General features: G+C 44.5%; 2 protein-coding genes across 2 annotated transcripts; both read right to left on the minus strand.

Moving 5' to 3' along the window:
• Window positions 1-59,949: 59,949 nt before the first annotated feature.
• LOC143803975 (mucin-4-like) lies at window positions 59,950-60,958 on the minus strand. The gene is made up of 4 exons (XM_077281726.1): window positions 60,946-60,958; window positions 60,683-60,897; window positions 60,484-60,553; window positions 59,950-60,146 (listed from the first exon to the last, which is right to left on the minus strand). Exons 1-4 carry the CDS (start codon window positions 60,956-60,958, stop codon window positions 59,950-59,952), a joined length of 495 nt encoding a protein of 164 aa, XP_077137841.1.
• Window positions 60,959-88,000: 27,042 nt separating this feature from the next.
• Window positions 88,001-384,624, minus strand: LOC143803976 (uncharacterized). The gene is made up of 16 exons (XM_077281727.1): window positions 384,474-384,624; window positions 257,617-265,002; window positions 165,981-166,109; window positions 165,452-165,571; window positions 164,938-165,048; window positions 148,935-149,048; window positions 129,236-129,346; window positions 124,683-124,796; window positions 124,490-124,603; window positions 112,452-112,574; window positions 112,207-112,331; window positions 109,738-109,902; window positions 109,338-109,511; window positions 106,160-106,293; window positions 103,520-103,635; window positions 88,001-88,005 (listed from the first exon to the last, which is right to left on the minus strand). Exons 1-16 carry the CDS (start codon window positions 384,526-384,528, stop codon window positions 88,001-88,003), a joined length of 9,096 nt encoding a protein of 3,031 aa, XP_077137842.1. The 5' UTR covers window positions 384,529-384,624.
• Window positions 384,625-432,521: the final 47,897 nt, after the last annotated feature.

Consider the following 432,521-nt stretch of genomic DNA (forward strand, 5'->3'; position numbering starts at 1 on the left):
GGGACCTGTCTCTAATCCCCTGTCGTGCCCCAGCAAAAACTCCTGTCCTTACAAGGACAGTCCCAAGTATGCCCTACTATGGACACCCCCCACCAAATATGATGTAGTTAACGCCTCCCTACGCGTTTCTTCACCAATAATGGAGATTCATCAGGGGAGTATTTTTCATGGCCAAACAGGCCTAGACGTCAATTCAGAGGTCCATGAATCAAGTCCACTTAAGCATCCAAACACATGAGGTATACGCAGTGGCTGTATATCATCCTAGCGGTAGGCAGTCTCATGTGGCAATCCACCCTGGTAAGTGAGTCAGCCCAGAGTGGCATCCGCTGTCTCCTTATATGTGTGACAAATAAAGAGTCCCTCCCCACCAAGAGGATCTATGTCAACCAGTACCTACCCCCATCCGGTTCTGATAGTAATGCTTACCGGATCGTTTTGCGCTCCATCACTGGAACGCACGCTGTCTGCCCATGTGCTCCATGGTTGCCGGCCGCTTCCCCAGTGCGTCTCGCGCAACCGGAAGTGCCGACGCCATATTGAATACCTCATTTCCGGTACGCCGCTGCTGTTGTGCGTTCCAAACATGACACGCAAGCGGCTGCAAGCACCCGGGTGCAAGAAGATGACATAATTGTATACACCAGACTCCGTTAGTATGAAGCGCTCCAGATGTGTAGCCAAGGCAGTTATAAGAACCCGGACCAATAGTACTAGCGTAGATTATATACATCATATGTGCTTCATTGTGTGTATATATACCAATTATCACTCGAGCATAATGGGATATCAAATATATAAGCAGATAAGTGTCATTCAGACTAGCCCACCCTGTATATGCATCAAATAATAAACAGGCCATCTATAAAAATATGGAAATACTCATTTATAAAGGCTGAAAGTGTCCAGACCAAATAGAAAACCATAAAAACATACTTTTTTGTGAGGAAGTGTCCACACACAAAAAAGGAAAATCTCAGATAATATTCAGATCCCTCATACAAAGGGGGGAGCAGTGATATAGATATCACTATTATGACAACAAGGAGTTTGCTATAGGTATATTCCTTCATATGTCAGGGAATATTCATACATACAAATAACAGAGCATGAACTAAATAATGCCCATTTCCGTCATGCAGGAGAAAACATTGATATAAATATCACCATATCAGCAATATCCAGATACGAGCATAAATGACATATCTAAGCTGCTGCATAAAATAGAGGGGGCACAGGGACGGGGCAGGTCGTACCGGGTGGGGAAGATGGAGGGATAGCCACTTAATATAAGAATATGCCAGACTCAATACCAACAGTAATGCCCATATATCTCAAATTATAAAGTTTGTTCAAAATAAAATACCCCTCATCTCTGGAAAGTAACACGGTGTAAAGACAAATTCCATAACCCACCGGGACCAGAGATATCTATAAGAAGAGGGGAATATTATGCAGAGTGATGACCCTGCATAAAAAATTGCAAATGTTTTGTTTATTACAGCTGGTTCCATGGACTGGAGGTCCAAACACTGTTCACAAAAATACCTCTCGGTGTTCTTATACAAGACAGTAAAATAATATTTAATAAAGAGAATTAAGAGAGTAGCAAGCGGGGGGGGAGAGGGAGGGAGGGGGGTTTTGTGTAAAGGACATAAAGGAGCATTGACACCCCTGGGGATGATTGGGGAGTATCAGTGGCATGCCCCAGTTGAGATGTACCTAAACGAAGCAGCTAAAGTTAAGTTGTTCATTGAGTCCATGGGGATGACAGGTATCCAACAGAAATATCCATCTAGTTTCTCTTTGCAACAGAATTTTATTGAAGTCGCCTCCTCTAGTTGGTGGAGAAACCTTGTCAATCCCCATGAAACTCATGACAGCCACATTTCCCCCATGATTTGTGGTAACATGTCTGGCAATGGGGGTATCTCTCTCATTACGAATGTCCCCCAGATATTCACCCACTCGTCTTCTAAACTCCCTGACGGTTTTGCCAATGTATGTAATACCACAGGTACAGACTGCTCTATATACCACCCCTTTCGATTTGCAGTTGATGAATTCTTTGATGGTATATGTTTTTTGCGTATGGGTGTCATAAAACTCCTTGCCCACCTGTATTGACTCGCACGCAACACATCCTCCACACCTGTAGCACCCCCTAGGCCTATGTGGTAGCCAAGTTGTTTTAGTAGGTACAGTTAAGTGACTATGCACCAATCGATCTCCCAGGGTCTTACATTTTCTGTACGTGATCTGAGGACGTGCACCCACAACCTCCCTGAGGTCCTCATCCATACCAAGGATACCCCAGTGTTTTTCTAGAATTGTCCTCACCGAAGGAGCACCATTATCAAATGCACAGATCATTCTAATAATGTTGTGATTATCCCTCTCCTTTTCTCGTGGTATCAACAGATTGTTTCTGATCTGGGCCCTAGCATGATGATAAGCCTCCCTCAGCACCCGGTCAGGATACCCCCTATCCAAAAACCTAGATCGTAGGTCTCTTGCTTTGATTTTAAAGTCCACATCGTTGGAACAGTTCCTTCTCAAACGAAGATACTGGCCCTTAGGAATGCCTTTCCTAAGGGAATACGGGTGGTGACTGTCCCATCTCAATACTGAATTTGTGGAAGTGGGTTTCCTGAAGATTGTAGTTCAGGAATCTTCAGGAAACCCACTTCCACAAATTCAGTATTGAGATGGGACAGTCACCACCCGTATTCCCTTAGGAAAGGCATTCCTAAGGGCCAGTATCTTCGTTTGAGAAGGAACTGTTCCAACGATGTGGACTTTAAAATCAAAGCAAGAGACCTACGATCTAGGTTTTTGGATAGGGGTATCCTGACTGGGTGCTGAGGGAGGCTTATCATCATGCTAGGGCCCAGATCAGAAACAATCTGTTGATACCACGAGAAAAGGAGAGGGATAATCACAATATTATTAGAATGATCTGTGCATTTGATAATGGTGCTCCTTCGGTGAGGACAATTCTAGAAAAACACTGGGGTATCCTTGGTATGGATGAGGACCTCAGGGAGGTTGTGGGTGCACGTCCTCAGATCACGTACAGAAAATGTAAGACCCTGGGAGATCGATTGGTGCATAGTCACTTAACTGTACCTACTAAAACAACTTGGCTACCACATAGGCCTAGGGGGTGCTACAGGTGTGGAGGATGTGTTGCGTGCGAGTCAATACAGGTGGGCAAGGAGTTTTATGACACCCATACGCAAAAAACATATACCATCAAAGAATTCATCAACTGCAAATTGAAAGGGGTGGTATATAGAGCAGTCTGTACCTGTGGTATTACATACATTGGCAAAACCGTCAGGGAGTTTAGAAGACGAGTGGGTGAACATCTGGGGGACAATCGTAATGAGAGAGATACCCCCATTGCCAGACATGTTACCACAAATCATGGGGGAAATGTGGCTGTCATGAGTTTCATGGGGATTGACAAGGTTTCTCCACCACCTAGAGGAGGCGACTTCGATAAAATTCTGTTGCAAAGAGAAACTAGATGGATATTTCTGTTGGATACCTGTCATCCCCATGGACTCAATGAACAACTTAACTTTAGCTGCTTCCTTTAGGTACATCTCAACTGGGGCATGCCACTGATACTCCCCAATCATCCCCAGGGGTGTCAATGCTCCTTTATGTCCTTTACACAAAACCCCCCTCCTGTCTTGTATAAGAACACCGAGAGGTATTTTTGTGAACAGTGTTTGGACCTCCAGTCCATGGAACCAGCTGTAATAAACAAAACATTTGCAATTTTTTATGCAGGGTCATCACTCTGCATAATATTCCCCTCTTCTTATAGATATCTCTGGTCCCGGTGGGTTATGGAATTTGTCTTTACACCGTGTTACTTTCCAGAGATGAGGGGTATTTTATTTTGAACAAACTTTATAATTTGAGATATATGGGCATTACTGTTGGTATTGAGTCTGGCATATTCTTATATTAAGTGGCTATCCCTCCATCTTCCCCACCCGGTACGACCTGCCCCGTCCCTGTGCCCCCTCTATTTTATGCAGCAGCTTAGATATGTCATTTATGCTCGTATCTGGATATTGCTGATATGGTGATATTTATATCAATGTTTTCTCCTGCATGACGGAAATGGGCATTATTTAGTTCATGCTCTGTTATTTGTATGTATGAATATTCCCTGACATATGAAGGAATATACCTATAGCAAACTCCTTGTTGTCATAATAGTGATATCTATATCACTGCTCCCCCCTTTGTATGAGGGATCTGAATATTATCTGAGATTTTCCTTTTTTGTGTGTGGACACTTCCTCACAAAAAAGTATGTTTTTATGGTTTTCTATTTGGTCTGGACACTTTCAGCCTTTATAAATGAGTATTTCCATATTTTTATAGATGGCCTGTTTATTATTTGATGCATATACAGGGTGGGCTAGTCTGAATGACACTTATCTGCTTATATATTTGATATCCCATTATGCTCAAGTGATAATTGGTATATATACACACAATGAAGCGCATATGATGTATATAATCTACGCTAGTACTATTGGTCCGGGTTCTTATAACTGCCTTGGCTACACATCTGGAGCGCTTCATACTAACGGAGTCTGGTGTATACAATTATGTCATCTTCTTGCACCCGGGTGCTTGCAGCCGCTTGCGTGTCATGTTTGGAACGCACAACAGCAGCGGCGTACCGGAAATGAGGTATTCAATATGGCGTCGGCACTTCCGGTTGCGCGAGACGCACTGGGGAAGCGGCCGGCAACCATGGAGCACATGGGCAGACAGCGTGCGTTCCAGTGATGGAGCGCAAAACGATCCGGTAAGCATTACTATCAGAACCGGATGGGGGTAGGTACTGGTTGACATAGATCCTCTTGGTGGGGAGGGACTCTTTATTTGTCACACATATAAGGAGACAGCGGATGCCACTCTGGGCTGACTCACTTACCAGGGTGGATTGCCACATGAGACTGCCTACCGCTAGGATGATATACAGCCACTGCGTATACCTCATGTGTTTGGATGCTTAAGTGGACTTGATTCATGGACCTCTGAATTGACGTCTAGGCCTGTTTGGCCATGAAAAATACTCCCCTGATGAATCTCCATTATTGGTGAAGAAACGCGTAGGGAGGCGTTAACTACATCATATTTGGTGGGGGGTGTCCATAGTAGGGCATACTTGGGCCTGTCCTTGTAAGGACAGGAGTTTTTGCTGGGGCACGACAGGGGATTAGAGACAGGTCCCTGTCCCCTTCTATCACCCTACAGTTTGGACCCTCCCTAGGATTACCCTATTTATCCATGCGGGGATCCTTCGTCCACAATTGGTGAGACCAAACCAGTTTTTTATCTTGAGCACAGTTTTCGGCGTGAGCACTTTATTAGTTTGTTGTACATTGTTTGTTCTTTTTTAATATCTAAGTAAAAGTTATGTTTTAAATTATTGGGACATACTCTTCTAGCTGTTATCCCTCAAATGTACATACCATACATCCTGTTGACTATGCGGGCACAGGAGATGTGCCCGCACAATCATGCCAGGAGCTTTGCTTAAGTGATAGCCGAGCTCTGGCTGTCACAGTCAGGGGCGGTGACCTCAGTATCCTCGGGATGTTTAATCCTCTATATGAGGCAATCAATAGCCATTTCAGCATGTAGAAGGCTAGGAGAGGGAGGTGGCTCTGTCTCACACACGATCGGCACCCCCGCAACATAATCGTGGGCTGCTGATGGCAGTCATGGCAACACAAGTTTAAATTATGACCTCTGGGTCTGCCAGCTATGGTATCCTGTTAGACCATGCTAGAAGCATGGTCTAAAAGGTGTTCTGTGTCACAATGACAGGTGTAACGCATGTACATTGCAATGTATTATACCAGTGATCAGAATAATAAAACTTAAAGTCTCATTAAAGGAGTAAGTAAAAAAGTTTTAAAAAATGTTTTTAAAAAATTTCAAAATGAGGAGTAAAAAAAGAAAAAATATCATACCGATAAACACGTATAATTATGTAAAAACAAAAGTAAAAAAAAAAGTGCACATATTTGGTATTGAAGCATCTGGAACCAGCCAATATATAAATCTGCCACAATGTTTAACCACTTCAGTGAACATTGTAAAAAATAATAGAGTGGGGCAAAAAAACTATGCTATCACACAGCCGAACAGAAAGTAAAATTAAACGCAATCAAAAAGTGAAATGTAAATAAAAATGGTATAGCTAAAACCATAATTTTGTTCAACAAAAAATAAGGCACCACTCAGCTGCATCAGCGGAGAAATACAGAACATATCCATGCAAAAACAATTCTTTCTTCTATAAATTTTTTTTAATTATGTAAGTGACTAACCCAAAGAATATAGCTGTCTTATCATTTTTATCACATAGTGAACAACATAAAAAAGTAAATTACTGAATTGCTGGTTTTTAATCATTCCGCCTCTTAAAAATTTGAATAGAAATCAATCAAAAAATTTTATGTGACCGAAAAAAATACCAATAAAAATGTCAACTTATCCCCAAAAAAATCTCTCACATGACACTCAGTAGAAATATAGAAACATAGTAGCTCTCTAAATATTGTAACGCAAAAACATTTATTTTGTATAAATAGTGATTTTCAGTAATAGTAGCCGAACATAAAAAAATTATATAAGTTTGGTATCACTGTAATTGCACCGACCCAAAGATTAAAGTGGTCTTATCACTTAAACTGCATGAAGAATGGTATAAAAAATAAATAAAACTAATTCTTGACCTGCTATCGATGTGTTTATTCTGTCTCCCAAAGATTGCAGTAAAGCTTGGCTCCAATGTATCCTGCAATCTATACTGAACGCTCAAACCTGTTTCCATGTAAATCTCTGAAATACGTGATTCAGATGGAACCCCTGACAAAATATTTCCTATAATGAGGGGCAGATGGAGACACTGGACTCTTTCTGACCTATGATCCCGTCATGTCTGTGTTTTCAACATACGTAAAAGCACAGTTTTGTGCGCTTCTGAAAAGGATGCAGCTGATCAAAGGCCAGATGGAGTCCACTATTATAGTAAATAGATCACATGGGGGTTTCATCTGAATCACATAATTCAGAGATTTAGATGGAGACCCGATGTAAGTGGTCAACGTAGAGCACAAAATAAATTTGATCCAAAATGTTATGCAAAATGTTCTCAATAAAAGCTCAATAAAAGCTCCACCTGAATCCACAAAAAAGAAAGTTCCCACTCAGGTCCATCATCTGTCAATGGAAATATAAGAGGCTTCTATGCTACTGGTAGCACAAATGCTTTGGAAAAGCACTATGGCTTCCCATTAAAACAAAATTTAGCAAAACCTACACTCCCAAATCCAAATGCCCACCTCTCTTCTGAGACCCACAGTTTGCCTAAAGCAAATTTAGTTTTCACATGTTTGGCATTACTGTAGCAAATGCTTAATTTATGTGGTGCGTGTCTTCAGAAGCATAAAATAAGCACAATGGATGGGCACTATAGATCAATGATGGGAGTGATGGAGAGGGCCATGATGGGGTGGTAGGGGAGAAAGCAATGATGGAGGTGGTGGAAAGGGCAATGATAGTGGTGGTGGAAGAGCAATAATGGGGGTGGTGAGGGAGGAAGAAATTATGGAGGTGGTGGAATGGGCAATGATGGGGAGGGGAGAGGACAAAAATGAGATGCGGGGGGAGGAGGACAATGAGAGGTGTGGGGGATTGGGATAGGAGGAAGGGGGACTTATAATGGACTTAGGAACAGGGGGAGGTGGAGGAAGACATTATTATAGCTTATTATGTCTAACAGTCCCTTAGCACATTCTGTACTCACTTATGTCTAACACAGTCCCTTAGCATATACTGTACTCACTTATTACGTATAGCACAGTCCCTTAGTATATAGTGTACATACTTATTATGTATAACACAGTCCCTTGGTATATAGTGTACTCACTAATTCTGTATAACACCATCCTTAGTTACATAGTTTCCTCTTTTATTACATATTGTATTCTTGTTTCTGTTTATGCATCAGACCCTAAAATCCAGGTGACGTCTCTCTATTTTATTATATGATAGACCCATGGACCGACATAACATAGCTAATACAGCTTATCTAGCGCTGTTTGGACCTTGATTAATACCATACCATAGAACTTTATAGCATTCTATTGTATGCAGATGCACTATAACCCTTCTTTGCCGACAACAGCTGTATAACTTAAAACATATAATGACTATAATAACTTACAATCTCCATTTTCAGGCACCAATAATCTTCCTCTGAGACATTATTACATGAGGAAATCCACACTACTGAGCCAGGTGCTAATGGATTCTTTCCACTACAAATACTTTGACCATGGAGCACATATATCCTTTTCAATATAGTATTGGTATCCTTTCACATTGTGCAGCCCCCTTTTTTACCTATGCTAAATGTAATAAGGGCATCTTGCACACAATTGTCACAGTTTGATGCTCTCTTACAGGGACCTGGTTACTGTAGCAACAGTCACAGAAATTGTTCATATCTTTTGACATGTAAACCTTCCAACGGGAACATTTAGCTATGTATGTTTTGTGTGCATTATTTGACATGTAACTTTATTTTCTATGTTTTTCTCTTTACCCATATGTAAATACTTCACACGGACAAAAGTTTGTTCTGATGAAGGTCCAGTGGTGGACAGAAAACGTTCAACAATTCATTGTCTGGATGCATAATAAATGCTTCCTCTGTGAAGCTCTGCCCAGGCTCCGCCTACTGCTGTCTGCATCCTGCATTTCCCTGCGTATTTATCTTTAACATTGGGTGCGCAGGGACATGCGTTTTATGCGGATGTGTCCGCATGCAGCGATTTGAGGTGCGCGGCGACAGCATGGAAATGCAGGAAGCAGGCGGCAGTAGGCAGAGCCTGGGCGGAGCTTCACGGAGGAAGCCTTCCACAGCGCACAGCAATGCAAGTGTGAAACCAGCCTAAGGCATTAAAATAAAATTACATTTCCTGTTGAATGTATTTTTTACCATTGAAAGCGATGCACACATGCAAAAACATGCATGTGAACATAGCCCAAGTGTGTGATTGTGGAGGATCATTTTTTTCTCCTATTAATTTTGCCTTATATACAAGTCATTATCCTAGAAAGAATTTATCTTAACATTTTTTACAGTCAAATACATTTCAAATATTGTTTTGTATGTTTTATTGTCAGTCAGTAACAGTGGCATAATACGCTGACAACATTGTTCCCAGTAACGGCCTGGGATTCAGAGATGCTTCCATTGGTGTTCCCCATGCTGTTCCCATGCCATTTCAGCTATTTCCATTGTTTTTAGCAATTTTTAGACCCCTTTCAGACCTCTGGGGGGAACAGAAAAATGCTTGAGTTTGACTTCTATTATACCGTACTCATTTCTCGGGTGGAGCATCCCAGCATTACGAATTGCTCGACTCAAGCAACGAGTACTTCAGCATTTATTGCCCGCTCATTACTAGAGGTGAACTAAATAACTTTGTATTAGGATATACTACTATGATAAATTTGGTGCAATGTAATTCTGTCTACTCTAAGCGTGCACTTACATTTCTTGATTATTGGGTAATGTTTACGGATAATTATGAAGTGAAAACACGCATAATGTGTTCAGGTTGCGACGACACAAACAATCTATGAGCACGCCCAAGATTCTCGGAGAACATCCTAGTATGCTCGGAAATCTCAAGTAACGAGCACACTCTCACATCACTACTGTTCACAAGATAAATGCAACTGCCAATCTCTGACAGCAGCATGTAACATGTGCTGGGCTGAAACATGTCATGAGACCCGTCCTGTCACATGATCGCAGGGTGCTGATGGGATATTTTAGGACAGCGTTCATAGGAGATCATGATTGCAGTTTAAAGGCTTCTATGGAAACTATTGAAGCCAGCAAACAGTAAAAAGTTTTTAAAAAGTTTTAACAAAAGTTTTTAAAAATAAATAACAGGAAAGTTCAAATCACCCATTTTTGCCCTATTCAAATTAAAACAATAAAAAAATGTCCGATCTATCAAAATATAAAATAATTTAATACAATCAGTAAACAACATAATAGGAGAAAAATAAAAACTCCAGAATTATGTTAATTTGGCAGCTTCAACATCGCAATAAAATGCAATAACAGGTGATAAAAACATTGTACCTACCCCAAAATAATTTCAATATAAGCGTCAGCTTGGCATGCCAAAAATAAGTTCTCCACTCTCCCCAGATCCAGAAAAATGGAGAGGTCTCGGAAAATGGTTACTTTTTTTTCTCTTACAAATTTCTAATTTTTTTCACCATTTAAAAGAAAAAGAACCTATGCATGCTATCAGTTTTAGCATTCAGAGAATATGGTAAATAAGAAACCCAAAAAACAAATATTGAATTGAAGTTTTTTTTGCAATGTCACAATATTTGGAATTTTTTCCCATTTTATAGTACACTATATGGTAAAATCAAGGATGTCATTCAAAAGTACAACTCATCACGAAAAAACAAGCCTTCATGTGGATAAATTGACTAAAAAATAAAAAAGCTATGTTTCTGGGAAGGAGAGCAAAGCACAAAAGCACAAAAATGGAAAATCACAAGGTGGTGAGGGGGTTAAAAATCATTGTTCTAGACTGCTCTTTAATCTGTGTACATAGGACATGTGCGGCCAAAAACAGCATGTTCTCATTGAAGGATCTATTACTGATTGCCCTGTTCACATCAAAAGCATCTATTCATGTTCTTAAGCCACCATGAGTTGTCTTAGTTTGCATTGTCTTAGAATTAGATACCATTAATAAATATGCTCCAATGTTTTTAGATCCTGCAAAAACAAACCATTTCTTACCGACACAGCTGTCATTGTCTTCTGTGTACCCTGGCTGACAGATACATTTAAAGCTACCAATTTCATTGATACATAATCTTCCTGGTCCTGTGCAGTATTCTCTATCTTCACATTCTACAATATCTATGAAGAAAACATATATAGTTAGTTATCTCCAGAAACAATGGCAAATTACTACTGAGCATTGAATTATTCATAAAGCACATAATCAATATATGGGTATGGGACAAGAGTATACAGTCCATCCTAAGTTAATAAATTGCAGAAACTGACTATAATCAGACTGTGGAGTACTCAACAGCAAAAAGAAACCAGCAGAAAAAATTCTTATTAAAAAGATAATTCCATAGAATACATATGAGTCTAAGGCCACTCTCACACGTCCAGATAATTCCGGTACCGGAGTTATCCGTGTCTGTGTGTTCAATTGGCACATCAGTGTGGCACACGTGCGGCAGCCATGTGCCGCCTGAGGACCACACGGACCGTGCAGGAGAGACAGCGCTACAGTAAGCTCTGTCCCCTGTGTGTGGTGCTGAAGGTGGCATTCATCCCTTCTGTCCTGCTCGGCTGAAAGCAGCGCTTGCAGAGCAGAAGAGATGAAAAATGACGTTTTTTTTTTTTTTCTTTAAAAATAAAGTTTGGGGGTCACCTCCCACCCCTCCCCACCCCCTGTGCGCCCGCCCACTTGCAGAGAAATACTCACCCAGCTCCCGCGATGCCTCCTCTCAGCGCCGTCTGCTTGTCCTGTGTGAGCGGTCACGTGGTACCGCTCATTACAGTGATGAATATGCGGCTCCACCTCCTATAGGGGAGGGAGTGAACCTTTCAAGGTTCGGTTCAATTTGTCAATCGTTTAGACGTTCAACGAACATACCCGAACCCCAATAAATTCAATGGGAGGCCAAACCAACCAAATACACAGCACTTTAAGGCATGACAACAAGCTTTCCAAACAGCTAAAATTAGGCCACCATGAAAAGCGGCATCAGTTGACCCACTAGAAACTTCCAAATGGCACAGCAGTAGTCAGCCATGGGCCGTGCATGAGGTATCAGGGTCTGGGCCAGCATTTACAGCTTTGAATTGAAGTTTCAATGATGACCTGGTGTTTAAAAGACTGGTGTAAGCCTTTTCAACTGGGTGCCCTGATACCTCAAGCAACACCTCCAAATTATTTTTTTCCAGCCCCACTGAGATGGCACAAACATCAGTTTCATACAGTACTGTTGGTATAAAAATGTAAGGAAATTAACACAGGTAGTTGACTGATCAATTAACCCACAGTAGGACCTTTTCTAATGGCACAAATGCAGTCTGTCATGAGCCATGCATGAGGTATCACAGTCTGGGCAGCATTTACAGCTTTAAGCTGAAGTTTCAATGAGGACCTGGTAGTTACAGGAATGGTATAAGCCTTCTTAGCTGGTAGCCCTGATACCTCATGCAATACATCCAATTTTTTCCATCCACATTCAAATGGCACAAACATAAATTTCATACAGTACTATTGGTAGAAAAATGTAAGGAAAGTAACACAGGTAGGTAAGTATAGGTATCCCAACCAGATGGAGACCAAATTTGGAGTCTCCACATTTCAAAAAATTGTTTGGAGCAACAGAAGACATCAAAAAGGTGTCACAGACTGCAATAACATGGAATCAATGAATGACACTTGCAGGGCTATAGTCTGTTCAGAAATGAGCGACTGGAAAAGCGAGGGGAGGTGTGTGTCTATATGTAAAATCATCCTTAAAACCCATCCGGCATGATAATATAGATGAATCTAGTGAAAATGTAGAGTCCCTGTGGGTGCAGATAAGGGGAGGGGGAAAAATAAATTACTGATAGGGGTTAGTTATAAGTCTTCAAAAATAATGGAAGCAACGGAGAATATCCTCGTAAAGCAAATAGATGAAGCTGCGACTCAAGGAGAAGTCATTATTATGGGGGACTTCAACTACCCTGAAATAGATTGGGGAACAGAAACCTGCAGTTCCAGCAAAGGTAATCGGTTTTTGACAACTATGAGAGACAATTACCTTTCACAACTGGTTCAGGACCCAACAAGGAGGGGGGCACTGCTAGACCTAATATTAACCAACAGGCCAGACCGCATAGCAAATATAAGGGTTGGGGGGTCACTTGGGGAATAGTGATCACAAAATAATAAGTTTTCATGTATCATTTAAAAAGATATGTAGTAGAGGGGTTACAAGGACACTAAAACTTCAGGAGTGCAAATTTCCAACGGATGAGAGATGATCTTGGTGCAATTAAATGGGACGATATCCTGCGACATAAAAATACACAAAGAAAATGGGAGATGTTTATTAGCATCCTGGATAGGACCTGTGCACAGTATATACCGTATGAGAATAAACATACTAGAAATAGGAGGAAACTAATATGGCTAAATAGAGCTGTAAGGGGTGCAATAAGTGACAAAAAGAAAGCATTTAGAAAATTAAAGGAAGTAGGTAGTGATGAGGCATTAAATAAATACAGAAAATTAAATAAATTCTGTAAAAAGCAAATCAAGGCAGCAAAAATTGAGACAGAGAGACTCATTGCCAGAGAGAGTAAAAATAATCCCAAAATATTATTTAACTATGTAAATAGTAACAAACTAAAAAATGATAGTGTTGGCCCCCTTGAAAATAGTCCGGGTGAAATAATGGATGAGAATGAGGAAAAAGCCAATAAGCTAAATGAATTTTTTTCATCAGTATTTACACAAGAAAATTCCATGGCAGACAATATGATCAGTGACAACTAAAATCCCCATTAAATGTCACCTGCTTAACCCAGCAGGAAGTACGGCGGCATCTAAAAATCACTAAAATTGACAAATCTCCATCCCCGGATGGGATACACCCCCGAGTATTGCAGGAATTAAGCACAGTCATTGATAGACCATTATTTTTAATCTTTGAAGACACAATAATAACAGGGTCTGTACCACAGGACTGGCGTATAGCAAATGTGGTGCCAATATTCAAAAAGGGGACAAAAACTGAACTCGGTAATTATAGGCCAGTAAGCTTAACCTTTAGTGTGGGTAAAATCCTGGAGGGCATTCTAAGGGATGCTATACTGGAGTATCTGAAGAGGAATAACCTCATGACTAGTGTTGAGCATTCCGATACCGCAAGTATCGGGTATCGGCCGATACTTGCGGGTATCGGAATTCCGATACCGAGATCCGATACTTTTGTAGTATCGGGTATCGGTATCGAAACAACATTAATGTGTAAAATTAAGAATTAAAATAAAAAATATTGCTATACTCACCTCTCCGACGCAGCCTGGACCTCCGCGAGGGAACCGGCAGCGTTGTTTGCTTAAAATTCGCACGTTTACTTCCTTACTTGAAGTCCCGGCTTGTGATTGGTCGCGTGCTGCCCATGTGGCCGCGACGCGACCAATCACAGCAAGCCGTGACGTAATTTTAGGTCCTTCAGGATTTTAAAATTACGTTCTGGCTTGTGATTGGTCGCGACGCGATGCGACCAATCACAAGCCGTGACGTCACGGGAGGCAGGACAAGCGCGCATTTTAAAATGCGCGCGTGTCCAGCCTCCCGTGACGTCACGGCTTGTGATTGGTCGCGTCGCCCATGTGACCGCGACGCGACCAATCACAAGCCAGAACGTAATTTTAAAATCCTGAAGGACCTAAAATTACGTCACGGCTTGCTGTGATTGGTCGCGTCGCGGCCACATGGGCGACGCGACCAATCACAAGCCGGGACGTCACGGGAGGCAGGACAAGCGCGCATTTTAAAATGCGCGCGTGTCCAGCCTCCCGTGACGTCACGGCTTGTGATTGGTCGCGTCGCCCATGTGACCGTGACGAGACCAATCACAAGCCAGAACGTAATTTTAAAATCCTGAAGGACCTAAAATTACGTCACGGCTTGCTGTGATTGGTCGCGTCGCGGCCACATGGGCGGCACGCGACCAATCACAAGCCGGGACTTCAAGTAAGGAAGTAAACGCGCGAATTTTAAGCAAGCAACGCTGCCGGTTCCCTCGCGGAGGTGCAGGCTGCGTCGGAGAGGTGAGTATAGCAATATTTTTTATTTTAATTCTTTATTTTACACATTAATATGGTTCCCAGGGCCTGAAGGAGAGTTTCCTCTCCTTCAGACCCTGGGAACCATCAGGAATACCGTCCGATACATGAGTCCCATTGACTTGTATTGGTATCGGGTATCGGTATCGGATTAGATCTGATACTTTGCCGGTATCGGCCGATACTTTCCGATACCGATACTTTCAAGTATCGGACGGTATCGCTCAACACTACTCATGACCCAGTATCAGCACGGGTTTACTATTGACCGTTCATGTCAGACTAATTTGATCAGCTTCTATGAAGAGGTAAGTTCCGGACTGGACCAAGGGAACCCAGTAGATGTAGTGTTTATGGACTTTTCAAAAGCTTTTTATACGGTGCCACACAAAAGGTTGACACATAAAATGAGAATAATAGGGATAAGGGAAAATATGTGTAAGTGGGTTAAGAGCTGGCTCAGGGATAGGAAACAAAGGGTGGTTATTAATGGAGCACACTCGGACTGGGTCACGGTTAGCAGTGGGGTACCACAGGGGTCAGTATTGGGCCCTCTTCTTTGTAACATTTATTAATGACCTTGTAGGGGGCATACAGAGCAGAATTTCAATATTTACAGATGACACTAAACTCTGCAGGGTAATCAATACAGGGGAGGACAATTTTATATTACAGGATGAATTATGTAAACTAGAAGCTTGGACTGATAAATGGCAAATGAACTTTAATAGGGATAAATGTAAGGTCATGCACTTGGGTAGAAGTAATAAGATGTATAACTATGTGCTTAATTCTAAAACTCTGGGCAAAACCGTCAATGAAAAAGACCTGGGAGTAGGGGTGGATTAAAAACTCACATTTAGTGGCCAGTGTCAGGCAGCTGCTACAAAGGGAAATAGAATAATGGGATGCATTAAAAGAGGCATAGATGCTCATGAGGAGAACATAATTGTACCTCTATACAAGTCACTACTTCGACCACACTTAGGATACTGTGTACAGTTCTGGTCTCCGGTGTATAAGAAAGACATAGCTGAACTAGAGCAGGTGCAGAGAAGAGCGACCAAGGTTAGAGGACTGGGGGTCTGCAATACCAAGACAGGTTATTACACTTGGGGCTATTTTGTTTGGAAAAACGAAGGATAAGGGGTGATCTTATTTTTATGTATAAATATATGAGGGGAAAGTACAAAGACCTTTCTGATTACGTAGACTTGAGACGGGGGCATCCTCTACGTCTGGAGGAAAGAAGGTTTAAGCATAATAACAGACGCGGATTCTTTACTGTAAGGGCAGTGAGACTATGGAACTCTCTGCCGTATGATGTTGTAATGAGTGATTCATTACTAAAATTTAAGAGGGGACTGGATAACTTTCTCGAAAAGTATAATGTTACAGGTTATATATACTAGATTCTTTGATAGGGTGTTAATCCAGGGAACTAGTCTGATTGCCGTATGTGGAGTCGGGAAGGAATTTTTTTCCCCAATGTGGAGCTTACTCTTTGCCACATGGGTTTTTTTTGCCTTCCTCTGGATCAACATGTTAGGGCATGTTAGGTTAGGGTATGGGTTGAACTAGAAGGACTTATAGTCTTATAGTCTTCCTTCAACCTTAATAACTATGTTACTATGTTACATAGTGGAATGTGTTGAGAACAATAAAACTTCAAAATGATCAATGTAAATCACAACTAATATCCCACAGAGGTCGGGAGTTGGAATGATGCTCAAAATCAAAGTGAAAAATGAAGTTACAGGCTGATCCAACTTCAGTGGAAATGCCTCAAGACAAGGAAATGATGCTCAGTAGTGTTTGTGGCCTCCACATGCCTATATGATCTCCCTACAACACCTGGGCATGCTCCCGATGATGCGACGGATGGTCTCCTGAGGGATCTCCTCCCAGACCTCGACTAAAGCATCCGCCAACTCCTGGACAATCTGTGGTGCAATGTGACGTTGGTGGATGGTATGAGACATGATGCCCCAGATGTGTTCAATCGGATTCAGGTCTGGGGAATGGACGGGCCAGTCCATAGCTTCAATGCCTTCATCTTGCAGGAACTGCTGACACACTCCAGCCACATGAGGTCTGGCATTGCATTAGGAGGAACCCAGGGCCAACTGCACCAGCATATGGTCTCACAAGAGGTCTGAGGACCTCATCTTGGTACCTAATGGCAGTCAGGATACTTCTGGAGAGCACATGGAGGGCTGTGGGGCCCTCCAAAGAAATGTCACCCCACACCATTACTGACCCACTGCCAAACCGGTCATGCTGAAGGATATTGCAGGCAGCATATCACTCTCCGTGGCGTCTCCAGACTCTGTCACATCTTTTACATGTGCTCAGTGTGAACCTGCTTTCATCTGTGTAGAGCACAGGATGCCAGTGGTGAATTTGCCAATCCTAGTGTTCTGTAGCAATTGCCAAGCGTCCTGCACGGTGTTGGGCTGTGAGCACAACCCCCATCTGTGGACATCGGGCACTCAGACCATCCTCATGGAGTTGATTTCTAACCATTTGTGCAGACACATGCACATTTGTGGCCTACTGGAGGTCATTTTGCAGGACTCTGGCAGTGCTCCTCCTGTTCCACCTTGCGCAAAGGCTGAGGTAGCGGTCTGGCTGCTGGGTTGTTGCCCTCCATGTCTCCTGGTGTTCTGGTTTGTCTCCTGGTAGCGCCTCCAGCCTCTGGACACTATGCTGACAGACACAGAAAACCTTCTTGCCGCAGCTCGCATTGATGTGCCATCCTGGATGAGCTGCACTACCTGAGCCACTTGTGTGGGTTGTAGAGTCCATCTCATGCTACCTCGAATATGAAAGCACAAACAACATTCAAAAGTGACCAAAACATCAGCCAGAAAGCATTGGTGCAGAGATGTGATCTGTCATCCCCACCTGCAGAACCACTCTTTTTTTGAGTGTGTCTTGATAATTGCTAATAATTTCCATCTGTTGTCTATTCCATTTGCACAACAGCAAGTGAAATTGATTGTCAAACAGTGTTGCTTCCTAAGTAGACAGTTTTATTTCACAGAAGTTTGATTTACTTGGAGGTATATTCTGTTGTTAAAGTGTTCCCTTTATTTTTTTTGAGCAGTGTATATATATATATATATATATATATATATATATATATATATAATCACAGGAGGAACTGACAGGATAGAAGAGATGGATTACATACAGTAAATACAAATGCGATATGTAGATAGATAGATGTCAGTGACAAATACAATTAGTACAGTGTGTGTGCACTTACTGTACATGTATTTAGTTAATAAAAGATTATTTTTTTCTGAAAAAAAATGGCATGGGCTCCCACGTAATTTTCAGAACCAGCAGAGGGAAAGCCGATGGCTGGGGACAGATGTTTATAGTGCGGGAAGGGGGTAATACCCCTGGAACTTCCCAGGCTATTGATAATAGCTCACAGCTGTATAATTAGCCTTTACTGGCTATTAAAATGGGGACCCTAAAAAAAACATGTAGGGACCCTTATAATTAGCAAAAACAAAGGCTATGCAGACAGCTGCGGGCTGACATTAACAGAGAGGACCATGGATACTGCACCCCCAGGCTGAAAACATCAGCTCTCAGCCTAGTGGTGACATCACTGAGGCTGTGATCCCATCCAGGCTGAACTGCGGTGACCTCGATGAGATACCCTCTAGAACCGTGAGAAAGTCGCAAGGTGCAGAGGCGAGTTGACCGCAGTTTAAATTCACCGCAGTGAAATTATCCCAGTGAACTCGCCTCTGCATCATGCAACTTTCTCATGGTGTTAGCTGGTATGTCACCAAGGTCACCGCAGTTCAGCCCAGCTGGGAACGCAGCCTCAGTGACGTCACCACAGCTTGCAGCAGTTCAGTCACCAGTGGTTCTCAGCCTGGACGGTCGCATCTTGGCATCGTCCAGGTTAAAAACTATTTCTCCCCAGACATGGATTACAGCATGGGACAGAACAACAGACAGGTATGGTATATTGTTGTTTTTTTTATTTAAGTTTTTTTTACAGGAGAACGAGGAATTAGGCGAGGTTGTAAATATGGTTTAATTAAGATTATTAAAGAATTGTCATTTTTTAAGTTAAAGGACTTTATTCTGGCTGTGTCTTTTTTACCATATAACTATAGGATTAGTAATGGAGAGGTGTCATATAGATGCCTCTCCTTTACTAATCTGTGGGCTTGATGTCACCTGATAATACAAAGGTGACATCAACCCCACAAATATTAACCCCACTTGCCACCGCTACAGGGCAAATGGGAAGAGCCAGGCAAAGCATCAGAATTGGTGCATCTAATAGATGTGCCCTTTCTCGGCAGCTTCGGGCTGCCATTTTTAGGATGGGGTAATATCAATGGCCCCTTACTAGCCTGAGAATATCAGCCTCCGGCTCTCAGCTTTAGCAAGGCTGGTTGTCTCCCACGCCATTTTTTTAATTATTTAAACCCTCTATTCTTGATAGCCAACCTTGCTAACCCGGACAACTGAGGGTTGTATTTTGCATTGCTGGTTATCAAAAATAGGGGGGTACCCTCTCAGGGTTTTTTAAATTATTTATTTACAGCACAGGAACGGCTGATGAATACCCCCCGTCATCCGCTCCTGCTCTCACTGTTATTAGCAGCAGCAGGTGTCGGATGATGGGAGCTTTTGTCCCATCAGCTGACACCAGTGACGAAGGTGAACGTTATTCCTCTGATCACAGCTAACTGCTCATGCTCTTTTGACAGCATGGGAACTGGGGCTCTCTGACTGGCAGGGATGATTTCACTGCCAATCAGAAGCGGCGTTTGCTGTGCTGTCATGCACATGACAGTGTGTCAAACACTGTATTGTTAGGCCCCCATTCAAGTGAATGGGGTTCGGGTCCACTTTGCTGGATGACAGGCTGTATGGTTGTATCATGCAGCCTGCCATGTTGATGTAGCGGAGCTGACTGTGAGGTCACATCCTGCTGTCCTTGACTTTTCAGCAGCACATACGCTGCAAGAAAAGTCAACCTGGGTATTTTCAGCATTTTTTCACCATCCATTCAAGTCAATGTGAAAAAATCTGCAAAAACACTGAAAAAGCTGAAAGAAGTGACATGCTCTATGTCAAAAAACACTGCAAAGCACAAAATCCTGATGACAAAAAAAAATGTGTGTATGAGATTTCTGAAATCTCATAGGCTTTGCTGGTACTGTAAAAAGCAGCTGAAAATTAGCATAAAAACGTGGCAAAAAATGCAGCAAAAATGCTTACTGTGAACTTACCCTAACACTGGGCTGAGTATTATGTGATGCTTTCTCTCATAGTACTCGCCTTTATTCTATGGTAGTGTGATGCTGAACTCAATCAGCCGCTCCTGCGCTGTAAATAAATAAGTTAAAAAATAATCTGGGTGGTTTCCCCTATATTTTTGATAACCAGCCAGGCAAATCTAACAGCTGGGGGCTGCATCCCTCAGCTGTCAGCTTCAGCAAGGCTGGTTAAAAAGAATAGAGAGGTCCCCATGCGTATTTTTTAATTATTCAAATAAACAATTAAAAAATGGCATGAGGCCCATTTTTGTCAACCAGCCTTGCTGAAGCAGACAGCTGGGGGCTGGTATTCTTAGGCTGCTAAGGGGCCATGGATATTACCCCCCAGCCTAAAAATAGCAGCCCATATCTGCCCAGAAAAGGCACATCGATTAGATTTGACAATTCGGTAGATGTCACCTATATATTGTCAAGTGACATCAAGCCAACGGATTACTAATTGAGAGGTGTCTATAAGACACCTATCCATTACTAATCCTATAGTTGCACAACACAGCCAGAATAAAGTCCTTTATTAGAAATAAAGCTAAACACAGTTTTCCATTTTTATTTAAAAATGACAAGTACAGTTATACCTAACAACTATTCCACAAAAGCCCTCGCTTTCCTGTAATAGAACTAAAATAAAAAACAACAGTATACCATACCTGTCTGTCTTTCTGTCCTACATCATAATCCATGTCTGGGGGATTAATAGTTTTCAACCTGGACGGTGTGGTGCCAAGATGCGGCTGTCCAGACTGAGAACCACTGGTGAATTAGCCTCAAAGACAAGCGGTGACATCATCGAGGTTACCTCTGGTCACTGAGGCTGCATCTTATAGACACCTCTCTATTACTTATCCGTGGGCTTGATGTCACCTGACAATGCAAAGGTGACATCAACCTCACAAATATGAGCCCCACTTGTCACTGCTACAGGACAAGTGGGAAGAGCCGGTCAAAGCACCAGAATTAGCATATCTAATTGATGTGCTTTTTCAGGGCAGTTGTGGGCTGCTATTTTTAGGCTGGGGGGCCAATATCCATGGCCCCTTACCAGCCTGAGAATACCAGCCCCCTGCTGTCTGCTTTAGCAAGGCTAGTTTTCAAAAATGAGGGGATCCCACACTGTTTTTTTAATTATTTTTTTAAATAATTAAAAAATATAGTGTGGGGACTAGTGTTGAGTGATACCTTCCGATACTTGAAAGTATCGGTATCGGATAGTATCGGCCGATATCCGAAAAATATCGGATATCGCCGATACCGATACCCGATACCAATACAAGTCAATGGGACACAAAGTATCGGAAGTGATCCTGGATGGTTCCCAGGGTCTGAAGGAGAGGAAACTCTCCTTCCGGCCCTGGGATCCATATTCATGTGTAAAATAAAGAATAAAAATAAAAAATAGGGATATACTCACCCTCTGACGTGCCCTGGTTGTAACCGCTGTAACCGGCAGCCTCCGTTCCTAAGAATGAGCGCGTGAAGGACCTTCGATGACGTCGCGGCTTGTGATTGGTCGCGTGACCGCTCATGTGATCGCCACGCGACTAATCACAAGCCGCGACGTCATCGAAGGCCCTTCACGCGCTCATTCTTAGGAACTGAGGCTGCCGGTTACAGCGCTAAGATCCAGGGGCCTCCGGAGGGGTGAGTGTATCCCTATTTTTTATTTGTATTCTTTATTTTACACAGGAATATGAATCCCAATACCGATTCCCGATATCGCAAAAATATCGGAACTCGGTATCGGAATTCCGATACCGCAAATATCGGCCGATACCCGATACTTGCGGTATCGGAATGCTCAACACTAGTGGGGACCCCTCTATTCTTGTTAACCAACCTTGCTGAAGTTGACAGCTGAGGGTTGCAGCCCACAGCTGTGAGTTTTGCCTGGCTCGTTATCAAAAATACAGAGGAACCCACACATGTTTTTTAATTATTTATTTACAGCGCAGGAGCGGATGATGAATACCATCTGTTGCTCCTGCTCACACTGTTATTGGCAGCAGCAATTGTCAGCTTATTGGAGCTGCAGTCCCATGAGCTGACACCTGTGACTGGAGGTAAACTGTATACTTCTGATCACAGCTGAGCACTCACGCTGTCTTCTGACAGTGTGGGATCTGCGGTTTTCTGACTGGCGGAGATGATTCTACCACCGATCAAAAGCACTATGCTGTTGTTTCCCATGCTGTCACACAGCGTGACAAACACCAGCTTTTGTGCTGTGTATGTTCGTCTATATTCAGAGATTTAATCGACGATTAAATCGGCGAATATTGCAAATTCTGCAATCGTGAGCCGAGCCGATTGTTGAAATATTTGCTCATCTCTATTGGCGAGGACCGTGAGATTCCCACACTAAGGCATGTTGATCGTGCATGTGGCAGTTCATGCATGTGGTTGTCACATTATTGCAATTTTTGCCTCTGCTGAGTTTTTTGTGTGCAATTTTGGCAGATAAAGTGAGTTGATTCATCCTTTGCAGTCTTAAGAAAGGTCCAGGCTAGGCAACCCTTTCCACCCCTACTAACTGAACATTTGCGACCGCTGCTGACCACAGCCAGAGTTGGTGCTGAGAATGCAGTGCTTGCCATGGTACCATCACTTTGTCTCTGTTTGGGAGAAAACAACATAACCTCCTCGTTTTCCTCATCCTCCACCTCCTCTGCTGAGCTACTCAGCTGCATACCTCTGGGTTCACGCCAAGCGGGATCTACAACCTCATCGTCACCCTTTCTGTTCTCACACTCTTCACCCTGAGAGTCACCCTAGTCCTCTTCCTGCCCTGACACCACAGTACAGTCAGCGAGTGCCTCTGGTATCTGAGTCTCATCAGGATCACCTCCACACCCATTGGTTGATGTCTGGTGATGAGGGTTTGGATTCTGCTGGTTGTAGGCTGTGTGGAGGAAGAGTAGGAGAGGCCACTTGATTCAGCAATTGCCATCCACTAGAGAACATGCCCTTTCTCAGCCTCATCTGCAAGGAGTGCTGCTGTATCCCGTTCAGTAACAGATGTTGTCAGTGTTCTTTGGATAGGATGATATTGTTTTCATTCAGTTAAGCTTTCATTAACTTTACACTTACCCCATATACACCTCTAACACCAAGCCTATTCCCTCTTCCACCACGACCTCTCTTTTTCCCACTCATGTTGTAAGTAACCTTACCCTCTTGTAACCTGCTGTTTCACAACCTTAGGCCAACAGCTGTTAGTAAATGAACAATCACTATTTATTTTCTTAGATAGTGTGCCTGAACAACTCTTATAGCTAACGATTTTGATTAGAAAATGTGGCCTAATGATCCCTCACTGCAACACATTATTATCTCAAATAATTTGGGTTAGCAAATAGAGCCTCCTCGCTGAACTCCTATATTACAGCTAACGATTTTAAAGTGGAAATCTGGTCTTCTGATTTGCCACTGAATCACAGTTTTAGCACAAACGATTGGGAGTAGCTAATTGGCCCTCCAGGCTGCACCCCAATATTACACCTAACAATTTTTAAGTGGAAATTTGGCCTGACTTTTCACTGAAATATAGTTTTATCATAAACTATTTGGATTAGCAAATGGGGCATTCTGAGACTGCAACACAGTGGTTGCACAATCTAGTTAGATGCTGTAAGATCTATTTCACACAGGGTAGGTAGGTTCCTATCTAGCTAACTGACATGTTTACTTGCATCACTGGCAGGACTGGCTTCTCTGCCCTGCAATACTACAAAAATGGCACCAGCAAAACAAGATGTCTACTTTTTATTTGGTCAGGAACATGCGACTTCGGCAGCCAATCACAGAAGACCTTGTGTCATGATGTTGTGGATGGCTTGTGTGCCCTGTTTGGCTGCTGAATATACACACATTAAGTTATTAAAGGAAAAAAATGGAAAGAAAAAAATTACACTCCGCAGCTTCTCTGACCTTTCCACACCCCTTCTTCTCATCAAACATGTCTTCCCAACCCCCTGCTCATCATACAACACCACTATTCTAGCCAAAGTAATAAAAGCATTAGAGGAAATGCAATGATTTACCAAACTGTGCCCCAATTTTGCTTACTTTTAGCATGCCTGTGAAACCGAACATAAATCCAAATTCGCTATATTTGTGTCGATTTTAGATTGGCAAATGTTTTGCAAACAAGTTCGCTCATCTCTACTCCCCACCTCTCTTCCTCCTTATTAGACTCATATGTATTCAATGGCAATTATCTTTTAATATGAATTTTTTAAATAAACTTTTTTTATATATTTTATTGGTGGCTGATGTCTACGCTGTTGTTTTTTTGTTGTCGTGTTATGAATATGTAGAAATTGTGAATTGAAAATTAAAGAAAGAATGAAGCATACACTGAAAACATATGCAGATTAGTTCAGAGGCGGACACAGACTACAGAGGGCTCTTGTGCAAAGTATATCCCTGGGTCCATCAAACTTTTCCCCAATGCTCACATTGTTAACCCTGTTACTCACTGCTGATCAGCTCAGCGTAGGAAAATGTGCCATTACTGCACTGTACATGTATGTACTGTACATACGGCACTTTCTAGGAGGTGGTTAAACACTGTCGGAAGTGACTCATTTGGCTTTGCAGATTATTTCACTTGTTTTTTTTTCCAAACACCTCTCCATTTATATACAGGGATAGCTATTTATCACTGGCATCCTAAAGAATGGCATGAGCCTGCATGAGCTGCCTTTTACAAAACAGTGACATGCATATGGTTCCTCAAGACTGTGTGACTACAAGCCAGGTTCATTCCTTCTTATCCACATGCATGTCACTTGACACATGGTAAGGTTTTAATATTTGAGGTTAGGACAGTCCTGATTAGGGGCACCATGAAGTGGTAGGATGGCTTTTTCATTTTTTCATGGAAACTAAGTACCCTATATTATTTTCATTCACTATTGCTGTTTATTGATTTACTGCAGGGTATTATGTTTCTATGTGAATAGGTTCCAGGTTCGGTTTCGGTTTCGAGTATGGGTACTGTTCTAGTACCAGAACCAAAACTTTTTTTATCTGTTTGGCCAAACCCGCTGGACCCCTGGATATTCCATGGGTCCACCCATCTCTATCTGCATGTAAATCGGATGTCATTCAGATGTTAGGTAACAAAAATAGCATTGTACTCTCAAGAAAATCACACAACACTTGCATGGCCCTTGTCCCACTTTTCTGGACCAATATCGGACTGTTTTTTGTTATTTTATGGTGATAGGTATGAGCCCTTATACTGAGTCTCGGATGAGACTCACACATTGAAGTCTATAGGTCTGAGAGAAAAATCTGGTCCCACACGGATTATCTAAGTGTCATCCAATTTTTACGGATATATTTCTAACCAAGGAAATCGTATACAATCATGTACATGCTGTTTGTATGTTCTCCCAGTGTTTGCGTGGGCTTCCTGCCACATTTCAAAGATATATTGATAGGGTATTTAGATTGTGAGCCCCATCGGGGACAGCGATGATAATGTGTGCAAACTGTAAAGCGCTGCGGAATATGTTAGCGCTATATAAAAAGAAAGATTATTATAATTATGTTTTAAAGTAGTTGTATAAAAATGGATTGCACATGGACATAAAAAACAGACCCATGGATGGCACATGGTTTAAAATATGAAACTCAGGTGATTTCTCATATGCTTGTCTGCACCCTGAGACTGTCAACTGCACCCGAGTTTGGCTGACATTAGTCTTGTGTGTGTATAAGGGACTTTAACTACTATGCATAGGGTATGTGCACTATTACTCTGACTAATCAGTACTGGGCGTGACCACTTAAAGTGCCTAGGGCAGCATGAACATCAAGTATGGCCCTGGGCATACAGCAGTTTTGATACACCAAATTCATTGCAGTTCTCGCCATATAGTAAACTAGACGCATCTTACTCCATCACGCCGTTCATTATCATGGTGGTCTTAATTAATCAGGAGCAAAGATCATACGATGATGATTACAGTAATTGGAATGTTCATCCTACCTTGAATCATTTATTTTGAAAACTGCTACATGACGGATTTAGCAGAGTTTTACATGTCCTACTACAAAGCAGGTTTACATCATCTCACTGTTATACTGGTAGTTGTACCCCACTGTACCATGATTATCATTAATAATTGTTAATATTGTATTAATTGTAGAAGTTCACCTGGTATTCTGGTCTCACATATTTAGATCAAATCTTTGTGCTACACAGGCTATAACACTATTGTTTGTTGGCAGACACTTTGAAAATGTAAAACACAGGTTGACATGATCTTACTTGTCCATTTTTATTTCTCTCCACCTTTACTGCTAGTTTTCTGCTGGTATAGAACTTTATTATAATGTGATGTGATATTACATCAGCCGTGTACTTACCTTCACAAGTTCCATTTTCAAGAGTGAATCCAGGATTGCAAGAGCATTCATAGCCGCCATTCGTGTTTGTACAGTATCCATTTACCCCACAAATAAGGACATTTTCAGAACACTCATCGATATCTGCAAAATTATAAAGACATACATAAAATAAATACACGCCCCCAGGAAGAAGCAATCATGAAACGCGCGTCGGGGATATGGGAGGCTCAGCGTGCCACGCGGCATCATATCTTTGGATGCGACATATCGAGCCAGGTAATATGTGTTCCTCAGGGATTGCAACCTTTCAGTATTACCTATTATGTAAAGTTAACTTTGCAGTTAATGGTGTGGTGATTTGAGATGTTGTGAGTATACCTCACTTGATATAGTTAGTAGTTATTTTCATGTATACTATATGCACCTTATATATGCTCCAATGTGTGCCACTATGGCGGAATATGACCTGGATATTGAGGATGGGATGTACTTTGCACTTTAAAAACACAGTTTGACACATCCAACAGGGAATTCCCATATACATTTTTAATAGTTGGGTGAGGATATGGTGTAAATATTACTTTGAAATTCTTCAGCTAGCATTCCAGATCCAATCTGAACAACTAAAGAAATGGTTTGCAAATCTCATTTGTATGCATTTGAATTTCTATACTTACATGCTTCAGCTGGCCCCCTGTACAAAATTGTGTGTTGGCTTAGAGGCACTATTTTATTTGTGTGTATTAATTTTATGTATGTTTAAATAAAGTTGTAACTTTTTATCTAAAAAAAAACAGAGACACTTTTTTGATTTAGTATAGTTTAATACGGTAACTATCTATTCAGTATGTTAAAATTTTTAGTAAAGTGTTGCCCACTCCCAGTATAGGAGAATGGGCTTGGGTTATATGCTTACGAAAATTATAAAGAGAAGATGCATTTGCTGATAGACACAGTAGGTTATTCTTGAAGCTGTAGAATAATTTAGGAAATGAGGAAGGTCCAGCTGTAACACTTGCACTTTTGGACATCTATTACGTGAGGTACGGAACACATATACTCACCGGTACATTCCGTCCCATTACCAGAGTACCCGTCCCTGCATTTACAGGTGTAGGAGCCTTCAGTGTTGTTACAGTTCGCCCAGAGACTGCAGTCGTTCTCTGCTGTACACTCATCAATGTCTGTGCAGTCTTCTCCACCATACCCTTGGTGACATTCACATTTGTATGAACCAGGTGTGTTGGTACAACTTGAGTTGTCTGAACACGCGGTGACATTTTCCAGGCATTCATCTATATCTGCAGTGTTGAGTAGAAATACCTGATGAGCATAACGCCATACCAACTGTACCGTTTATTAGTGGTGGCAACCACCTTCATAATACAGTGGTCTGTAAAAGTTAGGGCACTACTGGCCAAAATTACTGTTATTGTGAACAGTTAAGCAAGTTGAAGATTAAATTAACTTTAAAACAGCTAAAGTTAAAGATGACACATGTGCTTTATATTCTAAGAAAAAAAATATATGTACTGTGTATATGAATGTATTCATTTAAATATTTGTGCCATCTTTAACATATCCCTTTTAGAGATCATTTCATCTTCAACTTTACTGTTCACAATATCAGTAATTTTGACTAGGGGTGCCCACATTTTTACATGTCACTGTATGTATAAGGTGTTGTCCCAGCCTGATTGATATTTGTAACATGATGTAATAGTATAATAACTTCACTGCACATGTAAAGTTGCCCAAGTAAGTTTTTTATTATGAACACAGTAAGTACAACATCCAGAATGTGCAGAGAGGAAAAAAAAACGGAGTTTCTAAGCATATAATGCTTATCGCTTAACCTAAGTATAGGTCATTATAACAGATTGGTGAGGAAGGGACAACTGACACCACTACTGATCAGCTGTTATTAGATCTAATTGAGGCTGGATGCAAACAGTGAACATGGCTGAACAGCATAGCTCCATTCAAATGGTAGTGGCTGCTACAATGTACAGCAGATCAGCTGCTATGTAAAGGGAGTCTGTCATCCCAAAAATCGTGTCTGAGCTAAGCCCACCAGCATCAGGGGCTTATCTACAGCATTCTGTAATGCTGTAGATAAGCCCCTGATGTAACTTGAAAGATGAGAAATAAAGGTTAGATTATACTCACCCAGTGCGGTCCGGTCCGATGGGCGTCGCGATCCGTGTCCGGTGCCTCCTATCTTCATATGATGATGTCCTCTTCTTGTCTTCTTGTAGCGGCTCCAGCGCAGGCGTACTTTGTCTGCCCTGATGAAGGCAGAGCAAAGTACTGCAGCATGCAGGCGCCGGGAAATTTCAGAGAGGCCCGGCGCCTGCGCACTGCAGTAGTTTGGTCTGCCCTCATCAGGGCAGACAAAGTACGCCTGTGCCAGAGCAGCGGCAAGAAGAGAAGAAGAGGACATCATTGTAAGAAGATGGGAGGCCCCGGACCGCGACTCCCATCGGACCCGGACAGCAGCGGGACCGCCCCTGGGTGAGTATAATCTAACCTTTATTTCTCATCTTTCAGGATACATCGGGGGCTTATCTACAGCATTACAGAATGCTGTAGATAAGCTCCTGATGCCGGTGGGCTTAGCTCATATATGATTTTTGGGGTGACAGATTCCCATTAAGAAGATAGGAACTGATTTATAGATCTCGACAGTGGAAGCTACAAAATAGACATATCTGTGCAGTTTCTGCAATGTTCCTCTCAGAATATTGCTGCTCAAGAGGAGAGTCTCAGTTGCAGTGCACTCATTTATCAACTTATTATCAGTGGACCCTTTTAACAAAGAGAGATTGGCAACAATTGAAAACTCCTTTAATGTTAGTAAAGCTACAGATTTTAGAGAACCAAACGTCAATAATCTTGGAGGAAAAAGTTGTCATGATGGAGAACAACGACCATAAAAATATCCAAAAGACAAACATAGTTATAGGGGTTTTTCCATCATATAAAGATCAATAACTGGTGGTTTCTACTAACACATATAACCAACGTCAGTACAAATTAGCCAGAAAAATGTCAAAAAAGTCTAAAATATATATTTTTTTTATTAAGGATTAAATATAATGAAGACATGAACCAGAGAGCAAATGAAACATGTTAGAGAATTCAAAAGGGGATAAAATCAAGTAGATAAAGGTGGGAGGGGGTTTTCACAAAAAGTAAAAGGTAGCAAGGTAGTCTATATCAGACAAAGCAGGGGAAATTAATGAACTTCCATTATTCATGTAAGAATTTGCATGTAAGGCGTGATACCATAAATCATAGTACAGACTATTAAGACAGTATAGTGACAAAGAAAATCAATCCGTTCACATGTGTATCATTCAGTATAATATTGAAAGGCAGAAAAAAAGCCTGCTTAATTAGTCTATATCTAATATAAAGGTATATACAGCAACCAGTGCCCCGACATGCGTTTCTTTGTTACACTTACCCAAGCTTGATTTTATCTTCTTTTGAATCATCTTACATGTCCCATTTACTCTCTGTTTCATGTATTTTTTATATTTAATCCTTAATAAAAATGTTTATATTTTATACTCTTTTGAGTGGCGTTTTTCTGGATACTTTGTACCATGATGGAGAACAATGTAATTTTCCAGTTGAATATCAAGTCACATATGACAGTATACAGAGAGGTGAATAGGCTAAACTTCTTCTGATAAAGTCACAGTAGGGAAATCCAACCAAATGGTAACTTTGTTTATTAATCACTAAAGAACTTACCTGAACAGTCTTCTCCCGTGTATCCTGGCAGACAGTCACAGTCATAGGATCCATCGGTATTAACACAGATTGATTGATTGGGACAGGAGGAAGTGTTATTGGAGCATTCATCAATATCTGTTGGGGATATAAACATTCAATTAGTAAATTACCATATAAATAATACAGTAGATACTGAATATAGACAGATACAGGCAAAGAAATAGATAGATCAATAGACAGACAGACAGACAGATAGATAGATAGATAGATAGATAGATAGATAGATAGATAGATAGATAGATAGCTGATAGTGATGCACATGGTGATAATGAAGAATATATAGTTAAGAAGTTTTTCACAATCTTCATTCGGACCTACCAGTGCAGAGTATTAATGGATTTCCTTCATATCCAGATTTACATCCACAGCTATAATTTCCAGGAAGGTTTGTGCAGTCAGTATTGTTAGCACATTTGTTTTCACCATTGTTACATTCATCGATGTCTGAAGAAAAGCAGACAGAGTAGTAGTTTTGTGGTATTTTGTTTGTTTGCTATTAGCAAAATACTATACTGTATGTCCACTAAGTAATAATCATGTGAAATAATATAAAATTAAATTACAGAATGGAGTACAGGACATACCGACACACGTAGAGCTGTTCTTCTCATCTACGTAAAAGCCGGACTTGCAGGTGCAGTTGTATCCATCCAGAGTATTAATACAATTTTGCTGACAACTAGATGTATTAAGGAAGCATTCATTGATATCTGGAAACAAATAATTATATTTACTGACACAAAATAAGGTAAAAGTACAAAAAAAGCAACTTCATTATCTTTTACATAGGCAAACATTAAGCAGAAGCCTATTACAGTACACATAGAAGGGTCACGATGTGATAAATCCACGTATGCATAATGTATCATGTTGTCCTGTCCTAATCAGTGACATAACCTGATTTGAAAAAAAAAATCTCTATTTGGAATAGCTCTCAGGGTCATTGTTCACCATTAAATAATGACACAGCATCTCCTGTTTGCAAAGTACTGTACAATTTTCAAAATGGCATTTTATAACCGTGGACTATACATATATATATGAATGTATATATGTATATGTATGTATATATATATATACATATACATTCACAGTACTCGACTTAAATGAGTACACCCCTTTGAAAAGTAAGATTTTAATCAATAAAAGAACAATGAGTGAGTTTCATAGATCCTTTATTACCCGTAACATAAGATTAATAATATAATTTTCATTACTAATATTAACGTTCATATTAATATTCATTAGGTGTCCACCTTCTTTTCACCGCACCCCTCTGTATGCCTGCCGTCCCCATGGACTTTGTTCATTGAAATCTTTTCTCGTCCAATAAAGATCACGACTTCACAGCAAAGGGGTGAGTGACGCATCTCTCTCCATTACAAATATTTTTCTTATTGCAATATATATGCTGATCACCAGTCACCTGTAATTTGGTAGAGCTGCACGCCGGTCTCCACGTGGATCCTACGTCCTGGAGTGTGCAGTTCTCTGGTGCCGTTAAGTCATTTTTCTTCATTTGTGGATATATATATATATATATATATATATATATATATATATATATATATATATATATATATATGTTAAAGCAAGAGACTGAAGTGGCTGGGGAGTCTCACTATTTGACAACTCTTTGATGGTTCCTGTTTTTGAGCTGGAAGATATCATTATGTGGGCATAGATTAGGAGAGTGCAAAATGTAAACACGGGGGAGTATTTTTTACTTCACCATGCATGTAGGTCAGGGGTGAACAATTAGTTTTTCCCGAGTGGCCACATGAGAGATTGTGAGTGTTGAAGAGGGCCAAACCAATAGGCTGAAAATAATTGTGGTCAATAGGGTTGAGCGAAACGGGTCGTTCATTTTCAAAAGTCGCCGACTTTTGGCAAAGTCGGCATCTCATGAAACTGAGCCGATCCCAGCGTTGCATCGGCCATGCGGTACGCGACTTTCGCGCCAAAGTCGCGTTTCAATGACGCGAAAAGCGCCATTTCTCAGCCAATGAAGGTGAACGCAGAGTGTGGGCAGCGTGATGACATAGGTCCTGGTCCCCACCATCTTAGAGAAGGGCATTGCAGTGATTGGCTTGCTGTCTGCGGCGTCACAGGGGCTATAAAGGGGCGTTCCCGCCGACCGCCATCTCACTGCTGCTGATCTGAGCTTAGGGAGAGGTTGCTGCCGCTTCATCAGAAGCAGGGAGAGCATTAGGCAGGGTCCATTAACCACCAAACCGCTTGTGCTGTAGCGATTTCCACTGTCCAACACCACCTTCGGTGTGCAGGGACAGTGGAAGCTAATTTTTTTTTTTTTCTCTCAGCGCTGTAGCTCATTGGGCTGCCCTAGAAGGCTCCCTGATAGCTGTATTGCTGTGTGTACGCCACTGTGCAAAACAACTGCTTTTTTCAAAGCACATATCCTCTTGTTCCTTCCTTTCTGCACAGCTATCTTTTTTGTTTGTCCACACTTTTTATTTAATTTGTGCATCAGTCCACTCCTTATTGCTGCCTGCCATACCTGGCTGAGATAACTGCAGGGAGATAGTAATTGTAGGAAAGTCCCTGTTTTTTTTTGTTTTTTTTTGTGGGAGATTAAGATTGGCATTTCTGCTAGAGTGCCATCCCTGTGTGTGCCATCTGTCACTCAGTGGGCCATAGAAAGCCTATTTATTTTTTTGCTTGATTTGGGTTCTAAAATCTACCTGAAAAAAAATCACTACATCAATCAGTGGGAGATTAATATTGCCCTTTCTGCTTGTGTGCCACTCCTGACTCCTGTGTGTGCCATCTCTCACTCAGTGGGCCATAGAAAGCCTATTTATTTTTTATTATTTGGTTTCTAAAGTCTCCCTGAAAAAGAAAAAAAAAAAAAACAGTGGGAGATTAATATTGCCCTTTCTGCTTGTGTGCCACTCCTGACTCCTGTGTGTGCCATCTCTCACTCAGTGGGCCATAGAAAGCCTATTTATTTTTTTGCTTGATTTGGGTTCTAAAATCTACCTGAAAAAAAATCACTACATCAATCAGTGGGAGAAAAATATTGGCCTCAGGGCTTGTCTGCCACTCCTGAATCCTGTGTGTGCCATCTCTCACTCAGTGGGCCATAGAAAGCCTATTTATTTTTTATTATTTGGTTTCTAAAGTCTCCCTGAAAAAGAAAAAAAAAAAAACAGTGGGAGATTAATATTGCCCTTTCTGCTTGTGTGCCACTCCTGACTCCTGTGTGTGCCATCTCTCACTCAGTGGGCCATAGAAAGCCTATTTATTTTTTTGCTTGATTTGGGTTCTAAAATCTACCTGAAAAAAAATCACTACATCAATCAGTGGGAGAAAAATATTGGCCTCAGGGCTTGTGTGCCACTCCTGACTCCTGTGTGTGCCATCTCTCACTCAGTGGGCCATAGAAAGCCTATTTATTTTTTTGCTTGATTTGGGTTCTAAAATCTACCTGAAAAAAAATCACTACATCAATCAGTGGGAGATTAATATTGCCCTTTCTGCTTGTGTGCCACTCCTGACTCCTGTGTGTGCCATCTCTCAATCAGTGGGCCATAGAAAGCCTATTTATTTTTTATTATTTGGTTTCTAAAGTCTCCCTGAAAAAGAAAAAAAAAAAAAAAACAGAGGGAGATTAATATTGTCCTTTCTGCTTGTGTGCCACTCCTGACTCCTGTGTGTGCCATCTGTCACTCAGTGGGCCATAGAAAGCCTATTTATTTTTTTGCTTGATTTGGGTTCTAAAATCTACCTGAAAAAAATCACTACATCAATCAGTGGGAGATTAATATTGCCCTTTCTGCTTGTGTGCCACTCCTGACTCCTGTGTGTGCCATCTCTCACTCAGTGGGCCATAGAAAGCCTATTTATTTTTTATTATTTGGTTTCTAAAGTCTCCCTGAAAAAGAAAAAAAAAAAAACAGTGGGAGATTAATATTGCCCTTTCTGCTTGTGTGCCACTCCTGACTCCTGTGTGCGCCATCTCTCAGTCAGTGGGCCATAGAAAGCCTATTTATTTTTTTGCTTGATTTGGGTTCTAAAATCTACCTGAAAAAAAATCACTACATCAATCAGTGGGAGAAAAATATTGGCCTCAGGGCTTGTGTGCCACTCCTGACTCCTGTGTGTGCCATCTCTCACTCAGTGGGCCATAGAAAGCCTATTTATTTTTTTGCTTGATTTGGGTTCTAAAATCTACCTGAAAAAAAATCACTACATCAATCAGTGGGAGATTAATATTGCCCTTTCTGCTTGTGTGCCACTCCTGACTCCTGTGTGTGCCATCATTCACTCAGTGGGCCATAGAAAGCCTATTTATTTTTTATTATTTGGTTTCTAAAGTCTCCCTGAAAAAGAAAAAAAAAAAAAAACAGAGGGAGATTAATATTGTCCTTTCTGCTTGTGTGCCACTCCTGACTCCTGTGTGTGCCATCTGTCACTCAGTGGGCCATAGAAAGCCTATTTATTTTTTTGCTTGATTTGGGTTCTAAAATCTACCTGAAAAAAAATCACTACATCAATCAGTGGGAGATTAATATTGCCCTTTCTGCTTGTGTGCCACTCCTGACTCCTGTGTGTGCCATCTCTCACTCAGTGGGCCATAGAAAGCCTATTTATTTTTTATTATTTGGTTTCTAAAGTCTCCCTGAAAAAGAAAAAAAAAAAAAACAGTGGGAGATTAATATTGCCCTTTCTGCTTGTGTGCCACTCCTGACTCCTGTGTGTGCCATCTCTCACTCAGTGGGCCATAGAAAGCCTATTTATTTTTTTGCTTGATTTGGGTTCTAAAATCTACCTGAAAAAAAATCACTACATCAATCAGTGGGAGAAAAATATTGGCCTCAGGGCTTGTGTGCCACTCCTGACTCCTGTGTGTGCCATCTCTCACTCAGTGGGCCATAGAAAGCCTATTTATTTTTTATTATTTGGTTTCTAAAGTCTCCCTGAAAAAGAAAAAAAAAAAAAACAGTGGGAGATTAATATTGCCCTTTCTGCTTGTGTGCCACTCCTGACTCCTGTGTGTGCCATCTCTCACTCAGTGGGCCATAGAAAGCCTATTTATTTTTTTGCTTGATTTGGGTTCTAAAATCTACCTGAAAAAAAATCACTACATCAATTAGTGGGAGATTAATATTGCCCTTTCTGCTTGTGTGCCACTCCTGACTCCTGTGTGTGCCATCTCTCACTCAGTGGGCCATAGAAAGCCTATTTATTTTTTTGCTTGATTTGGGTTCTAAAATCTACCTGAAAAAAAATCACTACATCAATCAGTGGGAGAAAAATATTGGCCTCAGGGCTTGTGTGCCACTCCTGACTCCTGTGTGTGCCATCTCTCACTCAGTGGGCCATAGAAAGCCTATTTATTTTTTATTATTTGATTATTTGGTTTCTAAAGTCTCCCTGAAAAAGAAAAAAAAAAAAAAACAGTGGGAGATTAATATTGCCCTTTCTGCTTGTGTGCCACTCCTGACTCCTGTGTGTGCCATCTCTCACTCAGTGGGCCATAGAAAGCCTATTTATTTTTTTGCTTGATTTGGGTTCTAAAATCTACCTGAAAAAAAATCACTACATCAATCAGTGGGAGATTAATATTGCCCTTTCTGCTTGTGTGCCACTCCTGACTCCTGTGTGTGCCATCTCTCACTCAGTGGGCCATAGAAAGCCTATTTATTTTTTTGCTTGATTTGGGTTCTAAAATCTACCTGAAAAAAAATCACTACATCAATCAGTGGGAGATTAATATTTCCCTTTCTGCTTGTGTGCCACTCCTGACTCCTGTGTGTGCCATCTCTCACTCAGTGGGCCATAGAAAGCCTTTGTTTTTTTTAATAATTGGTTACTAAATTGTCCCTGAAAAAATCATTTTATCTTATTTGTTTTCTAAAGTCTCCCTGAGAAAAAAAAAATTGGGAGATTAATATTGACATTTGTGCTTGAGTGACAGTCCTGCGTGTGTGGCATCTCTGTGATTTGGTGCCACAGAAAACAGAGTGTGTAACATTGTGCCTGATTTTCCTTGTGGTCTCACCAACCTGTTAAGGGATATTGAAATCATACTGAAGTTATAGCTCACCGTGTAAGTTGTTTGACAGCAACAAATAAAGTTACTTTGGTTAAGTTTTTAAAACAATGAGGAAGTCTGGTGCAAGAGGTCGTCGTGGCCGTGGGCGTTCATTGTCAGCTGGTAATGATGGTAGTGGTAGTGGAGCATCAGGTGGTCGTGGGGATAAAAATATTCCACCTAAGTCTGGAGCTGTGGAGCCAGTTTCGTCGTCTGGCTACACAAGGCCTCGAACGCTCTCTTTTCTGGGAGTAGGAAAACCGCTTTTAAAGGCGGAGCAGCAACAGCAAGTTTTGGCTTACATTGCAGACTCAGCCTCTAGCTCTTTTGCCTCCTCTTCTGAAACTGGTAAATGTAAAAGCAGTGCGTCGCTTGTGGATGTTCACGGTCAGGGACAAGTCGCTTCCTTGTACTCTTCAGCAAAAACTACAACAAGAGAGAAGGATGCAGCAGGCGACACAACGGGTTACTCCATGGAGCTCTTTACACATACCGTCCCTGGCTTAGAAAGTGAAACACTTAACAGGCCATGCCCATTACAAGTAGATTCTGACATGGAGTGCACTGATGCACAGCCACAGCCAGAGTACTATGCTGCTCCTTTGACTCAGACCACAACATTGCCCTCTCAGGGTACTGATCCACAATCAGACCCTGATGAGACTATGTTGCCCCGCCACGAACGCTATACCACCGACCGACACAGTGACACAGACGAAGTTGCACACGAGCTCGAAGAGGAGGTAATAGATGACCCAGTTGTTGACCCCGATTGGCAGCCATTGGGGGAACAGGGTGCAGGCGGCAGTAGTTCAGAAGCGGAGGTGGAGGAGGGGCCGCAGCAGGCATCAACATCACAACAGGTTCCATCTGCCGGGCCCGTATCTGGCCCAAAACGCGTGTCAAAGCCAAAACCTGTTGGAGGACAGCGTGGCCATCCGGTTAAAGCTCAGTCTGCAATCCCTGAAAAGGGATCCGATGCTAGGAAGAGTGCAGTCTGGCATTTTTTTAAACAACATCCAATTGATCAGCGCAAAGTCATCTGTCAAAAATGTTCAACTAGCTTAAGCAGAGGTCAGAATCTGAAAAGTCTCAATACTAGTTGCATGCATAGACACTTAACCACCATGCATTTTCAAGTCTGGACTAACTACCAAACGTCCCTTAAGGTTGTAGCACCCTCGGCCAATGAAGCTAGTCAGCAACGCAACATCCCTTCCGTCACTGTAAGGCCACCATTTTCCGCACCACCGGCAGTATCTGTGCAGGTTTCTTTGCCAGCCAAAAGCAGTCAGGGTCAGGGAATCACCAGTTTTGTAGGAGGAAATATTGCATCTAGGTCACCGGCGGAAACAATACCGTCTCCAACCGTCTCTCAGTCTGCCATGTACACCGGCACACCCGAAAGTTCCACGATCTCCAGCTCTCCAGTCCAGCTCACCCTACATGAGACTCTGGTTAGAAAAAGGAAGTACTTATCCTCGCATCCGCGTACACAGGGTTTTAACGCCCACATAGCTAGACTAATCTCGTTAGAGATGATGCCCTACCGGTTAGTTGAAAGCGAAGCTTTCAAAGCCCTGATGGAGTACGCTGAACCACGATACCAGCTACCCAGTCGACACTTTTTTTTCAGAAAAGCCATCCCAGCCCTGCACCAGCATGTTAAACAGCGCATCGTCCATGCACTCAGGCAATCTGTGAGTACAAAGGTGCACCTGACTACAGATGCATGGACCAGTAGGCATGGCCAGGGACATTATGTGTCCATCACGGCACACTGGGTGAATGTGGTGGATGCAGGGTCCACAGGGGACATAAATTTCGGGACAGTTGTGCCTAGCCCACGGTCTAGGAAACAGTTGGCTGTAGGCGTTCACACCCCCTCCTCCTCCTCCTCGTCCTCCTGCAGAAGCTACAGCTCTTCCACAGACCGCAGTCGGCCAACCACTCCATCGGCAGATGACACTGTTGCACACCAGTTGTCCCATTATGGGCCAGCTACTGGCAAGCATCAGCAGGCTGTATTGGCTATGAAGTGTTTGGGCGACAACAGACACACCGCGGAAGTTCTGTCCGAGTTCTTGCAACAAGAAGCGCAGTCGTGGCTGGGCACAGTAGATCTTGAGGCAGGCAAGGTAGTGAGTGATAACGGAAGGAATTTCATGGCTGCCATCTCCCTTTCCCAACTGAAACACATTCCTTGCCTGGCTCACACCTTAAACCTGGTGGTGCAGTGCTTATTGAAAACTTATCCTGGGTTCTCCGACCTGCTCCTCAAAGTGCGTGGACTTTGCTCACATATCCGACGTTCGCCTGTACACTCCAGCCGTATGCAGACCTATCAGCGGTCTTTGAACCTTCCCCAGCATCGCCTAACCATAGACGTTGCAACAAGGTGGAACTCAACACTGCACATGCTTCAGAGACTGTGCCAACAGAGGCGGGCTGTTATGTTTTTGTGGGAGGATACACATACACGGGCAGGCAGTAGGATGGCAGACATGGAGTTGTCAGGTGTGCAGTGGTCGAAGATACAAGACATGTGTCAAGTCCTTCAGTGTTTTGAGGAATGCACATGGCTGGTTAGTGCAGACAACGCCATAATAAGCATGAGCATCCCCCTAATGCGTCTGCTGATGCAAAGTTTGACGCACATAAAGGATCAGGCGTCTGCACCAGAGGAAGAGGAAAGCCTTGATGACAGTCAGCCATTGTCTGGTCAGGGCAGTGTACAGGACGAGGTAGCGGGCGAAGAGGAGGTGGAGGACGAGGAGGATGATGGGGATGAGTATATTTTTAATGCGGAAGCTTTCCCGGGGGCACTGGAAATTGGTTGCGTGGCAAGGCCGGGTTCTGGTTTTTTGAGGGATACAAGTGACGTAGATTTGCCTGAAACTGCCCCTCAACCAATCACAACCGGAGATTTGACAACTGGAACTTTGGCCCACATGGCGGATTATGCCTTACGTATCCTAAAAAGGGACACACGCATTACGAAAATGATGAACGATGACGATTACTGGTTGGCCTGCCTCCTTGATCCACGCTATAAAGGCAAATTGCAAAATATTATGCCACATGAGAACTTGGAACTAATATTAGCAACCAAACAATCAACTCTTGTTGACCGTTTGCTTCAGGCATTCCCAGCACACAGCGCACGTGATCGTTCTCACACGAGCTCCAGGGGGCAGCAGACTAGGAGTGTTAGGGGTGCACACATCAGAAGTGGCGTTGGACAGAGGGGTTTTCTGACCAGGTTGTGGAGTGATTTTGCTATGACCGCAGACAGGACAGGTACTGCTGCATCAATTGAAAGTGACAGGAGACAACATTTGTCCAGTATGGTTACTAACTATTTTTCATCCCTTATCGATGTTCTCCCTCAACCGTCATTCCCATTTGATTACTGGGCATCAAAATTAGACACCTGGCCAGAATTGGCAGAATATGCATTGCAGGAGCTTGCTTGCCCGGCAGCAAGTGTCCTATCAGAAAGAGTATTCAGTGCTGCAGGTTCAATATTAACCGAAAAAAGGACTCGTCTGGCTACCCAAAATGTTGATGATCTAACATTCATTAAAATGAACCACAACTGGATTTCGAAATCTTTTGCCCCACCTTGCCCGGCCGACACCTAGCTTTCCTATGAAAAGCTCTTGCCTGTGGACTACTGTGAATTACTTTTCTAATGTCTAATTTGCTGCAGCTGATTGTCCAGCATACGACATGTTTACACCTCCCTAAATGGCCAAACTCCCCACACGGGGCCGTGGTATCGCGACTTGGCGCAAGCACCCGTGAGACTGCTGTTTGTCTGAAGAGGTGGGTGTGCTCGCTTTTGGTCGACGGCATTGCTACTGGGTCCCTCATAGTACAATAAAGTGTCTCTGGCGGTGGTGGTGCGCACCCAACGTCAGACTCACTGTTGTAACATGAGGGGCCCTGGGCCTGTACCGCCAGCCTCAAGAGAGTTCACCCACCTCCAGGTCAAACATTGCTCTACCACTTCCACAGTTATCTCTCACACTTCCACCAATGTTTAGTCTATGCGCTGACATCCTTCCATACCTGCCACTGACAATACCATTGTGTTGACATGTATGATGGTACTTAACATAGTCAGGGGCAGTGTCCTCTATTTACCACAGTAAATACTTTGCGCTAAATTAGTAGGTCTGAAACAACGCAGAGGATCCCACCCCTGAACCTAATGATTGCACCCTTTAGTGTTTTTGTTTTGTTTTAATGCGAGACATTCACATTTATTTTTTGTTTTTGACTACTAACTGGCAGACACTCATTACAATCGGCCTCCACTGACCAGACCACTGCTGCCCGTGTACCCCTCGAACCAATTATAAAGTGCCTACAGCCAGCCCATTTTATTGTGTTAGGCCTTCGAAGCCTGTCTACGGTCCCTCCTTCCACTAGGCCTCCACTGACCTGACCACTGCTGCCCGTGTACCCCTGGAACCAATTATAAAGTGCCAACAGCCAGCCCATTTTATTGTGTTAGGCCTTCGAAGCCTGTCTGCGGTCCCTCCTTCCACTAGGCCTCCACTGACCAGACCACTGCTGCCTGTGTACCCCTGGAACCAATTATAAAGTGCCTACAGCCAGCCCATTTTATTGTGTTAGGCCTTCGAAGCCTGTCTGCGGCCCCTCCTTCCACTAGGCCTCCACTGACCAGACCACTGCTGCCCGTGTACCCCTGGAACCTATTTTACAGTGCCTACAGCCAGCCCATTTTATTGTGTTAGGCCTTCGAAGCCTGTCTGCGGTCCCTCCTTCCACTAGGCCTCCACTGACCAGACCACTGCTGCCCGTGTACCCCTGGAACCTATTTTACAGTGCATAGAGCCTATTTTTTTATTTTGTTTAATATTAATAAAGCAAGGATGGACTACGATGTACCACGCTATGAGCTACCCAGTTGACAATTCTTTTGCGAGAAAAGCCATCCCACCACTCCACCAGCATGTTAAAGACCGCATTGTCCTTGCATTCTGTCAATCTGTGAGTCCAAAGGTACACCTGACAACAGACACATGGACCTGTAGGCATGGCCACGGAAGGTTACGTGTCCTTTGTGGCTCAATGGGTTAATGTATTGGATGCATGGTCCACACAGGGGACAGCCTGCTAAGTCTGTCTGCAGTCCCTAATTCAAGTTGTCCTCAACTGAATAAAGCTGAGCTTCTACCTTCTGGCTCTGATTAACTGCTGTTTTTAAACAAATTGTTGGTTCCGGCCTACTAACGGTGTCTGTCCCTGCCTGGTGTTGTCCTCAACTGAATACAGCTGAGCTTCAACCTTCTGGCTCTCATTAAGTGCTGTTTTTAAATAAAAAAAAAATTGGTGGTTCCGGCCTACTAACGGTGTCTGCCCCTCCCTGGTGTTGTCCTCAACTGAATACAGCTGTGCTTCAACCTTCTGGCTCTCATTAAGTGCTGTGTTTTTAAAAATTGGTGGTTAGGGCCTACTAACGGTGTCTGCCCCTGCCTGGTGTTTGTCCTCAACTGAATACAGCTGAGCTTCAACCTTCTGGCTCTCATTAAGTGCTGTTTTTAAAAAAATTAGTGGTTCCGGCCTACTAACAGTGTCTGCCCCTGCCTGGTGTTGTCCTCAACTGAATAAAGCTGAGCTTCTACCTTCTGGCTCTGATTAACTGCTGTTTTTAAAAAAATTGGTGGTTCCGGCCTACTAACGGTGTCTGCCCCTGCCTGGTGTTGTCCTCAACTGAATAAAGCTGAGCTTCTACCTTCTGGCTCTGATTAACTGCTGTTTTTAAAAAAATTGGTGGTTCCGGCCTACTAACGGTGTCTGCCCCTGCCTGGTGTTGTCCTCAACTGAATAAAGCTGAGCTTCTACCTTCTGGCTCTGATTAACTGCTGTTTTTAAAAAAATTGGTGGTTCCGGCCTACTAACGGTGTCTGCCCCTCCCTGGTGTTGTCCTCAACTGAATACAGCTGTGCTTCAACCTTTTGGCTATCATTAAGTGCTGTGCTTTTAAAAAATGGTGTTTAGGGCCTACTAACGGTGTCTGCCCCTGCCTGGTGTTTGTCCTCAACTGAATACAGCTGAGCTTCAACCTTCTGGCTCTCATTAAGTGCTGTTTTTAAATTTAAAAAAATGGTGTTTAGGGCCTACTAACGGTGTCTGCCCCTGCCTGGTGTTGTCCTCAACTGAATACAGCTGAGCTTCTACCTTCTGGCTTTTGGCCTATAGTATCAGATATTAAACTGCATTTGGCCTACTGGTGTGGTTGGGCCCTTGAAAAATTGTTTGCTGCTCTTGGGTTTGCTACTCCACTGAACAAAGCAATGCCGCCTGTTTAGTCCTGTTACCAATTTTGAGCTGCATTTAGCCTAATTTATTCTTTGGCCCTATATCTGTTTCCTCCTCATCCTGCCCATTGCCCAGCCACTGCTAGATGAGTCTGCTGGTACATTGACCTAGACCACTACATTCTCCTTGCACTCTACACAGCCAGAATCTGACCCTGCTGAAAGTAAGGTTCCCCTTCCCGCATGTTATACCACCTTACACAGGGACAAAGAGGAAGGTGCAGATGAAAGTGCAGGTTCCTTCATCAGGTGGGGGGGCATACTCGTTGGCGACGTCACTGGCACAGGGCCCCTCAGAGTACGCAAAAGTGTCGCTGCTGGTGGGAGGCGCCCCCGCCATGCAACACACCGCCTTACTTTGAGGGGCCCTGTGCCAGTGCCAATGCGAACGAGTGGGCCCCCCCTGCTTGCTCAGGATCACAGCACTTGCAACGTTGAAATACTTACCTCTCCCTGCTCCACCGCCGTGACGTAGTCCACGTTTCCTGGGCCCATTAAAACCTTGAACCAGCCCTACCCCCAACAACTTTTGCCAAATGACCCCCAAGTTCCAATGCCCAACTATTATTATAAAGTTAATTAAGATTGACAAGCTTCAGAAACAAGAATGGATGTTTTTGGCATTAAAATGGGCACTGTAGGTGTTTTCCTGGCCTCCACTCACTGCCGACTATGCTTCCCCATTGACTTGCATTGGGTTTCGTGTTTCGGTCGATCCCCGACTTTTAGCGACAATCGGCCGACTGCACTCGACTCGACTCTGGACAAAATCGGGTTTCCCAAAACCCTACTCGATCTTAAAAAAATGAAAGTCGCTCAACCCTAGTGGTCAATATTTAATTAACATTAATTATAAATCTCGTCAACCCCCCAAAAAAAATTATCAACAAAGGTAATATGCCTGTTTTATGGAGTTTGATATGCTGTTTTTCAATACTCCAACATGAGCATGTCCCTTTATTAGGAGGAAGCATCTGGCAAAGTGTACTCTTGGATCTAACCGAATGGCAACCCAGTAGTCAGCACTATTTCTAATTCTGACAATATGGGCATCATGTTCCAGAGTGCAACAAGGAGGTGCTCACGTGTCAGGCACTTCCATGAGGTCCAAGCCCATGCTGTGTTGGTGACAGGGTAACACTCAAGCTTGCTTCTTCCATCCTCTCCCACCAACCAAAGAAAATAGAGAGGGGATCATTAGCCTCTTCATCTCCTGACTATTGTGCATCAATCACCTCTTCCTCCTTTTCATCCTCCACTTGTTCCTCAGCTTCTGCATCTTCACTAACAGTTTGTCTGGTACCATGAACCCCCCTCGATTCATGTACTCCACACTCCCATGGGACCCGCCAGTGCGACAACAGTCTAGAACTTAGAGATATTGTTATCACTTTCTGCATCCTCCTCTGCTTCCACCTCCTCTGAGATCAGCACCTCCTTCTGCAGACTATTCAAAGTGTGCTCCAGAATGTAGATGACCGGAATAGTGATGCTGATGATGGCATCGTCAGTGCTAACCATCTTAGTAGCCAATTAAAAACTGTGCAGAAGGGTGCAGAGGTCCTTCATCTGTGTCCTCTCCACAAGCGTGATTTTCACCATGTCCATGCTGCGTCGGCCCAGGCTATGCAACAGGACATATTGCACCAGGGCTCATCGCTGCTGCCACAGTCGCTGCCACATGTGCAGAGTGGAATTCCATCGGTTAACAGGTAGGCCGAAAGACTTTTATAACAATGCAACTCAATGACCTGCGGGGTGCAAACTTCAGAAGTGAGCACACAGCAACTGTGCTTTCTGCAGCAGCGCATCCAGGCTGGGATAGAGGCTGATAAACTGCTGTACCACCAGGATGAGGATGTGAGCCATGCAAGGCACGCATGTGAGATTGCCTTGATGTGGGGCCACCACCAGGTTTACAATGTTATGGCACAAGGCCCTCTTTGGCTCCAGGTTCAGAGGAGGCAGCCATTATTCAAGCTCAGTATGGATAGCTGTCCACAACTCTTCAGCCGTGTGACTGCTATCTCCAGGGCATATTAATTTAAACACTTCCTGATTGCAGTGAGCCATGGCTATGCAGTATGGGTGGTAAGAGATTATCTGTGCACTTTTCGAACGCGTGTCTCATTAAGGGAGAGGTTGAGCATGCAGCTGGAGGCCCTAGAGGAGGTATAAGAGGAAGAAGCAGTGGAGGAAGTGCTAGATGCAGAGGTTTGTCCCACAAGCCTTGGGGATTTCAAGACTTGTGGAGCAACCCCTTGTCCACCTGCTAACACAGTCAACAGAGTGACCCAGTACCCAGTTAGTTAGATGTAATGCCCCTGGCCATATTTGCTCATCTAGATGTCAGTTGGAAAATGGGTGATGCTGTCTGTGACATGCTGTTGTAATGCTGGCACAGCTTTCTTAGATGAGTAATGGCAACTGGTCAACTGGTACTGGGGGACTTGACCAACCATCAGCTTTTGGGAACCATCACGAAAAAGGCAGCATATCCGTGACCAACAAATTAACCCCTTCCCGACCTGTGACACAGCGTATGCGTCATGAAAGTCGGTGCCAATCCGACCTGTGACGCATATGCTGTGTCACAGAATGATCGCGTCCCTGCAGATTGGGTGAAAGGGTTAACTCCTATTTCGCCTGATCTGCAGGAACAAGGGGAGTGGTTCTTTAGCCCAGGGGGGGTGGCTTTGCCCCCACGTGGCTACGATCGCTCTGATTGGCTGTTGAAAGTGCAACAGCCAATCAGAGCAATTTGCACCTATGAAAATGGTGAAATATTGCAATCCAGCCATGGCCGATGCTGCAATATCATCGGCCACGGCTGGAAAACCTGATCGGCCCCCCCCCACCGCCACCGATCGCCTCCCCAGTCGTCCGTTATGTGGCCCGGTCCCCTCCGTCCTCCTGTCCGCTCCCCCGTCCTCCTGCCCGCTCCTTCCTTGCTCCGATCCACCTCCCCTGTGCTCCGATCCACCCCCGAGCTCCCCCCCTTACCCCCTCATACTTACCGAGCCTCCCGGTGTCGGTCCGTCTCCTCCCTGGGCGCCGCCATCTTCCAAAATGGCGGGCGCATGCGCAGTACGCCCGCCGAATCTGCCGGCCGGCAGATTCGTTCAATGTACATTTTGATCACTGTGAAAACCTATCACAGTGATCAAAATAAAAAAATATGTAAATGACCCCCCCCCCTTTATCACCCTTATAGCTAGGGACAACAATAAAATAAAGAAAATATATATATATTTTTTTTCCCCCACTAGGTTCAGAACCAGGGTTAGGGTTAGGGGTAGGGGTAGGGTCAGGGGTAGGGTTGCACTTAGGGTTGCACTTAGGGATGCACTTAGGGATGCACTTAGGGATGCACTTAGGGTTGCACTTAGGGTTGCACTTAGGGATAGGGTTGCACTTAGGGATAGTGTTGCACTTAGGGATGCACTTAGGGTTGCGCTTAGGGATAGGGTTGCACTTAAGGATAGGGTTCCACTTAGGGCTGCACTTAGGGATAGGGCTGCACTTAGGGATAGGGCTGCACTTAGGGATAGGGCTGCATTTAGGGTTGCACATAGGGTTGCACTTAGGGATAGGGTTGCACTTAGGGATAGGGTTAGAATTAGGGTTAGGGTTACAATTAGCGTTAGAGTTAGGGTTAGAATTAGGGCTAGGGTTGGAATTAGGGTTAGAATTAGGCTATGTGCACATGGTGCAGATTTGGCTGCGGATCCGCAGCGGATTGGTCGCTGCGGATTCGTAGCAGTTTTCCATCACGTTTACAGTACCACGTAAACCTATGGAAAACCAAATCCGCTGTGCCCATGGTGCGGAAAATACAACGAGGAAACACTGCGTTGTACTTTCCGCAGCATGTCAATTCTTTGTGCGGATTTCGCAGCGTTTTACACCTGCTCCATAATAGGAATCCGCAGGTGAAATCCACACAAAAAAAACACTGGAAATCCGCGGTAAATAAGCAGGTAAAGCGCAGTGCATTTTACCTGCAGATTTTTCAAAAACCGTGCGGAAAAATCCGCACACAAATCCGCAACGTGGGCACATAGCCTTAGGGTTAGGGATGGAATTAGAGTTAGGGTTGGAATTAGGGTTAAGACTAGGGTTAGGGGTGTGTTGGGGTTAGGGTTGGGATTAGGGTTAGGAGTGTGTTGGGGTTAGTGTTGGAGTTAGAATTGAGGGGTTTCCACTGTTTAGGCACATCAGGGGGTCTCCAAACACGACATGGCGCCACCATTGATTCCAGCCAATCTTGCGTTGAAAAAGTCAAATGGTGCTCTCTCCCTTCCGAGCCCCGACGTGTGCCCAAACAGTGGTTTACCCCCACATATGGGGTACCAGCGTACTCAGGAGAAACTGGACAACAACTTTTGGGGTCCAATTTCTCCTGTAACCCTTGGGAAAATAAAAAATTGCAGGCTAAAAAATTATTTTTGAGGAAAGAAAAATGATTTTTTATTTTCACGGCCCTGCGTTATAAACTTCTGTGAAGCACTTGGGGGTTCAAAGTGCTCACCACACATCTAGATTAGTTCCTTTGGGGGTCTAGTTTCCAAAATGGGGTCACTTGTGGGGAGTTTCTACTGTTTAGGCACATCAGGGGCTCTGCAAACACAACGTGACCCCCGCAGAGCATTCCATCAAAGTCTGCATTTCAAAAAGTCACTACTTCCCTTCCGAACCCCAACGTGTGCCCAAACAGTGGTTTACCCCCACATATGGGGTATCAGCGTACTCAGGAGAAACTGGACAACAACTTTTGGGGTCAAATTTTTCCTGTTACCCTTGGGAAAATAAAAAATTGCAGGCTAAAAAATCATTTTTGAGAAAAGAAAAATTATTTTTTATTTTCATGGCTCTGCGCTAAAAACTTCTATGACGCACTTAGGGGTTCAAAGTGCTCACCACACATCTAGATTAGTTCCTTTGGGGGTATAGTTTCCAAAATGGGGTCACTTGTGGGGAGTTTCTACTGTTTAGGCACATCAGGGGCTCTGCAAACGCAACGTGACGCCCGCAGAGCATTCCATCAAAGTCTGCATTTCAAAATGTCACTACTTCCCTTCTGAGCCCTGACGTGCACCCAAACAGTGGTTTACCCCCACATATGGGGTATCAACGTACTCAGGAGAAACTGGACAACAACTTTTGGGGTCAAATTTCTCCTGTAACCCTTGGAAAAATAAAAAATTGCTTGCTAAAACATCTTTTTTGAGGAAAGAAAAATGATTTTTTATTTTCACGGCTCTGCGTTGTAAACTTCTGGGAAGCACTTGGGGGTTGAACATGCTCGCCACACATCTAGATAAGTTCCTTGGGGGGTCTAGTTTCCAAAATGGGGTCACTTGTGGGGGGTTTCTACTGTTTAGGCACATCAGGGGCTCTGCAAACGTAACATGATGCCCGCAGACCATTCCATCAAAGTCTGCATTCCAAAACGTCACTACTTCCCTTCCGAGCCCCGGTATGTGCCCAAACAGTGGTTTACCCCCACATATTGGGTACAATCGTACTCAGGAGAAACTGGACAACAACTTCGGGGGTCAAATTTCTCCTGTTAACCTTGGAAAAATAAAAAATTGGGGGCTAAAAATCATTTTTTGAGAAAAGAAAAATTATTTTTTTATTTTCATGGCTCTGCGTTATAAACTTCTGTGAAGCAGCTGGGGGTTTAAAATGCTCACTATGCATCTAGATAAGTTCCTTGGGGGGTCTAGTTTCAAAAATGGGGTCACTTGTAGGGGAGCTCCAATGTTTAGGCACACAGGTGCTCTCCAAACGCGACATGGTGTCCGCTAATGATTGGAGCTTATTTTCCATTCAAAAAGCCAAATGGCGTGCCTTCCCTTCCGAGCCCTGCCGTGCGCCCAAACAGTGGTTTACCCCTACATATGAGGTATCAGCGTACTCAGGAGAAACTGGACAATAAAATTTAGGTTCCGATTTCTCCTGTTACCCTTGGGAAAATAAAAAATTCCGGGCTAAAAAATCATTTTTGAGGAAAGAAAAATTATTTTTTATTTTCACGGCTCTGCGTTATAAACTTCTGTGAGGCAGCTGGGGGTTTAAAGTGCTCACTATGCATCGAGATAAGTTCCTTGGGGGGTCTAGTTTCCAAAATGGGGTCAATTGTGGGGGAGCTCTAATGTTTAGGCACACAGGGGCTCTCCAAACGCGACATGTTGTCCGCTAACGATTGGAGCTAATTTTCCATTCAAAAAGTCAAATGGCGCGCCCCTTCCGAGCCTTGCCGTGCACACAAAAAGTGGTATACCCCCACATATGAGGTATCGGTGTACTCAGGAGAAATTGCCCAACAAATTTTAGGATCCATTTTATCCTGTTGCCTATGTGAAAATGAAAAAATTGAGGCTAAAAGAATTTTTTTGTGAAAAAAAAGTACTTTTTCATTTATTACGGATCAATTTGTGAAGCACCTGAGAGTTTAAAGTGCTCAGTATGCATCTAGATAAGTTCCTTGGGGGGTCTAGTTTCCAAAATGGGGTCACTTGTGGGGGAGCTTTAATGTTTAGGCACACAGGGTCTCTCCAAACGTGACATGGTGTCCGCTAACGATGGAGATAATTTTTCATTCAAAAAGTCAAATGGCGCTCCTTCCCTTCCGAGCCTTGCCGTGCACCCAAACAGTAGTTTACCCCCACATATGAGGTATCGGTGTACTCAGGAGAAATTGCCCAACAAATTTTAGGATCCATTTTATCCTGTTGCCCATGTGAAAATGAAAAAATTGAGGCTAAAAAAAATTTCTGTGAAAAAAAAGTACTTTTTCATTTTTACGGATCAATTTGTGAAGCACCTGGGGGATTAAAGTGCTCACTATGCTTCTAGATAAGTTCCTTGGGGCGTCTAGTTTCCAAAATGGGGTCACTTGTGGGGGAGCTCCAATGTTTAGGCACACGGGGGCTCTCCAAACGCGACATGGTGTCCGCTAAAGATTGGAGCCAATTTTTCATTCAAAAAGTCAAATGGCGCTCCTTCACTTCCGAGCCCTGCCGTGCCCCCAAACAGTAGTTTACTCCCACATATGAGGTATCAGCATACTCAGGACAAATTGGACAACAACTTTTGAGGTCCAGTTTCTCCTTTTACCCTTGGAAAGTAAAAAAATTGTTGCTAAAAGATCATTTTTGTGACTAAAAAGTTAAATGTTCACTTTTTCCTTCCATGTTGCTTCTGCTGCTGTGAAACACCTGAAGGGTTAATAAACTTCTTGAATGTGGTTTTGAGCACCTTGAGGGGTGCAGTTTTTAGAATGCTGTCACTTGTGGGTATTTTCAGCCATATAGAACCCTCAAACTGACTTCAAATGTGAGGTGGTCCCTAAAAAAAATGGTTTTGTAAATTTTGTTGTAAAAATGAGAAATCACTGGTCAAATTTTAACCCTTATAACTTCCTAGCAAAAAAAACTTTTGTTTCCAAAATTGTGCTGATGTAAAGTAGACATGTAGGAAATGTTATTTATTAACTATTTTGTGTTACATGACTCTCTGGTTTAACAGAATAAAAATTCAAAATGTGAAAATTGCAAAATTTTCAAAATTTTCGTTTTTTTCACAAATAAACGCAGAAATTATCGACCTAAACTTACCACTAACATGAAGCCCAATATGTCACGAAAAAACAATCTCAGAACCGCTAGGATCCGTTGAAGCGTTCCGGAGTTATTACCTCATAAAGGGACACTGGTCAGAATTGCAAAAAATGGCCAGGTCATTAAGGTCAAAATAGGCTGGGTCATGAAGGGGTTAAAGATGGTGGCATTCAAGCTCTTAGCTTTGGCACGTGTAGGAGGAAACATTATTTTATGTGACCACAACTGCAAGACAGAGGACTGGCTGCTGTACCGAGAGAGGGTGGAGTAAGGTGAACTGAACAAATTATTGGACTGTGTGAGGTGAAGGCGGAGTTATGGTGGATTGAGAAAAATGTAGTGTGCTTGCTGAAACAAAATCAGCAGGCATGCTCACTTCCATAACAGCTGATGGGCTCTCACTCACCCCAGCTTTAGGGGGTAATCAAGTGGAGCTTCTGAGGCCTGGAACCTATGTGAAAACATTTGCCAGGGTGACGCAGTAGGAAGAAGCTGCAGATGAGGTTGATAGGATGGCCAGTGGTTGGCAATTCCCATTAGTCTGCATTTTTCCAGAATGAGATTCACAGACATATGCATACTGATCACACATGTGCCAGTTCATGCATAATAGTAAAATTATTGCATTGTTTGCCTCTACTGAGCCCTTTTTTGCAAAGTTGGCAGATTACTTGACTTGGGTCATCCTTTGCAGTCTCAAAAAAGGGCCAGGCAAAACAACCCTTGCTGCCTCTGTTAACTGCAGACCCATGACTGCTGCTGGCCATAGCCAGAGTTGTTGCTGATCATGCAGTGCTTGTTGTTGTTGCATCACTCCGTGTCTGTGTGGCAAGCCACATTGTAACCTTCTCATCTTCCTCCTCTTCCACCTCCTGTGTTGACCTACTCATCTGTTTGCCTCTGGATTCGCACAAAGTGGGATCTACAACCTTATCATGATCCTCTATGTTCTCCCATTCTCCACCCTGAGAGTCACCCTCCTCCTCTTCATGACCTGACAGCACAGTACAGTTCGCGTGCACCTCAGGTAGCTGAGTCTCATCAGTATCACTTCTACCCTTGGGGCTTAACGTCTGGTGATGAGGGTCTGGATTCTGCTCGTACCCTACTTCATCAAGCCCAGGATCCAACAGGAAAACATATCGGTTATTGGTGCAGATGCTTTCCTCCTCTGGGTTCTCTGAATATTTTCAGCAGATCACTAATGCCCATGGAATAGAAGGTGTGAACAGCTCTGCAGACTTACCCATACAGCTCTGAATTTAAATCTGAAAAATTAAGAGACCACCACATCAAAACCCTGTCATGGGCAGCCCCATCTCCAGACCTGAATCCCATTGAAAACCTCTGGAATGTAATCAAGAGGATGAACTGCTTTAATTTTTGTGCCAGAAGCAGTGTGAAAGACTGGTGGAAAGCATGCCAAAACGAATGAAAGCTGTGACTAAAAATCATGGTTATTCCACAAAATATTGATTTCTGAACTCTTCCTGAGTTAAAACATGAGTATTGTTGTTTCTAAATGATTATGAACTTGTTTTCTTTCCATTATTTGAGGTCTGAAAGCACTGTATTTTTTAATTTGGACCATCTCTCCTTTTCAGAAAAAAATACAAAAATTAATTTCTTGTAAATTCAGAGACATAATGTCAGAAGTTTATAGAATAAATGAACAATTTACATTTTACTCAAAAATATACCTGTAAAGAGAACAATCAGGGGAACTGAACATTTTGCAGTGGTCTCTTAATTTTTGCCAGAGCTGTATGTAGTTTCCCACAGCCAGTTCAGTGATTGGAAAGTTATGACGCGGGGGGAACAAAGATAATTGGGTTGCCACCATTGAGGATTGTACTGTGTTTCACGTTAAGGTGGAAGATGAGGAGAAGAGGACACTTGATGCACCAGTTGCCATCCACTGGAACAAATGCTCTTTCTGGCCTTGATCTACAAGGTGTATGCAGCAGCCAAAGAAAGGGAGTCGAGCAGCCGGCCAGGATCAGATGGTTCATGTTCAGAAAAGCTTTCAGTAACATTACCATCTAACCCACGTACATGTCAAACACCAAGCCCATTCCCCCTCCTGCCACGACTTTGCTTTTTCCCAATCATGTTGGATGCACTCTTTACCTCTTTCAATCAGCTTTTTCACAACCCTAGGTCTAGACCTATCAGTCACCTGTCGCCAAATTAACAATCAGTGATTTTCTCAGATAGTGTAGCTGCACAACAATATTAGCCCAAATGATTATGATTAGGCAATGGAGCCTGGGGCCTGCTCCTCAGTATTAGTCCTAACTGTTTTGATTAGGAAATGGGGCCTCCTGCCTGCACCCTAATGATAACGTAAACATTTTTTTTGTAGGAAATGGGGCCTCCTGACAGCAACACAATATTAGCCCAAATATTTTTTATAGGAGATTAGGCCTCCTGTCTTCCCCACAAAAGTAGCACAAAGGATTTGAATTGGGAAATGGAACATCCTGCCTGCACCTAAATATTAGCCCCGATTTTAATTTGGAAATGGGGTCCGGTGCCTGCACCCCAATATTAGCCCTAACATATTTCATTAGCAAACTGTGACTCCTGCCTGCACCCCAATATTAGCGCAAATGTTTTTAATGAAAAAATGGGGCATACTGCCTGCACTCCAATATTAGCGCAAACTATTTTTTATTGGAAATATGGCCTCCTGTCTGCACTCTAATATTACCAAAAACTATTTTCATTAGGAAATTGGGCCTGGTGACTGCACCCCAAAATTAACCCTAATGATTTTTATTATGAAATGGGGCCTCTTGCCTGCATCACAAAAGTAGCCCAAGGAATTTGGATTAGTAAGTGGAGCCTCTTGCCTGCACCCCAATATTTGCCCTGACGATTTTAATTAGGAAAAGGGGTCTGGTGCCTGCACCCCAATATTAGCCCTAACATATTTTATTAGGAAATTGGACCTCCTGCCTGCACCCCAATATTAGCCCAAACTATGTTTTTATAGGAAATGTGGCCTCCTGTCTGCACCCCAAAATTAGCAAAACAATTTTCATTAGGAATCTGGGCCTGGTGCCTGCACCCCAAAATTATCCCTAACAGTTTTTTATTAGGAATTGGGGCCTCCTGCCTGCACCCAAATACTTGCCCCAATGCTTATAATTAGGAAATATTTACCAAAATTATTTTTATAGAAAATTGGGCCTCCTGTCTGCACCACAAAAGTAGCCCAAAAGATTTGGATTAGGAAATGGAGCCTCATGCCTGCACCCCAATATTTGCAAAACAATTTTAATAAGTAAATGGGGTCTGGTGCCTGCACCCCAATATTAGCCCTAACATATTTCATTAGGAAATTGTGCCTCCTGCCTGCACCCCAATATTAGCCCAAACAATTTTGATCAGAAAATGGGGCCTACTGCCAGCACCCCAATTATAGCCCAAACTATTTTATAGGAATTGTGGTCTGTGCCTGCACCTCCAAATTTTCCCTAATGTTTTTAATTGGAAATGGGGCCTCCCACCTGCACCCCAATATTAGCCCTAATGGTTGTAATTAGGAAATTGTGCCTCCTGCCTGCATCCCAATATTAGCCCAAACTATTTTCATAGAAAATGTGGCCTACTGCCTGCACCCCAATATTAGCCCACACTATTTTTTATAGGAAATGTGGCCTCCTTTCTGCAACCTAATATTAGCAAAAACTATTTTCATTAGGGAATTGGGCCTGATGCCTGCACCCCAACATTATCCCTAATGATTTTTTTTAGGAAATGGGGTCTCCTGCGTACATCCCCAATATTAGCCCAAACAACTTTTAATGGAAATTTGGCCTCCTGCCTTCATCATAATATTAGCCCAAACTATTTTGATTAGAAAATGGAGGCTGTTGCCTTCAGCCCAATATTAGCCCTAAAGATTTGTAAAAGGAAATAGGGCCTCCTGCCTTCAGGGCAATATTAACCCCAATGATTTTAATTAGGAAATGGGGTCTGGTGCCTGCATCCCAAATTAGCCCTAACAATTTTCATTAGGAAATTAGGCCTCCTGCCTAAACCCCAATAAAAGCCCAAAGGATTTTGATTAGAAGATGTTGCCTCCTGCATGCACCCCACTATTAGCCCAAACTATTTTTTACAGGAAATGTGGCCTCCTGTCTGCACCCTAATATTAGCAAAAAACAATTTTCTTTAGGAAATTGGGCCTGGTGCCTATACTCCAATTTTATCCCTAATGATTTTTATTAGGAAATTGAGTCTTCTTCCTGCATCACAATATTAGCCTAAACAATATTCTATGGAAATTTTGACTCCTGCCTTCACCGTAATATTAGACCAAACTATTTTGATTAGAAAATGGAGACTGGTGCCTACACCCCAATATTAGCTTTAAAGATATTTATTAGGAAATGGGGCCTCCTGCCTGCAGGGCAATATTTACCCAAACTATTTTGATTAGGAAATGGGGCTTACTGCCTGTACCCCAATATAAGCCCAAATGATTTTGAATAGAAAATGGGGCCTGGTGCATGCACTCCAATATTACCCCTAACAACTATGACTAGGAAAAGAGGCCTCCTGCCTGCACCCCAATATTAGCCCACACGATTTTGATTAGGAAATTAGGCCTTCTGCCCGCACTCCAATATTAGCCCAAACAATTTTTATAGAAAATTGAGCCTCCTGCCAGCACCCCAATATTAGCACAGTCTATTTGGATTATTAAATGTGACCTCATGAGTCCTGACTGCAACAAAATTTTAGCCCAAATGATTTTGATTAGGAAATGTGACCTCTTGAGTCCTAAATGCAACATAGTATTAGTCCAAGTGATTTGGATTAGTAAATGGGGCATAGTGCCTGCACCCCAATATTAGCCCAAATAATTTTGATTAGTAAATGTAACCTTCTAAGTCCTGACTGGAACACAGTATTAGCACAAACTATTTGCATTAGGAGATGTGGACTCCTGCTTGCACAACACTATTCGCACAAAATTTGTTTGATGCTGTAAGGTCGATTTTACACAGGACAGGATCCTATCTAACTATATGACAACTTGCAGTAGCTGCTTCTCTGTACTGTTACACTAACAAAATGGTGGCAGAAATACAATATGTCCACCTTTTATATGGAGAGGGACATCTGACTTCGGCAGCCAATCACAGATGACCTTGTGTTATGATGTTGTGGATGGTTTCTGTACCCTGATTGGTTGCCGTGATCTACACAGATTAATTTATTTAAAAAATAACACTCCACTCTTCCCCTGACCTCTACTCACCCCCTTCATAGAACACATCCCCCCGCTCATTATACCGCACTAATATCCTACCCAAAGTCCTAACAAATTAGTGGAAACACAATCATTTACTGAGCTGTGCCCGAGTTTTGCTGACTGTGAGTAAAAATGTTTGGGAATCCAAACATACATCCAAACAAGCTACCTTCATGCCGAATTTGAGATTGACAAACAATTTCTGAACTAGTTCGTTCATCTCTAATTAGAATAAATGTTTGTGTTTCACAGAATCAGCTCATCCTTTGCTATTGAGTTGTGTCTGATATTGAAGCTCAATCATATTTGAGTGAATTGGAAATACCAATTTCATCTAAACCAGAAAAACTGCTTTAACTAGTTGAGCTTTCATATGTTTTGATATGTCCGGTGGAATTCAACTGGTTACAGTTTTGTTCGGTGATTCTTGATATCACTGGAAAAGTATACTACAAGTTGCCATTGTACTTAAAAAAGTGAAAGTTTGTAGTCATTTATAGCACATGGAAAATCTCTGTGGAATCAAAACTATGCCTTAAAGGGATTGGGCACTTTCTTTGAACATTACAGCTTTCCTCAAAGACTGCACAGTTCTCATGTCCATAAAATGGCAAATGATTGAGAAGCATGAAATCAAAGCATGAAATCCATTAAGCTCATCTAATTGTAAACCAGCTCACATAGAAATGCTTCTTTTATTTTGGCAACTGATGGGCAAGTCTGGTCACATGCACCTGAATCAGTGGCTATTTTGTAAATTAAATATAGACTATATATAAAATTTGGACTGATTAGTGGCCTACTATGAAGGAGGTGTTCACATAGATGGTCTTTGAGGAAGGAGCTTAAAGAGGTTCTCCAAGATTATAATACAATGCCCCTTGTAAATGGCACATGCCACTAGTACTATTCATTTATAAGGATTGGCTGCAATAAAAAAAAAACCAGTACACAGCTCCTGAGTCATGTGACAGAAGACAAATATTGTAAATACATATATCTCTGTAAGCCACAGGGAAGGGCTGTGACATAAGAAAAAATAAATCTTCTCCTTGGCTGACTGAGCACAAAGGATTTTTTTTTCTACAACCTCATTCCTCTGTGGTCAGTCAGTTGTGGAGAAGATTTATTTCTTCTCCTGTCACGCTCTTTTCCACCAATATGTATGCTTACAATACAGCTCTTCTATTAGTTGATCCATAGGTCTTGGGAGCTGTGTTTTTTCAAACTGCAGTCCCTCCAAACACATGACTAGGACGGGCAGTGGTGTAAATTAAATGATAGATCCATTTTATTACATTCTTGGAAAACCCTATTAAAAAGCATTTTATTTTAGCAGAATCATTAAAAAAATATTTATGTAGAAGCAGTGAGCTAAAGTACATATTCACCTATACAGGTTTCTCCATCTCCAGTCAGATGTTTGGGACATGGACCACATGTATATCCTACTAGGGGGGCAAGTAAATCTTGACAAGTATTATTAACAAAACATTTGTTTTCTGCACAAGAATCAAAATCATTTTCACAGTACATTCCAGTCCATGCAGCTGAGCAGTGACATCCGGCGACCTGCAATTCAATATAAATAGATAGTCACTTGTGTAAACTAAACATATCATTAAATATGTATATCATTGTTGTAAAATATGTTAATTTTATACAGCAAGACCGTTTACCTTGAAGGTTGTGGCCCCATTTTCTAAGCTGGTTGCATCCTCATAAAGACAGCTGCCATTGTTAGTACAGTTGCAGAGAACCAGAGTTAGAATCATGTCAGTAGCAACTTTGGAATCATCGGCTACTATAGTGGCATTAACAGGTGTTGAGCTACTGGGATTCCAAACCAAAACTCCATCATCTGCACAGCAAAAAGAAAATTATGAAGGACATTGACAAGAAAAACAAATTATTCTTGATGTAGGATATGAGAGGGATATGCTTTATATCTTAGTAATGTGATCAGCTCATAGAAATTTGTTAGGCTGAATTATCAGTATGTTAGGGCTGGCGGAATGCACCAAATAAATATAAAGATAATAATAAGGTGCGTTCGCAGCCCGGGGTCCACCGTGCAGAGATGTTAACTGCTGCTCGGTAATGGCGGATCAAGATGGCAGGTGAATGTCGAACACACGCGGGTTAACCATCACCCGGTGTGTACTGCGACGAGCTCTGTTACTACAAAAAACCACTGAGCCACAGCATAGAGATACCGCACCCTGTTGGCAGTCACAGGGCACAGCAGGATTAACCCTAGTGAGGTCACAATATTCAGCCCCTAGCACACGGGGTAGGAGTCTATCTAGACTCACTATGTGCACGGCGTCGCATCTGCGATGCCTAAATAAATTAGGTAAATTTAGCATGCTGAGTGTGCGCAGCGCCGCACTGGCGAATGCCACTAACCAAACACTAACTGAAGGATTGAGCACACTGAGTGCGCACGGCGTCGCACTGGCATATGCCATAAACTGACGCTGACTAACGTGTGCTGTGCCAATGCTTGGTCCTCTCCTTTGCTCCAAACAGCCAGAACTCACAACACGAGGATTGACGAAGATTAGGAGCTTTCATCTGAAACAGACACACTTGCACACATATACCACAATTAGGATATACTAGCGACTGTGCGATCCTTTTATAGTCACAGCCTTCCGGGACCCTGCTGATGGCCCAATCTGAGCAGCTTGACGACCTGAGCATGTGACCTCCAACCACCAATGAGCGGTCATCTCACGGTCATGCTCAGATGGAGAAAAGCAGGACTTAGTCCCAGGAGCGTTTGCTCGCCGCTGACTAATGCTGGTTGCTATAGCTGGACCTGGGATGGCAGCAGCAACCAGAAGCACAGCATTAGCCTGAACAAGATGCTGGGACTGATGTCTCTGCTGTGCAGGATGCTCTGCAGCTGAAGAAGAATGGGAGACCACAAAGGACAGGGCTCGAGATCCCTCCTGTGCAGTTGCGGGATCTCAATGCCTAACACAGTATATCAGTAATAGTAGATTGTAAAGCATAACTATTGGGGAAAATTGATATATGTTTACCTGTTATATTGATATCAGCAGAGTTCGTCTCCAGAGAGAAGATCACAGTATCATTGTTCTGATCAGTGGCCGTGTAGATAACCATAATTGGTTCTTTAAGCTTGGTGAAAATGGTGTTTGGTCCGGTAACATTGGGAGGAAAGTTATCTGTAGAGATAAGTTGTTAGGTTTAGTCAAATCTTTCTAACTAAATATAAAGATCTGATATAAAAATAAGTTGATGCTTTGTTTATTTAGAGGATAATGCTGGAATGTGAAAGGAAAGATTGGCAGGTTCTACCTGTCACTACTGTAAAGTTATAGAATATGGCTAATAAATATTTACAATTAGTAAGAAAGTGTGAAAACATCAGAGGATAGTGTATATTTCTTACTCATTGTGCTGCTTTGCTCATTGGCTGATGTAATACTGTCAAGTGTGGCCTTTCCTAAATCTTCATTTCCAGTACTCAAGACATCAAAGATACACTCATCATTTCCTTGACAAGTCTCATTTGCTTTCTTAACGATTTCACCATCAGTCGTCAAAAGCAGCTCATCATAAAACAGTGGCACAAATGTGTTATTGTTGTAGGTGTACCAGGACTCCCCAATGGTCTCATTGTAGATGAAGAGGCTGTCCGAAGGGGAGGTTTTCCCTGTGAAACAAAAACATTTATAAAGAGGCCACAATGTTCACATTTTATTTTCCCATCAAGGACAGCCTTACCTTGTAATAAATGTAGGTTTTATTTAAAAACATGTAAATTAAAAAGATCTTTTATTTTTCTTGATTAAGAGAGCTGGATAGAAAATTATATAAAACCTATTTAAACAACACGGAAAATCTGAAATCACAAAGTAGACACAATGAGCACTTACATGTCATTCCGATCTCAAATATCAGGGAATCATTTGGAAGATTCACACCATTAAATTCCAGTTTGGTTCCATTAGCAGCCATCAGGTCATCTGTCTTATCATCATTAAAGATTCCTGCAAAACATTTACAGCAATGGAATCAAATGCAAAAAAGAATGCTACATTTGAGATAACTGGTCATTTATTCATTTTTTCACGTTTTTTATTGCTATGTTCCCAAGAAATGATAATAATTATAATTATCTGTATATTACAGTAGCTCATATACTGCACTTATTTAAAGATCAGGCAAACATATTTTCTTACCCAGGAGGCCTTCAGTTTTGCTCTTGTAGATAGTTTCTAACATTGTGACAAAGCTCAAAGCTCCCTCATTAGCAGAAACTGTGATTGAGATCCCACCATCGAACGAGGCTTTAATTTCGTCTTTGCTTGTCTTCTCCAGTGTGATTTTGCTGACATAGGTAGAGTTATCTTTTAAGAATCAAAGTAGGATTTATTAATCCCATATATTCACAGGAATTCGATGCCTAATTGTAAACTATGCAGCTGTTTTATGTGATTTTACACTTATAAAGGCAACTTTAACAAGTCTCTGAAATTTTAACTCTGAATCTTGATTTTAAAGATTTACATTAGGAAGAGATCAAACATCTTTAGCTGATTCCAGCAAACTATATATCAAGTCAAAAAGTTAAAATATACAGTATATACTGTCTCCTGCATAAGAATATTCAGATTTTTTATTTCTTTTGAGGAAGAAAAAGTTAAACTTTGTTTAAATAATTCATAATGTAAAAAGTTGAGTTACCTGGTAAAGTAAATTCTGTGCCATTGAGTTTCACAATGGTTGAATTACTCCCCTGAAGAATCCACTCAATCTATAAAAAAAGCAGAAAAAAGATGCAATTAGCATCAATCAAAAACCGCACTCTGTCTTATAAATTATGTGTACATCGGTGTAGGGAAATACAATTATTGTAAAGGTTTAGTTGTATTATCATCTTTACCGTTGTCTCTTCTTGAATTATCGCAGCCAGTCCCACGAAGTTGGTTGCCTGTGTTTCATGTGTCCCATTGCTAGCCCTAGCAGTACGACCCTGCAGCCTGAAAATTACTGTGCCGTTCTCATCTTTCACATTGGTCAAAATGAACTCTCCCAAGCCATTGAAAGTGTATTTTACTTCATCTAGTGTATTGATGTGGGGATCACCGAATAGGGAACCTAAAAAAGAATATTGTGTATTCCGTTTGTTGTATCAACTATTTTGACTAAGTAACTCCATGTATTTAGAGGAAGTAAAGCTTACCAAAACGTGGCGGAACATATCCAAAGCAGTAATCATAAGGTCTTCTGTCCCGGTACAAGGAACATAGGTATGAGGAGCCAGAGTACAAGCAGCAGTTATTGTAGGGATCAACTTCTTGTTCTGTACAAGCAAGATACATTCTAGTAAAACTTTGCTGTATTACGTGTTAATATGTCCCAAATAAAAATGGTGAAACATGAGCTGATAAAATCTTATTAGTATTGCAGCCCACATATAATTATTATAATTATGTTTTTACATATAAGTGAGTAAAAAAGCATTAAATTAATAAAAATAATAACATGGTGATGTGCGAAATTGTTCACATCCTTGAAATTTTCTAGAAAATCAAATCTTTTTCCCAGAAAATTATTGCAATTACACATGTTTTGTTACACACATGCTTCATGAAATGAATAACAAAGAAAGGCATATTGGGCATAATTTTACACTAAAACCCAAAAATGGGATGGAAAGAATTGTTAAACTTAATATTTGCTCACATGCTCTTTGGAATAAATAACCACAATCATTTGCTTCCTATAACCGTCAAAGCAAGCTTCTTACACCTCTTATCTGGAATTTTGGACCACTCTCCTTTTGTGAACTGCTCCAGGTCTCACATATTTGGGGTGCCTTCTAGCAGCAGGAATTTTAAAATCTTTCCATCAGTGTTCAGTGGGATTTAGACCTGGACTATTGCTGGGAGTTTGATTGAACATCACAAGCTGGAAACAAAGTTGTTTACCCACATTTTTCATAATTTTGTCAGGGCTATTTTGTGCATTTTGTGTGAAATTATGTCCAATTTTCCTTTTTTCAGTTTTTTTGTATTGTCTTGATACAAGTAATAAATCTGTGTGTAACAAAACATGTGCAATTCCAATAGTTTTCTGGGAGAAATACTTCCATTTCTGGAACAATTTAAAGGGTGCCAACATTTTTGGCCATGACTGCAATAAATACCAGTCAAAGATTTTATTAATTCCCATTAATGAGTACAATATTAATACCTTTGTACTGGGATCTTTGTCTCTGCATTTCTGACATAAAGTAGCTGTAATAATAGGTATAATAGTAGTAGGGGTTCCACCATCTCAGCCAACTGTTTTCATACTCCCACGGAGTTGGTAAGTATCTTTCTTTCTCGCCATAGGACAGACCACCCCAGTAATTGTAGTAACATCTTGTGCCCCCTCCATGCCATGATGAAAATGCGGACTGGTAAGTATCGTAACTACTGAAACCTAGGAGCAAAATGAAGCAGATAATTTAGTAGTACATGGATTGCTATTTGCATTTCTATTCTTCAAAGAGAACCTTCCACCTTCATGTCTGTTTTAGAAAATCATTTATTTTTTCAAACCTCAAATGCAAATTAGCTTGAAGTCATTGTGAGCATGGAGAGTGCGAATTGCATTACAAACTTGTACCTACACAGTAACAACACATTTGCATGTTGCTTAAGTGCTCGACTTCTTAATGACACAGGCACTTCAGATTCATATAAGACAGTTAATATTTTAATGTTGTAAAAACTAAAAACATCATCATCAGTAACATCATGCTGATGGTTTTCTTTAGTTAGTTACATAGTTACACAAGTTGAAAAAAGACCTAGGTCAATCAAGTTCAACCTTCCTCTAACAATTCTACATATTGTCACTAATTCAGCTATAACGCACAATGTCATGTCTACTGAGGAAATCATCCAGCCCTTTTTTTTAAAAGCTGTCATAGTTTCAGCCATTACTATCTCTTGTGGTAGGGCATTCCACATTCTGACTGTTCTAACTGTAAAGAACCCTTTCATATTTACTTATTTTTCAGACTATAAGATGCACTTTTTTTATTCCAAAAACTTGGAGGAAAATGGGGGGTTCATCTTAATGTCCAGATATACGTCCTGAGGTTGTGGATGGGAAGGTGGGGGAGCGGCAGCAGCAGAGAAGCCAGTTGTAGAGATTAGAGTCTGACTGATTAACTGAGTCTGTGGACAGGAGTCTTTTAAAAAGGTGACTTAAGACTGCTGTCTTTAATGCAGGCAACAAGTTGATTAGGAGCATCTAACTGGTCTGTAGGAGCCAGAAATCTTAATGGTTGTTATGGGATCAAATACTTATTTCTCACTGCAAAATGCAAATAAATTTATATAATTTATACAATGTGATTTTCTGGATTTTAATTTTGATATTCTATCTCTCAATGTTAAAATTAACCTACCCTTAAACTTATAGACTTTTCATGTCTTTGCCAGTGGGCAAACTTACAAAATCAGCAAGGGATCAAATACTTATTTACCCCGCTGTATACCAGAATATTGATGGTGGGGTCATACATACTAAGATAGGGATAAGGGGGCAATGCATACCAGGATGGGGGATGAGGGGACTATGTATGCCAGGATGGCGATGAGGGGGTCATGTATATCAGGATGGTGATGAGGGGGCCATGGATGGTGATGAGGTTGCCACTTATACCAGGATGGTGATGAGGTGGCCATTCATACCAGGTTGGTGATGAGGTTGCCGTGCACTTCAGCATAGGGCTGAGGGGACCATGCATACCAGGATGGGGATTAAGAGATCATGCATACCAGGATAGGGATGACGGGCCATGCATACTAGGATGGGGAGGAGAGGACCGTGTATACCAAGATTGGGATGAGGGGACCATGTATACCAGGATGGTGATGAGGGGGCCCATACATATCTGTATTGGGGATATAAATATATACCAGGATGAGGGATATTAATACAGAATTGCTCACATTTGTTTTCAAATTTTTTTTATTTTCCTCCTATAAAACCTAGGTGCACCTTATAGTCTGGTACATCTTATAGTCTGAAGAATATGGTAGTTGACTAAATCACTTTCTTCCACCTATAATGAGTGCCCACTAGTGTCGATACTGTCATGAATCCCAATGGTTAGGGATAGCAGGGGACAAGCAAAGTAATACAAAATATCGGACGAGCTCTAGGGTGATGGAACCTGGGCTGACCGCTGCCTTACGCCTGACAAACGCAACTAGAGATAGCCAGGGAGCGTGCCTACGTTGGTTCTAGACGCCACGCACCAGCCTAAGAGCTAACTAGTACAGCAGAGAAAATAAGACCTCACTTGCCTCCAGAGGAATGAACCCCAAAAGGTATAGTTGCCCCCCACATGTATTGACGGTGAAATGAGAGGAAGGCACACACATAGAGATGATATATATAGGTTCAGCAAATTGAGGCCCGCTGTAAACTAGAAAGCAGAACGATACAAAAGGGGTCTGAGCGGTCAGCAAAAAACCCTAATCAAAAAACCATCCTGAGATCACAAGAACCCATGTGCCAATTCATGGCACATGGGGAGAACCTCAGTCCACTAGAGCTACCAGCTAGCATAGAGACATAATAAGCAAGCTGGACAAAAACCAAACAACTGAAAATCAGCACTTAGCTTATCCTGAAAGATCTGGGAGCAGGTAGGCAGGAACCAAACAGAGCACATCTGAATACATTGATAGCCGGCAAGGGAATGACAGAAAGGCCAGGTAAAATAGGAACCACCCAGCCTCTGATGGACAGGTGGAAACCAAAGGCCGCAACCCACCAAAGTCACCCAGTACCAGCAGTAACCACCAGAGGGAGCCCACAAACAGAATCCACAACAGTACCCCCCCTTGAGGAGGGGTCACCGAACCCTCACGAGAACCCCCAGGGCGATCAGGGTGAGCTCCATGGAAGGCGCGGACCAAATCAGTCGCATGAACATCGGAGGCGACCACCCTGGAATTATCCTCCTGACCATAACCCTTCCACTTAACCAAATACTGGAGTTTGCGTCTGGAAACACGAGAATCCAAGATCTTCTCAACAACATACTCCAATTCTCCCTCCACCAGCACCGGAGCAGGAGGCTCAACCGAAGGAACAACGAGCACCTCATACCTCCGCAACAACGACCGATGGAACACATTATGAATAGCAAACGATGCTGGGAGTTCCAAACGAAAAGATACAGGGTTAAGAATCTCCGAGATCCTATAAGGACCGATGAACCGAGGCTTGAACTTAGGAGAAGAGACCTTCATAGGGACAAAACGAGAAGACAACCACACCAAATCCCCAACAAGAAGTCGGGGACCCACGCGGCGACGGCGATTAGCAAACTGCTGAGTCTTCTCCTGAGATAACTTCAAATTGTCCACCACCTGATTCCAAATCTGATGTAGCCTGTCCACCACCACGTCCACTCCAGGACAATCTGAAGACTCCACCTGACCAGAGGAAAAACGAGGATGAAACCCCGAATTACAAAAAAAAGGAGAGACCAACGTGGCAGAACTAGCCCGATTATTAAGAGCAAATTCGGCCAGTGGCAAAAAAGCAACCCAGTCATCTTGATCAGCAGAAACAAAACACCTCAAATAAGTTTCCAAGGTCTGATTAGTTCGCTCCGTCTGGCCATTCGTCTGAGGATGGAATGCAGACGAGAAAGACAAATCAATGCCCATCTTGGCACAAAACGTCCGCCAAAATCTAGACACAAACTGGGATCCCCTGTCAGAAACGATATTCTCCGGAATCCCATGCAAACGAACCACGTTCTGAAAAAATAAAGGGACCAACTCAGAGGAGGAAGGCAACTTAGGCAAGGGCACCAAATGAACCATCTCAGAAAAGCGGTCACACACAACCCAGATAACGGACATTTTCTGTGAAACCGGGAGATCAGAAATAAAATCCATGGAAATGTGCGTCCAAGGCCTCTTCGGGATGGGCAAGGATAACAACAACCCACTGGCCCGAGAACAGCAAGGCTTAGCTCGAGCACACACATCACAAGACTGCACAAAGGTACGCACATCCCTAGACAAGGAAGGCCACCAAAAAGACCTGGCCACCAAGTCTCTAGTACCAAATATTCCAGGATGACCAGCCAACACAGAAGAATGGACCTCGGAGATGACTCTGCTGGTCCAATCATCCGGAACAAACAGTCTTTCTGGCGGACAACGATCCGGTTTATCCACCTGAAACTCCTGCAATGCACGTCGCAAGTCTGGGGATACGGCAGACAATATTACCCCATCCCTAAGGATACCGGTAGGCCCAGAGTCTCCAGGAGAGTCAGGCACAAAACTCCTGGAAAGAGCATCTGCCTTCACATTCTTTGAACCTGGCAGGTATGAAACCACGAAATTGAAACGAGAAAAAAACAACGACCAACGAGCCTGTCTAGGATTCAAACGCCTGGCAGACTCAAGGTAAATGAGATTCTTGTGATCAGTCAAGAAGACCACCACACGATGCTTAGCACCCTCAAGCCAATGACGCCACTCCTCAAATGCCCACTTCATGGCCAAAAGCTCCCGATTACCCACATCATAATTGCGCTCGGCGGGCGAGAATTTTCTAGAGAAGAATGCACATGGCTTCATCACCGAGCCATTAGAACTTCTCTGTGACAAAACCGCCCCCGCTCCAATCTCGGAAGCATCAACCTCAACCTGAAAAGGAAGTGAAACATCTGGTTGACACAACACAGGAGCAGAAGAAAACCGGCGCTTAAGTTCCCGAAAGGCCTCCACGGCCGCAGGAGACCAATCAGCAACATCAGCACCCTTTTTAGTCAAATCAGTCAAAGGTTTAACAATACTGGAAAAATTAGCAATGAACCGACGATAAAAATTAGCAAACCCCAAGAACTTCTGAAGGCTCTTAACAGATGTAGGTTGTGTCCAGTCACAAATCGCCTGAACCTTGACGGGATCCATCTCAATAGTAGAAGGAGAAAAAATGTACCCCAAAAAAGAAATCTTCTGGACTCCGAAGAGACACTTTGAGCCCTTCACAAACAGAGAATTGGCCCGCAGAACCTGAAACACCTTCCTAACCTGTAAAACATGAGACTCCCAGTCATCAGAAAACACCAAAATATCATCCAAATACACAATCATAAACTTATCCAGATATTCACGGAAAATATTGTGCATAAAGGACTGAAAGACTGACGGAGCATTGGAGAGTCCAAAAGGCATTACCAAATACTCAAAATGGCCCTCAGGCGTATTAAATGCGGTTTTCCACTCGTCACCCTGTTTTATCCACACCAGATTATACGCACCGCGAAGATCTATCTTAGTGAACCACCTAGACCCCTTAATGCGAGCAAACAAATCAGTCAATAATGGCAGTGGATACTGATATTTGACTGTAATCTTATTCAGAAGGCAATAATCTATACAAGGCCTCAGGGAACCATCTTTTTTTGCCACGAAAAAAAAACCTGCTCCCAGAGGGGACGAAGATGGACGAATATGTCCCTTTTCCAAGGACTCCTTGATATAATTCCGCATAGCAGTATGCTCTGGCAGTGACAGATTAAATAAACGACCCTTAGGGAACTTACTGCCAGGAATCAATTCTATAGCACAGTCACAATCTCTATGAGGAGGGAGCGAATTGAGCTTAGGCTCCTCAAAAACATCCCTATAGTCAGACAAAAACGCAGGGATCTCAGAAGGAGTAGATGAAGCGATTGAAATCGGAGGTGCATCATCATGAACCCCCTGACATCCCCAGCCTAACACAGACATAGTTTTCCAGTCCAGGACAGGATTATGAGTTTGTAACCATGGCAGACCAAGCACTAGTACATCATGTAAATTATACAGTACAAGGAAGCGAATCACCTCCTGATGAACGGGAGTCATGCGCATGGTCACTTGCGTCCAATACTGCGGCTTATTCATAGCCAATGGTGTAGAGTCAATTCCCTTCAGAGGGATAGGAACTTCCAGAGGCTCCAGACCAAAACCGCAGCGTTTAGCAAATGACCAATCCATAAGACTCAGGGCAGCGCCTGAATCCACATAGGCATCGACGGAAATGGAAGACAGTGAAAAAATCAGAGTCACAGACAAAATGAACTTAGGCTGCAGAGTACCAATGGCAAAAGATTTATCAACCCTTTTTGTGCGCTTAGAGCATGCTGATATAACATGAGCTGAATCACCACAATAAAAACACAATCAATTTTTCCGCCTATAATTTTGCCGTTCACTTCTGGACTGAATTCTATCACATTGCATAGTCTCAGGTGCCTGTTCAGAAGACACCGCCAAGTGGTGCACGGGTTTGCGCTCCCGTAAACGCCGATCAATCTGAATGGCCATAGCCATCGACTCATTCAGACCTGTAGGCGTAGGGAACCCCACCATAATATCCTTAATGGCCTCGGAAAGACCATTTCTGAAGTTTGCAGCCAGGGCGCACTCATTCCACTGAGTAAGCACCGACCATTTCCGAAATTTTTGACAATATATTTCCGCTTCATCATGCCCCTGAGAGAGGGCTAATAAAGCCTTTTCAGCCTGAATCTCCAGGTTGGGTTCCTCATAGAGCAATCCCAATGCCAGAAAAAACGCATCCACATTGAGCAATGCAGGATCCCCTGGTGCCAATGCAAATGCCCAATTCTGAGGGTCGCCCCGCAGGAAAGACATCACAATCTTGACCTGTTGAGCAGGGTCTCCAGAGGAGCGAGATCCTAAAGACAGAAACAATTTACAATTGTTCCTGAAATTCAGGAAGGTAGATCTATCTCCAGAAAAGAAATCTGGAATAGGAATTCTAGGTTCAGACATGGGAGTGTGAACAACAAAATCCTGTATGTTTTGAACTTTTGCCGCGAGATTACTCAGGCTGGAAGCCAAACTCTGGACATCCATGTTAAACAGCTAATATCAGAGCCATTCAAGGGTTAAGAGGAGGTAAGAAGCAGCTAGACAGCAATTAAGGGCTAGGCAGCAAAACTCTGAAGGAGAAAAAAAAAAAATTTCCCTTAAACACTTCTTTTTCTCCTGCTTCAGCCCAAACAATTAACACTTTGTAGGCCGGCTATACTGTCATGAATCCCAATGGCTAGGGATAGCAGGGGACAAGCAAAGTAATACAAAATATCGGACGAGCTCTAGGGTGATGGAACCTGGGCTGACCGCTGCCCTACGCCTGACAAACGCAACTAGAGATAGCCAGGGAGCGTGCCTACGTTGGTTCTAGATGCCACGCACCAGCCTAAGAGCTAACTAGTACTGCAGAGAAAATAAGACCTCACTTGCCTCCAGAGGAATGAACCCCAAAAGGTATAGTTGCCCCCCACATGTATTGACGGTGAAATGAGAGGAAGGCACACACATAGAGATGATATATATAGGTTCAGCAAATTGAGGCCCGCTGTAAACTAGAAAGCAGAACGATACAAAAGGGGTCTGAGCGGTCAGCAAAAAACCCTAATCAAAAAACCATCCTGAGATCACAAGAACCCATGTGCCAATTCATGGCACATGGGGAGAACCTCAGTCCACTAGAGCTACCAGCTAGCATAGAGACATAATAAGCAAGCTGGACAAAAACCAAACAACTGAAAATCAGCACTTAGCTTATCCTGAAAGATCTGGGAGCAGGTAGGCAGGAACCAAACAGAGCACATCTGAATACATTGATAGCCGGCAAGGGAATGACAGAAAGGCCAGGTAAAATAGGAACCACCCAGCCTCTGATGGACAGGTGGAAACCAAAGGCCGCAACCCACCAAAGTCACCCAGTACCAGCAGTAACCACCAGAGGGAGCCCACAAACAGAATCCACAACACGATACCGTCCGATACTTGAAAGTATCGGTATCGGAAAGTATCGGCCGATACCGGCAAAGTATCGGATCCAATCCGATACCCGATACCAATACAAGTCAATGGGACTCAAGTATCGGACGGTATTCCTGATGGTTCCCAGGGTCTGAAGGAGAGGAAACTCTCCTTCAGGCCCTGGGATCCATATTAATGTGTAAAAGAGAGAATTAAAATAAAAAAATATTGCTATACTCACCTCTCCGACGCAGCCTGGACCTCAGCGAGGGAACCGGCAGCGTTGTTTGCTTAAAATTCGTGCTTTTCCTTCCTTACGTGAAGTCCCGGCTTGTGATTGGTCGCGTGCCGCCCATGTGGCCGCGACGCGACCAATCACAGCAAGCCGTGACGTAATTTTAGGTCCTTCAGGATTTTAAAATTACGTTCTGGCTTGTGATTGGTCGCGTCGCGGTCACATGGGCGACGCGACCAATCACAAGCCGTGACGTCACGGGAGGCTGGACACGCGCGCATTTTAAAATTACGTCACGGCTTGCTGTGATTGGTCGCGTCGCGGCCACATGGGCGGCACGCGACCAATCACAAGCCGGGACTTCACGTAAGGAAGGAAAAGCGCGAATTTTAAGCAAACAACGCTGCCGGTTCCTTCGCTGAGGTCCAGGCTGCGTCGGAGAGGTGAGTATAGCAATATTTTTTTATTTTAATTCTCTCTTTTACACATTTTTACATTAATGTTGTTTCGATACCGATACCCGATACCACAAAAGTATCGGATCTCGGTATCGGAATTCCGATACCCGCAAGTATCGGCCGATACCCGATACTTGCGGTATCGGAATGCTCAACACTAGTGCCCACTTGTCCTTAGTACTATTTGGAAGGAATAAGTCATGTGCCTGTACTTTGTACTAAACACACATATATTTATACATGTAAATGAGATCTCCTCTGAGGTGCCTTTTTTTCTAAGCTAAACAAGACCAACTTTTCCAACTTCTCATCATATGAGAGGCCTTCTGTCCCTTGTAATAAACTATTTTCCTCCTTTGAACTGACTCTAATGTCTGAATATGCTTATTAAAATGTGAAGCTCAAAACTTGATCTCATATTCTAGATGTCGCCTCATAAGTGATTTGTAAAGGTCTAACAATGCTTTGGGATCTCGGGATTTTATCTCTCTTTTTTCAAACCCCTAAAATCTTGTTTGCTTTTGCGGCAACTGCTTGACATTGAGTACTGCAGCTCAGCTAACATGTAACTAGAACACCCAAGTCCTTCTCATGTTCTGTAGTCCCGAGTATACTCCCATTTAATGTATATGCAGCAATAGGATTACTCCGTCCTCGGTGGTGCATTACTTTACATTTATCTACATTACATCTCATATGCCAAGTGTTTGCCCATTCAGACATCTTATCCAGATCATTGTGCAATATCCTAATGTCATGGTCAGATTTTTATATCCTACATAGTTTGGTGTCATAAGCAAAGAGTGACACTTAATTTTCAATCCTATCCACTAGCTCATTAAAAAAGAGGTTAGCGGGAACATTTTCAGCAGGATTGTGCACAGTAACCTACTCACAGTGTCAGGTCAGCGCCATGAAACTGATTAAAATGATACCTAGGTTGATATCCATCTTGTGGTTGTTCTTTAATCTTTATTTTCAGTTTTCAGTTAATGCTCGTTCCCCAGTGCAGCCTCTGGAGGGTCTTCATGTTGTGCTCTGCTTAGGTATTCATAATGCAGACTGCTGACAGGTCACTGATCCCTCAGTGCCCTTTTCCCTAGTTAACAATATTATATATACATACTAAAATAAAATGAAAACCCTTCCGCAGGCAGGCGCCAGCCCTGGCACTTGCACTGCAGCATAATCACATGTGTAATGTGCATATAATTATTATGGTTGAGGTTATCCTGATATTTAAAAAAAAAAAGATCCATTTGAAAATGGTACCTGCTGCACAGTAGCAGATATTGGTTTATATAGAGGTGATCTGATAGCTGCTACTGCCCATGCGCTGGCAGCGCCATCTTGGAGGAAGACTTTTTTTCATCTCTAGCAAGATGGCAGTGCCTGCACCTGTGCAACGCAGCTATTGGCAATCGGTGATAGCTACTACTGCGCAAGCTTGGTGGTGCCATCTCAGAGAAGGAAATTTTTTATGTTTCTATAGCAAGATGGTGTCGCTGGTCGATGCTCAGTAACAGCTATCGGATCACCTATATATACACAAATAGCTGCTACTGCACAGGCGCTGTGGGTCCCATTTTCAAAAGGATTTTTTTTAAATATTAGGATAACCCCAACCATAATAATTATGTGCACATTACCCATGTGATTATGCTGCAGCACAGGAGTCACGGCTGGCGCCTGCCTGCAGAAGGTTTATTAAAAAAATGTTTTGCATGTATATATATTCATTATGTAAACTAGGGGGTAAGTCACTGAGAGATCAGTGAACTGTCAGCAGTCTGCATTATGAATACCTAATCCAAGCATCACATAAAGCCCCTATCATCCCCACAGGCCGCCCTGGAGCACGAGCATATCATTAATTCAAAACTGAAAACAAAGATTAAACAACAACCACAAGACGGATTTCATTAACCAAGGTATCATTTTAATCAGTATAATGACGCCGACCTGACACTGTGTATATGTTACTGTGCACAACTCTGCTGAAAGATTCCCTTTAAAAAGAATCGGTCCTAGCACAGATTCCTGTGGTCCCCACTGCTGACTATATCCCATTTAGAGAATGTACCAATTATGATGACTTTGTTTTCTGTCATTTGGCCATTTCCTCACCCATATAGTTTTCACCGGTCCCTGCTTCTTTAGCTTTGATATAAGGCTATTGTGTTGTACTGTATCACATGATGTTGCAAAATCCAGATAAAACACATCAGCCGCATTACCTACATCCAGATTTTCACTCACCTCCTCAGAGAAACCCAACATGTTGGTTAGACACAACTTATCTTTCATGAATCCATGCTGGTTGTCATTTATTATAATACTAGCTGAAGAGCCCGGCGTTGCCTGGGCATAGTAAATATCTGTGATTAGTTATAGCACCTCACTTCTCTTATTTTCCATCACGCCTCTCATTTTCCCATCACGCCTCTCATTTTCCCCCTCACATCTTTCATTTTCTCCCTCACACCTCTCATTTTCCCCCTCATTCCCCTTATTTTCCTCCTCACTCCTCTCATTCCCCCCTCACTCCTCTCATTCCCCCCTAACACTTGTAATTTCGACCTCACATCTGTCATTTTCCGATCACTCCACTATTTTCCCTCACTCCTCTCATTTTGCACTCACACCTTTTCATTTTCACCTCACACCTCTCATTTTCCCCTCAGTATATACTTGTTTGTCATCTCCCTTATATATAGTATACACCTGTATGTCATCTACTCCTGTATATTGTATATACCTATGTGTCATCTCCTCCTGTATATAGTATATACCTGTATGTCATCTCTTCTGTATATAGTATATACCTGTATGTCATCTCCCCTGTATATAGTATATACCTGCTGTATGTCATCTCCTCCTCTATATACCTATGTGTCATCTCCTCTTTTATATAGTATATACCTGTATGTCATCTCCTCCTGTATATAGTATGTACCTGTAAGTCATCTCCTTCTGTATATAGCATTTAAAAAAAATACTGCCTAGTTCAAGTGGCACTGCTTCAAAAATCAATACATATATCAAAAAGAGAACATGGAAGCATAATGGCCATAAAAATTACAAAATTTTATTAAAATAATTAAAATAGTACATACAATAGTGAATGGGGAAAACTATACAGAAAACGCCAACCACCGCATGGGTAAAGTAAGGGTTTTCTTTGATGTAAAAAAAATGATCAAAATTAGTGAATTCCTATAATAGGTATATGCCAATACAAATGGAATACAAATAGCAAAAAATCAAAAGAAGATAAAATTCTTGAGTTGCATGGCCAGTGCCATAGAATATTTAGCAACTAAATGCATGAATGCAAAAACGCCAATATACATGTTAAAAATCCATATGTTTACCGAAAAAGAATACATGTGTCCTAAAAACATAGTATGTTTTTAACCATAGTAAAGCAAGTAGAAAGGGCCTATGAACAAAGGGAAGGGGAAATCAACCCTATAAAAATTAATAAAAAACCTTGTGGTTCAACCCTGTGGTACAAAGACTAGATGGTCCCTTAAATATTCAAACAGCCTATCTATGGGATAGTATATGTATAAGAAAGTATTCAATAAATGGCATATATAATGATTACCTGCATGCGATGGCAGTGGCGATGACCCGACGCGCGTTTCGCGTGTAGCTTCGTCTGCTTCGTACCTCCCCGCAGACGAAGCTACACGCGAAACGCACGTCGGGTCATCGCCACTGCCACCGCATGCAGGTAATCATTATATATGCCATTTATTGAATACTGTCTTATATATATACTATCCCATAGATAGGCTGTTTGAATATTTAAGGGACCATCTACTCTTTGTACCACAGGGTTGAACCACAAGGTTTTTTATTAATTTTTATAGGGTTGATTTCCCCTTCCCTTTGTTCATAGGCCCTTTCTACTTGCTTTACTATGGTTAAAAACATACTATGTTTTTAGGACACATGTATTCTTTTTCGGTAAACATATGAATTTTTAACATGTATATTGGCGTTTTTGCATTCATGCATTTAGTTGCTAAATATTCTATGGCACTGGCCATGCAACTCAAGAATCTTATCTTCTTTTGATTTTTTGCTATTTGTATTCCATTTGTATTGGCATATACCTATTATAGGAATTCACTAATTTTGATCATTTTTTTGACATCAAAGGAAACCCTTACTTTACCCATGCGGTGGTTGGTGTTTTCTGTATAGTTTTCCCCATTTACTATTGTATGTACTATTTTAATTATACTAATAAAATTTTGTAATTTTTATGGCCATTATGCTTCCATGTTCTCTTTCTGATATATCCTTCTGTATATAGTATATACCTGTGTGTCATCTGCTCCTGTATATAGTATATACCAGTGTGTCATCTCCTCTTGTATATAGTATATACCTGTGTCATCTCCCCTGTAAATAGTATATAATTGTGTGTCATCTCCTCCTGTATATAGTATATATCTGTGTGTCATCTCCTCCTGTATTAGACCTCGTTCACACATTATTTGGTCAGTATTTTTACCTCAGTATTTGTAAGCTAATTTGGCAGCCTGATAGATCCCCAGCCAACAGGAAGCCCTCCCTCCTGCCAGCATATATTAGCTCACACATACACATATGTAAGAGGGTGTGCAGGTGGCTGGTTTGAGCCCTGCATTCCTGTGCATGTCTACCTAATGAAACTGGGTATGTTTTGTGTTTTCTGTGTGCCCTGTGCAGTTTATGATAGTCGACACTGTTTAATATGATAATGGCTGACACTGTTCTGATATTTGTGTGTTAGGGACAGGAATAGGAACAGTCAGTGGCAGTGGTAAGTCAGCATTAGAGTTAAGCGACTTTTACTTTTTTAGGATCGAGTCTAGTTTCGCGAAACCTGACTTTCTCAAAAGTCAGGTGGGGTGAAATCGTCCGATTATTGCGAAAAGTCCGGAGCCGACCGAAGCACAAAACCCAATGAAAGTCAATGGGGAATCAAAATCGACAGTGAGTGGAGGACAGGAAAACACCTACAGTGCCCATTTTAATGCCAAAAACATCAATTCCTGTTACTTAAGCGTGTCAGTCTTAATTTACCTTATAATAATAGTTAGTCATTGAAAATTGGGGGGTCATTTGGCTAAAGTTGTGGGGGGTAGGGGTGGTTCAAGTTTTTCGTGGGCCCAGGAAACGCGGACTACTTCATGGCAGTGGAGCAGGGAGAGGTAAGTATTTAAACTCTACCCAAGGAAGAGGGAGCGCTACTGTGCACCATAGTACACCAAACCCAACAAACAAGGCAACACAAACCAGGGTTAACACAAAACTCCGGGTATACAAAATATTCACTCACATGTAACAGAGGAATGCATCGGGGTGGGAAGATAAACCAAAACCGAGAAGGTTAAGGAATGACCATGCATACCAACCAAGCAACAGTCACTGATTACTCTTCCAACTCTCCTTCTCATATGAAATCCTCTACCACCATTAGCCATGTAGTAAAAGCTATCTCTGATAAGAATTTGTAGCAGAGCCCAGATTATAAAGGGGAAGGGAGTGGCTAACTGAGCTCAGCGATGAGCACTGAGATTTCCAACTGATTAACCCCTGTTCTGCCAGAAGAAATAAACACATTTAAAATGAAGAAGTGCTTCTTCTCAGCACAGGAGTAATAGCAATCAGACACTGCAGTCTTCTGGCTCCATATTGTCGCGGTAACCCCGTAACATTTATGCTATATCTACATCTTGAAAAAAGATACAGTTGAAAGCAATGATGGAACAGGGAACTGTAAGCTGCCTCCTCCATCATTCTCCCTGTGTGCCTAAGCTCTGAGGTCTCAGCACCGAGGGTGCAGCGACAATTATTTTAAGGGGCACCACTCAAAATATATTGGGATCAAGCTACCACAAACCAATAAGTAACATGTTAAAAAAGAAAAGAAGTATGCAAAACTAGAGATCCATCAAAACTGTAAAATGTTTACCATGTATACTCATGTATCAGCCAAGATTTTCAGAACAATTTTTTTGTCCTGAAAACGCCCCCCTCCGCTTATACACGAGTCAATTGTCTGGAGAGGGGGAGCGGTAGAGCAGCGGCAGGATCCGGCGGCTGTGGCACAGTGACAGCTGCAGCCGCCGGCTAACAGAAGACATCATACTCACTCTCCATCGCTGCATCTCCATCCCTGCATCTCCTTTTTCATGGTGCCGGCGGCACGGCTCTCCTGTGCTGAGCGGTCACGTGATACCGCTCATTAAGGTAATTCATATGGATGCGTCTCCACACCCATAGGCGTGGAGCGCATATTCATTACCTTAATGAGCGGTACTATGTGACCGCTGAGCAGAGGAGAGCCGCCAGCACAGTGACAACAGAGATGAGGGACAGAGATGCAAGTGCGAGGAGGGTGAGTATGACAGGGAGGGGGGGCAATGTGAGCCATGCATACAACCAGGGGAAGGGGGAACCGAGTCATGGAGGATGGGGGAGCCGAGCCATGCAGACTAGGGGAGCTGAGAAATGCAGACCGCGGGAGCTGAGCAATACGTGATCGGAGGAGCCATGCATACAAGGGGAGCCACATATCAGGACAGGATGGGGGAGCCACATACCAGGACAGGACAGGGGAAGCCACATACCAGGACAGAACAGGGGGAGCCACTCAAAGCAGGACAGGGAGGATGGGACAATGCATACCCGGCTCATACTCGAGTCAATAAGCTTAACCAGTTTTCTGTGGCAAAAGTAGGTGCCTTCACTTATATTTGAGTCTGCTTATACTCGAGTATATATGGCATTAACAAACAAGCTAAACAATATCTATTAAAAACATTTAAAAAGCACATTCAGCTATGGAACATATCCAGATAAGGTTACAGTGAAACATTTCCCAAACTGTCTGTTTATACAATATAATAATTGAGGATACCATCAAAATCCATAGCTTAACCCCTTCACCCCCAAGGGTGGTTTGCACGTTAATGACCGGGCCAATTTTTATAATTCTGACCACTGTCCGTTTATGAGGTTATAACTCTGGAAAGCTTTAACGGATCTTGGCGATTCTGACATTGTTTTCTCGTGACATATTGTACTTCATGATAGTGGTAAAATTTCTTTGATATTACCTGCGTTTATTTGCAAAAAAAATGGAAATTTGGCGAAAATTTTGAAAATTTTGCAATTTTCCAACTTTGAATTTTTATGCCCTTAAATCACAGAGATATGTCACACAAAATACTTAAGTAACATTTCCCACATGTCTACTTTACATCAGCACAATTTTGGAACCAACATTTTTTTTGTTAGGGAGTTATAAGGGTTAAAAGTTGACCAGCAATTTCTCATTTTTACAACACCATTTTTTTTTAGGGACCACATCTCATTTGAAGTCATTTTGAGGGGTCTATATGATAGAAAATACCCAAGTGTGACACCATTCTAAAAACTGCACCCCTCAAGGTGCTCAAAACCATATTCAAGAAGTTTATTAACCCTTCTGGTGCTTCACAGGAATTTTTGGAATGTTTAAATAAAAATGAACATTTAACTTTTTTTCACAAAAAATTTATTTCAGCTCCAATTTGTTTTATTTTACCAAGGGTAACAGGAGAAAATGGACCCCAAAAGTTGTTATACAATTTGTCCTGAGTACGCCGATACCCCATATGTGGGGGTAAACCACTGTTTAGGCGCATGACAGAGCTCGGAAGCGAAGGAGTGCCATTTGACTTTTCAATGCAAAATTGACTGGAATTGAGATGGGACGCCATGTTGCGTTTGGGGAGCCCCTGATGTGCCTAAACATTGAAACCCCCCACAAGTGACACCATTTTGGAAAGTAGACCCCCTAAGGAACTTATCTAGAGGTGTGGTGAGCACTTTGACCCACCAAGTGCTTCACAGAAGTTTATAATGCAGAACCGTAAAAATAAAAAATCATATTTTTTCACAAAAATTATCTTTTCACCTCCAATTTTTTATTTTCCCAAGGGTAAAAGAAGAAATTGGACCCCAAAAGTTGTTGTACAATTTGTCCTGAGTACGCTGATACCCCATATGTGGGGGTAAACCACTGTTTGGGCGCATGGGAGAGCTCGGAAGGGAAGTAGCACCGTTTGACTTTTCAATGCAAAATTGACAGGAATTGAGATGGGACGCCATGTTGCGTTTGGAGAGCCACTGATGTGCCTAAACATTGAAACCCCCCACAAGTGACACCATTTTGGAAAGTAGACCCCCTAAGGAACTTATCTAGATGTGTTTTGAGCGCTTTGACCCACCAAGGTCTTCACAGAAGTTAATAATGCAGAGCCGTAAAAATAAAAATAAAAATTTTTCCCACAAAAATTATTTTTTAGCCCCCAGTTTTGTATTTTCCCGAGGGTAACAGGAGAAATTGGACCCCAAAAGTTGTTGTCCAGTTTGTCCTGAGTGCACTGATACCCCAAATGTGGGGGGGAACCACCGTTTGGACGCATGGAAGGGCTCGGAAGTGAAGGAGCGCCATTTGGAATGCAGACTTAGATGGAATGGTCTGCAGGCGTCACATTGCGTTTGCAGAGCCCCTAATGTACCTAAACAGTAGAAGCCCCGCACAAGTGACCCCATTTTGGAAACTAGACCCCCCAAGGAACTTATCTAGATGTGTTGTAAGAACTTTGAACCCCCAAGTGTTTCACTACAGTTTATAACGCAGAGCCTTGAAAATAAAAAATCTTTTTTTTCCCACAAAAATTATTTTTTAGCCCCCAATTTTGTATTTTCCCAGGGGTAACAGGAGAAATTAGACCCCAAAGGTTGTTGTCCTATTTGTCCTGAGTACACTCATACCCCATATGTTGGGGTAAACCCCTGTTTGGGCACACGGGAGAGCTCGGAAGGGAAGGAGCACTGTTTTACTTTTTCAACGCAGAATTGGCTGGAATTGAGATCGGACGCCATGTCGCGTTTGGAGAGCCCCTGATGTGCCGAAACAGTGGAAACCCCCCAATTATAACTGAAACCCTAATCCAAACACACCCCTAACCCTAATCCCAACAGTAACCCTAACCACACCTCTAACCCTGACACACCCCTAACCCTAATCCCAACCCTATTCCCAACCGTAAATGTAATCTAAACCCTAACCCTAACTTTAGCCCCAACCCTAACTGTAGCCTTAACCCTAGCTCCAACCCTAGCCCTAACCCTAGCCCTAACCCTAGCTCTAATGGGAAAATGGAAATAAATACATTTTTTTTATTTTTCCCTAACTAAGCGGGTGATGAAGGGCGGTTTGATTTACTTTTATAGCGGGTTTTTTAGCGGATTTTTATGTTTGGCAGCCGTCACACACTGAAAGACGCTTTTTATTGCAAAAAATATTTTTTGCGTTACCACATTTTGAGAGCTATAAATTTTCCATATTTTGGTCCACAGAGTCATGTGAGGTCTTGTTTTTTGCGGGACGAGTTGACGTTTTTGGGCACGTCACATTTTTTGATCGCTTTTTATTCCGATTTTTGTGAGGCAGAATGATCAAAAACCAGCTATTCATGAATTTCTTTTGGGGGAGGTGTTTATACCATTCCGCTTTTGGTAAAATTGATAAAGCAGTTTTATTCTTCGGGTCAGTACGATTACAGCGATACCTCATTTATATTATTTTTTTATGTTTTGGCGCTTTTATACGATAAAAACTATTTTATGGAAAAAATAATTATTTTTGCATCGCTTTATTCTCAGGACTATAACTTTTTTATTTTTTTGCTGATCATACTGTATTGCGGCTCGTTATTTGCGGGACAAGATGTCGCTTTCAGCGGTACCATGGTTATTTATATCTGTCTTTTTGATCGCGTGTTATTCCCCTTTTTGTACGGCGGTATGATAATAAAGCGTTGTTTTTTGCCTCGTTTTTTTGTTTTTTTTCTTACGGTGTTTACTGAAGGGGTTAACTAGTGGGCCAGTTTTATAGGTCGGGTCGTTATGGACGCGGTGATACTAAATATGTGTACTTTTATTGTTTTTTTTTTATTTAGATAAAGAAATGTATTTATGGGAATAATATATATATATTTTTTTTCATTATTTTGGAATATTTTTTTTTTTTTTTTTTACACATTTGGAAAAATTTTTTTTAACTTTTTTACTTTGCCCCAGGGGGGGACAATACAGATCGGTGATCTGCCAGTTTGCATAGCACTCTGACAGATCACCGATCTGAGAGAAGTGCAGGCTGCTTCACAGTGCTTGCTCTGAGCAGGCTTCTGTGAAGCCACCTTCCTCCCTGCAGGACCCGGATCCGCAGCCATCTTGGATCCGGGTCTGGAGCAGGCAGGGAGGGAGGTAAGACCCTTGCAGCAACGCGATCACATCGCGTTGCTGCGGGGGGCTCAGGGAAGCCCGCAGGGAGCCCCCTCCCTGCGCGATGCTTCCCTGCACCGCTGGCACATCGCGATCATGTTTGATCGCGGTGTGCCGGGGGTTAATGTGCCGGGAGCGGTCCGTGACCACTCCTGGTACATAGTGCCGGATGTCAGCTGCGATAGGCAGCTGACACCCGGCCGCGATCGGCCGCGCTCCCCCCGTGAGCGCCGCCGATCGCGCTGGACGTACTATCCCGTCCGTGGTCATGGGGGCCCACCCCACCTCGACGGGATAGTATGTCCGATGTCAGGAAGGGGTTAATAAAGACAGGCCAAGTATGTCCTTATAGTGAATCAATCATGCAACCAAATATTAGCTCCTTCACCCCAAAGCCCATTTTCACCTTTCACACATGGCCATTTTTTCAATTCTGACCAGTGTCATTTTATGAGCTAATAACTCTGGAACACTTCAATGAATCCCAGTGATTCGGAGATTTTTGCTTGTGATATATAGTACTTCATGATAGTGGTAAAATGTGTTCGATGTGACTTGAGTTTATTTGTAAAAATATTGCAAATTTGGAGAAAATTTTGCAATTTTCAAACTTTTAATATGTATGCCCTCAAGCCAGAGTTATCGCACACAAAATAGTTAATAAATAACATTTACCACAAGTCTACTTTACATGTGCATAATATTTTAAACATATTTTTTTTGGTAGGAAGTTAAAAGGGTTAAAAGTAGATAAGCAATTTCTTATTTTTCCAACAAGATTTAAAAAAACATTTTTTTTTTAACCACATCACTTTTGAAGTGCCTTTAAAGGGCCTGTGTGCAGAAAATACCCTAAAGTGGCAGCATTTTAAAAATTGAATTGCTCAAAGTGCCTAAAACCACACTCAAAAAATGTATTAACACTTTAGGTGCTTCACAGGTATTAAGGCAATGTGCAAGGAAAAAAAATAGCATTTTAATTTTTCCCACAAAAATGTTCATTTAGCCTCAAATTTTGCATTTGTACAAAGGTAACACGAGAAAATAGATCATATATAGACTGACATAAAAGATTAGTATAAGCATGCAATAACAAATATAGATAGGCACAAAATACTAAATAACAGTGGACATACGGTTGGCACAACTATGAAGATTGTCAAATATATAGTTAAGTTGCAATATCCTGATTGAGGGTAACCAAACAGACCATAAAGACCCCACGCATATTGTCTCTATAGATGTGGCTTTATTAGGGGTAACTACACTCACTGGCCACTTTATTAGGTACACCTGTCCAACTTCTTGTTAACACTTAATTTCTAATCAGCCAATCACATGGCGGCAACTCAGTGCATTTAGGCATGTAGACATGGTCAAGACAATCTCCTGCAGTTCAAACCGAGCATCAGTATGGGGAAGAAAGGTGATTTGAGTGCCTGAACGTGGCATGGTTGTTGGTGCCAGAAGGGCTGGTCTGAGTATTTCAGAAACTGCTGATCTACTGGGATTTTCACGCACAACCATCTCTAGGGTTTACAGAGAATGGTCCGAAAAAGAAAAAAAATCCAGTGAGCGGCAGTTCTGTGGGCGGAAATGCCTTGTTGATGCCAGAGGTCAGAGGAGAATGGGCAGACTGGTTCGAGCTGACAGAAAGGCAACAGTGACTCAAATCGCCACCCGTTACAACCAAGGTAGGCCTAAGAGCATCTCTGAACGCACAGTGCGTCCAACTTTGAGGCAGATGGGCTACAGCATCAGAAGACCACACCGGGTACCACTCCTTTCAGCTAAGAACAGGAAACTGAGGCTACAATTTGTACAAGCTCATCGAAATTGGACAGTAGAAGATTGGAAAAACGTTGCTTGGTCTGATGAGTCTCGATTTCTGCTGCGACATTCGGATGGTAGGGTCAGAATTTGGCGTAAACAACATGAAAGCATGGATCCATCCTGCCTTGTATGGAGCATCTTTGGGATGTGCAGCCGACAAATCTGCGGCAACTGTGTGATGCCATCATGTCAATATGGACCAAAATCTCTGAGGAATGCTTCCAGCACCTTGTTGAATCTATGCCACGAAGAATTGAGGCAGTTCTGAAGGCAAAAGGGGGTCCAACCCGTTACTAGCATGGTGTACCTAATAAAGTGGCCGGTGAGTGTACATCACGCCAACTGTGCAGAGCCTAAGACCACATGCTACAGAGACCAGAACAGTGGCGGAATAAGGAGAGGTAAAGTGAGATTTTTTTATTACATTAATAAGTTCATTGTACTGTTTGTAGGGCTTTGTTGGGGCCATTATACTATTTTGAAGGCTATTTGAGAATCATTAAACTATTGGATTGCTATATGGGGACATTAAACTATTTGAATGGATATGTGGGGGGCATTCATACTGTGTGGTGGCCTGTGTGGAGGTCATTATACTGTGTTGATGGTTATTAGTGATGGACGAGCATGCTCTTCACTGCTTGATACTTGTTCGAGCTTTTATGTGCTCGAGTCCTCAGGGTCCCGGAGATGCGCAACAATGAAGCCAGCAATTCTCTCTCTTTCTATTTTTCCTCTTTCTCTCTCTTTCTCTCTTACTCACTACTCCGACTCACTCCCTCGGACGTCGAGTAAATGCCTGCCGGGAATATGATTGACTGCTTCATTGATGCACATTATACTCGGTACTCAAATTGGGCACCTTAGCATTTCAAAGTGCTCGATTTGAGTACCGAACACCCAAGCAGTTTACTGCTTGCTCATTACTAATAGTTATGTTTGGGTCATTATACTGTTTCTAGGTGTATCTGGGGCCATTATGCTGTTTGGAGGTCTATGTACGGCTAATTATACTGATTATTCTGTTTGGAGGGCTATGTCGGGGCCAATTATTCTGTATGGAGAGCTATATGGGGACCAATTGTACTGTTTGAAGGGCTATATGGGGGTAATTATACTGTTTGCAGAACTATGTGGCGCTAATTCTACTGATTATACTGTGTGGACGCCCCTATACTGTTTGGAGGTCTATGTGGGGGCCATTATACTGTTTGGAGGGCTATGTGGGGGTTATTATATTGCTTGGTGAGCTATTTGGATGCCTGTATACTGATTTGAGGGCTATGTGGCGCCAGTATACTTTTTGGAGGGCTAAACGGTGGCCATTATACTTTTTTGAAGAACTACTGTGTTACACACCCATCCCAGGTATCCCGAGCTCTGCTTCCTTAACCTCGGCCTGCTGAATGTTGAAAAAGAGGGCGCCGTGGGAACACTAAGAAGCTTCAATAGGAGCAAATTTACTTAGTAAGGGTTGCAGAGTTGTGAGATATGTTCTTCTGTGACCTGGCCAATATTATTTTGGTGTTATGGGGTGAAGCACAATTAATACCTCTGCTATGGGGGTCCCATGATTTCTATGTACATCTCGTATACAGACGTGGATATTTTATAGCTTCAAAAAGCTTAGGTTTTCATTAAATGAAAAAGTTCTTATCTACACACTTATATAAGATAATATTAATGTACTTTGTATTAGCAGAACTTACCTGTATTTTTTTGTTGAAAGCCATAATGTTGTAGACGACTTGCTGGCGTATAAGAAGGATCAAATGTGGCTTGAGAATATGAGCAAGGGCATGGGTTTGTGTAATACATCCAGTATGGATCGGAGTTAAAATCATTATAATACCAACTCAAACATTTCTGTTTGTAGTTCACTGTTTGGGCTGTGTTGTATTCCAAACGATAAGCCCAATATCCTTTTTTTTCTGCCATTAGAAAATAAATGGAGTGAAAATATATGTTTAGATACAGAAATAAACGAAAACAAAAATACATCTGCTGTAGCCTTAATTCTTTCACCCCTGAGACTATTTTCGTCTTCATGACCAAGCCAAATTTTACAATTGTAACCAGTGTCACTTTATGTGGTAATAACTTTGGAACACTTCAACGGATCCCAGCAATTCAGAGACTGTTTTTATGATAATGGTAACATTTGCTAGATATGTCTTGCATTTATTTGAGAAAATGTCGGAAATTTGGCAACTTTTAATTCTTATGTCCTTAAACCAGAGCGTTATGTCACACAAAATAGTTAATAAATCACATTTCCCATATATCTACTTTACGTCTGCATCAAGGGTTAAAAGTTTATCAGCAATTTCAAATTTTTCAAACCAACTTTAAAAAAGAACAACATATTTTTAGGAACCACATCACATTTGGAGTTACTTTGGGGGGGCCTGTGTGACAGAAAATAACCAAAAATGACATCATTTTCAAAACTGAACACCTCAAAGGGCTCAAAACTAGGGTTGAGCGACTTTTATTTTTATAGGATCGGGTCGGGTTTCACGAAACCCGACTTTCTCAAAAGTCGGGTCGAGTGAAATCGGCCGATCCTATAAAAAAGTCGGGGTCGGGGTCGGCCGAAACACGAAACCCAATGCAGTGCAATGGGATACTATGGTTCCCAGGGTCTGAAGGAGAGGAAACTCTCCTTCAGGCCCTGGGATCCATATTAATGTATAAAATAAAGAATTAAAATAAAAAATATTGATATACTCACCTCTCCGACGCAGCCTGCACCTTACCGAGGGAACCGGCAGCCTTCTGTGCTTAAAATGCGCGCGTGAATGGCCTTAGATGACGTCACGGCTTGTGATTGGTCGTGGCCGCCCATGTGACCGCCACGCGACCAATCACAAGCCGTGATGTAATTCTCAGGTCCTAAATTCCTAATTCTAGGAATTTAGGACCTGAGAATTACGTCACGGCTTGTGATTGGTGGCGTGGTGGTCACATGGGCGACCACGACCAATCACAAGCCGTGACGTCATCTAAGGCCATTCACGCGCGCATTCTTAGGAAGGAAGGCTGCCGGAAAGAAGCCGAGGGTGAGTATATTCCTATTAGGAAATATACTCACCCTCGGATGCGCCCTGCTTCTTTCCGGCAGCCTTCCTTCTTAAGAATGAGCGCGTGAAGGGCCTTAGATGACGTCACGGCTTCTGATTGGTCGTGGCCGCCCATGTGACCGCCACGCGACCAATCACAAGCTGTGACGTAATTCTCTGGTCCTAAATTCCTAGAATTAGGAATTTAGGACCTGAGAATTACGTCACGGCTTGTGATTGGTCGCGTGGCGGTCACATGGGCGGCCGCGACCAATCAGAAGCCGTGATGTCATCTAAGGCCATTCACGCGCGCATTTTAAGCAAAGAAGGCTGCCGGTTCCCTCGGTAAGGTGCAGGCTGCGTCGGAGAGGTGAGTATAGCAATATTTTTTATTTTAATTCTTTATTTTACACTTAAATGTGGATTCCGATACCGATTTCCGATATCGCAAACATATCGGAACTCGGTATCGGAATTCCGATACCAGATTCAGAAGATCGCCGACCTCATGGCCGACCCCACACAGGGGTCGGGTCGGGTTTCATGAAAATGGCTGACCCGTTTCGCTCAACCCTACTCAAAACCACAGTCAAGAAGTTTATTAACTCTTCAGGTGCTTCACAAGAATTAAAGCAATGTGAAAGGAAAAAACTTAACATTTTACATTTTTTCACAAAAATGTTACTTTAGCCCCAATTTTTTTTATTTTCACAAGGGTGACAGGAGAAACTAGACCCCTCAAAGAACTTATCAAGATGAGTAATGAGCACCTTGAACCCAAAGATGCTTCACAGAAGTTTATATTGTTGAGCCGTGAAAATAAAAAAATACTATTTTTCCACAAAAATGTTGTTTTAGCCCCAAAGTTTTTATTTTCCCAAGGGTAGCAGGAGGAAAATGGACCTCAAAATTGGTTGTGAAATTGTGTGCCAATACTCTATATGTAGGGGAAAACTACTGTTTGGGATCACTGCAATGCTCTAAAAGCAAGTAGTGATGCTTTGGAACAGAGAATTTGATGGAATCTTTTGCGGTCATCATGTTACAATTAGAGCGCCCTTGATGAGTAGTGAGCACCTTGATCACCCAGATGCTTTACAGAAGTTTATATTGTGTAAATAAAAAATCTAATTTTTCCATAAAAATGTTGTATTAGGCCCAAAGTTTTTATTTTCACATGGGTAACAGGAGAAAATTGACATAAAAATTTGATGTGAAATTGTGTGCCAATACTCCATATGTTGGGGAAAACTACTGTTTGGGCGAAGAGCAGGGCTCTGAAAAGGAGTGATATTTTGGAACACAGAATTTGATGGAATGTTTTGCAGGTATCTGTTATGATCTGGTGACCTTGGAGCCGAATGAGACTTTCTCTGGAGTAGGTGGTACCTGTACTGAGCGCAAACCCTAAACTGACACCGCAACTAGAAGTAGCCGTGGGGTGTACCTAACACATCCTAGACACCTCGACACAGCCGGAGGACTAAATACCCCTATAGATGGAAATGGGAATTCTATCTTGCCTCAGAGCAGAACCCCAAAGGATAGGCAGCCCCCACAAATATTGACTGTGAATATAAGAGTAAAGACACACACAGGCAGAAAAACAGGATTTAGCAAAAGAGGCACTTCTAGCTAAATAGAAAAGGATAGGACAGAGTACTAAGCGGTCAGTATTAAAATCCTAAAAATATCCACAGCAGATAATACAAAAATACCACATCTAACTAAAGACATGGAATGTATATCTGCATCTCCTGAGAATCCAACATGACTGAAAAATCCAAACACAGTCTAAGCTGGACAAATAAACACAACAAATTGGATTGAATTGTAAAGCACACAGCATGTGTGCTGCAAAGACAAAAACAGAAACTTATCTTAGCTGAATTGGCAGCAGAGCAGGAGGAACCAGACAGAGATGAAACACCTCCATGAACAATGGACAACTGGCAAGGGCTAATGGATCCTGCACACCTAAATAGCCCAGTCAGAGCTGCAATCAGCAGAAACACCTGCCCAGGATTGCAACCCAGAGGCAACTGCACTACCACCAACAACCACCGGAGGGAACCCAAGAGCAGAATTCACAACAGGTATCATGTTGCATTTGTCCCTGATGTGCCTAAACAATGGAGGGATTGCTTGGGTGTTACTGTAATGCTGTAGCCATCTTGTTTGTCACATTACTGTGATTGGCTGGCTGTGTGACATCATCAAGGCTTATGAAAAAAAAACAGACGCTGCCCGGCTCGGCACGTTGACGCCATTGCACAGCTCTGAGACACTTCATATTGAAGAGAGAGAGTGATTGTCTAGGCCTGTATGTGCATGGTATAAAAAATCAGAGGCTTGTAGTGTTGATACTGACGCTGAAGCTGAGCCATCATACAACCACCCTTTCAAGGTCTAAGCATTTGCTTTGCTGTTTGCATCACATTAAATCTGCATTTAGCCTAGGGAGGGAAAGAGAGTCACAGAGCACTCAGAGTCACAGAATACAGTCTGTAGAAAGGGATTAGGGCTGTGCAGTCCATTGTAAAATATGTAGCTGCAGCTTTTTTTGTGTGGCTGAAAAAATGGAATATATTTTGATCCATCAAGTATTATGTGCTTTGAGGTCGTGTTGTGTTATATAACACCCCAAAAGTTGTTGAAACATTTTTCTGGGTTAAATTTCTTACCCATACACTATTCCATGGTGTGGAGTTCATTTCTGTGATGTATGGAATGGGAGAAAGTGCTTACATTTTTTTGTAGGGTTATATTTCTCAGCCATTCAGTATTACGTAGTCTGAGTATATTTTTGTGATCTATAGAACTCACAAAAGAGTTAAACCGTTTTGTAAGGTTATATTTTTAGCCATGCAGTATTGTGTTGTCTAGGGTACATTTCTGTGATCTCATAATTCTCAGCCATACAGCATTAAGTGGTCTGGGGTGCATTTCTCTGATTTATAACACTCCAAAAAAGTCTTAACATTTTTACTGTATTCAATTAGTCATCCATGCAGTGTAACCTGCATAGTGGGCGAGAAAGCAGAAGCAAGCGAGACTCCTGAGGGAGTGACTAGAAAAATATCAGAGCCAGTGGAAGCTGGCAAAGCAGCAAAGGTGACAGGAGTCTGTGGTCCTGATCCGGCCTATATCCCGGACCTACCAAGGCCAGAACTCAGGCCACATCCCTTTACCGCTGGGGTTCTTGCCAATTGCAGATGGGAGAGCTTGGATTCAGGAACTGGTTAGTGGACTGTGGCTGGTCAGAAGAGACGAGGATGCAAGCCAGGACCAGGTCTGCACAAATGTTATTGGTCAAGTCCGCTAGCTGTAAGGTACCGAGAGTTAGCTTCCCGGGAGGTGGTAGTTACTTATGACTGACAGCAGAAAAGGTGGTCTGTTGTATATTTTGTGACCCATCACCACATCTCGCAAGAGCTGACAGCTGGAACTAGGGTCATGTTCTTCAAAATGGAAGGGCAACATCGCTTGTAGGCAGTGGGTGTGATCTCAGAAGGAAAAGAGCATGATAAACCATTTTTGAGCATTGAACGGGCCTGAAAGAGGCTACTTGAGGTAGCTTGAGACAGAGCTACTACCACCGCCAAGAGATTGTACTGTCCTTGGGGTTCCCCACCTTGTGAGCAGTTGGAGAACCCCATGCGTGAGCAGCCTATGGTGCAGGTGACACAGTGGGCTGTTGCTCATTTCTATATATCAAGGGCTCTGGCATTATGTGAAGCTGGGTCATGTACAGCCCAGGCACCTGGGAATCTGGCTCCAGGAAGCAGCTGAAGGCTGTCCCCCACCTCAAGAAGAAGAAGAAGAAGTGGATGCCTGAAGAGAATTACTGTATTACCCTGCTTATACCTTTCAACTGAGTTTGCACTTTGTGCAAAGTCTTTATGAGTGTAGGAGTACAGCACCTGCACTTTAAAAATATTTCAATGAGGCTTATCAGTTGTTGTTTTTCAGGAGTCTATGGATGACCCTCCTTATAATTTTTTACTGGCTTTACAATTTCTGCAAATCCTTTGAGTGTATATGTACATAAAGATAATGGAAAGATATATATCTTTGTACCATGTTAGCCAGTAGGTAGAAAAATATTTAGATTTGAGAGTCCTCAGTGGTTGGTACCTTTTAATGACTAACTGCAAAGATGGTAACAAATTGCAAGCTTTTGAGACTACTAAGGTCTCTACATCAGGCATAGAATAATACAAAATCTGAAGAATCACATATTTATACACAACTGGGCACAGAAATAAAGCAATAGATAAGACAAGAGATGTGAAGCAGAACTATCATTATGGGAGAAGGATAAACGGTGGCGGCTGTAAATATTGGAACAGTTCATAGATAAGGAAAGTGAAAGTGTATATGAACCACTGAGAACTCTCAAATCTAAATATTTTTCTAAGTACATAAAGTACACTTTCAAAATATTTATGTTACATTTTTTTCATGGATTCAATGACTCATCCATACAGTTTAACATGTTTATTGTTGAATTTTGGTGATAAGTAAAATTTACAAAAAAAATTCTGGATTAGATTACTCATCCGTAAGGTATTACAGTTTTTTTGTAACATTTTGGTGGCATATAACACTACAAAAAAGCATTTGAAAATGATGCTTATTTGTTTACATTTCTTACCCATTATTAAGTTAAGGGTACCATCATTTCTATCCAGACCTATTTCATGATTTTTTTTTTTTTTTAATTCTGTGGAAGCATGGTTGAAAAGCAATACCTGACATTCATTTGTTTATTTTCATAGATTTTTAACTTATTATAAATGTTTTCAGATTCAAGTAATTTCTGTGACAATTGTGGATTTTTCTGTCATTAAATGAGGGGTACCAACAATTTTGACCATGTGTGTAACTCTTAAAAGTGCATAGCCTTTATGAGTTTATAAGTACCAATACATGACAATTTGAACAGAAAGAGTATGAGGCCCTCCTTTATATGTGTTAGGCCGGTTTCACACGTCAGTGGCTCCGGTACGTGAGGTGACAGTTTCCTCACGTACCGGAGACACTGACACACGTAGACCCATTAAAATCAATGCATCTGTGCAGATGTCATTGATTTTTTGCGGACCGTGTCTCCGTGTGCCAAACACGGAGACATGTCAGTGTTCGTGGGAGCGCACGTATTACACGGACCCATTAAAGTCAATGGGTCCCTGTAAAACACGGACCTCACACGGACGTTGTCCGTCTGCAGTCCGTGTGGTGTGCCGGAGACAGCGCTACAGTAAACACTGTCCCCCCCACATGGTGCTGAAGCCGCCATTCATATCTTCTGTGCAGCAGCGTTTGCTGCATAGAAGATATGAATAATAGTGTTTAAATGAAAGATCTATGTGTCCACCGCCCCCCCACCCCCTGAGCGCCCCCCGCTGTTCAGAAAATACTCACCCGCTCCCAAGTTGGCTGTCGCTGCTTCCTTTCTGCCCCGCGCCTTCTACTGTATGCGGTCACGTGGGGCCGCTCATTTACAATCATGAATAGTCGGCTCCGCCCCCATGGGAGGTGGAGCCGCCTATTCATGACTGTAATCGGCCGCCCCACGTGACCGCATACAGTGGAAGCCGCGGCCAGACCAGGAAGGAGCGACAGCCAACGAGGGAAGCGGGTGAGTATTTTCTGAACAGCGGGGGGGGGGGGGGGGGGCGCACAGGGGGTGGGAGGGCGGCGGACACATAGATCTTTCATTTAAACACTATTATTCATATCTTGTATGCAGCAAACGCTGCTGCACAGAAGATATGAATCGTGGCTTCAGCACGATGCAGGGGACAGCGCTAAACATTAGCGCTGTCTCCTGCACGCTCCGTGTGGTACCCACTCGCCACACGGGCGGCACACGTGTGCCGCACGTATGGCCTAAGTGAGCTCACAGGCACACGGACACGGATAACTCCGGTACCGATTTTTTCCGGTACCGGAATTATCTGGACGTGTGAGACTGCCCTTACAGGGTTTCTCTAAGTCCCTCATTTTTGGCAGTTCTTGCTTCTTTCCTAAGTGAAACTGAAATTATCTATTTTTTTTAATACATTTGCCCTATGTACAACTCATTATACAGGAAAAAATGGTTTCTTAACTTTTTTCCTGCAAAATGCAGTTTCTCTTTGGTTTGGAACATTTTATTGTCTCTTCTTAAAGTGGAGTAAAAGTGTACGAAGCGCAGCCTGCCTGTGATTTGCGGTGATGTCATTGAGCTTACCGCTGGTCACAGGCAGAGCTTCTCATGCTCTGCTCAGTGTGTTCTGGCTGGGGTGGAGAGCACAGCTCAGCGACGGATCCTGTGCTGCCCATTGTTGGCTATAATGGAAGCAGGATTCATCGCTGATTGTCAAAAGCAGGAATCCAGCGACGGGTTCCGTCTTTTGAAACTGAGCATGCTGACTATGCAGCATCAATAGTAACAAGATATAATGTTAAAAAAAAAATCGCAATATTCTTACTTTCCGGCATTCCGCGCAGCGTTACCGATGCTTGCGATGCTCCCGGCAGCTAGCGTTCCCTGTAATGCATTGCGAAATGACTAGATGACATCGCAGTCTCGCGAGACAGCGACGTCATCAGTGGTCATTGCACGCAAGGCATTACTGGGAATGCAAGCTGCCGGGAGCATCGGTAACGCTGTGCGGGACGCAGGAAGGTAAGAATATTGCGATTTTTTTATGCGGAAAACCGCTGCGAAGACGCATACGCAACAGGTACACATAGCCTCGACGAGTCCGTCAGAAAAATGGGCCCAGTGCACCCTTTTTTTACAATCTGCACAGGATCTGTCATTTCAACATTTTGATGGATCCTGTGCAGATTGTAAAAACGGAAGTGTGAAAGAAGCCTTAGCCGCTCCTTGAGGTAGACACAGGCACACATGGGATTAAAGTCTCTGGGTGGTTTATTGTATCATAAACTAAAAACCCAAAATGGTAACAGAAAAAAAGACTGTGTGGCTCAGAAGAAAATATAACAGTTCATACACAATGTAATAATTATAAGGGATAACTCAGGAGACTGTTTGCATGGAACAAGACAACTACAGGACACAGTTTTATAAGTAGTAAAGTCTATATTATCACACGGTGATTCAAACAGGTGCAGAGAGAAACTCAAGTCCACAACACTTGGTGCAAATAATAAACGCAACTTAGCAGTCTATAGGAAACTTCAGAGGAAAACAAGCAGAAAGTCTATGAAGCACAGTTATTCTTGAGGAAACTTGACAATCCTTGTCTTAGTCAAAACACAGATAGATATGGTTATAAGGCAGTTCAAATCATATATTAGCTCAACCAGGGAGGCCTGGTTAATTGTTGTGAATTCCGTTCTTGGGCTCCATCCTGTGGTCATGAATGGTATTTTTGGGAGTTCTGCTCTTGGGCTCCCTCTGGTGGTTTCAAGTGGAACTTAGCAGCTGCTTTCACTAATCGGTGCCCTGGCCTTGTTATTTAACTGGGCTTTAGGCTGTAGCTGATGCCAGCTGTCAATGTTTCTTTCTGTGGATTCAGTCCTTTCCTGGAAGTTCTCTGTTGGCCAGTCCATTTCAGCTTAAGATAAGTTCTGCTAGTTTTTGGGTGTTTCCCTGCTTATGACCTTCTGTTCAGTTTAAGTTATGTCTCTTTTGTCCAGCTTGTCATTATGAATTATTCCGGCTAGTTGGAAGCTCTGGGGTCGCAGATTTGCTTCTCCACACCGTGAGTCGGTGTGGAGGTTATTTTTTGTAAACTCTGCGTGGACTTTTAGTTTTTTTACTGACCGCACAGTAGCCTTTTCTATCTCTGTCTATTTAGATAGTTTTGGCCTCCTTTGCTAAATCTAGTTTCATTTCTGAGTTTGTCATTTCCCTCTCCACTCACCGTCAATATTTGTGGGGGGCTATCTTTCCTTTGGGGGTTTCTCTGAGGCGAGATAGTTTTCCGTTTCCTCTTCAGGGGTAGCTAGTTCTTAGGCTGTGAAGAGGCGTCTAGGCAGAGATAGGTACGCTCCAGGGCTATTTCTAGTGTTGGGGTTAGGAGTAGGGATTGCGGTCAGTAAAGCTACCACCTCCCCAGAGCTTGTACTTTATTTGTTTTACCCACCAGGTCATTTCAGTTCTGCTCCGTAATCACTAGGTCATAACAGTGATTGCTGTCGGTGGAGCTGCCACCTCCGCTGAACCATGATTGGTTTTACCCACCAGGTCATCTCAGTACTGCTCCGTAACCACCAGGCCATAACAGTTAATAGTCTCAGGTTATTAAAAAGCAGCAGCAGCTTACATGTCCAGCAAATGCAGATGAAGTAAACACGAGCAGCAGATGAAGGAGGATTACTGGAAACTTGTGTATGCAGCAAGAACTCAGAGCAGAGTAGCAGGATCACCACACAGGTTCACAGGAGCAGGTGTATAGCCAGGGAGTAATCAGAGGTCAGGAGCTGGATGCAAGGCAGAATACTCTAGCACAGACTGAAGGCTGAGGTGGAGTTTTATAGCAGGAAGACACAGTGCACATGAGACCAAAGACGCCATCTTGGAAAAGGGCAGTAATGCACAAAAGGTAAAAAATGTTCAGAGTCCTGACACACAGTCCTGCCCAGTACTTCTGAGACAACACATATGGCAGCTCTCACAGGAGCTTCAGTATGGAGACTTCCTTCCCTCCACACAACATAGACAGAGAAAAAAAAATTGGCTGGATATTTATTTCCCCAGCTATACCCTTGAGGTGGAGATGTAGTGAGTAGGCATCCCGCCCATCTTTTTACCTATTCACCTAAAAACCCGCCCATGACAAGGCCGCTTAACGCCTTCAACACATAGCATGCTGAATAGAAACTTATGGGTTTCTAGATCATGGAGGAAAGCAATCTCCGTGACACAAATCTCCCTGCACATACAGTGTTTTTAACATCAGCTTTTGCATACAGGATTTCTCCATGTTATTTTAATCTAATAAAACAATCTCAGATACAAAGATAGATAGATGCAATTGATCAGATAAAACCAGTGCAAGGTGTTTGCAGTTTAATGTCCATGTATTTAGCTAATAATTCAATAAATTAAATAAAAAGATGGCTTTGGTTCCATCTACTTTTTCTTAACCAGCTGTGGGAAAGTCTACAGCTGTAGGCTGATGTTTATATTCTGGAAATAAACATGGAATTTCCCAGGCTATTAATATCAGCTAACTGCTGTCTACTTAGTCTTCACTGGTTGTTAAAATGGGGAATGGCTTTTGGTTCCCCTTATAACTAATAACCAGAAAAGGCTAGGCAGACAGCAGAAGGCTGATACTTATAGGCTAAAATGCCTCCATGGGTATTGGCCCCCTCCCAGACTAAGAACATAATCTCTCATCCGCCCCAGAAATGGCTCATCCATGAGATACATCAATTCTGGCGCTTAGCCTCTGCTCTTCTCACTTGTCCTGCTGCGGTGGCAAGTATGGCAATAGTTTTGAGGTTGATGTCAGCTTTGGATTGTCAGCTGACTTCAAGCCAAGGGGTTGGTAATGGGTAGGTGTCTATAAGATGCCCCCTTTACTAACACAATAGTAAAATATAAAATAAAGACACACACAGAGTAAAGTACTTTAATCGAAATGAAGACCCAGACTCTTTTACCCATTTATTAATGTAAAATCAAAAATAATAAAACATCATATTCCTCAATCCTTATGTGATGTTGCACCATGAAGAACTCCAGCTCTGCATCATCCATATGTTTTGCTGAGAGGTGGCATGATGCGACCACTCAGCACTGTGAAAAAGAGAGTGAGAATGCTCCTGCAGTGTCTAGCGCTGATTTGAGAAAGGTCAGCAGAGTTCATAGCAGATAGACACTTGTCATCTTATTGACGACACTGCTTGCATCATGAGAAATTTTTGCCACGCTGCTGGCCTCACCCCAATCCACCCCTATTTACCACTTATTTCTCCCCCAGGCAGTAGGAAATACCAGAAGGGTGGTGGCAGTGAGGGACATTCAGCAGGGGCTTGAGGTTGCAGAGCATAGACCCATATCCAGGACTGTCCACTGTATCCAGGTGACTTCGGTCCAGCCAGTGCTGGCAGTGCAACGTCATCTGTGTGTCCTGCTCATTTTTAGCTTAGAAGTGTGGATTTATATTTTGTTCACAGTCGGAGCTGCAAGAACTTTCTCATCTTTATGTAGCTTCACTTTACAACATCTGCCATTTTTATGTGTGTAAGGCCATGTTCACATGTTGCAGAAATACTGTAATACTGTGTTTTTTATCTTCTGGAGGATCCGCACAAAACTACTCAAAAACAGTCTTCTAGAACCCCATTTACATTTTCAGCACGAATGTGTAGTGTGTCGCCGATGAGGGCCGGTCTCCACAGAGGTACTGCACTTCATCCAGATGTGTAGGACTCCACTCTCAGGTAAGGAAGGGGCAATATCCAGAACCCACATACTTGCATTTAACACCACACCACTTTAGCCTGGCAAGTTGGGCAGACCCAAGAAAAAGTGGTTGAGATCTCACTCAAACAAGAAGGGTGGTAACAGTTGGAGGAAAGTTAGTTAGTCTGTGGGGAGGAGGAGAGCAGAGCATATGTGAGGAAAGGAGCTCCCAGAGAGAGGGAGCTAGAGAAAGGTGAATCTACAAAAGGAAGAGGAAGAAGGGGTCCTAGGGGCATGGTTAGTGAGGAATCCACCCATGGGTCCTGCATCCACGCTGACCATCGCCAGGTGGAGGGACCAGGTTCAGTGGGGAATCGGTCCCCAAGACTAGTGGAGAACTACAAGGCTCAGCTAGCCAAATGGAGGCTGTGGTATCTGTATGTGCCACAGCCACATCCACACACATTCGCTGAAAAGGCAGCCACATAGGACCAAGGGGAATAGACAGACGTCGCCTGACAAGATCCGAGGTTGCATGCTTGGTACACTCTGTGTGAAGGCACAGGGCAGGAGAGGTGAGAGCCAGCATAGTGAGATGGCCAGGAAAGGAACATAAGAAGGGTGTCCTGTAAAAGTACACCCAAATTACCTTAGAGCTGGCTGGACCACAGACCCGGAGGACACAGCACCCCGGCTGGGAACTGCATCTAAGAACTGTGAGTAAAGGTGTGGCAATTGCACCCTGCTGAGTCCTCTGAATTATTACTGCATCACTTGCCCTGCACCATTCACTTCCACCATCATTGACTTTAACACCATAAGTGCCCTGGTGCCTAGCTCTACCCGTGGAGAGCTGTACCAACTCTGCTGCATCACCATCTGTCCCAGAGGACCTGAACTGCAGCGTTGGCCACCATCTCATTACCAAATACCATGGGTGGCATCACGAACAATTCCCCTTTTCCCCTATAAACTTTATCTTCCCCCTTCATTAACTTGGACGCCCAGGGCTACGGACCGGGTCACTTCTGCCGTGACACATCTCCTTTAAGAATTATCCAACCAGTTTCCGAGTACCCCACGGCCCTGGCGGGCGCTCCATGTGGCCACGTTTTTAACGTGCTTTTTTATAGTACAAAAACGTTTTGATTCTGCACTTAAAAAAGTAACTGAGTTTTTTTACTTGTGTGTTTTAGGCTCCTCATAGAAGACAAGAAAGAAAAAAGCACCAAAACCACAAAGTTCAGCAATGTCTTTAGATGCGCAGTGGGTGCAGTTGTCATGAAATCACATCCACTTTGTTTGGACAGTTAAACTCAACAGAATTTATGTACAAAAAATCTGCAGCAAATATGCAACGGCTTCAGCATTACAGTGTTTTTACATTTTTATGGGTTTAAAAGAGAAATATCAATATTGTCATTTTTTTTTTGCGTAATTTACCGATTCCTGTAAATTATCTTATCGCTGTGTTGTGTGAGTAGTTATGATTACATGGACACCAAATATGTCCATGTTATTGGCTGATTTGTGATGTTTTTTATTTAACCCTAATGTTCTGTTCGGGTCATAGTGACCCGAACAGACTTTTTGCGGCCCTGTAGATTTTTTTTCTGTAAGTCTATAAAACTTGAGACTCCTTGACTTTTCCTCATTTGGGGGGACCTACCTATGAGTATTTTTTTTTTTTTTTCTGTTTACTTGCTAAACGCAAAAAGTTACACTTGTTGTGTTCGGGTCATAGTGACCCGGCATCGTTTTTTACAGCTGTGAGGCCATATTTTCAGTGAAATAAAGGAGTTATAACCTCAGTTGGGTCTATTTATTGCATCTACTATTGTATATCAATTGATTTATTTCCTAAATTATTTCAATGGGGTCGTACACGTGCTCTACCGGGGGTATGCATTGAGATCTGCGCACCATAAAAATGGCTTTATATTGATTATTTTTGGTGCGCAGTCTATTCTAAAATGTAGAGTGCATCCGGAGAGATCACTAGGTGTGCACTACATGTGTATATTATGCGCAGAACGAACTGCTCAGAACGCGCTGTCTAAGACGTTATTTTTTTGTAAAGCTGAGCTGTAAAGTCTTGCAAATAATTTTTTTTTGCTAAGTAAGTCTGTCTTCCAAGCTTATCTGCTTGTTTTCATTGATTTGATTTGATTGTTTTGTTTTGTTTTTTTTTTACAAAATATGTGTAGTTTTCTATTTTCGTCGCACATGAGCCTCGACGCACATTTCACCGCCTTCAGCATGCTCCGCTCCTGAGAGAGCGGTGAGCGCAATGAGATCAATAGAAGCCAGCAGCTGCAGGTGATGAGAAGCACTCACTTCACATCACTTGTTACTGAGCAGTGCAGGGGGCACTGGGTATGGAATAACACACTCACCGCAAAGCCAGCACAATCACAGACGCAGCTGAAGATGAGACTGCACACACACACAGCCAGTAGCATCTAAAAGGGAGTTGATTTTTGAGGGAAGGATGTCACTGGATGGGGCGGGGCCTCCTATAGTCCAGTGAAGACCCGATGTGCTGAGGATGCTGGAGAGGAGAGGTCTGAGAAGCTGTACAATGGAGCCATGTGAGGAGAGGACTGATGGGCTGCACAATGGGCCTGTGTACAGATGGTAATAAGGACACAGGACTCAGTGTGAGTGCTCTGAGGATGTATTTTGGAGAGGGTTGATAGGGGTTCATAGGGAAGATGATGATGAGGGGCTGTGTGGAGAAGAGAGGGATGATGAGGGGCTGTATGGAAAAGGGGGGATGATCAGGGGCTGTGTGGAAAAGGGAGGATGATTAGGGGCAATGATTAGGGGCTATGTGGAGAAGGGAAAATGATGAGGGGCTGTGTGGAGAAGGGGAGTTGATGACGGGCTGTGTGAAGAAGGGGGATGATGATGATGGGCTGTGTGGAAAAGGGGGATGATTATGAGGGGCTGTGTGAAGAAGGGCAGTTGATGATGAGGGGCTGTGCAAAGAAGGATGATGATAATGAGAGGTGGTATGGAGTAGGCGGGTTGATGATGGGCTGTGTGGAGAAGGGGGTTGATGATGAGTGGCTGTGGGAAGAAGGAGGGATGATGAGGGGCTGTGTGGAGAGGGGATGATGAGGGACTGTGTGGAAAAGGGGCATGATGATGAGGGACTGTGTGGAGAAGGGCATGTGATGATGAGGGGCTGTGCAAAGAAGTTGGGATGATAAGGGACTGTGTGGAGAAGGGATGATGAGGGGCTGTGTGGAAAAGGGGGAATGATCATGAGGGGCTGTGTGGAGAAGGGGGCATGATGATGAGGAGGGACTGTGTGGAGAAGCAGGGGAGTGAGAAAAAGCCTCACGGTGCAGCTGTGAACTCTCGGAGCCCTGCGCTGCACCGTGAGACTTTCTAACTATGCTAGCAGGGATCTCACTGAAGTCACCGCAGTTAAACCTGGCTGGGAATGCAGTCTTAGTGACAGGTGATAACCTCAATGAGGTCACTACTGCTCACTGATGCTGCGCTCGCACCAGATCATTCTCCGAGTGGTCCTCAGCCTCGTCAGTCACATCTTGGCACCGTCCAGGTTGAAAACTGTTTATCCCCCAGACAAGATTACAGCGTGGGGCAGAACGACGGACAGGTGAGGGATATTGTTGTTTTAATTTTTGTTTTATTACAGGAGACAATGGCTTCAATGGAATGGGTGATGACGTGAGTATGGTTTAATTTAGAATCATTAAAGAAGTCTCTGTAATTCTTTAAATTAAATTACTTTATACTTGCTGTGTGTTTATTTGCAATACAACTATAGGATTAGCAATGTATAGGTGTCTTATAGACGCCTCTTCATTACTAATCGGTGGGCTTGATGTCTCTGGACAATATAAAGGTGACATCAGCCCCACCAATATGAACCCCACTTGCCACCACTACTGAGCAAGTAGGAAGAGCCAGACAAAGTGCCAGAAACTATTAGATGCGCCTTTTCTGGGCTGCTGTGGGCTGCTGTTTTTAGGCTGGGGGCAATATCAATGGCCCCTTACCAGTCAGAGAATACCAGCCCACAGCTGTCTGCTTTAGCAAAGGCTGGTTGTCCAAAATGGGGAGGGATCCCATGTTATTTTTTTTAAATAACTTATTTAAATAATTTATTTAAATAATTTAAAAAACATTGTGGAGACCCCTCTAGTCTTGATAACCAGCCTTGCTAATACTGACAGCTGAGGTTTGCAGCCCCAGCTGTGAGTTTTGCCTGGATGGTTATCAAAAATATAGGGGATCCCACACCAGTTTTTTTTAAATGATTTAGAGCGCAGGCACTAGCTGATGACTGCTCACATCAGCTGCGCCTGCTCTCGCTGTTATTAGCAGCAGCAGGTGTAGGCTGATGGGAGTAGAAGACTCATCAGTCAACGCCAGTGACTGGAAGTAAACTTTATACCTCCAATCATAGCTCTGGGCTCACGCTGTCATTTTTGAGAGTGGGAGCCACAGCTGTCTGACCAGCGCTAATGATTTTACCCCCAATCAGAAGCAGTGTTTGCCATGCTGCCATACGCATGACAGTGTGGCAAACACTGGATGTTCAGGCCCCTCATTCAAGTAATTGGGGTCCAGGTACTGTTCTGGTACCTAAACATACACTTTTTTTGAACTATTCGCCAAACCTGCCGGATCCAAAAATCCATGGGTCCGCCCATCTCTAATCCTGTCTCTAGTGTCTGACTGGTGTATTTGTGTCAAGTTTCTAGTGTATGACTGGTTTGTTTGTATCCTGTGTCTAGCATGTGACTAGTGTGTATGTATCCTGTGCCTATTGTGTGACTGGTGTGTATGTATCCTGTGTCTAATGTGTGACTGATTTGTATGTGTGTCCTGCTTCTAGTGTGTGACTGCTATGTATGTGTCATGTAACTGGTGTGTATGTGTCATATGTTTAGTGTGTGACTGGTGTGTATGTATCCCGTGTCTAGCGTGTGACTGGCATGTATGTATCCTGTGACTAATGTGTGACTGGTGTGTATGTATCCTGTCTCTAGTGTGTGACTGTTGTTTATGTATCCTGTGACTGGTGTGTATGTATCCTGTGTCTAGTGTTTTACTGGTGTGTATGTGTCATGTGTCTAGTGTGTGACTGGTGTGTATGTGTCATGTGTCTAGTGTGTGACTGTTGTGTATGTATCCTGTGACTGGTGTGCATGCATCCTGTGACTGGTGTGCATGTATCCTGTGTCTAGTGTGTGACTGGTGTGTATTTGTCATCTGACTGATGTGTACTTGTCATGTGTCTAGTGTGTGACTGGTGTGTATGTATCATGTTTCTAGTGTGTGACTGTTGTGTATGTATCCTGTGTCTAGTGTGTGACTGTTGTGTATGTATCCTGCGACTGGTGTGTATGTATTCTGTGACTGTTGGGTATGTATCCTGTGTCTAGTTTGTGACTTTTGTGTATGTATCCTGTGGCTGGTGTGTATGTATCCTGTGAATGTGACTTAGGTTATGTGCACACTTTGCTGATTGTATGCGTTTTTGCTTCGGTTTTTCGCCACAAAAACGGGATGAAAATGCTGTGAAAGCACATTCAACACAACCCATTGAATTCAATGGGATTCCGCAATGTTGTGCTAGTGATGCATATTTTTCCGCAGTGGAATCACATCGCGGAAAAATACGCAGCATGCTCATTCTTTGTGTGGAATTGCGGCGATTCCGCACACATTGGAATGCATTGATCCGCTTACTTCCCGCATGGGGCTATGCCCACTATGTGTAAAGTAAGCGGATCATGTGCAGATGGTACCCAGGGAGGAGGAGAGGAGACTCTCCTCCAGGCACTAAAAAAAAATTAAAATAAAAAAAAGTTACATACTCACCTTCTGGCGGCCCCTGGATCCAGCTCAGGCCTTAGCGATGCTCCCGGCAGCTCCCGTTCCCAGTGATGCTTTGAGACAATGACCTGTGATAACGTAGTGGTCTCGCATGATGCTACGTCATCTGGGGTCATTGTCGCGAGGCATCGCTTGGAACAGGAGTTCCTGGGAGCAACACGAGGATCGGGAAGACTGTGGGGGCCGCCGGTAGGTGAGAATATCATGATTTTTTTTTTTTTTACTATTTTTAACATAGCTTTTTACTATTGAGCCTCAATAGTAAAAAGTTTGTCACACTTGTCAAACACTATGTTTGACAAGTGTGACCAACCTATCAATCATTTTTCAAAGCGATGCTACAGATCGCTTGGAAAATGCTAGCATTCTGCAAGCTAGTTACGCCTGCAAAACGCTAGTGTTTAGTGGGAATATGCATGCCAATTATGCATGCGTTTTACCAGCGCCAGGGAGTTGTGGAATTGCTGTGGAAATTTCCGTGGCAATTCAGCAACGTGTGCACATAGCCTTAGGCATGGGGGGCCCCAAGAATAATTTTCTCTGGTGGGTTCAAACTACTCCAGTCCAACGCTGGTTATGTGTATTTTGTAACACATTGTGACACCTGTTGACATGCAGCACAAAAAGAGTTGGTATACAGAAGCTTCTTGAACAAACTCCCCCTGGGCAGTGGGCTAATGTCTGCAGCTGTAAGAGTCACATGAGAGTGGAAGGAGCCAACTCCTATGAAGCAGTAAGAATTGATTTGGTTGGAAGGGTTAGTCTTTTTGTGAGAGGAAGGCAGATTGCAAGAGAAGGAGTTTTGTTCCCCTGACTGCTAGGTCTAGGAGTGATTAATAAAAGAACGTGAGGTGATAAACTTCACATAAAGAGTGGACATTTTCTACTGCGCCTGTAGGTGGAAAAGCTGCTTAGCAGTGTTGAGCGACTGTACTTTTCCCGAGCACGCTCAGGTGATCTCTGAGTATTTGTTAGTGTTCGGAGATTAAATTTTCGGCGCCACAGCTGAAAGATTTACAGCTATTAGCCAGCTTGACTACGTGTGAGGATTCCCTAGCAACCAGGCAACCCCCACATGTACTCAGCCTGGATAGTAGCTGTAAATCATTCAGCTGAGGCAATGAAAACGTAATCTCCGAACACTAACAAATACTCGGAGATCATCCGAGCGTGCTCGAGAAAACCCAAGCAACGAGTACACTCGCTCATCACTACTGCTTAGAGCAGAAGCATAGCTCAGCCCTAAGAAAGGAATACACTGATGATTTGATCTGCCTGTCTGCATGTATGAGTCAATCTTCAACTGTGAGTGTAGAGTAAACCTGAACACCACTTACCTACTGTTTGTATAAAATTACTTACCCTGTTGTCATTAGTATAGAAACTGTTATTTTAAAGTTAACTTTTCTTCTTCATGGTTACACAAACCACCATCACCTCCATCATTCTCTCTACTTAAAGAGGCAGCTATTGTGCAATTCATATTAACCCTCACTGTCATATCCCTTTTCCTTTTACATATTGTGGTACTTTGTGTGTGTGTAACTGCGGAGGGATGGAGGCTCTTCATGACAGAAATCTTAGCCACTGTGAGGCACATTACAGACTGCCAGCAGCACAACACCTCTGCGGTACAACACATGAGGTTACCACACATATAAATTTTTACAGAGAAAGATAATGTATAACTATTTAGCTAAAGATGTAGTACTCACTTGTATTTTGTCCTATGTACTGATCTGGCTTATATATTTTCCAGGTATCCCAAGAGTTAGTGTGTGGGTCATTATATGATGGGAAGTTCCCAACAGGATAATATGAAGGTTCCCCGCTAATCAAAACAAAATGAAACAATAGTTATAGACAAGTTGATGTACAGTACCTAACAACATAACTATTTTAACTTAAAACGTGGGATTCTGGTCTATTACAAAATATATCTTAAAAGGTTTTAGTCACTGTTTACTTAGTTTAAAATATCTGTCAGGGACATGATTTTGCTGCACTTGCTAACATATGTTAATCCTGAAAATTGTTGGCACCCTTGAAATTGTTTCAGAAAATGTAGTGTTTCTCCCAGAAAATTATTGCAATTACAGATGTTTTGTTATACACATGTTTATTGCATTTGTATGTATTGGAACAACACAAAAAAAAGAGAAAAAAAGGCAAATTGGATATAATTGCACACAAAACCACAAAAATGCGCAAGACAAAATTGTTGACACCTTTCCAAAAAATAACTTTGTTTCAAGCATGTGATGCTCATTCAAACCCAACTGTGTCAAGTAACAGGTGTGGGCAGCATGAAAATCACTCTTGAATGTAGGTAAAAAGTTGAGCAGTTGACTCAATTTTTGCATTGTCTGTCATACTAAGCATGGAGAAGGGAAAGCGGAGAAGAGAACTGTCTGTGGACTTGAGAACAATGTAGCTAATCTTCCTGGAGGTGGACAACAGAGAAAGATTGATGAAATGTTGTAATGCAGGATAGTCCAGCTGGTGGCTCAGTAGCTAAAATCAACTTCCAAAGAAATTCAAGCTATCCTGCAGGCTCAGGGTGCATCAGTGTCAGTGCAAACTATCCTTCAAAATTTGAATGAAATTAAAACACTATGGCAAAAGACCCAAGAGGACCCCATCACTGACTCAGAGACATAAAAAGCTAAACTGCCGTTCGCTAAAATGTATTGTATGTGAGTAAGCTAAAATCCTTTTGAGAAAACATCTTGTGGACAGATAAGACCAAGATATAGGTTTTTGGTAAAGCACATCATTCTACTGTTTACCGAAAATGGAATGAGGCCTACAAAGAAAAGAACCTACAATCAAATATGGTGGAGGTTCAAAGATGTTTTGGGATATATTTTTTTTTGCTGCCTCTGGTACTGGGTTACTTGACTGTGCGCAAGACATCATGAAATTTGAAGATTTGGGGTTGCAATGTAGTTCCCACTGTCAGAAAGATGGGTTTGTGTCCTAGGTCATGGGTCTTCCAGCAAGAAAATGACCCCAAACATACTTCAAGAAACACCCAGGAATTGATGGAAACAAAGCTCTGGAAAGTTCTGAACTGGCCAGCAATGTGTATGGATCTAATAGTATGGATCTAAATCTCATTGAACACACATGGAGAGAGCTTAAAATTGCTATCAGGAGAAGGAACCCTTCAAATATGAGAGACTTAGAGCAGTTTAGAAAAGAAGAATGTTCCAAAATTCCAGTTGAGAGGTGTAAGAAGCTTGTTGATGGTTATTGGAAGTGATGGCAATTATTTATTCTAAAGGGTGTGCAACCAAATATTAAGTTGAGGGTGCCAACAATCTTGAGGTTTTGTGTGAAATTATGTCCAATTTGCCATTTTTACTTCAGTTTTTATGTTGTTCCAATATACATACAGGAAATAAAGATGTGTATAATACAACATGTGTAATTGCAATAATTTTCTGGGATAAATGGTTAATTTTCTGGAACAATCTATAGGGTGCAAACACTTTTGGTCACGAATGTTTAAGTATTCCAGGCTCTCTTTTTTTCTTGTTAGTAGAGTTTTTCTTACAGAATGCACAGCTCTCCTGTCATCAAAATATCAGCTGATGAGGGAACATGTGACTAGACCTGTCCATTATCCTTCTCCAAGTATATAAACAGTTTCTCATGTGAAATGATTTTCAGTTGGAGTAAGCTGATGGACAGAACTGGTCACATATCCCTACAACAACAGCCATCTTGTGGACCGAAGAGCTAAGCAGTTTATTGAGGAAGGTGGGACTAACAAGTACAGAAGTAGGACCTGGAATTCTTATATAAAATATAATATAAAATCATTCCCACAACATATTTGTTAAAAAATATATGAAACGGCCACCACTTCTATACTAAGATCCAATGACAATTGGATCCAATACATTTACTAGCAGTGATATAGCTGTTAATATACACTGTGATTGAGCTTAGTGGATATTTTCTATTGATATATAACCTGGGCAGTTATTTGAAGACATGATGTCACCAGCCTGATGCAGAAATAAGCAGAGATGGATTATCCCTTAATTCAAAGTAGCTTGCTTAAAATTTGTTATAACACGTATGTGACATAAGGTTGATTTAAGAGGTGACTCCTACTAAAACCTCTCTATTACTTTGATTTTATCCTTTTATTTCCTGTAATATTAATTCAAATTGTAGTTATATATTCATGCATTCCCCACAGATTGTTTATACATAATCTCTTCTTACATGAATGGTAAAATGGTTCTAGGCAGATAAGTAGTGCACACTGGCGTTATGCAGACTATTGGAAGCCAAGCTCTACCTGCTAAGTATCACACTGCTATAGTGCACAAGCAATATACCTGAAGTAGCCCATTTTCGGTAAGTAATAATTGGGAAGTGAGTTATAACTCCAGTTCATTCCTCCATCTGCATATCGCATCAGGCAGAAAGAGAAGATGCCGTCTGTGACTAACACAGCTTGGTAGGTGTTTGTCTGCAATAACAATGGTATCGTTGGAATAATCAGTTGCATACATTGGATTTGTACAATGGATATATCAATAACCTAACTATACACTGTTAGCAGGATATAATAACATATTAAAGAATAGGTCATCAATATCAGATGGGTGCAGATCTGATACCCATCTAGCCAATGATCAGCAGTTTACCCCTCCAGCAGTGGCCCAATGTAAACAATGTTTGCAGAGGAACACCACCACTCAGTAAAACTCTCAAGAGGCCAGACCTGGGTACTGCATATCAGCTCCTATGCAAAATAGTAGGATCTAATTTGCAATAGTCGGAATGTGCCACTAAACATTGAGCTATGTTGTCCTGCTCTGTAAACTGTTTACTGTACATCTAGCCGGCGCCAGAGCCGGTATCAGCTTATCACGGGATGTGCCACATGTCAGAATCATCACAAATCCGTTATTGATGTCCTAAGTTATCAATATCACAGTATCAGATAACTCCTTTAAATGTGCAATGCCAAGCAATGGCTAATATATATATATATATATATATATATATATATATATATATATATATATATATATTGTCTAAGGGTTTTTCCATCTGTCTGTCTGTCTGTCTGTCTGTCCTGGAAATCCCGCGTCTCTGATTGGTCGAGGCCGCCAGGCCTCAACCAATCAGCGACGGGCACAGCATGGCGACGATGATGTCATAAAGGTTGCCTCAACCAATCAGCGGCAGGCACAGTATCGACGTAGATGTCATAATGGTTGCCATGGCGACGATGATGTCATAAAGGTTGCCTCGACCAATCAGCGACGGGCACAGTCTGCCGCAAATTCTGGAATCATCATTGTCCATATACTACGGGGACATGCATATTCTAGAATACCCGATGCATTAGAATCGGGCCACAGTCTAGTGTATATATATATATATATATATATATATATATATATATATATATATATATACACTCACCGGCCACTTTATTAGGTACACGTGTCCAACTTCTTGTTAACACTTAATTTCTAATCAGCCAATCACATGGCGGCAACTCAGTGCATTTAGGCATGTAGACATGGTCAAGACAATCTCCTGCAGTTCAAACCGAGCATCAGTATGGGGAAGAAAGGTGATTTGAGTGCCTTTGAACGTGGCATGGTTGTTGGTGCCAGAAGGGCTGGTCTGAGTATTTCAGAAACTGCTGATCTACTGGGATTTTCACGCACAACCATCTCTAGGGTTTACAGAGAATGGTCCGAAAAAGAAAAAAAATCCAGTGAGCGGCAGTTCTGTGGGCGGAAATGCCTTGTTGATGCCAGAGGTCAGAGGAGAATGGGCAGACTGGTTCGAGCTGATAGAAAGGCAACAGTGACTCAAATCGCCACCCGTTACAACCAAGGTAGGCCTAAGAGCATCTCTGAACGCACAGTGCGTCGAACTTTGAGGCAGATGGGCTACAGCAGCAGAAGACCACACCGGGTACCACTCCTTTCAGCTAAGAACAGGAAACTGAGGCTACAATTTGTACAAGCTCATCGAAATTGGACAGTAGAAGATTGGAAAAACGTTGCTTGGTCTGATGAGTCTCGATTTCTGCTGCGACATTCGGATGGTAGGGTCAGAATTTGGCGTAAACAACATGAAAGCATGGATCCATCCTGCCTTGTATGGAGCATCTTTGGGATGTGCAGCCGACAAATCTGCGGCAACTGTGTGATGCCATCATGTCAATATGGACCAAAATCTCTGAGGAATGCTTCCAGCACCTTGTTGAATCTATGCCACGAAGAATTGAGGCAGTTCTGAAGGCAAAAGGGGGTCCAACCCGTTACTAGCATGGTGTACCTAATAAAGTGGCCGGTGAGTGTATATATATATATATATATATATATATACACATATATATATATCATATAATATGACTACTGAATCTGAGCTCTAGCCAAGTGTGAATATTTATCAGTAAAGAATCTAGAAGCTATTGAGGACCTCACAATATATATGTGTTGTAAGATGCTATGTTGTGGTGAAATAAAGTATGTCTCTTGAATAACAGCGATCATACAGTCATAATTTGTTAGCTTCTTTAAAGCTAGGTTTTTCTTAGTCACTTCTGCCTGCTCTGCATTTAATACATGGCCCTCTTTGAGCAATGTTGCTATCTGTATTGGTCTCAGTTGGAAATCAAGTCATGCAACTTAAGCTCACCGTACACAGAGTAATGTTGTCCAAACCTGCTGATATTGAAATGCTCTGCCGACAGTCTAATGTGTATGGAAGCTCAGAGCAATTAATTGTCAAGGGAAATGGCAATCATATTTTGGACTGCCGATCACATTGTCTACCAGAGATAAGTCACCACCAAACATGGCGATGACCCTCTAATAGAAAATACAGAAGTGCTTGGCCGAACGATTTCTTCTGTGTAAGGCAAAACCAGATGAGATGGCTGCCAGCTGAATAATCAGCCAAAGCATCGACAGTCATCTAATGTCCATGGTGGCCTATAGTAGCTATAGGATGTAAAAATAGCAAACAAACTCCCCATCAAGATCATATGGCAAAGAGATTTAATAATTTAGGATTGGCATTCTAGTGATGTAAACACATTTCTACGAAAAGCAATTTAAGGCCTTATTCAGACATTCGTATTTTTTAAGTATTAGTGTTTGGTCAGTGGATCATCAGGATGTCATCAGTATTTTTCACATATGGATATCTAAATGACAAAACTTCTTGCAATATTAAGCACAGATAACAAACATATGGTACATGGATGCAATAATTGCTGTACATGTTTTTCACTGACCCACAGATGTGTATTGCTACTTTTTATTTGACTTTTGCATAAACACATGTTTATCCTTGAAAAACACAGATAGAACACATGCGTCCAACACGAGACATCAGCATGAGGCCTAATTCAGACGGTGGCAAATATTACGGGTCTAAATAGTTTTTTTCTCTGGAATTGGGTAAAAGTGTAAAAGTTTTGCAAAGAGGAAACATTTCAAGAAATATGTATACAAGTGCTTTAGTTTCTACTCATCTCACCTCATAGGAATTAAAGAAATATCCCGGATATGGTGGAACCTGATGCCACGTTATCTTAATGGCCCAGAGAGCTTTAAAATCCACAGGAAGTAAAGGAAAATATGACTTTATTTCAGATTCAAGTTTGGTTTTGAAATCTGTGTGTTGATTGGGTGAAGCTTGGAAGTCATAAGTCTGCAAAAACCAAGAAAAGGAAGATTTATAAGGTAAGAAAAATTGAATAGAAAACAACTTTATGACCTTCATAGGCTTTCATAGATTTTAGCTGCTTTTCTCTGAGAGAACACTGTAATTCCAGAACATTAGTTAGAACACTAAGAAAACTTGTTTAGTTGAAAGAAAACAATATGTTGATTCATGTTTGGTATGTTGAAATTGGACATTTAAAGATCCATCTCACCTGATAGTAAAGTTTTCCCATTCTGGAGAAATCTGCATCTGCCCAGAAAATGGCTATCATCGGAGGAGTAGAAAGATCGTAGTCATGGAAGTTATAAGAGTATTTTAGGTTGTAAACTGGGTCATAGAAATTTTGCTTGAAAACTATAGCACCATTGTCTGTGAACTGTTGAAATAAAAATAACAGAAAATAAATTAATATATTTATTCAGGAATAGAATAAACAGTGAAGAGGTGTCACTAATATGCGAAACCAGAAAGTCATCATGACTCAGAGCAAAAGCCGGAGGAAATTAATTTTTTAAACACTTGGATGGGAAGTAAATTGCAAATACATTAATGGAGATGTGAAGTATAGAGGTTGGCAGCATGTACTGTACATCTATGTAATATACAGAACACTATGTACATATTCTGTATATTACAGAATACAATATTATGTTTAGTCTAGCCTTTCAAAAAGTTACAGCTAAATATTTATTTATACTATGTTAGACAATGTTTACAGTTATTTGCACATTTAATTTATTCGGTGATCATTTTTATTACCCAAGATAATCATCAATGAACGAGTGATTTCTAGTTTGATTCTTTATTAGTAAAAATTGTTTCAGCATAAGAAGAGTAACTTGAAATTTCTGGCCCCAGCGTAAAATGTGCAACATGACCCCGTATTATTTGGCAGAGGGATCTTTAGTTCCCTTTAAGTCCTTCTTCCTCCTCTTATGCTATACCCCTGCTTGCCATCCTTGTGAATTGTGCTCAATTGGGCTAATATAGTCAATGTTTCTATCCTGATAAATGTTTTTGGATTAATTTTTAATTAGTGCACTAATACAAGTACAACCTGTAAATAATATTTATCAATATATAATACCAAGATCGTGAGTTTCATGTTGAAATAATCACAGGTGATTCAGGTGTTAAAATGTACTTTAATTCAATATAATCTAACCAGTTAATACTCAGGATGAACAAATCTTTCACGGTTCGGTTCAGTTCAATTCGCCGAACTGTTAGACGAACGTACCCAAAAGCGATTAGATTCAATGGTAGGCCAAAGCAAACGTATATACAACACCTTCAGGTGTGACAAAAATCTTCCCAAACAGCTAAAATTAGGGGCAGGCCCCATGAAAACTGGCATCAATTGAGGTATCTGGGTCTGGGACAGAATTTATAGCTTGGAATTGAAGTTTTAATGCAGACCTTTTTCCTGACCGACAGCAGTGTAATTGTCCCATGAAAAATTTAATCATCAAAAATACAAATTGTCTAATAATTTTGCACAAAGTGTATCTATCACTATAAATGACATCATGCTTTCCCCTGAATTACACGTCTGCTGCATCAGTGTAATACTTGACTCTGCCCCGTCCTTCAAACCTTACATCCAAGACCTTACTACCTTCTGCTACCTCCAACTCAAAAACATGTTAGTGCATGTCTTCATCTTCTCTCACCTAAACTAGTGCAATATCCTACTCTGGGACCTCCCAACTATCACGCTAGCACATCTTCAGGCTTCAGGCAATCCCTAACACCACTGCCCAATTAAAGCACATCTCCTCTCCCTAATCTTATGCATCTCCCCTTTGCCAATCCCTGTACTGGCTTCCAGTTCCTGAGCTAATCCATTTTAAACTATTAACAATGATTTCTAAACAATCCATAACATATTCTGTCTCCCCAAAACATCTCAAGACTAACCTAGTGATACACTCCCATGCTTATTCTCCGATCATCTTAAGACCTCCTTCTCTCCCCTGCTGTCATACGTTCCTCACCCAATTGCCTCCAAGATTTTTTTGAGCATCCATCATACTCTTGATTTCAGTGCATCAACAAGTCAGATTGTCTCCCACATTTGGAACCTTCAGAAAAAAACAGCTAAAGCACCTCTTCAAAAGAACGTACTGAAAGCCATACTTCCTATCATCTGAGTTTCTTTCCCCTGCCAATCTACTGTCTCCTTTCTCATTACACTACAGAATGTAAGCTTGTAAGAACCGGGTCCTCTCCTTGTCTGTGCCAGTTTGTCTACTTATTTTTATTTATAAGATATGTATGTAACTTTCTTCACAAGTACAGCACATTGGAATTAATGGTGCTTTAAAAATACATTTTCGTAATTATTTCCCTGCAACTTCACCACATGATACCTGAAGTATTGCAGTTTGTATAGACACCATTAATCTAATGACCTGACCATATAACACACAGACATTCTGGGTTTTTCTAAGTGTAAATGCTCAGAACAATCAACTCTGTGCTTTACTACTTGGGGCCTTGAGCATGAGACGCCCCACTAGTAACTCACATTCACCTTATAGATTATTCGAATGCAGAATTTTATCCAACAGATCTTTTCCGATCTAAGTCACCATTCAAATTGTTTTTTTCAATTTTTTATATTGCTGTTATGATGGGTTACTTGCTAGTACCGTGTAACACAGTAATTGCAACTTACATATAACGTGCTGTAAAATGATGCGCCAAAAGGAAAACCTGCTGGGATGTCAATCATTGGAGAAACAAAGTCTTCATAGCGCAATGTAGCTTCTTTTCCACTTGTGTATTCAAACAATCTGTCCTCTGTGATAAAGAAAATATAATAATGTAAATTATAGATTTATGACAGTATTTTATAAAGATTAACTGCCTGGGAAAAAAATGTATACTACACATAGGGAAACAAAAAATTTCACTTTGTACCTTTGCAGGTAAATCCATCGCCGATATATCCAGAGTTACAAGTGCAATAATATGACCCTGGGGTGTTAGTACAGACGGCGTTAGGGCTGCACAAGTGACGTCCAGTTCTGCATTCATTGACATCTGGAAAGCATGGACAGATATTATATAGTTAAATTTTTTATTTACGGAATATACAGTTAAATAGGGACAGTTGTAATAGAGGTTTACACTATGCACACATATTGAGTATTTGGATACAGAAATTTCTACCCCATATCTGAATCTCTTGGAAGGAAAAACACAGCTTCAAAAACATGCATGTTTTATGTTTTTTGCAAGCATTTTTTCACCTGCATTTTCTAGCTTTTTGGAAATCAATAAATACTATAGAGATTGATAATAGACAGAGATAAATAGATTTTTTTTTTAGATAGAGAGATAGAAGACGAAGAAAAAGAAGAAGAAAAAAAGAAACGCAGCACTTCATATGCATTTCAAGTGAAAATGTGGATTTAATTCAGACCGTGGCGACGTTTTGGCTGAAACTGAGCATTTTTCAAGCTTTTTCAAGCATGCACGGTTAAATAAACACTGCCAGAACATCTGGAATGGTTTTTCATTGCATAATTTATCTGAACATTTTTCCATAATGCACCAGAAGGACCCAAGATCACTAAGGCTCACTACTGTTGACCAAATATCAGATAATGTTTCTGATCGTTACAGGAGTTTAATTAAGAGTTATTGGGATATTAAAATTAGGCACACTGGCTCCTGAAGGTTTGAGCCTCACTATTGAAAATGTGGCAAAATAATACTATTGCATCTTAATTTTAATTATTATTGTATCTTTTCAATATGTTTTAATTGTTTTTAATTGTTTTTAATTTATCATAACTATTGTTTTTTTATCACATTTAGTACTCTTTGTATCTTATCATTTTGATTCCATTTTATATTCCTTTGACTGTTTTATTGATTGTTATTGGCAGACTGGTTCTGTATTTTCATTGGTTGACCCAGTTTTAAATACCCATTCCTTTTGTCATAATTATCTTGCCACCTGATGAAGATGGCATCTGGCTGACGAAATGCGTTGTGGAATAAAGAAAGTGCCCTTTGACATCAGGCCCTGAGCGCTCCTTTGACCGTGGTCACTTGCAACTTGACTCTCCTTCCCTCTCTTGAGGGCACACGGCTCCAAGGTTTGTTTGACAGTATGGGAGTCTCCCAGAAAGGAGAACTAAGCCAGTGCAAACAAGTAAGCAGACCAAGGAGTAAAATCAAATAATAACCACACAAATCTATTAATATGTTGAATTCACCTTTAAACAATGCAGGAGAATAGTTCCCATATGAATGTGTCCCAGGGATGCCCAGGAGGCATTTGACTCTCATATTGACTCTATGGCTAAATAGGTTAAAATTATGTATTTTATAGCATTTGCTACTGTCTAAAAGTGAATACAAAAAATGTTATAAAAACATAGCAAATATGCAGAAAATACGCAATCATTTTTAGACCTGCATTTTTATAGAGTTTTTAAAGGGAACCTGTCACCTCAAATTGGCAGGATATTTAAATGACTTTTTACCTGTGTGATGGGCGGCGTTTCATCTTAATTTCTCCACCCCGTCCGTCCCTGTTGTCCACAATATGTTAGTGAATTAGAGTACGTGTGCTCCATAGTTGGCGCGTGCGCAATGCAATCTTCGGTCGCGCACACGCAGTATGCTTTGCCCAACTGCGGGCAAAGCCGAAAACCATTACTGGGCATGCGCCCGTGTACTACATTCCCTGACAGAAGTTACGTCGCTTATCAATGTTATGTAAATAAAAGCTTATAACCTGATGTTAAATTCATCCATTGGTTGTATAAATTATTCTTTTGAAAGCCGAAACCCTCCGAAATGTGGTTTAGATTAAGAAAATAAACTGTCATCAATGCAGAAATATTGATCAGTTAATGGACACAGAATGGTCATATTTTGGCAAGACAAAATTTTTGTCACCCACAGAAAGTAATGTGATATTCAAACAAATAATTAACTTAAAATACAAATATATGTTGCATAACATTGGTGAATGAAGATGTGGTGCTATTAGTCATATTTAATATTTTGTGTGACTTCCATGAGCTTGAAGGACTGCATCCATGCGGTTCAACAATGATTCATACAATTTATTAATGAAGTCATCAGGAATAGCAAAGAATGCAGTCTTACATGCCTCCCAGAGTTCATCTAGATTCTTTGGTTTTGTCTTCCAAGCTTCCTCTTTCACCTAACCCCAAACATGCTCAACAATGTCCAGGTCTGGTGACTGGGCTGGCCAGTCCGTGAGCACCTTGATCTTTTTTGCCTGGAGGAACTTTGTTGTAGAGATGGATGTATGAGATGGAGCACCATCCTGCTGCAGAATTTTACCCCTTTTATGAATTGGAATATAAGAGGTAGCTAATACTTCTTGATATTTCAGGCTATTGATATTGCCTTCAACCTTGCAAATGTTTTGCACAGCCCCATACTGAATGTAACCCCAGACCATGATCTTTCCACCACCAAATGTAACTGTTTTCTGGGTGTATTTTGGATCCATACGGGCTCCAGTAGGTCTCCTGCAGTATTTGCGGCGGCTGTGGTGTAATTCTAATGAAGATTCATCAGAGAAATCCACCTTCTGCCACTTTTACAGTGTCCATCTGTTTAGCAAGCTGTGAGACTTTGCAAATGCCACACATTTTTTTTTTGCCTTTTTTTAGTGCTGGCTTCAGGGCACTGATTCGACCATGGAGGCCATTTTGAGACAGAATCCTACAAACTATTCTAGTTGACACAGGGACTTGAGGTGACCAGGCCTGCTGGAGCTCTGCTGCAGTGGAAGAGGGGCTTGCTTTGTATTTTCTAACCAACAAATGTTCCTCCGGAGCAGTTGTCTTGTGGGGTCTGCCAGACCTGGGCTTGTTAAACAAATCTCCAGTCTCTTCAAATCTTTTTTTAATTCTTTGTACTTGACGCTGAGACACATTAAAGGTGCCAGCCACCTCTGCAGTGCATCTGGTCTTCAGCCTCTTGATAAACCAGGCTTTGGTCGCAGGGTGGATTTTTGGCATGTTGTCAGAGCTCAAGTTGCAGTTCAAGTGAAGGTCTGGGGTGCTGGGTTTCTTTTTATACACACACACTAATTAACCGATCATTTACTGAGCACAGGTCAGGATGTAAACTAGGATTGGGTGCATTATATGACCAGGCGAAAAAACTTTTGTCCTGCCAAAATCTGACCATTCTGTGTCCATTAACTGATCAATATTTCTGCATTGATGCCAATTTATTTTCTTAACCTAAACCACATTTCGGAGGGTTTCAGCTTTCAAAAGAATAATTTATACAACTAATGGATGAATTTAACGTCAGGGTATAAGCGACATAACTTCTGTCAGGGAGTGCATTTCCCGGAAGTATTTCACTGTGTTGCGGGACAACTATGGAGCACACGTACTCTAATTCACTGACATATTGCGGACAACAGGGACAGACGGGGTGGAGAAATGAAGATGAAACGCCGGCTATCGGACCGGTAAAAAGTCATTTAAATATCCCGCCAATTTGAGGTGACAGGTTCCCTTTAACTGACTTCATTGAAATCAATGAGTGATTTGAATGTTCACCAAATCTGCATGTCAAAAATAAACAATGTGTGTGTCATAGAAAAAATTAAATCCATGAAAAACAGAAAAAGTAATTTAAAACAACCTTTTAAGCCACAACTCCCCACAGTGTCCAAGTAATCACACAGGAAAAGTCTTCTCTGGGAACCAAATAACAAAACAATCTGCTTTCCAAGGTAGGATAAGTATGCTCTCCCAGTCACAGATTGTAGACAGCCTGGCTCTGGGGTCCAGATAGGAATATTAGGGTTTATATCAATCCGATATTTACAAGATTTAGATTTTTGGCATTGTAGCAAAGGGACGGACATGACGCAATAACTCACATCAGTGTAGCACCTCTAAAATGCTTTCAATTGAATCATAATCTGATAGATTGAGCTATACCTGTCATATTTGGTCTCTATGTAATGGTAAAATCATGATAAAAAATATGACGGCAATGTAGAACTTCGGGGACCTTAAGGAGCAAAGATATTGTGAATGTCAAGAATCTCAGAATTTTCTGAAACTGAAGTCAAATCCCATGACCCACCTGGTTATGAGTCACCAGAGGGGAGGTACCTTGTGTTAATAAAAGGCAAATGCCAAATATTGGTTCTTGTCAGTTCTTAGAGGTGCAGCTAACTGTGGGTCATCTCCGATTTATTTCTGGATTCCTTCCTCCATTAATCTGAAGACATTGCAGTGATGTCGGTTTAGTCATTTTCTTTTGTTTATACTTTTATTCTATGTAATTATATATACTGTATTGTTTGTCCCCTTTGTAAAATCTTTTGTATATTTGTATAAACACTACCTATCTTTCTTTTTTGAAAATAAAATGTAATAGTTCTGTTCCCCTTGCTCGGGAAAACCACACCCTAAAGATATATGCTACCTGTAATGGGTGTCCAATCAGCCTGTAAAACAATTGATGGTGGCAGCAAATAATCTTAGGTTGTTGTGGAGTTAGCAGTGAGTGACCGTAATCAGGTTTATACACTGCTCAAAAAAATAAAGGGAACACTAAAATCTCACATCCTAGATATCACTGTACGAAATATGCCAGCTGTAAATCTTTATTCATTACATAGTGGAATGCATTGAGAACAGTAAAACCTAAAAATGTAAATCACAATAATATCCCATGGAGGTCTGGAGTTGGAATGATGCTCAAAATCAAAGTGAAAAATCAAATTACAGGCTGATCCAACTTCAGTGTGAGTTTCCCGCCAGGGCCGTGGGATACTCGGTACCTGGTCCTGTCGCACTTAAAGGGGATGTGACCGTGACCCTGGGCGCCCAATTAAAGGGAATATTTTAAGGGTTTAATAAAGTTTGTTCGTGACGCCACCTGGGGTATTTGGTCAGTGGGGACTGACGCTGCTTAAAGGGGTCCTCTGGGGTGATGTTATGGCAGCTAGATGGTATAACTTCCCACAGGTGAAGTAGGTCCTCAGGGCTCCCGTGTGTAGATGGAGATGATGACTGGTGCAGTAAAGAATGAGGACACAGGTTTGCAGTCTCTTTACCTGGTTTACTGTAGCTTCAGGCAACCGCAGTCCAGGGCACCAGATCACAGGTACAGGCAGGGTCCGGCCGGCTTGGATGCGAATCCAGGTCCCCCTCACCAGGTGGAGATAAAATCCTTCCTCAAATCGTGGTGGTGTTGTAGTCCCTTACTGCCTATGGCTTCTGGCAAGGTCCTCACAGTTCTCTCTATCCTCCATAAAAGTGGGACACAAACCCGTATGACAGGTGGCTCTAGCGAGGAAAGGAAAGCGTATGACCTGGTATACGAGAGATGCCCTAAAGTGGCTACCAGGTACACATAAAATTGGCAATTTTTATGCGCTAAACGCTCTCATTTTTCATATTTCTAGTGCAGTAATGCAGTTCAGTTTTCATGTTTCATGTTTGCATGTTTCAGCGCTGCAGTGTGCTGCCTTATTTACTTGACTGTATATGAGTTGGTGACTCTAGGTTCAGCACCTGTTCACACTTAGTCTATGTTTGGATGTGACGGTCAGTTTTTTTAAATGGTTTCTGCTTTAAGTCTTAGAGTCCCTCACAACCTCTGTCTTCCGGCTACCAGTTTCTGCGCTTTCCTGGGAGGTAGCCAAATCACTGCTTTGCTCCCCAGATGTCATTCTCCTGTGCCTTTTCTCTCCTGCACACTTTCCACTAGCTGTCCTTTCCTTCTTTATCTCTTTCTCTAGGAGCTGTAGCAACTCCGGTTACAGGGCCCCTCCAGTCCTTCCTACACTCAATGTCTGGCTGCTCTCTTCTCTGCCCTCTGACAGACTGACTCAGAACTTCCTTTCCCTCAACGGTCTGCTTCAGACTGCTCACTAACTTTCCCTCCAGCCAGGATATAAGGAAGTTCCCCTTAATCCAGGTTCAGAGCTCCCCCTTCTGGCCTGGAGTACGAATGTGTTGTGTGTATGTGGTTACCTGGTGAAAGATATCATTCATCGCTTCCAAGAGTGACATCACTCTCCCCATGAGGAAAGTAATGTCACTGTGATGACCAGGACCCTGGGGCGTCACAAGTAGAAATGCCTCAAGACAAGGAAATGATGCTCAGTAGTGTGTGTGGCCTCCATGTGCCTGTATGACCTCCCTATAACACCTAAGCATGCTCCTGATGAGGCGGTGGATGTTATACTGAGGGATCTCCTCACAGACCTGGATTAAGGCATCAGTTAACTCCTGGACAGTCTGTGGTGCAATGTGGCATTGGTGGATGGAACGAGATATAATGTCCCAGATGTGTTCAATCAGATTCAGGTCTGGGGAACAGGCGGGCCAGTCCATAGCTTCAATGCCTTTATCTTGTAGGAACTGCTGACACACTTCAGTCACATGAGGCCTAACATTGTCCTCCATTAGGAGGAACCCAAGGCCAACCGCACCAGCATATGATCTCACAAGGGTTCTGGGGCTCTCATCATGGTGTAACAGGCCAGATTAACCCCCCCTGTCCAGAATATACCCTGGTTTAAAGTGGCCTAGGCCAGTTTATACCCTTCTGGGCCAGAATATACCCCATGAATATTATGGCCTAGGCCAAAACATACCCTGGGGTATAAAATGGCCTAGGCCAGAATATACCCCTCCAGTGTCAGAATATACCCCAGCTGCTGTAGGTCACTTTTTTCAGGCTCTTGAGTACCATTGAGTGATATACTCAATAACGGAACCCCAGGCAGCAAACGGGGCCCCAAGCAGCACACGGGGGGCAGAGACAGGTAACGGGGTCCCAAGCAGCACATGAGGCCCCAGGCAGCACATGCAGCCCTAGGAAGCGCACAGGGCCCCAGGCAGCACACAGGGGCCCCAGGCAGTGCACAGGGCCCCAGGCAGCACACAGGGCCCCAGGCATCATATGGGGCAGAGACATTGCACAGGGTTCTCATGCAGTACACAGGGTCCCAGGCAGCACACGGGGCCCCAGGCACCACACAGGGGACCAAGGCAGAACACGGGGCCCAAGGCAGCATACGGGGCAGAGACATTGATCGGGGCCCCAGGCAGCACACGGGGCCCCAGGCAGCACATGGGGGCCCCAGGCAGCACACAGGGGCCCCAGGTAGCACACGGGGGCAGAGACAGTGAACGGGGTCCCACACAGTGCACGGAGCCCCAGGCAGCACACAGGGGCCCAAGCCAGCACACAGGGCCCCAGGCAGCACATGGGGCAGAGAAAAAGAACCGGGTCCCAGGCAGCACACGGGCCCCAGGCAGCATACAGGGGCCAGAGACAGCAAACAGGGTACCAGCCAGAACATTGGTCCCCAGGCAGCACATGGTGGGCAGACACAGCAAACAGGGTCCCACGCAGCACACGGGGCCTCAGACAGTACGCAGAGGCACGAGGCAGCGCAGAGGGCCCAGGTAGTGCACAGGGCCCAAGGCAAAACACATGGGCCCCAGGCAGCATACAGAGGCCCCTGGCAGCATAAAAGGCCCCAGAGAGCACACATGGGGCAGAGACAGCGAACGGGGCCCTAGGCAGCACATGGGGCCCAGGCAGCACACAGAGCCCCAGGTAGCGCAGAAGGCCCCAAGAAGTACAGAGGGGCCCCAGGCAGCATACTATACCCTGGGGTATAAATTGGCCTTGGCCAGATTATACCTCTTCAGGGCCAGAATATATCCCAGCTGCTGTAGATCAGATTGTTCATGCTTTTGAGAACCATTGAATGATATACTTAATAACGGGGCCCCAGTCAGTACACAGGGGCCCCAGGCAGCACACAGGAGCAGAGACAGTGCATGGGGCCCCAGACATGGTACAGAGGCCACAGACAACACACAGGGGCCCCAGACACCGCACAGGATTGAGTGATATGCTCAAGAACAAGGCCACAGGCAGTGCACAGGGGGGCAAAGACATCGCACAGGGGGAAGAGACATCACACAGGGGGGCAGAGACAGCGCACAGGGGGCAGAGACAGCACGCAAGGGGGAAAGAGACAGTGTGCAGGGCTCTGTGAGCTGTCTCTGACCCACACTTAATGTCAATTATCTACCCAAAGACTCACACATTTTGGTAAACATCTGAGATAGTTTTCATGAGCACACTGTTTTTCTGTCACTTTTTGGCATTAATTACATTGTAAGAAGCCCCTTTTTGGGCTCTTTCAATTGCACTTCTTCCATAGTATAATAAGTTCAGCGCATGATATATATACTTATTATAGGTATTCATTGTAAAATGTATGTATATTTGACAGTTTTGCAATCTATTGCCTCTGTGGTGGTTCCTACTTTTTGCATAATCCTATCCCCACTTTATACATCCCTTACTATATTATTGTTTTTACAAGTGTTTCAATAAAATCTTGTAATTTTATGGTTATCTGCTTCTATGATCTTTTTTTGATGTATCCATGTGCACTGTCTGGGGCCCCATGCGCTGTCTCTGTCCCTCCATGCACTGCCTATGGCCCTGTGCGCTGCCTGGGGCCCTGTGTGCTGCTTCGGGCCCTCTACACTGCCTGGGCCCCCCCGTGTTCTGCCTGGGGCCCCATGTGATGCATGGGGCCCCATTTGCTGTCTCTGCCCCTTCCGTGTATTGCCTGGGGCCCTGTGTGCTGCCTGGGACCCCGTTCGCTGTCTCTGCCCCCGTGTGCTGCCTTGGGCCCCGTTTGCTGTTTCTGCCCCCTGTGTGCTGCCTGGGGCCCCGTGCACTGCCTGGAGCCCCATGTGCTGCCTGGGACCCCTGTTTGCTGTCTTTGCACCCCCGTGTGCTGCCTGGGGCCCTGTATGCTGCCTGGGGTGCCTGTTTGCTGCCTGGGGCCTGTGCGCTGCCTGGGGCACTTTGTGCTGCGTGGGGCCCTGTGCGCTGCCTGGGGCTCCTGTATGCTTCCTTGGGGCTCTGTGTGCTGCCTGGGGCCCTATGCACTGCCTGGGGCCCTGTGTGCTACCTGGGGCCCTGTGCGCTGCCTGGGGCCCTTGTATGCTGCCTGGGGCCCATGTGTGTTCCCAGGGGCCCTTGTGTGCTGCCTGGGGTGCGTTTGTGCCTGGGACTCCCGTTTACTGTCTCTGCACCCCCATGTGCTACCTGCAGCCCCATGTGCTGCCTGGGGCCCCTGTGTGCTGCCTGGACCCTCATGTGCTGCCTGGGGCCCCGTGTGCTGCCTGGGCCCAGTGTGCTGCTTGGGACCCCGTTCGCTGTCTCTGCCCTCAGTGTGCTGCCTGGGGCCCCGTTTGCTGCCTGGACTCCGTTACTGAGTATATCACTCAATGGTTCTCAAAAGCTTGAAAAATCTGATCTACAGCAGCTGGGGTATATTATGACCAGGAGGGGTATAATCTGGCTTTGCCCAATTTATACCCCGGGTATAGTTTGGCCTAGGCCATAATATACCTGGGGTATATTCTGGCCCAGAGGGGTATAAACTGGCCTAGGCCAATTTATGCCCCGGGGTATAATCTGGCCTAGCCCACCTTAACCCCGTGTATATTCTGGGCAGGGAGTTAATCTGGCCTATTACACTGGCACTTAATGGTAGTCAGGGTACCTCTGGCTAGCACATGGAGTGCTGTGCGACCCTCCAAAGAAATGCCTCCCCACACCATTACTGACCTTCTGCCAAACTGGTCATGCTGGAGGATGTTGCAGGTAGCAGAACATTCTCCACGGCGTCTCTAGACTCTGTCACGTCTGTCACATGTGCTCAGTGTGAACCTGCTTTCATCTGTGAAGAGCACAGGGTGCCAGTGGCGAATTTGTCAGTCCTGCTAGTGTCCTGCACGGTGTTGGGCTGTGAGCACAACCCCCATCTGTGGACGTCGGACACTCCAGACCATCCTCATGGAGTCGGTATCTGACCGTTTGTGCAGACCCATGCACATTTGTGGCCTGCTGAAGGTCATTTTGCAGGGCTCTGGCAGTGCTCCTCCGGTTCCTCCTTGCACAAAGGCTGAGGTAGCGGTCCTGTTGCTGGTTGTTGCCCTTCTACGGCCCCCTCCACGTCTCCTGGTATACTGGCCTGTCTCCTGGTAGCGCCTCCAGCCTCTGGACACTACACTGACAGCCACAGCAAGCCTTGCCACAGCTCGCATTGATGTGCCATCCTGGATGAGCTGCACTACCTGAGCCACTTGTGTGGGTTGTAGAGTCCGTCTCATGCTACCTTGAGTGTGAAAGCACAACAAACATTCAAAAGTGACCAAAACATTAGCCAGAAAGCATTGGTACTGAGATGTGGTCTGTGGTCCCCACCTGCAGAACCACTCCTTTATAGAGGGTGTCTTGATAATTGCCAATAAATTCCATCTGTTGTCTATTCCATTTGCACAACAGCATGTGAACATGATTGTCAAACAGTGTTGCTTCCTAAGTGGACAGTTTGATTTCACAGAAGTTTGATTTACTTGGAGTTATATTCTGTTGTTTAAGTGTTCCCTTTATTTTTTTGAGCAGTGTATATATTCATTGCTTTCTAATCGGTTATACATACAATAGGCTCAATTTGAGTTCCATAATAATCTACCTAGAAGTGGAAACAGCCGAGACCTCCACTGTTAATTGTGGAATTGTCCTGACGATAGGAGGTAACAGACAATTCAGGATTCATAATTAGATAGACAAGAAAGCGGGCACCACTAATACAGATTAATTATCACCACTGGGGTGCTACCCTTACGCCCTTAAATAGTATTAATTCAAACTGAGAAAAGAGGACGCAGATGACGGTGCACACCACAGAATAGAGTATAAAAAATAGCTTTATTGGACAACAAACTATGCATACATAAAAACATTTAAAAGAATTGGACACTCAGACTCTTGACTAACAATAAGGCAAGTGCAAAGATAAGAGTATATTATAAATCTAATCCAATACGTGGTAAATGTGCTGGCCTGTATGTCCAAAAATATAACTAGAAAAAAATCAAAAATAGAAGGCACTATTGCACCGTTGTGATAATACCATTGATTTACCAGTGGCAATATATATTACCGTCACTGGCATATGTACAATGCTAGTGCAACCATGTAATGAGACTGATACATGTTAACTGGCACCATTTTGCTAATATAAACATACAATAATATTTATCATCAAAGAATAAATCCTCTTGGTACCTTTGCAACTTTATTGTGATGGTGAAAAAAAACAAATACACATTAGAGGCACTGTTGAATAAACCTATGAGCTTATATAATAAGAGCCCATGCATGCCCTAAAATTTAAGAGGAAATAGCTGTAGAATAAGCATAGCCCTGCCTTAATAAATAGTGATTACAAAAATCATCAGATCACTATGTGTGCTCAAACACACACCAGGGCACAATACCAAAATAATGCCAGCACTATGTATAGGGAACCATTATCGTCCCATTCACCAAATGGTGGACTACTATAACATGCTGCCAACTAATTAGTCATACATACCAAGGCCAGTAAAGGTTATATAGGTCACGTCCCTACGCGTATCGCTATGCCAAGTAGCTTCATCAGGGGAGGTATGTGCCTTCTAGTTTTGATTTTTTTCTATTTATAATTTTGCACATACAGGCCAGCACATTTACCACGTATTGCATTAGATTTATAAAATACTCTTATCTTTGCACTTGCCTTATTGTTAGTCAAGAGTCTGAGTGTCCAATTCTTTTAAATGTTTTTATGTATGCATAGTTTGTTGTCCAATAAAGCTACTTTTTATACTCTATTCTGTGGTGTGCACCATCATTTGCGTCCGCTTTTCTCAGTTTGATTTAAGACAATTCAGGATTCTCATTCACTTTGCAGGCAACGGGAATTCCTTCAGGCTTTGTGACAAATCCATATGGCAAAAAACATGGCAAAAACATGACATGTGCACACAGCCTTAATATAAATACATATCTTGAACTTTTATCATAACATAAAACAATAATTAGTATATTACCTTTGCTGCACGTTTTCCCTTCCCAGCTAGAAGGACATGAGCAGATGAAGTCATTTACCAAGTCTTTACAGATGCCTCCATTACTACATGACGTCCTGGTGCAGTCATTAATATCTGCAAGAAAACATTACGTTATCATCAGTAAAGATGAAATAACAGTTACGGAATCCCCCTCCATTTGTCAGGTACTCACTTATTTCACAGAATCTGCCAGTGAATCCAGGAACACAGGAGCAGGAGAAACTGTTGGGTAAATCATTACAGGTGGCTCCATTTCTACATGGGTTACTCAGACATTCATTAATATCTGTGGGAAAAAGAATGCAATACTAATACTACTACTAATAATGATATTTTCACCAGTGACTGGGATGATATTCTATTAAGTTACACCTTTATCAAGTACTGTTCCTGTGTTTATTAATGGGTAATAGTTGTCAGGGCCACTTCAGCTGTGTGACAAGAGGAGCATCTTGACCAAGAAAAGTCTTAATTATTTGGACATTTGGGTCCAAAGATTTTCCACAATTAATTTGTTCACTACCTAGAAATTATCGTTTGACACGGTGTGTGTCCATCATTCTCACTTAGGTAAAGAAGCGAATGCCATCAAAATTTGTATCCTCTTAACATATTGCAATTATATTATATGGCACTGTGTACTTACAATTGCTCATTTTGCCTTTCTACCCAGCTAATTCTTATCTATTCTCAACTCTATTTGAAATTTTTGCAATTTTCAAACTTTTTGTTTTTGTGCCCTTAAATCAGAGTCAGAGTCTTGTCACACAAAATAGTTAAAATATAACATTTCCCATATGTCATCTTTACATCACCACAATTTTGGAAACAGTTTTTTTTTCTTTAGGACATTATAAAGGTTAAAATTTGACCAGCGATTTATAATTTTTCCAACAAAATTTGCACATCCATTTTTTTAGAGACCACCTGACATTTGAAGTGAGTTTTGTCAATTTGACAGAAAATGCCCAAAGGTGTCAGCATTCTAAAAACTGCACCCCTAAAGGTGCTCAAAACCACATTCAAGAAGTATATTAATCCTTGTTTTACTAGAACTAAAGCAATGTGGAAAAAAGTTTCCTTTAGACCCAAACTTTTTTTATTTTCACAATTGTATGAGGAAAATGCATGCACACTACCACTATCCACCACCGATCCGGCTGATGCCGGACTCTTATTTGTCATCCTGTTCACCTGCAGCACAGTGCAACACACGGTCACTTGTTCAGCAGACATTGGATTCCTTCCTTTTTTTCCCATTATGGACATAAGGTGCCAGTCTAGGGATGCTTTTCCTTCCCTGCTATGCCTCCATCTTCATTGTGACCCACTCTAATATATCTTAAGCAGTCGGTATTCTGATGAAGGTCCTTTAACGACCGAAACGTTGCACCTTAATTTTGGACTGCATTAAAAATATTCTTCACTTCACCGGATTCTCATGAGTTGAGTGCCAAGTTTATTATTATTACTGATCCCTCAGTGACCCACCCCCTAGTTAAAATAATGAATATTTATATACATACTAAAAAAAAAAACCTTCTGCAGGCAGGTACCAGCTGCAGCATAATCGCATGTGCACTGTGCATATAATTATTATGGTTGAGCTTATCTTGATATTTGAAAAAAATCCATTTGAAAATTGGGCAGCGGCACATGCGCAGTAGCAGCTATCGGTGTCTATAGAGGGGATCCGATAGATACTACTGTGCTGGTGGTGCCAATTTGCTAGAGAAAAAAATGTCCTCCAAAATGGTGCCGCCGGCGCATGCGAAGTAGCAGCTATTGGATCACCTCAATACACAATAGCTGCTACTGCTCAGCCATCTTGGATTTTTTTTCTTCTCTAGCAAGGTGGCAATGCCGGTGCCTGCACAATAGCAGCTATTGGCGATTGCTGATAGCTGGTACCGCACAGGCTCTGCGGCGCCATCTTGGAGGAGGAAATTTTTTTCTTTTCTCTAGCAAGATGGTGCCGCCGGCGCATGTACAGTAGCAGCTATTGGATCACATCTATATACACTGATACCTGCTACTGTGCAGGCATTATTTTTAAATGTATTTTTTTCTTTAAATATCAAGATGACCTCAACCATAATACTGTATATACTCGAGTATAGGCCGACCCGAGTATAAGCCGAGGCACTTAATTTTGCCACAAAAAACTGGGAAAACGTATTGACTCGAGTATAAGCCTAGGGTGGGAAATGTAGCAGCTACTGATAAATTTCAAAAATAAAAATAGATACCAATAAAAGTAAAATTAAATGAGACATCAGTAGGGTAAATGTTTTTGAATATCCATATTGAATCAGGAGCTCCATATAATGCTCCATGCAAAATACGCCCCATGTAATGCTCCATAAAGTTCATGATGTGCCACATAAGATGCTCCATACAGTTCATGGTGGGCCTCATACGATGCTCCATACAAAAATTTGCCCCATATAATGCTGCACAAAGGTTAATAATGGCCCCATAAGATGCTCTATATTAAAATATGCCCCACATAATGCTCCATAAAGGTTAATGATGGCCCCATAAGATGCTCCATATTAAAATATGCCCCATATAATGCTGCGCAAAGGATAATGATGGCCCCATAAGATGCTGCATTTTAAAATATGCCCCATATAACACTGCAAAAAGGTTAATGATGGTCCCATAAGATGCTCCATATTAAAATATGCCCCATATAATGCTGCACAAAGGTTAATGATGGCCCCATAAGATGCTCCATATGAAAATATGCCCCATATAATGCTGCTGCTGCGATTAAAAAAAAAATGACATTCTCTCCTCTCGTCGCTGCCCGCTGCTCCTCAGCGTCGCCGGCTCTCTGCAGTGACTGTTCAGGCAGGGGGCATGCAATAACAACGTCATCGCGCCCTCTGACTTGAATGTCACAGCCAGAGGACCCAGAAGACACAGCATGACAGTGGAACGGGGACAGGTGAATTTCGCATGTCTCCCCTTCCCCCACTCCTACTCACCCTCCTGGTGCTGCATATTAGTCCCTGCATCTCGGGCGCTGGCATCTCTCTTCCTGTTTTACTTCCTGTGTGGAGCGGTCAGTGATACCACTCATTAAAGTAATGAATATACGCTCCACGCCTATGGGAGTGGAGATGTGTGCATATTCATTCATTACTTTAATGAGTGGTACCACCTGATCGCTCAGAGGAAGGAAGACAGGAAGAGAGATGCCGGGGCCCGAGATGCAGGGACTGATATGCAGCGATGACACCAGGAGGGTGAGTATGATGTCTTCTGCTCCCCACCATCCTCCCCTGCCGGCAATGACTCGTGTATATTATTCATTAAGTAAACTAGGGGGCAGGTCATTGAGGGATCAGTGATCTGTCAGCAGTCTTCAGTATGAATAGCTAATCAGAGCACAACATGAAGACTCCCACAGGCCTCCATGGAGGAAGAGAATTTCATTAACTCAAAAGTGAAAATTAAGATTAAACAACCACAAGATTGATTTAATCAACCAAGGTATAATTTTAATCAGTAAAACTACACCGACTTGACACTGTAGGTTACTGTGCACAATCCTGCTGACAGGTTCCCTTTAAGCATAGATTGAGGAGTAATATGCATGCCTGAAGAAGGGTCATGTCCCTGAAACGATCTACCAAGATGGCGCGTTATGCTACATGTTGAAACATTCTCTGCTACCTCCACTACCCACTAATGCTACAGATTTATGGATTGGATGAGGATGTTCTATAAGATTTGGTATTTATTGCCTGAGTGGGATTTATAATATGATTCTTTTTCTGCAATTTATATCATGATTTTACTTGGAAAATGGATATATTCAATAAAATAACGTTGAAGGAAAATTTCCACTGCTTTTTGTTGCTTTCTTTGTTTTAGATGTTGAGGATTTGGAGATATTATTGTATACATATAGCAGATCCCCCTATACTGGGGTGCAGGTCTTAATATTTCTTGGACATAAATCAATAGTAAACATGAAAATGAACACTTTGTAATAATTCTTAACAGAGAAATCTGCTTCCTAATCCTTCAGAACTGATCATTCATTCTCAAAATTCAATTCAGGGGTAATATTGGTATTCATTGAAGACTTTTCTATTACTGAAATAAAACTATAACATACAGCTCTGACAAAAATTAAGAGACCACCAGATCAAAACCCTGTCATGGGCAGCCCAGGCTCCAGACCTGAATCCCATTGAAAACCTCTGGAATGTGATCAAGAGGATGATGTATAGTCACAAGCCATCAAAGAAAGAAGAACTGCTTACATTTTTGCGCCAGAAGCAGTGTGAAAGATTGGTGGAAAGCATGCCAAGACGCATGGAAGCTGTGATTAAAAATCATGGTTATTCCACAAAATATTGATTTCTGAACTCTTACTGAGTGAAAACATTAGTATTGTTCTTTCTAAGTGATTATGAACTTGTTTTCTTTTTATTGTTTGAAGTCTGAAAGCACAGTTGTTGTTTTTTTTTTTTTTTTTTTTTTGACCATTTTTCTTTTGACAGAAAAGAACAAACAAAATGTATTGCTTGGAAATTCGGAGACATGTTGTCAAAAGTTTATAGAATAAAAGAACAATTTACATTTTCCTCAAAAATATATCTATGAAGAGAAAAATCAAACAACTGAACATTTTGCAGTGTCTCTTAATTTTTGCCAAAGCTGTATATACTGTATTTAACATGTATATAATAGGAGATTGGTTCTTACCTATAGCACAGTTTACGCCAGTGTAGCCAGGATTGCAATTACAGAAATAACTTCCAGAAGTGTTAATGCATAAGCCATTTGGACATGGATTTACCGAACACTCATCCACATCTGTAGTAAAATAAATAAATACAATTTATCATTCTTTCCATGCAATGATCATAATAGAACAAGCAGAACGCAGAACACTGCACTGCAATTACAAAATAAGGTCATTTCACAAGTTTTGTCATTTCCTGGGATTTGATGACATCTCTATCAGGACTATCCTGGCTGCAGGGGTGAGGTGAGGGGTGTCACTGCTACATGTTGATAGAAAAAAATATATGTCGGGAGCACAACCAATGTATGAGTCTATCAATTAGGGTGCTACACAATGCATGGAAAATGTAATAACTGAACCAAAAAAGAAAAGACACTGCATAGATGTGTGCACACCTGTATATCAAAAAATGAATAACACCTTTATTGAACGACAGAAAGACATACCAAATATAAAAACATTAAAAACATATCCCGAAGGGATCAAAAGCACAAACACACCCTGTTCCTGAATAATAGACAAAACAGAGCCCCAGCCAAAAATGATGGAAAGTACTAATCTGATCCTATGTACAATTGCCTAAGAATATAAAGGAACCGTCATGAAAATAAAGGCTGAGCAATAATATTTTATGAAGTTGTAGCACCGTAGATTCTGATAACAAGTGGGCGTCCCCAAAGTTACCAAACTATAAGCCAAACCCCAAACATGTAGAGTAATCCCTATATGGATGAAACCTGGTGGCTATTTATCACAAGGGAAAATGAGGGAAAACGAATATTATAGGCTACATCAGTAATGGGGCGAAAAGAAGCAAGCCAGTGTGGGTGCGTGCAAGCTTCGTCAGGGAAAGACAAAGCTGCTTAGTGCGGCGATACGCGTGGGACTCTCCCACACCCTCTTCTTTGTTGCCCGCAGATCCGTCAGTACTGGGGTCCTCCTCATGGCAGCCACAGGACATGTAACTATTCCGGCTCTCCCTTTATTGCTGTGAGCCGGCTTCTTGTCGTGGGTTGTATGTTTGACTGTATTACGGTCCAGCGTTGCTTGCAGCATCTATATTTTCAGCTGTTATTTCTTTGCACGCACCCACACTGGCTTGCTTCTTTTCGCCCCATTACTGATGTAGCCTATAATATTCGTTTTCCCTCATTTTCCCTTGTGATAAATAGCCACCAGGTTTCATCCATATAGGGATTACTCTACATGTTTGGGGTTTGGCTTATAGTTTGGTAACTTTGGGGACGCCCACTTGTTATCAGAATCTACGGTGCTACAACTTCATAAAATATTATTGCTCAGCCTTTATTTTCATGACGGTTCCTTTATATTCTTAGGCAATTGTACATAGGATCAGATTAGTACTTTCCATCATTTTTGGCTGGGGCTCTGTTTTGTCTATTATTCAGGAACAGGGTGTGTTTGTGCTTTTGATCCCTTCGGGATATGTTTTTAATGTTTTTATATTTGGTATGTCTTTCTGTCGTTCAATAAAGGTGTTATTCATTTTTTGATATACAGGTGTGCACACATCTATGCAGTGTCTTTTCTTTTTTGGTTCAGTTGCTACATGTTGATGGCTCTTGTCTGTTTCACACATTTACTGATCATGCCGAGGATGACTATTATTATATTGATGCAGTTCAGGAAGATTGTAAATAAATTGTAGGTTTTTATTTTTTATATTCTCCTTCATTCGTACTTAGCAAGTAGAAATCACAATGGCTTGGAAATCATAAAGATTAGTGATGAGCGAGTGTACTTGTAACTCGAGTTTATCGATTTAGTTTATGTCTATGCAGCTGCATGATTTGTGGCTGCTAGACAGCTTGAATACATAGAACCAGAAACACATGGGCCACTTGCACATTGAACAAGTCTGTAGGAACCTGTTCACACCACCAGAAAACTTGAAGACACAAAAGAGCACAGTGAGGTAAAAAATACTCTGTTGTAAAAAAAAAAAATCACAGTAATCAGCAAGTGCTAGTCAAAAGATGTAAAGAAAACAGGGTATTTAGTTGATACGTTTTTTTGCAAAAAAATGTATACTAAGCTGCTCCACCAAATCGTCAAGGTATAACCTTATAGAGCAGTCCTAACTAATGTATAGAATCCCTATCTGATGTATTTAAAACCTGATCATCTGTATAGTACCTGTATAAGCAGGGTTCAGAGAAGGACTATCCATGTGGACATGCAGGATGGAACAGCTTAAATGCAAATGACCCACAGAGGAGTGGTGGACAGCTTGAATACATGTGGGGATTGCCTGTTTGTTAGGCGAGCACACTCGCTCATCACTATTGCACATTTAATGCTACCTCTATTTTGGCAGTAATGGAATCAAATATGATTACATCAGATGAACTTTACTGAGTAATGTTTCCTATGATCCAATAATAATAAAATTAATAATAATTTTATTTCTATAGCACCAACATATTCCGCAACACTTTACGTTTTAGAGACTTGTATAGACAATACAAGATATTACAGAATAACAATACTCACATAAATAACAGATACCAAGAGGAATGAGGGCCCTGCTCACAAGCTTACAATCTATGAGGAAATAGGGGAGACACGAAACGTTGATGGTTACAATTGCTTTCATTGATCTGACTAGCCATAGTGTACTAAATCCGGTGTTCATGTAATGCTGCATGAACTGGTTACCAAGCAGAATATGTAAAAGTACAGACAGTGGTAAAACAATCATTGGTGTTCTGTAATAATGCAGGCGTGATGTCAGGAGATGATGTATGTAATGGGTTGTCATCAGCATAGATATTGTACTGGTAAACCAAATCTACTGATTGTTTGTCTAATAGGGGCAGTGTACAAGAAGAAGAGGAGGAGTCTAGGAGTGATCCTTGATGAAGTCCAAAAGTAAGGGGAAGATGAGAGGAGGAGCCAGCAAAAGATACAGTGAAGGAATCGTCGGAGAGGTAGGAGGAGAACCAAGAGAAAACAGTGTCCTTGATGTTGATGGAGCAGAGCATAGTGAGGAGGAGCTGATGATCCACAGTGTCAAATTCTGCAAAGAGATCCAGGAGCATTTGCATGGAGTAATGACCATTAGATTTAGCCATTAGTAAATAATTAGGACTATAAAGAGGGCAGTTTCAGCAGAGTGTAAATACTGGAAACCGGATTGTAGAGTGTCAAGAAAAGAGTGATCTGAAATATAGCGGATCAGACGGGAGTGGACCAAGTGTTCCAGGAATTTAGAGATGAAAGGAAGATTAAAGATGGGTCTATAGTTAGCAGCACAGTTTTGGACGAAGGATATTTTTTAAGTAATGGATGCATGATGGCATGTTTAAATGAGGAGGGAAAGATACCAGGAGAGAGAGAGGTTGAATATTTTTGTTAGGCGAGTGGTGACAGCAGTAAAAAAGGGACTGGAAGAGGTGTGAGGGAATAGGGTCACTGGTGCAAGTAGTAAGGCAAGAAGATGCAAAGAGCCTGATCACTACTACTTCTGTGACTTGTTTAAAGACAGAGATTGAGCTAGATATGGTGGGGAAGGGAGAACTGTGCATGGTATGAGGGGATTGGGAGAAAATTTCCTGTTGGAGATGGACAATTTTTTTTATATAATTGGCTAGTTCGTCCGGGAGGAGATCCATGGTTGGGGCCTGCACTCTTGGATTAACTAGGGAATGGAAAGTGTCAGAGACGTTTAGGATTATTGGATAGTGAGGTGATGAGGGTGTTGAAATAGGTTTGTTTGGAAAGGTGAAGGGCAGAGTTGTAGGTTTTAAGCATAATCTTGTAATGGATGAAATCTTTGGGCAGATTGGATTTTCTTCATAGATGTTCAGTGCACCAGGAGCACCGCTGTAGGAAACGTGTTTGCAGCGTGTGCCTGGGTTTTCGCCGCCTGTGCCAAGTTTTTCTACATATAGCAGGTGCAGCTTCATCCAGGGTACTTTGTTGTTATTCATTATAGTGTTTCAGTGCAGAGTCAGGATATGAGAGTGAAGAGATTGGGGCCAATGATGACTGCAAATTCTTCATATGTTTCTGGGTGTTAATGGCATGGATATTTCTATAAGTGTCGAAAGTAATGTAATGTAGCATAATCCCAGAATCAGCTAATTATGCTCCTGATCAGCTATGACAATGACCATGTGGCTTTACATCTGCGGGAGATATCAGCGCAGCTCATGAGTACGTCAGAATGTTTCCTACAAATAAACAGATGTATTGTAAAAAACAGGTTTCTGTATTCCAGGTGCTGTTAGGATCATGGTAGCCATAATATTACTAAGAGATAGAATCTAGTCAGAAGTAATATAATCTGTGGAGTTCACTAGTTATGAAAGGTTATAATTAGTGATGATCGAATAGTGAAATATTCGGATTTGCGAAAATCGGCCCAAATAATTTCTAATATCCGTGTATTCGTACCGAATAACAAATGCAATGCAAGGCAATGCTAAAGCCGAATATTTTTCTGCTGGATATAACGAACCGGACTGGGGGCATTGAAAAAAGCTGAAATTGATAGGAAAGAGCTAAAACTAAATGGGAACAGCATGGTGAAGATGCCTGCATGGCTTCCTGACTTACAAATGGTATCTGGGAATAATGTTGTTGTCAGACTATTGCACTGTTTTATGGCTTTTTAAAAAGACCTACCAAACCAAACCTACATTTTTTACAAAAGGGAAAAATGCTAAGAAACATTTTTCCTTCATAATTACATGTATATAATGCTAAATAATAAAAAAAAATAATTATACCTCCCTTTTACCATATATATGTTCTCATGGAACGTTTTGGCTTTAGTTTTTCCTTTAGCATTTGTGAGGGCTCTCACTCCTACATTTGGGAGGTCTCTCCCTCATGCCAAATGGTTAGAAAAATAGTGGAATACATAATCCCCATCCCTTTATAATGCCATTTCAAATATGCCTGTTTGAATCTTGGGCTTTGCCCGCCACCACCACATGTCCACTGCCATGTCATTATGCGGCCATCGTTTACAATTTGCAACTTGCCAGTGTGTGACGCGAAACCTGAGTTTTGTAAGGGCCCTCAGGTGGCCCTGTATCATTCATTTGGAAAGCTCTCACTCCTACGTTCGGGAGGTCCCTCCCTTATGCTGAATAGTTATCAAGATTTAGCAAGATAGTGGCCTTTACAATGCCATTTCAAACATGCGCATTTGAATTTTCGGCTTTGCCCATCATGTCATTAAGCGGCCCTCGCTTTTAATTTTCAGAGGGCCAACAGGTGCTGTGAAACCTGCGTTTAGTAATTTCCACAGTTCATTTTTGCCACCGGATCCCAATGGAACCACTGACACAGAGGGGGAAGCCGCTGTAAGGTGAATACAATACAGGAGTTGGGTGAGCTGCATGATCAATGTCAGTAAATTGGATTATACAGACACCAAAAGCATTGGAATTAAATTTGGTATACAGTGTATGCAAGAGAGGGCCTGTGGTCAGTCTGTCAGGCCTGAAATCCATTTCAGGAACATGTAAAAGCCTCATTTTACTTGGAAGCAGCTTCCCCAAGGGAAAGAGACAGGAGTGCCATTGACCAATCTGCACAAGCCTACGTATTTCTTCTGGAAACTACCCAATCAGGCAGAATGTATCTTTTTCATGGTTTTGAGCAACAATGGAGTGATTAGACGATATGTCCCAGATAGTGTTGAGGTCTAGGGAGTGTATTACTCAGTTAGGCAGTGCTACAGAGCTCAGGTAAAGGCCTTAGCATGGCAATGAACAATGTGTGTAAGGCTGGGGCCTGAACAGGTCTGTGGAGCTTATTAACTCAGTCTCTTAGATGTGCTTAAAATATACACTGGCCAATACCCACCACAAGGACCCAAATTTAGAAAATGTAAGAGAAGCAACAACTTAATAAAGAGACACAAGTCTCATTTAGGAGCCTGGAAAAGTCAGCAATGGTCTTTGTCCAGCACCGGACTATGTAATTTGGTAACAAATATATATGTCCTAGCTAACTAACAATTTGTGAACAGATCTATATGCTGACAAGGGATAACTGAACGCTGTGCTTCGATAACGAACTGGATGTGGTTGCTGACTCTTGTGCCTGTGCAACTGCAGGTTGTGGACAGGAGACCTCTGTAACTCCTTCCTGGACAGTAGAGTGGGAATGATGTGACAGGTGAAAAGCCAGTGGTTTCACCATCAGACACAGCTTTCGTACCCAGGCGTTCCACCCACCTACTGGGAGGCTGCGTATATGAGCAGTATATGACATATGCTAGCAGAAGTATTATGTAGATTTTTCCTTTATAAAGGCATGTGCAGGTAAAATTTTCCAACTAGCAGCATATATAGAGCATGTTTCATTACTCACATTATTATTCTGTGTACCTGAAGAATTGTGTGCTGCTTATTAATGCATTTATGTTCCAAAATGTCCACATGCAGACCCAAAAAACAACATCAAGAAACATCAGATACACACTTAAAGATACCACGAGAAGGGCACCACAATAAAAAAATATAATAATAGAATATATAGAGATTGAGAGTAGAAATTTTGCCATTGCACAATGTACAAAGTTTTCCAAAAATTACCCAAGGGGTCTGTATCATACATGCTGAAGGAGACCATGATGGGGACCTCACACTACATTTTGCAGTTATTAGAATAGGTAGAGATAGGCAGCACATGTTTCACCATTGCACAATGTGCAACATATTCCAAAAGTTATCCAAGGGGTCTGTATCATACACGCTGAAGCAGTTAGCAGTTATTACAAGAGTAGGAGATAGAGAGTACAAATTTCACCATTGTGAAATGTGGAAAGGTTTCAAAAAATTAGCCAAAAGGTCTCTCTCAGACCAGCTGAAGGACGCCGTGATGGGGACATCACAATATACTTAGCAGTTATTACAAGAGGTAGAGATAGAGACTACAAGTTTCACCAATGCACAATATGCAAAGGTTTCAAAAAGTACAACACAATACCCAAGTGGGGTATACACTAAGTACTTGTTGCAGAAGCAGGAGAAGGAGGAATTGATTTCCTGAACAAAATAGTTTTGGATGGTGAGGGATGGACATTAAGACAGCTTCCAAAAAAAAACATTTACATGACGTTGCTGTCATCCGTTGGAGGTTACAAAGTAGGAAGAAACACAGCCCTTGTTCAATTTTAGAAGAGTCAGCCTGTCTGCATTTTCCATTGACAGCCATGTGCGTTTAACCATTATGATTGCACCTGCACCTGCCGAACTAAAAACCCGCTCAGACAACACACTCACGGCGGGGCATGGCAGCACCTCCAGGGCATACAAGGAGAGGTCGGGCCAAGTGTGCAGCTTTGACAACCAATAGTTAAAGGGCACTGAAGAATCAGGAAGGATGCTGGTATGGTCAATTACGTAGTCCTTTACATCTTGGTCAAATTCTCCCTTCTCGTCGTAGTTTCACCCACAGATAGCCCTTGCTGATGGGACAGTGTCATGAAAATGGCCAGTTGGTTGACATTCTCCCCCCCCAAGTTGCACCTGGTGTTTGTGGCCCTCCCTTGTAATCCTTGTGAGCAAAAAGAACCAGTACCTCAGACAGCAGCATTGTCTGAGTGTAATCTTTTCAGCAGCTCTTCCACTATGGCCCTCATGCACTGAAAATGGCAGGTCTGCTTCCAACATTAGAGAAGCAAATTTCACCCTGTACCGTGGGTCAAGAAAGGTGCACAGCCAGTATTTCATGGTGGACAAAATGTCTTTCACACAATGGTCTTAGGAAAGGCATCTTGACATGAACTCTGCCATATGTGGCAGATTGACAAGAGTCAAACGTTCAGTGCCCTCACCAGGAAGAACAGTGACCATCCTTTCCTTCTCATGATGCATAGTCTCTTCCTCCTCCTACTCTTCAGGCAATCTGTGCTGGACAGTTGTGGGCAGGTACCAGGATGCAGTAGTGGTCGGAGGCAGAACAAGGGTTAACAGAGTGGTTTAAAGCAACAGTGTTACTCCACACAAGGAGAGACAAAATGAGGGGGATAAGAATAATTAAACTGTGTCTGGTGGGTGTATGTATAGCAGGGGCAATGAGGGGTTGAAGAAAGTTCAAAGGTATCAAACTTATCAGTCCGGCGGTGTTGAGGGACAGTCTCTGTGAAGATAGCGGTGGCGTTACGGCCTGAACGCTTGAAGAATCCGGCGGCGTCCGGGTCTGAGATGGATCCTGGGTTCAGGTGTCATCGGGGTCCTGGAATGTCCTTTCGCGTTAACTGGTTCTGCAATGGATCATGCTGGAGAGAGGGTAGTCCTTTCTTTTTAAACATCGGCACAACGCTAATACAGGTGGGAGAGCATACATTCCACGGCTGCACTTGGTTCACAGCCGGGATGTTGAGTCTCGAACTGCGCCCTTTGTGTTCTGGACGTGTGGAGGGCTCACTCACTTTCAGTGACACTGCGGGAGTCGATGTCAGGGATCTTAGGAGACGTCTCTTTCTACAGTCTCCGGTAAATCTCCATAGGCCTCTCTCACTTGAGCCTACTCTGCCCTGACTGTACAGCGTGGGAGGGCTTTCACTCTGCCTCTGCACACTACAGCTTCCCGCCAACTTACTGTAGCTCTCATTCCCATGCGCTGTTAACTTCTTATATCCTCCACGCCCCCAGATCTCAAGTTCAAAGGTCTGTCCGGGGCATTAAACTCTCCCCCCTGCAACTTGGGTGACAGCACTAATGGTTCTGGACTCATCCCGAAAAATGGCACACCAAAGCTGGCTCTCCTCCTTACATTCCCCCTTCCTTTGTGCTCGCTATTCCACTGGCGAAATGTCTTGTAGCAGTCGTTTACATTCTCCTATTCCGTGTACAATTTGTCTCCAGATGAAATGTTCTTGGTCAAAATGGATAGGGGGTCTTCCTGCGGTTGAACGTTCAGAACGACGTAAACTGGGAGTCTCTGTCCTGAAGGTTTTGAGAGGTGGATGAATTTGGTTGTACCAACATGACAGAGCTGGGAACACACCCAACACAGGTTGAACAGACATTCCGGGAATTATCGGAGTCTCAGATGTCTCAGGTGTCTGCTCTTCTTTCTCTTCCACTGTCACCTGTTCTTCACATTCTTTTTCATCAACTTGAGTCACAGGTGGGGTCTCAGCAGAAGGAGCCTCTTCTTCTTCTTTTACAATGAAATCATGAGATACACACAGCCGGAGCATGTTTCGATGAACCACAAGGGAAGGGGCACTTTCTTCTTCTTTGGGTCTGATTTCATAGACTGAGCCTCCAGGGCGGGCTCAACGCACGACCCGGTGTGGTGTTTCTTCCCACCAGTAACCAAGCTTGTTTTGCAGATGCTTGTATCTCACTAGCACCCGATCTCTGGCCTGCAGAGCTGTCCCTCGCAGTGGAGCTGCTGCAGCATGGTCCAATTCTTGAAACCGGGTCTGTACCAGGCGATGCAGGGTCTGTAGTCGATACTGATATTCTCGCATTAAATTGAACACCCCTGTCCACAGGAAATCCTCCTCTGGGCTCAGTTCCAGCTTAGTAGTCTCTTTGCTGAATTGGCTGAAAAGTAAGGACTAAGCGTGTGTCCCGTGGTGTTATTGGCTCTGTTGTTATACACCCCCACCAGTTCTGGTATGAACTCCGGCCAACGGGCCTTACAATCCTCCTCTAAGGTTCTCAACATTTGGATGAGGGTGCTGTTAAAAGGTTCACAGGCCCCATTGCCCTGAGGGTGGTAAGGAGTTGTTTGCGACTTTTCAATCTGGTATAAGCAATGCAGCTCTTCCATTACTTTCCCCAGGAAGCAGGCTCCCTGATCTGAAGGTATTCTCTTCAGACTTCCATATACCTAAGTTAAATTTTTGCAGATGGCATGTGCTGCGGACTTGCAGTTTAGTCTCGAGTCGGGGTCACTACTGCAAATTTATTGAAATGATCTACCATCACCAGGCAGTGTTCGTATCCTTGGCAAACTGGTCCTATCATTATATAGTCGATCATCAGCACGTCTAGTGGGGCTGAGGTCACTACCGTCTGAAGAGGAGCTCTCTGCTCTGGTGGTTTTGTCAGCACGCAGATCCATCATTGCCGGCACACCTTCTACCACACTTTTCAGTAGGGGATGATAAACTGTTTTTTGCAGCCAGTATAGAGTTTTATCAGGACCAAAGTGTGCTCCTTGTTCGTGGGCCTCTTTTGCAACTTCATGCACCAGTGTTCCCGAAATCACGACTTGCCAGACAATGGGCAGAGCTTTCTGGAGCTGGATCCTCTAGTATAAGAACTAGTGTTGAGCTATACCGTCCGATACTTGAAAGTATCGGTATCGGAAAGTATCGGCCGATAACGGCAAAGTATCGGATCTAATCCGATACCGATACACGATACCAATAAAAGTCAATGGGACACCAAGTATCGGACGGTATCCTGTATGGTTCCCAGGGTCTGAAGGAGAGGAAACTCTCCTTCAGGCCCTGGGATCCATATCAATGTGTAAAAGAAAGAATTAAAATAAAAAATAGGGATATACTCACCTCTCCGACGCAGCCTGGACTTTACCGCCGTAACCGGGAGCCGTTGTACCTAAGAATGCGCGCTTGAAGGGCCTTAGATGACGTCACGGCGCTCTGATTGGTCCGTAGCGGTCGCGTGACCGCTATGCGACCAATCACAAAGCAGTGACGTCACCTAAGGTCTTTCAAGCGCTTGAAATACCTTAGAAGACGTCCGCAGCTTCTGATTGGTCGCGTAGCGGTCGCGTGACCGCTACGCGACCAATCACAAAGCAGTGACGTCACCTAAGGTCTTTCAAGCGCTTGAAAGACCTTAGGTGACGTCACTGCTTTGTGATTGGTCGCGTAGCGGTCACGCGACCGCTACGCGACCAATCAGAAGCTGCGGACGTCTTCTAAGGTATTTCAAGCGCTTGAAAGACCTTAGGTGACGTCACTGCTTTGTGTCTCAGAACACTTTTTGGGACCTGATCCTGCATCTCTGTCAATGTCCTGACAGAACTCTGGAAAACAGGACATTTCTCATCCTCAAGTTCTTCATCATGATTGTGACCAGGCTCTCCATGTGGGACTCTAGACAAGGCATCTGCATGAGTGTTTTCGGCCCCTCAGCGGTAAGTGATTTTATATCAAAATTTGGCCATTCTTGCTACCCAGCGTTGATCTAAGGCCCCTAACTTTGCATTCTCCAGATGGGTCAATGGGTTATTGTCAGTATACACCAGCATTTCGGACCCTGCCAAATAGTCTGCAAATTTTTTGGTCATAGCCCACATCAGTGCCAGCAGCTCCAACTTGAATGAGCTGAAATATTTTGGGATTTCGTTCGGAGTCATGAAGGGAGCGACTCGCATTCGCAATCATCCATTCTTTTTCAACTTGGAGTTGTGACAAGACTGCTCCTAGTCATTGCAGGCTGCCGTCCGTGTGAAGAATGAAGGGCTGTTAAAAGTCGGCATAGGTCAGCACTGGTGCCTCTGTCAGGGCAGTTTTTAGAGTTTGAAATGTCTGTTCCTGCCGTTCTCCCCATTGTATCTCCCGATTCTTTGTTCCAGATGGAATGCCCCTCAACAGTTCCAGCAACGGGTTTACTATGCGCATGAAGTTCTTCACGAACTGCCGGTAGTAGCCGGTTAGTCCCAAGAAAGCTCTTATGTCCTTTGAGGTCTTTGGAGTGGGCCAGTCTCGTACCGCAGTAATCTTCTCCTGGGATGGTTTTACCCCTTCAGCTGAAACCATGTGCCCTAGGTATTCAATATGTGTATGGAACAGGTGGCATTTTAAGGGCTTCACTTTTAAGCCATGCCCTTGAAGTCGGCTCAATACTTGCTCTATTCATTGCAGATGTTCATCAAATGTGCCGGCATCGACAATTACGTCATCCAGATAGATCAGTGTGGCTTCAAAATTCAGGTCCCCTAGACACTTCTCCATGAGCCGTTGAAAAGTTCCTGGAGCATTTGCCAGCCCGAACGGCATCCTATTAAATTCAAACAGCCCCATTGGTAGTATAAAGGCCATCTTTGCTCAGTCGTGCTCTGACATTGGCACCTGCCAGTAGCCACTTGCCAGATCCAGCATAGAAAAATACTTTGTGCTTCCATGGGCAGAGATGGACTCTTCTACACAGGCAGTGGATATGAATCCCGTACGGTACAGGTGTTTATGTTACGGTAGTCCGCACAGAATCGAAGGGTTCCATCTTTTTTTCTGACAAGGACTATTGGGGTGGCCCACGGGCTCTGGCTTTCCCAGATCACGCTATTCTGTAGCATCTGAGAGAGCATCCCCTTTACTTCCTGATATAGCTGAGGGGGAATCTGTCAATAATGATCTCTTATGGGGGCCGCTTTTTCCATTTAGATCTCATGGGTGAAAGCGGTAGTACAGCCGAAGTCTTCCTCGTGCTGAGCGAACACACCCCGATAGCTTCCCAGCAAGACTTCCATTTGCTGTATCTGGCCAGGTGTAAGTCCAGTAAGTTCAGCCCGCATCTGGTCAAGTATTTTCTGCCCTTCTTTTTGCTGGAATGGCTCTGACGCAGAGAGAGTTCTTACAGCTACGATCCAGGGATCTTCTTCCCTTGCGGTCTGGGGAAGTATTAGTTCTTCTGGCATGCCAATGACTTGGGCTAACTCCTGGGGGACAAAGTGAATGGTTCTTCCCTTAAACTTATACATCGCACTGGTACCTTTCCTTCACATATGGTAGCCATCGTCCGTGCGATCAATAACCCGGGTGGTAAATTCTCCAAAGCGGCTGGCTCCAATTGTATCTCTACCCCTTTCCAGGGTTTTGCAGGCCCAGACAGGCAAGGACAGCATGGTCTGTACAGGAGGTATTTTCAGTCCACCTGTAGCTTGAGTGATTATCTTTTCCAGCACTTTTCCTTTGCCGGAGGAGTCTTGGGCCTGTGCCGACCGTATCAACTGCAGAAATTACCTTCTCTGGGGTGTCTGGACTCCACTGTTGCAGGACTGCATCCGGGGCCTCGTTCATCAGCACACTTCCGAACTCTTTCGGAAAAATGTCTTCCTGCCCATCGATTTTGGCCCAGACTAACGGACACATTGAAGCTACATTAGTGGGATTTCTGGTTCTTCTCACTGCTGTTCTGGCTCCGGGAGGTGTCCCCCAGGCTCGGAGCCTCCCAGTTTAATGGGAGGTACTGTAGAAGCCATCCCTGTTGCGGGTACACCCGAGCCATATGCCCAAGCTCTCCACATAGAAAGCAGGTAGGGAGTTCCTCCCGTCGAGTTGTCCTTTCTCCCCGTCTTGACTCTGAGTAAGTTCTAGTCCCTGGGACACTCAAGGAAGTCACCTTCTTCTTAGTCTCTGTCAAATCTTCCCTTATGGCTAAGATTTCTCTGTGCAAGTCTTCAGCCCAACCTAGTTCAGTAACCGAGCTCACAGCCGCCTCTCCGCTCCGAAACCTTCACCACCAGCACTGTAACCCCCTGCTCTCGCACCCGCGCTTCACCTCCCACCTCTGCAAATGTCGTATTTCAGTTCACTCTCAAGCGTTCTCACAGGGCCTGTTTCAGTAGGGTGTCTCTCAGTCCAGTCACCAACTGATCCCGGAGTACTACATCAATGGGGCCTATTTCCACCCCTCCTTTTCTGGTCACGGATCTCTTGTAACACGTTCATATACTGGTTCACTGTCTCTCACTCCCTCTGCATGCGACTAAACAGGCGTGACCTCGGCTCCCTTACATTTGTGGGGTCTCCATATGTTTCCTCCAGTATATGTAGGACTTTGTCAAATGTTTCATGCTGTTGGGGAGGTCTCAACATCACTGAATCTTTTGCCTTCCCCTCTAGTGCCATTATGGCAACCTCTGCCTTCAACGCGGGCACCATAGGGTGCATCCACATCATCCCCCTAATACATTCAGTCCAGCTCCACAACATAATCTTGTTCCCATTAAACTTCAGCAAGCTAATCAGCATAGCCCCTAGGGAGAGGATGGACTTGGGGAGTGCTCCAGACGCTTGGTCTGCCACTCTGAACCTGAAGACTGCATTCCGCCAACTACGCCAAGTGTGAGCAGGTACCAGGATGCAGTAACAGTCAGAGGCAGAGCAAGGTTTAACAGATGGGTTTAATGCAACAGCGTTACTTCACACAGGGAGAGGGTAAATGAGGGGGATAAGGATAATAAAACTGTGTCTGATGGGCGTAGGTATAGCAGGGGTAATGAGAGGTTGAAGAAATTACAAAGGTATCAAACTTATCAGTCCGGCAGTGTTGAGGGACCGTCTCTGTGAAGATAGCAGTGGCGTTCCGGCCTGAACATTTGAAGAATACGGCGGCGTCCTGGTGTGAGATGTATTCTTGGTTCCGGTGTCATCAGGGGTCCTGGAATGTCCTTTCGCGGGTCCTGGTTCCGCAATAGTTCATGCTGGATAGAGGGCAGTCCTTTCTTTTTAAGCATCAGCACAAAGCTAATTCAGGCGGGAGAGCATATGTTCCACGGCTGCACTCGATTCATGGCCGGGATGTCGAGTCTCAAACTGCCCCCCTGTGGTCTGGACATGGGTAAGGCTCACTCACGCTCAGTGACACTGCGGGAGTCAATGTCAGGGATTTAGGGTATATGCACACATTCAGGTTTTTTTGCATTTTTTCGCTATAAAAACTCATTAAAAAGCACGCATTATGCAGCCTATCATTTAGAATGCATTCTGCAATTTTTGTGCACATGATGCGTTTTTTTTCCGTGAAAAAAACGCATCGTGGTAAAAAAAAGCAGCATGTTCATTAGTTTTGCGTTTTTTTCGTGTTTTTCCCACTATTCTATGCACTGGGAAAAAACGCAAAACCCCCCCCAAAAAAAACCCGCATCAAAAACGTAGTAAAAACGCAGTAAAACGCGGTACAAACGCGGTAAAATCGCTGTAAAAGCGCATGCGGATTTCTGGCAGAAATGTCCGGTTTTTGTCAGGAAAATTTCTGCCAGAAATCCTGACGTGTGCACATAGCCTTAAGGAGATGTCTCTTTCTACAGTCTCTGGTAAGTCTCCCTAGGCCTCTCTCACTTGAGCCTACTCTGTCCTGACTGTACAGCGCAGGAGGGCTATCTTTCTGCCTCCGCACACTATAGCTTCCCGCCAACCAAGCTCTCGTTCCTGAATGCTGTTCCCTTCTTATATCCTGCACGCCCTCAGATGCCAAGCTCAAAGGTCTGTCTGGGGCACTATACTCTCCCTTGCAACTTGGGTGACAGCACCAATGGTTCTCGACTCGTCCCAGAAAAGGCACGCCGAGTCTAGTTCTCCTCCTTACATAGTCATGAAGCTGGGATTGGGAGTCCTCTCTGTAGCACAGAGCAAAAACTCCTGTTCCTCTTCATCCTCCTCCTCCTGTTCCTCAGTCTCACTTAATGTGGTGTGGGAATACTTTGTGATGCTGTGTGGTATCAGCCACTGTATAATCTTGCTTCTTAGCCACCTGCTCGACATTCAAAGCTTTCTCTATCATTTTCTGCAGCAAATGTTTTAAAAGACTGAGCAGTGGGATGGTTACACTCATAATCATGTCCTCAGCACTCACCATCTTAGTTTAGTAATCAAGGTTTTTAAGAACCTCACATAGATCAGCAATCCACACCCACTCGGAAGTCGTTATGTATGGGGGCTGAGTGTTACTCTAATGGGCTCTGAGAAGTTGGAATTCAGAGAGTGCCCTCTGCAGCTCAGTAAGCCTTGCCGACATATGGAAGGTCAAATTCCAGCATGTGGGCAGGTCACAAATCAGTCTGTGATGAGACAAATTAAAGTGCTGCTACAGCGAAACTAGACCGGAGAAAGCCTGAGATGACTTTCAAAATTTTGCGCTCACACAGCAAACCTTGGCAAGTAGGTCAGGCAAGTCAGGGTATGTTTTTAAAATCCACTGTACAATCAAGTTCAGCACGTGTGCCATGCATCGAACGTGTACATCTTTCTGAGCTTTAAAGCCACCACCAAGTTACGCCGATTATCGCACAAAACTAGACCTGGTTGGAGGCTCAGTGGGGAGAGCCACTAATCGGTCTGTTCTTTTATCCCTTTCAACAGCTCAACTGGTTTGTGAGTTTTATCATCTAAACAAATGACCTTCAGCAGAGCTGGCTGCTGCTTCTCCAAAGCAGTGCTGCAGATTTCCCAGCTAGAAAGTGATGGGGTGGTTAGTTCTGCTGAGGATGAGAAGGAGGAGATGGAGAGACAGGAAGTGGAATACAAGGAGACTGAAAACCTGATGGAAGTTGGGCTTGCTATTCTTGGTGTGGGTAAGATGTGTGATGTCCCAGCCTCTGACTCTGCCTCAGACTCCACCAGGTTAGCCCAGTGCGCCATCAGTGAAATGTATTGTCCCAGTACACAAGAACTTGTCCACATGTCTGTGGTTAGGTGTAAATTCCCTGTAACTGCGTTGGCCAGAGCACAGCTGATATTGTGTAACACGTGCTTTTATAACGCGGGGACTGCACACCTGGAAAAAGTGTCAGCTGGGAATCGAGTACGATGGGGTTGCCACTGCCAAGAGGTCACAAAAATAGTCAATTCCCACAAGTTGAAATGGCAACATTTCTAGGGCTAGCAATCTGGCAATGTGGTTGTTTAGGGTTTGGGCCTGTGGGTGGCTGGATATTTCTGCTTTGTAGTAAACATCTTGGGCAGGGACAACTGAATGTTGTGCTGGGACAATTAAATGGATGTGGTTGCTGACTGTTGTGTGTGTGCAATTGTTGGTTGTGGGCTGGATGCATCAGCGCCTGTTTCATGGTCAGCAGATTGGGAAGCCCCTAACACAGGGGAAGGGCAGTGGTCTCCCCCTCATACACATATTTGGTACCCATACATTCCGCCCACCTACTGGGGTGCTTGGTTGACATGTACTTTTGCATGCTGGTGGTGCTCAGGTTGGCAGTGTTTTTGCTTCTTCTTAGCATTGGTTTGGCAGATGCTGCAAATTATTGTTGCTTTATCTGAAGGACTTTCATAAAAAAAGCTGCCATACAGGGGAACAACGTTCCCTTGACCTGTTATCTAGCCCAGTGGAGGGTCTCTGTGGAACAGTTGACCAAGTTCTAACTCTGGGCAAACTACTACCTCTTCTTGCCTGTTTTCTTGCTCTAGATCCATCCCTCTCTGCACTTCTGTGCTCACTAGGTGTGCCACAGTGCCAGGATGGATCAGTGGCCTCATCATCGACCACATCATCTTCCAATTCCTCAATCTGATCCTCCTTCTGAGCTGCGATTTGAGGCTGACCTGATGTCAACTGTGCTTCATGATTATCCTCCACCTCTTCAGACTTCAATTGACCTTCCCCGATGTGCCCTTTTCCTGGCCGTGGGTGTTCAAATGTTTGGGCATCACTGCACTACACCTCCTGATGACCCTCTTTAATGGCACACGTTGAGTTGAGTGGCCTGAAAAATTACAAGGTAAAATAAACAGTTCCTCAGAGTGGCCAGCCTTAGGGTCATATGTCTCCTGAGACTCTTGATGGTTGGAGGAAGAAGGACCAGGTTGAGGATTCAGAGGCCTAACCTCTTGGCTACTGAATCTTGACTATGTGGAAGACTTCATGGCGCTGCTTGTCAACACACTGGAGCCTTTGTCTGCCATCCAACCCACAAATCCTCCCATTTGCCTGGGTTCATTTTGTTTTGTCAGGAACCTAGAATGAGATACAGCCACATTCGGTTCTGTCACATGGCCTTGGTGGGCACCACCACATCCACGTTCCTTAACATCTCCCTTTCTCATCTTTAATGCATTATGCTTATGAAACCAAAAAATACTGCCTTTATTTTTCACAAATCTCTTTACAAAAGTGTTATGTAGAATTTCACTGTATCTAGCAAGTGTGGCTTTTATTTAGAGTTTGCTGCTTGATTATACATATCAACAGCAGACAGATGTTAATTACAGGTAAATAGTACAGTAAATAGTCATGTTTGCATATGTCTGCAGGTGTTGTACTAGTCACACCTGCTAGATAAAGAAATGCAGTTTTTAAGGCAATCAAATTTTTTTTTCAATTGCCTTGCTGACACACTCTAAATGCGGAGCAATGAAGAGTATTGCCGCCGCTAAATTGACATGTAAGAATATCTCTACCCAGATTGCGCCAGTCGCACACCTGCTAGATAAAGACACACTATTTTTAAAACTTTGAAATTATGATTTTTTTTTTTTCAATCGCCTTGCTGACACATTACAAATGCTGAGTAATGAAGATTATTGCCCCCTCTTAATTGTCACGTAAGATTATCTCTGCTCAGATTGTGCCAGTCGCATAACTGCTAGATAAAGAAATGATATTTTTTAAGGCAAGAGAAAATTATTTTTTTTTACAGTCGCCTTGCTAACACACTCCAAATCTGGAGTAATATAGATTATTGCCCCTGCTAAATTGTCACGTAAGATTATCTCTACCCAGATTGCGCCAGTCGTACAACTGCTATATAAAGAAACACAGTTTGTTAAGGTAATAGAAATTATGATTTTTTTTTTAAATTGCCTTGCTGACACAATCCAAATGCAGAGTTATGAAGATTATTGCCTTGGTTAAATTGTCAAGTAAGATTATGCCTACCCAGATTGTGCCAGTTGCACAATTGCTAGATAGATAAAGGCTATTTGTTATACAAATATTTTTTGGAGAGGATTATTTTAAATTGCCTTTAAGAGGCATGCAAACAGCATACTCAGGGAAATTAATGGGAAATAGTGATGTTTCTGTAGCTCAAGAGGTTTTGCGCCATTCACATACCTGCTAGAAAAATGTTTTTGGTTTAAGCAATAGACGAGGAATATTATTTAGCAATTAGATTAAAGAATGGATGTTGCTATGTGCTGGCACTGACTAGTATTTATTTGGGAAAAAAAAAAAATAGGCTGCTAGACTGGAATTATGTAGCTCCAAAAAAAAAATTGTTTTGAATATGCTGATACTACCTAATATTTATTTCCCTCTACAAATAGCTGATTTGAATAATATGGTAGTGGATGAAACCCTCCCAATTTCACCCTAACTCAATGATTAACTACTATACAACACAATGGAAAATAGCAAAGATCTGCAGCATGTACTTGCAATGGTCAGATCACTCACCCAGATGCCTGCCTTTCACCTACCCTCCCTTCCTCCTAATAAATCTCTTGCTTCTACTGAAATCCCCACCTAACAAACAAGTAATCTAATCTCTTCATGATCTTCAGGTCTTAAAAGAGCTTATTGGAATCCATAAACGCTCAGAATAAACTCCTATTACTCTCCCTACACTAATTTCACTTTCCCTATGCTCAAACTATGCTCTCACTATGCTGTATCCGGCTACAATGTGAGAAAGATGGTGCTGGCAGCCTTTAAATATTCCCTATAACTGGAAAGCCAGCCAATCACAGTATTGCCATACCAAAGATGACGCCGGCATAACTGTGATTAGCAAGTCATCCCAGCATGTTCATTGACTGCAAATAAGGTGCCAAACATGCTGGGCAGGTCACTCAAATATACTGAGGCAAATACCTAATTATTCGCCGAGTAACGAATAGCCCTCATACCGTACTATTCGTGCGAGTAACAAATAGTGCCGAGTGTATTCGCTCATCACTAAGGAGCTGGTGATAGATGAAAAAGAAAACAGTCATCATCATCTTACCCATAGTACACTGCGGTCCTGTCCATCCGGGTATACACTGACATGTGTAAGAGCCAAGGGTGTTAGTACAGGTGCCTCTGGCACAGGGGTTGTTTTTAGTACATTCATTAATATCTATTGAAGAAAATATAAATAAAGACAGAAAATCCATGATAATAAAATTGCACATTAATCCAAGATAAAGTGACCAACAGCCTAGCTACACATGGTCAAAATTGTTGGCACCCCTTGTTTAATGACATAAAAACCCACAATGGTCACAGAAATAACTTGAATCTGACAAAAATAATAATAAATAAAATATCTATTAAAATGAACAAATGAAAGTCAGTCATTGCTTTTCAACCATGCTTCCACTGAATAAAAAAAATAAAACTCATGAAATAGGCCTGGACAGGAATGATGATACCCTTAACTTAATATTTTGTTGCACAACCTTTTGAGGCAATTATTGCAATCAAATTATTCCTGTCAATGAGACTTTTGCACCTCTCGACAGGTATTTTGGCCCACTCCTCAAGAGCAAACTGCTTCAGTTCTCTCGTGTTTGAAGGTTGCCTTTTCCAGATGGCATGTGAGTCGCCCACCAGGGCCGGGTGGTACTCAGTACCGGATCTGGTGGTGTTCACAGGGAGATAACCCGGTCCGTGGCCCTGGGCGCCCATGTATAAGGGGAAGGTCTTTAAAGGGGAAATAAAGTCTGTTATTCGTGACACCACCTGTGGTATTCGGTCAGTGGAGATCGACGCCGCTTTAAGGGGTCCTCTGGGGTGATGTTATGGAAGCTAGATGGTATAACTTCCCACAGGTGAAGTGTATCCCCAGGGCTCCCGGTGTGTAGATGGAAGATGGTGATGGGTGCAGTGAAGAATGAGGACACAGGTTTGCAGTCTCTTTACCTTGTTTACTGAAGGCTTCAGGCAACCACAGTCCAGGGCACCAGATCACAGGGCAGGCAGGGTCCAGCCAGCTTGGAAGCGAATCCAGAGTCCCCCTTTACCAGGTGGGAGTTAAAAGCCTTCCTGTTATGACCCCAATGGCGAGGGTCTCAGAGAAACAAGTAAGTCTGCGACGTACAAAAATCCAGCTCATAGGGCAGTGGTAACTGGGTTGACCATATATCTACTCCTAACGCCAACACTAGCAGTAGCCGGGGAACATGCCTACGTTGGTCGCTAGATGTCTCGCGCCAGCCGGAGGACTAACTACCCCTAGAAGAGGAAAACAAAGACCTCTCTTGCCTCCAGAGAATAGACCCCAAAAGTAGGATAGTAGCCCCCCACAAATAATAACGGTGAGGTAAGAGGAAATGACAAACACAGAGATGAACTAGGTTTTAGCAAAGAGAGGCCCACTTACTAATAGCAGAATGTAGTAAGATAACTTATATGGTCAACAAAAACCCTATCAAAATCCACGCTGGAGATTCAAGAACCCCCGAACCGTCTAACGGCCCGGGGGGAGAACACCAGCCACCCTAGAGCTTCCAGCAAGGTCAGGAAACAGATTATATACAAGCTGGACAAAAATGCAAACCAAAACAAATAGCAAAAAGCAAGGAAGCAGACTTAGCTTAATCAAGCAGGAACCAGGATCAGTAGACAAGAGCACTACAGATTAGCTCTGATATCAACATTGCCAGGCATTGAACTGAAGGTCCAGGGAGCTTATATAGCAACACCCCTGACCTAACGACCCAGGTGAGCATACAAGGGATGAATGACATCCCCAGAGTCAAATCACTAGTAGCCACTAGAGGGAGCCAAAAGGTAAATTCACAACAGTACCCCCCCCTTAGTGAGGGGTCACCGAACCCTCACCAAGACCACCAGGGCGATCAGGATGAGCGGCGTGAAAGGCACGAACTAAATCGGCCGCATGCACATCAGAGGCGACAACCCAGGAATTATCCTCCTGACCATAGCCCTTCCACTTGACCAGGTACTGAAGCCTCCGCCTGGAGAGACGAGAATCTAAGATCTTCTCCACCACGTACTCCAACTCGCCCTCAACCAACACCGGAGCAGGAGGCTCAGCAGAAGGAACCACAGGCACAACGTACCGCCGCAACAAGGACCTATGAAATACGTTGTGGATGGCAAACGACACCGGAAGATCCAGGCGAAAGGATACAGGATTAATGATTTCCAATATCTTGTAAGGACCAATGAAGCGAGGCTTAAATTTAGGAGAGGAGACCTTCATAGGAACAAATCGAGAAGACAGCCATACCAAATCCCCAACGCGAAGTCGGGGACCCACACCGCGGCGGCGGTTGGCAAAACGCTGAGCCTTCTCCTGTGACAACTTCAAGTTGTCCACCACATGCCCCCAGATCCGCTGCAACCTATCCACCACGGAATCCACCCCAGGACAGTCAGAAGGCTCCACATGTCCCGAGGAAAAACGAGGATGGAAACCAGAGTTGCAGAAAAATGGCGAAACCAAGGTGGCGGAACTAGCCCGATTATTAAGGGCAAATTCAGCCAACGGCAAGAAGGTCACCCAATCATCCTAATCAGAAGAGACAAAACACCTCAAATAAGCCTCCAGAGTCTGATTAGTTCGCTCCGTTTGTCCGTTAGTCTGGGGATGGAAAGCGGATGAAAACGACAACTCAATGCCCATCCTACCACAAAAGGATCGCCAGAACCTGGAAACAAACTGGGATCCTCTGTCCGACACAATATTCTCAGGAATGCCGTGCAAACGAACCACGTTCTGGAAGAACACAGGAACCAGATCAGAAGAGGAGGGCAGCTTAGGCAAAGGAACCAAATGGACCATTTTGGAGAAACGATCACATATCACCCAGATGACAGACATGCCCTGAGACACCGGAAGATCAGAAATGAAATCCATAGAGATGTGTGTCCAAGGTCTCTTCGGGACAGGCAAGGGCAAGAGCAACCCGCTGGCACGAGAGCAGCAAGGCTTAGCTCGAGCACAAGTACCACAGGACTGTACAAATGACCGCACATCCCTTGACAAGGAAGGCCACCAAAAGGACCTGGCCACCAGATCTCTGGTGCCAAAAATTCCCGGGTGCCCTGCCAACACCGAGGAATGAACCTCGGAAATGACTCTGCTGGTCCATCTAGCAGGCAAAAACAATCTATCAGGTGGACAAGAGTCAGGCCTACCAGCCTGAAATCTCTGCAACACACGTCGCAGATCTGGAGAAATAGCAGACACGATAACTCCTTCCTTAAGAATACCCACAGGTTCAGCGACTCCAGGAGCATCAGGCACAAAGCTCCTAGACAGAGCATCGGCCTTCACATTCTTAGAACCTGGTAAATACGAGACCACAAAGTCAAAACGGGAGAAAAACAATGACCAGCGGGCCTGTCTAGGATTCAGGCGTTTAGCAGACTCGAGATACATCAGATTTTTGTGATCAGTCAAGACCACCACACGATGCTTAGCACCCTCGAGCCAATGACGCCACTCCTCAAATGCCCACTTCATGGCCAACAACTCCCGATTGCCCACATCATAATTTCGCTCTGCCGGCGAAAACTTCCTAGAGAAAAAGGCACAAGGTCTCATAGTAGAGCAACCAGGGCCTCTCTGCGACAAAACGGCCCCTGCCCCAATCTCCGAAGCATCCACCTCAACCTGAAAGGGAAGTGAGATGTCAGGCTGGCACAAAACAGGCGCCGAAGTAAACCGGCGTTTTAACTCCTGGAAAGCCTCCACGGCAGCAGGAGCCCAGTTAGCTACATCAGAGCCTTTCTTGGTCATATCCGTCAGCGGTTTAACAACGCTAGAGAAATTTGCGATAAAACGACGGTAGAAGTTAGCAAAACCCAAGAACTTCTGAAGACTCTTAACTGACGAGGGTTGAGTCCAATCATGAATAGCTCGGACCTTGACTGGATCCATCTCCACAGCAGAAGGGGAAAAAATGAACCCCAAAAAGGGAACCTTCTGTACACCAAAGAGACACTTGGAGCCTTTTACAAACAAAGAATTTTCACGCAGAATCTCAAAAACCATCCTGACCTGCTCCACATGCGAGTCCCAATCATCAGAAAAAACCAGAATATCATCCAGATAAACAATCAAAAATTTATCCAGATACTTCCGGAAAATGTCATGCATGAAGGACTGAAAAACTGAAGGTGCATTAGAAAGACCGAATGGCATCACCAAGTACTCAAAATGACCTTCGGGCGTATTGAATGCGGTTTTCCATTCATCGCCCTGCCTAATGCGCACAAGGTTGTACGCACCACGAAGGTCTATCTTGGTGAACCACTTGGCACCTTTAATCCGGGCAAACAAATCTGACAACAGCGGCAAAGGATACTGAAATTTGACAGTGATCTTATTTAAAAGCCGATAGTCAATACAAGGCCTCAAAGATCCGTCCTTTTTGGCCACAAAAAAGAATCCCGCACCAAGAGGGGAAGAAGAAGGACGGATATGTCCCTTCTCAAGAGACTCCTTGATATATGAACGCATCGCGGTATGTTCAGGTACCGACAGATTAAACAGTCTCCCCTTAGGAAACTTACTGCCAGGAATCAAATCTATTGCACAGTCACATTCCCTATGAGGAGGCAGTGCACTGGACTTAGACTCGCTGAAGACATTCTGATAATCAGACAAATACGTCGGAACCTCCGAAGGCGTAGAAGAAGCAATAGACAAGGGCAGGGAATCTCCATGAATTCCATGGCAGCCCCAACTTGACACCGACATAGCCTTCCAGTCCAAGACTGGATTATGGGTCTGTAACCATGGCAAACCCAAAACAACCAAATCATGCATTTTATGCAGAACAAGAAAACGTATTACCTCCCGATGTTCGGGAGTCATGCACATGGTAACCTGTGTCCAAAACTGCGGTTTATTTTTTGCCAATGGCGTAGAATCAATACCCCTAAGAGGGATAGGATTTTCCAATGGCTCAAGAACAAATCCGCAGCGCTTGGCAAATGACAGATCCATAAGGCTCAGGGCAGCACCCGAGTCCACAAACGCCATGACAGGATACGATGACAGTGAGCAAATCAAAGTTACAGATAGAATAAATTTAGGTTGCAAATTACCAATGGCGACCGGACTAACAACCTTAGTAAGACGTTTAGAGCATGCTGAGATAACATGTGTAGAATCACCACAGTAGTAACACAAGCCATTCTGGCGTCTATGAATTTTCCGCTCATTTCTAGTCAGGATTCTATCACATTGCATTAAATCAGGTGTCTGTTCAGACAACACCATGAGGGAATTAGCGGTTTTGCGCTCCCGCAACCGCCGGTCGATTTGAATAGCCAGGGCCATAGAATCATTCAGACCTGTGGGAATGGGAAAACCCACCATCACATTCTTAATGGCTTCAGAAAGGCCATTTCTAAAATTAGCAGCCAATGCACACTCGTTCCACTGGGTCAGCACGGACCATTTCCGAAATTTTTGGCAATACACTTCAGCCTCGTCCTGGCCCTGAGACATAGCCAGCAAGGCCTTTTCTGCCTGAATCTCAAGATTGGGTTCCTCATAAAGCAAACCGAGCGCCAGAAAAAACGCATCAATGTCAGCCAATGCCGGATCTCCTGGCGCCAGCGAGAAGGCCCAATCCTGAGGGTCGCCCCGTAAAAAAGAAATAACAATTTTTACTTGCTGAGCAGAGTCTCCAGATGAACAGGGTTTCAGGGACAAAAACAATTTACAATTATTCCTGAAATTTCTAAATTTAAATCGGTCTCCGGAAAACGGTTCAGGAATCGGTATCTTAGGTTCTGACATAGGACTTCTGATAACATAATCTTGTATGCCCTGCACACGAGCAGCAAGCTGGTCCACACTTGTAATCAAGGTCTGGACATTCATGTCTGCTGCAAACACAAGCCACTCAGAGGTAAAGGGGAAAAGAAAAAAAAAATGAGAAAGAGAAAAAAAAACTCAGAACTTTCTTTCTTATAATCCCGCTTCTGCAATGCATTTAACATTTAATACTGGCCTGGCAAACTGTTATGACCCCAATGGCGAGGGTCTCAGAGAAACAAGTAAGTCTGCGACGTACAAAAATCCAGCTCATAGGGCAGTGGTAACTGGGTTGATCATATATTTACTCCTAACGCCAACACTAGCAGTAGCCGGGGAACATGCCTACGTTGGTCGCTAGATGTCTCGCGCCAGCCGGAGGACTAACTACCCCTAGAAGAGGAAAACAAAGACCTCTCTTGCCTCCAGAGAATAGACCCCAAAAGTAGGATAGTAGCCCCCCACAAATAATAACGGTGAGGTAAGAGGAAATGACAAACACAGAGATGAACTAGGTTTTAGCAAAGAGAGGCCCACTTACTAATAGCAGAATGTAGTAAGATAACTTATATGGTCAACAAAAACCCTATCAAAATCCACGCTGGAGATTCAAGAACCCCCGAACCGTCTAACGGCCCGGGGGGAGAACACCAGCCACCCTAGAGCTTCCAGCAAGGTCAGGAAACAGATTATATACAAGCTGGACAAAAATGCAAACCAAAACAAATAGCAAAAAGCAAGGAAGCAGACTTAGCTTAATCAAGCAGGAACCAGGATCAGTAGACAAGAGCACTACAGATTAGCTCTGATATCAACGTTGCCAGGCATTGAACTGAAGGTCCAGGGAGCTTATATAGCAACACCCCTGACCTAACGACCCAGGTGAGCATACAAGGGATGAATGACATCCCCAGAGTCAAATCACTAGTAGCCACTAGAGGGAGCCAAAAGGTAAATTCACAACACCTTCCTCAAAGTGTGGTGTTGTTGTAGTCCCTTACTGACTATGGCTTAACATAAGGTCCTCACTGTTCTTCTCTCTGTCTTCCATATAGGATAGGACATATCCCGTATGACTGGTAACTTGAGCCTTTTTACAGGGACTCTAGCATTCCCCGGGCACTATATGTGTCACCGTGTCTCCTGGGTATTAAGGCGGACAGGTAACTTGCAGTTCAGCTGTCCTGTCGGTCTCTGCTGTGTCTCATAGAGGTAGATACAGCCTCGATGTTCCGTCTACCGGATCTGCGCTTCATGAGGAGGCAGCCTGCTCGTAGCTGATGTCCCCTGATGTCTTTCTCCTGTACTTCACTCTCCTTCACACTCACTCAACGATGTACTGCTGTCGGTATAATCTCTGTCCAGGAGCTTCAGCACTTTCTGGCTGAACGGCCCCTCAAGTTCTATAGACTGTTCTCTTCCTGCCTCAGACTGCTCCAGTCTGCTGTCTGCCATGAACTAACTTTCCCTCCAAACCACAATATATATAGGGGAGTCACCTAGTAAATAGGATCAAAAGCTCCCCCTTGTGGCCTGGAGTGTGAAAATGTTGTGTGTATGGTGGTTACATGATAAGAGTTATCCTTCATCACTTCCAAACGTAACATCACTCTCCCCATGAGGAAAGTGATGCTACTGTGATGACCAGGACCCTGGGGTGCCACACATGTTTCAGCTCTTTCCAAAAATGCTCAATAGAATTTAGGTCAGTACTCATAGAAGGCCACTTCAGAATAGTCTAATGTTTTCCTCTTAGCCATTCTTGGGTGTTTTTAGCAGTGTGTTTTGTGTCATTATCCTGTTGCAAGACTCATAACCTGCGACTGAGACCAGGCTTTCTGACACTGGGCAGCACATTTCTCTCTAGAATCCCTTCTATGAGCCCTGATCTAAATTCTATTGAGCACCTTTGGAAAGAGCTGAAACATGCCATCTGGAAAAGGCAACCTTCAAACACGAGACAACTGGAGCAGTTTGCTCTTGAGCAGTGGGCCAAAATACCTGTCGAGAGGTGCAAAAGTCTCATTGACCGTTAAAGGAATTGTTTGATTGCCATGATTGCATCAAAAGGTTGTGCACCAAAATATTAGGTTAAGGGTACCATCATTTCTGTCCAGGCCTATTTCATGAGTTTTATTTTTTTTTTATTCTGTGGAAGCATGGTTGAAAAGCAATGTCAGACTTTCATTTGTTCATTTTCATAGATATTTTATTTGCTATTACTTTTGTCAGATTCAAGTTATTTCTATGACCATTGTGGGTTTTTCTGTCATTAAACAATGGGTACCAACAATTTTGATCACGTGTGTATATGATTGTTACCTACAATAAGTGTTGAGCATTCTGATACTGCAATATCGGATATCGGCCTATATTCGCGGTATCGGAGTTCCGATACTGAGTTCCGATACGTTTAGTATATCGAATACCGGAATCGGAAGTTCCCATAATGCAATGACCCAGTTTGATTTTATTCAGCCAATGAGGAATCCTAAGAAGTGTGGGCACATCCTGTTATGCATGTTAGGCATGTAAATAATGGCATGGCTGTGATTGGCTGCTGAAATGATGTCATGATGCACTATAAAAGCCACCGCCGCCATTTTGGGTTCACTGCTGTGAATTCAGTTAGGGACAGGACGCTGCTGTTCTGACTGAGGGACAGTTTGAGATAGCGATTTGCTTCATTGTGCTTTACCCAGGCTACTTTAGCAACCGCTGTGTGAGAAGCTTTTTTTGCCTTGCAGCACTGTTCACAGCTGTTTTCGAGGTCTCTGTGTGTGAGTGCAGCTCATGCTGTAGTCTGTTCTGCAGCCACATCTGGTTGTAGTCTGCTCAGCGTGCGTCACTGCCTCATACTGTTACATTGTCCTTTTTTGCATTAGTGCTGCTGCACATTTTTCCTGATTTCGCCTATTAGTGTGGTTCCATCCATATCCAGCTAGATTGTGTGCAAACGCTATATAAGAGCAGATAGAGGAGCTTTTCTGCAGGCTTGCAGCGCTGTTCACGGCTGTCTGCGAGGCCTCTGTGTGTGAGTGCAGCTCATGCTGTAGTCTGTTCTGCAGCCACATCTGGTTGTAGTCCGCTCAGCATGCGTCATTGCCTCATACTGTTACATTGTCCTTTTTTGCATTAGTGCTGCTGCACATTTTTCCTGATTTCTCCTATTAGTGTGGTTCCATCCGTATCCATCTTGATTGCTTGCAAACACTATATAGGAGTAGATAGAGGAGCCTTTCTGCAGCCTTGTGCCCTGCATCCCCAGCCAGATTAGTTTTAGCCTATTTTTGGAGCCTCATCTATTGCATTGTAGGTTACCTTCCTGCATTGTAATAGCTACAAAAAGTTTGTGATGCTATCGGTTTCACAACTTTGGGCACATCCAGTTTTTTTTTGTTAAAAAAAAACCTAAATAAAATTCACCAAACACTCCACTTTACAGTTGTGTAGGCCACATTAGCTCATATTAAAGTCTAGTCCACACTTTATAAAATTAGTGTTTCTTATACCTGTTAGCAGCTGTTCAGGAATAAGAACACTAAGCCCTTAGTACTTTTCTGCCTATCTTTATCAGTCTACCAAGATGAAGAAGGCAGGGAGTAAGGCACGTGGTCGTGGGCGTGGAGTTTCTGCAGGGAGAAGACATGGGGATTCTGTGCCTGCTGCAGGCACCACTGACTCAGCATCCCCCAGTTTTACCAAGGAACAGTCCTTTATGCACAGTTTTGTAGGAGCTCGCCGTACCCCACTGCTGCAGGAGGATCAAATTGAAGCCGTTGTTGGATGGATGGCAGCTAACGCATCGACTTCAATTAGTGCCACATCCTCTCAGGTCCAGAGCACTGAAGAGCACCCATCTGTCTCATCACCACCTGCCAAATTGCCCAGGCAGTCAGCGAGCCCTGGACAGGACAGGAGCCATCTCTACTTCTGTTCTCTAAATCTGTTGGCTTGGAAAGAGGGGGCCAGCCAAGCAGCATTTGAGAATTTGAAGAAGAGGCAGTATGCAGTGATGCGCAACAGCTTTGGCTCTCTGAATCTGAAGAGGCGGGTGGGCCAGTGCCTATGGTCAGCAAACCTCAGTACGCATCTGATGATGAGACTCAGGTGCCACCTTCTGGTGCGTACTGTGCTGTTTAGACAACCCAGGAGAAGCAGTCGTTTGAAGAGGGTAGTGTAGATGATGAGGTCCTTGACCCATCAAGACGTGAGGTACAGGAAGGTGGTGGGAGCAGCTCTGAGAAAGAGATTTCCCGAACGGCCAAAAAAGGAGGGAGAGGGAGGGGGCAGACTGTTGCCTGTAGCCTCCACTTCAGCACTAGTGTTGAGCATTCCGATACTGCAAATATCGGGTATCGGCCGATATTCGCTGTATCGGAATTCCGATACTGAGTTCCGATATTTTTGTGATATCGGAAATCGGAATCGGAAGTTCCCAGTGTGTGGTTCCCAGGGCCTGGAGGAGAGGAGACTCTCCTTCAGGCCCTGGGATCCATATTTATGTAAAAAATAAAGAATAAAAATAAAAAATATGGATATACTCACCCCTCTGGCGGACCCTGGACCTTAGCAGTGTAACCGGCAGCCTCCGTTCCTAAGAATGCAGTAAGTGTACAGGACCTGCGATGACATCGCGGCTTGTGATTGGTCGCGTGAGCGGTCACATGAGCGGTCACGTGACCAATCACAAGCCGCGACGTCATTGAAGGTCCTTCACTCTGCATTCTCAGCCAGGGGCCGTCCGAGGGTGAGTATATCCATATTTTTTATTTTTATTCTTTATTTTTTACATGAATATGGATCCCAGGGCCTGAAGGAGAGTTTCCTCTCCTTCAGACCCTGGGAACCATCCAGGATACCTTTCCGATATTTGTGTCCCATTGACTTGTATTTATATCGGGTATCGGTATCGGCGATATCCGATATTTTTTGGATATCGGCCGATCCAATCCGATACCGATACTTTTGAATATCGGAAGATATCGCTCAACACTATTCAGCACCCATTGGGAACATGCCTCTTCCAAAACCCAAAACGGGGGCTCCCAAGTCTTGCAGAGCCTTGTCCTTTTTTGACACAGTTTCAGATGATATTTGCTTTGTCAAATGCAAGCTTTGTAATCAGAAAGTGAAAAGAGGGAAAGTGTCAGCAACCTCAATGCCACAAATATGTGGAAACAGGTGCGGACCAAGCACGTGGTGGAGTTACAAAGACACACTGAAGACCTAGGCCAACCTACAGTGCCACCTACCACCTCTTCAGCTCATGTTGTAGCCTCTTCCTCCAGCTCACACTCAGCTAGTTTGGCTTCCTCACAGGATCGCCATGGAAGAATCTCTGGCACTGTTGTACAAACACACAGTCTCATTCCACCCACAGCACCACGTTCCCTGTCATCCTGACACTCCCAGGCCAGTCTACAGCCATCGGTAGCACAAGCATGGGAGAAAAGTCACCCATACTCGGCAAACCACCCCCGAGCACAGGCTCTGAATGCTGGCATTGCAAAACTACTGTCAATTGAAATGCTCTCATTCAGGCTGGTGGAGACTGACACCTTCCGTAACTTCATGGCATTGGCAGTCCCACAATACAACGTGCCCAGCCACTTTTATTTCAGCAGGCAAGCTGTCCCTGCCCTGCAAAAGCATGTGGAGGGAAAAATTAAACATGCGCTTCTAAACGCCGTCAGTAGCAAGGTCCACCTGACCACCAATGCGTGGACCAGTAACCATGGACAGCAATGATATCTTTCCCTCACTGCCCATTGGGTAAATGTTGTGGAGCAAGGTACAGATATTGAGAGTGGCGCTGTACGTGTTCTGCCAACTCCAAGGATTGCAGGAATCCAGTCTGTACACATTGACTCCTCCTCATACTCCAGTTCCTCTGAATCACGGCTGCAGGAGCAGTCACAGTCTACCTCCACATTGACCCGTGAATGCTTACCTGTTACGACCGATATGAGCACAGCTGTGGCCAAACATCAACAGGCCGTATTGAAATTAATTTCTTTGGGGAATTGAAGCCACACAGCGCAGGAGCTCTGGAATGCTATCAAGCAGGAGAGCAACGTGTGGTTTGTGCCAGCGAATCTCCAGCCAGGCATGGTAGTGTGTGACAATGGCTGAAACCTGGTGGCAGCTCTGGGCCTAGGCAACCTCACTTACATCCCATGTCTGGCATATGTGCTCAACTTGGTCATGTAGAGTTTTTTGAGGGACTATCAGGATCTTGATGCACTGCTGCACAAGGTCTGCATAAAGTGCGCTCACTTGCGGCTTTCCAGCATGGCAAAATCGCGCATTGCAGCTCTGCAGCGCCGATTCTGCCATCCAGAACATCGCATCATATGTGACCTACCCACCAGGTGGAATTCAACGTTACATATGTTGGAGCAGTTGTGTGAGCAGCAGGCAGCAGTAATAGAGTACCAGCTGCATCAGGCGCAAACAAGTCGCACTGCACGCAGTTCCCTTATCACCACCACTGAGTGGGCCTCTATGAAGGACATCTGCCATGTTTTGCGTGCCTTCGATGATTCCACGTGGATGGCAACTGCAGATGATGCACTAGTCAGCATGACTATCCCCCATATCTGCCTGCTTGAAAAAACACAGCAAGCACTAAGGAAGGAGGTTGTGGAAGAGGTGGAGGATGAGGAGTCACAAATGTCATCTGCTTCTGGACAGTCTGCTCAACGTGGTTCCTCACAAAGGCCTAGTCAGGGGACACTTTGTGAGGAGGATGAGGAGGGTCAATGGAGGAGGAAGACATCTGTCCACAGGAGGGAGGTACACAATGCTCTAGTAGTCAGTATGTAGAGCGAGGGTGGGGTGATGCAGAGCAGGCAGAGATGACGCCTCAAGCAGGGGATAGCGTTTCTTGGCCAGTTGGCAGTCTTCAGCACATGATTGATTTCATACTGCAGTGCCTGAGAAACGACTGACGCATCACCCACATTCTCAACATGGCTGATTATTGGATGTACACCCTCCTAGATCCTCCCTACCGGGACAACTTACAAAGCTTCATAACACCGTTGAACCGGGAGCGTAAAATGCGGGATTACCAAGACATACTGGTGCATTCCATCATATTCTCCATTCCACCCGAGAGCAGTGCTGCTAGTGCTTTACAAAGCTGCTCAGTGCATCGAGGCAGTGGAGGAAGCTCTGCACAAAGAGGGATCAGAAGCAGCGTCTCAGCACAAGGCAAGACCAGTATGGCCCAAATGTGGCAAAGTTTTGTGTGCCCGCCTCAAATGTCTGCACCATCACAGACGCCTTCAGTCAGCAAGAGTCAACGTTTCCGTCAGATGGTGACAGACTACATGTCTTGCCCTCTCAGTGTTCTCCCACACGGCTCTTCCCCCTTCAAGTTTTGGGTCTCTAAACTGGATACATGGCCAGAGCTTAGCCAGTATGCATTGGAGGTGCTGGCTTGCCCTGCTGCTAGTGTATTATCGGAACGTGTCTTTAGTGCCACAGGTGGTGTACTACAGGTGGTGGTGTGCATGTGACTATACTCCGATAACTTTGACCGGCTTACTTTTTTGAAGATGAACAAGGCCTGGATCTCGCAGGAATTTGTCACTCCTCTTCCAGATTAAAAAATTGGTTGGCTACAGTATCCAGGTCTCCTGTTGTGTTCATGTTTCTACCACCTGAGCTGTAATCCCTGGGCTCCAACACCGCCAGTTGCTGCTCAGAAGTGCCATCTGCACAGTCAACACTTGCTGCCGTGTTATTGGGGTTCAATAACGTCAGCTGATTCCCTGCTGTGTATCCGGCAATTTCTCCTGCTCTGTCCACACTCACACTACTACAGATATTAAACTTGCTCCAATTAGGCCTCTGCCTCCACTCTGCTTCTCCTGTAATCCCTGGGCTCCAACACCGCCAGTTGCTGCTCAGAAGTGTCTTTGGCATGGGTACTCCCTCCTGCCCAGCCTGGTTCCAGCATGCCAGCTGTTTCTGGGTAGTGTCAACGTCACTTTGCCTCCAATACGTTGTCCTGTCGGGTTGCAGTTGGGTTAGCCGACTATGGTGCCTGCAGTTTAGGTGCTTTCTATGTGCACTGCGGGATATGGAAATGAAGGCTGGTTCCGTAGTGCCAATACGACAAGCACTCCCTGTAGGACTGTAGGTTTTGGTAACTGCGGCTGGCTCGTGGCCTTGCAACTTTTTTTTTCATGTGGACCTTCTGCTGCCTATCTGAATTCCATTACCATTTGCTGGTTCTTTGGAAGTCAATCTTGAATAGGTCACCCTGGGTTCCAGTAACGTCAGCTGGTTCCAGGCAGAGCCTATGGCTTAGGTGCCTCCTTCTCGGTATCCGAGTTTCAGCAATGTCTGCTGGTCCTTGGTAGTGCTTTCTGGCACAGGTAGCTCCTGCTTAGTAACCGGGTTCCAGTACCGTCAGCTGGTCCTTGGTAGTTCCATTGGCTCTTGTACCTTCTGCTACCCATCCGAGTTCCAGTACCATCAGCTGGTTATCGGCAGTGTCTTTGGCTCTTGTACCTTCTGCTACCCATCCGGGTACCAGTAATGTCAGCTGGTTCCAGGCAGAGCCTTTGGCTTAGGGCCTACTTCTCGGTATCCGAGTTCCAGCAAAGTCTGCTGGTCCTTGGTAGTGCTTTCTGGCACAGGTAGCTCCTGCTTAGTAACCGGGTTCCAGTACCGTCAGCTGGTCCTTGGTAGTTCCATTGGCTCTTGTACCTTCTGCTACCCATCCGAGTTCCAGTACCATCAGCTGGTTATCGGCAGTGTCTTTGGCTCTTGTACCTTCTGCTACCCATCCGGGTACCAGTAATGTCAGCTGGTTCCAGGCAGAGCCTTTGGCTTAGGTGCCTCCTTCTCGGTATCCGAGTTCCAGCAACGTCTGCTGGTCCTTGGTAGTGCTTTCTGGCACAGGTACCTCCTGCTTAGTAACCGGGTTCCAGTACCATCAGCTAGTCCTCGGTAGTTCCATTGGCTTTTGTACCTTCTGCTACCCATCCGGGTTCCAGTACCGTCAGCTGGTTCTCGGCAGTTCCTCAGCCTTCTTGTACCTTCTGCTACATTTCCAAGTTCAAGCTTCTTGAAATGGTTTTTGGTAATCACTCTGGATCTCCCTGTCGAAGACCCTGAAGACAACGACCCTGAAGACCACCCCAAAGAAGACGATAACCCCCGAAGATGTTGACCCTGTAGATGACAACCCGGAAGACCACCCCAAAGAAGACCAAGAAGATGTCCCTGAAGAAGATGACCAAGAGGACAAAGAACAAGAAGACAACCACCAAGATACAGAAGAACAAGAGGCAGAAGACCAATAAGCAGAAGAACAAGAAGCTGCAGAACAAAAAGCAGAAGAACGTTAAGCATAAGTCTAAAAATCAGAGCAAAAGATATTATCTAAATTATAAGCAGAAGACTAAGCAGTGTCCATTCCTCCTCGTGGTGCCCATGGAATATACCTGCTGCTGCAGGCCAAACTGAGCGCGGACAAATCCTGTTGTAAATCTTTTGTGATAGGCAGAACGGAAGGTGTAATCTTCAAACTTTTATAGATAACAACTACAGGAATGCCTGTCACAAATAAGAATATGATGAAGAAGAAGAAGTATATGAAGAAGATGAAGAAGTAGAATATGAAGAAGAATAATAGTTGAATAAGAAGAATATAAAGGTTGTAAAAAAAAGAATAATTGGAAGAAGGTGAAGAAGAAGAAGATGAATAAGGTGAAGAAGAAGTTGAAAAAGATGCTGCTGCTGAGGATGATGAAGAAGAAAGTGTGGGAGAAGTAAAAAAGAAGGTGAAGAGCATGGAAGTAGTGAAACATAAATATCTGACAAAATATAAAAAAGCTTAACATAGTCAATATCTTTGTAATTCCGAACGTCTTAAAAAAAATTTAATTCCTGCTATTCCATTTGATTGGGCTAAACCTCTATGACTTTAATGTCTCCTCCACCTCCCCCAATACATTCTACATTATTCTTAGTTGTTTTCCTTCATGTAGAATTAACCTTCAAGGAAAGAAAGGGTTTATTTTCATTCCGATATTTGTGTCCCATTGACTTGCATTGGTTTCCAGTATCAGAATCGGCGATATCCGATATTTTTTGGGTATCGGTCTGATCCAATCCGATCCGATATTTCCTGATATCAGAAGGTATCACTCAACACTACCTACAATACATTATGTCTTATTTAATTGGAAATACTTTTTCTTACCTTTGTCACAGGTTTGTCCCTCCCATCCACTGGAACAGGAGCAGGTAAATCCATGTAATCCATTAATGCAAAGGCCATTGTCACATGCGGAATTATTGCAATAATCTTTTTCTAATAAACAATAATAAATCAAATTATTTCATATGACATTAGAGGAAAGATAGAAGCAGAATATTGAAAAGAATCAGAAACTACATAGAGCGAAATACTGGTATACAGTTCAATTTTGACTACAGGAAAAAACACCTTGTTGTTAGGAGCTTTTTCTGTCACTGACAATTTATATTGGTAAATCCTACAATATACAAGGATTGTAACTGAGGTCTGAGTGCATGGAGGTAAAATATATTTTACTGGTGCAGCTTACTAATAATCAGCATTACTATGATAGTGAGGAAATAACCTTATATCTAATACCTCTTATACAAGATTTTGATGATTTGATGTCATTTTGATTACAGCTCTATGATTCATTAAACTGCTTTATTAAATTAGAGTTAAAGTTTAGCCTTACGGATGCACTGTGTGGGGCTGACTGGATTTGGAGTGTAACCATCATGACACGAGCACTGATAACCACCGATAGTGTTGGAGCAGAACTGATCACAGGGTTTCTGTTTACATTCATCGATATCTGAAAGTCAGAAAAGTAGATCTGGTATAGAATCGCTAAATTGTGACATTTAGAAAGATTAATAGATAAGAGATCCAATAGAAAAGTGGGTAACACTCAGAATAGTTTCCGTATAAAAAATAAATTAGTGCTTAATTAGTCAATGTGAACAGCTGGAAATGTTTTGGCCCAAATACAGGTTAGCTTTTGTCAAGCCTCACGTATATTTGATCTGAAACATTGCCTGTTCATTTGGGACAAATATTATTTTATTTTAGATAAGATTTATTGTGTATTTAGGTTGCTGTGTTACAACTTCTTGGCTGGCACCAACATATCTTTATCAAGTATTGCTTCATTTTTATTTGATAGATAATATTTAATAAGCAATTGTTTCTATCAAAGTGCAAAACTATGTTCCTAAACTTACCTAAACACATTTTCTCCTCCTGTGCAGGATCTGGAATATAGCCATTGTTGCACAGACACGCAGGCGTCATAGTTCCAGGCTTGAAATAACACTTGCCGTTCTCACATTGAAGGTCGCACACGATGATTGCTAATAGAATAAAATAATAAAGATACAAGCAGATAATTCCAGGTGATACTGCAAAGAGAAGTCTATATACTTAGTTGTAAGTAACCCCTTAAAGGGAATCTCTTACTTCATTTTTGAGCTATGAGCTGTGGCCACTGCCTTTCGGGGCTTATCTACAGCATTCTAGAATGCTGTAGATAAGCCCCCGATCTAACCTGAAAGAGAAGACAAACAAGTTATATTATACTCACCGGGCGGTCTGGTCAGATGGACAACGCAGGTCCGGGTCGGGCGCCTCCCATCTTCATGCGATGTCGTCATCTTCCTTGCTTCTTGTCGAGGCTCCTGAGCAGGCATACTGATCTGCCCTGTTGAGGGCAGAGCACAGCACTGCAGTGCGCAGGCGCCGGGAAAGGTCAGAGAGGCCCTGCACCTGCACAATGCAGTACTTGGTTCAGCCCTCAACAGGGAAGATCAGTATGCCTGCGCAGGAGCCAAGACAAGAAGCAAGAAAGATGATGACATTGCATGAAGATGGGAGGCGCCGGACCTGGACCTGAGACGCCCATCTGACCGGACCACCCCTGGGTGAGTATAATAAAACTTGTTTTTCTTCTCTTTCAGGTTAGATTGGGGGCTCATCTACAGCATTCTAGAATGCTGTAGATAAGCCCAGAAAGGCAGTGGCTGCAGCTCATAGCTCAAAAATGAGGTGACAGATTCCCTATAACAACTAATGATGGGTACAGCATACCATGAGCAGGTGTTCCTGACAGGCTAGAAATGAGGTACCAATTACAGCAGTCATCGCTCTTTGTATGCTGTGATCAGTCCATTGATCTGCAAGAGTTGCAAGACAGATCTCATGCATTGCACTATACAGTGGGTATGTAAAGTATTCATCCCCCTTTTAATTTTTCACTGTTTGTTTCATTACAGCCTTTTGGTAAATTCAAAAAAGTTCATTTTTTTCTCATTAATGGACACTCTGCATCCCAACTTGACTGAAAAAAACATAAATGTAGTAATTTTTACAAATTTATTACAAAAGAAAAACTGAAAGGTATTCAGACCCTTTGCTCAATATTGATTAAAAGCACCCTTTTGAGGTACTACAGCCATGAGTCTTCTTGGCAATGATGCAACAAATGTTTAACACCTGAATTTGGGGATCCTCTGCCATTCTTCCTTGCAGATCCTCTTCAGTTAAGTCAGGTTGGATGGTGAACATTGGTAGACAGCCATTTTCAGGTCTCTCCAGAGATGCTCAATTGGGTTTAGGTCAGGGCTCTGGCTGGGCCAGTCAAGAATGGTTACACAGTTGTTCTGAAGCCACTCCTTTGTTACTTTAGCTGTGTGCTTAGGGTCATTGCCTTTCCTGGAAGGTGAACCTTTGGCCAAGCCTAAAGTCCAGAGCACTCTGGAAGAGGTTTTCAACCAGTATATCTCTGTACTTGGCCGCATTCATATTTTCTTCAATGACAACCAATTGTCCTGTCCCTGCAGCTGAAAAACACCCCCATAGCATGATGCGCCACCACCATGTTTCACTGTTGGGATTGTATTGAGCAGGTGATGAGCAGTGCCTGGTTTTCTCCACACATACTGCTTAGAATTATTACCAAAAAGGTTTATCTTCATCTCATCAGACCAAAGAATCTAATTTCTCATAGTCTGGGAGTCCTTCATGTGTTTTAACAAATTCTATGCTGGCTTTCATAGGTCTTGCACTAAGGAGAGGCTTCTGTTGGGCCACTCTGCCATAAATGCCCCACTGGTGGAGGGTTGCAGTGATAGTTGGCTTTGTCAAACAACTTTCTCCCATACATCTCCCTACTCCCTACTCTGGAGCTTAGCCACAGTGAACTTGGGGTTCTTCTTTACCTCTCTCACCAAGGCTCTTCTCCCACGATTGCTCTATTTAGCTGGATAGTCAGGTCTAGGAAACCTTCTGGTGGTCCCAAACTTCTACCATTTAAGGATTATGGAGGCCACTGTGCTCTTAGAAACCTTGAGTACTGCAGAAATTCTGTTGTAACCTTGGCCTGATCTGTGCCTTGCCACAATTCTGTCTCTGAACTCCTTGGCCAATTCCTTATGATTCTCATTTGGTCTGACATGCACTGTGAGCTGTGTGGTCTTATATACAGGTCCTTCTCAAAAAATTAGCATATAGTGTTAAATTTCATTATTTACCATAATGTAATGATTACAATTAAACTTTCATATATTATAGATTCATTATCCACCAACTGAAATTTGTCAGGTCTTTTATTGTTTTAATACTGATGATTTTGGCATACAACTCCTGATAACCCAAAAAACCTGTCTCAATAAATTAGCATATTTCACCCATCCAATCAAATAAAAGTGTTTTTTAATAACAAACAAAAAAAACATCAAATAATAATGTTCAGTTATGCACTCAATGCTTGGTCGGGAATCCTTTGGCAGAAATGACTGCTTCAATGCGGCGTGGCATGGAGGCAATCAGCCTGTGACACTGCTGAGATGTTATGGAGGCCCAGGATGCTTCAATAGCGGCCTTAAGCTCATCCAGAGTGTTGGGTCTTGCGTCTCTCAACTTTCTCTTCACAATATCCCACAGATTCTCTATGGGGTTCAGGTCAGGAGAGTTGGCAGGCCAATTGAGCACAGTAATACCATGGTCAGTAAACCATTTACCAGTGGTTTTGGCACTGTGAGCAGGTGCCAGGTCGTGCAGAAAAATGAAATCTTCATCTCCATAAAGCATTTCAGCCGATGGAAGCATGAAGTGCTCCAAAATCTCCTGATAGCTAGCTGCATTGACCCTGCCCTTGATGAAACACAGTGGACCAACACCAGCAGCTGACATGGCACCCCACACCATCACTGACTGTGGGTACTTGACACTGGACTTCAGGCATTTTGGCATTTCCTTCTCCCCAGTCTTCCTCCAGACTCTGGCACCTTGATTTCCGAATGACATGCAAAATTTGCTTTCATCAGAAAAAAGTACTTGGGACCACTTAGCAACAGTCCAGTGCTGCTTCTCTGTAGCCCAGGTCAGGCGCTTCTGCCGCTGTTTATGGTTCAAAAGTGGCTTTACCTGGGGAATGCGGCACCTGTAGCCCATTTCCTTCCACACCAGACTCAGTCCACTGCTTCCTCAGGTTCCCCAAGGTCTGGAATCGGTCCTTCTCCACAATCTTCCTCAGGGTCCGGTCACCTCTTCTCGTTGTACAGCGTTTTCTGCCACATTGTTTCCTTCTAACAGACTTACCATTGAGGTGCCTTGATACAGCACTCTGGGAACAGCCTATTTGTTGAGAAATTTCTTTCTGGGTCTTACCCTCTTGCTTGAGGGTGTCAATGATGGCTTTCTTGACATCTGTCAGGTCGCTAGTCTTACCCATGATGGGGGTTTTGAGTAATGAACCAGGCAGGGAGTTTTTAAAAGCCTCAGGTATCTTTTGCATGTGTTTAGAGTTAATTAGTTGATTCAGAAGATTAGGGTAATAGGTCATTTAGAGAACCTTTTCTTGATATGCTAATTTATTGAGACAGGTTTTTTGGGTTATCAGGAGTTGTAGGCCAAAATCATCAGTATTAAAACAATAAAAGACCTGACAAATTTCAGTTGGTGGATAATGAATCTATAATATATGAAAGTTTAATTGTAATCATTACATTATGGTAAATAATGAAATTTAACACTATATGCTAATTTTTTGAGAAGGACCTGTAGACAGGTGTGTGCCTTTCCAAATCAAGTCCTATCAGTTTAATTAAACACAGCTGGCCTCCAATGAAGGAGTAGTACCATCTCAAGCAGGATCACAAGGAAATGGACAGCATGTGACTTAAATATAAGTATCTGAGCAAAGATTCTGAATACTTATGACCATATGATATTTCAGTTTTTCTTTTTTTTTTTAAATTTGCAAAAATTTCTACATTTCTGTTTTTTTTTCAGTTAAGATGGGGTGCAGAGTGTACATTAATGTGAAAAAATTAACTTTTTTGAATTCACTAAATGGCTGCAATGAAGCAAAGAGTGAAAAATGTAAAGAGGTCCGAATACTTTCCATACCTACTGTATGTGTATTGCAATGCATGAGGCCACTGATCAGACAAAAAAGTTAAAGTCCCATAGACTTGACAAAGTAAAAAAGTAAAGAGAATTTAGAAAAAAATGCAAAAATTATTTAAACCACAAAAAACACCCGTAAAATAAAGAAACAAACAATATTACATCAAAAACATACACTATATATAAAACAGAGAAAAGACTATAGGCCATGGAAGCGGGATCACCTTGAAAAATATTTAATAACTTTATTTGGTACAAAAAACAGAACAACACTCATTAAAAGCATTTAAAAATCACACACGTGACATGAAAAATATACTTTTGCTCATAATAGAGCTAGAAACCATAACCAGGTGACATAATCAGCTCTAGTCACACATGCAAAACAGATATAAATAAATACGAACAGTACACCACAGAATTCAGAAGGGGGATTCATATAGATCTCAAGAAAAAACAATATGTCAGAGATTATATAAACTGCTCTAGGTAAATGCAGCTGTCATGAAAGTGAAACAAATACACAAGCAGTATCATGAATAGAGAGTATTATTCTGTGTGAAAAACTGCACATGAACTCATAAGAATAAGGGTGTACCAACAAACTGCAAATATCTAAAGGGAACGCACTATAAAGATAGATTGAGACACAGAAAAACCTCAATAGAGCAAAGATACAATTCATAGGCAGGAATGGCCCAATAACAGATTCATGGTTACAAATGACCCATCTGCATGGAGGGTCAAATAAACCAGGTAAAAGGTACCTCACACAAGTGATGAGTGTTCGCTGTTCGGTAGTCCTGACTGCAAAGTACAAAAGTCACATGGTATTGGCAGAGAAGATGCCCGACGCGTGTCGCCACTCTTGGTGGCTTCGTCAGGGGACAGTTGCTCAAATCATCTAGTACCTTGATATATACATAATGATAATACAAAGCTTTGGAACAGCTGTGAAGCTTACCGGTGAATCGTTGAAGATCAAAGCCGGAAGTCGAAAAATAAAGCATCAGTGGAAAAATAAAACAGATCTTGCTCTCAGAATACAGCAATGCAAAAACAATTTATTTTCTATAAAATGGTTTTGTGGTATAATGTAGTATGGCTGTAATCATACTGAAATGACCATATATAGAAACATTATAGCTCTCTAAATATTGCGATGCAAAAACTTTTTTGTAAATGGGTTTTTTAATGTGTGACAGCAGCCAAACATAAAAAATTATATAAATCTGGTATCGCTGCAATCGCACTGACCTGAAGAATAAAGTCATTTCCTCACTCATACTGCATGAGAAACTAAGCAAAAAAAATAAAACCAATTTTTGACCTGCTGTTGATTTGTTTATTCTGCATTCGAAAAATTGCATTACGGCTCATTTTACATTTATCATGTGCTTTAAGCTGAGCGCTTACATTAGTGTTTCCATGTGTTAGGTATCAAGTTCCCACCTCTGCACAGGGGGAATCTCAAACCATCTCCACTGTGGTGTCCCATTCTTCTCCAGCCGCAGTGGAGTCCGCTCAGCAGAGACGTCAGTCCCAGCGTCTTACTCAGTCTCACTCTGTGCATGGTTACTGCTGCTTTTCCAGCTTCTGCCATTGAAGCCAATGCTGAGCAGCGGCGAGCAGACGCTTTAGGGACTAAGTCCTGCTTTTCCCCTTCTGAGCATGCCCAGGGCAAGATCTCCTATTGTAGATCGAAGGTCACATGCTCAGATACTGCAGCAGATCCCATTTGTCCTCCAGGAAGGTCCTGAAGGTACTCAACTTCTGTGGCAGCTTCCCATTGGTACTTCTGGGAAGGTCCTGTACATGCTGCATATAAAAGGTTTGCATGACCACACGGCCATGCGCTACTGTACATTTGTATGCATTGATGAGTGCAAGTCGTTCTTAAATATCCCCTCCCTTGTGTATGACTGCTCGCGAAAGGTGGATGCTTGCTGTCTAGCGCCCGACTAAGCTGTCAACATAAAGACACACGATACAGCGTCTATTGCTGTAGCACCAGTGCGGCGCCGTGCGCTTATAGAGCGCTTTCCTATCCCAAGTCTGGGTGGTTAGTGGCGTTCGCCAAAGCGGCACAGCATGCACTCTTGTGCTTTAAGTTATATTTTTCTGTTACTTTGACATCCCAGTTGCAGTGTCGAGCGCAAGTGGTCTGAAAGTACTCTAATCCTGTGTCTTGGGATAGAGTCCTTAGACTCCTTGCTTGCACTCTTGGTGCAGTACCGCGGCTCTGTGATGCAACAGGGTTTGCTTCCTTCACAGAGGGTGAAGTTAACCTGTGTGCCTATCCACATTGTACCGCCATATAGTCCGTCATTACACAGCAGCAGGTTCCATCTCTGCACAGTGGACCCCGGGCTGCGAACGCACCTTATACCATCTCTCTTATAATTTGGTGCATTCCGCTAGCCCTATCATTACACTAGCACCAGGGTCTGGCTAGTAATGATGGACAAACAGCAATCCTTGCTGTACATCCAGCAGCTGGAGGGTAGGTTGGCGGCTCTTGAGCGCACAACCTCAGCTGTTGATGTAATCACAGTTGCTGTTCAGGCTGCTAGCGTGGCTGCAGCAACCTTTTCCACTTCCACCCCTGTTCCGACTCTCTCGCCTCCCACTGCCAGAAACATTTTCTGGTGATAGTAAGTCTTGTAGGGGTTTCGTGAGTCAGTGCTCTATACATCTCGAGCTTCTGGCCACACGTTTCCCCACAGAGCGCGCTAAGGTGGGATTTATTGTTTCTCTCCTGTCGGACAGGGTGTTGGAGTGGGCTACACTGTGGGAGCGTGGCGATCATGTGGTGCAGAGTGCTTCATTGTTCCTGAGCACTCTGAAACAGGTCTTTTTAGGACCATGTGTCACCCATGATACGGCGCTCCAACTGTTGGCATTGACTCAGGGCTCGTCCTTGGTCAGCCATTTTGCCATCCACTTTCGCACCCTAGCATCTGAGCTGGAGTGGTCGGATAAAGCCCTTATTCTGATATTTTGGAGGGGGCTGGCTGACCATGTGAAGGACGCTCTGGCCACTAGGGAGATTCTCGCCACACTGGAGGAGTTAATAGCAGTGTCCACTCGTATTGACCTCAGTTTTCACGAGCAAAGTTTAGAGCGAGCCCAGTGTAGGCAGAGGTTTCGTCTGGCTCCCACCTTCGCCAAACCTTTGGAATCTCCAGTCCAGGCCTCTGAGTCACATGAAGCCATGGAAGTGTCACAAGCAGGATCTAAGTCCCGGACCACTAGTGCACTCCAGGTTTGTCATGTTTGCCAGCAGTCAGGACATCTTGCCACCAGATGTCCCCAGCGGTCGAGGAAACGTCAGCATCTAGTGGTAGTAGGTGGAGGTACACTAAACACGGCGACGTTTGCCTCCAAATTGTCCTTTAAGGGGACAATTACTATAGGCCCATTTTCCCACTAGGTAGAGCTCTGCGTGGATTCTGGGGCGGAGGGCAATTTTATGTCATCTGCCTTCGCCCAACATCATGCAGTTCCCCTGGTAATGTTAGCTCAACCAGTGACCGTACGAGTGGTAAATGGGTCGACACTGCCCTCACAGATAACACACCAGACCATCCCTTTCACTCTGTCCATGTCACCATCTCATCAGGAGATTATATCTCTGCTCGTCATTCCTGAGGGAATTGACGAGATCCTATTAGGGGTGCCTTGGCTATGTTACCATTCTCCTCATATTGGGTGGTGTAGATGTCAGAGGGAATGTGTTCAGGTTGCTACTACTGAGGTACCCGCAGATCTATACTCTCTCTCCAAGCAATATTGGCCCTATGTGGACATGTTCTCCAAAGGAGCTGCGGAGACCCTTCCGCCTCACCGCCCCTATGACTGTCCTATTGACCTCTTGCCTGGTGCTGAGCCTCCCCGGGGTCGAGTCTATCCGTTATCTCTCCCGGAGACAGAGGCAATGTCACAGTACATCCAGAAAAATCTGGCAAGAAGATTCATTAGGAAGTCAGTGTCACCTGCATGGGCTGGGTTCTTCTTCGTGCAGAAGAAGAACGGGGATCTACATCCATGCATAGATTACAGGGGTCTTAATGCCATCACCGTTAATGATAAGTATCCTTTGCCCCTGATATCTGAGCTCTTTGATAGAATTCGGGGAGCAAGGGTATTTACAAAATGAGATCTGCAGGGTGCTTACAACCTGATTCGCATCCGTGAGGGGGACGAATGGAAGACGGCTTTTAACACCAGGGATGGGCACTATGAATATCTGGTGATGCCCTTCGGGCTCTGTAATGCCCCAGCCATTTTCCAAGACTTTGTGAACGACATCTTCTGGGATATGCTCTTCACTTCGGTCGTAGTCTATCTGGATGATATTCTCATCTACTCTCCAGATATTGACTCCCACCGGAGAGATGTTTGCAGAGTCTTCGACCTCTTGCAGGCAAATTCCCTCTACGCAAAGTTGGAGAAATGTGTGTTTGAGCAGGAGTCCTTGCCTTTCCTGGGCTATATCATCTCTGCCCAGGGATTGGCTATGGATCCTGCCAAACTACAGGCTGTGATGGCCTGGCAGGAACCTCATTCTCTTAAAGCGGTGCAGCTCTTTATGGGGTTCATTAATTACTATCGCCAGTTCATTCCACACTTCTCAACTTTGGTAGCTCCCTTGGTTGCCCTCACCAAGAAGGGAGCAAATCCCAAATTGTGGTCTGAGGTCTCCAAGGCCTTTCTCTCCATTAAGTCACACTTCGCTAGTGCTCCTATCCTACATCGCCCCGATGTAGATAAGCCATTTATAATGGAGGTGGATGCCTCATCTGTTGGTGCTGGAGCAGTCCTTTTCCAAAAGGATGCTCAAGGCCGGAAGCATCCTTGCTTCTTCTTTTCTAAGACCTTCTCACCAGCAGAGAGGAATTATTCCATCAGGGACAGGGAGTTGCTAGCCATGAAGTTGGCCTTCTCGGAGTGGAGACATCTCTTGGAGGGAGCTAGTTTTCCCTTCCAAGTCTTCACAGATCACAAGAATTTGGTGTACTGCAGACAGCCCAGCGGTTCAATTCTCGTCAGGAAAGATGGTCCTTGTTCTTCCCCCGGTTCCATTTCACCCTCCATTTTCTTTCCGGGGAGAACATTTGTGCCGACGCTCTCTCTTGCTCCGTTGTATCATCTGAGGAGGAGGAAGAGGAGCCTCGGCTTATTGTCCCCACCGAGAGTCTGAGAACTGTGGCCTCGGTTTCGCTCGAGTCTGTGCCTCCGGGCAAGACTTTTGTACCATCCAATCTGTGTCCGGAGGTTCTCTCTTGGGCTCACTCGTCAAGGATGGGTGGACACTTTGGGTCCAAAAGGACATCTGAGCTACTGGCGAGGACATATTGGTGGCCGCATATGGCTCGTGATGTCGCAGACTATGTTCGGGCCTGTGTCTCTTGCGCCAAAAACAAGTATCCTCAGCGACGGCCAGCTGGGTTGCTTTACCCCCTGCCCGTGGCGGACAGGCCCTGGGAGATGGTCGGGATGGACTTTGTGGTGGGCTTACCCAAGTCTCATAGCTGCACCATTATACGGGTGATCATCGACCATTTTTCCAAGATGGTGCACTTGGTGCCTCTTCCACGGCTACCTTCTGCACGGGCTCTGGCAGTGTTGTTTATCAAACATATCTTTTGCCTACACGGTATGCCGGACAAAATTGTCAGTGACCGGGGTCCCCAGTTTGCGTCTCGATTCTGGAGAGAGCTTTGTCGTCTTCTCAGTATTGAGTTGAATCTCGGCTTATCATCCCGAGACAAATGGATTGGTTGAGAGGGCCAACCAGACCCTGGTCACATATTTACAACATTTTGTTTCTGCCAAGCAGGATGACTGGGCATCCTTGCTACCGTGGGCAGAGTTTGCACTCTACAACACTGTAGCCGATTCCACTGGTCAGACTCCATATCTCCAAAATTACGGCCAGCATCCACGTGTCCCTGTGCCCATGCCCGTGTCTTCTGCTGACTCCAGGGTGGCAGACTGGGCTGTGGAGGCACTGGACATTTAGGACCACGCTCAGGATGCCATTCGGGCCTCCAAGGAGAGAATGAGGTCCTTCGCTGATGCTCATCGGTGCCCCGCTCCGACCTTTGCTCCTGGTGACTTGGTGTGGCTCTCCGCCCATAACATCAGGCTGCGAGTTGAGTCCACTAAGTTTGCACCTCGCTACTTGGGTCCCTTCAAGGTCCTCAAACAGGTTAACCCTGTGGTCTACCATCTGGCCCTTCCTCCACGCCTGGGTATCACCGACACCTTTCAAGTGTCCCTCTTGAAGCCCATATACATGTCCTGGTTTTCCGAGTCATCTGCCGGGACATCAGGATCGTCTACAGACGATCACGAGGTGAACGCTATTTTGGGGTGCAAGGTGGTACGTGGCAAAACATTCTATTTGGTGGATTGAAAAGCTATGGCCCAGAGGACAGGTTCTGGTAGCCTGCTGAACACATTCAAGCTCCACAGCTCATTGCTGCCTTCAAGCGTAGCGAGGTCCAGGGGGGGGCCCTAGGAGGGGGGTAATGTTAGGTGTCGAATTCCCACCTCTGCACATGGGGAATCTCAAACCATCTCCGCTGTGGTCTCCCATTCTTCTCCATCCGCAGTGGAGTCTGCTCAGCAGAGACGTCGGTCCCAGAGTCTTGCTCAGTCTCACTCTGTGCATAGGGTTACTGCTGCTTTTCCAGCTTCTGCCATTGAAGCCAATGCTGGGCAGCGGCGAGCAGACGATTTTGGGACTAAGTCCTGCCCTTCTGAGCATGCCCAGGGCAAGATCTCCTATTGGAGATCGAAGATCACATGCTCAGATACTGCAGCAGATCCCATTGGTCCTCCAGGAAGGTCCTGAAGGTGCTCAACTTCTGTGGCAGCTTCCCATTGGTCCTTCTGGGAAGGTCCTGTACATGCTGCATCTATAAAAGGTCCGCATGAGCGCACAGCCATGCTCTAGTGTACATTTGTATATGTGTGTGTGTTGATGAGTGCAAGTCGTTCTTAAATATCCCCTCCCTTGTGTATGACTGCTCGCGAAAGGTGGATGCTTGCTGTCTAGCGCCCGACTAAGCTGTCAACATAAAGACACACGATACAGCGTCTATTGCTGTAGCGCCAGTGCGGCGCCGTGCGCTTATAGAGCGCTTTCCTATCCCAAAGCTGGGTGGTTAGTGGCGTCCACCAAAGCGGCACAGCACGCACTCTTGTGCTTTAAGTTATATTTTTCTGCTACTTTGACACTCCAGTTGCGGTGTCCAGCGCAAGTGGTCTGAAAATACTCTAATCCTGTGTCTTGGGATAGAGTCCTTAGACTCCTTGCTTGCACTCTTGGTGCGGTACCGCGGCCCTGTGACGCAACAGGGTTTGCTTCCTTTACACAGGGTAAAGTTAACTTGTGTGTATATCCACATTGTACCGCCATATAGTCTGTCATTACTCAGCAGCAGATTCCATCTCTGCACAGTGGACCCCGGGCTGCAAACGCACCTTATACCATCTCTCTTATAATTTGGTGCGTTCCGCTCACCCTAACATCATGTAAATTTCTGAAATACGTGATTCAGACTTAACCACTAACACGATTCCCTACAAGGAAGTCACTTTGGACTCTGTCTGACCTATGATCTGGCTGTGCCAGTCTTTTTAGGTGTACATAAAAACATAGTCAACCACATTTTTGTGCACCTCTTTAACGCTTAACCCCTTCCCAACCTGTGACGCCACGTAGGCGTCATGAAAGTCGGTGCCAATCCGACATGTGACGACTATGTGGCGTCATGGAGTGATCGCGTACCTGCAGATCGGGTGAAAGGGTTAACTCCAATTTCACCCGATCTGCAGGGACAGGGGGAGTGGTACTTCAGCCCAGGGGGGGTGGCTTCACCCCCTCGTGGCTACGCTCGCTCTGATTGGCTGTTGAAAGTGAAACAGCCAATCAGAGCAATTTGTAATATTTCACCTATGAAAATGGTGAAATATTACAATCCAGCCATGGCAGATGCTGCAATATCATCGGCCATGGCTGGAAACCCTGATCAGCCCCCCCACCGCCACCGATCTGCTCCCCAGTCCTCCTTTCTGCCCCTTACTGTGGTCCGCTCCCCTCCATCCACCTGTCCGCTCCCCCGTCCTCCTGTCCGCTCCCCCGTGCTTCGATTCACCCCCCCCATGCTCCGATCTCCCCCCTCATACTTACCGAGCCTCGTGGTGTCAATCTGTCTCCTTCATGGGCGCCGCCATCTTCCAAAATGGCGGGCGCATGCACAGTGCGCCCGCCGAATCTGCCGGCCTGCAGATTCGTTCCAGGTACATTTTGATTACTGTGATAGGTTCTATCACAGTGATCAAAATAAAAAAAAATATTAAATGACCCCCACTTTATCACCCCCATAGGTAGGGACAATAATAAAATAAAGAAAATATTTTTTTTTCTTCCCCCACTAGGGTTAGGGTTAGGGCTAGGGTTAGGGCTAGGGTTAGAATTAGGGTTAGATTAGGCTATGTGCATAAATGGTGCGGATTGGCCACTGCGGATTCGTAGCAGTTTTCCATCAGGTTTACAGTACCATGTAAACCTATGGAAAACCAAATCAGCTGTGCCCATGGTGCGGAAAATACCACGCGGAAACGCTGTGTTGTATTTTCCGCAGCATGTCAATTCTTTGTGCGGGTTCTGTTTTACACCTGTTCTTTAATAGGATTCCGCAGGTGAAATCCGCACAAAAAACACTGGAAATCCTCGGTAAATCCGCAGGTAAAATGCAGTGCCTTTTACCTGCGGATTTTTCAAAAATGGTGCTGAAACATCTCACACGAATCCGCAATGTGGGCACATAGCCTTAGGGTTAGGGTTGGAATTAGAGTTAGGGTTGGAGTTAGGGCTAGGGTTGGAAATAGGGTTAAGATTAGGCTTGTGGTTAGTGTTATGGTTAGGGTTAGGGGTGTGTTGGGGTTAGGGTTGGGATTAGGGTTAGGGTTGGGATTAGGGTTAGGGGTGTGTTGGGGTTAGGGTTGTGGACAGGGGTGTGTTGGGGTTAGGGTTATATCTAGAGTTGGGATTAGGGTTTGGGTTGTGTTGGGGTTAGTGTTGGAGTTAGAATTGAGGAGTTTCCACTGTTTAGGCACATCAGGGGTCTCCAAACGCAACATGGCACCACCATTGATTCCAGCCAATCTTGCGTTCAAAAAGTAAAATGGTGCTCCCTCCCTTCCGAGCCCCGACGTGCGCCCAAACAGTGGTTTACCCCTATAAATATGGTACAAGCATACTCAGGACAAACTGGGCAACAATTATTGGGGTCCAATTTCTCCTGTTACCCTTGCAAAAATAAAAAATTACTTGCTAAAACATAATTTTAGAGGAATGAAAAATTATTTTTTATTTTCACGGCTCTGCGTTATAAACTTCTGTGAAGCACTTGGGGGTTCAAAGTGCTCACCACACATCTAGATAAGTTCCTTGGGTGGTCTAGTTTCCAAAATGGGGTCACTTGTGGGGGTCTCTACTGTTTAGGCACATCAGGGGCTCTGCAAATGCAACGTGCCGCCCGCAGGCCATTCCATCAAAATCTACATTTCAAAACATCACTGCTTCACTTCCAAGCCCCGATGTGTGCCCAAACAGTGGTTTACCCCCACATATGGGGTATCAGCATACTCAGGACAAACTGGGCAACATCTATTGGGGTCCAATTTCTCCTGTTACCCTTTTGAAAATAAAAAATTGCTTGCTAAAACATAATTTTTGATGAAAGACAAATGGTTTTTTATTTTCACGGCTCTGCGTTGTAAACTTCTGTGAAGCACTTGGGGGTTCAAAGTGCTCACCCCATATCTAGATAAGTTCCTTGGGGGGTCTATTTTCCAAAATGGGGTCACATGTGGGGAAGCTCCAATGTTTAGGCACACAGGGGCTCTCCAAACGCGACATGGTGTCCGTTAACGATTGAAGCTAATTTTTCATTCAAAAAGTCAAATGGCGCTCCTTCCAAGCCCTGCCGTGTGCTCAAACAGTGGTTTACCCCCACATGTGATGTATTGGTGTACTCAGGAGAAATTGCCAAATAAATTTTAGGATCCATTTTATCCTGTTGCAAATGTGGAAATGAACAAATCAAGGCTAAAATAATTTTTTTGTGAAAAAAAGTACTTTTTCATTATTACGGATCAATTTGTGAAGCACCTGGGGGTTCAAAGTGCTCACTTTGCATCTAGATAAGTTCCGTGGGGGGTATAGTTTCCAAAATGGGGTCACTTGTTGGGGAGCTCCAATGTTTATGCACACAGGGACTCTCCAAACGCGACATGGTGTCCGCTAAAGATTGGAACCAATTTTTCATTGAAATAGTCAGATGGCGTTCCTTCCCTTCCGAGCCCTGTTGTGCGCCCAAACAGTGGTTCCCCTCCACATATGAGATATCGCCGTGCTCAGGACAAATTGTACAACAACTTTTTTGGTCCAGTTTCTCTTTTTACCCTTGGGAAAATAAAAAAATTGTTGCTAAAAGATCATTTTTGTGACTAAAAAGTTAAATGTTCATTTTTTCCTTCCATGTTGCTTCTGCTGCTATGAAGCACCTGAAGGGTTAATTAACTTCTTGAATGTGGTTTTGAGTACCTTGAGGGGTGCAGTTTTTATAATGGTGTCACTTTTGGGCATTTTCAGCCATATAGACCCCTCAAACTGACTTCAAATGTGAGGTGGTCCCTAAAAAAAATGGTTTTGTAAATTTCATTGTAAAAATGAGAAATCGCTGGTCAAATTTTAACCCTTATAACTTCCTAGCAAAAAAAAAATTGGTTTCCAAAATTGTGCTGATGTAAAGTAGATATGTGGGTAATGTTATTTATTAACTATTTTGTGTCACATAACTCTCGTTTAACAGAATAAAAATTCAAAATTTGAAAATTGCGAAATTTTCAAAATGTTAGCCAAATTTCCATTTTTTTCACAAATAAACGCAAAAATTATCGACCTAAATTTACCACTAACATGAATGTCATGAAAAAACAATCTCAGAACCACTAGGATCCGTTGAAGCATTCCTGAGTTATTACCTCATAAAGGGACACTGGTCAGAATTGCAAAAAACGTCCAGGTCATTAAGGTGAAAATTGGCTGGGTCATGAAGGGGTTAATACTGGTGAACAGAAGTCACACAGAGTCTGGAGAATCTCTGCTGCTTCATTAGTAAATGGATCTCTCAGAGGTTTCATCTAAATTCTTTTTTTCCCCTGAATTTTGTATAAGTAGATGGAAACCTTGATGTTAGTGCTCAGCGTAGAACTGCAACAAGTGTGTCACATGCTCCCGGGAGGTCTGGGGCTAGAAGATCACTACGTATTGTGAATAACAGACCTTCAAATTAAGCCTGTGTGTTTGTGTCCCATGTAAAATGAATTTGGCTTCCTTTGGTGCTGAAGAAGTTAACAACACTTTCCATGCTGCTCAGAAACATTACCTCTCCCTATAAAACCTGGCCAGACACTCTTCCTTGCCAGTGAAAGCTTCCTAGTTCTTTGGAGATGCTGTGCTAAATTGGAGATCGTTGTTTTTGCTACTGGAGATTATTGCGTGCTGTTTTAGGGTGTATGCTTTCCTCATTGTCCTATTCCTGTTTGGTTGGCACATTCTTATGTTTAACTAAGGTATATACATCTCTACCTTTGATGAATGTTTGTATGTTTGTTTCTTTTGATTTTTCCTGTCTGTCTTACATGTTGATACACTAACATTTCAGTCCCTGGCCTCCAGGAGGAGGTGTAGGTGGTTGAGACCGCTTAGAGAATAACAGGAGAACAGTAAGGCTGGTGGAACAAACCTCCTCATCTTTAGAGGTACCTTTTGGAACAGATATAGCTAGGACCCCAGTTCTAAGGATGGTTCAGGGCCCCTTTCCTTAATCATGAACAGTTGCAGCTTGGCAAGAACACAGGATAAATGTGAACTGATCCAAAATGTTTTGTATCTCAAAATGCCACCAATAAAAGCTTCTTCTCAAAGTACAAATCATGAGTCGCCACTCAGATCTGTCATCTGCAAACATAAATAAAATTGGTGTCCACAGAACTGGTAGCACAAAGGCTTTGGAAAAGTGACATGGCTTATACAAAAAGAAATCCAGCGAAATCTGTGCTCCCAAATCCAAATGCCACACTCCTCCTGTGTATATACCATCCACATGCTTGGCATTACTATAGAGATGAGAACCCACTTAATTTATGGGGTGCGTATCTCCAGAACATGAGCTGTCCACAATATATGGGCACTACAATGTATTGGGCACTACACTGGCATATTTGCATTTTAACTTTGCAACACCGATTGCTAGTTGTTACTGGAAAACACCCATGGAGTCAAAATCACTATGACACCCATAGATGAATTCCCAGAGTGGTGTAATTTCCAAATTGGGGTCAATTGAGGAAGGTTTCTGCTCTTTAGGGGCTCTGCAAAGGGAGTCTGAAAACTATTGTAGGAAAATCTGCTCTATAGAAATAAAATAGCACTCTTTGACTCCTGAGTCTAGTCGTGTGGCCAAATAGTACTGTACAGCTGCCTGTGGCATATTGTCACTTTCAGGAGAAATTATGCATTTATTTTAACCATTTTCCTTTGTAAAAATGTAATATTTCAGGCTAAAACAACATTTTACTGGTAAAAATATAATTATTTTTTCTTCACAACCCAGCAGTATTAAACTTTGTGACAAACATGAGGAGTTAATATGCTCACTACACCTCTAGATGATTTTATTAAGAAGTGTAGTTTGCAAAATGGGGTCACTTATGGGGATCCTGCTGTCCTGACACCTCAAAGGCTCTGCCAATATGACATGGTACCCACAAATCATTCCTGGCAAATCTGCAATCCGATATGGCACTCCTTCCATTCTGAGCTTTGAATTGTGCGTGAAAAATAGTTTCTGACCACATATGTAGTATTGGCGTATACAGGAGAAATTGATTAACTTTTTGTTGGTCTATTTTCTCCTATTTGCCATTTTTAAAATTAAAAACTTAAGGCTAAAACAATATTTTAGTGAAAAAAATTGTAATTTGTCATTGTCACAGCCAGATGTTATACAATTCTGTGAAATGCCTGTGGGATTTAAGTGCTCACTACACCTCTAGAGAAATTCTATGAGAGATGTAGTTTTCAAAATGAGGTTACTTGTGGAAGTGTCTGCTGTTTTTGCATCTTAGGGGCTCAGCAATTTTGACATGGTTTCTGCAATCTATTCTAGCAAAATTTGTGCTCCAAAAGTTAAAAGGCGCTCCTTACACTTCAAGCCCTCCTGTGTGCCCAAATAAGAGTTTTGACCACATATTGGGTGTTAGTGATAAGCGAACGTGCTCACCACTACTTGGTACTCGCCCGAGTATCACTATGCTTGGTGTACTCGGCAAGCACCGAGTATTTCCGGGGCTATTCGGCGAGAGCTCGGGTCTCCGCCCTGCAGTTCTGGTGCTCTTTAGAGCGCCAATGACAATGCAGGGATTGTCAGCCATGCACTGTAATCCCGCAGCCATCTTGGTTGTGATATTATAGTGATTGGCTGGCCGCACAGCGTCATCAAGTCTATAAGAGATGTGGCACCTCCCTGCTTGCCACATTCTGCTCCGGACTTAGCAATTGTAGGGAGAGCTGCTGCTGAGATGGGGTCACAATTGTGCTTTTAATAGTTAGTGTAGGTCAGCAACTGTTCAGTCCACAACTCCTGAGAAACCAACAGTCCTTTTTAGGGCTAATTCGGGGGTCCAGAGATTGCAGGGCTATTTAGGCAGGGGATATGAAAATGGAGTCAAAAGGCTGCCAGTATGGTATAAAAAAGTAACATTTATTTAATAACAAGATTTAAAAATCCAATGAACGACTAGTACAATACAATCAATGATTAAAGGGTTACTAAGGAAACAGGTAACAAACCCCACACATAAAACCTACAATAAACGGCTTGAGGTCACAGATGCCAAACAGTAAGTATGCCAATAATACAGCATTAATGACTCTGCATGGAGCTCCAAATAGTGCAAAGGTAATGGAGAGAATTATCTAAACAATCTATGCCTGGACCTCACCCATGTCAGCCGTGGTAAATGTGTGGAGACGCCAGCCCCTATGCGCGTTTCGCGTAGGCTTCTTCCGGGGGCCGTATAGCGTGTGTCACTAACAAGATGTTTTATAGGGCTACCGCACCTGAACGTAATGAACGGACTAAGTCTCTGGTGCATGCGCGAATGACGTCAGCGCCGGAACTAGCATCATCGCTCGGCACTCCGGGCAGAGCGTGCAGCCAGGGAGCCATAGCCATGGCAACCATGACTCGCACGCCGAACCCAATGGATGCCGGCGGCGATGCACCGTCACGCCGACATCACCGGCATGCGCACTAGTCCAAAGGGATAAGACAGTGGGAGCGGAACTTGGTAAGTAGTGCAAAGTATATAAGAGCCTTAAAGTGAATATGTGCTAAAGTGCAGAATACAAGATAATAAAGGCAATATATCTTATATCTAATAATATAAAAAATGTAAGAATTTAGACAATAATATACACGATAATGAGTATGACAAGTGAAAACACTTCTATGACAAAATACAAATAACACAGTATTAATATAGTGGTCAGGATCAGTCCATAGTTTCATATACTTCTTCCAGATAGTGGAGTGAACAAATAGAAAAGTTCCAGCTTCCAGTGTCACATGAACTATATTGCTGGGGAGTTTTTTCTGTCTCTAATTAGACCCATATGTGGCTCTGTGCTAATTTATTATATGTCTATTTCTGTGTCCTCATAGCCTATAGTTCTGAGCACATGGACTACCGTGCACGTGAGAAATCATGGTTGACACAACTTGAGAAAGTATTTTGTGTCGGGTAACATTTTAGATCCTAAGTCCAGAGACATTTTTGATTTACAAAACAAATTTAAAGAATTATTGAATAAACGTACACGTATCTGGTGGAACAAAGCGTTCCTGGAGAAATATGTTTCATGTGGATTGATACCCAGGGGCTTGAGAGTTCAACTATTCCCCTCGTTCTCTGTGGAAGAGGAAGGATTCAAAAATAAATGGGAGGATATTGCTTCACAGTGCTCTAAAGGTTTTATGGAGCTACTCATTCAATCTAATGAGGCAAAACTAAATGAATTAGACGTTGAATTAAATGCGATACAAAGTGATATCTCTAAACAAGCTTCGGCTGAGATGGTTACCAAATTCAGTGGAGAAATGGATGCTGACCTCGAGAAATGGGAGAATGATATTGTCACCAGAAAACCCAAAAAGTACAAACGGGACCTGTTAGATTTGAAAAATAACAGGATATACAAGTGGAGGAGAAACATTCCAAATCCAAATCCACAAGTACGTGGGAGATCAATATCCTTCTCCTCTGTATCATCCAATGAGGATAGAGGTCATGCTATGGAAATAGGGAGACCCTCAGCTGAGAGGAGGGATCCTCCAAGAGATAACTGGCTGAGGAGTGGAAAAACATACAACAAACGAAAAGCCTATAACTCCCCCCAGAGGGAGAAAAAGGCGAAAACCAATAATCTTGAGGTAATGAACCTGTCAACCCAACCACTCACTAGGGACCAAATCTCTGTCTTACAACTAGGGCTTTCTTTTGTACCTACTAATGCTTTCGACTTTTTTACAGTCCTAAAGGATTTGAATTTATTCTCAAGGAAGCTGGTACTTAAACGTCTCCATTCAAAGCAGGGAACCCCTTCTGATCCAAATCCAGTAACTGAATATGAAACTCTCAACATCTTGGAGGAATTGGAAGCTGAGGCCCTTACGGATTGTTCAAGTATTTCTCCTCCGATGATTGCACCGAAGTCTACCACATTTCCTCCCTTGTCACTGGTACCACAGGTGGATATATTCACCAGGTTGGTAACGGAGGATTTGAAAAAATTAAGTAGAACTAAGAGAGGAAATAACCTTACATACAACCAAAAACAGGCCCTCCGCCAATTACAGGATAGGAATAATATAGTTATTAAACCAGCTGACAAGGGGGGAAATGTGGTGATTTGGCCGGTTGAGAAATACGAGAGGGAAGCCTTCAGACAGCTGAGGGATAGGGAGACCTATGTCATGCTGAAGGAGAACCCTATTAAGTCCTTCCAGACACAGGTATGCAATATCCTGGATATGGCGTTTGAGAGAGGGGTCATCACTAAAAAATTACGTGATGGCCTTACTGTAGAGTCCCCACGTTCTATCTCCTCCCCAAGGTCCACAAGGACGCTCAGAACCCTCCAGGGCATCCGATTGTCTCTGGCATAGGGGGGCTAAATGAACCACTCTGTAAATACATTGATCATTACCTAAGATCACAGGTGGAGACATTGCCCTCCTATGTCAGGGACACTACGGATGTCCTGAGACGTCTGGATGGCTTGCATATTGAGCCCGACATGCTCCTCGTGACTGCTGACGTGGAAACATTGTACACTTGTATCAGTCAGGAGGATGGCTTGAGGGCTTCAAGCTTTTTTCTTGAATCGACCAACTTGGATCCGGACGTCAGGGAACTGGTGTTGGATTTGTTGCGGTTCATCCTGGAACATAATTTCTTTATTTTTAAAGACCGTTTCTTCCTGCAGAAGCGTGAAACCGCGATGGGGGCGGCATGTGCGCCCTCGTATGCAAATTTGTTTTTGGGGTTCTGGGAGAGGGAAATCTTTCCCGATGACGCACATGCTGCCCCCTAAATTCTCGGTTGGTACCGCTTCATAGATGATATCTTTTTTATTTGGCAGGGATCGGTTAATGAGTTGAATTAATTTGTTTCCGGGTTGAACTGCAACAACTACAACATCAGGCTCACACATACTTGGCATTCAAAGGAAATTTCCTTTTTAGATCTTAAGATACAGGTGCAGCCTGATGGTTCACTTGGTACGGATGTATACAGAAAAAAGACCTCTGTGAATGCACTATTACATGCGTCTTCTGCACATACCGGCCCAACCATCAGAGCTGTACCTGTTGGTCAATTCCTCCAGATGAGGAGGATATGTACCTCTGAAGAGGCTTTTGAGCGTCAGGCTGTGGACCTTGGGGAGCGATTCAAGGAGCGTGGCTACAGTGGGCGTTCTATTAAAAGAGGCTATAAGAGGGCCAAATATACTAACAGGACCTCTCTGCTATCCCAGGATCAATTAAACCAGAGGAAGGGTGGATTAAATGGACAACATGGGATGACGAGGTTCATTTCTACCTTTAATTCCAATTGGGATGATATACGAGGTATCCTATCCAAGCATTGGTCTGTTTTGAAAACAAATCCAATCTTCAGTCAGCTTATATCAGGAAATCCATTGATGACGGCTAGACGTAGCCAAAACCTACGAGATATACTTGTACAGAGCCACCATGTGGCTAAATCTTCCTTTATTTTTGGAGCAGATAAACCAAGGGCAGGCTTCTTTCCTTGCATGGACTGTATGGCATGCAAAAACCATCGAAGAGCCACTTCTTTTATGTCCTCGGATGGGGCACACAAGTTCAAGATCAGAGAATATATCTCGTGTAAAAGCACATTCGTTATTTATTATGCGAAATGCACGTGTGACCTCATATACATAGGACTCACGTCCAGGGAGCTGCGCGTGAGGACACGAGAACATGTTAGAGAGATTATGGCCACAAGGGAAGAAAATGATGTGGGAAACCTAAAAACTATCCCTAGACACTTCAAGGAAAAACACAACTGCAATCCTAATGATTTGAGAGTGTGGGGTATAGATAGGATTCATGCTGGTATTAGTGGCGGTAACATCAAGCGCCTTCTATTCCAGCGTGAATGTAGGTGGATCACTGTTTTGAATTTATTGGTTCCCTTTAGGCTCAATGAGCAAATAAGCTTTGCCTCCTTCCTCTAGGATTATTTAACCATATCTGGACTTAGGTTTTTATGTATTCGTGTGTCTTTTTATTATTGTGATTTTTATGTCTCTTTTTTATATAAATTTTTTTTAGTTTATCATCATGGGAGCTACAATTTGATTGACGTCTATCTTACCAGTTCATGTGACACTGGAAGCTGGAACTTTTCTATTTGTTCAGTCCACTATCTGGAAGAAGTATATGAAACTATGGACTGTGTTGTGAATTCCTTTCTCAGGCTCCCTCCTGTGGTCATGAGTGGTACTGTGTGAGTTCTATTCTTGGGCTCCCTCTGGTGGCCTTTAGCGATACGGCTGGTCTGTAGCTGGCTCAGCTGTCTCGTTTCCTGCTATTCTGGTTCCTATTTAATTCACCTGGACCTTTACTTGTTGCCTGCTGTCGTTGTATTCAGTACTGGTTCGGATCTCTCCTGGATTTCCCTTGTGACCTGTCTCCTCCTGGAGAAGCTAAGTCTTGCTAGTTCATTTTGCTCATTGTTTCCTTGAAAATGTTTCTCACTATATGATGAGTTCAGTCCAGCTTGGTTATATGTGATTTTCTTGCTTGCTGGAAGCTCTGGGGTTGCAGAGTGCGCCCCACACATCGTGAGTCGGTGTGGGGGTTCTTGTATTCTCTGCGTGGATATTTTTGATAGCATTTTTGTACTGACCGCACAGATTCCTTGCTATCTTCTGACTATTTAGCATTAGCGGGCCTCATTTGCTAAAACCTGTTTTCATTTCTACGTTTGTACTTTCCCCTTAACTCACCGTTATTATTTGTGGGGGGCTGTCTAAACTTTGGGGTTATTTCTCTGAGGCAAGTGAGGCTTGCTTTCTCTCTAGGGGTAGCTAGTTTCTCAGGCTGTGAAGAGGCGTCTAGGTTTTTAGGTAATGCTCCACAGCTGCCTTTAGTGTGTGTGGATAGGATCAGTGTTGCGGTCAGTATAGTTCCCACATCCCCGGAGCTTGTCCTATATTTCGTTTACCTATCAGGTCAGTTTTGTGATCCTTACCACCAGGATCCATAACAGGACTGATCCTGACCACTATATTAATACTGTGTTCTTTGTATTTTGTCATAGAAGTGTTTTCACTTGTCATTATCGTGTATATTATTGTCTAAATTCTTACATTTTTTATATTATTAGATATAAGATATATTGCCTTTATTATCTTGTATTCTGCACTTTAGCACATATTCACTTTAAGGCTCTTATATACTTTGCACTACTTACCAAGTTCCGCTCCCACTGTCTTATCCCTTTGGACTAGTGCGCATGCCGGTGACATCGGCGTGACGGTGCATCGCTGCCGGCTTCCATTGGGTTCAGCGTGCGAGTCACGGTTGCCATGGCTATGGCTCCCTGGCTGCACGCTCTGCCCGGAGTGCCGAGCGATGATGCTAGTTCCGGCACTGATGTCATTCGCGCATGCACCAGAGACTTAGTTTGTTCATTACGTTCAGGTGCGGTAGCCCTATAAAACATCTTGTTAGTGACACACGCTATACGGCCCCCGGAAGAAGCCTACGCGAAACGCGCATAGGGGCTGGCGTCTCCACACATTTACCACGGCTGACATGGGTGAGGTCCAGGCATAGATTGTTTAGATAATTCTCTCCATTACCTTTGCACTATTTGGAGCTCCATGCAGAGTCATTAATGCTGTATTATTGGCATACTTACAGTTTGGCATCTGTGACCTCAAGCCGTTTATTGTAGGTTTTATGTGTGGGGTTTGTTACCTGTTTCCTTAGTAACCCTTTAATCATTGATTGTATTGTACTAGTCGTTCATTGGATTTTTAAATCTTGTTATTTAATAAATGTTACTTTTTTATACCATACTGGCAGCCTTTTGACTCCATTTTCATATTATATATATATATTGCTGGGGAGTTTTTTCTGTCTCTAATTAGACCCATATGTGGCTCTGTGCTAATTTATTATATGTAGGCAGGGGAGTCTATTTGCACATATCCACATCAGTGCAAGGCCTGCAGGCACTGTATGTGAGTACATAAGCTCTCACTGCATACCTCCAAAAGCTCCAATCCTGTCTGCTGCTGCTTATTTACTATATACCTAGCTGCAGTTTTCTGTGGCATTTTTTTTTTCACCTTATACCTGCTCTTTTAATTCTCAAGCAGTCCATAGCCCACTTATTTCAATATGTATTTGCTTTGCCACGCTGCAGACTACAGCCAGGTTATTGTAATCGCAGAGCGTGCAAATCTAACAATTTTATTTATTTTAGTTTTTTGGCCCAGGCATCAGATGTGAGTGCTCCAAAAAAACTTTTTTTTTTTTTTTTTGTGTCATAGCCAACTTATTGACAAAATTTAGTTGTGCCCCAAAAAATCAATGTCACGTTCTTATCAGTCTTATCTCAGGCTGAGGCCTGGTGTATCTGTTGTGGAAAAATCGTAGCTTCGCAGGCATAAGTTTCATAGTTCTGTCTGCTAGCCTTGTTCCACTCTTTTTTTCTCAGAAATTCACCAACTAGGGTTGAGCGACCTTTACTTTTATAGGATCGGGTCGGGTTTCACGAAACCCGACTTTTTCAAAAGTCGGGTCGAGGGAAATCGGCCGATCCTATAAAAAAGTCGGGGTCGGGGTCGGCCGAAACTCGAAACCCAATGCAGTGCATTGGGTTTCCAATGGTTCCCAGGGTCTGAAGGAGCGGAAACTCTCCTTCAGGCCCTGGGATCCATATTTAAGTGTAAAATAAAGAATTAAAATAAAAAATATCGCTATACTTACCCTCTGACGGGCCCTGGTACTAACCGGGAACCTTCCTTCCTTAGAATCAGCCTTCCAGGACCTTGCGGTGACGTCGCGGTGACGTCGCGGCTTGTGATTGGTCGCGCGGCCGCCCATGTGACCGCTCGCGCGACCAATCACACCATATGCTACAATCAACCATATGCTACTATCTAAACAATATCAGAGAGCTTGTTTAGCTTATCCCCATTACCACTAGTTTGCACCTCTGCTATATTGTAGATTGGTAGTGCGCCATTTCTCCTTTTCACAAATTGTTGAACTCTCATAGCAATCTTATGATTGCTTTTTCCAATTGGTGGCACACGGCCTATTAGGGCATGTAAATTGTATATTGATATATTTTTTGTGTTATCTGGATCAGTGAGTTGCACGGGATTGTGTCACAATGGACTGGGACACACGTGAGGCTGCCTGGAGGGCAGCGACTTCCAATGTTTTCTTGGAGACTAGTGATGTAGGTCATAACACGGATTTTTCCAGTTTGACTAATGAGTTAATTACACTACAGAAGCAGGGCATTAGGTTATTGTGGAATGTTCGGTCTTTGGAGGAGTATTTGAAACTTAATATTGTACCGAGGGGACTCAGGATCCCGATTTTTCCAGCTTGGGAACCATCCTCCGCCTTTCGTACAACCTGGGAACAGGGGTTGTTGCGTTGCTCCAATATTTTAATCAATATGCTTATTGCCCATGATAGAGAGCTATTGGCCACTACTAAAATTGAGATTAAAGCTCTGGAAGCCAAACTGAGCAGCTTTGATGAAGCATCACAGGTGTTGCCCTTTAGGGTCAAACTAAAAGAGTTGCTTGATAAGTTTGACAAGGACATTTTGAATAAAAAACGCTCCAAGTTCCTGAGGGATAAAACTGATTTTGAGGACAAAACGGCATTTATTTGGACACACCATGGTAACAGACGGCGTGGTCCTGTAACTAGGCAGAAGCCTCCCATTGGTAGCCAACCGGTAGTTTCTACGGCTGAGTGCACGTCGAGTGATTTTTTTTATCCTCGGCGGAAAGCGAAAACGATCCCGGACCAGGTGGGGACATAGGAAACGGAGGGGCATTCGCCCAGGTAACCAGAAGCAAGACCTACAGAGTATCGCGCAACAACCCACGGAGGAACTATCGCAGATGATTTCGCCAGCTTCTATTAATGATCGTGAGTATGACCAGGATGATAACCTTCAGGTTATCAACCTATCCACGTATTCTCTTTCGGTGCATGAAATTTCTGTCCTAACTAAGGGTTTAACCTTTTCGCCAGTTCAACGCATGGACAAGTTTACCCTGATTAAAGACCTTTTCTTATTCTGCAGGAAGATCATTTTGCAGGTACTCCACAACAAATCTCATGATACACCTGCGTTTTTGGATCAGACGAAGCAAAGAACTTTTCAGGACCTCATGGACCTTTTACGGGAAGGTGAAATGGAGGAAGGTAGGTCCAGGTTTCCACACAGGAACAAGTCTCGGGTCTCACGACCCTTTTCTATCCTGCCCGCCATTAGAATATTCTTCGAATTGGCTAAAAAAGAAATTGAGGCACTTCCAGACAGAGCAACAGTTATGGCCAATTTGACACCCTTAGAAAAGCAGGCACTCTCTAATTTAAAGTCTAATAGTGAGTTTATCATACGAGAAGCCGACAAGGGTGGTAATATTGTCCTGTGGCCCCATGATCTTTATCTAGAAGAGGCTCACAGGCAATTGGGCAAGTTGAAATTCTATCGGAAACTTCCATCAGACCCCACCGGTGTGTTTTCCATGAAATTGAGGACGCTGATTGATCGAGCATTTGAATTGGGCATAATTAACGTGGGGGAACGTGACTTTATTTGGACAGAACATCCTATTGTGTCAACGTTTTATATGTTGGCCAAAATTCATAAAGACATCAGTAAGCCACCTGGGAGGCCTATTGTGTCAAGCATAGGGAGCCTATGTGAAAGGGCATGCATCTATATCGATTTTTTCCTGCAACCACTGGTACTTGAATTGCCGTCCCACGTCAGGGACTCTTCACATTTTATCACATTGCTGCAAGGTTCTATGTTGGCCCCAGGAGAACTGATGGTTACTTGTGATGTCAAATCCTTGTATTCGAACATCAAATATGATGATGGTCTACAGGCAGTTCTATCTTTCTTGAATCTTCAACAGGGTTCAGACAGGATGCATGACTCTTTCCTCATTGATCTTCTTGATTTTGTCCTCAAACACAATTTCTTTTTATTTGACAGGTCCTTTTTTCTCCAAATATCAGGTGTGGCAATGGGGGCTCGCTGTGCCCCGGCTCTGGCAAACCTATTTTTAGGGTGGTGGGAGGCCTCCGTGGTGTACAATTCCACATGTTATAACACTAAGGTACGACACTGGGTCAGGTTTATTGATGACTAGTGTTGAGCGATACCGTCCGATACTTGAAAGTATCGGTATCGGAAAGTATCGGCCGATACCGGCAAAGTATCGGATCTAATCCGATACCGATACCCGATACCAATACAAGTCAATGGGACTCAAGTATCGGACGGTATCCCTGATGGTTCCCAGGGTCTGAAGTAGAGGAAACTCTCCTTCAGGCCCTGGGATCCATATTAGTGTGTAAAAGAAAGAATTAAAATAAAAAATATTGCTATACTCACCTCTCCGACACAGCCTGGACCTCACCGAGGGAACCGGCAGCGTTCTTTGCTTAAAATGCGCGCGTTTACTTCCTTCCGTGACGTCACGGCTTGTGATTGGTCGCGTCACCCATGTGACCGCGACGCGACCAATCACAAGCCGGAACGTAATTTTAAAATCCTGAATGCCTAGAATTAGGCATTCAGGACCTGAAAATTACGTCACAGCTTGCTGTGATTGGTCGCGTCGCAGCCACATGGGCGGCACGTGACCAATCACAAGCCGTGATGTCACGGAAGGAAGTAAACGCGCGCATTTTAAGCAAAGAACGCTGCCGGTTCCCTCGGTGAGGTCCAGGCTGCGTCGGAGAGGTGAGTATAGCAATATTTTTTATTTTAATTCTTTCTTTTACACATTAATGTTGTTTCGATACCGATACCCGATACCACAAAAGTATCGGATCTCGGTATCGGAATTCTGATACCCGCAAGTATCGGCCGATACCCGATACTTGCGGTATCGGAATGCTCAACACTATTGATGACGTCTTTTTTATCTGGTCAGGGTCTCGGGATGAGGTTGCAGTGTTCATTGATTCATTGAATAATAACTGCTGTAATATTTTTTTGACATACACATGTTCATCTTCCTCAGTCAACTTCCTGGACCTGAATGTCGTCAATCATGATGGTCATCTGTCCACCAGCTTGTATCGTAAGCCCACTGCCACCAATAATTTGCTGGAATTCCGCAGCTTTCACCCGTTACACACCAGGACTGGTGTACCGATTGGCCAGTTTCCAAGGGCTAGGAGGAACTGCACGTTGAATGAAGACTTCCGTAGAGAGGCCGGGGACCTTACCTCCAGGTTCAAAAAAAGGATGTACCCTAACAAATGTATTTCTAAGGCATACCAGAGAGCCAGACTTCAATCGCAGGAAGCCCTGTTGGAGCCGAAGGAGAAAGTGTCAGACAACTATGTTCGGTTCATCACGGGCTATAACACTCATTGGTCCCAGGTGAGACAGATCCTTTTAAAACATTGGGGGGTCCTTACAACGGACTTACAAACTTCCAAAGTGGTGAGCGAGTGTCCGCTCATCACGGCCAGGAGGGCGCCTAACCTCAGGGACATTTTTACCAGGAGCCATTATTCCAGGCCCGTTGTCAAGCTTAATCGGGGAGTCTCTTTGAGGGGCTCTTTCCCTTGTGGGGATTGCAATATTTGCCAGTACATGCACCCTGTCAGGGTTAACTTTTGTAACCCTACTGACTCACGGGCACATAGATTAAGGGCCTACATTAATTGTAAGACGACTAATGTGGTCTATGCTATTGTGTGTCCATGCCCACTTGTCTATGTAGGTCAGACATCACAAGAGATACGTCATCGTATTCAGAGGCATTTTTCCACCATCAATACGGCCCGGGTGGATTTTGGTAGAGGCAAGACTCTAACCTCGGTTGCGTCCCATTACTTGGCTCACCATGGAGGTAGGTGTCTTAACACCAGAGTCGTGGGTCTAGAGCATATCAGGGGTTCCAATAGGGGTAGCTCATTGTCCAAAAAGTTCTTACAAGTTGAGGCATGTTGGATTTTTTTGTTGCATTCCTCGGTACCGGATGGTTTAAATGAGGATCTCCTATTTACGGGCTTCCTGGGCTAGTCGGCTTGTTGTACCTTATTCTCCTCATTATGTTTCATGTTTCCAATAGGTTACTGTATCTCCTAAGTTTGGGGGACTATCGTCATTTTTTGGCTGGATTATGGGCGCTCTATATGGATGGAAACAGCATTTGACGATTGCCCATTGGATTTGGACTCCACAATGGTATGTCGTCTCGGAATTTCGAGCCTGTTTTATGGTGACACATTGAGAACACAGTGGACCCTCATGATTCTATGATTCTGTAATTCTGGGCTCTGGCTTCCATAAGTTAGAACCATGGATTGTCTTCGGTTTACCATGGCACTATTTGGTGTGAAGTTCTTTGGACACCTATAGATGGACTATTATGGACTGACCTATTATGAGAAACTTTTTTCCTCTTCATGACGTTGGGTGTGAAGTTCTCTGGATACCTATGAACGGACTATTGTTGGTTCACCTATCATGGGAAATTGTTTCCTTTTTAGTACGTGTAGTACTTTGGCCGCATTCCAATTTCTGGAGTTTGCTCCTGGGACTCTTGTCTATGGGTTACTTATGTGTACAGTTTCTCTTTAATATTTTGTATATTACTTTGTTCTTTTCATTTTTATTATATCACATTTTATTTGCGGGGTTGGAGTGGATTTTTCCTCTTTTGGTTTTGTTTTTATATTTATTCTTATTTCCATTTATCATCACTATTATATATATATACACTCACTGGCCACTTTATTAGGTACACCTGTCCAACTTCTTGTTAACACTTAATTTCTAATCAGCCAATCACATGGCGGCAACTCAGTGCATTTAGGCATGTAGACATGGTCAAGACAATCTCCTGCAGTTCAAACCGAGCATCAGTATGGGGAAGAAAGGTGATTTGAGTGCCTTTGAACGTGGCATGGTTGTTGGTGCCAGAAGGGCTGGTCTGAGTATTTCAGAAACTGCTGATCTACTGGGATTTTCACGCACAACCATCTCTAGGGTTTACAGAGAATGGTCCGAAAAAGAAAAAAAATCCAGTGAGCGGCAGTTCTGTGGGCGGAAATGCCTTGTTGATGCCAGAGGTCAGAGGAGAATGGGCAGACTGGTTCGAGCTGATAGAAAGGCAACAGTGACTCAAATCGCCACCCGTTACAACCAAGGTAGGCCTAAGAGCATCTCTGAACGCACAGTGCGTCGAACTTTGAGGCAGATGGGCTACAGCAGCAGAAGACCACACCAGGTACCACTCCTTTCAGCTAAGAACAGGAAACTGAGGCTACAATTTGTACAAGCTCATCGAAATTGGACAGTAGAAGATTGGAAAAACGTTGCTTGGTCTGATGAGTCTCGATTTCTGCTGCGACATTCGGATGGTAGGGTCAGAATTTGTCGTAAACAACATGAAAGCATGGATCCATCCTGCCTTGTATGGAGCATCTTTGGGATGTGCAGCCGACAAATCTGCGGCAACTGTGTGATGCCATCATGTCAATATGGACCAAAATCTCTGAGGAATGCTTCCAGCACCTTGTTGAATCTATGCCACGAAGAATTGAGGCAGTTCTGAAGGCAAAAGGGGGTCCAACCCGTTACTAGCATGGTGTACCTAATAAAGTGGCCGGTGAGTGTATATATATATATATATATACATATATATATATATATATATATATATATTTTCTGTATATTTTTTCTTTATTCATTTAGTATTATTATTGTTTTCATTTAGGGGATTAGTTTAGTTTATTATTATCATCTTTATTTTCTTTTCTCAGGTGGTTTTTTATGTGCCCATTGTCGGCTATTTCTGTGCATGTCTCTTGATTCATTCCCTAATTGGCTCCACTTTTGCTTCAAGTTCAGTCTCTCATTCTCTTGCTATTATGCGCGTGCGCCCTCCCTGTTATTTTACACTCTCAGATACGCCGCGCTGATTGTTCGGCGCGTGCGCATTTGATTGTTTGGGCAGGGACGTCTGCCCTTACCTTGTTCCCAGCTACCTCATATCCGGTTCCGGCCAGGCTGGCTGTGGTCCCCTGCACACAGGCCCTCACTGATCAGCAAATATGATAAGGTATTTATACTGCGGGTTTTGACGCCGTACCCCACACTTCCCCTGACGAAGCCGTCTGTGCAACGGCGACACGCGTTGGGCTTTCCCCCACCCACGCCTCCGTGCTTCCCCTCCCCTGTTTTGCCAGTGGTGTGCTGGACGCTTGGCTCCTTCTCACATATAGGAGCATTATTTATGGCTTAATTGTTCTGTGCAGCCTTTGGCCATTTTCGCAATTATTGCCACGGCCATATTCATTCCTGTGCCTGCTGATAGGTGTTTTATCTTGTGCATGTTCATTGGCAGGTACATGCTTTGCTCTCTGATATTGTTTAGATAGTAGCATATGGTTGACTTCAGACGTATCAGTCTCCCCTGTGTGTTTTTTGTATATTAGTCCATTATGCCTTTGTACCATCCTGGTTCCAGGATTGTTTGCAATTTCCAGGGGTGCTAGGGGTTTTGGCAATAATAATAATATATGTACGGTATATGCATTTTTTCATATTCTTGTACATTGCGTGGTCATGCATGTTAATGTGGGGGGTTGGTTTGGTTATTACTGGTTTTAATTGTTTTTATGTGGTGTCAAAATAAAGTTTACCTTTTATACATAATTTATAAGGGGTGTGCATTCTCTATAGTGGTTTTCCTTTTCCTTTTTTTTTTTTTTTGTTTAGCTTATCCCCATTACCACTAGTTTGCACCTCTGCTATATTGTAGATTGGTAGTGCACCATTTCTCCTTTTCACAAAATGCTGCCAATGTTTTCCCAGCTCCATCCCCCATTCCTGATGACACTGTGCTTGTGTTGGTGAATCTGTTGAAAAACTCGTTCATTTCATTAGCCAAGGGTAGATCCACTTCCCTATGCACCGGTTTTGCCTTAAACCCTGTTAGCTGTTTCATGCCTGACCACACCTCAATGGAATTATTGTGTGACAATTTATTTTCTCCTCACAGGCATTCTTAATTTCCCCTTTAAATCCCTTTGTATGAATTTCAGTTTCTTTGTATCCTCATTTTAAATACCATTTTTTTCTTGTTTAGTGTTTCAATTCTTTTGTAATCCAAGGCTTGTTATTGGCATAACATCGAATCTTTTTAGATGGTACAACAGTGTCAGTCCAAAACTTTATATAATCTGTTACTTGTCCGACAATATCATTTATATCATCATGCTCTCCCCTGTCGCATATTACCTCCCAGTCTGTAAGGTCAAAAGCAGTCTCGTAGAGCCTCCTCTGCCACTGGAGTCCACTTCCTAATTAGTTTAATTGTCACTGGTTGCTTACTGACAACAGGTTGGTATGATGGAGACAATAGTATGGGGTTGTGGTCTGATTTTCCCATGGGGGGGCACTGCAGACGATGAATAGGCGTCTTTAACATTCGCATAGAGGAGATATACTGTTGTCCCTTGTGGCACATTTTGCATATTGATAGAACTTTGCAAGAGCCTTTGAGATCCTGGTTCTGCTAAAGTCACCAGAGATTACAGTTAATAAGTTTGGGTGCTTGTTGAAGGTGGTCTAACACCCCAGACAATACTTCCCCAGCCGCCTCTTGGTTTGCGGATGGAGGTATATACATGACTACTTTACAGCAAATGGATAATTCCCAAGGTAGATAATAGGGCCGGAGGCCAGCTGCTAAAGGTACCTTCACACGAAGCGACGCTGCAGCGATAGCGACAACTATGCCGATCGCTGCAGTGTCGCTGTTTGGTCGCTGGAGAGCTGTCACACAGACCGCTCTCCAGAGACCAATGATGCCGAGGTCCCCGGGTAACCAGGGTAAACATCGGGTTGCTAAGTGCAGGGCCGCGCTTAGTAACCCGATGTTTACCCTGGTTACCAGCGTAAAATGTAAAAAAAACAAACAGTACATACTTACATGCGTCCCCCGGCGTCCGCTTCCTGCACTGTGTGAGCGCCAGCAGTAGCAGGGCACAGCGGCGACGTCACCGCTGTGCTGTGCTTTCACTTTCACTTTGTGGCGCTCAGTCAGTGTGGGAAGCGGACGCTGGGGGACGCATGTAAGTATGTACTGTCATGATATGTACTTTTGCCCTGTCCTGCATTTGAATAATATGCCATTTGATGTATGTAACTGTTCTCTGGTTTCTATTAGCTGTAATTTATGTATTGTATTTTCTTGTGCTGGGAGTCACCTGTAACAATGTCTCGTTCCCCCAATACTTGCAGCCCTAAGCTATAATGTAATTAAGCTTTGTAAACACCACTAGTGCAGAATAGCCATTCTTCCTCACAGCAGGTGGCTAGTCAAATGTACATACAACCTAGACTATGTGGAGCCGACCAGAATAGAATCTTCTGGTCAACTCAGCCATTGAATAGAAGGTGTGACCCCTACCCCCTTCAGGGGCGGATCCCAGGAGCTCAGACAATCCATTCTTATTTTGAGATCAGATGTGAGTTGATGCTGGAAGGAGAAGGAGTGGGGATTCTTAGCTGAGGCAAGACCCCACGTCCATCGGTGACTGCGGAAGTGAACGGGACGAGACTTGAGCTGAGGACATATCTCGTCATTCGTGGGATTGTTTTGAGATCCCTTGGACTCGTGTGGACTATTGTTTTGTTAGCTGGCACAAGGATTATCAGGAGGTGCCCCCTGAACCTGTTCCGTTGGACTAATTGTGGACTCTGTAGATCTACCTGCATGTGTTGTTCCAGCGTTCTTGATAATAAATCTGTGGAATCATCCCTTGGCCTGTTGTCCCTTCTTGCTCTGCCGTACACTCCGTCACAAACTGGTGGCAGCGGCGGGATCAGAGCAGAAGGAATGGAGGACAATGGCCCAACATCTGGAACCAGAACCGCAGAGTACAAGAACTGGACTTTGGGGAGCCTACAATCAAAGGCCCGCGAAGTAGGAGTCCGTTTTAAAGGACTCTCCAAGGAGCAGCTAATTGAGGCTTTGGAAGGAGTTCGCCTGCAAGATTACGCTGAAGAAGGATCCTCACAGCAAATGGAGGAAAGACTGCAGCCGGAGGTAAATACCCAAAAGAGTCAGTGGGTTGTGTGGTACGAGGAGGAGTTGGCATTGCTGGGAGAGGAGGCCACAATAGACGATAAGAGAGAGGCCATTCACAGAGCTCAGGAGAGGGAGGCCATTCACAGAGCCGAGGAGAGAGAGAGGGAGGCCATTCACAGAGCTCAGGAGATGGCATTGCTGGAGAGGCAGATCGCTTTGGAAGCAGCTAGAAGCTCCAGACAGACTATAACCCCAGCACCCACCATGAGGGAACTTCCCAGAGTGTCCCGCAAAGACTTCAAGCCTTTTAATGAGGCTGCAGGCGACATTGAGAGCTTCTTACAGGACTTTGAGCATCAGTGTCGATTAATGGAAGTCCCGGACAGGGAGCGAGTCCGACATCTGGTGGGGCTCTTAGAGGGTGGAGCTGCCGCAGCCTATAGAGCCATGGGCCCTCGAGAGAACTGTGAGTATGCGGAGATAAAACTGACTATTCTAGAACATTATGCTGTGACGCCAGACACGTACAGGACTCAGTTCCGTACTTTAGCCTGCAATGAGGAAGTGTCTTTCAAGATGTATGCCCACAGACTCAAACAAATATGTAATCGCTGGCTGGAAGCAGAGGAGGCCTTAACCTGGGAGACCTTTCTCCAGGGGTTCCTAAAAGAGTAGTTTTACTTCAAGTGCCCTGCTGAGATCCGGGAATGGGTGCGTGAGAGGAGACCAGCCACTGTGGAGGAAGCTGCAGCTCTAGCTGATGAGGTTCTCACCATCAAGCCTCAGTTGAGGGTTCTGTTAGAGGATCGAGAGAGGCCTACCAGCCCCACAACCCCGGTGGCCCCCAGTTCTTCTGTCCCCATTGTTCCCCATTCCTCTAAGCCACCACCTCATGCTGATACCCGTGTAAATGTCCCTCCAGTTGCTTCTACTGCGTTTTCTGGAATACGACGAGGAGAGGAAGTAGCAGAGCGCAGGTGTTATGGCTGTGGGCATCCGGGGCATCTGCAGGCCTCATGCCCAGCCAGCTCATGGAGGAGTCGTCCTCAAACCCCTACAGCACCTTCAGGTGGGAGACGGCCTCCAGGTTCCCTTACCCCTCGCCCAAGAGGACGCCTTGGATGGAGTGAGACCCAGCACAGATGCTATCGATGTGGGCTGCCAGGGCATCTGCAAGCCTCCTGCCCAGCTGTTCAAATGAGGATTGATCCTGTACCCAGTCGTATTATTAATTATGTACAGCCAAGTGCCATGGAGGAAGACATGTCACCACTACGTGAGGACTGGCCTAGTGCCTCACCCACCCATGTTGCACCACTAGGAGTTTATGGTGTGCGACCTGCAGCTATGATGACGTCTGCTCATCGAGGTAAGCACTTGCAGGAGGTCGTGCTGGATGGACAGAGACTTATTGGATTTTGTGACTCAGGGGCTTTCCTCACACTGGCTGATCCCCGAGTGGTTCGGCCTGAGGCAATTCATAGAGGACCTGGGATTGTCATTGAACTGGCTGGTGGACAATGGAAGACTATTCCCACAGCCACTGTGGATCTGAACTTTGGTTTTGGGGTCAGGCGATGTGTGGTTGGGGTGATGGGTGGTCTGCCTGCAGATGTTCTCCTGGGCAATGATGTGGGAGAGCTACGATGCCAATTCGTGGCTGCATGAAGCCACATGTAAGTTATGCTCTGCCTGTGTGTACTTAACCAGCGAACTGTAGAGGTCCCTAGAACGTACACAAATTGGGAGGGGAAGGGATTGTCATGATATGTACTTTTGCCCTGTCCTGCATTTGAATAATATGCCATTTGATGTATGTAACTGTTCTCTGGTTTCTATTAGCTGTAATTTATGTATTGTATTTTCTTGTGCTGGGAGTCACCTGTAACAATGTCTCCTTCCCCCAATACTTGCAGCCCTAAGCTATAATGTAATTAAGCTTTGTAAACACCACTAGTGCAGAATAGCCATTCTTCCTCACAGCAGGTGGCTAGTCAAATGTACATACAACCTAGACTATGTGGAGCCGACCAGAATAGAATCTTCTGGTCAACTCAGCCATTGAATAGAAGGTGTGACCCCTACCCCCTTCAGGGGCGGATCCCAGGAGCTCAGACAATCCATTCTTATTTTGAGATCAGATGTGAGTTGATGCTGGAAGGAGAAGGAGTGGGGATTCTTAGCTGAGGCAAGACCCCACGTCCATCGGTGACTGCGGAAGTGAACGGGACGAGACTTGAGCTGAGGACATATCTCGTCATTCGTGGGATTGTTTTGAGATCCCTTGGACTCGTGTGGACTATTGTTTTGTTAGCTGGCACAAGAATTATCAGGAGGTGCCCCCTGAACCTGTTCCGTTGGACTAATTGTGGACTCTGTAGATCTACCTGCATGTGTTGTTCCAGCGTTCTTGATAATAAATCTGTGGAATCATCCCTTGGCCTGTTGTCCCTTCTTGCTCTGCCGTACACCCCGTCACATGTGCTGTTTGTTTTTTTTACATTTTACGCTGGTAACCAGGGTAAACATTGGGTTACTAAGCACGGCCCTGCGCTTAGTAACCCGATGTTTACCCTGGTTACCAGTGTAAAACATCGCTGGTATCGTTGCTTTTGCTGTCAAACACAACGATACACGGCGATCGGACGACCAAATAAAGTTCTGAACTTTATTCAGCGACCAGCGACATCACAGCAGGATCCTGATCGCTGCTGCGTGTCAAACTAAACGATATCCCTAGCCAGGACGCTGCAACGTCACGGATCGCTAGCGATATCGTTACAAAGTCGTTTCGTGTGAAGGTACCTTAAGAGTTCAATGTCTTGACTGCAGTGACTTTCCTTAACAGTAATATGATGCTGATTGCACCATCTGTTATTAATGTATAATATCACCCCACCACCCTTTTTCTTACCACACTTAACTATCAGCCCGGACCATGTGAAACCCTGGAATCAAGGCACTTGAATCAGGGACCTCCCCATGAAACCAGGTTTCTGTAGAGCACATGAGACTGCATTCCTTGAACTCCATCTGGGTTTTACACAGAGCTAGCAGTTCATCCGTCTTATTTCCCAGCGAGCGTACATTACCCATGATAATGGATGGGACTGCTGGTTTAAACCTTCTTCTCCTGGACTTCACCTTTTTTCCTGCTCTGCAGCCTCTGAAAGGTCTCCACACTTCAAGGGGAACAAGTGGTATGGCCACGGCTGGAGTAGCCTTCATCCTGCTCAGCTCCAGAAGTCGATACCTTGAATACACAACACGCTTAGCGACAGACTTAGGGGCAACCAGCAGATCAGTGTCCCTGTCCTTTGCTCCAGGCCATGCCGTATCTGACTGTTTCCAGTGTTCTCCTCTGTACACAGATGGTTGCATCAGTAACCAACAAGGCAGAAGCTGTCTGTATTGTGGAACTGTAGCTAGTAGTGGTTTCATTAGATACATGTCCATGGGTGTGCCGCATTACTGGTATCCATTTAGGAGTTGCATGTACCTGTAGGGGGATGCATGTAGTAGTGGCAAATACGGGTGCTGATCCAGCGCTGCGTGTCCAGAGGCAGTTGGTTGTATGGGTGAATGGTTTCCTACTTCCCACAATGGTCCGTCATACAGGTGGCCAACCATACAATGGCACCCTCACTCTGTTTTGTCTGAGAAATGTTCTGCCCATGGGGAAGGAGTAAGAGTGTTCAGTTTGATGAGCTCTGGTCCATGCTGTGTTTCTAAAGACAGCCAGGTCAGTGGACAAGAGCACTCACTGACCCTCGTGTCTCCACAACTAGTAGCAGCAGTGGGACATTAGTCAGCCTGGCTAATCTGGGGGAGCTGTAGGGAACTGAAGTGTGTAGACCCCATCTAGGGGCTCCACAGCCAGCAAGTCATATTAGCATAATCAGCAGACCATAGGTGTGGCATACACAAAAGTTTTTGTACGCCACCTTTTCAAACCCCACCAGCTCAACTTTGCAAAAGGGATTGTAGTGGATGTACAGCCACAACAGGAAACAGCAGCTAAAGGAGCTGTGCCAGCTTAGACAGATCGAATATCGGGTCACTGACTCCCGGCCTAATATGGTCCAGGAAAGTCTGTTGGGATGCCCAGAACATTGTGGAAGATGTCATAGCCTGTCCAAAAGTTTAGAGAAAAGATGAGGTACCTTATGACCTTAGCCCACGAGAATTTAGAAGTAACTCAGTAAAGGCAACAATGATGTTACAACTGTGCTGCCAATCTACAAGAATTTTCCTGTGGACAGAAGGTTCTACTACTATGCAAAAACAAGCTGAAAGCCATGTGGGCAGGTCTGTTTATCATTACCAGAAAATGCAGAAATACTGACTACACCGTGGCCCTGGATCAAGCAGGTGTTTGAGAACGGACCTACCATGTCAACAGACTAAAGGCTTATGAGGACAAGGAGGTTACCAACATAGTAGTTTGTTGTCCCCCTTTAGATGACCCAGAAATGGACCAGATATCAGATTAAGGGCTTATACTCACTTGCGAGAAAATCGGAAGAGTCTCGCACGTCAATACCCAGCACTGCACCCGGCACTCAGGAGCGGAGAGTGCAGCTGCATGCATTGCTATGTGGCCACACGCTCTGATCTGAGTGCCAGATGCAGTGCCGGGTATTGATGTGCGAGACTCATCCGAGTTTCTCGCAAGTGAGTATAAGCCTTTATTGGTGGACAATAAAATGTGAATGGGGTAAAGGATGTTCCACTGGGGAAGCGGCTTGATCCATCACAGAAGCAGCAGCTAACAAACCTGCTGGGAACATATGGACCCTGTTCACTAGTAGGCCTGGTCAAACACCCCTGGTCCAGCATCAGGTCATCACAGGGGCAGCCACTCCACTCAGGCAACGCACCTACTGGGTGATACCTACAGTGTTGGCAATGATGAAGGCCAAGGTAGAAGACATGTTGAATATGAAGGTCATAGTTCTTTCCAATAGAGCATGGATTGCCAGTGTAGTGTTCCCAAGAAGTACAAGAGTACTCGCTTCTGTGAGGACTATAAGTGACTTAATGAAGTCATTATTATAGATGCCCATCCCATGCCTTGGGTGCATGAACTACTGGACAGTTTAGGGGGGTCTCGGTTCATATACAGTAAACCCTCGTTCTGAGTAAAGGATACTGGCAGATCCCACTCATGACAGAGGTTCAAGAGAAATCTGCACTCATCACCCCTTTTGGCATGTGAGAGTTTACCAGCATGCTATTTGGGATGAAGGACACCCTGGCTACATTCCAGAGGATGGTAGACCAGTTAATAGAGGGTTATGCTCAGGCCTACCTGGATGACATTGCTTTCTTCAGTGACTCCTGGGAAGAACATGTTTAGAACATGTCCCAAGAGCTGTATAGGATAGCCAATCTCACCATCCAACACAATAATTTCCAGATGGGAATGACCAAGGTACTATACCTGGGATATTGGGTGGGAAATGGCTGCATTCATCCAGCATCCGCAAAACTAGAAGCCATTACCAAGTAACCCTGTCCACCAATCAACCAAAAACAGTTACACATTTTCTTAGGGACCTCAAATTATCAAAAGTTTATCTCAAGTTACAATACAGTTGCAAAGCCCCTAACTCTGACCTCCCCTTCAAAAGGTATGCCTGCAACCACATCTGAACCACAGAATGCAAGTCTGCATTAATCCAGTTGAAACCCCAGCTAGAGCCAGTTTAATTTCTCCTGACTAGGGTTGAGCGAAACGGATCAAACATTTTCAAAAATTTCGTGAAACCCGACCCGGTCCCAGCGTGGGATCTGCCATGCTGTCAGCGATCTTCGCGCCAAAGTCGCGTTTCGTATGATGCTTTCAGCGCCATTTCTCAGCCAATGAAGGTGGATGCAGAGTGTGGGCAGCGTGATGACATAGGTCTCGGTCCCCACCATCTTAAAGAAGGGCATGACAGTGATTGGCTTGCTTTCTGCGGCGTCACAGGGGCTATAAAGGGGCATGCATGCCGACCGCCATCTTACTTCTGCCGATCTGAGCATAGGGAGAGGTTGCTGGCAGCTTCGTCAGAAGCAGGGATATTGTTAGGGAGGAAATATTAACCCCCAAACCGTTTGTGCTGTAGCGATTTCCACTGTCCAACACCACCTTTTTTTTTGCAGGGACATTGGAGGCTAGATTTCTGTGCATCAGCTCTGTAGCTTATAAGGCTCCCAGATAGCTGCATTGCTGTGTGTATGCCGCTGTGCAAACCAACTGCTTTTTTAAAAGCAAAAGTCCTGTTGCTCCTTTCTGCACAGTTCTATTGTTTATTTGTCCCCACTTTTGTGTGCAGCAGTCATTTTTATTGCTGGCTGCCATACTTGTCCTGACTCCTGAGATCATTGTAGGGAGATTGTTATTGTAGTACTGTCCCCATTTTTTATGTCTTCCAGCCACTTTCTGTCACTTATACTGTGTAGTGTAATACAGTGGGCCTTATTTTTGCCGCAGTTTCCCACACATAAAAAGGGAGATTTATATTGCCACTAAGTGCATCTGGGTCAGTTATGTTTGGCGTATATCTGCCAGCCACTTTCTGCCACTTATACCGTATAGTGTAATACAGTGGCCATTATTTTTGCCGCAGTTTCCTACACAAAAAAGGGAGATTTATATTGCCACTAAGTGCATCTGGGTCAGTTCTGTTTGGCTTATATCTGCCAGTCACTTTCTGCCACTTATACTGTGTTGTGTATTACAGTGGGCCTTATTTTTGCTGCAGTCTCCCATAAAAAAAGGGAGATTTATATTGCCACTAAGTGCATCTGCGTCAGTTCTGTTTGGCGTATATTTGCCAGCCACTTTCTGCTACTTATACCGTGTAGTGTAATACAGTAGGCCTGCTTTTTTTTTTTTTTGCAGCAGTGTCCCACACATAAAAAGGGAGATTTATATTGCCACTAAGTGCATCTGGGTCAGTTCTGTTTGGCGTATATCTGCCAGCCACTTTCTGCCACTTATACCGTGTAGTGTAATACAGTGGGCCTGTTTTTTTTGCAGCAGCAGTGTCCCACACATAAAAAGGGAGATTTATATTGTGTCACGGGAGTACGGGGTAGATTAAGGCTGGTTACCCGGGCCCCTGTGATATCCCTCAGGCTAGGGAAACCCTGTCTGTCCCTCTCCCAGAAGTTACACTAATGGTGTGCATGTCTGGGCCACCAGACCTGACCTTAAGTCCTGTTTCAGCCCTAAGCTGAAACCACCACCCGCCACCCAGTGAAGAGACCACACACCAATCCCCACAGAAAGCACAGACAGGGAAAACTGAAAAACACACCACACCGCAGTCACACTGGAATGCACTATAATGTGCACAGTGCAAAATAAATACAAATATAGGAAGGAGGAATATGACAACGGATAATAAACCACCAGATACGATATTCCTTACAACAAGACCACCACTCCAGACCAAGATCACCAGGCACAAAGCACAAGCTTTAATCGGCGTCGCCCAAAGTCCAGCACAACTATTTAAAGGCCGTGGGCATGACCCAGCCTAATTACCAGCTAGATTAACCCAGAGTAAGCTGGCTAAAGTCTGGCCAACGCCACTGAGCGTGTAGTGGACGTAAGAGGAATTACCGCTGTCTGTTGGACGCCCTAATGTGAACAGCGTCCGACATGACAGTACCCCGCCTTCTATGAGGGACCCCAGGGCCCTCACAACATATAGGACCCGGCTTGTCCGGATGGCAGCGGTGAAACATACTGACCAGCCGGTCCGCATGTATGTCTGAGGCTGGTACCCAGGACCTCTTTTCCGGCCCATAACCACGCCAATTTACCAGGTACTGTAATGTGTGACGCACTACTCGAGAATCGACCACCTTGGAGACTTCAAACTCCAAATTGCCATCCAACAAGACTGGAGGTGGCATAGGCACCGTGTCACCAGAACCCACCACCTTTTTTAACAAAGATCTGTGGAACACGTTGTGAATTTTATATACCGTAGGGAGCGCCAAACGGTAGGCTACCGGGTTTAGGGGTTAACCCTAAATGGACCAATAAACCTTGGACCCAATTTCAAAGATGAAATCTTGAGTTTTATGTTTTTTGTGGACAACCACACCCAGTCACCCAGACTCAGGTCGGGACCTGTCACACGTTTACTGTCAGCCACTCATTTGTACCTTGCACCTACGCTTAGCAAGCGCTGTTTCACTCTCCTCCACACGGATGCCAGTTGTGCTCCTAACTAATCCTCCTCTGGGATGCCAGCAGAGCCCCCCTGATGCAGAGTACAAAACTGAGGATGGAGCCCGTAAACACAAAAGAACGTGGACTCCCCAGACGATTCCTGACGGTGATTATTTATAGCAAACTCAGCCAAAGGAAAGAACGCCGACCACTCCTCCTGATTGTCAGAAACAAAACAGCGTAAGTACTGCTCCAAATTCTGGTGCATACGCTCGGTCTGACCATTTGACTGAGGATGAAACGCAGAAGATTGCGACAATTTGATCCCCAACCGTGAGCAAAAAGTTTTCCAAAATTTTGCCACAAACATGAGTGCCCCTATCAGACACTATGTCAGACAGGACCCCGTGAAGTCTGACCACCTCCTGCACAAATAGCTGAGCCAGAGTCTTAGTGTTAGGCAATGAAGACAAAGACACAAAGTGCGACATCTTTGAGAACCGATCAACAATCACCAGAATGACCGTGTTTCCAGCAGAGGAGGGCAAATCTGTGATAAAATCCATGGAAATCTCCATCCATGGCCTACTGGGTACCCCGAGAGGATGTAGTGTGCCAGCAGGACGAGAGTGGGGCACCTTAGCCCTAGCACACGTGGTACATGCTGACATGTACGAGACCACGTCTTGTCGGATTTTGGGCCACCAAAACCGATGCGACACCAAATCCAAGGTACCCCTAACCCCTGGATGGCCAGCCAGAACAGTATCATGATGCTCACCCAACACCCTTAGGCGAAGATGGAGAGGCACAAATGATTTGCCAATGGGAAGCTCTGGTGGTACCTCCTCCTGAGCCTCAGCAATCTCAGCCTCAACCTCGGTCGTGAGAGCCGAGACCACTACACCCTTTTGGTGGATGGGTACCGGATCTTCCCGAGGTTCTCCACCCGGAAAACACCTGGACAAAGCATCCACCTTAATGTTCTTAGACCCAGGTCGGTACGTGACAAAAAAGTTGAACCGCGTGAAAAACAATGCCCAGCCAGCCTGCCTGGGGACAGACGCTTGGCTGACTCCAAATACAGCAGATTTTTATGGTCGGTGATAACTGTAACCTGATGGACTGACCCCTCCAAAAAGTGATGCCATTCCTCAAAAGCCAACTTCATAGCCAACAACTCCCTGTTGCCGATATCGTAATTACGTTCGGCAGACGACAGCTTCTTGGAAAAATAGGCGCAAGGACGCAACTCGCCCAAGGATGAGCCTTGTGACAGCACCGCCTCCACTCCAACCGAAAATGCATCAACTTCCACGGTAAATGGTTTTGATACGTCCGTTTGCACCAGAATGGGGGCTGAAGCAAAACTGTTCTTCAGAAATTCAAATGCGCGCACAGCAGCCTGAGGCCAGGCAGAGGAATTGGTACCCTTTTTCGTCATGTCAGTAAGCGGTTTAGCAATGGTAGAAAAATCCTTGATAAACTTTCTATAATAATTGGAAAACCCAAGGAACCGCTGAAGTGCTTTTAGGTTATCAGGCCGTTCCCAATGCAGCACTGCTTGCACCTTAGCGGTGTCCATTTTAAACCCTGAAGCAGACACAATATAACCCAAGAAAGGCAACTCCTGAACCGAAAATACACATTTCTCAAGTTTTGCATAGAGCTTATTTTCTCTGAGTAGCTGTAACACCTGCCTCACATGCTCTAAATGAGTATCACGGTCGCATGAATAAATGAGAATGTCATCAAGGTACACAATAACGAATTTCCCCAGAACATGATTGAATACATCATTTATGAAATGTTGAAAAACTGCAGGCGAGTTTGTCAACCCAAATGGCATCACCAAATTTTCAAAATGACCCTCAGGAGTATTAAAAGCCGTCTTCCACTCATCCCCTTGACGGACTCTTATGAGGTTGTTGTTAGGGGTCGAGTTCCCTGCTCTGCACAGGGGGAATCTCGGTCCATCTCCGCTGTGGTCTCCCATTCTTCTTCTGCCACAGTGGAGCCTGCTCAGTGGAGATGTTGGTCCCAGCAGATGCTTCTGGGTCTAAGTCCTGCTTTGCTCGTTCTGAGCATGCCCAGAGTAAGATCACTCAGTGGAGATCGAGGGTCATATGATCTGATACTGCAGCTAAGGTCATTGGCTCCTTCAGGAAGGTCCTGTAGGTGCTCACGCCCTGGTGTAGCTTCTCATTGGTCCTTCTAGGAAGGTCCTGTACGTGCTGCAGCTATTTAAGGTTCGCATGACCGCACGGCCATGCGCTAGTATTGTTCTTTGTTAGGTGCTTTGCGCCAGTGTGGTCACGAGAGTATGTGTTCAAGGACCCGGCTGAAATAAGCCCCTAGAATGCTGGCACCTCCGGCGAGGAGTTTGTGTTTGAATGTGTTCAGGGACCCGGCTGAAATAAGCCCCTAGAATGCTGGCACCTCTGCCAGTCACTTTCTGCCACTTATACTGTGTAGTATAATACAGTGGGCCTTATTTTTGCCGCAGTTTCCCACACATAAAAAGGGAGATTTATATTGCTACTAAGTGCATCTGGGTCAGTTCTGTTTGGCGTATATCTGCCAGTCACTTTCTGCCACTTATACTGTGTAGTGTAATACAGTGGGCCTTATTTTTGCCGCCGTCTCCCACACATAAAAAGGGAGAGTTAAATTCTCACCTATTTACATACACCTTCTACCTTGCTTTACAGTACCATATAATGGTTGATAGTTTGTTTACACTTTCCCCAAAATGAGGAAGTCTGGTGGAAGAGGCCGTGGGCGGTCATTGCCAGCTGGTAATGATGGTGGTGGTGGTGGTGGAGGAGCATCTGGTGGTACTGAGAAAAGCAAAATAGCACCTAAGGCTCAAGTTGTTGAGCCAGCGCCATCGTCTGGCTACACAAGGCCTTGTAGGCTCCCTTTTCTGGGAGTAGGAAAACCGCTTTTAAAGCCGGAGTAGCAGGAAAAAGTTTTGGCTTTCCTTGCTGACTCGGCCTCTAGCTCTTTCTCCTCCTCTTCCGAAGGTTCCAAATTTAAAAGCAGAGAGTCGTCAGTGGATGTTCACGGTCAGGAACAAGTCCCTTCCTTGTGTCCTTCACCCAAAGCAAAAGTGAAGGATGCGGCAGGTGACACTATAGTTTACTCCATGGAGCTCTTTACACATACCATGCCAGGGTTAGAAAGGGAAATAGTTCACAGCCCATTACAAGATGAATTGGACATGGAGTGCACTGATGCACAGCCACAGCTAGATTTTTATGCTGTTCCATTGACTCAGATCACAACATTGCCCTCGCAGTGTACTCAGCCAGAATCTGACCCTGATGAGACTATGGTGCCCCGTCCCGAATGCTATAGCACCTTACACGGTGACACAGAGGAAGGTGCACAGAACATTGAAGAGGAGGTGATAGATGACCCAGTTGTAGACCCAGATTGGCAGCCATTGGGGAAACAGGGTGCCACTGGCAGTAGCTCTGAAGCGGAGGAGGATGAGCCGCAGCAGGCATCAACATTGCAACATCTTTCATCTGGTAGGCCCGTATCAGGCCAAAAACTTGTGTTGAAAACAAAACCAGTTTTAGGACAGCGTGGCCATCCGGTGAAAGCAGCACAGCGTGCAATGCCTGAAAAGGTATTCGATAGTAGGAAGAGTGCAGTGTGGCAATTTTTTAACCAAGATCCAAATGATCAGTGCAAAAGTTATCTGTAAGAAATGCTCAAAGACTTTTAGCAGAGGGCAGAATGTCAAAAATGTAAATACAATGTGCATGCATAGACATTTAACCAGCATGCACTTGCAAGCCTGGACTAACTACCAAACGTCCAGTACCGTTGGTGCACCTGCTCAGAATGAAGGTAGTCAGCAACGCTACATTGCTTCCCTCACTGTAAGCCCACCGGTTAGGACACCACTGCAGCGCCCCAGAGTCCTGGTCGTTGCAGTGCTGTGGCTTCGCCGCTAAGGGGAGCCATGGTACGTTCGATGGCACCGAAGGAGTTCCTCCAATCAGGTATCACAGACACCAATATGTTTCACAGCTGGGCCTCCGGGGGGAGCTAAGGGTGCTATTCATTAGGCCACTCCCCACCATAGTGGGTAAACTGGGGGTCAGGCAGGAAGTTAGACAGAACGCTGACGGGATTGAACGGAGCAACACCCTGTGGCAGGGGGTGTTGTGAAGGGAGAGACTGTAGGGTCTCTGCCAGGGGTGGGATCCTGGCAGAGGCTTGGCATTGAAAGAACGTAATGGGTCCGCGCAGGCTCCTGGAAGCGGCGGGACTCAAGAAAGGACCAGAAGCGAGATAGATTGTGCTGAGTGAGAAACGAGATCAAGCAGAAGGAGAATACCAGCAGGGGTTTTGTTGAAAGAGGCAGCACCCTGCTGAGGCGCAATACCGGTGGCCGGAACGCCGAGGGAGTGGATTAGAATACAGCTTCAAGCCATACTCCAAACAGCGGCAGGACAGTCGGTCTCAGGCGGGCTGTCTACCACATATCACCTATGAAGTCTTGGGGGGCAATTGCGGGAGAGGGGCGACTCTAGGGTCCCGGAAGAACTCCAGGCCTACCTGACAAACGGGTGCCATTCCAACCTGAATACAGGGAAGGGGTGGATTACAGAGGAACATCAAATCGAGTTGTGAGGGAACTTAAGAAACAGACACAACCGTTGTGGGGTCACTTTCCGTGAGCACAGCAGGGAAGGACTACAACACATAGCGCTAGAAGGAAGGCACAGATCTCCACCTGAGAGGAGAACTCTGGAGGTGCCATTGGACCGGCCGGACTTGCGTAGCCTGGTGAACCGTGTTCTGGACTGAGGACTCAGAGATCTCCAGTAAAGAGGTAAAGAGACTGCAACCTGGTGTCCTCGTTATTTACCGCGACTTACACCCCACAACCGCACCGCTACATCGCTACCATTACTACCACCTATTACACCGGACGTCCCCCACTGACGGACAGGGCCACGGACCGGGTCTAGCCACCGTGACAACCCCGAGACTGAGAACTAGAGGCCCGGCTCCGGGTACCCCTCGGCCCTGCGGCGGTGTGGGGGCGCGTCGCAGACTTGGCGTCACGAACAGGATCTACTTAAGCCTGAAGAATCAGGTCATGTGTGCCTAGAGACTGTGATTTGTTGTGCTTGGACTGTACTTTATTACAAAGACTGTGCTGCGCCAGTTGCCGCCAAAATCCGCCGCCATTGCAGCGCTGAGGAAAGCGCAGGAAGAGAAGAGGGGCGTGGAGTGGGCGTAGACGAGCTGGAGAGCGCGAAGAATAATGGCCGCCCAGTCTAAGTATTTTTGTGTCCTGAGGACGTGCCCGTCAACTGCTGAGGTCCGCCTCCTGATTCTGGCCGGAGGGTGGAGACCATGGGGACGGGGCCGCCCACGGAAGAGACCGCGGGAAGACGACGCGGAAGAGGAGAAAAAGATGGCGACATCCAGAGTACCACGCGGAGCTGACCCGGCTCGGCCTGAGGATACGCAGCCTGAGGTAACCTCAGGGGCGCCCACATTGCGGGGTTCGGCCTTAGCAGGGCCACTGATGGGACGACCCCCTCCGCCGATGTTCGCGGAGTGTGCGGCTGCAGCCGAGACCCGACAGCTGGCACGCCGCCTAAAGAATGACACCCGTGTGCTAGCTCGGATGGGGCAGCCAACAGAAATCCGCCTGTCCCCAGTGTCCCCTGCTCCTTCCCACCTGGCCGCGTCCGAAGATACACCACCGACGCCGGACTTGAAAATAATTCCGGATGCGGAACACTTCCGGCGTCTGATGGCAGCCTGGCGGAGCCGGCCCCAGCCCGCCGAGCAGATTGACCTGGTAAGCCCCCCAGAGATCCCACCGTCGCACTGGGGTGTAGTGGTGGCCTTCAATCCCCAGTCTGGACGGGGAATAATCCAGGAGATTGGGGAGCCACTACAGGTCCGTGTGGATCGGATAGAGGTGGAACCAAGCAGCGGGAGGTTCGATTGCAACTTAGAGCCAGGTGATGCTGTCACCTACACGCGGTGGAGGAGGGCCGCGGGTGAGACGGGCTGGATAGCCCGAGGCGTGCAGCGATGCGTTGCCCTCCAGGCTGCTGCAGGGGCACCAGAAGACGATACTCCGGCGAGGAAAGCTGCAGAGCCCGGTCCCGCAGAACCATCAGAAGCTCGACCTCACCGTGCCCCGGGGGAACGTGTACGGTTGCCGACAACGAGGATCTCCCAGCGGGGGATTCTGGCACTGCTGGGACCGGAACGAGGCCCTGGCTCACCAGAACGATCTGTTGGTTTGGTGAGGCCGGAGAGAAGACCCCCGGCCACATCTCAACGGTAAAGTAATATTACTGCTAAATGTAAATAGTTGCTACTTTATTGTTTTAACTGTTCCTGTTGCTGCTAAACCCGCCCAGGGTTAATGGATCCCTCTGTTGACCCGGGATCCCCTTTGGTTGTTTTCCTTTTCCTGAAGTTTATACAAGTTTTAAAGTTACACAAACTGCAGAAATCATGGACTGTGCATGATTCGAACTTTCTTTTGTAAATAGTTTGCACCTTCTTAAAGGTGCTCCCTACTGGTTTTAGCCAAAGACACTTTGCGAAGATATTTGCCCTATTGGTTTGAGCCAAAGACACTTTGTGAAGATACCTTTCCTACCGGTTCTAGTTAAAGACACTTTGCGAAGATACCATACCGGAACCTTTGGTGGGCTGGTAGGCTGAGAAGACGAGCTACCTCAGAAAGACTTGGTCCCCTCTTAAAGGGGATGTGTGAAATTGAACTTGAGAAAGATACTGTTGCAGAACAGTAATGTGATAATGAAGCTTGAAAAAGAAATGTAACTGTTTTACATGCTAAGTTATATGTGTTGAATTTGTTGAAATGTGAAATCCAAATAATGTTTTGCAGAAAGAAAAGATGCAGAGAGCCCGTAGGGGTAGAGATAGAGATCTGCATAGCTGAAAGTAAGGAAGTAATGATGAAGGTGAGGATAGAAGGTCAACCCTGCGTCCCCATAGAAAGTTACTTTGTTACTAAGGACAGAAGGCGAACCCGTAGGGGTTAGAGAGTGAGTCCTTAAAGGAGCCGAGTAGAGCGGGCTCAGAGTTCTTGAAACGAAAGGAATGTTATGTCTATACTATGTATAGTAGCGAAAGGCAGTAGGCCCTGGCTGAACGGGGCGGTCCTGTAAAAGAAAGGAGAGGCAGTAGGTCTGGTGCCATAGGGACAGGCGGTCCTGCAGGTTCAAAGTAGGAGAATGTGAAGTTACCTTACCCTGTAATGTGATTATAGGAAGGCCTTTGGTAAACTAAGAGTATATGTTTCTTAAAGGCAATGTTAATTTATTGTTCCAGAATTTGCACTAAGTAGAATACCCGGTTGGGTAACAGGAGTTATGCATAGCCTGTAATTTATAATGTTGACCATGTTTGTAACGTTAAAAGTGTCCTCACCTCCCATAAAGGGAAGCCTGTTCAAGTATACTTATCGTTTTGCACTCAACAAAATTGTATGTCTTTTTGCTAATCTGTATTGTTGTTTTTCTTCCCAGTCCCGGAGTACTGTGTTTAACCAGGGGGGAGTGCAGCGCCCCAGAGTCCTGGTCGTTGCAGTGCTGTGGCTTCGCCGCTAAGGGGAGCCATGGTACGTTCGATGGCACCGAAGGAGTTCCTCCAATCAGGTATCACAGACACCAATATGTTTCACAGCTGGGCCTCCGGGGGGAGCTAAGGGTGCTATTCATTAGGCCACTCCCCACCATAGTGGGTAAACTGGGGGTCAGGCAGGAAGTTAGACAGAACGCTGACGGGATTGAACGGAGCAACACCCTGTGGCAGGGGGTGTTGTGAAGGGAGAGACTGTAGGGTCTCTGCCAGGGGTGGGATCCTGGCAGAGGCTTGGCATTGAAAGAACGTAATGGGTCCGCGCAGGCTCCTGGAAGCGGCGGGACTCAAGAAAGGACCAGAAGCGAGATAGATTGTGCTGAGTGAGAAACGAGATCAAGCAGAAGGAGAATACCAGCAGGGGTTTTGTTGAAAGAGGCAGCACCCTGCTGAGGCGCAATACCGGTGGCCGGAACGCCGAGGGAGTGGATTAGAATACAGCTTCAAGCCATACTCCAAACAGCGGCAGGACAGTCGGTCTCAGGCGGGCTGTCTACCACATATCACCTATGAAGTCTTGGGGGGCAATTGCGGGAGAGGGGCGACTCTAGGGTCCCGGAAGAACTCCAGGCCTACCTGACAAACGGGTGCCATTCCAACCTGAATACAGGGAAGGGGTGGATTACAGAGGAACATCAAATCGAGTTGTGAGGGAACTTAAGAAACAGACACAACCGTTGTGGGGTCACTTTCCGTGAGCACAGCAGGGAAGGACTACAACACATAGCGCTAGAAGGAAGGCACAGATCTCCACCTGAGAGGAGAACTCTGGAGGTGCCATTGGACCGGCCGGACTTGCGTAGCCTGGTGAACCGTGTTCTGGACTGAGGACTCAGAGATCTCCAGTAAAGAGGTAAAGAGACTGCAACCTGGTGTCCTCGTTATTTACCGCGACTTACACCCCACAAACGCACCGCTACATCGCTACCATTACTACCACCTATTACACCGGACGTCCCCCACTGACGGACAGGGCCACGGACCGGGTCTAGCCACCGTGACAACCCCGAGACTGAGAACTAGAGGCCCGGCTCCGGGTACCCCTCGGCCCTGCGGCGGTGTGGGGGCGCGCCGCACCACCAGCAGCAAATGTGGAGGTATTGTCGCAAGGCCAAAGCAGTCAGGGAATCACAAGGTTTTTGGTAGGAAACACTGTATGTAGGTCAACATCGAGAATACCATCACCAACCCTCTCTCAGTCCGCCATGTCCACCATCACCACCACCGCTTGTTCCACCATATGCACCTCTCCAGTCCAGCTCACCTTACAAGAGACTCTTGTTAGGAAAAGAAAGTACTCACCCTCTCATCTGCGTACACAGGGTTTGAACGCCCACTGTCATGATCTCCATGGCCAGAGAACTAGCATAAGCCTCAATAGGAACAAGCTCTTGGAAGATGTAACTGTACTGACCATGAACTAAACCTACCGCATCATCTAGAAGTAGCCAGGTAGCATGTCCTACTTTTTATCCCTATATGCCCAGCGCCGGCCGGAGAACTAAATAATGCTAGCAGAGGGAAATATAAGACCTGACTCACCTCTAGAGAAATGCCCAAAAAGGAGACAGAAGCCCCCCACATATATTGGCGGTGATATGAGATGAAACAACAAACGCAGCAGGAAAATAGTTTTAGCAAATTTGAGGTCCGCTTTCTAGATAGCAGAAGACAGAAAGCATACTTTCATGGTCAGTAGAAAACCCTAACAAAACACATCCAGAAATTACTTTAGGACTCTGGCATTAACTCATAATACCAGAGTGGCAATTCCTGATCAACAAGAGCTTTCCAGACACAGTAACGAAACTGCAGCTGTGAACTGGAACCAAAATACAAAAACAAAACATGGACGAATGTCCAACTTATCTAGTAGATGTCTGGGAGCAGGAACAAGCACAGAGAGGCTTCTGATAACATTGTTGACCGGCAAGCATCTAACAGAGAAGCCAGGTTATATAGCGACACCCAGATCTAATCAGAACAGGTGAACAGGGAAGATGATGTCACAAGTTCAATTCCACCAGTAGCCACCGGGGGAGCCCAGAATCCAAATTCACAACAGTACCCCCCCCTCAAGGAGGGGGCACCGAACCCTCACCAGAACCACCAGGGCGATCAGGATGGGCCCTATGAAAGGCACGAACCAGATCAGAGGCATGAACATCAGATGCAGTGACCCAAGAATTATCCTCCTGGCCGTATCCCTTCCACTTGACCAGATACTGGAGTCTCCGTCTGGAAACACGGGAGTCTAGGATTTTTTCCACAACATACTCCAACTCACCCTCAACCAACACCGGAGCAGGAGGCTCAACGGAAGGCACAACCGGTGCCTCATACCTGCGCAATAACGACCGATGAAAAACGTTATGAATAGAAAAGGATGCAGGGAGGTCCAAACGGAAGGAAACAGGGTTAAGAATCTCCAATATTTTATACGGACCGATGAACCGAGGCTTAAACTTAGGAGATGAGACCCTCATAGGGACAAAACGAGAAGACAACCACACCAAATCTCCAACACAAAGCCGAGGACCAACACGACGGTGACGGTTGGCAAAAAGCTGAGTCTTCTCCTGGGACAACTTTAAATTGTCCATCACCTGCCCCCAGATATGATGCAATCTCTCCACCACCGCATCCACTCCAGGACAATCCGAGGATTCCATCTGACCGGAGGAAAATCGAGGGTGGAACCCCGAATTACAGAAAAACGGGGACACCAAAGTGGCAGAGCTGGCCCGATTATTGAGGGCGAACTCCGCCAATGGCAAAAAAGCAACCCAATCATCCTGGTCAGCAGACACAAAACACCTCAGATATGTCTCCAGGGTCTGATTAGTCCGCTCGGTCTGGCCATTAGTCTGAGGGTGAAAAGCAGACGAAAAAGACAAATCTATGCCCATCCTAGCACAGAATGCCCGCCAAAATCTAGACACAAATTGGGTTCCTCTGTCAGAAACGATATTCTCAGGAATACCATGCAAACGAACAACATTTTGAAAAAACAGGGGCACCAACTCGGAAGAAGAAGGCAATTTGGGCAGGGGAACCAAATGGACCATCTTAGAAAAACGGTCACACACCACCCAGATGACAGACATCTTCTGAGAAACAGGCAGATCTGAAATAAAATCCATCGAGATGTGTGTCCAAGGCCTCTTAGGAATAGGCAAGGGCAACAATAATCCACTAGCCCGAGAACAACAAGGCTTGGCCCGAGCACAAACGTCACAAGACTGCACAAAGCCTCGCACATCTCGTGACAGGGAAGGCCACCAGAAGGATCTTGCCACCAAATCCCTGGTACCAAAAATTCCAGGATGACCTGCCAATGCAGAAGAATGTACCTCAGAGATGACTCTACTGGTCCAATCATCAGGAACAAACAACCTATCAGGCGGACAACGATCCGGTCTATCCGCCTGAAACTCCTGCAAGGCCCGCCGCAGGTCTGGAGAAACGGCTGACAAGATAACTCCCTCCTTAAGAATACCTGTGGGGTCAGAGTTGCCGGGTGAATCAGGCTCAAAACTCCTAGAAAGGGCATCCGCCTTAACATTCTTAGAACCCGGTAGGTACGATACCACAAAATTAAACCGAGAGAAAAATAATGACCAGCGCGCCTGTCTAGGATTCAGGCGCCTGGCGGTCTCAAGATAGATCAAATTTTTGTGGTCAGTCAATACCACCACCTGATGTCTGGCCCCCTCGAGCCAATGGCGCCACTCCTCAAACGCCCACTTCATGGCCAAAAGCTCCCGATTCCCAACATCATAATTCCGCTCAGCGGGCGAAAATTTACGGGAAAAGAAGGCACAAGGCCTCATCACGGCGCAGTCAGAACTTTTCTGCGACAACACTGCCCCAGCCCCGATCTCAGAAGCGTCGACCTCAACCTGAAAAGGAAGAGTCACATCAGGCTGACGCAACACAGGGGCAGAAGAAAAACGGCGCTTAAGCTCCTGAAAGGCCTCCACAGCATCAGGGGACCAATTAGCAACATCAGCACCCTGTCTAGTCAAATCGGTCAATGGCTTAACGACATCCGAAAAACCAGAAATAAATCGACGATAAAAGTTGGCAAAGCCCAAAAATTTCTGAAGACTTTTAAGAGAAGAGGGCTGCGTCCAATCACAAATAGCTTGAACCTTGACAGGATCCATCTCAATGGAAGAGGGAGAAAAAATATATCCCAAAAAGGAAATTCTCTGAACCCCAAAAACGCACTTAGAACCCTTGACACACAGAGAATTAGACCGCAAAACCTGAAAAACCCTCTTAACTTGCCGGACATGAGAGTCCCAATCATCCGAAAAAATCAAAATATCATCCAGATACACTATCATAAATTTATCCAAAAAATCGCGGAAAATATCATGCATAAAGGACTGGAAGACTGAAGGGGCATTAGAAAGACCAAAAGGCATCACCAAATACTCAAAGTGGCCCTCGGGCGTATTAAATGCGGTTTTCCACTCATCCCCCTGCCTGATCCGCACCAAATTATACGCCCCACGGAGATCAATCTTAGAGAACCACTTGGCCCCCTTTATGCGAGCAAACAAATCAGTCAGCAACGGCAATGGGTATTGATATTTAACCGTGATTTTATTCAAAAGCCGATAATCAATACATGGTCTCAAAGAGCCGTCTTTTTTTGACACAAAGAAAAAACCGGCTCCTAAGGGAGATGATGATGGACGAATATGTCCCTTTTCCAAGGACTCCTTTATATATTCTCGCATAGCAGTATGCTCAGGCACAGACAGATTAAATAAACGACCCTTTGGGTATTTACTACCCGGAATTAAATCTATAGCACAATCGCACTCACGGTGCGGAGGTAGCGAACCCAGCTTGGGTTCTTCAAAGACGTCACGATAATCAGACAGGAACTCAGGGATTTCAGAGGGAATAGATGATGAAATGGACACCAAAGGTACGTCCCCATGAGTCCCCTTACATCCCCAGCTCAACACAGACATAGCTCTCCAGTCAAGGACTGGGTTGTGAGACTGCAGCCATGGCAATCCTAGCACCAAATCATCATGTAGATTATACAACACCAGAAAACGAATAGTCTCCTGGTGATCCGGATTAATACACATAGTCACTTGTGTCCAGTATTGTGGTTTATTATTAGCCAATGGGGTGGAGTCAATCCCCTTCAGAGGAATAAGAGTCTCCAAAGGCTCTAAATCATACCCACAACGATTGGCAAAGGACCAATCCATAAGACTCAAAGCGGCGCCAGAGTCGATATAGGCGTCCGTAGTAATAGATGACAAAGAGCAAATCAGGGTCACAGACAAAATAAATTTAGACTGTAAAGTGCCAATGGGAACGGATTTATCAAGCTTTTTAGTACGCTTAGAGCATGCTGATATAACATGAGTAGAATCCCCACAATAGAAACACAACCCATTTTTCCGTCTAAAATTCTGCCGCTCGCTTCTGGACAGAATTCTATCACACTGCATGTTTTCTGGCGTCTTCTCAGTGGACACCGCCAGATGGTGCACTGGTTTGCGCTCCCGCAGACGCCTATCGATCTGAATGGCCATTGTCATGGACTCATTCAGACTTGCAGGCACAGGGAACCCCACCATAACATCCTTAATGGCATCAGAAAGACCCTCTCTGAAAGTAGCCGCCAAGGCACACTCATTCCACTGAGTAAGCACAGACCATTTACGGAATCTTTGGCAGTAAATTTCAGCTTCATCTTGCCCCTGCGATAGGGACATCAAAGTTTTTTCTGCCTGAAGTTCCAAAGCCCAAGGCCAGAAAAAACGCATCCACATTGCGCAACGCAGGATCCCCTGGTGCCAATGCAAAAGCCCAATCTTGAGGGTCGCCGCGGAGCAAGGAAATCACAATCCCAACCTGCTGTGCAGGGTCTCCAGCAGAACGAGATTTCAGGGACAAAAATAACTTACAATTATTTCTAAAATTCTGAAAGCTAGATCTATTCCCTGAGAAGAATTCCGGCAAAGGAATTCTCGGCTCTGATACCGGAGCATGAACAACAAAATCTTGCAAACTTTGTACTTTCGTGGCGAGATTATTCAAACCTGCAGTTACACTCTGTAGATCCATTATAGACAGGTGAACATAGAGCCATTCAAAGATTAGAAGGAGAGAGAAAAAAAAAGAAAGACTGCAGCATAGACAGACTGGCAAGTGATCCAATTAAGAGCACACTAACTACTAGAGAAAAAAAAAAAAAAAAAAAATTTTCAGCAGACTTCTTATTTCTCTCCTTTCTCAGCCAAGGATTTTAACCCTTTAGTGGGCCGGTCAAACTGTCATGATCTCCATGGCCAGAGAACTAGCATAAGCCTCAATAGGAACAAGCTCTTGGAAGATGTAACTGTACTGACCATGAACTAAACCTACCGCATCATCTAGAAGTAGCCAGGTAGCATGTCCTACTTTTTATCCCTATATGCCCAGCGCCGGCCGGAGAACTAAATAATGCTAGCAGAGGGAAATATAAGACCTGACTCACCTCTAGAGAAATGCCCAAAAAGGAGACAGAAGCCCCCCACATATATTGGCGGTGATATGAGATGAAACAACAAACGCAGCAGGAAAATAGTTTTAGCAAATTTGAGGTCCGCTTTCTAGATAGCAGAAGACAGAAAGCATACTTTCATGGTCAGTAGAAAACCCTAACAAAACACATCCAGAAATTACTTTAGGACTCTGGCATTAACTCATAATACCAGAGTGGCAATTCCTGATCAACAAGAGCTTTCCAGACACAGTAACGAAACTGCAGCTGTGAACTGGAACCAAAATACAAAAACAAAACATGGACGAATGTCCAACTTATCTAGTAGATGTCTGGGAGCAGGAACAAGCACAGAGAGGCTTCTGATAACATTGTTGACCGGCAAGCATCTAACAGAGAAGCCAGGTTATATAGCGACACCCAGATCTAATCAGAACAGGTGAACAGGGAAGATGATGTCACAAGTTCAATTCCACCAGTAGCCACCGGGGGAGCCCAGAATCCAAATTCACAACAGCCCACATTGCTAGACTAATCTCGTTAGAGATGATGCCCTACCGGTTGGTTGAAACCGAAGCTTTCAAAGCCCTGATGGCCTACGCAATACCTCGCTATGACCTACCCAGTCGACACTTCTTTGCGAGAAAAGCCATCCCAGCCCTCCACCAGCATGTGAAAGACCGCATTGTCCATGCACTCAGGCAATTAGTCAGTAGAAGGGTGCACCACACAACAGATGCATGGACCAGTAGGCATGGCCAGGGACGTTACATGTTCATCACGGCGCACTGGGTTAATGTGGTGGATGCAGGGTCCACAGGGGACAGTCATAGTGGGACAGTTCTGCCTAGCCCAAGGTCTAGGAAACAGTTGGCAGTAGGCGTTCGACAACCCTCCTCCTCCTCCACCTCCAGAAGAGAAAGCTCGTCCACAGAGCGCAGTCGCCCTACCACTCCATCCGCAGCTGCCAGTGTTGCACACGAGCTGTTCCATTATGGAACAGCTAGTGGTAAGCGTCAGCAGGCTGTGTTGGAAATGAAGTGTTTGGGCGACAACAGACACACCTCGGAAGTTCTGGACGAGTTCTTGCAGCAAGAAACTCAGTCATGGCTGGGCAGTGTACATCTTGAGGCAGGCAAGGTAGTCAGTGATAACGGAAGGCATTTTATGGCTGCCATAGCCCTTTCAGAACTGAAACACATACCTTGCCTGGCTCACACCTTGAACCTGGTGGTGCAGTGCTTCCTGAAAAGTTTTCTGGGGTTACCAGCCCTGTGTTGTGAACTCTGTTTTCAGGCTCCCTCTTGTGGTCACAGGTGGTATTGTGTGACTTTTGTTTTGGGCTCCCCCTGGTGGCTTTGTTTGTTATCCTGCGGGTCTGTGGCTGGATCAGCTGCATCGTTATTCACTTGGGAGTTTTCTATTTAGCTCTGTTTCACTTCTACTTGTTGCCGGCTGTCAATGTATTCAGTGCTATTCTGATTACTCCTGATTATCTTCGGTTTCAGTCTCTTCAGGAGAAGCTAAGTTCTGTTTAATTATTTTTTGCTCATCAGTCTGCAATATGATTTCTGTGTATGATGAGTTTAGTCCAGCTTGCTAATATGTGATTTCTTGCTGCTGGTAAGCTCTGGGGTACAGAGTTGCTTCCCCCGCACCATTAGTTGGTGTGGGGGCTCGAGCAATCTCTGCGTGGATATTTTGAATAGGGTTTTTAATTGACCGCACAGTTCCCTTTTTATTTTCTGCTATCTAGTGTTAGCGGGCCTCATTTGCTAAATCTAATTTCATCTCTGCGTTTGTGCTTTCCCCTTAACTCACCGTTAATATTTGTGGGGGGCTATTCTATATCTTTTGGGTCATTTCACTGAGGCAAGTGAGGACTTTCGTTCCCTCTAGGAATAGTCAGTTTCTCGGGTCGTGAAGAGACGTCTAGGATTTTCAGGTAACGTTCCACGGCTACCTATAGTTGTGTGCGGATAGGATCAGGTTGCAGTCAATTCAGTTACCACTTCCCCAGAGTTTGTAGTCTGTTTAGTTACTTAGCTAGTCCGACTTGCGATCCTTGCCACTAGGATCATAACAGTACAGCCGGCCAGTAAAGTGTTAATTGCATGGCAGAAGCAGGAGAAAAGAAGCCTTGAGAATTTTTTTTTTTTTTTTTGCTGCCGTGTGTCTAGCTTCTCTCCTCCTCTTAATCTTGGTGTGGCTCTGAATTCAGCTGCTGATATGGATATTCAGTTTGGCCTCCAGTGTAGATCATCTTGCTGCAAGGGTACAAAGTATTCAGGATTTTGTTGTTCACAGTCCTATGTCAGAGCCTAGAATACCTATTCTGGAGTTGTTTTCTGGAGATAGATCTAGGTTCCTTAATTTTAGGAACAATTGTAAATTGTTTCTTTCTTTGAAACCTCGTTCCTCTGGTGATTCCGTTCAGCAAGTTAAAATTATTATTTCTTTCTTGTGTGGTGACCCTCAAGATTGGGCCTTCGCATTGGCGCCAGGGGATCCTGCATTGCTTAGTGTGGATGCATTTTTTCTGGCCCTTGGATTGCTCTATGAGGAACCTAATCTTGAGAACCAGGCTGAAAAAGCATTGTTGGCCTTCTCTCAGGGGCAAGATGAAGCAGAGGTGTACTGCCAGAAATTTCGGAAATGGTCGGTGCTTACTCAGTGGAATGAGTGTGCCCTGGCTGCAAATTTCAGAAAAGGTCTTTCTGAAGCCATTAAGAATGTCATGGTGGGGTTCCCTACGCCTGCAGGTCTGAATGAGTCAATGACTCTGGCCATTCAGATTGATCGGCGTTTGCGGGAGCGCAAACCTGCGCACCATTTGGCGGTGTCTTCTGAACAGACACCTGAGTCTATGCAATGTGATAGAATTCTGACCAGAAGTGAACGGCAAAATTATAGACGGCAAAATGGGTTGTGCTTTTACTGTGGTGATTCAGCTCATGTTATCTCAGCATGCTCTAAGCGCAAAAAAAAGGTTGATAAATCTGTCACCATCGGTACTTTACAGCCTAAGTTCATTTTGTCTGTTACCCTGATTTGTTCCCTGTCATCTTACCCGGTTATGGCTTTTGTAGATTCAGGTGCTGCCCTGAGTCTGATGGATTTGTCATTTGCCAGGCGCTGTGGTTTTGTTTTGGAGCCTTTAAAATTCCCTATTCCACTAAGGGGAATTGATGCTACACCATTGGCTACGAATAAACCTTAGTACTGGACACAAGTGACCATGTGCATGACTCCTGTTCATCAGAAGGTGATTCGCTTTCTTGTACTGCATAATTTGCATGATGTTGTCGTGTTGGGTCTGCCATGGTTGCAGACTCATAATCCAGTCCTGGATTGGAAAGCAATGTCTGTGTCAAGTTGGGGTTGTCAGGGAATTCATGGCGACGCTCCTGTGGTGTCAATTGCCTCATCCACTCCTTCTGAAGTCCCTGCGTTTTTGTCAGACTACCAGGATGTATTTGATGAGCCCAAACTCAGTTCTCTACCTCCTCATAGGGATTGTGATTGTGCTATAAATTTGATTCCTGGTAGTAAGTTTCCTAAGGGACGACTTTTCAATTTGTCAGTGCCGGAGCATGCTGCCATGCGGAGTTATATAACGGAGTCTTTGGAGAAAGGACATATCCGCCCCTCCTCCGCCCCTCTTGGTGCGGGGTTTTTTTTTTGTGGCTAAGAAGGATGGTTCCCTGAGACCTTGTATTGATTATCGCCTTCTAAATAAAATCACGGTCAAATTTCAGTATCCTTTGCCATTGTTATCTGATCTGTTTGCTCGCATTAAGGGGTCTAGTTGGTTCACCAAGATAGATCTTCGTGGTGCGTATAACCTTGTGCGTATTAAGCAGGGTGATGAATGGAAAACTGTTATGACCCCAATGGCGAGGGTCTCAGAGGAACGTGGAAGTCTGCAGAATACAAAAATCCAGCTCATAGGGCAGTGGTAACTGGGTTGACCATATATCTACTCCTAACGCCAACACTAGAAGTAGCCGGGGATCATTCCTACGTTGATTCTAGATGACACGCGCCAGCCGGAGAATCTAGCTACCCCTAGTAGAGGAAAACAAAGACCTTTCTTGCCTCCAGAGAAGGGGACCCCAAAGCTGGATAGAAGCCCCCCACAAATAATGACGGTGAGGTAAGAGGAAATGACAAACACAGAAATGAACCAGGTTTAGCACAGAGAGGCCCGCTTACTGATAGCAGAATAAAGAAAGGTAACTTATATGGTCAACAAAAACCCTATCAAAATCCACACTGGAAATTCAAGAACCCCCGAACCGTCTAACGGTCCGGGGGGAGAACACCAGCCCCCCTAGAGCTTCCAGCAAAGGTCAGGATATAGTTTTGGAACAAGCTGGACAAAAATACAAAACCAAAACAAATAGCAAAAAGCAAAAGGCAGACTTAGCTGATATAACTGGAACCAGGATCAGTAGACAAGAGCACAGCAGACTAGCTCTGATAACTACGTTGCCAGGCATTGAACTGAAGGTCCAGGGAGCTTATATAGCAACACCCCTAACTAACGACCCAGGTGCGGATAAAAGGAATGACAGAAAAACCAGAGTCAAAAAACTAGTAACCACTAGAGGGAGCAAAAAGCAAATTCACAACAGTACCCCCCCCTTAGTGAGGGGTCACCAAACCCTCACCACGACCACCAGGGCGATCAGGATGAGCGGCATGAAAGGCACGAACTAAATCGGCCGCATGAACATCAGAGGCGACCACCCAGGAATTATCCTCCTGACCATAGCCCTTCCACTTGACCAGGTACTGAAGCCTCCGCCTGGAGAGGCGAGAATCCAAGATCTTCTCCACCACGTACTCCAACTCGCCCTCAACCAACACCGGAGCAGGAGGCTCAGCAGAAGGAACTACAGGCACAATGTACCGCCGCAACAAGGACCTATGAAATACATTGTGAATAGCAAACGACACAGGAAGATCTAGACGAAAAGATACAGGATTAAGGATTTCCAATATCTTGTAAGGCCCAATAAAACGAGGTTTAAATTTGGGAGAGGAGACCTTCATAGGAACAAAGCGGGAAGAAAGCCATACCAAATCCCCAACGCGTAGTCGGGGACCCACACCGCGGCGGCGGTTGGCAAAGCGCTGAGCCTTCTCCTGTGACAACTTCAAGTTGTCCACCACATGATTCCAGATCTGCTGCAACCTATCCACCACAGAATCCACCCCAGGACAGTCAGAAGGCTCCACATGACCCGAAGAAAAGCGAGGATGGAAACCAGAGTTGCAGAAAAAAGGTGAAACCAAGGTGGCGGAACTAGCCCGATTATTAAGGGCAAACTCAGCCAACGGCAAGAATGTCACCCAATCGTCCTGATCAGCAGAGACAAAACACCTCAAATAAGCCTCCAAAGTCTGATTGGTTCGCTCCGTCTGTCCATTAGTCTGAGGATGGAAAGCAGACGAAAACGACAAATCAATGCCCATCCTACTACAAAAGGATCGCCAGAACCTGGAAACGAACTGGGATCCTCTGTCAGACACAATATTCTCAGGGATGCCGTGCAAACGAACCACGTTCTGGAAAAACACAGGAACCAGATCGGAAGAGGAAGGCAGCTTAGGCAAAGGAACCAAATGGACCATCTTGGAGAAGCGATCACATATCACCCAGATAACGGACATGCCCTGAGATAGCGGAAGATCAGAAATGAAATCCATGGAGATATGTGTCCAAGGTCTCTTCGGGACAGGCAAGGGCAAGAGCAAACCGCTGGCACGAGAACAGCAAGGCTTAGCTCGAGCACAAGTCCCACAGGACTGCACAAATGACCGCACATCCCTTGACAAGGAAGGCCACCAAAAGGACCTGGCCACCAGATCTCTGGTGCCAAAAATTCCCGGGTGACCTGCCAACACCGAGGAATGAACCTCGGAAATGACTCTGCTGGTCCACTTATCCGGGACAAACAGTCTGTCAGGTGGACAAGACTCAGGCCTATCAGCCTGAAATCTCTGCAACACACGTCGCAGATCCGGAGAAATAGCTGACAAGATAACTCCATCTTTAAGAATACCAACAGGATCAGCGACTCCAGGAGCATCAGGCACAAAGCTCCTAGAAAGAGCATCGGCCTTCACATTCTTTGAACCAGGTAAATACGAGACAACAAAATCAAAGCGGGAGAAAAACAATGACCAGCGGGCCTGTCTCGGATTAAGGCGTTTAGCAGACTCGAGATACATCAGATTTTTGTGATCAGTCAAGACCACCACACGATGCTTTGCACCCTCCAGCCAATGACGCCACTCCTCAAATGCCCATTTCATGGCCAACAACTCCCGATTGCCCACATCATAATTTCGCTCGGCAGGCGAAAACTTCCTAGAGAAAAAGGCACAAGGTTTCATAACAGAGCAACCAGGGCCTCTCTGCGACAAAACGGCCCCTGCCCCAATCTCCGAAGCATCCACCTCAACCTGAAAGGGAAGTGAGACGTCAGGCTGGCACAAAACAGGCGCCGAAGTAAACCGGCGTTTCAACTCCTGGAAAGCCTCCACGGCAGCAGGAGCCCAGTTAGCTACATCGGAGCCCTTCTTGGTCATATCCGTCAAAGGTTTCACAATGCTAGAAAAATTAGCGATAAAACGACGGTAGAAGTTAGCGAAGCCCAAGAACTTCTGAAGACTCTTAACTGACGAGGGCTGAGTCCAATCAAGAATAGCTCGGACCTTGACTGGGTCCATCTCCACAGCAGAAGGGGAAAAAATGAACCCCAAAAAGGGAACCTTCTGTACACCAAAGAGACACTTTGAGCCCTTGACAAACAAAGAATTTTCACGCAAAATTTTAAAGACCAACCTGACCTGCTCCACATGCGAATCCCAATTATCAGAAAAAACCAAAATATCATCCAGATAAACAATCAAAAATTTATCCAGATACTTCCGGAAAATGTCATGCATAAAGGACTGAAAAACTGAAGGCGCATTGGAGAGACCAAAAGGCATCACCAAGTACTCAAAATGACCTTCGGGCGTATTGAATGCGGTTTTCCATTCATCACCTTGCTTAATGCGCACAAGGTTGTACGCACCACGAAGGTCTATCTTGGTGAACCACTTGGCACCCTTAATCCGGGCAAACAAGTCAGACAACAGCGGTAAAGGATACTGAAATTTGACAGTGATCTTATTCAAAAGCCGATAATCAATACAAGGTCTCAAAGATCCGTCCTTTTTTGCCACAAAAAAGAATCCCGCACCAAGAGGGGAAGAAGACGGACGAATATGTCCTTTCTCCAGAGACTCCTTGATATATGAACGCATAGCGGTATGTTCAGGTACCGACAGATTAAACAGTCTTCCCTTAGGAAATTTACTGCCTGGGATCAAATCTATAGCACAGTCACAGTCCCTATGAGGAGGCAGTGCACTGGACTCAGACTCACTGAAGACGTCCTGATAATCAGACAAATACTCCGGAACTTCCGAAGGCGTAGAAGAAGCAATAGACACAGGCAGGGAATCCCCATGAATACCACAACAGCCCCAACTTGAGACTGACATAGCCTTCCAGTCCAGGACTGGATTATGGGTCTGTAACCATGGCAGCCCTAAAACAACCAAATCATGCATTTTATGTAAAACCAGGAAACGTATCACCTCGCGGTGATCAGGAGTCATGCACATGGTAACCTGTGTCCAATACTGCGGTTTATTTGCAGCCAATGGTGTAGCATCAATACCCCTAAGAGGAATAGGATTTTCTAATGGTTCAAGAGTAAAACCACAGCGCTTAGCAAATGAGAGATCCATGAGACTCAGGGCAGCACCTGAATCTACAAACGCCATGACAGGATAAGATGACAGTGAGCAAATCAAAGTTACAGACAGAATAAATTTAGGTTGCAAATTACCAACGGTGACAGGACTAACAACCTTAGCTATACGTTTAGAGCATGCTGAGATAACATGTGTAGAATCACCACAGTAGTAGCACAAGCCATTCCGGCGTCTATGAATTTTCCGCTCATTTCTAGTCAGGATTCTATCACATTGCATTAAATCAGGTGTCTGTTCAGACAACACCATGAGGGAATTTGCGGTTTTTCTATCACATTGCACCGAATTAGGTGTCTGTTCAGACAACACCATGAGGGAATTTGCGGTTTTGCGCTCCCGCAACCGCCGGTCAATTTGAATAGCCAGTGCCATAGTATCATTCAGACCTGTGGGAATGGGAAAACCCACCATAACATTCTTAATGGCTTCAGAAAGGCCATTTCTAAAATTAGCGGCCAGTGCACACTCGTTCCAATGTGTCAGCACGGACCATTTCCGAAATTTTTGGCAATACACTTCAGCCTCGTCCTGCCCCTGAGACATAGCCAGCAAGGCCTTTTCTGCCTGAATCTCAAGATTGGGTTCCTCATAAAGTAAACCGAGCGCCAGAAAAAAACGCATCAAGATCAGCCAATGCCGGATCTCCTGGCGCCAGCGAAAAAGCCCAATCCTGAGGGTCGCCCCGTAAGAACGAAATAACAATTTTTACTTGCTGAGCAGAATCTCCAGATGAACAGGGTCTCAGGGACAAAAACAATTTACAATTATTCACGAAATTCCTAAACTTAAACCTGTCTCCGGAAAACAGTTCAGGAATCGGTATTTTAGGTTCTGACCTAGGATTTCTGATAACATAGTCTTGTATGCCCTGCACACGAGTAGCCAGCTGGTCCACACTTGTAATCAAGGTCTGGACATTCATGTCTGCAGCAAGCATAGCCACTCTGAGGTAAAGGGGAAGAAGAAAAAAAAAAAAAAAAACTCAGAATCTTCTTTCTTATAATCCCTCTTCTGCAATGCATTAAACATTTAATAAGGGCCTGGCAAACTGTTATGACCCCAATGGCGAGGGTCTCAGAGGAACGTGGAAGTCTGCAGAATACAAAAATCCAGCTCATAGGGCAGTGGTAACTGGGTTGACCATATATCTACTCCTAACGCCAACACTAGAAGTAGCCGGGGATCATTCCTACGTTGATTCTAGATGACACGCGCCAGCCGGAGAATCTAGCTACCCCTAGTAGAGGAAAACAAAGACCTTTCTTGCCTCCAGAGAAGGGGACCCCAAAGCTGGATAGAAGCCCCCCACAAATAATGACGGTGAGGTAAGAGGAAATGACAAACACAGAAATGAACCAGGTTTAGCACAGAGAGGCCCGCTTACTGATAGCAGAATAAAGAAAGGTAACTTATATGGTCAACAAAAACCCTATCAAAATCCACACTGGAAATTCAAGAACCCCCGAACCGTCTAACGGTCCGGGGGGAGAACACCAGCCCCCCTAGAGCTTCCAGCAAAGGTCAGGATATAGTTTTGGAACAAGCTGGACAAAAATACAAAACCAAAACAAATAGCAAAAAGCAAAAGGCAGACTTAGCTGATATAACTGGAACCAGGATCAGTAGACAAGAGCACAGCAGACTAGCTCTGATAACTACGTTGCCAGGCATTGAACTGAAGGTCCAGGGAGCTTATATAGCAACACCCCTAACTAACGACCCAGGTGCGGATAAAAGGAATGACAGAAAAACCAGAGTCAAAAAACTAGTAACCACTAGAGGGAGCAAAAAGCAAATTCACAACAGAAAACTGCATTTAATACGCCCGAAGGCCATTTTGAGTACTTGGTGATGCCTTTTGGACTTTCTAACTCTCCTTCTGTCTTTCAGTCCTTTATGCACGACATCTTCCGCGAATATCTGGATAAATTTATGATTGTGTATCTGGATGATATTCTGTTTTTTTCTGATGATTGGGAGTCCCATGTTAAGCAGGTCAGGATGGTGTTTCAGGTCCTGCGTGCCAATGCTTTACTTGTGAAGGGCTCAAAATGTCTTTTTGGAGTCCAGAAGGTTTCTTTTTTGGGTTTCATTTTTTCTCCTTCTACTATTGAGATGGACCCAGTCAAGGTTCAGGCTATTCATGACTGGACGCAGCCTACATCTGTTAAGAGTCTTCAGAAGTTCTTGGGTTTTGCTAATTTTTACCGTCGCTTCATCGCTAATTTTTCTGGTGTTGTTAAGCCTTTGACGGATTTGACCAAGAAAGGTTCTGATGTTACTAATTGGTCTCCTGCGGCTGTGGAGGCCTTTCGGGAGCTGAAGCGCCGGTTTTCTTCGGCTCCGGTCTTATGTCAGCCAGATGTCTCTCTTCCTTTCCAGGTCGAGGTTGATGCTTCCGAGATTGGAGCGGGGGCTGTTTTGTCGCAGAGAAGCTCCGATGGCTCTGTGATGAAGCCATGTGCTTTCTTTTCAAGAAAGTTTTCTCCTGCCGAGCGGAATTATGATGTCGGTAATCGGGAGTTGTTGGCTATGAAGTGGGCATTTGAGGAGTGGCGACATTGGCTCGAGGGAGCTAAGCATCGTGTGGTGGTCTTGACTAATCACAAGAATCTGATTTATCTCGAGTCGGCCAAGCGGCTGAATCCTAGACAGGCTCGTTGGTCATTGTTTTTCTCTCGTTTTGATTTCGTGGTCTCGTACCTGCCTGGTTCGAAGAATGTAAAGGCTGATGCTCTTTCTAGGAGTTTTGTGCCTGACTCTCCTGGAGATTCAGAGCCGGCTGGTATCCTCAGAGAAGGGGTGATTTTGTCTCCAATCTCCCCAGATTTGCGACGAGTGCTGCAGGAGTTTCAGGCGGATAGACCTGACCATTGTCCACCGGAGAGACTGTTTGTCCCGGATAGATGGACCAGTAGAGTTATTTCCGAGGTTCATTCTTCGGTGTTGGCGGGCCATCCTGGAATATTTGGTACCAGAGATTTGGTGGCCAGGTCCTTTTGGTGGCCTTCCTTGTCGCGGGATGTGCGGACCTTTGTGCAGTCTTGTGGAATTTGTGCTCGGGCTAAGCCTTGCTGTTCTCGTGCCAGTGGTTTGCTGTTACCTTTGCCTGTCCCGAAGAGCCCTTGGATGCACATTTCCATGGATTTTATTTCAGATCTCCCTGTCTCTCAGAGAATGTCTGTCATCTGGGTGGTGTGTGATCGTTTTTCTAAGATGGTCCATTTGGTGCCCTTGCCTAAGTTGCCTTCCTCCTCCGAGTTGGTTCCGCTGTTTTTTCAAAATGTGGTTCGTTTGCACGGGATCCCTGAAAATATTGTTTCCAACAGAGGATCCCAGTTTGTGTCTAGATTTTGGCGGACCTTTTGTGCTAAGATGGGCATTGATTTGTCTTTTTTGTCGGCCTTCCATCCTCAGACGAATGGCCAAACCGAGCGAACTAATCAGACCTTGGAAACCTATTTAAGATGGTTTGTTTCTGCTGATCAGGACAACTGGGTGACTTTTTTGCCATTGGCCGAGTTTGCCCTTAATAATCGGGCTAGTTCTGCTACTTTGGTTTCTCCTTTTTTTTGTAATTCGGGGTTTCATCCTCGTTTTTCCTCGGGTCAGGTGGAGCCTTCTGACTGTCCTGGAGTGGATGTTGTGGTGGATAGGTTGCATCAGATTTGGAATCATGTGGTGGACAATTTGAAGCTGTCACAAGAGGAGGCTCAGCGCTTTGCCAACCGCCGTCGCTGTGTGGGTCCCCGACTTCGCGTTGGGGACTTGGTGTGGTTGTCTTCTCGCTTTGTTCCTATGAAGGTCTCCTCTCCTAAGTTCAAGCCTCAGTTTATCGGTCCTTATAAGGTTTTGGAAGTCCTTAACCCTGTGTCATTTCGTTTGGACCTCCCAGCATCGTTTGCTATTCATAATGTGTTCCATCAGTCGTTGTTGCGGAGGTATGTGGTGCCTGTGGTTCCTCCGGTTGAGCCTCCTGCCCCTGTGCTGGTTGAGGGAGAATTGGAATACGTGGTGGAGAAGATCTTGGATTCTCGTATTTCTAGACGGAGGCTTCAGTATTTGGTTAAGTGGAAGGGCTATGGTCAGGAGGATAATTCCTGGGTTGTCGCCTCTGATGTTCATGCGGCCGATTTGGTTCGTGCCTTCCATGTGGCTCACCCTCATCGCCCTGGGGGTTTTGATGAGGGTTCGGTGACCCCTCCTCAAGGGGGGGGTACTGTTGTGAACTCTGTTTTCAGGCTCCCTCTTGTGGTCACAGGTGGTATTGTGTGACTTTTGTTTTGGGCTCCCCCTGGTGGCTTTGTTTGTTATCCTGCGGGTCTGTGGCTGGATCAGCTGCCTCATTATTCACTTGGGAGTTTTCTATTTAGCTCTGTTTCACTTCTACTTGTTGCCGGCTGTCAATGTATTCAGTGCTATTCTGATTACTCCTGATTATCTTCGGTTTCAGTCTCTTCAGGAGAAGCTAAGTTCTGTTTAATTATTTTTTGCTCATCAGTCTGCAATATGATTTCTGTGTATGATGAGTTTAGTCCAGCTTGCTAATATGTGATTTCTTGCTGCTGGTAAGCTCTGGGGTACAGAGTTGCTTCCCCCGCACCGTTAGTTGGTGCGGGGGCTCGAGCAATCTCTGCGTGGATATTTTGAATAGGGTTTTTAATTGACCGCACAGTTCCCTTTCTATTTTCTGCTATCTAGTGTTAGCGGGCCTCATTTGCTAAATCTAATTTCATCTCTGCGTTTGTGCTTTCCCCTTAACTCACCGTTAATATTTGTGGGGGGCTATTCTATATCTTTTGGGTCATTTCACTGAGGCAAGTGAGGACTTTCGTTCCCTCTAGGAATAGTCAGTTTCTCAGGCCGTGAACAGACATCTAGGATTTTCAGGAAACGTTCCACAGCTACCTATAGTTGTGTGCAGATAGGATCAGGTTGCGGTCAATTCAGTTACCACTTCCCCAGAGTTTGTAGTCTGTTTATTTACTTAGCTAGTCCGACTTGTGATCCTTGCCACTAGGATCATAACAGCCCTGCTCCTGAAGGTGCGAATACTTTGCTCGCATATCCGCCAGTCGCTCGTACATTCCAGCCGTATGCAGAACCATCAGTGATCGTTGAAGCTTCCCCAGCACCGCCTAATAATCGACGTTGAAACAAGGTGGAACTCCACACTGCACATGCTTCAGAGGCTGTGCGAACAGAGGCATGCTGTAATGTATTTGTGGGAGGATACACATACACGGGCAGGCAGTTGGATGGCAGACATGGAGTTGTCAGGTGTGCAGTGGTCGAAGCTACAAGACCTCTGTCAAGTTCTTCAGTGTTTTGAGGAATGCACACGGCTGGTAAGTGCAGATGACGCCATCATAAGCATGAGCATCCCACTAATGCGTCTGCTGATGCAAAGTTTGATGCACATTAAGGAGCAGGCGTCTGCAGCCGAGGAGGAGGGAAGCCTTGATAACAGTCAGCCATTGTGTGCCCAGGGAACTCTCCTGGACGAGGTGGCGGATGAAGAGGAGGAGGAGGAGGAGGATGATGGGGATGAATATTTATGGCAGGAGGAAGCTTCTCAGGGGGCAATAGAAACTGGAGGCATTGCAAGGTCAGGTACAGGGTTTTTGAGGGAGACAACTGATGTTGATTTGCCAGAAAGTGCTCCTCAACCCAGCACAAGCAGTGAATTGACACCTGGAACATTGGCCCACATGGCTGATTATGCCTTGCGTATCCTAAAAAGGGACCCCCGCATTATTAAAATGATGACCGATGACGATTACTGGTTGGCCTGCCTCCTGGATCCACGCTATAAAGGGAAATTGCAAAATATCATTCCACATGAGAACCTTGAGCAAATATTGGCTACCAAACAAGCAACTCTTGTAGACCGTTTGCTTCAGGCATTCCCAGCACACAGCGGCGGTGATGGTTCTCACACAAGCTGCAGGGGGCAACATGGCAGAGGTGTTAGAGGTGCACAAATCAGAAGTGGCGTTGGACAGAGGGGTTTTATGACCAGGTTGTGGAGTGATTTTGCAATGACCGCAGACATGACAGGTACTGCTGCATCAATTCAAAGTGACAGGAGACAACATTTGTCCAGTATGGTTACGAACTATTTTTTACCTCCCTTATCGATGTTCTCCCTCACCCGTCATTCCCCTTTGATTACTGGGCATCTAAGATAGACACCTGGCCTGAATTGGCAGAATATGCATTACAGGAGCTCGCTTGCCCAGCTGCTAGTGTGCTATCAGAAAGAGTATTCAGTGCTGCTGGTTCAATACTGACCGAAAAAAGGACTCGTTTGGCTACCCAAAATGTTGATGATCTAACCTTCATTAAAATGAACCAATCATGGATTTCAAATTATTTTGCCCCACCTTCCCCTGCTGACATGTAGCTTTCCTGTAAAAAGGTCTTGCTTTTGGCCTCCTCTTACTGACTGCTCCAATTCCTCCATTTGCAGCTGCTGAATGTCCAACATAGGCCATTTTTACACCTCCCTAAATGGGCTGACTCCCCCCATGGGGCCGTGGTCACCACTTCGCGCAAGCACGCGTGCGAGTGCCGTTTGCCTGGACAGGTGGGTGTGCCCACTTTTGGGCGACAGCACTGGCACAGGGTCCCTCATAGTACAATGAAGTGTCTCTGGCGGTGGTGGTGCACACCCAACATCAGACACACCATCGTAATATGAGTGGTCCTGGGCCAGTACTGCCGCCCACGAGAGAGCGTTCCCCCCAGCTCAAACAGTACTCTACCACTTGCAAAACTTACCTCTCACTGCTCCACCACTGTTTAGTCTGTGCTGTTAAATCCTTCAATGGCACTGCCAATACAAATTTGTTGAAATGATAGATGATAGTAAAAATATATAGGGGCCCTGCCCTCCATTTAGACCTGTGAACACTGTGCGCGAACTACCACTGTCTGCTACTAAGCAGAGGAACCCACTCTGTTGTGAATTTGGATTCTGGGCTCCCCCGGTGGCTACTGGTGGAATTGAACTGGTGTCTTCATCTTCTCTGTTCACCTGTTCCCATCAAGATGTGGGAGTCGCTATATAACCTTGCTTCTCTGTTAGTTGCTTGCCGGTCATCAATGTTATCAGAAGCCTCTCTGTGCTTGTTCCTGCTCCTAGACAACTACTAGATAAGTTGGACTCTTGTCCATGTTTGTTTTTGCATTTTGTTCCAGTTCACAGCTGTAGTTTCGTTACTGTGTCTGGAAAGCTCTTTTGAACAGGAATTGCCACTCTGGTGTTATGAGTTAATGCCAGAGTCTTAAAGTAATTCCTGGATGGTGTTTTGATAGGGTTTTCAGCTGACCATGAAAGTGTCCTTTCTGTCTTCTGCTATGTAGTAAGTGGACCTCAAATTTGCTAAACCTATTTTCATACTACGTTTGTTATTTCATCTTGATTCACCGCCAATACATGTGGGGGGCCTCTGTCTCCTTTCGGGGTATTTCTCTAGAGGTGAGCTAGGACTAATATTTTCCTCTGCTAGCTTTATTTAGTCCTCCGGCTGGTGCTGGGCATCTAGAATCAACGTAGGCATGCTACCCGGCCACTGCTAGTTGTGCGTTAGGTTTAGTTCATGGTCAGCTCAGTTCCCATCTTCCAAGAGCTAGTTCCTATATATGCTTATGCTATGATCTCTTGCCATTGAGATCATGACACCACTCCTGTACCTAGCTTTGCCACCTGTTTATTTAGGAACTTTTTTTTGCAGATATTTAGCCCACTTTACTATTTTGGCCAACTAACTGTGTCAGCCACTTCTTCCAGTTGTCCTCCACCGAACAAAGCAGAGCCGCCAGTTTACTCCTGTTACCAGTTTAGAACTGCATAGAGCCTACTTTTTTATTTTAGGCCTAGTAAGTCTGCGCCACTCCTTGCAATCCTCCTCCGCTGACCAAACCAATGTTGCCTGTGTACCCCTGTAACCTATTTTAAACTGCATTGAGCCTACTTTTTTATTTTAGGCCTACTACCTGTGTCTGTCTGCGCCACTCAATACAGCTGTCCTCCACTGAACAAAGCTGAGCTTCAATCCTCTGGCTTTCGGCCTATAGGAAATTTTAAACTGCATTTGGCCTATTAGTTTGGTTGGGCCCTACTAATGGTGTCTGCCACTCCTTGGTGTTCTCCTCCACTGATCAAAGCTGAGCTTCAATCTTCAGGCTTTCGGCCTGTATTTAGAATATGAAACTGCATTTGGCCTACTAGTTTGGTTGGGCCTACTTATGGTGTCTGCCGCTCCTTGGTGTTCTCCTCCACTGATCAAAGCTGAGCTTCAATCTTCAGGCTTTCGGCCTGTATAACATATTAAACTGCATTTGGCCTACTTGTTTGGTTGGGCCTACTTATGGTGTCTGCCACTCCTTGATGTTCTTTTGTGCTTTTCTCCTGTGCTTCAATCTTCAGGCTTCCGGCCTATATTTAGAATATGAAACTGCATTTGGCCTACTAGTTTGGGTGGGCCTACTTATGGTGTCTGCCGCTCCTTGGTGTTCTCCTCCACTGATCTAACTGAGCTTCAATCTTCAGGCTTTCGGCCTGTATAACATATTAAACTGCATTTGGCCTACTTGTTTGGTTGGGCCTACTAACGGTGTCTGCCGCTGCTTGTTGCTCTCCTCCATGGAACAAAGCAGTGCCGTCTGATTACTCCTGTTACCAATTTTGAACTTTATTTGGCCCACTTTATTATTTGGGCCTACTAACTGTGTCTGCCACTCATTACAGTTGTCCTCCACTGCACAAAGCAATGCTGCCTGTTTAGTCCTGTTACCAATTTTGAACTGCATTTAGCCTACTTTATTCTTTGGGCCTATATCTGTGTTTCCTCCTCATCCTGCCCATTGCCCAGCCACTGCTAGATGAGTCTGCTGGTACATTGACCCAGACCACTACATTCCCCTTGCACTCTACACAGCCAGTATCTGACCCTGCTGAAAGTCTGGTTCCCCTTCATGCATACTATACTACCTTACACGGGGACAAAAAGAAAGGAAGGTGCAGATGAAAGTGCAGGTTCCTTCATCAGGTGGGGGGCATACTCGTTGGCAACATCACTGGCACAGGGCCCCTCATAGTACGCAAAAGTGTCTCTGCTGGTGGGAGGCGCCCCCGCCGTCAAGCACCACCGTACTTTGAGGGGCCCTGTGCCAGTGCCAATGCGAACGAGTGTGCCTCCCCTGCTTGCTCAGGATCACAGCACTTGCAAAGTTAAAATACTTACCTCTCCCTGCTCCACCGCCGTGACGTATTCCGCGTTTCCTGGGCCCATGAAAAACTTGAGCCAGCCCTACCCCCCACAACTTTAGCCAAATGATCCCCAATTTTCAATGCCTAACTATTATTATAAGGTAAATTAAGATTGACAAGCTTAAGTAACAAGAATTGATGTTTTTGGCATTAAAATGGGCACTGTAGGTGTTTTCCTGTCCTCCACTCAATGCCGACTTTGCTTCCCAATTGACTTGCATTGGGTTTCGTGTTTCGGTCGACCCCTGACTTTTCGCAATAATCGGCCGATTTCACCCGACTCGATCCTAAAAAAGTAAAATTCGCTCAACTCTACTCCTGACTTCTGTGATCAGTTCAAACAGACGCATCGGATACCGGGCTGGGAGCCTTACTCAGCTAAGTGGGCCAACTGTCAGTAATACCCAATAGCCTATCTCCTCCGGAACCTGTTGGTTCAGGAGAGGGCATATGCCAAAATAGGAAAAAAATGCCTGACGATAGTCTTGGCCCTGAAAAAATGGCACCTGTAACTCTACCGCAAGGAGTTCACTGTCCTAACCGTCCACAATCCATTAAATTGGCTAAATTGGACTGCCAGGGGAAATGGATGTTCACTTAGATGCAGTTTAGCCTTACAGTCCTATAATTTTTCTGTCTCACAAAAAAGGGAAAAGATTATGGAAATTCCAACGGACTGTCCTGACAAATGGAGAAGGATAATATGAAGCCTATCTTGTCTCCCAGTTTAATCAATAGCAGCCCAAGCTAGGGCTAGGATACAGTAGGATCTGGGACTAATTAAGAAGGGGGGAAAAGTGTCAAGTCAGTGTCAATGAGGAAAATCTGGCCACCTTTGCAGGGATGAACTATTCTTAACTATGCCAGAGGTACTATTCCTTTGTTTAGTAAGTCAACGAACATGAATCATTGTTTGATGTGAGGTGAGATTGTTCGTTGCACCTTTTTGTATGCTAATATGTGGAATGCCTGCTGATTATAGATTGCATCAGCCACCTGCAGTGTACTAGTCTGCATCACTAGTAGGACAACTATGCAGTCTAATTGAACTAGCACATAATGAGTGAACAACCATGATTATTTCCTCCTCATTCCTGTGTGGCACAATGCCCTGAAATGGGAGCTCAGTGAAATATTAAAAGGAGCCTGCTCCTTTCATTGGTGTGATTCTATGGGACTTCCACCTAGAGACCATGGCTCCAGCTGGTGGATTACAGAACTGCTTCACTGCCCTTCAATAAGCCCACAAATTAATTTGATTAAGGCTGCTTTCACACTAGCGTCGGGCTCTGCATGTCGCAATGCTTCGTTTTGGAGAAAAAAACGCATCCTGCAAAATTGCCTGCAGGATGCATTTTTTTCTCCATACACTTGCATTACCAATGCATTGCGACGGATTGCCACACGTTGCATCCGTCATGCAACGGATGCGTAGTGTTGCGGCGGGCCATCGGCACAAAAAACGTTGCATGTAACTTTTTTTTGTGCGTCGTGTCCGCCATTTCCGACGGCGCATGTGCGGCCGGAACTCCGCCCCCGCCTCCCCGGACATCACAATGGGGCAGCAGATGCGTTGAAAAGCTGCATCCGCTGCCCCATTGTGTTTTTTTTTCATTGCATGGGTCGGTTCGTTGGCACATCATATTGCGATGTGCGTCGTACGACGCTAGTGTGAAAGTAGCCTAACCCAGGTTGGGACAATGCAGTAACCTGGCCACATACCTCGCAATGTTCGGTCAGCTTCCTAAGTTTGCTGCTACCTTCTCTCAGTGGGTGCTAAAAATTGGGTTCTGCTGGGTGTGGTAGTTGGCCCTAGAGGCCCCAAAGATGCAGAGGTTCTAATCCCAGGCAAGCCAACAGTAAGGTTAGACTCTGTCACTTGCACAATCTTGTGTTCTTGCTGGTAATCTACTATATGCTGCTAACTATTGTGACTAGAAATGAGCAAATATTTCAATGCATGGTTCGGATTATGATTGTCGATTTTGCAATATTCTCCGATTTATTTGTCGAATAATCGCTGAGCATAGCTGACCACCATTGGATTCACAATACCTTCAAATAGGCCCAAAAGCTACCAAAGCACATCAAATTAGGGGCAGACACCAGGAAATTGGCCTCAATTCACCCAAAGTACAAATTTCACCTCAATTCACCCAAAGTACAAATTTTAGAATGGCATGGCAGCAATCAGCAATGCATAAGGTATCAGGGTCTGGGCCAGCATTTACTGCTTCAAATTAAACTTCAAACGAAGATAAGGTGGGTGAGGGATCGGTGTCGGCCTGCTGTGCTGGGAGCCCAAATACCACTCAAATACTCAAATACCATAATACTCTCATTTTTACGCCATTTTTTTTAGGGACTATCTCACATGCACATTTGAAGTTACTTTCTTGGGTCTATATGATAGAAAATACCAAAAATTGACATCATTTTAAGAACTGCACCCATCAAAGTGCACACAAACCACATTCAAGAAGTTTGTTAACCCTTCAGGTGCATCATAGGAATTTTTGGAATGTGGAAAAAAATGAACATTAAACTTTTTTCACCCAAAATGTATTTAAGACCTTTATATTTTTTCTTTTCATAAGAGTAATAGAAAAAATGGATCTCAAAATTTGTTGTGCATTTTCTCCTGAGAATGCACCCATATGTGGGGGAAAAGCATTGTTTGGGCACATGGCAGATCTCGGAAGAGAAGAAGTTCCATTTGACTTTTTGAATGCACAATTTGATGGAACAATTAGCGGATGCCATGTCGCGTTTGGAGAGCCCCTGATGTGCCTAAACTGTGGAAATCCCTCACAAGTGACCGCATTTTGGAAAGTAGACATATCAAGGAATGTATTTAGATGTGTAGTTAGCACCTTGAACCCTAAGGTGCTTAAAGAAGTTTCTAACGTTGAGCCGTAAAAGTAAAAAAATATATATTTTAGTCACAAATTTAGTATTTCCATAAGGGTAGCAGGAGAAAATGCTCCTCAGTGTGCCAATACCTCATATGTGGAAGAAAACTTTTGTTTGGGCGCACGGCAGGGCTTGGAAAGAAAAGAGTGCCATGTGACTATTTGACTGTAAAATTTGCTGGAATCATTAGTGGACACCATGTCCGATTGGGAAAGCACATGATGTTCCTAAAGAAAGGAAACCCCCACAAGTGACCCCATTTTAGAAAATAGACCACTCAAGAAATGTATTTAGATGTGTGGTGAGCACTTTGAACCTCCAGGTGCTTCACAGTATGTTTATAACGTTGAGCTGTTAAAATAAAAAAATCACATTTTCCCCACAAAAAATTTATTTTAGCCCAAAATTTTGCATTTTCATAAGGGTAACAGGAGAAATTACTCAATATCATTTGAGTAATGTGCTGCTGCAGTGCAGTATAGTGCAACCTCCACCAGGGGGTGCTGGTGAGGGAAGAGAGGTTGCACACACAGCGTAGCAACACTGAATAGCAGCACAGGTGCCATAGGTAACGAAAGAGTAGTTAGACAAGGTCATACACAGAGAGGTCAGCACAGTACACAGGGGTAGTCAGAAGAATAGTCAGGGACAAGTAAGAAGTCAGAGCCTACTGGGAACAGGGTAACCAAAACATGAGACGTAAGATGAAGTCGGGGTACAAACCAGAGTCGAAGCCAGTCGGGGAGAATGGTATCAGAATCGGAAAACCAGAGACCAAGTGCAGAGATCAGATAGAGTCATGCAGGGGTACAGGCAGTCAGAGGCACACGGATCACTAATACAGGTCAGGGGCTCAAGCCTGGAAGCAAGAACTATCACTAACACTGGTTAGCAGGCTGTGAAGGACTGAAATAGCCCAGCTAGCTCCAGAAAGAGGCTGATGAGATTAACCCCCTGCATGACCAGTCTCTAGAGAGGAAAGAAGAAAGCAAACTCCGGACTGGACCATGAGAGTACCCCCCTCTCAATGGGGGCCACAGGACCCCCAGGCTTCCCTGGAAGATAAGCGTGAAAGACCTGGACCAACTGATCAGCATGGACCGAACGCGCAGGCACTCATGACTGGTCCTGGACTGTACCCTTTCCAATGGACCAAGTACTGAAGTGAACGGCGGAGCATACGAGAATCCACCACCTGTTCCACCTCATACTCGGTCTGGCCATCTACCACAACAGGCGGTGGATGTGAGGGAGACTCACCAGAGGAGGGCACCAACGGCTTCAGAAGTGCCTTATGGAACACATTGGGGATCCGCAACGACGGAGGCAAATGCAGGTGAAAGGCCACAGGATTAATCACCTCTAAAATTTCATACAGACCAATAAACTTGGGACCCAACTTAGCAGAGGGAATTCTCAGCCTTATATTTTTGGTGGATAACCATATTATATCCCCCACCTGATAAGCCGGCCCCATAGAACATTATTTATCCACAAAAAATTTATATTTGCCCTGAGCCTCCCCAATGTTTCTCTGAACCTCCATCCAGACCTCCCCCAACCGCAGAAAGGCCGAATCAGCCCCTGGACACCCCGAATCCAACCAGGAAAACTCACCAAAATGAGGGTGAAACCCATAGTTGCAGAAGAATGGAGAAGAACCAGTGGACTGATTGACACGATTATTGAAAGCAAGTTCCGCTATAGGTATTGCAGAGCACCAATCATCCTGTCTAGATGTGACAAGGCACCGCAAAATCTGCTCCAAAGATTGATTGGTCCTTTCAGTCTGACCGTTGGTCTCGGGATGATAGGTCGATGGAAAGGTCAGACTGATGCCCAGCCTTTTACAAAAAGCCCGCCAGAATTTTGCCACGAATTGCACCCCTCTATTAGATACCACACTGACAGGCACACCATGCAACCGGATCACAAGCTCAATGAATCATTTAGATAGAGTCTCAGCATTAGGGAGACCTGTTAATGGTACAAAATGTGCTTGTTTACTGAACTTATCAACAACCACCCAGATCACAGTTTTGCCATTAGAGAGGGAAGATCAGTGATAAAATCCATGGACAGATGAATCCACGGTCTATCCGGAATGGGCAGTGGCAACAATTCCCCGGCCGGTTGCGGGAGATTTTTGCGTGGACACAAGTTTCACAAGACGACACTATCCCAATGATGTCAGATGTCAACGAGGGCCACCAGAATAAGCTAGTGATGGCTTTACGAGTGGCTGAGATTCCGGGATGCCCACTCAAAGCAGAGTCGTGGAACACCCGAAGCACCCTTAACCGATACTGGACAGGCACAAAGAGCTTATTTTCAGGTATGGATGGCGAAGCCAAAGATTGGGCCTCACGAATCTCCTGTTCCAATCACGGGGACACCATGGCCACCACCACCCCATGCTGAAGAATGGAGGAAGGAGGCTCAGAAGGTGATACCGGATCTTGGGTGCGAGACAAGGCATCCGCCTTCACATTCTTGGACCCTGGTCTGAAAGTGATGGAAAACTGAAATCAGGAAAAAAAGTGACCACCTTGCCTGTCTCAGAGTTAAACGTTTGGCGGACTTGATGTGAGACAGGTTCTTGTGATCAGTAATGTCTGTGATACGTTGGACCGCCCCCTCCAGAAAATGCCTCCATTCTTCAAATGCCAATTTAATGGCCAACAACTCTCGCATCATAATTCCTCTCAACAGAGGAGAATTTTCTTGAAAAGAAGGCATAGGGTCTTAAGTTAGTTAATGTGATGGGCCCCTGGGACAACACAGTCCACACCCCCACCTCAGAGGCGTCTACCTCTATGATAAATGGTTTAGACAAATCAGGTTGAACCAGTACAGGGGCAGTCATGAAACTTTTTTTTAATGAAGGAAGCGCCGCCACCGCTGGAGCTGACCAGTTTTTGAGATCAGCCCCTTTTGAGTGAGATCAGTGAGGGGTTTGACCACTTGAGAAAACCCCTTGATGAATTTTCTGTAGTAATTGGCGAAACCCAGAAATCGCTGAAGACCCTTTAGATCTCTGGGTTGCACCCAATCTACAATGGCCTGTACCTTCCTAGGGTCCATAAGAAACCCCTCAGCGGACAAAATGACCCCTAGAAAGGACAACTCTTGAGTGAAAAATTAACACTTCTCCAGTTTGGCAAAGAGTGAGTTCTCCCTGAGCCTCTGGAGAACTGCACGAAGATGACTCATGTGACTTAGTCTGATAGAGGAATACATGAGTATATGATCAAGATAAACAACCACAAAGCATCCAATAAAGTCAGAAAAAACATGATTAATTAAATTCTTGAATACTGCTGGTGCGTTAGTCAAACCGAATGGCATGACCACATTTTCAAATAGATCCTCAGAGGTGAGAAATGCAGTTTTCCACTCATCCCCCTCCCGCATATGGAGGAGATTGTATGCTCCCTTGTGGTTCAATTTAGAAAAACAGCTGGCCCCCGACAATTGATTGTACAAATCAGGTATAAGTGAGAGAGGATAAGTGTTTCTCACAGTGATCTTATTCAGTTATCAAAAATCGAGGCATGGCGTAAACCACCATCTTTTTTTTTACAAAAAAGAACACCGCCGCCACGGGAGAGACAGATGTCCAAATATGCCCTTTACAGAGGCTTTCAGAGATATACTCCTTCATAGCAGCCCGCTCAGGGCAGGAGAGATTGTACAGATGGGCTTTGGGCAATTTGGCACCGGGAATTAGATCAATGGCACAATCGAATGGGCGGTGTGTTGGTAGAACCTCAGCCTGCTTTTCGGAGAACACATCCTCATAGTCCTTCAGGTACTCCAGAATACCCTCCAGACTGACGGATGACATAGACACAGTGGCAAGACAATTTTCAGAACAATTAGGTCCCCATTTAACAATATCCCGATACCCCCAGTCAAAAACCGGGTTATGCCGTTGCAGGTTATCCAAAACAAAACATGACATGCGCTCCTGGTGCAGGGCCCCCAACTTGAGGGTGAATTCTTCAGAAATGAAATGGAGACCATCCTTTATGAGAGGTGTAGAGTCAATAGCCACAATTTGTAAGGGAGTTTACAACCTAACTGTCCCTAATCTACAGCGGGCCACCAGCTTAGAGTCAATCAAGTTCAGGGATGACCCACAGTCTACAAAAGCTGAAGTATGAACAAAGCCGTTCTCCACCCCAAGTTCCACCTTAAACAGTATCTTTGTAAATGAAGAAAAAGGTACCTGAGAGTCTTAGTGGTCTCCACGATGATCACCCAGACTCAGCTGCTTGTTAGACGGTGGACAGGAGGGGGCAGTCCTTTTTCCAATTTCCAGGATCTCCGCAGTAAAAACACAGCTTTCCATCACGCCACTGTTTCCTCTCTTTTTCCTGGAGGTCAGTGGCTTCCACCTCCATAGGTTCAGATGGAAGCAGAACATCAGGGTTAGCAGGGAACTGAATCCCTCGTTGTGTAAGACCTCTCTCCTATAGCCTCCGATCCATACGGATAGCCTGAGTCATAGCCTCCTCCAAAGAGTTGGGAGGTGGATGGAGAGCCAGAGTGTCCTTCAAGCAAACTGACAGTCCCTTTCTGAATAGACATCTCAGTGAGGAGTCATCCCAAGACACCTCAGTGTACCATCGATGGAACTCAGAGCTGTACCATTCAGCTGAGTGTTTCCCCTGGACCAGACCCATAATGGTATCCTCTGCCACCCTAACACGGTCCGGTTTGTCATAAATAAGTCCTAGGGCCTCAAAAAAACCTATCTACCGACCTCCGTTCAGGGGCAGAGAGAAAGCCCAGGATTGGGGTCCCTCCCTAAGTAAGGAGATAATAATCCCTACCTGCTGAGTCTCATCCCCAGATGATCGAGGTCTAAGAAATAACCATAATTTACAGCACTCCTTGAATATGTATCTTTTTTGCCAGAAAGTGTCCGGAAGTGTAACCGAGGGTCCCGGAGAGGGCAAAACAACATCCACAGAGTCACCAGGTAAACTAACAATATGACAGGTGTTTCCCTGCACTGTCTTAACATTCTCAGTCAGTTTTTTCAGTAAGTGGTTGAGATGTGAAAAGGGACTGATGTTTCACAGAAAAATCCCGCATCATTTGTGTAAAACTGGACACTTGATATTCCAAGTTATGCAGCGGATCCTTGACCAGAGAAAAAAATGCAAAATCCCATTTAAATGTGTGGTTACTGATAAAGTAATGTGCTGCTGCAGTGCAGTATAGTGCAACCTCCACTAGGGGGTGCTGGTGAGGGAAGAGAGGTTGCAAACACAGCGTAGCAGCACTGAAGAGCAGAACAGGTGCCACAGGTAATGAAAAAGTAGTTAGACAAGCCAAGGTCATACACAGAGAGGTCAGCACAGTACACAGGGGTAGTCAGAAGAATAGTCAGGGACAAGCAAGAAGTCAGAGCCTACCGGGAACGTGGTAACCAAAATGTGAGACGTAAGACAAAGTCAGGGTTCAAACCAGAGTCGAAGCCAGTCGGGGAGCGTGGTATCAGAATCGGAAAACCAGAGACAAAGTGCAGAGATCAGGTAGAGTCATGCAGGGGTACAGGCAGTCAGAGGCACACGGATCACTAATACAGGTCAGGGGCTCAAGCCTGGAAGCAAGAACGATCACTAACACTGGTCAGCAGGCTGTGAAGGACTGAAATAGCCCAGCTAGCTCCAGAGCGAGGCTGAGGAGATTAACCCCTGCATGACCAGTCTCTAGAGAGGAAAGAAGAAAGTAAACTCCGGACTGGACCATAACAATTTGTTGTGCAATTTCTCCTGAGTATTGCATTACCTCATATGTGGGAGAAAATTCACATTTTCCCCTCAAAAATTTAATTGTAACCCCTTTTTTTTATTTTAACAAGGGTAACAGGAGGAATTATACTGAGTACGCTGATATCCCATATGTTGTGCAATACTAATTTTGAGGCACAGTGCAAAACTCAGAAGGGAAAAGGCACCATATTGGAGCTCAAATTTTGCTGGAATGGTTTGAGGGTGCCATGTCACATTGGCAAAGCCCCTGAAGTGCTAAAGCAACAGAAACCCCCATATGTGAGCTCATTTTGCAAACTACATTGCCGAATTATTTCAACTAGGGGTGCAGTGATCATATTGACACCACTTGTGCCTCACAGAATTTTATACTATTAAGTGGTGAAGAAAGAATAAATTACATTTTTACCACTAAAATTTGTTTCATCCTCAAGTTTTTCCAAGGGCTAGTAGTAATGTTTTTTACAATAAACTGAGGTCCATTTTTTTCCTGAGTGCGCCAATACCCTACTTGTACTTGGGAAATATTTTTCAAGCACAGTGCAAAGCTTAGAAGGGAAGGGTCGCTGTACTATAGTGCAGATTTTACTGTTTGCGGATGCCATGACAGAGTAGTGATAAGTGAGTGTGCTCGTTACTCGAGTTTTCCTAGCATGGTGGTCTCTGAGTATTTTGGGCGTGCTCGTAGATTATGTTTGCGTCCCTGCTGCTGTATGATTTGTGGCTACTAGACAGCCTGAATTCCTGTAGGTATTCCCTAGCAAACAGGCAATCCCTGCATGTGTTCAGGTTGTCTAAGGCTTCTTTCACAGTTGCGTCGGTACGGGGCCGTCGCAAACCGTCGGCCCGACGTACCGATGCACGTTGTGAAATTTCTGCACAATGTGGGCAGCGGATGCAGTTTTTCAACTCATCCGTTGCCCATTCTAAAGTCCGGGGAGGAGGGGGCAGAGCTCCAGCCACGCATGCGCGGTCGGAAATGGCGGATCCGAAATACGAACAAACGTTCACTTGAACATTTTTTCATGCCGACGGTCCGCCAAAACACGGTGGATCCAGTGCACGACGGATGCAACGTATGTCCATATGTCACGATCCGTCGACAATACAAGTCAATGGGCAAAAAACGCATCCTGCGAGCACATTTGCAGGATCCGTTTCTTGCCGGATTGAGACAGAGGCCCCACGACGCTAGTGTGAAAAAGGCCTAACAGCCACAAATCATGCAGCTGCGGGGACACAAGCATAATCTACGAGCATGCCCAAGATACTCGGAGACCACCCGAGCATGCTCGGAAAGCTCGAGTAATGAGCACACTCGCTCATCACTATAGGAGAGCCCTTGATTTTCCAGAACCCCCTTAAGTAACCCCATTTTACAAACTAGACCTCTCAACTAATTCATATAGGGGTGCAGTGATCATAATTTATGAATTTTATACTTTTGGGCTGTGAAGAAAAAATAACTGCAGTCTTACAACCAAAGTTTTGGTTCAGCAACAGATTTTCATTTTCACACAAGAAGTGGGTAAAAATGGCACCATAATTTGTCCCACAATTTCTACTGAATGTTGCTATACCCCATATGTGGCTGTACATTACTGCTTAGACTCGGGAGGGACAGAGCACTATTTGCCTCCTGGAGTGCAGATATTCCTAGAATAGTTTGTGGACTCCATATACACAGCCCTTAATTGATAAAAGAGCAGAATTTCCCCTCAAGTGACTCCATTTTGAAAATGATATGCCTTTGGGAATTTATCTACAGGTGTTGTAACGAATTGACTCCATGTGTGTTTTCCAGAAACAAGCAGCAGTGGATGATGCTGAGTAAAAATTGTAAACTGCTGTTGTAGTGATCAGTATGCTGTAGTGACAAGTACGTTGTAGTGACCAGTAGGTTATGCCCAGCTAATACTTCTGAAGCTATGCACCCATAAATTAGGCAGGATCTCAACACTACAGAAATGCCAAACATGTGGATGCTATATGTGGTTTATGTTCACTGTGGGGCTCAAAGAGGAGGGGGCATTTAGATTTGGGAGCAGAATTTGATGAATTTATTTTAAGGGGCAAGGAGCCATTTCATTTTTCTGGAGACTTTGTGCAGTCTTACGGCGCTTCCGCTGCCCCATTGTAGTGTCCTTGGTGGAGGGGGCGGAGTTTCGGCCACGCATGCGCGGTCAAAAATGGCGAACACGACGCGCAAAAAAACGGTACACGTACTTTTTTTGTGCCGACGGTCTGCCAAAACACGACACAACCGTCGCACTACGGTTGCGACGTGTAGCCATACGTCGCAATGCGTCGCTAATGTAAGTATATGGGAAAAAAAACGCATCCTGCAGACAACTTTGTAGGATGCATTTTTTCTCCTAAATGACGCATTGCGACATATTCAAAACGACGCTAGTGTGAAAGTAGCCTAAGCCTCCTATATTTCCATGAACCGATGATAGACCTGAGTGAGGACTTGCTTTTTTTGTGGATTGAGTTGCTTTTGTTAGGAGCATTTTACATAACATTTACATTTAGGATCACATTTTGTCCAGCGCTCTACGCTGAGCACTTACTTTGGGGTTTTCTTCTAAATCTGCAAGTGATGTGATACAGAGGAAACCTCAGATGGATCCATTCACTATAATGAGGCAACAGAGTTAGGCCGGCCTCACACTTGGCGTAAGACAATACGCCACGTATTATATGTCCATACTACAGCCGTAATACGGAGAAATGTTCCCAAAATATTGATCCGTAGTCAGGGTGTGTCAGCGTATTTTGCGCATGGCATCCTCCGTATGTAATCCGTATGGCATCTGTACTGCGAGATTTTCGCGCAGGCTTGCAAAACCGACATCTAATGGATTTATGTGCTCAAATGTTCGGTAAAACATATATACAGTATATATATATATATATATATATATATATATATATATATATATATATATATATATATATATATGTCATTGAGACACATATATATATATATTCTGTATTTAGATTTCATTCAGCGCGATATCTGTGAAAAGCCGGTAATTCAATTGCCGGCTTTTCATTTCTCCTTCACAAACCCGACAGGATATGAGACATGGTTACATACAGTAAACCATCTCATATCCCCTTTTTTTTTGCATATTCCACACTACTAATGTTAGTAGTGTGTATGTGCAAAATTTCAGCATTGTAGCTGCCAAAATAAAGAGTTAAATGGCGGAAAAAATTGGCGTGGGCTCCCGCGCAATTTTCTCCGCCAGAATGGTAAAGCCAGTGACTGAGGGCAGATATTAATAGCCAGGAGAGGGTCCATGGTTATTGGCCCCCCCGTGGCTAAAAACATCTGCCCCCAGCCACCCCAGAAAAGGCACATCTGGAAGATGCGCCTATTCTGGCACTTGGCCACTCTCTTCCCACTCCCGTGTAGCTGTGGGATATGGGGTAATGAAGGGTTAATGCCACCTTGCTATTGGAAGGTGACATTAAGCCAGATTAATAATGGAGAGGCGTCAATTATGACACCTATCCATTATTAATCCAATTGTTTGAAAGGGTTAAAAAACACACACACACACATGATTTAAAAGTATTTTAATGAAATAAACACAGCGGTTGTTTTAATAATTTATTGCTCTCGCAATCCATTTGCAGGCCCTCGCTTGGCAAAATAATAAACGCACAAGATACATACCTTCTGATGTCCGATCACTTCCCACGATGTAATCCATCTGAAGGGGTTAACTAATATTACAGGCACGAGCTGCGATAAACCACTCTCTCGTGTCTGTAATCCCCGGGTGCTGAAAGGAAAGCTGGATCTGTACTTACATTGAGTCGCGGTGAGGCGCCCTCTGGTGGATGTTCTCATGAACTGCAGCCTGGGAACTTTTTCCCACGCTCTAGGTCATATGAGGACATCCACCAGGGGGCGCATCACCGCGACTGAAGGAAATGTAGGTCAATGACCTACATTTCATTCATTCGCCGGGGAATTACAAGCACGAGCACACAGCTGCATTAGCAGGGCTCCTGCTTGTAAATTATTTTAACCCCTTCAGATGGATTACATCGTGGGAAGTGATCGGACATCAGAAGGTATGTATCTTGTGCGTTTATTCTTTTGCCAAGCGAGGGCCTGCAAATGGATTGAGAGAGCAATAAATTATTCAAACAACCGCTGTGTTTATTTCATTAAAATACTTTTAAATCATGTGTGTGTGTTTTTTAACCCTTTCAAACAATTGGATTAATAATGGATAGGTGTCATAATTGACGCCTCTCCATTATTAATCTGGCTTAATGTCACCTTCCAATAGCAAGGTGGCATTAACCCTTCATTACCCCATATCCCACCGCTACAGGGAGTGGGAAGAGAGTGGCCAAGTGCCAGAATAGGCGCATCTTCCAGATGTGCCTTTTCTGGGGTGGCTGGGGGCAGATGTTTTTAGCCACGGGGGGCCAATAACCATGGACCCTCTCCTGGCTATTAATATCTGCCCTCAGTCACTGGCTTTACCATTCTGGCGGAGAAAATTGCGCGGGAGCCCACGCCAATTTTTTCCGCCATTTAACCCTTTATTTCAGCAGCTACAGCGCTGAAATTTTGCACATACACACTACTAACATTAGTAGTGTGGAATATGCAAAAAAAAGGGGATATGAGATGGTTTACTGTATGTAAACCATGTCTCATATCCTGTCGGGTTTGTGCAGGAGAACTGAAAAGCCGGCAATTGAATTACCGACTTTTCACTAACAGCGCTGCGTATTTCTCGCAAGTCACACTGCAGGTCCGTGTGGAATCCGTATTTTTCTCGCCCCCATAGACTTTCATTAGCGATTTTTTTGCGCAATACGCTGAAAAACGCAGCATGCTGCGATTTTGTACGGCCGTAGAAAGCCGTATAATACTGAACCGTAATATACGGCTGATAGGAGCAGCCCCATTGAGAATAATTGTGCCGTTTATTTTGCAAGTTTTACGGACGTAATTTCTGCGCTCTTACGTCCGTAAAACTCGCTAGTGTGAGGCCGGCCTTACTCTGGACACCACTTTAGAAGAAGCAGCAACGCGAAACGTGCATTAGAGGGTTCGCACACGTGGTCCTTCAGTCTGATCTGGTGGTATATCATCCTAAGGGCTATATGTATATTTATTATAGAGATTGCCATGCACCAATGTGATACTGTCACTTTGCACTCTGCATTCTGCACTTTACACTCTGCATTCTGCAATTTACATTTTTTTATTTTCTTTCTATGCAGTGTTTGTTGTTATTATGATATAAATATATATAAATTTACACAGTTATTAAGTGGTGCTTGGCGCACTGTAAAATATATATGGAGAACTATAAGGAGGATTGCAGCAGGATATATATTTTTAAATCAACATAAGGATGTAATTCTTTCCATCCCACTAGAGGGCAGTAAAATAGTAAAAAAAATATACATATAACCATCCTAGGTATTCCTTTATTTTTGATTGTGGAGATTTGTGACTGCATTTTTTCCTTCTTATGTATGAAAATATTTAAGTCCACATGCGTATAAATAAATATAGCTATATATTTCCATATACGGTAAATGAGGACGGCTTTTTTTTTTAGAACAATCATGTATTTTAAAAGAATTGTTTATTATTGATACCACTTCTTACTTGAATGTACCATGTATTGTCAAATAATGTGCTAACTTATAATTTATATGTTTTACTTAATGTGTTTAATAAAGATTTGTTGAGTTTTTTAAAAGTTCTCCAGTCTTTTTGATAGGATAATATGGTTGTTGTATAGGACCCGTAGTATTTTGTGCCCAGAATATCGGATATTTACTCTGGACTCCATCTGGCCTCTCTTCAGCCTTGTCTTTCTTTTCAGAAGTACACAAAACTGTGGCCGATGGCACCTTTATTCAATCCTAAAAAGACAGACACCACCAGATCACAGTTCCTATTGCATCGTGCACAGTGCCTCCATCTGCCTCATTATAGGGAATCTTCTGTCAGATGTTCCATCTGAATCACATATTTCAGAGATTTACACGGAAGCCCCGGAATAAGCGCCCAGAGCAGAGCGCAGGGTAAATGCCAAGCTTTACTGCGATCTTTGGGAGGCAAAATGAACAAAGCAGCATGTGAAGAATTGGTTTTAGTAATTTTTTATGCTGTTCCTCATGAGGTATAAGTGATTAGGTGACTTTATTCTTCGGGTTGGTGCGATTACAGCAATACCAGATTTATATTGGGTTTTTATGTTTGGCTGCTGTCACACATTAACCCCTTCATGACCGTGGGATTTTCCGTTTTTCCGTTTTCGTTTTTCACTCCCCTCCTTCCCAGAGCCATAACTTTTTTTATTTTTCCGTCAATTTGGCCATGTGAGGGCTTATTTTTTGCGGGACGAGTTGTACTTTTGAACGACATCATTGGTTTTACCATGTTGTGTACTAGAAAACGGGACAAAAATTCCAAGTGCGGTGAAATTGTAAAAAAAGTGCAATCCCACACTTGTTTTTTGCTTGGCTTTTTTGCTAGGTTCACTAAATGCTAAAACTGACCTGCCATTATGATTCTGCAGGTCATTACAAGTTCATAGACACCTAGCATGACTAGGTTATTTTTTACCTAAGTGGTGAAAAAAAATTCCAAACTTTGCTAAAAAAAAAAAAAAAAATTGCGCCATTTTCCGATACGCGTAGCGTCTCCATTTTTCATGATCTGGGGTCGGTTGAGGGCTTTTTTTTTTGCGTGCCGAGCTGGCGTTTTTAATGATAACATTTTGGTGCAGATACATTCTTTTGATCGCCCGTTATTGCATTTTAATGCAATGTCGCGGCGACCAAAAAAACGTGATCCTGGCGTTTCGGTTTTTTTTCTCGTTACGCCGTTTAGCGATCAGGTTAATGCTTTTTTTTATTGATAGATCGGGCGATTCTGAACGCGGCGATACCAAATATATGTAGGTTTGATTTTTTTTTATTGATTTATTTTGATTGGGGCGAAAGGGGGGTGATTTAAACTTTTTTTTTTTTTTTATTCTTTTCACATTTTTTTTTTTACTTTTTTTTTTTACTTTTGCCATGCTTCAATAGCCTCCTTGGGAGGCTAGAAGCAGGCACAGCCCGATCGGCTCTGCTATGTAGCAGCGATCATAAGATCGCTGCTACACAGCAGAATTGCAGGTGTGCTGTGAGCGCCGACCACAGGGTGGCGCTCACAGCTGCCAAGGATCAGTAACCATAGAGCTCTCAAGGACCTCTATGGTTACCATTCAGAAGCATCGCCGACCTCCGATCATGTGACGGGGGTCGGCGATGACGTCATTTCCGGCCGCCCGGCCGGATGCGGTAGTTAAATGCCGCTGTCTGCGTTTGACAGTGGCATTTAACTAGTTAATAGGCGCGGGCAGATCACGATTCTGCCCGCGCCTATTGCGGGCACATGTGAACTGTTCAAAACAGCTGACATGTCCCGGCTTTGATGCGGGCTCACCGCGGAGCCCTGCATCAAAGCAGGGGACCTGACTTCGGGAGAGTAATAATTTTTTATAGTTCGCCCGACAGAGCCATGTGACAGCTTGTTCTTTGCAGGACGAATTGACATTTTTATTGGTAGCATTTTCAGACATGTGACATATTTTGATCACTTTTTTTTCCTATTTTTGTGAGGCAGAATGAAGAAAAAAAATTTTTTTTGGAATGGGTTTATGTCGTTCTATGTGTGGTAAAAGTGATAAGGCGGTTTTATTCTTTGGTTCAGTACAATTACAGTGATTCCACAGTTATATCTTTTCTTATATTTTGGTTTTTTTCCACAACAAAAGCTATTTTAGAGAGAAAATAATTATTTTTGCATAGCGTTATTCTGAGAGGTATAACTTTTTTGTTTTTGCACTGATGATGCTGTATAATGGCTTGTTTTTTGCATGGTAAGATGATGTTTTCAGTGGTACCATGTTTTTATAATTGTCTTTTTGATCGTGTTTTAGTGCACTTTTTGTTCGGTGATATGATGATGAAGCATTGTTTTTTGCCTTGTTTTTTTATGATGTTCACTAAAGGGGTTAATTAGTGGGACGGTTTCACAGATCACATCGTTGTGGGCGAGGCGATACCAATTATGTGTACTTTTATTGTTTATATATATTTTTTCCAACTTGTTTACTTTTCCCATTATGGTACTTTTGTTTTTTTGCTGGCTGATCGATTAGCATGGGGATGCATCAGCATCCCTATGCTATGCAAACTGTCAGTGCTGCACTGTCCAAGTTGCTGATCATTCTCTGAGCATGATCTAGCAGCAATCTAACTCAGGTGACAAGGATGTCATCATCGGGTCACCATGGCAATTATAAGGACCTTGCGTGACGTTCCATGGTCTCCGATCAAAGGGCAGAGGGGCTGTCATCCCTCTGCCTTCTCTCCAAATGCTGTGATGGAGTTCAATTGCAGCGTTTAGGAGGTTAAAGTGCTGGGAGTGGTTCAAGACACTGAAAGGCGGGTGTCAGCTATCAGAATCAGTTGACATCCAGTGGCGATCACGCGCGCACAGCCTGTGTGCGTGCAAAATCGCTAGCACGTATCCATATGTCTCAGGTCAATAAGTTTCAGGTCATAGGGATGTATGGGTACGTCTCAGGTGGAAAAGGGGTTAAAATTTGATATACATACTACTAATGTAAAAAACACTTTAATTTCCAGGTAGCACTTTTAAGCCAGTCATATATTTATTCACATTGGAATCTGAGGTAAATATAATGTATATGCAAAGAGAAAAAAATTGCGGCAGCACTCACCAGGTGGCGTGGTTCATTCCTTTATTAAAGATACGAATTCCATTAGAGTGAATGCACGGCTCGGGGGAGTGCGGACATGGTGGAAGTGAGCAGGGAAGGACAACAGCTGTTTCGCGCTATACCAGCGCTTCTACAGGACCTGAGACCTGTAGAAGCGCTGGTATAGCGCAAAATAGCTGTTGTCCTTCCCTGCTCACTTCCACCATGTCCGCACTCCCCCGAGCCGTGCATTCACTCTAATGGAATTCGTATCTTCAATAAAGGAATGAACCACGCCACCTGGTGAGTGCTGCCGCAATTTTTTTCTCTTTGCATATACATTGGAATTCATCCTTTTTTTTCCTTATGCGAGCACCTCCAGTTACTGAGTTTCAGGCACCCACAATTGACTGCATACTAGCAGTGCTCGTTGTAGAGGCTGTGCAGCGCCACGTTTTTTTCTTATTGCTGAGGTAAATATAATACTTACGAGCTGTAGTTATCATTGTGGTTGTTAAATCAGCCAATGCAGATGTAGTTGATAAATATCCAAGAGGTGTCGAAATACTTGTATATTGTGTGCTTGTTGACATCAAGGTCCATGATGTCACGGGTGTATAGGATATTACAGTGGTATTCAGTGTGCCCACAGATGTTAACAGAGTTGGGTATCCTGTGCTTACACCAGGCAAGGTGGCTGACAATGATGACACAGATGTTTCTGGCTTAACTGTACTGGTACTTTTTGTAGTTATAGGCTCTTTCGTGCTTAGTTTGGCCGTACTGATAATATGTGAGGTTATAGGCATCCCAGACGTTGGATTTCCAGCTGTTTTTTCTAAACTGGTTGTAGGTGGGATAGTACTGCTGTTGAGGATTTCGACAGTAGGTTCTTTCTGAGTTGTGGACATTTCTGGGGCAGTGCTAGGTTTCACGGAACTTGTAGTCTTTTCTTCAGTTATGGAAGATGATATTTGTACTCTGCTACTTGTACTGATATCAGGAGTTGATATACTTTCATGTGTAGTCACTTGCAGAGGAACACTTGTACTGGTGCCAGCTGTTGATATAATTTCCTCTTTAGTCACGTCTAGAGCATCACTTGTACTTATACCAGGCCTTGATATACTTTCATCTGAAGTCATTTCAAGAGCAGCAGTTGTACTTATTTCAGGCTTTGACACATCTTCTATTGTATTCTCTTCTGGAGTATCACTTGAACTAATATCACTTGTTGATATACTTTCTGTACTCACTTCTAGTGCAGCACTAGAACTGATATGAGGCATTGATATAGTTTCCTTTGTAGTCGCTTCTGTAGCAATACTTGTACTGGTTAGAGGCATAGATGTGTTTTTAGCTGTATTCACTTCTAGAGGAGTACTTGCGCTGATATAAGGTGTTGATATATTTCCTTCTGTAGCCAGCTCTGTAGCGTCACTCATACTGATATCAATCGTTGATATTCTTCCTACTGTAGTAAATTCTGGAAGAACACTTGTACTGATATCAAGCGTTGATATACTTTCATATGTAGTCCGACCTGGAGCAGCACTGGTATTGATATGAGAATTTGATATGCTTTCTTCTGTTGTCATTTCTAGAGGTGCGCTTGTACTGATATTAGGTGTTGATATACTTTCATCTGTAGTTAATTTTGGTTCATCACTTGTGCTGATATTAGTTGGTGATATACTTTCATTTGTAGTCAATACTGGATCACCGCTTGTACTGAAATAAGCTGTTGATATACTTTCAACTGAAGTCACTTCTAGAGGAGCACTTGTACTGATATCTGCTGTTGAAATACTTTGTTCTGTAGATCCTTCTGGAGCAGCACTTGTATTGATCTCAGGTGTTAAAACACTTTCTGATGTAATCACTTGTGGAGCAGCACTTGTACTAATATGATGTGTTGATATGCTTTGCTCTATAGTGACTTTCAGATTATCACTTGTGATACTATCATGTGTTGTTATAATTTCATATGTAGTCACTTGTGGACCATCAGCTGTACTGATTTCAGCTGTTGTTTTAATTTCATCTGTAGTCACTTCTACATTACCATTTGTACTGATAGCAGGTGTTGATACACTTTCTTCTGTGGTCACTTCTTGAGCAGCACTTGTACTGATTTCAGCTGTTAATATACTTTCATCTGTTGTCACTTCTAAAGGAAAACTTGTACTGACATCTACTGTTGATATACTTTCTTCTGTAAACACTACTGGAGTAGCACTTGTCCTGATATCAGGTGTTGATAGACTTTCTGAAGTAGTTACTTCTGGAGAAGTGCCTGTACTAACATGATGTGTTGATATGCTATCTTCTGTAGTCACCTCTGAATCATCACTTGTGCTATCAGCAGTTGACATACTTTCATATTTAGTCACTTCTAGAGGCCCACTTGTACTGATATCTGCTGTTGCTATATTTCCTTCTGTAGACCCTTCTGAGGCAGCACTTGTCATGATATCAGCTGTTGGTATGCTTTCATCTGTAGTAACTTCTAGAGGAGCACTTGCACTGATAACTGCTGTTGATATACTTTCAGATGTAGACCCTTTTGAGCCAACATTTGTACTAATATAAGCTGTTGATATACTTTTATCTGTAGATAATTCTAGAGGAGCACTTGTACTGGTATCTGATGTTGATATACTTCCTCTTGTAGACCTTTCCAAGGCAGCACTTGTACTGATATCAGGTGTTGATATGCTTTCTTCTGTAGTCACTTCTTGAGCAGCACTTGTATTGATTTCCGCTGTCGATATACTTTCATCTGTTGTCACTTCTAAAGGAAAACTTGTACTGATAGCTGGTGTTGATTTACTTTCTGAAGTAGTTACTTCTGGAGGAGTACCTGTGCTAACATGATGTGTTGATATTCTATCTTCTGTAGTCACTTCTGGATCATAACTTGTGCTGATATGAACTGTTAACATGCTGTCGTCTTTAGTCACTTCTAGAGACGCACTTGTACTGATATCTGCTGTTGATATAATTCCTCTTGTAGACCCTTCCGAGGCAGTAATTTTACTGATATCAGGTGTTGATATACTATCTGATGTAATTACTTCTGGAGAAGCACTTGTACTAATATGATGAGTTGATATGCTATCTTCTGTAGTCACGTCTGGATTATCACTTGTACTGATAACTGATGTTGATATACTTTCTGATGTAGACCCTTCTGAGGCAACATTTGTACTAATATTAGCTGTTGATATGCTTTTATCTGTAGACACTTCTAGAGGTGCACTTGTCCTGATATCTGCTGTTGATATACTTCCTTCTGTAGTCACTTCCACATTTTCACTTGTGCTGATATCAATTGTTGTTAAGCTTTTATCTGTAGTCACTTCTAGTGGAAAACTTGTCCTGATATCTCCTGTTGATATACGGTCTTCTGTAAACCCTTCTGGAGTAGCACTTGTACTGATATCAGATATTGATATACTTTCTGATGTAGTTACTTCTGGAGAAGTTCCTGTACTAACATAATGTGTTGATATGCTATTTTCTGTAGTCATTTCTGGATCATTACTTGTGCTGAGATCAGCTGTTGACATACTTTCATCTTTAGACACTTCTAGAGGCGCACTTGTACTGATATCTGCTGTTGCTTTATTTCCTTCTGTAGACCCTTCTGAGGCAGCACTTGTACTAATATCAGCTGTTGGTATGCTTTCATCTGTAGTAACTTCAAGAGGAGCACTTGCACTGATAACTGCTGTTGATATACTTTCAGATGTAGACCCTTTTGAGCCAACATTTGTACTAATTTCAGCTGTTGATATACTTTTATCTGTAGATGCCTCTAGAGGAGCACTTGTACTGATATCTGATGTTGCCATATTTCCTTCTGTAGACCCTTCTGAAACAGCACTTGTAATGATAGCTGTTGATATGCTTTCTTCTGTAGTCATTTCTTGAGCAGCACTTGTACTGATTTCCACTGTTGATATACTTTCATCTGTTGTCACTTCTAAAGGAGAACTTGTGCTAATATCTGCTGTTGAAAGACTTTCTTCTGTAAATTTTTCTGGATTATTACTTGTGCTGATAATAGGTGTTGATTTACTTTCTGAAGTAGTTACTTCTGGAGGAGTACCTATACTAACATGATGTGTTGATATTCTATCTTCTGTAGTCACTTCTGGATCATAACTTGTACTGATATGAACTGTTGACAGGCTTTCATCTTTAGTCACTTCTAGAGATGCACTTGTACTGATATCTGCTGTTGATATAATTCCTCTTGTAGACCCTTCCGAGGCAGTACTTGTACTGATATCAGGTGTTGATATACTTTCAGATGTAATTACTTCTGGAGAAGCACTTGTACTAATATGATGTGTTGATATGCTATCTTCTGTAGTCACGTCTGGATTATCACTTGTACTGATATCAGGTGTTGTTATACTTTCATATGTAGTCACTTGTGGACCATCAGTTGTACTGATTTCAGCTGTTGATTTAATTTCATCTGTAGTCACTTCTACATTACCATTTGTACTGTTAGCAGGTGTTGATACACTTTCTTCTGTAGTCACTTCTTGAGCAGCACTTGTACTGATTTCAGCTGTTAATATACTTTCATCTGTTGTCACTTCTAAAGGAAAACTTGTACTGACATCTACTGTTGATATACTTTCTTCTGTATTCACTACTGGAGTAGCACTTGTCCTGATATCAGATATTGATATACTTTCTGAAGTAGTTACTTCTGGAGAAGTGCCTGGACTAACATGATGTGTTGATATGCTATCTTCTGTAGTCACCTCTGAATCATCACTTGTGCTATCAGCTGTTGATATACTTTTATCTGTAGATACTTCTAGAAGAGCACTTGTACTGATATCTGCCTTTGATATACTTTCTCTTGTAGACCCTTCCAATGCAGCACTTGTACTGATATCAGGTGTTGATATGCTTTCATCTGTAGTCATTTCTTGAGCAGCACTTGTACTGATTTCCGCTGTTGATATACTTTCATCTGTTGTCACTTCTAAAGGAGAACTTGTACTGATATCTGCTGTTGAAAGACTTTCTTCTGTAAACCCTTCTGGATTATTACTTGTGCTGATATCAGGTGTTGATTTACTTTCTGAAGTAGTTACATCTGGAGGAGTACCTGTACTAACATGATGTGTTGATATTCTATCTTCTGTAGTCACTTCGGGATCATAACTGGTGCTGATATGAACTGTTGACATGCTTTGATCTTTAGTCACTTCTAAAGATGCACTTGTACTGATATCAACTGTTGATATAATTGCTCTTGTAGACTCTTCCGAGGCAGTACTTGTACTGATATCAGATGTTGATATACTTTCTGATGTAATTACTTCTGGAGAAGCACTTGTTCTACTATCATGTGTTGATATGCTATCTTCTGTAGTCACTTCTGGATCATCACTTGTACTGATAACTGCTGTTGATATACTTTCTGATGTATTCCCTTCTGAGGCAGCATTTGTACTAATAGCTGTTGATATGCTTTTATCTGTAGACCCTTGTAGAGGTACACTTGTGCTGATATCTGCTGTTGATATACTTTCTCTTGTAGACCCTTCCAAGGCAGCACTTGTGCTGATATCACGTGTTGATGTGTTTTCTTCTGTAGTCATTTCTTGAGCATCACTTGTACTGATTTCTGTCATTGATATACTTTCATTTGTTGCCACTTCTAAAGGATAACTTGTACTGATATCTGCTGTTGAAAGACTTTCCTCTGTAAAACCTTCTGGATTAAAACTTGTGCTGATATCAGCTGTTGATATACTTTCATATTTAGTCACTTCTAGAGGCGCACTTGTACTAATATCTGTTGTTGCTATACTTCCTTCTGTAGACCGTTCTGAGGCATCACTTGTACTTATATCATCTGTTGATAAACTTTTATCTGTAGACACTTCTAGAGGAGCACTTGTGCTGATTTCAGCTGTTGATATACTTTCTCCTGTAGACCCTTCCGAAGCAGCACTTGTACTGATATCAGAGGTTGATATACTTTTGGATGTAGTTACTTCTGGAATAGCACTTGTACTGATGTGATGTGTAGATATGCTATATTCTGTAGTCATGTCTGTGCTGATATCTGCTGTTGATACATTTTCATCTGTAGTCACTTCTAGAGGCGCACTTGTACTCATATCTGCTGTTGACATACTTTCTCTTGTAGACCATACTGAAGCAGCATTTGTACTGATATCAAGTGTTGATATACTTTCTGATGTCACATCTGAATCTTTACTTGTGCTGTCATCAGCTGTTGATATACTTTCATATTTAGTCACTTCTAGAGGCGCACTTGTACTAATATCTGTTGTTGCTATACTTCCTTCTGTAGACCGTTCTGAGGCATCACTTGTACTTATATCATCTGTTGATAAACTTTTATCTGTAGACACTTCTAGAGGAGCACTTGTGCTGATTTCAGCTGTTGATATACTTTCTCCTGTAGACCCTTCCGAAGCAGCACTTGTACTGATATCAGAGGTTGATATACTTTTGGATGTAGTTACTTCTGGAATAGCACTTGTACTAATGTGATGTGTAGATATGCTATATTCTGTAGTCATGTCTGTGCTGATATCTGCTGTTGATACATTTTCATCTGTAGTCACTTCTAGAGGCGCACTTGTACTCATATCTGCTGTTGACATACTTTCTCTTGTAGACCCTACTGAAGCAGCACTTGTACTGATATCAAGTGTTGATATACTTTCTGATGTTGTCACATCTGAATCTTTACTTGTGCTGTCATCAACTGTTGATATACTTTCATATTTAGTCACTTCTAGAGGCGCACTTGTACTAATATCTGTTGTTGCTATACTTCCTTCTGTAGACCGTTCTGAGGCAGCACTTGTACTTATATCATCTGTTGATAAAGTTTTAACTGTAGACACTTCTAGAGGAGCACTTGTACTGATATCTGCTGTTGATATACTTTCTCCTGTAGACCCTTCCGAAGCAGTACTTGTACTGATATCAGAGGTTGATATACTTTTGGATGTAGTTACTTCTGGAAAAGCACTTGTACTAATGTGATGTGTAGATATGCTATATTCTGTAGTCATGTCTGTGCTGATATCTGCTGTTGATACATTTTCATCTGTAGTCACTTCTAGAGGCGCACTTGTACTCATATCTGCTGTTGATATACTTTCTCTTGTAGACCCTACTGAAGCAGCACTTGTACTGATATCAAGTGTTGATATACTTTCTGATGTTGTCACATCTGAATCTTTACTTGTGCTGTCATCAGCTGTTGATATACTTTCATCTTTAGTCATTTCTAGAGGATCACTTGTACTGATATCTGCTGTTGCTATATTTCCTTTTGAAGACGCTACTGAGGCAGCACTTGTACTGATATCAGCTGTTGATATACTTTTATCAGTTGTTACTTCTAGAGGAGCACTTGCACTGATAACTGCTGTTGATATACTATCTGATGTAGACCCTTCTGAGGCAACATTTGTACTAATATCAGCTGTTGATAAACTTTTATCTGTAGATACATCTAGAGGAGCATTTGTACTGATAACTTCTGTTGATATACTTCCCCTTGTAGACCCTTCTAAGGTAGTACGTGTACTGATATCAGGTGTTGATATATTTTCTGATGTAGTTATTCCTGGAGGAGCACTTGTACTAATATGATGTGTTGATATGCTTTTTTCTGCAGTCACTTCTGAATCATCACTTCTACTGATATCTGCTGTTGATATACTTCCATCTAGAGACACTTCTATATCATTAATTGAGCTTATATCAGGTGTTGATATATTTTCACCTGGAGTCACCTCTGGTGCATCATTCACACTGACAGCAATATATGAGGTAGCTTCAATGGCATTGACACCTGTTGGAAAATAACAAAGAAGAAAATATTAGAAAAAATTCTTCTGAAAATCATGCTGACAACTGCATACATGTATATAAATTATATATATAAATATTGTGAGGCAGCGACCGGTGTTATTTGCGAGGGTCCCTATATGTCTCACAGGATGCGCTCAGAAGTGTATTGAGGCAATGGGAGTGCATTGCAGTCACAGGCATAGTTGTGATTGCAATGCAGAATAAAAGTAAGTGTAGTCTTGGGCAAGCTATTTGTCCAAGGCAGATTTAGGAAAACCTGCCATGGGCTTTTATTTTTAAAATGGACTTCAGGAAGCTAGCGAGGCGTTTTCTCCCCTGACTGGGTTTTCCTTATAGCCTACGGCCACAGGTTGATTGTTACAGCCCCTTCAGCAGAGGGTTGGGTGTGTCAGTTTGGAGTGTGCAACTTGCAGAGCCAACTCCTGGCACCCCACAACGTTATACGATGGTGCATTGCTTATGGCAACCGGACTCCCACAGACTGATTTGTTATGTAGCTGCGATCCAGAGGATACCGTATGCTGTGCAATAGGTGAGTGTGGACAGTAAACACATTTGCTGTGAACTTTTCCTGTGGTCACTGTCTGTCAAGCTGAACCAACCTCACTGCACTACAGTTGGAGATGAATGCGGGCAGTGTGAATTGAGGCATACCCCAATGCCAGCTGCATTTCTGTCATTAGGCCTGCCACACTGCAAACCAGGCCTGCGGACAAAATGGAGGAAATCCTGAGGCAGCTGGTCCTCACACAGTAACAACAGCAGCAGACCAATAACCTGTTGCTGAGCAAATTGCACCCCTGCTTTGGCACACCAGCACCGACCCCGGAATGTTGCAAGGCTTGAGACAAGGTCCACTCTGCTTTGAGGAAACTGAGTCCAGAAGATGACGTGGAAGTTTTCCTCACCATCTATGAGTGTATGGCAGGGCGGGAAAACCTGCCCACTTCCCAGTGGGCCAAAGTGGCTTTGTTTCTGAGGGGTGATGGGCTAAAGGCCCACTTTGACCTTAGTCAGGAGGATGCCCAGGACTTTGTAAAGCTTAAAGGTGAGATCCTTCCCTGACTTGGGGTTAATACCTACGTGAGAGCCCAACGGGTGTTTTCATGGACTTTTGTGGAAGCCCAGCTTGTCCGGTCTCAGGTTTATGACTTGCTGCAGCATGTGAAAAGGTGGCTCCAACCTGAGACTTTAACTCCGACCCAGATGGTGGAGAGGGTGGTGGTCAAATGGCTGGTGAGAACTCTGTCAGCAGCCATACAGCGTTGGGTGGGACAAGGGGATCTAGGCACTCTGGACCAGGTGGTGGGACTGATCGAGCAGAACACGGCCAATCAGGACTTGATACAGAACATGGCTCTATTACATCTGTCACATCAGGCCCCAGGAACCCTGGGAAAAATCCATGTCTCTCTACTGGGGACAATCAGGACCAACCTGAATGTAGAGTGACAGCAGACCCATGTCCCCTAAGTTGGCCCTAAGGTCCAGTCGTGCTGCAGCTATCAAGTGTTGGCGGTGCCAGGACCCTAGACATGTGGCCACCAACTGCCCCCTGACCGCTGAACCCATAGACTTCTGGTATACTTGCCATGTGTCTATGTATGCCCAGCCATTTTGCACCACCACGACAGACACTGCCAGTACCAAACCTCAAATGTGCAAGCTACTCATTAACAGATACTAGACGGATGCTCTCTTGGACTCGTGGAGCTTAGTGACTCTGGTACATGAGTCCCTTGTTGCTGGGGACAACTACAATGGATGGAAGGTGGGGGTGGTATGCATATATGGGGAACTCTGAGAGTTCCTGACCACAGAGGTTACATTTTCCACCCATTGTGGAGAGATAAGACATGTGATGGAAGTGGTAAAGACTCTTCTGTATGGGACTGTATTGGAGACTTACCCCTGTTCTGGTCCCTGTGGTAGACCAGGGTTAACCCTCCCAAGGAAAATTATTTTCCAGGCACAGAACCCGAAGATTCCGTGTCAGGGATACCTGCCTTAGGGGTCGCCAACATAGGGATAAAGTGTATTGGCAGGAGAGGTCAAGGAGACCCCACGATCACCGATCTGGAAGTGGCCCCTGGTAAGTTCAGGACAGCTAAGCTCCATGATCCCACTCTTTCTCGGGCATGAGAAAGGGTGGTAGAGGTTAAAATAGTGGCTCAGCAACCAGGTGCAGAAATGTATTTTCCCCACATGGCTGTCAACCAAAACCTATTGTATAGGGTTGACAAAATCCGGGGTGAAGTGGTAGAATAACTGATAGTGCTTCAATCCTACTGTCACTCGGTGCTTGAAATTGCTCATACCTTCATGCAGGGAGGACACTTAGGGGCCAGAAAGAAACAGGAATGCACATTGCAATTTTTTTTGCCTGGGTCTACGTGGAGATCTAGAGGTACTGTGACATGTGTCCGGAGTGCCAATGGACCTCAACCACCGCAGACTATCGGTGCCCATTGGTACCTCTGCACATCATAGAGGTACCTTTTGAGTGGATTGCGATGGATCTAGTGGGGCTGATCTGCCTGGGGCCACCAACACATATTGGTGGTCGTAGATTATGCCAGCCGGTACCCGAAGGCCATTCACTTCGGCATACCTCAGCCAAACTTATAGCCTGCGACTTGTTTGCCATGTTCTGTCACCTTGGGCTACCGAAAGAGATCCTCACTGATCAGGGGACTCCTTTTATGTCCAAGGTGACAAAGGAACTGTGCAACCTTCTAAAAATAAAACAGTTGCAAACATTGGTGTATCACCTCTAGACCGTTGGGTTAGTCGAACGCTTCAACAAAACTCTCAAATCCATGTTGAAGAAAGTAGTCTCCAAGGATTGTAGGGATTGGGACATGTTGTTGCTCTACTTGATGTTCACCATTCGGGAGGTACCATAGGCTTCCACGGGATTTTCACCCTACTGTATGGCAGGCATCCTAGGGATCTGCTGAACGTAGACAAATAGACGAGGGAGCAGGAACCTACACCCCATAAGTATGTCATTAAGCACGTGACCAACATGCAGGAAAAAATAGCAGCGGTTATGTCTTTAGTAAAGGAGCATTTGGTGGATGCTTAGGCAGCACAGAGCCGCGTTCATAACAAAAAGGCCTTGGTCCACTCCTTTAAAGCGGGAGATTGGGTGTTGGTTTTGGTGCCCACCACCAAAAGCAAGTTTGTGGCCAAGGGTCATATGAATTTCAGGAAAAAGTGGGGGAAGTAAACTACCGAGTTTTCCAGCCCAGGAAAAGAAAACACGATCAGTTGTACCATGTTAATCTAGGGTTGAGCGACTTTTATTTTTATAGGATCGGGTCGGGTTTCACGAAACCCGACTTTCTCAAAAGTCGCGTCGAGTGAAATCGGCCGATCCTATAAAAAAGTCGGGGTCGGCCGAAATGCGAAACCCAATGCAGTGCAATGGGATACTATGGTTCCCAGGGTCTGAAGGAGAGGAAACTCTCCTTCAGGCCCTGGGATCCATATTTAAGTGTAAAATAAAGAATTAAAATAAAAAATATTGATATACTCACCTCTCTGATGCGCCCTGGTAGTAGCATCTTCCGGTCCTAAGAATGGCGCTTGAAAGACCTTTTGAATGCTTCCCGGCTTGTGATTGGTCGCGGCGGCCCACGTGACCGCTGAGCGACCAATCACAACAAGCCGTGACGTAATTCTCAGGTCCTAAATTCCTCATTCTAGGAATTTAGGCCATGAGAATTACGTCACGGCTTGTGATTGGTCGCTGAGCGGTCACGTGGGCCGCTGCGACCAATCACAAAGCCGTGACGTCATTTAAGGCCCTTCACGCGCTAATTCTTAAGAAGGAAGGCTGCCGGAAAGAAGCAGGGTGCTTCCAAGGGTGAGTATATACCTAATAGGAATATACTCACCCTCGGCTTCTTTCTGGCAGCCTTCCTTCTTAAAAATTAGCGCGTGAAGGGCCTTAAATGACGTCACGGCTTTGTGATTGGTCACGGCGGCCCACATGACCGCTCAGCGACCAATCACAAGCCGTGATGTAATTCTCATGGCCAAAATTCCTAGAATGAGGAATTTAGGACCTGAGAATTACGTCACGGCTTGTTGTGATTGGTGTCATGATCTCAATGGCAAGAGAACATAGCATAAGCATATATATGTACTAGCTCTTGGAAGATGGGAACTGAGCTGACCATGAACTAAACCTAACGCACAACTAGCAGTGGCCGGGTAGCATGCCTACGTTGATTCTAGATGCCCAGCACCAGCCGGAGGACTAAATAAAGCTAGCAGAGGAAAATATTAGTCCTAGCTCACCTCTAGAGAAATACCCCGAAAGGAGACAGAGGCCCCCCACATGTATTGGCGGTGAGTTAAGAAGAAATAACAAACGTAGTATGAAAATAGGTTTAGCAAATTTGAGGTCCACTTACTACATAGCAGAAGACAGAAAGGACACTTTCATGGTCAGCTGAAAACCCTATCAAAACACCATCCAGAAATTACTTTAAAACTCTGGCATTAACTCATAACACCAGAGTGGCAATTCCTGTTCACAAGAGCTTTCCAGACACAGTAACGAAACTACAGCTGTGAACTGGAACAAAAATGCAAAAACAAACATGGACAAGAGTCCAACTTATCTAGTAGTTGTCTAGGAGCAGGAACAAGCACAGAGAGGCTTCTGATAACATTGTTGACCGGCAAGCAACTAACAGAGCAGCAGGGTTATATAGCGACTCCCACATCCTGATGGGAACAGGTGAACAGAGAAGATGAAGACACAGTTCAATTCCACCAGTAGCCACCGGGGGAGCCCAGAATCCAAATTCACAACAGTACCCCCCCCTCAAGGAGGGGGCACCGAACCCTCACCAGAACCACCAGGGCGATGAGGATGGGCCCTATGAAAGGCACGAACCAGATCAGAGGCATGAACATCAGATGCATTCACCCAAGAATTATCCTCCTGGCCGTATCCCTTCCACTTGACCAGATACTGGAGTCTCCGTCTGGAAACACGAGAGTCTAAGATTTTCTCCACAACGTACTCCAACTCACCCTCAACCAACACCGGAGCAGGAGGCTCAACGGAAGGCACAACCGGTACCTCATACCTGCGCAACAATGACCGATGAAAAACGTTATGAATAGAAAAGGATGCAGGGAGGTCCAAACGGAAGGAAACAGGGTTAAGAATCTCCAATATCTTATACGGGCCGATGAACCGAGGCTTAAACTTAGGAGAAGAGACCCTCATAGGGACAAAACGAGAAGACAACCACACCAAATCCCCAACACAAAGCCGAGGACCAACACGACGGTGGCGGTTGGCAAAAAGCTGAGTCTTCTCCTGGGACAACCTCAAATTGTCCACCACCTGCCCCCAGATCTGATGCAATCTCTCCACCACAGCATCCACTCCAGGACAATCCGAAGATTCCACCTGACCAGAGGAAAATCGAGGATGAAACCCCGAATTACAGAAAAACGGGGACACCAAAGTGGCAGAGCTGGCCCGATTATTGAGAGCGAACTCCGCCAATGGCAAAAAAGCAACCCAATCATCCTGGTCAGCAGACACAAAACACCTCAGATATGTCTCCAGGGTCTGATTAATCCGCTCGGTCTGGCCATTCGTCTGAGGATGGAAAGCGGACGAAAAAGATAAATCTATGCCCATCCTAGCACAGAATGCCCGCCAAAATCTAGACACGAATTGGGTCCCTCTGTCAGAAACGATATTCTCAGGAATACCATGCAAACGAACAACATTTTGAAAAAACAGAGGAACCAACTCGGAAGAAGAAGGCAACTTGGGCAGAGGAACCAAATGGACCATCTTAGAAAAACGGTCACACACCACCCAGATGACAGACATCTTCTGAGAAACAGGCAGATCTGAAATAAAATCCATCGAGATGTGCGTCCAAGGCCTCTTAGGAATAGGCAAGGGCAACAATAATCCACTAGCCCGAGAACAACAAGGCTTGGCCCGAGCACAAACGTCACAAGACTGCACAAAGCCTCGCACATCTCGTGACAGGGAAGGCCACCAGAAGGACCTTGCCACCAAATCCCTGGTACCAAAAATGCCAGGATGACCTGCCAACGCAGAAGAATGAACCTCAGAGATGACTCTACTGGTCCAATCATCAGGAACAAACAGTTTATCAGGCGGGCAACGATCAGGTCTATCCGCCTGAAACTCCTGCAAGGCCCGCCGCAGGTCTGGAGAAACGGCTGACAATACCACTCCATCCTTAAGGATACCTGTGGGCTCAGAGTTACCAGGCGAGTCAGGCTCAAAACTCCTAGAAAGGGCATCCGCCTTAACATTCTTAGAACCCGGTAGGTATGACACCACAAAATTAAACCGAGAGAAAAATAATGACCAGCGCGCCTGTCTAGGATTCAGGCGCCTGGCGGTCTCAAGATAAATCAAATTTTTGTGGTCAGTCAATACCACCACCTGATGTCTGGCCCCCTCAAGCCAATGGCGCCACTCCTCAAAAGCCCACTTCATGGCCAAAAGCTCCCGATTCCCAACATCATAATTCCGCTCAGCGGGCGAAAATTTACGGGAAAAGAAGGCACAAGGCCTCATCACGGAGCAGTCAGAACTTCTCTGCGACAACACTGCCCCAGCTCCGATCTCAGAAGCGTCGACCTCAACCTGAAAAGGTAGAGCAACATCAGGCTGACGCAACACAGGGGCAGAGGAAAAACGGCGCTTAAGCTCCCGAAAGGCCTCCACAGCATCAGGGGACCAATCAGCAACATCAGCACCCTTCTTAGTCAAATCGGTCAATGGCTTAGCAATATCCGAAAAACCAGCAATAAATCGACGATAAAAGTTAGCAAAGCCCAAAAATTTTTGAAGACTCTTAAGAGAAGAGGGCTGCGTCCAATCACAAATAGCTTGAACCTTGACAGGATCCATTTCAATGGAAGAGGGGGAAAAAATATATCCCAAAAAGGAAATCCTCTGTACCCCAAAAACACACTTAGAACCCTTCACACACAAAGAATTAGACCGCAAAACCTGAAAAACCCTCCTGACTTGCTGGACATGAGAGTCCCAGTCATCCGAAAAAATCAGAATATCATCCAGATACACAATCATAAATTTATCCAAATAATCGCGAAAAATATCATGCATAAAGGACTGGAAAACTGACGGAGCATTTGAAAGACCAAAAGGCATCACTAAATACTCAAAGTGGCCCTCGGGCGTATTAAATGCGGTTTTCCACTCATCCCCCTGCCTGATTCGCACCAAATTATACGCCCCACGAAGGTCAATCTTAGAGAACCACTTGGCCCCCTTTATGCGAGCAAACAAATCAGTCAGCAACGGCAATGGGTATTGATATTTAACAGTGATCTTATTCAAAAGCCGATAATCAATACATGGTCTCAAAGAGCCGTCTTTTTTTGACACAAAGAAAAAACCGGCTCCTAAGGGAGATGACGATGGACGAATATGTCCCTTTTCCAAGGACTCCCTTATATATTCTCGCATAGCAGCATGTTCAGGCACAGACAGATTAAATAAACGACCCTTTGGGTATTTACTACCCGGGATTAAATCTATGGCACAATCGCACTCTCGGTGCGGAGGTAACGAACCAAGCTTGGATTCTTCAAAGACGTCACGATAGTCAGACAGGAACTCAGGAATTTCAGAGGGAATAGATGATGAAATGGAAACCACAGGTACATCCCCATGAGCCCCCTTACATCCCCAGCTCAACACAGATATAGCTCTCCAGTCGAGGACTGGGTTGTGAGATTGCAGCCAAGGCAATCCTAGCACCAAATCATCATGTAGATTATACAGCACCAGAAAGCGAATAATCTCCTGGTGATCCGGATTAAAACGCATAGTTACTTGTGTCCAGTATTGTGGATTATTATTAGCCAATGGGGTGGAGTCAATCCCCTTCAGAGGAATAGGAGTCTCCAAAGGCTCTAAATCATACCCACAGCGTTTGGCAAAGAACCAATCCATAAGACTCAAAGCGGCGCCAGAGTCGACATAGGCGTCCGTGGTAATAGATGACAAAGAGCAAATCAGGGTCACAGATAGAATAAACTTAGACGGTAAGGTGCAAATGGAAACAGATTTACCAAGCTTTTTAGTGCGCTTAGAGCATGCTGATATAACATGAGTAGAATCACCACAATAGAAACACAACCCATTTTTCCGTCTAAAATTCTGCCGCTCGCTTCGGGACAGAATTCTATCACACTGCATACTCTCTGGCGACTTCTCAGTGGACACCGCCAGATGGTGCACTGGTTTGCGCTCCCGCAAACGCCTATCGATCTGAATAGCCATTGTCATGGACCCATTCAGACCCGCAGGCACAGGGAACCCCACCATAACATCCTTAATGGCATCAGAGAGACCCTCTCTGAAAGTCGCCGCCAGGGCGCACTCATTCCACTGAGTAAGCACAGACCATTTACGGAATCTTTGGCAGTAAATTTCCGCTTCATCTTGCCCCTGAGATAGGGACATCAAAGTTTTTTCTGCCTGAAGCTCCAAATGAGGTTCGTCATAAAGCAACCCCAAGGCCAGAAAAAACGCATCCACATTGAGCAACGCAGGATCCCCTGGTGTCAATGAAAAAGCCCAGTCTTGAGGGTCGCCCCGGAGCAAGGAAATCACAATCCTGACCTGCTGTGCAGGGTCTCCAGCAGAGCGAGATTTCAGGGACAAAAATAATTTGCAATTATTTCGAAAATTCTGAAACCCGGATCTATTCCCCGAGAAAAATTCCGGCAAAGGAATTCTCGGCTCAGATACAGGTGCATGACAAACAAAATCTTGCAAATTTTGTACCTTCGTGGCGAGATTATTCAAACCTGCAGTTACACTCTGAAGATCCATTACAAACAGGTGGACACAGAGCCATTCAAAGATTAGAAGGAGAGAAAAAAAAAAAATTTCAGCAGACTACTTATTTCTCTCCTTTCTCAGCCAAGGATTTTAACCCTTTAGTGGGCCGGTCAAACTGTCATGATCTCAATGGCAAGAGAACATAGCATAAGCATATATATGTACTAGCTCTTGGAAGATGGGAACTGAGCTGACCATGAACTAAACCTAACGCACAACTAGCAGTGGCCGGGTAGCATGCCTACGTTGATTCTAGATGCCCAGCACCAGCCGGAGGACTAAATAAAGCTAGCAGAGGAAAATATTAGTCCTAGCTCACCTCTAGAGAAATACCCCGAAAGGAGACAGAGGCCCCCCACATGTATTGGCGGTGAGTTAAGAAGAAATAACAAACGTAGTATGAAAATAGGTTTAGCAAATTTGAGGTCCACTTACTACATAGCAGAAGACAGAAAGGACACTTTCATGGTCAGCTGAAAACCCTATCAAAACACCATCCAGAAATTACTTTAAAACTCTGGCATTAACTCATAACACCAGAGTGGCAATTCCTGTTCACAAGAGCTTTCCAGACACAGTAACGAAACTACAGCTGTGAACTGGAACAAAAATGCAAAAACAAACATGGACAAGAGTCCAACTTATCTAGTAGTTGTCTAGGAGCAGGAACAAGCACAGAGAGGCTTCTGATAACATTGTTGACCGGCAAGCAACTAACAGAGCAGCAGGGTTATATAGCGACTCCCACATCCTGATGGGAACAGGTGAACAGAGAAGATGAAGACACAGTTCAATTCCACCAGTAGCCACCGGGGGAGCCCAGAATCCAAATTCACAACAGATTGGTCGCTCAGCGGTCACGTGGGCCGCCGCGACCAATCACAAGCCGGGAAGCATTCGAAAGGTCTTTCAAGCGCCATTCTTAGGACCGGAAGATGCTGGTTACTACCAGGGCGCATCAGAGAGGTGAGTATATCAATATTTTTTATTTTAATTCTTTATTTTACACTTAAATGTGGATTCCGATACTGAGTTCCGATATCGCAAACATATCGGAACTCGGTATCGGAATTCCGATACCAGATTCAGAAGATCGCCGACCTCATGGCCAACCCCACACAGGGGTCGGGTCGGGTTTCATGAAACCCGACTTTGCCAAAAGTCGGCAACTTCTGAAAATGGTCGACCCGTTTCGCTCAACCCTATGTTAATCTGTTGAAAGCATGGAAGGACCAGGAGTGTATGCTTATGGAGGCTACTTCCGACATAACATCTGGGGACCCTCCAATATCGAACCAGATGGTGGCTGAGGGAGAGGTAAAGATAGTAGACATCCTCTCAAAACAGCAGCGGCGAGAGGTGCGGAAACTGGTAGAAGGGAATACTGATGTATTCTTGGGTTTACTCGGTCATACCTTTGTAATCAAGCATGATATTGTCTCCGAGTCTCACGTAAGGGTATGAATGAAACCGTACCATGTGCTAGAGGCCCGGAGACAAGCCATAGTGAGTGAAGTGAAACAAATGCTTAAGCTGGGAGTAATTGAGGAATCCCGGAGTGAGTGGACTAGCCTGATTGTATTAATCCCGAAGCCGGATGGGTAATTACAGTTTTGTAATAATTTCCGTAAGTTAAGTAAAGTGTCAAAGTTTGACCTTTACCTAATGCCCAGGGTGGATGAGCTGATTGAGCGTCTGGGTCAGGCCCAGTACTTTAGCACTCTCGATCTGACCAAGGGTTATTGGCAGGTGCTTCTTACAGAGTTGGCAAAGGAAAAGACCACCTTCATAACACCAGAGGGTCTTTACCACAATGTAGTCTAGCCCTTTGGACTATATGGGGCCCCTGCCATGTTCCAGAGGTTGATTGATATAGTGCTGGAACCCTATCGAAGATATGCATCAGCGTACTTAGATGACATCATCATCTTTAGTACTGAACTGCATACCCACTTGCCCCAGGTATAAACGGTAGTAGATTCGCTCACAGCCTCATTATCCCCAACTTTCAGAAATACTTCAATGTGCAAACAGTTGCCTCTAACGTGGGCCTAGCAGTGGTCCTGTCTCAGGAGGTGGACATAGAGGAGCATTCGGTCACCTATCTAAGTAGGAAACTCACTCTGGCTGAGAAAAAATATAGCGTAGTGGAGAATGAATGCCTGACCATTAAGTGGACCTTGGAGTATAATATTGGCTCGGTTGACCAACTCTTTTGGTGACAGATCATTCACCCTTCGACTGGATGAGGAATGCCAAGGAGAGAAATGTGTGCGTGACCTGACGGTTCCTGTCTTTGCAAAATTTCAATTTTGCCATGTAACATTGGGAGGGGAAATCACAGGGAAGTGCGGATGCCCTGTCATGGGCCCCCTGTATGGTGACAAATGTTCAACTCCACAAGTTTGAACAGAGTGTGGGGTATGTAAGGTAGCGACAGGTGTTATTTGCTAGGATTGCTATGCATCCTCCAGGATGTGCTCAGAAGTGTATTGAGGCTGCGGGTGTGCATTGCAGTCACAGGCGTAGCTGTGATTGCAATGCAGAATAAAGTAAGTGTAGTCTTGGCAAGCTATTTGTTCAAGGCAGATTTAGGAAAACCTGCCATGGGCTTTTATTTTTTAAACGGACTACAGGAAGGTAGCGGGGCATTCCGTTTCCTCTCCTGTCCAAGTATTCCATGTGGTCTACGGCCACAGGTTGATTGTTAAAACCCCTGCAGCAGAGGGTTGGGTGTGTCAGTTTGGAGTTTTCAACTTGTGGAGCAAGCAGAAGCTTGTGTGAGTTAACACAGAGCCAGCAGAGTGAACTCCACAGCATTATATGGTGTTCACGGCAACCGGATTCCCATGGACTGTTTTGTTGCCCAGCTGCGATCCAGAGGATACTGTACGCTGTACACTGTGTGTGTGGACATTAATCCCCTTTGCTGTGAACTTTTCCTGTGGAAACCATCTGTCATACTGAACCAACCCCGCTACACTACTATAAATATATGTATACAGTACAGACCAAAAGTTTGAACACACCTTCTCATTCAAAGATTTTTCGGTATTTTCATGACTATGAAAATTATACATTCACACTGAAGGCATCAAAATCAAAAGAATGCCAAGAGTGTGCGAGGCAGTAATGAAAGCAAAAGGTGGCTACTTTGAAGAACCTAGAATATAAGACATATTTTCAGTTGTTTCACACTTTTTTGTTAAGTATATAATTCCACATGTGTTAATTCATAGTTTTGATGGCTTCAGTGTGAATGTACAATCTTCATAGTCATGAAAATACAGAAAAATCTTTGAATGAGAAGGTATGTCCAAACTTTTGGTCTGTACTGTATATATATATTGTGAGGTACCAAGGGGAGAAGTACTAGAAAACCGATGTGTTTCTCCCCGTTTCATTTCATATGTCTCCCAGTATTGATTGTGAAGCTGTTTATTTCAATGTAATCCGGTCCTGGTTTCTTTAGTGATCAGCGTGGAAAGGACTGGTGCTTCCCCTCCACACATGCAGTCCAGGTTTTGGTCTCCTGACTGCTTCAGCTGATAATCAGGAGTTGCTGGGATCTCACTCTCTCATCTGCTGGTCTGGGAAGCTGACACAGTAAGGCTGCATGAACTTCTCTGTTATTGTTGTGTAGGTTTATTTTGTAGCTAGAAACTTATTGTTAGTTAGTGGCCAGACGGCCTTAGGCTACGTTCACATTTGCGGCCAGCGCCGCAGCGTCGGGCGCCGCAGCGGCGCCGCATGCGTCATGCGCCCCTATATTTAACATGGGGGCGCATGGACATGCGGCGCACTTGCGTTTTGCGCCGCATGCGTCGCTGCGGCGCCCGCGTCCAGGCGCAGAGGACGCAGCAAGTTGCATTTTTGCTGCGTCCAAATTCAATGAAAAAAACGACGCATGCGGCGCAAAACGCAGCGTTGTGCATGCGTTTTGCTGCGTTTTTGTTTGCGTTGTGCGCTGCGGCGCCGACGCTGCGGCGCACAACGCAAATGTGAACGTAGCCTTAGATATTTTATTTCATGTTTGGCATGTGTAACATTGTACGACAAGTGTGTACAATAAATACGCCTGATGCATACCTGTGTGGAACTCGCTAGCCTGCTACTGTCCGTTGTGACTCCATAGCCACCTGCTTGGGCCAAAGCAAAGATCCCTGCTGAGCTATATTCCCACAAATGGTGTTTCAAATGTGGGCAATCATGGCTATTGGACTGTGACTTCAGAGAAAGTGCTCTGTATATGTCCTGGCTGAAAGCTCCTGTGCTTTTGAAGAGCCAAGAGTCCAGTAATATGGAGGAACTAGTAAAACAGTTACTGCAGGCAAATGTTCAACAACAGCAGACTAATACTTACTTCCAGCAAGCCCTGGACCAGCAAAATCAGATTCAGCAAGAGCAATTGAATGCAATAAAGCAGGCTTTGCTTCGGCAGCCCCGAGATGAGAGGGATCGTGCACAAAGTGTTGCTAGTGCACAGAAAGCCGTACAAAAGACTTTGCTTAAAATGACTGCTGATGATGATGTGGAAGCGGTTATGATCCTTAGTGGCTTAGGATCACAAGTCTGACCAGCTAAGTAAGTGAACATAGGACGAGCTCTGGGGATGTGGTAACTAGACTGACCGCAAACCTGATCCTAACCGCACACACTATAGGCAGCCGTGGAACGTTCCTAAAATCCTAGACGTCTCTTTACAGCCTGAGGAACTGACTACCCCTAGAAGGAATTTAAAGGCCTCACTTGCCTCAGAGAAATAACCCCAAAGTATAGAACAGCCCCCCACAAATAATAACGGTGAGCAAAGGAGAAAGCACAAACGCAGTAATGAAAACAGGTTCAGCAAAGGAGGCCCGCTAATCACTAGATACAAAGAGGACAGAAAAGAATCTATGCAGTCAGTACAAAACCCTATCCAAAAATATCCACGCTGAGGATGCAAGAGCCCTCACATCAACTAACGATGTGAGGGGAGAACCTCAGCACCCCAGAGCTACCAGCAAGCGAAAAGGTCACATATTAGCACGCTGGACTGAACTCATCATATACTGAGAAAACATATAGAACCAAGATGAGCAAAAATGAACTAGCAAAACTTAGCTTCTCTTGAAGAGCCAGATCACGAATGAAGTCAGGAAAGAACCAAACCAGCATTGAGTACAACGACAACAGGCAAGGAGTGAAGGTCCAGGTGAGTTAAATAACAAACCTGAATAGCAGGTGACGAGGCAGCTGATCCCAGCCACAGACAGGCAGAATAACAAAAGAGCCACCAGAGGGAGCCCAAACAGAGAACTCACACAGTACCACTCAAGACCACAGGAGGGAGTCCGAAAACAGAGTTCAAAACAGTACCCCCCCCTTGAGGAGGGGTCACCGAACCCTCATCAGATCCCCCAGGGCGATCAGGATGAGCCACATGAAAGGCACAAACCAAATCAGCCGCATGAACATCAGAGGCGACAACCCAGGAATTATCCTCCTGACCATAGCCCTTCCACTTAACCAAGTACTGAAGCCTCCGCCTAGAAATACGAGAATCCATGATCTTCTCCACCACGTACTCCAATTCTCCCTCAACCAGCACTGGGGCAGGAGGATCAACCGAAGGAACCACCGGCACCACATACCTCCGCAACAAAGACCTATGGAACACATTATGAATGGCAAACGATGCTGGGAGGTCCAAACGAAATGACACCGGGTTGAGGATTTCCAAAATTTTATAAGGACCGATGAAACGAGGCTTAAACTTAGGTGAAGAAACCTTCATAGGAACATAACGAGAAGACAACCACACCAAATCCCCCACATGAAGTCGGGGACCCACAAAGCGACGGCGGTTAGCAAAGCGCTGAGCCTTCTCTTGTGACAACGTCAAATTGTCCACCACATGGTTCCAAATCTGCTGCAACCTATCCACCACAGAATCTACCCCAGGACAGTCAGAAGGCTCAACCTGACCCGAGGAAAAACGAGGATGAAAACCAGAATTACAAAAAAAAGGCGAAACCAAAGTAGCAGAACTAGCCCGATTATTAAGGGCAAACTCGGCCAATGGCAAAAAAGTCACCCAGTCATCCTGATCAGCCGAAACAAAACATCTTAAATAAGTCTCCAAGGTCTGATTAGTTCGCTCTGTTTGGCCATTCGTCTGAGGATGGAAGGCCGACGAAAAAGATAAATCAATGCCCATCTTGGCACAAAAGGACCGCCAAAATCTGTACACAAACTGGGATCCTCTATCAGACACAATATTTTCAGGGATGCCATGCAAACGGACCACATTCTGAAAAAACAACGGAACCAAATCGGAGGAGGAAGGCAACTTAGGCAAAGGCACCAAATGGACCATTTTAGAAAAACGATCACAAACCACCCAGATGACAGACATTCTCTGAGAAACTGGAAGATCCGAAATAAAATCCATAGAAATATGCGTCCAAGGCCTCTTTGGAACTGGCAAAGGCAAAAGCAATCCACTGGCACGAGAACAGCAAGGCTTAGCCCGAGCACAAATCCCACAGGACTGCACAAAGGAATGCACATCCCGCGACAAGGAAGGCCACCAGAAGGACCTAGCCACCAAATCTCTGGTACCAAAAATCCCAGGATGACCCGCCAACTCCGAAGAATGAACCTCGGAAATAACTCTGCTGGTCCATCTATCTGGGACAAACAGTCTCTCTGGTGGACAACGGTCAGGTCTATCCGCCTGAAATTCCTGCAACACCCGTCGCAAATCTGGGGAAATGGCAGACAAAATCACCCCCTCTCTGAGGATACCAGCCGGCTCTGAAACTCCAGGAGAATCAGGCACAAAACTCCTAGAAAGAGCATCAGCCTTTACGTTCTTCGAACCAGGAAGGTACGAAACCACGAAATCAAAACGGGAGAAAAACAGCGACCATCGAGCCTGTCTAGGGTTCAACCGTTTGGCAGACTCGAGATAAATCAAATTCTTGTGATCAGTCAAGACCACCACACGATGCTTAGCTCCCTCTAGCCAATGTTGCCACTCCTCAAATGCCCACTTCATTGCCAACAACTCCCGATTACCAACGTCATAATTCCGCTCTGCAGGCGAAAATTTTCTTGAAAAGAAGGCACATGGCTTCATCACAGAGCCATCAGAGCTTCTCTGCGACAAAACAGCCCCTGCTCCAATCTCGGAAGCATCAACCTCGACCTGAAAGGGAAGAGAGACATCTGGCTGACATAAGACTGGAGCCGAAGAAAATCGGCGCTTCAGCTCCCGAAAGGCCTCCATGGCCGCAGGAGACCAGTTAGTCACATCAGAACCCTTCTTGGTCAAATCCGTCAAAGGCTTAACCACCGCAGAAAAATTAGCGATGAAGCGACGGTAAAAATTAGCAAAACCCAAGAACTTCTGAAGACTCTTAAGCGATGTAGGTTGAGTCCAATCACGAATAGCCTGGACCTTGACTGGGTCCATCTCAATAGTAGAAGGAGAAAAAATAAAGCCCTAAAAGGAAACCTTCTGGACTCCGAAGAGACATTTTGAGCCCTTCACAAACAAGGCATTGGCACGCAGGACCTGAAATATCATCCTGACCTGCTTCACATGGGACTCCCAATCATCAGAAAAGACCAAAATATCATCTAGATACACAATCCTAAATTTATCCAGAAATTCTCGGAAGATGTCGTGCATAAAGGACTGAAACACAGAAGGGGCATTAGAAAGTCCAAAAGGCATCACCAAGTACTCAAAATGGCCTTCCGGCGTATTAAATGCTGTTTTCCATTCATCGCCCTGCTTTATACGCACAAGATTATACGCACCACGAAGATCTATCTTGGTGAACCAACTAGACCCCTTAATCCGAGCAAACAGATCAGACAGCAGAGGCAAAGGGTATTGAAATTTGACCGTGATGTTATTTAGAAGGCGATAATCTATACAGGGTCTCAGAGAACCATCCTTCTTGGCCACAAAGAAGAACCCCGCACCCAAAGGGGATGAGGACGGGCGAATATGCCCCTTCTCCAAAGACTCCTTTATATAACTCCGCATAGCGGCATGTTCTGGTACAGATAAATTAAAGAGTCGTCCCTTAGTGAACTTACTACCAGGAATCAAATTTATAGCACAATCACAATCCCTATGAGGAGGTAGGGCACTGGATTTGGGCTCATCAAATACATCCTGGTAATCCGACAAAAATTCAGGGACTTCAGAAGGAGTAGAGGAAGCAATTGACACCAAAGGAGCATCGCCATGAATCCCCTGGCAACCCCAACTTGACACAGACATTGCTTTCCAATCCAGGACTGGATTATGAGCCTGCAGCCATGGCAGACCCAACACGACAACGTCATGCAAATTATGCAACACAAGAAAGCGAATCACCTCCTGATTAGTTTTGAGCGATACCGTCCGATACTTGAAAGTATCGGTATCGGAAAGTATCGGCCGATACCGGCAAAGTATCGGATCCAATCCGATACCGATACCCGATACCAATACAAGTCAATGGGACTCAGATATCGGACGGTATTCCTGATGGTTCCCAGGGTCTGAAGGAGAGGAAACTCTCCTTCAGGCCCTGGGAACCATATTAATGTGTAAAAGAAAGAATTAAAATAAAAAATATCGCTATACTCACCTGTCCGACGCAGCCTGAACCTCAGCGAGGGAACCGGCAGCGTTGTTTGTTTAAAATTCGCGCTTTTACTTGGTTACGTGAGGTCCCGGCTTGTGATTGGTCAGGGCGGCCATGTTGCCGGGACGCGGACCAATCACAGCAAGCCGTGACGAAATTACGTCACGGCTTGCTGTGATTGGTCCGCGTCCCGGCAACATGGCCGCCATTAACCAATCACAAGCCGTGACGTCACGGGAGGCTGGACATGCGCGTATTTTGAAAAGCGCGCGTGTCCAGCCTCCAGTGACGTCCCGGCTTGTGATTGGTTAATGGCGGCCATGTTGCCGGGACGTCACTGGAGGCTGGACACGCGCGCTTTTCAAAATACGCGCATGTCCAGCCTCCCGTGACGTCACGGCTTGTGATTGGTTAATGGCGGCCATGTTGCCGGGACGCGGACCAATCACAGCAAGCCGTGACGTAATTTCGTCACGGCTTGCTGTGATTGGTCCGCGTCCCGGCAACATGGCCGCCCTGACCAATCACAAGCCGTGACGTCACGGGAGGCTGGACACGCGCGCTTTTCAAAATACGCGCATGTCTAGCCTCCCGTGACGTCACGGCTTGTGATTGGTTAATGGCGGCCATGTTGCCGGGACGCGGACCAATCACAGCAAGCCGTGACGTAATTTCGTCACAGCTTGCTGTGATTGGTCCGCGTCCCGGCAACATGGCCGCCCTGACCAATCACAAGCCGTGACGTCACGGGAGGCTGGACACGCGCGCTTTTCAAAATACGCGCATGTCCAGCCTCCCGTGACGTCACGGCTTGTGATTGGTTAATGGCGGCCATGTTGCCGGGACGCGGACCAATCACAGCAAGCCGTGACGTAATTTCGTCACGGCTTGCTGTGATTGGTCCGCGTCCCGGCAACATGGCCGCCCTGACCAATCACAAGCCGGGACTTCACGTAACCAAGTAAAAGCGCGAAATTTAAACAAACAACGCTGCCGGTTCCCTCGCTGAGGTCCAGGCTGCGTCGGACAGGTGAGTATAGCGATATTTTTTATTTTAATTCTCTTTTTTACACATTATTACATTAATGTTGTTGCGATACCCGATACCCGATACCACAAAAGTATCGGATCTCGGTATCGGAAATTCCGATACAGCAAGTATCGGCCGATACCCGATACTTGCAGTATCGGAATGCTCAACACTACTCCTGATGTGCAGGAGTCATGCACATGGTCACTTGAGTCCAGTACTGAGGTTTATTCTTGGCCAATGGAGTAGCATCAATTCCCTTTAGAGGAATAGGGAATTGTAAAGGCCCCAAGATAAAACCACAGCGCCTGGCAAAAGACAAATCCATCAAATTCAGGGCAGCACCTGAATCCACAAAAGCCATAACTGAGTAGGATGACAGAGAGCAAATCAGAGTAACAGACAAAATTAATTTAGGCTGTACAGTACCAATGGTGACAGACCTAGCGAAGTTTTTTGTGCGCTTAGAGCATGCTGAGATAACATGAGCAGAATCACCACAGTAAAAGCACAACCCATTCTGACGTCTGTGATTTTGCCGTTCAATTCTGGTCAGAATCCTGTCACATTGCATAGATTCAGGCTTCTGTTCAGAAAACACCGCCAGATGGTGCACAGGTTTGCGCTCCCGCAGACGCCGATCAATCTGAATGGCCAAAGCCATAGACTCATTCAGACTTGCAGGCGTGGGGAACCCCACCATAACATTCTTAAGGGCTTCAGAAAGACCCTTTCTGAAAATTGCTGCCAGGGCACACTCATTCCAATGAGTAAGCACTGACCATTTCCTGAATTTCTGACAATTAATCTCTGCTTCATCCTGACCCTGAGAAAGGGTCAGCAAAGCCTTTTCTGCCTGGTCCTCAAGATTAGGCTCCTCATAAAGCAAACCAAGTGCCAGAAAAAACGCATCCACATTCAGCAATGCGGGGTCTCCTGGCGCCAGGGAGAATGCCCAATCCTGAGGGTCACCACGTAACAAGGAAATTATAATTTTAACTTGCTGAGCAGGATTACCAGAGGAACGAGGTCTCAAAGAAAGAAACAACTTGCAATTATTCTTAAAATTCAAAAACCTAGATCTATCACCAGAAAACAACTCAGGGATAGGTATTTTAGGCTCTGACATAGGACTGTAAACAACATAGTCCTGAATGCTTTGTACCCTTGCAGAAAGCTGATCCAGACTAGAAGTCAAACTCTGAATATCCATGACTGCAGCTGAATTCAGAGCCACCCAGAGATTAAGGGGAGGAGAGAAGCAAGACAAACTGCAGCAAAGGAAAAAAAAACACTCAGGACTTCTCTTATCCCGCTTCTGCGATGCATTTAACACTTTTGGGCCTGCTGTACTGTTATGATCCTTAGGGGCTTAGGATCACAAGTCTGACCACCTAAGTAAGTGAACATAGGACGAGCTCTGGGGATGTGGTAACTAGACTGACCGCAAACCTGATCCTAACCGCACACACTATAGGCAGCCGTGGAACGTTCCTAAAATCCTAGACGTCTCTTCACAGCCTGAGGAACTGACTACCCCTAGAAGGAATTTAAAGGCCTCACTTGCCTCAGAGAAATAACCCCAAAGTATAGAACAGCCCCCCACAAATAATAACGGTGAGCAAAGGAGAAAGCACAAACGCAGTAATGAAAACAGGTTCAGCAAAGGAGGCCCGCTAATCACTAGATACAAAGAGGACAGAAAAGAATCTATGCAGTCAGTACAAAACCCTATCCAAAAATATCCACGCTGAGGATGCAAGAACCCTCACATCAACTAACGATGTGAGGGGAGAACCTCAGCACCCCAGAGCTACCAGCAAGCGAAAAGGTCACATATTAGCACGCTGGACTGAACTCATCATATACTGAGAAAACATATAGAACCAAGATGAGCAAAAATGAACTAGCAAAACTTAGCTTCTCTTGAAGAGCCAGATCACGAATGAAGTCAGGAAAGAACCAAACCAGCACTGAGTACAACGACAACAGGCAAGGAGTGAAGGTCCAGGTGAGTTAAATAACAAACCTGAATAGCAGGTGACGAGGCAGCTGATCCCAGCCACAGACCCGCAGAATAACAAAAGAGCCACCAGAGGGAGCCCAAACAGAGAACTCACACAGTACCACTCACGACAACAGGAGGGAGTCCGAAAACAGAGTTCACAACAGGAAGCGTATCTCACCGTATTTGAACGTATTGCAGAACGTGAGCATTTACCGGTGGATAGATGGGCTGAAGTGGTTGCTCCATTTCTGAGCGGAGATCCATAAAAGGCCTATTACGATTTAAGTGGAGTGGATGCTATGGACTACAACAAATTAAAAGGCGAAATCCTGGCAAGGCTGGGAGTAAACACATATGTACGAGCACAGAGGGTACACTTGTGGACTTTTGTGGAGCATCAGCCAGCCCGCTCACAAATGCATGATCTCATCCATCTAGTAATAAAATGGCTGCAACCAGAGTCTTTGACATCTGCAGAGATGGTGGAACGTGTTGTTCTAGACAAGTACCTGCGGTCCTTACCCGCTAAGATACAGAGGTGGGTTGGTCAGGGTGACCCATCTACAGCTGACCAGCTGGTGAATATGGTCGAACGCTACAATGCTTCCGAAAGCCTGCTCCAAGGGACGTTATCACCTCGCTGGACTCCCAAGAAATCGCCAGAAAATTCTGCGAAACCTACTTCGTCTTCAAAAGAAGAGAATGTTGCAAGGAAGGCTAGCAGACCCATAAAGGACTATGTAGGCGGTACCGTCTCACAGCAAGCCAGCAGACCCTACCTGGGGTCCCCGGTGAGGAGGCAAGGACCTATACAGTGTTGGCGATGTCGCGGGCTTGGCCATGTAGCAGCTAACTGCCCAATGACTACAGAGCCAATGGACTGTAACGCTATGAGACGACTTTCGTTATATGTACAATCGGTCTGTGTTGCAGAGATCCTCACAGGAAATGAACGACATGTGTGTTGCCTTGAGGTCGACGGCCATAGTGTGAATGCCATCTTGGATTCCGGCAGTCAAGTAACTCTGATACATGCCAGTTTGGTGGACCCTAGAGCCCTGACGAACTTAACCGTGGGCATTAGTTGCATCCATGGTGATGTAAAAAACTACCCCACTGCCTGGGTCACCCTTGCCACGCCAGTAGGAACCAAAAGACATCAAGCGGCAGTCCTAAAGTCTATGGGACATGACGTAATATTAGGGAGGGACTTTCCCTTATTTTGGGACTTGTGGAGCCTTAAAAATGGCATAGACACTCTAGTTGAGGACGGTACCGTGGGGCTAGCCCCTGAGCCATTGCAGCAAGATGAAGGGGGGCCCATCTCAGAGGAAACTCTCAGTTCTGTAGACTCTCCTCTGGCTGTATATGCAGGCGAGGCAGATGAACTAAAGGAAACTATAGAAATGCCAGGTCTTGAGGTGGCCCGTGGTAAATTTGGGACCGCTCAGCAGTCTCTGAGGGAAGACCATTGTACCCAGGGGCTCAAAATGAGTTCCCACATGTGGCGGTGCAACAGGATATGCTGTATCACATAGACAAAGTACGAGGAGTGGTGGTAGAGCAACTAGTGGTGCACAAGTCCTTCCGCCAGGTAGTTTTGGAACTGGCCCATAAACATCCCTTGGGGGGACACCTGGCCGGAGAAAAAAACAAAACACCGTATTCTACAACATTTCTTTTGGCCTGGTCTAGCGGGAGACGTGACCCAGTATTGTCAGTCCTGTCCTACGTGTCAATTGACCGCACCTATGTCACATTTTAGAAGCCCCCTTGTGCCCTTACCAATAATAGAGTTACCCTTCGAGAGGATAGCAATGGATATAGTTGGTCCACTAGTTAAATCTGCCAGGGGTCATCAGTACATTTTGGTAGTACTAGACTATGCCACTCGTTACCCTGAAGCAGTACCCCTGCGGAATGCCAATGCGAAAGCAATTTCAAAGGAGCTTGTAAATATGTTTTCTCACACCGGCATTCCGAAGGAAATACTAACGGATCAGGGGACCCCCTTTATGTCTCGTATACTTAAAGACTTATGTAAACTACTAAAAATCTCCCATTTGCGTACTTCAGTATATCACCCTCAGACTGACGGTTTGGTGGAGCGATTTAATAAAACCCTGAAGGGAATGTTGAAAAGGGTGGTAGATAAGGACGGGAGGGATTGGGATGCTCTCCTACCATATCTCCTGTTCGCTATACGTGAAGTACCCCAATCCTCCACAGGCTTTTCACCTTTTGAGTTAGTTTATGGGCGGAGTCCTAGAGGCCTATTAGATATTGCTAAAGAGACTTGGGAACAAGAGGTGACTCCTTATTGTAGTGTAATTGAACACGTAATGCTTATGCAAGATAGAATTGAGGCAGTCATGCCAATAGTTAAAGGGCACCTGTCACCCCGTTTTTTCCGTATGAGATAAAAATACTGTTAAATAGGGCCTGAGCTGTGCATTACAATAGTGTAGTTTGTGTACCCCGATTCCCCACCTATGCTGCCGAAATACGTTACCAAAGTAGTCATTTTCGCCTGTCAATCAGGCTGGTCTGGTCAAAAGGGCGTGGTGTCTTCCCCCAGATTTTGCTTAGTTTTCCGTTGGTGGCGTAGTGGTGTGCGCATGCCCAAGGTCCCGAATCCACTGCACAGGGGAGTGGAAAGAGCGCGATGTGCACTATTTCATTGGTGATCCGTGGGCGCGGCCATCTTCCTTTGGCCGCGCGTGCGCAGAAGCGGCGCTCTGCTGGCCGCGGCTTCAGGAAAATGGACGCGGGATGCCGCATGTGCGCAGATGGAGATCGCGGCGGCCATTTTCCTGAAGCCGAGATGCGAACTCTGCTTTAGGAAAATGGCCGCCGTGATCTCCATCCACTACGCCACCAACGGAAAACTAAGTAAAATCTGGGGGAAGACACCACGCCCTTTTGACCAGACCAGCCTGATTGACAGGCGAAAACGACTACTTTGGTAACGTATTTCGGCAGCATAGGTGGGGAATCGGGGTACACAAACTACACTACTACACTATTGTAATGCACAGCTCAGGCCCTATTTAACAGTATTTTTATCTCATATGGAAAAAACGGGGTGACAGGTGCCCTTTAAAGAATGTTTAGAACGTGCACAACATGCCCAGAGCACGGTATACAACCGAGCGGCTAGAACACGAGTCTTTCAACCAGGAGACAGGGTGTTAGTATTAGTACCTACTGTAGAAAATAAATTTCTTGCGAAGTGGCAGGGCCCATACGAGGTGTTGGAGAGAGTAGGTGAAGTGTATTATAAGATACATCAACCAGACAAGAGAAAAACCAAGCAAATCTACCACATAAACTTGCTTAAGGCCTGGTGGGACAGGAGAGTCTAATGGCAGGAGCTGCCCTTGGTGATGGACCTCGAAGGGCACCACCATCTTTGGTAAATGTCCCCCAGGTAACACTGCCCGAAGTGGGTATTGTAGAGATACTGTCTGAAAGTCAAAAATGAGAGACCAAGGAATTCATACAGAAAAACGCAGAGGTTTTCTCAGAACTTCCTGGCCGTACTCACTTAATTAAACATGACATTGTTACTGATCCACAGGCGTGGGTACGGCTAAAACCATATCGAATTCCAAAGGCTCGGAGACAAGCCATTGCCCAAGAAGTTGAGAAAATGTTAGAGCTTGGAGTCATTGAGGAGTCCCGGAGTGGTTGGGCTAGCCCAATCGTGTTGGTGCCCAAGCCCAATTGGACTATTCGGTTTTGTAATGATTTTCGGAAACTAAATGAGGTTTCGAAATTCGATGCCTTCCCGATGCGGAGGGTTGACGAACTTATAGAGAGACTGGGTTCGGCCAGGTACATATCCACTATTGACTTAACAAAAGGTTATTGGCAGATTCCCCTCACGGATTCAGCCAAAGAGAAAACGGCCTTTGTAACACCCCAGGGACTGTTCCAGTACCGTGATATGCCCTTTGGGTTGCATGGTGCCGCAGCCACCTTCCAACGTCTAATGGATATTGTCCTAAAACCCTATGTCCAGTATGCGTCCGCATACTTGGACGATATCATTGTCTTTAGTGATGACTGGGACACACATTTGTCAAAAGTACAAGCTGTTTTAGACTCGGTAAAAACTGCTGGGTTGACTGCCAATCCCAAGAAATATACCTTGGGATTGGAAGAGGCTCGCTATCTGGGATATAGCATAGGGCGAGGAGTCGTAAAGCCACAGACCAATAAGGTGGACGCTATTCGGAATTGGCCACGACCGGTCAGCAAAAAACAAGTTGGAGCTTTTTTAGGGATCGTCGGTTATTATAGGCGGTTCATCAAACATTTTGCCACCATCGCGGCCCCTCTCACAGATCTTACCAAGGGGTCGAAATCTATCACAATAAAGTGGAACGCAGAAGCAGAGGGGGCCTTTCGACATTTGAAAATGGTCCTCTGTGACCAACCAGTGTTGGTTGCCCCTGACTTTAAACGGGAGTTTATTGTTCAAACGGACGCCTCGGGTGTTGGCCTTGGTGCAGTGTTGTCACAGGAAGTAACAGGTAGGGGGCGCTGCATGGTCTCCCCAGTATGCGCACGGAGTCGTATTGAGGCCGTGAGAATCCATGGCAGTTGTATGCATGGATCTGATAGTGAGACAGTGTCCTGCATTGTGATTGATGGACGGTATGTATCGCAGAGGTGGGTGGCCCTGTGATGGAAGCCTGGGTATGTTTTGTTCAAGCAGATCTACTGCTGAGGCCTTTGTTTACATTGGGAAGGCTTCCAGGTGACTGGAGAGATGGGTGGGTTCAGTCACCTACAAACCCACCCAAAGAGGCGTGTTTCAACACCTAAGATGGTTTTACCTTGAAGGACCTGTGGTGATGTCACACTCACCTGACTAGCCATGTGACAGGTACCTGGGTGTGGCTACACCTACATAATGGAGGTGTGTTTGGCACATGGCGGTGAGAGTGTTTGGTTCCTGTAGGTCTGAGTGTGTAGACCTGAATGGTACAGGTGCAAGGTCCTGAGAGAAACCTCGGTGTTGGGCGTGCTAGCCCTGAAGAGCACGTGGTGGGACTTTGCTACTGTTGGCCTGGGTATTGGACGGTCCCAGCCGGGGATGGACGTCCTGAATAGTACCCGGACAGGCCATCTGTGTGATCCCAAGTAACCTGGATGTTGGGAGGTCCTGGGAGGAGGACTGGATCCCTGAACAGCACGAGGTGAGGACAGGGATCCGCAGAGCCAGAAACAGGTCCCGTGTGGAACTGCATTGGAAAGCCTGCAGCACTGATAAGCAGGTAATACCAGACTGTGTGTTTGGCTCCAGAGCGAGCCTGGATATTGGACTCGACCAAGAGCGTATGGTCACTGTCCTGATGGAACAGAATCACACTGTGAACATTGTTACTTTGTTTTGTCTGATATGAAGATTGTTGTTTTGTGTTTTCTGCCACTGTGGTTTATGGAGCAATAAACCCAGTTGACTCTTTAGAAGAAAACATATTGTTGAGTGTTTTATCGCTGCCAAGCGAATATTCCCCAACCCGCAAGTAAGTACAATCTTACAATACATATACACACACACGCACACACAGTGGAGAAAATAAGTATTTGATACTCTGCCAACATTGCAAGCTTTCCGGCCTACAAAGAATGGAGAGGTCTGTAATTTGTATCATAGATACACTTCTACTGTGAGTGACAAAATCTAAAAATCAAAACAAGAAAATCCCATTGTATGAATTTTAAATAATTAAATTGCATTTTATTACATTAAATAAATATTTCATCACCTACCATTCAGCAAGTTTTTCTTTAAGAAGCCCTCATACTCTGCACTCATTTTGCCTATATTAATTGCACCTGTTTGAACACTTTATTTGCGTAAAAGACATTTGCCCGCACAATCAATCATTCACACTCCAACCACTCCGCCATGGCCAAGACCAAAGAGCTAAGTACACCAGGGATAAATTTGTGGACCTGCACAAGGCTTGACTGCACTATATTGAGAGGAGGATGGATGGGGTCATATATCGGTAGGTTTTGGCCCATAACCTCCTTCTCTCAGCAAGAGAATTGAAAATGGGTCATGGCTGGGTCTTTCAGCATGACAGTGATCCAAAAAACACAGCCAAGGCAAAAAAAGGTGGCTCCATAGCAAGTACTTCAAGGTCCTGGAGTGGCCTAGCCAATAGAAAATCTTTGGAGTAAGCTGAAATTCAATGTTGCCCTGTGACAGCCCCGACACCTAAAAGATCTAGAGAAGATCTGTATGGTGGAGTGGGCCAAGATCCCTGCTGCAGTGTGTGCAAACTTGGTCACGAACTAAAGGAAATGTCTGACCTGTTTAATTTCAAACAAAGGTTTCTGTACTAGTAATGATTGAATAGTGAAATATTCGGATTCGGGAAATTCAGTCCGAATAATTAAAAAAAAAAAAAGGGTACTCGTACCAAATAACGATTACAATGCATATTGCTCTGATTTTACAGATCAAGGGCTCATTTCCACTTGCGAGAAACACGTCCGTGTCTCGCATGTGGAAACCAAGTTGTGGCACTGGTGTAAGAGGGTGGTGCTGTTACGGACAGTAAGGAACACGCTGTCACTTTAAGAGGCTGCACCCCCTTGTCTGGCGTGATGGAATGTTCTGCTTCTCCCCTGCAATAATCAGTGTGATGAACTAGTCTGGCAGAGTGCAGGTGTGGAGCTGGAGCTGCGTGTGAGCTGAGGCTGCTGCAGGGAGGACTTTTTGTGCTGATAGCTGAAAGAGAGAAAAACTGTGTCCTGACAAAGCTGCAAGAGAGCCACGAAGATACAGGTAAAGGGATTTAGAGTTACCAGGAGCATCCCTAGGATCCAGAAGCAAGGAGAAGACCAAGTTTCACAGAGCTGACAGAAAGCCATGCGCACCACCATATTAGACTGCTGGGGGGCCCCCGGGACTGGATCTGATTCTCCAACATCACCATGAGTTTGTTCCTGTTTGGTGCACCTGTTAGGGCCCAGTGTAGGCTTCAATAGTCAGTACACGGGAGCCGTGTGGCCTGCTTAGTAAAGGCCAGGGAGGTTATACGTAGAGTAGCATCATCACTTGTTTATTGTTTACATTTGCTGGTTAGACATATTTTGAGTCTGTAATAGTTGGAGCACCGTGCTATTTTATGGGAAAGATAACGTTTATAACTCTTGTAAATTGTCTTTTACCATTGTATACCCGTTTGCATCTTCCTCATTCACTTCATCCCTTGCCTTCCAATAAATCTACCCTTTGTTGTTTGCACCTCATCTTGTGTACAGTAGTCTTCCTGCACCGTGGTGGTCCCCCGGCCATCGCTTCTAGTGGTGCTGCGAGCAGAGTACTGTCACTAAGATGGAGGCAGCAGACAGCAATGGCGGGAATGCTAATGTTAATGGAGATGCCGTTGGCATTGGTGGAACCCCTGCAAGGACACTCCCTATGGGCACCATATTTAGTGTGCTACCAAAGTTTGATGGCAAGAATATGCCACTGTCCGACTGGGTGTCCCAGCTGCAAAGCACCCTGAAGATTTATAACATCAGCCCAGACCTTGAAGTGGACATTTCGTTAACTTCCCTAGAGGGAGAAGCCCGTAGAAACGTCTGCCTACAACCAGACCTCACCTGCGGTACCATGAAGGAGCTCGTGAAGTTCCTGGAAGAGATCTACAGCGAGACTGCTAGCGCCGGACACATTCGCGCCAAATTTTTCTCTAGGCTGCAGCGGGAAGAAGGAATTTCTCAGTATGCAACAGCACTGCAAGAAGTGTTAGCAGAGGTGCAGAGAAAGGAGGCTGATGGATTTGGCGGCATGGGCTCTAAAGACCGGATACTCCAGGAGCAATTCATTCTGGGACTGCACAGCACATCCTTGAGGTGAGCACTGTCAGAATGGGTCCGGGCAGATCCGGCTCTTACATTTCGTCAAATCCTGGTGGAAACAGTGGCCCGAAGTAAAGAAGAGAGCCATGCATCTGGGGTGATGCGTGTCCAGGGCGCCAATACCAGAGGGGACCCAAACCATCAGGAGGTGCTGGTCCAGGTGGTGCAGGACTTGCAGCGGTCCCTTGTCAATGTGCAAGAGAAACTGACCCAGATGGAGCGAAGAGTGGGGGAACTACAACAGTCTGACCCACCGTACTCATGCAACCATTCTTCAGCCCGACCCATAAGGGATCAGTGGGAGCAAGCCACCTCCCATCAGGCATCGGAGGCACGAGGACAGGCATGAGATACCCCCCGGTGAGGAGGAGGCATCCAATGCTGAGAATGTGGAGGACGGGGGCACCTTGCCAGAGACTGTCGGAACTATACTCAAGGTCAGCGGAAGCCACCGTTAAACTACCAACCCCTGCAGTAGTGTGGCACTCTGCGGGGGAGGCGAGAAGAGAGGCCGCTCCATATCAAAATGAACACTTGATTGCTGGGAGCCCCATCCTACGTGCTGAATTCGAAGGAGTTCTAGTGGATTGCCTGATAGATACCGGGTCACAAGTGACAACGATGCCAGAAGCGTATTTCAAGCAGCATTTCCAGGACCTGGCCAAGCCAGAAAAAGAGACATTGATCCGGTTGTTTGCTGCCAACCAACAACCGATCCCGGTCACAAGGGTCGTGTGGATGAATATTTGAATCTGTGGGCAAGAAGTTGGAAGAAAAGGGATCCTGCTAGTCCCTGAGCTTATCAAGGAAGATGTGCCTGTAGTACTGGGAATGAATATCCTACGTGAACTCGATCAGATTATGTTTACCAAACAGGGACCTGGATATTGGAAGAAGGCTACTACACATAAGCCCACTCAAGAAGCCCTTCAATGACTGATCCGCATCTGTGGGACACAGAAGAGTGTGCCATCTTATCAGATGGTAGGGGTCATCAAGGCCCCTGGCAAAGAACCTGTAATCCTACCTCCCGAGCAAGAAACTAGTATACCTTCCAGTGGGGACTCACCGCAACCTTGATGGGTTGGAAGTGGTTGTTCAGCCTGTGGTAGGTGGAGGAGGTGACCAAGAAGTCATGATAGCTCGTACGATAGCTGTGGTCCAGCGAGGACATGTCCCCATAAGAGCTTTGAATGTGGGCCCCGGGGAGGTCACCTTGCCACGAGGGACAGATCTGGCCCTGGTGTACCTACATAAGGGAGAAGTGGTGAGTCAGAAGGAGATGTCTTTATCACTGAAAGAAGGTGCGGGGTGGACCCTAGCAGTTGCAGCAGGGGAAGAAGAGACGCCATCCACGGAGTGGAGTGGACGGGTCATCCTGGATCAAATGGAAGTGGATGTGAAGGTTCTGGGCCCTGAGCATTTGAAAGCAATAGAAACTACGCTGTGGGAAAATCAGGCTGCATTCGCCCGTTACACCAAAGATTTCGGCTGTACTGAAGCCATCACACATGAGATGCCGACTGGGGAAGCTTGTCTAATTCGAGAACGATACCGGCAGATCCCGCCCAAGATGTTTCAAGAGGTGAAAACATTTCTGAGGCAGATGCTGGATTCAGGAGTGGTGCAAAGTAGTCAGAGCCCTTGGGCAGCCCCGGTGGTGCTCGGCAAGAAAAAGGATGGGACCATCCGGTTCTGTGTAAATTACAGGAAACTCAATGCCTGCACTGTTCGAGACTCGTATCCGTTGCCCCGCATCGAGGAATCCTTGACAGCATTGGGGAAAGCCAAGTACTTCTCCACCCTGGACCTAGCAAGTGGATACTGGCAAGAAGCCGTGTCAGAGAAAGACAAAGAAAACTGCCTTCATCCTCCCTATGGGGCTGTTCGAGTTTAGCCGAATGCCCTTCGGGCTCTCCAATGCTCCAGGCACATTTCAACGGCTGATGGAAAAGTGTTTGGGAGACTTAAATTTTCAGGCTACCCTGATCTATCTGGATGACATCATTGTGTTTTCGGCCTCATTCAAAGAACACCTTGCCCGGCTTGGACAGGTACTTGGAAGACTGTGGGCTCATAACCTGAAGGTGAAGCCAAAGAAGTGCCACCTCTTGAAGAGAGAGATCGAGTACCTGGGCCACATAGTGTCACAAGATTGAGTTCTACCCTCGCCAGAAAAAGTGGCTGCTATCCAGAAGTGGCCAGTCCCTCGAACAGTGAGAGAACTGCAGGCCTTCCTGGGACTCGCTGATTACTACCACCGGTTTGTTAAAGGCTTCGTGAAGGTGACAGGTCCTCTTAATGAGTTGTTGAGGGGGACCGCTGGAGTGCCGAAGACCCAGCGCATCCCCTGGGCACAGGGACAAGATGAGGCCTTCCAGGCTATAAAGAATGCCCTTACCTCAGCCCAGATTTTGGCCTACGCAGACTTCGATCAACCATTCCTGTTGTGCACAGATAGTAGCCTTCATGGACTCGGTGCAGTACTTTCCCAGATACAGGATGGACATGAGAGAGTCATCGGGTATGCTAGTAGGTCCCTGCGAGACAGCGTAAGAAACCCTCACAATTACAGCTCCTTCCGGTTAGAGCTCCTGGCCCTGGTGTGGGCCATGACAGAAAAGTTTGCAGGCATCCTGACAGGTAGCAAGGTTCAAGTTCGAACAGACAATAATCCCCTGGCCCACCTTGAGAATGCTAAATTGAGGGCCTTTGAAAAATGATGGGTGGCTCGCCTAGCCAAGTTCGACTTTACCATCCGTTATCGCTCTGCTACCGAAAACGCAAATGCTGATGGGCTGTCAAGAGTGACTGTGGAGACTCCAGAGGGAGATCTTGATGAGCAACTTGAAGAGGAAGAAACTCCAGACTTTCATAAGTTTAAGCCCCCAATGGTTGCGGCCCAGTCAAGAAGGGAGGCCTGCGCATTACCCCGGTCCCTGGGGAGAACCAATGAGGAATGGGGACACGTTCAGGATGAAGACGAAGGGCTGAGACAGATGAAATCGTGGGTAACTCAAAAGCGGACGTGTTATGATGCTTAGTGGCTGAGGATCGCAAAACGGACTAGCTAAGTTACTGAACATAGAAACAAGCTCTAGGGAGGTGGTAACTGGACTGACCGCAAACCTGATCCTAACCAAATACACTAAAGGTAGCCGGTGAACGTGCCTAAAATCCTGGACGTCTCGACGCAGCCTGAGAAACTAGCTACCCCTAAAGAGAGAGAGCAAGACCTCACTTGCCTCAGAGAAATAACCCCAAAGATATAGGAAGCCCCCAACAAATAATAACGGTGAGGTAAGGGGAAAATACAAACGTAGAAATTAAAGCAAATGAGGCCCACTAATACTAGATAGCACAAAACAGATAGGGAGCTGTGCGGTCAGTAGAAAACCCTATGCAAAATATCCACGCTGAGAATACAAGAACCCCCACACCAACTAACGGTGTGGGGGGAGAGACTCAGCCCCCTAGAGCTACCAGCAAGCGGGGAAATCACATATAAGCAAGCTGGACAAGGACTAATCACCAACCAAGAAACATATTGAACACTGGTGATCAAAAAATGAATAAACAAAAACTTAGCTTCTCTTGAAGAGACTGATAACGAAGGAATGCAGGAGAACTCCAAATAGCACTGAATACATTGACAGCCGGCAACAACTGAAAGTCCAGGTGAGCTAAATAGGAAACCAACTACCAGATAACGAGACAGCTGATGCCAGCCACAAACCTGCAGAAAGACACAAATAGCCACCAGAGGGAGCCCAAAGACAGCACTCACACAGTACCACTTGTGACCACAAGAGGGAGCCCAAAAATAGAGTTCACAACACGGAAGCCTGGCAAACAAGAGAGATGATCTGGACTCTGAAAAAAGGAGTGTGTTACACCAGTGGGATAGACTGGAAGTGTGAGAGTCAGTGCTATATCGTAAGAGGCAACAGCCAAAAGATATGGAAGTAAGGTGGCAAGTGGTCATCCCAGGAAGAATGGCTCAAGAAGTAGATAAAGAAGCCCACGAATTTGGAGCACACTTCGGCCCCACAAAGACCTGCCAATGGTTACAGCGGTATGTGTATTGCCCTCGGTTGGAGTTTGTGGTGGAAGAGGTTTGCCGGCAATGTCGAGTATGTGACCTCATTAAGAGTACCGAACAGAGGGCACCCATCCAAACCATACAAAGTAAGGAACCGCTAGAAGTCTTGATGATCAACTATCTCCTCGTGGGACACTCAGCCCTGGGGCTGCAATACTGTTTGGTGATGACTAATCATTTCTCTAAGTTCGCAGTAGTCACTCCGACTAGAGATCAGACTGCGGAATCGGTGGCGCGAGCCATCTGTCAAGACCTCATCCGAGTGTATGGGTGTCCAAAGCGCATCCACTCCGACCAAGGCGCATGTTTCCAAGGCAAGGTGATGGAAGAATTGTATCGTATGTATGGCATCGAGCAGTCCCAGACCACCCCTTACCACCCTCAAGGCAACGGAGCTTGTGAACGCTTCAACCGAACCTTACTTCAAATGCTGATAAGGAGGAGGATAAGAAGGCGTGTTGGCCAGACTATCTGCCGGAATTGGTCTGGACCTACAACAATTGGGTCCACTCCACCACGGGTTATACCCCCTATTTACAGTTGTTTGGAAGAGCTGGATGAGAGATCATTGAGCTGAATTTAGAACAGCCAGAGGAGCTGATGGAGCGAACTGTCACCTCATGGGTGAAAGAGCATCGGCAACGATTGAAAACGATACGGCGGTTGGCGGGTCAGCAGCTGCAAGAAAAAAAAACATACGGGCCACAAACCGACTCAAGAGTTACCCCTCCAACCTGGAGACCGAGTATTAGTCAGAGAGAAACACCCCAAGTGAAAACTAAGTGAGAGATGGGAAGTACAGCTGTACAAAGTTATGAGCGAGTGTATGCTAACGGCCCTGTCTACAAGGTACAGACTGAGACTGAGGCATCCGCCCCTAGAGTACTTCACAGAAATATGCTGCGGCCTTGCCGGTCCGAGGTCTGTTCTACGCCATTGTCGCCTGAAGGCGCTACTCCACTTCCTGAATCTGTCATGCCTGATGGTGAAATCGATGATGAGTGGTGGACCGTTCCTGACACAGGAGGGGGTCCTCAGCCGCACAGAGACGATAATCCCATGGATGTACCAGTACTGCCATGCGAGGACAAGACCAGACAAGAGCTCACAATGTCTCCTGCAACAAGTGTTCCTCTGGAAGATAGTCAAGCCTTGCCTGACAGCCAAGAGCTTCGGAGATCCCAGAGGTCTAATCCAGGGGTTCCACCAGTCCGATAGGTAGAACAGTGTGCTCTGTCTGTTTTTGCAACTGTATTGCCTCCTCTATAGATGCTGTTTCCGCATTGAACATTCCTCCATTACACTTTGACCCTGATGCTGTGATGGCCGAGGACGACCATCATTAAGAAGGGAGGCATGTAAGAGGGTGGTGCTGTTATGGACAGTAAGGAAGCTGTCACTTTAAGAGGCTGCCCCTCCTTGTCTGGTGTGATGGAATGTTCTGCTTCTCCCCTGCAATAGTCGGTGTGATGAACTAGTCTGGCAGAGTGCAGGTGTGGAGCTGGAGCAGCGTGTGAGCTGAGGCTGCTGCAGAGAGGACGTTTTGTGCTGATAGCTGAAAGAGAGAAGAACTGTGTCCTGACATAGCTGCAAGAGAACCACGAAGATACAGCGAAAGGGATTTACAGTTACCAGGAGCATCTCTAGGATCCAGAAGCAAGGAGAAGACCAAGTTTCACAGAGCTGACAGAAAGCCATGCGCACCACCATATTAGACTGCTGGGGGCCCCCCGGGACTGGATCTGATTCTCCAACATCACCATGAGTTTGTTCCTGTTTGGTGCACCTGTTAGGGCCCAGTGTAGGCTTCAATAGTCAGAACACGGGAGCTGTGTAGCCTGCTTAGTAAAGGTCAGGGAGGTTATACGTAGAGTAGCATCATCACATGATTATTGTTTACATTTGCTGGTTAGACATATTTTGAGTCTGTAATAGTTGGAGCACCGTGCTATTTTACGGGAAAGATAACGTTTATAACTCTTGTAAATTGTCTTTTACCATTGTATACCCCTGTTTGCATCTTCCTCATTCACTTCATCCCTTGCCTTCCAATAAATCTACCCTTTGTTGTTTGCACCTAATCTTGTGTACAGCAGTCTTCCTGCACCGTGGTGGTCCCCCGGCCTTCGCTTCACCGGCACTCCAGAGCGGAGCGTGCAGCCGCATAGGAACAGATGGAGCTGCACGCTCCGCTCCAAAGTGCGGGCACCACAGCTTGGTTTCCACATGCGAGACACGGACGTGTTTCTCGCAAGTGGAAATGCGCCCTTATAAGAATTAAAAGGATTACAAGGATTTATAAGAATACCAAACCAAACCTAAATTGTTTCTACAGGGAAAAATGCTAAGAAAAAATGTTTCCTTCATAATTACTTGTATATAACGCAAAATAAAAGTTAAAAAAGAATAATAAAAAAATTATACCTCCCCGTTAGCATATGTTCACACGTAGCATTTTGGCTTTAGTTTTTCCTTTAACATTTATGAGAGCCCTCATTTATACATTTGGAATGTCCCTTCCTTATTCATAAATGTTTGCTTGATAGTGGAATACATACAGTGGGTATGCATTCATACCCCTTTAAATTTTTCACTCTTTGTTTCATTGCAGCCATTTGGTAAATTCAAAAAAGTTCATTTTTTTCTCATTAATGTACACTCTCCACCCCATCTTGGCTGAAAAAAACAGACATGTAGTAATTTTTTTCAAATTTATTAAAAAGGTAAAACTGAAATATCACATGGTCATAAGTATTTAGACCCTTTGCTCAGTATTGAGTAGAAGCACCCTATTGAGCTAGTACAGCCATGAGTCTTCTTGGGAATGATGCAACAAGTTTTTCACACCTGGATTTGGGGATCCACTGCCATTCTTCCTTGCAGATCCTCTCCAGCTCCATCAGTTTGGATAGTGAACGTTGATGTACAGCCATTTTCTGGTCTCTTCAGAGATGCTAAATTGGGTTTAGATCAGGGCTCTGGCTGGGCCAGTCAAGAATGGTCACAGAGTCGTTCTGAAGCCGCTCCTTTGGTATATTACCTGTGTGCTTAGGGTCATTTTGTTGTTGGAAGGTGAACCTTCGGCCAAGTCTGAGGTCCAGAGCACTCTGGAAGATGTTTTCACCCAGGATATCTCTGTACTTGGCATTCATGTTTCCTTCAATGACAACCAGTCCTCCTTTTTCTGCAGCTGAAAAACACCCCCATAGCATGGTGCTGCCACCACCATGTTTCACTGTAGGGATTGTATTGGGCAGGTGATGAGCAGTGCCTGGTTTTCTCCACACATAACACTTAGAATAATCAACAAAAAGGTCTATCTTCTTCTCATCAGACCAGAGAATCTTATTTTTCATAGTCTGGGATTCCTTCATGTGTGTTTTAGCAAGCTCTATGTGGGCTTTCATATGTCTTGCACTGAGGAGAGGCTTCCGTCAGGCTACTCTGCCAAAAAGGCCCGACTGGTGGAGGGCTGCAGTTAGATAGTTGACTTTGTGGAACTTTCTCTCATCTCCCTACTGCATCACTGGAGCTCAGCCACAGTGATGTCGGGGTTCTTGTTTACCTCTCTCACCAAGGCTCTTCTCCCATGATTGCTCAGTTTGGCTGGATGGCCAGATTTAGGAAGACTTCTGGTAATCCCAAACTTCCTCCATTTAAGGATTATGGAGGCCACTGTGCTGTTAGGTACCTTGAGTACTGCAGAAATTCTGTTGTAACCTTGGCCAGATCCATTGACCTCATGATTGTCATGATTGTCATTTGGTCTGGCATGCACTGTGAGCTGTGAGGTCTTATATAGATAGGTGTGCGCCTTTCCAAATCAAGTCATATTAGCTTAATTAACCACAGCTCGACTCCAATAAAGAGTAGAACCATCTCAAGGAGGATCTCAAGGAAATGGACAGCATGTGACTTAAATATGAGTGTCTGGGCAAGAGGTCTGAATACTTATGACCATGTGTTATTTCAGTTTTTATTTTTTATTAAATTTGCCAAAAAATTTCTACATTTCTTTTTTTTCAGTCAAGATGGGGTGCAGAGTGTACATTAACATTAAAAAAATGAACTTTTTTGAGTTTACCAAATGGCTGCAATGAAACAAAAAATTAGCAATTTAAAGTGGTATGAATACTTTCCCTACCCACTGTATTGCCCAGAACTTTACAATGCAAGCTAAAACATGCCCACTTAAATTTTGGGCTTTTGCCCGCCTTCACCATCACGTCCATCGCCATGTCATTATGCGGCCCTCACTTCACATTTTCAGAGGGCAAGGAGGTGCTGTGAAACCTGAGTTTGGGTAGGGCCCTCAGTTGGCCCTGTATCATACATTTGGGAGGGCCCTCACTTATACGTTTGGGATGTCCCTCCCTCATTCATAAATGTTAGCTTGATAGTGGAATACATATTCCCCTGCACTTTACATGCCAGCTAAAACATACCTATTTGAATTTTGGTCTCTGCCCGCCACCACCACCACCCTGTCCACTGCCATATCATTATGCAAAATTGACTGGAATTGAGATGGAACGCCATGTTGCATTTGGAGAGCCCCTGATGTGCCTAAACATTGAAACCCCCCACAAGTGACACCATTTTGGAAAGTAGACCCCCTAAGGAACTTATCTAGATGTGTGGTGAGTACTGTTGAGCGATACTTTCCGATATTTGAAAGTATCGGTATTGGATTGGATCGGCCGATATACAAAAAATATCGGATATCGCCGATACCGATACCCGATACCAATACAGGTCAATGGGACACAAATATCGGAACGTAATAGTGAGCGATCCTGGATGGTTCCCAGGGTCTGAAGGAGAGGAAACTCTCCTTCAGGCCCTGGGATCCATATTCATGTAAAAAATAAAGAATAAAAATAAAAAATATGGATATACTCACCCTCGGACGGCCCCTGGCTCTCAGAGGTGCAACCGGCAGCCTCCGTTCCTAAGAATGCAGTGAGTGAAGGACCTTCGATGATGTCACGGTCACATGAGCGGTCACATGACCAATCGCGCGACCAATATATATTTAATACATAGCTGGAGAGCAGAAAAGCAGGTAATTCAATTGTCAGCTTTTGCTAAATCACTACCGAACCCAACAGGATATGAGACATGGATTACATACAGTAAGCTATTTCATATCCTTTAGATTTTTACATATCCCTCACTAATAATGTTAGTAGTGTCTGTGTGTTAAATTTGGGAGCTGTAGATCTTAATATAAAGGGTTAATTCACGGAAAGAACTGGTGTGGGCTCTCGCACAATTTTCTCCGCCAGAGAGGGAAAGCCAGTGACTGAGGGCAGATATTAATAGCCTAGAGAGGGACCTTGGTTATTGCCCCCCCGCTAAAAACATCTGCCCTCAGCCACCCCAGAAAAGGCGTAAGATGCGCCTATTCTGGCACTTAGCCTCTCTCTTCCCACTGCCCTGTGGCATTGGCATATGGGGTAATAAAGGGTTAATGTCACCTTGCTATTGTAAGGTGACATTATGCCTAGTTAATAATGGAGAGGTGTCAATAAGACACCTTTCCATTATTAACCCCTTCCCGACCTTTGACGCCACGTAGGCGTCATGAAAACCCGTGCCAATCCGACCCATGACGCCTATGTGGCGTCATGGAAAGATCGCATCCCTGCAGATCGGGTGAAAGGGTTAACTCCATTTTCACCTGATCTGCAGAGACAGGGGGAGTGGTACTTCAGCCCAGGGGGGGTGGCTTCACCCCCCCGTGGCTACGATCGCTCTGATTGGCTGTTGAAAGTGAAACAGCCAATCAGAGCGATTTGTAATATTTCACCTATGAAAATGGTGAAATATTACAATCCAGCCATGGCCGATGCTGCAATAGCATCTGCCATGGCTGGAGACCCCGATCTGCCCCCCCACCCCACCGATCGCCCCCCCAGTCGTCCTTTCTGCCCCGATCTCCTGTCCGCTCCCCTCCTCCCTCCTGTCCGCTCCCCCGGTCCTCTTGTCCGCTTCCCCGGTCCTCCGATCCCCCCCCCCGTGTTCCAATCCCACCCCCCCATACTTACCTAGCTTCGATGTCCCTCCCGGTGTCCGGCCGTCTTCTCCATGGGCGCCGCCATCTTGGAAAATGGCGGGCGCATGCGCAGTGCGCCCGCCGAATCTGCCAGCCGGCAGATTCATTACAAGTACATTTTGATCGCTGTGGTAGGTTCTATCGCAGCGATCAAAATAAAAAAATAATAAATAACCCCCCCCCTTTATCACCCCCCATAGGTAGGGACAATAATAAAAAAAAGAAAATATATTTTTTTCTTTTTCCACTAGGGTTAGGGTTAGAACTAGGGTTAGAACTAGGGGTAGGGTTAGGGTTAGGGGTAGGGTTGGGGTTACGGGTAGGGTTAGGGTTAGGGTTAGGGGTAGGGTTATGGCATGTGCACACAGTGCGGATTGGCCGCGGATCCGCAGCGGATTGGCCGCGGATCCGCAGCGGATTGACAGCGGATCCGCAGCGGATTGGCAGCAGATCCGCAGCGGATTGGCCGCGGATCCGCAGCGGATTGACAGCGGATCCGCAGCGGATTGGCAGCAGATCCGCAGCGGATTGGCCGCTGATCCGCAGCGGATTGGCCGCGGATCCGCAGCGGATTGGCCGCTGCGAATTCGAAGCAGTTTTCCATCAGGTTTACACACCTATGGAAAACCAAATCCGCTGTGCCCATGGTGCGGAAAATTCCGTGCAGAAACGCTGCGTTGTATTTTCCGCAGCATGTCAATTCTTTGTGCGGATTCCGCAGCGTTTTACACCTGTTCCTCAATAGGAATCCGCAGATGAAATCCGCACAAAAAAACACTGGAAATCTGCTGTAAATCCGCAGGTAAAACGCAGTGCCTTTTACCTGCAGATTTTTCAAAAATCGTGCGGAAAAATCTCACGAATCCGCAACGTGGGCACATAGCCTTAGGGTTAGGGTTGAAATTAGAGTTAGGGTTGGAATTAGGGCTAGGGTTTGAAATAGGGTTAAGATTAGGCTTGTGGTTAGGGTTACGGATAGGGTTAGGGGTGTGTTGGGGTTACAGTTGTGGTTAGGGTTGGGATTAGGGTTACGGTTGGGATTAGGGTTAGGATTAGGGTTGGAATTAGGGTTACGGGTGTGTTGCGGTTAGGGTTGTGGTTAGGGGTGTGTTGGGGTTAGGGTTGTGATTAGGGTTATGGCTACAGTTGGGATTAGGATTAGGGGTGTGTTGGGGTTAGTGTTGAAGTTAGAATTGAGGGGTTTCCACTGTTTAGGCACATCAGGGGTCTCCAAACGCAACATGGCGCCACCATTGATTCCAGCCAATCTTGCGTTCAAAAAGTCAAATGGTGCTCCCGCCCTTCCAAGCCCCGACGTGCGCCCAAACAGTGGTTTACCCCCACATTTGGGGTACCAGCGTACTCAGGACAAACTGGGCAACAACTGTTGGGGTCCAATTTCTCCTGTTACCCTTGCAAAAATAAAAAATTACTTGCTAAAATATAATTTTTGAGGAAAGAACAATTATTTTTTATTTTCACGGCTCTGCGTTATAAACTTCTGTGAAGCACTTGGGGGTTGAAAGTGCTCACCACACATCTAGATAAGTTCCTTCAGGGGTCTAGTTTCCAAAATGGGGTCACTTGTGGGGTGTTTCTACTGTTTAGGCACATCAGGGGCTCTGCAAATGCAATGTGACGCCCGCAGACCATTCCATCAAAGTCTGCATTTAAAATGTCACTACTTCCCTTCCAAGCCCTGACGTGTGCCCAAACAGTGGTTTACCCCCACACATGGCGTATCAGCGTACTCACAACAAACTGGGCAACAAATATTGGGGTCCAAATTCTCCTGTTACCCTTGTGAAAATAAAAAATTGCTTGCTAAAACATCTTTTTTGAGGAAAGAAAAATGATTTTTTATTTTCACGGCTCTGCGTTGTAAACTTCTGTGAAGCACTTGAGGGTTGAACGTGCTCACCACACATCTAGATAAGTTCCTTAGGGGGTCTAGTTTCCAAAATGGGGTCACTTGTGGGGGGTTTCTACTGTTTAGGCATATCAGGGGCTCTGCAAACGTAACATGATGCCCGCAGACCATTCCATCAAAGTCTGCATTCCAAAACGTCACTACTTCCCTTCCGAGCCCCGGCATGTGCCCAAACAGTGGTTTACCCCCACATATGGGGTATCAGCGTACTCAGGAGAAATTGGACCCCAAAAGTTGTTTTCCAGTTTCTCCTGTTACTCTTGCAAAAATAAAAAATTCTGGGCTAAAAAAATATTTTTGAGGAAAGGAAACACATTTATTATTTTCACGTCTCTGCGTTATAAACTTCTGTGAAGCACTTGGGGGTTCAAAGTGCTCACTACATGTCTAGATAAGTTCCCTTGGGGGTCTAGTTTCCAAAATGGAGTCACTTGTGGGGAGTTCCTACTGTTTAGGCACATCAGGGGCTCTGCAAACGCAACCTGACGCCCGCAGAGCATTCCATCAAAGTCTGCATTTCAAAACGTCACTACTTCCCTTCCGAACCCCGACGTGTGCCAAAACAGTGGTTTACCCCCACATATGGGGTATCAGCGTACTCAGGAGAAACTGGGCAACAACTTTTGGGGTCCAATTTCTCCTGTTACCCTTGCAAAAATAAAAAATTACTTGCTAAAATATAATTTTTGAGGAAAGAACAATTATTTTTTATTTTCACGGCTCTGCGTTATAAACTTCTGTGAAGCACTTGGGGGTTGAAAGTGCTCACCACACATCTAGATAAGTTCCTTCAGGGGTCTAGTTTCCAAAATGGGGTCACTTGTGGGGTGTTTCTACTGTTTAGGCACATCAGGGGCTCTGCAAATGCAATGTGACGCCCGCAGACCATTCCATCAAAGTCTGCATTTCAAATGTCACTACTTCCCTTCCGAGCCGTGACGTGTGCCCAAACAGTGGTTTACCCCCACATATGGGGTATCAGTGTACTCACAACAAACTGGGCAACAAATATTGGGGTCCAAATTCTCCTGTTACCCTTGTGAAAATAAAAAATTGCTTGCTAAAACATCTTTTTTGAGGAAAGAAAAATGATTTTTTTATTTTCACGGCTCTGCGTTGTAAACTTCTGTGAAGCACTTGGGGGTTGAACGTGCTCACCACACATCTAGATAAGTTCCTTAGGGGGTCTAGTTTCCAAAATGGGGTCACTTGTGGGGGGGTTTCTACTGTTTAGGCATATCAGGGGCTCTGCAAACGTAACATGATGCCCGCAGACCATTCCATCAAAGTCTGCATTCCAAAACGTCACTACTTCCCTTCCGAGCCCTGGCATGTGCCCAAACAGTGGTTTACCCCCACATATGGGGTATCAGCGTACTCAGGAGAAATTGGACCCCAAAAGTTGTTGTCCAGTTTCTCCTGTTACTCTTGCAAAAATAAAAAATTCTGGGCTAAAAAAATATTTTTGAGGAAAGGAAACACATTTATTATTTTCACGGCTCTGCGTTATAAACTTCTGTGAAGCACTTGGGGATTCAAAGTGCTCACTACACGTCTAGATAAGTTCCCTTGGGGGTCTAGTTTCCAAAATGGAGTCACTTGTGGGGAGTTCCTACTGTGTAGGCATATCAGGGGCTCTGCAAACGCAACCTGACGCCCGCAGAGCATTCCATCAAAGTCTGCATTTCAAAACGTCACTACTTCCCTTCCGAACCCTGACGTGTGCCAAAACAGTGGTTTACCCCCACATATGGGGTATCAGCGTACTCAGGAGAAACTGGACAACAACTTTTGGGGTCCAATTTCTCCTGTTACCCTTGGGAAAATAAAAAATTGTGGGCTAAAAAATCATTTTTGAGAAAAGAAAAATTATTTTTTATTTTCATGGCTCTGCGTTATAAACTTCTGTGAAGCACTTTGGGGTTCAAAGTGCTCACCACACATCTAGATTAGTTCCTTAGGAGGTCTAGTTTCCAAAATGGGGTCACTTGTGCAGGAGCTCCAATGTTTAGGCACACAGGGGCTCTCCAAACGCGACATGGTGTCCGCTAATGATTGGCGCTAATTTTCCATTCAAAAAGCCAAATGGCATGCCTTCCCTTCCGAGCCCTGCCGTGCGCCCAAACAGTGGTTTTACCCCCACATATGGGGTATCATCGTACTCAGGACAAACTGGACAACAACATTAGGGGTCCAATTTCTCCTATTATCCTTGGGAAAATAAAAAATTCTGGGCTAAAAATCATTTTTGAGGAAAGAAAAATTATTTTTTTATTTTCACGGCTCTGCGTTATAAACTTCTGTGAAGCACCTGGGAGTTAGAAGTGCTCACTATGCATCTAGATAAGTTCCTTGGTGGGTCTAGTTTCCAAAATGGGGTCACTTGTAGGGGAGCTCCAATGTTTAGGCACACAGGGGCTCTCCAAACCCGACATGGTGTCCGCTAACGATTGGAGCTAATTTTCCATTCAAAAAGTCAAATGGCACGCCTCCCCTTCCGAGCCTTGCCGTGCACCCAAACAGTGGTTTACCCCCACATATGAGGTATCGGCATACTCAGGAGAAATTGCCCAACAAATTTTTGGATCCATTTTATCCTGTTGCCCATGTGAAAATGAACGAATTGAGGCTAAAAGAAATTTTGTGTGAAAAAAAAGTACTTTTTCATTTTTGCGGATCAATTTGTGAAGCACCTGGGGGTTTAAAGTGCTCACTATGACTCTAGATGAGTTCCTTGGGGGGTCTAGTTTCCAAAATGGGGTCACTTGTGGAGGAGCTCTAATGTTTAGGCACACAGGGGCTTTCCAAACGCGACATGGTGTCCGCTAAAGATTGGAGCCAATTTTTCATTCAAAAAGTCAAATGGCGCTCCTTCCCTTCTGAGCCCTGCCGTGCGCCCAAACAGTGGTTTACCCCCACATGTGAGGTATCAGCGTACTCAGGACAAATTGTACAACAACGTCCATGGTCCAGTTTCTCCTTTTACCCTTGGGAAAATAAAAAAATTGTTGCTAAAAGATCATTTTTGTGACTAAAAAGTTAAATGTTCATTTTTTACTTCCATGTTGCTTCTGCTGCTGTGAAACACCTGAAGGGTTAATAAACTTCTTGAATGTGGTTTTGAGCACCTTGAGGGGTGCAGTTTTTAGAATGGTGTCACTTTGGGGTATTTTCAGCCATATAGAACCCTCAAAATGACTTCAAATGTGAGGTGGTCCCTAAAAAAAATGGTTTTGTAAATTTTGTTGTAAAAATGAGAAATCACTGGTCAAATTTTAACCCTTATAACTTCCTAGCAAAAAAAAAAATTGTTTCCAAAATTGTGCTGATGTAAAGTAGACATGTAGGAAACGTTATTTATTAACTATTTTGTGTCACATAACTCTCTGGTTTAACAGAATAAAAATTCAAAATGTGAAAATTGCGAAATTTTCAAAATTTTTGCCAAATTTCCGTTTTTTTCACAAATAAACTCAGAAATTATCGACCTAAATTTACCACTATCATGAAGCACAATATGTCACGAAAAAACAGTCTCAGAATTGCTAGGATCCGTTGAAGCGTTCCTGAGTTATTACCTCATAAAGGGACACTGGTCAGAATTGCAAAAAACGGCAAGGTCATTAAGGCCAAAATAGGCTGGGTCATGAAGGGGTTAATCAAATAGTAGGAAATCGTTAAAAATACACACACACATTAAGAATAAAGTATTTTAATGAAAGAAAGACACACACAGGTTTTTAATAACTTTATTGTATGCTCAATCCAAAGCAAAGCTCTCGTTCTTCTGAAAAAAAAAAGGGAAATAAAAAACAACAATATCCCATACCTGTCCGCCGTACAGTGAAGTCCCATGCTGTAAATCAATCTGAAGGGCTAAATACATTTAAAACCAGTAGCGCTGCTAATGCGGCCACTCCCAGCTGAAAAAGCCTAGGGAATGAATGAAAAGCAGGGAACGGAGCTTCGTTGACTAGCGGTGCCATCACCAAAGCTGCGCCCCATGGCGGCATAAACTCATATGAACTGTAGCGTGAGAAAGTTTCTGAATATTTTCTCACGTTACAGTTCATATGAGTTTATGCCGCCATGGGGCACAGCTTCGGTGACAGCACCGCTAGTCACCGAAGCTCTTTTCTCTGCTTTTCATTCATTCCCCAGTCTTTTACAGCCGGGAGCGGCAGCATTAGCAGTGCTCCTGGTTGTAAATGTATTTTACCCCTTCAGATGGATTTGCAGCGTGGGACTTGCCTGTACGGCGGACATATAAAGTATATTGTTGCTTTTTTATTTTCCTTTCTTTTTCAGAATGAGGGCTTCACTTTGGATTGAGCATAGAACACAGTTATTATCAACATGTGTGTTTCTTTCTTTCATTAAAATACTTTACTCCTAAAGTGTGTGTATTTTTTATCATTTCCTACTATTGGATTAATAATGGAGAGGTGTCTTATTGACACCTCACCATTATTAACCAGGCTTAATGTCACCTTACAATAGCAAGGTGACATTGACCCCTTATTACCCCATATGCCAATGCAACAGGGCTGTGGGAAGAGAGAGGCTAAGTGCCAGAATAGGCGCATCTTACAGATGCACCTTTTCTGGGGTGGCTGGGGGCAGATGTTTTTAGCTAGGGGGGCAATAACCATGGACCCTCTCTAGGCTATTAATATCTGCCCTCAGTGACTGGCTTTCCCTCTCCTGCAGAGAAAATTGCATAGGAGCCCACGCCAGTTTTTTCCATTCATTAACCCTTTAATTTAGCTCCTACAGCTCCCAAATTTTACATACAGACGCTTCTAACATTATTAGTGAGGAATATGTAAAAATCTAATGGATAAGAAATGGTTTTCTGTATGTAAACCATGCCTCATACCCTGTTGGGTTCAGTAGTGATTTAGCAAAAGCCAACAATTGAATTACCAACTTTTCTGCTATCTATCTCTGTATTAAATATATATATATATATATATATATATATATATATATATATATATATATATATATATATATATATGCATGTCTCACTGACATATATATGTATGTATATAGACTATATATGTTTTCAAGAAACATGTTTCAAGGTGACACGCGGATATTTTGGGGAGAAAAAATTGTGTCCTTGCACTGCACATGGATTACTGTTCATGAAACATTTGTGCGATTCTCGTCCGTGTAAAACGGACCGATTTTTTTATACATTGTGTGACTCCAGCCTAATATGGCCACTGGAACACAATTGGAATGCACGGCCGCTCACGTAATCTCTTCCGCCCATCACCGATAGGCTGTGTTCTAGTGATTGTCCCTCCCCTTCCTTTCTTTAACTGCGTCGCTCCACGCTCCTGCACAGCCGACTAGCGGAGGATACTGCGTCACTGCAGGCCACATGCCGTCTCCTTTTCCACTAAGGTGAGCACCGTACAACCTTGGGCATTCCTTGCTAGCCACCTGTCAGCTGCTAGTTATACTAGTGTCTTCATTAACGTTGCCTTACAGGACAACAACAGCACAGGCACCATGACCAAAGCTACTTAAATGACCTTTCACATTTAATGTGATAGGCACTTATTTTGAACTACTTGGTCTTTTCATCAACGACTGCCTTTTTAACTATAGCCCTCTTCACTTTCTCAATCTAGATATTTGTGGATGTACTTCACATCATATCTCAAGGATTTCACCATCCTACTGCAGTCTGGTAGGTTTCCCCCATTTTTTCCTTTTATCCTCCTTTCCTTTTCCACTTCAGGGGTATTATACTTTTTATATCATCATTAATCTATAAGATTAAGCATTATACTTTATTTGTTGAGCAATATATTGACTTTACTCTGCAGATATACTTCAGTCATAATACCGCATGACTGTATTTTGGCTATTGTAAATACTTTGTTTTTTCTGCTATGTATTTGATTATGAACTTCATGACATATGTCTCAGGTATTGTACAACTTAGACAGTAGTAATTATACCGCCGACTCAATGAAGCCAACCAAAAATTCATTAAAATATAACATTTAATATGAAAAGTTAAAAAGATCCAAGTGACCACATAATAATTTACACAAATATACAGCCCAAATCAGAGAGGAACACCCGAACATAACCCTAAATATAGATTTCTAGTAATACAGTATGCATAGGAAAATTGAACTAACCGTGCTGACAATTATAATATAGATATATAGCAGCATTAAGCATCCTATAACACAGACCGGTAAACACATTAAAGGTGCCAAATAGCATCCATACAGAAACCCTGTCTGCGCTATCAATGTGCACAACCTAAATATACCCAGAAATACATGATAAAAAGCACAGTATGTTACCTTCTCCTAGGCAGCCAACTAGATAATAGAACGACGTGTAAATGATCCGTCAAGTGATCCCCTCTGGCGCCCTGACGTGCGTTTCGCCCTCTGCTTCTTCTGGGGGCGTGACTAAGTGAGGTTGGGAGGGTGCATATATAGTGCCTGGCAATTGGCCATGCCAATAGTGAGAGAGCTAAAGACGCAATAGCGGATGTACAGCGGGGGCTCCACGGCGCATGCGGCCGTCAAAATTCTCCATACAGAAATACACTTCCTGACATGCGCCAACAGGAACGCACACTGAACCGCATGCCGATCCCACGCAGGCGGTGTCAGAAGTGTGTGGAGAAGTGATGGCAAGCGCATGCGCACTGCCACCCGGGACTTCCAATGCACAATCTATCAGATCTAAAATGAATACAATCTACATAAAGAGGAACCAGAAAACAGGGGAGCACAGAGTATAACAGTACTGCTAAAAGGGTGCCAACCAGTGTTGAGCGATACCTTCCGATATTCAAAAGTATCGGTATCGGATTGGATCGGCCGATATCCAAAAAATATCGGATATCTCCGATACCCGATACCAATACAAGTCAATGGGACACAAATATCGGAAGGTATCCTGGATGGTTCCCAGGGTCTGAAGGAGAGGAAACTCTCCTTCAGGCCCTGGGATCCATATTCATGTAAAAAATAAAGAATAAAAATAAAAAATATGTATATACTCACCCTCGGACGAGCCCTGGACCTTAGCGGTGCAATCGGGAGCCTCCGTTCCTAAGAATACAGTGAGTGAAGGACCTTCGATGACGTCACGGTCACGTGAGCGGTCACATGAGCGGTCATGCAACCAATCACAAGACCGCGACGTCATCGCAGGTCCTGTACACTCACTGCATTCTTAGGAACGGAGGCTGCCGGTTGCACCGCTAAGGTCCAGGGTCCGCCGGAGGGGTGAGTATATCCATATTTTTTATTTTTATTCTTTATTTTTTACATGAATATGGATCCCAGGCCCTGAAGGAGAGTCTCCTCTCCTCCAGACCCTGGGAACCATACACTGGGAACTTCCGATTCTGATTTCCGATATCACAAAAATATCGGAACTCGGTATCGGAATTCCGATACAGCGAATATCGGCCGATACCCGATATTTGCAGTATCGGAATGCTCAACACTAGTGCCAACTGAAAATAAATAATAAAGAAAGAGTGAAGGTGCCGTGCCGATATTTTCCTTTATAAAATAAGAAACCAGTGCAAGTGTGCAAAAGTGATGTGATTTTATATTATCCGGCAGTGGACATTTTTACTAAATTGGTCACGCATGATATAGAAATGTTGGCCCAGAATTGCAAGGGAAACTCTAATCTTACCCGACTAGAAAGGATGGCTCTGGTTGAATTAAAGCCTTGGAAGGATATTGTGTTGAAACCAGCTGACAAAGGGGGTAATTTGATTATTTGGCCTAATCATCAATATGAACATCAGGCCAATAAATTATTAAATGATCCCAAATGCTAGCATAGATTATTTTTTAACCCTCTCTGAAAGTTCTTCCTTTCAGAACTTGTTGATCGATATAATGGTGAAGGCATTTCTACAGGGCATTGTTTCCAAAAAATTGGTGGATCACATTCGGGATAGTCACCTCAAGTTGCCCACTTTCTACTTGATTCCAAAAATACAGAAGAATCCATTGGACCGTCCTGGTCGTCCTATTGTGGCAGGTATTAATGGACCTTGTGAGTTAATTTCGGACATTGTAGATTACTTCTTGAAACTATTGGTCACCACCCTACCTTCCTACATTAGGGACACCACTTAAGCATTACAAAGGCTAGACCAACTATATTTGGATGATAACATGATCATTGTGACTGCTGATGTAGAGTCACTCTACACCTCCATTCCATTGGTTTAAGAGCGGTACCATTTTTTATCCATTCTAGTTCTCTGGATGGCCCCTTGGTGGAGTTGATTTTGACTCTCTTGGAGTTTCTCCTAACCCACAATGCCTTTACCTTTAATAACCATACCTTCCTCCAGTTACAGGGTACGGCCTGGGGACTTCATGTGCCCCCTCATACGCTAACCTGTTTCTGGGGGCATGGGAGAGGGAGATTTTCCAGATTGACCTCATCCAGGAGGTGAACAATGTTCACAACTGGATGAGGTATATTGATGACATCCTGTTCTTTTGGGATGGTCCTCTTGCTGGTCTTGATAATTTAATTTGACATCTAAATGATAACAATCAGAACATCAGGTTATCTTTTAAATTTGGTAGGGAGATTGACTTTTTGGACATTAAGATGTCAGTGGGTTCGGATGGTCGGCTGAGTACAGATGTTTTTAGAAAACCTACGTCTACTAACTCTTTCTTACTGGCTAACTCCTCTCACCCCCTCTCTACAATCCGTGGAATTCCAGAGGGACAATTTCTTCGTGAGAATTCAAGTTCAAATGATAATTTTGAAAAGCAGGCAGTGGATCTTACGAGAAGATTCATTGAGAAGGCCTCAAGAACCAGCCAATTGCTGTATGGTCCTCCCACTCCCAAAAATTCGGACAGTTCAAACTCTATACAGTTTATTACGACATATAACAACCAATGGAATCATCTTAAGACCATTATCAGTAAACATTGGGAGGTCTTGAGAGTAGATCTGGTTTTATGTCAGGTCCTTCATACACAACCATCTTTTGTGCCTAAAAGATCAGCAAATTTGAAGGACATTTTGGTCCAAAGTCATTATGATCCAGGTCTGAATTCAGTGTCTGGATCGCCTGGCTTCTTTCCCTGTGGCCTTTGTAAGGGCTGTATCAACCATGCTAAATCTACGACCTTCTGTAATTTTGATGGATCTCGTGTTTTTCACATCTGGAAACATCTTAGCTGTAATTCCTGTTGGGTTATATTTCATGCACGCTGTCCATGTGGAAAGGTATACATTGGCCTTACCACAATTGAATTGAAGGTAAGAACACGAGAGCATGTCCGTGATATTGAAGAGGCCAGAACTAGTGAAGATGATTCCTCTCTCAAATCCCTCCCTAGACACTTTAAAGCCTATCATAATTGTAATGCTAGGGGCCTGGTAGTTAAAGCCATTGACCAGGTCTGTTTGGGTTCTAGAGGGGGTCATCTGGCCAAAATATTGGCCCAGGTTGAAAGTAGATGGATCTACCGTTTGGGAACCTTGAGTCCGAATGGCCTCAATGAAACTTTGGGGTTCTCTGCGTTTATATAAGACCTAGCTTGTTAGGTATAATTATGTATCTATATGCATTTCTTATATTTAGGAGTAATTTTTGGTTCAGGAGGTATCTTTTTTAAGGATTATTTTTGGGGGGTTGTTTGATTTTGGGTACTGATAGTACATTTTTTGGTCCTTGTTTTTATAATTGTTCTAATTTTAATTTTTTTTTTAATTCTTTATATTATTGATCTAGTTATTATTACCTGGCATCTTGGTGTATCTATCTGTGACCATGTCGTGGGATTTGTTGGAGGTTGATGCTTTTTTCTCCGGGGACATATTAAGTTCCAGAATATATCAAGTTAAGAAATAAAGAAGAAATAATGATATTAAGGAGAACAAACTGAGATTATTGTAAAAGGAAAAAGGAAACAGAAAGCAACATAATAGGGGATATTACAAAGATCGTAATATTGAGGACTTGCATCTGAATATGATGTATATGGTTTATATTAATCATAATTTTTCTTTTTTTTGTCACGTACTTTAAGTATTTATTATTAGCATTTATTGTCACTATTAATTTTTATGAACTGTCTTTCAATGTGGGGGACTTGTTTCATCACAGATATTGTATGCAGTATTGTTATTGTAAAGCTCTTTAATGAGTTTTAATAATTAGGTGGCACGTAACGGTATTTATATATTCTGTTAATTAATTAATTTATCATTTATACTAGTGTTCGATGATATATTGTGATAGATTTTATAGGATCCATGTTTTTTGGATAATATTAAATCACATCACTTTTGCACACTTGCACTGGTTTCTTATTTTATAAAGGATAATATCGGCATGGCACCTTCACTCTTTCTTTATTATTTACTTTCAGTTGGCACCCTTTCAGCAGTACTGTTAAACTCTGCGCTCCCCTGTTTTCTGGTTCCTCTTTACGTAGATTGTATTCATTTTAGATCTTATAGATTGTGCATTGGAAGTCTCGGGTGGTGGTGCACATGCGCTTGCTATCACTTCTCCACACATTTCCGACAGCACCTTTCTGGGATCTGCATGCGGTTCAGTGTATGTTTCTCTTGGCGCATGTCAGGAAGTGTATTTATCTATGGAGAATTTTGATGGCTGCATGCGCCGTGGAGCCCCCTTCAGCTACTGTTTCTTTAGCTCTCTCACTATTGGCACGGCCAATTGCCAGGCACTTTTTATGCAACCTCTCAACTTCACTTAGTCATGCCCCCGGAAGAAGCAGAGGGCAAAACGCACGTCGGAGCGCCAGAGGGGATTACCCAATGGATCATTTACACGTCGTTCTATTATCTAGTTAGCGGCCTGGGAGAAGGTAACATATAACAAATAACGCAATGCTGCAGTGCAGTCAGACCGGCGAAAGCCTGAAATGACTTTCGGAAATGGGCACTCACACAGCGCACCTTGGCAAGTAGGTCCGGCAAGTCAGGGTATGTTTTTATAAACTGCTGTACAACCACATTCAGCATGTGGGCCATGCATGGAACCTGTATCTTCTTGCCGAGCTTTAAAGCTGCCACCAAGCTACACCCATTATCGCACACAACCAGACCTGGTTAGAGGCTCAGCGGGGAGAGACACTGAGCAGTCTGGTCTTTTACCCCTTTCAACAGCTCTGCTGCGTTGTGAGCTTTATCATCTAAACAGATGAGCTTCAGCAAAGTGTGATGCTGCTTTGCCAAAGCACTGCTGCAGAGCTCCCAGCTGAAGAGTGATGGGGAGGCTAGTTCAGCTGGGGATGAGGAGGGGGATAGACAGGAGCTGGTGTTGTGAGTTTGGTTTTTGGGCTCCCCCGGTGGTCACTGGTGGTACTGGACTTGTGTGCTTCACTTTCTCTGTTCACCTGTTTCCATCAGGATATGGGTGTATCCTATTTAGCCTTGCTGCTCAGTTATTCTAGTGCCGGCCATCAATGTAACCAGAGCCTTTCTGTTGCATGTTCCTGCTTCTAGACTACTATCAGCTAAGTTGGACTCTTAGTCCTAAGTTTGTTTTGCATTTTTGTTCCAGTTCACAGTTATGTTATTTTTCTGTAGCTGGAAGCTCTTGTGGGCCGAAATTGCCACTCCGGTGTCATGAGTTGACACATGAGTCCTAAAGTAATTTCGGGATGGTATTTTAATAGGGTTTTCAGCTGACCGTGAAGTTCCCTATTGTATCTTCTTGCTATCTAGTAAGCGGACCTCGCTTTGCTGAACCTACCTTCATACTGCGTATGTCTTTTCCTCTGAACTCACCGTCAATATATGTGGGGGGCTTCTGTCTCCTTTTTGGGGGAATTTCCCTAGAGGTAAGCCAGGTCTGTCTTTTCCTCTATTAGGGTTAGTTAGTCCTCCGGCTGGCGCTAGGCGTCTAGGGATAAAACGTAGGTACGCCACCCGGCCACTGTTAGTTGTGTGGTAGGTTTAGCTCACGGTCAGCTCGAGATTCCATCACCCAAGAGCTGTTCTGTTATTTATGTTCTCTGACGTTCCCTTGCCATTGGGAACCATGACAGTATGGCCGGCCCAGTGTTAAAACCGTTGGCAGAAGAAAGGAGAGAAAAAGAAGTCTGCAGATTTTTTTTTTTTTTTCCCCCTCTGAGCTTGCTCTATAGTTGACTTAGTTGCATTTCTGCTCTAATTGCAGCCTTTGTCTCTCTCTCTCCTTCTAATCCTTGAATGGCTCTGATCTCACCTGATTAAAATGGATCCTCAGAGTTTGGCTACAGGTTTGAATAATCTTGCTACGGAGGTTCAAAATTTACAGGATTTTGTTATTCATGCTCCTATATCTGAACCTAGAATTCCTATACCAGAATTTTTCTCCGGGGATAGATCTCGTTTCCTGAATTTCAAAAATAATTGTAAATTATTTCTTTCCCTGAGATCTCGCTCCGCTGGAGATCCCGCACAGCAGGTTAGGATAGTAATTTCCTTGCTGCGGGGTGACCCTCAAGACTGGGCATTTGCATTGGCACCCGGGGATCCTGCGTTGCTCAATGTGGATGCATTTTTTCTGGCTTTGGGGTTGCTTTATGAGGAACCTAACTTAGAGATTCAGGCTGAAAAAGCCTTGATGGCCCTATCTCAAGGGCAAGATGAAGCTGAAATATACTGCCAAAAATTTCGTAAATGGTCTGTGCTTACTCAGTGGAATGAGTGCGCCCTGGCGGCGAATTTCAGAGAGGGTCTCTCTGATGCCATTAAAGATGTTATGGTGGGGTTCCCTGCACCCACAGGTCTGAATGAGTCCATGACAATGGCTATTCAGATTGATCGGCGTTTGCGGGAGCGCAAACCTGTGCACCATTTGGCGGTGTCTTCTGAGAAGGCTCCAGAAAATATGCAATGTGATAGAATTCTGTCCAGAAGCGAACGGCAGAATTTTAGGCGAAAAAATGGGTTGTGCTTCTATTGTGGTGATTCAACTCATGTTATATCAGCATGCTCTAAATGTACAAAAAAGGTTGATAAGTCTATTTCAATTGGCACTTTACAGTCTAAGTTTATTCTGTCTGTGACCTTGATTTGTTCATTATCGTCAATTACCGCGGATGCCTATGTCGACTCTGGCGCCGCTTTGAGTCTAATGGATTGGTCCTTTGCCAGGCGCTGTGGGTTTGATCTAGAGCCTCTGGAAGTTCCTATACCTCTGAAGGGTATTGACTCTACACCATTGGCTAGTAATAAACCACAATACTGGACACAAGTGACTATGCGTATGAATCCAGACCATCAGGAGATGATTCGCTTCCTTGTGTTGTACAATCTACATGACGTTTTGGTGCTCGGATTACCATGGTTACAATCTCATAACCCAGTCCTTGACTGGAAAGCAATGTCTGTGTTAAGCTGGGGATGTCAGGGGGCTCATGGGGACATACCTTTGGTTTCCATTTCGTCATCTATTTCCTCTGAGATTCCGGAATTTTTATCTGATTATCGTGATGTTTTTGAGGAGCCTAAGCTTGGTTCACTACCTCCTCACAGAGATTGCGATTGTACCATAGATCTGATTCCGGGCAGTAAATTTCCAAAGGGTCGTTTATTTAATCTATCTGTACCTGAACATGCTGCTATGCGAGAATATATTAAGGAGTCCCTGGAAAAGGGACATATTCGTCCTTCTTCATCTCCCTTAGGAGCCGGTTTTTTCTTTGTATCTAAAAAAGATGGCTCTTTGAGGCCGTGTATTGATTATCGACTCTTGAATAAAATTACAGTCAAATATCAGTATCCTCTGCCACTGCTGACTGATTTGTTTGCTCGAATAAAAGGGGCTAAGTGGTTCTCTAAGATTGATCTCCGTGGGGCGTATAATTTGGTGCGAATTAAGCAGGGGGATGAGTGGAAAACCGCATTTAATACGCCCGAGGGCCATTTTGAGTATTTAGTAATGCCTTTTGGTCTTTCAAATGCCCCTTCAGTCTTTCAGTCCTTTATGCATGACATTTTCCATGAATATTTGGATAAATTTATGATCGTGTATCTGGATGATATTTTGATTTTTTCGGATGACTGGGATTCTCATGTCCAACAGGTCAGGAGGGTTTTTCAGGTTTTGCGGGCTAATTCCTTGTGTGTGAAGGGTTCTAAGTGTATTTTTGGGGTTCAAAAGATTTCTTTTTTGGGGTACATTTTTTCCCCCTCTTCCATTGAGATGGATCCTGTCAAGGTTCGGGCTATTTGTGATTGGACGCAACCTTCTTCTCTTAAGAGCCTTCAGAAATTTTTGGGCTTTGCTAATTTTTATCGTCGATTTATAACTGGTTTTTCTGATGTTGCTAAACCTTTGACTGATTTGACCAAAAAGGGTGCTGATGTTGCTGATTGGCCCCCTGCTGCTGTGGAGGCCTTTCGGGAGCTTAAGCGCCGCTTTTCTTCCGCCCCTGTGTTGCGTCAGCCTGATGTTACTCTTCCTTTTCAGGTTGAGGTCGATGCTTCCGAGATCGGAGCTGGGGCGGTCTTGTCGCAGAAAAGTTCCGACTGCTCCATGGTGAGACCTTGTGCGTTCTTTTCTCGAAAATTTTCGCCCGCCGAGCGAAATTATGATATTGGTAATCGGGAGCTTTTGGCTATGAAGTGGGCTTTTGAGGAGTGGCGTCATTGGCTTGAGGGGGCTAGACATCAGGTGGTGGTATTGACCGATCACAAGAATTTGATTTATCTTGAGACTGCCAGGCGCCTGAATCCTAGACAGGCGCGCTGGTCGTTGTTTTTCTCTCGGTTTAATTTTGTGGTCTCATACTTACCAGGTTCTAAAAATGTGAAGGCGGATGCCCTTTCTAGGAGTTTTGAGCCTGATTCCCCTGGTGATTCTGAACCTACAGGTATCCTTAAGGATGGGGTGATATTATCTGCTGTTTCCCCAGAGCTGCGACGGGCTTTGCAGGAGTTTCAGGCGGATAGACCTGATCGTTGCCCGCCTGGTAGACTGTTTGTTCCTGATGATTGGACCAGTAGAATCATCTCGGAGGTTCATTCTTCTGTGTTGGCAGGTCATCCCGGGATCTTTGGTACCAGGGATTTGGTGGCTAGGTCCTTCTGGTGGCCTTCCCTGTCTCGAGATGTACGAGTTTTTGTGCAGTCTTGTGATGTTTGTGCTCGGGCCAAACCTTGTTGTTCTCGGGCTAGCGGATTGTTGTTATCTTTGCCTATTCCGAAGAGGCCTTGGACTCACATCTCTATGGATTTTATTTCTGATCTCCCTGTTTCTCAGAAAATGTCTGTCATCTGGGTGGTGTGTGACCGCTTTTCAAAGATGGTTCATTTGGTGCCCTTGCCTAAGTTGCCTTCCTCATCCGAGTTGGTTCCTCTGTTTTTTCAAAATGTGGTTCGCTTGCATGGTATTCCGGAGAATATCGTTTCTGACAGGGGGACCCAGTTCGTGTCTAGATTTTGGCGGGCGTTCTGTGCTAGGATGGGCATTGATTTGTCTTTTTCGTCTGCGTTCCATCCTCAGACTAATGGCCAGACTGAGCGAACTAATCAGACCTTGGAGACTTATTTGAGGTGTTTTGTGTCTGCGGATCAGGATGACTGGGTTGCCTTTTTGCCGTTGGCGGAGTTTGCCCTCAATAATCGGGCTAGTTCTGCCACTTTGGTTTCTCCTTTCTTTTGCAATTCGGGGTTTCATCCTCGTTTTTCTTCCGGTCAGGTGGAGTCTTCGGATTGTCCTGGAGTGGATACTGTGGTGGATAGGTTGCATCGGATTTGGGGACAGGTGGTGGACAATTTGGAGTTGTCCCAGGAGAAGACTCGGCATTTTGCTAACCGCCGTCGTCGTGTTGGTCCTCGTCTTCGTGTTGGGGACTTGGTGTGGTTGTCTTCTCGTTTTGTCCCTATGAGGGTTTCTTCTCCTAAGTTTAAGCCTCGGTTCATCGGCCCGTATAAGATTTTGGAGATTCTTAACCCCGTGTCCTTTCGATTGGACCTCCCAGCATCTTTTTCTATCCATAATGTCTTCCATCGGTCATTATTGCGCAGGTATGAGGTACCGGTTGTGCCTTCCGTTGAGCCTCCCGCTCCGGTGTTGGTTGAGGGTGAATTGGAGTACGTTGTGGAGAAGATCTTGGACTCCCGTGTTTCCAGACGGAAACTTCAGTATCTGGTCAAGTGGAAGGGCTACGGTCAAGAGGATAATTCTTGGGTGACAGCCTCTGATGTTCATGCCTCTGATTTGGTCCGTGCCTTTCATAGGGCTCGTCCTGATCGCCCTGGTGGTTCTTGTGAGGGTTCGGTGCCCCCTCCTTGAGGGGGGGGTACTGTTGTGAGTTTGGTTTTTGGGCTCCCCCGGTGGTCACTGGTGGTACTGGACTTGTGTGCTTCACTTTCTCTGTTCACCTGTTTCCATCAGGATATGGGTGTATCCTATTTAGCCTTGCTGCTCAGTTATTCTAGTGCCGGCCATCAATGTAACCAGAGCCTTTCTGTTGCATGTTCCTGCTTCTAGACTACTATCAGCTAAGTTGGACTCTTAGTCCTAAGTTTGTTTTGCATTTTTGTTCCAGTTCACAGTTATGTTATTTTTCTGTAGCTGGAAGCTCTTGTGGGCCGAAATTGCCACTCCGGTGTCATGAGTTGACACATGAGTCCTAAAGTAATTTCGGGATGGTATTTTAATAGGGTTTTCAGCTGACCGTGAAGTTCCCTATTGTATCTTCTTGCTATCTAGTAAGCGGACCTCGCTTTGCTGAACCTACCTTCATACTGCATATGTCTTTTCCTCTGAACTCACCGTCAATATATGTGAGGGGCTTCTGTCTCCTTTTTGGGGGAATTTCCCTAGAGGTAAGCCAGGTCTGTCTTTTCCTCTATTAAGGTTAGTTAGTCCTCCGGCTGGCGCTAGGCGTCTAGGGATAAAACGTAGGTACGCCACCCGGCCACTGTTAGTTGTGTGGTAGGTTTAGCTCACGGTCAGCTCGAGATTCCATCACCCAAGAGCTGTTCTGTTATTTATGTTCTCTGACGTTCCCTTGCCATTGGGAACCATGACAAGCTGGCATATGAGTAAGCTGAAACCGTGATGGAAGTTGGGCCTGTTATTCTTTGCGTGGGTAAGATGTGTGTTGTCCCAGCCTCTGACTCTGTCCCACACTCCACCAGGTTCACCCAGTGTGCCGTCAGGGAAATTTAGTAGCATCCCTGTCCACAAGATTTTGACCACATGTCTGTGGTTAGGTGGACCTTCCCTGTGACTGCATTAGCCAGAGTACAGCTGAAATTGTGCAACACGTGCTTCTGTAATGCGGGGATGTCACAATGAGAAACAGTGGCGGCTGGGAAGCGAGTATCGTGAGACTGCCACCACCAAGAGAATGTGTAAAGACTCAGTTCCCACAGACAAAACAGCATTTCCAGGCTTAACAATGTGGGCATTCAGTGGTTGGGCCTGTGGCTGGATATTTCTGCTTCCTGATAAACATCTGGGGCAGGGACAACTGAATGCTGTGCTGGGACAATGAACTGGACGTGGTTGCTGACTGTTGTGTTTGTGCAATGGCAGGTTGTGGGTAGGAGGCATCAGCGTCTGCCTCCTGGACAGCAGATTGGGAAGGCAGTAACACAGGGGAAGGTGCAATGTTTACACCCTCAGACACAGATTGTGCACCCAGGCATTCAGCCCACCTACTGAGGTGCTTTGCTGCCATGTGATTCTGCATGCTTGTGGTTCTCAGGTTGGCAGTGTTCTTGCCTCTTATCAGTTTGGTTTGGCAGATACTGCAAATTACCGTTGTTGAAGTGTACCAATGATAAAAATTACATACCTCTCCATAAATATACATTGGTATGTACACAATCTTTTGATCGCCTATAATTGCATTTTATTGCAATGTTGCAGTGATCCAAAAACGTAATTCTCGCGTTTAGATTTTTTTTCTCGCTACGCCATTGGATTAATTATTTTTTATGTTGATAGATCGGGCGATTCTGAATGCAGCGCTACCAAATAAGAGTATATTTCATTTTTATGTTTTTAATTTTTAATGTTAAATGCCACTGCAAGAGTATTTAACATGTTAACAGCCGTGGGTGAATCGCGATTCCACCCAAGGCTGTTAAGGGCACATGTCTGCTGATCAGATCTGCTGTCATGTGCCGGAAATGGAAAAGGTACGGGCTCATCGCCAGAGCCCGCACCAAACAGGGGGAGGCATCCAATGACGGACTCTTTCCGTCCTTGGACGTTAAGAGTTAAAGGCATTATCCAGGATTTTTTGTTTTTTTAAACTTTGTACTAAAGAGTTTAAAGGCCAGTTGCTAACTACCTGTTGTGATCCTGGTGGTTAGGATCACAAAACTGACCTGATAAATATACCAGAATATAGGACTAGCTCTGGGGATGTGGGAACTTTACTGACCGCAACCCTGATCCTATCAACACACACTAAAGGCAGCCGTGGAGCGTTCCTAAAAACCTAGACGCCTCTTCACAGCCTGAAAAACTAGCTACCCCTAGAGAGAAAGCAAGCCTCACTTACCTCAGAGAAAACCCCAAAGTTTAGACAGCCCCCCACAAATAATAACGGTGAGTGAAGGAGAAAACCCAAACGTAGAAATGAAAACAGGTTTAAGCAAATGAGGCCCGCTAACACTAAATAGCCAGAAGATAGCAAGGAATCTGTGCGGTCAGACAAAATGCTATCAAAAATTATCCACGCAGAGAATGCAAGAACCCCCACACCGACTCACGATGTGAGGGGCACAACTCTGCACCCCAGAGCTTCCAGCAAGCGAGAAAATCACATATAAGCAAGCTGGACTGAACTCATCATATAGTGAGAAACATTTTCAAGGAAACAATGAGCAAACATGAACTAGCAAGACTTAGCTTCTCCAGGAGGAGACAGGTCACAAGGGAAGTCCAAGAGAGACCAAACCAGTACTGAATACAACGACAGCAGGCAACAAGTAACAGTCCAGCTGGAGTTAAATAGGCAGCCAGAATAGCAGAAAACAAGGCAGCTGGAACCCAGCTACAGACCAGCCGTATCGCTAAAGGCCACCAGAGGGAACCCAAGAACAGAACTCACACAGTACCACTCATGACCACAGGAGGGAGCCCGGAAACGGAATTCACAACAATACCCCCCCCTTGAGGAGGGGTCACCGAACCCTCACCAGGACCCCCAGGCCAATCAGGATGAGCCAAATGAAAGGCACGAACCAAATCGGCCGCATGGACATCGGAGGCGACAACCCAGGAATTATCCTCCTGACCATAGCCCTTCCATTTAACCAAGTACTGAAGCTTCCGTCTCGAAATACGAGAATCCAAGATCTTCTCCACCACATACTCCAATTCTCCCTCGACCAACACCGGAGCAGGAGGATCAACAGAAGGAACCACAGGCACCACATACCTCCGCAACAATGACCGATGGAACACATTATGAATGGCAAACGATGCTGGGAGGTCCAAACGAAATGACAACGGGTTGAGGATTTCTAAAATCTTATAAGGACCAATGAAACGAGGCTTGAACTTAGGAGAGGAAACCTTCATAGGAACATAAGGAGAAGACAACCATACCAAATCCCCCACACGAAGTTGGGGACCCACACAGCGACGGCGGTTAGCAAAGCGCTGAGCCTTCTCCTGTGACAACGTCAAATTGTCCACTACGTGGTTCCAAATCTGATGCAACCTATCCACCACAACATCCACTCCAGGACAGTCAGAAGGCTCCACCTGACCCGAGGAAAAACGAGGATGAAACCCCGAATTACAAAAAAAAGGAGAAACCAAAGTAGCAGAACTAGCCCGATTATTGAGGGCGAACTCAGCCAATGGCAAAAAGGTCACCCAATCATCCTGATCAGCAGAAACAAAACATCTCAGATAAGTTTCCAAGGTCTGATTAGTTTGTTCGGTTTGGCCATTCGTCTGAGGATGGAAGGCCGACGAAAAAGACAAATCAATGCCCATCTTAGCACAAAAGGACCGCCAAAATCTGGACACGAACTGGGATCCTCTGTCAGACACAATGTTCTCCGGAATACCATGCAAACGAACCACATTCTGAAAAAACAGTGGAACCAAATCGGAGGAAGAAGGCAGCTTAGGCAAGGGCACCAAATGGACCATTTAAGAAAAACGATCACAAACCACCCAGATGACAGACATCCTCTGAGAGACTGGAAGATCTAAAATAAAATCCATGGAAATATGCGTCCAGGGCCTCTTCGGGACAGGCAAAGGCAAAAGCAAACCACTGGCACAAGAACAGCACGGTTTGGCCCGAGCACAAATCCCACAGGACTGCACAAAGGAACGCACATCCCGCGACAAGGAAGGCCACCAAAAGGACCTAGCCACCAAATCCCTGGTACCAAAAATCCCCGGATGACCCGCCAACACCGAAGAATGAACCTCGGAAATAACTCTACTGGTCCATCTATCCGGGACAAACAGTCTCTCCGGTGGACAACGGTCAGGTCTATTGACCTGAAATTCCTGCAGCACCCTTCGCAAATCAGTGGAGATGGCAGACAAAATCACCCCCTCTCTGAGGATACCAGCCGGTTCAGAAACTCCCGGAGAGTCAGGCACAAAACTCCTAGAAAGGGCATCAGCCTTCACGTTCTTCGAACCCAGAAGGTATGAAACTACGAAATCGAAAAGGGAGAAAAACAGCGACCATCGAGCCTGTCTAGGATTTAACCGCTTGGCAGACTCGAAATAAGTCAAATTCTTGTGATCCGTCAAGACCACCACACGATGTTTGGCTCCCTCAAGCCAATGACGCCACTCCTCAAATGCCCACTTCATTGCCAACAACTCCCGATTACCAACATCATAATTCCGCTCGGCAGGTGAAAACTTTCTTGAAAAGAAAGCACATGGCCTCATCACAGAGCCATCAGAACTTCTCTGCGACAAGACAGCCCCTGCTCCAATCTCAGAAGCATCAACCTCGACCTGGAAAGGAAGAGAGACATGCGGCTGACGCAAGACAGGAGCCGAAGAAAACCGATGTTTCAGCTCCTGAAAGGCCTCCACGGCCGCAGGGGACCAATTAGTCACATCAGAACCCTTTTTGGTCCAATCTTTCAAAGGCTTAACCACACTAGAAAAATTTGTGATGAAGCGACGATAAAAATTAGCAAAGCCCAGGAACTTCTGAAGACTCTTCACTGATGTAGGTTGAGTCCAGTCATAAATAGCCTGGACCTTGACTGGATCCATCTCAATAGTAGAAGGAGAAAAAATAAAGCCCAAAAGGGAAACCTTCTGGACTCCAAAGAGACATTTAGAGCCCTTCACAAACAAGGCATTAGCACTCAGGACCTGAAATACCATCCTGACCTGCTTCACATGAGATTCCCAATCATCAGAAAAGACCAAAATATCATCCAGGTACACAATCATAAATCTATCCAGATACTCTCGGAAGATGTCTTTCATGAAGGACTGAAACACGGAAGGGGCATTAGAAAGCCCAAAAGGCATCACCAAGTACTGAAAATGGCCTTCGGCGTATTAAATGCTGTTTTCCATTCATCGCCCTGCTTAATACGCACAAGATTATAAGCTCCTCGAAGATCTATCTTGGTGAACCACTTAGCCCCCCTAATCCGAGCAAACAGATCGGACAGCAGTGGCAAAGGATACTGAAATTTGACCGTGATTTTATTTAGAAGGCGATAATCTATACAGGGTCTCAGAGAACCATCCTTCTTGGCCACAAAAAAGAACCCCGCACCCAAAGGGGACGAGGACAGGCGAATATGCCCTTTCTCCAAAGACTCCTTTATATAACTCCGCATAGCGGCATGTTCAGGTACACATAAATTAAAAAGTCTTCCCTTAGGGAACTTACTACCAGGAATCAAATTTATAGCACAATCACAATCCCTATGAGGAGGTAGGGCACTGGATTTGGGCTCATCAAATACATCCTGGTAGTCCGACAAAAATTCAGGGACTTGAGAAGGAGAAGAAGAAGCAATTGACACCAAAGGAGCATCGCCATGAATTCCCTGGCAACCCCAACTTGACACAGACATTGCTTTCCAATCCAGGACTGGATTATGAGCCTGCAGCCATGGCAGACCCAACACGACAACGTCATGAAAATTATGTAACACAAGAAAGCGAATCACCTCCTGATGTACAGGAGTCATGCACATGGTTACTTGAGTCCAGTACTGAGGTTTATTCTTGGCCAATGGCGTAGCATCAATTCCCTTCAGTGGAATAGGGAACTGCAAAGGCTCCAAGACAAAACCACAGCGCCTGGCAAATGACAAATCCATCAAATTCAGGGCAGCACCTGAATCCACAAAAGCCATAACAGAGTAGGATGACAGAGAGCAAATCAAAGTAACAGACAAAATGAATTTAGGCTGTACAGTACCAATGGTGACAGACTTAGCGAACCTGTTTGTGCGCTTAGAGCAATCTGAGATAACATGAGCAGAATCACCACAGTAAAAGCACAACCCATTCTGACGTCTGTGATTTTGCCGTTCAATTCTGGTCAGAATCCTGTCACATTGCATAGACTCAGGCTTCTGCTCGGAAAATACCGCCAGATGGTGCACAGGTTTGCGCTCCCGCAAACGCCGATCAATCTGAATGGCCAAAGACATTGACTCATTCAGACCCGCAGGCGTGGGGAACCCCACCATAACATCCTTAAGGGCATCAGAAAGACCCTTTCTGAAAATCGCTGCCAGGGCACACTCATTCCATTGAGTGAGCACAGACCATTTCCTAAACTTCTGACAGTAAACCTCTGCTTCATCCTGACCCTGAGAGAGAGCCAGCAAAACCTTTTCTGCCTGGTCTACTAGATTAGGTTCCTCATAAAGCAATCCAAGCGCCAGGAAAAACGCATCCACATTTAGCAATGCAGGATCTCCTGGTGCCAGGGAGAATGCCCAATCTTGAGGGTCACCACGTAACAAAGAAATAATAATTTTAACTTGCTGAACAGGGTCACCAGAGGAACGAGGTCTCAGAGAAAGGAATAATTTACAATTATTTTTGAAGTTCAAAAACCTAGATCTATCTCCAGAGAACAACTCAGGAATCGGTATTTTAGGCTCTGACATAGGACTGTGAACTACAAAATCCTGAATGCTTTGTACCCTTGCAGTGAGATGATCCACACTAGAGGACAGACTCTGAATGTCCATATCTGCAGCTGAATTCTGAGCCACCCAGAGATTAAGGGGAGGAGAGAGGCTAGACACAATGCAGAGGAAAAAAAAATGAACTCAGGGCTTCTCTTATCCCTCTTTTGCGATGCATTAACACTTTACTGGCCTGCTGTACTGTTGTGATCCTGGTGGTTAGGATCACAAAACTGACCTGGTAAATATACCAGAATATAGGACTAGCTCTGGGGATGTGGGAACTTTACTGACCGCAACCCTGATCCTATCAACACACACTAAAGGCAGCCGTGGAGCGTTCCTAAAAACCTAGACGCCTCTTCACAGCCTGAGAAACTAGCTACCCCTAGAGAGAAAGCAAGCCTCACTTGCCTCAGAGAAAACCCCAAAGTTTAGACAGCCCCCCACAAATAATAACGGTGAGTGAAGGGGAAAACCCAAATGTAGAAATGAAAACAGGTTTAAGCAAATGAGGCCCGCTAACACTAAATAGCCAGAAGATAGCAAGGAATCTGTGCGGTCAGTACAAAATGCTATCAAAAATTATCCACGCAGAGAATGCAAGAACCCCCACACCGACTCACGATGTGAGGGGCACAACTTTGCACCCCAGAGCTTCCAGCAAGCGAGAAAATCACATATAAGCAAGCTGGACTGAACTCATCATATAGTGAGAAACATTTTCAAGGAAACAATGAGCAAACATGAACTAGCAAGACTTAGCTTCTCCAGGAGGAGACAGGTCACAAGGGAAGTCCAAGAGAGACCAAACCAGTACTGAATACAACGACAGCAGGCAACAAGTAACGGTCCAGGTGGAGTTAAATAGGCAGCCAGAATAGCAGAAAACCAGGCAGCTGGAACCCAGCTACAGACCAGCCGTATCGCTAAAGGCCACCAGAGGGAGCCCAAGAACAGAACTCACACAGTACCACTCATGACCACAGGAGGGAGCCCGGAAACGGAATTCACAACAATACCTGCCTGTTGTGTCAGGCGCCAATATCTGCTGGCACAGAGCAGTCTGTGTAAGCGCCTGCCGTCAATTCTGCGGCTTCTGCTGACATCACATTGGCAGAACAGCAGCTTCTCTTCCTCTCTGCTGATGGGAACTGTGGGAAGCCAGCTGTTAATCAGCTTGACATTGGCAGTCACACCCTCTCGACAGAGGAGACTTGAAATGGAAGAACTGTTTTGCTAATGTGGAGCAGCTGAATCATCGCCCTGAATTGATGCCGGGTAGAACAGTCAGGTAGTCAACAAGTTTTTAGGTCCAAAGTAAAATAAAAAATTCTGAACAACTCCTTTAATTTTGAACTAAAACCACAGTTTTAACTTCACAACAACTATGATAGGCTGCACGGTTCTTTAGGTGAAACTGCTGATCGGCTTCAAAATTTATTGATTTTGCAAGGGAGCCCTGAAAAATTGTAGCAACACAGTGCTTGTAATTTTTTTTCCTGCTGTGTATGAATGCTGTTTAAAAAGAGAAGAAGCACAATTGAATCTTTTAATTTAATGTCTCTAAACCAGATTTTAGGCTAAAGATATACTTCACCACTGCTAGATTTAACTGCTATTTATATGTAAGAAGAAGGGTCTGGAACTGTCTGGGTTGTCTATTTTGTTGTCCAGGGAAAAGAGTCCTAGACCGGACAGACCTTTTCACTCGGAAATAGGGAGTGTGGTTAAGTGGCAACAGCCGCAGCGCGTATGGAAGCAGTCAGTCTTGGCGGGAACAGGCAGCGTGCAGGGCAGAGAGAGAAGCGCTCCAGGCTTTCAGCTCTGAGCCTGCACTGTCCCACGTTTGCGTACTCCAGCCGTGCCCAGTGGGTACTGCAGAGAGAGAAGTGCAGCGCCCCCAGTAACTGACAGAGAGCGAGGTGCCGTGCACTTTGTGATCGTGAGTACAGCGCCCGTGTCACAAAGAGAGAATCAGCTATTGGATAGACGTTTGCGGCCCACCTTAACATCAAATGCCTCCAAGTGATACCTGCATTCTGAAAAACTTCTGACACAATAAGTGCACCACCGAACTTCTGCCACTTTGTTTTTTTACCCTGCATATTTTCCGCTATGGAACTGCTATTCCGCTATTTAACCGTTCACCTCCCTGCGAGGAGTTAACCCCTTGTTAAGATTAAAACTGTTAAAAATCTGTTAACCCTTGCTCTGCCTTCTGTCTGTCACTGCATCCCGCAACCTGCTTACACTAGTCAGTAGGATGAAGTCCGCCGGCTCAGAAGAGACAGACCAGGTGATCCTGGGTACCCCAAGGGCCAATATGCCATTGGGAGCCATGCTGAGTAACCTCCCAAAGTTCACAGGGAGCAACAATTTATTATGGGACTGGACTGAGCGGGTCAAAGGCATATTGAGGATGCACCCTATGATCCCCGTGATGCAAGCAGAAATTCTCATGATGACTATGGATGGAGAAGCAAGGTGCTCCATCATGTTCTGGCCCCCACATGAGGAAAGCACCTTTACCGAGGTGATACATGAGGACCCTATGGACATTGAGGAATTACGCTTGCGCTTGTATAGTCGTGTCCATAGGGAAGGGGAGTCAGTGACACAATACATGAATATGCTGCAGGAGATCCAAGCTGTGATCGATAAATGGGATGACACAAGGGTTGGGCCCCCTGACATAGTTCTGAGAGACTGCTTAAGCAGTCTTTATGGGAGCACTTGCAAGTTAATCTGTGTATGCCATTTTTGGAGGTTGGGGCGGAGGCACGCGAGCAAGAGCAGGGAGTGACAGCCCAGGCAGGGAAGGTCCAGAGTGGGGAGGTATCCATTCCGCTTGCAACTAATCCTAGTTGGGTGAGCAAAATTCAGAACGAAATCCAGGAAATGTGAGAAGAATGGTCTGACTTACGGAAGAAACCTCCCCTAACCCGGAATCCCTCTAGAGGTTGAAGTAATCCTGACCCTTGCCGGGAAAGGAGACAATCTCACCCAGAAAGACCACCAACCCACATTGCAGGTGGAGACATTGAACATTTTGCCCATGGATGTGCACGCTGGTGGAGATCTCCCAACTGCTGTCTGTTAAACTCCGTGGCTGGAGGATGCCACCCAGAGACTGAGCAGTCAAGAAGGAGAGAAGGAAGTCCCACAAGTTTAGTGTCTCTAAGTCCTCTTGCATGAGCTGAAATGGATGGACGGGCCATATGCTGCCTTTTGGAAGTGCATTGAACAGCAAGGTCGAATGCTGCTGAGGGGAAAAAAATCTCTTTAAATCTTCAGCTTAACAAGTGTGAATTAGCTGAGTGTGACAGGAGCGTAAGTGCGAACGGCGGTAAGTGTGTGACTTGTGAGTGATTCAGTGACTTTGGATTCAGGGAGTTTCAAATGGAGGAATTACTGAATTGCTATCTGTATTTTATTAATACTTTGTATTTATTTTTATTTAACTTTTCTGTCTGGTGCAATCCCCATTAGGAAATGTGCTCCACTATTGTTAATGCCATCCAGTCTTGCCACATGTATGCAATCTTTGAGCAGCCGGTCAAGGGTGCATACTGCTGTGTGAGATGTGAGCACGTTGTGCATTTGGAAGCCTAGATGCTGGATCTAAATGGGCAGCTGGCAACACTGATATTCATAGACAATATGGAAAGGAGTCTTCTGCTCACTGAGCAGACTGTCATGATCTCCATGGCCAGAGAACTAGCATAAGCCTCAATAGGAACAAGCTCTTGGAAGATGTAACTGTACTGACCATGAACTAAACCTACCGCATCATCTAGAAGTAGCCAGGTAGCATGTCCTACTTTTTATCCCTATATGCCCAGCGCCGGCCGGAGAACTAAATAATGCTAGCAGAGGGAAATATAAGACCTGACTCACCTCCAGAGAAATGCCCAAAAAGGAGACAGAAGCCCCCCACATATATTGGCGGTGATATGAGATGAAACAACAAACGCAGCAGGAAAATAGGTTTAGCAAATTTGAGGTCCGCTTTCTAGATAGCAGAAGACAGAAAGCATACTTTCATGGTCAGTAGAAAACCCTAACAAAACACATCCAGAAATTACTTTAGGACTCTGGCATTAACTCATAATACCAGAGTGGCAATTCCTGATCAACAAGAGCTTTCCAGACACAGTAACGAAACTGCAGCTGTGAACTGGAACCAAAATACAAAAACAAAACATGGACGAATGTCCAACTTATCTAGTAGATGTCTGGGAGCAGGAACAAGCACAGAGAGGCTTCTGATAACATTGTTGACCGGCAAGCATCTAACAGAGAAGCCAGGTTATATAGCGACACCCAGATCTAATCAGAACAGGTGAACAGGGAAGATGATGTCACAAGTTCAATTCCACCAGTAGCCACCGGGGGAGCCCAGAATCCAAATTCACAACAGTACCCCCCCCTCAAGGAGGGGGCACCGAACCCTCACCAGAACCACCAGGGCGATCAGGATGGGCCCTATGAAAGGCACGAACCAGATCAGAGGCATGAACATCAGATGCAGTGACCCAAGAATTATCCTCCTGGCCGTATCCCTTCCACTTGACCAGATACTGGAGTCTCCGTCTGGAAACACGGGAGTCTAGGATTTTTTCCACAACGTACTCCAACTCACCCTCAACCAACACCGGAGCAGGAGGCTCAACGGAAGGCACAACCGGTGCCTCATACCTGCGCAATAACGACCGATGAAAAACGTTATGAATAGAAAAGGATGCAGGGAGGTCCAAACGGAAGGAAACAGGGTTAAGAATCTCCAATATTTTATACGGACCGATGAACCGAGGCTTAAACTTAGGAGATGAGACCCTCATAGGGACAAAACGAGAAGACAACCACACCAAATCTCCAACACAAAGCCGAGGACCAACACGACGGTGACGGTTGGCAAAAAGCTGAGTCTTCTCCTGGGACAACTTTAAATTGTCCATCACCTGCCCCCAGATATGATGCAATCTCTCCACCACCGCATCCACTCCAGGACAATCCGAGGATTCCATCTGACCGGAGGAAAATCGAGGGTGGAAACCCGAATTACAGAAAAACGGGGACACCAAAGTGGCAGAGCTGGCCCGATTATTGAGGGCGAACTCCGCCAATGGCAAAAAAGCAACCCAATCATCCTGGTCAGCAGACACAAAACACCTCAGATATGTCTCCAGGGTCTGATTAGTCCGCTCGGTCTGGCCATTAGTCTGAGGGTGAAAAGCAGACGAAAAAGACAAATCTATGCCCATCCTAGCACAGAATGCCCGCCAAAATCTAGACACAAATTGGGTTCCTCTGTCAGAAACGATATTCTCAGGAATACCATGCAAACGAACAACATTTTGAAAAAACAGGGGCACCAACTCGGAAGAAGAAGGCAATTTGGGCAGGGGAACCAAATGGACCATCTTAGAAAAACGGTCACACACCACCCAGATGACAGACATCTTCTGAGAAACAGGCAGATCTGAAATAAAATCCATCGAGATGTGTGTCCAAGGCCTCTTAGGAATAGGCAAGGGCAACAATAATCCACTAGCCCGAGAACAACAAGGCTTGGCCCGAGCACAAACGTCACAAGACTGCACAAAGCCTCGCACATCTCGTGACAGGGAAGGCCACCAGAAGGATCTTGCCACCAAATCCCTGGTACCAAAAATTCCAGGATGACCTGCCAATGCAGAAGAATGTACCTCAGAGATGACTCTACTGGTCCAATCATCAGGAACAAACAACCTATCAGGCGGACAACGATCCGGTCTATCCGCCTGAAACTCCTGCAAGGCCCGCCGCAGGTCTGGAGAAACGGCTGACAAGATAACTCCCTCCTTAAGAATACCTGTGGGGTCAGAGTTGCCGGGTGAATCAGGCTCAAAACTCCTAGAAAGGGCATCCGCCTTAACATTCTTAGAACCCGGTAGGTACGATACCACAAAATTAAACCGAGAGAAAAATAATGACCAGCGCGCCTGTCTAGGATTCAGGCGCCTGGCGGTCTCAAGATAGATCAAATTTTTGTGGTCAGTCAATACCACCACCTGATGTCTGGCCCCCTCGAGCCAATGGCGCCACTCCTCAAACGCCCACTTCATGGCCAAAAGCTCCCGATTCCCAACATCATAATTCCGCTCAGCGGGCGAAAATTTACGGGAAAAGAAGGCACAAGGCCTCATCACGGCGCAGTCAGAACTTTTCTGCGACAACACTGCCCCAGCCCCGATCTCAGAAGCGTCGACCTCAACCTGAAAAGGAAGAGTCACATCAGGCTGACGCAACACAGGGGCAGAAGAAAAACGGCACTTAAGCTCCTGAAAGGCCTCCACAGCATCAGGGGACCAATTAGCAACATCAGCACCCTGTCTAGTCAAATCGGTCAATGGCTTAACGACATCCGAAAAACCAGAAATAAATCGACGATAAAAGTTGGCAAAGCCCAAAAATTTCTGAAGACTTTTAAGAGAAGAGGGCTGCGTCCAATCACAAATAGCTTGAACCTTGACAGGATCCATCTCAATGGAAGAGGGAGAAAAAATATATCCCAAAAAGGAAATTCTCTGAACCCCAAAAACGCACTTAGAACCCTTGACACACAGAGAATTAGACCGCAAAACCTGAAAAACCCTCTTAACTTGCCGGACATGAGAGTCCCAATCATCCGAAAAAATCAGAATATCATCCAGATACACTATCATAAATTTATCCAAAAAATCGCGGAAAATATCATGCATAAAGGACTGGAAGACTGAAGGGGCATTAGAAAGACCAAAAGGCATCACCAAATACTCAAAGTGGCCCTCGGGCGTATTAAATGCGGTTTTCCACTCATCCCCCTGCCTGATCCGCACCAAATTATACGCCCCACGGAGATCAATCTTAGAGAACCACTTGGCCCCCTTTATGCGAGCAAACAAATCAGTCAGCAACGGCAATGGGTATTGATATTTAACCGTGATTTTATTCAAAAGCCGATAATCAATACATGGTCTCAAAGAGCCGTCTTTTTTTGACACAAAGAAAAAACCGGCTCCTAAGGGAGATGACGATGGACGAATATGTCCCTTTTCCAAGGACTCCTTTATATATTCTCGCATAGCAGTATGTTCAGGCACAGACAGATTAAATAAACGACCCTTTGGGTATTTACTACCCGGAATTAAATCTATAGCACAATCGCACTCACGGTGCGGAGGTAGCGAACCCAGCTTGGGTTCTTCAAAGACGTCACGATAATCAGACAGGAACTCAGGGATTTCAGAGGGAATAGATGATGAAATGGACACCAAAGGTATGTCCCCATGAGTCCCCTTACATCCCCAGCTCAACACAGACATAGCTCTCCAGTCAAGGACTGGGTTGTGAGACTGCAGCCATGGCAATCCTAGCACCAAATCATCATGTAGATTATACAGCACCAGAAAACGAATAGTCTCCTGGTGATCCGGATTAATACACATAGTCACTTGTGTCCAGTATTGTGGTTTATTATTAGCCAATGGGGTGGAGTCAATCCCCTTCAGAGGAATAAGAGTCTCCAAAGGCTCTAAATCATACCCACAACGATTGGCAAAGGACCAATCCATAAGACTCAAAGCGGCGCCAGAGTCGATATAGGCGTCCGTAGTAATAGATGACAAAGAGCAAATCAGGGTCACAGACAAAATAAATTTAGACTGTAAAGTGCCAATGGGAACGGATTTATCAAGCTTTTTAGTACGCTTAGAGCATGCTGATATAACATGAGTAGAATCCCCACAATAGAAACACAACCCATTTTTCCGTCTAAAATTCTGCCGCTCGCTTCTGGACAGAATTCTATCACACTGCATGTTTTCTGGCGTCTTCTCAGTGGACACCGCCAGATGGTGCACTGGTTTGCGCTCCCGCAGACGCCTATTGATCTGAATGGCCATTGTCATGGACTCATTCAGACTTGCAGGCACAGGGAACCCCACCATAACATCCTTAATGGCATCAGAAAGACCCTCTCTGAAAGTAGCCGCCAAGGCACACTCATTCCACTGAGTAAGCACAGACCATTTACGGAATCTTTGGCAGTAAATTTCAGCTTCATCTTGCCCCTGCGATAGGGACATCAAAGTTTTTTCTGCCTGAAGTTCCAAATGAGGTTCCTCATAAAGCAAGCCCAAGGCCAGAAAAAACGCATCCACATTGCGCAACGCAGGATCCCCTGGTGCCAATGCAAAAGCCCAATCTTGAGGGTCGCCGCGGAGCAAGGAAATCACAATCCCAACCTGCTGTGCAGGGTCTCCAGCAGAACGAGATTTCAGGGACAAAAATAACTTACAATTATTTCTAAAATTCTGAAAGCTAGATCTATTCCCTGAGAAGAATTCCGGCAAAGGAATTCTCGGCTCTGATACCGGAGCATGAACAACAAAATCTTGCAAACTTTGTACTTTCGTGGCGAGATTATTCAAACCTGCAGTTACACTCTGTAGATCCATTATAGACAGGTGAACATAGAGCCATTCAAAGATTAGAAGGAGAGAGAAAAAAAAGAAAGACTGCAGCATAGACAGACTGGCAAGTGATCCAATTAAGAGCACACTAACTACTAGAGAAAAAAAAAAAAAAAAAAAAATTTTCAGCAGACTTCTTATTTCTCTCCTTTCTCAGCCAAGGATTTTAACCCTTTAGTGGGCCGGTCAAACTGTCATGATCTCCATGGCCAGAGAACTAGCATAAGCCTCAATAGGAACAAGCTCTTGGAAGATGTAACTGTACTGACCATGAACTAAACCTACCGCATCATCTAGAAGTAGCCAGGTAGCATGTCCTACTTTTTATCCCTATATGCCCAGCGCCGGCCGGAGAACTAAATAATGCTAGCAGAGGGAAATATAAGACCTGACTCACCTCCAGAGAAATGCCCAAAAAGGAGACAGAAGCCCCCCACATATATTGGCGGTGATATGAGATGAAACAACAAACGCAGCAGGAAAATAGGTTTAGCAAATTTGAGGTCCGCTTTCTAGATAGCAGAAGACAGAAAGCATACTTTCATGGTCAGTAGAAAACCCTAACAAAACACATCCAGAAATTACTTTAGGACTCTGGCATTAACTCATAATACCAGAGTGGCAATTCCTGATCAACAAGAGCTTTCCAGACACAGTAACGAAACTGCAGCTGTGAACTGGAACCAAAATACAAAAACAAAACATGGACGAATGTCCAACTTATCTAGTAGATGTCTGGGAGCAGGAACAAGCACAGAGAGGCTTCTGATAACATTGTTGACCGGCAAGCATCTAACAGAGAAGCCAGGTTATATAGCGACACCCAGATCTAATCAGAACAGGTGAACAGGGAAGATGATGTCACAAGTTCAATTCCACCAGTAGCCACCGGGGGAGCCCAGAATCCAAATTCACAACAGCAGACGCTCAATGGGATAGATGAGGGGGGATGGTAGGATGGACCTGAAGGACAGTGAAGCAGCAAGCTGGATGACAGTAAGGAAGCAGGAAGGGAGGCCAGTCCTGATCTGGCACACCCCAATAAGTTTGCTAAGTTGGCAGATGAGGGGGGTGCCAGTACAGGGGCAGCACTGCTGCAGCCAGGCATGTCCTCTGAAAGCCAGAGGAGTGTCTGCTCCAGTAAGGGGGCAAATAGGAGAGCAGGGCAGGCCAGACAGTTGCTGGTAGTGGGGGATTCAATTATTAAGGGAACAGATAGGGCAATCTGTCACAAAGACAGGGATCGTCTAACGGTGTGCTGCTTAACTGGTGCTCGAGTCCGGCACATCGCTGATCAGGTTGACAGATTACTGGGAGGGGCTGGTGAATTTCCATATTTAGATGACACTAAACTCTGCAGGGTAGTCACACAGAGGAGGACAATTTTATATTACAGGAGGATTTATGTAAACTAGAAGCTTGGCTGATAAATGGCAAATGAGCTTTAATGGGGTTAAATGTAAGGTCATGCACTTGGGCAGAAGTAATAAGATGTATATCTATGTGCTTAATTGTAAAACACTGGGCAAAACAGTCAATGAAAATGACCTGGGTGTATGGGTCGATGACAAACTCACATTTAGTAGCCAGTGTCAGGCAGCTGCTACAAAGGCAAATAAAATAATGGGATGCATTAAAAGAGGCATAGATGCTCATGAGGAGAACATAACCTCTATACAAGTCACTAGTTCAACCACACTTAGAATACTCTGTACACTTCTGGTCTCCGGTGTATAAGAAAGACATAGCTGAACTAGAGCGGGTCCATAGAAGAGCAACCAAGGTTATTAGAAGACTGGGGGATCTGCAATACCAAGATAGGATATTACACTTGGGGCTATTTAGTTTGGAAAAATGAAGGCTAAGGTGTGATCTTATTTTAGTGTATAAATATATGAGGGGACAGTACTAAGGACCTTTCTGATGATCTTTTTAATCATAGACCTGATACAGGGACAAAGGGGCATCCTCTACGTCTGGAGAAAAGAAGGTTTAAGCATAATAACAGACGCGGATTCTTTCCTGTAAGAGCAGTGAGACTATGATGTTGCAATGAGTGATTCATTACTAAAATTTAAGAGGGGACTGGATACCTTTCTTGAAAAGTATAATGTTACAGGTTATGTATACTAGATTCCTTGATAGGGCGTTGATCCAGGGAACTAGTCTGATTGCTGCATGTGGAGTTGGGAAGGAATTTTGTTCCCCAATGTGGAGCTTACTCTTTGCCACATGGTTTTTTTTGCCTTCCTCTGGATCAACATGTTAGGGCATGTTAGGTTAGGCTATGGCTTGAACTAGATGGACTTAAAGTCTTCCTTCAACCTTAATAACTATGTTACTATGTTACTATGTTAGTTGATACCGGCTCTCAAGTGACTACTATGCCAAAGAATTATTTTAGATGTCACTTTCCTGAAGCAATGTGAATGGGGCCCAGTAATTAAATTGATGGTGGCCAATCAGCTACCCATTCTGGTCACAGGGGTGGTTTGGATGCAAATCACTGTATGTGGTAAAGATGTGGGCCGGAAGAGAGTCGTGTTAACCGCCGGGGACCCAGGCAATGGTCCCACTGTGACTCTGGGAATGAACGTGTTGAAAGAACTTGCGAGCATCCTGGTCATCGGGTCAGCAAATGTGTTCTTGAATTGATGAAGTCCTTACACCCCCCAGAGAAAGGTGTTTCAGCAGTTGATATGGGTGGCCCGAGCCCAAGAGACTTCGAGTGAAGGAAGGAAATGGGGGAAGGTGTTCTTTCCAGCTGCTGCCAACCTTATTCAACCACCAGGTCAAACTGTGCTCACTCTGCCCATCTGAACCTGCACCCCTCTTGAAGGAGTAGAAGTTTAGATAGAGCCCGCTTTAGTGGAACAAATACCTCCAGGGCTCCTCATTGCATGGACGTTAGCCACAGTTCACGAGGGCAATGTACCAGTTCTATGTATAAACTTAGGAGAGAACAATCTCATGCTCCCCCCAAAAGTGTAGTAGCACAGATAATGGTTATGCCAGAAGAGTTGATACCACCAGAGGCTATTCAATTGATGGTGAAACAAGGGGATTCCTGGACAATGACCATGGCGGTGTTTCCTGAGTTGCCCTCTATTCATCTTAAGGAAGGACACCGAATCCTGGAGCAGATGCCGGCTGAACTAACGGAACTCTTACCCAACAGGTACAACAAATGGAAGCGCTGCTGGAGCGATACCACAACGTCTTCACTCAACATGATGATGATTTAAAAAACTCTTAGGGAACCAGTAGCGCCTGTAACCAATAAGCTGCAGGTAATAGTACAAAACCACCCTGTTTGTATGATAATCACCAGAAGATAATAAATAATAAAATACCCGCGCTCGATGTCCCAGAACGTTATCTTACAGGACAAAAAACTGCAAAGCTAGTGTACATAGATCAAATGTGTAACGCTTTGAGGATGCTACACCGTTACCTCAATGGTCCGCAGCGGTGATGAGAAAAGGAGACTACATTAAACAGATGTCCAGAGAAGAGACTAAAATGATATTTGAACTGGACACTCTAGCTCCGAGGGGTCTCAACAGCGAGATAGAGCTTTTTGCCTTTAATATTGATGAGTGGTGAGCGCTATAGTCTATTTAAAGTATGGGATTGCTACCACGGACCATCCCTGAGGAAGGAACGCGGCAGTTCCGAAACGCGTTGGATTTTGTCCACCCTGCTTTCCTTAGCCGAGTCACGTGTTTACTCACGTGCTCGTGACATCACGTTAGGTCCTGCTTCGGCGGAGAACCTAACGGCTCTATTAGCGCTCACTCATCACATGCGGTAGGCAAGTCTGGAGCGTTCTGCTACCGGCCGGGGCAGCGCATACAGCCTGCCTACCTGAAGATCTCATACTGGACAGTCGGCGAAAAAAGCTGCACCTTCTGTAAAGCTGAACAGAAGACTCCTCATCACCGCTGCGGACCATTGAGGTAACGGTGTAGCATCCTCAAAGCGTTACACATTTGATCTATGTACACTAGCTTTGCAGTTTTTTGTCCTGTAAGATAACGTTCTGGGACATCGAGCGCGGGTATTTTATTATTTATTTTCTTCTGGTGATTATCATACAAACAGGGTGGTTTTGTACTATTACCTGCAGCTTGTTGGTTACAGGCGCTACTGGTTCCCTAAGAGTTTTTTCCACTATTTTAAACCACTCCTACCAGGCAGCAGCCTTACACTATCTTTTACCATGAAAGATCTCTGTGCGGACAGACATATAAGAATGCAAACTATAAGGAAATTTTTCAACCTGGCACAATCTGTATCCCCAAGGAAATCCAATAGGGACAATACTACAAAAGCAATAGAATCTCTGAAAAATCTAGAAAATCATCTGATTAAGGAAATGAGGGACCTTTGGGAAATTGCTACACTTGAACGCTATTTATCCTTTAACTGTATACCAAAAGGCCTTACAGTGTACAAATCGATATCGGGTGACATCGGTGACCCCGAGACAGTAAAAGAATGGGAGGCTATGTTTAGGGAATTCTCGATTAGGACAGTTTCTTTTATTATCGAGAAAAGGAGAGATCATCTTAATATATTGAAAAAGAACATCTCCAAGCTAATTGATTAAATAAAACCATTTGAGCAGCATCCGGATATTATTAAGCTTTCTAAGAATATAAGGAGCAGAATTCTAGCCAAAGAAAAAGAAATTCTGGACAAAAAACTGATCAAATTTGGGAGAGACCTAATCCCCAACTGGGATAACCCTATTTCTCCGATAGGTCACGACAGTCAAAATGGGACTGACTATCCAACTAATGATAGAGGAAAGGGGATAATATACGATAATGATAATAGTACTAACCAATTTGTTACACTGGATGAGACGATCAACAGTATGACCTCCTTGGAGATATTTTCGATTCATCCGACAGAAGATATGGAGAATAGTGGATTGCACGAGGCTACTAATATAGTTGAAACAAACAACAATTCTGTGGAATCCTGGCCCCCGGGACATGACATTTCTATTTATACGCCTATAGCATCACAGGCATTCCAGAACAGATACCAAATCTTGAATAATAATGATGAACTCCCGTCAACTAGTGGGATGGAAATTAGTAACTCAAATAGTGTTTGTAATCCCCCAATCAGGAAATCAAAAACCCCTAAGAAATGTGCGAGAAAAACTGCAAGATCAAATGCAGATACTCACAACATTGGGCCAACTTCACAAAAAAATAAATATTGTCATCACCCTTTTTTTCAATTGGGCCAAAAAAGACAAGAAAAAGGGGATGTAGGGGCGGGAAATTTGCCCAAAAAAAGAGGAAACAAAAAGAACTAGAGATAGGAACAGATCAACAACAACAGACAATTTTTAATCTTAGCAAACATACTCTAAGCACAAATGAAATTTCCCTTCTCAATAAAGGACTTAAATATGCCCCAAATACGAAATTCGACAAGTTTCAGGCCTTCATTGGCATTAAGCTATTTATGAGACAACTGGCCATTAAAAAACATTTCATGAAAAATAAGGGTACAACTAGTAATGGCACTACTTCTCCTCCTCCGAGATCGGACTCTTTTTCCCACACTTCCCTGAGGGTCAAATCCAACTTTAACCCAAATCAGAAGTATTCAGAATCATTTGAAGCATTTCAAAAAAATGTAATCAGAGATATCAAAAAAATCTCTAATAAAAGATGTTCAAAATTCAAAAACAATCTGACCAATGTGGAACGCAAGGCGATCAAACAGCTACAAGACAATAAGGAAATAATAATACGACCAGCTGATAAAGGAGGAGGTATTGTAATTCTTAATGCTACTGATTATGCAAAAGAATCAGCACGTTTATTGGTGGACAGACAAACGTACAGCCTCCTATCGGAAGATCCATCTGACACCTATATCCAAGAAATGAAAACCCTGATAAAACAGGGCCTCGAGCAGGGAATTCTAAATAAGCGAGAATCAGAGTTCATTAATATAGAACATCCCAGGATCCCATACTTTTATTATCTCCCCAAAATACATAAAAGTCTAACCCACCCCCCTGGTCGACCTATTATATCTGGGATGGGGTGCCTAACAGCTAATATGTCCAGATATGTTGACTGCCATTTACAAAAGCTTGTGCCTATGCTCCCCTCATACTTGAAGGATAGTACACATCTATTGAGGATCCTGGAGGGTGTGGAATGGCAGGATCATTATATTCTAGGTACATTGGATATTATTACATCCCTATATACAGTTATCCAACACGACAAGGGGTGTAAAGCTACGAAATTCTTTTTGGAAAGACAGGGGGATATCCCAAAGGAACAAGTCTTGTTCATTTTAGATTGTATGAGATTTATTTTAACTCATAACTATTTTAAACATGATACGCACTACTACTCCCAGCAGTGGGGTACTGCCATGGGTACCAGGTTCGCACCTAGTTATGCAAACCTCTATGTTGGGGAGTGGGAGCACCGCACAATTTATTGTGCGGGCTCCCTGGGTGCGAACCTGGTACTCTGGCAACGTTTTATCGATGATATTGTTTTTATCTGGTCTGGTGGTCCTCATTTACTGTTGGATTTTATTACTAATTTAAATAAAAATTTATATTTTTTAAATTTTACTGCTACCACCAGTACCGTTTCTATTGACTTTTTGGATCTTACTATATTTATTGAGAATGGCAAAATTTGCACAAAAACTTTTCACAAACCCACGGTTGTAAACAACTACATATCCTTGGGCAGTTGTCACTTTCCTAGTTGGCTCATAAATGTGCCCAAGAGTCAATTCATACGTGCACATAGGAATTGCTCTAGGGCACAAGATTTTGATCAGGAAGCCGATATTCTTGCTGAGAAATTTATACAGAAGGGGTATTGCCACAGTTCTCTATCTAATACAAAGGAGATAATCAGTGGGATACCTAGATCCCAACTTCTGAAAGATAAAATTAAAACAGGTAAGCAATCTCCATTGGAAATGGTCCCTATTACCACACAGTTCAATGCAAATATTCATCTTCTTAGGAGGATAGTAAATAAGCATTGGGACATTCTAAAAGAAGACAAGATCATAGGAGAGACAATCCCCGATCGCCCGGTATTTATTTACAGAAGAGCCAATAATTTGGGTAATAAAATAGCCCCTACAGTACCACATCCCCATCGGGAAAAACAGTATCCTTTTTTCTGTAAACAGCCAGGATTCTACCCGTGCCGGAGCTGTAAACCCTGCAGACTATTAAATACAAAAAAACAACTCCTATTTTCCAACTCTACCAGGGACTGGCAAATCAGGGATTATATATCCTGTAATACAGTAGGGGTTATTTATGCCCTAAGGTGCCCTTGCGACAAGATTTATGTAGGGAGGACCAAGCGTTCCCTGCATGTAAGGATAAATGAACATCTGAGAAATATTAATAAAAAATTCCAAGGCCACCCTTTATCTAAACATTTTCTAACCCATCATGGGGGCTCATTTAGGGACACTTTGGTTACAGGCCTGAAAGTGGTACACAGGAGCTGGAGAAAAGGAGACTACATTAAACAGATGTCCAGAGAAGAGACTAAAATGATATTCGAACTGGACACTCTAGCTCCGAGGGGTCTCAACAGCGAGATAGAGCTTTTTGCCTTTAATTAATATTGGTGAGTAGTGAGCGCTATAGTCTATTTAAAGTATGGGATTGCTACCACGGACCATCCCTGAGGAAGGAACGCGGCAGTTCCGAAACGCGTTGGATTTTGTCCACCTTGCTTTCCTTAGCCGAGTCACGTGTTTACTCACGTGCTCGTGACGTCACGGTAGGTCCTGCTTCGGCGGAGAACCTAACGGCTCTATTAGCGCTCACTCATCACATGCGGTAGGCAAGTCTGGAGCGTTCTGCTACCGGCCGGGGCAGCGCATACAGCCTGCCTACCTGAAGATCTCATACTGGACAGTCAGCGAAAAAAGCTGCACCTTCTGTAAAGCTGAACGGAAGACTCCTCATCACCGCTGCGGACCATTGAGGTAACGGTGTAGCATCCTCAAAGAGTTACACATTTGATCTATGTACACTAGCTTTGCAGTTTTTTGTCCTGTAAGATAACGTTCTGGGACATCGAGCGCGGGTATTTTATTATTTATTATCTTATGATGATGATTTCGGCTGTTCCACAGCCGTCACCCATGAGATTCCAACAGGAAACACAGCACCCATTCGAGAACGTTATCGGCAAATTACACCACAAATGTACCAGGAGGTAAAGAGATGTTAACGCATATGTTATAGAGTGTAGTCATCCTAAAGAGCCAAAGCCTGTGGGCTGCCCACATTGTCCTGATACAAAAGAAGGATGGGACCCTGTGTTTCTGCATAGATTACCGGGAGCTGAATGCCTGTACTGTGCGAGACTCATACTCACTGGCAAGAATTGAGGAGTCCTTATGTGCTCTGGGGAAAGCGAAGTACTTCTCATAACTGGATCTGGCTAGTGGATACTGGCAAGTGCCCATGTCCATACAAGACCGGGTGTTGACAGCGTTCATACTGCCTTTGGGGTTGTTTGAGTTCAATCGGATGCCTTTCGGCCTTACCAATGCCCCCAGGACCTTTCAACGATTGATGGAAAGATGTTTGGGAGACCTGAACTTTGAAGCTACCTTCACCTACTTAGACAACATTATCGTCTATGCTACCACCTTTGAGGAGCACCTGCAACGGTGAAGTATTGCCTGAAAATAAATCCTCGGAAGTGTCATCTCTTTCGTAAGCAGATTGAATATTTGGGACATGTTATGTCCGCCAAAGGGGTGAGACCGGTACATGAGAAGATAGCAGCAGTGCAGGACTGGCCCACTCCGATGACCATGAAGGATGTCCAGGCCTTTTTGGGACTGACCAGATATTATTGATGGTTCATGAAAAATTTCACCCGAATTGTTAATACTAATCCACTGTTAGAATTGTTGAATAGAGTACCATCCGGAAACAAAAATCAAACCATCCAGTGGGGAGATAGCCAAGAAGTTTTCCGAACACTGAAAATGGCCCTGACCAAATTACCCATACTGGCCTACGCAGACTTCTCTCAACCTTTCATCCTCCACACCGATGGGAGTCTACATGGACTAGGGGCTGTATTGTCACAGATGCAGGACGGGAAAGAGCAAGTGATTGCTTATGCAAGCTGGTCTCTTCATGATTCTGAATGAAATCCAGATAAATACAGCTTTTTCAAGCTAGAATTGCTGGCTTTAGTGTGGGCAATGACCAAAAAATTCACCGAGTACCTGTACGGGTCAGAAGTCCTGATACGCACCGATAACAATCCCCTGTCCACCTGGAAAATGAGAGACTGGGGACTGTGGAGCAGAGATGGGTGGCCCATATGGCAAGGTATTGATACAAGATCGCATATCGAAGAGGGGCGGAGAATACACACGCTGATGCTTTATCCAGAGTGACTCATGAGCGACCTGGACATAATTGGGATGAAGAGCTGAAGGCTGAAGAGATCCCTGGGTTTCGGAACCTTGCCAGAAAGTTGGCGGCAATGCAGGGACAAATCGCGGAGGTGTCTGGCGAACACAGCTTGAGACGGCCCCGTGACCCCTGGGTCTGGCTTCAGCAAGGAGAAGACGAACTTCTCCAGTTGAGGCAGTGGGTGGCCTTGAAACAACTTCCCAGCTGAGAAGAGAGGGAGGCCCTGTTCCCATGAACATTGCAGATCCTCCAGCAATGGGAGAAGCTTCACTTAGAAGATGGCTTGTTGTACCGGAAAGTGCAGCTAACATAAGAGATGGGAATTAATTGGCAAGTGGTGCTTCCCAAAAAGCTGATCAGTGAGGTGTCTACCAAATCTCATGAGAGATTTTCAGAGGCTGCAGACTTTAGTCTACCATCCCCAGCTAAAGACAGCAGTAGATGAAGCGTGTCATAAGTGCAGGAACTGTGAGCTGGTCAAGCATCCAGAACAAGGGGCTCCTATGCAGACCATCGTGACTTCTGCTCCCCTAGAGGTGTTGATGATTGATTACTTGACTGTGGGTTTAGCTCATCTAGGATATAAACATTGTCTGGTGATGACCGATCATTTCACTAAATTTGCGATAGTAACTCCGACTTGGGACACGAACTGCTGAATTGGCGGAACAGGCCATTTGCAGAGACTTCACTTGAGAATACGGTTGTCCGAAAAGAATCCACTCTGACCAAGGTGCCTGTTTACAATGAAAAGTAATGGAAGAATTGCTTTGTCTGTATCAGACTGAGAAATCATTCACAAGGAAATGGAGATTGTGAGCATTTCAACTGGACACTGATTCAAATTCTGAGGAGGCTAGAGGAGAAAGGGAAAGTCCATTGGCCTGATTATGTGGCTCAATTAGTTTGTCTGTACAACTGGGTGCACGGAATGAGTGGATACACACCATACACACTCTGCTGTTTGGCCGAAAAGGGCGAAAGATCACCGAATTGGAGTTGGACCCATGGACGGGGGTGTCTACCTGGGTCCATGAACATCGCCACAATTTACAGACTCTGCATCGATTAGTCCAAACCAAGTTTTGGAAGCTTAAACATTAAGAGATGATGCCTCTGCGAGGGACAGCTCTCAAAGCCGAAGACAGAGAACTGGTTAGAGACAAGTGGCCTCGGGGCAAGTTAGAGTCTTGGTGGGAGAAAACTCCGTACCAGGTAAAATGCCAGATTGGGTCCAAAGGTCCTGTCCATTAAATTCAACCCGAAGGGAAAAAATGCCCCCACTCAAGTAGTCCATTGGAATATGCTACGTCCGTCCCTGTCGAGAGACACAGATCACTTGGAGGGAACGCTAAACGTTCCTGAAACACAGCCTCCTGCAATTGTTGACTGTGAAGAAGAATTCTCTGGCCCATCGACTATTGACCGAGAAGAGGCACCGGAGACTGAAACTCATTAATCTGGGCTCATCCCTGCCCTCGTCCGTTCAAACTGACTCCACTACTCAACCTGACTCTGCCACTCAACCTGATTTATGCCACACAGAATGAACAACCACTGGAATACCACCCAATCATTATGAACAAGACCAATATATTGGGCAGCAGATCATTCAAGAAATGGAGGAGTGTCAATGTTTACTGCAGGAACTCTCGCCCATGGAATGGCGAGCTAAAGAAGAGGGGGAGTGAAAGAAGAAGAACCAGGTCATGAGTGTTGTGAATTCCGTTCTGGAGCTCCCTCCTGTGGTTGCTAATGGTATTTTTGTGAGTTCTGCCCTTGGGCTCCCTCTGGTGGTTTCGAGTGGTACTGCTGCTCCTTTAGGTAGGTGTAGCAGCTGCCTTCACTAATCGCTTTGCCTGGGTTTGTTATTTAAACCTGCTCTGGGCTTTAGTTCATGCCAGCTGTCAATGTTTCAAGATTGGATTTAGTCTTCTCCTTGGATATTTCTCATGGCCTGTTCATTTCAGCAAAAGATAAGTTCTTGCTAGTTCTTGTTAGTCCATTTGCTTGGACCTTATTTCTCAGTTTTTGTTAGGTCTTTTTGTCCAGCTTGTCATTATGATATATTCAGGCTAGCTGGAAGCTCTGGGGAAGCAGATTTGCCCCTCCGCACCGTGAGTCGGTGTGGAGATCATTTTTTGTGAACTCTGCGTGGATTTTTAGTTTTGAATTCTGACCGCACAGTATCCTTTCCTATTTCTGTCTATTTAGATTAGTATTTGGTCTCCTTTGCTAAAATCTGTTTTCATCTCTGTGTATGTTATTTCCCCCTCCACTCACAGTCAATATATGTGGGGGGCTATCTTTCCTTTTGGGAATTTCTCTGAGGCAAGATAGTTTTCTATTTCCATCTTTAGGGGTAGTTAGTTCTTAGGCCGTGACGAGGCATCTAGGGAGAGACAGGAACGTCCCACGGCTATTTCTAGTGTTGGCGTTAGGAGTAGGGTTTGCGGTCAGAAAAGTTACCACCTCCTCAGAGCTTGTCCATGTGTCCTTTTATCCACCAGGTCATTTCAGTGTTGTTCCCTAACCACCAGGTCATAACACATGAGTACCTGTTCTATGCCGGGTATGGAACTGTCAGGGCTGTCTATTTTGTTGTCCAGGGAAAAGAGTCAGAGACCGGAAAGACCTTTGCACTCAGAAATAGGCACAAATGGCAGAAAATATGCAGGGCAAGTAAACAAAGTGGCAGAAGTTTGGTGGTACACTTATGTCAGAAGTTCTTCAGAATGCAGGTATCACTTGGAGGGTGGGTAGCACCATCAACGGCTGTCGCAGTGTTGGTCCAAGAAGATCCAGCTGATAAAGGCGGTCCACCTTGTGGCAGCAGCGGTCGGTCTCCGATACCTTCTGCTGAGCCCCTAGTCCATGAACATATGCGGCCGGAACAAACAAGTCTGCAGCACAATCAAAGCTCTCTGTAGGCGGGAAAGCATCTGATGTTAAGGTGGGCCGCAGAAGTCTGTCTAATAGCCGAGTCTCTCTTTGTGGCATGGGCGCTGTACTCACGGTCACGAAGCGTGCAGCACCTCACTCTCTGTCAGTTACCAGGGGCACTGCACTTCTCTCTCTGCAGTACCCGCTGGTCACGGCTGGAGTACGCAAATGTTGGCCACTGGAAACTCAGCGCTCAAGGGCTGGAGCTCTTCTCTCTTTGTCATGCGAGCTGCCTGTTCCCACCAAGACTGACTGCTTCCATACGTGCTTCGGCTGTTGCCACTTAGCCACACCCCCTATTGCCACAATGCTCCCAAGGCAGGAGGAGAGTGTCATGTCAGACGCTGTTCAGACCAGAGTCAGAGGGGCTCTTCCGGCGTTCCGGAGGAGGACCAGTTAGGAGCACAATTATCATCAGTCTGGAGGAGAGTTAAACAGCTCCTGTTGAGTGTGGGTGCTAGGTCCAAATGTGTGGCTGACAGTAGGCATGTGCCAGGTCCAGACCTGAGTGTGGATGACTGGGTGTGGTTATCACAAAAAACATAAGACTCAAGATACCATCCCTTAAATTGGGTCCACGGTTTATTGGTCCATTTAGGGTTACCACCGTCATTAACTCAGTAGCGTACCGATTGGAGCTTCCTACGGTGTATAAGATATACAACGTGTTCCACAGGTCTCTTTTAAAGAAGGTGGTGGGTTCTGTGAACGCGGCGCCTATGCCACCTCCAGTCTTGGTGGATGGTAATTTGGAATTTGAAGTCTCCAAGGTGGTTGACTCTCGTGTAGTGCGCCGCACTTTACAGTACTTGGTACACTGGCGTGGTTATGGGCCTGAGGAGAGGTCCTGGGTACCAGCCCTGGACATTCATGCGGATCGGCTGGTCAGGTTTTTTCACCATCGCCATCCGGACAAGCTGGGTCCTATAAGCCGTGAGGGCCCTGGGGTCCCTCGTAGAAGGCGGGGTACTGTCATGTCGGACGCTGTTCAGACCAGGTCGTTCGACAGACAGCGGTAATTCTGCTTTTGACCACTATGTGCTCATTGGCGTCGGCTAGATTTTATCTAGCTGGTCCGGGGTTAATTTACCCGATTCTCGGATTGGAAGCTGGACCATGCCCATTGCCTTTAAATAGTTTTCCTGAACATTGGGCGTCGCCGATTATAGCTTCTGTGTTGTGCGTTGTTATCTCGGTCTGGAGTGGTGAGCTAGTAGTTGGAGTATTGTTGCTGGTGGTGTATTTCCCTTTGTCTTATTTACTCCTTCCTATATTTGTATTTATTTTGCCCTGCACATTTATAGTGTATTCCTGAGTGACTGCGGCGTGGTGTATATTTTCCGTTATCCTTGTCTGTTCTAACTGTGGGTATTGGTGTATGATCTTATCACCGGGTGGTTTGCGGTGGTTTCAGCCTAGGGTTGAAACAGGAGACAGGGCGAGGGTCAAGGCCTAGACATGCACACCATCAGTGTAAACTCTAGGTAGAGGGTCAGTCAGGATTTCCCTAGTCTGAGGGAAATTACAGGGGCCCGGGTTATTAGCTCTTTCCCACCTAGTCTCCCCGTGACAGAGAGGTTGGGATGTGGGTCCTTGTGGCCTAATGGTACTGCCCAGCAGCGTGGTGGAGCGTTGGTGGTGGTATTGCATTGTGGCAATAACCCAATCAACAGGAAAACTCAGCCCCCTTCCTCCCCCATCTTGGGAGCAGCTGTACAACCTCCCAATCTACAGTTAAGTTTAGCAATGTTTGAAAAAGACCCGGACGAGGTCGAAACGTAACTCGCTACTTAACGTATTTTTCACTTACCAATCTTGCATTATTTTTATGGTGTGATTTCTTGCACAAGAATTAAATTGTTCACTTTGCATCTACATGGGTGCGGCTGATTGACTTTCTCTATTGTGTAGGATTCTACACCCCCGGAAGAAGCTGGTAGTGAAATGCATGTCATGGTGAGGGGATGCCGAGCATATACCTTTGGCCACCTATTTACTGGTAATGTACCATTATTATTATTTCTCCTTCCTTTGTACCTATTGGACAGCGTGGTTACAGCTATTATAGCAAATACATTCTTAGTCTAGCTACTATTTTTACGTCATAATCATAAGGAGTTATACCCTATTGATTGCTACATTATGTTCCTGTTCACAGATAGTGGCACTAAATGAGGTGCTACTACTATCAAGCAGTACTTTTTAGAGCATATTTACCTTGTTACCTTTATAGGGGGAGTCATCATATGTGTATTTATCCCCTTTTGTTATTTATTGTATTTCGGCTTGCTTACCTCACTTATTGCCTGGTGTCCCTTTATGGCATTTGGCTTTTTTATTTTCATTTTTTTAATATTATATATTGAATAAAAGTAATTTTAATTGTACCTGATTTGGCTCTCTTCCTATTCTTCTGCATGTATCATATGTGTGGAGGCTTTTGTTGTTCTATATTGTATAATATACAATTTTTGCCAGAATGCTATTATTTAGAAAATTCATGATCAATGGCACGTCTACTCAAGTTACACAAGCATGCTATCAATATAAATCACTCAGAGTGATGGCCATATGTCAAATGGATTCCAAGCAATTGAAAATGCTTCTGTGTATGAATGTAAACTGCTACAATCTGCTATTCTACAATTAAAATGACACAATGATATGAAGACATATCAATATACCAGATTGAAGAACCACATAGAAAATAGCTAATACTCGTTCAATTAGACTAGCTTATTGTAAAAGAGAAACAATAAGAGATGTAAAGAATATTAATAAGCCACCTATACTGTCTGCACACACAATATCATGCACTTTCCCCATAATTTTCATATTCTTTTCAAACACTGCACTTTCGATTACTTCAGTGAGTTGTCCCGGGCTAAGCTGGCTCAAAAGTAGGAAAACCTGGCCCGTTATCTAAATACAATAATAGTAATTCACTATCTATACAACTGTTAGATTGGAATGTACAAGAAATACGCTTGCTCTCTATAAAATATTAGAGATTAATGTTCAGAAGAATAAAACTGTATACAGCATAGATTACTTCGGCACTCAATTGAAAATGGTTTTTATGTTTTATTGTAACTTGACTGAAGTGGTCAGGTGAATTCCCATGTAGCTGATAAGCTCCATTACACTGGAAACCACTCTACCACTTCCTCAACAGATGTACAGGTGCTTCTAACAAAATTAGAATATCACAAAAAGTGAATTTATTTCAGTTCTTCAATACAAAAAGAGAAACTCAGATATTATATAGAGTCACAACAAAGAAAGTGATCTATTTCAAGTGTTTATTTCTGCTAATGTTGATGATTAAGGCTTACAGCCAATGAAAACCCAGCCATTTTCTCAGTAAAATTAGAATAATTAAAAAAAAAAACCCTGCAAGGGCTTCCTAAGCGTTTAAAAAGGTCCCTTTGTCTGTTTCAGTATTCTCCACAATCATGTGGAAGACTGCTGACTTTACAGATGTTCAGAAGGCAGTCATTAGCAGACTCGACAAAGAGGGTAAGCTACAAAAGTTCACTGCTAAAGAAGCTGGCTGTTCACAGAGTCCTATATCCAAGCATATTAATGGAAAGTTGAGTTGAAGGAAAAAGTGTGTTAGAAAAACGTGCAAAAGCAACCGGGATAACCGCAGCCTTGAAAGGATTGTTAAGAAAAGGCCATTCAAAAATTTGAGGGAGATTCACAAGGAGTGGACTGCTGCTGGAGTCATTGCTTCAAGAGCCACCACACACAGAGGTATCAAGGACATGGGATACAAGTGTGCATTCCTTGTGTCAAGCCACTCATGACCAATAGACAAAGCCAGAAGCATCTTACCTGGGCCAAGGAGAAATAGAACTGGACTGTTGCCAGGGGCACACCTATAATGAGGCAAGTTGAGCATGTTGCCTCAGGCAGCAGGCAGCTGCTGTGCAGAGGGGGTGGCAACATCACTTCACTGCTCTCCTGTACTAGCTCCAGCCTGCAGTCACCATACTGCAGCTGACAGAACAGCACAGAGAGCCTCCCGCTCCCCTATCTCTGCTACCTTATACTCCAGCCCTGCTTCTTACTGCAGCTCTGATCAGGACACCGGACCACCCACTTTCTCCTGTCTAGCACAGCAGCAGGGCCAGAAGGGATTTATAAGCATCTGATAACCTTATCTGGATGCACAGAGCAGAAGCCCAGAGAGCACTGGAGTAGTACCTATGAACAAAGAAGCTAAGAGGCAAGCATTAATAAAATTAAGAAGAAAAAAAGCTGTGTCCACTCTGCTCCCATGCCACTAACTCAAAAGGAAATCACCACTTCTGTGCTGAACTATAACTCCCAGCATGCCATAGGAGTTCCTGTAAATGCTAGGAGTTAAAGTTCTCCTCAAAGGCATAAGGATATAGTCAATCCTGTGACATAAATGGCACCTATAGGATCGTAAAGGGAATCTGATGGCTGATGCATGCTGCTCGATCCACAGGCCACATGCACCAGACATTGGCAGTATGATCTCAGCAAGATATTGTTTGACTCTGAAATGCTGCTGTGTTTCAGGGAAAAACATACTTTAAAAGTTGTTGAGGACTAATACCACACAGGTGACTAGTCACACAGGTGGGTACCTGGTGGCTTCTCCTCATCGGCTCTTACTGAGGGACAATTTTCATGGGTCACACAGCAGATATCAGCAGACAGGTTCACTTTAACGGTATGTGTAGACGTTCAGTATTAGGCAGTGCTTTGGACGCAGCACATGTCCGTTGCATCCAAAGTGCTGCCGGCTTCCGAACGCAGGTTTAATCCTCATGCGTTCATTGAACTGTGCGGAATCACCATGCCCACTGGTGACATTTAGTTACGTTACACTGGTGACATTTATCTTGCAGAGCCTCACATCTCTGCAAGAGAAATAGACATTCTGCGGTCTAGAATGACGCGCCGCATGTTTGTCTCCGCAGGTGATCCACGGATGTCTGTGCATGCATAGTGGACATGGGATTTCATGACATCCCATCCACTGTGCTGTAATATCTGGCTGCTGCGGATTGCATGCTGCAGATGTATGCAGCATTCAACTCGCAGCATTTACTGACCGTGGGAACATACCCTAAAATGTTTGTTCAGCGTTGCTCACTTCAGCATTGGGAGGCGAATAGCATCGAAGACATAGTCTATAGATTCCTGACGGGAGAGATGCATGAATGGCAGCTATCGTGGACGTGTCTTGGTGGCAGGCTCGGACTGGCCCACCGGAGAACCGGAGGATCCTCCGGTGGGCCCAGGCACTGACACCTGCTGGCAGGGCCCCCACTGCTCCAGGGGCCCCCACTGCTCCGGGGGCCCCCCCGGCCGCCCCCCACCCACCCTCCTTGAAGACGATACTCACCCTGCTCCAGCGATGGTCTCGGGCTCTCGGCGTCTGCTCTGCACTGCATCTTCTTCCTGCTTGTGCGGTCACGTGGTACCGCTTCATTAAGGTCATGAATATGCGCATATTCATGACTTTAATCAGTATCACATGACCGCACAAGCACAAGCAGGAAGAAGATGCAGTGCAGAGCAGACGCCGAGAGCCCGAGACCATCGCTGGAGCAGGCAGCAGGGTGAGTATCGTCTTCAAGGAGGGTGGGTGGGTGGGTGGGGGGCGGCCGGGGGGGCCCCCGGAGCAGTGGGGGCCCCTGTAGCAGTGGGGGACACTGGGGGGGCAGAATGCTGGACACACACTGGGGGCAGATTGCTGGAGACACACTGGGGCAGAATGCTGGACACACACTGGGGCAGAATGCTGGAGACACACTGGGGCAGAATGCTGGACACACACTGGGGCAGAATGCTGGACACACACTGGGGCAGAATGCTGGAGACACACTGGGGCAGAATGCTGGACACACACTGGGGCAGAATGCTGGACACACACTGGGGCAGAATGCTGGACACACACTGGGGCAGAATGCTGGACACACACTGGGGCAGAATGCTGGACACACACTGGGGCAGAATGCTGGACACACTGGGGCAGAATGCTGGACACACACTGGGGCAGAATGCTGGACACACACTGGGGCAGAATGCTGGAGACACACTGGGGCAGAATGCTGGAGACACACTGGGGCAGGATGCTGGAGACACACTGGGGCAGAATGCTGGAGAAACACTGGGGCAGAATGCTGGAGACACACTGGGGCAGAATGCTGGAGACACACTGGGGCAGAATGCTGGAGACACACTGGGGCAGATTGCTGGAGACACACTGGGGCAGAATGCTGGAGACACACTGGGGCAGAATGCTGGAGACACACTGGGGCAGAATGCTGGAGACACACTGGGGCAGAATGCTGGAGACACACTGGGGCAGAATGCTGGAGACACACTGGGGCAGAATGCTGGAGACACACTGGGGCAGAAAGCTGGAGACACACTGGGGGCAGAAAGCTGGACACACTGGGGGCAGAACGCTGGACACACTGGGGGCAGAACGCTGGACACACTGGGGGCAGAACGCTGGACACACTGGGGGCAGAACGCTGGACACACTGGGGTCAGAACGCTGGACACACTGGGGGCAGAACGCTGGACACACTGGGGGCAGAACGCTGGACACTGGGGGCAGAACGCTGGACACACTGGGGGCAGAACGCTGGACACTGGGGACAGAACGCTGGACACTAGGGGCAGTGCTGGACACACTAGGTGCAGTGCTGGACACACTAGAGGCAGTGCTGGACACTGGGGGCAGAATGCTGGACACACTGGGGGCAGAATGCTGGACACACTGGGGGCAGAATGCTGGACACACTGGGGGCAAAATGCTGGACACACTGGGGGCAGTGCTGGACATACTGGGGCAGATTGTTGGACACACTGGGGGTAATATGCTGAACACACTGGGGCAATATGCTTGACACACTGGGGAAGATTGCTGGACACACTGGGGTAGATTGCTGGACACACTGGGGCAGATTGCCGGACATACTGGGGCAGATTCCTAGACACACTGTCTGGGGGCAATGCTGGACATACTGGGACAGATTGCTGGACACTGGGGCAGATTGCTGGACACACTGGGGGTAATATGCTGGACACACTGGGGTAGATTGCTGGACACACTGGGGGCAGGACTGGAGGCATGGGCAGAATGTAGATACAGGGCATGATTGGAGACACGGGGCAGAATGAAAGACATGGGGCAGGATTGGATCATGGGGCAGGATGGATACGATGGAGACAGATGGGGCAGGATGGGGAGATCATATGGGGTAGAATGGATACTCATGAGGGCAGGATGCGAGAACATATGGCTGGAGCCAGGAATGAGATAAACGGGGCCAGGGTGGGGAATATTATTACCATAGGGGCTAATTAAGGGATATTATTACTGCAGTGATGTATTTATTTTATTTTTTGAGTATACTGTTTTAATTGGGGGGGCGGTCCTGTTACAGTGTAGAGTGACACTATGTCGCCTTTTTTTCTTCATGTGGTGTAATGTAGAAGTTGTGAAAAATTAAGTAATGTGTTCTGCAAGCGGAGCTCGAGATAACTGTGTTATTTCCTGCAGAAATGAGTCCTGGCTGGAAGAAATGATGGCGGTCTGTGCTGGATGAAAGATGAAGGACTTCACCTAGAGACGTCACTGGTGAGTCAGTGTTACCTATACACTGACACTATACACTGTATACTATATACAGAGCTCCTGTGTATAATGTCACCAGTGATCACTGTATTACCTATACATTATATACAGAGCTCCTGTGTATAATACCACCAGTGATCTCTGTATTACCTCTACACAGACACTGCATACTAAGTACAGATCTCCTGTGTACAATGTCACTTAGGCTGCCATCACACATTCAGTATTTGGTCAGTATTTTACATCCGTATTTGTAAGCCAAAACCAGGAGTGGGTGATAAATGCAGAAGTGGTGCATATGTTTCTATTATACTTTTCCTCAAATTGTTCCACTCCTGGTTTTGGCTTACAAATACTGATGTAAAATACTGACCAAATACTGCTAGTGTGACGGCAGCCTTATGGTGATAGTATTGTGTTTTTTTGTGTTTTTTTATTTCTGATCAGTATTGTAGTATTCAGTCACTATGTGGTGGTAATATGTGGTCTGGAAATGGTGTTGTGGTATTTGTCCCTTGTATGTGCTATTTGGTCACCAAGTGGTGGTAATATGTGGTCTTGACATGGTGCGGTGGTATTTGTCCCTTGTATGTAGTATTATTCGGTCACTATGTGGTCTGGTCATGGTGTGGTGGTATTTCTTCCTGTATGTGGTAATATTGATCTTGGTATAGTGGATTGTGTTGTGTATGGCGGTCATTTGTTCTCTCTGATATTAATTAGGAGAAGATTCTTTATTTCCATTAGGGTGAGTGTCCACGGTAAGTAAACGCTGCTTGTTTGACGCTGCAGCGTCAAACACGCAGCGTCCAGATGTTCCAGCATAGTGGAGGGGATTTTTTGAAATCCCGTGTCCACTATGCGTGGAAACCTGCACGCGGCGGCCCTGCGACTCCGGACATGCTGCGCGTCTTTTCAGATCGCAGCATGTCCGTGCTACCTGCGGCGACGCTGCGTCGCCGCAAGTAATATCACAGGGCCCTATGGCGAGGGTGCGATGATCCCGGATGTGTACAGTACACATCCAGCATCATCGCGTCCCAGAAATGGGGCGGGGCTTAGCGCCGAGCGGCTTCTCCGCTCCGGCGATACCGCCGGCCATCCTGACCGTGGACACACACCCTTAGAGTTTTAATGCTTTGTACACAGCGGCGGAGATGCACTTACAGGGGTTTCCTGTGGAAAAAAGTAATCACCTCTCCACAGGATAAGTGATAACATATTGATTGGTGGGGGTCTGACTGCTTGGACCCACTCAGCAAAATGTGGAACTTTTTATCCCCATTAGACTGGAGTGGCATGTCCAACTAGATCACTGATCCATTCATTCACTCAGTGGCTGCACTTGTTTTTTTCTGGAAGCCCCAAAGAGAATGAATGGAGCTGCGGTCAGAAATCCCACCTGCCGCTGCATTTTAAAATAGTGATAAAAGTGTCCTGTCAGGGATAAAACTTCCCCAGTTTCTAATGGTCGGATCTAAGCGATCACCTATCCTGTGGAGCCCATGGATCAGTGATAACTAGTGTTGAGCGATACCGTCCGATACTTGAAAGTATCGGTATCGGAAAGTATCATCCGATACCGGCAAAGTATCGGATCTAATCCGATACCGATACCCGATACCAATACAAGTCAATGGGACTCATGTATCGGACGGTATTCCTGATGGTTCCCAGGGTCTGAAGGAGAGGAAACTCTCCTTCAGGCCCTGGGAACCATATTAATGTGTAAAATAAAGAATTAAAATAAAAAATATTGCTATACTCACCTCTCCGACGCAGCCTGGACTTCAGCGAGGGAACCGGCAGCGTTGTTTGCTTAAAATTCGCGCTTTAACTTCCTTACTTGAAGTCCCGGCTTGTGATTGGTCGCGCGCCGCCCATGTGACCGCGACGCGACCAATCACAGCAAGCCGTGACGTAATTTTAGGTCCTTCAGGATTTTAAAATTACGTTCCGGCATTGTGATTGGTTGCGTCGCGGTCACATGGGCGACGCGACCAATCACAAGCCGTGACGTCACGGGAGGCAGGAGACGCGTGCATTTTAAAATGCGCGCGTGTCCTGCCTCCCGTGACGTCACGGCTTGTGATTGGTCGCGTCGCCCATGTGACCGCGACGCAACCAATCACAACGCCGGAACGTAATTTTAAAATCCTGAAGGACCTAAAATTACGTCACGGCTTGCTGTGATTGGTCGCGTCGCGGTCACATGGGCGGCGCGCGACCAATCACAAGCCGGGACTTCAAGTAAGGAAGTTAAAGCGCGAATTTTAAGCAAACAACGCTGCCGGTTCCCTCGGTAAGGTGCAGGCTGCGTCGGAGAGGTGAGTATAGCAATATTTTTTATTTTAATTCTTTATTTTACACATTAATGTTGTTTCGATACCGATACCCGATACCACAAAAGTATCGGAATTCCGATACAGCAAATATCGGCCGATACCCGATACTTGCGGTATCGGAATGCTCAACTCTAGTGATAACTTGTTTTACCAAGAACCACATTAATGTAAACTACTGTAATTATACATCACAGTTATTGGGGCACACGGTAGATGTGCAGCAGCCGCCGGTGTTTTACAGCCGATGCTCCACTATAATGACAGATATTTGCATATAGCTGTAGGGTGGGCCCCTAGAGTCCATTCCTCTGGTGGGCCCCAGACACCCCAGTCCGACGCTGCTTGGTGGGTATGGTTTTACACAAGATATTAGCACCTCTCAGTTCCTAATGTATAAATAAATGGTGCTGGAGAAACCCTTTAACCCAACTGTATAGCAATAACAACTCTATACAGAAAAATTACAGTTAGTGGTCAATGATTTTTTTTTCTTTTTTTTAGAGGAAGCAAAAAATATAAAAAATAAAATATACAGTAAATATGATATCTTGGTATGAAAAGCCAGAATTAAGTTAACTTGTCATTTATACTCCACAGTCAGCTTAAAAAACAACTAAATTATCTATATATACTGTAAACATATATGCAATTATATTACACATACATATATACGATGGAAGATTTATCCCTCTGCAGTTTATTGTAAAATAATACACACTGCTGCTGCACCCAGTGCCTATTATTGTCTGCATCTCTGACATCACGTCAATAGCGCTACTGAGGATTAGCTGCTAAGCTCCCCGATTGGCTGCAGCACTATTGATGGGACATCAGAACTGTAGACACTGGATCTGCAGAGTGTGAATAAGGCAGTTTGTTTTTTTCAAACAAACAAAATGGGGGGTAGTGCCATGTGATGTTTTATTAGATAGCACTGGTCCCAGTGTTATTCTATGGGGCAGAGCAGTTCAGCGATTATTTTCTCATGCTGAATCGGTATGAGAGAACAATGGCAGCATGCTGTGATTGGCAGCATGCTCTGCTCATTTACACCCCCATACAAGTCTATGGGTCTGAGTGAAACATCACACTGCACTCGGATACCACCCCAGTGCAATCCGATATACACAGTCAGGCCATGGAGGAGACAGAGGAATTACTTTCTCCATCTCCTTCGCTTTTGTGCTGTGGTTCTCTCATGAGAGAGCATCGGAGTACAGAGCGCTGACACTCATATCACGCACGTAGCAGAGCAGGAGCCGAGGGTCGTTAGCATATCGCATCCGATGTGACACACTAGTGTGACTCCAGCGTTAGGCTCTGTGTCCACTATGAGATTTTGGTGAGTTTTTGGGGCTGCATATTTTTGTTGCATCAAAAATACAGCGTCTTGCAGTTCAGCAATGTGGATGGGATTTACCTTATAAAAGTCTCCTGCCCACTGGGCTTTTTTATGCAGTGTAAACTGACCTGCGTTGCGTGCTTCAAACTCCCAACATGTCAACTTTTCTTGCGGATATGCTAAATTTTCTGTGCACATTCTGTGCACATTTTTCCCATGGACACAAAATATAGCTAATGTGGCCACTTTGGACCAGACCGTAGCACTAGGAGTGCCGCATCATCTTTATTATCTACGAAGCCCTGTGTGTAAAGTAGCAACTTTTCTTGGTACGGTAACTAAAGCTGGAATCACACAAGCATCACACACAACAGATACGAGAGCATCAGATGTGATATGCCAGTGACCCTCGGCTCCAGCTCTGCTGCTAGCGCAATGTGAGTGTCAGTGCTCTGTGCTCCGATGCTCTCGCATGATAGGATCAGAGCACAGCTGTGGAGGAGACGGAAAAAGTAATTTCTCCATCTCCTCCATTACCTGTCTCGGCATATATCGGACTGTACTGGAATGACATCCGAGTGCAGTCCGATGTTTCACATGCATCCATAGGCTTGTGTGGGTATGAGTGAGCCGAATTTCAGTGCCAATCACAGCATGCAGCGATTGTTCTCTCATGCCTAATCGACATGAGAAAATCGCAGTTCTGAGCTGCACCATAGGATAACACTAGGCCGAGTGCTATGCAATGTTTTATCACGTAGCACTAAGCCGTGTTGTATGCTTGTGTGACCCCGGCCTTTGAGCAATAAATAGCACTGAGCAGTAATACTTTACCATCTGTGACTGTATGTTATTATTATTATTATTATTATTATTTATTGTTATAGCGCCATTTATTCCATGGCGCTTTACAAGTGAGGAGGGGTATACATAATAAAAACAAGTACAATAATCTTGAACAATACAAGTCATAACTGGTACAGGAGGAGTGAGGACCCTGCCCGCGAGGGCTCACAATCTACAAGGGATGGGTGAGAATACAGTAGGTGAGGATAGAGCTGATCGTGCAGCGGTTGGTTGATCGGTGGTTACTGCAGGTTGTAGGCTTGTCGGAAGAGGTGGGTCTTCAGGCTCTTTTTGAAGGTTTCGATGGTGGGCGAGAGTCTGATGTGTTGTGGTAGAGGGTTCCAGAGTAGGGGTGATACGCGAGAGAAATCTTGTATACGATTGTGGGAAGAGGAGATAAGAGGGGAGTAGAGAAGGAGATCTTGTGAGGATCGGAGGTTGCGTGTAGGAAAGTACCGGGAGATGAGGTCACAGATGTAAGGAGGAGACAGGTTGTGGATGGCTTTGTACGTCATGGTTAGGGTTTTGTACTGGAGTCTCTGGGCAATGGGGAGCCAGTGAAGGGATTGACAGAGGGGAGAGGCCGGAGAATAGCGGGGGGACAGGTGGATTAGTCGGGCAGCAGAGTTTAGAATAGATTGGAGGGGTGCGAGAGTGTTTGAGGGGAGGCCACAGAGCAGGAGGTTGCAGTAGTCAAGACGAGAGATGATGAGGGCATGGACTAGGGTTTTTGCAGATTCTTGGTTGAGGAATGAACGGATTCGTGCAATATTTTTGAGTTGAAGTCGGCAGGAAGTGGAAAGGGCTTGGATATGTGGTTTGAAGGAGAGATCAGCGTCAAGGATAACCCCGAGGCAGCGAGCTTGTGGGACTGGGGAGAGTGGGCAGCCATTTACTGTAATGGATAGGTTCGTTGGGGGGGTCACGTGAGATGGGGGAAAGATGATGAATTCTGTTTTGTCCATGTTAAGTTTCAGAAATTTAGCGGAGAAGAAGGATGAAATAGTGGACAGACATTGAGGGATTCTGGTTAGTAGGGAGGTGATATCTGGTCCAGAGATGTAGATCTGTGTGTCATCAGCATAGAGGTGATACTGAAAGCCATGAGATTCTATGAGCTGTCCCAGGCCAAAGGTGTAAATGGAGAAGAGCAGGGGCCCAAGGACTGAACCTTGTGGGATTCCGACAGAGAGGGGGCGAGGTGAGGAGGTGGTGTGTGAGTGGGAGACGCTGAATGTCCGGTCTGTTAGGTATGATGAGATCCAGGATAGGGCCAAGTCTGTGATGCCAAGGGATGAGAGGGTCTGTAATAATAGGGAATGGTCCACTGTGTCAAAGGCAGCCGACAGGTCGAGGAGGAGGAGAACAGAGTAGTGTCGCTTGCTCTTGGCGGTTAAAAGGTCAGTGGTGACCTTAGTTAGGGCAGTTTCAGTGGAATGGTGTGACCGGAAGCCAGATTGTAAGCGGTCAAAGAGGGAGCAAGAGGAGAGATGGGAGGACAGTTCAAGGTAGACGTGTTGTTCCAGTAGTTTTGAGGCATAGGGGAGAAGTGATATAGGGCGATAGCTAGATACAGAGGATGGGTCAAGAGAGGGCTTTTTGAGGATAGGTGTGATGGAGGCATGTTTAAAGCTTGAGGGGAAAACACCATTTGTTAGTGATAGGTTGAAGAGATGGGTTAGGGTTGGGATGAAGATTGTGGTGAGGTTTGGGATGAGGTGGGTTGGGAGCGGGTCAAGTGCACAGGTGGTGAGATGCGATCTTGAGAGTAGAGTGGCGAGTTGATCTTCTGTAATGGTGGAGTAGTTGGTTTTGGAGGTGGAGGGTAGGGAAGTTGGGAGGAAGGGCTCTGGGGCTTGTTGACCAAAACTGTCTCTGATGTTATCAATCTTCTGCTTGAAGAATGAGGCAAAGTCTTCAGCAGAGATAAGTGAGGAGGGAGGAGGTGCTGGGGGACGGAGGAGAGAATTGAAGGAGTTGAATAACTGTTTAGGGTTGTGAGACAGGGAGGATATGAGAGATGAGAAGTAGGTTTGTTTAGCTGTGGCGAGTGCGGTCTTGAAAGTAGTGAGGGACTGTTTGAATGCGATTAAGTGGTCGTTGGAGTGGGATCTTTTCCATCTGCGCTCAGCAGCCCTGGAAGCTCGCCTCAGTTCTTTGGTCAGGCTGGTGTGCCAGGGCTGTCTGTTGATTTTGCGAGCTTTGGTATGTGTAAGTGGGGCAGCAGATTCCAAAGCTACAGCTATTGTGGTGTTATATAGAGCGGCAGCGTCATCCGCATTGTGTATGGAACTTATGTCTGTGAGAGGGAGGAGGGATTCAGAGAATGAATGTAGGTCAAGGTGTTTAAGATTTCTGCGAGGGTGTGAAAGTTTGTGGGGTGGGGACTCTAGACATGGAGTGGAGAGAGATGAGAATGTGAGAAGGTTGTGGTCAGAGAGAGGAAGAGGCGAGTTAGAGAGGTTAGATAGGGAGCAGAGGCGGGTGAAGATGAGGTCCAGTGTGTGACCATCTTTGTGAGTGGCTGCAGAAGACCATTGAGTGAGGCCAAAGGAGGAAGAGAGAGATAGAAGTTTAGTGGCAGCTGAGAGGGAAGTGTCAATGGGTATGTTGAAATCGCCCATGATGATAGTGGGGATGTCCGCAGAAAGGAAATGAAGTAGCCAGGTGGTGAAGTGGTCAAAGAAGGTGGTGGCTGGCCCTGGGGGGCGGTAAATGACAGCCAGTTGGAGGTTGGAGGGGGAGTAGATGCGCACAGAGTGCACCTCAAAGGAAGGGAGGGTAACAGAGGGTGGCAGTGGGATTGGGGTGAAGGAGCAGTTATCTGACAGGAGAAAACCAACTCCTCCACCATGCTTGCTGCTGGGGCGGGGTGTGTGAGAAAGGTGGAAGCCACCGTAAGAGAGTGCAGCAGGGGAGGCCGTGTCAGAAGGGGTGAGCCAGGTTTCGGTGATGGCGAGGAAGGAAAGTTTGGTAGTAAGAAAAAGATCATGGATGTAGGAAAGCTTGTTACAGACAGAGCGAGCGTTCCACAGAGCTCCTGTTAGTGGGACTGGGGAAGCGGGGGCTGGGCGAATGGGTATAAGGTTAGAGAGGTTACGGAAGTTTGTGATGGAGCGTGGATGGGAGGTAGAAATGACTGTGGTAATATGGTGAGGAGGACCAGGATTTGGAGATATATCACCAGCAGTGAGAAGGAGCAGAGATAGTGTTAGCAGGTGGGAGCAGGAGAGAGCGTGAGGGGGCTGCCTGTGCTTTGAGACAGAGGATTGTATGTTAAGGAACAGTTCTGAGGAGGAGGTGAGATGGATGGGGAGGATTGAAGAGGAGATGAACAGTTCCTTACTTGGTGTGGGGATTGGGGGAGGTTGCAGAAAGTGAAAGATTATAGGGGTAAAAGTGACAACAAACAGAAACATTGTTTACAGTGACTGGCCAGTTACCTTCAGTTCCCTTCAGGTTCAATTCAGGTTTTAATTCTAATGTAATCCACACTTTTAGAACACACTTCTAGAAATCACACTGCAGACTAAAGTCCTGCGGACTTGTGCTATGCAATATATGGAAAACTAAGTGCGGTCAGGTGTGGAGCAGAGAGGAGTGGTCTCTGCTCATCTTGGTCAGAGAATTAAGGGTCGACCAGATGCATACAATCAAGACTAAGTAAACAAGGTCATAAATATCACACAGTAAGTTGGGGGTTAGCTGAAAGGCATACCATCACAATGCTAGGAGCAGGGGAAAGTCTATGCGCAAAGCTGGGTGATGTATTATGTGCACTTCATGTAGGAGAGCTGGATGAACATACCATCACAATGCTAGGAGCAGGGGAAAGTCTATGCGCAAAGCTGGGTGATGTATTATGTGCACTTCATGTAGGAGAGCTGGATGAACATACCATCACAATGCTAGGAGCAGGGGAAAGTCTATGCGCAAAGCTGGGTGATGTATTATGTGCACTTCATGTAGGAGAGCTGGATGAACATACCATCACAATGCTAGGAGCAGGGGAAAGTCTATGCGCAAAGCTGGGTGATGTATTATGTGCACTTCATGTAGGAGAGCTGGATGAACATACCATCACAATGCTAGGAGCAGGGGAAAGTCTATGCGCAAAGCTGGGTGATGTATTATGTGCACTTCATGTAGGAGAGCTGGATGAACATACCTGTTGGAAGAATAGAGATGCTTGTTAGGGTGCGATGGTGGCAGGTAGTTATATAGTCGTGTTACACTCACCTCACATTTTGTAGCCTACAAGTGTACAAAGATACTATATATTCACCATGTGACAAGTGGGCCTGTGTACCTTCAAATGCCAGGGCTGAATTTTAGTCCCAGGCCAGCCCTGCTAGCACTGCTCCATTACAGCTCTGCTCCATTACTCTGTCCCCGTCGCAGCACTTCTCCATTCATCTGTCCCCATCACAGCTCTGCTTCATTATTCTGTCTTATCACAGCTCTGACACATTATTCTGTTCCCATCATAGCTCTGACCAATGAATTGTCTCCATCATAGTTGTTTCCCATGAGTTATCCCCATCATAACGGTGTCCCATGAGTTATCTCCATCATAGCTTTGTCCCATGAGTTACTCCCATCATAGCTTTGTCCCATGTGTTATCCCATCATAGCTGTGTCCCATGAGTTATCCCCATCATAACAGTGTCCCATGAGTTACTGCCATCATAGCTGTGACCCATGAGTTATCTCCATCATAGCTTTGTCCCATGAGTTATCCCATCATAGCTGTGTCCCATGAGTTATCCCCATCATAGCTGTGTCCCATGAGTTACCTACATCATAGCTGTATTCCAATGGTTATCCGCATCATAGCTGTGTCACCGGAGTGATCCACATCATACAGTAGCTGTGCCCCATGATTTTCCCCCATCATAGCTGTATCCCATGAATTATCCCCATCATAGCTGTGTCCAATGAGTTATCCCCATCATAGCTGTGTCCCATGAGAGTTATCCCCATCTTAGCTCTGACCAATAAGAGTTATCCCCATCATAGCTGTGTCCCATGAGAGTTATACCCATCATAGTTGTGCTCATGGATTCATGGATTTTTTCTCCATTATACCTCCCCAGGTAATCACTGTTTCCCCCAAACGGTGATTTGTTTGGTGGCGCTGGTCCCTCTTCCCCCTCCCACATCCCTTACTCACAATTGGCATGTCCCTGCTGTTATTATTATTATTATTATTATTATTATTAGCTCTGGACAGGACTGTGTGTGGTGCTTGTGATTGGCTAAGCTTTTTGGGAGAAGGATGCTTGGTCTGTTGGGGAAGATGCACCATTTTACCACCTTAGTGGCTTGTTGATACTTAGACTGCAAGTCGTTGCATGTGGTGTGTGGACGATGCTGCATGGTGGACATGTCTGACTAGTTAGTGCCAGGCAGCAGCCATATTGGAGCTGCCCAGAGTTTTTTAGGTGTGTGCCAGAGATAATAGGTTGGTAATCAGTGCTGCCTCCTGACCTATAAGGATGCAGGACTGTGTCTGCCTACAGGGCCACCGCTCTGCAGCCATCATTGTGTGTCTGCATGCTTGTGTCAGAACTGCTATTGCCATTAATGATCCTTGTTCTGGATTCTTCTGTGAGGTTCTTGTATGCGTGTATGATAGCGCTGACATCCTTGTGTTTGGACACCTTTTTTTCTATTTATCTAAATTAAAATGTCCACTATTGTACTCAGTTTTACAGGATAGATATAAAATAGTATGAAACAGATTTATGTCTTCTGATTTAAAAATTTACTACAGGGGGGGCACCGTTTTGCCGTTCACCTAAGGCAGCAGAGAGGCTAGGTTCACCCCTGACTGTTGCTCAGTGGTCCAAGGTGTTGTTTTCAGATTAAAGTAAAATTTCCATTTCATTTGGAAATCGAAGTCCCAAAGTCTGGAGGAAGAGTGGACAGGCACACAATCCAAGCTGATTGAGGTCCAGTGTGAAGTTTCCACAATCAGTGATGGTTTGGGAAGCGACGTCATCTGCTGGTTTAGGTCCACTATGATTTATCAAGGCCAAAGTCAGCACAGCCGTCTACCTAGAAATTTTAGAGCACTTCATGCTTCCCTCTGCCGACAAGCTTTTTGGATATTTTGGATAAGGAAATGTAATTCTCCAGCTGGACTTGGCACCTGTCCACACTGCCAAAAGTACCAATACCTGGTATAAAAACAACAGTATCACTGAACTCGATTGGCCAGCAAACTCGCCTGTCCTTAACCTCACAAATAATTTATGGGATATTGTCAAGTGGAAGATGAGAGACACCAGACCCAACAATGCAGATGAGCTGGAGGTTGCTATCAAAGCAATCTGGGCTTCCATAACACCTCAGCAGTGCCATAGACTGATTTCCTCCATGCCACACCACATTGATGCAGTATTTGATGCAAAACAAGTCCCCGACCAAGTGTTGAGTGCAATTACTGAACATACATTTCAGTAGGCCAACATTTCGAATTTTAACCCCTTCCCGACATGTGCCGTACTAGTACTGCTCTGCGGGAACTGAGTTCCCGCAAACCGCAGTACTAGTACGGCGGCACGATCGCCCCGCCTCACGCTGAGTGCCGCAGCGATCGCGTACAGGTGTCAGCTGTATATGACAGCTGCCACCCCGCATTTAACCCCTCTGATGCTGCTGTCAGTAGTGACAGTGACAGAGGGGCTTCTATTCCCCCGTCCCTGCGCTCTCCCACCGGAACAACGCAAAGCGATCGCGTTGTTCCAGTGTTCCGGAAGGAGTCCCCAGATCCATGATGGCCGCGGAGCTCCAGTGGCGTATCCAGGGGGGGCAGCCTGGGCATGTGCCCTGGGCGCAGCTGACAGGTGGGCGGTCCAAGGAGGGGGTTGGCAGGGGAGGGGGAGCGGGAGGCTGTCTAATTATACTCACCTACTCCTGGCGCTGTACGTGCAGGTCCCTGGCTGCCCGGCGCCCCGGCTTCTTCCTGTACTGAGTGGTCACATGGTACTGCTCATTACAGTAATAAATATGCGGCTCCACCTCCCATAGGGGTGGAGCCGCATATTCATTACTGAAATGAGTGGCAACGGTGACCGCTCAGTACAGGAAGAAGCAGCAGCGCCGGGCAGCCAGGGACCGCACCATGCCAGGAGCAGGTGAGTATAACGGGGAGGGGAGCGCAGCGCTGCGCGATATTCACCTGCTGAGGTCAGAGGGCGCGGTGACGTAGTTAGTGCGTGCCCTCTGCCTAAATGTCAGTGCAGAGGAGGCGGAAGATGGAGTGACACCCGGAACGAGGAGAGGTGAATATTGAAAGTGCGGCAACGGAGAGGTGAGTGTTGTGAACTCTGTTCTCAAACTCCCTCCTGTAGTCAGGAATGGTATTTTTGTGAGTTCTGTCCGTGGGTTCCCTCTGGTGGCTGAAAGTGGAGCTGCTGGTCTTGAGGTGGCTTCCTCAGCTGCATCGTTTAGGACTGGGCTGGTTCCTCTATTTAACTCTGCTCAGATCGTTACTTGATGCCAGCTGTCAATGTATCAGTACTGGCTCAGATCTCACTTGGATCTCCTGATGACCTGTCTACTTCAACAGAAGCTAAGTCTCTGCTAAGCTCATTTGTTGTTCATTTGTGTGCTGAATATATTTCTGAGTACCTGATAAGTTTCTGTCCAGCTAGCTATCATGATATTGTCTCGCTAGTTGGAAGCTCTGGGTTGCAGAGTGGCACCTACCGCACCGTGAATCGGTGCGGTGTTTTTTTGCTCACTCTGCGTGGCTTTTTGTAGTTTTTGTGCTGACCGCAAAGATCCCTTTATCTATCTTCTGTCTATTTAGTAAGTCTGGCCTCCTTTGCTGAAACCTGTCTCATTCCTATGTTTGTGCCTTCCTCTTAACTCACAGTCAATATATGCAGGGGGCTGCCCTTTCCCTTTGGGGTACTTCTCTGAGGCAAGGTGAGGCTATATTTCTCTTTAGGGGTAGTTACCTCTCAGGCTGTGAAGAGTCGTCTAGGCAGAGTCAGGCACGATCCACGGCTAATTCTAGTGTGTGTGATAATAGGATCAGGGTTGCGGTCAGCAGAGCTCCCACTTCCCAGAGCTCGCTCTATTTTGGCAGTTTGACTATCAGGTCATTCCAGGTGCTCCTAACCACCAGGTCCATAACAGGTGAGTATGTGATATTTTTTTTATCGCAGCAACAGCAAATGTGTCAAATATCTGTATGGGGCCATAACATTTGTGCAGAACTATATGGGGCCATAACATTTGTGCAGAACTATATGGGGCCATAATGTTTGTGCAGCACTATATGGCTATATGGGGGCCATAACGTTTGTGCAGCACTATATGGGGCCATAATGTTTGTGCTTCACTATATGGGGCCATTATGTTTGTGCAGCACTACATGGGGGCCTGTTGTGAACTCTGTTTTCAGGCTCCCTCTTGTGGTCACAGGTGGTATTGTGTGACTTTTGTTTTGGGCTCCCCCTGGTGGCTTTGTTTGTTATCCAGCGGGTCTGTGGCTGGATCAGCTGCCTCGTTATTCACTTGGGAGTTTCCTATTTAGCTCTGTTTCACTTCTACTTGTTGCCGGCTGTGAATGTATTCAGTGCTATTCTGATTACTCCTGATTATCTTCGGTTTCAGTCTCTTCAGGAGAAGCTAAGTTCTGTTTAATTCTTTTTTGCTCATCAGTCTGCAATATGATTTCTGTGTATTATGAGTTTAGTCCAGCTTGCTAATATGTGATTTCTTGCTGCTGGTAAGCTCTGGGGTACAGAGTTGCTTCCCCCACACCGTTAGTTGGTGCGGGGGCTCGAGCAATCTCTGCGTGGATATTTTGAATAGGGTTTTTAATTGACCGCACAGTTCCCTTTCTATTTTCTGCTATCTAGTGTTAGCGGGCCTCATTTGCTAAATCTAATTTCATCTCTGCGTTTGTGCTTTCCCCTTAACTCACCGTTAATATTTGTGGAGGGCTATTCTATATCTTTGGGGGTCATTTCATTGAGGCAAGTGAGCACTTTCGTTCCCTCTAGGAATAGCCAGTTTCTCAGGCCGTGAAGAGACGTCTAGGATTTTCAGGTAACGTTCCACGGCTACCTATAGTTGTGTGCGGATAGGATCAGGTTGCGGTCAATTCAGTTACCACTTCCCCAGAGTTTGTATTCTGTTTAGTTACTTATCTAGTCCGACTTGCGATCCTTGCCACTAGGATCATAACAGTACAGCCGGACCGTAAAGTGTTAATTGCATGGCAGAAGCAGGAGAAAAGAAGCCTTGAGAATTTTTTTTTTTTTTTTTTAGCTGCTGTGTGTCTAGCTTCTCTCCTCCTCTTAATCTTGGCGTGGCTCTGAATTCAGCTGCTGATATGGATATTCAGAGTTTGGCCTCCAGTGTAGATCATCTTGCTGCAAGGGTACAAAGTATTCAGGATTTTGTTGTTCACAGTCCTATGTCAGAGCCTAGAATACCTATTCCGGAGTTGTTTTCTGGAGATAGATCTAGGTTCCTGAATTTTAGGAACAATGGTAAATTGTTTCTTTCTTTGAAACCTCGTTCCTTTGGTGATTCCGTTCAGCAAGTTAAAATTATTATTTCTTTCTTGCGTGGTGACCCTCAAGATTGGGCCTTCGCATTGGCGCCAGGGGATCCTGCATTGCTTAGTGTGGATGCGTTTTTTCTGGCCCTTGGATTGCTCTATGAGGAACCTAATCTTGAGAACCAGGCTGAAAAAGCATTGTTGGCCCTCTCTCAGGGGCAAGATGAAGCAGAGGTGTACTGCCAGAAATTTCGGAAATGGTCGGTGCTTACTCAGTGGAATGAGTGTGCCCTGGCTGCAAATTTCAGAAAAGATCTTTCTGAAGCCATTAAGAATGTCATGGTGGGGTTCCCTACGCCTGCAGGTCTGAATGAGTCAATGACTCTGGCCATTCAGATTGATCGGCGTTTGCGGGAGCGCAAACCTGCGAACCATTTGGCGGTGTCTTCTGAACAGACACCTGAGTCTATGCAATGTGATAGAATTCTGACCAGAAGTGAACTGCAAAATTATAGACGGCAAAATGGGTTGTGCTTTTACTGTGGTGACTCAGCTCATGTTATCTCAGCATGCTCTAAGCGCAAAAAAGAGGTTGATAAATCTGTCACCATCGGTACTTTACAGCCTAAGTTCATTTTGTCTGTTACCCTGATTTGTTCCCTGTCATCTTACCCGGTTATGGCTTTTGTAGATTCAGGTGCTGCCCTGAGTCTGATGGATTTGTCATTTGCCAGGTGCTGTGGTTTTGTTTTGGAGCCTTTAAAATTCCCTATTCCACTAAGGGGAATTGATGCTACACCATTGGCTACGAATAAACCTCAGTACTGGACACAAGTGACCATGTGCATGACTCCTGTTCATCAGGAGGTGATTCGCTTTCTTGTACTGCATAATTTGCATGATGTTGTCGTGTTGGGTCTGCCATGGTTGCAGACTCATAATCCAGTCCTGGATTGGAAAGCAATGTCTGTGTCAAGTTGGGGTTGTCAGGGAATTCATGGTGACGCTCCTGTGGTGTCAATTGCTTCATCCACTCCTTCTGAAGTCCCTGCGTTTTTTTCAGACTACCAGGATGTATTTGATGAGCCCAAACTCAGTTCTGTACCTCCTCATAGGGATTGTGATTGTGCTATAAATTTGATTCCTGGTAGTAAGTTTCCTAAGGGACGACTTTTCAATTTGTCAGTGCCGGAGCATGCTGCCATGTGGAGTTATATAAAGGAGTCTTTGGAGAAAGGACTTATTCGCCCCTCCTCCTCTCCTCTTGGTGCGGGGTTCTTTTTTGTGGCTAAGAAGGATGGTTCCCTGAGACCTTGTATTGATTATCGCCTTCTAAATAAAATCACGGTCAAATTTCAGTATCCTTTGCCATTGTTATCTGATCTGTTTGCTCGCATTAAGGGGTCTAGTTGGTTCACCAAGATAGATCTTCGTGGTGCATATAACCTTGTGCGTACTAAGCAGGGTGATGAATGGAAAACTGCATTTAATACGCCCGAAGGCCATTTTGAGTACTTGGTGATGCCTTTTGGACTTTCTAACGCTCCTTCTGTCTTTCAGTCCTTTATGCACGACATCTTCCGCGAATATCTGGATAAATTTATGATTGGGTATCTGGATGATATTCTGTTTTTTTCTGATGATTGGGAGTCCCATGTTAAGCAGGTCAGGATGGTGTTTCAGGTCCTGCGTGCCAATGCTTTATTTGTGAAGGGCTCAAAATGTCTTTTTGGAGTCCAGAAGGTTTCTTTTTTGGGTTTCATTTTTTCTCCTTCTACTATTGAGATGGACCCAGTCAAGGTTCAGGCTATTCTTGACTGGACGCAGCCTACATCTGCTAAGAGTCTTCAGAAGTTCTTGGGTTTTGCTAATTTTTACCGTCGCTTCATCGCTAATTTTTCTGGTGTTGTTAAGCCTTTGACGGATTTGACCAAGAAAGGTTCTGATGTTACTAATTGGTCTCCTGCGGCTGTGGAGGCCTTTCGGGAGCTGAAGTGCCGGTTTTCTTCGGCTCCGGTCTTATGTCAGCCAGATGTCTCTCTTCCTTTCCAGGTCGAGGTTGATGCTTCCGAGATTGGAGCGGGGGCTGTTTTGTCGCAGAGAAGCTCCGATGGTTCTGTGATGAAGCCATGTGCTTTCTTTTCAAGAAAGTTTTCACCTGCCGAGTGGAATTATGATGTCGGTAATCGGGAGTTGTTGGCTATGAAGTGGGCATTTGAGGAGTGGCGACATTGGCTCGAGGGAGCTTAGCATCGTGTGGTGGTCTTGACTGATCACAAGAATCTGATTTATCTCGAGTCGGCCAAGCGGCTGAATCCTAGTCAGGCTCGTTGGTCATTGTTTTTCTCTCGTTTTGATTTCGTGGTCTCGTACCTGCCTGGTTCGAAGAATGTAAAGGCTGATGCTCTTTCTAGGAGTTTTGTGCCTGACTCTCCTGGAGATTCAGAGCCGGCTGGAATCCTCAGAGAAGGGGTGATTTTGTCTGCCATCTCCCCAGATTTGCGACGAGTGCTGCAGGAGTTTCAGGCGGATAGACCTGACCGTTGTCCACCGGAGAGACTGTTTGTCCCGGATAGATGGACCAGTAGAGTTATTTCCGAGGTTCATTCTTCGGTGTTGGCGGGCCATCCTGAAATATTGGGTACCAGAGATTTGGTGGCCAGGTCCTTTTGGTGGCCTTCCTTGTCGCGGGATGTGCGTTCCTTTGTGCAGTCTTGTGGAATTTGTGCTCGGGCTAAGCCTTGCTGTTCTCGTGCCAGTGGTTTGCTGTTACCTTTGCCTGTCCCGAAGAGGCCTTGGACGCACATTTCCATGGATTTTATTTCAGATCTCCCTGTCTCTCAGAGAATGTCTGTCGTCTGGGTGGTGTGTGATCATTTTTCTAAGATGGTCCATTTGGTGCCCTTGCCTAAGTTGCCTTCCTCCTCCGAGTTGGTTCCGCTGTTTTTTCAAAATGTGGTTCATTTGCACGGGATCCCTGAAAATATTGTTTCCGACAGAGGATCCCAGTTTGTGTCTAGATTTTGGCGGACCTTTTGTGCTAAGATGGGCATTGATTTGTCTTTTTCGTCGGCCTTCCATCCTCAGACGAATGGCCAAACCGAGCGAACTAATCAGACCTTGGAAACCTATTTAAGATGTTTTGTTTCTGCTGATCAGGACGACTGGGTGACTTTTTTGCCATTGGCCGAGTTTGCCCTTAATAATCGGGCTAGTTCTGCTACTTTGGTTTCTCCTTTTTTTTGTAATTCGGGGTTTCATCCTCGTTTTTCCTCGGGTCAGGTGGAGCCTTCTGACTGTCCTGGAGTGGATGTTGTGGTGGATAGGTTGCATCAGATTTGGAATCATGTGGTGGACAATTTGAAGCTGTCACAAGAGAAGGCTCAGCGCTTTGCCAACCGCCGTCGCTGTGTGGGTCCCCGACTTTGCGTTGGGGACTTGGTGTGGTTGTCTTCTCGCTTTGTTCCTATGAAGGTCTCCTCTCCTAAGTTCAAGCCCCGGTTTATCGGTCCTTATAAGATTTTGGAAGTCCTTAACCCTGTGTCATTTCGTTTGGACCTCCCAGCATCGTTTGCTATTCATAATGTGTTCCATCGGTCATTGTTGCTTAGGTATGTGGTGCCTGTGGTTCCTCCGGTTGAGCCTCCTGCCCCTGTGCTGGTTGAGGGAGAATTGGAATACGTGGTGGAGAATATCTTGGATTCTCGTATTTCTAGACGGAGGCTTCAGTATTTGGTTAAGTGGAAGGGCTATGGTCAGGAGGATAATTCCTGGGTTGTCGCCTCTGATGTTCATGCGGCCGATTTGGTTCGTGCCTTCCATGTGGCTCACCCTGATCGCCCTGGGGGTTTTGATGAGGGTTCGGTGACCCCTCCTCAAGGGGGGGTACTGTTGTGAACTCTGTTTTCAGGCTCCCTCTTGTGGTCACAGGTGGTATTGTGTGACTTTTGTTTTGGGCTCCCCCTGGTGGCTTTGTTTGTTAAGCTTTGGGGTACAGAGTTGCTTCCCCCGCACCGTTAGTTGGTGCGGGGGCTCGAGCAATCTCTGCGTGGATATTTTGAATAGGGTTTTTAATTGACCGCACAGTTCCCTTTCTATTTTCTGCTATCTAGTGTTAGCGGGCCTCATTTCCTAAATCTAATTTCATCTCTGTGTTTGTGCTTTCCCCTTAACTCACCGTTAATATTTGTGGGGGGCTATTCTATACCTTTGGGGGTCATTTCACTGAGGCAAGTGAGGACTTTCGTTCCCTCTAGGAATAGTCAGTTTCTCAGGCCATGAGAATAGGTCTAGGATTTTCAGGTAACGTTCCACGGCTACCTATAGTTGTGTGCGGATAGGATCAGGTTGCGTTCAATTCAGTTACCACTTCCCCAGAGTTTGTAGTCTGTTTAGTTACTTATCTAGTCCGACTTGCGATCCTTGCCACTAGGATCATAACAGGGGCCATAATGTTTGTGCAGCACTATATGGGGGCCATAACGTTTGTGCAGCACTATATGGGGGCCATAACCCTTGTGCAGCACTATAACAGGGCAAGTGTCTGTATGGAGCATCTATGGGGCCATAACATTTCTGCAGCATTATATGGGGCAAATGTGTCTATGGAGCATCTTATGGGGCCATTATTAACCTTTATGCAGGATTATATGGGGCTCCTGATTCAATATGGATATTCAAAAACACTTAACCTACTGATGTCTCAATTAATTTTACTTTTATTGGTATCTATTTTAACATTATGGAGATTCATAAAGTTTCAATAGAGTTAAGTTTCAAATGGGGGAGGTTGGGGGGAAGGCGCCAAACTGATCCTTTGCCCCGGGTGCAGGAAAGGCTAGATACACCTCTGCGAAGCTCCTACTGGGTCCTGAAGTGAGGTGGCTAGCCGGCGCCTGCTCAGAGCAGGCACCGGAAAGCCTCCAGCACTGCCTGTCAGATCGCTGATCTGACACAGTGCTATGCAAAGTGTCAGATCAGCGATCTGATCTAATATAGTGATGTTGCACCCTGGGACAATGTTAGAAAGTAAAAAAAAAAATAGAATGTACACAAAAAAAAAAATCCCCAAATAAAGAAAAAAAATATTGCCCAATAAATCCATTTATTTATGTAAAGAATTAAAAAAAACAATAAAAGTACAAATGTTTGGTATTGACATGTCCGTAACGACTCACTCTATAACACTATCCCACTATTTAACCCCTTCAGTGAACACCGCAAAAAAATAAATAAAAAACGAGGCAAAAAACAACGCTTTATTATCATACCGGCGGACAAAAAGTGGAATAACACGTGATAAAAAAGAGGGATATAAATAAACATGGTACCGCTGAAAACGTCATCTTGTCCAGCAAAAAAAAGCCGCCATACAGCATCATCAGCAGAAAAATAAAAAAGTTATAGCTCTCAGAATAAAGCGATGCAAAAACAATTTTTTTTATATAAAATACTTTTTATTGTGTAAAAGCGCCAAAACATAAAAAAATCTAAATGAGGTATCTCTGTAATCGTACTGACCTGAAGAATAAAGCTACTTTATCAATTGTACCAAACGTGGAATGGTATAACCCCCCCCCCCCCAAAAGAAATTCAGGAATTGCTGGTTTTTATTCATTCTGCCTCCCAAAAATCAGAATAAAAAGCGAAAAAAAAAATGTCATATGCCCGAAAATGGTACCGATAAAAATGTCAACTCGTCCCGCAAAAAACAAGACCTCACATGACTCTGTGGGCCAAAATATGGATAAATTCTAGCTCTCAAAATGTGGTGATGCAAAAACTATTTTTTGCAATAAAAAGGGTCTTTTAGTGTGTGACGGCTACCAATCATAAAAATCGGCAAAAAAAAACACTTTAGGGTATGTGCACACGTCAGGATTTTGTCAGGATTTTTCATCAGGTTTTTTAGCCAAAACCAGGAGTGGGTGATAAATGCAGAGAAGTGGTGCATATGTTTCTATTATACTTTTCCTCTAATTGTTCCACTCCTGGTTTTGGCTACAAAACCTGATGAAAAATCCTGACAAAATCCTGACGTGTGCCCTTATTAAGGCTATGTGCACTCGTTCAGGATTTCTTGCAGAAAATTCCTGATAATTCCGGACATTTTCTGCAAGAAATCCGCAAGAAAACCGCATGCGTTTATGCCGCGGTTTTGCCGCGGTTTTGATGCATTTTTGCCACGGTTTTTTCCGGACACTTCCCAATGCATTTTGGAGTGGGAAATCCGCAAAAAAACCGCAAAAAGATAGAGCATGTCCGGATTTTGTGCGGTATGCGTTTTTTTTTGCGGAAAAAAACGCATCATGTGCACAAAACATGCGAAATTCATTAAAAATGATAGGATGCATAATGTATGCAGATTATTTGCAGTTTTATAGCGTTTTTATAGGGAAAAAACGCGAAAAAAATGCGAATAATCTGCAACGTGTGAACACAGCCTTAAAGTAAATCAAACCTGCCTTCATCACCCCCTTAGTTAGGGAAAAATAATAAAATTTTAAAAAATGTATTTATTTCCATCTTCCTATTAGGGTAAGGGTTAGGGTTAGGGTAAGGGTTGGGGCTAAAGTTAGGGTTGGGGTTAGGGTTAGGGTTAGGGCTAGGGTTAGGGTTGGGGTTAGGGTTTGGGTTGGGGTTAGGGTTGGGTTTAAAGTTAGGGTTGGGGTTAGAGTTAGGGTTGGGGTTAGAGTTAGGGTTGGGGCTAAAGTTAGGGTTGAGGCTAAAGTTAGGGTTAGGGTTGGTGCCAAAGTTAGGGTGTGGATTACATTTATGGTTGGGATTAGGGTTGGGATTAGGGTTAGGGGTGTGGTTAGGGTTATGGTTGGGATTAGGGTTAGGGGTGTGTTTGGGTTAGGGTTTCAGATAGAATTGGGGTTTTTCCACCTTTCAGGAACATCAGGGGCTCTCCACATGCGACATGGTGTCCGATCTCAATTCCAGCCAATTCTACATTGAAAAACTAAAACAGTGCTCCTTCCCTTACGAGCTCTCCCGTGCACCCAAACAGGGGTTTACCCCCACATGTGGAGTATCAGCGTACTCAGGACAAATTGGACAAAAAATTTTGTGGTCCAATTTCTCCTGTTACCCTTGGGAAAATACAAAACCGGGGGCTAAAATATAATTTTTGTGGAAAAAAAGATTTTTTATTTTCACGGCTATGCGTTATAAACTTTAGAGAAACACTTGAGGGTTCAAAGTTCTCACAACACATCTACATAAGTTCCTTGGGGGTCTAGTTTCCAATATGGGGTCACTTTTGGGGGGTTTCTACTGTTCAGGTTCACCAGGGGCTCTGCAAATGCAACGTGACGCCTGCAGACCAATCCATCTAAGTCTGCATTTAAAATGGCATTCCTTCCCTTCCGAGCTCTGCCGTGCGCCCAAACAGTGGTTCCCTCAACATTTGGGGTATCAGCATACTCAGGAGAAATTGGACAACTTTAGTGCTCCAATTTGTCCTGTTACCCTTGGGAAAAAAAATGGGGGGCTGAAATATAATTTTCGTAGACAAAAATGTATTTTTTATTTTCACGGCTCTGCGTTATAAACGTTAGCGAAACACTTGGGGGTTCAAAGTTCTCACAACACATCTAGATAAGTTCCTTGGGGGGTCTAATTTCCAATATTGGGTCACTTGTGGGAGTTTCTACTCTTTAGGTACATCAGGGTCTCTGCAAATGCAACATGACGCCTGCAGACCAATCCATCTAAGTCTGCATTCCAAACGGCGATCCTTCCCTTCCGAGCTCTGCCGTGAGCCTAAACAGTGGTTCCCCCACATTTGGGGTATCATCGAACTCAGGAGAAATTACACAACAACTTTAGCGGTCCAATTTCTCCTGTTACCATTGGGAAAAAAAATTGCGAGCTAAAAGATCATTTTGTGGAAAGAAAAAAATATTTTTTAATTTTCACGGCTCTACATTCTAAACTTTAGTGAAACAATTGGGGTTTAAAAGTGCTCACCACACATCTAGATAAGTTCCTTAGGGGGTCTTCTTTCCAAAATTGGGTCACTTGTGGGGGTTTTTCACTGTTTAGGCACATCAGGGGCTCTCCAAACGCGACATTGGTTCCGATCTCAATTCCAGCCAATTTTGCATTGAAAAGTCAAACGGCGCACCTTCCCTTCCGAGCTCTGCCATGCACTCAAACGGTGGTTTACCCTCATATATGGGGTATCAGCGTACTCAGGACAAATTGAGCAACAAAGTTTGTTGTCCAATTTGTCCTGTTACCCTTGGGAAAATAAAATATTAGGGGCGAAAATATCATTTTTGTGAAAAAAAAAAGATTTTTTTTACGGCTCTACATTATAAACTTACGTGAAGTACTTGGGGGTTCAAAGTGCTCAACACAAATCTAGATTAGTTCCCTAGGGGGTCTACTTTCCAAAATGGTGTCACTTGTGGGGGGTTTCCACTGTTTTGGCACATCATTGGCTCTCCAAACGTGACATGGTGTCCGATGTCAATTCCAGCCAATTTTCCATTGAAAAGTCAAATGGCGCTCCTTCCGAGCTCTGCCATGTGCCCAAACAATGGTTTACCCCAACATATGGGGTATCGGCGTACTCAGGACAAATTGAACAACGACTTTTGTGGTCCAATTTTTCCTGTTACCCTTGGAAAAATAAAACAAATTAGATACGAAGTAAAAATTTTGTGAAAAAAAGTTAAATGTTCAATTTTTTTTAAACATTCCAAAAATTCCTGTGAAGCACCTGAAGGGTTAATAAACTTTTTGAATGTGGTTTTGAGTACCTTGAGGGGTGCAGTTTTAAGAATGTTGTAACTTTTCTGCATTTTTTGTCACATAGAAACCTCAAAGTCACTTCAATTGTGAGGTGGTCCCTAAAACAAAATGGTTTTGCAAATTTTGTTGTAAAAATGAGAAATTGCTGTTCAATTTTTAACCCTTATAACTTCCTAACAAAAAAAATATGTTTCCAAAATTGTGGTAATGTAAAGCAGACATGTGGGTAATGTTATTTATTAACTATTTTGTATGATATGACTCTCTAATTTAAGGGCATAAAAACTAAAAGTTTAAAAATTGCAAAATTTTTGCCAGATTTCCATTTTTTTTCACAAATAAATGCAAGTCAAATCAAAGAAATTTTACCACTATCATAAAGTACAATATGTTACGAGAAAACAGTCTCAGAATCACCAGGATCCGTTGAAGCGTTTCATAGTTATGACCTCATAAATTGACAGTGGTCAGAATTGAAAAAAATGGCCTGGTCAGGAAGTTGAAAACAGGCTTCGGGGTGAAGGGGTTAAAATCATTTCTCAAGTTGGTGTTATAAAGTATTCTAATTTACTGAGATAATGACTTTGTGGTTTTCATTGGCTGTAAGCCATAATCATCAACATTAGCAGAATTAAACACTTAAAATAGATCACTCTGTTTGTAAGGTTTGTAATGACACTATATAATATATGATTTTCTCTTTTTGTAATGAAAAAACTGAAATAAATTAACTTTTTGATGATATTCTAATTTTGTGAGAAGCACTTGTTTCTCGAAAAAGGTTATTTTAGCCAAAAGGCTGGTCATTTCTATAGTTTTCATGGGACTGTCAAGTTACAATAAAATTTAAAAACAATTTTCAATTGAGTGCTAAGGTAATCTCTATACTAGAAGGAAATGTACAATCACACATGGCAAAAAGACATAAGTGACATCCATGTAAAGAAGGGAGGAGAGTAAAGCTAGAAAAGTATACAAAGGTTTACAGAAGTTATTTTACATTTTTATTATATTCAGTAGGCAGTAAATGTATGAAATGTCATGACATATGTGAAATTCAAACTACATTATTCTAAATGCTATATGTTATCTAGATAATATACAAGGCTTTCTTTAGGATAGTACTATAACCAGATCAGGTGTAGTATTGTTATATTAACTCAATGCTTTTATCACTTCTTAAAATGAGTCAGATTTTTTGTCAACATTTCTGAATGGGACAGTTTCTTTAACATATAAGGCTGACCGCCCATGATCAGGAATATCAGCGTTTTGAACCCACCATATTTGCTCTGTGTCCAAAACGCCTTTTTCCACATTGCAAGTACAGTGCATGAGACTTATGTAAATCCTATGCCCACTGTGCTTTTATATAATGCTGTGTAAACTTGCCCACAGTGCAAGTTTACGAGCCACAGCATATCAATTTCTGTGGAGGAGACGCTAGTCTCTGCTGCAGATTTTCGACAGTAGAATATCATTAAATGTGGTAAATCTGAATAGTTATCTAACCACATGTTCTAATGGAACACAGAAAAATGAGCTGCATCCAAAATGCTAATATTTCTGATCATATGGATGTAGCCCAAGTGGTTTCCTGCAACTATCAAGTGTATGGTACTGTCAAATGTAACCAATCTTAAGCATACTCTAAGGATACAATTCATCAAAGTTTTTTAGTTAGAATTTTGGATGCATACACCTTGAAATTTCACACAATTTTTATGCAACTTGAAATTATGTAATGATTTAGCAACTTTCTGCATTTTTATGCCCCTCTAGGCTGGCTTTGACCATTCTTAGAAAACTGAACAGAGCTGGGGTGGGATGACCAAGGAAGTCCAACTAATTCATGATAATTTATGACAGTAATGTAGTGGAAATTATCCCAAAAATGTATACCAGTAGGGCAGTTGTGCAATGCCATTGAAGGATGTGCAAAATTCATTAGGACGTGCATGCTTTTTATTGAGGACCTTTCACGAGTATGAGCATTGTAATCTGGCCACGTCATGACATGGTGTCTGCAGTGCTGAGTAAAATGTAGTTTTAGTTTTGTAATTTTTCATCTACTTTGTGGAGATATTAGCTTGTAATGTTTTGTTTATAATAATAAAAAATCAATAACCATAACATTCACTTTCTCAAAAAATGTATTCCATAATATAATGGCATTACCAAAATAATGAAAACTATCTGCCTCTGTCAAATCAAGATCCCAAGTTGCAAATTATTTGCAAGATACAAAGTATTTCAGATGCTGAGATCAGATACGTGGCCAGGAAAAACGCTATTTTGGGCTCAATTTTATTTCCATGTTTATTTAATAGTGAGGATAAAAAACGCACAAGAAAAACTTGACTTCATTGTCAGGCTTTTACAAATGTCGACATGATCGATGCAAATTTTGTAATTCAGTACATACATGCCCGAATTTCCATTCAATACAAAAGGCTCAGACATTTGCAATTCATTATATCATTAACTGTAATATATTAGATAGAACGCACCACTGGTAAGATCAGTATGTTGATTGTGCCCCTGGTCCAGTAAAGGGGCGCATTATGACACCTCTTTCAGACACACTTAATCCTTTGGTGACAGGTGCATTAAGAGAAGATAAATGCTTCTCGCGGCCAAATAAAGTGAATGTTATTTCATTGAGATTCTCAAGAAGAAAAAAAGGTTTGTGAACTCTTACATGGAGGTGATTGTAAAAGAAATTTTTTAATCAAGGAATCTAAGTGGATATTTACTTAGGAGAGTTGAGTGCTGCTAAGGGTTAAATATCAGAAATTTTATACTAAATTATTGATGTTTGATATTTATATATTACTTCCATTCATGATACAGTCACATTTTTTATACCCTGGTTAGAGTTTATCTCTGTTTGACTGCTATTTTTATATCTTTTATTCCTGACCATCATGTGCAGATTAGTCCTAATTGGGTGTTTTGAATGCCCAACAATTAACAGGGCTGAATACACATTTGATATATTATACCATGATTAAGTCTACTGGCAGAAACTCGTAGGTCAACTATTCCCTTCATGTGAGCTGACTACACTGGATGAAGTGCTTTTGATTGCTTTAATTGCCTATAATAAATATGAAGATTTATTGCCACGGAGCTTTTCATTCACCCGATTTTCCTATTTTACTTACATGCAGAAAACAGCATTCGCTTAACCCCTCAATTTTATAAATGTTAACTTCAATGGCTTATTCACACCAGTCAGAACATTCACAGAATATTTACTGCATTTGGACAAATTCACACCTGAAACTGCAATATCTGATATTTAAAAAAAAAATGTTCTTCAAAGATATAATGATATTTTGTTATAGACTCTTGCTTACAAAACGTATCTTGAGATTTGTCAGCTTTGTATTAAAACAATTTAGTTATATCCTCTTTAGGCACATTGTTAAAATTTCAAATGACAATGATTATGACAACGTTCTCCTTCATTAATTTTGCCAACTTTCTTCACAGAAGAATTTTTTTGCCTGACAGATTTCTATTTACTAGGTACATGTGCCACTCAGTTTGGCTGATGCCCATTTGCAAAGTGCGCTGGTGACCATACAGTTCTCCTTCCAAGTTTCCCAAAAATAGATATAATCTGAAGTGATTTTTAGCAATTTTACAAAAATTGAGCAATAATAAAGGATCAACTCAATCTAATCCATTAGCAAAAACTACAGTCTGCACAGGAAATAAAATATGCATCCTTAACTTCATCACTCAGATTTACGTTTATATATTACTGACACAATTTGTCATTTACAGTTTTCTGGAAGTCACCTTTCTTTTTTTTTGTATTGTGGTAGTCATTGACTTTTCTTGCTCCAAATTCTTAAAAATGGATGACGTACTTCAAAATTTTGTGCCAAATACAAAAATGCAATTTTATCTTCACTTTATTTTGGGAATTTTTAGCATGAAAATTAGCATTTTCCATTTAAATGCTGAAAAACTTCCACAAATATTTCAGATGTGCTATTTTTTATGCTCCAGTGGCAAGCGGTAGATGGGGCATGGAGTACGTTTGAGTAACAACTGGAAGCCCCAAACCCTGCCCAGTGATGAACATAAAAAAAAGACAAACACTTTTAAAAATATACAGCAGATTTAAAAAAGTATTTAAGGAAAATGTGACAGACAAAAATGCAAGAAAATAGACAATAAAGAGTTACATATGCAATAATGTTTGGCCCTTTTTCCTATATTCATAGCCTAGAAAACATCATTACTCTATGTACTAACAGCTAATGCTATCGACAGGGAAAGATACACAGCTGTATATAATTTATGAAGAAAAACATTAAATAGAGAATACTATCTAACCAATGCCAGGTAATAACTGTAAGTATATAGCTAATACAAACACTTACCACCTAAATATATGACACAGAAGGTCAAATAAATCCAGGTAGCTAGTTTGCCCATCTTTGCCTTGATTCTTCTGTTACTGTCAGAACATGGTGAAGAAATGTTTGTCTCATCAGAAGAACAGGTGTATGTGACTGTCCCTCCACACTGAATTCTATTAGGGAAGGAGAGCAGGTGCTCTTATTTATTGCACATCCACACCTGGAACTTCCCAGTTTTCTATCTCTTCATTGGACACCTCCCTCACTATGTAGTATATGGATTACATGCCTCACCTGTTTTAATTAATTATTTTAGTGATATACACTCACCGGCCACTTTATTAGGTACACCTGTCCAACTTCTTGTTAACACTTAATTTCTAATCAGCCAATCACATGGCGGCAACTCAGTGCATTTAGGCATGTAGACATGGTCAAGACAATCTCCTGCAGTTCAAACCGAGCATCAGTATGGGGAAGAAAGGTGATTTGAGTGCCTTTGAACGTGGCATGGTTGTTGGTGCCAGAAGGGCTGGTCTGAGTATTTCAGAAACTGCTGATCTACTGGGATTTTCACGCACAACCATCTCTAGGGTTTACAGAGAATGGTCCGAAAAAGAAAAAAAATCCAGTGAGCGGCAGTTCTGTGGGCGGAAATGCCTTGTTGATGCCAGAGGTCAGAGGAGAATGGGCAGACTGGTTCGAGCTGATAGAAAGGCAACAGTGACTCAAATCGCCACCAGTTACAACCAAGGTAGGCCTAAGAGCATCTCTGAACGCACAGTGCGTCGAACTTTGAGGCAGATGGGCTACAGCAGCAGAAGACCACACCGGGTACCACTCCTTTCAGCTAAGAACAGGAAACTGAGGCTACAATTTGTACAAGCTCATCGAAATTGGACAGTAGAAGATTGGAAAAACGTTGCTTGGTCTGATGAGTCTCGATTTCTGCTGCGACATTCGGATGGTAGGGTCAGAATTTGGCGTAAACAACATGAAAGCATGGATCCATCCTGCCTTGTATGGAGCATCTTTGGGATGTGCAGCCGACAAATCTGCGGCAACTGTGTGATGCCATCATGTCAATATGGACCAAAATCTCTGAGGAATGCTTCCAGCACCTTGTTGAATCTATGCCATGAAGAATTGAGGCAGTTCTGAAGGCAAAAGGGGGTCCAACCCGTTACTAGCATGGTGTACCTAATAAAGTGGCCGGTGAGTGTAGGTCAATATGAAAATAAGAGAATACACAAAAATTATATACAAATAGAAAGATACAGTAAATATGCGAAAATATTAATTACTAGGGTATTTAGGCTGTATGAATATTAATGATTAGTGATGAGCGAGCACTAAAATGCTCGGGTGCTCGTTGCTTGGGTTGAACAATTTGTAATACTCGGGTACTCAGACAGAACAATGAAACGAGCCCAATGTAAGTCTATGGGAGACTCGAATATTTTTACTGTGATCCCCAGGGGGTCCTTTTAAGGTCTAAAAACGTCTGAAAATGAAGGAAACACTGCTCAAATGACAGGGGAACATGATGGCAAATGTTCCTGGAAACATTTCTGACTCCTGGGTCATAGCAGTGTTGTCACAGTTTCACGCCGTTTTTACAGGTGCATCAAAAAACATACAAAACGCAAACCAAAATGGATTTTGCTGGGAAATATGTTAAGGTACATCCTTTCCAGGGTAATGACTTGCATATAAAACAAAATAATTAACCCCAAACAAAAATGTTCCTCCACCACTTGGGCTATGTTCACATGTAGCGTTTTTGATGCGTTTTTCAGCTTTAGCATTGCTTTAAACCAATACAAATGCATTCACTGGGTAATGTCTTTGCAACATTTAACAACCCTAGCTGGCCACGTGGTGTGTGCCACATAAGCAGACACATCTTGTTTCATTTATGAAGGAGGGACTCTTAAAGTCACAGAGCCTATTTTTAGAGGGGTATCAAGCGGCATTAATCTTCTTGAAGTGCCATTAAACAGTGGGTCTCATATACTGCTATTGCCTATGCAGTGAGTGGCTGGGCTTCCAAAAATTAGGACGCCAATACTCGTTTCACGAGATGTACAGGAGTGCCTCCTGAAAAAATTTTGCACTGAATGTAAGGCCTGGCCTGCTCCAAAGTTACATGCACCTCAATAACCGTTTCAGCAAACGTACTTTAGGGCCTCATGTCAATATTGTTCCAATTAGAAGAAAGTGTGTCTCCCATACTGTTTGCTTATGCATTGAATGCAAGGTCTGCCCTGCACCAATGTTGCATGCACCCCAATAACTGTTTCAGCAGACGTACTTGAGGGCATCAGGACAAAATTGTTCCCATTAGAAGAAAGTGTGTCTCCCATACTGTTTCCTTATGCACTGAATGCAAGGCCTGCCCTGCATCAATGTTACATGCACCCCAATAACCCTTTGAAACCACGTACTGGATGGCCACATGAAACAAAACTTCTATTATTATTTTTTTTTTATTAGCATAAATTTTGTCCATGAAGTTCTGCTTAGCATCCGCTCTTGCAGCCTTGCTCTATCTCTGTTCTGCAACTTGCCATACAGGATCTTACCAGTCTCCATACACCCGCCTGTCTGCCAGAGTGCCAGCTGTGCCCGCCTGTCTGCCAGAGTGCCAGCCGTGCCCGCCTGTCTGTATCTCTGTCAAGCCAGTCTGCCCGTCAGGGCCTCTGCCATACTTGTCCATCAGCCAGTGTCACAGCCGTGCCTGCCTGCCTGTGTCTTGTCCCCCCGGTGGGATCAGCATCCACAGTCAGTCTCCACCCTGGAGTGGTACCTGGTAGCTACCTATTGCACAAATCTGACCTCACCATCAGAGGCTCCAGCGAACACCTAGGAAGATACTTAGTTACGCCCCTTCCAGGGAAGTCTGGTCTGTAGTCCAGTGGGGCCACACCCCCGCACGCCCACGCCAGTCAGTTTGGGCGCAAGCGTTACAAGCTCATCTAGCAGACACCCTTGAAAAAAATAGACTGGCTGTAGCATCACAGAACACGTTCACTCTGGCGTTCTAGTGGTGGTGGATGATGAGGATGAGGAGAAGGAGGAGGAAATGAAATAGCCAAAATCAGGAAGCGTATACCCCTGTGTATGTGTGAAGAGGTGCATGGGAATAAACCTCCCAAAAAGACACTGTATCGGAGGTTATGTTTCGCTGTCATTTGGTGGTGTACAGAAGTCTTGCCCAATCCAGCCCTTGTTCATTTTTTTAAGAATCTGCCTGTCTGCATTTTCTTTTGACAGTCGAATGTGCTTATCTGCTATAATTCCACCAGCGGCACTAAAAACCCGCTCTGACAAAATGCTAGAGGCACAGTATGCCAAGACCTCCAAAGTGTAGAAAGCCAGTTCATGCCACATGTCCAGCTTGGGTGCCCAATAATTAAAAGGCATAGAGGAATCACAGAGGATGTTGTTACTCCCTCACCACCTTCCCAAACATTCCATTTTTTGTGACATTACCCCATGCCTCAGGGCCAGGGTGATGGGAGGGTCTGAGAAAACTGTCCCAGAAATTTGCCAGTGGCATTTGGCACTGCTGGATTAGAAATGTGTCTCTCTCGCCTGTACTCCTTGGTTGTCCAAAGCACTGTGACATCTGCCGCCAGCGTTTTCAGAAGGGAATTTTTTTAATTATTCCGCAACAATGGCCTTCTGGTACTGCATCATTTTAGTACACCTGTTTGCCTCTGGAACAAGAGATTGAAAGTTCTCCTTGTAGCGTGGGTCTAAACGTGTCATTACCCAGTAATGACTGTCTCCCAAAATTTTTACAATACGAGGGTCACGGGAAACAGAGCGCAACATAAAGTCAGCCATGCATGCCAGACTGGTAACAGGAAAGCCTTCCATGTCCTCAACAACAGGATGAGTGACCAAGGTGTCCTCCTCCTCCCTGTCCTCAGGCCCTCCACGATGAACAGACTGTATGACAGTTGTGCTTGTAGTACCGTCTATACCAAATGAAAGTAGCTCCTGTTCTTCCTCCTCCTCCTCCTCTTCTCTTTCTCATTGTCAACCAATCCATGCTGGGATGACAAGAGGCTGAGCTGTGTGTAATCACCCTGCATGGTTCCTTGCTCCATGTCCTCCTACTCTGCCTGCAATGCATCCTCTTTCATTGTGAGTAGAGAGCTTTTCAGAATGCAAAGAAGCAGGATGGTCATGCTAATTAAGGTGTCATCGCCGCTCGTCATCTTGGTGGACTCCTCAAAGTTTTCCAGGAAGGTACAGATGTCTGCTATCCATGTCCACTCCTGAGGTCTTATGTGTGGAGTGTAAACTGAATAGCGATGGCCTTGTTGAAGCTGGCAGTCAACAACTGCCCTCTTCTTTCCAACATATTTTTAGAATCTGTTTAGTTTATGACTATCCGCCATTTTCTTGTGGAGTTCTGGCTGCTGGTCGTTTTCCTCTGGTGCTGGGTTTGTCTTGGGTCAGGTGTTTATTTCACTCTTTATTAACCAGCACCTGCCTCCCAGTCCTTGCTGGACAGCTGTGTTTATCTGCTTTAGCTCTAGCTTGGTGTTTTGCTTTGTCTTCTGTGTGTTATTTGTGTAGTGCTGGTACCTCAGGTTCTGCTAGCCTTAGTTTCTGTTTTCTATTGGTTTCTGCAGCCTTTTCTTTGTTTTCTATTAGGAGGTGACCCGTTTTTGTACCCAGTCCTTAGTTCATTTAGGGAACCCCTTCCCCTTATCTATAGGTCTTCGCTTGAGATCAACCTAGGATCGTCAGTGGGTCTATTCACAAGGAATGGGTCGCCCACTCCATCATAGGGTTTCAGCCTAGTCATAGTGCAGCGTCAGTTTTCCCCCTTCTACCTTAGTCCTGTGTTGCAGATCCATAACACATATGCAGTGTAGAGTTCCAGCACGTGGGGACATCACACACCAGTCGGTAAGCCGGAAGGTGCAAATGCTGCTGAAGCATGGCAAGGGCGGCTGAAGCTGTAGCTTTTACGAAACTGCAGCACAAAACTGGGAGAGATGGGGGAAAGCTGATCCTGCACTAAGATTAGGCTGAAACCCTACAATGGAGTGGGTAACCCATTCCTTGTGACTAGACACACCGACGATCCTAGTCTAAACTCAACAAAGACCTATAAATAAGGGGAAGGAGGTCCCTAAAAGATCTAAAGACTGGGTACAAAAAACAGGTCATCTCCTAATAGGAAACACAGAGAAGGCTGCAGAAACTAACTGAAAAAATAAACAAAAGATAGCAGAACCAGAGATTCCAGAACTGCAAAATATCAAACACAGAAAGCGGTCTAAGCACATAGCCAGAACTCTAGCGGATTAACACTATTGTCCAGCAAAGAATGGGAGTCAGGTGCTGGGTAATACACTGTGTTCCAAATTATTATGCAAATTGGATTTAAGTGTCATAAAGATTTAATTGGTTTGCTTTTCAAATAAACTCGTGGATGATATTGTGTCTCAGGGCTCAATGTATCACTGAAATCAATCTTAAACACATGTGATAATTGGTTTTCCAGGTGATTCTAATTAAAGGAAAACTACTTAAAAATGATGTTCCACATTATTAAGCAGGTCAAAGTTTCCAAGTAACATGGGAAAGAAAAAGGATCTCTCTGCTGCCGAAAAGCATCAAATAGTGCAATGTCTTGGTGAAGGGATGAAAAAATTAGAAATTTCCCAAAAACTTAGGCGTGATCATCGTAGTGTTAAGAGATTTGTGGCTGTTTATGAGCACAGATGTGTTTATGCTGATAAAGGCATAATGAGGAAGATTTCTGCCAGGCAAGTTCATTGGATTAAGAGAGCAGCTGCCAAAATACCATTACAAAGCAGCAAAAAGATATTTGAAGCTGCTGGTGCCTCTGGAGTCCCTCGAACCTCAAGGTGTAGGATCCTTCAAAGGCTTGCTGTGGTGCATAAACCTACTATTCGGCCACCCCTAAACAGTGTTCACAAGGAGAAATGGTTGCATTGGGCCCACACATAAATGAAGACTAATTTCCAAACAGTCTTGTTTACTGTTGAGTGTTGAGTAACCCTGGATGGTCCAGATGGATGGAGTAGTGGATGGTTGGTGGATGGCCACCATGTCCCAACAAGGCTGCAACGTCAGCAAGGAGGTGTAAGAGTCATATTTTGGGCCGGAATCATGGAGAAACAGCTGGTAGGGCCCTTTAAGGTTCCTGAAGGTGTGAAAATGACCTCTGCAAAGTATACTGTATAGAGTTTCTGACTAACAACTTTCCTCCAAGTATAAAAAGCAGAAATGTGCCTTCAGGAGCAAAATCATCTTCATGCATGACAAAGCACCATCTCATGCTGCAAATATTACCTCATTGGCTGCTATGGGCATAAAAGGATATAAACTCATGGTGTGGCCACCATCTTCCCCTGACCACAACCCTATAGAGAACCTTTGGAGTATCATCAAGCAAAAGATCTATGAGTGTGGGAGGCCGTTCACATCAAAACAGCAGCTCTGGGAGGCTATTCTGACTTCATGCAAAGAAATACAAGCAGGAACTCTCCAAAAACTTACAAGTTCAATGGATGCAAGAATTGTGAAGGTGATATCAAAGAAGGGTTCCTATGTTACCATGTAACTTGGCCTGTTAGGATGTTTTGGAGTTAAATAGCATTTTTGTTTAGTGAATGTGACCTCCTAATGCTGCAAATTCCACAAATGAGCATTTTCAGTTCTTTAAAACATATCAAATGTTTAGAAATTCTACTGTGCCTAATAATTTGGAACAGTGCAGTTTGAGGTTTTGTTCATTTTGGAGATTATACTGTTATCATTGGGAGGTTTCTTCAATAAAATTCAATGTATAATCTAACGGGTGATGACTTTTATTAGACTGACTGTCATTTGCACCAACCATTTAGGAAAATCTGATAAAAATGTCAGTTGCATAATAATTTGGAACATAGTGTAAAGGGTGATACAATCACTTGACCAAGACAACCCAGCACCAGGGGAAAAAGACCAGCAGTCAGAAAACCACAACAAGGTGGCGGATTGTCAAAACAAAACAGATTCTAACAGTAGCTGACTTTCTAATATGGGCACACAGCGTACTTTCATAAGCAGAGCCAGCAGCTCCTGGTAGGTTTTGAGAAAATGCTGAACCATGAGGTTAAGCACATGGACCAGGAAAGGCACGTGTGTGAGCTCGCCTTGCCTCAGAGCCACCACCAAGTTCTGGCCATTGTCACACGCGACCATGCCTGGCTGTAGGTTCAGCGGTGTCAGCCACAGATCTGACTGCTCTTTCAGAGCTGTCCACAACTCTTCAGCATTGTAAGGTTTTTCACCTAAGCAGATTAGCATCAGCACAACCTGTTGGCACTTGGCTGAGGCAGTGCTGCAGTGCTTCCAGCTTGTGACTGATGTGCTACTTTCGAAGCACTTGTCCACTTGTCCATGGTTAGGTGGACTTCCCCAGTAACAGCATTGTTGAAGGCATGGCTAATGTTGTGGGACATGTGCTTGTGTAATGCCGGAACAGCACACCGGGAAAAATAGTGGCGGCTGGGAACCGAATACCTTGGGATGGCTGCCACTTCCATCTCCACAAGCCTAAAAGGCAACATTTCGAGCTCAAGCAGACAAGAAATTTGTGAATTTAGTATTGTGGCCTGTGGGTCGTTGAAGGTGTACTTCCGCTTGTGTTCCAGTGACTGTGGTATGGACAACTGAAGGCTGCGCTTGGGCAAGGATGTGGACGTGCTAGATGATGGTGCTAGTTGAGTCTGAGTAATTGCAGTTGCAGGGCAGGAGGCATCTTCACATGCACCGTGGACAGGGGATTGGCTTTCACACACAACAGTGGAAGAAGGAGTGGTGTTTCCCATAGACACTGTTCCTGGTGCCTGTGGTTCGGCCCACAAAATTGAGTTCTTTGCTGCCAAATGCCTGTTCAAGCTGGTGGTGGTCAGGCTAGTAGTTTTGCTACCCCTACTGATGCGGGCATGGCAGGTGTTGCAAATGGCCTATTTGGGGTTATTGGTCTTTAAAAAACAACCAGACTCGTGAAGACCTTACAGTTGGACTGGCAACTTCCATCATGTTGGTGTTGCATGGAACTATTGCCCACTTTCTGTCTGCGGACACCACACTGCGTTTTCCTGCCTGTTGGGGTGCTATGCCTTCATCCCTTGTGTGCTGCTGTCCTCGCTCTGCATGTCCTCCTGCCAGGTTGGGTCAGTTACTGTATCATCCACCCCCTCTTCTTCCACTTCCGCACCCTGGTTCTCCTCCTGAGTTTCTGGCAATTGTCTCATCATCGTCCACCTCTTGTGACACGTTAACACCGTCACCTTCGTGTGACCGTGACTGCTCAAATATTTGGCCATCGCTACATGGAATCTCATCTTGTCTCGCTTCAAGTGGACCAGGAGAGAGGCCCGAATTGATAAATGGAAAAGTGAACAACTCTTTGGAGTGTCCAAGTGTTGGATCAGTGGTCTCAGGGCATTCAGCATGGTGGGAGGAAGGAGGATCAGGGTGAGGAATGTGCGGTCCAGAGTCACGGCTACTCATAGTTGACCATGAGGAAGACAAGGTGCTGGTGGTGGCAAAGTGACTGGAAGCATTATCTGCCATCCAACCACCTTTTCACGCTGCTCTGGTGTCAAGAGTGCTGTTCTGCAGTGCCCAATGAATTCTGACAAGAATCTGTTGCAAGAAGATATGGGTGTTTGCTGTGACCCACTTTTAGCTTGCCCTTGGCCTCAACCTCTGCATGCACCATTACCATCACATCCACTTCCCCATCCTTGCCATGCACCTTGCCCATTTTAATAAAAAGGTGAATGCAAGCCTCGACTTTAATCGAATGACACAATTTGTAGGTCACAGATAGATGAAGTGTGTCACAGAGATACCAGACTGTTCAATATGCGGCTGGTATTTTTTTATTTTCTACCCCAAAATAGTGTTTTGAGCTAGGGTAGCAGACAGCAAAACAAATTGGAAAGTAGGCCTGAAAAGCTGTAGAGCAAAAATAGACCAGGAGTCTGACGGAGATATCACATTCTTAAATATGTGGCCTGAAGTTTTTTGAAATTTTTTTTACTCCAAAATACTGTATAGACCTAGGGTAGTGGACAGCCAAAAAAGTGGAATGTAGGCCTGAAAAGCAACTTTTTCTAGAGCACAGATAGACCAGGCATCTGACGGAGATAACAGACTGTTCAATATGTGCCCTGTATTTTTTTTTATTTTTTATCCCAAAATAGTGCATAGACCAAGGGTAGCAGACAGCCCAAAAAGTGGAATGCAGGCCTGAAAAGCAACTATTTGTAGAGCACAGAAAGACAAGGTGTCTGAGGGAGACAACAGACTGTTCAATACATGGCCTGTATTTTTTTATTTTTTACCCCAAAATAGTGTATGGACCTAGGGTAGCAGACAGCAAAAAAAGTGGAATGTTGGCCTGAAATGCAACTATTTGTAGAGCACAAATAGACCAGGAGTCTGACGAAGATATCGCACTCTTCAATATGTGGCCTGGAGTTTTTTTAATTTTTTTTACCCCAAAATAGTGTATAGACCTAGGGTAGAGGACAGCCAAAAAAGTGAAATATAGGCCTGAAAGCCAACTATTTGTAGAGAACAGATAGGCCAGGCGTCAGACGGAGATAACAGACTGATCAAAATGTGGCTTTGATTTTTTTGGCCCACCAAAATAGTTTCAATAAGTAGGCTATGACACTGAAAAAAAAATTTGGAGTACTAAAATTGTAAAATATTTAGCGCAATGATATGCAATGCGTGTGGTGTACAAATCATAGTGATAAATATAAGAACTGTAGCTAAATATTTTTGGGCCAGCTTCAGATTTTTTGGGCAGCAAAATGGTGTCCAAAAATGTTGTAAGACGCTACAAATAATAATATAGTACCAAAAAAAAGGCCAGAATTTTCTGCGCACTCACATATGATTCCAGGGACAAAGCAAAAATTTTTAATTTGTTAGATTTTCATGCTCTTGTATTGAAATGACCTGGATGTAGTCTGCAATGTGACCAAACAAATAAATGTAAAAAAGGGGGCTATGGATTACTTTCTAATAAAATTAGCAGGTATAAGGTGCAAAAAGAAAAAAATAGCCACGAATACCTGCAGCTACGTATATATAAGATACGCAGCAGTAGACAGTAATGGAGTTTTTTGAGGTATGCACTGAGGTCTATATACTCACATACAGTGCCTGCATGCCTTGCAATGATGTGGATATGTGCACATAGACTTTCCTGACTACCTAGCGCTGCAATCTATGTACCCCCGAATTAGCCCTAAAAGGACTGTTGGTTTATCAGGATTTGTGGATTGAACACTAGTAGACCCACACTAACTAATAAAAGTAAGAATCTGACCCTATCTCAGCAGCAGCTATCCCTACACTAGCTGAGTCCAGAGCAGAATGCGGCGAGCAGGGCGGCACCAGATCTATTATAGACCTGATGACACTGTGTGGCCAGCCAATCACTGTAATACCACAACAAAGATGGCTGCGGCATTACAGTGCATGGCAGACAATTCCTGCATGTTGATTGACGCTCTTAAAAGCGCCAAAATTAAAAGGAAGAGACCCGAGCTCCCGCCGAATAATCCCGGAAATACTCGGTGCTCTCCGATTACACCGAGCATAGTGATACTCGGGCGTTACTTGCTCATCACTATTCATGAGCACTTTTCCTCAAAGTCGGCAAGATTATGTCATAGTTCGGTAAATCGCATTTCCACTAATGCTTTTGCTACAACTTTGGAAAGGATAGTGGTGCTGTATCATGAGTGGAGGGGATGGGGGGACATGCTTGATTAGGGGTAAGGGTGTGCAGAGGTTAGAGGAGCTACAGCCTATTTTTTCTTCCCCTTAACTTTATGTGTGTTGGTGGTGCGGTAACACTCAAGGTTGCTTCCTTCAACCCTTCCTGCCAACCTCGGACAACAGAGAGGGGATCATTATCCTCTTCATATCCTGACTGTTGTGCTTCCATCACCTCTTCCTCCTCATCCTCCTTCATTTGTTCCTCGCCTCCTGCACCTTCTCTAACAGCTTGTCTGATATCATGAGCCCCCTTGGTCACTGTAATCTACCCTCCCATGGCACCTGCCTGTGCAACGACAGTCCAGAGCTTAAACATATTGTTATCCCTTCCACATCCTCCTCTGCTTCCTCTTCTTCCCTGAAACCACCACCTCCTCAGGCAGACTATTCAAAGTCTGCTCCAGCATGTAGATGACAGGAATAGTGATCCTTATGATGATATCATTAGCACTAACCATCTTAGTAGCCATTTCAAAACTGTGCAGAAGGGTGCAGAGGTCCTTCATCTGTACCCACTGTGCAAGCGTGATTTGCACCACATCCGTACTGCGTACTAGGCTGTCCAAAAGGACATACTGCATCAGGTGTTATGACCTGGTGGTTACGGAGCGGTACTGAGATGACCTGGTGGGTAAAACCAATCATGGGCAAGCTCAGAGGAGGTGGCAGCTCCACAGACAGAAATCACTGATATGACCTAGTGATTACGAAGCAGCACTGAAATGACCTGGTGGGTAAAACAAATAATGTACAAGCTCTGAGGAGGTGGTAGCTTTACTGACCGCAATCCCTACTCCTAACACCAACACTAGAAATAGCCGTGGAGCGTTCCTATCTCTGCCTAGACACCTCTTCACAGCCTAAGAACTAGCTACCCCTGAAGATGGAAACGGAAAACTATCTCGCCTCAGAGAAACCCCCAAGGGAAGATAGCCCCCCACAAATATTGACGGTGAGTGGAGAGGGAAATGACAAACTCAGAAATGAAACTAGATTTTAGCAAAGGAGGCCAATACTATCTAAATAGACAGAGATAGAAAAGGCTACTGTGCGGTCAGTATAAAAACTAAATGTCCACGCAGAGTTTACAAAAATAACCTCCACACCGACTCACGGTGTGGAAGGGCAAATCTGCGACCCCAGAGCTTCCAACTAGCTGGAATATTTCATAATGACAAGCTGGACAAAAGAGACATAACTTAAACTGAACAGAAGGTCATAAGCAGGGAAACACCCAAAAACTAGCAGAACTTATCTTAAGCTGAAATGGACTGGCCAACAGAGAACTTCCAGGAAAGAACTGAATCCACAGGAAAAACAATGACAGCTGGCATCAACTACAGCCAAAAGCCCAGTTAAATAAAAGGCCAGGGAACCGATTAGTGAAAGCAGCTGCTAAGTTCCACTCGAAACCACCAGAGGGAGCCCAAGAGCAGAACTCCCAAAAATACCATTCGTAACCACAGGATGGAGCCCAAGAACGGAATTCACAACAGTACCCCCCCCTTGAGGAGGGGTCACCGAACCCTCACCAGAGCCCCCAGGCCGATCGGGACGAGCCAAATGAAAAGCACATACCAAATCGGCAGCATGGACATCGGAGGCAAAAACCCAAGAGTTATCCTCCTGGCCATAACCCTTCCACTTGACCAGATACTGAAGTTTCCGCCTTGAAAGACGAGAATCCAAAATCTTCTCCACCACATATTCCAGCTCCCCCTCAACCAACACCGGAGCAGGAGGGTCAACGGAGGGAACCATGGGCACCACATATCTCCGCAACAAAGATCTATGGAACACATTATGAATGGAAAAGGAAGCTGGAAGGGCCAAACGAAAAGACACCGGATTGATAATTTCCGAAATCCTATAAGGACCAATAAAACGAGGTTTGAACTTAGGGGAAGAGACCTTCATAGGAACATGACGAGAAGACAACCAGACCAAATCCCCAACCCGAAGCCGGGGACCAACGCACCGACGGCGGTTAGCAAAACGTTGAGCCTTTTCCTGAGACAATGTTAAATTGTCCACCACATGAGTCCAAATCCGCTGCAACCTGTCCACCACAGAATCTACCCCAGGACAGTCCAAAGGCTCAACCTGTCCTGAAGAAAAGCGAGGATGAAAACCGAAGTTACAAAAAAAAGGCGAAACCAAAGTAGCCGAACTAGCCCGATTATTAAGGGCAAACTCGGCCAACGGCAAGAAGGTAACCCAATCATCCTGATCAGCAGACACAAAGCATCTCAAATAGGTTTCCAAGGTCTGATTGGTTCGCTCCGTCTGTCCATTAGTCTGAGGGTGAAACGCCGAAGAAAAAGACAAATTAATGCCCATTCTAATACAAAAGGACTGCCAAAACCTAAAAACAAACTGGGTACCTCTGTCGGACACAATATTCTCCGGAATACCATGCAAACGAACCACATGCTGGAAAAACAAAGGAACCAAATCAGAGGAGGAAGGCAACTTAGGCAAAGGTACCAAATGGACCATTTTAGAAAACCGGTCACAAACCACCCAGATGACAGACATCTTCTGAGAAACAGGAAGATCAGAAATAAAATCCATGGAAATATGCGTCCAGGGCCTCTCAGGGATAGGCAAAGGCAAAAGCAACCCACTAGCACGAGAACAGCAGGGCTTAGCCCGGGCACAGATCCCACAGGACTGCACGAAGGAACGCACATCCCGTGACAAAAAAGGCCACCAAAAGGACCTGGCAACCAAATCTCTGGTACCAAAGATCCCAGGATGACCAGCCAACACCGAACAATGAATCTCAGAAATCACCTTACTAGTCCATCTATCAGGAACAAACAATTTCCCCACAGGACAGCGGTCGGGTCTATCAGCCTGAAACTCCTGAAGCACCCGCCGCAAATCAGGGGAGATAGCAGAAAGAATCACCCCCTCCTTGAGAATACCAGCCGGCTCACGGACTCCCGGAGAATCAGGCAAAAAACTCCTAGACAGGGCATCAGCCTTCACATTCTTAGATCCCGGAAGATACGAGACCACAAAATCAAAACGGGAGAAAAATAAAGACCAACGAGCCTGTCTAGGATTCAACCGCTTGGCCGACTCAAGGTAAATCAAATTCTTATGATCGGTCAAGACCACAACACGATGCTTGGCTCCCTCAAGCCAATGTCGTAGCATCAATCCCCCTCAAGGGAATCGGACTCTGCAAAGGCTCCAAGGAAAAACCACAGCGCTTGGCAAATTCTAAGTCCATTAAGTTCAGGGCAGCGCCAGAATCCACAAATGCCATTACAGAAAAGGACGACAATGAGCAAATCAGGGTAATAGACAAGAGAAATTTAGGTTGTACAGTACTGATGGTAACCGACCTAGAAACCCTCTTAGTTCGCTTCGGGCAGTCAGAGATAGCATGAGTAGCGTCACCACAGAAAAAACACAGCCCATTCTGACATCTGAACTCCTCCCGTTCTGCTCTCGTCAAAATTCTATCACATTGCATAGTCTCAGAATTCTGCCCAGAGGACACCGCCATATGGTGCACTACTTTACGTTCACGTAGGCGCCGATCAATCTGAATGGCCAGAGACATTGATTCGTTCAAACCAGCAGGCGTGGGAAACCCCACCATAACATCTTTAAGGGCTTCAGAAAGACCCTTTCTGAAAATAGCCGCCAGGGCATCCTCATTCCATTTTGTAAGCACAGACCACTTTCTAAATTTCTTACAATATATCTCTGCCACTTCCTGACCCTGACACAGAGCCAGCAAAATTTTTTCTGCCTGATCCACAGAATTGGGTTCATCATAAAGCAATCCAAGTGCTTGAAAAAATGAATCTACATTGAGCAATGCAGGATTCCCTGGCTCAAGGGAGAATGCCTAATCCGGCGGGTCGCCACGCAGTAGAGAAATAACAATCTTCACCTGCTGAATGGGGTCACCAGAGGAATGGGGTCTCAGAGCAAAAAACAATCTGCAATTATTTTTAAAATTCAAGAACTTAGATCTATCCCCAGAAAACAAATCAGGGATATGGATTCTAGGCTCAGAAACAAGAGTTTGAACAACATAGTCTTGGATACTCTGTACCCTTGCAGCGAGATGATCAACACGCGCAGACAGACCCTGAACCTCCATATCAGCACCAAGCTCCTGCACCATCCAAAAATCAAGGGAAAGAAAAAAGAAGAAACAAGCAACAAGAAAAAAAAACAATGACTCAGAACTTTCTCTTCCCTCTTTTGAGATGCATTTAACACATTGTGGGCCAGCTGTACTGTTATGACCTGGTGGTTATGGAGCGGTACTGAGATGACCTGGTGGGTAAAACCAATCATGGGCAAGCTCAGAGGAGGTGGCAGCTCCACAGACAGAAATCACTGATATGACCTAGTGATTACGAAGCAGTACTGAAATGATCTGGTGGGTAAAACAAATAATGTACAAGCTCTGAGGAGGTGGTAGCTTTACTGACCGCAATCCCTACTCCTAACACCAACACTAGAAATAGCCGTGGAGCGTTTCTATCTCTGCCTAGATGCCTCTTCACAGCCTAAGAACTAGCTACCCCTGAAGATGGAAACGGAAAACTATCTCGCCTCAGAGAAACCCCCAAAGGAAGATAGCCCCCCACAAATATTGACGGTGAGTGGAGAGGGAAATGACAAACTCAGAAATGAAACTAGATTTTAGCAAAGGAGGCCAGTACTATCTAAATAGACAGAGATAGAAAAGGCTACTGTGCGGTCAGTATAAAAACTAAATGTCCACGCAGAGTTTACAAAAATAAACTCCCACCTGAAGAAGACGGTGTTTTACCGTCGAAACGCGTTGTGGTAAACTACATATGTTGTCTGAGTTTCCTTCAGCGCTCCTGGGACTGATTTCTGTTTGACATACGCTCTTATCCTCCTTTGGAGGTATTCAGCTGGAGCTGCGGTGGTGCTCGACATCTCCCCTTCCCTGGGTTGATTCCTCTGCGCTCCCTTGAGACTGCTAGTACTATCTAAATAGACAGAGATAGAAAAGGCTACTGTGCGGTCAGTATAAAAACTAAATGTCCACGCAGAGTTTACAAAAATAACCTCCACACCGACTCACGGTGTGGAAGGGCAAATCTGCGACCCCAGAGCTTCCAACTAGCCGGAATATTTCATAATGACAAGCTGGACAAAAGAGACATAACTTAAACTGAACAGAAGGTCATAAGCAGGGAAACACCCAAAAACTAGCAGAACTTATCTTAAGCTGAAATGGACTGGCCAACAGAGAACTTCCAGGAAAGAACTGAATCCACAGGAAAAACATTGACAGCTGGCATCAACTACAGCCAAAAGCCCAGTTAAATAACAAGGCCAGGGAATGGATTAGTGAAAGCAGCTGCTAAGTTCCACTCGAAACCACCAGAGGGAGCCCAAGAGCAGAACTCCCAAAAATACCATTCGTAACCACAGGATGGAGCCCAAGAACGGAATTCACAACAATCAGGGCTCGTTGCTGCAACCACAGTCTCTTCAACATGTGCAGAGTGGAATTCCACTGTGTTGAAACATCGCTAATCAAATGGCTATCCGGTAGGCCGAAAGACTTCTGTAGCAAAGCTAGTGGATGACTTGCCGGGTGCGATCGTCGGAATTGAGCACAAACTGATTGTGATTTCTGCAGAAGTACATCCAGGCAGGTATAGTGCCAGAAAAATTGCTGTAAGACCAGGCTGAGGATGTGAGCCATGCGAGGCAACTGTGTGAGGTTACCCCGGCATAGGGCATCCACCAGGTTTGCATTGTTATCGCACACGACCTTCCCTGCCTCCAGGCTCAGTGGAGACATATTGCTCTCACTCGACCTGGATAACTATCCATAAGTCTTGTGTGACTGTGATCTTCAAGGCAAATCAATTTTAACACTGCCTAATTGCAGTAAGCACTGGCTGCTCAGTACGGGGGTGGGGGGATACTCTTTGCAATGTTGGAATGCTTGTCTCATTAAGGGAGGAGTTGAGGGCACAGGTGGAAGCCCTAGAGGAAGTGGAAAAGCCAGAAACACTGGAGGAATGTTAGATACAGAGGTTTGTCACTCAAGCCTCAGAGATTCCAGGATTTGCTGTCAAATGACACCTTTTTGTCTAGTGTCTTAGATCATCATCCCATCCCATACACAGCCCCACTTCCCCAACTGCATCCCAGCTGGATCTCTAATCACTTCTCTTGGCCAGTCAAGACCTTGATATGGTCTTTATCCAGTTCTGTTCAAACTCCTCTTCCCCAATCACCTCTTCCCCTCTCTATCCCAAGAAATTAGGACAAACCACAACTTACACAGTTTTAGGCACTCCCTTAAAACACATCTGTTTAGGGCAGACTATCACGTTCCCTAATCAAAGTCCTTTTTATATATAGCTGATTCTGTACTACTCTAAATATAATTTGCCAACAAAATCCATCGCACCCAAAAGCACTACAAATTTTGGCTGGTGACTACCTCAGTCAGCCTTTATCTATCCCCCATTTCCTCAAGATGGCTGGACCATAATTGTAAATAAGCACCTGCACTTTGTGTCAACCCCACCTCATTGTACATTGTAACCTCTTGAGAGCAGAGTCATCATTATTTTGGTTGTAGTTATTGGAAGAAAGAAAGATAATTAATATTAATACTGTAGATTGGAAATGGTTAAGTTCAAACTCTTAGCTTTCGCATGTGTAGGAGGAAAAAATCTTTTACATGACCACAGCTGCACAAATGAGGGCTGGCTGCTGTTCTGAGAGAGGGTGCAGTAGGGTGGACATGACAAACTGCTATACGGGAGTGAGGTGCAGGCAGATATGTTATTGTGGATTGAAAAAGATGTGATGTGCTCAGTGTCTGAGAGAGGTCAAAAGCAGCAGGTATGTCTACTTGCATAATAACTGATGGGCTGTGGAGGTTGCCACGTTGAGGGAGGAGAAAGAAGCAGCAGATATGGTTGATGCAGTTGATGGGAAGGCCGGTGGTTGGCAAGGCCTGCTAGTGTGCATTTTAGGGCAGTAAGATTCCCAGACTAACAAGTTGATCGTGCATGTGCCAGTTCATGCATGTAATTGTTAATTTATTGATTTTTTTGCTTTTACTGTTTTTTACAAAGTTGTCAGCTAACCTGAGTTGGGTCATCCTTTGCGGTCTGCCAAATGGGGCAGGCTAGCTAATCCTTGCTGCCTCTGCAAACTGTAGTCCCATGACCGCTGTTTGCCACAGACAGAGTTATTTCTGAAGGATGTGGTGTTTGTCATGGTTGCATCAATTTGTATCCGTGTGGGAAACTGCAATGTGATCTCCTCATCTTCCTCCCCCTCCACCTCCTCTGCTGAGCTACTCAGCTACGTATTTCTGGGTTCACACTAAGTAGGATCTATAACCTCATTGTAATCTTCTCTGTTCTCCCACTCCTCACCCTGAGAATTACCCTCTTCCTCTTCATGCTCTGACACCACAGTACAGTTCACATGTGCCTCTGCCTCATTAGGATCACCTCCACCCTTGGTGGTGAACATCTGATGACTAGGGTCTGGATTCTGCTCAGACCCTACTTTGTGAGGCCCCTGATCCAAAACGAAAACATTTTGGACATCGGTGCAGATGCTTTCCTCCTCTGGATTCTGTGATTCTTTGGAGCAGAACTCTGATGCCCATTGAATAGAATTGTAAACAGCTCTTCAGAATGGCCCATCTGTGTACCCCACAGTCAGTTGGGCAATTGAAAATTATTTATGCAGAGTAAAACAATGGTGATGGTGGAATACCCGCCAGGGCCATGGAATACTTGGTACCGGGTCCAATACTTAAAGGGATGTGTCACGGCGGCCATGTTAAAGGGATGGTCTTTAAATGGGTTTGAATAAAGTTTGTTCGTGATGCCACCTATGGTATTCGGCCAGGGATGACTGACGCTGCTTAAAGGGGTCCTCAGGAGTGATGTTGTGGCAGCAGGGATGGTATGGCTTCCCACAGGTGAATCTGGGTCCCCAGGGCTCCTGGTGTATAGATAGAGATGGTGAATGATGTAGCAAGAAACGGAGGACACAGTTTTGCAGTCTCTTTACCTTTTTACTGTTGAATTCAGGCAGCCACAGTCCAGGGTACTCGATCACAGATGCAGGTGTGGTCCGGCCAGCTTGGAAGCGAGTCGAGAGTCCCCCAGGTGGGGTTAGAAACCTTCCCTCTAGCGCTGTGGTGTAGTCCCTTGCTGCCTTAAGCCTCTTACAAGGTCCTCATGTTCTCTCTGTCCTCCAGGTTGGTAGGACACTACCCGTACAACAGGTAGCTCGAGCCTTTTTACAAGGTCTCTATCATGACCCTGCTACTGTGTCCTCAGGTTTCAATGGTGGACAGGTGACTTGCAATCCAGCTGTCCTGCCGGTTTCTGCTGTGAGACGTAGAATACTTCCCAAACCCGGTCTTCTGGGCTACCGATGTCTGCACTCAGTAGGGAATTAGCTCAGTTGCAGCTAACCCCCCAGTTCTTCACTGTCCTGCGCTTCACTTCCCCTACCCGCTCACTACAATCTGTTCTGCTTTCACCTTCTGCTCTTTCCAGGAGCTGCAGCACACACATAAAGTTAAGGGAAAAAACAAACAATAAAAAAGTGTGCAGCTCCCTGATCATCATACAGCACCACTATCCTAGCCAAAGCAGTAACAAAATCATCAGTGGAAATGTGATGATTTACTGAACTATGACCGACTTTTGTAGACTTTGAGTAAAAATGCTTGTGAAAGCAAACACGAATTTGAGATTGGCGAACGTTTTCCGAACAAGTTTGCTCATCTCTATTTGTGGCATTGATTTTAACAATGAAACTCACATTTTAGAGAAGAGATTTGAGGTTAAAAAATATCCCTCAAAAATCTTGAATGTTGCATATAAACATACAAAAGAATTAAAGAAAATAGACTTTTTAAATAAGGAAGGGCAAATAAATTGAAAAAGAGAATTAAACAAGGAGAATAAAATCAAATATAGTTTTATCACTTCTGTTAATTAGTCCCATAAAAATATATAAAGTAGTTTGAGGAAGTATTGGCCAATTATTGGTGTTAGTGCAATGAACTCAATGTTTTTCCAAGAGAAGTGTATTGATGTGTGATTTGAATTTTATTTAATTATTAATCATTGGAGTTGTAAATTATATCATTTTATTGTGGTTTATCTGTATCTGCAAAGTCACCATTGACGCTTATAAAGGTCAAAGCTAACATCCTGTTATCACATATCTGATGTAGACATTTAATTGCATCCAAAATGCGTAGTTTTAATAAAGCCATTCATCTTACCTCCTCTGGATCTCCTATGTTCTTGGCAGTGCTCATAGTTTTTTATTTGAGCTAACAATTTGAATTATGGGTTCATAGTGATAGGTGTATGTCCTATAGACATGGGAGACATATTTTCGACATTGTAGTGCAGTGCCAAATGCAAAGCATACACTTCCATTGCTGTGGTGCCAGCCTATTAATAGTATCGGCCAGGTGGGTAACGGTGTATATGACATGTCTCGCATGTATAGAAAACTAAAATTGTGATAGGAATTAAATGAATCCTTTTTTGATATTTCAGATAAAATTCAAAGCCAGAATGTGCATAAAAAATTGCTAATTGTCTCGTCAGAGAGGAAGAGGACTAGAACTCTAGTGCCACCTATTGGCACTAGAAGGAGCAATCCTAACAGTCAATGTTGGCCCTTTAACGAGCCTTGTCACATGACTTAGGATAATAGCCAAACCAGAATCTCAATTTACAGACACTGTGTTTGGGGTACTGCCCCTCATCAATGCACAGTGGAGATCTGGCTTGGCTGATTGGGAAGCATCTGACCGGGAATCAAGAAGTATTGTTTCTCCTTGCAGAGAGTGACATGTTAGGCATGTCGAGGTGAGGAGACTTAAAGCCGCAATACTGCTCTGGGAAATATGCAAATTGTCTCTTTAGAGAGGAAGAGGACTAGAATTCTAGTGCCACATATTGGAAGTTGCAATCCTAACAGTCATTGAGATTCTGGTTTAGCTATTATCCTAAGTCATGTGACAAGGCTCATTAAAGGGTCGACATTGACTGTTTGGATTTTGCTACTTCTAATAGGTGGCACTAGAGTTCTAGTCCTCATCCTCTCTGAAGACCAATTTGCATATTTCACAGAGGAGCATTGCGGCTTTAAGTCTCCTCACCTCGACATGCTTAACATGTCACTCTCCGCAAGGAGATATGATACTTCTTGGATCCCCATAAAAAAATTGACAATTTATCTGAATTATTATGCATATTCTGGCTTTGAATATTATCTGAAATATCAATAAATGGATTCATTTTATTCTGTGGATCTAGATTTTTTCTTCTGCTGTTTCATTATATCTTGGCATAGATGCTTCTGGGTGTTTTGGATACTTTGGAAGATTTATTGTGGTGAGCTGTTTTTTTCTTTTTTATTAATATCCTCTGCCTGGGACCTCCAGAGGGGCAGATATACTTAAGATTGAGAATATCATGATTTTTGGTGCCTGAACCTGCATCACATTTACCTGCCCCTGTCTTTTTCCACTGCGGAAGGTAGGTGGGAGTGTCTGGTACCTGATAACAGCAGATTCAGGCCTAGAAACCATGTTCAGTGGAGAGAGATAAAGTGTGGTATAAGGACTGCGCCATTTTCTAAATGGAGTGCTCCTCTTCACAAAATCTGTAAATTTCTTTTGTTTAACCCTTTTATTTTTTATGTGTCTGTATATAATGTATAGTGCATTTGTTTGGAGGCTTGGGCAGTTAAACATCTCTGCCTTTTTTCTGCTGTTTCTTGAATTTTTGGAGGATTTTTAAGTCCTCTTTTTGTGGTTTGCTGTCTGCAATATACAGTGGGTACAGAAAGTATTGTGACCCCTTAAAAATTTTTAATCTTCGTTTCATTGCATCCATTTGTAAATTCTAAAAAGTTCACTTTTTTCCCATTAATGTACATTCTGCACCCCATCTTGACTGAAAAAAAACGGAAATGTAGAAATGTTTTCAAATTTAATAAAAAAAGAAAAACTGAGCTGAAATATCACATGGTCATAAGTATTCAGACCCTTTGCTCAGACGCTCATATTTAAGTCACATGCTGTCCATTCCTTGAGATCCTCCTTGAGATGGTTCTACTCCTTCATTGGAGTCCAGCTGTATTTAATTAAACTGGTAGGACTAATTTGATTTAGAAAGGTGCACACCTGTCTATATAAGACCTCACAGCTCACAGTGCATGTCAGACCAAATGAAAATCATGAGGTCAAAGGAACTGGCCAAGGAGCTCAGAGTCAGAATTGTGGCAAAGCACAGATCTGGCCAAAGTTACAACAGAATTTCTGCAGTACTCAAGGTTCCTAAGAGCACAATGACCTCCATAATCCTTAAATGGAAAGCAGCCAAACTGAGCAATCATGGGAGATGAGCCTTGGTGAGATAGATAAGAAGAACCCAAAGATCACTGTGGCTGAGCTCCAGAGATGCAGTAGTGGGATGAGAGAAAGTTCCACCAAGTCAACTATCACTGCAGCCCTCCTCAAACGGGCCTTTATGGCAGAGTGGCCTGACGAAAGCCTGCATAGAGTTGGCTAAAAAACACATGAAGGAATCCCAGACTATGAGAAATAAGATTCTCTGGTCTGATCAGACGAAGATAGACCTATTTGGTGATAATTCTAAGCAGTATGTGTGGAGAAAACCAGGCACTGCTCATCACCTGCCCAATACTAACCCAACAGTGAAATATGGTGGTGACAGCATCATACTATGGGGTTGTTTTTCAGCTGCAGAAACAGGATGACTGGTTTTCATTGAAGCAAACATAAGGACCTGCAAGAAAGAATGGCAGAGGATCCCCAAATTCACGTGTGAAAAACTTGTATCATTCCCAAGTAGACTCATGGCTGTACTTACTCAAAAGGGTGCTTCTACTCAATACTGAGCAAAGGGGTCTAAATACTTATGATCATGTGATATTTCAGTTTTTCTTTTTTAATACATTTTCAAAAATTACTACATTTGGTTTTTTTCAGTCAAGATGGGGTGCAGAGTGTACATTAATGTGTACCCAATGTATGTACAGTGAGGGGTTGCCACTCTCAGTAGAAGCCTTCAGGTAGACTCAGGAGCACATGCACTTGAAAACACCAGTGGGTTTATTGTGTGCAGCATAAACCACAGTGCAAAAAACAAAACACGGCCCTCTGGGCACGGGAGTAGACAAAACAAAATTATAACATACAGTTCAGTCCACTTTGGTGCGGGTTCCTCCCACACACAGTTAGGGAAAACCACTTTTAGTCCTCACTACTGTGGGAAGTACAACTTCTCCCCAAAGCACCACACACAGACTGAACCACAGGTCCAGGTATATCATGTCATGTGCTGGTCACGTAATTATAACCTCACTGCAGGTCCTCAAGCACCTGCAGGTCCTGCAGGTAAAAGGGGTACGGTAAGCACCCTCCCACCCGCACTGCAGGTGCTCACATGAAACCAGCCCATTAAACTCTGTATATGGCCTCTCAGCACCTAGTGTGCTGGAAGCACAAAAAGCACTCAGTTTCACATCACTGACCACTGCATGCATAGTGACAAGTACCTCCCTTCCTCTACAAAGCCAGTGACTCCTTCACATATCCCCCCCTCTGCCCAAGGCTGGGGATTTTGGCACCATTAGACACTAGACAGGGAATTCGGGAAAGGGCATCCGTGTTGCCATGTAACTTTCCTGGTCTGTGTTCTACATGAAACGAGAAGTCCTGAAGAGCTAAGAACCATCTAGTCCCCCTGGAGTTCTTACCCTTTTTCTCACTCAACCATCTCAGCAGGGCATGGTCTGACTCTAATTTGAATTTACGACCCAGAATGTAGTAATTCAGTATATTCACGGCCCTTTTTTTGGCCAAGCACTCCTTCTCCACAATTGCATAATTCTGTTTGCAAGAAGATTGTTTTCATCTCAGATACAGGAGTATCGCTCCTAATTCAGCCTGTGAAGCATTGGTCTGTAACACAAATTCTTTTTAAAGTCTGGTTCGACCAGAACTGGATGCCTACACAGTGCCCATTTCAGTTCCTGAAATGCCCTCTCTGTGTCAGGAGTCCATTTTACCACAGTTGGCCTGGTGCCTATGATGAGGTCCGTTAACTGTGCGGCAATCGTGGTAAAGTTCTGGATAAACTGCTAGTAGTACTCCATAATCCCAAGAAATGCCCTCTCTTGCTTCATGGAAAGCGGTTATGGCCACTTCTGAATCGCCTCTATTTTGTTCAATTGGGGCTTGATTACACCTCTCCTGACGATGTAGCCCAAGTACCTGGCTTATATCTTCCCTATGGCATACTTCTTCAGGTTTATTGTAAACCCAACTTTCCTCAAGACATTGAGTACTGCCTGCACTTTTGGGAGATGCGAACACCAGTCATGGCTGAAGATGATGATGTCATCCAAATAAGCTGCAGCATTCTTCTTATGCGGCTCCAAGATCTGGTCCATTGCCCTCTGCAAGGTAGCGGGGACCCCTGCAGACCGAATGGCATCTTGGTGTAATAGAAGCAGCCATCCGGCGTCGAGAAGGTGATCTTCTCTTTGGCACTCTGCGACATGGGGATCTGCCAGTATCCCTTCATTAGGTCGAGGGTTGTAAAATACTTCTCGGGCCCCAGTTGCTCAATAAGTTCATCTACACAGGGCATTAGGTACGTGTCAACCCTGGACACCTCATTGAGTTTGCAGTAGTCGTTACAAAAATGCCACTCGCCACTGAGATTCAATACGAGGATGATGGGACTTTTTGATTTCCCTATTACCCCGAGGTCCAGCATTCTCTTCACCTCCTTGGAGCTTATCTCCCAGCATGTTTCAGGGATTCTGTAGGGCTTTAGTTTCACCCTTACATGCAGCTCCATTAGTATATTGTGTTTTACGACCTCTGTGCACCCTGGCACTTCCGAGAACAGATCACGGTTCTGCTGCAGCAGTTCTCGACATTTCTGCTTCTGGGCTGGTGTCAGTGTCTCTGCAGTTAACTCCTCAACCTTGGCTTCAGGATGGGCCACCAGGCAAGGAGCTTCCAGTGGTTCGTGGTCCCGCCAGGGTTTGAGCAGATTCACATGGTACACCTGGTATGGCTTCCTGCCACCGGGCTGGTGTACCTTATAATTCACATCCCCGAGTTTCTCCATGACCTCATATGGGCATTGCCACTTGGCCAGGAACTTGCTGTCCATTGTTGTTATGAGTAGTAGCATGTGATCCTTGGGCTGGAACTGCCTCAATCTTGCTGATCGGTCATACACCCTTGCCTGGGCCTCCTGCGCCTGGAGCAGATGTTCCTTCATGATAGGCTTTATGTGAGCCATTCTCTCATGCAGCTGAGTAACATGCTCTATCATGCTTCGGTGTGGTGTGACTTCAGCCTCCCAGGTTTCCTTGGTGATGTCCAGGAACCCTTGTGGATGTAGACTGTACAGAAGTGCAAACATCAAGAACCCATTGGATGCCTGTGGTGCTTCTCTAATGCAAAAGAGCAAGAACGGGAGCAGATAGTCCCAGTCTCAAGCGTCCTTCTCAATGACCCTCTTGAGCATGGCCTTCGAGGTCTTGTTGAAGCACTCCACCAGGACATCGGTCTGCGGATGGTACACGGAGATTTGCAGCTGGGTGATCTAGAGGACTTTGCACAGCTGGACCGTCAAAATTTCCTTGGGCAATCCGGTCCTGGCAAAGTAGTGTACCAGCTCTCGTGCAATACGCATAGCTGAGGAGTTCCTCAGTGGCACTGCTTCAGGGTATCAGGTTGCATAATCCATGACAACCAAGATGTCTTGGTGGCCACATGCTGATTTAAACAAGAGGACCCACCAAGTCCATATTAATTCTCTCAAAGGGAATTTCCTTCACCGGCAAGAGAATTAAGGGGCTTCTGAAGTGAGACACAAGGGCAGTTATCTGGCAGATAGGGCAAGACCTACAATACTCTTGAATCTCATGGTAACAACCTGACCAATAAAATCTCTGAAGTACCCTCTCGTAAGTTTTCTCTACCCCTAGATGACCCCCCCAGTATATGTACATGGGCCATATCTATGACCCTCCGCCTGTACGATGTTGGAACAGCTGTTCCACAATTTCTCACCCCTCAATTTGGTCACCCAATGCAGCAGATCGCTAGTCAGTGCAAAATGAGGGAGCTTGGTGTTATCCCCTGGTTCTTGAGCAATCCCATTACATACAACACTGGCAAAAATTAAGAAACCACTGCAAAATATCCAGCTTGTCTGATTTTTCTCTTTATAGGTATATTTTTGAGTAAAATGTACATTGTTCTTTTGCCTACATTAAATCTTTTTTCGGATTATGGGATTAATGTATATCTCTGTTTTTAAAAAACAGATTATCCGCAAATTTCCACTAATGGATTTCAAAGCCAGAGAACGCTCTTGGCAAACTAAGGCATCTGACCTCTTTAGACAGGGGACCTCCAATCCTTCCTCGGACACAAATAAAACTGTTAAAGAGACTTTACGGCTGTATAGAAATGCACTATATAAAAAGACCAAATTATGGTGGAATAAATCTTCTTTAGAAAATTACATAGACCAGCAGATCATCCCACGTGGCTTAAGAGTACAGGTACATCCGTCCTTTGACTTTGATGACGAGGTCCAACTCAAGAGATGGACTTCAGCAGCTACCACCTGCTCTTTAGAGTTCATTCAAATTATTATTGATAAAAACACTCTTGCTCTGAAAGCCATCGATGAAAACGTTGAAGATCTGGAAAAAACACTAGTAAAAGATCTACCGGTGGAAGACTTTGATAAAATCCTGGTCGACATTAACAAGGACATTGATAAATGGGAAAGTGAAATATCGCAGGGTAAGCTTAAAAAATACCAGCGGGATCTAAATGATTATGACAGCAATAAAGTGTATCGTTGGCAACAGAAAAAAACAAACAGGAGACCAAGGAAAGATAACCCTCAACCTTCCAGCTCTCATCATAGAACCCCATCAGAGAGTTCAGTTCAGTCAACATCTGATGCCAACACATCAGTAAGCGATAATGAGACGACTGGCAATGAGTCTATAGCCTTTAGACTCAGGAATGATAAAAGATTTCCTGACATCTTCAAAAAAAATAACAACAAGTCTCTCAAAAATACCAGCGAACAACACAAGGTAATTAATTTATCTAGCCACATTTTGACAAATACGCAACTCCATCTTCTGGAAAAAGGATTATCCTTTTCCCCTTCATCTCACCTAGATCCGTTCACAGCGATAAAAGATGTACATCTTTTCGCTCGCAAATTAACTCTCAAAAAACTACACTGCGGCAACACGAACAGCGATATCTGCTCTACGGATGAAGAAAGGGAAACGCTAAGTAACCTGGAGGCCTTACTAGAGGAAAATTCCTCTGAGGTGAGCAATTTCCCCCACAGCCTATTCAACAAGAGCAAAAAATTCCCTCCCATTACCACGACATCTGCCATTGAGATTTTTACCAAAGTCGTTATCTCTGAAATAGAGACACTACAAAAACCGCCACCTTGGACATCTAATATAAATAGGGAGGAAAGACTGGCCTTGTCTCATTTGCAGTCCTTGTCTGACGTAGTTTTTAAACCCGCAGACAAGGGGGGGAACTTAGTAATATGGCCGACTGTCCTATATGAGAAGCAGGCTCTAAAACTTCTAAATGAACCAGGATGTTACAAAAAATTACCCACTAACCCACTCTTAAATTTCCACAATAAACTTATTGAAATTTTAAATCAGGCCTTTGACCAGGGAATTATTCCCAAAAAAATGTTGGACCATATAAAAAATCTCCATCCCAAACTACCAACTTTATATTTGGTCCCCAAAATACACAAAAATCCCCTGGATCCACCGGGAAGGCCCATAATATCCGGGAATGAGGGTCTATGCGAAATAGTCTGTAATTTCATTGACCACTACCTCAAACCCCTGGTGACAACTCTCCCTTCCTATATACAGGATACCACAGCGGCTCTACAGAGACTCAACCATTTATGCTTAGAGGACCACATGCTGATGGTAACAGCAGATGTGGAGTCCCTCTACACGTCCATCCGCCACAGCGACGGCCTAAAGGCCGTATCTGGATATCTCCAGATGAGTAATTTGGAACCCCCTATGGCAAATCTCATCCTCACGCTATTAGAATTTGTCCTCAATCACAACGCCTTTACCTTCAACAGCAAAATGTATTTACAAACCCAGGGCACCGCGATGGGGGCTTCGTGTGCCCCCTCGTATGCCAATTTATTTTTGGGGGCCTGGGAGAGGACCATCTTCCTAGGGGACGAAATCAGCGAAGTAGAGAATATTCAAGGATGGATGCGTTACATAGATGACGTTTGGTTTATCTGGGAAGGCACTATTGACAATCTAAATATTCTGATGAATAAACTCAATCAAAACAATCAAAATATAAGACTAACATACAAATATGGGAGGGATTTAGAATTTTTAGATCTAAAAATTTCAACCATGCCCAATGGTACTATCATTACAGATCTATACAGGAAGCCAACCTCCACTAACTCCTTCTTACATGCCACTTCCTCCCATCCCCCAGCAACCATTAAAGGTATCCCTACAGGGCAGTTCCTGAGAGCCAAGAGAATCTGCTCTCAAAATAGTGATTTTGAAAAACAGGCGTTGGATCTAACTGATAGATTCAAAAACAGGGGATACAGTAAACGTTCTATAAGACAGGGCTATAAAAGAGCTAAAAAAGCCCCAAGAGAACAACTCATATATCCGGGACACAAGGATATCGGTTCCCAAGACAGCCAAGTAAGGTTCATTTCAACCTATCATAATCAATGGTTGGACATCAAAAACATCTTTAGGAAACATTGGCATATATTAATGACTGACCCAGTTTTAAAAAAATGTCTCCCTTCACAGCCCTCCCTGGTGGCAAAAAGAAGCCGGAATCTTAAAGACATACTGGTCCATAGCCACTATAATCCTTCTTCCAATCCACCATGCCCGACCATTTTACAAGGCTTTTTCCCCTGCGGCCTATGCAAGGCATGTGGAAACTTGAAAAAAGCAAAAAAATTCTCTAACTCTGATGGATCCAAAACATACAACATCAGAAAATATCTAACGTGCTCTTCCCTCGGAGTAATATATCACGCCACTTGCCCCTGCAACCTAATATATATAGGCCTGACAACAAGAGAATTCAAAATCAGGGTTAGGGAACACGTTAGGGACATAGAAAAATCTAAAACGGTTGATGACATCTCACTACTCAAAACCCTCCCCAGACATTTTAAACTATATCATAATTCCCAACCTAGGGGCCTAACCTTTAAAGCCATAGATCAGGTGGACCTGGGAATAAGAGGAGGGGACCTGGGAAAGGCACTTTTACAACAGGAAAGTAGATGGATATACCGTCTTAATACCATCGCACCAAATGGTCTTAATGAGAACCATGGCTTTGCATCTTTCTTATAATTTGCCGTGCCTCTAATAATAATTATCATAGCGAACGTAGTGTCATTTACGAGGATTTTAAATGGTTTTCTAGGTTTTAATTTGTTCTCTTGTCTTTATTCCATTAACTTTTAACGTGTCTTGTACTGATTTTTAATTATGCCTTTCTACTTACCTCAGGTTTTGCATATGTCCTGTTCTCCTCCCTTCGTCCCCCGGGGTGTTGGCGCTCTGTTTGGTTCCTTGTTCTTGGTCCTGCGGTGATCGGAGGAAGTGAGCTGGAATGAATGAGATAATGAACATTTCAGTAATCCGGATTATTGATAAATCATCTGTTTATAGTGCTATATTTTGGTTCTTTCCAATGAATGGACAGCTTACTCCTATTCCGACTGCATATTCTTTATATGTATACAACGTACAAATCCGTCCCTTTTAAGAAATGGATATATTTATTTATTTATTTAACCTTTTTTTTTTTTTTTTTTTTTTTTTTGCACTAGTCTTGTGATATTAATTATACGCTCTATGACAATGTTTGAAGTTTTCCTATTATTAATGGTGTAGTCACTGTATGACCACTATATTTCTTTGACCTTGTGGTTAGTATTGTCTATTAACATCTGCTCTGGTTATATTGCACTCAGCACTTTACTTCCCAGTCTTTTCCACCACACTGTATCAAGATATTTCTCCTTGATTCTTCTTTAAATTCTTAAATCTTTATATCTCTATTGGGTTATCCCAATATTTTTGTCCAATATCTCCTTACATTATGGTCAATAACACAGTCCTTATCCATATTAAGGCACTTTCAGTGCCTTCTGGTATCTATTTATTTTATTTTATTATTTTTTACCCATTTTGCACCGGGCAAAGGCCTCATGCACTTTATTTATCTTTTTTTCATTATTTATTATTATTATATATTATACATTCTCTATTGTTCACATTCTATTTAAGGGACAGCCTCAAATATTTAAATGTCACTTTCTTCCTATCACAACTCCAAGCATATTACTATTTTTCAACGTTTTCCTTCCCCTTTCCTTCCAATTCCCTAAGATACGTCACCTTATCTATGCTATACCTCAAGCGATCCATTTTGTAAGTGTTGCAATCCCTTTCCAATTTCAAGAGGTGGCGTTTCCTCTCCTGTTGCCTCTTACCAGCGTATGTGCGCATGCGTCGGTTTCGTGTCTCTGTTGGACTTGCGATCGGCGTCAATTTGTGATGTGCGGTCCTTGCGACCGCCCATCATGGGACGCGGGACCGCAAGCCCCCCTCTTATCCCAGAGCACCCCACCGTACGCATGCGCCGCGATTTACGCAACCCAATACCCTCCCCAACAACACTTGTATCCCCCTTCTTTTTCATTTATTAAACTGGCCCCTCACAACACATGCCACTTATGGCGCCCCTATGTGGCGACAACAATGCGTCCATGACATACTTTGGACACCCCCTTACTCTGCACTCATAGTATAATTTCTATCTGGCCCCTTTGCTGTACGTCACTTGGCAAGTTCACATGCAGGGTCTAGTAATGCATTCACAACAATTCCAGTGCACGCCCCCTCACTCTCATGCACGTCACTATCCTACCCCCCACCCCTCCTCATTTGTTTCCCTCACAGTACGTTCTTTCTAATGTCTCCATGTGGTGTCAGTAATGCGTCCATAGCAACATCCGGATATCCTCCCCAAATCACTTTTACCAAGCTGTTAAACCCCGCCCTCTATTATACGTCACACCCGGCTTTCTGGACATATAAACCCATTCAAAATCCTAGACCCTATTGCCCCTCCTGATTTGGAAGAAGCCGAAAGGCGAAACGGCGCTCGTCGGGCACAGGAGGTGACCGGACTTCCCAGTTTACCCGCACCCACTCTTATCTACCATCAGGTAAAACACTCACTTTGGCCGTGGTTTCATTTGTGTTTTCCTCCGTCCTCTTGCGAGGCTGTCTCACCCAGGAATACATTTCTTTTACCATACTGCCACCTAGCGGCCAATTCTTTTTATGGTTCTAGCATTACGCTCCTTCTATGCACAGCAATTTATGCTATTAGCAAATACCATCTCTCTCCATCACCATTCCAAATCTATTTAGAGCCATTTTTCATTATTAATATATATTTTTTTTCTGATGTACTAGATTTAGCTGGGTGCACAGATATATTACCATCTGCTCATTATTCAGGTATACCCTTATTTAAATCATCAGACCGCTATATGGTATTTCTAAAGAGACGCTGATTCCGTCCATCCACATAGACTGGTCTTTATTTTCTTTTTCACTCCATAGGGTTACTGATTAAAGCATTTTAATACGTTATACGTATATTCAATTTATAACTAGACATCATAACTGGGAACAGGTGGGTCACCCCCTGTTTGTATTTTGGAGGTCCTTCCCCTACATCATCCTGTCTTTTTATTAAAAAATTGTAAATCTTTTAAAACTATATGTCAATAAAGTTTTCTTTTTTATTATTGCTTCTTAACGTGTCACTTCATACCTCAAATAGGTAACTTAATTATGCATTGTTCTTTTAGTCTATAAACTTCTGACATGTCTCCCAATTTCCAAGCAATACATTTTTTTTTTTTCTGAAAAGGAGAAATAGTCAAAATAAAAAAAAAACGTGCTTTCAGACCTCAAATAATGCAAATAAATCAAGTTCATAATCATTTAGAAACAACTATACTAATGTTTTAACTCAGGAAGAGTTCAGAAATCAATATTTTGTGAAATAACCATGATTTTTTATCACAGCTTTCATGCGTCTTGGCATGCTTTCCACCAGTTTTTCTCACTGCTTCTGGCGCAAAAATTTAAACAGGTCTTCTTTTTTTGATGACTTGTGACTATCCATCATCCTCTTGATTATATTCCAGAGGTTTTCAACTGGGTTCAGGTCCGGAGATTGGGCTGAGCATGACATGATGTGGTGATCTCTTAATTTTTGCCAGGGCTGTACAGTAACATTTTCAAAGGCATATTTCAATGTGAGATCTTGAAGCTGAGCAGTCCCAAAGTTCTCTCCGAGCACCTCTAAATCAGGAAAGCTGGGCTCCTCAGGTAAAGTCTGGTCCTCCTCTCCAGCAAAGACACAAAGGGGGAAATTCCTTCACATCTGCTCCTGACAGAGTTACCTTCCGAGGGGCCTGGCTTTTAACCAGGACACTTTGTACAGTCCCCTTCTGCCACAAGTCCCAGAACAGAGAAAATCATGACCCAGTATGACGGGATGAATCAAGTCTCTCACTGCCCCAACCTCATGGGTCTTATCATCACAGTCTGTCCCCATGGTTACTCTGGCTACAGGGTAGTCCTTGGTGTCTCCATGTATGCAGCGGACACCCACCCACTTATTGTTGATTAACTGGTGGGGCAGTGCACCACTGATTAGTATCACCAGACTTCCAGAGTCAAAAAGCCCAAGGACCTTCACCACATTGACGGAGACGGCACATGACTGGGGGCCGTCACTGGGTTTACAGTTCATACCGCAGGCCGGGTATGCATAATACGAGCACCATCTGCCGAGACTGCAGTCCATAGGTTCAGGGGGCTTATTACACCAGATGGCTATGTGCTCAGGATCGTGACACTGCCAACAGATCACATCCTTCATCACAGACTTACAGGTCCCCTTACCAGGATTGGGTCATCCCCCAGTTATGCGTTTAGCCACCCTCTTTGGTGAGCCTGCCCCCTTTTTGGTATCCCAGTACAGGGATGTAGTATCGTCTGGTTTCCCCACAGCTTTCTCCACCACCTGGTGCCTCTCAAATAGTCCAACCAGTTAGTCTGCATTCTGGGAGTTGCCCTGGGCAACCCAGGTCTGTTTTGGCCTGGGTAGGGAGTGACGGAGTGGATGAATATGTCCATCACCACATGTTCGACCCTGTGGGCTGGAGTGGACAACTCTGGATGCAGCCACTTTTGGACCAAGTCAAACATCTGTGAATGAGGTGGTTTGTTGCCAGCATATGCCCAGCGGTGAACTCGCTGAGCCCTTACAGACATTGTCACCCCCAGCAGTGCCAGTATCTCAGTTTTTAACTTACCCTAGTCCTTTGGATCCTGGAGGGCTAAGTCATAATATGTACTCTGGGACTCCCTTGTCAGATATGGTGCAAGTACCTATTCCCACTCTCTGTCAGAAGACTCTCCCGTTCAGCCACCTGCTCAAAAACTGTCAGGAAGGCTTCCACATCATCCCTTGGGGTCATTTTCTGCATAGCTCGCCTTACTATTTTCCAGGCTTATGCTTCACTTTCCGGAGATGAGGAGGAGTACCTCCGGCCTTACCTGAACCACTTCTGTGAGGAGCGCCATTTGTTGCGTTAGCACCTACTGCTGCTATCGCTACTGCTGCTGAAATTGCTGAAGCTGCTAAACCAACAGCTTATTTGTCTCTTGTTGCTCTAGCTGTGCCCTCTGTCTAGCAAGTTGGTGTTGCTGATGCACCTGCACGAGATGTTTCACCAGCTCCTCCTTGTTGCTGGATGTCTCGTACTGGATGACTGATTTCACCCAGGACATGTGGTTGTCTGCAGCCTCTATCCAGGTTCCTGGATCACTGCCCGCAATCGATCCACCACATGTGAGGGGTTGCCACTCTCAGTAGAAGCCACCAGGTAGACGCAGGTGTACGTGCATTTGAAAACACCAGTAGGTTTATTGTGTGCAGCATAAACCATGGTGCTAAAAAACAAAACATAGCCCTCCGGACACTGTAGAAAACAAAACAAGCTTATAACATGCAGTTCAGTCCTCCTTGGTGTAGGTTTCTCCCATACACAGTTAGTGAAAACCACTCTTAGTCCTCACTTCTGTGGGAAGTAGAACTCCCCACAGCACCACACACACAGACTGAACCATAGGTCCAGGTATATTATGTCATGTGCTGGTCACGTGATCATGACCTCACTGCAGGTCCTCAAGCACCTGCAAGTAAAAGGGGTATGGTGAGCACCATCCCACCCGCACTGCGGTTTCTCACAAGAAACTGGCCCATTAAACTCTGTATATGGCCTCTCAGCACCTAGTGTGCTGGAAGCTCAAAAACACTCCGGTGTCACATTACTGACCACTGCATGTGCAGTGACATGTACCTCCCTTCCTCTACAAAACTAGTGACTCTGTCACAGCACCCATATGTTGGATTCTCCTAGTACGGTTGCTGGTCAAGGATAAAATTAAATGTGCATATACGATATGTTCACTGTGAAAGTGAAAAAAAATAGCCTGCCTAGTCTATGAATATCTGAATTGATGTCAAAGTGTAGAGGGATCATCATTATTCTCATTTGGACATGGAAACACGAGAAGCAATAACATTAAACTAAAAGGGAGAAGATACAGATTAGATATTGGAAAAAAAACATTTTGACAGTGAGAGTGATCAGTGAGTGGAGCAGGCTGGAACGAGAGATGGTGAGTTCTCCTTCAATGGAAGTTTTCAAACAGAGGCTGGACAGAAATCTGTATGAGATGGTGAATTCTGTGCTGATTTCAGCAGGGAATTAGAAACGATGACCCTTGAGGTCCCTTCCAACTCTAACATTCCATCATTCTGTGAAGACCACAAGGAAGGCTCTAATAAAACCCACTTGTACTTAAGAAAAGTTAACTCATTAGCTGCCAAATACTTTGATTGCTAATGCAGCGCCCCAGAGTCCTGGTCGTTGCAGTACTGTGGCTCCGCCACTAAGGGGAGCTATGGTACGTCTGATGGCACTGAAGGAGTTCCTCTGATCAGGTATCACATACACCAATACATTTCACCACCGGGCCTCCAGGGGGAGCTAAGGGTTCTATTCATTAGGCCACTCCTCACACACTGGTAAAACTGGGGGTCAGGCAGGAAGTTAGACAGAAAGCTGACCGGGTTGGAGCCAAGCAACACCTTGTGGCAGAGGGTGTTGCAGGAGAAGATTCGGTAGGGTCTCTGTCAGGGGTGGGATCCTGACAGAGACTTGGCAACAAGAGAGAACGTAACGGGACCGTGCCTGCTCAGTATAGCGGCGGTGCCCAAGAAGGGATTGGAAGCGAGATAGATTGTGCTGAGTAAGAAACGAGATCAAAGCGACAAGGAGAATACCAGTAGGGGTCGTGCTGTAAGACCGAGGCAACATTCTACTGAGGCGCACAACCGGCGGCCGGAACGCCGAGGGAGTATTACAATATTCAGCTTCAAGCAATACTCTAAACAGCGGCAGGACAGTCAGTCTAAGGCGGGCTGTCTCACTTAAATCACCTATGCAGTCTTGGGGGGCAACTTGTGGAGAGGGGCGACTCTAGGGTCCCGGAAGAGCTCCGAGCCTACCCGTCAAACGGGTGCCGTTCTAACCGCAACATCAGGGAGGAACGGAGAATTAGCAGAACATCATCTAATTGAGTTGTGAGGGAACTTAAGAAACGGACACAACAGTTGTGGGGACTTTCCGTAAGCACAGCAGGGAAGGACCGCAACACATAGCGCTAGAAGGAAGGCACAGATTTCCACCTGCTAAGAGAACTCTGGAGGTGCCATTGGACCGGCCGGACTTGCGCAGCCTGGCTATCTGGACTCCGGACTGAGGACCCAGAGATCTTCAGTAAAGAGGTAAAGAGACTGCAACCTGGTGTCCTCGTTATTTACTGCACCGCATCACTACAGCGTCACCATCACCATCATCATCCATCATATCTTTCACTGTACGCCCCTCAGCAGGGTCACGGATCGGGCCTAGCCACCGTGACAACCCCAGAGCAGAGACTCAGAGGCGCGGTACCGGGTACCCCTCGGCCCTGCGGCAGTGGGGGCGCTACAACTTGGCGTCACGAACAGGATTTACTTAAGCCTGAAGAATCAGGTCATGTGTGCCTTGGAACTGTGATTTATTATACTTGGAGCTGTGATTTATTGTGCTTGGACTGTACTTTACTGTAAAGACTGTACTGCGTCATTTATTGCCAAAACTCCCGCCAAAAGTCGCCGCCATTGCAGCGCCACGGGGAGCGCAGAGGGAGAAGAAGGGCGTGCCATGGGAGGAGATTACCAAAGCGGCATCAGAAGTAGCGACCGCCCCCTCCAACTCCTGCTGCGAGAGGATGACCTACCCAGCAGCAGAGGAGAACCGCCCCCTGATTTGCAACGGCGGGAACGAGGTGAAGAAGGAGCCCGACCCTGGAGAAATGGCGGAGCCAGGTGCATGCACTGCCACCGACTATCAGACAGCGATGACGAACAGCAAGTGCCTAAACGGGGAAGGAGCAATCCCAGCTTGCCCTCATCCACCAGAGGCGGACCTATGTCCACTGCAGCGGAAGGATCTGAATTCCTTGGAACCGGCCGCGGAACTGAGCCTATCCATCCCGTCCTCGAAGCCAGCGGAGGAGGAACCATGGTGGGCGGAGCCGCATCCGGGGACGACAGTGGAGGAGCCGCGGTCCGGGCTGCAGCCGATTCCAGTGTCCTCGTCAACGGACTGGGTCGACATCGGTGGAATCACATCGGGCGCAGGTATGGAAGATGCCCCTGCTCCCCTGCTCGATCCCGCTCCCGCGACCGGCCCTCACCCCAGTAAAAGCTGTCTCCTCTCGGCGGAGCTAGTGGTGTTACCCCCCGATGCAATGGGGAAGCTGGTACCACCGCTGCCGACTAGGATGGGGGAACCCGTAGACGTGGGCCCAGATGGGGTGACCCTCCAGTGGGATACCCCCCGGGTTGGGCCAGATGGAGTTCGGGAAGAAGGATTCACCCTTGCTGTACTTACCTGGGAACAATACAAACAATGCTTGATCCTACATTGGAAACGGCAAAAAGAGGCAGAGCTGACTGACCCACCAAGGGTGCAACAACCACCTCTTGCATGTGATGACAGGGACATGGTGAGGTGAGGCACTGTGTTGGCCTTCCACCCGAAGAGGGGATGGGGCTCCATACAGGAACCGGGGCTACTAACTGACGTCTTCGTTGCCAGTTGCAACGTGAAGACTCCCTGCTGCGGCCGAAGCGGTGATCCATTGCAAAGGGGGGATCCAGTGACTTACACCCGTCATCGGAATGCATACGGGTGGTATGCCCGGAACGTGCGCCGCTGTGAGCTTGGGGGAGCGTCATCTGCTGCTTCAACCATGATGGAACCAGACGTGACAGATCTTACCAATATTGCCGCTGTACGTCTCATTGCAGCAACTGAGCTGGCGGCTAGAGTCCGCCTTCAGGTCCAGACATCGGGTGGTCTGACTGCACCAGGGAAACTCCCCAGTGGTACTGGTGCGGCATCACCTGCTGACCTCGGATCAAAGCCTGCACAGTCGGAAGGTGCCCACTTTCGGCTGATGTCTTGTGATTTACTATGAAGATAAACCTCGATACCATGAGTATGTATATAGTTACTGTTCTATTGTTTTGCTACTAAACCCGTTTAGGGTAAACTTTTAAAGGGATCCCTTTGTTGACCCGGGATCCCTATTGTTTTGTTTGTTTTTCTAAGTTTTGCACAAGTTTCCCGAACTGCCGCAATCATGAACAGTGCATGATACAAACTTTTTGTAAATAGTTTGCACCTTATTAAAGGTGCTCCCTACTGGTTTTACTTCAAAAAGGACTCTTTGTGAAGATACCACACTGGAACCTTTGTTGAGTACGGACTGGTAGCTTGAGAAGATATGCTACCCCATAAAGACTTGGTCCCCTCTTAAAGGGGATGTTCATTTGTTGCACTTAAATGGTGATATTGCTTTGAGACTGAGAGATAGCAATAATGTCTTGATAAAAAGAAAGTGATGATAATGCTTGCATGAAAAAGTTATATGTACCCAACTAGTTAATTGTAAAGAAATGCTGATAATGTTCCCTGAAAGAAAGTGAAAGCTAGAAGAAGGATGCAGTGGGCCCGTAGGGGTAGACGTAGTGTCCAGCATACATGTCAGTAAGAAAATAATGAGAAGGTTTAATGTTATATAGAAAATGTTTGATAATGTTGATAGACAACGAGGACAGAAGGTGAACCCTGAGTCCTCCTAGGAGCCATATAGAGGTGGCTCAGTGCTCTTAAACTGAAAGTAATGTTATGTTCTATACTGTGTATAGTAGTTGAAAAGACAGAAGGCTCGGGCTGAAAGGAGCAGTCCTGTAAGAAAGGAGAAGCAGTAGGTCTGGTGCCGTTAGGACAGGCGGTCCTGCAGATTTAAAGAAGGAGAATGTAAAAGTTAGATTGCCTTATAATGTGATTATAAGAAGGTCTTTAGCGGATTCAGAGTGTACGTCCTTAAAGGCAATGTTAAATTATTGTTCAAGAATTTGTACTAAGTAGAATACCCGGTTGGGTAAGAAAAGTTATTTATAGCATGTTGCTATGATATTTAATTATGTTTGTAACGTTCAAGTGTCCTCACCTCCCATAAAGGGAAGCTCAGTTCAAATATACTTATTGTTATTGCACTCAACAAAATTGTATGTCTTTTTGCTAACTTGTATTGTTGTTTTCTTCCCAGTCCCGGAGTACTGGATTTAACCAGGGGGGAGTGCAGCGCCCCAGAGTCCTGGTCGTTGCAGTACTGTGGCTCCACCACTAAGGGGAGCTATGGTACGTCTGATGGCACTGAAGGAGTTCCTCTGATCAGGTATCACAGACACCAATACATTTCACCACCGGGCCTCCAGGGGGAGCTAAGGGTTCTATTCATTAGGCCACTCCTCACACACTGGTAAAACTGGGGGTCAGGCAGGAAGTTAGACAGAAAACTGACCGGGTTGGAGCCAAGCAACACCTTGTGGCAGAGGGTGTTGCAGGAGAAGATTCGGTAGGGTCTCTGTCAGGGGTGGGATCCTGACAGAGACTTGGCAACAAGAGAGAACGTAATGGGACCGTGCCTGCTCAGTATAGCGGCGGTGCCCAAGAAGGGATTGGAAGCGAGATAGATTGTGCTGAGTGAGAAACGAGATCAAAGCGACAAGGAGAATACCAGTAGGGGTCGTGCTGTAAGACCAAGGCAACATTCTACTGAGGCGCACAACCGGCGGCCGGAACGCCGAGGGAGTATTACAATATTCAGCTTCAAGCAATACTCTAAACAGCGGCAGGACAGTCAGTCTAAGGCGGGCTGTCTCACTTAAATCACCTATGCAGTCTTGGGGGGCAACTTGTGGAGAGGGGCGACTCTAGGGTCCCGGAAGAGCTCCGAGCCTACCCGTCAAACGGGTGCCGTTCTAACCGCAACATCAGCGAGGAACGGAGAATTAGCAGAACATCATCTAACTGAGTTGTGAGGGAACTTAAGAAACGGACACAACAGTTATGGGGACTTTCCGTAAGCACAGCAGGGAAGGACCGCAACACATAGCGCTAGAAGGAAGGCACAGATTTCCACCTGCTAAGAGAACTCTGGAGGTGCCATTGGACCGGCCGGACTTGCGCAGCCTGGCTATCTGGACTCCGGACTGAGGACCCAGAGATCTTCAGTAAAGAGGTAAAGAGACAGCAACCTGGTGTCCTCGTTATTTACTGCACCGCACCACTACAGCGTCACCATCACCATCATCATCCATCATATCTTTCACTGTACGCCCCTCAGCAGGGTCACGGATCGGGCCTAGCCACCGTGACAACCCCAGAGCAGAGACTCAGAGGCCCGGTACCGGGTACCCCTCGGCCCTGCGGCAGTGGGGGCGCTACACTAATATCTCCACAATAGTGAGGCAGAAAAAAAATATATATTATATTACACTCTGCAGTCATTATTGCATCATTTGTCCAGTTCAACATGAAACATTTTGTGAAAAGTACTATTTACCGTAACTATTTAAGTGCAGCACAACTATGTTTTTACTTCTGGAGGACTGTGTAGAATTGCTGTAATTTGTCTTTGTTTCACTCAATAATACAAATAAAGGTGTGTCTCTTAAGCTTTTTTTTTCTTGAAGGCCCAAGACAATCTTGAGTCAGATTGTAAAATATTCCTCATCTTCCAAACTCTTATTTTGCGTTTAATGTGCATTTTAATCACCTCTTGGACCAGCGCTGCTTCAAGGATATCAGCATTATGTGTCCTGATGCATCACAGTTCTGTCAAAAAGTGAAGGCTGCAGGGCATACTTGACATAAGCACCAAAATCACTGGAATAGCACTGGTCCAAGAGGTAATAGGTGTTGTTTTCATTTTATTTGGAGCATTATAGTACTTAAAGGGGTTGTCCACTTCTTAAGTTTGTCTCTCCCCATCCCTGGTTTCTATGGATGAGTGAATCTTAAAAAATATTGTTCTCTGTTAATTCTCTAAAATATGATTTACTGCAAATCTAAAACTTTGCAAATGTATTCTACCTTATTTATTAATTCCTTTCAACTGGGTATTTATCAAAAGATAGAAACAAATAGGTCAGAAAAAAAGCAGTGCCTGAAGTAGATGTGAAATATGTTCTCCAGAATAAAAACATGAATCAATTCTTACTAAACGTTTCACATGTTCTGCGATATTGTCTCTAATAAACACATAGACTCAAAGACCAACTTTCTGATTTATTTATTGGAATATTTTACTATATTTCCGTAGCAAAAAGTTTTGAAGCTTTGTAATGCTAAATTATATCTTTTTTAGTTTTATAGTTTTTTTTTTCTAGTTTCTTCTGACAGTTACTAGCTTTATTATGCAAATTAAAATAATATAAATGAAGTCACTTAATGGACTATTATTAAACAATGATTAAGAAGAAAGGTTCAATGATCTGATATGCATTATAGTACCATTTATAATTGAACAGCATAAGTGTTAAGTGTTCACACAGAAATGTGTCATGTAACAATGAAATGCATCAATCTTTTTCTGTAGTTTTGGTACCCTCCTTACAGTATGATTCTTTCAGTCCTATTGCTCCAGATCCTCTTTCACTCTCCATCACTGCCACAAACCACTGAGGTGGTCAGCATTATTCTAGGAAGGGCCATTGAATTTACGCTCAACACTAGCATAGCTGCTATATGAGTTAACAGGAACTGTGTATGCTATAGTGTCACAAGCCGGACAAGGTGGACCGCGCTCAGGGGTGCGGGCTGAGTAGTGATGAGTGGCAGGAGGCTGGTATTAGGATGGGTTCCACCTGGGTTGCCACTATATCCCCAGACCTGCTATGAGTGATGATATAATATTGTAACAAATGTGTATGCCTGTGTCGGCTATACACAGAGGTGCTTACCTAGCTGCGTATGTAGTAGCGCTCCAGCGTCCTAGGTGTACCCCAGACAGGCGTCCGCTGTATGATCTGATGCGGCGTCCGTGGGGAATGAAAGAGGGGGGGGGGTTAGGAGAGGACTCTGTAGCTGCCGCGGTACCTGGGAGCCCTGGCCGAAGGCGTCCCTGGTAACCGCGAGGAAAAAAAGGATGGCCGCTGGCGCCGGCTCACTGGTGCCTAGGAAGTGACGTCACTATGGTACGGAGCGGCGTTGGAGCCAAAAAGGATAGCGACTAACCAACGCGTTTCGAAGGTACTCGGCCTTCTTCGTCAGGGTCTGACGAAGAAGGCCGAGTACCTTCGAAATGCGTTGGTCACTTCCTAGGCACCAGTGAGCCGGCGCCAGCGGCCATCCTTTTTTTCCTCGCGGTTACCAGGGACGCCTTCGGCCCTTCGGCCGGGGCTCCCAGGTGCCGCGGCAGCTACAGATTCCTCTCCTAACCCCCCCCCCCGCTCTTTCATTCCCCACGGACGCCGCATCAGATCATACAGCAGACGCCTGTCTGGGGTACACCTAGGACGCTGGAGTGCTACTACATACACAGCTAGGTAAGCACCTCTGTGTATAGCCGACACAGGCATACACATTTGTTACAATATTAAATCATCACTCATAGCAGGTCTGGGGATATAGTGGCAACCCAGGTGGAACCCATCCTAATACCAGCCTTCTGCCACTCATCACTACTCAGCCCGCACCCCTGAGCGCGGTCCACCTTGTCCGGCTTGTGACACTATAGCATACACATTTCCTTCCCAGGATAGGCACAGATCCTGTGTGGTCCCAGCAGCTAGGGGTGTCCAGTCCAATACTCACTCTTTCCATCACCTATTCGTGGCCCCCTTCCCTTTTGTGGCGAGCGCCATAGTGTGTGCATTTTTTATCCTTAGTTAACAGGAACTGTTGGAGCTGTCACACTTCAGGCTTTTTGAGCTGTCATATTGAAGAAGTCCTCCAGAGATACTTCAGACCAAACAATTGAACTCCAAATTCAACTACTGTATGTTCCTGGGCTATGAATTGCTTTAGTTTGTTATGTTTAGGGTCAGACTTAATAGTAGGGTGTCTGAGGTGTAAATACATTTAACTGTATGGGATTATCTTCATGGACTTGTATATGAACTAGTTGTGAGTTCTAAAATATTTTAGCATGAATTAATTTAGCAATACGGGGTTTGACAAAATCATAAGGTCTCATGTCTCGGTCTAAATTAATTTGAGAGTTTAACATCTGAAGTCTGATTTAATTTGGAGGTGTTTGATATTTAAAGGTTAATAAAGAGTCTGACTTGTAAATATAGGTTACCATATGTAGGATAATAATGTTTTTAACCTTTTTTTTAAATAACTATTGATAGGGGTTCTCCCCCCAGAAAAAAAAATTTCAGAAGATCAATCATATGTTTTAAAATTATTGCATAAATTAGAAAGCATTGTATTTAGAGAGCTTACATGAAGACAGTATTGACTACGCAGTACAAAGTATAATAACAAAAACTTTTCTTTAAAACTTTAAAACTTTGATTGCCAAGAAGTCAGAAATAGCATTCCAACAGTATAAAGATTTTAAGAAATGCAGAGAAACAATCAAACTAGGAAAGTTAGCTACAGAAAAACAAATTGCTAACCAAAACATTTATAATACATTAATCTGAGAAACAAAAAGTCTGATTTTATCGGACCCATAAAAGATAATCATAACAATATAATTGTAGGGGTCAAAGAGAAAGCTGAGATATTAAATATGTACTTTTCACCCATCGTCACCAATGAACTGCCTGTGCCAAGTATCATTCAGCAAGGCACAAACCAAAGTTCACCACTTGATATAAATAAAAAACACAAGGACAAATGTGGCTGCTTTTAAGCAGATTAAATATTGACAAAGCCTCCTGGCCAAATGGCATTCATCTATCAATATTGAACAGGAGAAGGATTTGACTATTTTAGTTACAAGTATTCGAAGCACAAAATTCATTGACAAGCAGCAACTGCAATTGTAAATTATAATTTTGGGGTATATAAAAAGAGAGAAATTCTGTGATACAAATGTATTATTACCCATCTATAAATGACTAAAGCCAAATCTTGAATATGGGATACAGTTTTGGGCTGCACATTTTCAGCAGGATGTTGGAAGTTAGAGTCAGATCAAAGGTGGGCAACTAAATTATTAATAGGTATGGAAGTCCTCTCCTATGATGAGAGGTTGGAAAAGCTGAGCCTGTTTAGCTTAGAAAAATGACACCTCAGGATCCTCATTTCTAAGAACTTTACAGTTCCATAGTTAGCAAGGCCGAAAAAAGACATTTGTCCATCCAGTTCAGCCTATATTCTGTCAGAATAAATCCCCACATCTACGTCCTTCTAAACAACCTAATAGTTGTAAGATACAATATTGTTACACTCCAGGAAGACATCCAGGCCTCTCTTGAACCCCTGAGTGTGCCATCACCACCTCCTAAATACATGTTTGATGATACAAAAGACTGGCACATGATTTATTCCTTCTAAAGACTTTTCAAAGGACCAGTAGAAATTCATTACATGTGGAAGAGAGGAAATTTGGGCAACTAAATAGGAAAAAATTCATTACAGTTCCAGCAGTCCACTGTGAAATTCCTTCAGGGCTTGTACGCAGAAGTGTATCTAGCCTTTCCTGCACCCGGGGCAAAGGATCAGTTTGGCGCCCCCCCCCCCAACCTCCCCCCCAAAAAAACCTCCCTCATTTGAACCTTAACTCTATTGAAACTGTATGACCAAGCCAAGGTACATTCCTGAATCCCCATAATGTTAAAATAGATACCAATAAAAGTAAAATTAATTGAGGCATCAGTAGGTTAAGTGTTTTTGAATATCCATATTGAATCTGAAGCCCCATATAATCCTGCATAAAGGTTAATAATGGCCCAATATGATGCTCCATAGACATTTATGGCCCAATATAGTGCTGCAGAAACGTTGATTATGGCCCCATAAGATGCTCCATAAAGATATTTGCGCCATATAGTGCTGCAGAAACGTTGATTATGGCCCCATAGGACGCTCCATAGAGACACTTGCCCCATATAGTGCTGCACAAACGTTATGGCCCCATAAGATGCTCTATACAGACACTTGCCCCATTATAGTGCTGCACAAATGTTATGGCCCCATAAGATGTTCTATACAGACACTTGCCCCATATAGTGCTGCACAAGTGTTATGTCCCCATAAGATGCTCCATACAGACACTTGCCCCATATAGTGCTGCACAAACGTTATGGCCCCATAAGATGCTCCATACAGACACTTGCCCCATATAGTGCTGCACAAATGTTATGGCCCCATAAGATACTCTATACAGACACTTGCCCCATTATAGTGCTGCACAAACGTTATGGCCCCATAAGATGCCCCATACAGACACTTGCCCCATTTGCTGTTGCTGCAAAAAAAAATCACATCATCAATCCGTCACTCAGGCCCCCGGCACTTTCAATTTTTACCTGCTCCTCATTCCAGCCGCCACTCCATCTTCAGCACTGACGTTCAGGCAGAGGGCATGCACTAACTACGTCACCGCGCCCTCTGACCTGTGCGTCACTGCTGAAGACGGAGCGGTGCCGGAAAGGGAGCAGGTGAATATCGCACAGTTCAGTGCTCCCCTCCCCGTTATACTCACCTGCTCCTGGCGCTGTGCAGTCCCTGCTTCCCCAGCGACGGCAGCTTCTTCCTGCACTGAGCGGTCACCGTTACCGCTCATTACAGTAATGAATATGTGGCTCCACCCCTATGGGAGGTGGAGCCGCATATTCATTACTGTAATGAGCGGTACCATGTGACCGCTCAGTACAGGATGAGGAGCCTCCATGGACTGCCACATTATCAGGCGGCCCACTGGCGCCCCCCTGTCGGCTGCGCCCGGGGCACATGCCCCGGCTGCCCCCCTAGGATATGCCACTGCTTGTATGAGGGGTAGGCAGGGTAGATACCTGCCTAACACTCAACCTTCTGCCTACCTAAGGGGGCGCACTTTGGGAAAAAACACTGACATTGCTGAATGCCTGCAACCGCCCGGCACCTTCCTTGCTGCAGGAATTCAGCACAGTGACTGCCAGGGTGCAGGCTCTCAGCTAAGCAGTGTCATTCACTGACACTGCTCACCCCTCTCTCTGCCTGCACCCAGGCCGTTGCTCCCTCCCTGCACTCAATTTTATTTGTGTCTGACAGATGTGAAAACAATTGATGTTGGCGCCACCCAACACAGGAGCAGAGGAGCTGTAATCAGGTCCATGCTCCACTGGCAATTTGATCATAATGTATGGAGACTCAGTCTTGCAGCATGGGCGCTATGAGGCATCCGGCAATCCACCATGCTTGTGCATTGTCGCTGAGGCAGTGGTCATGAACAACTTCACTCCGTTAAGGCAATAGGGACCCACTGAGAGGTTTGCTGTGACATGGCAGTGGGTTTCATACAGTCTGATCAGAATTTTAAACTAAAAACTTCATGATCAGCTATATATAATTTTGCCAAGCGGCATTAGATCAATGTATGATTTTTTTGAGGTGCTGTCCATTCTCCTTTACGGCATAAATAATGCTATTAGCCTGCAGATATGGGGTTAATCTGCAGGTTAATAGCATTCTTACACTTTGTGGCCATTATTCTGAGCACCCCACTTCTGGGAGGAAATTAACATTATTTCCCTGGTTGCATTTGGTGTTCAGCCATAAGAGCAGCAGCGGTGCGGTTTCAGTGACCACTCAGTGCATAGAGAACAGCGACTGTAACTGCAACGCTTGCACTTTGTCCCGGCTTTTAGATGACCTTTTAAATAGACAATGTTTCTCATGCAGAACACATTTTGCAAATTCCCCATACCTTACAGATACGGCCTTCCTAAACCCTGTCTGATGACAAATGCACTAGCAAGATGCAGCAGGTCTCCACTAATAATGGCATAATGGATAAAAACAGCCAACCCCACACCTACCAGATTATGGAGGGGTTGGCTGCCTAGTATTAAAAAATTGCACGCTAATAGGGTTTGCATAGGATGCCAGTCACACAGGTAAGTGTGATGCAAAGTGTCTGGCTTGCAGCCTATTAATGACGCCCATAATATTAGCAGGCGGGCTGCCCAGCGCTATAATATGCACCACACAGGTACAGACGCCCTAATGAACCAAGCCAACATAAAGAGGTCTAGCTGCATCCTGCAAAAAATTACATGATAAAAAGTGCAAAAAATTAATGCACATGATAAATACATTAAATGAGATGTGGGGCGTGCAATATTATTCGGCTCCTTTACTTTCAGTGCAGCAAACTCACTCCAGAAGTTCATTGTGGATCTCTGCATGATCCAATGTTGTCCTAAATGCTTAATGATGGTAAATATAATCCACATGTGTGTAATCAAGTCTCCATATAAATGCACCTGCTCTGTGATAGTCTCAGGGTTCTGTTTGAAGCACAGAGAGCATCATGAAGACCAAGGAACACAACAGGCAGGGCCGTGATACTGTTGTAGAGAAGTTTAAAGCTGGATTTGGATACAAAATGATTTCCAAAACTTTAAACATCCCAAGGAGCACTGTGGAAGTGATCATATTGAAATGGAAGGAGTATCATACCACTGCAAATCTATCAAGATCCGGCCGACCCTCTAAACTTTCATATCAAACAAGGAGAAGACTGATCATCAGAGATATAGCCAAGAGGCCCATGATCATTCTAGATGAACTGCAGAGATCTACAGCTGAGGTGGGACAGTCTGTCCATAGGACAACAATCAGTTGTACACTGCACAAATCAGGCCTTTATGGAAGAGTGGCAAGAAAAAAGCAAGTTTTCAAAGATATCCATAAAAAGTGTTGTTTAACCCCTTAATGACAGCCAATACGTCTTTTAACTGACCTGAGATATAAGAGAATAGCCTCCCCATACAGGTGACACAGCTCTACACTATAGCTGACAACTTGCTGCATCAGCTGCGATCAGTGTTGTCACCGTACATATCTGTTTAACCCCTTAGATGCTGCTGTCAATAGTGACTACATCATTATAAATGGTTAACAGAGGGTGGGGGCTTCCTCTTTATCCAAATTGGTGCCCTCAGATCATGATTTTGTGGTCCTGATGTTTGCCATGGCAATTCATGACCAAATAGTGGCCTAAGAATCTAACAGCTATAGTAATCTGTTCAGAAGTTAGAGACATTTAGGTGATAAAAATACACATTTTCATATCTGTCATGCCACTTTGCATTAATTCCTGTAAAGCACCTGAAGGGTTAATAAACTACCTGACTGCAGTTTTCAATATGTCAGGGGGTGCTGATTTAAAAATGGTATCAAGTTTGGGGGTTTCCCAATATATGTGACCCCTAAAGTCACTTCAAACATGGATAAGTCTCTTAAATAATAAATTTTGTAAATTTCCTTGAAAAAATGAAAAATTGCTGCTACATTTTTAATCCTCCTAAAATGCTAG

The sequence above is a fragment of the Ranitomeya variabilis genome, chromosome 2 (genome assembly GCF_051348905.1).
Source record: "Ranitomeya variabilis isolate aRanVar5 chromosome 2, aRanVar5.hap1, whole genome shotgun sequence".
Lineage (NCBI taxonomy): Eukaryota > Metazoa > Chordata > Amphibia > Anura > Dendrobatidae > Ranitomeya > Ranitomeya variabilis.

What these genes read in the sequence shown, in the direction of transcription:
- LOC143803976 (XM_077281727.1), bottom strand. Translation starts at nt 384,528, where the DNA reads ATGGGCAAACTAGCTACCTGGATTTATTTGACCTTCTGTGTCATATAT. An exon ending in TGGCAGATTCTGTGAAATAA is followed by an intron (nt 124,604 to 124,682) that starts GTGAGTACCTGA and finishes GTTTTCTTGCAG; the next exon opens with ATATTAATGACTGCACCAGG. An exon ending in CATTTTACAGCACGTTATAT is followed by an intron (nt 109,903 to 112,206) that starts GTAAGTTGCAAT and finishes TTATTTCAACAG; the next exon opens with TTCACAGACAATGGTGCTAT.
- LOC143803975 (XM_077281726.1), bottom strand. An exon ending in TAATTCAAGAAGAGACAACG is followed by an intron (nt 60,554 to 60,682) that starts GTAAAGATGATA and finishes CTTTTTTTATAG; the next exon opens with ATTGAGTGGATTCTTCAGGG. An exon ending in CACAGAATTTACTTTACCAG is followed by an intron (nt 60,147 to 60,483) that starts GTAACTCAACTT and finishes GATTCTTAAAAG; the next exon opens with ATAACTCTACCTATGTCAGC.